The 407,467-nt window shown below is 47.7% G+C and overlaps 3 protein-coding genes, 1 long non-coding RNA gene, 1 other non-coding gene and 1 pseudogene across 12 annotated transcripts in view; 4 read left to right on the forward strand and 2 right to left on the reverse strand.

Moving 5' to 3' along the window:
* The window catches only part of Rheb (Ras homolog, mTORC1 binding), a 50,798-nt gene extending 10,573 nt beyond the window's left edge, over positions 1-40,225 (reverse strand). The window contains exons 1-4 of the mRNA XM_059257743.1: positions 39,833-40,225; positions 10,232-10,303; positions 5,690-5,757; positions 306-388 (exon numbers count right to left, since the gene is read on the reverse strand). Of these exons, the coding sequence (XP_059113726.1) occupies positions 306-388; positions 5,690-5,757; positions 10,232-10,303; positions 39,833-39,884 (275 nt within the window). The 5' untranslated portion in view covers positions 39,885-40,225. The remainder of the gene's footprint in view (positions 1-305; positions 389-5,689; positions 5,758-10,231; positions 10,304-39,832) is intronic.
* On the forward strand, positions 25,774-26,667 carry LOC131906899 (large ribosomal subunit protein eL8-like). The gene has a single exon (XM_059257742.1). The coding sequence runs from the start codon at positions 25,825-25,827 to the stop codon at positions 26,623-26,625; it is 801 nt and encodes a 266-aa protein (XP_059113725.1). The 5' UTR covers positions 25,774-25,824; the 3' UTR covers positions 26,626-26,667.
* On the forward strand, positions 35,879-35,985 carry LOC131907607 (U6 spliceosomal RNA). The gene has a single exon (XR_009378496.1). It is a non-coding gene; the product is annotated as a U6 spliceosomal RNA (small nuclear RNA).
* Positions 40,226-70,641: 30,416 nt separating the features above from the next.
* Positions 70,642-340,769, reverse strand: Prkag2 (protein kinase AMP-activated non-catalytic subunit gamma 2). 8 transcript variants are annotated; one of them, XM_059257744.1, is made up of 16 exons: positions 340,527-340,769; positions 262,346-262,417; positions 255,144-255,423; positions 169,462-169,676; positions 129,241-129,310; positions 100,494-100,600; positions 91,082-91,163; positions 88,954-89,012; positions 87,227-87,272; positions 85,407-85,461; positions 84,149-84,275; positions 81,745-81,910; positions 81,412-81,449; positions 79,588-79,734; positions 74,743-74,836; positions 70,642-71,366 (listed from the first exon to the last, which is right to left on the reverse strand). In XM_059257744.1, the coding sequence occupies exons 1-16, from the start codon at positions 340,638-340,640 to the stop codon at positions 71,332-71,334; spliced, it is 1,707 nt and encodes a 568-aa protein (XP_059113727.1). In that variant the 5' UTR covers positions 340,641-340,769; the 3' UTR covers positions 70,642-71,331. The 8 variants fall into 8 exon arrangements, with proteins under 8 accessions (XP_059113727.1, XP_059113728.1, XP_059113730.1 ...); XM_059257745.1 differs by having other exon boundaries at positions 70,642-71,363; positions 340,527-340,768; XM_059257747.1 differs by having other exon boundaries at positions 70,642-71,363; positions 100,494-100,597; positions 340,527-340,766.
* Positions 340,469-343,561, forward strand: LOC131906903 (uncharacterized). The gene is made up of 3 exons (XR_009378223.1): positions 340,469-341,020; positions 341,616-341,782; positions 343,322-343,561. It is a non-coding gene; the product is annotated as an uncharacterized LOC131906903 (long non-coding RNA).
* A 33,782-nt stretch (positions 343,562-377,343) lies between these two features.
* LOC131906289 (complement component 1 Q subcomponent-binding protein, mitochondrial-like) lies at positions 377,344-381,943 on the forward strand (annotated as a pseudogene).
* The last annotated feature ends 25,524 nt before the right edge of the window (positions 381,944-407,467 follow it).

A 407,467-nucleotide genomic window follows, 5' to 3' on the forward strand; every position in this document is an offset into this window, starting at 1 on the left:
TCCATATTAATATAGCAAAATACACAAAACATAAACCAGTTAAGGTCACTATTTCCCATTCAAATAGCAAAAAAGTTCAGTTCACATAGTTACCATCTAGGCACTCAGGTAAGTAAACAGAGTTTATTCTATCAGTGTAACGGAATTTACTGAGGATTCTACTCCCTGTAATAATCTGATTGCTTCACAAGAAAAAAAAAATCACATTTAGTGTAATAACCACTCTGTTACTATTAATTCCAGTATAATCCTTTAAAAGGGTCTATGCATAGTAAATAAACTCAAGCAAGCAGCTAGAGTCTTACCTTTTGATTGATGTAACAGAATACACAAGAATATAACCATTAATATCTATGGAGTATGTCTGAGGAAAAATGGAATATTCATCCTGTGGAAAAAAATTAATTACATTTGAGTAGTCTTCATAGAGCAGAGTACACAATCTTTATAAGTTTTTCATGTATTACTTAAAGAGATTAAATCAAAGAAAACAAAGTTCTATATGCCAGCCAGAGCTATATAAGAAAACCCTATCTTAAAAAAAAAAAAAAGTGTTTGATTCATAAAGAAAATCTTCAATGGTCCCAAAAGACTTGTGTCATGATTTTAAGAAAATATGCAGGATCACGGGACAGTCAATAATTAATGCGAAGTTAACATTTGAACAGACTAATACAAAGTGAATTTTTTTGAGAAAGGAACAATCCTGCAGGCATATAAATGAACACATAAAGCTACAGTAATTAGCTAACTCATACTGGCTTATGAATGAATGAACAGACAGGAAAAATGTAAAAAGATGCAATTATATATGGGAATTATGTACACAGTAAGAGTGCCCTTCAAATCAGCAAGGATAAAAAGTAACACAAAATGTGCAAATACAAGTACAGAGCCTTCTCTGGATTAAGCTGGATCTCTTAATTGTACTTCAGCAAAAATGTACTCTATATAGGAATCAAAGATTTAAAGATAAAAATGGCTTGGCTAGGAAAGTGCCTGCCTTGTAAAGCATGAGGAACTGAGTTGAGATCCCCAGCACCTACATAAAAGCCAGTGCAGTAGAGTGCACCTGTAACCCCAGTGCCAGCCTGTGTGTGTGTAGACATGCAGATCACCGGCTCATTGGCCAGTTTGTTGAGCCAAATCCTCGAGTGTGAGGTTCAATAAGAGACCTCACCTAAAAAGACAGTTCAAGGGCAATTGAGGAAGACACACAACACCAACCTCTGGCCTTTACATTCGTGCACACCTACTAACACCCACACACTGACACTCACACAAGATCTCCTTCCGTACATAATAGTCATCGGCTACCACAATTGGCATGTTCAACGCAGGGCTGTTGTAGAAGCAATACTGAAACAACGTAATAGATCAATAATTATGATATAGCTAATAGCTGCCTATCATGTGATCACCAGGAGCTATGTGTTTATGGAATAACCTCCATAATGGAGATCTATCACTTTTGGTAAATACTGTACTTGCATATCCATCATATAATACAGTATTGTGCCTTAATTAAGTTTTACTATTTACCTTGTTGGTGAATATATATATTTTTTGAGACAGGCTTTCTCTGTCTAACAGTCCTGGAACTCGATTTGTAGAGGAATCCGGCCTCAAACTCATTGAGATCCGCCTGTCTCTGTCTCCCAAGTGCTGGAATTAAAGGTGTGTGCCACTACTGCCCAGCAACTATAAATATTTTTAAAGCACTTTTTAAAAAAAAAAAAAAAATTAAAAACAGGGTTTCTCTGTGTAGCTCTGGCCATCCTGGAACTTGTTCTTTAGAACAGGATGGCCTCGATCTCACAGAGATCTGCCTGCCTCTGCCTCCCAAGCCCTGAGATTAAAAGTATGCCTGATACCACCACTCAGCAAAACACAATTTTTAATGATAAATTTAGTTATGGCATAAAACTGTCAAATGAATCTATTCTAGGTTTTTGGATTTTTGTTTGTTTGTTTTGTTTTTTCAAGACAGGGTTTCTTTGTGTGTCCCTGGCTGTCCTGGAACTTGCTCTATAGATCAGGCTGGCCTTGAACTCAGAGAACTGCCTGCCTCTGCCTTCCAAGTGCTGGGATTAAAGGCGTGCACCACCATAGCCCAGCTACTCTAGGTTTTTAAATACACTTTTCTATAGCTCGCAATTTGTTCTGAGACAGGGTCTCAATGTAGCCCAGGTTTGGTCTCAAATCTGCTATTTAGCCCAGGTTTAATTTGAACTCCTGATCTTGCAGCCTCCATTTCTTTAGGATCAGGATTATAGGCTTGTCAGGCATGGCCTATAGTTCAGATTTACTAAAACATCTCATCTCAAAATTAGACAGAACCAAAATATTTCGTGCAAACTTAAACTAAGCAAGTTTTATTAACCACATTCATTATTCTCCTCAGCTGGACAATTAAGCCACAGTGATGGTCATGTAGTGTGCAAATGTACTATAATGGCATTCTGGTCAACAATGAACCACAAAGCAATTATAACTGAGCTGGAAAATCCCAACTGCCTAGTGATATTACTGTTGAAGCACAATGCACTACATTCTATCTGTAGTAGTGCCGGACGTTTTAGAAGACTGTGCTTCTAGTGGTATGAAAGTATAGCACAATTATGTGTAACATCTGCACATTTATTTCATTTAGAGGCCAGTTTCACTATCCTGCTTCAGCCTCCAGAGTGTTGAGATTAAAGGTGTGGTATGCACTACTATGTCCTGCTAGATATAACACATAATTCTTAAAAATAAAATTAAAAACCCTGATTTATTATTTGTGTATATGCTTGTATGCCGGTATGAGTTTAAATGCATCACTTTTTGCAGCTACCTGCAGAGACCAGAAGAAGGTGTCAGATCCCCTGCAACTAGTGTTAACAGGCAGTTGTGAACCATCCAATGTGGCCATAAAACTCAGATCCTCTGAAGAGTAGCAAGTGCTCTTAAGCACTACATCTCTCTAGCCCCCACTACATAACAACATTGGTGAGATCTCCCAAAGCCCTACTTTTCAGAGTGCATTCTTGTTATTGATACATGGACGTATTTGTAGTGATATAAATTACAAAGTAAAAAGTACTTGCTATTTATTATGAATATTTATGGTATGCATTTTTCCTAAAATATGAAGACTACTGTGTAAATTTATTAGATGATGATGATTTTGAGACAAGGTCTTGTTAGGCTGGTCCTTAACTCTAGTGATCCTGCCTCAGCCTCTCAAGCAGCTGAGAATACAAATGCATACTAGTGGGCCTGGCTACAGATTATTTTTAAAGAATGTGATTTTGGGGAGCTGGAGAGATGGCTCAGTGATTAAGAGCACTGGTTGCTCTTCCAGAAGACCAGGGTTTAATTCTCAGCACATACTTTGTCAGCTCACAACTGTCTGAAACACCAGTTTCATGCCCTCTTCTGGCCTCTGTGTGTACTGCATGCATGTGGTGCACAGACATTTAAGTAGGCAAAACATCCATACACATAAAATAAAATATAAAAATAGTACAAAAAAATAAAAAGAACATGTCTTTTTAACATCAGTCCTTACTATTTACTAACAGCCTCACCCCCAGAATTGAACATCCTGAAGCCAGAAGCAGGAGATTCATTCTCTAGGTTTTCTATGGAGTAAGGGCAGACCAGCTGGAGATGCCACGTTTCACTGCTGTGAACTGCACATTGAATGTAACCTTTAAGACTATTAACATTAGCAAAGGTGAGAACAATCATCCAAAGTAATCAAGCCTGGATGTTCACCAGAACGGCAGTACTGAGAAAGTACTGCTCTGAACTACATAACACACATCCATCCCTCACCTAGGATCCTGTCAGTTTTATTACCTGCATTATCAGACCATTAAAATCACTTAAGACTGTCTGATGTACAGTCATGTCTAAAGCAAAGCAGTTCCTTAGAAGAATGCAGCTGTGTTGATTCAGAAAACCACAGGATGACATTTCCTCCCCAGCCCTGCTTAACTGCCCCTATCAATTGAGTTACAGCAAAGCACCCTTTGGTCTGAGGGAATATTAAGCTACAGAAACCTCAATCTAACCATCCTGTGCAGGCTAATACCAGGAAAGCAGTAGACATAGCAAAACTCATCTTTTGTCTTCGGGTCACTGAATAACTAAAAACAATCAGGACTCAAAGCCTTTTTTTTGGAAACAGGGTCTCACTATGTAGACCAGGCTGGCTTCAAACTCACATCTGCCTCTGCCTCTTGAGTGTTAGGATTAAAGGTGTGTGCTACATGCTCCACCTGACTCAAAGCTTCTTAGTGGGGCAACAGACTTAGCCCCCACTTTCCAGTGGCTTAAAAAAGATTCCAAAGATACAAGAGCAAATCTGAGGTCCAGGTAATGTCAGAGTCTCACTCTAAACATTTTTGCCCAGGACTCTAAGTTTAAAGCTGGTTTACAGCAACATCAGTGGCTGTCTCCCTCATACTAAATATGTCTTCATTCAGGGAGTAAAGTGTCTATTCAACCTTAGGGACAGAGAGAAGCCCCTCAAATTGGACCCAATCCCTACTCAGGGATCTCCCCTACTAGTTCTAAGAGAGTCATACTGTCTAAGCCATTGTTCTTTCAAAGACTAGAATGGGTCTGTGGGAGGAGAACCGCTAGTTTCTGACTGATCACACATGCCACAGTGCTCTCTAGAAGTTCAGAGGCACACACATTCAGAGTTTATTTCTTCCAGAACAGAAACTCTAGGTTTCTCCAGTATTAACAGCACTTAGTTCAGCTATCTCCTGCTCCACACCCTCCTTCTATGCTTACCTCAAAACAAAGCAGAAGGAATTCATTTCTAAGCACAGGACGTGTCCCATTATTTTAGGTCCATTTCAATATGCCCAGGTCCCATAAAATGCCTCCACTCAACACTGCAGAGGTTAGCCCACTCACCCGCCCGCTGGCCTGACCCTCGGCGACTCTGCTGCAAGGGCAGGAAGCGTCAGAGCTGAAAGCCCGGCCTCTTTATACTCCCCCTCTCCAGTGAACAGGGACAAATTCAGTCTAACAAAATGGTTTCTAGGAAAGGCAGAACTGGGTGCCATGGAAACAAGGCAGCTAAGTTGTCAAAGGGCTTTTCTGTTTCCTGGAGTGCTCTTCTTTCTCCTTTGTCCCAGTCAGTACCCCTAGCAATGCATTCCATACATCAGTGCTGCACTGATTAACCTGAGTATCCTTTTTTCTGTGCAGGGGGAAATGCAAGAATTGGTTTTTGGTAACTACTCATCAAATCAAATCAACAGTTAAATCTGACCACCACACAATCTAACCAATCTGGTATGTCCTGGCTCAAGGCCTCACAAGAGGAAGTAAGCTTTACCTTTCTCGTCAGTTCCCTGGAAAATATTTGATTTTTCTCTTAATGTAAAAAAAATATACATATGGAGGGCCAGAGGGAGGGAAGTGATATGATTCTTTAATGCATAATTAAAGTAAAAAAAAAAAACCACTATTCTGTAGTATCAACCCTCACTCTGCTGACAATATAGTTAGAACAGTTCTGATATAGAAACAATGCCTCAGAAATGTACCCTGAGGTCTTACAAAGCCTGGGCAGACAGCACATTAACATTCTGCTGTACCCACAGCCCGAGACCCGAGTATTCAGGAGGGATGCTGCTGGGCAGACACCGAGCTGCTGCTGCAGGGGTCCTGAGTCACTTACCTGCCCCGCTGTGTCTACAAGCTGGAGATGATACTCTTGTCCATTAACTGTGATCAACTTCGTGAAAGCTACAAGGAAGGAGAATAAAATACTAGTTTACATACATTAACTCTGGATTACTTACAAGTTTGAACAATGAATGACAACTGATCAAACTGAGTCCCTAATAATCTTGCCAGAAGTTCCCATTAATGGAAAATGAACAAGCTCTGAACTGTACAGACTGTCTCCTTCCTCCACTGGCCTGCTAGGAATTGCTGATGAAAATCAAGCTCAGGGAAGCCTTGAATCCTTTCCAGAGGAACTGCAGTCAGCAATAATTCACATCTTATAAAAACAATCTGACTATTCTATAGAGAGCACTTCCTCTTAGGAACGAGTGAAATACACTATGTAAAGCCTCAAGTCTAGAATGAACCAAAACCACAAAAATCTTCCATTAATTCGTAGGGAGTCTGGTGTCAGAGCACAAAGAACTAGTAGTAACTGAAGTGCTAAGAAGCTTTAGTACATTAAAAAAACAAAACAAAACAAAACAAAACAAAACAAAACACCCCAACAATTTACTGACAGGTAATGTAGCAATGGAACAGATGTTCTGGGCTGAAAACCACCATTCTTTCCCAGCTTAAAGATCCAAGCAATTTGTCACTTTTCCCAGTAAGGATAAGAAAAGTCAATTCAGAATTTCAAGGGGACAGGCTTCCAAACACAGGACTGCCCACAGCAACAAACCTTAGCCTGTAACCATCTGGAGCCCCACAATACAGCCCACACAATACAGGCCCAGCAGCAGAAACTATCCTTTCCACAGCAGAAAGAGGCCCCAGCATGTCTCGCAACCGAAAGGAAAAGCAAGAGACAAAATGGAAATGATTCAGAAAACTAAGTGACAAAGAGAAAGGCAGGGGATTCCATGGAAACATAAGTGCTTGAGGGAGGGAATCTGTATTACCCTCTCCTAAGTGCAAGCAGGGCTGATGGGCAAGTTCACAGACTGTACATTATCCTTGACCCTTTTCTGGAAATGGTCACATCAAGGTAAATAGGTAAATGAGATGAAAAGAATAATTCAACTTGGAAAATATCCAATATAAACTCACTGAAAGCTGGGTGTAGTGCCACATATGTTTAAAAATCCCAGAGTTTGGGAGGCAGAGGCAGGCAGACTAGATCAGCCTGGTCTACATAACAAGTTCCAGAGCAACTCAGTAAGATTCTGTCTCAAAACAACAACAATAATTCATTTATTCTGTAAGAGTTCTACTCTGACCTCTGACTTGAAGTCACTTAGCATTGCAGGAGCTTTCAATCACTGTCAGCCAGGAGGCAGCGACATATACCTGTGAGAAACCATTCAGCTAGAATTAAAAAATCATGTTTCCAGGCTTGAGGAAAATTATGCAAGAAACGCTGGTGAGTAGAAAACCAGCTACACTTACTCAGAACTAAACAGCTGTAGTTGTTACAAGGTATGACACAACTGTTTTGACTAGATTACCGAAACAAAAGCTCATTTATTTGCACTACCTCCGGGGTACTGCTGTACCAGCAGCACTGTCCCACATGCCCTGGATGCTCCAAGTCTCTGACCCTGAACTGATGTCTCAGTGAAGAAGAGAGACCTGTGCAACTAACACAGAACCTGGTATTGAGTCTACGGAAATGGAACCAGGCAGAAATTATATTAAGCAAAAATCAAAACAAACCAACCAAAGTAATCAAGGGGGAGGGGAGAGGATAGTGGAGATGAAAATGACCAATACATTTTACACATATATGAAATCATAAAAGGATTTATCAAAATAAAACCATGAAGGCAGTCAGTCTAAAATATGCTAGCAATGTTGTGAATAACAAGTAAAACTGAACACAAGGAAGCTGTGCATGGTGGCACCTACCTGTCCAAGAACTCCGAAAGCAGAGGCAAGAGGAGCAAGCGTTCCAGACCAGCAAGGCTGTTATACAGCTAGACTGTCTCACCCCCCTCCCCCCTGCCACCCTCTCCCCACAAAGATAGCACACCAGGCAAAGCCTGAAAGTAGGCTTATATAGCTATTTACTAGTGAAGTCTCACGTTAACAAAAGCAACGTTTCTAAAATTTTGGCATTTGCAAAGTAAGACAGTGTTACTAAGATATGTTAAGCATCCTTAATTCACACCCACAGAGACCTATCAGCAATCCATGCTTGGCTATGAGACTCTTCATCAGAATTTTTAACTACAGCCAGGCGCACGCCTTTAATCCCAGCACTTGGGAGGCAGAGGCAGGCAGATCTCTGTGGGTTTGAGCCAGCCTGGTCTACAAAACAAGTTCTAGGACAGCTAGGGCTGTTACACATAGAAATCCTGTCTCAAACAACCAAACAAACAATCCAAACCACAAATAAGAGTGCCAACTGTCTCTGAGATGGCACAGATTATAAACTGCTCCTGTTCTCACTTGCAAACCGTATGCCTCAACTTTAGTACACATCAGGTTGTTAGGTTAACACTACAGAAGAGATAAGAAACCGTATCTGTACAAGGTGTACTTCTGGTCTGTTCTCTAAAACAAGAAAACAGTTTTGTTGAATTCTTCCTTTATCCTAACTATTGAAAATGACAACGTTTTCTTTTATTAGTGATATGTCACAGAATGTGCCACTGCTGAATATTTACTATTATTAACCTAGTCTGTATGATAAAGATAAGTATAAAATAATTACTAGATTATTTCCAGATCTCCCCCCCCCACCCAGATCAAGTCTCAATATGTAGTTCTGACTATGTAGCTTTCCGCTTTTTCAAGTTCATGGTTATCACCAAACAATGCTTTCTTACCAAACAGTGGAGGAATGGAATAAAGGTTTCTACTCTGTTAAGAATATGAAGGTATAGTAAATAGAACTCAATGACAAAATATGTCCCATGAACTCTCAAGGCGTATTCGATTTGATAAACATTTCTGCTCCTGCTTGCAGACTTTACTAAATAAACACTGAATTTATCTTTATGATGATGTCTTTACCGCTGAACACCAAAACAGGAAAAACACAAAGGCACAATAAAGTGTGACAGTGACACTCTTAAACTAATCAAGCTGGGAGTGATAGCCATGTGCCAGCATTCCTAACTGCTCAGAAGGATCACATGTAGTATGCAATTAGCTAGGAGGTAGAGATTAACTTGGAACCCAGGCAACAAACACTGTGAAACCCATCACAAAACACACTCTTTCTCTCTCCTTCCCAATCAACACCCACCATCCCGAAAACCCATCCAAACTCCCACATTTCAGATGCTGGAACTTTAAATTCATACTCTTTCCACATTAAGCCCTTGTGGCCTATAGACTCTCAGTCTTACTGAGAGTCAAGGTGCCTCAGTGTTTCTACTGCAAGCTCAGGAGGTGAAGGCCAACACCCTAAATCTTATGAACTTAGCTATTAAATCTGCTTCCATACAACATGCCAACGCTATACTCCTGTTTAAATCTGTATACTTCTGGTGGCAAGTCTGGTCTCAAGTGCTTGATATGTTGGCTCCAGATTCTACCAGGGGCTCTAACAGTGAAAAAGAACAGCCTGAGCTTCCAACAAAGCAGATTCTCTGGATGTGCTAATGACCAGCACAGACCCAAGTGAGCATCCCCCCCTCCACCCCCCGGACAGGGTTTCTCTGTGTAGCTTTGTGCCTTTCCTGGAACTCACTCTGTAGCCCAGGCTGGCCTTGAACTCACAGAGATCCACCTGCCTCTGCCTCCCGAGTGCTGGGATTAAAGGTGTGCGCCACCACCGCCCAGCTTCCAAGCGAGAATCTTTATGAATCTCGAAGCCAACAAAGTAAAGGCTGTGCCTGGTTCTGGCTGTGTGTACCCTTTCCTGCATGTGATATGAAATGCAACAGACTCAAAGACAATTTCTTTCCAAAGCTGCAGCACCTGCTGTGATCCTAGAATAGCATGTTTCCCAGCAGCCTCTTTCAAGGACCCCAAGAGCAGGGTACTCCTCAAGGTACAAGGTTTTGGAGTATTTTCATTCTTTTCAAACTTGACATCTATACAAAGGTCTCCTGCTGAATGGAGGGGGTGGGAATAAAAATAAAACTGCTCTCAAGTCCTTTTTCTTGATGCTGACTATGTATATGAAGGTTCCAGTACAGGACCAGATTCCTACTGATTGGGATATAACTTTCTACATGTCAGAGGACATCATAAGAACTGAATAAAAAAGAATTCAGGGTGACGCACGCCTTTAATCCCAGCACTCGGGAGGCAGAGCCAGGCGGATCTCTGTGAGTTTGAGGCCAGCCTGGACTACCAAGTGAGTCCCAGGAAAGGCGCAAAGCTACACAGAGAAACCCTGTCTCGAAAAACCAAAAAAAAAAAAAAAAAAAAAAAAGAATTCAGGGTACACTGAGTAAAGTCTCTGGAAGTTTTCTTTAACTTCCCATTGGAGAAATATAAATTTAACACATGACCCACTGCAACCCAAACCTTTAAGACTATACAAATAGTATAATGTTTTCTCAGTTCGTAAGTATCTGAAAACAATACTCACTGTTTTCTATGGTTGGATCGTAGGAGTCAACAAACTGGCCTTCAACAAACTGAATTGTCAATGAGGACTTCCCTGTAAAAGAGAACAGTTTAAAATTATTGCATACAGGGATAAAGGTAACTAACTGTTTCACAAAAAGGCCACTCTAGGACTAGAGGGATGGCTCAGTGATTAGAGCCATGTGAACAGAAACTGAGTGTGAGTCTCACTACACATGCTGAGTAGTTCACAACTGCCTGTAACTCCTCTTCCTTCCCATACATGTAATAAAAAATAAAATTAAAAAAGCCACTCTAATAGATGAATAAACTGAAGGATCAGATTTAACACCTATCAGAGCAATTTCAAAGGTGAAATATATTTAATTAATTTGCTTTATGAGACTAATCAATTAAATTATAATAATATGAACATTTTTTGGACATTCACGAGTTTTACTTAAAAACAAGCACACGGGATAGTTAAGGGAAATTCTTTAAAACAAAGGAACAGGGGTTGGAGAGACGGCTCAGTGTTAAAGAGCACTGGCTGCTTTTCCAGAAGACCCAGTTGTGAGTCCCGGCATTAGCACATCCAAGGCTTACAGCTACCTGGAGGTCCAATCCTGGTGACCGGATACCATCTTCTGACCTCTATAGGTGGGCACCAGGCATACAGATGGTGCACATACATACATTCATATATACATACATGTAACACTCGCACATCTAAAAATGTAAATCTAAATAAAGAACTAAATGAACAAACAAAACAGGAAGGGGGGGAGGGGAAGGGGAAATTCCTGTAAATTTTTCTTCCATTTCAGTGATTAACAAGTTTGGATTTTGTGTATGTGTACATGAACATGGCCTGGAGAAGCCCAAGGACAGCCTTGGACGTTGTCCTCAGTGCTGCCATCTTTTCTCTTTCTGTAGACTAGCTGTTCTTACTGGCTGGATGGCCTCCAAGGCTCTACCAGTCTTCTACTTCTCTATGCCCAGGATCACGAGTGCTTGCCATCATAGCTGCCTTGAAAGAAAAAACCCAAACCAAAACAAAACCCAAAAGTGTGGGTGCTATGGACTGAACTGCAAGGAAAGTACTTCACCAACTGAGCGGTCTCCCCAGAGCCTCCAATTATATTTTTACTAGTGTACACTAACTGAAAAACCATGTACAAAAAACCGTATACAGAGTCACAACACTCATGTTACTCTGTACATGATGTACTTGATTACACCCATACCTCCCACCACTCTCGTCCTCTCCTCGCCTCTTGCTGGTCCTTCCTCTTTGTCTCCTTCTATTTTCATATCCTTTTTTTGTTTTTTTTGGTGTTTCGAGACAGGGTTTCTCTGTGTAGTTTTGGTGCCTGTCCTGGAACTCCACTATGTAGACCAGGCCTGCCTCTGCCTCCCAAGTACAGGGATTAAAGGTGCATGCCACCACTGCCCAGAGTGTTATCAGCTTTTTTTTTTTTTTTTTTTGAGACTCTGTATAGCTTTGCGCCTTTCCTGGAACTCACTCTAGCCCAGGCTGGCCTCGAACTCACAGAGATCCGCCTAGCTCTGCCTCCCGAGTGCTGGGATTAAAGGCGTGCGCCACCACCGCCCGGCGTGTGTTATCAGCTTTTAAAGAGTATTCTGGGGGGGGGGGGGAAGCGTTGTATTTAAAATACTCATCATAGAATCCTGTTCCAATGGTTGAAGCAGGTCTAGGGATGCCCAACTAAATACTATTTTGAATTTCCCAGGATCATCAGTACAGAGCCTTTATGCTAACACATCAAGACTGAGGACCCGACCTTCTTCCTCCTCTCTGTGCTTCCTTCATGCCTCCTGGAACACTTTAGAACAGGGCCCATAACTGGTGGAGACAACAATCAACTGTGGGCTTGTTCATGTCACTGCCAAACTCTCTTTCATGCTCCAGAACATCCTGCACATGCTCTATAGGCTTGCTAGGTTTAACTCCAGCTTCAGGAGGTATCCCAACTCCGCCCTATACTGCAGGCAGGGTGGAGTTTGTGCTCCACGAATCGAACTCGGAGCGGCACAGTTCCCAGGCTGAGGAGTGACTTCACACGAAGGAGCCATAAAATGGAAATGAATCGTAAGAAACAGCACCCACGTACTGGAGGACAGAAATCCTCCCCACTGGCACTCATTGACTCCTCACCAGCAGCTCAGTCCTTACGGCCATCAGCATCAACTCCCAACTCCACCATGGCCCACAGAACCAGGCCTGCCAATCAAGTCCACTTCTCAGGTCCAGTCAGCACTGTTCTGTTTCTGCCAAGCTCCTGCTGCCTTGACCTTTTTCTTCTAGCCATCACCTCTCTCAGATTTCTGAGAGTATGACTCATTCTTGTCATTCTGTTGTGAGCATAAATGTCAGTTCTGCAGGGAAGCCATGCCCAAACCACCCTATCTAAGGTGGCACCTGTTCCCTAACAGTCCTGTGGCTATTTGTCATCTCTTCTCACCACTGGAACAATGACTGAATCAGTCAGTACTGAGACTGGCCTGATATACAGCAGACATTCATTCCTAAATGAATGAATCAAAGCTCAGTCCTCATATCTTCCATTCAGACAGTTTAACGGAACAATTTCATTAGCATTTATTGTTACTAATTACCGGCCTGTTCATGATACAACAGAAGCTCAGGAACTACAAAGGTAAGTGGACTGTGTCTAAATAAGACCAAGTTAGACATGCTATCAATAAACAAGAACCTAAGGAAAATTTTAGCCAATATTTTAACAAAGACAACAAGGGGGAAAAAAACCCTTATGTAAGCAAAACTGAGAAATTAGAAAAAATATCTTTTCTAAAAAATTAATTTCCAGGGCCAGAACCAGAGCTATGAGTTGACCCACCCCAACATCCACCCCATCTATGACCTGCTGGAGCAGATGAAGGGGCCAATCCTGCAGTGTCAAAGCTGCAGGATCTCCATGACACAGGACAAGGGCAGGATATCCAAGAAGAGCCCCAGTGAGGGCCCAGTGTTGATAGCGTAGCAGAGACCAGAGGCCTTGAACCAGACCACTGACTCATCGCAATGAACACTTGCAAGGAAAGCTGTATGGACGGACCAAAGGGTATACTGTGTGACTCACTGTGTCACACTACAGCTTCCACAATGAGATTTTTCTTTTCTTTTAAATGTTATTTTGTTTTGTCTTTGGGGGGAGGTTTCAAGGGCAGAGTGGGGATGCAAAGGGCTAGGGAGAAGAGTAGGATCAAGATGCATGATGTGAAACCCACAAAGAATCAATAAAAAAGTTATTTAAAAATTAATTTCATTCTTTTATGTATGAGTGTTTTGCCTGCAGGCCTATCTATGACTGCAGGTCAGAAGAGGATGTTGGGTCCTCTGGAACTGGAGTTACAGATGGTTGCTGAGCTGCCATGTGGGTACTGGCAATCAATTTCTTCCTCTGGAAGAGCAATTAGTACTTTCAAGCACAAAGCCACCGCTCCAGCACTCCCCCCAAGGGGGAATAATAAATTCTTACTCATGTACATCTACATCTAACCCAACTACTTAAGAGTCAGAGAAGTTGAATTAGAAAGAATGAAGAGGAAAAGGTTGTGTAAAAAAATTAAACTTACATTTATTTGTGTGTGCGTGTGCACACATGTATTCAAGTGCAGGAATGCACATGCCAGTGCTTGCATGGAGGTCAGAGACAACCTGGGGTAGCTGTTCTCTCCTTCCACCATGTGGGTCCCAGGAACGGAACCCAGCTTGTCAAGCTTGGCAGAAAACTGCCTCTACCTGCTGAGCCAGTCCTCCTGCTCAAGACACTTCTTAGGAGCCTCTGAAGGGTGCGTTCGGTCCTTTTAGAAGATGGGACGAGGGCAGTCTATATGCTTCATAACAAATGGAAAGAAGGAAAGAAGCGGAGGATACTGCTTTCTCTTTAAAGTTAAATGGTCAAGAATTACAAATTAGCCAGGCAGCTGCAGCGCATGGCTTTAATCCCAGCCTTTTTGCGAGGCAAAGGCAGGCGAATCTGAGTCTCAGGCCAGTCTGATCTACAAAGGGAGTTCCAGGATAGCCAGGCATTCACAGAAAAACCTGTTTCAAAAAACAAAAACAAAACAAACAAACAAGAAAAGGAATTATAAATTAAAAATAAAAGGAGAATTAAAAAGTTTTGTCGTTGCAATTTTAGATGTAAGTCTAGATTAAAAATAGTGGAAGAAAACCAGTTGTGGTTATGCACACCTGTAATCAGCATTCTAGAGGCTGAGAGGAGACAGAAAGAAGATAAAATATACATATGTGTGTATACACACACACACACACACACACACACACACACACACACACACATACATACATATATATATGGCTGGAGAGATGGCTCAGAGTTTAAGAGCACTGGCTACCCTTCCAGAGGTCCTGAGTTCAATTCCCAGCAATCACGTGGTGGCTCACAACCATCTATAATGAGGTCTGGTGCCCTCTTCTGGTGTGCAGGCATATATGTAGGCACAACATTGTATAGATTAAAGAAATAAATCTTATTCTATATAAAGTTACATACATCTTAAATTTATTTGTTGAGGGTTTTGTACATGTATATGATGTATTTCAATCATATTCACCTCCTCCCACCTTCTAACTCCTCCTAGGTTCTCTTCATTCTCCTCTCATGTCCTTTAAAAAAAAAAAAAGGGGGGGGGCGGCAGTGGCGCACGCCGTTAATCCCAGCACTCGGGAGGCAGAGCCAGGTGAATCTTTGTGAGTTTGAGTCCAGCCTGGTCTACAAAGTGAGATCTAGGACAGGCACCAAAGCTACACAGAGAAACCCTGTCTGGGGGGAGGGGGGGACCAAAAAGAACACAAACACTAAAACCTCATGTCCAAGCTGGGCGGTAGTGGCACACACCTTTGATCCCAGCACTTGGGAGGCAGAGGCAGGTGGATCTCTGTGAGTTCAAGGCCAGCCTGGGATACAGAGTGAGTCCTAGGACAGCCAGAGCTACACAGAGAAACCCTGTCTTGAAAAACTAAAAAGAAAAAAAAAAACCAAACCCAAAAAACTCCATTAAAAAAAAAAAAAAGGAACACCCCCCCACCCCAAAAAAGAAGAAAATGAAACGAAAACATGAGTCTAATTAGTGCTGCCCATATATGCATGGGTATGAGGCTATTCACAGTAGCATGGTCAACCTACTTAGGACAACATTCATTTAATTAAAAAAAAAAAGTCTGACTCTCCCTCCCCTAGCAACCATCAGCTGTCAAGAGCTCCTGGGCTAGGGGTGGGGATTTGTGTGTTTCATGAGAGAATGTTGACTGGCTTGATCTTGTCCAGGTCTTGTTTGGGCAACCGCAGCTGCTGAGTTCATGAGTGCAGAGGTCCTAGCTATCTAGAGACAGTTTTATACCAGTCTTCTCTGACCTCTGGCTCTTAAATCTTTCTGCCCTCTCCTTCAGATGTTCCTTAGCCTTGTGGGACAGTGTGATACAGATATCCCATTTATGGCTGAACACTCTAAGAACATTTCTCTGCATCTTGACCAGTGTGAAGAGACACTCAATTTAAAAAATACAATTCTTGCTGGGCGGTGGTGGCGCATGCCTTTAATCCCAGCACTCGGGAGGCAGAGCCAGGCGGATCTCTGTGAGTTCGAGGCCAGCCTGGACTACCAAGTGAGTTCCAGGAGAGGCGCAAAGCTACACAGAGAAACCCTGTCTCGAAAAACAAAACAGAAAAAAAAAACCAATACAATTCTTGTTGCATATTCAGAAGTCCCCATTTGTATCCTAACCTGAGTTAACCTGATACAATACAGTCATTCTGGTAATAGCAAATGAGGTAGATTCTGGTAATAGCAAATGAGGTAGTCTAGCCAAAATCCCAACAAAGAACAGTCAATTACTGTCCTCCTAAGCAGTCAACTGATTAACAGAATTTAAACTCTCACTCTTTGGGGTGCTAATTAAATTTCTCCTTCCAACTGGCCCCTGGAGGAAAGGTATTATTCATTAGCAGAAGTGGAGTTGTGAGCAGCTGGGTCTCCCTTGGGTCTCTCCTCCCTTGGACGTTCCTCCTAAGAGGGAGATTACTAATTACTGACACCTAGACAGGAAGGCTACACTTAGCTGTTCTGCTGTCTTCATTAGAAAGTGGAACACTAGACAACTGTCACAGAAATCTTTACTTGTCAACACAGAACAGTCATCCCTGTCAATAAATCACAACACTCAACAAATCAAGCACTCTCAGCCCCACTACTGTACTGTTCCCTGCCTTCCAGGGACACTCTGAAACAGCAGTTTAGTGTTCAGGAAAAGTCAAGTTTTGTGTGCCGTATGTTAGCAGTTACTAAAAAAATTATATTCTTCACCATGACCACCTTTTATGATTCCCCCCACGATACCCAGGATTTACTTTGGCTTTTGTCTCTACTAAATGTAGATTCTAAAAACACTAGCTACTTGCCAAAGGTGAGTCTGTAGAGACGGTCATGCTTTAAATTTGTACAACCTGAGAAGAAACTCAATTCATCAAGGTTTTTTGAGAAAACAACCCAAGAGTGACCTGAAGTAACAGAAAAGGAGTGCATGTATGGACAAGCGCACATCTGCACGGCAAGGGCCAAACCACTAGGTAATCAATGCGCACATCTGCAGGGCAGGGCCAAACCATTCAGTAACCAACAGCACCTGTTACAGAGGCCTGAGAAGAGCCAGCCCTGTCCACAGCAGGCTTACATATATTCCTCTTTCCAATAGAACAACTTTCTTAATTTTAAAAACCACAGAACAGTGTTATTTATTTTTGAAATTTCTTAACTTTCATTAGGCAAGATCAGGGCATCACATTGGTTTGTTCATTTGTTTTGCCATAATAAAATAGCATTGCAAGTATTCCACTCTATTTTCTCTAAAGGTTTATGTTCAAGGTTGTCATTAAATCTCATGCTCTGTGATTATCATAAAATGTACATCATTTATATAACCACTTAACTGTTTTTAGATTAATTTTGAACTTGTTTTTACGTTTCTTCTCCTAAAAAACATAGAATTACTCAAATACTTCCATTCTCATACCTAGCACTCTTTACTAACAGTTTACATGTTACTGGTTCACTGGGCTATGACGGGTAGGGCAGGTTTGTCTTTTCTTCTACTAACCAGGTGATCAAGTGGTAGGGTATCCATCACATCACAACTACCGTACTACATCTGGAACACAATCGTTCCAGAGCACAGTGACCCCTCTTCTTTGAAGTGCTAGGGACTGAACCTAGGGATTTAAACACACTAAGGACAAACTCCTGACACTGACTGACAACCTCACTCTACCCCCAATTCTTAACATGCAGGGACAGTGATGTCCTAAAAACCTAACAGCTGTAGCCAAAGTCCAACGGGATCATCTGTAATCTCACCTCTACAGCACTGGTTACCTGTTTGTCTCCTGGACATGCCAGGAAGCAAGTGCTGGTCACCGTGACCCAAACTACTGTCCCCATGCCTCAGCACCTGCTGAGGACCAGTCAATCAGTCTTGGGCACTCTGCCAGCATACTCTCTCCTAGCAGTCATCGCCTCATCCAGACCAATTCTGAAGCAATGTTTTCAAAGCAGGGGCACTGAACCACTGGTTCATGAGATTGACTTACTGAGCCATGACCCACATTGTTTTCTTAAGAAACAGGAACGCGCCGGGCAGTGGTGGCGCACGCCTTTAATCCCAGCACTCGGGAGGCAGAGCCAGGCGGATCTCTGTGAGTTCGAGGCCAGCCTGGACTACCAAGTGAGTTCCAGGAAAAGGCGCAAAGCTACACAGAGAAACCCTGTCTCGAAAAACCAAAAAAAAAAAAAAAAAAGAAACAGGAACGCTGGCCTGGAATGCAAATAAAGGTGTTGGAAACTTTTGTTTCAGTTTTGGACACCCTTATAACTGGGTGACAATGTCAAATTTATGATTTTAAGTTGCAGTTGAAAAGGCAGGAATATACTTCTATAGAGGGAGTTCCACGGTGTAATGGTTAGCACACTGACTGAGAAATATACTACTGTAACCATGACCATCAATTTCTAACCTCTACAGGTTTCACTTCCTTTAGCCCCAAGATAAATCATTTCCTTCTACTCTTTTCTCAGAGGCCGCTAATTTCCTTTTTCTGAGCCTTCTGAGAAACCTGGGATCCTAATCTAGTCAATTGCTATTGTGAACCTAATCAGTATCTTTGGGCCTCAGGGTCTGCAAGCTAGGTCTTCTCCTCTAGCCACCTCTGTAGCTCCCTTTCCTTCTGCACAGGGTACTTGTTATCAAGCCCACCCGAACCTCCTCATCAGGAAGCTCTAGTACAGGAGTATCATCAGCAAATGTCTTCCTGCCTGACCTGCCATTGTGCAACAAGTTGAACTATTATTTCGATCTAGAATCCCAGGGGTTCCCCCAATGCTCTAATTCCTAACAGCAGCTCAGAATATAAGCATTTAAACCTTGTAGATACAGCCATGACTATAATGTGTCATGACCCCTGAGATACCAAGGACATTCAATCTCTTGATCACTGCTAAACTCCAGGTACCAAGATGAACATTAAGCATGCTCATGTAGCCTGTGTACTGAAAAGCACACCTGGCCATCTGACACCACCCCACCAACACAAAGGAAGAGGCTGGCACACTATCCTTCTAACAGACTGTTCTATCCCCGTGTTCTCTATCTAGTTCCTCTCTGTCGCCTCCAAACTTTCTCTTCCTGAAACAGTTCTAAAGAGATTCTCTCCTGGTTCACTCTACCCCATGTAGCTTGTTCCAAGTCTGTCTCTAAAATATTTTCAACTCCCAGGGAGTACACCTATTTATGGTTCCATCTCCTTCCAGGGCAAAGGAGCACCTTGCTAGGGCAGTGCAGTCACCAGAAAAATATCTTAGCCACTTAAAACTCCACTCCACTCCACCAAGTTTAATGCACTCATGGAAATGTGCGTCCTGCAGAAAACAGACCATAATACTTGATGAAGGGTATACAGGTTCTGGTTGAAAGCTCTGAAGAAAAGATTAGATAGAAATAAAAACTACAGAGGCAATTGAGGAGAATTAGCTTCCTAACTTCAAAAAAGGAATCAACCAGCAAAACGAAACCTGTAGATCAGACTGACAGAATAGAACTGTATCAATGGGATGCAGCTGGGGGCTGGACAGATAGATGGCTCAGCGGTTAAGAGCACTGGCTGCTCTTCTAGAGGACCGTTCAGTTCCCAGAACCCACATGGCAGCTCACAACTGTCTGTAACTCCAGTTCCTGGGGATCTGATACTCTCACACAGACATACATGTAGGCAAAACACCAATGCACATAAAATAAAATAAAAATTACTTAAAAAAAGAATACAACTGGAAACTACACACAAAACCAGCTAGAACTTCTGGACATTTTTAAGATTTATTTATTTAACATGTATACAGTGTTCTGTCTGCACACCAGAAGAGGGTACCACATCTCATTACAGATGGTTGTGAGCCACCATGTGGGTGCTGGGAATGGAACTCAGGACCTCTGGAAGAGTAGCCAGTGCTCTTAACCTCTGAGCCATCTCTCCAGCCCCAGGCCTAATGTTCCTACAAAACTGCAATTCTGTTTGCTCTCCCCTCAGTTACTGTATTCGCTTCAACCTTTATTCCTAGTTTCAGCAGTTATAATCAGAAATGCTTCTGTAGCCAAGGCTAGTTCACAAGTCATCTACCTTTCTTCCACTTCTACTAGCTCTATTTTTATAGTTCCAAGTTTGGGAACATTTCATCCTTCTATAAACCTGGAAAGTCTTTGTAAAAGAAATAAGAACTGGCACTGTCTGCTAGTAGCTGGCTTGATAGGAAGAGGCCAGTCAGAAACAAAAAGGGCATGTTCTTTGAGTGTTTGAGGTGGGAGTTGCACATGGAATAGGACAAGCCACAGACCCCCAACAGGAACCAAGTTCCCCACTATGGATATAAGGTAGGGAGAGATAAAGGCTGATGATAAAGTAAGTAAGATGGGGTAATCTGGAGGAAGCAAGAAAAAAACTGCAAACATTAGGAACCTCAATCTACATTTCTAGACAAATGAAGACTCCATTAATAAGACAAAATGGTGAGTGGTCAATTTGATGGTATTTAAGTCACCTAGAAGACAGCTCTGGTATGTCCATGAGGGTGCTTAAGAGGTTTAACTGAGAATGGAATACCCACCCTGCATGTGCGCAGCCCCATCTCATGGGCTGTGGTCCTGGGTGAGGAAAAGAGAAAAGGCAAAGCCACACTAGCACCAATACTCATCTCTTTCTGCTTCTTGACTACAGAGAACATGACCAGCTGTCTCACATCCCCTCCCTCCCTCCCTCCCACAGAAGACTATGTCCTTAAACTGTGAGCCAGAACAAACCTTTCCTTCCTCAAGTTGCTTTTTGTCAGGTATTTGGTCACAGCAGTAATAAAAATAACCAATAAGAGCCGGGCGGTGGTGGCGCATGCCTTTAATCCCAGCACTCGGGAGGCAGAGGCAGGCGGATCTCTGTGAGTTCGAGGCCAGCCTGGGCTACCAAGTGAGTTCCAGGAAAGGCGCAAAGCTACACAGAGAAACCCTGTCTCGAAAAACCAAAAAAAAAAAAAAAAAAAAAAAAAAAAAACCAATAAAACAGCCATCAAAATTAACTGCCAAAACAAAACTAAAAAATTAAAGCAAACAAAACAAACAAACAAAAAGCCCAAAAACTTTGAGTTTCCAAAACAATTATCAAAGCATTGCTTCTATTTTTTAAAACTCATGAAGGGGAAAAAAAAAAAAGCTAGGCATAGTGGCACACACTTTTATGCAGGGGTAGACAGACTTCTGTGAGGTCATGGCCAGGCCAAGCAAGTTCTTGGACAGCAAGGGTTTCACAGAGAGAACCTGTCCTAAAACACAAACATCTTATAGGGGTGGAAAGCAAACTCAGAGATAAAACGCAAGTAAATATGAATTAAGGAAAAAAACAAAAAGCAAAAGAACCCCCAAAATACCTGGCAGGAGGTGGTGGTGCACACTGTTGGTCCCAGCACCCTTGGGAGAGGCAGAGGTAGGTGGACCTCTGAGTTCAAGAACAGCCTGATCTACAGAGCGAGTTCTAGGACAGTCATGGCTACACAGACAGACCCTAGGGTGGGGTGGGGCGGGGCACAACAACAACAAACAAAACAAACACCCAAAACAAAGTCTTTCATAATGATTTAGGGGCTGGAGAGATGGCTCAGCAGTCAAGAACACTGACTGCTCTTCCAGAGGACCCAGCTTCTATTCTCAGCACCCACGTGGTACATAGACATACATGCAGGTAAAATACTCATATACATAAAAATAAATGTATCTTTACAAAAATCATGATAAATAAATGTGTCTCGGGGCTGGGGAGACAGCTCAGTCAGTAAAGTATGTGCCCTACAAGCATGAGGACCCAAGTTTCACCCCCAGAGCCCATGTAAAAAGCCAGTGTGGTGGCATGATGTAGTCCCAATATTGGAGAGGCAAAGACAGGCTGATGGCCGGGGACTGCTGGCTAGCTAGCCACCCAGTCTATCTGGCCAGCTCTAGGTGAGTGAAAGAACCTGTCTCAAACAAAGGACAAGGTGAATGGTGCCTTAGGCACGACAGCTGAGACTGGCCTCTGGGGTCTGTGTGCAGACAGGCATCTTTTGAAACAAGTTCTTTCCCTAGAACTTAATATTAAAAAGGTATCAACCTGAGTTTCAAGTAAAAATGGGACAACTTTGGCAATTTCCACAGAGCCAAACAAAAAGCAACCCTCTATGACAATCATCATTCTCCATTTCTAGGAGTCCATTCACTGCACGATACAATACCAGTTAATGACAGCAAGATGGGAGAGGAAGCGGATGAAGAACACTGATGAATAAGGTTTGTAAAACATCCTGATTCCAGAAACATTTAATTAGAGGAAACAGAATAGTGAGAGAAGGTTTAGGATTTGAACTCAAGATTATGGTATGAGTCCTATGAGATGAAAGTTAAGTTCTACAGGTCTCAGAATCCTCAAAATATGGCAATATCATGTATAAAGCATAGTAACTACTACATATTCAATACATGGCCATTACATTCTAGTACAGTAATTGCCTGAATCAGCTAAGCTTTCCTCAAATCATGATCAATACAACTTGGGGGGGGGGGCTGTATTCCAGGAACAGCTATCAAGCCAAGAGCAGTATTGGCATAAGACAGGCAGTAAAGGAGCAGAGTTCAGGAAAAGATCCATATACAAGTGTGATCAACTAGTTTTTGGCAGAAGTGCAAAGGCAAGTCAAAGGACAAAGTACAGTATTTTCAACACATGGTGCTCAAACAACTAGACTTTCATATTGACACACACATAGAAATAGTAAGAGACAGAGAAACCCGAGTTAGACCTAGTTGGTACCCAATTTAAAAGCATATGATCAATAACAGATCATAAACTTAATTATAAAATGAAAACTATAAAACAACTTTTTTTCTGTTGTTTTTGTTTTTGTAGACAAGGTTTCTCTGTATAACAGCCCTGGCTGTCCTGAACTCGCTCTGTAGATCAGGCTGGCCTCAAACTCACAGGGATCCACTTGCCTCTGTCTCCTGAATGCTGGGATTAAAGGTGTGCACCACCACCAGCCCAGAAAAGATTATTAAAAAAAAAAAAATCCATTTGAATTTATCAAAATTAAGAATTGTGGGACCTGGGAGGTGGCTCAATTGGTAAAATGTGTACTCCGCACGATTAAGGACCTCAACACTCAGCATGCACATAAGAAAGTGGGTGTGGTGGATCACAGCTGCAACTTCAGCACTGTGGAAATAGAAATAGGTGGGCTCCAGGTTCAGTTAGAGCCCCTGCTATAAAATATGAGACTGAGGGCAATCAAAGAAAACACTCCACATCAACTTCTGGTCTCCACCTGCACACCTGAACCACTCACATAGAGAGAGATACACACATGCACAGAGAAACTGCTCTAAGACTCTTATTAAGGGAATGAAAATATAAGCTACAGACCTGCAGGGAAATACATTCAAAACACTGTATGTGGAGTAACTGTAGAAACCAGCAAAGTAAAAAGGGACCATAGTTGGGGGTGGGAGGTCAGAAGCAATAGGGAAGGCACAAGTGATCCGAAGGGGGAAATGGCAAAAATGGAGGAGGGGAAGCACATGACTCTAAATGGGAGGTGGAGGGAGATCAATGCCGAATGAGGGAGGTGGGTAAAATAAGGATGTCTCAAAAAGTCATAAGAAGTCATAAGGAATCATACTATTAACTATCTACCCTAAAAATGCCTATAGTACATGTGAGTCAGTATAGAAATATACACACACACAATTTAAATGAAAATTCCCCACCTGTGCTGACAATGCTACTCCAAAGATTCATAGAGCAGTTAACAAAACCCCAACACCAGGCACTTCAAAGCCCCCTTTTAAGTTGTTAGTCAGAGTTGCCCCCTGGAGCTGGAAGGTCAGTCCTTATTGCTAAAGACACCATGTACTTCAGACACTGGGCCCAGAGACCCAAGCTGCATCTAACCTGAAAGCCTCCTCCCTGAGGACTATCTTTCATGGTATCAGAAGGCACCTTGCAAGCTTCCAAGAAGGGAAGTAACCAACAATCCTACCCAGCTACAAGGCCTTGAACCACAACTATCACCAGCATGGCACCATAACCCTAAGAGTGCAGTAGTGGCACATACTATTTGGCAGTAGCCAACAGCTCTGTAAGTGGACTTAAGACCTGTTCAACAGGAGGGAAACCAAGCCTGGTACTGGTTAGTGAAGTCATGGATCTCGCAAGAGAACTTAAAACTACCACTTTACTAAGCCAGCAAAATTCCTCAGTATTGTCCTTCTTTATGTGGGTTCTGGAGATTGAACTCAGGTTACCAGGCTTGTGCCAAGTACCTTTACCTACTGAGCCATCTGGCTGGTCTTGTCACCTTGAGTTGAAGGTCTACATATATACCAAGAGTCACCAAGGATACATTTTAAAAATATATACCTATGTCAGCATCCTCATTTTAAAGGAGCTACACAGGAACTAATGGGTACTTTGGGAAAGTGGTCACTATGACTCCTAACATGAGCACCATTGCCAGCACAGGATCTCATGAGGGCAGAGACACTAACAGTGCAAACTTTTTCCTGATTTTCTGCTACACAGCCCTGGCTGTCCTTACACTCTTGGGCATAGTGCTTCCCAGGTGCTGGGGTTACAAGTGTGTGCTCGGCCTGAATAAATACTGCCTTTCCCCTTTTTTTTTCCCCAAAGACGGCTCTCAGGCCCAGTGGTGGTGGTTCACACCTTTAATCCCAGCACTTAGAAGGACAAGGCAGGTGGATCTCTTTGGGTTCGATGCCAGCCTGGTCTACAGAGCAAGCTCCAGGACAGGCAGGACTACACAGAGAACCCCTGTCTCAAAAAATAAAACAATAAAGACAGGGTTTCATGTAAGTCTCACCTCAAACTTGCCATACAGTTGAAGGTGACCTTGAATGTTTAATTGTTCTGCCTCTAACTTCCAAATTCTGGGATATAGTGATTCACCATCATAGCAGATTCTGTATGATACTGGGGGCTGGAGCCCAGGGCATCATGCTGCTCAGGCGAGTACTCTAGCAACTGAACTGCATCCTTAACCCCAACTGTTTAACAGAAAACTCATGTGAGACATTGTTTTATTAGAGTTTGCAAAACACTTTCACATGAATCATCTCACTTGTTTCTGAGTTAAGCTGGGTTGACATCATCTTGTTCTTTTTCACACCCATTCCCAAACTTTAAAAATAGATGCTGGCAGAGGGTTAATTAAAAAAAAAAAAAAGGAGGTGGGAGTTAAGGTATGGTTATTATTTGTGATAAATACAAGGCAGAGTAAGAAAAGCTGGCTCAAAAATTAAAACAAGAATATATTTAAGTGTGTCTCACATGACTGAATTACATAAATGAGGAATTTTAGAAACTGTCAGAGTTATTAAATTAAAAGGGGCAAAGTAGTGCTTAGGGAGGCCAGGGAACTGATTCCCTCAAGACCCCTGAAATAGAATATTCATCTTCTAGGATAACTTACAGATAAAGCCAAGGTGGAAGACAAACTACAAAAAAATTAAATATCTGGCAATGAGGAAGAAAAAAATTTCTTAGATTTGGTCCAAAACTGGTGGGCAAGCTGAGATGTGAGTGGGCAGGGCAAAGAGCCCCTCCTCCAAAAAAAAGGTTTTCAAAAGGGGGATTGGCAAGGTAACTCAGTATGTAAGAATGCTTGCCACCAAGTCTGACCACCTGAGTTCCATCCCTGTGACCCACATGGTGGAGAGAACCAACTCTTTCAAACTGTCCACATGATCTCATGTGTGCTGTGGCAAACGCGGAGGTTAAAAAAAAAAAAAAAAAGACAAAAATTAAAAGCAGCTTTGATGAATTAAAGAGCATAAAATTTAAGATTGTCTAAAATAGACATGACAGCTAAACAATCATATTTATAATAGTAATAATAAAAATTTAGGCGATCTCCGCGACTGCTTACATATTACCCACAATTCCCTTTTCTTTCTCTCTCCTCCAGCCGAGCAAGATGCCCAAGGGAAAGAAGGCCAAGGGGAAGAAGGTGGCCCCGGCCCCCGCCGTCGTGAAGAAACAGGAGGCCAAAAAGGTGGTGAATCCTTTGTTTGAGAAAAGGCCCAAGAACTTCGGCATTGGGCAGGACATCCAGCCCAAAAGAGATCTCACACGCTTCGTCAAATGGCCCCGCTACATTAGGCTGCAGCGGCAAAGAGCCATCCTCTACAAGCGGCTCAAAGTACCTCCTGCCATTAACCAGTTCACACAGGCCCTGGACCGGCAAACAGCTACCCAGCTGCTTAAGCTTGCCCACAAGTACAGGCCAGAGACAAAGCAGGAGAAGAAGCAAAGGCTGCTGGCCCGTGCTGAGAAGAAAGCTGCTGGCAAAGGGGACGTCCCAACTAAAAGACCACCTGTCCTCCGAGCGGGGGTCAATACAGTCACCACCTTGGTGGAGAACAAGAAGGCTCAGCTGGTGGTGATTGCCCACGATGTAGACCCCATTGAGCTGGTGGTCTTCCTGCCTGCCCTGTGTCGAAAGATGGGGGTCCCCTACTACATCATCAAGGGAAAGGCCAGGCTGGGGCGGCTGGTCCACAGGAAGACATGCACCACTGTTGCCTTCACACAGGTTAACTCGGAAGACAAGGGTGCTCTGGCTAAGCTGGTGGAAGCTATTAGGACCAATTACAACGACAGATATGATGAGATCCGCCGCCACTGGGGAGGCAACGTCCTGGGTCCTAAATCTGTGGCTCGGATTGCCAAGCTGGAAAAGGCAAAGGCCAAAGAACTCGCCACTAAATTGGGTTAAATGTACACTGCTAAGTTTTCTGTACATAAATATAATTACAAACTTAAAAAAAAAAAAAAAATTTAGCCGGGCGGTGGTGGCGCACGCCTTTAATCCCAGCACTCGGGAGGCAGAGGCAGGCGGATCTCCGAGTTCGAGGCCAGCCTGGTCTCCAAAGCGAGTTCCAGGAAAGGCGCAAAGCTACACAGGGAAACCCTGTCTCAAAAAAAAAAAAAGAAAGAAAAGAAAACATTTATACCAACATTAATTCATTAATTCACTTCTCAAGACACTTTTGTTGTCCAGTACTGTCCAGGAGCCATACATGAACATCAGTTATCTGAAACATAGCAGGTAGCTCTGACATATGTACATAAGAGTTTGGAGGTTAAATATGAAAAGTATTTTTAAATCATATGTTGAAATTATATTTTGAATATATTGGGCTAAATTAAACTTCACTGGTTTCCTTTTATTTTAGATTGGCTACTAGAAAATCTGAATTATCTGTGCTGATATTTTATTGCTCTTGAGCAATGATGGTCTGTATATATGGGCCTCAGGGAACGAGAGTACCCTATTTGTATAAACTTGGCTAAATTTATATAAATTAAGCTCCAGAAGATAGATAGACAGACAGACAGGCAGGCAGTCAGGCAGGCTTGGCTGACACAGCAGTATGTCCCCCTGGGCTCTGCAACTTCACTTGTCCCTGGCGTGACAAAGAAACATTCAACCCTAAAGTGAGAAGGGATGTTGGCTTAAACCCTTGGTTGACATTAGGAATCGGGAGCAGAGAACATTAGTTCCCAGCATGGCCACTTGCCCTAGAACTGTTGGGTCACTGCTAGGGTCTATAGCCAGAAGCTAGGCAGATGCCAATGTTGCCTCTAGCCATGGTCCTGTCACAGGTTTTTTCCTTTAGCCAAAGGCAACATTGGCAGCTGACACTAGCAGCAAACAGGTTATACTAACAGTTCCCACCAAAAGGTAATCTGCTGTCCCCCTCTGACACCATGCACTGGCTCACAACTACTCAGGCTTTCCAATTCTACTCCTGCCTGCCCCACCTTCTTCCCACAGTACAGGAGGTTTTTCTGGAGATGTAAAACAAATTATGGACCAGGGGTCAAATTTGACTCAGAATCTGTTTACTATCTGTACAGCCTATGAGTTAAAAGCAAGCATGCATGTTTTTCTATCTTTCAATGGCTGTGGGAGGGAACAGGGACAGACAGATGAGGATGGGACATGACAACGACTAGTATTTTGTATCAGAAAATCAGATAAAATTCCAATTTCAAACCCATGACACAGTTCATTGGGACACAACTACAGCCATTTGTCAATGTACTGCCTTCCTCTGCTTTTCCATTATAAGGGCAAAGGAGAATAGTTGCAACAGGAGGCATCTAGTCTGCAAAGCTTGAAATAATTCACTACCTGGCCTGCTGCAGAGAGTCAGACAACGCCTAGTAGAGATCATTACTATATCTTTCATTGACTTCGCACTGTTTCTAGGGAAAGTCTAACTTAACAGGGTCTATAAGCTGACTGGTAGCACACAGCTCAGCTCTACCTTCCTTCCCACTCACAGTCTGCTCATCCACACCCTTGTCCACTAGTGGAACCACACTGTACTTTCTTGAGAGACACTCCTCCACCCCTAGGCTCTGACTGTTTCTCTCAAGGATTTCCCTTGCCTAGCGATTGCATACTAGTTACATGCTTGGTACATGGATAGAGAACACACTTAAACATTTAACCAACATTTGTTTGAGAAAACACATGGCACTTTAAACCCATAGACTGCCCCTGCAACCAACAGTGCAGTGTGTCCAGTCCTGGAGTGAATTAAGACCTGATGGATAGTTGACAAAGCCCGGACTCTTCCCCCAGAAACAAGTCCACAATTTCAGGGAAAGCCTCTACGGTAAAGCTGGCAATGTTCAACTGACACTGAAGACAGAGGAAAAAATTCTACCCATGGATCAGTTTGGCTGAATTGGCTCTCAGAGAAAACACATCCTATTAAGATTCCCGGAAAATCTGTTTCTCAACCTATATGCTTGGGTGATTTTTTTTTTTCTAGAGAAGTTTTCCTGTAATGTAAATTTTAGACTATGCTGGCAGATTGAATTTTGTGGGCATTCTCTCTCTGGAGCATTCTTAATGATGATTTGATTCGAGTCTTTGCCCACCATGCAAATAGCAGCACTAGGCATTCCTATTCCCATCCAGGATCATAAGGACCAGAGCAGTTCTCTAAATCACACATAAGGAAACTCACAAGATCCACCTGCCTCTATCTCCAAAGTCCAGGATTAAAGGCATGCACCACCACACCTGGCACTGCTGGGTATATCTTAATTCAGTCACTTATAAAAACTATGACCAACAAAGAGAACCTATAGTTTAATCTCTTTACAGTAGGTTTCATATGTGATTTAGATCTTGAAACCAGTCAGGGTGCTGGAGAGATGGCTCAGGGGTTAAGAGCAGTAGCTGTTCTTCCAAAGGTCCCAGCAACCACACGGTGGTTCACAAGCATCTATAATAGAATCTGGTATCAGCAGTCAAGGTTGGGGCAGTTCTTTGCCCAGCAGGCCATTTGTGCCAAGAAGACAAATTTCCAAACGGAGTGTCTTAGAAACCCAACATTCTCTCAGGAGTAGATTTGTGCTGCCAGGAGCAATCGTGTCTCCTGTCAACAGAATTCTAAGTTATAAAAACATTTAAATGCCATATTCTCCAGATCTATGAAGTGTTAGTTACCTATCCATCTGACATATGTTTCTGTAAATCCAAAAAACCTAACTAACATAACTATAGATATGACAATCATGGGTGACTATTAATCTGTAATTCTTTTTTTAAAGTTTTATTAATGAATTATTTTTATTTTATGTGCATTGGTATTTTTCCTGCATGTATGTCTGCAGGAGGGTGTTGGATCTCCTGGAAGTGGAGTTACAGACAGTTGTGAGCCGCCACGTGGGTGCTAGGAATTGAACCCAGGTCCTCTGGAAGAGCAGTCAGTGCTATTAACCCCTGAGCCATCTCTCCAGCCACAATCTGTAATTCTTATCTACCTAAATAACCTAAGGACTAAGGCTTCACATATCAAGATAAACAGTCTGTAAACAGATGTACAGTATAAGGACAATGGCCTCAAAATTGTGACAAAACACAAAAGATCTTAAATGGAGGTAGAAAAAGTATAGTGCAATATAAAAATATCCTTAATATGTATCAATACACAAAATATTCTAAACAGAGGTAGAACATATATACAGTATGATGAATATAATTTTACATTTATATCAATATACAAAATATTTCAAATAGGAGTAGGAACATGTGTACAATATGACAATTATAGTTTTGAATTTGTATCAATATACAAATTATCTTAAATAGGAATATAAAAATAGTTTATATATGTATCAATATACAAAAATCCGTATCAGTGTGAATTATCTAAGGCTGATAATTTGCTAAATTAGTTTACCAGTAGATACAACAATCTACCTTAATATCCTATACCTACTATTCTCCTTTTTTTCTTTTCTTAAAGAGAATCCTGAGTCTAAATTTTATTGCTCCACCCCCAAGCCTATAACAACTTGTCCATAAACCCTGAGAAAAATGAAACCTTTGGGAGAGGGAGCATTGCTTTCTTAAAATTGCTTCTTGCTGTTTAGGGGGGGACGGTATCTCTGTGGGGTTCTGTAAGAAAGCTAAATGGTTATGTCTCAATAGGACTAGCTGTAATGTTTGTAGCCAGTCTCAGAGAAATGGGTAAGGTTAGCTGAGGTTCTGGCTAGAAGAGTAGTGTGATGGACTATTTCATCTTGAACTGTCCTGAAGAGTTTGCAGTCCAAAGCTGATCACTGAGTGGTATTTTTAGGTTCAATGGCATCATTATGGACCGGGCAGAGTCATTGTTGTGGGGCCCCATCTTGCTTCTGGAGACTTCAGAGATTGTTATTGGCAAGACTTGTATTTCACTGTGGAAAACTTGGACATTATTAATATCAAAATGGAAAGACTGGATTTTAGGATGATGCAAGGAAGGAGTCCCAGAAATCAAGGAAAAGCATGGAAAGAAATAGAATCTTGACAACAATGGTCCCTAGATTATTGGTATACATGCATATCATCCACACATAAAATATAAGTAAATAAAGTTTAAAAAACCAGCCAAATAGGGGCTAACAAGACAGGGCTCAGCAGGTAAAGGTGCCTATGCCAAGCCAATTGACCCTAGTTCCATCACTGTGACCCACAGGATGGAAGGAAAGAAACTAATTAATTTCCTTAGGTTTTCCTTTGACCTCTACAAGCACACCATAGTGACTGCAGGCACACACACACACACACACACACACACACACACACACACAAACACTCCTGCTAGCCAGGCAATGGTGGCGCACGCCTTTAATCCCAGCACTTGGGAGGCAGAGCCAGGCAGATCTCTATGAGTTTGAGGCCAGCCTGGTCTACAGAGCGAGATCCAGTACAGGCACCAAAACTACACAGAGAAACCCTGTCTCAAAAAAAAAAAAAAAAAAAAAAAAAAAAAAAAAAAAAAAAAAAAAAAAACCAAAAAGAAAAAGAAAAAGAGAAATCCTTCGAGCACTTTAGCAAGTGTCAAGAGTTAATGTGATACTTCATAATGCTTCTCATTCTCACAATCACGACCAAATTCGGTTTCATTTAGTGAACTAGGTTAACAATCCACTTATGGACAATATTAGAAGTCAACAGATCATTATTTTGGACCTTCAATTAAGAAAAACATTGGGCCGGGCGGTGGTGGCGCACGCCTTTAATCCCAGCACTCGGGAGGCAGAGCCAGGCGGATTTCTGTGAGTTCGAGGCCAGCCTGGGCTACCAAGTGAGCTCCAGGAAAGGCGCAAAGCTACACAGAGAAACCCTGTCTCGAAAAAACAAAAAAACAAAAAAACAAAAAAAAAAAAAAAAGAAAAACATTGGACATTAATGACTTCCTCGACCACAACAGGTAGAGGCAGCTGGTTTTCATTTTGTGATACAGCTGCTATTTTTATTTACATAGCTCCCTCAACTTTCAGTGAGGCTTGTATTTATAAAAACCATGTTTTAGTATACCAACTTTATGCTGCCACTAGCAATTTTATTTAATCGTTGGAAACTTCACTGTTACCAAGTACAAACAAAACAATACATCCAAAAGTGTACCACTAGAGGCCAAGGAAGGTGTATACAGAGATTTCCTTTTGCAACTCACGGCTTACTACTCAGCATGAATGACTTCCCAAAGTTCCTCTGAGGCCCTGCAGCTTGTGCTCGCCTTCCCAACTTCATTTCTTACTCTCACTTCATTATGCTTTACCACCCCCAGCTTCCTTCCGTTCTCAATCATGCCAAGATCTTTCTTGCGTCACTAAATCCTTCTTGGCTCTTACAATAAATACTAGGGAACCTCTCCTAGGCGGCTCTTACACATATCCTTGCCAATTGTACGTACAATGCACCCACTTTTGATTTAACCTTTTACAAGGGAGAATAGCAAGATCCCAGCATACTACAGTCCCAAGCCATCCAAAGTGTGGTCTCTGGACTTCTGGAACCATCTCCAGGATTCATACGGTGGAAACATCACCAAGTCAGCCATTGCACTATTTTCACATTTGTACCAAAGATGCAAATGCAGTGGTGATGCCTGTGTGGGCGTCCCTCAGCAGGCACCGAGACAAAAGGAACAAACCAAGTGGGGAATCACTTAATTCTCTATCACCACATTCTCACAAAGGTGAAAGGGGCCACTTTCACTACCAATCAATGTCCTTTGAGAACACAGTCAGAGTGACTAAGTTTACTGAGTCTTGCCCCTTGCACATCTTTTTAGTATTCTCCAAGAGGACCAAGAAGATGGCTCAACAGGTAAAGGTGTTGCTGAAGACTCATGAGAAAGTAGAAGGAGCTAAGAGACTCCTGAGCTAAGTTGTCCTTTTGACTCTGACACATGAACCACGGCAGGTGCATCGCCACACACAGTAATAGTAATTATTCTGCATAATGAAACAGTACCTGAATAAGCAGTTCTGCTACACACAGAGAAATAGGACTGTCTCCACGACAAGTATGGGGTAACTGAGAGACGTCTGCGCCAGCCACTTTATCACATCTTTTTTACTCGGAAGAATGACAACAATCATTAGTTCAAATTCAGCAGTTTTTTTTTTTTTGTTTGTTTGTTTTTTTTAAAGATATTAAGGAAACAAGATCTTAGCTGGGCACACCAGTAATTCATGTAATTTGGTACTTGGAGGAGGAGGCAGGGAAGTTTACTCAAAGTTGCAGGCTAGCCTGCACTGAGACCCTATTTCCCTACTGTCCTCCCACCCAGAAGGGTGGGAAAAGGAGTTCACCAAGTCAAGTAAAAACTGGTAGTGCAATGTCAAAATTCCAACTGTTAAGGAAGAAACCAGAATTCTGAAAAGCCTTCCCAACCCCCTTTTAGTAGTACTGAGAATTAACATAGGGCCTAGAACATGCAAGGCAGATGCTCTACCAATGTTCCTGGCCTGTTTTTATTATGGAGTTACCAGGGCCAGCCTTAAACTTTGATCCTCCTCCCGCAGATTCCCAAGTAGCTGGGATTATGGGCCTGTACCATCAGTCCCAGCCTGGAAAAGTGTTAAAAAAAATTGTCTATGTATATGGGTGTTTTGCCTGCATGAATACTTGTATATTACATGTGTATACTGCCCAAGGAGGCCATAAGAAGGCACTGAATCCCCTTGGGACTAGGGTTATAGCCTGTTGTGAGCTGCATGTGGGTGCCGGAGTCCCGGGTCAGTGTTCTTTTTATTCTTCCTCTCCTTTGGTTTTTTGAGACAGGGTTTTCTCTGTGTAGTTTTGGTGCCTGTACTGGATCTCGCTCTGTAGACCAGGCTGGCCTCGAACTCAGAGATCTGCCTGGCTCTGCCTCCCCCTCCCGAGTGCTGGGATTAAAGGCATGCGCCACCACCGCCCAGCCCTGGGTCAGTGTTCTTAAGCACTGAGTCATCTCTCCAGAGCCTGGAAAAGCTTTTAACAGCACTTTAATATTTAAGATTTCTCTTTGGTTAGTGAAAGTATTAGCAAATGTAATCTTTAAAGTATCTACATATTAACTGTAGCAACACATGGAAGACCTATGTAACAGTGGACCAATGATCCAAGTTCCACAGCACAGTAGGGTATAAGAGCTACTTAAGAGTATAAAGCAGAACAATGTGGTTTAATGCAAAGGGAACAGGGCAAACTCAACAATAAGACTGCAGACTGCACACAGTACCAACCTAAGACTAACCACTGACAGAAGCCAGTGAGAAGGCTCAGGGTATAAAGATGCTTTCTGACAAACTTATCCCAGGAGCCACACAGCAGAAAGAGAAAACCAACTTCCGTAAGTTATCCTCTAACCTCCAATGTATCCCATGTGCACGGTGTCGAGATACAATAGTAAAAGACACTGTTGGCTACTCCTTACAGAGGTTTAGTACATACCAAAGATACACTACCATCTCAAAGAGCTATTAAAAAATCACCCCCTTTCAACTACTCATCTGCTAAAGGCTGATTTTTCACCTCATACTGAATGAAATCAGGAGCAGATGAAAACCCACTGTTAAAAAAACAAAAACAAAACAATGTCTAAAAGATTCTTTTATGGGGCCTGGATAGATGCTCAGTGGTTGAGAGCACTGGGTGCTCTTGCAGAGGACCCAAGTTCATTTCCAAGCGCCCACACAGTAGCTCATAATCATCTGAAAACTCTAGTCCCAAAGGACTGCCCTCTTCTTGTCTTAAAAACACCTGTATGCACGCATGTAAAACACTCATACACAAAATAAATCTTAAAAAAAAGATTCTTTCAAATCTGAAAAGTACCCTATCAAAATCTAGCTGATTTATGAGCAGAAACTGACAAATTAGTCCTACACAAGTGGCTAAAAACAGACAAAACAATCTTGAAAAAACCAAAAACCTCAAAGATTCCTATGTTACTATTGACTATGACACCACAGTAACGTGAGGGAGACTGTGGGCAGATGTGAGGACAAACAGAGCAGCAGAAGGAAGATCTCAAGACAAGCCCTGAAATCCATGCACATTCATTTTCCACTAAGGAATTCAATGAGGAACCAACAGCCTTCTAACAGGCTGAGACAAGTTGTACACTTTGCTCACACCACACATATTAACCTCTAGCGGGTCCTATAAACCTAAATGCAGGAGCTGAGTATAAAATGTTCAGACTGTCTACTGTGAGGTCCCTGGATAGTACACCAAAAGTAAAAAGTGCAAAAGTAAACAGTTCAACTGGACCTCAAGCAAGGCCCTGGACTCAATTCTGAACACCAAGGGAAGAAAAGTGGAAAAACAATTTCACCACCATAGACGGAAGAATTGTTTATAAATCATATATACTCTTGAAGCCTACTAAGGTGGCTAAAAGCCAAGCAAAGAGTGGGTAAGCATGGAGACAGATTCCGAGCCTCGTACACTGTTGCTAGGAATGTATAAAGTGAGAGGTTGAGGAAAAGTTTGACAGTTCCTCAAAGTGTCAAATAGGGATACCACATGTCCCAGCAATTTCATTCCTAAGGAACAACTAAGAGAAATGAAAGCACAGGAATGTTTTACAGGAATGTTTATAACACCATTATTTGTAACAGCCAAGAAATAGAAACAATTCATGTAACAGGACAATGTGGTAAACTCACATTAATGGAATATTATATATGCAATATGGATGAAGTTTGGAAACAGGCTAAATGAAAGATGTCAGTCACAAAGTACCATATGTATATTATGCCATTTACATGAAATGTCCAGAGTAAGTAAATAAAAACAGAAGGCAAATTAGTGGTTGCCAGGGGCTGAGTAGTGAGAACTGCTATGAGCACAAGATTTTTTGGTACCTATAGACATTTAAAACTTGGCCATCAAAAACTGGATCCCCGCCGGGCGGTGGTGGCGCACGCCTTTAATCCCAGCACTCAGGAGGTGGAGGCAGGAAGATTTCTGTGAGTTCGAGGCCAGCAAGTTCCAAGAAAGGCGCAAAGCTACACAGAGAAACCCTGTCTCAACCCTCCCCCTACACCCGCCCCCCCCCAAAAAAAACTGGATCCCCAGAACTCATGTGGTGGAAGGGAAGAACAACTCCCACAAGCTGTCCTCTAACCACCACATGCCTAATGTAGCATGTTCTCCCAACAACTTAATAAACTAGTAAGTGCTCGCTTCAGCAGCACATGTACTAAAACTGGAACCATACAGAGAAGATTAGCATGGCCCCTGCACAAGGATGACACACACATTTATGAAGTGTCCCATATTAAAAAAAAGTTAGGGGCTGCAGAGATGGCTCAGCGGTTAAGAGCACTGGCTGTTCTTCCAGAGGTCATGAGTTCAATTCCCAGCAATCACATGGTGGCTCACAACCATCTGTAATGAGATCTGGCGCCCTCTTCTGGCATGCAGGCAGAACACTGTATACATAATAAATAAATAAATCTTTAAAAAAAAAGTTATAATATAACATTTGGCTGTACAAAATCATATTCACAAGTGTGAGCTCTGCTTATTCTCTTATACAGAACAACAAACAGGACTGATGAAGCTTCACAAAAGTGGCCCCTAGAAGACACAGCACATGCTACTAAGCACATATCAATTTTACACACTGCTAGGTTTTATACATGGCAAGTAGTGTTTAAATCACAATTTCTTAAAAAAAAATAAATAAATCACGCACTAAAGTGTGTGTGTGTGTGTGTGTGTGTGTGTGTGTGTGTGTATGTTTGCAGAGCCCAGAGACGAAACGTTGTGTTCTCTTCCACCACTTCTCCATTTCCATCCAGACAGAGGCTCTCACTGAAACTGGAGCTCTGTTTTTCAGATAGGCAGGTGAACAGCAAGCTCCAGCTAGCTATCCTCCTGTCTCTGTCCCCACAAGCTCACTGCCTTGCCCAACTTTTCACATGGGCTCTAGGATTTGAACTCAGGCTCTCACAGCTGCATAGAAAGCACCCTTACTTGCCCAGTTATCTTCCCAACCCTCATCACGATTCCTTAACAGATTATGTCAGAAAAGGACAAGATAATGTAACGGGACAGAATCCAATACAATTGTGTTCTATTGGGAACTATCAAACATGTCATGATACCTTTCCCTATAAGAATCCAACAGCACCAGACACGTTCTGACAAAGTAATTCATCTACTCTCAGTGAACTGCCATTCACCAAAACACAGTCACTTCATTTTATAAACTTCCACATTCCTGTGATCCCATTCCTAGGATTACACATGGCAAATAAGTTTTTGGAAAGATGGTCTAATGACAAACCAGATTACCAAAGACTCTGGAAGATATTCCAGAGAAAGACTGCCGTATTGAAGACAGTTTACTCTGACAGTTTTGATTGGCTCCTCACTGTTAAGGACTCCTCAGCTGTAGGAGCAACAATGCACCATGAGGAAGTTGCTACATATGGCAACCACCAAAATGAACACGAAGGACCTCCCTAAAAGCTAGACTGGAGTACAGGTGACACAGAGGTAACATGTCCTCAAAAAAACGTCCCTACTGCAAACACCTAGAAAAGACTGCAGGAGACAAGCTGCACAAATTTCCCTTTAGGTAAGTTTATCAATGTTTCAACAAATACAAATTTGAAAGCCTAATAATAAAACAATCACATTTCAGTTTTTGCTGAAGGCAAACATAAAAGTTTGTGGCATGATTATGTAACAATGCCAAGCAGTCTGGTTAAGAGAACATTATAAAAGGCATGGCTTCTAGACGAGCCTATTTCAATGCTTTATCATCAATCAATACAACTGCTTAGAAACACACACACACACACAATCTAGAAACACTGAAATTTCTTTTTTTTTTTTTTGGTTTTTCAAGACAGGGTTTCTATGTGTAGCTTTGCTCCTTTCCTGGAACTCACTTGGTAGCCCAGGCTGGCCTCGAACTCACAGAGATCCACCTGCCTCTGCCTCCCAAGTGCTGGGATTAAAGGCGTGCGCCACCACCGCCCGGCAGAAACACTGAAATTTCTATACTCTGGCACCAAACATATTTCTAAGTTCTGAGAAGGCTGAATGGTGGGCAATTCCCGGAAAAGTGGCTAGCAAGTGCAATCGTGTTGGCAAAAAGCCAATCTGACTCCTCTGCAAGAATTCAGAAACTACAAAATATTCCTGTTCGTATGAAACAAAACTAAAGTCAAATGCAACACTGAAAGTAACACAGCCTCTCCAAAGTATCTTTTACTTCAATTATTGCACTTGAAAACAACTTCTGAGAAAAGGATAGGATATGGAAATACGACACACAGAGGACACTGAAAATAGGTCTACAGTTCTGTGTTCCTCCGCAGGCTAGCACTGCATTAACAAACAGCAGTAAAGGTTTGTGAAGAAAAGGCTAAGGGCACACCTATCCCAGGCCTGGTGTGGCTTTCACAGGAAGACCAGTCTGGGCTACAAAGTGAGGACAGGACCACCTTGGTTACATAAGACTGCCTGGAAGCAGAATGACTTTCTATTGGACATAAGTTCTTTAGCAAAGGAGACAAAACACTAAACTTATTTAAGCCCATTGCCATTTCAAACATTTCAAGGGGAGAATAAAATCCAGACCTTTAGAACATCCTCTTGGGTTGAAAACAGGTAGCCCACCTACTTGTGACTTATGCCTTGCTCATTCAGGATTGCTATCTTCAACGAGTTAGCATTCTGTATATTTTGAGTTAGCACTCTGTATATTTATCTGATTAGAGAGTGCTCAATTAAGAGCCAGGTTATGTCACGGTCCGTTCTCCAAATTCCGAGGGAATTCAGAAAACAAGCAACAGTATGGTGATCCAGACAACCAACAATGTTAGATCAGGAGTTCCATACTGGTGTTTAGTAAATGGTCTCAGAGACACTGAAACCTCAATTTTGCTCGTGCTAACTCTAAGGCTGCAACGGTTAAGCAGTCACCTACTCTTCCCCACCGCATTTAGTACTGTCCCATGCAGGATTTAGTTACCTTTCCACTCTAGGCACCCCCATCTCACAGTCTCTGATCTTCCACTCCCTCCCTAAGGGTTCTCTCCAACTCTTAAGGGAGAGGTGGTGAAAGGATGAGTAAGCAGGCCGAGACTTATCTTGGTCAAAGAGCACAGACCCTGGCACCAGCAGCGGAAAGCAGGGGTGAGAAAGCGACTGGAAAGCCTAACGGGGCGTCCGTCCAGTGGAGAAGGCTTTCCTATGGCAGTTACTGCCACCTCGTTCCTGAATCAGACTCCAACCTACCCCACCTCCCGCTTCACCACACCTCGGCGGTCCCTCTGTGCCAAGTGCATTTTCTGGAGACAGTTACATCTTTCAAACAGTAATAAAGATGTACGTGATATTCCCAGGTTCCGGTCGGTCAAAGACAATAAAGCCTCACCCTGCGGCATGGTTTAAGTTCGAACGTCCTGTTTCACAAGATGGACTGAATACTGCTCGTCTCGACACCATGATCACTCCCCACCCCACCCAGGGCCCACCTCTATTCGGCAAAAAGGTGACTGCTAGGAGCAACTTCAAATGTATGTCAATCGCATGGTGGTGGTGTTGGGGAAACAAAAGGACTTCTGAATTACTTTAACAGCCTGGTTCCGAGTGCCTGGCCTTGTTTTTGCCCAAAGAAAAATAGGACACTGAAGAGTTCGGAGATGTCTTTCTCGCCTTTGCTACGCCGGCCGCCAGCAGCGGTATACCTAGCGGGCTTCTGAGGGGCTCAGTACAGCTTTCTTGGAGGCGCAAACTTGCCCTCGGTGGCCAAACGTCTGGGAAGTTTCCCCGTTTTCTTTAAAAGGTCTAAGTTCTCTACGGATGAAGGACGCAAGGAGCGGTTTCCTTTGTTGAAATGCCCGAGATCAGTTGAATTGGGGGAGCAGGTGGGGAAAGACTGCTCAGAGAAGGCGGGACAGATGCGGGGGACCCGACGAGGCTGCTCCGGGCTGCCTCGAGGCCTGCGGCCCCCGCCACCTGTCCGCCGCGCCTGGGGACCGGGGAAGGCGCCGCCACCTCCACTCAAAATGGAGGTTATGAAACGCGCGCCGCCCGCCCGCCCGCCACATGGCCGGGCCGGGCCGCGTCCCGAGGTTCAGACCCCGGCACCGCAGGGCCAGCCACTCACCCACAGACCGGTAGCCCAGGATGGCGATCTTCCGGGACTTGGACTGCGGCATCTTGGCGGCCTGCTCAGCCCCGGCCCAACCACATCAACCGCGGCGGCGGCGGCTCCTCCGGCTCAGACTATCGGCGGCGGGTGCGCCGGGGGAACGCGGCATACAGAGCGCGGCGGCGGGCGCGGCTGCCTCTCGCTGGCTCGTCTCTTCGCTCGCTCAACCGCCCGGAACCGACCGCGCGGGCCCTCCCCCCACAACACACCCACGTGACCGCGCGCGGCCGCGTCAGCGCCGCCTCCCGCCGCCGCCTCCCGGCCCGGAACGCGCGGGGGTGCGCCGGGGGATCGTTTTACTTTAAAGGGAAAAAGCGGAGACGCCCCAAGGCCCCCGGAAAAGTCACGACCGAAACTCGCTGCGTCATGACCCTCCCACCTACTTCCGCCGCTTTTTAATTACGACAGTCCTGCCCGAGCCCTGACTGGACGGCTCCCAGACAGCCGCGCGATGACGCAATGGAAACTCCGTCTACCATTGGGAATTCAGAGGGGGCGGAGCCAAGGAGAGGCGCTGCTCAGCGGGGAGCTAAAAATAAAATTGGGCTGCGTTTGCGCCGCTGAGCGCCTGCGTGGTTCAAGAGCGTGGCTCTACCGGCGGGTTGGGTGGGTGGGCGGGCAGGCAGCTCCTCCATGATTGGCTGATGTGGGGCGTGAGGGCGGAACCGACGGCGAGAAGTGCGGTGATTGGTGAAGTGCTGAGCCGTTGGCCGACTTGCTTCGGCCGGCCCTTAAAAGGCACGAGGCGCGTGGCCCTAGGCTGTGCGTTGGCTGCCACCTCTCGATTCTTGTTTATTCTTTAAATTACCGTCCTGCTATGTTAGCGTTAGTCTGGGCTTAATTGTGGGTGGTGACTAAGCTTTATCCGTGGCTGAGGGACTGTGGGAAGAATGGAATCTGTGCAGATTCCAAATGTCAGAAATTCCATTAAAAGCAGGGCGAGCTGGCCAGCCCTGGTGCGGACCCAGGCGACACGCGGTGCGCACCTCGCGTGGAAAGACGCACGCGTGGGAGCCCTGCTGCCAGATCAGCTCGTCTTTTACACTGAACACTCAGAGGTTATTTCTGGAGAGACGTGAAAGTCAGCCATTGTCAAGAAGGCTGAGGGAAAGCCGGAGACTTCGCTGTCTGGTGTGGGCGGACCAACGCCTGAGAAGGGAAGGCTGGCATATTTTCGACAAAAGGCGTACTGGCAGAGAGCTCCTTGTCTCCGGAGAACTACAGAAGAGGAGTTGGGACATTTTCGTGCTAAAAAGCAGGAAAGAAAGACAATCCCTAGACCTAGTTCATGGAAGCCCAAGTTGAAAGCTAGGCCTGGAAATGAAGATACCAAGAGAGAACAGCACGCTTGTCAACCTTCATGATACTTTTTTTAGGGTCTCATGTAGTCCACCTGGAATTCTTAGAGATCCACCTGCCTCTGCCTCCCAAGTGCTGGGATTAAAGGCTGCCCCACCACCTTGAGCTTCTGATTCTCCTGTCTTTACTCAAGTGCTAGAATTACAGGCTACCAAACCATGTTTATTTGGTGCTCGGGATTGAACCCCGGATGTACATTAGGCAAGTATGCAGATGACTGAGCTACATCTGCGTTCCCCCAGCACTATTTTAAGTATTTTAAAACAGAACTATTTTAAGTATTTTAAAACAGATTCAAGCGGGCGGTGGTGGCGCACGCCTTTAATCCCAGCACTTGGAGGCAGAGCCAGGTGGATCTCTGTGAGTTCGAGGCCAGCCTGGTCTACAAAGAGTTCCAGAGCAGGCGCCAAAGCTACACAGAGAAACCCTGTCTCGAAAAAAAAAAAAAAAACAGATTCAGGTAAACGTATGATATCAGATGCCCTGATCCACCAGTATTCTTGAACCCGTAGCACTAAATTCCTTGGTGAATGTATTGTCATTTAGGGTTAGAAAAAGTGTCCAGCAAGATGACCCAGCTAGTAAAAGCACTTGCTGTGTGAGCCTCACAAAACCTGACTTTAATTCATGGATCCCAAGGTGGAAAAAGAACTTACTCCTAAGAGTTATCCTTTGAATTTTACATCCATTCTGTTTTATGCACACATCTGCACACACACATGATATAATAATAATAATAATAATAATAATAATAATAATAATAATAATAATAATAAATAGAACACAATACAAACGACATGCTATGGATAGTGAGGGTCTGTATGTGAATTGTGTATATTTATTTGTACCTATATGCTATTGTATTGTGTTCTGAGATCTGCTAAAAAAAATCTTCCTTTGAATTCCCACAAAAAATTTAAAAATACTGCTTTAGCCTAGGAATATTAGTAATCTGATCAAGAAGCAACTGTAAAGTCCAAGAATTTTCTAGTTGCTGTCTTTTTTTTTTTTTTTAATGGTTTTTCGAGACAGGGTTTCTCTGTGTAGTTTTGGTGCCTGTCCTGGCTCTCGCTCTGTAGACCAGGCTGGCCTCGAACTCACAGAGCTCCGACTGGCTCTGCCTCCTAAGCGCTGCGATGTACTTAGGTGTGCACCCCCACCATCTGGCTCTAGTTGCTGTCTTAAAGCTCTTTGAGGTCAGACTCGAGAACTCAAGATTCTGTTACTCCAGAGCAGATTGAATTCACTTTCAAATATGGCTCAAGGACCTGGGCTGTGGTGGCACATGCCTTTAATACCGGTTCGGAGAGGCAGGGACGACTTTCTCAAACAAACAAACAAAAGAATATGTATGAAATTTTTCTTATAGGAAATCTTTACCTTAATTGAAGTAGACATCTGAGAGTTTAACTGTTTTGTTTTAAATATTTTATGGGAAAGAGTGGAGATGAATTAGATTCATCATAATCTTGGCAAAAGTCAAATCAGACTTACTTGTTCTGTCTCACAGAAGGTGTTCAAAATCAAACAGTGCAGATCTGGGGAAATATGCCAAACCATTCATGTGGGCAGGTTGTTGAAATCAGAGGGCCAGCTCTTACTCCTGTGGACAGAGAAGGACCTTCTCAGCAGAGAAATGGTCCTGTCTTCAGGATGAGTGTCATCTTGGCGAAGGCAAGTCCTCTAACTCTTTCTGGGAAGAAAATCTTGCCCTCTCTGAGCAAGGGCTCTCAACCCAGTGTACCTCCTGAGACATGGAATCCATGGGCTGCTAGAGATGGGAAAGCGAAGTGGGCCAGTTCCAAATCCTTGGAGGAACCATGTGTGACGGAGAACACTGACTTGGTAAGGAACTGGGAGGGTATGTCTGGGCTCTGCCGCCACTTCTCATTTCATCATGATTTGCCTTGTGTTCTCCCGCAAAACGGCCTGTGGAAGTTCAGTTCCTGTCAGAACACTCTTAGTTGGAATAGGGCCTCTGCAGGCATAATTCGTTAAGATGAAGTCATACTATGGTGACTCTCAAGCCAGCATGAGTAGTGACCTTCTGAGAAGAGAGGGGACACAGGCATGAGGGAAGATGGTCAGTGTGACAGAGACTGAAGTGTTCCTGGGATTGTGTGGAGCTGTAAGAGGTGAGGGGTTGTACTCCTCGTGACCCTTCCAAGAGAATGTTTCCACCAAAACCAAGCTTTTATACTGTGACTCTCTAGAATCTTGAGAAGAAATTTCCATTGTTTTAAGCAACCTAATGGGCAATATTTTGTCACGGTAACCACTGGGAACTACATCAACTCTTCTCAGATTGCCAGCAATTTTATTCTAAGTTTGAATGTGATTTCCAGGGGCTGTAGATAAAGTTCATCTCTCCACAATCTAAAGCTTCTAGCTTTCACCAACAAAAGGCTGCCAACACACACAGAGCCAGGCTATGGGGTTGTTGGTTCAGTGGCCGGTAAGCCTACTGGAGCAGAAGGCATAGGGCTCACTCCTAAGAACCTGGGAGATGTTCAGGAGAACCCAGGAGGCTGATTCCTTGCAGTAAAACAGGTGATGGCTTGTGGTCCAGTGTGGATTCTATATGTCCTTCAAATGTGCCTTAGATGTAGAATTTAGTCACAGTTCTTCATAAGCCACTGAAAGATATAATTAACATTTGAGGTGCACAGTGAACACAGGCTCAGCTTATGTAAAGGGCTGGCTCAGTATTGAATTTCATCCAAGCCATTAGGCTGCAGGGAACCTCTGTGGGGGTGTAAGAAAGAAGAATGGGGCCGTTTTTTTCTAAATGTTTTTATTTCCACGTAGAATAATCGATCTTTGTTAATATGTAATATATGGATTTGTCATGATTCACCCTTGGTCTGTGTGACAGTGGCATGTCATGACAGGTACTGAGGTGCCACATCTGGGAAGTCATGGCGATCCCTTCACTGTTGCCTTTCTCCCCGTCTCGGGCTTGCTTAACCGTCAGCACGATGGAGGCTAGCCTTGACCACCTGGCTGGGTGGCCACTGTCCATGCTTTACGGCGCACGTGTTTCTCTCCTGTTCAGTCTGTACTCTTTGGAAGGGAGCCCCTGTGCTCAGCCCCTCCTTAAGGGGCGGGAAGGGATGTATGATGTCATTCCCTTCTGCCTGAGAATTTCCTTTAGCATTCCTTGTACTCTCCTGGACACAAACTCTCTACCTGAAAATGTCTTTATTTTATTTCTTTGACTTTTAGAAGGTTATAGATTAACACATAGTCTATGAAATGGCACAGGAAGGCCTTGTGTGCCATTATGTAACATCGCATAAGTATAGGTAGTATTAAGATCGAATCCCTTATGTCACCAGCCTTACAGTCGTATGTGTCTGTCTGTGTGTGTGTGTCTGTGTGTCTGTGCACATGCTTCTTCCAGTCTTACTACAGGTGTAGATCCATATAATTGAAGCCTTAGTCCAGATATCTAGAGTTATCCTATCCTTCCAGTTCCTCTTCAGAAGCTCTTCTCCTCAGGGCTGGAGAGATGGCTCCATGATTAATAGTGAGCATGCCCAGAGATCTTGAAGGGCCTCCTGGTCAGTCCTCCAGAAACAACTCACACAGTCGATGAACTTGGCTTCCACACTGGGAAATGCACCCCCTTTTCCAGGCTTTGCATCTTGGTTTTAATGACTTCTGCAGAACTAGGGCCTTTGGTGTTTTAGGAGTTGTCCCCTCTTTTTTTTTTTTAAGTATTCTTGATCCTTTGACCCCAGTGTTGATGGTTTTAAGTCTTTTCCATTCTGCTTTGATTTTTTGTGTATTTTTGGCTGGATAGTTCCTCACTGGAGTTTCAAGATCTCTGGCAGCAGAGGAAGTCTCTTTAAGAAAATAATTTAGGGCCGGGCGGTGGTGGCACACGCCTTTAATTCCGGCACTTGAGAGGCAGAGCCAGGCAGACCTCTGTGAGTTCGAAGCCAGCCTGGGCTACAGAGTGAAATCCAGGACAGGCACCAAAACTACACAGAGAAACCCTGTCTCGAAAAACCAAAAAAAAAAGATAATTTAAACACTGTGAAAGATTCTGTCTTACTCCATGGCTGTCTACTTATAATATGAAGCGGAAGCTTTACCTCCATGTCTACCATATGCTGACCAAGGTTCCACAACCAAGAATATGCTGTCTAAACGCCTGTTTAGTTTTCAAGGATGGAATCCCACCCTTCAGTTGGTCTTAAGTATGAATGGAATCTTAGGACAGGACGTCGTCATAGTGAGAGCGGTGTCCTACATGGAAATGGTGGGGGGACACAAAGAGACATGTGAGATAAACTCAGTGCAGTAAGGGACAAGAAGACACAAAGCATCCAAATGAAAAGCAGTAAGTAAAAACTACATGATACCTATGTAGGTGGAATGAACAAAGGAACAAAATGCATGAGATTAGTAAAGTTGCCAGATTAAAAATCAGTTATGTTTCTATGCGCCAGTAAGTAATCAACGTTTTAAAATTTAACTCTCGGGCAGTGGTGGCACACGCCTTTAATCCCAGCACTCGGGCGGTGGCAGAGCCAGGCAGATCTCTGTGAGTTCGAGGCCAACCTGGTCTACAGAGCAAGTTCCAGGACAGCCAGGGCTGTTATACAGACAAACTCTGTCTTGAAACACATCCCTCACCTTCACACCGCCCCCCAGAAAAGTAAAGAAAGCAGGATGCGCGATTGCGCCTTGGGGAGCAAACCAGCAAGCAGTGTTCTGCGATGGCCTCAGCTTCAGTTCCTGCCTTCAAGTTCCTGCTTTGAGTTCCTGCCCTGACTTCTTTCTCTCCACATGAACCATGATCAGAATGTGTAAGCCAAATAAACACTCTCCCCCGCCTCCCAAAAATAAGAGCAGAGAGAAATGAAACCAAAATTAACTCTCATTCATTATCATCAAAATATTAAATACTTGGAAATAAAAACAATGTGTGTGTGTGTGTGTGTGTGTGTGTGTGTGTGTACACATACATGTACACTGAGAAGCACTACATAGTGCTAAGAAAAAAGCTAAAGAAGACGAAATGAATAGATGATTGCTGTGTTTATGAATAAGAAGATTCAGAGCTGGTGGTACACGCCTTTAATCCCAGCACTCAGGCAGAGGCAGACAGATCTCTGTCAGTGTGGTGGTCTCTGGTGGGCTTACCTTGCAACATTTTGGAAGCCCCAGCAAGATCCCCAGAGACTGAGCTACTGGGACACTGGGGGTCTTGGGTTTCCTCTGGGACAATAGTGTGGAAAACAGGCAGTTACTGTGGGGTGTGCACCCTGAGATGTTCCAGGGCCCCATGAACTTCTTCTGCCTCTGGTCCTACTGCCCCAGAGGCTCCACATGCCTTCCCCCTAACGTGGGAAATTATGGAAAGTTGTCTGAATCTGTCACCCTCATTAGTAAGTCTGTTATGGCACATTCTGAGAAGGACACTTAGGAAAGGCTGGACACAGCCCTAATCCTGGTGTCTGGAATCCACGTGGGATGTCACTGGAACTCTGGTTTAAGTCTGTGTGGCGGTCACCTCTGCTTGTCCTTGTTGTTTGCCTGTGGATCTTTCTAGGTGTTTCCATCAGTTCTGTTGGTTGGGGAAACATCTAAAATGGGAATGGGAGTAGGCAGTCCTAAGACACCACCTGAAGTGTTAAAACACCTCAAGGATGGTTTTGTGAACAAGGACAGATACAATGCCTGTTTCTCAACCCCGAAAACTTCGGACCTTCTGTGAAATTGTTTGGCCCTCTTTTGGAGTGGGGTGGCCCAGTAATGGATCTCTGGACTCCTAGATGATCCTGGCTGTCTGGAACGTGGTAACCAAAGGCTCCTGCTACCCTGATCTGTTTTCCTATATTGACTAATGGCCTTTTCTGGTTTGAGACCCAATTCCATGGCTTAAACTTGTGTGTTCTTGTTGGGAACCCAAATCATCTTGGTTCAGCCAGGTTGTCCAAAGAAACCCAAGCCTCTTCCTGTTCTCTCAGTCCTTCTGGTATCAACCCTTGCTCTTCTGGTCCCCTTGGTTAACTACGCTACACTTCTGGTCCTTGCTGGACCATGAATACTTTGGTTTCTAGCCCTCACTGTAGGACCTTGCTTGCTCAACTGCCTAATTGACTATGCAAAACAGAGTGAATTCTGTGAAACTGTTAGTGCTGAGGGAACAATATAACCCCAAGATGAAAGCACACCTTGACTCATAGAACCAGCAGGGACCGTAACAGGCCCCAGACGTAGTACAACTGACACCATGTTAGAGCACCATTACAACTTTAAAACCTAGCATGTAGGCTCTAGCACCTGCCAAAAGAGGAACAAAGACCTAGTCCATAGTTCCTGGAAGGTCCTTGAGTAAAAAAAAAGTCCCTTGCTTTTTGGCTTCTGTAGTTCCACTTCTTGCAAACTGACGTGTGACAACCAAGATGTGGTTTTTGTGCATAGAGGACAAAGGGCTGTGAGACTTGGGGCTGCATGATTTGGGTAAGTTCCCTGTGTGGCCACTGGCCATCAATAAAGACTTTTTCTGGCTTCAAGAGTTTCCATGTGGTGGTCTCTAGTGCGCTTACCTTGAAACACTGTGTCATTGGTTTCTGCACTTTTCTTTTTTGTTGTTGTTTTTTGTTTGTTTGTTTGTTTGTTTGTTTGTTTTTCAAGACAGGGTGTCTCTGTGTAGTTTTGGTGCCTGTCCTGGATTTCACTCTGTAGCCCAGGCTGGCCTCGAACTCACAGAGATCCGCCTGGCTCTGCCTCTCAAGTGCCGGGATTAAAGGCGTGCGCCACTACCACCAGGCTGCACTGTTCTTTTTATTACCTTCTGTGTCTTATTTACTTGGGGATTCAACTGGTCTCTTTATTATTCTCTTAAGGCAAAAGCCACTGCTGGTTTGAGAACTTTCCTTATTGTGTATATATTTTGTTGTGGAATATTAGTTTAAGATACGTTACATTCATCTATGCTGTGGAATATTTGCTTAATGATGCAAAAATATGTTGTATTTTTTAATGTTGCATTTGTTTAACTCTGTAAAGCTGTGTCACTTTTTCTGTCTAAAACACCTAATTGGGCTAATAAAGAGCTGAACGGCCAGTAGCTAGGCAGGAGAGAAAAATAGGTGGGGTTGCCAGGCAGAGAGAACATATAGAAGGAGAAATCTAGGCTCAGGATAAGAAAAAAGGAGAGAAAGGAACAAGAGAAGGAAAGGAGGACGCCAGGGGCCAGTCACCCAGCCACACAGCCAGCCACGGAGTCAGAAGGAAAGAGAGACGTACAGAATAAAGAAAGATAAAAATCCCAGAGGCAAAATATAGTTAAAGAGAAACAAGATAAGTTAAGTTAGAAAAGCTGGCTAGAAACAAGCCAAGCTAAGGCCAGGCATTCATAAGTAAGAATAAGTCTTCAGTATTTATTTGGGAGCTGGGTGGCAGGCCCCCAAAGATTAAAGAAAAAAAAACTATAATATTTAGTGCTATAAATCCCTGAATTGCTGTGTTTTCATTTTCATTCACCTCACAACACTCTCTATTTTCCCTATGATTTCTTTGACATGTGGCTTGTTTAGAAGCTCTCTTTAATTTCCATTTAGATCCTCTATCTTTATGAATAATCCTTTAAAAATACTATGCCATCATCAAAACCAAACCGTGAAATAAACTAACTATGAAGCAAAGAATAGATGGGCAGAAACTGGGGGTTGGGAGAGGGCAGAGGAGCTATCAGTTTCTTTCGGTCAGGATATGTCTGACATGCAAATGGAGATGCCCAACTCTGTCAGGTGTAGGAGTCAGGATTCAGAGGAGAGCTATAGTGTGGTTCAGAACTGTCATCATTAGGTCAGTAGATACAAACTGGAACTGGACAGGATCACCAAGGGAGAAATAACAGACAGTGAAAAAACTTCTAATGAGGGACCCTGGAATTGCAGAAACGTCAGAAACTGGGAGGGGCCAGTTTGGAGTAGTGAACAGAAAGGAGTGTTCTGGAAAGCAAGGGACAATATTGTTTTAGCACAGGGAGGGACAGGGTTGGCAGGCCAAGGGAGAGGAGACTGACAAGGGCCACTAGGTCTAATACAGAGGTCACTCATTTCTGATTGGGCTCTCCCTGAAGTGGTGGGACCAGAAGGCTGGCAGGAGTGGAGTTCTGAAAATAGGAATGGATCACACCTAGGAACCTGCTCACAGGAGTTTTGTTGTAAGTGGGAATAGAAAAATGGGAGGCTGCTAGGAAGGAACATGGGAGTCAAAGAGAAGCTTGATTAAGTAGCATATTTGTCACAGGGTGTTTCTGTGGGAAATTTTTCTAGAGACAAATGACAGGGGTTCTAACTGTAGAAAACCCTTAGTTCAAATATTTTCCATTTTAACATTGCCAGGTGAGTTTTGGTAGAGGTTTGCCTTGTTCTTACAAGCATAAAGCGGGGTGGGGGTGGGGGGTGGGGGGTGTGAGGTGGGGCTTGGGATGTAATTAGGGATTCAAGGGTCAGATCTTAAATCTGACAAATCAAGGTCTTTAATTTTTTAAATATTTTATTGTTTAATTATGTGTGTGTCTGTGTATGAGTATGTACACATGAGTGTGGGTCCCTGCAGAGGCCAAAAGATAGTTGGGATCCATACAATATGTGTATTGGAAACTAAACCTGAGTCCTCTGCAAGAGAAGTATGTGCTTTTGTTTCTTCTTTTTAAAAAAATTGATATTATTTTATTTGTCAATAGTATCATTATCTTATACATTCAGATGTTTTGCCTGTGTGTAAGTCTGTGCACCACAGACTTCATGCCTGGTGTCCAGGGAGGTCAGGAGAGGTGTTAGAGTCCCTGGAATAGAGGTACAGATAGTTGTGAGCCACCATGCAGGTGCTGGGAACAGAACCCAGGTCCTCTAGAAGAGCAGTAAGTGCTCTCAACTTCGGAGCCATCACTCCAGCTCCAAGGTCTTTATTGTTATTTGTGTTTTTAATTTCAGAGTTAACATTTTTCTTGCTCCTCTAGCCAGATGCTCCCATACCCTGGAAGCATTCTGTATGTATGTGTGGATTTGATTTATGGAAGACTAAAGGTGTTTGAAGTATGTAAATATGATTTTTATTATCTATAGAAAGATATGATATAGATATGATAGGATGAATGGGTAGATTATTGAATCTACTTTTAAAGAACAACTTGTGTAAAATGTTTTACATTGCTATAGATTTTAGTTTATTACAAATTTAAAGTTAATTTTGTTATACTGTATTATATTTCTACTTGTGTTTAAAGTATTTTGTTTGTGCAACTCACTTGAAAATGTAGTGTATAGTTGAGAAATATAGATTAATAGGTAATCATCTATAATAATCAAACTTGCAGTCATGTTAAGTTTTCTAGGTATACATAGATATAAGTCAATTAAGTAGGTAATCTTCAAACACTTAAAAGACCTACAGAATATGGCATTTAAAATGTTTTAAAAACTTAGACTTTTCTGTACAGTGAGACATGTCTGCCCTGGCAGCACCAATTTACTTCAAAGAGTATGGAGTTTATCTTCTTCTTGGCAAAAATAGCCATTTGGGCAAGAAACTATTCTTGCCTGGACTGCTTGACAAAATGTTGTATAAACTGCACATGCAGGACCCATAGGAAAATGACCACTGAATCTGTCAAAACAAGGTGAAATGGTCCTTCAGGTTTCTGCTTTCTAGAGGAGACTGCCAAACATTCTACAGGACACAGAGAAATGACTGAGAGACTAGACATATGGGCTGAAGATGGATGCCCCAACATTGAAAAGAACTTTGGGTGACTGTCCAGGCAGCCAGCTGTCTCTGCCATTCTAGATTTTTGGAAGTTGCTTACAATGCTCTTCCTGCTTACTTAGGTAATATATCCTTCTGAGGTCTTTGATATAGTTGAAGACTAGATAATTATAATTATGGTTTTCCTTGGTTATGATAAGAGATAAGGCAGATAGGATAGATAGGATATTTTCTTTGATTTTGCCAAATACAAATAGACTAGATATTATAACTGTAATTCCTGCTTGATTACTGTTTTTTTATATGTAATTTTACTATGTTAAAGTTAAACTCTTCCTTTTTGATTAGACAGAGAAGGGGAGGTGCTGTGGGATGTTCTGTATGCTGTGAATGTGTTGCTCTGATTGGTTGATAAATAAAAAGCTGATTGGCCAGTAGCCAGGTGGGAAGTATAGGCAGGATAAACAGACAAGGAGAATTCTGGGAAGTGGAAGGCTGAGTCAATAGACGTCCAGGGAGCAGCATGTAATGGCACACAGGTAAAGCCACGGAACACGTAGCAACATATAGATTAACAGAAATGGGCTGAGTTTAAGTGTAAGAGCTAGCTAGTGGTAGGCCTTGGTGTGGCCAGGCAGTTTTAATTAATATAAGCTTCTGAGTGATTATTTTATAAGTGACTGCAGGGTCTGTGGGGGTGGACAGGACCGGAGAAAACTTCAGCTACAATTATCAGCATTAACTTTTTCGTTCTTTAAAAGTTACTGAGAATTCCATATATTTGATCATATCTATTTGTCACTTCCTCCCCAGCTCTTAGACCCCTCTTCCACTTGGCCCCCTCCCAACTTTGGGTCCTCTTTTTACATCCCACTGAATCCACTAAGTACTGCTGACATGTGTGTGGGTGTGGGGTCATCTGCTGGAACATAGGCAAGCATCCAGAGACCACGCCCTGAAGGAAACTGACTCTGCCTCAGTCATCTTCAACTGCCGAAAGCTCCCCAGCTTGGAGTGGAGCTTCTGGAGCCCTCCCCTAGCTGTACTGGAATGTTGATTGGTTTGATCTTGTGCCAATCCTTTTTTTTTTAATGCTCAGATCACGGGGACCCCCAAAAGATTACCACAGAGACCAAATCCCGTATATAAAAGCAAAGAGCCTTTATTTTCAAGCTCTGAGCTTGGTCTCTCTGTCTGTCTGATGCAGCAGTGAGAGCAGAGAGCCCTGAGCCCAGGTGGGGTGGAGTTTTTATCATAGCAGGGGTTGGGGTGAGGGGATTTTCAGGGTTCAGGACCCTGATTGGCTGACATTTGTCTAGGGATATCTATAAAACAGAAATAGGTGTGTGCTAGACTCAAGGACATCTGGCCCTTATCTAATGGTTGGAATGTTTGGGATGTCAGGTACTTTCCCCTTAGATGTAGGCCCTCCCTGGGTGGGGTCAGCTGATGGCTTTTACTGGGTCTGGGTGTTGCCTGCCAGAAAGCCTGTCACAGAAGCTGTGTCTGGGCCTCTATGCCTGTCATGGCAACTGTGTGGTCAAACTGTTTTGGGCCCCCAACAATTTTTATTTATGTTTTTTTTTAGGTATGAGTGCTTTGTCTGTATGTATGCCTGCATGCCAGAAGAGGGCATCAGAGCCCATTACAGATAGTTGTGAGCCACCACGTGGTTGCTGGGAATTGAACTCAGGACCTCTGGAAGAGCAGCTGGTGCTCTTAACCACTGAGCCATCTCTCCAGCCTGTCTTGTGCCAGACTTGATATAGACAACCATAGCTGTTGTGAGTTCATGTGTGAAGCATCCTGTCACATCCAGAAGACCCTTCCAGCTGTCCTTCCCAGCCTCTGGCTCTAACAACCCTTCCCCCTCCCCGATGTTCTTCCCTGAGCGTTGGGTAAGAAGAGGTATGACAACGTGTCTCATTTGGGGTTGAACTGCTACGTATTTAAAAGGAGCTTGAACACATATATTTATTTTCAGTGTCTTAAGGTGCTGGGGCTGTGGTTCATTTGGTAGAGTGCTTGCCTTAACATCCAGGAAACCCCAGGGTCTATCCCCAGCACCGTATAAATCAAGGGTGGGAGAAGCAGGGAGATCAGAAGTTCATTATCCTCTGCTACATATTGTTTGGGGCCAGCCTGGGACACATGAGACCTTGTCTTGAAAAGGTCTTCAGTACTTTTGATTTGCTTCCAGTTAAATTAGCAAGGGACTAGAAGTAAGTAAATTGTTAAAAAAAAAAAATGGGTGCCAAATGTGACTCTTTCTGAAAAGTAGTGACTTCGCATAAAAGTCACATAAAGGTGAGGTGTACTGTAGCTTTCAGTGTAGTTATATGGTCATGAAAACAAACACAGCCCCGCATGGTCAGGCTCATTCTAATCCCAGAACCCAGGAGGCTGAGGAAGGAGGATCCTGTGTTCTGATCCAGCCTGAGTCACATAGTAAAAACCTTATCACAAACAAAATAAGACAAAAAAACAAAAAACATATACACAAAAATAAACAACCAACCAAAACCAAAACAACTCCCCCAAACAAGCAAATACAATTTAACATCTGTTAAGATTAAACATATCCTTGCTTTATATATTGAAATCTGGTTCCTGTGGGATAGTATTTGAAGGTGGGATCTTTGGGAAGTAATCAGATCCTAAGGATGGATCCCTGGTAAATGAGATTAGTGCCCTTATAAGGGGGGCCGGGGGCTTCCTGTCTTTTACTCATGTAAGGCTAAAAGAAGTTGGCCATCTGTACCTGGATCAGGGAGCTCACCAGAACCAACAATGCTGTACCCTGACCTGCATGTTTAGAAAAGACTGTATCTCAGCTGGATGTGAGTGTGGTGGTGCACTGAGTTCCATCAGCCAGAGCTGCATAGTGAGACCCTGTCTGAGAGAGAGAGAGAGAGAGAGAGAGAGAGAGAGAGAGAGAGAGAGAGAGAGAGAGAGAGAGAGAAAGAGAGAGAGAGAGCATATTTCTCCAGACTTCTGTTGTAAGCCATCTAATCCACGCTTCTTCCTTATAGCTATTGGTGTCTGAAGTTGGTACCTCTGGGGTGGCTCTTTATTGAGAGTGTATAGGTTACTTTTTGTTGCTGTGACAAAACACTCTAACCAAAAGCAACTTAAAGAAGAAAGGATTTCTTTTGGCCTCTGATTCTGGAGGTGTGGAGTCCACCATGACAGGGAGTGCACAGTGGTAGAAACAGGAAGCTGGGTGATCACATTTTCACCTACACACCGGAAGCAGAGCAAGGGAGCATCAAGTAGGGTGAGGCTATAAATCCTCAAAATCCACCCCCAGGGAAATATGTCCTCCAGGAGGAAGGCTACACCTCTCATAGGTTCTATGACCTCTCCATAAGGGACCACCAGCTGGGCCCCCAAGCATTCAAATACATAAGCCCACGGAAGACATTTCTCACTGAAACCACAGCAGATGGTGTGAGGCTTCTGGCCTTTCCCTGCCCTCCTTTCAGCTCAGCATGAGCTTGACATTTAGCAGAGTGACAAGTAGCAACAATCCTTGGAAAAATAACAAGCTTCGGGCAAAGCAGCCTGAATGCGGAAGTGGAAATTGTCGCTTCTGAGTCCACAGGAAAGACTTTGTTAGCCAGGTGAGGTAGCTCACGCTTTGATCCCGGCAGCACTTGGAGGCTGAGGCAGGAGGATTGCTTCTCATGCAAGGGTGGCTTGAGCTATCCTGTGAGTTCTAGGCTAGCCAGTGGAGGCTTTTATTTGCTACAAGGATAAAACACAATCACTTGGTCTGAGACTCTTGAAAGATGGGGCTGTGCCTTAATCATTATGCAAAATTGACTGGTAAGCCAGTTTTACAGCGCAAATAGCATGACTTCAGTGTAGGACAAGAACTCTTGCGTTTGAACTCCTGCTTCTCGGTGGGCCAACGAGACGGCTCAATGGGTGCAGGGGCTTGTAGTGCAAGCTTGGTGAGATTGATTCCTGGAACCCACAGAGGACAGAGAGAACGGATTCCTGAAAGTTGTCCTCTGACCTACACACACACACACACACACACACGCCATACACACGATAACAGTAATAATAACTGAAAAAAATTAAGTTGCTGCTCGATCACTAAAAATCTGTACACTCTTGCACGAGGTACTTTGATTTTCTGCATCTCTAAGGCTGCTGTGAGGAGGCCTGGGAGATATTACCACACTTTCTGTCTCCCTTGCTCCTTCTCCTTCTCTTTCTGCCTTCTGAATTAAATGCTGGCTGTGGCCTCCAAGTGACATACAGCATACAATACGTGACAAAGATGGAGTTTCTTCTCAGCTTTGCCTTCAAGCTGTCCTGCGTGTTTCCTTTTCTCTGGACCCTTTTATTTATTCTTCAGTGTGGCTTCTGCTAAAGCTTTCACTCCTAGGTAAGGACCAACTTTCCTTTGATGGCACCGGGGAAGGGCCTCAGTCTTCCAAAATCAAAGCAAACCACACCAAAATCACAAGAGGAGTCTCCGACATTCCCCTGAATTAAACGCTGTCCTAGCCGGAACCTCCAAAGCCTGACCTTCGGAGGAGGCTCAGGAGAAGAGAGAGCTAACTACAGTAGGTAAGAGCCAGAGAAGAACAGCCAGCTGGAAGGGACACAGTGGCAGCCGTCAGAGCAGCTCTTGGCTGCAGGAAGAAAGTGGACTGATCGCAGTGGGCCGCTTGAAGTCTAGCTGGGAGCTGTGCAGAGCTGGCTGCATCAGAAGTCTCCACAGTGAGCTGGATGTGAGCGTGACCAAGGCCAGAGTCAGACAAAGAACTTACAGAGCAGGCTGGATATATATATATATATCTCCATCCAGATAAACTACAAGAAAGAAGCCAAGCCAGTTATAGTGTGTGTGTGTGTGTGTGTGTGTGTGTGTGTGTGTGTGTGTGTGTAATTTTGGCTTTTAATTTCTTTTTTTTTTTTTTTACATTTTTACACAGGATCTTATTTATCTCAAGTTGGCCTCAAATGCAATGTCCTTGAACTTCTGAGTGTCCTGCTTCCTCCACTTGAAAGCTGGCATTGCAGGTGAACACCACCATGTCCAGTTTTGTAAGGTGCTGTGATCCGACCTAGGACTTTGTGTAGTTAGCTAAGCACTCTACCAACTGAGCCCCTGGCTGCTAATTTTTTCAGGTCCATGGGTCCTGTCTAGTGGCTTCTTTCTGTAATTTGTCTGGTTCTGGCTGCCGTTCCCCTGCAGTTCTGCCCTACAGCTGATTGTGTTCTAGCTGATTTCTTGACCTAATGACAGCCCGTTTCCTTACGTGTGTGTGTGTGTGTGTGTGTGTGTGTGTGTGTGTGTGCATGTGTGTATGTGTGTGTATATTACTTATCTATTTATGCATATATTGAATATATATATATATATACACACACACACACACACACACACACACACACACATATATTGAGAAATGACCTCCCTGTGTGGGCTGGGGAAAGTCTGGTATTCACTATGTAGCCTACACTGGTCTGGAATTTATGATGACCTTCCTGCTTCTGCTTCCAGAGTGCTAGGATTACAGCAGTGTGTCATCATACCCCATAAGGACAGCCAATTTCTAAGCTGACCTGTGGCCTACTCAGCTCTGCTTCAACATATGAGCTGTGCTGGCTGGTACAGGCTCGGTCAGTCCAGACTTGCGGAGAACTGGAATGGTGGGTGTGAGCAGTCATCCATTGAAGCAGGGTGGGAGGTGGAGGACACCCAGGGGGCAGCAGCCCTGCAGTGGAAACAGTACCCGGGGGGGGCCATGCAATGGGTTGCAGAGGAGTGAAATCATGGGGTACACTGGCCACCTGCTGCTGTTCTAGGGAGACCCCAGAACAGGGCAGAAGAGCTGTGTGACAGTTTTCTCTCTTCCTAGGCTATGTCCATGTGGCAGGTGTCTTGGTCACTGTTCTAGTTCTGTGAAGAGGCACTATGGCCAAAACAACTTGGAAAGCATTTAACTGGGGACTTGCTTACAGTTTCAGAGGGTTAGTCCATGGTCATCATGGTAGGGAGCATGGTAGCATGCAGGCAGGTGCTGGAGAAGTAGCTGAGAGCTTTACTAACATGATCTGCAGGCAGACACACACACACACACACACACACACACACACACACACACACACACACACACGAGCATGCGCACGCAAGAAGTGGGGGCACGCAAAACCCTGGCATGGGCTTTTGAAACCTCAAGGCCCACCCCTAGTGACGCACTTCCTCCAATAAGGCCACGCCTCCTAATCCTTTTGATCCTATCAAACAGTTCCACTCCCTGGTAACTAAGCATTGAAATATCTGAGCCAATGGGAGCCACTCTTATTCAAATCCCAACACAGCAGGTGAGTGGTGAAAAAGAGACCTCCAGCCTCCTCAAGTTGCTGCTTTCTTTGAGCAGGGCCCTGTTAAAGGAGTGAGGAGACCAGGCTACCCTTTTGCTGATGGAGCTGGCCAGTTCCATTGGTCACTCTTGGAGTCTTTGTCAGTGCTAGCATTTTATCAGAGTCTGTACCAGGCCAGGGGGTGGGCCAGCTCCTTCCATCCTTTTCCTTCCTTCCTTCCTTTCTTCCTTTCAAGTTTTTTGAGACAGGGTTCCTCTGTGTAGCTCTGGCTGTCCTGGAACTAGCTCTGTAGACCAGGCTGGCCTTGAACTCACAAAGATCTGCCTGCTTCTGCCTCCTGAGTGCAGGGTTAAAGGTGTGTGCCCCCCCCCTTGTTCTGGGAGGGTAACTGAACATATAAAATGGAAGTCCTGAGATCTTATAGGGACCTTTAAGTTTTGTGCTGTTTCCAGTGTTGAGGTGGAACCCAGGGCCTCTCCCGCTGCTGAGCTACACCCTCAGGCTTCTCATTACCTCTCAAAAATGTAAGATCTGAATTTTAAAATCTTGGATTATAGAAGATGATTTTTTTTTATTATGACAACTGCCAACATTTTTGTCATGTTATTTTTGCAACTTTTTTTTTTTAAATTCATGAATCCTCCTCTTGCATTAAGCCATCTGACTTCAAATAGGGTGAAGTGTGAGCAGAGGCTGGGTGCTGACTCATGGTCACAGGAGGCCTGTTCAACCAGAGGCTGACCTCACAGTCTGGCTTGCTCTTAACGCGTTTGCTGAAAAAAGATTTTTGAAAAATTAGTTTTACTTATGCATGTTAAAATATGGATAAGAAATACTATCAAAAGCTCCTAAAATTCCAATATCTGGTAGTTATATAATATTAATACTTTTGTAAAATGTATTTCTAGAGCTTTTTTCTTTTAAGATAGGGTCTTGCTCTGTAGTCTAGGCTAGCCTCAAACTTGTGACCTCCCTGCTTCAGACTCCAAGTGCTGGGATTATAGCAGGGCTCTCCATGCCTGGCTTCTAGACATTCCCTCTCCCTCCCTCCTCTCTTCCTCCCTTCTCCCTCCTTCCCTCCCTCCCTCCCTCCCTCCCTCCCTCCCTCCCTCCTTTCTTTCTTTCTTTCTTTCTTTCTTTCTTTCTTTCTTTCTTTCTTTCTTTCTTTCTTCTTTTTCTTACTTTTTTTTCAGAGAGAGAGAGTCTCACCATGTACTCCTGTCTAGCCTGGAACTCACAGAGATCCACCTCCCTCTCTCTCCCCAGTGCTGGGATTCCAGGACAGCGCATGCACTTTAAGTAACCGCTTTCATGCTCAAAAATGAACAGCCCTGCAGCTTCCAGAAGGTTGAATGCCAATCATTAGTTTATTCTAGTTTGAGAAAAGATACCATGCACTCCAGGTAGGCTTTGAGCTCATTCTGTAGCTGAGGCTGGCCTCAAACTCCGTATTCTTCCTCCTTTACCTCTCAAATGCTGGGATTATGGGCATGGGACACCACACCCAACATAAACAGAATCTTCCATTAGGCCGGAGGAGCATTTGGATTTCATAGAAAAAGCTTGAAAGTAAAGGCAGTAAAATCCAAGCCCTTTCCCCATTGTTGCGGTAGTAAACTCAAAAGACAACTCCCATGATTCTCTCCTGAGAGACCCTGATGAGAACGCTGTCAGTCACTCACACATCTCTGAACCCAGGTCAAAGTGGGCCAAGCTGAGGTGAGGTTTGGAGTCAGAGGTGTCCGGAGAGTCTCTCACCTGTTGGCAAGTGCTGAAAGCTTAGCCTGGTGGCAAGAAGGATCCAGGGCCCCTCCTGCCCTCTTTCCCTGCCTCCATATTGTCCTAGGACTTCTACCCACCCTACCCACATGGGCTGGGAAGCCAGGAGTTGAAGAACATGCCACCTTATGGCACCACCAGCCACTGGACTCTTGTCACCAGGAATGCAGCCACTTCCCACTTGCTGGAGAGTTCAGCCCCTTTCCTAACAAAGGCTGTTTCTAGAAAACTCTTCCTAGGTGTAACTTGAGCCAGATACCATTCCTGTCCTAGGAACAGTGAGCTTGGTAGGGGCCTGGCCTTCGACACTGTTGGACTGGGATGGTTCTGTGAATGTGACAGGTATTTTCCAGGGTGATCAGATCGTCTCTGAGGGGCCACTCTTGGTGCATTCAGGCTGTTTGCCGTGTCAATGCTCTGCGGCTGGAAACTCAGGAGGCGAGGAACGGAGCCTACTTCTCAGCAGTATCCATCCGTAGATGCCCAAAAGGATCAAAGTCATCGAAGCACAGGGACCCATGGGAGTGTGCAGAAGCATTCCAAGATGGGGACAATGGAAGGAGTCAGTTTCCATGTTTCCAGTTCCTTGCACCTGTTCACTCTGTCCCAAATGTCCCAGTTCACTGTAGCTCTTTTATTTATTTATTTATTTATTTATTTATTTATTTATTTATTTATTTATTTATTTATTTATTTACAAAACACAGTAGTTTCCTTCCTAGCCGTACATCCTCTTGAAGGTCATATTTTTGTTCTGGGAGTTGAAAACTCCAAGCACCAGCAGGAAATGTGATCAACGGGAGTTGAACAGACCCTAGTGCTTCTGGGTTCTCCCTTTCTGCCCTCCCCTCTGTCCACAGTTGTGGAAGTTTCAAGCCTGGTGTAGGGCGGGAGTTGGCTTGAGTTGAGATGGTCACAGAAGCAAAATGAGGTGGTGGGAGCAAGCCTGCTCACAGGCTCCCCCACCCCAAGTCTGGTCACCAGGCTTGAGAGGTCACTTTAATCCAGATTTTGTTTTGAGGGAGAATTTCACAAGAACAAAGCTGAGAGAGCATTGGTAAGAAATACTGTGCATAAAACCTGCTGTGAGGACGCTGTCAGACCAGCGCTAAGAATGTAACAAAGTCCTGGGTTCGATCCCCAGCACCTCATAAACTTGAGTGTGACGGCGCATGTTTATAATGCCAGCACTGGGGAAGTGGAGGCAGGAAACAGAAGCTCAAAGGTGATCACGTTTGGCTGTATATGAAGTTTGAGGCTAGCCTGGGATAGATAAGACTCTGCACCCCCCCCTCTCTCTCTCTCTCTCACACACACACACACCCCAAACAAACAAACAAACAAACAACAAACCCAGAATTCTCTCCAACTACTCCCAATGCTCTTTTGTGGAAAGCAAACCCAGGGAGGGACTAGTGAATGCCAGGCAAGCACTTGACCACTGATCTGGCAGCACACATCTTCAGGAGTCTCTCGTTAGTAGAAAAGAACTTTAACTAGGCTAGCAGTGTATGAGGGCTACAGTGGTTCTAGTTATACAAAATAAGTTAAACAAAAGGACCTCGAGGAGAAGTCGAAGTCACGTGGGCTATCCTAATTCTTTCTCATGGTAAGTGATAGATTGAATGGTGTTTAAAAATTGATAGAGATAGGGAAGATTTGAACAGTAAAGGCAAAACACAAAGCCAGACTTGTCTAATGGCCACCTAGAGAGTAGTGGACTCAACAAGTGATGGTATGTAGTCAAGTAGATATTAAAAATGTATGAAAATTGACATCATCCTGGGCTAGAAAGCAAGCCTCAACTGATTTCCAAGAGTGTATGCCATTGATAACATTCTTACACCATATGCAATTAAGTTAGACATCAATATCAAAAGCAGAATGAGAAGCCCTGACTTGTAGAAAACAGGAACTATCTACATAATTCATGGGTGAAAGACAATCATAAAGGGAATTGAGGATACTTAGACCTGAGTGATGCTACAAATGACCACGCGGAGTCAATGCTGATGGCGCATTGAGAGGGAATTTCCGAACCTCAAGTCTGAATGTTAATGAGCTTGGCAACCTTTTAAAGAAGTCAACTTGGGGACGGGACAATCTCTGGGAGAACTGAAGGGAGGAAAAAGAAAGATGAAATTACAGAGGCAGAAAAAATGCCAATAGTACGGGGCTTGTTCTCATTGAATTGGGCTCTCACTGTGGTTGTAGCTGAGGCCTGTCTCGAACTTGTGATCTTTGGGCTCAGTTTCCTGAGTATTGGGGTGACAGGTGTATTCCACTATCTGGCTTTGGTACTGTTAGTAACACACATTGATAGTTTTGCTTTTGTTTTGTTTGGAGACAGAGCCTCATGTGGACTAGGCTGGCCTAGAGCTTGCTGTATAGCTGAGGCTGGTGTTGACCTGATCCTTCTGCCTTTACCTCCCAAGTACTTGGATTATGGTTGTGCAGTGCTGGCTTTGGACCTCAGCTCTGGGTTCAATTTTAAGAACCTGCCTCAGTGAATAAGGTGGAGGACCATTGAAGAAGTCTTCTGACCTCACTCAGCCTGGGGTCTCCACATACCCATTCCACATACACATGGGAATTGTCATACATACATGTATGCACAACACACACACACACACACACACACACACACATTATAAAAAGGAGACAGACAGTTGTTTGATATCGAACCTGGTATGAGATTTGTTTTTTTAATTTTTAATTTTTTTTCTTTTTTTGGGGGAGGTGGTTTTGAGACAGGGTTTCTCTGTGTAGCTTTGGAGCCTGTCCTGGAACTCACTCTATAGACCAGCCTGGCCTCAGACTCACAGAGATCCTCCTGCCTCTGCCTCGAGTGCTGGGATTAAAGGCGTGCGCCGCCATCGCCCAGCTTAATTTCTAATTTTTAGATTATTTTTCTCCTTTTTAATTCCTTGGCAGCTGTATGGTTTTATATTCCGGCCTTCAGTGTTCCAGGGTCTTCTCTGGGTCAGTGGCGCACAATCAGGGGCCTGGGGACATATAAGATGACAGCGGGAGCTTTACCTCATGACCACATGTCCTTCCCTCAGTGACTGTGTCCCTGAGACAGCAGAGGCCTGCAGGGACTTGGGGCTGCTGACCCTGCGGTCACTTTACTTTCTGACCAAGTGTCCTTGGGCCACAGTGCTAACTAAGTTCACAGAGGAACAGAACAGTCTTTAAGACAGTTTTCAAACAGGAGAAAGCATACATTCTGATCTTTTAAAAATGTTCACACTTCCTAGGAAAACTGCCTTTGTTTGTTTGTTTGTTTAAAATGGGTCAGCTACCGCATACGAAACAGATCTTTCTGGTCTACACATATCAGCACCATTATGAAGTTATTCATTACTAGTTGTTAAGATGTTAGAAACCTCGGGAGATGGATCAGCATGTAAAATGCTTCTTGTGAAAGTTTGGATCCCCACATAAAAGCCAGGTGTGGTGGGGTGTGTCTGAAACCCCAGCATTGGGGTGCAGAGGATCCCAGGGGCTCACTGGCCAGCCAGTATGGTTGAAATGGTGGGCAGTGGGAGAGTCTGTCTCCAAATGTAGGGGAGACGTGATGGAGGAAGACACTCTGATGTCAGCCTCTGGCCTCCACGCACGCCTGCACAGGGAATACCTGTGTGGGCACCCATGCATACATCACACAGAAATCCACTTTAAAACGCCAGAAATCTACATTTGAAGGCCCAACTTCCCTTTAAGTGAGCTAATAACATCAGCATACTCCATTTCTAGTGAAACTGTATTCCCAAATCCTGGCTAACAAATCTCTGTTGTCACGTGAAGAACCTCAAGTGTCTATTTTTAACTCCCACCTACGCTTTTCAAGTCAGACAGATCTTAAATAAAGCCCATTTTATAAGAAAAAGAAATTGGTTACCTTGGCAAGTTTCTCTTTGTTTTGTACATTTTTGGGGGGTTTTGAAACATTTCAGAGGCATCCTAAGAGGGTGTGGTCCTGGTAGGTCCACCATGTGCCAGTGCTGACTCCATACCCATCAGGACATGGGCAGCACATATTGGCCTTGGTGGGTTATTAAAAAAGGGGGTCACAAGTTTGGAAAGAGTCGGGAGGATCCAGGAGGAGTTAGGATGAATGAAGGGGTAGCTATGACCAAAATACATATATGAAATTCTTAGAGCATAAATAGCAATATTATATTCCTGAAAAGGCATTCTTGGCACCTAGACTGATGGACTAAGGATGGGCTAACCTTCTGAAGCTTATATTCTCAGTCAGTCCCAATCGCATCCTTCCGTACTCCTCTAGATTACTATTTTACTTTCTTCTTTTATTTGAGACAAGTTCTCCAGGCTGGACTCTGATCCCAGGCTTAAACAATTCTCCTGCCTCAGCCTCTTGAGTAACTAGGACTTCAGCCACATGCCAGTACCTCCTCTTTGAGGGACTGTAAGGCAGCCCCAAGTATCCTGTTTTTTCTTTGGTAAAAACTGCACCACAGACTCACAACCGATCCATTGATTTAAATGAAGGACCTCATGAGTGCATACAAACTGAATACTCCTAGCACAGCCTAGCTCAGCATGCAGCATGCTGTGGTGTTGGCTCTTTCCCCTGCTGATTGAGTGGCTGACTGGAGCTGCCTAGAAAGAATCTTCCAGAAAGAATCACTTCTCACTCAGATCATTAGCCTGGGAAAAGATCTAGATTCACAACTTTTAGCTCGGTTTGTACTGAGAGGGTATGAGTTGTGTCTTAGTGTTCTATTGCTGTGAAGAGACACTATGACCATGGCGACTCTTTCTTTTTTTTTTTTTTTGTGAGATAGGGTTTCCTCTGTGTTGTTTTGGTGCCTGTCCTGGATCTTGCTCTGTAGACCAGGCTGGTCTCGAACTCACAGAGATCTGCCTGGCTCTGCCTCCTGAGTGCTGGGATTAAAGGCGTGCACCACCACTGCCCAGCTACCACAGCAACTCTTATAAAAGAATGCATTTAATTGGGGCTGGCTTACAGTTCAGAGGTTTAGTCCATTATCATCATAGTGGGAAGCATGGCAATGTGCAGGCAGATGTGGTACTGGAAAAGCAGCTGAGAGTTCTGCATCCAGATCTACAGGCAGCAGGAAGAGAGTCACCTGGCCTAGCTTGGGCTTTTGAAACCTCAAAGTCTACCCCCAGTGACACATTTCTTCCAACAAGGCCACACCTCCTAATCCTTCTCAAGTAGTGCCACTCCCTCATTTCAAATATATGAGCCTAAGGGGGGCACTCTTATTCAAGTCAACACAGTTTGCTTTTTCCTTTTGAGACAGTCTCACTGTGCAGCCCTGGCTAGCCTGGAATTCTATTAGATCAAGCTGGCCTTGAACTCACAGAGATCCACTTTCCTCTGCCTCCCACATGCTGGGATTAAAGGAATGTGCCACCACACCTGTTGAATGTATTTTTTAAAATTACGTTTCATTATTTATCTATTTAGTGTGTATGAGTGTGTGTGTGTGTGTGTGTGTGTGTGTGTGTGTGTGTGTGTGTGTGTGTTGCATGTGCCTAGGTGGAGGTCAGAAGACATCTTGCAGGAGCCCGTTCTCTCCTTCTGCCATGTGGGGCCTGGGAATCAAAACTGAGGTCGTCAGACTGCAGCAGGTGAGTTTCTGCACCACAAAAAAAGTAAAAAACAAAAAAGTCCACAAGTAGAGGGCTATTGTACACAGCTTTAGTGGATGAACACTTTCTTTTTTGAACCAAACCACACCCATACTGTCAGGATTATGAAAACCCTCTACGTATTTCCTTAATGTCAGCATCTCGGAATTATCAAGTCATTTCAAGGGTCCCGTATTGAATTTGACTAATGGAGTCTCATCATCTCTCTCTCCCTTTTGGTTGTCTTTTACTTTGTCGGAGTATGGATTGTGTGGAGGTTGGCCCATAGCCCTCTGTCTTAGGGTTACGATTGCTGTGATGTAACACCACGACAAAAAGCAGGCTGGGGAGGAAAGGGTTGATTTGGCTTAAACTTCCACAGCACTGTTCATCACTGAAGGAAGTCAGGACAGGAACTCACACAGGGCAGGATCCTGGAGGCAGGGGCTGATGCAGAGGCTGTGGAAGGGTGCTGCTTACTGGCTTGCTTCCCATGCTTGCTCAGCCTGCTTTCTTATAGAACCCAGGACCACCAGCCCAGGGGTGGCACCACCCACCATGGCTTGGGCCTTCCACCATTGATCACTAAATGAGAAAATGCCTTACAGCTGGATCTCATGGAGGTATTTTCTCAATTGAGGCTCCCTTCTTTCAGGTAACTCTAGCTTGTGTCAAGTAGACATAAAACTAGCCAGCACACCCTCTCATTGATTGGGCTCCTCTTTCTGCATTTTCTAGAGTTATATCTAGTGGCTTGAGCAGATTCAAGCTTGATTTTTTTTTTTATTAAGAATTTTCTACTCACCCTACATACCACCCACAGAACCCACCTCCTCCCTCCTCCCACCCCCCAGCCCTCCCTCCCAAGCCACCCCCGATCCCCACATCCTCCAAATCAACCCATGGGGAGTCAGCAGAGCCTGGCACACCGGAGCCGAGGCAGGTCCAAGCCCCTCCCCGCCACACCATGGTGCCACACCGAAGGCACGGGCTTCCAAAAGCCTGCCCATGCACTAGGGATGATCCCAATCTCCCCGCTTGGGTGCCCCGCAAATCAGTTCGAGCTAAACAGCTGTCTTCTGTATCCAGAGGCCTAGTCTAGTCCCACGGGGGGCTCCACAGCCACCAGTCCACAGTTCATGGGCTTCCACTAGTGTGGCCAGTCATCTCTGCATGTCCTCCCATCATGGTCTCGACGTCCCCCACCAACGGAATCCCTCCTCTCTCCAATCGATTGGATTCCTGGAGCTCAGTCTGGTGCCGGCAGTGGATCCCTGCATCCACCTCCATCAGTCACTGGATAAAGGCTCTATGATGACAGTTAGGGTATTCACTAGACCGGTCACCAGAGTAGATCAGTCCTGGCACCCCCAATCACTGCCAGCAGTCCAGGGTGGGGTCATCCCTGTGGATTCCAGACAGGGTTTCTCTGTGTAGCTTTGGAGCCTGTCCTGGATCTCACCCTGTAGACCAGGCTGGCCTCGAACTCAGAGATCCGCCTGGCTCTGCCTCCCGAGTGCTGGAATTAAAGGCATGCACCACTACCGCCGGGCTCAAGCTTGATTTTTATTTTCTGGTTCATAATACATGACAGATTTGACCATGTTTGACCTGAGTGAGGTCTTCCTTCCTCTCCCTTTAAAAACTAAAGTAGGCCATGAATGAGGACTCAGCCATAGGAAACACCATGAATGGCCGCTGTTGCACCTGCCCTCCTGGCAGTAAGCCCGAGTGGGATGGGATTCAGGGGGCATCTCTTCTCTTCTCCACCGCGGGACTTTCTGCTTACCGTGTTTCATGTCCACTTCCTACTGCCCCTGGGGAGGAGGCACCATTAACCCTATTGGTCAGCCCTGGAAACTGAAGCCAGAGGAATAATCTGCCAGAGTGTTGGGTGTGGACTACGTCTGTGACCTTCTGAGGCCAGCCCGGGAAGCAGCAAGAGGTTTTGAGGGAACAAGAGCCTCTAGCATCCCTGCAGAACCATCCTTTTTGTTCTTGCCTGAAGATGGGATTGGCTTGCTTTCTTGATAAAGAATTTAGGATGTATAAACTCAAGTGATACTGGACTTCTACTCTCCACATGGAATATTGTTTCCTCTGCAGGGACCCGGTATAGCACGCACTCCCAGGGAATGATGGCTCCCCGTGGTGGGAAGAGGGACTTGTCAGCTGCTATGCAGGGACCAGGCGCCTTTTGCTGACTCATGGATTGTTTCTCTGTTATTAAGATTTGGGTTTTAGCCGGGCGGTGGTGGCGCACGCCTTTAATCCCAGCACTCGGGAGGCAGAGGCAGGCGGATCTCTGTGAGTTCGAGGCCAGCCTGGTCTACAGAGCGAGATCCAGGAAAGGCGCAAAGCTACACAGAGAAACCCTGTCTCGAAAAAACCAAAAAAAAAAAAAAAAAAAAGATTTGGGTTTTGCCGGGCAGTGGTGGCACACGCCTTTAATCCCAGTATTCAGGAGGCAGAGGCAGGAGGATCTCTGTAAGTTTGAGGCCAGCCTGGGCTACAGAGTGAGTTCCAGGACAGGCTCCAAAGCTATACAGAGAAACCCTGTTTCAAAAAACCAAAAAAAAAAAAAAAAAAAAAAAAAAAGATTTGCATTTTGATTTTATTTAATGCCCTTCCCGTCCCTCTCCCCCAAAAGGGTGAGCATGCGCGTCAACTTTGCAGAAAAACAGCTAAGCAGCCTTTGAGGGGCGACCTCTGTATCAGCTTCCTGGGCTGCTGGAACGCTGTGCCCCAAGCTGGGTGAGAGACTGCAGTGAACCCAGCGTCTGTAGCCTCCGGGGAGGGCCCACTGCCTTCCAGCTTCTGGCACTGCCAAGGGTCTGACTTTCCTTGGCACACGGCTGCGTCACTGTTTTCTGCTGACGTCATCACACGGCCTTCTCCCTGTGCGTCAGTTTCCAGATTTTCCTCTTACAATAAGGACACTAGTCCTCCTGGATTAGTGCCAACACAATGACCTCATCTTAACTTGATTCCACAAAGACCCAGTTTCTAAATCAGGTCAGTGTTGCCAGGTAAGTCAGGCACAAGGGTATCAGAGAGTGTTTGGGGAGACAGTTCAACCCATTACAGCCATTTAGGACAGGATGCTGTGAACTCAACCGAATCATTACCTTGCTGTTCAATAAAGATGGCATGTGAGGGGGGCTGGAGAGATGGCTCAGAGGTTAAGAGAACCGACTACTCTTCCAGAGGTCCTGAGTTCAATTCCCAGCACCCACATGGTGGCTCACAACCATCTGTAATGAGATCTGGCACCCTCTTCTGTATACATAATAAATAAAAAAAAAAAAAAAAAAAAGATGGCATGTGAGGACAGACTTCATACAGAGGTGGGGTGTAGCTTGGTGGGAGAGGGGCTGCCTAGTGTGTGTGTGAAGCCTTGGGCTTGACTCCAGCACTGAAGAAAAAAAAAAAAGGAAAAAAAGAGGGGCTGGCATGTGGCAGCAGAGTGCTCGCCTAGCATACAGAGCTCTGGGTTCAATCCTTAGCACTGCACAAACTGGGTGTGGTGGCACACGCCTCTTATCCCATCGTTCAGGAGTTACAGACTGGAGGATCAGGAGTTCAGAGTTATCTTTGGCTAGGTAACAAGTTTTATAGGTCAGCCTGGGCTGTCTCCAACAACGGAAGAGAAAAAGTGAACCCTTTGAATTGCCCGCGGGTGAGACTCACAGAGCCCAGGAAGCTGATACAGAGGTCGCCCCTGTTAGCTAGCAGAGGGCTGAGGCCAGGAAGGCCTCACTCCCTTAGCCCTTTTCTGCAGGCTGCAATACTTCTGGAACCCTTCTCACGTGCTGTTGCAGGAGCAGCTGGGTGTGTGTGTGTGTGTGTGTGTGTGTGTGTGTGTGTGTGTGTGTGTGAGTCCTAAGCAGAAGTGTCAAGTGCAATGGGGGCCCGAGGGCCCCAGCACAGGGGGGCTGGGCAGAAAGGAAGCGCTCTTCTTACCAAGTTGCCTCTGGCCCTGTGTTGCCAGTTGTTGCCAAGCTGAGTCCAGGGCTGGGTCTAGGGGAAGGTGCAGCACCGTGCCAACCTCAGGGGTGGCAGCATAGCCTGGCAATATCCAGGGCAACAGAAGCTAGAGGTTTAGGTGAACACTTCCAGCAAACAGTCTATGAACCAGCCCATCTAGGGGCTACATGTGTGTGTTCAGAAAATGAGTATTTATTCTAGAGTATTTATTCCAAGTTCGCTTGCAAGTTGTATCAGAGCGGATGTACCGGGCATGAGGGGGCTCTGCCTCTGGTTGGGGAAGGCTGGATGCCTGTGTCCACTTACTCCCCTAGGGGGTGGGTCTTGGCACACAGGATGATTGCAGGGGTAGGGGGAAGGCCCCCGAACTGGGAAGGTAACAGATGGCTGGAACTGGCGTTTTGTGATGTGTCTTACTGGAGAGGGTCAGGTGAATCTTGATGGTGGCAAGTAGGGACAAATGTGGGTTATTGTATTCCCTATGAGAGCACTGTAGGAAAAGTGATGTAGGGTGGTGTCACTCAGATGCCCACACCCAGTGTCCTTGTTTGCTGACTGGGCCAGGCCCAGGGCTCTACAACCAGGTGGGCCCAGGGCCAGGCACCAAATGAATGAATGGAGTGACTATATGGCAGATTTGTCCAGGGAGGGACTGAGTTTTAGGACTGTTCTAGCAGCTTTGTGATGTTTAGTCACTTTCCTTCAAGTGTTAAGCCACCGCTGCCAGGGAGGCTACATGTGTGCATGCCATTTATTTGGCTCACGAGGAAATAAACTGATACCTCAGTGCACACATGTATACACACACACCATCTGTGTGCCAGTTCTAAGACACAGTCTTGTTATGCGGCCCAGGCTGGCCTTGGACTGAGTGCAGGGACGGTCTCTGGTTTTACTCTGAGTGCGGCAACAGTAGAAGAATGCTGCCATCCCTGGCTTATGTGACAATCCCTTTTTATGAGTGTTTGGTCTACATGTAAGTGTACCACAGGCATGCAATAATCAGAGGTCACGAGAGTGTCGGATCCCTGGGAGTGGGTTACAAATGGTTGTGAACCATCACGCTTGTCCTGGGAACTGAATCCGGGTCCTCTGCAAGAACAGTGTTCTTAACCTGAGCCATCTCCCCAGCTCCTGGTGTGACAATTCCTAATTAAAAATATGTTCATATTTAAGCTGGGTGTGGTGGTGCGTCTTTAATCCTAGCACTCAGGAGGCAGAGGCAGGTGGATGCCTGAGTTCGTGGCCAGCCTGATTTACTGAGTTCAAGGACAGCCAGAGCTATACAGAGAAACCCTGTCTCAAAAACAATCTCAAACAAATGTTTGTATTTAATAATGGGATTCATAAATCTTTTCAAGTTCTTTTCTGGTGATGGGTAAAAGGGAGATGACAATTCATGTACTTTTCTTATTTGAGAAAAAATGTAGAATTCTCTATATTCTCCATGTAGAATCTTAATTGGAACATGCCCAAATATACAGTATTTTAAAGAACTTTAACAAACTGGTAGGTAGGATTTATTTTAATTTTCAATCTGGAAAAAAAAAGCCCCCAAAACAAGACCCCAAACTCTGCTCACTCACACACACACACACACACACACACACACACACACACACACACACACACAGTGTCAACATTTTCAAAGCACTGATACAAGGGAATATTGTTCCCTTCAATTGCATGACAATACTGTTTTATGTGTCACAATAAAAGTTACAAGAGTCTTGTCTGCAGTCACACAAACATCAGGAGTTTACATTTTAACACACAATTTAAAAAACAAAAAACAAAAAACAGACATCTTCCGGCACTTCATCCTTGTGACCACGGCCCGTTTCCATAAACATTTAAAAAACCCAACAGTGGTGTTTTGGAAGGCGCAGCCTTTCCGGATCCAAACTAAAATCATGAGAGATTTGCCATTTAAGAGAACAACCAAGATTTTATTCATAGGTTTGGTGAATCCACTCACCAAAAGATGTGTAAAAAACTGCACGAGAGTAAAAATAAATAAAGCCTTGTTGCCAAGCCAGCCTCGCTGACACGGTAGCCAGACCAGGGCACACAGCACTCAGGACCATCTCCTGAAGTTTTCAGGTGCCTACGTTAAAATTACAACTTTCCAACAAATCAAATGAAGAGAGAGAGACTGGGTAAAAGGTTTGAAGATGTTCACATTCGGGCTGGCCGTCTCTTCAGCAGCACTTTGGGGCGTGCGGCGGCAGCAGCGGTGACATATTGCGTGTTTGGACATAAGGCACCGTGATCTGGACGTGCCGTTCACTCCCTTTCGGGTACCTGTTCCATCCCAGTGACTTCTTTGAAATGAAAAGTAGTACTAATTTCAGGACACAGTGCACTTTAATGACATACAGCATTGGAAACCCCTTGGACGGGGGTCTGAGGACAGTCTTTGAATGTAAGCCTGAATCTTCAAGCACATAAAATCTTTTCCTATGCTTACAAATCACTGGAAAAATACCCATCGCCAAACCCTGATATACATTCTTAGCCACTTTATTTTCTTCCATTGCAGCCAGTGTTCATGAGGCAAAACGCGACCCCGAGACTCTGTTCAAGTTCTCCTGTGAGGGTGTCTACATTCACAGGGGTCATTCGGCCTCTGTCTCCTTCTGTTTGGCACCTGCTGGGAGATGGAAAGTTTCAAGCTCATGCTCCTGGGAGGGTTCTCTGCCCAAGCCGATCCCACCCAGCCTGGCAGTGGCTGAGGACAGCCAGAGACTTCTAGACAGAGAGGTGGGAGGAATGGGCAGCTCCAAGAGCCCTACCCCCTCCACCATCACTTGGGCTCTGATCTTTATCACACCTTGCCACTCTAAATGGCAGATTCCACTGCTAAAAAAGTAAAAATAAATAGGCAGTTACTTCAGTCACCACATATATATATATATACACACACACACACACACACACACACACACACACACACACACACACAATACATCTCTAAGGATAACTGAACACACAATGGTTACTAGTACCTGCTCGTTTCACGAGCAATGGTAGGCAGGACTACTCTTCTACCCACAGCACCTCCCTGGCTTTCATCTGACCCAGTTTTTTTTTTAATTAACTTAAAAAACTTTGATGTATATGGGTGCTCTGCCTACATGTATATCTCTACACCATGCCTGTGCCATGCCCAAGGAGGTCAGAAAGGGTGTCAGATTCTCTGGGACCAGAGTTACAGACAGTTGTGAGCTGCTAGGTGGGTGCTGGGAATCGAACCCGGGTCCTCTGGAAGAGCAGCCAGTGCTCTTAACCTCTGAGCCATCTCTAGGCCCCTGGCTTTGGTTTTCTGAGGCAGGATCTTGCTATGTAGCTCAGCCTGGCCTCTGCCTTCAGAGGGCTGGGATCCACGTGTACACTCTGTGTCAGACTACACACGTGACTTTGGAGAGAGAGTAACAACAGATTAGAAGAAGGGACTTCAAACTGTAGCTAGTACTGTCAGACTGCTTCCTGGTGGGTGAGTGTGCAAAAAAGGCTCATTTCAAGTGTGAGTTCCACTGCGATGTTGCTAAGCACTTTGAAAAAGAGAAAATGTGATTGCATCGAGCAAGTATCCGTATTAGAGCAGCTGTGGCCACATCTGCGCAGCTGCTGTTGACAATGTCATGTCACAGTGGCTGTGCTTCCTTCAAGGGGATCCCCTAAGCATCCAGCTGAGCTGCTCACTGTGGGCAGAAGGCCTGCATCTGCACTCATGCTGTGGTTCCACCTCTTGGTATGTCAGGAGGGATGGGGCTGCAGAGATGGCTCAGCGGTTAAGAGCACTGGCTGCTCTTCCACAGGACCCGGGTTCAATTCCCAGCACCCACATGGCAGCTCACAACTGTCTGTAACTCCAGTCCTAGGGATCTGACACCCTCACACCAATGCATATAGGTGGGGTAACTGGGATGTATACCATCACTCTCCTGATCTGTAATGTAAGCACGCTAGTTACCTTGCAAAAGTGAGCATCCTGAGTTCCATGGGGGCTCTGCTCTACATATTCAGAACCCAACGTTTTCCCCAATGAACCATTACATACTCCAACCCAGCCACCCAGTTTTTATGAGAAGGTTTCCATGGTAAATCCATTCCAAATGTCAGCTGTGAAACAGATTTCTGCACTGTACCCACAAGGATGGGAGGAGCAAGAATGGTTGACAACTTTGGAAATACCTAGTTTAGATGGAAATCTAAAGTCATACCCAGCCTGCTCTGAGGCACCAAGGCTCAGAGAGAATGGTCCACTTGCCAGTTTACTCTGGGATTCTGATGCCCAAAAGATCTCAAGGGGATAAATGAGGGCCCGCACTGAGGTGACGGCATGCCTGAGTCTGGGGCTGGTCCTGGACAGGGCATCCTTCTCTGAGGGTACTGCCTACCCGTGTGTCTACCCAGACAACGGCTTTCTCATTTGCATGGGGAGAGCCTGTGGTTTTGCCTGCTTGAAGATTTACTTACACAAAATTAATCACAAGCTACAGGTTAACAGGACTTCCCAGTTTTGTTTGTATTAGAGTAGCTCTGTTCGCTTTCGGTGCTGGATGGAATTCCACAGGGTGGAAGTCTGTTTCCCCTTCCATCTTTGGAAAGATACTAGGTTATTTCCAACTTAAAGGTTGTGGTGGTTTGAATGAGAATGACCCCCAGTTGGTAGAACTGTTTGGGAAGGATTAAGAGGTGTGGCCTTATTGAAGGACATGTGTCAATTGGGGTGGGCTTTGGAATTTCAACCCCCCCCCATTAGCACTCTCTCTCTCCCTCTCTACCCATTTGTAGATCAGATGTGAACTCTCAACTACTGCTCCAGCGCCATGCCTGCCTGCCGCTATGCTCCACATCCTGATGGTCACAGACTCACCCTCTGAAACTGTAAGCTGCAATAAACTCTGTCCTTTGTAAGTTGCTTTGGTCCTGGCAGCTTTACAGTAATAGAAAAGTAACTAAGGCAGGGTGATAGTGTCAACACAACTCAATTCATCTGATGCTTGATTGTTCGGGATTGTGAAGCTCTCTGTGTACTTCAGCCAGTCTCTGGAAAGGACTACAAGGGGCCATCTACGGATGTGTTTCAGATTCAGCACGTGGGAGGTGGGCCCACAGGAACATCTCTCATAACTTCTGCAGGCTGCTGCTCCTGGCCAAGGTCCCTGTGAAGGTGACTCTTTACTGGGGTTGGCTCTGTGGCTTTTGCATCTGGAGAGTTGGGCAGGACTACGGCGGTTTCTGGGGACTCTTACGGTGGGTAGTTTTAGGGAACATACTGATTACAAAAGCTAGCTTTAGGAAGACTGACTGATGACTGAACTAAAGAAAAGCAATACCACAGTGGGCGATAATTGAATGAGTACTGCTAGAGTTCAAAGTATGTGCCACCTACTGTCACGTCTGTCCGGGGTCTGTGACCCTGTAGAAAAAGCTAGCTGGTTTCTATGATGGGGCTGGAGAGGTAGGGGAGGGGATGGAAAGAGAATGTGAAGGCAGGGATGTGGCAGTGTGTTAAGGCCTCATCAGGCCACCACTTACCATAAACACACGACCAGTTCTGTGCCTGCGCCTTCTACCCCTGCCCCTGTGTGTGCTTTCTAGAAACTTTGCTTACCCAAGCAGAACATTAGAACTTCAAAAACAAAAAGGAAAGTCAAAAAGATCTGCAGAGCAGCACACACAATGCCCTGCTGTGTGGGAGGTGGGGGCGGGGTGTCTTCAGCACCTGTCCTGGAAATCTTGGATATCAATCAATCAATCAATCAATCAATCAACCTACCTGTCTATCCTTTTGAGACAGGTCTCTTTATGTAACCCTAGTTGGCCTGGAGCTCACTATGTAGACCAGCTGGCCTCAGGCTCACAGAGAACTTCCTGTCTCTGCCTCCTGAGTGCCAGGATCAAATTCATGTGATATTGTGCTGGCCTGAAATCTGCATTTTTACCTGCTGGTGTGAGGATCAGGGCTTGCAGGATGTCTGACAGGGAGATAACACCCACAATACTATCTGCATTTTTACCTGCTGGTGTGAGGATCAGGGCTTGCAGGATGTCTGACAGGGAGATAATACCCACAATACTATCTGCATCATTCACTACCACCAGCCGATGGACCTGTAAAGAGAAAATTCCAGGTGTGAGTTTACTCTGTGTGTGTGTGTTGCACTTGCCCATGTAGGCATACATGGAGGCCAGAGGTTGATATCAAGTTTTTTTTTTTTTTTTCCTAAATTGCCTCACTTTTTTTCTCCCCCAAGACAGGGTTTCTCTGTGTAGCCCTGGCTGTCCTGAAACTCACTCTGTAGACCAGGCTGGCCTTGAACTCTGAGATCTGCCTGTCTTTGCCTTCCAAGTGCTGGGATTAGAGGTGTGTGCCACCACTGCCCAGCTGCCTCACTATCGTTCGTTCATGCATGCATTCATTCATTCATTCATTCATTCATTCACATTTTCTGTGTGTGGGTGTTTTGCCTGTATATATATCTGTGCACCACATGCATGCAGTGCCCCTGGAGGCCAGAAAGAGGGTGTCCGATCCCCTGGGACTGGATGGTTGTGAGCAGCCATGTGGGAATCCAACAGTCCAACTTGTGTCCACTGGAAGAGCAGGAAGAACCTGTAGCCTCTGAGCCACCTCTCCAGCCCCGCATTATTATTATTTTTTAGATGGAATCTCTCACTGAACCTGAAGCTTGCCATTTTACTAGACTGGCTGGCCAGTGAGTCCAGGATCCACCTATCTTTGCCCTACCAGAGCTGGGGTTACAGGACTCTACTGCTGTCCCCGTTTGGGTGGGTGCTGGGATCTGAATTCAGATCCTCGTGCCTGCATAGCAGGCAATTTATCCACTGAGCCATCCTCCTAGTCCACATGTGAAAGTTTGAATTAAAAACATTTAAAAATGCATGTTGGAAAAAAAGGCACGCAGGAAACTGTACAATGATCCAGCTGCACAGGAGGCCGCACAGTGGATGTCTACAGGAAAGTGTACAATGGTCCAGCTGCACAGGAGGGCCGCACAGTGGATGTCAGGAAACTGTACAATGATCCAGCTGCACAGGAGGCCGCACAGTGGATGTCTGCAGGAAACTGTACAATGATCCAGCTGCACAGGAGGCCGCACAGTGGATGTCTACAGGAAACTGTACAATGATCCAGCTGCACAGGAGGGCGCACAGTGGATGTCTACAGGAAACTGTACAATGATCCAGCTGCACAGGAAGGCTGCACAGTGGATGTCTACAGGAAACTGTACAATGATCCAGCTGCACAGGAGGGCTGCACAGTGGATGTCTACAGGAAACTGTACAATGATCCAGCTGCACAGGAGGGCTGCACAGTGGATGTCTACAGGAAACTGTACAATGATCCAGCTGCACAGGAGGCCGCACAGTGGATGTCTACAGGAAACTGTACAATGATCCAGCTGCACAGGAGGGCTGCACAGTGGATGTCTGCAGGAAACTGTACAATGATCCAGCTGCACAGGAGGCTGCACAATGGATGTCTGCAGGAAACTGTACAATGATCCAGCTGCACAGGAGGCCACACAGTGAATGTCTACAGGAAACTGTACAATGATCCAGCTGCACAGGAGGGCTGCACAGTGGATGTCTACAGGAAACTGTACAATGATCCAGCTGCATAGGAGGGCTGCACAGTGGATGTCTGCAGGAAACTGTACAATGATCCAGCTGCACAGGAGGCTGCACAGTGGATGTCTGCAGGAAACTGTACAATGATCCAGCTGCACAGGAGGCCGCACAGTGGACGTCTACAGGAAACTGTACAATGATCCAGCTGCACAGGAGGGCTGCACAGTGGATGTCTACAGGAAACTGTACAATGATCCAGCTGCATAGGAGGGCTGCACAGTGGATGTCTGCAGGAAACTGTACAATGATCCAGCTGCACAGGAGGGCCACACAGTGGATGTCTGCAGGAAGGTTTAGGTCCAGAGGTGAAACGTAACACCAATTTGCTTGACCACATTGAGAAAAATGAGCCAGCTGTCTGCTGAGCTTCCACATTTCAAACTATCGATAAAGGAGTGATACAGCTCAAAATTAACAATCTCAGTCTGTGTATGCATGCACGTGGTGGGCATGGAGGCCAGAGCTCTGTCCACACTGGGTGACTTCCTCCATGCTTCTCCACGGGCTCTCTCCCTGAATCTAGAGTGCACCGACTCGGCTGCACTGGCTGGCCAGCAGGCCTGGCAATCCTCCTGCCTCTGCCTCCCCAGCACTACCGCATCTGGCTTTTTACCAGGGAACTGTGGATCAATCCGGGTTCTTGTGCTTGTGTGGCAAGAACTTTGCCAACTGAGCCGACTCCACCCCAGCCTCTCAATTTCAGTACCCGAGCTCAGTCTCTTGTAGCCAGTATGCAACTGGATTTAGCTGGGCAATGGAAGTCCAGAAGGTCGTGGAAACTTAGGACTGGGCTCTGCTCTTTCCTCTCCTGCTGGGACTGTGCTGTGGCATTCATACATTCGTGCTAATGTTCAAGAGGATAAAGTGTGGCAGAGTGGAGCAAGTGCAGTCACCTCTTGTGTTCTCATCTACAATCTTGCAGAGGTGAATGGAGAGCTCGAGGACAGAGCAGAGTGTGGAACAGCATTCCAACCTCCTCTTATTCTGCCTGGGGCCAAAGGTTACCTGGGAGATCCTCGAGGCATCAGTCAGCCTTAGCTCCTGGCCAAAATGGGACACAGGAGGAGCTGCAGGGGAGGAAGTCAGTTATGTATTTTGTCAAAGGATAATGTTTTTGATGTCATAACTTGCTTTAGGGTTAAAAAAAAGAGTCACCTTGGTTATCTTTCTTGTGTCAATCAACACAGATTTCTTTACAAAGTTTCTTTAAAAAAACTTTCAGGTCCTTCAATAATCCTGTGATAAAACACAGCACTGTGATTTAGGATAAAATGATGATTTATTTTTATTATGTTTATTTATGTATGGAGAGACATGTGCGTGACTGCCAAAATATGTCTGAAGAACTTGTAAAAGTCATCTTGTTAAACAGGCTGATGGTGACATACACTCTGGCTCTGGGAGGAGTCATCTGGTGAAGGAATTTTAGCAACAGACATGGCAATAGAAAAAATAGACTGCTAGTGATTTTGACCATTAACACTCTCCTACAAAGTGATCTGTAGTTCTCACAATGGATTCCGTCACACAGATGTCCACTGTCATCACAGAGAGGGTCGACACCTTTCCTATTCCTGCTTCTGACCTATGGATGATGGCACATGACTCTAAGGGCATTCATGAGACTTTAGGATGCATTCTCAAGTATGTTAGAACCGTCTAGAAAACAAGATGGATATAGCACAGTTTAAGAAAAGGGGAGATTTAGCCGGGCAGTGGTGGCGCACGCCTTTAATCCCAGCACTGGGGAGGCAGAGGCAGACGGATCTCAGTGAGTTCAAGGCCAGCCTGGTCTACAGAGCGAGTTCCAGGACAGGCAGGACTACACAGAGAAACCCTGTCTTGAAAAACCAAAAAGAAAAGTGAAGATCTGCCAGTAGAATGCTGTGCTGAAGAGCAATGGCCACAGCTGGGGAGGGAGAAGCTGAGGGAATGAAGTCAGACACCATACGGAGCCTAGCCTCTGTGGGACGGCAGCTGGAGTCTATAGGACAGAGGCTGGACTCCACGGGAGCTCAGAGGAATTCTAGCAGCAACGGCTCTCAAGGCAGCCCATGACTTCAGCAGCATGTGCAGTACAGCTTTCACTCTGGAAGTTACGGTCGCCTCTTAGTGGTTTCAAAACGAATCAGGTGCTTTGTCTCTTAGCTTGCACACCTGTATTTGTAATACTGAAATAGACTTGTCATTAGGAGTTCATTTTGCTTAGTAGGGAATGTTCTGGAAAGAACAGAACTGTATCCTTCAGTCCTTGAGAAGGACACTGGGGGAAGGGGTGTGGAGGGACAAGGCACACAGGACGCTACTCCCAGCCCTGTCTGAGAAGAAAGGAATGGTCGTGAGAACGAGAAGGTGGCCTGACACACACTCACGACAGTGACCTTTCTTCCCTCCTGGGAACACTGTGTAAGGTACACCTGAAAATTCCACAAGCAGTAAGGTCCAGGCAGTGTGGGGGCGGCTGCTGGGGCTGGGCGGAGTTTACTGTTTACGTCAGTCGGGGGCAGAGAGAGACAGGGACTGAACTTTAAAACGTTCTGTCTGGGGCTGGTGAGACAGGTTGGGGTAGAGTGCTTGTCACGTAGGCTTGATGATCTGTGTTCAGTCCCTAGAACCCACACACAGGGCGAGGGAGAGATCTGACCCCCATATACGCGGATACACATGCAAACACATGCAAACACAAACACACGTATACACACGTGCATGTAGGCACTCCCCCAACATACACGAGCACACACACATGCACGCAGGCACTACACATACACACATACACACATACACATATACATACACACACACACACACACACAATTAAAGTTTTACTTTACCTGATTATCATTCATTTTGTTAATATAACATTATACATTTTTGCTTTGAATTCACAGATACTGACAGGATGTATAAACTAAAAGTTTCTGAGGTAACTTTTGTTCTCTCAAGTGTACAATTTTTATACTCTGAAAGTATCTTGCCAATATTTGCACTCACAAAAATTCACCAAATTCAACTCAACTCAGCAAGCCTTCACATCTGTGTGTCAAGCACTGTGCTGGGGTTCAGAATGGCCATGAACGCACTCCTATCCTACAGACCCCATGGCCTGCCTCCCAGGGCTGTGTCTCAACCTCCGCAGCCATCCCTTGGCTGCTTGCTGTGTGTGTACTGAAGCAGACTTGAGGGAAGGTGTGTCCAGCCCGGGCTCTCACCTCGGCTCTGACTATCCTGTCCACGATGGTCTCCAGTGTTTCCAGCTTATTGCACTTTACCACACCCTCGAAGTACTGCGAGCGGTGCTGCAGGGCCTGGGTCACCGTGATGTCTAGGTTATTATATGTTTTCTCAGCAGCAAGGTTCTGCAACAGAGTCACAGAAAAAAATGACGTCCTTCACTTCCATTCGGATGAAGGAGGAGCAACCTGATTTCTGAAAACAGTAACACGGAATTTGGTCCTATGAGTTGTCTTTCCAGCTAACACCATGCCATCAGCATGGTTGTCTCAGTCGTAACTGAGGATAACACATTAGCAGGTGTACCTTGATTACGGAGACATGTAAATTTGTCGTGTTGGTAGTATGGGGGATTGAACCCAGGACCTCATGTAAACTAAGCAAGTGCTCCACCACTGAGCCACTGCCCTAGGCACTTTTTTTTTTAAAAATTTTAAGCCAGGTCTCCCTAAGTTACTCAGGCTGGTCCTGAACTTAGTCTGAAATCCAGTTAGGTCTTAAACTTGCAATCCTCCTGCCTCAGGTTCTTGAGTAGCTGGGACTACTCTGGTTTGTGTCACTAGGCTTAGCAGACAGATGTTGTTTTATACATTTAAAAAGATTTTACTTTATATTTGTGTGCATGTACACATAGGGGTGTGTGTGTGTGTGTGTGTGTGTGTGTGTGTGTGTGTGTGTGTGTGTGTTGTGCTTATGGAGGCCAGAAGAGGGTATCAGATCCCTTGAAACTGGAATCACAAGTATTTGTGAGCCCTCTGACATCAGGAACATCATGTACTCTTACTACTAAGCCAACTCTACAGCTCACATGTTAGAATTTGAGGGTTATTTTGCCAGGCTGCTCCCCACTTTGTCCACTAGGGCTCTACACCACACATGAGCAAAGTCTCCTGTGAAGTGTAAGATGCCTGGGGTGGGGGCCCGCCCACATCAGTGCTTCCCAGTGAGTTCTCAGAGCTCATCGACTCTATTAGAAAGGTGTGGGGGCCAGGCAAGATCAAGAAGAGACCCAAGAAGCCCAGAAAGCCATGGGGTCTCCCACAACTCCCATGGATTTTAGTGGGTCCATTCATCCAAGGTTCTAATGAAAGGATTTTTGCTGTCTACTATGTTAAACAGAATAGGGAGAATCAAAAGATTTGAGACAGCTGCAAAGCTGTCATGAATGGCAGGGTCAACACTGTGGCAACATATGCTGTTTGCATTTCACTATCAAACCTGTTTCTCCTTCTTAGACACAGTGTAAAACTCAGAAATTACACTAAATATGAGTGGGAAAGAAAAATTTAAAGGTATGATACAGCACCAGTGAGAAACCTCACGGCTGCCAATCAAGGATTTGAGTCAAGAGCCCCAGGAGACTAGGATAGCTCTCTCAGTCTATTGGCTTCTTCTTAGACCAGTGTCTCCCAACTGAGCAGGAGTATGCGTTAACACGGGCCCCAGCTCACGTGTTCACTGAGCACACCCCACAGGCAGAGCGACCCCATAAAGAAAAGTGACCACTGAAGGTGGGAGCTCCGTGGGCTGTGGCGATGGATGCGATGTGTTTCTATGAAGAAGCCGAGGATAATAAAAATCAGCACATACTCATATAGTTCATTGGTAGATCAGTGAGTATTAGAAATATCATCACTGTGAGACTGAAATTCTTGGAGACTGAAATTCTCCAAGACTCTCACTCAAAAGGTCAGAAATGGTTAGTTACATCAGGGAATAAATGACTCAGTCTAATTTTGATTTTCATTTGTTTGAAAATGCATTCTGAATGACAGGGTTAAAAAACGTGAAAAAATACTTACAATTACATCAAACTTGGAATAAATATCTACAACTTTTCCTAAAAATGAAAACATATGTTAGAAAAACATTTCAGGAACAAAACAGCAACTCATTAAAAAATCAATCTTAATTGGGTAACTACTATGGATTAAACAGTGTTGAATAAAACAAATGGGCCTATTTAAAAATGGACATAAAATGGTGTCTTAACGGAGACAGGAAACTAAGTCCACTGTAAGTTCTCATTCTCCTGATTGCTGACTGTGGGGACTGCATCCCAGCATCTGTTTCTCGGCCGTCTGCTCTCTTCCCACTCCTTCTGGTCCAGGAGAGGGTACTAAGGCCTCACAGACCTGACTCATCCACCACAGGTAGTGCTGATATCCGTCTCTCCACAAAGATGTTCAAGGCTTTGATGATAGGAGTGTCTGGGTGAATGAAGGCAATATTGTGGTACGTTCCTATTCCAAGTTCATCCAGGTTCTGCTTCATGAAGGCAGGCTTTGGCATATCAGACATCTGAGCAAGGAGAGACATGAGAATGTTCTAGAACCCTAGCATACCCTTTCAGTGCTCAAACATCCAGATCTGAATGAAAAACTACGTTCAACAAATGAAAGGCACTCTCTCCTAACGGTCTGCTTGGTGTCTTACTGTCAGCAGAGCTACACGTCAGAACTGCCTCTCCCACACCAGCTAACAGCTCTACATGTATCCTTCTATAGAAAATGATTCCAAGAACTCATGTTTACCCTTCTCTTCACTCCAAAAGAGTGGGCAGAAGATGGGATCGACAGGTGTGTCTGGGGAATGAAGGCCTGAAAGCCGGCACGGCTTGTACCCTTTATTCTTAGTGATGTGCACTCAGCCCTGGGACCTGAAGTGACCCTAGGGCTGAACGGCTGAGACTAAGCTGCTGCTCGGTCCACCCCACCTCCACAGCTGGTACTCTCCCCAGAGGAATCCAGTTTCAACGACTAAAAACAAGGAATAAACTAGCTGCACACAGCGGGAGGAACCTTTAAAAATGAACTTTCCCCTTCTGACTGTTTCAGAGGAGGAGGGGTAAGTTGGAAGAAAGTCTAGGATCAGGCTGAACTACAACAAAGTGAGGTCTACGGTTTCAAAGATCCACCTTTTATAAAGGGCGTAGTTGACGCCATCCTCCTGGTGTACCTTAGAATTATCAGGAAAAGATGAACAGTTAGAAGAAACAAAATGTTCAAGTCAAAGAGTTCATCAATATTCAAATCATGAGATTCCTAGAAATTTAGAGAAAAAAGAGAGAGAAAGACCTATTAGGTCATCTAATCCATCTCAACACGGGATATTCCCGCTTCAGACTGCCTGCCTCTCAAATGCCTGCAAGGGTATCACTACCCTTTCTCCGAATGATCCTGATAATGAAGTAAAAACCAGGCTACGGTGCTTCTTTATTTAAAATATGTGTTTTTATCTGAGAACCTATGGCTGAATATTTGGCTGCAAGGTTCTAGCTGCCATATTGGTCCAAATATAAGGCAACCCCCTTCCTCTCCACAGATGAGGTGAGTGGCAATATGAACAGCATTACCACCACTAACTGCGAAGGGATAAGGATGCCTCGTGCAAAGCTCTCAGGATGTGCCTGCCAGTGGTCAACTGTCACAGACGGGCTCTAGGGGGCTGAGCTGCCAAGCCTGGCAAATGTGGGTCCAGAGCACCTGCCTCTTCACCCAAGCCCTTGGTTCCTGTGATGTCTCAACATGCGAGGCTGCCACACTCCACTGTAACCGACTGATGGACAAAAACTGCTCTTTCTTCCTAGGTTGCCTACTAAATGTCATGGGCTTTTTGGCAAATTATTCCTCTCCTGATTTCTTAGCGTTTATTTAATCAGGAAATGCAACTTGTCTCTGTATGCCTACTATGCCTATTAAACTATGTGACCAGCTGGATCACCAATGCATGTCTCTAAACCCTTGACACCTCGGTAAGCCCCTGGCCTTGCAAGGCTGCATCCAGAAGAGCAACTTGGGCCGGACTTCGGACTTGCATGCCTAGTGGGAAGCTGCAGACAGGAAGCAGCTTTGAAGTGTGTCTTATTTCCGTTAGAAAAAAAAACTTCAAGTGACCTTTCTGAACCATCAACACTTCCACTGTTCTTCCTGACTGATGACTTCAACTCCACATTCAGCACAGGTGATGGGGGCGGGGCACGAAAGCCTCCTGGCACATCCTGCTCCCACGGAGCCTTCTCTAATACTCCCCGTCTCGGAGGTTTGAACACAAACCACAGAAGTGCACTATGGTGCATCTCTTGCCTACATCTGACTTGCCTTGGGATTCTCTGATGCTGCTGCAGGTGAGAATGAGATCACCCCCGGGACGCTGTTTTCTTTTGCTCCTGTTTCTAAAACCATGACCTCAACAAAGGCACCACGAAGCAACTTCTGCCCTAAACCCTGGCTCCATCCATCTGGTGCAGTAGACCTCAACGAGACTGAGAAACTGCTTTAGCTGCCCGTACACGAGAGATGCCCATCCTCAGGGGGCACTTCCCAGTTTTAGTACTTTCATACTTGGTCTAAAATATTACAGCATTTGAGCTGGCGTCAACTTGGAGAACACACAGTGCACACAGTAGTGAGTTGAGAAACTGAAATGCCACAAAATGGAGACCTGAGAACTACTGGTTTCTTCTACCAAGAGCAACAGGAGCCCATTTACTTGACGTAAGTGACAGGCAATGCAACTGCATCTTTAGGGACTACTTACAAAAAGCTGGAGGAACTTGAGGATTCTTTTGTGGGTAAGTATATAAAGTGCATTCCCACTGATAGGGTCAATAACTGGCAATCTGTGGATTTTATTTTTGATCAACGAGTATACAGCATCGAAGAGGCTGCGGGAAAAGCCATTAGAGTCATTAGGAGGCTTTCAAGAAAGATCAGAAAGACTTTGGACCACCCCTGCTTTACAGTATTTTCACTGCTTTTATACCACCATAAGAAGAGGGTCATCAGCTTAAAACAGTCACCGCAAAGCTTTACATGGGGGCTCTCCGCCCATCTGTTGATGCATCTCAAACTCAAGAGGGAAACATGGATCTCCAGCAAGGCAGGTTGTTAGTAGTGTGTCCAGGGATTTTGTTTGAAAGAGGCAAACCTTAAGCCTTCTGGAAAGCCAGCAGTGACCTCGGCACTGAGGTTGGGTTGCCAGACTCTCAGGGTGTCTGCCTGCCCTGCCAGCCCACCTTGGGGAACTGCCCTGTGTCCTCCTTGCCCCCGCCACTGTCTCCAAGAAGCCTGTGGAGTGTACTTTCCCCCACGACCTGGAAATAAGGGGACAAACGAAGTGTCTTCTCTCTCTGCAGCTCTTGGGCTTTAAAAATGTCTCCTACTCTGTCCATCTCGTGCTGAGAGCCAGAGAGAGCTGAGCAGCTGCTCTACCAGGCTGTGCCAGTCCTGATTCGCCCTTCCTGCTCCTTCTAGGATGGCTCTGGTCTGGATTGACATCACTCTGGGAATGTTTCACTGCTGCTCCCAGGATCCAGTCCCCTGGACCAAATGCTGGGGTCAGGAGTGAAGCCCTGAGATCGGTAACTGTAAGAGGATCCCTCTGCGGATGCTGCCGCAGCAAAGCTGGATGTCTGAAACTGGCCTGGATGATCAACCTCATAGCCCATTCCCAACCACTTGGATCTACACGGTTGTTCCACCCTCTCACTCTCCTTCCTCTCTTAGGTCTTGCTAAGCTGTCCAGGACAGCCCTGTGCTTGCTATGTATACAGCCCAGGTTGGCCTCAAACATGCAGTCTTCCTATGCCAGCTTCCCCTGTGTGCTAGATCCCACCATGCCTGGCTTTGCTGTGATTTCCAACATCTCTCAACTTCTGGCACGCTACTTGGATTAAGGAGGTTGGTCCTACCTAGACTGAGGGACTTGTCTGTCTACTTCTAGTTACCTATCATGGCAATGAGACACCTAAACCGCAGAGAATGCTTCACGGGGGAGAAGAAGCTTCCATGTTTACCTTGCATCTGGAGAGATATTCACCAAAGGCTTGAAGGTTTCTTGTAAGTATAACTCTGCATTTGTAGAAGGAAAACATAGTTAGTTTTAGATCTGCTGTGTGCAATGCTACTTCACATTAAAATATCCTCCAGTTTACAGGAAATAACTAGACGAAATAGAAACACAAATAAAAGATAATTTACCCTAAACTAAGAGTACAGTCATGATTATTTTAAGTCATGTTTTCAGGACGTGTTTGAAGAAAAATCAAATATAGGAAAAGGCTCCAGTGTTTCCAAAGATGCTGCTAACATCAGGAAACACTGTGATGTGGACAAATGAGAGCAGAGGACACTGGGTCCTATCAAGTCCACATTACTCTCAAGAAATGAAACCTTTACAGAATCCTCTAGAGCAATTTTCATAAACGTGGAGAGAGCATCACTTTAAGCAATGTTGTTCTTCAAATGATCTCATTTTATTTCACTGACGCTCAAAACCCAGGGCATGTTGGGAATCTTGCCAGCATATGCACATTTTCTTTGTAAAGAAATCAACCGTAATTAATTGGTTTTGCTGAGGTCTGCACACAGAAGGTATCTCAGACCATCCTGATATTATCACACCTTCAAACATCCCCGTAGGCGGAAGTGTAAATACACCTACACCATGCTCAATGGAATGCATACAGCAGGATTTGATGAGAAGTGCTTGTCTTGGTGTTGTTAATCATGTCGTTGACAGGCCATCTGGATGCCATGCTGACTTAATTCATTTAGCCTGCCTTGATAAAGCCATGCTCAATAAAACACATCCCTTGGCAAGATTTCAAAATCACAGGAAATTAAAAGGGGCCGCAGAGGTCTGGAGAACTCAAGTGGAGGGTATGATTTCTCAGATACCTTTGAAGGCTGGTCATCCTGTCAAGCACATGATGGGAACAGTAAAACAGACTTCTAATACCTAGCTAAAAAATGCCCTGTAGTAGGTCCCTCCCCTTCTACCCAGGCTTCTCCTTGAGCGCTTACTTATGCTCTGACCAGTCTGGGTCCTCTGCCCTGCCCACCATGAGTCTTTGAGATGACAACCTTCCCATCACGGAACAAGAGTTTAAAAAGTGGTCCCATTGTAGGCAAAAATAACCTGACTGTAAAGGGTGAATTTTGGTGAGGCAAACAGAGTTCTTTTGTATGTATGAGTGTATGTATCTGTGTGCATGCATGCTTCTGTGTGGGGGCCAGAGAACACCTCAGAAGCTCTCCATCATGTTTTTTGAGACAGAGTCGCTCACTGGCTCTGGTCTTGCTGATTCAATCAGGCTGGCTGACCACTGAGCCCCCAGAGTCACCTGTCACTGTCTCCAGAACTGGTAAGTGCACACGCCCGTGCTTGGCTCTTTGACATGGATTCTGGGGACTGAGCTCAGGCTCCCACAGCCAGCCTTTTCCTCCCATACTATCTCTCTAGCCCACGAGTTCCTGAAATGATTTCCTTGTTAGTCCATCTGAACTGTTCAGTTAAATTGTTCTTGTCCTGGTTTTGCTGAATTGGTAAAAGCGTAATTCAGCTTATCAGAGCGGAAGCTTGCTCTGTCCCATATTGGGCCACGGTGAGCAGATATCTGAGGGTGCTACTCAGTGGTCAGACCACACATCTGTACAGCTCCAGACCTAGTGTAAGGCCACACACGGTGACCATGTGCGCAGTTCGTAGGGAAACCAGAGTGCTTTAACTAGCAGGTTGTAATGAAGTGCAGGCAATGATCTGGCACACTCAAACACGCTTTTCAGGTAACATTTTCTCCAGAGACTCAAGAGTTTAAGACCTGGTGGTGCTTACCCCTCCACGTTTCGATCTTATGTTCCTCTAATTCATAAATCTGTACCTGCAAATAAGAAAGACCGTGTCTACGAGTGTCAGCATCCACAACAGCAGGCAGAGTACACTCTGCTTCTCTGTTTCTAATCACAACACTGGGGACACAAGGAGAAGGTAGCTTCGAGTACCAAAAAAGAGCTTAGGCCCGCTCATGTGCTTATATTTCACTGACTGTTCTTCCCCAGTTTTTTTATTTAATAAACAACCATAGAGATTTGCTATATGGCATCTCCTGTTCTTCATCACATATTTAACACAGAATAGTTAAAGTCTGATAAAACTTCATTTTTCTTTAAGTGGGATATTTAATTAAATTTTTTTTTTATTAAGCAGATAAAAATAACAGGTTTCATGGTGGCATTTTTGCTTGTGTAGGGATGTATCTCTCTACATCATTCTTATTCACCCTGCGTCTCCTCTTCTCCTCCACTGTCCCTTCCTTCCCACAAGCGGCCCCTCCTCCTGTTTTTACGCCACACGTAATTCTTCATCCTCTCTTATCCCCACCCCTACCCACTACGGCCCCTCCGCCCTTCTCACAGGCCAGTTTCTACCTTCGAGCCCTACATATAAAGATCGTCCTCTAGAGTTTTCCTCGTGAAGAAACTCATTTTTGTATTTTATGTGGGAATTGCAGCCATGTGCCACGCGGCGACAGCTTGATAAAACGATGGACCACAGACTTGACTTTCAGAACCCACAAATGTGGTCATCTCAGTCTGAGTAACAACATTTGGCTGTTTTCACACAATGGGGTCAACTGATGACACACTTCTCAGAGCATGTTCCCTTGTTAAATAATGCATATTAGTGGACAACTGAGCGCCACCTTAGAAACACACTAACTAAAAGGTATCTCCTGCCTTTTGGATACCCTAACAGTAGAAGAACTAGTTAAATCAAACATACACCTGTCCTCCCACCGCATCAAACCAAACCAAATCAGACCAAGCGGTGTCTGATACAGGGCAGACTGGGTTTCCATTGACACTGCCCTGCCAGAACATGTGGGCGAGGTGCCGGGGTGTCTGTCACCAACGGCATCCAAAACAGTCTTTCCCAACTTGGCAGGAAAGAGCCCGAACTGAGTTGCTTCAGTTTTGATTTGTACTTCTGTCTAATTCCCTTACAGTGGCTATAACCATGAAGGAGGGCTGGGGGTAGGTAGCACAGTGGTGGAGCATTGCCCAGCAAGCACAAAGCCCTGGGTTTCCCCCCAGAACTGAAATGAGTAAGAAAAATAAATCCTGGATGGGAGATGAGCGATTCTCAAACTCCACTCAGAGCAAGAGGCCTGCAAAAAGAGGCCTGCAAAAAGAGAGCTGTGGCCACGTTATCTCCAGGGTGAGGCCGTAGGCCAACCACTAAGAGGAAGTGGGGGGAGGCACCGCCCTTCCTGGTCCTAGCAGATGCTGGTACTGCAGACACCACATGGGGCTAGTCATCAAGCAGCAGAAACTTACACATGCCAGGGCAATAAATCAGAATGGGTACTTCTGTAAGCTGAAGAAAGTAGTTATTACTCTTTTTTCCTGGTGCCTCCTTCAAATGTCAATTAAATGCTATGAGGCTAAGCTTACTGTTTACTTGGGTTGGAAGTCTTACACTTAAGTTCCTTATCTATTATACATACTGGGAAAATCCTCTCCCATCCTAACCACATACACAGTGAGGTCTATGCCACTTACCATAGGTGATTTATAGTATCTGTGTAGTATATTTATGAAGTCTGTAATAGTGAGCATCCCTGGAACAAAGAATCACAGGTTAAAATGAAACTAAGGGACTGGAGAGACGGCTCAGTGGTTAGAGCATTTGCCATATAAGTGTGAGGACAGGAGCCTGCGTCCTCAGAATCATCGGTCAGTGTGGTGGCCCACTTGTAATTCCAGCCTTAGAAGGTGGAGGCAGGGGATCCCAGAGCTGGCTGGTGAGACTAGGCATACTGGCAAGCTCTGGGTTTGATTGAGAGACCCCGCTTCAAAGAATAAAGTGGACAAATTATGGAGGATGATTCTTGACATCAATCTCGGGCCTCTCATGCATGCCAAAAAGACACAGAGAAGGAAAGGCTTTAGTGGCAAGTGAATCTGCAATGTTTACTAGAAAGTCTTGCAAAATACAACCCAAGATCTCAGGCTCAATCTCGTGTAGAAAAGAAAGAACATGTATTTCCTACACTAACCTAGAAATGCAAACTGAAGCCTCATGGACAGAGAACACACCAACACTCATAAAATACCACAAAGAATTGTAGCTGCATGTGAATAATTTTAAATGCTTCAGCAGAGATGCAGAAATTCCCTAAGTGCTATGATGGTGGGACTTCTGGGGCACCTGGACCGTTTCCTGAGAAGCATTCTGAATACAATGGCTTTAGCAGTCACCACCTCTCACTGCAGGCCTACTGCGTGCTGGACACTACAACTGTGAGGATGACAAAAAAGAATGTTTTCCACAAGAACAATTATAGGTGCCGGGTGGTGGTGGTGGTGGTGGTGGTGGTGGTGGTGGTGGTGGTGCACGCCTTTAATCTCAGCACTCAGGACGCAGAGGCAGGTGGATCTCTGAGTTCTGGTCTACAAAGTGAATTCCAGGACAGCCAGAGCTGTTACACAGAGAAACCTTGTCTCAAAAAACAGAAACAAAAAAGAACATGATAGTCCAGAGGAAGAGCAGACTGAAGTGGTTACTTTCAGAATAATGTTCTAGAGTGACAACATTGTCAGGCTGTTCTGACTGGGGTCAGATGTGACAGGGTTTACACAGTTGGAAGGCACACGCCCTTTTCCCTTTCAGTGCTACGGTCACACCCAGGGCCTTGCACAACATAAGCAGTCCTGGTAACACTGAATGACACCCCAGCTCTTAGCTATTCCAGACAAGGTCTTGCTTAGGCTAGAACTTGTAATCCTCCTGCCTCGGCACCTCACGTGCTGGGTTTATAGGCATGTAAATCCTATATCCAGGGCTTACCCGGCATTACTGACAGCTTAATGATTTAGGAGACATTGGTTATATTCACATGAAGGTTGCTGTCATTTATACAGTGATGAACAGTTACTGAACAGAGCCAGCACACAGACCAGAGCAAGGGCCCTCAGCTCATCTGACCACATCTGTGGTCATTTTGCTCCCTAAGCTGATAGACAAAACCTCCTTCAGAGTGTTCAGAAATTGCAAAATTAAAAGAACAACCCCCCCGAAAGCCCCCAAACACCTGAAAAGCAAAAAAGACGGCAATAAGGTCAATTGTCCTAAATTCACTAGTGCTCTGGTCTGGTTCAGTATGCAAAAGCCAGGATGTTCTTCAATGTGGAAAATGCCTATCAGGCTGAACCAACAGGGATGGAATGTGGAGCACTCTGCAGGGATAGGAGGTCCCTGCTGTGGGATGTTCTGTATGGCAAATGTGTTGCTAATTAGTCAATAAATAAAACACTGATTGGCCATTGGCTAGGCAGGAAGTGTAGGCGGGACAAGGAGGAGAATAAAGCTGGGAAGTGGAAGGCTGAGTCAGAGAGACACTGCCAGCCGCCACGATGAGAAACAGCTTGTGAAGATGCCGGTAAGCCACGAGCCATGTGGCAAGGTATAGATTAATGGAAATGGATTAATTTAAGCTGTAAGAACAGTTAGCAAGAAGCCTGCCATGGCCATACAGTTTGTAACCAATATAAGTCTCTGTGTTTACTTGGTCGGGTCTGAGGCTGTGGGACTGGCAGGTGAGAGAGATTTGTCCTGACTGTGGGCCAGGCAGGAAAACTTAAGCTACAGGTCCCTTCCCAGACAGCCTTCCCCAGCTCAGCCACTCACCTACAAAGCTCTGCTTTTTACTTTCCCACAGAGGCGCTGCGCGGACTCCATTGGCTACTAAGGCAAAGAAGGCCTTTTTAACCTGGAGGGAAACCAGAAACAAAACATCCTTTTAAAGTCCCCATTTCAGGAGAAAAATACTCTCAACTAAGGTTTCAACCAAATCTTACCAGTAACTATCAACATAAGTTTGATAGGCTACAAATAACACTTGTTAGCAAAATGGTTTTGTGTAGCCTAGCTAAAGGTATTTAGATGTGTCCGGCCTTCTGACACCGTGACACGACACTGTCATCTTTGCAAAGCTCTCACTAGAGCAGAGCTGTAGTTGTTTAATATTTTGGCTCGTTGGGAGGGCCTGCCACCCAGCTTCCAAATAAATCACATAGGCTCATTCTTACTCATGAATGCCCGGTCTTAGCTTGGCTTGTTTCTAACCATCTTTTCATAACTTTAAATTATCCCATCTATCTTTTGCCTCTGGGCTTTTCCCTTTCTCTATTTCTGTATATCTTTTACTTCTTATTCTGTGTCTGGCTGTGTGGCTGGCCCCTTCTTTTCTTGCTCCATGATCCTCTCTTCCCAGATTTCTCCTCCTATTTATTCTCTCTGCCTGCCAGCCCCACCTATCCTTTCTGCTGCCTTGCTATTGGCTGTTCAGCTCTTTATCAGACCAATCAGGTGTTTTAGGCAGGCAAAGTAACACAGCTTCACAGAGTTAAACAAATGTAACATAAAAAGAAACACATTTTTGTATCATTAAACAAATATTCCACAGCATAAACAAATGTAACACATCTTAAATTAATATTCTACAACACAATGCAATCAAATCACAAAAAAAAATCACAAAACCTTCATATTTTTCTTTTGCATGTATGGATACGTGTGTATGTAGGTGTGCATGAGTGTGGGTGCATGTGCAGGTCAGAAGACAACTTCATGTGTTGCTGCTGGCCCTTGCCTTTCACCTTGGTTTAGGACAGGGTGTCTTCTGTCGCTGGCTGCTGCACACACCAGGCTAGCTGACTGATGGTAGGTTTCCACAGAGCCTCCTGTCTGTACCTCCCTCCACACTATAGGAGCAACAGACTTCAGACATGCACTACCAAGGCCAGCTTTTTATATGGGTTCTGGGGATTTGAACTCAGGTCCTCATACTTGTGGCAAATGGTTTGAGCACTGAGCCATCTCCCTAGTCCTCATAAGATTTTTAAGTACGTTTACAATTTTGTGTTCAGCTGCATTCACAGCACTCTGGTTGCACGTGGCTGCAGGCTGCAGGCTGCAGGCTGGCCACATCTGGTAAAGGGAGTGGGGATTATTTTTTTGAAACTGAAAGACAATTAACTTCAAATTTTTTTCTTTGCTGTAACTAAATAGTCTTGCATACACAGATTTTCTGTAATTAAAATTATACAAAATAATTAAATAACAGCTTAATTTCTCCCACGTGTGATTGATATTTATCTCAAACAGAGTTATACTGAATTATTTGAAATGGTAATTGGTCATTATATTAAAAATCACAACAAATAACACGTTTCCCCATCCCCCTAAAGATGAGAAAGGCATTCAGCAATAACTGCACTTTCCAGCACTAGACGGCACAGGCGCTGCTCGGCGTGTTAACACACGGCACTTTGTTTGGCTCTAACACACATCCTTAGGGACACTGTAAGGTGTCATACTTGATTTATTAGGAGTCAAAAGCTCAGGGCTGAAAATAATCCTCTAAACAGCATATGCAAACAAGGAAAACATCCTATGATCATCAATAATTCAAGGAACGCGAATGAAACATTAAAACATTGTTCAGAGTTGCTGCTGTAGTGTGGGCCCTAGAGTGGTTCCCAAACGCCTGCGTGGAAGGAAGTTAGGCCAGTGGGGGTGTGGCCCTGAAGGACACGGGGACCCTATGCCTCTTCTTTTTTTTTTTTTTGAGATAGGCTCTCCCTGTACAGCCTAAGTTAGTCTGGAACTTGTGTCCAGCCACCTCAGGAGCTTCTGGGTTTTAGGATTCCAGGTAGTCCACCATTCCTGGCCCTTCTCTTTCCCTTCCGTCTCTTTGCTTCCCACCCCCATGGGGTGAACCAGCCTTCTCTGCCACCTGCTCTCACCATGATGTACCAAGCTGCCACAGTCCCAACCTAACCAGGAAAAGTGACAGTGGGTGGCAACCTGGGGAACTGCCATAACCAAACTCTTCCCTTTGAAGGTGTTTATCTGGGGTATTCTGTCTCAGCTATACAAAGATATGCTTTTTTGTTGTTTGTTTCGTTTTTGTTTTTCAAGATGGGGTTTTCTCTGCGTAGTTTTGGTGCCTGTCCTGGATCTCTCTCTGTAGCCCAGGCTGGCCTCGAACTCACAGAGATCCTCCTGCTTCTGCCTCCAGAGTGCTGGGATTAAAGGTGTGCGTCACCACCGCCCGGCTCAAACATATGCTTTTATGTCTTACCTAATATGAGAATTATTTTAATTTTTTACTACATTCATTTATAGTGTGTGTGTATGGGGACAGATCACGCATGCCACAGTGCACATGTGGAAGTCAGAGGACAATTGTGGCAGTCAGCTCTCTCCTATATGTGGGTCCTGAGGATTGAACTCTGGTTATTGGGCTTGGTGGTGAGTATCTTTCCCAGTGAGAATCTTGCTGGCCCATCAGCGCTATTTTAAGTAATGCGCTCATGCTGGACAGTTTTATGTCAACTTGACACAAGCTAAAAAATCATCTGAGAGAAGAGAACCTCAAGAGAATGCCTCCCTAAGAACGGGCTGGAGGCAAGCCTGGAGGGAATTTTCTTAATTGGTGACTAATGTGGAGGGCCCAGCCCACTGTGAGTGGTGCCATCCCTAAGCTGGTGGTCCTGGGTTCTAGAGGACCGCATGTGGAGCAAGCCAGTAGGCAGCACCCCTCCATGGTCTCTGCATCAGCTCCTGCCTCCAGGTTCCTGCCCTGTGTGACTTCCTGATCTCACTGCTTTCAGTGATGGACTGTTTGTATAAAACTGTAATAGAAATAAGCCCCTCCCTCTTCAAGTTGCTTTTGGTCATGTTTCATCACAGCTTCTATCAAGAATCACAAAACCTCTCCTACCTATTTGTACTATAGCATGTTTCTACTGGATCATATTGGGGAGTGGGATTTTTTGAATCAAAGATGTTCAATGTGGCACTATGTTTGACATTAAAAACTGGAAAAACCTTCACCCAGAAGAAGAAAATTATGGAAGTGGGTGCTTAATTTAAAAAAAAAAAAATTAATTATGTATGTAAATATGTATGCAGTGTTTTGCCTGCATGTACGTATGTGCAGGGCCCACAGAGGTCAGAAGGGTGTTGGCTCTCCAGGAACTGGAACTGCAGGTGGTTGTGAGCTGCCACGTGGGCACTGGGAACCGAACCTGGATCCTCGGCACGAGCAACAAGTGCACTTAACCACTGAGCCAGCTCCGTGAGCTTTAATGTCAATATTTACATATTTTGACTCCTCAAAAGCATGAAGAAATCCTAGCTTTCTCATGATGACTTTGCTGATCAATCTGCCTAAGACTCCTGCTCCTAATTGCTTCAGTTCCAAGCGTCCCCAGGCCCTGAAACTAGCCACGGAAGAGGAAACGGAGGAGCACCCGCTCAGTTTGTTTGTTTTAGAGACAGGGTTCTGTCGTCCGGGTTCATCTCACACTTCTGATCCTCCTGCCTCGACCTGGCAAGAGCTGGGATCACAGGCGTGCACGGACCACACTGGGCTCAAGCACTGCTTTTGTGTGTGCTCACGTGTGTGAGCGTGCATGGGCGTGCCATGAATTCACGAGAGGCTCTGTTCACGCTGCTGGGGGAGTCCCCTCCTTTTCCTTCCCTCCTATCAGATCTGCTCTCCACAGGGCCTCCGACCTCACAGAGGGCCTGGTAATCTCTACCATCTCTCACTGTATCAGGATGTGATACGTCTGGACAGGAGTCAGACTCAGTTCTGTTCAGGGACAACATTTCATCATCTCTAAATGATCTTCCTCTGTTACTATTTCACCCTTCCTAGCTCCTGACCATCTTCCTTGACGAAAGCAGCACAGGCTGAGGAGAAAGGTTCCAGCCACACCAGGGCCCTCATCTTGAGCAAGGGGACCAGTTCTTCCTTTTCTTCTTGCCTTGAGAATCCTGAATACCCTACTTCCCTTGTGCATCATAATTTTCATCTCAAATTAAACTTATACTGTGCATCCCTCTTCTGGTTATATCCTATTTTACTCCTGATGACATGTACGTGTGTGTGTGTGTGTGTGTGTGTGTGTGTGTGTGTGTGTGTGTTTAGCTCCCCCCTCTTTTTTTTTTTGAGATGGTCTTGCTATGTAGAGCAGGCTGGACAGAACTTGCAGCAATTCTCCTGCCTCTGTCTCCTGACTGCTGGGACTATAGGCTTGACCACCACATTCCAGAATCTTGGCCTCTCTCTCAGCCTCTCATGGCTGGCTTGCCACTGTCTAAGAATCATCTTCCTTTGCTAGAAACCCCGTGACAGACTTTCGTGGGTGAACGTGACACAGGCCTCACTCTTCTCAAGATGATCCCAGTCAGTCTTGTCACCTTCTTGCTGGGGACAGGTTTCACCATGCCCCACAGCAGGAAACAGTTTACACACAGAACGAACTGTAACATCTTGCTATCTTACTTCTGCAGAAACATGGAAAGAATGTGTGAGAACAGGCCAAAAAGCAATTTAACACTGAGCCAGCGGAACGGAGTGCTACAGGTGGGCTCATTTAATGCTTTGCCTGTGCAGCTAGGGGAGGGTGCCTAAGTTCAGGGCATGTTAAGGCCATGCTAAGTGAGGTTGGGATGCCGTTACTCTCCTACAGGATAATGAAGACAGAACACTGGCTGACCCCTCAAGAGCATGTTCAGGGCCCGAGGACACTCTCTCTGAGCTGTAGAAGAATGCATGTGCCGTAACTGGGGGCAGTGCTGTACCACTACACCACTACGCAGACAGACGGCACCTGGAGCAGCCTTGCTGGTTTCCATGGGAACGGTATTTCCGGGCAGCAAAGGGCCAGTGCAGGAGTCAAGCTAAGGCAGGTGCGGATACCTATCAAGGGCAACCAGGAAGGGGTGGGAATCCAGAACAATCTGCCTCCATAGGGATCTCTGGTGGCAGCTAACTGATTAGTGTCCCCAGGAATGAAAGTGACCCAATCTTCTCATTTTATTTTAGCTCCTTAACAAGAACTCTAGTGGCCAACAGCCTGATTTGAGTCATCAGCAATGAGGATTCTGTCCTCTAGCTGTTTCCGGTCTGGGCCAGGTCCCTTATAGCACCGGGTTGTGGCCATGCCGTTTTCACATACAGAGTTCCCTGCCTGGTGCCCTTCCCCTGGGACTTGCAAACAGGGACATGAGGAACTGGACATCGGTTCTGACCATAAAATGCCACTCTTGTCTTCTAGTTAGGGTGGGGGCTCTGGATATCAGGTAACAGGCGGTATGTCCGCTAGAGCTTGGGTCACCAAAAGTGCAGTCGGGCTACAGGCTCAGGCTGTGGCGGTCTCCTCTCTTCCCGAGTGTGCGATCCTAACGTCATGCAGAAGCTCTCCAGAGGCTTGTTGACTTCAGTCAAATAGGAAGCTTCTGGAATTTCTGGCTACTGGGTTAGCAAATCACATGAGGAGAGCATCCCTGGGGACGTGCAAAGGTTGATGTTGCTTTGGAAGGATACTACCTGCCACCACAGGACTCTGAGTGGGTCTTCTGGGGGCTGCAGGTAGACATTTCCGTGTGCTACTAGGACACTTGTACTGAGGGGCTCCAAAAGCAATTTTCACTGGGATTTCAGCCTGTGAAGCAAGTCCAGCTGCTCTTCTGCTGTGCCTATGACACAGCAAGGTCAATGCTTAGAAAGCTGCACAATGCTTCCATCAATAAGAAATCCACAAAGAAAAAAAAAATCCACACCAGAAAAACATCCTGACGCAGCCATGCCTTCCTCTAAGATAATTCTTTCCATTTGGAAAATCATTCCTGACTCATTGCTGGACCCTGACAGAGACTCCACAACTAACCATGGGGTACAAAAGACCCTGCAGCTCGACCTCAGCAGTTCCCAGGCCCCGAGCTAGCAGCTGGTGTGCACGGTGGCACTAATCTACACTGTTAGGTGGAGACAGGGCTTGCCTTCCCTGAGGTGACCCCAGTGCCTACAGAGTCTTCCTCTGCCAGGAGCTCGGCAGGTGGAGACGGCTGGCCTGTGGATATGCTTCATGGTGGCCATGGGCAGCGTGATGGACCACTCTAGGGTGTGACGGTGATGATACCCCTTAGTGGGCACTATCCCACACTATATTTGCTTTCCGCTTCCTCAGGCCTGAGAGATGGAAAGGGGAGACTTGGAGCCTTCAGTTCTTGACAGTATTAAACTTAGGGGGCTTTGTAGGTGGTTCAGTGGGTCTTGAGAGACCCACGCTGGAAAGCCTTAAGCAGGAATGTCTTCTTCCTTTGTTTCAGGGTGACGCAGCACCCCAGTTCTACTCTGCTCTGGTCGGTCAGTATCCCCTGGCCTTGGAGCATCTCCCTTCTAGTCTCCTTGGACATGGCGGACTTTGGTTTACCAGATCCATCAGTCTCTGAGTACTGTGGCTATTACACATGCTGTTCTCTATCTCCCTTTTGAACACAGAACAAAACGTAATTTTTCAACAAACTTTTTCCTTCCTCCTTTCTCCTCTGTTGTGGAATAATCTTTTTGTACACTGTGAAGAATGTGTCGCTCTGATTGGTTTAATAAAAAGCTGAACAGCCAATAGCTAGGCAGGATTTCTGGGCAGAGAGGACGCTGGGAAGAAGGCGATGAAGACACCAGGAAACTTAGAGCAAGCAGGATGGGCAGTATGAAGACGAGGCAATGAAGCCATGAGGCAGAAAGTAAATTAATAGAAATGGGTTAAGTTGTAAGAGCTAGTTAGAAACAAGCCTAAGCTAAGGCCAAGCTTTCATAATTAATGTAAGTCTCTGTGTTGTTTTTTGTGAGCTAGCGGCCCAAAGAAAAGCCCGACTACACTCCTCTCAAGTAGCCCAGGCTAGCCTCTAACTTACCATGTAGCTGAGGATGATCTTGAACTCTTGATCCCCCTGCCTCTAACTCCCAAATGCTAGGATTACAGGCATGTACTACTATGCCTCACTCTTTCTTTCTTCTTAATGGCCACATTACAGTCTTCTGTGTGTGTATTTTAGAAGTCATTCACTCAACAGACCTCTGAGAACGGGCATTTGGGTTGTCTTGCCGCTCTGGCCCTCTCCTGTTCTCTTAGCTCTTGGGGTATGTCAAGGACCACTGCTGTATTTAGTCTTCATCAAGAACCTCTCACACACCTTTCCCTTTGCTCTAACCACCACCACCATGCTCTGTCTCCTTGTTCATAAATTCCAGCTCCCTCCAAGCTCGGAGACTCACAGGGTGAATGACTTCTGGGACAGGACATACACATGGCTTTGGTTAACTGCAGAAATGATATTTACTGGATTACTGACCTTGGGCATCCAGAAAGCATTACATTTTTCACATATGACTCATCCTGGCTAAATTCTTAATTCCAAAGAGTGTCAACCCCAGGGCACAATAACATCTAGGTAAACAGCAGATTGGTGCTGTGGCTGCTTACGTAAGAGTAAAGGGCCCAGAGCTGCTGCTTCTGAAAGAGAGCGTGGAGGAAGCAGGGGTGAGGGTGTACTGGTTGGGCCAGCAGTTTGTTTGGAGACTCGGAAGGTCTCCTCCTCCTCCTCCTCCTCCTCCTCCTCTTCTTCTTCTTCCTTCTCCTCCTCCTCCTCCTCCTCCTCCTCCTCCTCCTCCTCCTCCTTCTTTTTTTGAGACAGGGTTTCTCTGTGTAGTCCTGGCTGTCCTGGAACTCACTTGGTAGTCCAGGCTGGCCTTGAACTCACAGAGATCCGCCTGCCTCTGCCTCCTGAGTGCTGGGATTAAAGGCGTGCGCCACCACCGCCGCCCTGCAGAATGTCTAGTTATTTAAATACTGAAACTTGCAGCACTACCTGTAGAGACGTTTCTTAGAATGACTTTAAGACCCACCTTCTCTACTGTGATCACGTGTTTGCTTCTGTTCAATGACTACGAATCAGAGAATCTTAGGGGCTTAAAAGGAACCCTGAAGGTTACCCGGTTCAATGAGAATCTGCCAGCTCACAGGTCTTAAAGCCCACTTACAAAACCAATTGTATTTCCATAAATTTACAAAAAAAAAAAAGTTAAAAATGCAACTAAGCAAAAACAAAAACCATTTCTGTCTTCCTGTTGGTCCCGTGTGTGGGGGGGGGGCGGGGGGCGGGGCAGAAGGCAGGAGGGATGACTCCCAGGAGGAATGACTCCCAGGGTCTGGGGTTTCCTCTACAGTGTAACGTGAGGGAACAAAGAGTGGTGGGAGGCGAAAGGCAGCTGGGCAAAGCTGGAGGAACCTGGGAGGTCTCTCCCAGGTCAGCTCTGGATGCAGAATACAAGAGGCTGGGATCAGCTCTTCTGGGAACTCAAGGTTCCATCGGGTCTCGGGCTGAGGCTGCCCCCAACAGGCCATTGTTGAAATCACATGCTTGCTGGCTTCTGGGGTCCTGTCTCTTTTGCCATATCTTTGGGGTTTTTCCTGGGAGCACATCTGTCACAAGCAACTTGCTCACAAGTTCTTGGCTCAGTATCTACTTCTTAGAAAACAAGTGAAGACAATCTTACTTGATGTGATGTGTCTGTGTGCATGCACATGTGTGCATGTATGTACTATACATATATACATCTTATATACTGGATGTAACTTAAAGATTATTACACTGAACGTATACATATAGAACATATATTTAGAACATATAAATTAGAACTTTCACATGTAATTATAAGCCATATTGATAAAAAAAATAAGCTCCAAAAAATACAATTTTAATAGCAAAATACTCAGGTTCAAATTTCCTGCTGGGATAGACCAATAAAGTTTTCTTTCAAGAAATTATCCACCTCGACATCTTTTCTAATATTAATTATGTTTACTTAATAACCAAGAAAGACAATATAGGGCACCAGTAGGGAAGGGGAGGTTGGTACACATAGGCTTAGGCGCCAACCCACAGCTGACAGGCCTGGGTTCAAATTCTGCACCTCACCACACTAGCTGGGGGATAAAAAGTCCGTGGATTAAACTTCGATTTTTGTTAAGCTGGAATTCAATTTCTGTATCAGTACAATGAGTTTAGCAATAGCACGTTGCTTATGAGGTTACCATGGGGATACAGACAAAACCTCAGCCCAAGGTTTGATTCGTGGAAAGACTCAGCAAAGACCTGCTGCCGTGGCTGGATTGAATCCATGCAAGCAGCTGCCCCAATAAGCCATCAGAAGATCATGGAAGCCAGATATACTCACTTGCAACGTAGTGTCGAAGACAACAAGCTTTGAACTGGTTGGAACGATGTCATAACACTTATGTGACCTCATGAATCGCATATAAACGCCACTTTCTGAGTCTTCTGCTAAAAAGAAAAAGCAATGGGTTAGTTATAAGAAACAAATCCCCTTTCAGTCGACAGAGAATGTGTATGTGGGAGACCCACTGCTAACACTTGATGAGAAGAGGGTATCCACTCTTGCTAATTCTATTCAGGAGAATTCTGGAAGTTCTAGTCAGCACAATAGGACAAGATGGGGGGAAAGTCTACAGACTGAAAAGAAATCCCTCAAGCTATTTGCATATGATATGATTTTCTACTTAGGAAAAAGTAAAGAACCTGGTTGGAAAAGTCCCATATCTAAAAGAAACTAGTGTGGGCGGTGGTGGCACACGCCTTTAATCCCAGCACTCAGGAGGCAGAACCAGGCGAATCTCTGTGGATTTGAGGCCAGCCTGGGCTACCAAGTGAGTTCCAGGAAAGGCACAAAGCTACATAGAGAAACCGTGTCGAAAAAAACCAAAAAAAAAAAAAAAAAGAAAAAGAAACTAGTGTAGCAAAGCCACAACGAAGCACCGTTCCCAGGTCTTCACCTGCTCAGGTGAGCTAGCTGAGTGTAAGCCATCTTGCAAGCCAGCCATCGAGCTCCTGCTCCATGGTTCCAGTTGGGCTTCCTTGGGGTGTGGAGTGGGTTTCCTGGACAGAGCGAATGTCTGGAATGGCAAGCAGGCTTGCCTTCAGGCTCTGGGCAGTTAAGAACACTTGTTGCTCTTGCAGAGGACCTGGGTTTGCTTCTTGGCACCCAAATGGTGGCTCACAAGCGTTTTTAACTCTGACACTCTCCTTGGCCTCCGCAGGCACTGCAGCACCCACGTAGTGTATATACATACGTGCAGGTAAAACGCTCAGACACACAAAACAAACTAAAGCCATCCAACTAAATCATCCTGCAAAGTAGCACATCTCCTATGCAGTTCCTAATACTCTGATTTGGCTGGTTCCCACGCCCCCTTTCCCATCACTACCCCTCACTGCCTCTGGTGAGCAGGCAGGGTCCAGTGTGGCTGCAGAGACACATGACAAGGAGAGGTCTCATCCTCTTTCCTCAAAGCTAATGTGACCACCCATAAGACCACACAGTGGGTGCTCTGTCCCCACCTTGCCTCTGAGCTGGGCAGACAGGAAGTCTCAATGGCTTCTTCCTCTGAAAGCACTGGTCTGTTTTTCTCATCAACTTTCACTTTCTATCTTGTTAACACTGTACATTCTAAACTCCATTTTCCCTCCTGGGCAATTTCTTTGAGTGATCAGACTCTTACTCAAGTAATTAATTAATTAACTCAGTTTACAAACATCTACTGCATACGGCTTAGCGTAGGTTCTTCCCAAAGCTGACTCTAAGACCCAGGGGTAAGTGAGACAGGGAAGGAGAGAAGAAAAACCCTCAAAATAAGGCTGCACCTATCAGCAGGTTACAGTTCGACACAACTGGAGGCAAAGATGTGAGGGAGGAGGCTCGAGAGGCTGAGTACAGATCTGACTTCCTGCAGGAGACAGCACCCCTGCCTTAGGGGTCAAGGGTTATCCCTGGGGCATTACCTGTAGTTTTTTTTTTTTTTAATTTTTATTTTGCAATACAATTCAGTTCTACATATCAGCCACAGATTCCCTTGTTCTTCCCCCTCCCGCCCCCCTCACCTTCCCCCCAGTCCCCCCATTCCAATCTCCTCCAGGGCAAAGCCTTCCCCACAGACTGAGATCAACCTGGTGGACTCAGTCCAGGTAGGTCCAGTCCCTTCCTCCCAGGCCGAGCCAAGGGACCCTGCATAGGCCCCAGGTTTCAAACAGCCGACTCATGCAATGAGCACAGGACCCGGTGCCACTGCCTGGATGCCTCCCAAACAGATCAAGCCAATCAACTGTCACACTCATTCAGAGGGCCTGATCCAGTTGGGGACCCCTCAGCCATTGGTTCACAGTTCATGGGTTTTCATTCGTTTGGCTATTTGTCCCTGTGCTTTATCCAACCTTGGTCTCAACAATTCTCGCTCATATAAACCCTCCTCACTCTCGCTAATTGGACTCCCAGAGATCCACCCGGGTCCTAGCCATGGATCTCTGCATCCAGATCCCTCAGTAGTTGGATGAGGTTTCTAGCATGACAATTAGGGTGTTTGGCCATCCCATCACCAGAGTAGGTCAGTTCGGGCTGTCTCTCGACCATTGCCAGCAGTCTGTTGTGGGGGTATCTTTGTGGATTTCTGTGGGCCTCTCTAGCACTTTGCTTCTTCCTATTCTCATGTGGTCTTCATTTACCATGGTCTCCTATTCCTTGTTCTCCCTCTCTGTTGTTGATCCAGCTGGGATCTCCCGCTCCCCCAAGCTCTCTTTCCCTCGACCCTCGCCCTTCACTACCCCCACTCATGTCCAGGCTGTTCATGTAGATCTCATTCCATTTCTCTGTCATTGGGTGATCCCTGTGTCTTTCTTGGGGTCCTGTTTTCCAGGTTTTTTTTTTTTCTGCCCTGAAGCATGACTACCAGATGCCTGTGGGCAGAGATGGTGAAACAGGAGAGCATAGGAGAGCAGGGGTTAGCCCCCCCCCATCTGTCCCCCACAGCTCCCAGTGTTCCAGGGGCTGAGGCTGCGGCACTCCTCATGGAGTGACTGTGACAACAGAGTGACTGTGCCCGCTGTCCTCACACTGTCAAAGACACCACCAAGGGCAAGGTGTGGGTGGGCTTATGAGGGCTCAGAACTGGTGACGGCTGAGTGCATGGGTAAGTGAGTCAGGCTGCTGCGATCCTTTCTTGAAATATTTATCTCCCACAAACGTGGGGTCCCGCCCAGGAAGATCAGCAACACTGTAGTGCTAGGATAGAAGCCAGGAAGGTTCTGTGCAGGGGGCCATGCGAGGGGGCCAACAGGCAGCATTGGAACTCATGGAACACGGCTGGGTGGTTGGCAAAGCCATGCCTGGGTGAGCACTGGAGAGGCAAAGCCCCGGGTGTGTCCTGAGGACCCCATGCTGTTAACCGAGCATAGCTCTGTTGCCTTCATGGTCATCACATCCCTCATCATCTGTGGGTTGTGTGAAAACTCTCAGGGGGGTTCTAGTCCCTCACCCGGCAGTGTTACTGGTACTTATAAGCAGTGACTGACTTTTTCCAAGCATTGCTGCTGGAGCAGATTAATTAATTCAACCACTACCCTCAGAAAGAATTTAGACATGTAGAATTGTTAGTTAAGGTTAAGATATTTTTGTTAATGGCTTTGAGGTAGAAAATCTTGGGGAACAATTTAAAGTTTAGAAAGACACACTTTTAATGGTTGGGTGAGGGACTTGTTGAGATCAAGAAGTAAGAACAAAGACAGCCCAGTTATTATTAGGTGACGTGCTTTTCTTGCTATAGATGGGTTGGTGATCAAAAGTGATGATTAATTCCTTATACCCATTTCTGCCCTCAGCTTCCTGATATAAAAAATGGTTGATGAGTGGGTATGCACCCTGAGGATTAAAAGTTGAGTTGACTGATTGTTTTTCATATATAAAAGTTTAGATTTGTGACTCTTTTAAGATTTTTTCATAAGATTACCTTTTGCAATAAATAATAAAGTGATTGATCCTTTCTTTGTAACCGCAAAACGCAGCCTTCCAGTAAAGAACTGGCTGAAAAAATATTTTGCTTGCTTACACTCTGTTAATCTATAACAAGTTCCTTGGACATGAATGTTTGTGGGTTCTTGGGAATAATCTGTTTTCATCTATAATACAAAAAATGTTAATCATGTAAGGGATATGGAAAACATTGTTTTTTTTTTTTTTTACTTGTATTCATTGTAATCATTCACTTAAAAAATAGATTATAACCACATTGTAATTTTTATATTGGTTGAAAGATTTTGCTGGGGTACATAAGCTGTAAGGAAAAAAATTAAGAACACACAGAAGAGATACACCTGGATAGAGGTAAGAAAAGAAATAGAGAGAAGAAAGATGATAGAGACTCTGAAAGTGCACGTGTGTGTGTGTGTGTGTGTGTGTGTGTGTGTGTGTGTTTCCTTTTTTGAAGGCCTCAGAGAGGTAAGTTTTGCCCCACTTGCCAGCCCCAGAGAGGTAAGTTTTATACCCTCAGATAGAAAAGTCAAACTGAGTGATTAGTCTGCCCGACTCCGTGGCTCCCCCTCGATTCCTGAGCTGCTGAAGGCTGGTCTTCACAGCAGCAGTTCTGATCCATTTCAGCCATCCCATCACTGTTAGTACCCGGTTTCTTCATAGCCTGTTCTGTGGGCGAGCAGTTTGGTCTAGTACAATTACCCAGCACCCAAGTTACCAGCTGCTTGCTAAATATCTACACTTTCAGAATTCAGATGAATGAAATTGAGACAGACACTAGCAACAATAAAATATAACCCCAAAGGACACTTTACAGGACATTTTGTTCATTAGTTAAATCAAGACTTTTGGGTTAGAGTGTAGACGGGCAGTAGAATGTTTGCTTCTCAGGCACAGGCCCTGAGTTAGACCACCAGCATCCCCACCAAAGCCAAGCAAACAAGCCAGGCTTTTCAGAAGAACTGTGCATGCTGTACATGCCTATAACTCTCTGAATATCTAGAATAAAAACATGAAAAAACTATGTAGTAGGATTGCTCAAACTTAAATTTTTTAAAATCTGTAAATTTTGTGTTGAATTTTGTGTTAAACATGTTTTGAGCATAACCATCTTAATTCCTCTTGATTAAAAAAAGTTTATGTGTACGTGTATCTCTGTTGAGTGTATGCCACATGTGTGCAGGTGCCCATAGAAGCCAGAAGAGGGCATCAGATCTCCTGGAGCTGGATACGGGCAGTTGTGAGCTATCCAATGTGGGCACTAGCAACCGAACTTGGGTCCTCTGGAAGAGCTGAGCCATCTCTCCAGCCAGCCCCTCTCTCCCCTTTTATTCTGCGGGCTCTTACATTCAGAGTAGGTCCATCCTCGTGGTTAATCCTCTCTAGAAATGCCAACATAGACACACTCAGATGTGTCCTTAATTCAGGTGCTTCATGGCTGGTGAAGTTGATAATTAAGATTAACAATCACAGGGCTCAACAGCCAAGGAGCTTGCCACCAAAGCCCGAGGACCTAAATTTGATGCCTGAAACCCACATAAGGGTGGAAGAAGAGAACCAAGGCCTCAAAGTTGTTCACTGACCTACACACACACACACACACACACACACACACACACACACACACACACACGGTATGTGCTCTTTGCTCCACCTCATGCACACACAATAAATAAAAATTTAACTAAGATGAACTACCATAAGTCCACCTCTTGTCAACCTGACACATAAACACCCCTCCTAAAACCAAAACATTCTACCACCGACCTCTGAAATTAATTGCTTAAAGCCCAAGGCCAAGTCTCTTCCCAGACTCAAGGCAAACTCAACTATGGGTGCCTGTAAAATGTAAAAACCAAGCCAGGCATGGTATTATGCAGCTATAACCCCGGCACTTGGGAGGCAGAGGCAGGTGGATCTCTGTGAGTTCAAGGCCAGCTTGGTCTACAGAGCAAGTTCCAGGCCAGCCAGGGCTACAAAGCAGCCACGCAATCCTTGACTCCACCTTTATGAGAATGTCTCTTCCGGGGAGACCAAAAGTCACTCAAATCTCTGCTTTGGTTTTGCGTAAATTCTGATTATAAATTTGGTTAAAAGCAGCAAGCAGTATTTGTGCCACAGCTAAATACCATGCTGCCTTCAAATTTCCTCCATCTTTAGAGGCTTCCAGTCTTTAAAGCATAGAAAGGTAGAGACAAGTTCTTTGCTGGAATATAATATGGTCTCAAATCCAGTCCTCTTGGCATTCTGGTCTTCTAAGCTCCCAGTAGAATAGCCTGTTAAGCTCCAGAGTTTCACAGCTTGCATCCTCAACATTTGCATATTCTCTACATCTCTGTTCCAAAGGCTTGTAAAACAGTATCAAACAGTCAACAACAGCCCAGCTTCTCTTGTGCCAATCGATCTTCAGTTACTTAAAAAAAAAAAAAAAAAAAAAAGCTTTAAAAATTTATTTATGGGCGGGGCGGTAGTGGCACACGCCATTGATCCCAGCACTCGGGAGGAAGAGCTGGGCGATCTCTGTGAGTTTGAGGCCAGCCTGGCCTACAGAGCGAGATCCAGGACAGGCACCAAAACAACACAGAGAAACCCTGTCTCGAAAAACCAAAAATTATTTATGTTTATTCATGTGAGAAAGTGTGTGTGTGTATGCACGAGGACAGTGTCTTTGGAGGGTAGAAGAGGGTGTTGGATCTACTGGAGCTAGAGTTACAGGTGGTTGTGCATGGCCTTGTGTGGGTGCAGGGAACTGAACCAGGGTCCTCTGGAAGAGCACCCAGAGCTCCTAACTTCTGAGGTGTCTCTCCAGCCTCATGTATACTAGTTACTGCTGTGTCACTGTGGCAAAATACCAAACAGAAGTAATTGAAAGGACCAAGGATGTATTGTGGCTCAGCTTTGGAGATCGTTGTCCATGGGAGGCTGCCTGTGTGTTCTGTGATGCAGTGTACCTGTGTGAAGTACAGCACATTAGCTCCCAGCAGCCAGAGAGCAGGCCTGTGCTGCGGGCTTCCTTTCCCCTTACTTCCTCTGGGCCCCAGCTTAGAGAGCTGTACCAGCCACAATATTCAGAAAGAATCTTTTCTCCTCAGTTAATTCTCTCTGGAAATGACCTCAGACGAACCTGGAAGTGTGCTTTACCAATCTCCTAGGTGCCTCCCAATCTACAGGAGTAGACAGTTGAGATTCATCATCCAGCGGCTCCACAAATAATAAATAACTGTCACAAATAATAAACCAACCTTGACACACGATTATCAGCTTTCACTTATTAGGTGTCCTCATTAGCTTTAACTGTCCACTTGACACAGCCCAGAGTCATCTGACAGGAAAGCCTCAATTGAGGAATTGCCTAGCCAGACTGGCATATAGGCATGCCAGAGAAAGGATGACTTGATTGTTAATGGATGCGGGAGGACCCTGCCCACCGTGGGCAGCACCATCCCTTAGGCCATCTAAGGAATCTGGCTAAGCACGAGCCTGTCGGGTGCTGGTGAGCAGTGTCCCTGCACAGTCTCTGCTTTAAGTTTCTCTCCGGACTCTCCTCAGTGATGGATTGTGATCTGGAAGTACAAGGCAGATAAATCCTTTCCCCTCCATGACGATTTGGTCAAGGTGTTTTTCACAGAAACAGAAAGGAAAGAACAGTCTTTGTTCTTCCCCTCGTGTCCTCTTTAGCTTAGGAGCCCAGCTGCAGCAGCCCATAACCACCATGCCTGCTTGTGTTCCTTCACATCAGCCACAAAGACTTCCCCTTCTGTTTGATGACCTTGACACTCCTAAGGAGGGCAGGTAGGCAATCTGGGGGTTCTGATGACTTATCTTGGGGTTTTCCCTCATCCCTCATCAAGGACACAAAAGCTAACGTGGCTGACTCACCAACTTTGTCCCCTGGCTGGGGATGTCTTCCTCAGGGTCCTTATTCCCTTACTGTGCTGTGGTCTCTGTAAGGAGCCCACACTTGGTCGGTAGCTGCGGAATTGGGCTCCATCTTCCTCAGGGCAAAGCATCTATGTAATCTGGCCTAGTTCTCCTGGGTTGTAACAGTCATATGCAGCATTGCTCAGAGGCTGGGCCTAGCCTACTCAGGCAACACACCCTCTGTGGATACACCTGCGTGAGCCATGGAGCTCATCTCTGGTCTCACACAGCCCTGAGTCAGCGCTGGCTCTACCTGCCATGGTCCACCTCTAGTCACCCTGATTGGGAAATGAGGCCTTATTAGAACTCTGTGCTTCCTGGATCAAAGGCAGGCATGGGGGAGCCAGACTCCCCCTGAAAAGACGTACGCAGCCTCTGGGTCACAGGGAGCCACGTTCCCCACAGTTAACAACATCTTGTATTAGCAAGGTATGCTTCTTACATAATGAACCCACAGGGTGCACCAGATACTAACTAAGTCCCCGCACTGCTCAGATTTCCTTCGTTTCCCTCATGTCCTGTTTCTCTCACAGGATCTTACCCAGGATTCCACACTACACTCAGCCATGTCTCCTCGGGGGCCTCTTGGCTGTGACAGGCTCTGAGGGCCTCTGGAGGTTACCTCACAACTAGGATTAAGTCTGATGTATCCTCACGAGTAGACTGACTTGTAGAAGATCCACGACGTTTTTAAAAATGAAAAAAAAAATGACTAAATTAAGCAAAATGGTAAACAGGCAGGATCAATGATAAAATGTCCACTGGTTTGGATGGAGGACAGATTGCCATGGATACAGAGCAAAGCTCACAACCACAGAAACACCTGTATGCAAAGTCAGGCAAACAAAGTTTGTGCAGATCTCTGACTCTCAGAGGAGTCATGTCCACCGTTTGCATTATGGTTAAGTCCCAAATTGCTTTTGAGGTTGGAGAGAAAATAAGTAATTTGGAGTTAAACAGAAAAAAAAATTAAAATCAGCCCAAACAAAGGACCCACCCATCCAAAGCAGCTTGTTCAGAATGCATCATTAAAATCCTGAGTAGTGGGAAGTCCAGACTTAGGCCGAGTGTTCCAGGGTCTCTCCCTGTCTGTGGAACACTACAGCACTCCACTCTTACTTTTGTGTCTTGCACATCACGCCTAGATGCACTCTGACTGGTCCTTGAAGAACTGGCTCGTCAGGTGGAGAGAGGCAGTCCACTCTCTGACCTGTGTGCCAGCCCAGTGTTGCTGTTGAAGAACAGACCAGAAGGCAGCAAGCATCCCCACAGTGTGACGTAAGAGAAAAGTCAACAAAACCTGGAAGGTGCAACATCTCAGTTTAAATGCAAACCATGGTAAACACTAAGTGGGAATATGTGCAGATGAGATTTCTCTCTCTAAAACTGGATTTGATGATCTAACACCGTGGACTCCATGACTTGATGCCCTGTCTATCTAGCCCCATCCAGCCCCCTCAGTGGACCCCATTTAATTCAAGTTCCTAGGAGTCTAGATGGACCCTATCTGTCTGTCTCTACTGGGACACCCTCTGCACACCACCCTACCCAGTCTCATGCTTTGGAGTCATATCAGTATATCCTCAAAGGAAGCACATGGACTTCGGGAAGTTGTCTTTGGAAAGGTGTTTCCATGGAGTCCCACTGTGTCTGTGCACACACTAGGTGCTCTTCTGTCTGTGATCTACTGCATCCTTTCAGTAGTGGGCTGAACAGTGATACCCTGCTCCCAGAATGGCCACTTAAAATATCCTAATGCAACTGTTTTATAGTTAGGGATTTTCAGATGTCAGACCCTTACACATGACAAGGAGCTTGTGACCAGACCATTCTGGACTTGGGACCATAACACGTCCTCATGAAAGAGAGAAGGGTCAAAAGAGACCCAGGGAGAACATGAAGACTGTGCTGGACACCAAGGAATCAGCAGAAGCATAGAGAGGGGGTGGGAGATGGGGAAGCAGAGAGAGAGAGAGAGAGAGAGAGAGAGAGAGAGAGACAGAGAGAGACAGAGAGAGAGAGAGACAGAGACAGAGACAGAGACAGACAGACAGACAGACAGAAAGGGGTGTGCCTGGGAAAGATTCTCCTCCAGCCTCTAGGGCTGCTGATAACTTTTATCAGACTGTGACCTTCAAAACTGTGGGAGAAAAAATTTCTGTTGTGCACTGCAGATTTGTTGGAGGCCTCCAGACACTAATATACCTTCAAAGATCAGCTCGAAGAACACTTCCTCCCTCAACACCTTACAGTTGGACTTAATTGCTGCCTCTCTGACATGTCCATTAGTGCTTTATGAGCAGTTCCCAGTGGGAGCCCTCACATGCCCACGGCATTTATAGGCCTGGCTCTTCCTGAAACTGTAAACTGTCCGGGGCAGCAAGCATGGCTCACTTTTCTTTACATCCGGGCACTCAGCGAGTTTCCATAAATGTCAGACACAAGTCACAGCTGGCTAAATCATGAGCCACTGAGAAATGCACAGATCAACTGTGACAGGAGCAAGTGAGAATCTGGGGCCCTGTGCTGATTCTGTCAGAGACAAAAGTGACAACAAGCAGGTTTAAAAGATTACAGGGGAAGGCTCCCAGGGCCCAAAAGGGAAGGTGGAGACTCCTGCAAGCTGTCCTGACCTCCATCCACATGAGCACGGTGACATGAGTGTACCCTGTCCCCAAGGACCACTGGTGAAGCTAGACATAATGACATGTAAATAAACTTTGTTTATAGTATATGCCTTTATTATGTTATTGGAGAGGGATATTTGGGGTGTGTGTGTCACAGAAATAATGACCGTATGGAAAGAGTCTATTTGTCTGCCTGTCTGTCTATCTAGGAAGATATGGGGTGTTTTCCCCTATCTGCTCCCTTTCTTACTGCCTTGACTCAGGGTGTGTTACTGAACCCAAAGCTCTCCATTATAGCTAGGGTAGACTGACAGCTCCTGGGATCTGCCTGTTTCCACCTCCCAATGCTGGGGTTCCAAGCACATACAGTCATGCCTGGCTTTTTGTGTGGGTGCCAGGGATTTGAACTCATAGCCTCATGTTTGGTCAGCAAGCCCTCTTACCTACCAAACCATCTCACCAGCACAATATATATTCTAAAAGTTCTGAATATAGCCCACTAGACAAGTGCAAGTTCCTTACAGAAGCATAAATTAGTAATATTTCCCCAAACCACTTCCACAGAATTTTAATTTAGGAAGAGATTGCAAAAAATGTATACACTGCTTCATTTTTTTTTTTTTTTTGGTCTTAATTGTATGAAAATGAAGAGGAGAGTCACTATACTGTGTTAGTCAAGCAGAGGCAGGAAAAGATGATCAAAATAGCGGACGCTGGAATGAGGGCTAACAGTGTAATGGCTTCCTGGTGAACGTTAATCAAAGCTGAATGCAGGACGGTCGATGAGACGATGACTCAGACACTCAGACACAGACTCTTGTGTGTGGAGATAATGCCTACTGACTAACTCACTCCTGTGATGGATAACTCTGTCAGCTGACAGGATCTAGAATGGCCTCGGAGACAAACCTCTGGGCATGTCCACAGGGATTAGCATGCATTGACCTTCATTTCTGTTTCCTGACCTCAGAGGCAATGTGACCATCCACTTTTCACACCTACTGCCACAATGGTCTTCATGGATCCCCTTAACCGTGGACCAGTACACCTTTCTTCATTTAATTGGCTTCTTGTCTGGCACTTTGTCAAAGCAATGAGAAAAATGACTGATACAGGTACCGGCTGGATGGCACCATCGGCACCGTTGGTCTTGAGCTGGGAGCGGCCAGCCACGAGTGGGGCCGTGGTTCTAGAATGCAGAGCTTGTTCTGGCCCTGGCTGCCCAACCCCAAATCCCACCGATTCTTATGGTTCTATCCTAGAACACTTTTTTTCCCCTTTGGTTTTCTGAGACAAGGTTTCTCTATATAACAGTCCTGGCTGTCCTGGAACTCACTCTGTAGACCAGGCTGGCCTTGAACTCACAGAGATCCACCTGCCTCTGCCTCCCAAGTGCTGGGATTAAAGGTGTGCGCCACCACTGCCCGGCCTGTCCTGGAACTCGATTAGTCTAGAAGGAGAGCTGTCCTGTCATTCTTGGGAACGGGTACACATGACAGATGGTTGATCTCAACCAAAAGGGGGAAAGAAAAGACAGTCTCAGGCCATAGCTGACTTCCTCTCTGTCAGCTTCTCCAGGTCTCCTCAGACACAGACCACAGGAAGGGTGAAATGCCGGGCTGCACAGATCACTGTTCAGTCCTGCCTTCCTGGACAGGCTGCCACACCACATCACCACCGGTGTGAACTCTCCTAGCCTCACCCTTGAACAAAGTGCCGCTTGGAGGGATTGCTGCTCACAGCCTGTCTGTAGATGCCTTAGTGAGCTGTCACACACGGCTCCTGTTGGTGTTTGGTTTTGCCTTTTAACTCCGTTCTCAAACTGTCCACAGTCACCACTAGGAAGTGATTCCTGACGTTTTTTGTTTTTTCTTTGTCAGCACTGGGATAGAACCTGGAGCTTCAAACAAGTGCTCGCCCACTGAGCCACGCCCAGCCCTGACATCCTCCGCTTTTATCCTTAAGACGGAAGAGGGAGCTGAGAAGAGGGTGTCTAGACAGTATCTAGCAGGTGCCCAGAGGGTGGGGACCACACTGTAACAGGATGTGAAGTCGGGATGCTGGGGTGTGGTCAGGGTGAGGATGGATGGAGGGTGAAATGCGGATCTGGAAACTCAAACCAACAACTCGGTTCCAAGTCTTGAGGATGAGAAAGGGGCCCATATGGATTTCTGCAGTATCTCCTACAAGAATTTAAATTTGCTGCCGGTCATTACTATTTGAAATGGCAATGAGAAGCATGAAGGTATTTCCATGAATATTAGCACAGAATAGCTAAATACCATACTATAAACAACAATCATGACACACAGTAACCAATACTGTGGGCACTTAGCAGAAGCCACTGTTTTCTTTTAGTTCATGACCAGCATTAACCCCTAAGTTCTAAGTCCATAAGGAAAGCAAGCTATCACCCAACTCCACAGATGAAGACACTGAGGCCTGGGGGTTCAAAGAATTTTCCACAGAGTAACATGACACTATTAGTGAGAAGCCAGTTTCTGACATTCTAGACTGGACCAGGAGATGATGACTGAGTGTGGGTGGAATCAATTCAACGTTAGATACTCAAAACAGAAAGAGGAATAGAAAAAGTTATGTGCCTGGTAGGTCTAGAAGTGTAGGGGAAAAGAGAGGAGAAAGGATCTGATGTGGGCCCCATAATTAAGAATAAAGGGGTTCATAGAAGAGCAGGTATCTGTGGGAGCATAGAGGAAGCCCGTGGCAAAGAGTTCCACATTCCCTCTTCCTCCAGCCATGGGAGTGGACTTGCCCCCAAAGGGATGTTTGGTGAAAGCTGAGAAGGGTCTGATGCAGGTTGGGGTGCAGCTGGAGGCTCTCCTGGTATCTGGTGAGTAGAGGCTGTATGTGCCTACCCCACATGTCATCACACGGCCCCAAATGTCAGGAGATGGCGAGCTGAGAGCCCTGCAGTATCCTGTTGGCCTTTGCAGCTCTTTAGCTGACTACCTCGGGCCCTGCCTCCCCCAGGTGCCTCTACTCCAGGAATGCATCTGCTCTCAAAGATCCTGTCCCAGGACACTGGCCTCATCTGCTGCTGCAAACCAGCCTGGGAATGCCAACGAAGCAGGGGAGAGGGCCGCAGGAGCGGAGGCATGCTGGGTGTCGGCCGACATACGGTAAGGGCAGATCAGCGAGATGATGGCCTGCGCCTCTTACAACTTTTCCTAATGTGCTTAGAAGAAACATGGTGTGTGTGTGTGTGTGTGTGTGTGTTTTGTCTGCTTGACACAAGCTCAGGTAATCTTCGAAAAAAAAATTCAACTGAGAAAATGTTGGATTATTGGATTGGTCTGTAGGGCATTTTCTTTCTTTCCTTCTCTTTTCATTTTTTGAGACAGGGTTTCTCTGTGTAACAGCTCTGGCTGTCCTGGAACTCACAGAGATCCACCTGCCTCTGCCACCCAAGTGCTGGGATTAAGGGCTTGCGCTACTACACCCAGATGCATTTTCTTTCTTTAAAAACATTTTTTTTTATTTTTCTTATTTTTATGTGCGTTGGTGTTTTGTCTGCGGGTGTGTCTGTGTGAGATCCCCTGGAACTGGAGTTACAGACAGTTGTGAGCTGCCATGTGGGTGCTGGGAGTTGAGACTGGGTCCTCTGGAAGAGCAGCCAATGCTTTTAACACCTGAGCCACCTCTCCAGCACCCCCCCCCCCATCCTCCCCACCCCCGGCTGCATTTTCTTGATTAATTATTTGATGTGGGGAGAGGCCAGCCCACTGTGGGTGGTGCCACCCCTGGGCAGGTGGTCCTGGGTTGTTGAAAGCAAGCTGAGCAAGCCATGATGAGCAAGCCATGATGAGCAAGCTAGTAAGCAGGGTTCTCCCATGGCCTCTGCTTCAATTCCTGCCTTCAGGTTCCTGAGCTGCACGAGTTCCTGCCTTTGTTTCCCTTGATGATGGACTGTGATACGGAAGTGTAAGCCAAATACAAATAAACCCTTTCTCCTCAAGGTGCTTTTGGTCAGGTCACAGTGTTTATCACAGCAACAGAATGCAAACTAGGTCACATGAACACAGACAAAGTTAGATATCAATATAACCTCAGGGCCTAGAAAGTAGCAGAATGAGCCGGGCGGTGGTGGCACACGCCTTTAATCCCAGCACTCGGGAGGCAGAGCCAGGTGGATTTCTGTGAGTTCAACGTCAGCCTGGGCTACAGAGTGAGATCCAGGAAAGGCGCCAAAACTACTTGGAGAAACCTTGTCTCGAAAAACCAAAAAAAAAAAAAAAAAAAAAAGAAGAAGAAGAAGAAAGAAAGTAGCAGAATGAATCCCGTTAGCATTTTATTCTTGTATAAGTTTTTGTTGTTTTTTTTCGTTTGTTTGTTTTTATTTTCTGAGAGACAAAGTTCTCTGTTAAATACTGGATGTCTTGGAACTTGCTCTATAGACCAGTCTGGCCTCAAACTCAGAGATCCACCTGCCTCTGCCTCAAGAGTGCTGGGATTAAAGGTGTGCATCACTGCCACCCAGCTTTGTCCCAATTTTTAGATTTGGTTTTATGTGCATATATATATGCGCTCATGTATCTGTGCACACACCCTCGGGAAGTCAGATGACAACTTCAGATGTCATTCCTCGGATGCTATACGCCTTGTTTACTGAGACCAGCCAGCAACACTGTCCTTCTCAGGATACAGAACCCAGACACTGAACTAAAGCAACAGTAAGGACCACAGTCAGGTCACAGTAAGCAACAGCTGGACACAAGGACCAGGGGCCAGCAGCTTCACAGCTTCTTCCAATCTCTACTTTGTTAGGGATCTTGGAAAAGGACCCTGGGCAGAGCTCTCGGCATTTCTGGAGATGAGGGGAGACTCCCCGTTCTGTGTTGCTGCAGACTCCTCAGCGGACGGCATATCCTTGAGGCTCCTTTGCCCTGGCTTGGCTACAGCACGCTGTGTTTCAACTGCTCACATTCCTACGTTGGCACAGCTCTGGGAATGCCTTATGTGTACACTCCATCTTCTGCTTAGCATCCTCTAACTGCTGCCCTTCTCCAGCTCTGACTTACGGACAAACCAGGCCTCACGAACACCCCTCCTTTCCTGTGCTCTAAAGTTTAAATAACCAAGGCCTCCACGGTTCTATGGAATTCATTTACAAACAGGCGATTTTTAAAAATTACTTTAAAACTGCCTTCACTAGTGTATAATTGTGTGTGTGTGTGTGTGTGTGTGTGTGTGTGTGTGTGTGTGTGTGTACAGTGTGTATATGTATATAGAGACCAGAAGTCAACCTCAGCTGTTGTTCCTTAAGGTACCAACCACCCTGTTTTCTGAGACAAGGGCCCATGGAATCTGGAGCTCATTGAGCAGGCTAGGCTGGTTGGCCAGTGAGCCCTAGGGACCCACTGTCTCCACCTCCTAGGACTTCAAATATATGCCAGCAAGCCATATATATGTATAGTGTGGCTTCTGATGAACAAACTCAGGTCTTCACGATTGTCTGACAAGTACTTCCCCAACTAAAGTATCTCTCCCCAGGTTCTATAATTTGTTTCTTTTCTTCATTTTTTTTTTGGACAGTGTTATAGGATATTATTTTAAGGTGTATACTTCTGTTTATGTTGCATTTGTTTAACTCTGTGAAGCTGTGTTACTGTGCCTGTCTAAAACACCTGATGGTCTAATAAAGAGCTGAATGGCCAATAGCGAGGCAGGAGAGAGGATAGGTGGGGCTGGCAGGCAGGGAGGATAACCAGGAGAGATCTGGGAGGAGAGAAGCAGCAGCCAGAGGAAGAGCAAGAAAAGGAGAGGAGGACATCAGAGGCCAGCCACCCAGCCACCCCACCAGCAACAGAGAAAGAAGAAAAGGCATACAGAAGGAGGGGGTGGAAGCCCAGAGGCAAAGGTAGATGGGATAATTTAAAGTTAAGAAAGGATGGCCATTTGTAAGTAAGAATGAGCCTCCGTGTGTGCTTCAGTTGGGAGCTGGGTGGCGGCCCCCCAAAAGAGCATAAACAAACAAACAACAGGACAGGGTCTCATGTACCCCAGGATCAAACTAGATACATAATTGAGGATGACCTTAAACTTCTGATCCTCTTGCCACCACCTCCCAGGTGCTGAAACAGATTTACGCCACCACGCCCAGCTCATGTGGTGCTGGAGACAGAAGCCAGGGCTTTGTGCGTGCTTGCAAGCACTCGACCAACTGAGCCACACCCCTGCCGCGTTAGAGTTCACCTGTTTCAACAGGACTCAACCACTTTTTCTCCTTGGTGACCGGCAGAAGGGAGTAATAAAGGAGGAGAATACACACCAGTGAGGATCACTCAAGAAGTGACGGAAAAGTCTTAAGTTATTGATGCAGTCCCTGTCTTAGTTCCAACCTATAAACCAAAGTGTTTAGTCTGGGGCTCCTGGTTTCAGAGGGAGCATGGAGCTGGGGCAGGAACCGAGAACTTACATCTGCCTCACAAGCCCAGGCAGGACAGAGGGAATACTAACTGGGAATGATGCTAGTCTTTGGAAACTCAAAAGTCTACCCCAGTGACACACCTCCTACAACAAGGCCACACCCCCTGTCCCTTCCAAACAGTTCCACCAGTTGGGGACCAAGCTTACAGATACACGAGCCTATGGGGGCTGTTCTCATTAAACCCACCACAGTCCTACTCTTCTTTTTAAATATGTGTACACGTGTTCTGCCTACATGTGTATCTGCACGCCACATGTGTGCAGTGTCTGTGGAGGCTAGAGAGGGTGCTGGGGCCCTGGATCTGGAGTTACAGTGGTGAGCTGCCATGTCTGCTGGGTCCTCTGTGAGAGCAGCAAGCACTCTTGACGGCTGAGCCTTCTCTCCGGCCCCGCCCTACTTTTCCTTCCGTTATATCACATTTAACAATCTGTTGACAGTTAAGAAGCCTCTCTGATTTCTGACGTTTTGTAGTTTCACTCTCTTGAACAGACTTGACAAAGGTTTACTCATGTTCTTGCTTTTTCCAAGAACAAGACTTCATCCTTACTGAGCAGGGCTACCTTTCTATGAATTTCATTGGTTTCTGTCATTTCAGCAGATTTTCAGAAGGGAAGAATGATAAAGAATCTATTCAGCAAACCACCAGAGGAGATCAATTTTGCCAGCCAGCGCAGGTGAATTCAAAATGAGTGCATCCCCAAGTCCTCAGAAAAGCCCATGAGCATTCTGCATTTAGACTCTGTGACAAAAGGCTACCTCCATTCCAGCTGAAGCAATACCATCTCCCAGAGTTTCGGTGTCGGTCCACAATTACGTGTACACCATCAGGGGTTAGCAGCAGATCCCCCCTATTACAGGCCCACTGGCTGTCTCCATCACGGCATGCCACTGTTCTTAAGGGCCAGAAATGCTTCGTCAGGAGTGGCTACTTCAAGTCCTAAGTTGGAAAGCCATCTACAGGGTGATCACTGGCACCAGCTGTGGATGCCTCTATCAGCTCACAGGCCTGGGAGGCCACCCACCAGTCTGTTCTAGCAGGGACTCAAGTTGAGTGGGAGACAGAGCAGAAAGGAGAGCAAGGCACAGGGGGCCTAGCAGCCAGGAACTGTGGCTACCTTTCCTTGACCTTCAGCAAATTAGTCCTTCTGTAGGAGAAGCAACTTTTCTCACTGTCCCATTTATCTCTTTCCTCCCTCCCTCCCCAACCGCCCATCATCTGCCCTCCCTCCCCAACTGCCCATCATCTGCCCTCCCTCCCCAACCACCCATCATCTGCCCTCCCTCCCCTCTTTCCTCTCCTCTTTCCTGCCTCCATGATCATCACAGAATTATGGGACCAAGTGTGTAGAGTTTCCTGCCTGATGAGCACCATGCCTCCAGGACGCAACTGCTAGATACTCTAGCAGTTCAGTTCTGACTCAGTCCACCTGGGGGACATCAGATCCACAGGTGTAGTCTTAGATCCTAGGTCTGCCCACATCCTTGCAGATCCCAGGTGCAAATCTACCTCCAAACTCCTTGACTGATTGGCTATAAATGAGGGTTCCTGTGATTGGCTATAAAGAGGGTTCCTGTGACTCCCCCCTTGGGATCCATCAATTTTCTTGAGGGCAGCGTTTAAATGTTTATCAAAATGAACACATGAAGGTGTAATAAGGAGGGGAATGAGCACAGATGCAGCTTTCACGGACCTCCAGGTATTTAGTTAGATAGAAGCTCTCTGGATTCTCTGTCTTTCAGGGTTTTTAATGGAAGCCTATTTGGCAGGCATGACTGATCAAATTACTGTCCACTGCTCATCAACCTTAGGACACATACCCCAGAGGCTAGGAACAGGTCTCAAAGTCCCAACCCTCAACCCTCTAACTCTTCCCTAGTCGTCCTGGTGACTAGCCTCACCCTGAAGCTACCAAGGGACAACCAACCAGAAATCAATATTAGCATATAAAACAACATATCACTTTGAAGACCCAGGATTTTACAACTTGTATGCCAGGAAATGGGAGACAACACCACTGTATTTGACCGTAATATCAGGCTTAAGCCTGAACTATTATCATTTCTTCTTCTTTGAGACAGGGTCTCCTCTCACCCAAGCTGCCTGAAACTCACTGTGTAGCTCAGGCTAGCTTTGAACTTGTGGGACTCCTACTGGCTCCATCTCTGAGTGCTGGGATTACAGGTGTGAGCTACCACATGTGGCTCTTTATTTGGGGATGACAACATCATCACATCATCATCCTGCAGGGCATTCTGAGCACAGAAGGTAAACACAATAGTGCTCACCATATCTGGCAGTAGCCACGGACGTCCACCAGGCACAGGCAGGGCTGACAGCAGAGATAAAGGGACCCAGACCTGAGAGCTGCTTCAACATTTTGCTTAGTGAGCTAAAAAAAACCCTCTTTAGGGTACTCACCACAGCTACTGTCTGCTGTGGGATAATGCTCTTGTATACACTAAAGATTTGTCACTCGAATTGGTTTAATAAAGCGCTGACTGGCCAGTAGCCAGGCAGGGTGAGCAGACTAGGAGAATTCTGGGAAGAGAAAGGGCGGAGTCAGGAGTTGCTGGCAGATGCAGAGGAATCAAGATGAGAATGCCACACTGAGAAAAGCTTTAGCCAAGCCACGTGGCTAAACACAGATCAGAATAATGGGTTAATTTAAGTGTATGCGCTAGTTAGTAACAAGCCTGAGTTACCAGCTGAGCATTTATAAGTAATATTAAGCCTCTGAGTCAATTAGTTGGGAAGCGGCTGCCAGGTATTTGGGAACTGGTGGGCGGGAGAGAAACTTCCGCTTACAACTGTTTATGGAAACTGGACTACATCCTGGGCACTTTAGTAAATGCTATGGTAACGTTACTCATTGCACATATAATCATAGAAGCTAGGTGCTGTTATGTCCAAGTTACCTGTGAGTACTTTGCTTACCAAAGTACCTGTTAAGTACTTTGCTTAAGGTCCCAAAGGCCACACAGCCAGGACATTTGAGTGTGTACACACGCATCCTGAGGTGGTCACAATGGACAGGTAAAAATCCTACAATGGTGGCAGCCATGTTTCCTCCACCTCCTCCTCCTCTTTCCTTTCTCCTTTCTGAGATGCTCAGGCTGACTAACCGGGACACACCACATAGCTGAGGGTGACCTTGAACTCCCTGACTCTCCTGCCTCCACGGTCTGAGCTGAGATTACAGGCATGCACCACCTTGCCTGTTTTATGCAGTGCTGGGGATCAGACCCAGAGCCTCCTGCATGCTATGCCATTTCAAAGAGAATATGCCACATGGTTTATGCAGCAACTTCTTATTAGCAGCTTATTTATAAATGATCAAAGTATAAGCCAGAAACTAAACGGGCGTGCTTGGCATGAATGACACTTTAGTGATATGACGTTAGATACACAGGAAATAGCTCAAGTGGGACAGAAGAAAGCAGCTCACTCAACAGTCTGATACGCAACTACAATCCAGCCCAATAGACCCCAAATTAGCTCCCTCCCCCATTACTTTCTTCTGCATTATCAAAGACAAATCAGATCCCTTTCTCTACCCTTAACAGAACACACCTCATTCCCACAAAGGAAAGATCTGGAAGACCCTCCTTTATACACAGACTCCGCAACTAGCGGCATGTGCTGTCTGCCTGAGCGCCTCTGACTTGTCCAACACTGGACAGAGCATGCTTGGACTGCACAGATGGGTGAAGACTCGTCCTCTCCTCAGAGCGACTCGGTACCTTCTGCTCTCCTCTACTTTTCTACTTTATTCATCATTATCAAAGTCAGATCTCCCCACACCTACAGTGCCTCCAACACAAACACCTCGTTTTCATAAGAATCAAGCACCTGAAGTACCCCAAGCCTAGGGGCGAGTGCTAACGTTCCAAATCAATGTAACAAATATTTAGAGAAAACGAAGTCTTAACCGGCACAGCACCGCCAAGACCTGCAAAGGCAAGCTTCTGCCTTGATTCTTGGAGCCTGAGATTTAACAACAAAGAAATGCACATGACCTCATTTTCCCTTAATGCACTCGAGGATCATGGGGGTGCAGAGATACTCCATGAAGTCCTGTCTGGGGCTCAGACTTGCAAGTCTGTTACCACTTTTCTTTCTTCCTCTGAAATGGAACTGATAGGGCTATCTGCCTCTTACGGTCATTTTAAGGATTAGGTTAAGTGTGCAGGGCTTAGCAAGAGGAGAGGGAAGATGAACCATCCAGAGAGAGCAATAGCCCGCAGGAAGACAGAAGGTCTGGTGGAGTGGGTGTGCAAGCATGCGCACATGCGTGTGTGTGTGTGTGTGTGTGTGTGTGTGTGTGTGTGTGTGTGTGCACATGGCAAAGGACCTCAAAGAAGGCTGGAAAGGCTGGAGGGATGATGCACGGGGGAAGAGAGAAGGTAGGAAGCAGGAGGGGACCCCACGGATGGGCAAAGGGTGGTCACGGAAAGTTTACAGGCAGGACTGGAGCGGGCAGAGCAAGCTGCAGAGATCAACTTGTAGTTCAGAGAAGGATGAAGAGGGCTGGGCTAGCAGGAACAGAGAGGCGGTGCTTAGAAAGCAACCCTAAGAGGTTGTGGGTGACACAGCTGGGAAAAACATCATTCTCTTCAAACAAGAGGAGGAAGTGCCCTTCATCAAACCATGCTGGCGGAATAAGGAGAGGGGTGGGGAGAAAGAGAGGAAGAAAAAAGGTGTGCTAGTTAGGGTTTGGTTTGGTTTGTCAACTTGACACAAATTGGGTCATGTGGGAAGAGGGAACCTTCAGTTGAGACAATGCCACCATCAGACTGGCCTATGGGCAAGTCTGTGGAACATTTCCTCAATTAGTGTTTGATGTGGAGGGCCCAGCCCACTCTGGACCATACTAACCCTGGGCAGGTGATCCTGTATAAAAATGCAGGCTGAGCAACCCACGAGGAGCAAGGCCATTCCTCTACGGCCTCTGCTTCTGCCTTCAGCTTCCTTCCCTGACTCCACTCAGTGAGGGCATGTGACCTGGGAAGTGTAAGATAAACCTTTTCCTCCACAAGACAGAAAGACAGAAAGAGAGGGAGGGAGGGAGGGAGGAGGAGGAAGAGATGAGGAAGGCGAGAAGACCAGACTACAGGGATCAAGCACGGGGATCATGACTGGTCTTGACAGCTAGGCACCTGCGCAGGACAGAGGCCTGACTGGGGAGGTGTCCTGGCCATCCTCAGACACTAAGGTTTCTTGGTAATGAAATCAAATGCTGGGCAGCACGCTGGGCAGAGCCAGGGGGTGGGCACTCTCTTAGGTAAGTGGGCTCAGATGGCGCCACAAGAACACCTGGGAAGGAAGGGTGACTGCATGGAGCTGTGAGTCACACATGTTACATTCGCTGCAAAAGAGAAAAAAAAACCCCGAGAATCAACAGTCAGCCATGGTGAGGAGCCCGCCAAGGACCAAGCCACCTTTCCAGCTGTGTCACAGAAATTAAGGGTGAGCTTTGAGAAGAGGGCAGAGGGCAGCTGTGTAGAGTACAGGTCAGGAGGGGGATGAGGGCTGACTGCTACCCACTGGATGCTGAGAAAGAGAAATTTCCGCTAACCTTGGCAAGTGTGGATGCAGGATAGAATGAACAGGTGACCATGGTTGAGAGGGCTTTCTGGAGAGAAGATGACCTCACTTTGATCTCCAACATGGACTTGACTCTAGGTGAGTACCATGTGTCTGGAACGTGGTACTTTCACTGGGCAGGGCATGCCATCTTAGGACATTTCACCTCTTCGCGGCTCAGTTTCCTCCTCTATGAGATGGGGGCGGTAATGCTATTTGCCTGGAGCTCATCTTGAGACTTGGCATAGTGCCACAATACATACATATTAGAGATCTAGGAGAAAAGAACGATAAAAGTGCTTCCAACTTTTCCAGTGACGCCGGTGCTGCCGTACAATCAACATCGTCCCTCTCTGTACCTGACGGTGACGCTGGAAGCCACGATGGCCAAACCGGAGGCCTGGACTCCAGCGAGTGGGCTGGTGGGGTGCCAGCTGGACCGTGATGGGGCCCACAGGGTAGGCAGGCAGTCTTCTGCAGGGACGCTCACGTGACCCTAGGGAAATGACCAAGGTGCGACCTTGGTTCTTGAAGACTTTCTAGTTGGTTCCGGACACTTGCAAAGCCTGATGATGAGTCCCACTTTCCAATGTCCAAACATCCCTATGCATTTTCCTGTTTGTTTAAACTGGTCAGGAATCTTTCCTTTCCAGGCAACACAACCTTTTCCTGTCTGTCTGTCTTAGTCTGCTTTGTGCTACTAGAGCAGAATCCCACGTTCTGGGCAAAGTACAGCTATTTATTTGGCTCCTGATTTGGTGGGAAAGCTAAAGAGCATGGTGTCCATGACTGCTACGTACCCTACTGGCTCTGTCGTAACGGGGCGGCGGCGGCGGGAGGGGGGGGCACATCACATGGCAGCTGGGACAAGAGGGGGCGGGCTCTCATGGCCAGAGAGGAAGACACAGAGTTGTGGGGCTAGCTTGATCCTTCACAGCCTGCCCTTGGAAGAACCAATCTATACCTCCTGAGAGTGTGTCCTGGAGGCTTCATCACTTCACTGGGGCATCTCTCTTAAAGATCCATCACTTTTTCATATTACACAGGAACCCAAATTTCATCCCAGAAACTTCTGGGGCGGGGGGCAAACTCCCTCCAAAGCATCGTCTACTAGACAACTAGTGTACCTTCTTAAGTCTAAGATACCATCAAGCTGTATTAGAACAAGCAGTTGTACTAAAACATGTGGCAACATGTTAAAATGCAGGGAGAGCTAGGCAGGAAAAATTTCAACACAGGTATTTCATATAATCTTAATTATTCTTGTGGTCAAGAATCAATACATCCCCTTGCCTACAAACACATCAAGAGAGTTCAGAGAGCGCCAGACCTTCTGAACCTGTCACTTGACATGTCTACCACCAGAGGTCAGCACCCCTCCCGGGAGTCACAGGCAACAAACCTGCAGGCAGACGGCCACGGCCACGCCTTGCTCTAAAAAGCTCCGAAAGCCCAGTGAGAAGGGACAGTTTCATAGGTTACTCCCTCCTCGCAAAGCCAACTGGAGCCATTTATATTTTCCCCTTAATTTCCTATCCTCATAAAGTTTAATCCCACGCGGAAACTGTGGACCTGTTCGTGCACGGCAACCCTGTGAAACACCATACACTGCTGTGTGTCCACGGTGTGCTGTCTCTATAGAGAACCCATCTTCGCTCACTTCAGAACAGTACCTCCAGAGGCGGCAACGCTGGGTTATTGCTGGCTATAATTTGTTTGTTTTTTGTTTGTTTGTTTGTTTGTTTGTTTGTTTGAGACAAGGTTTCTCTGTGTAGCTTTGTGCCTTTCCTGGAACTCACTTGGTAGCCCAGGCTGGCCTCGAACTCACAGAGATCCGCCTGCCTCTGCCTCCCGAGTGCTGGGATTAAAGGCATGTGCCACCACCGCCCGGCGTTTTTGTTTTTTTGTACACTGGTCATTTGGATGCTCTGGAGTCTGACTTCCAAGCAGGAAAGGAAAGCAAGCAAGTGGTCTCCAAATGCCAGGCCCAAGTTTGGCAGAGACTGTTCATAATGATAACAATACTGCAGTCACACTCAGGAGGCTCTGTGGATTATCCAAGGCAAGGCAGCCGTTCCTTTCCACGACAGGGCCTCAACTCTGATATTTGACTGGAAAATGATGCTCATCCTCCATACCAAGTAAGCCCCCTTTCTTTCTTGTGTCCATGCACTTAAGTGTTCAGGTGTCACGTGTGGGTGAAGGCCAGAGGTGGCTGCTGAGCTAGTCTAGCGGGCCAGCAAGCTCCAGGGATCCGCCTAGCTTCACTTCCCCGGTGTGCAGGATTATAGGCCTGCACTACCATGCCCAGCTTTATATATGGATGCTGAGGATTGAGTTTAGGGCCTCATGTTGGCTGTTTGGTTTATCCACTTGACACCAGATAGAGGTACCTGGGAAGAGGGAACCTTAATTGAGAAAATATTTCTATCTTCTTGGCCTGGAGGCAAGTCTGTGAGGCATTTTCACGATTAATGATTGATGTGGGAGGGCCAGCCTACTGTGGGTGGTACCACCCCTGGGCAAGTGGTCCTGAGTGATACAAAAAAGCAGGCTGAGTGAGCCAAGGAAAGCAAGCCAGTAAGTAATATTGTTCCATAGCCTCTGATTCAGTTCCTGCCTCCAGGCTCCTGCCCTGACTTTCCTTCATGGTGATCTATAGGCTGTAAGACGAAATAAACCCTTCTTCTCCAAGCTGCTTTAGGTCTTGGGGTTTGTCACAGCCACAGGGAGGAAACCAGGACCCCACAGTTGAGCAGCAGATACGCTACTGACTCAGCTATCGCTGTCTCCTCAGATCTTATTTTGATCACTCTAGACTCAGATGGCCAGGCTCCCCACGGCGAGACTGTGTGTGAGTGCGGTCTGGAAACTGCTCGGTGAAGAACCACGAGGGCAGGATGGAACCCAGGGTACAGATGGGACAGAGCATGACAAGTGAAGAGAAGCCAATCAGCAAGGAAGATGAGAAGGCCACAGCAGCAAGCCACCTTAAACCTGAACCTCTGGAGGTCCCCAGCCTTGGGGGGACGACAGGCCGGAAGCCAAGGATGGAGCTAAAGCCTAAAAGAGGTGTCCAGCTGATGAAGAGTGCCAGGGTTCCAGCAGGCTGAATGACCAGGAATGCAGCTACAGGGAGATGACCTCTAAAGCAGCCAAGCCTGTGCTTGGGTGCTCAGACCCAGCCAAGAAATAAACTCAAGGCAGTTCAGATAGATAAACACAAGTGCTAAAAAGATATGACTGGTCCCAGAGTTTAAGAAATTCAAAAAGCAAACACATAAAGCGAAGGCTCTGGAGAGGTTCTGTTCTCATGGCTTTGTGCAAATTAGACCGCTAGATCCTCCCAACATCATGAAGTAAATACAGACATTTAAGGTGGCCACTGAGATCTTAGCGGTACACACCAGCAGAAGCGGAGAATGTGGAGACAGGGAAAAGCACATAGGGGGACAGCCTCAGAGAAAAGATGTGATTTGGGGTACACCTTGAAGCCGTAGTAAGATTGCCGGGAGGCAGAAAGGGCGACAGACATGCTGAGGGGCACAGGGAGCAGGGCTTATTGTGCTATGTCTAGGAGCCCAATCTGGCCCATTTTATAAATCACTTTTCTTGGAAACTAGCCTTGCCCACTGTGTGCGGCCTTGGGCTGCTTTCTTGCAACAAGGGCAAGCTGGGCAGCTATGACAAAGCCTGAGACCCACAAGGCCAGGCCCTTTGCTGCATCTGTTGACCCATGACCTGGGGCCTCACTCTTTAAAGGGAAGCCTATGAAGCAGCAGAGAGGAGGCCCACCAGGGCTGGGCAGCAGGAAGCATGCAGGCCCCATCCTGGACCTGCAGGATTGGGGGGCCAGGGATGACTGCCTCTTAAAAAGGTCTCAGGAGATTCTTCCGCACAGAAAGGCACTGAGAAGATCCAAGTCTACGCTGACGTAGAGAAATGAGAGCAGTGAGCGGGAGCATCTCCCTAATCAGTGTTGTGGTGGTAGTATCATGATTCAGGTTAACAATGACCCAACCACACAGTGTAGGTCTCACTTCTACCTCGTCTTTCCTCTTAGCTTCATTAATACCCTTGAATGGCTTCTGACAACTGGAACAGAGTTGAGATTTATTAGGAAGTAGAAAAACAGCTTGGGTACAACACGACAAGTTATCATGTACTTCCATGTACAACAAATGTATCATCTCTAGGCCATGCCTCCAAAAGCCAATGGTAATTAAGAATATTAACTGGGTAACAAGGAGGCTAAAAGATGAACACGGGACATACTCAATTCCGACCTACTCTGTGGACAGCCACCATCGGTTCCCAGGATACTTATAGGTGTGATGTCATACTGTTGCAACTTCCTTCTCCCCTTCAAAAAAAGCAGCTTTCCAGAATTCCAGGTAAACGACCAATTCAAAGTTCTAGGGAAACAAAGCAGTGTTCGGGACTATTCCCTCTTCTAGCTCAGCTTGACAGCTTCCAAGTAATTATTTAACATTCTGCCTTCTTAAAAAATCTAGAAACATTTGACAGGGTTATTTGTGGGATTCAGGGTGCTTAATTGATGGCAACAGAGATAAAAATAGATGGGTGAAAAGGGGGCACTCTTTTTCCTTGTACATGCTCAGCTTTCATACTGCACATTCATGACAGAGGCAGGGGCAATCCCGAGGTGGAAGAGTGCACAGCTAACGTTGACAAGTGCGCATGACATAAATCTCAAGGAAAAAGGAAAGCCACCAGGAGCCGGAGAGATGGCTCAGCGGTTAAGAGCACCGACTGCTCTTCCAGAGGACCTGGGTTCAACTCTCAGTACCTGCATGGCAGCTCACAACTGTCTGTAACTCCAGTTCCAAGGGATCCAACAACCTCACACCAATGCACATAAAATAAAATTAAAAAAAAAAAAAGAAAGAAAAGCTACGAAACCTGTGCTAAGCAGAATCCCCGTGTGTCTTTAAAAGTCTGGATCTGGCACATGGCGAATGGCACTTAGTAAAAGTGACAAAGCACTGACTATGGGTTTGTCTGCATTGTGCGGACGGTCTCATTTAACCCTCACAGCATTGGGACATCAGCCCCATTCTATACAGGAAGAAACTAAGGCAAAGAGAACTCACACCACTCGTCTGGGCACCTGACAGCCAAGGAAGAGATGGAGCTGAGATACGAATACGAGTCTAGGCTATCCCACATATGGCTCCACTCTGCGAGGTCTCACTTTAATCTGCAATGAGTCGGTATCTCACACCATAAACCCTGCAGTCAGTGGTCACTACCTGCTGTGCAATATACTAACACCAAGGGACAAGGAGGTGCGTCCCAGTGAAGACACAGGCTTATCTTCTGATAGGACAAAACACAAACGAAGCCCAGGAAAATTGTGAAACGCACCATTTGTTAATAATGAAGACATTTCTATGAACACGTTATCTTTAGGCCAATGTATTTGTGAAGTGCTACAGAGAAGCTACAACAGGCACCGGCCTAATGCTATCAGGGTAGTACTCCCCAGCTGGTTGTGCATGCTTATTTAAGTAATTGCCTGAACATAAATGAACAGGGGTATTAAAGTAAAGTTGGCACAAGGGACGGCATCCACACGGCACACTCTTTGTTCCAGGCCCTTCATTCTGTCAGTACTCTTGGAAAAAAAAAAAGAGCAGCCGCTAAATAAATCATGGAAGTACACGAGACTGCATAAGGCCTTTTATAGTCTCCAAATGGTCATGCATCTTATATAAAGTTCATTTTCGCCTACCCCGTTTAAATGTTAGCAGCCTCAAAATAAGATCCAGGCTATTTACCTGTAAGAAGATACAATTAGAAAATAGGGCAGGAAGAAGAAAAACCAGGCGACTGGAGAGGAGACAGGACGGCCAAGTGTGAGGGGGTCGCCGGGACTCAAACCAGTTCAATCAGCCACTTCGGTTTTGCCGTTTTAACTTTACCGATTGGGGGGTGGGGGAGAGACACACCCTACTAGAGGTATTTCCACAAATACAGATAAGGGAACCGGTTTATTATTTGAAGGCATGAGCTGTCCGTGTGATTCCGGGGTGTCCTCGGAGTGTGCGGTGACATGCACAATTAGGGCTGCATGACACCTGGTTCTCCCTCGAGTTCTGGTGCCGAGGACAAAAGGGCCGTCCCTCAGAGCGCGCGGGCGGCCGCTCCCGGGAGAGGGGCTGCGTCCCCCGGAACCCGGCTGCGTTTGCGGGAGCGAGGCTGCGTCCCTTGGAGCGGAGCTGCATTCCCCGGTGCCAGACTGCATCCTCGCAGCGAGCCTGTGTTCTCGGGAACCGGGCTCCATCCCCGGAACCCGGCTGCAACCCGGAGAACAGAGCTGCATCCCCGCAGTCAGGCAGTGTCCCCGGGAACCCGGCTGCGTCCCTGGGGCTGGGTGCTTCTCCCAGACCGGGGCTGCGTCCCCAGGAACCGGGCTGCATTCCGGGAGCCCGGTGCTTACCCCGCACCCGGGCTGCAGTCCCGGTGCCCGCCGCCGGCAGCGCAGGGTGCGGGTCGCGCACTCACCTTCCTCCTGGAACTCCAGCTTCTCCAGCATGCCGGCTTCCGCGGGTCCCGGGTCCGCCGCCAGCGCCGCCTGAGGGGGAGGAGGAGGAGGACACGGATCAGCATGGGCCGCGGCGGTCCGGCTTCTCTCGCCCCGGGAGGAGGGGCCTGCAGCGGCGGCGGCGGCGGACGCGCGCGGCGGCGGCGGCGGCGGGAGCGCGCGGCAGGCCAGGGAGGAGCGCGTCCCCGCCCAGGCCCCGCAGCCGCAGGTGGGCCGCGATGGCACGCTCCGCTCCCCCCGCGCCTTTGGTACGGCCCGCGAGCAAGCGTGGGCAGGGGGAGCGGCGGTCCCAGCGCTTCGTCCGCCGCGCGCGCCGGCGGGCACGCGCGTCCTCGCGCAGGTGTGGGCCCGTGGGCACCCGCCGCACCCTCGGCGGAGGCGCGCTTCCCTCTCGGGGCCCCGCGCCGGCGGCGTACCACTCCCATAAAAGGAGAGGCCGCCCGCGGGGCCGCGCTTCGCCGCCGCTTTCGCGCGCTCTCCAGCCCCTCCCCACCCCCCGCGGCGGATCTCTAAACTGGCTTCCTCCGCTCACAGCTCGCTCTTTTCTCACCGCCGCCGCTTGCTGCCAAAAGTTCACACAATTTAAATCTGGCCCCAGGCACGCCCGTCACCCTGGACTTGGGTATCTGAGACTTCCCTATCGCCAACTCGGGTTGGCAGGCGGCGAGGCTGGCAGCCTCCTGCCGCGGGGAGGGGCAGCGCCGGCAGGGAGGGGCCCGAGGCCGCAATGGCCAGCACCTGCGGGGCCACCGACCACGGCGGGCGGCGGGAACTTGTCATTCTTACAAGCACAGAAGCAGGAAGTAGAGACTTTTTTAGTCACCTTAGATGGGTCAGTAACTAAATCTAAAATGTCCCCTTTCAAAAAAAAAGTTATAAGATGTTTTGTGATAAAAATATGCACTTTGTCATAAAAACCGAACCCTTCTAAGTTCACGAGCAAGCAGTTTCACAGTTCTCACTCAACCAAGCACAAGAAAGAGGTAAAGGGCAGATTGGAAAAGAGAGCCTGAGGTTGGGAGGCGAATGTGAGGCGGGGGATGAGGGAAGAGATGGAGGGGAAGGGGGTGAAATATGATCAAAATTCATTCTGTGTTGGGTCTGGGGAGGTAGCTCAGTGGTTAGGAGCACTTGCTGATTTAGCAGAGCTGTCCCCAGCACCCACACAACAGAAACTCCAGTTCCAGGAGATCTGGTACTCTTTCTGGCTTCTGTAGGCACTGCATACGGGTGGTACATACACACATATACACGCAGGCTAAATAGAAAACATTCTTTTAAAAATATGTTGTATTGCCGGGCGGTGGTGGCGCACGCCTTTAATCCCAGCACTCGGGAGGCAGAGGCAGGCGGATCTCTATGAGTTCAAGGCCAGCCTGGGCTACCAAGTGAGTTCCAGGAAAGGCGCAAAGCTACACAGAGAAACCCTGTCTCGAAAAACCAAAAAAAAAAAAAAATGTTGTATGCATGTATGAAGTTGTCAAAGAATAAGTTAAAAATATTAAAGAGGACATACTACTTGGGAAGAAAGAAATGAAACAATTCAAATGACAGGCTATCCACCTACAAAATCCCAAAGACTGCCAGCAAACCAAACTACAACTAGGAAGACCAGCGAGATCGTAGGATCAACACACTGCATGGTATAATAAAAATAAATACTGTTTACAATCTCTGCAAAGAATGTATGTAAAATAAATGCAGGAAACCACATACACAGTTTATATTCTAAAAACTGCACAGTGTGGGTGAGGTGGTAATCAATGAGGGAAGATCAATGAGAAGAGATATTGTGGCATATTAATTTAAGATGTGTTACATTCGTTTATGCTGTGGAATATGTGTTTAATGCTGCAAAGAGGTGTTGCATTCTTTTATGTTGCATTTGTTTAACTCTGTGAAGCTGTGTTACTTTGCCTGTCTAAAACACCTGATTGGTCTAATAAAGAACTGAACAGCCAATAGCAAGGCAGGAGAGAGGGACAGGCAAGGCTGTCAGGCAGAGAGAATAAATAGGAGAAATCCAAGCTCTGGAGAAGAGAGAAGGAGGAGGAGCCAGAAAAGGAGAAGGAGAGGAGGACACCAGGGGCCAGCCACCCAGCCATACAGCCCGCCATGGGTAAGAAGGAAGATATATAGAGTAAAGGAAGGTAAAAAGCCCAAAGGCAAAATATAGTTAACAAGAAACGGGATAATATAAGTTAGAAAAGCTGGCTAGAAACAAGCAAAGTTAAGGCCGGACATTCGTAAGTAAGATTACGTTTCTGTGTATTTAGTTGGGAGCTGAGTGGTGGGCCCCCTAAGAGTAAAAAACCCAACTACACAGAGTAATCAATGCGGTGCATCCCACACTCAGGGGCTGGAAGACTCAACATAAAAAATTCAGTTATCTTCCAAGGTCATTGTGGTGATATTTTATTTGTGCTCTAACAAATAAAGTTTCCTGGGGCTCAGAGGGAAAAGCCAGCCACTATATTAAACATAGAGGTCAGGCAGTAGTAGCACATGCCTTTAATCCTAGCATTCGGGAGGCAGAGATCCATGCAGATCTCTATGAGTTCAAGGCCACACTGGGAACAGAGCCAGGCATGGTGGCACATGCCTTTAATCCCAGCACTAGTTAACCATAGAGGTCTGGAGGTCTGTACAGACAGACAGGAAGTGATAGACCTGGGCAGAAAGAGGAAGTGATGTAGCTGGGCAGAGAGAGAAGTAAGATAGCAGGGTACAGAGAGGTATATAGGCGTGAGTATACAGGAAGTAGCTCTTTGTTGGGCTGAGGATTTCCTAGCAGTAAGAACTTGTGGCTGGCTTGTTCTATTCTGATCTCTCAATTTTCACCCCACTGTCTGGCTCCGGGTTCTTTATTAATAAGACCATTTAGCAATTTTGTTATAGGCCTTCTTTGGGTTTCTTTCAGTTCCTGTCAAAATCCCAGGAACTCTGTTTTGTAGTCACAGATAAGTTGATTTTTAAAAAACTCACATGGGAAGATACAGCTTTGTAATACCTGAAATAACCTAGAATGAAGTGGGAGGAGTCACCTTTCCCACAGTAAAGCTTACGGTAAGGGCTGGAGAGAGGGTTCAGTGGCTGAGGGCCCACTACTCTCTTGCAGAGAGACTCACAGTTAAGTCCCCGGCAGGCACCCTCATCAGGGGGGTTAATCTGTCTGCAACTCCAGCTCCAGTGGCCTCTGGGGCAACTACACTCACGTTGCTCAAACCCACAAAGAGACATATAATGCACATAAATTAAAAACAAACAAACAAACAAACAAACAATAAAAACAGGCTGGATATGGTGGCACATGCCTTTAATCCCAGCACTCTGGAGGCAGAGGCAGGCGGATCTCTGTGAGTTTGAGGCCAGCCTGGTCTGCAAAGCGAGTTCCAGGACAGTCTTGAAAGCTACACAGAGAAACCCTGTCTCGAAAAACAAACAAACAAACAAAAAAAGACCCTGTCTCAAAAAACAAAACAAAACAAAACACATCTTTTAAAAAAGCTCACAGTACGGCTGTAGTAATTAGGACTATGTGATATCAGCAGAGAAACCGATATAGTAATCAACTATATGAAATGCACCCAAACAAATCCGTTAAGCCAAGCTTTGGTAATGCCTGAGGCAGCACTGCTAACCACCAGTGGAACATTGGTCATCCAACGGCCGAACAAACAAACCAACAACCCGAACCATCCCAATGCGAATCTCACATCTTATCCAACAATGGGCTCCACTGGGTCAGAGACAAAATGAAATGTGAACCTTTTAGAAAAAAAAAATTTGAGAAAACCTTAGGCCCTAGGATTAGGCAAAGAGACTCACATCAAAAACAGTTTTCCATAAAAGGGAAAAAATGGATAAATTAGATTTACAAAGTAGGAGAAAATATTTGCAAGCCACATAGTCAACAAATGACTAGTGTCTTGAATATAAAAAGAATGCTGAAAACCTAGGGAGCATCTGGTCAGGACATGGGCAAAATGAATGAAGAGACAGTTCCCCAGGAAGGGGCTGGGGTGTAGTGCACATGAGAAAGGGTCACCCCCATCAGCTTCAGGGCGATGTCAGTCAGTGTACCAGATGTCAGCACACACCCATGAGAATGGCTAACGTCCAGACTGTGACAGGGTCAAACGCTAGCAAGGATGGCACTCGACAGAAGCACTTCTACATTGCTGGCCTGGATAAAAGGAGAGGGAGGAGCTGGAGAGATGGCTTAGCAGTTGAGAACTCCGGCTGCTCTTTTCCAGAGGACCTGAGTTCAGTTCCCTGCACAGACATCAGGCAGCTCACGATGGCCTATGACTCCAGCTCCAGGGGATCTGACCGCCCTGGCCTCTGAGGGCACCTGCGCTCATGGGCACACACCAAGACCTACACTCACATGCACATAATTAAAAATAAATCTGAAAAAGAAACCAGAATGAAAAGGGTGATCCAAAAACACCTTGGCAGTTTCCTATGGATCTACGCACAGCTACAACATCAGTTGTTTTCTGGAATGTTTATTCCAGGGCAACAAAAGCTGTACACAGAAAAGCTGTACCTGGATGTTCCTAGCAGCTGCCCTTCTAAAAGCCTCAACGGGCAATTACAGGTGCCATTTAAAGGATGATTGGTTAAAACACAGCAAATGAGCCGGCCGGTGGTGGCGCACGCCTTTAATCCCAGCACTCAGGAGGCAGAGGCAGGCGGATCTGTGAGTTTGAGGCCAGCCTGGGCTACAAAGTGAGTTCCAGGACAGCCAGGACTGTTTCACAGAGAAACCCTGTCTTGAAAAAACCAAAAACCAAACCAAAAACACCACACACACACACACACACACACACACACACACACACACACACACAGAGCAAACCATCTATTCCACGGAGCATTGTGCTGCAGCTTCAAAAGGTCAACCAGCCGGGCGGTGGTGGCGCGCCTTTAATCCCAGCACTCGGGAGGCAGAGCCAGGCGGATCTCTGTAAGTTCGAGGCCAGCCTGGGCTACCAAGTGAGTTCCAGGAAAGGCGCAAAACTACACAGAGAAACCCTAGAAACCCTGTCTCGAAAAACCAAAAAAAAAAAAAAAAAAAAAAAAAAAAAAAAAAAAAAAGTCAACCAGCTAGGTGGTAATGGTAAGCATCTTTAATCTCCCAGCACTTGGAAGGCAGAGGCAGGCAGATCTCTGTGAGTTCGAGGCCAGCCTAGTCTACAGAGTGAGTTCCAGGACAGTCAGGACTGTTACACAGAGAAACCCTGTCTTGAAACCAAAAGTCAATTGATTATATGTTGGATGAACTCGTCATGGTGGTGCACACCTTTGATCTCAGCACTCAGGAGGCAGAGATAGGTGGATCTCTATGAGTTCGAGGCCAGCCTGGTCTATACAATGAGAGCCATGCCAGCCAGAGTTACATGGCGAGACCTTACCTCAAGTAAATCTTTGACAAGTCTCCTGGGAATTACATCGAGTCAAATAAAAGCCATTTCTAAAGATAATATATTGTATTCTTGTAACACTCTGAGACAACACAATTATAGAAACTGAGTACAAATTAGTGGATGCCAGGGGTCAAAGGGCAGGAGTGGACAGAAGTGGCCATGACTTTTATAAAAGGTCAACCTGAGGGGCCTTGAGGGTGATGGACCTGTTCTGAATCTTGCCTGTGTCAGTGTCCACATCCTGCTTAAGATGTCACACTGCCCTCACCCCAGGAGCCAAGCCACGTCTTCAGAAGAAATGACAACTGGGATAAAAAAATGCATTTATTGGAAAAACCAGCTCGCCCACTTACTGCAGTGATTTTCTGAGTCATATGACAAAGTATGCAACCTTTTCACCATCCCAGAGAGAAACTGCGTTCCCTGTCTCATCAGCCGCTGACCGCTCACCTCCACCTCAGGCTAATCTCCTTGGCTCCGCTGGTTCCCACACTAGGTGTTTCATACACATGGGGTCACACATGATGGGTCTTCTGTCACTGCTTTCCATAATGGCTTTTCTTTTATCATTGAATAGTATTCTCCTGTGCAGATATATCACATTTAGTCCATTCCTCAGCGGGTGAGTATTTAATTTAGGTAGTTCCCACCTTTTTGCTGTTAGGAACATTCATGTTCATATGTCTGTGTGGTCATGCATTTTCATTTTGGGGGTTAAATGCCCAGGAATGGAGTTGCTGGGTCATATTCTATTGGCAATATCATTTTTTAAAAACATTTTTTAAAGATTATTTTTATTTTATGTGATTTGCCTAAAAATGTGTATGTGCACTGTGAATGCACCCCAGTGCCTGCAGGGGCCAGAAGAGGGCTCTGGATTTCCCAGAAGTGGACTTAAGGAAGGTGTCAGTCACCCTGTGTGTGCTGGGAACTGAACCAGGGTCCTTTGGAAGAGCAGTAAGCCCTCTTAACTGCTGAGCCATCTCTTCAGTCCCCCCTGACTGGTTCTTAAGGGTTAGGGGCCCCATCAATGTCGCCTGTCATTCTGATGAGCTGCTTCTTGGAAGACAGACATGGACAGGAAACAGGCAGGGTTTGTGTTCCCTACAAAGTGGTCCCCAACTAACAGAATGGAAACTGCAATTAGCTAGCTCATGCTCCTGTTACTCCCTTGACAGTGGATACACAGCAGTAGCCTGAAATGTAAGTATTTCTATGTAATAAGCCGGTGAAGTCAAATTTACATCCATGGGTTTTTACTTGGCAAGAAAAAAATGTTTCTCAGACAACAGCCACAGACGAGTTGGAAAAGACAGATGAAATATTGTTCCATCACACAGTCCTTTCTAAGAAGTCAAGGGCCTTCAAAGCTCTTAGACACCCACATGAATGTCTACAGGGTCCAAAGATGGCCAATTCATGGGCAGAAATGATTTAAAGTTGGTGGTCCTCAGTTGTCCTTCTATGGCAATGTTTTCTTAAAGTTTCAGCAGACTTTTTGCCAGACTTAATTTTAGCTGCTCTGAACAGGCAGGGAAACCCAGGGCAGGAAAGAAGAGTGTATGCTCATAACACCATCCATTGCAGTCTGTCAGGCCACTTGGAATTAGAAAAACCAGACAACCCTGCACTTCAAATTTCCTGACAGCCGATGGGAAGCCAGTGCTCCCGGGGGAACTGATGGTTCTTCCGGTGACAGAGAGGCATTGGGTTTCCCTTGCTAGTCCTATTCTGTGTGACCACAGGGGACCTTTCTACCTGTACACCTTTGGCCTCTGCAGCCAATCTGAGGCTCCAGGGCTCCAGTGTGGTGGACATTCTGCTTTGAGTTGGGTTTTACTAAAGGGATGCCTGCAAAAGATGGAGCCATTACAAACGTGGTGTCCTGGTTGGTGAAAAGTGCTGAATTATTAAGATCGATCTTACATAATTGTGCCTGGGTACCGCAAAATATAGTATTCTGAATAATTCTCAGAAGGAAAAGCTTCACTCCAGATGCATAATCATAAAATGACTACCAAAAAAGCACCCCCTAATGCATCGAGGTCCTGTGAGGTTGCTCTGCCTTAAAAAACAAAGAGACCTTAAATAGCTACTGCAAGAAATAAATCGACCATAAATACAGGAAAAGGAGCTCCTCAATAATTTAGTGCACTGAACCAAAGTCACAAATCATCTCCAACTGTCTCCGAGCGACTCTGGCTGCCAGGGCATCCTCTCTGGGGTCCAGACACCACTTGCTCCTCTCTCCCTCCTGACTTCTCTAAACAGCTGCCTCACATTTCTGTGCACAGTGCCAGCCTGGAGCTAGCCTGGGCTGCACCAGCTCCTGCAGCTGTGAATGTTGCCCAACATCAAATACCAATCTTACTTAAAACAGTATGAGATTGGTTGTTCTTGTTTTGAGGCAGGGGCTCAATATGCAGCCCTGGCTGGCCTGGACTTGATATGTAGAGCAGGCTGGCCTTGGACTCACAGGGATCTGCCTGCCTCTGTGTTGGTAGATGATGGCCTCTGATTCAGTGTCGAGGCTGGACACTCCTGCTTGTTCCTGGAGTAGGCCATGTGCTCAGGCAGGGCAGTAATGACAGTGTAGATCTGTTCTCCTTCCCCATTGCTGGGTCCTTTAAGACCTGCCTTTACCAGGGAGCCTCTTCGGATCTTCCCCCTTCCCTCTTCCTGTGGTGGTCTGAATGAGAATGGCCCTCATAGGCTCATACGTTTGAATGGTTGGTCCCCGGTTAATGGAACTGTTTGGAAAGGATTCAAAGGTGTTGGATTAGATGTGACCTTGTTGGAGGGGCTATGTCCCTGGGGGTGGGCATTTAGGTTTCAAAAGCCCACAATAGTCTAGTCTCTCTCTCTCTCTCTGCCTGCAGATCAGGATGTAAAGCTCTCAGCTACTGCTCCAGCACCATGCCTGACTGCTTCCTGCCCTGATAATCATGGACTTGCCTTCCGAAACTGCAAGGAAGGCCCCAATAAATGCTTCCTTATAAGAGTTACCTTGGCCATGGTGTTTCTTCAGAGCAATAGAACAGTAACTGAGATATTTCTCTTCTTCACACATTGTCTGATCAGTTGCTTCTTTCTGATCATTTTGTTTTATTTACCCATAATTGAGTGCTTTAATTTCCAATGCAATATTTAAGAATTCTATTCTGTATGAAATTATCACGTTTACATATATAGTTTCTTTAATTCCAGATATATAAAACCTAAAAGTTTTTCTCTTTATTGCATTTAAAAAAATTACATTTTAATTGTACGTATGTGTGTATGTCAACATACTTCTGTCCTGTAGGGCACGAACACCTTGGGTTGGGACTTATTACTTTTGTGCTTCCCCTAAGTCCTGTAAGCTCATTGAAGAGCAAGGCTGACTCATGTTTGTACGGCTTGTGTCTGACACATAAGAGTGAGCTGTTCCTTGTCAGCGAATGGATGAAAACTCAGCAGATAAAGTTGGATTGTGAGGCCAGTAATGGATTTAGAGGTTATTTCATTCCACTTGCTCAGGCTTCCCTTGGACCCTCTTCCTACTTAGAAATGATCAGAATTACTTGCCCTTGAGTGATGAGAAATAACAACAGCACACAGTTTTCACCCACAGGTCCCCACCCCTGGAATTGGAGGCGGTGGGTGGTGCTGTCCAGCCTGAGAGCTTTGTTTGGTCCCCCACACAGAGATCTTCCTTCCTTCCTTCCCCTCATGTGTAAACAACTGGTTACCAGAAGAGGTGCAGAAAACACACTCAACAGTGATGCCTTTGGACCGATTAACTTGAGGGGAGGGTTTTGTTCACTTTGGTACTTTTGAAAGTCAATTGCTATCAAAGTTATTTCCTCTCTAGCCTTAATTTATGTGTCCTCCAAAGAGAATTTATTTTTCAGTGTCTTTTGGGAGAGACTGGCAACCAGTCCCCACAGTTCGAGTCAACTGAAAGCCCACTTCCAGGGAAGTGTAGTAAAATAAAGGGTGGAGAAAAAGGGTTAACCTAACAAGGCCTTTTCATCTGGATTCCCTGGACTGAACTGCCTTCTAAGTTCCCCAAAGGAAGACACTGCTAAGATTCTGCAGATGCCCATTCACTCTGAATGCTTATTTTGATATCTGCTGCGGGACGGGAAGGAAGCACAGTGGTTAATAATAAGATACCAGTTCTTTGCCAGGAGGTGGTGACACACACCTTTAATCCCAGCACTCGGGAGGCAGAGGCAGGCAGATCTCTGTGAGTTCGAGGCCAACCTGGGCTACAGAGTGAGTTCCAGGAAAGGCGCAAAGCTACACAGAGAAACCCTGTCTCGAACCCCCCCCCCAAAAAAAAAATAACTGTTTCTTTGAACATACGCTGGTATGATTAGAAACTGGCAGAAAAGACCTGAATTGGGACCCTCCCTGACCCCACAGGGCCAGCAGGAGGAGCTTGTTATGCTTCAGATCTGGTTCTGAGAAGCCCATTAATCAAAGTTTGGAATACAATTTATCTCTTCTTGTCTTTGAAAAACAAGTCTAAACTTGTAGACCAGGCTGGCCTTGAACTCAAGAGATCCACATGTTTCTGCTTCCCGAGTGCTAGGATTAAAAGCCTGACTAACCTGGAACTAAATGCTCTCATCCTACTAGGTAGCAGGCCTTAAGAGAACGATAACTTTGTGAATGAGACTGTATTGGTCACCAATGACCTTTTCAATTCCAAATGCATCACGATGTCACACTTTGAAGTGCTGTGCTGCTATAAAACAACACACAGAATAACGTATCTTCACCAGAACCCCTCTTCCCACTCTTTTCTACTCCTTGTCCCAACAACTGACTTGCTTGTCAACCCTTTCCAGAACAAACTTTTGTTAATATTTAACCCTTTCTAATCCCATCATTTGTGGAAGCTCTGGCCATAAACTGGTGAAAGGTTATAAAATTGAATGAGAAAGAATATTTCCCCATTTATTTTACTTCGTTCCACACAAAGTGATTCAATGCAAACATACTACCCAAACTGAAAAGCCAGGGGCTGGATGAGGTCTCCACCCCACCCGCCAAAGCCCAGGGACTTCTGCCACCTTTATTTATAACCTCTAGTGTTTAAGGGCGGTAGTGACGGTGTGGGTATGGATTTGTTGTGGTGCAGATGGAGATGCACCATAGTAGACAATTTGTGGGAATTTGTTATCTCCTTCTGCCATGTGGGTTCTGAGGATGGAAGGTCATCAGGATTGGCAGTAAGCCATCTTGACCACCCAGGTCTTTAATTTTTTTTTTTTTTTACCATATTGTAATTTCAATGTGTATTTCTTTAATTGTATATATTTATACATTTATTTGCTTAGAGACAGGGTCTCGTGTAGCCCAGACTGGCCTCAAACTTTTTATGTAGCAAGGATGACCAAGAACTTCTGATCCTCCTGCTTCTACCTCCCAGGTGCTAGGATTACAAGTGTTCCACCACACCCACCTCACACAGGGACTGAACCCTAGTGATATCTTCTCATGTGTTTACTGGCCATTCCCACATCTTCTTTAGTGAAATGAGTGTATGCTTGCCTAAACTATTGGACTTTTCTGTTCTTCTTACTGACTAACCGAGCTGTTAGTGTGGCAGACAGGCTCTGACATGTCCCCCAGTAACCCAGCCTCACGTCCTAGGATTCAGAAGTCTGTGTACTTTGCTGTCCTTGAGCACAGGCTGTATCTACATCTTGCCTCTAACTAGGAGAACATGGCGATGATGACAGAGCATTGCCTCCATGAGGAAGAGCTGTCTATAAGATGTGGCGTCTGTCTTCCCAGGACCTCCTCTCTCTTGCTGGTTGGTGTTGATGAGTTAGGGTTACGGTTAGGCTGACATGTTGGAGGGGCCTATGTGGCAGGGACCAAGGCTCTCATACAGCATTCTGCAGGGAACAGCCACCAGTCACAGGAGCTTGGGGATGGATTCGAGCCTCCTCCAGATGAGGGCTAGTGCTGGCTGACTTCCTGGGGCCTCCTTTATGAGAGACCTTGAGGCAGAGGCCACTGTTGAACTACCCTTGGAGCATGGCCCACAGAAACCATGAGTGATAAATATGTGGTTCAGGCCACTGTTTAAGTTTGTGTGTGTGTGTGTGTGTGTGTGTGTGTGTGTGTGTGTGTGTGTGCCTGTGTATGTGTGTGGAAGTCAGAGGTCAACAGTGGATGTCTTCCTCTTTCACTGTCTATCTTAGTTTTTGATAGAGAACCTTTTATTAAACCTGGAGCTCAATTTCGCCAGACCAGCTCTCCGGTAAGCTCCAGGCATGCTCCTGTCTCTCTTTCTTAAGCAATAGTTACAGTCATGTGCCACTGTGCCCCGCTTTTTCCATGAATGCTGGGAATTGAACTCAGGTCCCCACGCGTGTGTAGCAAACACTTTACCAACTAAGGCATCTCCCCAACCCCCAAGTTTAAAAAGAACACATTTAGAGCTGGGCACTGTGGTGTATAACTGCATGAAGACTTAAGTTCTGGGAGGAGAAGACTGTTTTCCTTATTAACCACAGCACTACCAGGACTTAGCATCTTCCAGGCTGTGGGTGTTCCACACCTACTGGATAGTTTTTGGTCAACTTGACAGAAGCTAGAGTGGTCTGGGAAGAGAAACCTCAACTGAGAAGATGCCTCATTAGATGGCCGATAGGTAGGTCTGTGGGGGCATTTTCCTGGTTAAATAATTGATATGGGAGGGCCCCGCCCACTGTGGGTCACTGAAGAAGGAAGCTTCTTTCTTGATGGACTGACACTGTTTCCTTTTTTCCATTTATGATAATTAATATTGTCAACTTGAGAGAATCTAGAATCGCCCAGGAGACAAACCTCTGGGCACATCTGTGAGGAAGTTGCTAGATTGGGTAAACGGATTGGGATATCCACCCCAAATGTGGGCGGCACAGTCCCAAGGCTGAGATGCCAAGCTGTATCAAAAGTGAGCTGAGCACCAGCAGTCATTGACCTCTACTTGATGACAGATGAACTGTGACCTCATGTTCCTGCCACTGTGACTTCCCGTCGCTATGGGCCGCACCCTCCAACTGGAAGCCAAGACAAACCCTTCCATCCTCACGCTGCCTTGGGCGGCATTTGCCACAGCGATGGGTAAATCGAGAGCTGGCTTTCCCTTCTTTCCTCGGGGCGTCTTTGTGCACCGGCACATCCGGTGCCTCTGTTTGCAAAGGCGAAGGACGGGAGAAGCCTGTAGATGCAAAGTGCCGCATCTGGCCACAGGTCATGAGCCTCCTCCTCTCGGCTGGTGCTGTTTGCTTTCATATATCTGGATCAGTGGGCTGTATGGATCAGTATCCTCCAGAGAGCTGGGCACTCTGAGCTATACACAGTGCATATTCTGAAAGCTTAGGACACTCTCCAAACACAAAGGAGCAAGGCGCCCTGGCCCTGGCCTTCCTCACCTATGTGTCCCTGTCCCTGCCTCTTAGAAATCTTACCTTTGACTTTTCTATTCATCTGTGACCTGTTTTGATTCAGTTTCTTGTGACACATGATGATACATGGTTGCTGGAAACATTTTACTCTCCCATCGAGGTGATCTGCTGCCTTGATCTAAAATCAGTTGACCCGAAGGGGGATCTATTTCTGTGCACTCTGCTTCGTTCACTCATCGGAATCTATGCTTTTACCCTAACCGCCCTGTCTGAAAACTGTAGCTCTTGGCCGCACCTTGGACTCAAGGATCAAGGACCTTCCCAACTCTTGAGTTCGTCTCCCCTTTTTTTCTCCCCTTCTCCTCCTTTCTTCTTCTATGCCTCTTCTCCTCTTTTTAAAAAAGTTTAACTTTGGGGGCTAGAGAGATGGCTCAGAGATTAAGAGCACTGGCTGCTCATCCAGAGGCCCTGAGTTCAGTTCCCAGCACCCACATGACAGCTCACAACTGTCTATAACTCTGGTTCCATAGGATCTGGCACCTTCACACAGACATACATGTAGGCAAAAACACCAATGCACATAAAATTAAAAAAATTATTTAAAAAAAATCTAATTTTTTTATTTCATATGTATGGGTGCTTTGCCTGTATGCACCATTTTGTCTAGGCACTGTGTACACGCAGTGCCCATAGAAGCTAGAAGAAGGTGCTGGACCCTCCTTGAACTGTAGTTACACTTGTGGGCTACCATGTGGCTATTGGGACTCAAATGTGGGTCCTCTGCAAGGGTAACAAGTGCTCTTAACTGCTGAGCCCTCTCTTCCTCTCTTTTCCTATCTTCTCTCTCTCTCTCCCTCCCTTCCTGTCTTTTCCTGACACAAGGTCTTGCTATACAGCCCAGGCTAGCCTCATGCTCATGATCCTCTTGCCTCTGTCTCCCAAGCACTGGAATTACAGGAGTTCTGTTCTTCCTTTGAAAAGTGTTTGTTTTACAGAGCCTTTGGGTTTTCTTACATGAGAAATCACGTCAGTGCCTTCTACCTTTAAGTCTTTAGTTTATAGTCCCTTGCTAACTGGATAAATTTATAAATCCTATGTGTGTATACATATTTATTCAGATTAGAACACAGCATAGTATTTGTGCCTTCATTAAGATAATATACAAAGTATACTATATGTATTATATTATATGTAATACAGAACACAAAAGAAAATGTTTTTCCTATTTTAAACTCACTTCTATGTATTAATTAGCACAGTGTACTGTACAAGGGTGGTGTGCACACTGTACTAGGCTATGGCCCCGTCTGGATGCACACTGCTCTGTTGCAGAGGATTTTGTTGCTGCCTACCTAGCATCCATTCTCTTTTACTTTGTTGTGGAATATTATTTTAAGATGTGTTACATTCATTTATGCTATGAAATATTTGTTTAATGATGCAAAGATGTGTTGCATTCTTTTATGTTGCATTTGTTTAACTCTATAAAGCTGTGTTATTTTGCCTGTCTAAAACACCTAATTGGTCTAATAAAGAGCTGAATAGCCAATAGTGAGGCAGGAGAGAGGGACAGGTGGGGCTGCCAGGCAGAGAGAATAAATAAGGAAGAGAGAAGAGGGAGGAGCAAGAAAAGGAGAGGGAGAGAAGGACACCAGGGGCCAGCCACCCAGTCACCCAGTCAGCCACAGAGTAAGAAGGAAAGAAAGGTATATAGAATAGAGAAAGGTAAAAGCCCAGAGACAAAAGGTAGATGGGATAATTTAAGTTAAGAAAAGCTGGCTAGAAATAAGCCAAGCTAAGGCCAGGCATTTATAAGAAAGAATAAGACTCTGTGTACTTATTTGGGAGCTGAGTGGTGGGCCCCCAAAGAGTAAAAAACAAAAAACCAACTACACTACTTCCCTTTCAGAATGCTGGGGTTCACATCATTTCCACATATGAGTTACACTGGTTCCAGTCTCTCTGGAGCTGTCCTGACCTACAAGGGAGGCTGTTAATGAGAGTCAGCTCCACATTAAGTGTCTCTGTCCATCATCCCTTCATGTCACAGAAAGGCACGCATCTGAGAGCTACTGGGGGCCAGGTGCCTTCAAATGAAGCCATACCTGAGAGAGGACCTGGGTCCTGGAGGATGTCACTGAGCAGGCCCGTGTCTCGCTTTGCCTGGAGCCTGCCTATGCTACCCAGGGACCTGCAGACATGAGAAAATAATGACTTTATCCTTGGAGCCTGTTTGAGGCAAATTCTGTTGCCCTACAGTTCAAACCATACTGGGTGATACTGGTTGATACTGGGTGCTATGTCAGAGACAAGCCACACCTGCTGGAGGTCGGGGACAGGTGGAGACAACATTCAAAGTCTGGAAGCCAGAGAGCCTCATATGTTGAACTAAACATCACCAAGAAGTTGAAATATAAGAAGCTCCACCTACAGAGATGGTGTAGATGCTGAGGAACTTTCTGGAATGGGATTTCCTTCAGAGTTGTATTGAGGTAGCTTTAAAAAATTAATTAATTAATTTTTTTTGGTGTGTGTGTGTGTGCATGTGTGTACGCACACGTGTGGGTATGCATGGGGCATGCATGCAAGTGGACAGCTTTCAGGAGGCAGTTCTCTCCCTTCACCATGTGGATTCTGGGGTGTGAACTCAAGTCATCTTGGTGGCAAGAGCCTTTACTGCTGAGCCGTTATCACTGGCCCTGGGTGGATTCTGAAGGGGGTAAAAGGGAGGAGATGCTTCAGATCTGGTTGTGGCAGACAAGAAGCCCTGGAGGTGACCATGCCTTGAGACCACAGGCAGGCAGCCAGTGGCTGAGAGGAGTATTCTCAGAAAATCTGTGGGGAGATTAGATTAGGGTCTGCATGCACACACAATAAATAAATAAACAGAAAGAACGAAAGGAAAGAAAGTGTGCCTGATGACTACAATATGGCCTCCTCGACTTTAACGGGAACATGAGAAACTAGGCAGTAAGGAATCAAAGCCTGGCTTTAAAACTATAAAGTGTGACCTACTCATGGACCATGAAAGCCACTTAATGGGCCAACCCCCATAAAACAATATAGTTTATTTACTTTAAAAATAAAGAAGGATGGAAAGAGTGCAGATGACTGAGGGTAAAGCTTGCATGGAGGAACTTGACTCAATTACACACATACACACACACACACACACACAGAGAGAGAGAGAGAGAGAGAGAGAGGGAGATTGATTTATGAATGGCTGGCCAAAATTTTCTCTCACTCACTCCCTCTTGTGACCACTGACACGTGCTGAAGGAGGAACCGGTGTGTATGTGTTGTGGCCTCGTTTTCACAGAATGTTGTGTACACATAGGGCGCAGGTTGTAGTGTTGTTAAAATTGTCACAAAGTGTGTTCTTTCTCTCTCTACAATAACAGTAGCCAGAGAACAACATGAGCCTGGGGAGGGGGCGGGGAAGAATAATTTAAACTCGCTCACCCTTAAGTCAGCAGTAACCAAGTGAAAAAGAGGCTGCCACTTGCTTGCCACATGGGGGGTGTTTTTTGTTTGTTTGTTTGTTTTTAAGACAGGATCTCATGTAGCTCAGGCTAGCTTCCAACCTTGTAGTTGGAGATGACTTTGAACTCCTGATCTTGCTTCCACCTCCCAGGTACTGAGATTACAGGAGTGGACCATCATGCCCAGCTTCTCTAGTGCTTTTAGTGGCATCTGCTGGTGAGTAATTCTACATACTCTGGGGGTGGGGAAACCTAGTGTGCACATGTGCACACATACACACACAGGTGTGGCAAAGAATGTTGTTAGAGAACTGTATTTGATTAGAAAATGGTGAGTTTGTTATTTTCCTGCTGAGAAGTAGGTGGCTGCTAGACCTGTACCCTCTAGGGAATGTTTATGTGTTAAGTTTGGACCATGGCAGGAGAAAAGGGTTAGGGCCACAAGTCCTCTCAGAATCAGTCTTTGTGTGCTCCTTCATCCCTCTGTATCCTGAACATTTGTAGATGACAGGATTGTAGATGCTTTACAATGTGTCGTGTCTAATGCTCATTGTTAGCTTCACACATCTGGGAAGAGGGAACCTCAGTGGCCATGTCTGTAGGGCATTTTCTTAATTGCTAATTGATATAAGAGGGTTCAGCCCTCAGTGCCCTACTTAGGCAGGTGGGCCTGGGCTGTATACGGAGGTAGCTGAGTGTTTCTTTATGGTCTCTGCTTCTTAGGTTCCTGCCTCCAGGTTCCTGTCCTGGCTTCTCCTGATGATGAACCTGTAAGTCAAATGAAGAGTTTCCTCCCTCAAATTGCTTTTAGTCAGTGTTTTATCACAGAAACAGAGAAGCAAACTAGAACACAGTGTTAGTAAGCACCCTCAAACTGTGTGAGGAGATTTGAAGGTAGGGTGGGGACTGCTGTATGTCTTGACATATTTGCAGGGAGTACAAAAGTGATAACTTCCTATGCTGACACTAAGGCTCTGTGATGGTTAGTGGTAGTTTCATTTTAAACACTGAGCTCTCTCTCCAGCCCCTCTATTTAAAAGAATTTTTCAAGATTTATTTATTTTATATGTATGAATGCTTGCCTTTGTGTATGGACATGTAGAAAGACAGAATCCTATTTGATAGATGCCTTCCTTATGATGTTTTACCTGCTTAAAAACTATTATTATTACTATTAATTTCTTTCTTTCTCTCTCCTCCTCCTGAGACAAGGTTTTTCTGTATAGCCCTGGCCATTTTGTAGACCAGGCTGGTCTCGAACTCAGAGATCTGACTGCTTCTGCCTCCCAAGTGCTGGGATTAAAGGCGTAAAAACTATTATTTTATCATTATTATTTTAAACACTGTTGTGATTTTGAAATGAGAACTTATTGGCGTTTTATAAACACTGGGGTTTTCTCATCTGTTTTTGGATAAACAAGCCAATCATTCGAAAATAGACACAGTGTGGCCACCAGGTAAAAACAGATGATGCCAACCAGAGGGAAAGCTGTTCTATCTACCACTGTCTTCAAAGAAACGCTTCCCCATGAATGTGAAGTTAAAATAGTGAAGGGTGAGGAGAGCAGGGCTTACAATAGAATTGTCCATGGCCACCCCTTCCATCCCCATGTGCAACTGCTCATCATGTGACGCAGCCCCCCTCCCCCAACCCCCATGCTGCTAAACCACAGCATATTGATTTCTTCCTCACTTACTAGTTTTGGTCATTTTATTTATAGTTTATCATCTTCTGCAGAAGGTCAAGATCAACACTCTCTTTAAGGGAGGTGTGTGTGTGTGTGTGTGTGTGTGTGTGTGTGTGTGTGTGTGTATGTAGGTGGTCTAAAGTTAATGCTGGTGTCTTCATGGCTTTCTCCTTCCTTTACTAAGGCAGCATCTTGCTGAACTCAGAGCCCACAGATCCATGCCTGTCTACCTAGCCAGCTGGACCTGGGGATCTCTTGGTTCTGGCTCTGAGTTGCTTGGCCTCACAATTGCTGTGTTTCATATGGCTTCTTCAAGCTCATTTTAGAAATCCCTCCTATGCCGGGTGGTGGTGGTGCACACCTCTAATTCCAGCACTTGGGAGGCAGAGGCAGGCAGATCTCAGTGAGTTCAAGGCCAGCCTGGTCTACAAAGCGAGTTCCAGGACAGCCAGGACTGTTATACAGAGAAACCCTGTCTCAAAAAACCAAACCAAACCAAACCAAACCAAACCCAAACCCAAACCCAAACCCAAACCCAAAACCAAAACCAAAACAACTCCCTCCTAGTTAAAATGTCATGATGCTATATGTGGATGTTGGTCTTCCTCCTCTTCCCTTTCTTCTTCTTTTGCTCTGATTTGAGCTGTGATGGGAGATGCCCTCATTCTCTTTGACTCACACCTTCCCTTCCATGACCCTCCTTGCTGGATTCATGGTAGTTGGAGGTTAAGCCTCCTGGTTTAATCTTCTCCTTTTTTCTTTCATCAAGTGTGTGTGCGCATGCAGGTGGAGGTGCACATGTGTGAGTGCAAGTGGAGGTCCACATGTGTGCATGGGCATGTGGAGGTGTGCATCTGTGAGTGCAGGTGGAGGTCCACATGTGTGCATGGGCATGTGGAGGTGCACATGTGTGAGTGCAGGTGGAGGTCCACATGTGTGCATGGGCATGTGGAGGTGCACATGTGTGTGTGCAGGTGGAGGTGCAATGTGTGAGTGCACATGTGTGAGTGCAAGTGGAGGTCCACATGTGTGCATGGGCATGTGGAGGTGCATATGTGTGAGTGCAGCTGGAGGTCCACATGTGTGCGTGCAGGTGGAGGTCCACATGTGTGCATGGGCATGTGGAGGTGCACATGTGTGAGTGCAGGTGGAGGTCCACATGTGTGCATGGGTATGTGGAGGTGCACATGTGTGCATGCAGGTGGAGGTGCACATGTGTGCGCGTGCAGGTGGAGGCGCACATGTGCACGTGCAAGTGGAGGTGCACATGTGTGAGTGCAAGTGGAGGTCCACATGTGTGCATGGGCATGTGGAGGTGCACATGTGTGCATGCAGGTGGAGGTGCACATGTGTGCATGCAGGCGGAGGTGCACATGTGCACGTGCAAGTGGAGGTGCACATGTGTGCATGGGCATGTGGAGGTGTGCATCTGTGAGTGCAGGTGGAGGTGCACATGTGTGCATGGGCATGTGGAGGTGTGCATCTGTGAGTGCAGGTGGAGGTGCGCATGTGTGCATGGGCATGTGGAAGTGCACATGTGTGCATGCAGGCGGAGGTGCACATGTGTGCATGGGCATATGGAAGCCAGAAGATGCCCTCAGTATCAGTATCAGTCCTCACAAATGCTATCCATTCTCCTTTGAGGCGGGATCTCTCACTGGCCTGGAGCTCACCGATTAGTCCACACCATCTGGCTAGTGAGCCTATGCAGGAATCCTTGCGTCTGATGCTGGGATGACAAACACATGCTATCAAACTCAGTTTACTCTGGCTCAGATCCAGGTCCCCACACCTGCACAGCAAGTGCCTTATCAGCAGAGCTGCTCCCCCCCCCCCCGCCCCCGCCCTCCAGTTGACTTTTATCTTTGTCTCTGGGATCTACCTTCCAGACAATGTACCCAACTTCACTTTAAAATCTGCTTTGACAGCACCCTGCCTTTGTTTCACAGAGGTGCTACCTTGGGCTCCTTTCTTCACTCCTGTTTTCTGTTGCTTTTTCCGTCTCCTGTAATGGGGGTTCTCCTTAAACCCTGCTGTTCTTCAGCTTCATTTGATGGGGTGCCCTAGAGAGTAGGTTGGGGTTCTTTAGGATGTAAACTACTGATGGGTAGGCTTCATTCTAGTGTAATAAAGCAGCAGGTCAACAAATTCAGCACCTGCAGCTCCATCCTCTAAAGGGAAACTAATTCCCCACTCCCTGCTTGGGTCATGGGGATTGAGAGCGAACACAGCAGTGACCATTTGGGGAACAAAGCAGAGGCCACAGGGGCTGATGAGGTGCTCTGTAGTCCACAGAGCAGAGGCCACAGGGGCTGATGAGGTGCTCTGTAGTCCACAGAGCAGAGGCCACAGGGGCTGATGGGGTGTTCTGTGGTCCATATAGCAGAGGCCACAGGGGCTGATGGGGTGCTCTGTAGTCCACAGAGCAGAGGCCACAGGGGCTGATGGGGTGCTCCATAGTCCACAGAGCAGAGGCCACAGGGGCTGATGGGGTGCTCCGTAGTCCACAGAGCAGAGGCCACAGGGGCTGGTGGGGTGCTCTATAGTCCACAGAGCAGAGGCCACAGGGGCTGGTGGGGTGCTCTATAGTCAACAGAGCAGAGGCCACAGGGGCTGGTGGGGTGCTCTGTAGTCCATATATTTTTTTTTTAACAATCTTTTGTTTTATAGAAGGTATTCCTTAAATCTATCTCACTTCACTAATATTTTTAAATTGGCATGTGGTAATTTTATATATTTACAGGGCACATGTGACATTTTCTCTTTTGTGTATAGAGCTAAGGGGCTGAGCCTAGGGCCTCATGCATGCAATAACCCTAACCCTTACTCTGTGCTCTGGGAAACTATCATTCTGTATGGGCATTAAGAAAGCAAACTTAGCCTCCTATGACATCAAGTGCCTGGGTTTATCAACTGTCCCACAGACTCAAGCCCTTCATTCGGGTAGCTGCTGCCTCCAAGCCTGAGCCACTCTGCTCTCCTCCCCACAGAGAGCGAGTTTTACACAGAAGAGCACACAGGCGCCTGACAAAGGAAGCTGCTAGCCGCCACGGTGGAGTCTTCATGGAGGCAAAGGAAAGTGGCCAGGGTCACAGGCGCCACCAAGAGACGCTGCCACAACTATCCAGTTATTGGGTGGTGGTTTATCCAAGGTCTTTGCCAATACATCTTGGTTGTCTTGGGCACAAACACTGTAGCTCCGGTCTGTAATTCTATTCTGTTTCATCACTCGCCTAAAGAGAATGCAACTTGCAATTTAAGTTTGGGGTAGTATTCTTTTCTTTTTTCTTTTTTTTTGGTTTTTCAAGGCAGGATCTTTTCTCTGTGTAGCTTTGGAGCCTGTCCTGAAACATACTCTGTAGACCAGGCTGGCCTCGAACTCACAGAGATCCACCTGCCTCTGAGTGCTGAGATTAAAGGCGTGTGCCACCACCACCCGGCTGTATTATTTTCTTGTAATTGTCCTAAACAGCAATGCAGTCTTTGAGACAGAGAAGTTTGGAATCAAGAATTCCCCCCATCCCCCAAGAAAACCAATCAAATACAAGCTTTTCTGGAGGAGGAGCCAGTGCTGGGAATTGAACCAAGGGACTGACACATGCTAATCATGTGCTATACCACTGAGTTACATTCCCAGCTCCATTTTTATTTTTATTTTATTTATTTATTTATTTTTTTTGGTTTTTCGAGACAGGGTTTCTCTGTGTAGCTTTGCGCCTTTACTGGAACTCACTTGGTAGTCCAGGCTGGCCTCGAACTCACAGAGATCCGCCTGGCTCTGCCTCCCGAGTGCTGGGATTAAAGGCGTGCGCCACCACCGCCCGGCCCCAGCTCCGTTTTTAATTAAACATTTATAAAGTTTATTTTGAAACAGACTCTCCTCAGGTTTTCTGAGTGGCCATGACCTACTCCGCAGCACAAGCACGAACTGGCCTTGAACTGAGGCCCTGCTTCGGCCTCCCAGGAGCCGGGATTAGAAGCCGAGGCCACTCAGTCTGGCTAGAAGTTTCTTGAAAAGCTTTACTACCCAGACAAGTTGACTATGTTCTCTTTTGCCCCTCCCTCCCCTCACTGTGGTCAGCCCCTCAGCACTTCATCAGATTGTGAGCTGTGAGCTCCGGGGCTGCCCCTGGAGGCCCAACAGGCTCTGGCGCTGTGTGTGTGGGGCAGCTGGGCTAATGAAGAGCACAGGAACATTCCTCAGAACCCTTGGAGCTGTGCAGGTGCCAGACCACAGAGTCAAAGACACAGGGGTTCACTTGGGGGACCCCTCTGCAGCATGGAGGGACAGACAGCTGGGCCTTATCACTTTCCCCTAACTCTTACTGTCCTTGGTCTGACAGGGAGAAAGGGCCAGACAGGACACTGCGGCCAGATGAGGGAGGAGGAGACATGTCAAAGAAGCTTGGCACATGTTGTGGCTGAGTTTGGTCTTGGAAATGTAAAGTTTCCAAGTCAAACCTGAGGAGAGCTAGCTGTCCACACCACAGGTGTTACTTTGGCAATCTGTGAACATGTGATTATAGTATTTCCTATTCATGTGCTATTTCCTTGGCATTTTTTCTGAAGAGAACAACAGTTATATCTTTAAAGGACAAATCAAAACCGCATGACTCTGAGGACAAGCTGAGTATATACTGTCACCCTCCACCCCCACTACCCAGCCTGCATCTTAGGCCAGACCATCCTGAACATACTAAACACACACGGTATAATATAACTTATTAACTGGATACAGAAACAGACAGATACTACAGTCAAACTCGCTTTTATCCATTTGACATGTCCAATAACAAACTGCTTTTTAAACTCTGGAATTTTTGTGATTTGATGGAAAACTAAATCTGATTTTTTTTTTAAACCTGAAATTTTAGTAGGACAACATGCTTATTGCTGTTAAGATTTGTGCTGGTCAGTTTTTGTCAACTTGATATAAACCTAGACATTTCTGGGAAGATAAGAATCTCAACTGAGGAACTGCCTCTGTCAGATTGGCCTGTGGGCAGGTCTGTGGGGGCATTGTATTGATAAATGATTGATGGGGGACGGTTCGGATCACTGCTGGCAATGTCGTTCCTGATCAAGGTGGTCCTGGGGAGTATAAGAAAGCGAGCTGAGCAAGCGATGAAGAACGAGCCAGTAAGCAACATTCCTCCATGGTCTCCGTATCAGTTCTTGAGGCCTTATCCTTCTCTTCATGATAGAATGTGAGCTGAAATGAGCCCTTTCTTTCCCGAACTGTTTTTGGTCATGGTGTTTAGCACATCAATAGAAACCTAACTAGGACAAGATGAAAACACAACACAACACAAAACAAAACAAAACAAAAAATCCTATGGGACTAGAGAGATAGCGTAGCAGTTAAGAGCACTTGCTCTTCCAGAGACCTGGGTTCAGTTCCCAACACCCACATGGTGCCTCACAACCATCTAACCACAGAGTTCCAGGGGATCTTATGATCTCCATGGGTACCAGGCATGCATGTGGTGCACAAACATACATGCAAGCAAACACTTATTCACGTAAAATAAAAATAAGTGAATCTTTTAAAAAAGATTAAACTTCCAAAATTCCTTTCTTATTAGCATGTTGTGTATGGGTGAGTGCAGGCACATGCATGCTGCCGTGTGCTTGTGGAGGTCAGAGAACAACTTTTGGCAGACAGTTTTTTCTCCCTTGACATAGGCAGGCTCCAGGGATTGAGCCTGGCTTGAGTGGCAAGCACCTTTACTCATGGAGCATCTCACTGGCCTTGCTATGAGATTTTAAAATGAATAAACATATCATTGTTTGTTATAACCACAGAGAAATAGAGATGTGGAATCCGATGTGTCATCAAAAACTGGATGTAACTAAAACTGATAGAGGATGACAAGACACAACAGGCTTCCTGGAGCTGGAGAGAGGGCTCAGCGGTTCACAGCAGTCGCTGCTCTTGCAGAGGGCTCCTGACATCCTCACAGAGGCTCACAATCACCTGGAACTACAGTTCAAGGTATCTGACATCTGGCCTCTGAGAGTTCTGCAAGCATGTGGTTCACAGTCACACATATAGACAAAACACCAATGCACATAAAACCGAATCTTTTTTTTTTTTTTTTTTTTCGAGACAGGGTTTCTCTGTGTAGCTTTGGTTCCTGTCCTGGATCTTGCTCTATAGACCATGCTGGCCTCGAACTCACAGAGATCAGTCTGGCTCTGCCTCCTGAGTGCTGGGATTCAAGGCGTGCGCCACCACCGCCCGGCTATAAAACTTAATCTCATGACATATTTAGCGAAGCATAAGTCTTTGAAGGATAGTTATACTTGGGTGGCATGAGCAGAGTAAAAATTCTCAATGCTGTTTCCTGATTTAGGAATCACACATGACTTGACTTCATTGCCTGCAGCTTAATTCAAGTAACAACATGGAACCCCAAAGTGCAAAAGTTACCTCTTGGGAGGGCACTCACCTCCCACCCCCACAGCCCACTGCTAATCTTAGTTAAAACTCTAGAGATTTTTCTCAGTCAAAACAAGTAGCTGGAATGTCTGTCAACCGGATGAAATAAATGTTGCTGAGGATAAGGCAGACTGAAACTGTACACCTGTGTTTCCTCTGGACCCCAGTCACAGCCTTCACAGCAATGGTGCAGCTGATCCGCTCTGCATCTCATGCCAACGGGCTGCATGCCCCGCCCAGTGCTCGGGCAGGCTAGGTTTGGCAAAAATGGATCTTACAGGTTCAAGTCATGTCTTCACCACTCACTGCTCATAAAATTGGGGGCAGAGACTGTTTTTCTGAAGTGTGGTTCTTTACCTGTCAGAGTAGAAATATGTTCTTTACAGGCCTGAGATGAAAGGGAATTAAAGGGTCTAGGTAGGCCTGACTCCAAATAGCATGGACAGTGGGCTTGAACAGACAGCTCTCATTTTATATCCTGTAATCATGCAGGAGGGATCAGCTGCAGTGGCCTGTGGTGAGCTGGGCTGTCTTTTGCTTTAAGAAGTAAAGTGTGCAGAACATTTTAAATTCACTTATAGAGAAAGAAGAAACAATATCACAAAGAACTGTGGAAAAAATTATGCCACAGATCCCAGAGCAACCACAAAGAGTCGTCCGGTGCATTCTCTAAGCCCACTGAAGACTTTTAAGAACATGAAATGTCATACATCATTTGCCATCAAAATTATCAGACGGCATTCAGCATTCATGGCATGAAATAAGATTGTCTCCACCGTGTGCATGAGCAACACACTTGGAGATGGTTCTGGACCAACCTAGAAACACATCTGGCTGTTTGTGGTGTGGATGGATGAGGGGACAGATGACACGATCTGACAGTGCCTGTTGATATCATAAGTCTAGGTTGGAGATGAGACACAGTATCTTCTAATTCCTGGCTGATGACAGCCCAGGTCACCAGAATGTCAGGTGACAGGATGGGATGAGATGTAAATGGACTAGAACTGACCAGCACATGGTCCTGATCCCACACCGCGCCTCAGGAGAGTCTGTGGCTCTCCTGACCCACAGGGGACTGCTGTGGTCTGTTGTCTTCGTTCACCTTTACTAGTGATGCCATTTGGTTCGGAGCCATCAACCCTGGTCTAATGGACTCGCTGAGATGTGACCTTTTCTTATGACCTCAACAAAATATTAATCTTTTTTTTAAGGATAAATCTCATGTATCCCAGGCTGACTTTCAACTCCATATATAGCTGAGAATGACCTCGACTCTTGTTTTGTTTTTTGAGACAGGGTCTCACCAAGTAGCTTTGGCTGGCCTGGAACTCAGAGAGATTCCCCTGCCTCTGCCTCCCAGACGCTGGGAGTAAAGGCGTGCACCACCATTTCTGGCATGACCTTGAACTTTTCATCCTCCTGCCTCTACCCCAGAGTGCAAGGATTACAGGTGCAAGTGATCCAACCCAGGTTATATGGTGCTGGGGCTCAAACCCAGGGCTTTGTGCATGCCAGGTAAGTGCTCTTCCAACCGAGCTGCAGCCCAATGACATATATGTGTAAATGCAATTGATCGTCTGACATTTGATCTCGGTGGTGATTTAAAAAGCATTCTAGGGCTAGTGAGATGGTTCCTGGGTGAAGGTGCTTGTACCAGGCCAGTGACCTGGGTACCATCCCCAGAACCCATATAAAGGTGGAAGGAGAGAACTGACTCCACAGAGTTTCCCTCTACCTCTACACACATGCTGTGGAAATGTACCCTCCCAAATAATAAATAAAAATAAACAAAACATTCTCTTCGTCTACATTTGTGTTTTACGTAGACAAAGATTGTGCCCCCGCCCCCACAACACATTCCTGTTCTACTGCTGTTTCTAGCTCTTGCCTCTATCTCAGAAAAACTGAAAATGGACCTTGCCTCATTCAGGGGAATCCACAGCCTGAACACTCCCTCCCTTTCAAGTCTTGCCAACAAGCTGCCTGCTGACCAGGCTCTTGGAGGCTGAGTTCCTAGAGACACAAGTGCTAAAAGCCCTTTCTGTTTGCATTTCTGCCTCAGAGGAGGGCAATGGACGAGTGTTCACGCTGGAGCTTCTTTCTCACATCACACAGATGTCCTCACACAGGGGTCTTGGCCTGGTCATGTCAGCTGCCTGTGGACCTAACACAAGGTTGAACAGTCCACGCTTCACACCTGGTGGGAAACAGCCCTTTTCTTCAGCTGCCCATTTGAGAGGCTGAAGAGGCAGGCGGGTGGTGTGCAAACAGAGGCATCTATAGCCATGTGCCCAGGGGGTCGGAAGGACGGTGTTCTTGAGCTTTGGAGACCGAGCTCTATGAGGCTGGCACTTATGCTTACTTCTGGAGTGCTAGACACAGCCTCCTCGGGGCATACCGCAGCTGTGCGCAAGCACATCAAACACAGTGAACACAAAGTCATTTCTACAGCTCATGCTTCCGTTCTTAACAGGCAAGCTACACTAATACCCTATCCAGTTGGGGGTTGTGAAATGCTGGCAGTGCCGTGGGCCAGTATGGTTTGTTCCTTCCAAAGCTCACACTGGAGCTTGTGAGGTATTAAAAGGGTGGAGACTTAATCCAATTTAGCATTTACTGGTGGGGCCTGGATTAGATAATCAGGGGTGGGAAACTCTGATTAAATCTTGGTGGCTTATAGGAGAGAAAGACCAGGGGCCCGAGTGTAGCGCAGTTGGGAGAGTGCTTGCCTAGCGTGCACGAAGCCCTGGTTTTGAGACCAGACATGGTGTGGGTTTTATGTCCAGCACTGCAGAAAACAAGGTGTTACAATGCTTCTGCAATCCCAGGATTTGGGTGGTGGAGGCGGGGCGATCAAGTTAGCTTGGGAAAATGAGACCCCGTAGGGGGAGAGGGAAAGAAGATGAGAGAGATGGCGGCAGGGAGAAAGTGGAGTTAGAGACCCCAGAGAACACACCTGTGTCCTGTTGTTTGCCATGTGCCTTGTGCCACCCTAAGGACTCTGCCAGTAAGAAGGCCACCATCAGATGCACCCTTGACCTCGGATCAGAATGCTGAGCCATTTCTGTTGAGACCTACCTGGTCTGTGGCCTTGCGCTAATGGCAACAGAAAAACAGACTATTAGGTGCTAAAGTTCCTCAGTCTGCTGTCAGGTCTCCCCAAGCTGAACTTCAGTTGCTAGACATTAAAAAAGGGGAGTGGCCAAGTTCAACTCTAAGAATAAGAACAGCTAACGAAACCCCATCTTCTGCTCTTCCTGACCCCCAAGCCTGGAGTGAAATTTTGCCAGGCCAAATGCCCAGAGCCTTCCATGGCCTATCAGGTGCCAAAATGTGACATCCTCAATTCCTCCTCTGAATCCGATCACTAGTGAGCAACTCTAGTGAAGTGCACTACTTTCATCCAAAGGTCAACCCGATTTCTGCCATGACCACAGTGGCACACATGCTCCCCAAGCCAGGCTCACCAAGACCATATATATCCTATCCTATCCATCCACCCATCCACCCACCCACCCACCCATCCATCCGTCTTACCTGTGGGCTGCATAGGAATAACAACTGGTTGAATAATTTAAAGAGGACAAAGTCTTATTCAGTATTGAGTATTGACTAAACTTGACAAAATTGAGGCTTTGAACAAAAACATTCTCCCAACGACCAAGGAGGCCTGATGAGAGCATTCAGTGTGGTGGTGACACCTGCCAACTGATACTTGGGAGGCTGGGATGTGGGACTGTGAGTCTGAGGCCAGCCTGGAACATACAGTACAACTTTACCTATCAATAAACAGGTAGGTAAATATTAAGTGAAAAGGTGATATGCTGAACAGTCTCTAAGAGGCTGTACCCTGTCATCTATCTCCGTGTCTGTGATGAAGGGACAATGTAGGCCAGGTGGTAAGACATCACAATGCAGCTCTGTATCTATTTACAAGTTCTGGTTTTATTCTTCAAGCTCTTCTCTATGCCATCAAGGAAAAATTTAAGTTTTTAAAAACTGTGGTAAAATAGAGCATTGGACTTGCCACTAACCATTTAAAGTGCACAGCCAGTGGTGGTCACACTGTGTGCCAGCATCTCCAGAACCGTCCATAGGAAAGAGGAAAGCTGTGGGGGGTCACACTGTGTGCCAACATCTCCAGAACCGTCCATAGGAAAGAGGAAAGCTGTGGGGGCGGGTCACACTGTGTGCCAGCATCTCCAGAACTGTCCATAGGAAAGAGGAAAGCTGTGGGGGTCACACTGTGTGCCAACATCTCCAGAACCGTCCATAGGAAAGAGGAAAGCTGTGGGGGTCACACTGTGTGCCAGCATCTCCAGAACCGTCCATAGGAAAGAGGAATGCTGATATTAAAAGAGAGAAATGAGCCTCAAAGTTTGTAGAAGAATAGGAATTTTATTTTATTTATTTATGTGTGTAAGTTTTTTGTTTGCTTTAAGATTTATTTTTTTTATGTGTTTGAGTGTTTGCCTGCCTATGTCTGTGTACCATGTGTGTGCAGTGCCTGTGGAAGCCACAAGAGGGCGTTGGATTATTTGGAACTGGAGTTACAGGTGGCTGTAAGCTGGCACATGGGTGCTGGGACTAGAATCCAGGTCCTCTGGAAGAACAGCAAGTGCTCTTAACCACGGAGACATCTCTCCAGCCCTTCTTTCCCCACATCAAGACAGGGTCTTGCTATGCAGCCTAGCCTAGCCTTGAACTCTTGATCCTCCTGTGTTAGCTGGATAGTGCTATGATTTTCAGGTGTGGGCTCAGAATGTTATTTTTATTTTTAGTCTATTGCAATTTTTTTGTGTGGGTACGTGTGAGCGCACACGTGTGCGTGTGTGTGCATGCGTGTGTGTGTGTGTGTGTGTGCTTATCTCTCTGTGTGAGTGTGTATGTGCCATGGCACTCCTACGGATGTCAGAGGATAACCTGTAGGAGCTATTTCTCTTTCTACCACGTGGTTCCAGGGACTGAACTCTGGTCACTAAACTCAGTAGCAAGCACCTTTACCCACTGTGTCCTCTTGCCCACCCTCAGAATGTTATCTCTAAAAGAATGAAACACCTCTCTAGAGGCTTCCAATACAAAGACCATTAAACACCAAGAAAGCAAAGGAATGGCTCCATCGGATCCAACCCTGAGAGCAGAGGAACCTCTCCAACCTATCAAAGAGCAGATGCAAGCCTGTGGTGGACTCCGGCTGCAGTGTGCATCCTGGAAGCCTGTGGCAGAGAAAGAAATCCCAGATGGAGACTTTTCTCGAGAGGCTTTCTACAGAGCCACCTGCCTTCATTTCTGACCTGCACAAACGCCCTCTCTCTCCTGCAGTTACGCCCACGCAGGGCAGCACAGTCAGTCCTTAGGACCCCACACGGCGATGCATTAGGGGCCCCTGCCAAGCATCAAAAAGAAGAAAATATGGGTTATAGGGCCATCTCTTGTAGCCAGGGAGAGGGGAGTGGGTGGTCACTCATTAACCAGGCATGCCTGAGTGCTCAGGGGGACTGCAGAGGAGGCCTGTCCTGGACTTTTCCACCGCCGCCGCGGCTCATTTCCACAACATCATTAAGGCTACACTATTAATACTGGTGTTATGGTTTGTGTCGCTGTTGTACCAACGACATTTCACCGGCTCCAGTTAATGCTTTCCTAAGTGCTGGGAGTGAGGTGACAGCCCTAGTTCTGAGCTGAAGGAATTCTCATCTAGATGCAAATTGAGGTGAGCAATCCATGGTGCATGAGTGGGCAGTAGCAATTTCTCCACCATTTAATGTTCAGCCCCAACCCTCACCCCCAACGCTGGTGCATTTTCACACAAATATATTGGCAAAGAGGTTTCTCTTCTTAGAAGTTAACTGTTTTCTTATCCACACCTGGTGTGCTGAGTCTTGATCCCTTTGACTTAATCTGAGGTAAATACTTCTGGCTCCCCCCACATTACTTCAGACTTTAAGATGCTGGCCCCTGATACCTCAGATGTTACAAAGGAATAAAAAGAAACAAATAATTTCCTCCCCCAATGAGACATTCTGTCCTAGAAGAAGAAGGGAGGCTCTGGAAGCTAGGGAAACCCACAAGGCTTAAGAAGTTCCTGAAATTACAAGATTCACAGGACCCCTACTAAGGTTATACAAGCAGTAAAACTGCTTCTTCTGAAGTTTAGACATGCAGTTTTCTTGCGTCCTCTCCATGCTAGTGACCTTCTAGTGATGTGGTTGCCTTGAGTTACTCATGAGGCTATGAGGAACCTCAATAAACTCAATAGTTTATTAAGCTAGACTTGGGTGGAGTGGTTTCTTTGATCTTTGATTGTTACTCTGTCTGTGGTGAAGAGATGCTTGTTAATGTCTCCCCAGGAAAAAAAAAAATCACTCAACAGTGCCCAGTAGAGCTTGCCTTTCACCTACTGTACTGTCCTAGATAACTGAATGACAGTGTCACTTACCCTTTCACCCCTCCTCCCACATGCTACATAACTGGGAAGCACCTGGCCCAGCCAACCTTGTCACATAATGATTTTTAAATTAGTGCTTTCCTCTAAGAAGGTGCCGCCTCTGCCGCCTCAATGCAGCACATGGCTGTTCCATGGCTGCCGCTTTATTTCTCAGTTGCTGGCTTAGTTCCTTTTATGAATTCTACCCTACAATTTGTTACTAATGAAATCTTTTTAGAAAATTAATATTTTTTACATGTGCCAGTATGTATGACGCGCATGCATGTACATATGTGTGTAGGTGCATGAACATATTTGTGCACCCATGGAGACCCAAGGCTGATAGCCAGAGTTTTCCTCAATTGGTTTCCATGTTATCTGAGACAGGGTCTACCAGTTGAATTCAAAGCTTCCCATACAACGAGTCTAGCTAGTCTGCTTGCCCTGGGGAATCCCATCTCAGCCTTCTGAGTGCTGGAATTACATGTGGGTCCCACACCTACCTAGCATCTATGTGGGTTCTGGGGATCCAAACTCTGGTCTTCATGTCTGCCTTTCAAGTACTTCACCCACTGAATCATGTCCCCAGCCCCTAAAGGAATCCTTTTACCAGAGGCAAGTGTAGCCCGTGTACTTGTATAGGCTAGCTTTCTCTTCCTATGACAAAATACCTGAGGTCATCAACTCTGAACTGTTTTGGCTCAGTTTGGGAGTTCTGGTGTGTGGCTCACTGCTCTGAGTTGCTGGCAAGGCTGCTTATCAGGACAGGAGCATGCAGCAGAGTCACACCACTCATGTTACAAGCCAGGGGGAGAAGACAGAGGAAGAGGCTGGGCCCTGCTATCTTCTTCAAATAAATGTTCCCAGTGATCTAAGCATCTTCCTGCAAGGTCCATCTCTTAAAGGCTACGGTACAGCCGGGCGGCGGTGGCGCACACCTTTAATCCCAGCACTCAGGAGGCAGAGCCAGGTGGATCTCTGTGAGTTCGAGCCCAGCCTAGCCTACAGAGTGAGATCCAGGACAGGCACCAAAACTACACAGAGAGACCCTGCCTCGAAACACCAAAAAAACCAAAAAACAAACACACAAGCAAAAGGCTATCCCACCACCTAACAACAGCACCATTCTGAGGATCGAGCCTTTTACCCTAGGGGCCTCGAACTGACATTCTACATTTAAACAGTAACTCTTCTCTAAAAACCATGCAAGAGAAGGTAGTGACAGGTTTATGATGACCATCTGTGCCCCTGCCTTCAAACGCAGCCCGTTCTCACTCAAGGACATGCAAATCCCTTCCATCTTCCTAACCCTGTTACCCAACCTCCTCCATCAGTTTTGAAGTGACTTGTATAATTTCATAATGCTCTGGGGGAGAGGAGTCACAGGCTTTGAACCCGAATTGCATAGACTACTGGTTCCCCAATGCCACGTGCAGTCAGGTTCTCAGGTCTCCTGGGAGGCAGGACTGGTGGCCAAGCCCACAGCACTCTGTGCTGGGCCTGGTTTCACAGTCTCAGAGCAAAGCTCATCTACTTGTCTCCTGTATTTCTGGGGACCAGGTTCACTGCCCTTTGTACTGGACTTTCTCACAATTAATTGCATACCAGTATAAAGGGAAGCTCTGGCATGGATTTGCCAGGGATTAGCAAACTTCTGAAGAAAGGCCGTATGGAAATCCCTTAGGGTTTGCCGGGCTGTGGTTTTAGTATGAAACAACACAGGGAAGAGACGAGAGGGTGAGTGTGTGCCAATCAAACGTCACAAAATGAAGTGATAGGCAAGATGTGGCTCATGGGACAGGGTGGGCTGTGGTAGTCTGTGGGGAGACCAGCTCTGGCCTGCTGCCACCTATCAAAGGGTTCTTGGGTGGAGGAGAGAGGAATGAGAAAATATCAGATAGAAAGATAGACCTAGACGATGAGCAGAGAGACACAGGACAGCTTCAGGAGGGCCCGGGTCAATACCCAACAGCAAAGAGGTTTATTCAAAAGGGTTTTTTATAATATGCCAAGGGGAGAGGCAAAAGACCTCCCCCTTGCAAGATCAAAGCACACTGTACAGCCCAGTGTAGACCCTTCCAAAGACTTGGTAAACACGCCCATGGCCAGATCATCTCCTTATGCAGCCCTGCTGGGTAAAGCGAGCTCAGGTTCTCTGACCCTGAGTAATTTGGGCTCGCACAGTGGGCCCAGCCCTGAGTTAGGAATATGAACTGAGAGGCTGAGTCACCATGAGGTGGAGAGACAAAATGCCAGCACTAGTCTTCAGAGGGTGTGAAACTAAGCTAAGAACATGGCTGCGGAGCCCAGTTGCTGTGATTCAAATCTTGGCGTCCACATTTGCCAGCAGCTGAGCCCTTAGATGAGTAACTGTGCATAATGACCTTACTGGGTCCTTGTCACAGGCAGAGGCAAGTGCTATGTCTCCTCCAGCAGAGGCGCGGGGTGAAGGGGTTGTAGGTATGGAGCTGTGAAGGTATTTCTTCAGCTCATTAACATGCTTCGGCCACCCTCATCACAACAGAAATCTCTCTCCTTGTCTCCCTCTGGCTCATCCTCACTTCTCTTCACACCACATCTGGCAATACACCAGCCCACACTCTCTCTCGGCCTGGGCTTTGCTATCTCACACTCAGTAACCCTGCCATCTGGCTTCCACCCCTGGCTTGGACTATGATCCTTTCTTCCTTCCTTCCTTCCTTCATCTCTCCTCCCCCTTTCCTTCTCCTTCTGGTCCCTTCCATTTTCTTTTTGTCCATCTTTCTCCCATCTCTTTTTTCTTCTTTCATTTGATCAAAAAAATAGTGCACAAAGTGATGGACTTTGTTATGGTATTTTCATACATATTTTTGGTTGGGTTTCTCCCTGACTCCCCAGACTCTGTGTCTGCCCTCCTGCTGGCCCTCTCCCTCCCCTTCTCCCTTAACGTCACGTGTATTCTATTCTCCTTCCCTTTCTTCCTCTTCAACCTTCCTTGAACACTTCTTTTCCTCTCATGATTGTTTCACGTCACACACGCACGCACACATGCACGCGTGTGCACATACACACACACAAATGCGCACATGAACACATATACATATAAGACTAAACTTCAGGATCTACATGTCAGAGAAGAGTGGTATTTGTCTGAGTCTGGTTTATTTCATTAGCAGAATAATTTCCCATTCAACCGATCTTCCTGCAAACATTGGGATTTCATTTTTCTTCATGGCTGGACAAAATTCCATCATGTATATTTACATCACATGCCTCTTATCCTCTCATCTGTTGGGGGGTACCTAGGTTGGTTCCATTTTTTTGCTATGGTGAGCAATACATCAATAAACATGGATGTGAAGTATCCCATAATGGTTTCTTATATAAGAAACACCAGCATTAAGGTCCAAGGCGGAGGTAGATGATACTTTCTATTCCATCAGCTCAGTATAGGGCAGACGGTGACTGTAATTCCACCCACAGCAGTGGGACTGTTGGAAGATTGCTATAGGAAGCTGTGAGGAATACCCCATCTCCATATGACACCAATATCCTAAACATGGTCTCTCTTAGCCAAGGGCAGGGCTACTCATTTAAGATGGAACAATTCAAGGAAGAGCCTACATTGGCTTTTGTCAGGTTGGAGAACATGGACTGACACGGATTTAACCATGAGGTGTGCTGGCTCCATAGGTGAAGAGGAAAGTCAGACTGGAAATCTCCATTTTCATTTACTCTACTTTTGTATCTCTATGATTGAAACAGTGCTGAGTATGGCTTCATGTCCTGTGAATATTCAGAAGTCCCTCCCCCATCTGTGAGTTTTGTCATCAAGAGGAAAGGAGGAACACTCCCTTGACTGCCTTAGCTCCAGAGCTACTCTGTGGGACCCCTTCTTCCTGCTGGGGAGACTTTCAGGGCAGGGATCATCAAAATCGTCTTGAGTACTCACTCCACAAATAAGGGGGTTTTAGGGAATAAGAGCTGAGCATTATTTCCCTTCCGGGTTCCTGGGGAATGGGAGTGGCAGGCAGGAGGAAGGGTTTGCTCAGGTGGTAGAGCATGTGCCTGGTACATCCGCAGCCCTGACTCAGCTCCCCAGCATCAAGGAAGCCAGGTGTGATGGGCATACACACACCTGTATCCTACCACTCAGAGATGGGGAGGGGAGAGGAGGGAGGAAGGGGAGAAAATGGGAGAGAGAGAGAGAGAGAGAGAGAGAGAGAGAGAGAGAGAGAGAGAGAGAGAGAGAGAGAGAGAGATCTAAGACCTAGTGCATCCTTGGCACTCAGCCCTGGAGCAAATAATACACACAGTTCTTGAAGACCTGCCATTGCTCAGAGACATTGTGTGGAGCTCCTTTCTCGGGCTCTGCCGTCTTTTCTGCTCCTGGATCCGGACAGTGCAGGGACCCAGGAAGAACGCAGCCTAAAATCCTCTCTCTGGTAGCCAGGAGACAAGCTGTTCTCTGGCTGTTGTCCCAGCGACACCTGCAGAAGCTCCAGCTCTGTGACCCTCACCCCGTCAGCCCTCTCAGCAGCTCCCACCTCTTGACCCAACGTCAATCCCCCCACGCTATTTTTAAAATATCTAATCTGTAGTGAGTAATGAGTGATAGAGATGTTAGTCTGCCATCTCTGGACAGACACATTCGAGGCAAGTCCTTATTAGGTTGTCACTGGGTATTTCAAGTGGTAGACAGGAATATAAAACCAAAGTAGTACACCCCAAAACTTCTTAATGTCACGCGATTTGAAATAGTTATAGATTTTTAAGAGTGCTTTTGCAATTAAAAAATAATGTAGAGCAGTGGATGTGGCTCGTTAGGTAGAGTGCTTGTAGCATGCACAAAGCCCTGGGTTTGATCTTGAGCACCACATAAAGCAGGCACAGAGCACAGACCCACAATCCCAGCACTTGCAGGGTTTTAACAGGAGGATCAGAAGTTCAAGATCACCCTCGGCTACACAGTTTGAGGCCAGCCTAGGATATATGAGACCTTGTCTGAAAGGGTTTTTAACTGGTACATGTTTGCATGTATTTATGGGCATAGGCTGATGGCATGCCACAGGTATGTAATGTGTAATGACCAAACCACAGTAAAGAGCTTTTCTATCTTAAGAAGACTAACACAAAATAAGGCTGTGTTGAGGAGACGGCACGGTCCATAAAGTGCTTGCTGTATTAGCATGTAGATTTGAGTCCAACCCCCAGCGCCCACATAAAAACCAGGCAGTTGTAATCTCAGCACTAGGGAGGAAGAGACAAGAGGATCACCAAGGCTTGCTGGCCAACCACTCTAGCTAGATAAGGGAGCCACAGATTTGGTGAAAGATTCTGTCTCAAAATATAAGGTGACTGGTTAGGGGTCCCCCCCAATATTCAAGACTAGATAAACTAGAGATCTTGCTGATGAAGTTGGTTGATGCAGTTTTTTAAAAAAGATTATCTTTTGCTCAGGTCACCTTCCTACAAGGAGATGAATGTTAGTTATCTATTATCATGTAACAATTGCCCCCATAACTCAGTGACTTAAGACAGTAATAACTTATTATCTGACCGAACTGTGTTTCTCTCAAATTCATGTTGAAGCCTTCCTCCTCCATTTGAGTGTGTTGCACGAGGCAGAGCCTAGAAGTGGTAATTAAGGGTAAAGGAGGGGCTTTGGCTAGATGCACACTTAGAATGCTCCAGACTGTCAGCTCGTCCCCTGCCCTGAAAGGAAAGTTGAATGAGCTCATGGGGTAGTCCAAAAGGACTGAGATGTGAAGGATGCAGGCGGGTGAAGAGGCTACATGAGAACACAACCAAACCTCTGCAGGCCAAGGTGGGAGGGCTCCAGGAGACCAGACCCCCAGATCCTCGAGGCTGGACTCTGTATTTATCAGCTTTGTATTACGACGATGGAATGCTGGGCACAAACTGCTGCTGAAGTAGAGAAGTCTACGTTGGTTCACAGTTCTGGAGAGCCAAGTTCATGGGGCAGAGCTCGGTTTCCACTGGAACCATATCACGGCTTAGGGTCTTCCCTTCCCTCCCCTCTTTCTGAGATACTCCCTTAATGATACTCACACCCCAAACTCTGCTCGCAGGAACTCTGACTCAAGATATAGCCTCAAAGTGAAATTCTAAGACCAAGGGTTTAGCTTAGTAGTGGAATGCTTGGCAGCAAAGTGTGTGTGTGTGTGTGTGTGTGTGTGTGTGTGTGTGTGTGTGTGTTGCACTCACACACTTGTGAATATGGGCACACTTTAATGGTCAACTTGACATAACCTAGAGTCATCTGGGAAGAGTCTCAGTGAGGGATTGTCTACATTGGGTTGGCCTGTGTGAATGTCTGTGGGGGACTGTCTTAATTAAGTAAATTGATGTGGGAAGCATCACCCCTATGGGCAGCACCATTCCCTAGGCAATGGGTCCTGATCTGTGTAAGAGTGGAGAAATGAGCTAGGCGGTGGTGTGCAAGCCTTTAATCCCAGCACTGGGGAGGCAGAAGCAGGCAGATCTCTGTGAGTTCAAGGCCAGCCTGGTCTACAGAGTGAGTTCCAGGACAGCCAGGACTATTTCACAGAGAAACCCTGTCTTGAACCCCCCTGCCCCCTCCAAAAAAGAGTGGAAAAATGGACCTGACCATACGCAAGCACAGGAGCATCTCTGTAGCCCCCACATCAAGCTTCTTGAGAGAGTTCACACAGTCTATATCTTTGGCCCTTGGCCATGCAGGGGCTCAGAGGCAGTCTTGCCAAGGTCATGGTGAAATGGGATGACATGACTGTCTTTAGCATTATTAGGTAGGTGGGGATAACCTTGAACTTCTGATCCTCTTATCTCTACCTCTCAAATACTAGTATTATAAGAACCCTCCACCAAGCCTGGTTTATGTGGTGCTGGAGACTGAACACAGGGCTTCATGCATTCTGGACAAGCACTTTACCAACCGAGCTACATCTCCAGCCTGTATTTATTTGCTGAATAAATAAAGGATTTCAATAAGTGCTGTCACTAAAGAGAAATATTCACTCCCATTCCTTTCCAACTTTAGAATAAAATTCATGGGAGCTGACTTATAAAAAATGATCTTCATGGTCCCTGTTTATGGAAAGAGCCTTTATTCTGAAGAGCAGAGATAAATTACGTTGAAATATTTTTAGGGCCCGGAAATCTTCAAGCAGCTCATATCTCTTCATGAAGATTATGCCAGTAACAAAATTAACAAGATCAGTCAAGCTCTTAAGGAACAGCCCATAAATTAAAGACATCCAACAAAACCCAATTATAAAGGGACAAATTTTGTATGAACTTCAAATACCACCTGCTCCACTGTGGCTGCAGAGGCTGTGGACAGTGCCAGGCGGGGGCAGCCCTCCCAGGATGGCATTTACAGGTGGTTAGGTATGTTAATGGCAACTAGCCAGCGGGGACATCCCTTTCCGATTTGTGATATACGTGTGAATGCGTGTGTTATCATGAGTGTGAGCCTTGTGTGTGAGCATGCATGTGGAGGCCAGAGGGGACATCAGATGTATTCTTCTGTGGTTCTCCACCTTATATTTTGAGACAGGGTCACTTCACTGAACTGGAGGCTTACCCCAAGTTAGTTACTTCAGCTAGGCTGGAGGGCCCGCAATCTCCAAGAACCTATTTGCCGCCTCCTCTCCCTCCCACTCCAGAACAGGGGTGACAGATTTGTGCCACTGCACCCAGCTTCTGCATAGGGGCTGGAGATCTGAATCCAAGTCCTTAGGTTTGTGTGGCAAGTGCTTAACCTACTAAGCCATCTCCTTCCACTTCCTGAAACACATCATTTCAAACGTCAGGGGGGAGCCTGGGTGGTCGGTCACCCTGGTTTTCTGCAGCTTTAAGTACTCAAGTACTATGGACAGGATCATTCTTTTGCTGTGATGAGCTGCACACGATACAGGTCTCAGCAGAGGATCATTGTAAACACGCAGTTTCATGACATTAATGTATCCACACTGTCATGGAACCATTATAACATCCATCTCCAAGACTGTTCCATCTTCCCAAAGGGAAACTTCTATTAAAAATATCACCCAGGGAGCCGGGAGGTGGTGGAAGCCTGGAGGAAGCTCCCCCCCCCCCCGTACCTCCCCCCAACACTGGCTTTGGACTTTTAGCTTCAGAATTGTGGGGAAACGCAATGTGCTCTTTTAAGTCTTCAGTGTATGGGATCCTTGGCTTTCTTCTCCACACGTTCTGCACTTGCAGATCTAATAGACTGCAGACTGGAAACATTTGAAACAAGGCTGTCTCTGTACTGGATATGCATGTTTTGTAAGGACTGTCTAAACGATACAATAGATGGACCATGCCATGGACTGTGTTACCAATTATGTTTTCCAAAGATGGCTTAACAATCTACAGGGGATGTGCCTAGGCACCATGCCACTTTATAAAAAGGATTAAGCACACAAGGATCTTGGTACCCTCGGGGTCCTGGAACAAATCTCCAGTGGACATGGAGGGCAGACTGTGCTTTTCTGTCAATGTTCCAGTAAGAGACACCAACATGACCGAATGACACGTCTATGCTGGGACATCCTCACTGAGCTCAGGGATGAGGCTGGGTCTCTGAGAGTACCTAAGTCAAACTAAACAGGCTACTGTGGGAGGGTCTCCATGCATGGGGGACTGTGTTGGCTTGGGCAATCTCCAGGTGTGGGGGGAACCTGGCCTCCTCCATCAACAACCCCAGACCTTCTCAGCTAATCCTCTGACAGCCACCAAGACATATTGTCCCACTTCCTCCAAGTGACTTTCTAAGAACCTACCTCAAGTCAGGTGATGCCAGACCTTAAAACTCTAGAATACAATCCCTTTCTTTCTTTCTTTCTTTCTTTCTTTCTTTCTTTCTTTCTTTCTTTCTTTCTTTCTTTCTTCTTTTTCTTTCTTTCTTTCTCTCTCTCTCTCTCTCTCTCTCTCTTTCTTTCTTTCTTTCTTTCTTCTTTCTTTCCTTCCTTCCTTCCTTCCTTCCTTCCTTCTTTCCTTTTTTAAAAAAAATCTTACTCCGCTTTGCTGTTGACAGTTTACAACCTAGTCAAGGTAAATCCAAATGGTGCTTCCAAAGCATGAGTTTTAAGAAGTGGAGGGAACAGACTTTCTCCTGGTCATACTCCAAGTAGAGAGGATGACACAGTTTCTCCTCTGATTCCTACTGCATCAAATGGACCTTGTATGTTTCTCTTAGCCTGTGACTTAAGACAATACAATTCACAAACACTAGCAGTCCATAGCCTCAGCTGGTGTGGGGAAGCTCCGTCCTCCCTCCCATAGTTGAGTCCAGCCCCACCCTGGGAAGAAGGTGCAGACTTACGGTTCTTAGAGGAACATGGTGTGGGGGGGATGCCAGTGGCTGCCGCACTGGACTCTGAAAGGCCAGGCAGAAGCGCTGGCCGGTGTCCGGTGGGGACGAAGAAGCATAGATGCGGTTTTCTAGGCGTTCAGGCTCCTGCTTGTAGGACTCCAGAGGAAACGGGTGCGGCTTGGTCACTTGGGTGGGTGTTGATGGAGAAGAGGAGACGCTGGAGGCTGGAGGAACAGGACAGAGCTCGTTAGAAGTGCGGCCTTGGCAGAGAAGAGGAGGCTCTCTATTTCTAAGAGCCTGTATCTTCCTCTCACAAAAAACCTGAAATATTAAATGCAGAAATCAGGGAAGAGTTTCTTACGTGTGTTCACAGCCTCTTAGAAGTTCAGGGTTCAGAAACGGCCTCACCACCCTTGGTGAGGTGTGGGCAGGCCCCAGGGTTGGGGTGTTCATATAGTCCTGACATCGTTCGGGCTGACCTCTTCACCCCTCCACATGGTCTTGCCCTCCCCTTGGCCAATACTGCTGGCTCTCTTCTCCATCCCTACCAAGCTTGAGCTAACAGCACACGCCATGGAGTCATATTGGTAGAGCTTGCTTATAGGGAAATAGAGAGCTCAACAGAACCAAAGTCACTGCTAAAGAAGTCACATGGCTGTATGGGCGAACAGGAGAGTGCTCGCCTTGCAAGCATAAGGACTTGAGCCTGGAGTCCACATAAGAGAGTCAGGTATGATGGTACACACTTAAAATCTCAGCACTGGGGAGAGGAGACAGACACACAGATTCTTGGGCTCGGCCAGCCAGCCTAACCACTTGGTGAGTTCTAGGCTTTAGAAGATACTCAAAGTTGTCCTCTGACATCCATGTGCACGTACACACATACATACCCACACATACAGAAATATGCACACAATACAGAATATGCACATAAGAGATGTGGGCTATAAACATTCCTGGTAATATAATCCTGTCTTGAGAACTTATTGTGAAGTACATGCCAGAAGAGGCTGGCCATAAAGGGGCTTCTAAAATGCAGAGGCCTTAGATAGACAGCAGAAGGGAGGAGGGAAAACGTGCATCAATATAAAACTGCAGGGAGACTGGGGACATGAATCTGCCAGGAGTAAAAGTTGTTCACATCACAGAGCTCCTGCAGTCCCAGGATCTGTCTTTGATAGGCAACCGTCACACATGCATACCCAATAGGTTGCCAGTTAACTATTATGGGTCAAATTGTGTCCCTGGAAGCATGCATTAAGGCCTAGTGCCCAGTACTGTGAATGCGACTTTATTTAGAAATAGGGGTTTTTCAGGTTAATCAAGTTTGGGTGAGGTTCTGCTGGGTTGGGATGGGCCTAATACAGTATGGTAAGTGTCCTCACAAGAGAAGTGTCTGGGTATGATGGCACTCAGGAGGTGGAAGCAGGCAGATCTCTGGGAATTCGAGGCCAGCCTGTTTTCCATAGTTAGTTCCAGGTCAGCCAGGGCTCCATGGTAAGACCCTGTCTTTAAGGAGGAGGAAAAGGAGGAGAGAAGGAGAACAAGAAAGAAGAACACAGAAGAAGAGGAAGAAATAAAGGGACATAGATGCATGCATGTGCGCAAACACACAGGGGGGTCGGGGAGGGGGGTGAGAGATTGATCAATGGACCCTTGGAGCAGAGGGTGATATATGTACCAACGAGAAGGCAAGGATGACTGGTAACACCAGAGGCCAGAAGAAATAGGGACGGACCCTGCCCTGCATAATGTGGAGGGGACATGGCATTACCCATGCCTTGGTTTTGGACTTCTGTTTTGCTTTCAGATAGGGTCTCATATGCCCCTGGTTGGCCTTGAACTCACGACATTGTTGACTAAGTCTAGCAGGATGCCAGCCTGCCCCTCGTAGTGAGGTCAGAACAGGCCAGCTCCACCTGTGAGTGTCAAACAGGAGATCTTTCATCCTTACTCTCTCCACTTAGTCTCAACCAGACACCCAGTCCTGCCTCGGTGCTTCCCTTGTGGACATGTCTAACTCCAAATGGGATGGGCTGGGGGCTGATGAGGTGTAATAGGGCAGGGTGGGCCAGGCAGGTCAGGATTGGGAAAAAAACCTGTGATACACACACACACACACACACACACACACACACACACACACACACATACACACATACACACACACACACACACACACACACACGCACGCACGCACGCACACACGCACACCCCTAAGGATCGTCATTGGCGACGCTTCTAAGGTCTGGGGTTTCCACGTCTAGACAGGGGCAGTTCTCCGTGACCTCCAACTCCTCCTGGGCCCATGACAGAAAGCACTGGTATCCGGTCTCTGTGGAACACAGCAAAATTCCCTGGGGCTGCAACTTTACCTAGCCTCCATTCAGAATTTCTGGTCCAAACCACATCCACAGATACATTTTCAAAGACCTAGAAGAACATGCGCCTCTGCAGAGGCCATTTTGCTGATCCAAACTACAGACATGGGGCTGGGGAGAAGGCTCGGTCTGCAAAGCAGGGCTCGGGAGAAGGCTCAGTCTGCAAAGCGGGGCTCGGGAGAAGGCTCAGTCTGCAAAGCGGGGCTCGGGAGAAGGCTCAGTCTGCAAAGCAGGGCTGGGGAGAAGGCTCAGTCAGAAAGTGTTTGGCTTGCAAGAATGAGGACCCGAGTTTGATCCCCAGAAACCATTTCAAACAAACAAACAAACAAACAAACAAACAAACAAAAGAAAATAAAAGCCAGGCATAGTGGCTGTGTGCTTGGAACCCTAGTTTTGGGAGGTAGAGACAGGAGGACCCCAAGGGCTCACTTAGCCTACTTGGAAAATTCCAGGCCAAGTGCAAGACCCTATCTCAAGCAAACAAACAAACCAAAACAAAACACCAAACCCCCAAACCAAGGTAGATATCGCCAGAAGAGCAGCACCCAAGGCTGTCCTCTGACCACACACATGTGCACCTGCATGCTCATACAGGCGAGCACGTTAGGTCATTCCTCAGACCCGATTCTCCTCACCGAGTAATTGGGTTACTGAGTGCTAATCTTGAAAGCAGAGCTCACACACGCACCTGTTTATCACGTGGTGAGTCACAGCAGCACGGTGCCTGGTGGGAAGGGGTCAGCCTCCCACCCTCTCCATGTGAGGAAGCTGTAAGCAAGAGAGGCATGGAGCCCTTGGCATGGCATGATACCATCTGGAGTTTTAGGAAGGGGAAAGGGTTTTACAGTGCTCACATCCTGCCGATCCACAGATGTCTGCAGGTCCCTGGAAGGGGACATCTCCAGGGAAGGGAACAAGCAGAAGGAAAGTTGTCCCCTCACATCTTTTCTGCTCCCATGCTCTATAACATGGGTATGGTGGGCGATGTTTAGTCTTCATTGTTCATTCGACTGGATTTAGAATCTCCAGAGAAGCATACCTCCAGGTGTGTCTATTAGGGTGCTCCCAGGGAGGTTTAACTGTGGGTAGCATCATCCCATGGACTGGGTGTCCCAGACTGAACAAAAGGGAAAGTTAGCTGTGTGTCAGCATCCAGTCTATTTCCAGACTGCAGAAGCAATGTGACCAGTCGCCTTAGCTCCTGCTACTAAGCCTTTCTTGCTACTGGACTGTCCCATAGCGTGAGCTAAAACAGATCCTTTCTTCCTCACGTTGGTTTGTCAAGCATTTTGTCATAGCAACAGGAAAAGTAATTATACAAGTGTGTATTATACATTTTGAAAATTATTTTTTCTATCCATTGTTCTTTTTATGAGCAGCTGGCAAGCCATGTGTTTAAGCACATGTCACCCCCTGACCCCGTCCTCTCTACAGCTCTGTGCAACTTCCACCAGAGCTAGAGACAGGGCTTTGTCATCCTGAGCTGACCGCTGTCTGTAGAGTGCAGGCTCCCTCCCTCCCTCCCTCTCTGTTTCTACGTCTTGGTCTGTCTGTCCATCTTTGCAAGAAGCTATCTACTCACACCATTCCCCTGGAAGAGGCCCAGTCACTGCTGGGTGAGGGGCCTCACTGACAGGGAAGACTCCCTGCTGGTTCTTTGAGTAGCTAACGTTCACCTTTCCAGTGTAAACCACTGGAAGAGAATGTAGGCAGCTTGCTCAAGAGGGCTCAAAAAGGTACAAGCCATCAAACTTTGCGGCCCTGAGTCCTTGTAGGTTGTTTGTGCAAATGCTGGAAGATCCTGGCCCACTCCAACGGAGGCCAGGGGAGAAGGCTGGAGGCTGAGGGGCACTGGGCCACAGCTAGCATGGGCCGATCTCCTCCTGTAAGCAGCTAGCAGAATGAACGGCCTTTTCTGCTAGGATGGATACCCTACTTTTGATGTGGCTAGACGCCTTTCCACCCCTTCAAGAATAACTATTGACTTTCTAAGGCCGTGAGGTGTCTTCATCTTCCACCCCACCTGCCTCACCTCCGTCCTGCTCTCCTCTCTAAGCCAGGAACTCCCATGGGGGAGACAAATGCACAGTGACTCCACAGGCTGTGTCTGGCAGCTTTCTGGGACTATGACCCCCAGGACACCGACTGAACAGAAGAAGAGGCTTACCCTGGCCCATGGTTTCAGTCTGTGACGGGCTAGCCGGCTGTTCTGGGCCAGTGGTGGCCCAGCATAACAAGTGTGTGTGTGGCAAGAGCCCACCTCATGGACAGGTCACAGAGAGGAGGAGGAAGAGGAGATGAAGGACCCACAATGCCCTTCAAGGAAACAACCCCAAGGACTGAAGACCTACCAGGCCTTACTGCTTAAGTTTCCCACAGCACCAAGTTGGGGACCCAGACTTTAACATGTGGGTCACTGGGGAACATTCTAGATACAGACCATGGCAGAGGGGGAAGGGTAATGTGTGAGGCGAAGGGACAGGTGAAATGCCAGATGCAGGGCAAGGCTCACACATGCATATGTGGGGAAGATATGATTAGTTTAGGGGTACAGGGAAGAACCTTCCTAGAATAAAAAATATGCCCCTTCTTCTCCCAGAGGGGTAAATGTCTTCCAGCACCCTGCGGCACTTCCTGTTGCCTGCGGAGTCCCGCCACACATTCTGGGTCATCTGCTTCTCAGTCACCTACACTGTGCCTGAAGCAGCTGGTGGTCAGAGGACATTTAATTACTTATCCACTTCCTTTTGTCAAGCAAATTGCCGAGTTCATACATCCTGACTCCAGCTCCCAAACTCCTTTACTGTAAATAAATCAAGACACTGTCAAGGCACAGGGCTAAAGATATAAAATTCCATTTCAGCCCCGTGAACTCTCTCTGAAAGAGGGCTTCACAGGCCTACAGGGGAGTCTGGAGATACCAGGCACCTGGAAAGGGCAGGCAGAGGCACTAAGGGAGGGGGAAGGGTGTGCAGAGGAGGGGCTGGGCCTGGGACTCGTGCTCCCCACACTGGGTGGCCTTGGCCAGGCAGCGTTTCCTCCACGCTGGCAGGGAAGGCAGGCGGTAAAGATCAATTGTCACCACGTGGATGCTGGCTTCTCAGTAGTTAGTTAGGGAAGGCCACAGGGCTGGTGAGGACATTCCTGAGTGAATTTCTGTTTGAATATTGGTGTCACCACTAGTCAGTCAAGAGGCAAGAGAGACAAGGCTGCCTCGTGTCTCCATTCCTTTACAACCCCAAAGTGCAGCACGTCCAGCCTGTTGATGTTGTGACAGCTGCTGCCGTTTATAAAGCTTATGCTCAATAACCACACAAGTTACCAAAGAAAATCATAAAAGAATCTCATCATGTCTCAAGTAAGTTTATGACTGGGTTAGGCTACACTCATCACTATCCTGGGGGTGTGCTTCTTATACAGACTCATTACTACTTTCTCGACGGACTGACTACACCTTGGCTATCTACAAGAGCAGATGCCTGCTCTGCACATCAGTAGCTCCCAGGCAGCTTCTGGGGCCCAGCTTGGTGCAGGAGGACGAGGAAAGCCAGAGGCCCAGTTCAGGTGTGGTGGGGGAAATGGAGCAAAACCAGCAGCAGACCCAGCATCTCCAACCATCCCCTGTGTTAAATATATGTGTCCCCGAGGCAGGAGGGGCTCAGACAGGAGCAGCCAGCCTGCAGCCAGAGGTGGCAGGTCCTCTGAGGACCAGGTCTCCAACCTAGAGCACAACATGGCTGGTCTCCAGAGCAGGTGACGCTCATACAAGGTGGGGATGCCCATGGTAACCCAAGAAGGCAGCCAGATGGTTCCCTTGTCAGGTCTCTTCTGAGAAGCAGCCCTCCTCCGCTTCTAAAAGGTTTTGCTGAGGGCTGTTGTCAGCTCTGAGGGCGAACAATGGCTTTGATTTTTTTTTTTTCCTGGCTGCTGCAAAGCCTATGAATAAGGCCAGTGAGTGAACAGAACTGGACCCTGGCAGCCACACAGAATGCCAGGCAAGTGTCTCCAGACACCAGGGAGCCATGAGCCGGTGACTTCACAGGGCCTGGCTGGCCATGCTGGCGGTGGGGGCTGCAGCTGAGAAGTGGGAGGAGAAGGATGGACAGAGACGCCAATGGAGAGAAGAGAGCCCTGCCCTTAAGACTGCTGGGCAAGGCTGAAGCAGAGGCCTGGGCTTCAGACGCTCTGAGCTCTCTGCCTGGATTTACCCCTAACTCACCATGGGCACAGAAGCAAGCCCACCTCCTATGCCCTGATACAAAGAATGCCCCAGAGGCCATGCATGTGCTCCAATCCAGACTGTTGTGTGAATGGACCAGGCTGGAGCCAAGGGACAGCACTGGCCTTCTCATGCATGGGTGACAGAAAGACAGACTTCACTTTGCTGACTGCAAAATAGCAAGTGTTCAGCTGACATGGGGTGGGAGTGAGGGAAGGTCAGTGTGGCTTTGAAGCACAAACTGCCTGTCACAGCGAAGAGGGCCTGATTAGCGTTCTCAGTTCAGGGATAAGGATGAGGGCCATAAGAGAAGCAGGGGCATAGGGAGGGTGCTGGACGAAAATGCCATGGATGGGGAGGGACAAAAATCCTTGCTGCTGAAGAACCATCACTGTCAAAGGGGACACAAGTCATTAGAGCATACAGGAGTCCCAGTGGTATGTGTGACACTGGAGGCTGAGGGACATGGCGGCAGAAGCAGCTACCCAGCGACTGTTTGCTTAGGGTGTCTTCCCTCTAGGAAGACTGTGACTTTTAATTAATTCATTTGCAGTATTAGGATTTGAACCTATGGCCTCCAGCATGAAAGGCAGGCACTCTACCACTGAGCCATATCCTCAGTCTCCTTTTTAGTTTTTCTTTTGAGACAGGGTCTCACCAACTTGTTCAAGGCTGGCTAAGGTTGGCCTTGAACTCATTCTGTACCCTAGGCCAGAGTTGAACTTGCCCTCTTCCTACCTTAACTTTTGGGGTAACAGTATTATACACCTTTGCAATTTGGTCTGGCTTCTGTTATTACTTGTAACCTTGTTTCCAAGGTGCCCCTCTGGCCTAGTCACCATCCAATCCTCCCTAGACTGCCCCTCAGCCCTTTACTGCTGGATGTCAAAGGCAGGCGTGGCACCTTGGTGCTGCAGGTACTGCGCTCAGGTGCTGCAGTGCGTGGTGAGGGGACACACTCTCTGCCTCTCACACTGCTTCTTATTGGAGATGGGAGAAAGTGTGTGTGTGCCCTCTGCTGCCCTCCACTTCCTCCCCACCCGCCCTGGCCACTGGCAGCATCTCTCGATCCCGCTGGCCAGGAGGGGCACGGGCTTCTGCTCTTGCTGGCTCCTGGATTTAAGCCTTCATCTCCTTTCCTTATTGGCTCCCGAAACCACTCCCACCCCTCCGTGAAAAGGCCCTTTGCAATCCCAGCTAAATGTCCCTGTTCCCTGTCCTTGCAGATGTGACCTCCAGCTTCGAGCCTTCACTCCCACACTGTTTAAGGGCTGACAGACGCCCCAGATCTGGAACCTGAGTGCAAGCCCCAGTCACCAGCTGTGTGGCCTCAGGTGAGTCTGTGTTCAATGTCTAGCTTAGCACTTGCGGCCACGCTACCCCGAATGCCCAGGACTCTGTCTGAAAATGAGAGCTGCCCTAGGGAGTTTTGTGGTGATTACAAGGTAAAAGCAAAGAACTCCAGTACACCCAACAGCAGTGTGCACTGGACAGCTAGTTAGTGCCATTAATACAAGATCCCAGGAGAAGGGCAGCTCGCTGGGAACTCAAGTCCACTTAGCTGTTTCTGACTACCTGCCTATCTCTCGTGTAGGAGTGTGACAGCTGAAGTCCAAGCAGAGTCCTCCTCCTGCTACCCTCAGACCTGTGGTCCCTCTGCCTTGGCACCATGAGGGTAACAGCAGCCTTCCTTCCTAAGCAGACAGTTTTCCTTTGGGAAGGTCCACATCACAGTCATCATCAGGTACCCTTCAAGCCAGGGTCAGCCAAGATGCAGCTGGGAAGCCCTTCTTTAGGGAGGTACCAGGACAATGTGGTATTTTATCCACAGTAGTTTAAGAAACCTGAGCCACAGACCATAAGGACTACTCCCAAGTACCACACTTCGGGGATCTGAGTATGAGCTCAGCTGCTAACATGCATGAGGCGCTGGTTTTCACCCCTAGTACTGCACTGAACTGGGCATGGTAGTGCATGCCTGTAATCTCAGCGTTTGAGAGACAGAGGCAGGAGGATCAGAAGTTCAAGGTTATCTTCCACTATCAAACCAAGCTTGAGGCCAGATTGAGATACACGAGACCCTGTCTCAAAGACCAACCAACCAGCCAACCCCCAAACAACCAAACATAAAAAAAACAAGCCCAGTTCTACGCATTAGTTCACTCAGTTACATTTGTTCTCGGGGTAAGTACTACATCAAGGTGACTTTTGGGCTAACAGACCCTCTTTCTCCAGTGGTGTTTTCCACATGACATTTTCCCACCTGTGACTTCAGTCATTGTATTCTCTTTCTCTTTGACCTACAATCTGAGTTGCTAGGTCACTTTTCTAGGCCACTTCTCCATCACCTGCCTTGCTGGGATGCATCCAGAAGGATCATGGCCCATTCCACCTCCCTCATCCCTGGCTCAGGCTCTGGGAGGAGCCTGAGGCTGCTGTCTCAGGCAAACACATTGGTTCTGGGACCCGTTACACTCTCCAAAAATACACTGTCTAACATTATTTTTGCCATTTGTAAGTGAATCAGTATTTTAACAGGCCCTCAGTTTTAATTTATAATATAGTGATCATAAGAGATACTTATGATCACATGAACAACAGCTCCTTGGCATCCTCAATTTTTAGAATTACAGATATTAATAATTTATGACTAATATATATTTAAAATAAAACAAAAAGGGAAGGGAGTGGTATATATTTTTATGTATTATAGATGTGTTTAATATATGGGTCAAGAGATGATGTTAGATTCATGCATCTACTTTTCCATTCAGCTTACTCAATGTGTGATTTTGGTTGAAATACATATATTACTAGTAATAAAATACATATAACATGCTATTAATATATACCACTCTATATGATATGTGTTCTCAATGTAACACACACACACACACACACACACACACACACACAACTTCTAGCTTCACAGAGATGAAATAGGAAAACCATTGGATTCTGAGAATGATTCTTTTTTTTTCCTTTCGTTTTTCAAGACAGAGTTTCTCTGTGTAGCTTTGGAGCCTGTCCTGGAACTTGTTCTGTAGACCAGGCTGGCTTTGAACTCACAGACATCCACCTGCTTTAGCCTCCCGTGTGCTGGTATTAAAGGTGTGCACCACCACTGCCTGGCTTCTGAGAATGATTCTTAGTGACTGAAGGGACTTGGACTTCACTATCAGGACCAATGCTCTACCCTGATTCTGTCCTTTTTCTCTCTTGATGATTCTTGTAGGCCTCTTTCTCATTGTGAGAATTCAAGTCTCTCAGCTGGGACCACATGGTAAGACAGAGACTATCTCTTATATCTATTTCATTGAATTCTCTGCTTCCCTTCACTAACCATATCCCAACGCTATGAAGAATAAAGGTCATGGCTTAGATTTGGGTGCCCTTTGACAAGGACAATCTGTGCATAATTGCTATTCATTGCTTCATTATTCTCCATGGAGGTGTTTATATTTTAATTTAAAGACAAAAGTGCAAAAAGAAATGACACAGAATAGAACTCTCAACATGCTCTAGATGGGAATATCAGATCCTGAACACTGACTGACGGGCAGGCTTAGGTGGGGTACTTTCAAGGTGGCATCTCCTTCAAAGTGAAGGCCCATGATAGATAAGACCAGCTCTGTTCAGAAAGCTTTTCTTCCATATCCAAAGGCTCAAAGGTTGTTGGTATGAGAAGCCCAGTGGCAAGAGAACTCCTAGGTTTTGCCTAATGGTCTTTGCTCTTTAGGTCCATCTGCAACTTTCTCAGGGATGTTATAGGATGTTGGAGACATCAGAACATCCTGGCACAGTGATTCATGGTCATTGTGATGTCTGTGTCCTGGTCCAGCCCCTTTCAAAAGTTCTTCAAGGGCTGAAGGTATGGCTCCATTGGTAGAGTGTCTGTCTAGCATACAGGAAGTCTAGCACTGATTTAAAAAAAAGTTAGCTTGGTTGGGAAAATGCTACTGTGCAAGCATTAGGACCTGAGTGTGATCTCCAGCTCCCATGTTAAAAACTGGACCTGGTAATGCATGCTTGAAACCCTATCACTGGAAAGGTGGAGACAGGTAGATCCCTGGAGCACACTAGCTTAGCCAATTTGGTAAGACAGTTAAGAGAGTCTGTCTCCAAACAAACAAACAAACAAACAAACAAGCAAATGACATCAAAGGTTGATGGAGCCTGAAGAATAACACCCGAGGTTGTCCTCTGGCCTCGACCCTACATGCACACATATACATGCACTTCCCTCATAGACACCTACATAAACACGAACACACACACACACACACACACACACACACACACACACACACTCAGACACTCGGAATCCTGAGGGGTTTGTCACACATGGAACTCTTCCAGGGCAGCCTCAGAGGTAAATCAAGCTGTTGCTGTGTGACTTTTTCTTTCACTCTTTCATCAAGAAAGCACAATGTGTGTCGATGTGAACAGCTGAGATGAAGACTGAAGGTCTGGAGGAACAGTGCTAAAGCTGGATGGGGAAAGAAATGTTATCCCAAGAGTCTCCACTGTCCACCCTGGAGTCAACTGTCTTTAACTTTGTTTTCTGTCTTCAGATGTGTTAGTAGCCCTTGCTGATTTATGATCCTGGGGATGCATGTTTGTTTACTAAATCTCAAAGCATCCCTGCCTGTCCCCAAGCTTTGCTGCCCTTGTGTGCTGCTGCTCTGAGCGTGCCTAGCCAGCTTCTAGGTGACACCAACTGTGTGTCTGTGAGTATGTGTTTGGGAGTGGGCCAGCTTTGCACCATATCTTTTTGTAGATTTCCTCTGACTGGTCCTACTGCATATGGATAAAGGGTAGCCTAATAGAAAAGGTTTCTAGGGAAAACAGGAGGCACACAGACGACATACCCTATCAAGGAAACCACTTCATTCCATTTACTTCATGATGATACTCTGCTGCCTTTTAACAATGTACTGCAATAATTGTATTTATACCCTCCATCTCCATCTTAGCTAGGGTTCTACTGATGTGATAGAAGCAACTTGGGGAGGAAAGGGCTTACTTAGCTTACATATCCCAGGTCACAGTTCATTGAGTGAAGCCAGGGCAGGAACCCAAGGCAGGAGCCTAGAGGCAGGACCTAAGGCTGATGACGCAGAGGAATTCTGCTTACTGATGTGCTTTTCATGGCTTGCTTAGCCTGCTTTCTTTTCTTTTCTTTCTTTTTTTTTTTTTTTTTTTTTTGGTTTTTCGAGACAGGGTTTCTGTGGATATTGTTCTGTATAAATAAAACACTGATTGGCCAGTGGCCAGGCAGGAAGTATAGGCAGGACAAGGAGAGAGAAGAATTCTGGGAAGTGGAAGGCTGAGGCAGAGAGACACTGCTAGCCACCGCCATGACAAGCAGCATGTGAAGACGCCGGTAAGCCACGAGCCATCTGGCAAGGTATAGATTTATGGAAATGGATTAATTTAAGATATAAGAACAGTTAGCAAGAAGCCTGCCACGGCCATACAGTTTGTAAGCAATATAAGTCTCTGTGTTTACTTGGTTGGGTCTGAGTGGCTGTGGGTCTGGCGGGTGAGAGAGATTTGTCCTGACTGTGGGCTAGGCAGGAAAACTCTAGCAACAGGTTTCTCTGTGTAGCTTCGCACCTTTTCCTGGAACTCACTCTGTAGACCAGGCTGGGCCTGCTTTCTTATACAATTCAGGACCACTTGCATAGACACAGCATCACAGCCTCCATGGGGTGGGTCCACCCATGTTAATCATTAATCAAGAAAATGCTCCCAAAGGCTTGCTCACAGGCCAATCTGGTGAAGTCATTTTCTCAGTTGTGGTTCCCTCTTCCTAAATGATCAGCCTGTGTCAAGTTGACATAACACAACCCACATGAGAGGTCTGTGGATCTTGGGCCCTTGAAGAGTCCATCGGTTCAGCCCTGTACTGCTGTGCTCTCTGCTGGGTCCTTGAGCAACATGCTCTGCTGACTTCCTATTGGAAGCCAGTGTGCCAGTGCCCACTGCCAAGGTCCGTGAGACCTTGACTCAGCAGACCCCTAATACATCACAGAACGCATCCCTATCCCCACCAGTTCATGCACATTTGGCTGTGAGGTGTTTGGACTAGAGCTAGGCTGTGTCCAGGTGACAAGTCTCAAGTGCCTCAGTAGATGCAGCTTCTGCCTGGCACACAGACTGTCCGGCCAGTGCTGGCTGAAGTGAGGCTGATCCGGGACTATGTGCAGGTTCAACAGAGCAGGATGCTGGAAAGGTGGACAAATCAAAGGAAAACCCTGGAGGGGAACCCCTCTCTGCTCCCTGAACTGTTCCAGAGGGGGTCAAGGTGGCTAGGAAATCTAAGGTGGCCTTGGCCCTGTGTCTAAGAGGATGGAGGCTCCACCATCAGGAAATGTGTAGTAAGAACCTAAGGCCCTGGTAGTTTCCAGGCACAGGCTTGACCTTGAGGTCTGAGCTTTGCTGGTGGTTTCCAGGTCCTCCTTGGTGTCTCCTGGTTTAAATTCTCTTGGGCTTTAACTCAACTTGGGTAGAGTTAGGCTCCATGGCCTCAGTGGTCGGGGATGTCACTGGGGGAACATGTTCAGCTGTGCTCTTTTGCTCCTGAGGAAGGTCTGGCTGATCCCACTCTAGCACATGGCACATCCTAGCCTGATGGTGACCTGTCTGTTATGAGACTCCAGGTCACAGACCTCTGATAAGCATCCATAAGTTTCTCCACTGAACCTGGTAAACATTCTGCCTCTGCCCCCCACAGGAAGATTTCACACAAAATCGTCAGTCTAGGGAGTTCCTGGTGCCTTCCTTGAAGAGTTCAATGTAACATACTGAGCAGAGGGGATGCTGGCTGCTGGGATAACTGAAATGTACACAGTCCCCAGTCCCCATGTCTGGCTGGTTAGAAACTGGTTCCAGTTTCTGCTCCAGGCCTGGAAGACTTGGATTGAGGAGAGCTGAGGAAAGCTGGAGTATGGGGACGGGGTCTGAGTTTTCTTCCTCTTCCTATCCTTTCTTTTGCTGAGACAGGGTCTCACATAATCTAGACTGGCCTTGAATTTGCCACATAGCAAAGGATGGCCTTGAATGTGCTATGTAGCCAGGAATAGCCTTGAAATGATGACCTTCCTATCTCTCCCAAGTGCTGGGGTTAGGGTTACAACTGTACTGCCTGCCATACCTGTTTGTTTGTGGTGCTGGGCATTGATCTCAGAACTTCTTGCATGCTAGCAAGCACTACCAAATGAGCTTCCGATCTCTGATGGAAATTGTCTTTCCTGTAGTCAAGGACGGTCCCATGAACATGTTCCCTGAATGATGCCTTGTCTTTGGACACCTGGTGGTCACTCAGCCACTGGCCAGTTCTCCTAAGTTCCCCTGTTCCTTCTCAGCTTGCTTGAGACCTTGATCTGAATGCTGCCAAGATGTGTACATCCTAACAAGCCAAGTGTTTTCTAACCTGACATTTGCCAGGGCTCCTTTCTCTGCAGTCATCTCCAACACTCATTGCAGGACAGGCAGAGGTGTTGGTCTGATCTCACAGTGGTAGTCTGAATGCAATTGTGCCCTCATAAGCTCAAAGTAGTGGCACTATTAGGAGGTGTGGCTTTGTTGGAGGAAATGTATCACTGTGGGAGTGTGCTTTGAGGTCTCCTGTGCTCAAGCTGTGCCCAGTGTCACAGTTTGCTTCCTGTTGCCTGCAGATCAAGATACAGAACTCTCAGCTCCTTCTCCAGCACCATGTCTTCCTGCATGCTACCATGTCCTGTCATGATGATAATAGACTAAACCTTTGAAACTGTAAGCCGGCTGGGGCTCCAATTAAGTGTTTTCCTTTATAAGAGTTGCCATGGTCATGGTGTCTCTTCACAGCAACAGAAACCCTAACTAAGACAATGATCCACTGGCTTTGACTCTACCCTATCACACCTCCAGCTCCCTCTTGATTCTCATACTAATTTTTTTTTCCGAGACAGGGTTTTCTGTGAAGTGGTTCTGGCTGTCTTGAAACTCACTGTGTAGACCAGGCTGGCCTCAAACTCACTGAGGTCTGCCTGCCTCTGCCTCCCAAGTGCTGGGATTAAAGGCGTGTGCCACCACCACCCAGCTTCATACGAATGTTGAGTAAGGTTTTAGGGTTGTACATTTGGCTATAGGAGCTAAGACTCTTTTATAATCTTTAATAATTGATATTCTTAAAAATATGTTGAAAAACATCTGTGTTATTTTGGAATCAAAACACTGTGGCAATATGGAGGATGAGAAGTTTTTCCTTCATGATGAATTAAAAAAAAAAAATCTATGTACCACATGTGTGCCTGGTGCCTAGAGAGGCCAGGAGAAGGCATCAGATACCCTGGAACTGGAGTTACAGATGGTTGTGAGCCATTATGTGGGTGCTGAGATTAGAACACAGGTCTTCTGGAAGAGCAGCCAGTGCTTGTAAATGCTGAGCCACTTCTCCAGCTCCCCACATTTATTTATTTCAACCAAGCTTCTTTAGGACATTTCCTCTGATCTAAGGACTAAGTCCACAGCCCTGCTTAGCTTCTGAGATCTGGTATGCGGGGATGGAAGACCACAGATACTTCTTAAAGTTCCTACTCGCCTAGAAGACATTCAAGGAAAAATGGTCTTCTGGGTAACGTACATCCAATTGCCTTCTGTACCCAGTTAGTCAAAAGCTTGTTCTAGCACATCGTTCTTTTTTGTGGCTAAACCAGCAACTCAAAACAAAGCTGAAAGGGAACCGGGGAAGAGACGGAGTCTTGTGGGCTAACCTTGGAAAGAACTGTCCCTCTCCAAGCTTACCCTAGGGCAGCGCTCTCCTTCACAGATTCATCACAACCTCAGACCTAGACTTGGGTAAAGGGAGGCCAGCACGTGACTTGGGTGTGGGGGAGCCCACCCCTAGCTTTGTGTGAGTGTGAGAAGGCAAATCTGGAGCAGAAGATAGAGCCTGCAACAGGCTGTTTCCGTGACATGGCTCCTGGAAAACATGCCAAGGTTTGTTACTGGTACCTTGGTCCTGTCTGGAAATGAGTTATTTGTGGAATTGCAAATGTGACAGGTGTCATTTGGAAGTGTGTGACAAAATATGGATAGTCCCAAGAGAACCGAAAGTGTTAGAATCAGCAGTGACTCATTACTTTATTTATTTAGTGTATTGCAGAGGTGCACACATGTGTGGCATGTACATGTATATGTGTGCACATGAAGACCAGAGAACACCCTGCACTGTGATTCCTCAAGGGCTATGCACCTTTTATTTGAGACAGACTCTCTCAGTGGCCTGGGGCTCTGTTATGTCAGGCTGGATGGCCAGCAACCCCACGGATCTGCCTGTGTCTCTCTCTGTGAAATTATAAACACAAACTATTGCAGCTGGCTTTTTTTTTTTTTTAAATGTGGAATTTGGGAACTGAACTCACTTTACCAACTGAGCTATTTTCCCAGCTCACATCATCTACTTACAAAATAATTACATTTACTTGTGTGTGTGCACATGTACATGTATGCCACAGTGCTTGTGTGAAGGTCAGAGGATAACTTTAGGAACTGTTGATCCACCACGTAAGGCTAGTCCCAGGGATCCAACTTAGGTCATCAGGCTTAGGGGCAAGTGCCGTCACCCACTGGCCATCTTGCCAGCCCATTCCCATGGTCTCCTTTTGCAATGGAGGACATCCAGGCTCTGAGAGGTGAAGCCTCAGCCCAGAGCCCATGCCGGTTCTGCAACCACTTAGGTCTTCAGGTACAGGTGCAGCTCTCCTGTGCCAGCAAAGCATTCACACACAGATGTTACAACTACTGTCAGTCCAAACAACGAAAGGAAGGAAGCCCGTCAGAGAATTATGCATTTATAGAGACTAGCAAAGCTTTGCAACAAGAAAACATAAACTATATTAAATTATATGCAAAGAGCCAGGGGGAGTTTTTTAAAGGCTAAGTGAAAAGGACATCATAAGTAATTTTGTACCAGTATCCTGGCTATAAGGGTCACTACCAAGGGTGGCAGCAATCCAAGCTGAGCCAGGCAGTTGCTGGGCAGATGTCTGCAGGAGCATGCCCTGTGCAAGGCTGTGGGAGCCTTGTGCCAGGCTGTGGCTCTGGTTGTGTCTTTTGTGGTCATAAATGTGTGACACAGATCTCCTTCAGATGTGTTCTTAGAGGGAGACTGGATGCCGACCTGGGACTAGAAAAGTCACCGTAACCTTGATTTCCCTGAGATATCTGTTTACAACAGGGTTAGGTGGGCACTGGCCACAGCACAGCCAGTTGCTTAGTTCAGCCAGGTATCTCAAAGGCACAAAGCAACAGAACTGTGTTGTGGGTGAACTTGGAACTAACTCTGCTGAGTGGGGTGCGAGATCAAGGGAGGTCAAGTGGCCACCAGGCCTCCGACTGAGTGGGAAATGTCATGGTAGTGCTCCCTCACTGCACTGAGGATGGTGCTCCATCTCTAGCCTCTCTGGGAATTCCTAGTTTGGAACAGCCACATGGTCACTGTTTTAGTTGCTGGGGTGACTCCCCAGGAACTCCCTCACTTCCTTTCCTCCCTCCTTTTGATGGTGTACGTGTGTGTGATAGTCTCTCATGTAGTCCATGTACACAAAGATGACCTTGGCCCGGTGGTAGTGGCGCAGGCCTTTAATCCCAGCACTTGGGAGGCAGAGCCAGGCGGATCTTTGTGAGTTCGAGGCCAGCCTGGTCTACAGAGCGAGATCCAGGAAAGGCGCAAAGCTACACAGAGAAACCCTGTCTCCAAAAACAAAAACAAAAAAAGATGACCTCTACCTCCCCAGTGGTGGGGTGACAACCACGAACCACCGCACCTGGCTTTGTGCATTGCTGGGGACTGCACCCAGGACTTTGTGTAGACCAGGCAATCATCTACCAACTGAACCATATCCCCTAGCCCCAAGAAGTGGTTCTTAATACTGCTCAGTCCTTGGACCCTCTGAACTGTAACGAGTCACACACACACGAACCCTAGCACACACATTCCTTGCTTGTTCTGTTTCTGAAATAACTTCAGGGTATTTCCAACCCCAAAGCTTGGCTTCTAGAATATGTGTGCCAAGGGGGTCACCAAACATGCCCATGGGTCCTTTCCTATACTCGGTGTGACTACCACTGTGCCAGCTGCTAGTGGGCGCTGTGCCCACTCGCCTGAAACCTCAGAGGGACCTTGTTATTCTTCTCTTCACTGTGACAGCATCCCTGGTGGAAGCAATTTTAGAAAGGAGAGGCTTATTTTTGGCTCACAGTTTCAGGGGGATGTTAGCCCACCATGGCGGGAAGACACCATGGCTGGGGCACTATCCATAGCGGTGGAGCTTGTGGCAAGACTTGTTTATATTTTTGGTTAATTACAAAGCAGAACACTTGGGCCAGAAGACCTGAAGGCCAGCCTCGAGTTGGTCATGTCAATCAGCCAGGACCTATGTCCTAAAGGTTCCAAAATCTTCCCAAACTACACCTCCAGCTATGGACCCCCTGTTCAGACCACAGGAGCCATTCAAACAGTAACAGACTCTTGCCAGGAGAGTAGGGGAGGAGTCAACAGAAAACCAGAGTGATATCTGCCTGGGACCTGCCACCAGATGTTCCTAGAGCATGCCAAGCACGTCCTTTAAAATCGGAAATTACATCTTGCGCTGCTTCTGCACTTTCGGTCACCCAGCTATTTGAATCGATTCAGAACCAGTGATGGTAGCTCTTCCCCACTCCAGACCACATGTAAGTGCGCCTTCCCAAGCTGCCCCTGCCTCTCTCTTTAAAAGCTTATTTTTATTTTATATGAGTGTGTGTCTGTGTATCATGAGTGCAGTGCCAGTGGAGGCCAGAGGAGACTGTCCAATCAACTGGAACTGGAGTTACGGACAGTTAGGAGCTGTCATGTGGGTGCTGGGAACCAAACCTGGGTCCTCCACAAGAGCGGCAACTGTCCTTAACTGCTGAGCCACCTCTCCAGTTCCCTGAACTCTCTCTCGATGGTTCTGTTTTGTTCCTCTTCCTGGCAGGTAGCTTTACCCTAAAGGCACAGCTTTGGACCTCCCCACCCTCCAGGTTCTGGGCTCAGAGCAGGTGAGAGGGGATAGATAGTCCCAGGTGGACTTTGACTACTGTCCCTCCCGAGGTATAGCCTAGTTTTCCAGATGTGCAGCCACCTAAGGAAACCAGAACACTCCTCCATGGGGATATGGGGTCTAGACCACAGTGCTTAAAGCCTTTCTTGGTTTAAGGGCCATGCTCGGAAAGCAGGAGAAAGCTAGGCCTGGCACTAGGGAGGTTGTGCTTAATGTCCTCTTGCCTGGCTCCTCTGTGGTGTACTCTCCCTGGGCAATGGCTGGTGGCCAGTATGGGTATTCCCTTCCAGGAGGCTGGCCACTGCCAGCTGCCATGGGACTCTGACCAGGGCTCTCCTGGAGCTCTGTTGACCTGATACATCATCTGACACAGCCTGCCAGGCCCTTGGGCTGTGAGGTGCCAGTGTGGTGGCTAGGGAGGCTGGGCAGGTGTCCAGGCAACTTCTGCCCAGAGTCATTCTGAGCACTCAGCTGCTCCTCTTCTTCCCAGAATGAAAGGGATTGTGAGTACCGGCCACTGGCTTCAGTGATCAGTGGGTGACAGTCTCCCTGGAGAGGCAGGGAAGGAAGGACCATTCCCCTGGGAGGGGATGGAGGATCTCGTGGTGGGGGACATGGGTACTGCCTTTGCATGATGGCCCAGATCTCAACCCTAGCACTGACTGCGGCCTCTCAATGCAGCAGCAGTATGGGAGTTCAAAGCCATGAAAGAAGATGACGGCAGCCCCGCTGGATCTTCTCCTAGTGTTTTAAAAAAGAGCTAACATCAGAACTGGAAAAACCCAGACAGGGACCCTCTTTCCAGGCACCCCTGGGTTCCTGGTGCTTCCAGTGCCTGATGACCACCACTGTTAGGTCGTGTTTCACGGGGGTGGGTGGTGGGTGGGGGGGATTACTTATCCTTGATGTGCAGGCCTCAACAGTGGCAGTTTCCTGTTCCCTTCCATATTCTTCATCCACCTGACACACTGCATCGATGACCCAGCTCTCCTTTCTGTACACTGTTACACCTAGTTCAAATCTTGCTTAACCTTGCCGCCTGATGAGGCTGGTCCTGACAAGGTCACTGAGCACAGACCACAAAAGGGAAGCAGCCACGCAAAAGCTACGTGGCTGGGGCGGGTCTCTTCCTGCCTGTGGCCTCCACACCACTTTTCTCTCTGGATTTCTAGAATCAGAACACCGTGCTGAGAGGAATTAGACTTTCTAACGATCTTGATCCACTCCTTCACTTCTGTCTCTATTATTGCTCTGTGCAACTTTTCCAAAGCCCCCTCTGCTTTCTAGGACATTCTTCTTCCTTCCGTCTACACTGCACATTCCAACATCATAAAATTATAGTGTGCTGGGGTGCTACTATTTCTGTGCTGGGCGTGAAGTCCAGGCCCCAGTGTATTCTAGGCAACTGCTATACCACTGAGCTGCATCCTTCGTTTTACTGGGGCAGGGTCTCACTATGTAGCTCAGGCTTCAGGGTGCCGACATTGCAGGTGATTGATTACTCATGTATCTTCTTTCCTCCACTGAGCACGAATGGTGTGAGTCTCACTTATCACCACACCTCCCACATAGCACCCTCTTTGCACACAGTTCCCACTCAAGAACTACTGGCAGCTCTTATATGGGGCGCCTTTGTTTAACAAGCTTACCAAGAGGCATAGCTCACGGAAGAACAAATGGATAAACTATACTTTATCAGAACTTAAGACACAAACACAACAACTGAAGCAGACAAATGGCATGGGGAAGACTTTTGCAGATTCCATGTGTGATAAAGGCTTGTATCCACACTACATACAGAACTATCGGGGCTGGAGAGGCGGCTCCAGAGATAAGAGAGCTTGCTGCCCACGCATGAACACCTACCCTATGGAGGCTGCAGTGGGATGAGAGACAGGCCACTACTTGAGCTCCTCGGAGGCTAGGCCCCCAGTCTCATCTGTGGTCCCTGAGTAACACAATGCTCCCCATCACCCCGTGTCTTTGTTAGAGTGACCCCCCATGGCTGAGGACAAGTCAGTAAGAGCTGGCTGGTTCATGCAACAGCTCACGACACACTCTTGACTGGGGCAGCTTGCTGCATGGGGGCTGCAGCGGGGCTAGTGGAGAGGGCTCTGGAGGGACCTGCTGCTGGGAGGCCCTAACTGTCAGGGAGATGCTATCTAGCCAATGGTACTTCGCCATAGCCAAAATCCAGATAGTCTAGCACAGAGAATGAGCTGATTGTAAAAAATTAAAAGTTTTCAATGTCTGATTGTGTGAGGGGCAGCTCAGCAGTTGAGCTCATGCACACTGCTCATGCACACTGCTCATGCACACTGCTCATGCACACTGCTCATGCACACTGCTCATGCAGAGACCCCAAGTTCTGTTCCTAGGGCCCACTTCAGGTGCCTCACAATTGCCTGTAACTCCAGCTCCAGGGGATCCAACACTTTTGGCCTCTCAGGTTTCTTTGTGTTTATGTTTTAAATTATGACAAGTATAGTTTATTCGTTTGTTCTTTCATGAGCCATGCCTCTTGGTAACCTTGTTAAACAAAGGTGTCCCACAGATCAGACTCACATGTGCGCACGCGCACACACACATACACACACACACCTAAAATTAAAAACAAGATACATCTAAAACATTTACACAATGTTTACCATTTTAAACTACACACACATGCATATACACACCTAATTTAAAAAATAGATTTAAAACATTCATACAATGTATGATTTATCATTTCAAAGTACACATCGCAGTGGTATATCACATTCACACTGTGTGGCCGTCTATCCCCTGAGCTCTTCATTTTCCCAGGTATAAGCCCTACGCTCATTAGTTCTTTCATGAGTCGCTTATTTTGCTTAGTCTGCCAAGGTTTGCTCATGCTGTCTCGCCATGTGTCAAAATCCCCGCTCTGTTTCAGGTTGAAGAACACACAACTATCAAGAGGATTTCTGAAAACTCCCGCCTGCCGGGCGGTGGTGGTGCACGCCTTTAATCCCAGTACTTGGGAGGCAGAGGCAGGCGGATCTCTGTGAGTTCGAGGCCAGCCTGGTCTACAGAGTGAATTCCAAGGATAGCCAGGGCTACTGTGAGAAAATCGGTCTAAAAAACAAAACAAAACAAAAACAAAAACAAAAAACCTTCCTCCTGACCCTGCCCTCCCAGCCACACCAACCAGGTCTATACCTCTTACTTCGATGGCCTCATGCCACAGGCCCAGCACAAGGAGCAAGCTCCTGAGTGTCTTGCTGGGGTGACCCCCAGTCCCTCTTGGTCAGAACCTGTCTTTGCCTGTGTGAATGCTGGTCTTATCCTCCAGGGGTCTGAGTGTGCAGGTGCCCAGCCCTGGTCACAGAACTGGGTATGGTCAGCAGACCCAGGGCAACATCAGACTTTCTGGTCCTTCCACAGCCAAGTTTCCGAGGTGCTATTTGAGAAGCCCTGCCAAGGGTAATGTGACATTTACATGACACCGGGTGGGGCTGCCACGGTGACATAACAGAAGGAGGGAGGTGTGTCTCTGGGCATGGAGCCCACAGCCTGGCACAGTCTGGTGACTCCATGTTGTGTAAATTCAAGCACTAGTCACCTGCTCCTCCAAGTCACGGCTGAAACCTGTGCCCTCTGATATGACAACAACATTATGATGTCTGTCACCTCTACCCGGGAACGCTTCTGCCTTCCTTCCTAGTTCTGTCCCAAGCAGAGCCCACTTGATGGAGTATTGTGAGCTTCCTTGTTGGACACTGTGCCAGGGGCCTGAGTGCACAGGCAGGAGGCACAGTCCTTTGGCCTCAAGGGCTTCAGCGGTCAGTTCACACTCTCTCACTGGCTAAGGCTGCTTGCTCACTTACAGTCCGTTTCCGTTTTTGTCTGACCATCAGTGAAACGGACCAGTCAAACTTGACCTCCGCGCTGGGGCGCCTCCACTGGAAGGCAAGCAGCTTCCCCCCTCCAAAGCATGCATGCACAAGGGTGGCTCTCGGCAGAAGCTAGAAAGCCCATTGCTGGCTTGGTTCTTAGATGAGGAAGTGGCCATCTCTGCAGATCTTAGAATTAGGCCCTCTTGGGGCTTTTCATTCCCTGAAGATGGGTGGAAACCACGAGTATTACTTCCAGAGGATGGCGGCCTCCTCAGAATGACTGGTATAGGTAAAAACAGTCTGGCCTTGACTGAGGCAGGGGGCAGGCCCCACTCTGTCTATATAATGTCAGCTTTTCACGGCTTCCTACCCACAGGGCCTGGGCTTCCTATTTGAGTTGCCCAGCATGTCCATGATGGCCCTGGGGTTGGTGGCCCATAGGAGCCTCCTCTCCCACCCTGTCACAGATGCCCAGGGCTGACAGCCTCTGTTCCTGTTCACCCAGTTCCTTTCCCTCGTTCCCTTGAATGTGTGGACTGTGACGGACAGGAAGCAGCTGAGGTGACTGTGTTTAGGGGATCATCACTCCTTTGCCTGCTCATGATCGCTGTGCAGTGTCTGCAGCCGCAGCTCCCACAGCCCTCTGCGCTGCTGAGGAGGGTGCAGGCTCCCCAGCCAGGCCCAGGAACAGTGGCACGATGTGGATGTGACGTGGATATGGTAGAGTGGCTGTTCTGGTGGCCTGGAGCAGGGGAGGGGAGGGGAGGGGCTTCGGGGAAGCAAGACCAGGCCTTCTCTGCAAGCCCAGGCCTACCATGTCACTCACCCCTGAACACCTCCAGTCCTCTGAGTCAGGACCCCTTTCCCTGGCCAAAGTGTCCCCCAGCTAAGAAGAGACTGTCCTCCATAATCATGAAAGGTGTTAAGAAGTCACCCCTCAGCTCACTCTCCTCCTGTCGTACCACACTTCTGGAAATAGCGTCATGCATTTCAAAGCCAGGCTGGGAAGGTACATCAGGGGAGCAACAAAAGGTGAGCCCCAGGACTGGGCTCTGGCAGGGTCATCAGGCTGGTGCTCAGTCTGGCTTACCGTGGGGAGTCAGATCTTCAAAGCACAGGTGAGGAGGTCTCTTGCTCACAGCCCAGAGACTGCCACCTGCAGACTCAGTTTCTCTTTCCTTGCTCAGTGGCTCCAACTTTTTTCATGGGAGAGATGGAGAAATGGAACCAGGGAGGGGCAGGTACCACAGCCTCTGGCTGATTGTCAAGTCAGTCAGACAGGACGGGGTGGGGGGCTGAAGCCTGTTGTGGGGTAAGGTGGGAGCTCCCTTGAGGAAGGATACAGAACCAAGCGTGGCCAAATGGGCAGCAACCTGGAGGACCTTTGAGTGGAACATGCCAGGATGGGGGAGGGGTGGAACAGTGAGATTAAAGAATACACAGCTGTCTGTGGGGGTCTGTGATAGGGGAGGGAGGGGGTGGGAGCCAACGTACACTTGGGAACGTACAGTTGGCACTGTCCATCTGGACGGAGTGCAAGGGACCTGGCCCAGGGGCCCCGGGAAGAGGCAGCCGCAGTCAGCTGAGTCTTCAGGGAGGAAGGACAGGAAGGTCGGGGGAATGGACAGCGGGATCGGTAACGATGCTGTCATTATGGGTTTTCCCGATGACAGTGTGATAGCTCTCTGATACGGACAGGGAACTAGGGTATAACTCAAGAAGGGGACAGGAGGTGTTGGGAGCAGCCTCCTGATGGAATAGAACATCAGAGCCCAGGACATGCCACAGAGAGGGAGATGGCCTTCACCCTGCCTTCTCACACCACTGAGTCAGTGGTTCATGGTTACCAGATGGAGAAGAATGGGCAAATGAACCTTGAGACATGGGTTTGGGGGCCTCTTGCTATGGGTGAGAGCAGAGGAACGCAGAGGAACCAAGCCGGGGTTCAGAGAGGGTCCCTGCTTCCCTGAGGCCCTGCAGTCAGATCCCTCACACTGTAATACAAATGACAGAGGAGCTTAAGCACTCATCAGGAGCCTTAAGTGAGAGCTGGGGAAATAAATACCCCCGCTAGTGGCAGAACTTTCCAGAAACTTTGGGGAGTGGCCCCTGAGGACTGAGTACCCCCTGAGGACTGGGGCCACTTCTTCTCTGGCCTGTAGTCCCTGCTCTGCCAAGGAGAGTTTCCCTCACCTGGAGAAGCTGCCCTGTACGGTGACAGGAGAGGCTACAAAAACTGTGAGCTAAGTTATGCTGAGGACAGGGCTACTGGGACTCTTTCTGGGCAGGGGCCTAACATAGAACCCACTGGGTGACCCCACAAGGGATACCTTCTTCCCGGCGCGAGGCTGCTGTGGGAGAAGACCTCAAGGACATGCCAACCGTGGGCCTGAGGCCTTCATGGTCATGTTCTGGTCTCAGCTCCCACTGGGAAAGACAGTCAAGAACTGGTGGCGGGGTTGAGATGGAATGCCCCCCTCTGGCAGGTGTAGGGGTGGCATCCTCCCTGCTGGGTGTGTTCAGCTTTGAATTAAGAAGTGGTAGAGTCCTTTTGCTTTGAAATGTATTAATTAACCAATGGTGGCAGTACCAGTGGGCACCAAAAGTACAGGTAGGTATCTGGGGCAGGATGCTCCACAGTTCCTATCCGTGGGCTAATGGAATGGAGCCAAGGAGGCAGCCACGGATGCCTGGGGTTGCTAGGACATGATACCAGGAAGTGAAGGAGCCTGCCACATCACAGTCTTCAGACAAAAAATGAACATGAGGTGAGAGAAGAAGGTTATGAGCTAGAGAGAGGGGCTGGTGCTTGGAGGAGACTGGTCTTCAAGAAGGATTAGGACAAACTGGAGGAAGACAGGGGCAGACAAGCCAGAGGTGGTGGAGGGCAGTGGCTTGATGCATAGTCATACATGAGTCCCTGTCCCAAACTACAGAAACTAGAAGCCTCCACAGGAGACTTGGAGATCTGCCACGACTTTCCTCAGACAAGATGAATGAAATAGTCCTACAGGGCTCTCGCAGCGCAGTTCTGAGAAATGAGGTTTTTATCCTCAGCCTTAGCAGGAAACAAGTCTTTGAATACGTCACTGTGACCGGTGCTTTCTTCCCCTGCACAGACAGGGTGAGGCGACTCTTAGCAGCTCCCTCTCCAGTCTGCAGGACTGTCAGTTGAATAAACTGGAAAGGGCTGTGTTAATAAGCTGAGTTCTGCTCTGGGCGCTAGAAGAGTGAGTGAAACAGAAAGGTCATGTCTGGTGGTCTTAGAGTTGGACGATCAGCAAGCCTGGTTCTTGCTGTCAATGCCTAGGCTGGCTCAGCCTGCAGAGTCCCCGGGCATCTTTTCACAAGTGTCCCTGGTGACTCAGGCACTGCACTGTGCTGCAAGCCGCAGGAAAACGTAATGGAATTCAGCTACTATCACAAAAGCTACTACTTGGAAAAGTCAAGGACTTTTCTCCAAAGGTCAGGCCATGGCTTAAGAAGTGGGCCAGCATTTAGTAAGGATCAGGTTTCTGAACCCGGTGCCATAGGTCCAGATCCAGCAGCTGGGTAGACATCCTAGAATTGGCCTTTTCTAATAAGTTGGGGATTTTTTTTTGTTTTTGTTTTTTAAGACAGAGTTTCTCTGTGTGTATTTCTCGCTGTCCTGGAACTTGCTCTGTTGATCAGGCTGGCCTTGAACTCAGACATCTGCTTGCTTCTGCCTCCCAGGTGCTGGGATTAAAGGCATGAGCCACTACCACCATAAATTTTCAGGTGACGCCAACACTGCTGGTCTGAGATTCACACTGAGGGCCACCTGCTCCAAGAGGTCATCTGAGTTCCTGGTAAAGACTGGAAACTTCTCAGCCACACATCCCGGGCTCTCAGAGCAACCTGTTGGGAGTATCCAGACTATAGATAATTTCTGCTCCCACACCCCTTAGCCTTACCCAGGGAGAGTCTAGGATCCATGGAGAGCCCACGGGGCTGCCTGAGGACCCAAAGAGTCACAGAACATGCCCTGAGGCCAGGGCACAAGTCATGATAGTAGCCTTCATGTGCCACTGGGGTTACATAGGCACAGAGCAAGGCCCATGGTCACCCCCTCCTCAGAATCTTTGGCTCAGGGCAGTGCTTCGCAGCAAGCCCATGGCCCTGGCCAGAGTCCCTGGGTCCTGTAGGGTGGCTCCGAACATAAATGCTGAAATCTCCTAGATTCTTCCTCTTCCATGCTGCTTTGTTTCAAGAGCTCTGGGATCTGACATGGCTGTATCATCTGTGCTCCCGGTGCTCAGTAGCTGCATGTGACCTGATACTACCATACTGCACAGCGTCAAAACGGAACACTCCTCTGCACACTTCCATCAGACAGTGCTCCCTAACGTGACTTCGTAAGAAGCCACAAGTAACGAGCAGGTTTTCAGACAAGGTCACAGTGTCAGCCCAACTACATCCCCATTCTCTTTTTTCTGTGTCTCTTTTTTCTCAGCCAGAGGTCTTGGGTATCTTCCTCAACTATTCTCTACTTTATTTTTTGAGACAGGGTCTCTCTCTCTCTCTCTCTCTCTCTCTCTCTCTCTCTCTCTCTCTCTCTCTCTCTCTCTCTCTCCCTCTCCCTCTCCCTCTCCCTCTCCCTCTCCCCCCTCCCCCCCCTCCCCCCCATCTCTCTCTCTCCTCTCTCTCTCTCTCTCTCTCTCTCTCTCTCTCTCTCTCTCTCTCTCTCTCTCTCTCTCGGAACTGATTCAGCTAGGTTGGCTAGACAGAAAACCTTAGGAACCTACAGACCTTCCTGCTCTAAGATTACTGGTACATGCCATTATGCCTGGCTTCTTGAAGTTGGTGTTGGGGTTTAAAATCGCATCCTCATATGCTTTACCAACTGAGCCACCTTCCCAGCACCTCGTTTTACATCCTTCACATCCTTGGTTCTAGTTCTTCAAAACGCACAGGGGACCTTCCATGTCAAAGAGAAATGGAAACAAAAAGGCATTTACTGACTCTTCTCCTCGACATGGAAAGCAGACTAGGCCATGCGGCACAACATTTTCATCAGTATCGACAGGAGGTGAGCTGGGGGCTGGGTCCACACTGAGTCCAAGAACCCGATCCGTAAGACAAGTCCCCTCCTGCAGCCATGCCAGGCGGCTCCCGTCTGCTCCTCTTATCTTTTGTGGATGCTCATCTTCTCTCCCCATCTGCCAGGAAGCCTGTGACAGCATCGCCACAGCCACACTAAGCTCAGGCACATATGGCTTTGAAGCTTAATACTCATTCAATAATTCATTCCTAGGGAGGAAGCATTCACCCACAGGCCCGAGAACCCCAAGTTTAAGTGATCGGGAGAAAGCCCTATGTCAAATGATTAGATAACAGGACCTTATCATGGCAATGTCAGAGCGAAGTCCTGGGGTGCACAGCCCGCAAAGGTAGCAATATGCTCCGAGAGTGGGGTGGAACAAGGAGGAAGTGGAAGTCCACAGGATCACACATCCTGAGTGAGCACAGGTGTTCTCTCATGCCAGAACGGGACAAGCCTGCCTCCTTCTGAGACACCAAAGGAGCAAAGGGTTGTAAGCTTGTAAGCATCTGTGGAATAAAGTGAAGTGTCCAACCTTCCAATGGCCGTCCTGTCTGGAGGCATCCTCACACAGACCATCTTCACTGCACCTCCCCAGGGGCCATTCCCTCTCTTTAGCCAAGTTCCTTAACATGCACACAACCTGCTGCCTCCCTCCAGCCTCAGATGGTCCGTGGCTGAATGGTCTCATCTGTTTCCTGCACCATTCTGCATTCTGGGGCCCACTCACCCAGGAGTGTCAAGCAGGGGAGGAAAGAGAAGTGGACCCCTGCCACGTGCACAGTGCTTGTGGAGAGGCTGAGGCTGCTCTGAGCAAGAAAATCGGCTCCCAGGACCCCTGGCTGCTTCTCCACGTGTCCGTAACTTACTCTACCATGGCTGCTTCTTCTCCATGTGTCTGTAACTTACTCTACCATGGCTGCTTCTTCTCCACGTGTCTGTAACTTACTCTACCATGGCTGCTTCTTCTCCACGTGTCTGTAACTTACTCTACCAATGGGCGAAGGGGCTGCTGCCCCGCTCCCCTCCGGGGCCTTCTGTCCAGAGCACAGCAACATCTCTTCTTTAATATTGTAACTGTAATTCTTGCTTGATAATTGTTTTGTTATATGTAATTTTACTATGTTAAAGTTAAAACCTTCCTTTTTAAGAAAAGAAAAGGGGAATTGCTGTGGGATGGTCTGTATGTCAAGTGTGTTGCTGATTGGTCAGTAAATAAATCACTGATTGGCCATTGGCTAGGCAGGAAGTATAGGCGGGACAAGGAAAAGAATTCTGGGGAGTGGAAGGCGGAGAGAGAGACACTGCCAGCCGCCATCAGGACAAGGAAGATGTAAGGTACCAGTAAGCCATGAGCCATGTGGCAAAGTAAAGATTAATAGAAATGGGCTAAATATAAGAGTAAGAGCTAGATAATAACAGGCCTGAGCTAATGGCCAAGCAATTTAAATAATGTAAGAGTCTGTGTGTTTATTTTATAAATGGGCTCTGGGACTGGCGGGACTTGGTGGCGGGAGCTGGAGAGAAATTCTCCAGCAACAGTTTCTCTTTGCTGCAGCTGGAGGACTGATGACTACTGGCATCCCTTGGTTGTTCACTAATTAAAGGAACCCCAAGAACCTCCTTTCGTTCCTGCTCTACTTAAAGAACTTTCTGATTCCGTAGTAAAGCACTTGCTATGCCCGTGTGAGGACCAGAGTTTGGATCATCAGAACCCACAGAAATGCCAGCAGGAAGGCCAGGAGAGGGGATTCCCAGCAAAACTAGCCATATCAGTGAGCTCTGAGTTTTTGAATGAGGTGGAAAAGCCAATGGTGCAGGATTCCTGAAGCCAATCTTAGGTCTCTCATGCATTTGCACACATGTGCACATGCACTCATGTGTGCCTTCACACACACACACACAGAACATGTATGTATACAACACATATATACCCAACAACACATATAAACACATGAAAGTGGAAAGAGAAAAAAAATGTTTCATCAGAGAATAATAATACAGTAAAGTCTTCAAGCCACAACGGAACAAGTGAACAGAAGTGTTCCAACTGGGATCATCCCCGGAGAAGCACACAGCTGCCTCCTCTGGGTGTCCTGCCTGCTAAGACAAGCACTCGACTCCAATGTAATGTGTGCTGTGCTTACATCTGTCCTTCTAGGCAAGGAAGGTGCTTTTTAACATCAGTACTCTCTGGCTGAAAACCAGTTCCTCTCCTCCCCTCCCCTCAGAACATCCGTCCTGTGAATTTACCGCCACACATTGATTGCTTCTATTGCTGATGGGCATCTGGGTAGTTTCTTCTTTGGACTACTAGGAATAATGTTGGAACATTCTGTATATGTACGTGCCAAAATTTCTGCTTGTTTTTTGATGTATTTAGTCAACACAAAAGATATTACAGGAACAGGAGAGGGGAAAGGCTAGCTGGGCATTTGTGGGAGACCTACGATGTGTGGGGCCCACATAGCTAACATCACACACCCCCACCTGTGAGGTAGGTGTTTAGGAACCTCTGTGCACCAGGATGCTCAGGACAGCACAGGATGAGGGAGGCTGGTAAGCAGATTTTGAATCCAAGTGAGACAACTTCAAATCAAAGTGAATGGAAGCAAGAGTCAAGGGCAGACGCTCGTGTGAAGATCCAGACAGAAACTGTACCCTCAGACGGTCACACTCCACAGCCCTGCTCTGGCAGCCTCAGTCACAGAACGAAGAGCCCTGCTCTGAGTGAGGTTTCCCTGGTGTGTCAGATCCTATCTCCTGTAACCGACACCCCCAGAATCATCAGCCAAACCGCACACACCTGTGATGACTGGCAGGCTAAAGAGAACTTTGCAACATTCTGATGAAAAGTCAATGGAATCAAGCTGAGCTTTCCCCTGTACAGAATGGAGGTGCTGGTGCCTGGAAATCACCTAGAGAGCTCAAGTGATTAAGGCCTGCTTAGGAAACCCCTCTGTTATCAGAGTTGGCTGGGCAGGAGTATCTGGAGTTCTTTGCATGCCAGTAAGAGATAAGCCTGTTTCCTTTTGAGGAACACCAAAGAACAAAGGGTTGTAAGCTTGTTTCTTCTGTGCGTCTGCATGTGTGCGAGCACACGAGCACGCACACACACACACACACACACACACACACACACACACACACACACTCAGACATCTACGAGAACTTTCCAGTTAATCCTGCTGGGAAAGTTGTCTGGAGAGCACTAACAGGTAGCTAGGATTATCCCTGTAGGGTAAATATACATCCACCTGTGCCCACAAACATCTGTCTAGCACTAAACAGACCTTTTGGAAAGCCAATCGTGACAGCCAGAGTGGAAGGGGACTGACTACATGCCTTCTTCCTCGTTCCAGGCCAGGAGCTGAGCTCAGCACATTTGCTCAAGAAGATGCAAAGTGAGTGCATGCATGTAAGATGGCCCGGGACTGCCTGTTTTATCCCTGGGGTGGGTGGGTATGTCTGGGAGGGACTGTGGGAGGCTGGGATGACCCTACATTCATTCCTTCTGGCTGCTTGAGTATTAGGCGGCCTTGCAGGCCAGCTCTTGCCCGATCCCCCCCCCCCCTTTGTTTTCTTTTTGGTTAAGGGATATGGATGTGGCTGTGCTCCTGTGAGCAGTGTAGACAACGGTAGGTAAGGGAGAATGGGACTTCTCAGAGTGAAAGAGATATGATAGTTGAGCACAGATAGATACTTGTGCAAGGGTTCAGAAAGACACCATTCTGCCTGTCTGGGCTCTGTCCGTTGCAAGCCTTCTAGAGAGCATCTTGGGTTTCAATGAATGTTGGGATCCCTGCTGTGCTCAGGTTCTGGGATCCTGATCAGGGAGATGGACTGGGCTTTTCTCTCTGATCACACTTTGATAGGGGGATATCACACATTATGAAGGGGAGAAGATGAGGGGAGAACTTGTGGTAGACCTGAACTGTGCATAACAGAACGGGGAAAGGGAAGAAATGCCTCTTTGCTCTGAGCAGAAGGCCAGGGACTGATGCATGGCAGCATGACTCATCCTAGGGAAGAGCAGGGACTTGCCCTAGGCCACACAGCTGGTGTCCCAGCTTCCTGCAGCCCTGGAGTCTGGCTCAGCATCTTCCAGCCTCCTCCCTGAACTTTTCTCTCAAACATGGAAGGAGTGATGAAAGCAGGTTAAAGTGAGGCTGCGGGGGAAACCTGCTTGGTGCCAGGGCTCTGCGAGCTGGCTCCAGTCTTCCCCGGGGTTCAACCAGTCAGGTTCTCCAGGAGAAGTGATCATGAAAGGGTCCAAGCTCTCTCCTGCAGGGGCAGGAACTCAGCATGGAGATGGAGTTCCAGGAGCCCCAGCTTCCTACTGTGGGCATGCAACAGCAATCACCTGGACCTGCTCTGCTTCCAGAAGATGCCTGCTTGACAAGCGAGTGATGGCTTTCATAGGTTCCAAACTGAGACCTTCCTTCTTCTCTCCTTAGAGGAGAGACTCGGGCCCACGTGGGCTGCCTTTGCGATGGACACGGGTGCAGTGATGGCGGGCCTAGCCAGAGCTCCATGCTGAATGTCCTCTGGCAACTGTTTCCCCTTCTCAGCCCTGGCCCTGAGGTCACTCAGCTGGCTTGACAGGGAGTAAAGGGAACTGGGTACCGTAACACATGCTTTTAAGATGTCTAACCACGGGAAGGGAATTGTCTTTCTTTGGGTCTAGTCCCACACACCAGCCTCAAAGGGACCTTAGGCATCTGTAGCCTCAGGCTGCACAGATAGGAACTTCATTACTGGCAGCCTGCAGTCTCTCAGAGGGGCCTGAGGTCAGTCACACAGACAGGGCCTTTGCTGGGGTCATGTGACTAAGCCCAGTCCTCTGCTCTAACACTCTCATCCCACTCAGGGTGCAACTGTGTGGGTCAGACAGCCACTTTGTACAAGAGAACTCAAGCCTGTGGTCTCTTCATTTGTCACTAGCCAGAGGCCCAAGAAAGGCCATCCTTGTTTATCGCCACTATACAGTCACGGACAGCGCCACTGGGTATCCGAAAATATAGTGCCACAGCTATAAGGGACATCCTTAGGACATCCTTAGCTTATTTTGTCCTCCACCTGCATTTCGGCTCCCCAAAGGCTCTCCAGCTCCGGCCAGCTGCTGCCTGTGCCCTTACCTTATGTCTTAGTATGCATCCCATAAGCAACACAGTTCTCTGCACTGAAGCATCCCATAAGTAACACAGTTCTCTGCACTGAAGCATGACCATCTGACGCCACCACCTAAGCCCAGTCATTTAGTGTCATGGAAGGAGTCACCATGACCTGGAGTGGCCCTTGAGTTCACACTCTCCCTGCAGCGTCAGACAGGACATAGAAAGACCCGATCAAGACATGATCAAGAATCAAGTTAAACAGAGCCAGCTGGGGGGCTGGGCCATGGCTGGTCAGGGCTCAGAGCAGCTCTACTGCGGTAGGGCCAAGTCCCTCAGGTGGCCATGGTGGCTGATGCAAGCACAGTCAGAGGCTGGCTTTGTTGTACAGATCAGGAAGGCTGACAGTGAATGGCTGGGTGCTCACTGGAAGCCCCTCCGAGGCCCCAGAAGACAGGTGGGATGTGAGAGGGGACTGTGGAGAGTCACTGGAGACACCGCTGCATGGGCTGGCCTCCACTGTAAGTGGGAGAGAAAAGTAAGGAGCCTAGAGACTTGTCTAAGGCCACTTGGGGCCGCTTGGGGCCGCTTGGCTGAGCAGGACACACACCGAAGGCTGTCTGTCTCCAAATCTCAAACTGCTTTCCCCTTCCAGTTCTCCATGGAGCCAGCTGCTGGTAAAGACAGATAATGAACAACTTTTTATTCTTACTGGCCTCAGAGAGCCCTAATTAATAAATGTAGAGTTTTCCGCCTTCGGCAAAACCTATCCAGTGAGACATTTATTGTCCCCTGAAACCTGAGATGCTCTTGCCATAGACAAGAGTAGAAGAAATGGACAGTGTTAGTGGTGTGTGTGCCCAGGGTCTTCTGAGGAGCAGTGATGTGGCCCACAACACAGGAATGCATTGGTTATGCTGGGTTTGAGGTACTAAGCCAGTTGGGTAAGGGCAGGGCTTGGCCAGTGGGTCTTCATGTAACCCTGACATCATCCTTATTTAGAAGCAGCTTCTTCTATAGAGTTGGCCCTGCTGGGGCCCAGCTAGTGAAAAGACATCACTCACGCTAAGCACATTTTCCCCTTTCATAGCCCATGCCCCAGGTGATACTGGTAGTGATTAGAGTCTAATGAGTCAGACGTCATGCCTGGTGAATTATACAGGGAACTTGAGCACACAAAAGGCACTTCTGGCACATACACACACACACACACACACACACACACACACCCACCCACACCTGTATACATATGAACACTCTCCCTCCCCGCCCCCACAGGCAAGTACAGACACACACCTGTATACATATGAACACTCTCCCTCCCCGCCCCCACAGGCAAGTACAGGATGGTCAGTCCTTGGCAGTTCAGGTAGCTTCCAAGTTCTACATAAGCAGATCCTAATCTCCTTGGCTCCAAGTTCCACAGTGACTCTGACACACAGAAGTTCAGGCTTCTGGACCCACTGGTCTCCCAGAGCCAACCCTCACAGCCTCAGCGCCACTCACTTCCTGTCTCTTCTGCCCTCGGCAGGGCCCTGGGGTCTCTTGTGGTTGACCGTGACAACTGTACTTCCACCGCAGGGGACTGGCACTGACTGCTCTTCACTCCCCCCAAATCCCCACCCTCTCTGGAACATACATCTCTCACCCGCGTTCCCGTTCACAAAGGCCAGCCTCTGTAACCGAAGTGAGAGGGCTCCCATCCCCCCATGTCCTCACTCAGCTTCATCTTCCTTTGTTCAATCAATATATTAGAGGGCACGTAATAATAGCTAACTTGCTCCTCCCAGTAGCGAATATGCCCCAAGAGGCCAGGAACTCTCACAGGTAGAGAGAGCACTGGCATTGCTAGGTGTTGAGGACTGACAGTCCCATGCATAGAGTACTGTGTCCACCTCTCAGGTGACAGAGCAGCTGTGTGGATCCAGTGTCAGGGTGTGACTGCTGGAGGCAGCGGCGGCAGCTGAGTATCAGGTGCCACCTGGGACTCTGGGAGCCCCCTCCAAAGCCAGTCTGCACGTGGTGTAATGTGACTAGGCTGCTTGGCACGCTCCACACCCCCTTCCCCTCCTGGCACCCCGCTGTGGCCCGACATTCCCCAGCTCTAGGGGGTAGACTGTACAGGGCTCCCTCTTCTGGGAAGATGCTTGGCCAGCTTCAGCCAAAGAGGACCAAGTGCCTGAAGCCAGAACATTCCATGCACTTGACCACAGAGTTGGATTCCCATCTCCTGTCTCCTTCCTGGCAGTGACTATTCCTAGGCTCTAGGTGGTTGCTAACGGTCACAACCCAGGGACATCTCTGTAATAGATGTTCTGGCCTTCAGGGAAAGAAGGTCCCCCTTTCCTGACAGATGTCACAAAACAAAACTGCCTACGAACTGACATTTATGCAGGACCAGCAAGGGACTGAGGAGTCAGGAAACATTTACTGCCTGATCTGAGACCCGCACTCCAGGGCTTTAGTCCCAGGAGGGAATCCTGGGTAAGTTAGGTTCCTGTTGTGGAAAAGGGGGCTAGCCACAGAGTATGCTAATGAGTGCAAACCACGTGCTTTTGAGGAGGGCCATGTTTTATGAAGGAACAGTGGGGAGGAGAAAATCCCTCCCCCTCCTGCTGTATGCTTCTCACCAGGTCTGAGGCCCTGTGTTGACGGACAGCCACAAAGGGCTCCAGGCTTCAGAGAAGAGCGCCTCGTCACGCAAACCCACGCCCCACACTGGCACCTCACGTTCACAGAGCACCGAGTCCATGAGAAAGTGGCTGCGTGCAGGGAGGGGCTGGGGAGGGCAACAGGAGTTGGGTGTGTGAGTGTATGTGTGTGTGTGTGAGTGTGTGTGAGTGTGTGTGTGTGAGTGTATGTGTGTGTGTGAGTGTGTGTGAGTGTGTGTGTGTGTGAGTGCATGTGTGTGTGAGTGTGTGTGTGTGAGTGTGTGGGTGTGTGAGTGTGTGTGAGTGTGCGCATGTGTGTGAGTGCATGTGTGTGTGAGTGTGTGTGTGTATGTGAGTGTATGTGGGTGTGTGAGTGTGTGTGTCTTCTCAGCTCCTCCCACCAGCAGCAGCTTCTTAGTCTCTTTGATTTCACTTTGGAAGTTTGTGAGGACACTAGTATGCAGGACACAGAAAAGGAAGATGAAAGGGAAAATTCCAGAAGGACAGGGGCCAGTGAGAAGGGATTTGGAGTCTGACTTCTTAGACCATGGATAGGTTGATCTGCAAACCCGCATCTCCTCATGGCCTGGTGGACGTCCTTATCGGATGCTCTGATCTCCCCTGCTCTCAGGGCGACCCTCCTGCTTAAAGTCTAGGGCTGGTGGCATTTCCCTGATCCGCCATCACTGTGAGTCAGCAGATTTTAAAGGGATGGGTGCCAGTTTGCTCTCGTATGTAATGACAGAGTGCTTTTGTTTTTAGTAGAGACAACCTAAGCACATAGAAGAAACTCGAAAACCTAAGTTTTCCTTTCACTAAACTGCAAGAGCTCTCCACTCACGAAGTGTTTAGGTGCGGCCACTAGGCCACCTGCAGTTCAGAGGGAGTGCTTGCTCACCTTGCAGGAGGCCTGGGTATAAAACAAAATAATAAAATAAATAAATGGAAAAAAAAGGGGAACTGCAATCTCCCACCTCTTCCCCACACCAAAAAGACGACAGCTGAGGTGACAATCTGAGAACCCCTCCCTCCCCCCAACACACACCCACCACTGTTCAAGGGTTCTAAGAGACAGTGGGAGTCCTGAGGGGGTTAGGGATGTCTGGGTGGGCTCCTGCCTCTGCCCTTTCCCATCTGGGGGCTGCAATAGGTTTATTTTCCCTTCTCAATAATTGTTCCCTTCGGAGGGTGGATATTTCAGGGCTGCTGACAGGAACAGGCAAGAAGGCACCAGTTCAGGGCTCCTTACACACCCAGGCATACTGCTCACTCCTGCACGGTTACAAGTGTCACTTCAGAGACCCGGCAAGGGCCCCCAGGGGAGCGCCTCCATTTTAGCCTATCACCCAGCTGTCCCTTGGTGGAGTACCTTCAGCGTTCCCGATGAGAGCTGGTCACCAACAGAGAAGAAAAGAGATTTTCTTCTTGGGCCACACCAGGACGACTTTCACAAGTGGAGTATCCCCTTAAGAATGGGCGATGTCAATTCTACTCTGTTGAAAACTAACCTTAAAAATTCCAGATTGATGGGCCAGAGAGATGGCTCAGTGTTAAGAGCATGCGCTATTCTTGCAGAGGGACCTGTTAGCATTCAGACCCACCCCTTGGGGACCCACCCCCTCCCCTTTCTCTCCTCTCTCTCTCTCTCTCTCTCTCTCTCTCTCTCTCTCTCTCTCTCACTATGAGGTAGTGAGCACCTCCTCTCTCCCTTTCTTCTCTTTTCTCTTCTTCTCTCAGTCCCTGCCCTCCTTCTCTTCTCTTCCTCCCTTAATAAAACTTTCCACACGGGTGCTGTGTCTGCATGGTGTGAGTGACTTTCCGTGGTGCCCCTTGGCCACAGCCAGCAGTGTCTGCATGGTGTGTCTCCCTCAGCTGCCCTGAGTCACCTTGGCTCCACCCACCAAGTCCTCTCTCTGGTCTTTGTTTTTCAAGACAGGGTTTCTCTGTGTAGCTTTGGAGCCTGTCCTGGAACTCACTCTGTAGCCCAGGCTGGCCTCAAACTCATGGAGATCCACTTGCCTCTGCCTCCTGGGACTAAAGGTGTGCACCACCACCGCTCGGCTTTTTACAAAAAGACCCAAGTTCAGTTCCCAGCACCTACATCAGATGGCTCACAACGCCTGTTAACGCCAGTTCCAGAGGATCCAACACCCTCTTACAGACTCTGAGGGCGCCCGCATTCACATGGCAGACACACACATATACACACAATTAAAAATAAAGTAATACTACCAGTAAAGGGTAAGACTAAATGATAAGGAAGGACGAAATGTAGCTGAAAGGATGCATGAGTCAGTAAAGAGGATAGAAAGTAAATTATTTTTCTAGTTCCAACTCTGCTGTGGTTTTCTTTCTTTTTTTTTAATGGTAGATAAGTACATAAAAATGTAATTGTAAAACCCTAAGTGAAGATCCACAGCTTCAGATAACCATTCTTAAATTTCTAAAAGCTATAGTATTTATTTCATGTGTATGGGTGTTCTGCCTGCATGTCTGTATGGGCTCCGTGTGCACTCACGGCCTGTGGAAGCCAGAGAAGGCAAAGAGGAAGGGGGAGGGCAGGCAGGCAGGCAGCAGCACGACAATGTCACTCTGAAGTTCTCTGTGCTCCACGGTGACCTTCCTATCTGATGGCCTTCAAAGGCTCCAGGAAGGGTTTTCTTAAAAAAAAAAAAAAAAAAAAAAAAAAAAAAAGCAACAGTTTCCTTTATAGATAATGTGATACGTTTGGATTGGTTTCAAAATCATTCCTGGGGGCTGGTGAGATGGTAGAAACACTTGCAGCGCTAGCTTGAGGATCAGAGTTCAAGCTCCCGCTTCCACAGTGGAAGGAGAAAACTCCCGAGGACTGTCATCTCACCTCCACACACACCCTGTGGCATGTTCCTCCCCGAGCCCCCGCCCCGCCTCCCATAATAAAAATGATCCCCAGACAGGGAGGTGGACATGTGTGCAGAGGAAATAAGCTCTCTGAGCTGCTGGCCAGCTGCCCAGTTGGCCAGTGGACAGCGCGCTCCACCACCCTCCTCTCTCACATTCCTTCACTTTCTAGAAATACATATGCAGGGAATTTGGACACGCACGATTATACATGCGTGTGTGTATATATATATATATATACTGCGTCCCCTGGTTCTGGTGGACACCGAGTCACCGTCCCTGTGCAACACAGGGAGGCAAATGAAGCTCTTTGTACTATAACTAGTCAGCTAAGAGTCTGCCAAGTGAGTGTGCGGTAGGAGTACTTCGTCATTCTATCCCCCTTGGTGACTCCGGGCCCGGGCAGGGGTTCATGGGTTCATATGTGGACTATCAACCCAAGTGAGCCCACGGTGGATTACCCCAAACTCTGATCTCTGCAGTTCTCAAACCAGCCACACCTGCTCCTGGCAGTCACCGCTGAGCTCAACCTCGTCTCCACACACAGGTGCTCGAGGGTCACTTACGGGGAAAGAGGGGAGACACTGTCTCCTCACTGCATGGGCGTGTGTGGAAACTGAGCCTTAGACCCCATCAAGTAACAACGGAGCTTCACATAAATTCATTTTGCCAAGCCTCAGGATCAATAAAATTATACTGGTTAGTGGCCTGAATTCCTCTGAGAACGGTTCCTACAGCAGAGAGTCCTGCAGAGAACACGCAGTTCTGAGCCAAGCCACAGATCTGAGAGTTCAGAGCAGGCTCACCCAGGTGGCACCCAGAGCTCCTGTGACCTTTTCGGGAAGTGGGTGTGGCAGAAAGGGAGAGTAGCAATGACCTTCCCCTAAGAAACTGGGGCGATAAAAGCCAGGAAGAGGTTGTCCTTACAAAGTTAAGTTTTGAAAACACAGAGGATGCAATGAGCTATCCGCGAGTGTTTCCAAGAGATGGCAACTGTGCAGCTTAAGAATTAGGGACCTCCCCAAAAGCCACTCGGGGTGACTGACGTGGGTCACCTCAAGGAGGCAAGGATAATATTTTACTCCAACCTTCTGGGAAATGTGTGGGGAGTGAAGGGATGTTTGACAGTCAAGGGCACAGAATATGAGTTTCAACTGCTAATCACGGGAAGGCTGCCCAGCCACCACACCGCTCCTGGCTTGTACCAGTCACTACCTACCGCCAGGGTGAAGGGATCCTAATGTTCTAGTGTGGCCACGCCCATGTGGGTGCCAACTGGAATGAGGGCCAGATCTGACACAGATGCATTCCTGATGTGCTCAAAGTGTTGTGAGTAGTAGGGTTTTGAGTGCACGAAGCTGGTGAACCACCATAGCTTGGGTGATCCACTAAGGAATGTCCCCAAGGTGCCGATGAGTCTCTGGGCAACTGGCCTCAACCTTGCTTGGGCTCCTTCTCAAACTCACTCCCTATATTGTCATTCTTTTTGCCCATCCAACATTGGATGTATAGCTGTGGGGGTGCATATGTGTTTGCATGTGTGCATTTGGAGGTCAGAGGTCAACACTGTGTGTCTTTATCACACTCCACCTTATTTTTGAGGTACAGTCTCTCACAGACCCTGGGACTAATGACTCTGCTAAACTGGCTGGGCACTGAGCTCTAGGGATGGCTCTGGGGGGCTGCCCATCTCTATCCATCATGCTGTGATTGCAGAGGGTACTGCCATGTGGGTGCTGCAGATGCAAATTTGACTGACAGAGCCTTAATCCCAACCTTGTTTTATATCTACCAAATGCTGGGACCCTGGATGGGGAAGGGGCTCTGATGTGAGGGTTCCTCAGTATGGGATTCCTCAGCACCCTGCAGCAATATCATGTAGCAGTGGGACCTTAGGCCTGACCGATGGATGTTGTCAGCCAGACTCAGCTTCTGCTGCCTAGCGGCAGGTGCTCAGTAGGACCTCCTGGTTCCCTGAGAAGAGTGGATGTCCTAGCTCAGGCTGTCTGGGCAGAACACACAGACAGGGCAGCTTGTGTAACACACTGTAACCTCACTGCCGCAAAGCCTAGCATGGTCAGTGTTCTGTTGAAACCTCCAGCTCACCCCTGCATGATCCAGAAAGCCTCATTCCTCTCTCTCTTTTCTCTCCTCTCTCCTCTCTCTCTCTCTCTCTCTCTCTCTCTCTCTCTCTCTCTCTCTCTCTCTCCAAACCCCGCCCACTCAGAGAATCTCTGAACAAAGGGAAGACACCGAAAAGCCCAGTTCCACACTCTTGGCAGCTACAGCAGCTCCTCCCCTGAAGTTGCAGCTGCCCAAGTCCCTGACTAAAGTGCTCAGCTTTTGACCATACTTGGGCACAAACCCAGCTTGTGGTGGACATGTCATCACCCCTCGCCTACAAGCTATATAATCTCCCGGCTTTAGTTCAGGCGTGTGACTTCTCCAGCCTCCATCTCTGGGACTGCTCAAATAAACCTGTTCATCTACTTTTTCAATACCTCTTGCTCTGAGAAAACTATTATTGGGGTACAGAAAACCTATCAGTCAGGTCTGGTGAGGGTCCTTGTCCTGGATGGCAGATGGCCACCTTCTTTTGTGTTCTCAGATGGTGAAGTGGAAGCTCTCTCTTCCTCTTTGTCCCATCAGATTAAATCTTCCCTTTGGATACCGTCACACTGCAGGTGATGTTTCCACTGTGAATTCTAAGAGGGACAGTGCACCTCACAACTTAGCAGAGGACTGACATGCGTCCCAAGGCTCAGCACTGGCTGCAAGGTCTCTGCTGTCCCTGCTTCAGAGGCCACTTGAGGGACTTCTCTGGAACTCTTTTTCAATACCCTTGTATACATTTTTGGATATACTATAACTAGTTACAGTGAGTTTCAGGGTCGGTGGCTAAGACCTGGCACAGAGCTGGATAGCACCCTTCTCCTGTGGAATCTAAAGCAGAAGTGCTGAGTTTTCTCTGTCTGGAAAGAGGCCTGTTTTACTTCTGGCCCAGCTTTACCCTAGGCCTTTAGGTGGCAGGAAAGGCTGCTGTTTCTGATCTGTTATGAGACCCCAGCCTGCTGTGTTACCAAGCAATTTCTCATCCATAGGGGATCCCTATGCTCTTGCTCATACATGTCACTCCATATACATGTGCTCATGAAGATGGCCCTGAGCCTAGGGAGGTAGAGGGGATCAGAAAACATGCTGGCTCAGGCACTCCACACAGGCTACTCAGAGTCAGGAGACCAGTCTTTCCATGGTGCTATGTGATGGGAGGAGCATGGCTGCCAGCAGTCAGAGATGGTGGTCCTGCGTGGCCTTCCTTACTCAGCATGTGCAGCCCCAGTTCAATTTCTGGTATAAGTTCAAACCTTGGACAAGAGGGATTCTTTTTTTTGTTTTGTTTTTTCGAGACAGGGTTTCTCTGTGTAGCTTTGCGACTTTTCCTGGAACTCACTTGGTAGCCCAGGCTGGCCTCGAACTCACAGAGATCCGCCTGGCTCTGCCTCCCGAGTGCTGGGATTAAAGGCGTGCGCCACCACCACCCGGCTGGACAAGGGGGATTCTAAGAAGGAAGGTGAAGGTTGTGTTCCATTTATTTCTCCTCTATGACGCTAACCCCCCAGCCCTGGACTGCTCCCAGCCAACCACTGGGTCCCAGGATTAGCCTCTGGGGGGTGGGGGGTCGACTGTGGTAAGTAGCTCCCCCTCCCAGTGCCCCAAAGGTTCTCTAAGCCTGTTTCCTTGCCAACCCTTCCCAGGAATCATTAATCCATTACAGGCTTTGTCTCCCCTTTTATTCTCAGGACTTCTTTCCTCTGCACACGGACAAGGTCTCAAGATGCTGGCTTAGAACTCAGTGTGTGAATCGGGCTGGCCTTGAACTTGCACTTACCCTTCTGTCTCTACCTATTGAGTGCTGAGGTGTACCACGCCTATCTGGCTCACTCAACAGTCTCTGTATGTGGAATCCTGCAGGGCATCCCCAGGCTACTACTTTCTCCCTGCTGTCCTGATCTGGCTGTGCAAAGCCTACAGGGGCCCAGGGCTCGGTTCCTGGGACCCCAGATCCCAGCTCAGTCCTGCTGGACAGGGTGCCAGTTCTACTGCCTCCCGCCTTTCCCTGAAGCTGGGGCCCTCTATATGAGAAGGTCACACTTCCGGATTAACACCCAGCCCCTGAAGACTGGCAAAAGTCTCCAGCCTCTCCCTCAGGCTCTTTGGAGATGACAGGAGCCCAGGGAAGCTGCCCTGGGGCTACAACTTGGCATTATCTATCAAACTGAAATTGCATTTGCTCTTTGACCCAATGATTATACACCTGATCATGTTCCACGGATAAAGTTACATGTCTAATAGATGTTGTGATGAAACCCCACCTACTTCAGCCCTTCAGAATCCTCTGCGCGCTGACAGCTACAGTTCTCTGTGGCTGCAGCACAGGGAGACTGGGAAAATCAAGCCGGGCTTTGGTTAGAGCCCTCCTGGGGCAACACTAAGGACTATTTCCCATGTGGAGCCGGAGAGTGAAAGACCGGCTGGCCAGCTCTGTGGTGAGAGGACTGTTTGAAACTTCCTCTTCGGTCCACACTACCAGCCCCACAGCCTGCCAAGTTCTTCCTGCTCAGTCTCAAGGGCATACTGCCCTTGGCTTCCTTTCCTCCACTCTGCAGCAAAGCCCACGCCCAGGGCTGCGCCCAGCTCTGTGGTGAGCACCTGCTCAGCATTCCTGTGGCCCTGGGTTTGACCCGCAGCATCCGGATACCACCATCGACCTCCATTCCAGAGGGGTCTGGACCAGCCACCCACCCCTTCTCCCCCAGAGTCCCCTCTGGGGGCTCCTCCCTCACTGTGGAAGGCAAGGCTTTGCTCCAATAAAAGACGACTTGACCACCATAGGTGGGCGTGGGCAGAATCGCATCTATTCTGAGATCCCAGCAAGGCTCCGGTGGGGGACAGAGAGAGTAGCCTGTTGCTCCGAGAGGTTCTGTGGGTCCAAGGAGCGCAGGAGCACGTGCTGTGGCCTTCCTGCCATCAGCGGACAGCTCAACACCACCAACCACAGCTGCCACTGTCACTTTCTTATTTGGGGTGTGCTGCTAACACGTACCCAGACTGATTAGATAGACAGTATCCAGGGTCTGATTAAATGACATTCCTCAGCTCTTTAAACGCCTGTCAACTTTCCAGTTGGCTCTGAAAGTCTCCATCTACAGTTCTGTGCCCTTCCCCCTAACTAAGGGCACTGGGGGCGCTCTCTTTCCATATGTGGGTGACCTTTCCCCTAATGCACCGATAAAGGCCTCCAGCCCCTCTGGGGGTGGGTCACCGGGAGAAAGCTTTGCAGTACACTTGCTTAGTGGTGTGCTGGGCTTCTTGAAGGGAGACCCGGCTGCTCTTTCACTTGAGGGTTCTGGCTGCAAACTGACTGGACAGCTGAACTCTAACTCTTCTCCCCTCCCCCTGCACATGTGTGCTGATGGGTATGTGCGTTCATGCATGCACGTGCCTATGGAGGTCAGAGGTCAGCCTTGGGTCGGTGGTCCTCAGGAGCTGTCCACCTTGTTTTTCCAGACAGCATCTCTCACTGGTCTGGAGCTGGTTGTTTTGGCTAGACTGGTCTGGCCAGCAAGCCCTAGGGAGTCTCCTGTTTCTGCCTTCCCACAGGTGTATACCATCGTGTGCTTTTTTTTTTTTTTTTTTTTTTTTGGTTTTTTCGAGACAGGGTTTCTCTGTGTAGCTTTGCGCCTTTCCTGGAACTCACTTGGTAGTCCAGGCTGGCCTCGAACTCACAGAGATCCACCTGGCTCTGCCTCCCAAGTGCTGGGATTAAAGGCGTGCGCCACCACCGCCTGGCCCATCGTGTGCTTTTTAAAAGTTGGGGCTGGGGACTGAACTCGGGTCCTATGCTTGCACAGTATGTACTTAACCAACCAAGCCATCTCCCTAGTTGCTGGGCTGTTTTTATGATTTGAGTTACGTTTGCTCATCTGAACCTGAACTCTGACACTGACACAGATCAAGTTCAAACTTAGATGGCTCCTGTTTATTTCACTTCTAGAAACCACAGGAGGAACTTCCTGGCACCGTGGATTGTCCCAGGACTGCTCAGATGGCTGCTTTGACTTTGCTGTCCCTACAGCTCCCACGGACCTGTGGGCTGGGAAGCCTGTGTGAGCCCTTGGTGATTTGGGCTGGTCCTCATCCAATGGTGCCTGTGAGTTCCACAGCTCCCCTCCTGGGAGTTCTCCTAGGCTCCCCTTCTTTAAGGACCTTCTCCATGGTGATCCTGCATGAGCCTGAGTGTGTGCCTGGCTCCGATTCACACTTAGGTGCTGGGGTCTCAAAAAGGCCTTCTTGAAGGACAGTGTGACAGAGGGAGGTATGGGACTGCAAAGCAGGACAGCTGGACGTCTTCCTTACGCACCCTATTGTCGGGGTATTATGGGTACTAGGGTCTCACAACATCACTCACTATTTGCCCTCAGAACTTCCACTGGGCTGTCTGAGGTTAGGTACTTCACTGTCTGTGGAGAGTGCTGGGATGTGGCGTCTCTAGCTGGATGGGAGTGCAGCACCTCTGGCCGAGATCCAGCAGGGGGCGCTGAGTGGGCTTGGGGTGTGACATGGGTGTCCACCAGCAGCAGGGCCCTAATGCTTTCACTGCCAGGCCGTGAGATGGGTGCTCAGTGCCCAGTCCCAGGCTGTGAGGAAGGGGACAACTGCCACTTCACACGTCACTCCGAGAGAGAGGCTCACGCTTCCAGCAGGTGTGACAATAAATAGGACACATGGACACAGCTCAGACATCCTGTGACACACAACTGGATATGTAAAAGGGTCTCTGAATGGTGGAGTGTCACTCAGCCTTTCAAGGGCATCTGGAAGGTTCTACAGCATGGGGGAACTGGCCAAAGCCTGGGAAGGGACCCATCATATCCAAAGGAGACCTGACACAGGGAAAGGGTTGTGCCACAGCTCACAAGAACCCAAAAGGAAGAAAAATGCTGCTCAATCTCACTCTGCAAGGTCCCCAGAGTTATTAGATTCATAGAGACAGGAGACTGGAGGGGTCACTGTGTGATGGAAGCAGTTTGGAAGATGGATTCTGAGAGCAGAGAGGAAATGGGGCATGTCTCCACGATGCCAAAGTGCTTAGTATTGTCAAGCCATGTACTTTCAGATGGTGAAAATGATTGTTTAGTTTTGTCTGTTGGTCACAAAAAAGAGGTGAGAGAAGGGAGAAGAGGAAGAGGGAGAGGATGCAGGAAAAGGAGGAGGAGGATGAAGGAGAAGAGGAGGAGGAAAGAGGAGAGAGGAGGAGACGAGGATGAAAGTGAGGGATAGAGAGAGGAGGAAAGGGAAGAGGAGGAGGAGGGAGGAGAGAAGAGAAAGGAGAAGAGAGAGAGGAAGAAGAGCTGGGGATAGGAGGAGGGAGAAGAAGAGACAGGGAGAAGAGGAGGGGTCTCCCCAAGGGCTCCTGACAGTGGGGTTTTCCAGAAAGGCCCAAACCCAAGCCCCCAGCACCCCTTGGCTGGTCCTGGCCTGTGGCAGAGGACCACTGCCACCATTCAAGTCATCCACATTCCAAGCATAGTTCTCACGCTCATAAATGTCCCCTACTCTCCCAGCTCCATCTCAGAGGCAGGAGCTCAAGAAGCCCCACTCACCACATCTTCCATCGCCTTAAAAACCCTCCCCCAAGAACAAGGAAGGGCACAATGCACCCACTGTGTGCAGACAGGTGTTCAGGGGCCACAGATCCACTTCACTGAGGCTTTCTAGTGCAGGACACGCCACCAACCCCACTCTCAGATACGGTGCAGAAATGACAGCACAATCAGACCCAGCAGGACAGACCCACATCCTTCCTGTGCAGCCCCTTTCCAGACAGTTTTCAAGCATTTTGAAATGTTCTTGAACTTTGATGATTTGGACAGTGCAAGCAAATCTATTAAGGGCCATTGCATGTGCTGTCACGGAGAGGGGCTGGTCCTAGAGTGGCAAGTTGTCTTCCCACAGGACCTCAGAGGATGAGCCCGAGCCCGGCACTCCCTCTCCAGTAGGATGGATGGCCCTTCAGGTATCTGAAGGTTCTCCTTCCCTAGGCTCACTCCAGCATCCCCAAGCCTTTCAGCATTTCATATGCCAGGACTAGGAGCTCTCATGATATCCTGAAAATTACATCCCTGCCCTCAAAAATATTTATAACCCACAGATGAATTAAGATTGAAAAACGGAACAAGTCAGGCATGGGGTGCCCACCTGCGACCCCAGCACTCAGGAGACAGATGTGAGGTGAAGGCTAACCTGGGGTACACAGGAGACTGTCTAGAAAACAAAACAATGCCCCCCCAAACAGGAAAGAGAAAAGGCTGCAGACATCCCGACCTAGGACACACTGTACTTCACTGTTCAATGCTTGGGTTCAGAACAGAAAGAGGACAGCCGAGGCTTGATGCATGGGGAAGAGCCAAGCCACAGTAGCTCTGAGGACACTCCAGGTGTGGCCCCGCCCTCCTGGTCTTCCTACTCTTGGGTGGGTGCCTACAGAGACCCCAGAAGCTGCATCACGGCCTCTTCAAGTTGGGGCGGGTCCTGCTCCACTCTCATTTCCCTTCATTTTTCTATATTAGGGATGAGGTGATCTATTTTTAGTGTGTGGCTGGTTAAGTCAGGAGTTGCTATAGTGACGGCGAGCGGCTACAAACCCAGAGCTGCTCAGATTCCCAGTTGCAGAGAAATCCCAACACAGAGTCCCGACAGGAATGCAATCTTGGAGAATGGAGTGGCCCTGCCCATGGGGGTCCCTGCCTACTGTCTACATGCCATGGGAAGGCTGAGCCTGAGTCTTACCAGCAGGAAGTGAATCCAGACTGGGGACTGAGAGAAGAACCAGAGAGCTGACTGGAGATGGAATGCCAAAGCTCAGTCACAGGTGAGGAGACATTCCTGCGTTGGTGCAGACCTTAGACAAGAGGCAGTGGGGCTGGTGTGCGTGGCCGGGAAGCTTGGTGCAGGCAGAGGACCTATGCAGGGCCAGCCAGTGAGGCAAATGGCATGTGCTGAGATACTGCATTATTATACTGTTGGTTTGTTGAATCGGGGTCTCCTATAGTCCAGGCTAGCCCAAACTCACTATGTAGCCAAGGATGACCTTGAACTCCTGATCTTTTTGCTTCCACATCTCAAGTGCTGGGATTACAGGCAAGAGCAATCATAATTATACAGTGCTGGAAACAGACTACAAGGCTTTGTGCATGATTTTTATCTACCTGCTGACTAGTCCCCATTGCCTACCTTCTAAGGCTGCCTCCGAGTGCACCTACCACCAGGGACCCCAGACTAAGCCCAGCAGATTCACAAATGATCAGGATGAATGTGAGAATGAACCTGAAAACTGCTTGTATCCATCCACAAAAGGATGGGTGCATAATCTGTGTTCTAGGCAGATTGTGGCCTGCCCGATGATAGTGAAGCCAAGCTCCAGGAGACACAGTTGTATTCACAAGGTGTAAGGAAAAGAAGCCAGGAGAACGAGCGGCTGGCTGTAGAGGCAGTGTGTTTTAAAATGTAGGTTTTATGATGACTCAGGTGTAGTCACGCTAGTGATAAGGAGACAGCTTCCGCTGGAAAGACAGTGTTACAGTCCCCAAGAGGAGGGGGTGTGTCATAGCCACGGAGCAGAGGGGCACAAAAGAGGGTATCAGGCCTGGTCTGGAAGCAGAGGAGATAAAAGAGAGGAAGGAGAAGAAAGGTAAGGCAGGTTGAGCAGACAAAGACTGGCTCAGTGGGCCTCAGGGGTCTCAGGGTGGTGTCTGTCTGTCTGTCCCTGGTCTCCAGTGATTGGGCCCTATGGAGCAGGTGTACAGAGCCAGGGCTCCAATTGGTTACTGGATTTATAAAGGGGTGGTGGCTTCTGGGCAACCTTTGGTAAGAACTGGATAACTCTTGGAGGGGAGTAGGATCCCTCAGAGAGGCCCAATGTAAGACCATCAAAAAGAGTGGGAACCGGCTCTATCTCCAGCATCACAAAAAATAAACACAAGACCCAGCATTAGCCTCAATATAAGATGCCCCACCCACTGTTCTCCTGTTGTTTCCACCTTTAGTTTCCAAGGCTTTTCATCCCCATGGCACAGGGAGGCTCCTTCCGGAGAAAGCAGATGGGAGGGAGTTGATCTTGCCTCCAGGAAGAGGGAGACTCTAGAGCAGCGGTTCTCAATCTGTGGGTTGTGACCCTTTCACAGGGGTCGACTGAGAACATCAGAAAACACAGATATTTACATTAGGATTCATAACTAGCAAAATTACAGTTGTGAAGTAGCAACAAAAGTAATTTTATGGTTGGGCTCACCACAACATGAAGAACTATATTAAAGGGTCTGCAGTGTTAGGAAGGTTGAGAAAAACTTCTCTAGAGGAAGGGGTCTGAGGACCCCAAGTCCCGGTTCTTTGGGGCCTCACACACAGCTCAGTTGTGGTTTGCTTCCCTGGGTGTTTCTCAGCCAGGATGAAGCTCAGCTTTTCTCTAAATGCCACCATCTGTTCCAGACTGAAAATCAAGGTCAGGGCTGTCTCTTGCTGGTGGAATTCTCAGGTCCTCCTCCACCACTCTAGGCCACAGAGCATCCTTGTCTGAGTGTGTGAGATGAGGGCGGAGGGTCATTTTCTTCCATCCAGTCTTAGGGCTGCTTTCTCCTCTGATCAAGTCTACATTCTAAAAGGGCCCTCACTGCCTGTGAAACCAGACATTTTCTTACGCTTTTACTCTGTTTTGGCAGGTGCCTAAATGTCTGTCTGTCTGTCCATCTATCCATCTATCCATCTATCTGTGGTGGTTTGAATAAGAGTGGCCCCCATAGGCTCATATATTTGACTGCTTAGTCATCAGGGAGTGGCACTACTCGGAAGGATTAGGAGGTGTGGCCTTGTCGGGGGAGGTGCAGCCTTGTGGAAGGAAGTGTGTCACTCTGGGTGGGTTTTGAGGATTCAGAAGCCCAAGCCAGGTCCAGTGACTCTCTCACCCTGCTGCCTGTGGATTCCGAGGTCTCAAAAGCCCACACCATTCCCAGTCAGTATGTTCCTCCATCCCCCTCTCCCCACATGGTGCTTGTGGACAAGATGTAAGTTCTAAGCTGCTTTTCCAGAACCATGCCTGCCTGCCGCCATGCTCCCTGGCATGATGGTCATGGACTCACCCTCTGAAACTGTAAGCAAGCCCCCAATTAAACATTTTATTTTATAAACTGCCTTGGCCATGGTGTCTCTTCACAGCAATAGAAAAGTAACTAAGACACATCCATCATCTATCTATCTCCACCCAGTCTGTCTGTCTGTCTGTCTGTCTGTCTATCTACCTACCTACCTACACACCCACTATATTTATCTATCCATACATTTCACTACTGCACTGGTTAGTTGTTATTTTTGTCAACACGAGCCAGAGTCATTTGGGAAGATGAACTTCAGTTGAGAACAATGTCTCCATCATACTGGCCTGTGGGCAAGTCTCTAGGGCATTTTCTTGATTAGTGATCAAAGTGGGAGGGACAGGCCCACTGTGGGTGGTGCCACCCATGGGCAGGTGGTCCTGGGTTGTATAAGAAAGCAGGCTGGCCGGGCGGTGGTGGCGCATGCCTTTAATCCCAGCACTCGGGAGGCAGAGCCAGGCAGATCTCTGTGAGTTCGAGGCCAGCCTGGACTACCAAGTGAGTTCCAGGAAAGGCGCAAAGCCCTGTCTCGAAAAACCAAAAAAAAAAAAAAAAAAGAAAGCAGGCTGAGCAAGCTAAGATGAGCAAGGCAGTAAGCAGCGTCCCTCCCTGGCCTCTGCTTCAGTCCCTGCCTCAGGTCTCCTGCTCTGAGTTCCCTGAGTAATGAACTGTGATCAGGACATGTAAGTCAAATAAAATCTTTTCTACCTAAAGCTGCTTTCGTCACAGTAATAGAAATCAAAGTAGGACAACCATCCATGTCTGTCTGTCTCTCTGTCTCTCTGTCTATCTATCATTCATTCACCTATAAGTCTATCATCTACTTACTTATAAATATCTACTTACAATAAAATATTGGGCAACAGAAATTCATCTGGGAAAGCACGTACTTGTTTGTTTTATTCTGAGGCTTCTGAGAGTTTCTCAAAGGCCCATGATGGACCTCTCCTCACTGAAATTGCGTCTGCAGGCCTCTCTCATGGTACAAGCAGAGAGAAGAGCACTTCACTCCAGCCCAATGGGAGTGGCACCTCTGAATTCCACAGTCAAGGGGAATAGCGTGGGCTGCTTCTGGCTCGACTCCCAGTAAACCGAAGGTTCCTGGGAAGAAGTGTGGATTAATGTTCCCTAAAGAGCCTGGCTTTGTGTAAGACCTTCTGGATGGCTTGTCAGTTTGCTGAGTGGGGGGAAGTGGGGGCATCACAGCCTTACGGAGAGATGGGATGTGGACCAAGGGGCCAAGGTTCGCTGCATGTGGTGGCAAACACCTGTGGTCTTAGCCCATCTGAGACAGGAAGATGGTGAACTGGATAATGAGACGCTATTTAAAAGCAAACAGTGAAAAGGCCAAGGTTGTATTGGGTGGTCTTTGGCCTACAATGGCAGCCATGTATTATCAGCCTTTGCCTCTGACCTGGAATTTCGTGACTACTGGATAAGACCCTAAAACGGATGCTAGGCTTCTGGACCTCCCACCCCTCCCAACTTCAAGGCTGGGAATGAGCGGGCACCTGCTTCTGCACAGAATGTCTCCACCCAGATGAAGACTGCATCAAATCCGGGAGGAGAGACTCATGGCCTCTCTGCAGCCCACTTCCTGGAGAGCCCTGCCACCTCTCTTTCAGGACTGTATAAGCCTCAGTCCTTTCTCTGTAGGAGGACACGATCTTTGGGGACCCATGTCATTCTGAGTAACCTGTGTCTGTGTTCCAAACCATGATGTCTGGGGGCTTGGGCTCAGAATGAACTGTTTTCGTATTTCACAACTGCTACTTTCTTTTTTATGCTGACAGAAAGAACTAGATGTGATATGAGTTATTTCCAGGAAAGCCTGGGGAGGTGGACTTCTGCTAAGCCTTGTTAGCATTTTCTTTCACTTGGGAAATCAGCCTTTGTTGGTTTGTGTTATCTCTTCCTGTTCATAGTTGGGGCCCTCAAGCACCGTAGGCCCCAACTCACCAAAGCTTCCTTGTGAACCTTCTGAGGCCCTTCCTGCTACAGCAGGGCTCTCAGACCTGGGCCCTAAGCCTTAGCCCGTCTACTCACTACTTATCCTGATGGCTCCAGTCCCCGTTCCCCTGGGAAGCCACCTCCACACCCAGCCACATAAGACTGAGATCTTTGGGGAGGCGATGCTCCCCTGGGGCTAGGGCTGCACCCAGCCCTTGCATAAGAAATTTTAGGGGCCGGGTGGTGGTGGCGCACGCCTTTAATCCCAGCACTCAGGAGGCAGAGCCAGGTGGATCTCTGAGAGTTCGAGGCCAGCCTGGGCTAAAGAGCGAGTTCCAAGAAAGTCACAAAGCTACACAGAGAAACCCTGTCTCGAAACCCCACACACACACCAAAAAAAAAAAAAAAAAAAAAAAAAGAAAGAAAAAAAAAAGAAATTTTAGGGGAAAGCAGCAGTGCCCGCTGAGGCTTGGGGCCAAGGACATAGGGTGGTGTGAGAAACCACCTCTGCCTCAGAGAACACTCAGTGTTGATTTGTTCTTCAGTGTTCAGAACTCACATGTTTTCCCTTCTCAATTCCTGGAGCACAAATCACAACAGAAGGATGGATTCTGCTTGCTCTCTGTGGGACGTGAGCTCTTGTGTTTTCTAAGGCACTGGGTGCTGGGTGATCATATCACCTTGGATGCCATGGCTCTTTGTTGGCCAAGTTCAAAGGTTGTGGTGACAGGATCAGAGACTGACTGGCCCAAGCCAGGTGTTAACCCGAGCTCTAGGCTATGGAACCCTGAAAGGCACCTCCCGATTCCTACCCCATTCTTTTGTTCCTTCTCGGTTCTGTAGGCTTGTTCTAGGATCTTCTATTGTCTTCTGATACTTTGCAATGTTTCCGGCTCAGCATCATCTGCCCACTACTGAACATTTGCTCAGAACCGGGCTCTCTAGAAGAGCTACCCCCCCCCAAATCACACTGCTCCTGGGAGCCCCAAGCCACCCAGCTTTAGCTGCAATTCCTCCCCTCAGCACCTCAGCCATCTTCTCTGGACACGCAGGGACTTCACCTCACACAGGTACAAGCCAGAGTATGGCGTTTAAGCACTCATCTCTACTTCCTTCTGTCCTGCTGCACCGGCCTCCGGGTGGTCCTAGGAACCTAGAGTCAGACGCCTCCACAGCCTGAATCTTTCCGCCTGGCAGAAGGGTTTGATCACAAGCTGGCTCCCCACGGTGGCCATGCCTGGTGAGCCTACCCTTCACATTCCTTTTAAACCTCACTGCTCCCTTATCCTACAACAAAAACCCATTCATCTGTCAAAACACGTCACTCACAAAGGGACAAACACCATGGTTCCAGTTTTGTGTGTGGTGAGGGAGGGCAAAGGCCAAGGCTGGGTATCTTCCTCTGTCGTTCCCCACCTTAGTTTTGGGGGAGTTCACGGACTTGGCTAGACTGAACCCCGAGGATCTGCCTGTCTCTGGCCCCGAGCCCACCTTGGTGTTGGAGTACCAGTTATGCACTACACTTAGCTTTTTCACGGGTACTAGGGATCTGAACACGAGTTCTCAAGCTTGCAGTCCAAGTGCTTTATCCACTGGGCCATCTTCCCATGATGCTACTGCTAGGGGGAGCTCCGAGCTGTCAGATTCGAAAGAGCAGTGAGTAAACTGAGGGCGGCCGGGGCCTGGGGTGTGGAAGGAGTTTAACAGTGCAGAATTCCGGTGAACGATGAGAAGCTCTGGGATGGACAGAGTGGCTGCTGCAGAACAGTGTGAACATCTTTAATGTGATGGAGTCACACAGTGCTGTGTGGTCGACAGCCAAGCTGTGCTACGTACAGTTTGCTACCATTACACAAAGACCCTCTCTGTTTGTCTACTCTCGTGGGGCTGTAAGTCCCATACAGGAGTGACTTTTGCATGTCCCTGTGTCCTCAGAGCGAGGGGCCGGCACAAAGTGGATCCAGTGGAACTGGTAGGATATTGGCGATGGCTGGGCCTGGAAGTGGGTACCACTCTATTCTCCTGTGTATGATTGAAAATCCCCACTACGAAAAGTTAAGAACTCTGTTGGAGTATTTACAGCAAATTCACTCAAGACACTCAGGGCCAGCAGGTAGGTGTGTGTGTGTGTGTGTGTGTGTGTGTGTGTGTGTGTGTGTACCTTCAGTTAAGAAAAAACTTCCATCTGCAAGCCTGTAGGGCATTTTCTTAGTGACTGATGGGTGGTACCATCCCTGGGCTGGTGGTTCTGAGTTCTGTAAAAACCCCCATGGAAAGCAAGACAGTTAGCAGCACCCTTCTATGGTCTCTGCATCAGCTCTTGACTCCAGGTTCCTGCCCTGGCTTCCTTCAATGATGGATATAAAATAAGCCCTTTCCTCTCCAACTTGCTTTTTGGTCATGGTGTTTCATCACAGCAACAGAAACCCTGACTAAGACAACTGCCCAGCTGCAGAGGAGAGTAAAGGGGCAGAAGAGGCAGGTGCTGACCACCTAAGGTTTGCTCTGGGGACCCAAAGAGTAAGTAACAGGCAGGCACCTCAAACTCCCATAGAAGAAAAAGGATTGTGTGAAATTCCCCATGGAGGAAAGGACATAAAATCTACCCCAAAAGTGGCACTTCCTAGACAGCAAGAGTGACCCCATTGGAAAGGGGTGCCTTGAAGCTATCATTTTTAAGCAGAGAAGGGCAGGGCTGGAGATCACAGTTTGAGCTGTGGGGGCATGTTTCCTCAGAGACCAGGAAATCCTGGGTGGAGACCTGAATGGTCTCACCGAGTGGGCTGGGTAGGTCAAGCAGAGTTGGGAGGAAGCCCCCTCCACAGTGCATGGCCTTTTCCTTTCATTCAGTGGGTTCGGGCCTGACATTATGGGGGAGCTGTCCAGCTCTTTGCTCAGAATGATGTTAACTAAAGGGAAAACCTAGAGCCCAGAGCCCTGGCTCCTGACAGCGCCTGAGCAGGACTGCAGGTCAGCACTTGCGCCCCAAGCTCCAGAGGGAGGCTCTGAGAGCCTCCATGTCCCTGACCCCGAGGGCACAGCCAGCCTTTGTAGACAAGCTCCTATGATACGTGGTGGAGATGAAAATATTATTTCTGATCTCGGTGGCTTAGGAGATGGGATGGCAGCCAGCTCTCACACACCAGGGCAGAAACCACTGTCTGGCACACAGCAGGCATTTAATAACAGGTCTGCATGCCTATCCCCATTAGCAAAACTAGACTTTTCGTTCAATAACAGGGTCAGATTTAACTCTTTGGTAAATGAGCATTTACTTCTTTGTTAGCTAAAATGAATCACTGACTCTCTGGTTCAGATAGTCCTTCCTTCCTTCCTTCCTTCCTTCCTTCCTTCCTTCCTTCCTTCCTTCACTGCTGGGGCAAGTGCCCCATCCCTCTGTAAATTCACCCTGGCACTCAACGGCGTTTCTACTTTGTGGTTCCTTTTTTTTTTTTCCTTTCATGAGACCAAAAACTCCTTGACTCCAAGAATCCCCATCCCCATGCTGGCCCTCCTCAGAGCACTGGGGCTCTCTAGAGCACTGATGCATCAGATGTGGCAAGAGGTACAGACAGACAGAATATCATTTTTTTCTTTTCAGATTATATATATATATATATATATATATATATATTATATTACTGCTCAGATGTCCTGTCAAAATCATACTATTATACCTTTGACAAATTTTTACCAATTGAAATGTCACATTCTACATTTTTTTTTTTTTTTTTTTTTTTGGAGACAAGGTCTCATGTAGCCCAAGCTGGCCTTGAACTTGATTTGTAACCAAGGATGACCTTGAACTTCTGATCCTCCTGCCTCCAGTTCCCAAGTGCTGAGATTATAGGTGTGTGTTACCATGCCCAGTGTTACTCAGTGCTGGGGATAAACCCAGGGCTTCACACATGCCTACAAGCACTCTGTCAACTGAGTCACACTTCCAGTCCCAGTCTCAGATTCTTAAAACATGACAGCTACCATCCGAGCTTGAGTGGTCAGATATCATCCAGGTTTCTAGGAAGTAAAGAAACTTGGCCTCCACCTGTATAGCTCCATATGAACAGAGCACACAAACTTCCCACAGCAGGTCCAGGAAATGAACCATATATGTGGCCAGCTTGCCCAGCCGTGCTGATCTCAACCCCTTGAACCTCAGGTAGCAGGTTCCGGAAGCAGTTCCTCCCCAGGGGACACACAACAGACAGGTGTTTTCCTTCCCAAGTTACCCTCAATCCGCCAGATTTCCTGCCAGGGACCAAGGAGATGGAGTTCCTTCCTCCTGACAGACGGGTTTCTCTACACACACACACACACACACACACACACACACACACACACACACACACACTTCATTTGTAACAATACAAGCTGATAGTTTCAACGCATCCTTGTTCTTCCTTAAGCCACTGTTTTTCCTAAACCGGTAACAACCTCAACTGATCCCTAAACCGCACGGAGCCAGGTGGGCTGGAGAAAGAAGACAGGTTGAGGAAGAGCGATGATGTGGGCCGGGCAGTTCCCAGGAGCAGCATGGCCACTAGTCAGTAGTCATCCTCTTATCTGAACCGCTGCCTCAGGGTTATGCCCAGAGCAAGAGGCTGCAGCTGGCCACACTCACACAGGTGTACACAGGCACACACGTGCACACACACAGCATGGGGTCAGCAGAGAAACAGAAGAGATAGGGTCCTACCAAAAAGACCGTGGGGTTCCGACTGGCGCCGCTGGGTGCTTCGGTTTTGGTCCTTGGGTTTCTTGTTGCCCCTCAGACTTCCAAAGCGCTTCATGAGTCACTGTGGCCACAGAAGCAGTAGTGACAGGTGAACATATCAGGACCTGAAGAACCAGCATGAGCCTCAGCTGAGGAAGAGGGGTTCACCAGAAGGGGGGCAGCATCAGCTGGCAGGTGCAGGACACCTGGGAGTCGCAGCTCACCAATGCTCTGAGAGGCAGTCAAGCGCAGCCCCAGCCTGTGGTGAGTGTCCTCACCAAGATCTCTCAGATTGAGATGAGGCGAGGGCCATGCTCCAGGACCAGCCTAGCAGCCACAGGTAATCCCCCAGCGGTCTCCGAGACTCCTGAGCGAACCCAGTCCTGACTGGCTGCACTTCTCCTCTGCCGGCAGCCAGAGTATCAGTCTCGCCTGTCCTTAAGTAGGCAAGAAGCCACTGGAGGCATGAACAGAACCTTGCAGGGGATCTGTTTATGTAGTTAAGGTCACCGGCTCACTGACAAGCTCCAGGTTATTTATTCTCTTTCAACTTAAAGCAGGAGGGGAGCCCAAGTAGGCAGAGCCGGCACTAGCCTGCTAGTCATGTGCAGATCTGCGTGATGTCTCTTTAAGAAGGCTGTAAAAGGGAACCACCCCGTACAGACAATTCTTGGCACCAATTGGTCAGAGCACATTCCCATTATGACATGACATCACACAACTATTTTGATGCATGTGCTTCGGAGCTCTGAGAGCTAGAAGGCTCCCGAGGCTGCCTGAGGAGAAGCCCTGAGCGCACCAGGGCTAGACACCGCTGACTCCTTTGGCCCTCTTCTAGGGAACACAGCAAGACCACCTTTGAGGAGAGACAGGGTAGCCCTAGGATTCAGCAGACGGTCTCAAGCAAGCATGGGAACCTGGCTTGCTAAGAACTGCAAGGCAGAACTCAGATTTTGGAGGGGATTTTATTCAACTCCTCCTATTGTAGACGGGGAAAATGAGGTTCAGGGTGGGCTGTGCCTTGTCCAAGCTCCTGCAGCCAATGACAGAGACAAGACTGGAATGCTGATTTCATCTTCCATAAACCAAATGTCTGACTGACAAAGCACGAAACCTTTAGTTCATACCTGCGTCATAAGTAAATAAGAGGGTAAAACGGGAGAAAAACAAACTTGTTTTTCTCATAGCTTTTACTAAAGAAAGTTGCTTGCCCTGTAACTAAGCAGCATTGTGACCTTGAGAAAGTCTCTTCCCCTCCGTGGGACCCAGTGTCCACCTTTGTTAGCCAGGATGACACCAGGTCATGGCAGGATTTCAGGTTCTAACAGTCTGGTAGAGCAATGGCTCAGTGGTTAAGTGCACGTACTTTGTACTGCTCTTTCGGAGAACCCGAGTTCAGTTCCTGGCACCCATGACGCGCAGATCACAACCACCTGGTACTCCAGCTCCAGGGGAATCAGATACCCCCCTCTTTTTCTTTTTTTTTCTCTGCCTCTATTGGCACCTGCACTCACATGCACAAACCCACTGTCACACACACATAATATTTAGAAACCAAGTTCCAATCATCTAACCTAATGGTAGTGAAATCTGTGTGCATGCGCCCCCAAATAACCGCTCACCTGAGAGTTAGTAAATGGCCCCTGTGCTAAGGATGGTGAGCTTGGGTCCTCTCCTCTCCCTGTTTAGATGGTGTCACCTTCAAAAGCTGCACTGATGTCTGTGTGATTTTCATGATTTAATATGGCATTTGGAAACGAGGGGGTTTAGAGGGACAGGATGGGGACCCAAGCAAACAAGAAGCCACCGTGAGTTCAAGCCTGGCTGCCCCTTGTGGGTTTGCCATAATCTCGGGCAGAGTTTAACACTGCCGGTTACCATGTCCTCACTGTGAAGCCCCTATGAGAAACAATGGCTGCCTAGCTGAAGCAACAGGTTGGGAAGGGACAGACTTGAGGGAGCCTTGTAAAGAGGGCCTGCACCACGCAGGGAGAGGCCATGCTGAGGCAAGTCCAGGATGCCATACAGCAGGAGAGCTAAGGTCTGTCCCTCACAGGCCCATGACCTGGTCTCCCGCTAGTGGTACCTTTGGGGAAGCTGTAGGACCTCTGTGGTCTGGAGTCTAGATGGTGGAACTAAGTCACTTGGGGTGAGCCTCTTCTGGCTCTGACCCGCTTTGTCTGTTGCTTGCCCAGGCCACATTAACAAACTGGGCCTCACGTCCCTTCTGCCCTGCTTTTCCCAGCATGATGAACTGAAATCCCTTTGAAACTAGGAACCAAAATAAAGACTTCCTCCCTTCAGTAGCCTCGGGCAGGTGTTTGTCACGGTCAAGAAAGAAGAAGCAGGAGGAAGGGACCCCGGGATTCAGCTCCTGCCCTAGACCAGCCGTGCCCAGGGCCTCCCTTTGGCTACAGTACAGAGCAGACAGGGAACACACATTTGCTACCTCACGCCTGGGGGGCCCTCGAGCTGTGGAGTGGCCGTCTGTGATCTTGGACCAGACCCTGCCTCATTCTGTGTTCTGCCTGCCTTGCCTTCCTGCCCCGGCCTGTCTCTGTCACGGCGGCCCCATCATCCTCTCACTGACAGTGGACGACGGAGAAGCTTTGTCTCAGCTTCTCTTCTGTTGTCTCTGGAGTGACTCGTGACTGCAGGACCTCAGGGCTGCACTGGATGCTGCGAGGTTGCGGAAGCAGCCGCAGCACAGCTGCTGGGGTTGGGCCCACTTCCCCATGTGAGCCCCTTGTTCCAGTCATGCTGGTCTGGTCTCCACTCTGGGGCACACTTTAGATGTTCTAAACTGCAGGTGCAGCCGGTTCAGAACGTGGGCCACCAGAAGCCAGTCCTTCAATCTGGCCAGGCCTCTAGTACAGTAGCAGGTATCTCTGCGGTCAAAATACAGTGGCCCAAACTTACTGTGATTAAACTCTGCAAAAGATGAAGTGTGTAGATTTTAGAGTTTCACATTTAGGTTTTTAAGAATTTAAATAAACTCAGCTTAAAACAAAAATTAAACTTTTTTTTTTTTCAATTTAAAACAATAGTGATCCGGGGGTGGGGCACACGCCTTTAATCATAGCACTGGAGAAGCCGAGACAGGAGGATCATGAGTTCCTGACCAGCCTGAGCTACACAGGAAGATCTATCCCCAAACAAAAATGCAAAAAAGAAACAACAACAACCTAATAAAGCAAAATAAGTAGCAAAATGCAAAGATCTCCCTGGAAGGACCACTGAACACATATAAAGAGGAGGCATGTTTTAATAAAAGATTATGTGAAAAGATGTTGTAATGTTCTTTTTAAATGTGTGTGTGCATGCATGCACAAGCGGGGCAGTTGTGTGTGTGCACATGTGTGGGGCCCAGAGCTTGATGTGGGCTGCCTTCCTCAATTGCTCTCTGCATTATTTTTTGAGACAGGGTCTGTCCCTGAGCCCCAGGGACTCTCCTGTCCTAACTCCTCAGGATGGGGATGCTGAGCATGGGGCTGGTCCAGCTTTTAATGTGGTTTCTGTGCATCCAAACTGAGGTCCTCACGCCTTTGGGACAACAGTGACTGAGCCATCTCCCCAGCCAACAATGTAAGCATTCTTACACCAGAAAATAAGCTGAGGATGTGGAAAGAAATATTTCAAAGTTTAGTGCCTAAAAGCAGATGCGTTTCAGTTTATAAGGAAAATAATCAGCAAATGGAGGCAGGCCGGTGACTTGCGTTTATCTGGACACTCACTCAGCAGGTGGTGATTAAACTTAGGGGGAATGTTCTAGGCAGCTGCTGATTGAGGGGATTTGGGTACTATAAACCACTCAAAGACACTCCTGTTCTCCAAGAACGGTATTTTCATTATCAAAATAATAACTACCATTTACCAGGAGTCTCTTACAAGCCAAGCAAGGCATGGGGCAGTGTAAGAGCTGCCATTTCATTTTGTCCCTACGAGGCTGAAGAGCAGGTACCAAGAGCCGTGCCGTCTAAAGACGAAGAGCTGAGAGTCAGAGCAGCAGCTTGGTGGGGTCGGACAGCCGACAAGCCAGGGCAAGGGGCATGGACTTGAACCCCGATTCGAATAACTCTGAACACGTCTTCTCTCTGCCATACTTCTTCCTGCATGCACACATTACATCAGGGCCCAAGGTTAACGCCCCCCACCCCCCCACCCCCCGCCCCACTCCCCCAGGCCCTGCCTCAGGGAGCTCCTTGGAAGAAAGAGAATATCTGAGAGTCCACATTCTTCACAGTCACCTTTGACCTCTAAGTTTAAAGGCAAAAGAGCCAATCTTGAATACCTTGATCTGCGTGCCCATGGGAGCCCATGACATGTCAGGAGTGCTGACCGACTTGCAGGTGAGCCCTGTGTCTGGAGTGCCAAGAAGAACGGCCTGTGTCACTTGGGGGTTTCCCGGTGACAAAGCCCAGGAGAGGAACAGACGATCCCTCTGCCTGTGGGGACCAGGACTCACTGCGGCTGCCCAGTTCTGCCCTTCTCTCTGAACTTACCCACCCGAGCATTTGGGGTTGAGGAACTTAAGAATGTGACCAATCAGCTGAAAGGGAAAAGAGAATCCCCTGTGTCCTTCAGGGTCACTGGCTGCTGCTACTGAGGGGGGATGTGGAGGCAAGGCTCAGCCTGGTACGGATGTCCACACCGAGGAGGTTTTAGGAGAGGGAAGGACGGAAAAGAAAAGGACGGGAGAGCTCACAGGACGGAACTGTAGTCAAGTGGCCCAGGTCTTTCTAAATCCCGCCTTAAAAACTCCAGTCCTGAATGGCACCAACCAGGAGCAGGAGTGAGGTGGGGGCAGCAGATGCCCTCACAGGACGCCATTCTGATACCCGTGCTCAAGATGCGGGGAGAGGGGTAATGCTACGTGACTGGAATCATGTTTCTTTCTTCACGTCTGCATGTTTTGCATGCCTGTGGGTGCATGTGTGTCAAGGTGTGTGCCTGTGTGTGTGCATAGAAAAGCCCCAGGCTGGTGTTGGGACCACACTCAATACCTTTTCCACCTTCTGACAGGTCTCTAGTCAAACCCAGAGCTCTCTGATCAGGCTAGTCCTTCTGGGGATCCTGTCTCTGCCCTCTGAGGCTGGAATGACCGGCAGGCCAGCACACACACCAGCATTTACAAGGATTCTCAGGGATCCTAACTCCGGTCTTCAGGCTTGCACAGTGAGAGTTTTAACCACCGGCTCGCCTTCCCAGCCCTAACTGTAGGGTTTGCTTTAATATGTGTTCTTTAAAAAAAAGAACACATGTGTAATTAAAATAGAATTCCATCACTGTCCCCTTCCCTTCCCCCCTCCAACCTGTCCCATGTCCCTCCTCCCCTCGAATTGACAGCCTCTCTCTCTTTACTGTTACATGCACACGAATGTACACACACAGGTAAATACAGCTTGCTGAGTCCATGTTTGTGTGCATGGATGTGGTTTTAGGTCTGACCACTTTGTGTGGCGTCACCAGTAAGAGGGCTCATCCCTGGGACAGGCTAATTCTGACTCCTCCAGCAGTCTTTGTCTAGGAGTGGGACCCCGTGAAATTTCCCCTTAGCATGTCTTTTGAGACTGCCATTGTTCCTGTCTTGCTTATGCAGCCATTTCTACAAGAGACTGTCTCACAGCAGACTTCCTGGGTTTCTGGCCTTTTCCACCCTCTCCTTCCACCATGTACCCAGAGCCATGCATCATACTCCACAGAGACTTTCTAGCAGTGTCCATTGCTACCCTAATCACAACAGCCAGGAAACAAATGAAAACGAAATGTCCTTCAACAGATGAATGGATAATGAAAGTGTGGTGCATATACACAGTGGAATACTATTCAGGTATAAAGAAAAATGAAATCATGAAATTTGCAGGTAAATGGATGGACCTAGAAACCACCCCCCTAACACACACACACACACACACACACACACACACACACACACACACACACACACCACACACAGTTCTTAGCTCTAAATCTTTAGATATAACTGTAGCTCTCACCCCCTCATCAAAGAAGCTTCTCTTTACAGTAAATGAAGACCAACACAGAAATCCACAACTGGACACAAAAATGCAGAGATGACTGGACTATGGAGGCATGCATGGACACATTCACGTGTGTTCTCACTGTTGCTATTGGTTTACAGTTCCGGCTATAAATCTGCACTCAGCAACAAGAAAGCTTAGAAGGCATCAGAGACCACAACCCTGGGATAGTTCACCCTTCCCGCTTGTACCATCATTTTACCTTGAATGTTACTTTTCTCTCTAGCTTGACTGACAGTGCTGTGCTCAGGGATCCCATTCCATAAGAGAGACAGAACAAGCACATGCTGATGGAGTCCTTGCAGATGGCCCCTCAGCAGTGAAGTGGGCCAGGGAAGCAGGTGGAGCTTCTTGGGAACAGCACGGCCTGTCCCTGGAGCACGCATAGGCTGACTGTCCCGGAGCCCAGGGAGGGACTGTGACAGCTCTCTGACCTTTGTAGTCAAGCTCTGCTCTGCACCGCAGTGGGCCACAGGATGCCCACAGGCCTAGGTCTTCTTAACGCGAATGTGCAGGTTTTATAGGTGTGATGGATGCCACCAGGTCTGCTTCAGCAAAAACCGTTAGAAGCCAGACTGTTCAATAGAGTGCGGTGCTGGGGCAGGAGAGGTCATAGTCACAGACGGGCAGTCAAAGGAGCTGTAGACAGGCGAGGGGCTCAGTACTGCACTCCAGTGTGTATACGAGGGGTGTTCTCATGCTCTGGGGACAGCACACACTATAGGCCACACCTCTGCACTGTGGTATAGCGAGCGTACTGTTGTAGTCCGGAGAGCTCCCTGGTGATCCTGAAACCTAAACCATGCAAGTAATCTACTTAATCCTTGGAGGGCTCCTGATGGTGACTGGCCATGTTCCCACACATGGGAGACACGCTAAGACATAGAGACATCTGCTGTACCGTAAGCTGGGCATATTTAGACTTGAGGCTGGGGACTATCCAGAACTGGCCAATGTGGCTCTTAGTCTCTGCTGTGGATACCACAGTGGCTACCCACCCTCCACCTGGACCCGCAAGGACCCCTCCACACGACTGTGTAGTGGATGGGACTCTGAGAGCTTTAGTCTTATCTGACGACGACATGGTTAGGGACAGTTTTGTTCTCTTGCTACCTGGAAGTCCATGAACGCCCACAGAGATGACTCTTGACGAAAATCCCATTTCAGAAAAGCCCTCAAACCCTCATGACCACTGAAGCTACTCTGGATGTCCTGATAAATTTCACTAAAATTGTCACACGGACCTAGAGGGGAGAAAAGCAGCTGAGACTCGGTGCAGCATCTCACTAAGGGGCGCCTTGATCCATTTACGAGAAGGGGGTCTCTCATGCTAGTGCAGAGCTGCTGAGGCCTGAAATCCACGGGCTCCAGGGCCGGTCTCCCCACCCGGAGGTCACAGCCTGCCTGGTAAGCGTGTTCACACATCCTATGTGGAGAGACTTCCCCAAAGCACTTTCCTGTGTTTTCAACATGCTGGGAGGAGGCGGCTAGCCGCTGTTGTTCAGTTAGGGATAGTCAGGGACAGAAGTTCATAGCAGCCTTCAGGACTCCAGAGTGGCCTGGAAGAGAGCTGGGATCTTTGACCCACTCCACAGCTTCCTCATCCAGGGACAATTAGGACCCAGCAGCTGCTTCTCTGCTGCCGGGATGTAGGAAAAGCAGCTGAGGACACACACCAACAAAACCTGGTTGTGACCCTCACAGGGCCTGCCGAGCACCCAGGTCCCTGAGAGGCTGCTGACAATCCAAAGCTTGGGGTGTGAGGTGCAGATCCCTCTGGAGCAGGGAGCTGTGTGTACACTGGCTAGAGCACTCCACGCTTGCAAAACAGCGGGTCATATTTCACAGAGAGCTCTGAAGGTTGTGTCGCACTGAGTTCTCAGTGAACTCGCCCTTGGGGCCTCCCTTATGCCTTCTTCACGGACTGCGTTTGAGTCACACCTCTGAGGCATGGCCCTCCCCACCTGACGCAGGCAGGCAACCATGTGGCTCCGAGTCACCCCAGCACACTCAGGGTCACACCTCGCCTCGCGGCGCCTGGGGGAACCGGAGTTGGGAGGATCTGAGTGACAAGGGAGTGTTTAATTTGGCAAAGACAAACTCAGTTCACCCAGTTCAGCTCGCACCAATGGCATCTAAGCCCAGAGACTCCAAAGCGGCCGCACGCAAGCCTGCTGTTAAAGACACAGAGAGGTGCTGCGTGCTTGTTATGCAAGCATGGAAGCCTGGGTTAGGATCCCCAGAAGTCACAGAAAAAGCCAGGTGTGGCTGTGCATGCCTACAGCCCCAGCATCCAAGAGGGCAGAGACAGGAGGATTGCTGGGGTTTGCTGGCTGCCAGTCTAGCCGAACCAACACCAAGCCCCAGCCAGGTTCAGTGAGACATACTGTCTCAAGGGAATAAAGCAGATAGGGACAGATAGAGTACATGTGCGCGCGCACGCGCACGCACACACACACACACACACACACACACACACAGAGAAGTGAAAACCTACAGCAATAATGATTTTCAGCTACAATGTTAGAGCCAGGAAGTACGAAATCTGTAGATCTCCGAGTCTTGAAGGGGCTACACGTGCCCATGCAGGGCTCTCAGGGGCTTCTTTAGTTCTTTCTGTGGTTCCTGTATTCTGGAGTTGACAGGTATCCACTCATCAAGATCTCTGTAAAAGCACATCAGGCCTAGGGCTCCAAAGGTCCACAGACAAGCGGGAAGGACAAAGATCAGCTGCTTTGTGGCCCAGAGGACAGATCCTGGGCTCAGAGGGCCCTGGAGCGGTAGATCTAAAGGCCACACATCAGATATTCTGATTAAAGCAACAAAGTAAGCTAGGAATGTGCCCCAGCTGTGGCAGGGGGAAGAAAACCTATGTGTTCCCAGGCTCGGCCAAAAGCCAGCATCTGGCTGGCCTAACCTCACCTGCCAGGAACCTGAGCAGGGATGCCATTTTCTGGGACCTGGGGTTCCTTTGAAGGACCCCAACTGCTCCTGCATTCATTCATTCGGAAATTCAATGAGCAGGAGTTCAGAATGTGAGATCTGAACCGATGGCTGCCTTCGGTTTCTTCTCAAAGTGAAATAAGTGATAAAATGAGGTGGTAGACAGGAAGGTTTGCCCTTCTCAGGTCAATTGCAACCCCTGAGAGAAATCTGGGTCCACTCACAGGCCTGCAATCTTGAGCGATTTAAAGGGTTCTTCAACAATTCTCCTGTAACACAGATGGCTACACAGCAGGCCTGGCTCATTCGGAGACCTTACAGGGATGAGAAGAGATGATAGGTCAGAGACGTCCCGTGAGCTGCACAGCATCAACCACCGATGCCATGGCAATGCCGTCCCCACTGCCTGGGCCTCCCCTTCACTGGTGTCACCTGCCCTGCCATCTCCATCTCAGGCTCACACTTCTGAGAACAAACTGCAATCCCTGGTACCCACCTCCTTCATCCTGCCCTTTCCTCCAGTTCAATAGGTTCCAGTGTCTACAGGAGCAAGCACACAGGAGCAGCACATTAAGGTAGTTCTGGTCATCGTCAAAACCAGACTTTTTTTGTGCATCAAAGGATTTCATCAAAAAAGTGAAGATGACTCACAGAAGAAAATATTTGCAAGTCATTTATCTGCAAAATACCCAGTGTCCAGAATTCCTACGAACCAGTAACAAAAAGATAACACAATTAAAAACACACAGGAGGGGTTGGAGAAATTAAGAGCACTAGCTGCTCTTTCAGGGGACCCAGGTTCAGTTCCCAGCACCCACATCAGGTGGCTCACAACCCCCTATAACTCCAGCTTTGGGGAATCCAAGGCCTTTGCAGGCACTCACATGCATGTGGTGCACATAAACATTCTCTCTCTCCTCTCTCTCTCTCTCTCTCTCTCTCTCTCTCTGAATCTTGAATGAAAAGAACAAATGAGCAGGGGGCCCCATCAGACACTTCTCCAAAGATGAAAGAACAAGGCCACACACACGTTTGAGAAAATCTCATGCCAAGTGGATTGATCTTGCCAGGTTCTGGGAGTGGAGGGATGGGAAGTGCTGGGTGATGGGGACGAGGTTCTGTTTGGGGCGATTGTTAATTTGGATCATAAATGTTCCCTAGGGGGTTATGTGCTACTGGCTTGGTGCCCAGTGTGTGGCACCACTGGGAAGTGGGTCTAACAGAAGAAAGGTCACTGGCTGTGTGCCCTTGAAGGGAATATTGAGAGTCCAGCTCTTCTCTGCCTCCTCAACACCATGAGGTGAGACACCTCCACTGCCACAGTCCCACGACATCCTCTCCAGAAACTGTCCGGTCCTTTCTCAACAACTTCAACATAAAGTCATGACGTAAGTCACCACAGACAGACACCTCTGCATCGTCACAGGCAGTCACAGACAGACACCTCTACATCGTCAACCAAACGAAGCCTTTCTCCTCAGGTACCTACCTCCGTGCTTTGTCACAGAGACAGCTAGCAGAGATGAAACAGCCCCGAGACTCGAGAGGTAACTGGACAATGTTGGGAATGCACTTAATATACTCTACTGTATATTTTTAACTGTACAGGCACTGTGTTATATAATATGTGCATTTAACCACACAAAAATTCCACAAATGCTGGAGGAATGCATGAGTACAAATTCTCCCAGATCTGTGTTTCTAGTAGTGGTGATATGCCTGTGCTATGCCAGGGCAATCCTCTTATCTTCTGATATGGTATCTGTTCCCATATCTTTGGCTATCTGATTTCAGTGGTATACTTTTTACAGCTGCATAGTATTCGGCTGTGTCTTTATTCAATTATTCCCCTAGTTACACAAATTACATTTTCTGCCATTGGTCTGCTGAGAGGCCCTAGAAGCAATGGCAGCCCAGCAGCAGGGTGCATTCCCAGGGCCAAGGTCTTACTTCTAAGTCCTGTTTGCCACCAACAGTAACGAAACGGCCAACACGTTCTCGCCACCGAAGAGTACTGAGATGGCAAAAACATTCCCTGGAGAAGGGGCTCATTCCAGAGCTGGGATGGGAAACGTAAGAGAAGCCAGAAGTCAGGCAACGCGGACAATTACGGGGACAGTCAAAAGACACAGGGGACACTTGACGAGGCTCCCGCTGGACGAGTCTCAGACCTTTTGAACATCAGAATATGACAGTGGAAAATTTTACCTCACTGACTAAAGTACAAATCCACGAGTCCAGACATACACACACAGACAGGAAAGATGGTAGCTCTCTTCCTGAGAAAGACTCCTTCCAACCGGCTAATGCAGAGAATTGGTGATGAATTACACTCTCACTTTTCGGCACCCATTACAGCCATCATTTAGGCAAGACTCATTGATTGCTGCTCAAAGTACCAAGTCAAAGCTGGATGAGGAAGGCTGTTCACATAACATTCTGAGGAGCTGCCCCACAATGCCGACTGATCACGAAGGGAAAGAGTGTTTTATCAAAGTGCAGACGGCCTGGCTAGTCACAGGGCTCCTATCACCAGGAAGGTGCCAGTACAGTCACGGGCTCCCTGCCGTGAGGCCCAGGCACAAGGAAGCAGGCCTGTGGCTTGCCTGCCAACAGCTAACCCTGAATCTGCTCGTGAGGAAGTGCTGGGGCACATCCAGAGTGAGGGCAGCCGCACAATGGCTGGCCTGGGGCCTGGGGCCGCTGGGCGAGTGCTGAGGTCACGGAAGATGAGACAGCAGAGGAGCTGGGGGAAGCTGAGGGACAGGAGAGACGGGGCCACAGACTCGGTCATGTCTGGGGTGCTTCCAAAAAGGATGTCATTAGGACAATTTGCCGAATGCAAACAAAGCCTGAAGTGCAGCTAATCACTCTCCGTTGACATTGGTTTCCTGGACTTGGTAGTTACACTGTGGCGGAAACACCTTATTTTCATAAGGCCTGAAGGGGCTAGGTGGTGGTTTGCAACCCGTGGGTGGAGACCCCTGGGGTCACATATCAGATATCCTGCACAGCAGATAGTTACATTACAATTCTTAATACTAGCAAAAGCACAGTTATGAAATAACAACAAAATAATTTTATGGTTGGGGTCATCACAACATGAGGAATTGTATTAAAGGGTGGCAGCATTAGGAAGGGTGAGAACCACTGGGTTAGCGGATGTTGTACCTGTAACTTACTCTCAGTCACTCTGAGTCTATACAAACAAGCACTGCATGGGGAGGGGAGGGAAGAGACAGACAGACAGACAGATAGACAGACAGACATGTCAGATCTAAGCAAACTTGGAAGGATGTTAGCTTTGGGAATTGGGTAAAAAGCACAAGAGACCCCTTTAGACTGTTTAAAAATGTTTTAATGTTGTATATCGTGTGTGTGTGTGTGTGTGTGTGTGTGTGTGTGTGTGTGTATTTGTGTTTTCCTGTGGGGTTGCACATGCATTCAGGTGCATGTGCACCCGTGTGTGCACATATGTGGAGGCTAGAAACAGATGTCAGGAATCTCTCTACCACTCTCCACCCTATTATTATTATTTTTTTGTAAGTTTGAAATTGTCAAAATGGAATGTTACTTTTAAAAAGGAATTGAGAGAAGCTAGAGACAAAGCTCAGAACAGTGTTTGTCTAATGTGCATGAAGCCCTGGCCTCAACCCTAAGCACCACATGCACCACCTGAAACCCGGAAGATCAGAAGTTCAAGGCCATTCTCAGATAGAAAGTGAGTTGGAGGGATACATAAGAACCTTGTCTCAAAACGGAGTGTGAGAAGGCTTGAGCAATAAAAAGATGAGGACGGAGGTGCCATGCTCACTAGCAAGGGCTTTTATTGTCTCCAGTACAGCAGGAGTGTCCCTCGGGCAGGCCTCACAAACTGGAAGACTCCATGATTCACTCCCAACACCCACAGCCCAGTCTGGGCTGGCAGGGACAGGAGCTCCTTCACGGACAGGTGCATGGCAGCCACCAGAGGGCACCCTCCTGGAGTTCACTGGGTGCCAGGCCACATAGCTGTGCCATGCGATGGCTACACTTTTCAGGAAACCCGGATGCCACACATACTTTTCCTTTCTTTGTGGACAGGCTGGATGAGTCACGTTTTTTTCAGGAGGCTGCAGATCTGCCAGCTGCTGGGATCTGGAAAGCTCCAGCTGTAGCCAGTGAGCACAGGTCCCAGGGAGGTTGGCTGGCCAAGGCTGGGTAAGCTGTGGCCTCCAAGGAAAAAGCTGTGCCCGGGGAACAGGCCAGCCAGAGTAAATCTAGTTTTTCTGGGCATTGAGCAAAACTCACGCTAGACTGGATCCTGGCATCTGAAGACACACTCAAGATTGCTGGTCAAGCCCCTGTGAACTCTGTGTGTGTGTGTGTGTGTGTGTGTGTGTGTGTGTGTGTGTGTGTCCTGTTTACACGTCCCCCATGTACCCATCTGCAGACCATCTTTCTCCCAGGTGGCATATATATGGCTTCCTCCCCTCACTCATGCAACCCCCCACCTGTGTTTAAACCCTTCCTCACTTTCTCCTACTGCCCCTTTTTCCTGTGGCCACCCTGGCATCAGGCCATTGGACCAGAGACCTAAAGAAGAAAGGAAGCAAACCCTGCGGCTGCCTGAAGGATCCTTCTGGGAGCAGGGCAGAGCTCCGGTCCATGGGGACTACAGGAGAGGTGGCCTGGCTCCCAGCTGGGTGTGGCCTGACATACTCTGTTCACTGTACACTGGCTTTTTGGAAAAGCACCACATTCCTCACAAAGATATCTCCATCAAGGGAAGAAGTGTGCTAGGCTCTCCTCCCTGCCACCCTTCCTTCCCTCCCATACTGCGAGCTTCCTCTTCACAGGTTCTTCCTCTGGCTATACTTCAGGAAGGCCAGTGACGCCCATTCTCCGTCTCTCCAGAGTTGGAACCAATGCCCAGGCACCACGGAGTCCCGTGACAGCTAACAGCAAGAGATGCACCACTGGAGACCCACAGCGGCGCCCCAGGTATACACCACACACCCGTGACCACAGACAAAGAAGGAAGCATGCCAGGTGTACCTGAGCCTCGGGCTCCTTACAGTGAGGGTTCTACAACCTCCCATTACCAACCTGCCCGCTGCTACCGTACTGAAGGGTGGGGCTCCTGTCTCTGCAGTGCTGGGAGTAACTGGACAGCTCTGTTCCCGAGACCCAGGCCCTGTGACACGGCCTCACAGCCGCTCAATGTCCCCACGTACTCTGTGTGTTCTCTCGTCTGCTCCTTGCTCGGATGCCTGGGTTCCTTCTCAGCGGGAGCTGACCTTGGTAAAGGCGTCTGGCTTGGATCCAGTCCCCGTGGCTCCCACTGCTTTTGGGCAGGCCATGCTCACGCTCCATCCTCCACTGGGTACCCACGGCTGTTCTACACTGTCCTCCTTCTACTCTCCCACGTTTTTCCTAATCTCTGGGTTGCCTCTCAGGCTCCGTGGGTACCTCAGCTCAGCTCTCCCTCACCTCACAACCACAGAACCACGTGACTGTAACCGTCTAAACCTGGACTAAGTCCTTTTGTTTTCAGTACACAGAGGTTCTGCTTTTCCTGCAGGACCCTGCCTGGCGGGGAATGTGAAAAGTGTCCTCACGGGAGGGGGCCGGAGGGTCAGCAAAGTAGTCTGCCGAGTGACCACTGGGCTTCTAGACCTCGGGGCTGGAGGACCAAACTCACTCCAGTTCAGCCCCAGCCCTTCTGCTCCCGTTCTGAACTTGGGCACAATGGTCCATTGATCCACATAGGCTGCCCCACTGCCCCATGTTTTTTCTACAGGGCAAGCTGGGGCAGGGCCCCTTCAGCCCTGGGGAAGCCCTTGGCATCTAAATTGTAGACTTGGAGACTCCAAATTGAAGCCTTGAAAGCTGGAGTTCATTCTTCCCCACACGGCACAAAACCTTCGGCGTTTTATGGGAAAACAGACTTTTATTTGAAAAATAAACTCCCAGTTGCTGGGCTATAAAGGAAGGGCTGTCTGGGATCCAAGGCCACAATGGTGTGAAAGGGCCCAAAGTCTTACAAGTTAAATAAACTCCTCTGCAAACTCATTCGAATTTCAAAGGCTGTCGTGGCACACACTCTGATAAAGATCCACACTCAGAGAAAGGGGGCAATGTGCAGTCACTCTGCTCAGGACGCTGCAGGACCCCAGTCTTCCCGGTAGAACAGGGGCACTCTAACCGCAAACAGAAAATGAAATTCCTTTAGAGGTTTGGAGTACACATGACCCCGGTCAAGGCTGAGCTAGTCTTGGAAACCTGAGCTAGAAAACACAGCGCCTCCCTCTCTGGCCAGAAAGCATCGCGTCAGTCCCTCCACCAGCTGGTCCTCCACGCCCCAGCCAGCCTCGACTGGCAGGCATTCCAAACTCATCCCAGCTTCTCTGACCATCTAGGGTGCTGTTTTCCCGACTGCAATCACTCCCTCCACCCAGGTCATAAAATCAGCTGTGTGTTATCTGATAAAGCATACTAAAATAATAGAGAGACAGAGAAGACAGTTCAGGGGAAGTTCTGTGTCATGAGAAGGGCATTATGTACCAGATGACAACATCAAACATATTGTGTGTGTGTGTGTGTGTGTGTGTGTGTGTGTGTGTGTGTGTGTGTGTGTGTGTGAGAGAGAGAGAGAGAGAGAGAGAGAGAGAGAGAGAGAGAGAGAGAGAGAATATATGTGTGTACAGACTGTAGTTGTAACATTTCAAGGCCACCCCTCACCTCACTTTCTGAGACAGTTTCTCACTGAACCTGGATCTTACCAACTAGGCTAGGCTGGCCGGCCAGCAAGCCCTAGGGGTCCTCTGTCTCTGCCTTCCCATCACTGGGGCTGGAAGGGCATGCCACCATACCCACCTAGTCTTTTTACATTGGTTCTGGGGCTTGAACTCAGGTTGTCACGCATGGACAACTGAGTCATCTCCCAAGCTCCCAAATGTGTCTCTTACTGTATGCAGAAGGCAATCAAGAAACATTTTCAAACCACGCTGCAGTGAAGCTGCATGTCGTCATTTGCCTGCTCAGTGCTCAGATTTCCTACGGCCCGGCAGATGCAAATTACCCAGGGGCCAGGGTGTAATATGATTTTCACCTGTCCTGCCTGGGGCTGTAGTCTTGGCCTGGAATAGCCTTTCTGTAATCAGAAGGGGTGGACACCGAGGTCAGCGATTTTTTTTTTTCCATTTCTTTCTTTCTTAGTAGGACAAATATAATGTCCCAATGCCAGTGGGGCCAGTTCCATCAGCAACAGTCACCGAGTGTGGACCACTGCTCATTAGAACAAGATGCTATTTATTGCTCACTGGGGGCTGAGGAGCTGACTCAATGCCACCTCATCTCACTTCCCAATACCACCGCCAATGCCATGATCATGGGGGGCTGAGAAGACACCTGCTTCCCCGACAGCATCTGCGGACATCTGGTTTTCATGCTAGCTGTAGAGTGCATCTTAATCCCTTTGCCAGGACCTTTCTGACCTGCAGGAGGAGAAGAAGAAAGAAAAGGAACAGAGTTCTGGGTCTCACAGCCCACAGAGGGGAGAAGGCAACACGGAGACTGGAGGTCGCTCTGCAGCATTGGTGACCGACGGCCGGTCCTTCCAGGTCGCAGAGCCTTCCTTCCACTGGTGTGGCGCTTTCCCATGGGGCGGCCCTCAGTGCACTGACCGCGACTGGCGGGATGGTGGCATAGAGGACGTAGGGTTGGAAGAGCTGGCAGAAGGGTCAGGAGCACAAAGAGCTCAGCATGTGCTTTTCAAAGAGACAAGAAAGCAAGAGAGGCCAGTCAGGAGGCCAGAGACTGCGAAGATGCTTGTGGTGACAGTTCGGCTCACACTCTGGAGGGCTGCCCAAGCCAAGCATAGTCAGGCAAGGACGGGCCTGAAAAGATGACTCTAAGGGGGCTGGAGCCCACTGGCTTGGTGTCCAGTCTGTCTCAGCGGTTCTCAGAGGGTCCTCATTCCTCCATCTCCACTCTGTCTACCTGAGCAGCAGCCACACACACACTCTTGCAAAGGGCATGCCATCCCTCTGACTGGCATCCGATGGCTTCCCTGACCGTTCACGTAAAGCCTCGAACCCTGGGCTCCCCCAGCGAGGCCCCACCCTCCTTTGACCTCACCTGCAGCTAGCTGTCACGCTCTTCAGATCTGCCCACACTGACCTGCTCTCCGAGGGCTTACCAAAGAGGAGAAAATGAACTACCATCCCCATCAGGCACGTCATCTTTACAGCTGTCCATCCGAGCCCTCTCTGCCTCCATCCCACCCTGGACCAAATGTCCTCCCATCAGAGCTGCTGCTGCTGATTTTCCTATATGAAGCAGCACCCCTGCCCCCTCTTGATTTTCTTCATGGTATTCGAATCAGCATGCTTATGCCTAGGGTCCACATGTCCCAGCTGCCCCCAGGGCGGAACCTGGGGGAGGGCAGGGACAGGCTTGTTTGCTGTAGTCTTCCCAGGGCCTAGCATTAGCAGGGCTTTGTGAGGCATAGGTTCAATGTCAGAGGTGTGCATCCTCTTTGTGGCTTCCTAATTTTGCGGGGACAAGACATAAACAGGGCTGGTTCCTGCTTCTTTCCTCTGGGCAGGAGCACAGTGGCGCCTGCCCAAGGCTCAGCACGTGAGGCTGTAGCACCCCCTAGTGGCCACTAGGCCACAAAGCCAGGAAACCGTCCGCAGCTGAAGAGGCTTGCATGCAGGGCCGTGCCCTGCGCAGTGGGGTCCCAGCTCTGCCCTCATCTTACAGGCTCCCACACTGTGTGAGTGAAATCAGATGTAGAAAAAGGTCAGAAAATAAAGGGGGAATGGAGAACAATATGAAGGGCATCTCTCCTTGAATGTGAGAGGGACTTAGATGGAGTAGTGGCTGTTCCCAATGGTTAAATGTAGCACAAGACATGTATCTCATAGAGGCTCTCAGTCCATCCCATGTGACATGAAAACCTATCACAGGTGAACTTTTTAGGGCTGGGGAGTTAATCAAGACGGTGAAGTGTTTGCTGCGCACAAATGAGAATCTGATTTTGATACCCAGAACACATTAAAAAAAAAAAAAAAGGCCGGGTGTGGTAGGGTGCACTGGCAATCTTAGCACAGGAAGGGAGGAGACAGGGGGATTCCTGGGACTCCCTGGCCAGCCACAATAGCCTGCTTATGAGCTCCAGGCCAACGAAGAAACCCCATCTAAAGAAAATGAAGTGGGTAATAACTGAAGAATGACATCTGAGGTTGACCTCTGGCCTCTACGTGCACGCGCGCGCGCGCGCGCACACACACACACACACACACACACACACACTTGAGATAAACTGAGGTTGGAGGGGAAGCACAGAGAACTGAGAGCGATTTTCTGACAGGACGTGGGTCTAATGTCTTCCCACCGATGTCGGCCCGAGGAGTCTGCCTGGCTGATCCCCTCACCAAGGGAGACTTCACCCAGCTGGCCACTGATACACTTACTAAGGTGCTTGCAAATTGTCTTCGGCACATCCCTAGCCCCCTGGGCTCTCGGTGGCTGTTTCTCTGGTCCTGTCCAGGGTCCTTGTCAGAGAGAGTACAGCCCCTACCACTCTACCCATCTCTCAGACTGCTTTGCTTTCCTATAGTGGGGAAATTAAAGTTTGTGTTCCTATGCTCCGCTCCATCCCCACCCGCCCCCCCCCCCAGCCCTGTTTTTGGAAGGTCACCATTTGGAAGGACAGCACACTTTGTCCACAGCTCACCTGAGGCAAGATGGAAGAATGCATTGATGCTTTGATGGCGCATGCATGCACACACGCACACATTACATACACGTGTGCACACACACATGTTCATACACACACACACACACACACACACACACACACACACACACACACACACGCCCATGACTTTAAGGAGTCTGCACAGTAAGGAAGCTTTTTACAAAAGTCAATGAAGTCGGCAGCAGGCTAACTGCATGAGAGAAACCATTCTGAGAACCGTCTTGCCCACTTTCTGCTCAGCTCCTCTGTATGGTGGCCTTTGTCCTTCGTTCTGGAAACCATGTCCATAGCTCAGCAGAGGGAACAGGATGCCCTCACGTTCTTGGTTGGGAGGCGACATCTACTCCTTAAATGGCCAGCCAACTTCTGACCTACTGTGAAGCAGGTCCCTGGCCCATGGAAGAGGGACAATGACAACTGGATCAGGGCAGCTCTGCCTCATGGCACCTCGGTGTCTTAATGACACTAAGAGGAGGAAGAGGGAGCACAGCTGTCCCTGGGCTGTCAGGGTCTGTCACCGCCTGTGTCGAGGGACATACTGTGCACTCTGGTAGATGCGATGGACTCTGAGGACAAAGGACCTAGGACAGGTGGGGAGAAGCCAAGAGGTATGTCCTACAGCAGAGGGCAGCCTGGCCAAGGGCCCAGCTGCCATGTGGGAAATGACTGCAGTGTGCCATGCAGGAAGCAGGCTTGGTGGTTTGAACGTAGTGATGCATGTGTACCACACCGCGGCACACACAGGGAAGGCTGTGCGTGGCCCTCCAGGCCCCCGTAAAGGAGACACCAGGGACAGAGTGTCTTAAATCAGGTCAGCAGTTTGAAGGCCAGGACAAGCAGTTCAGTGCTGCCCAAGAGTGAATTCCAGGGGCTGTGGGGGAGAGGCAGACTTTGCTGGGCACATGCTGACCTGGGGCCAACTAGTTCACACGCATCAACTGCTACTACCAAGCTTCATGTGATGGTTTCATCTTTCGTCAACTTGACTGGGTTTAGCAACACCTGGGAGATGGGGTGGCACACCCCGGGTATCTCTGTGAACGGGTTTCCAGGGGGATTAACTGGTTATATGTGTGTGGGGTGGTGGTGGTATTGTTCACGTGCTGGGAGTCTGGCAAAAGGAACTCACATACTTTGTGGCCTGGAGCAAGCCACCTGCCTTCTGTGCCTTCTGTCAACAGTCACCTGGCGGGGCTGCTGAGGTTCAGAACGAACTGGAGCCCCCACTGGGAGCTCGGGCTAAGGGGTGATGTGAGAAGAACATGACTGCTATGTTAAGGACTGTCCCCCACAGCAAACAGGACAGGCATGTGCACACCAAACAGGCAGTTCTCTAAACAGTGCGGAGGAAGCCCAGCGGCGGACTCCAGGAAGGCGGGTGATCTAGTTAGGACCGGGAGGTCCAACAAGATATGTCCCCAAATTAACACTGCATAAGCCAGCAGGACATCCATACTTACCAAACCAGTTAAAAGTGTCCACCCACTTGCTACCTGTTTATCTCTTTTGTGTCCTGTGAGAAGCAAGCCCCAAGACTCAGGATCCAACCCCACCTGTTTCTCTCATCCTCTTGTCAACGAGATCCAAGCTCCAGGCTCCAGGCCTCCACTCCAAACTTCCTTCCCTGTCTGTGAAGAGTGGGGACACTCAAGGGAGAGGCTGAGGTCAGCACTCTTCCTTCTCGGCCTCCACTGAAAGCAAGAGGGAAACCCACACTGACTAGTTTCAGGAGGCCGACCTAGTGCACACAACCCTTTACTGTGCCTGGATACCACTTAGAAATGGAAACTGAGTGGCCTATGACAATGGAAACTTGTTCCCTCTCCATCCAGAGGCTGGAGGTCCTGGCAGTTAAGAGTGGGTCAGGCGTGACTCCTGGGGACTCCACGGAGGAGGGCTACCTTGTCTTCAGTCTCTGTCATCGCTGCCATCCTTGTGTTGGTTGGCTCACAGTAGAGTCACACAGGGCCTTTCCTTTATTGGCATCAGCCACACTGGACCAAGGCCCCCTTATCTAGTGACATCAGCAGCCATCTTCTAAGTAAGGCTGCATTCTGAGGTGCTCAGGGTTAGGATGTCAACACATTATTTAGGGTTGGGAAGGACACAAATCAACCCATAACAGTCCCTATGAGAATTAAATCAAATTGTATATTCAGAAGCCTTCCCCCAGTGGGGCCTTCGATAGAGTCAGTTTGCCTGATCCCCACTGCCTTGTAACCTGACTTTTGTCTACTCCCTCTCCCTTAGGTCCTGACCCACTGGTCAGCATGTGGCTGCACTAGGTGATTCCTAATGGTGGCGGGTGACTCGGCCCACGTGTATGGAGTCCTGCCAGGAACCATCAAACAGAGATCTCAGACTCACTTTCATCTCCTTTTCCGGCAACTGTGTAAGCAGGAACACAGCAGACTACCAAGAAAAGCATGCCAGCATGGTGCCGCTGTCACTTAACCTGGGCAACAAGGTGGAGGGGCGGCAGGGTGGAGGGCTCAAGTCCGTCCCGCCGGCTTCTTTCACAGCAGTGAAAAATGCTAGATAATCCACTGCTTTCTAGTGGGGTGGGAGGGGCACGGGTGGGCTAGAGGAAGACATTTCTGGAAGATGTGTCCAAAGGAATCTCAGAGACAACAGTGGCAGCCGGGAGACTGGGAGAGTGGAAGGGTTGGGAGCGGAGGCCAGAGCAGCATTCATTCAGCACTCTGCACAGTCACAAGAGACACCTCTGTCTTATTTAAAAGGGGCCTACAGAGCGGGGAACACCCCAGTCAGTAGAGCGCTTTCCACGCAGGCATGAGGACCCGCGTTCAGAGAAAGAAAGGAGGCAGGTGCAGTGGCTGGAATTCCAGCCGGGAGACAGACAGGAGGGTCCCTGAGAAGCTCGTTGGCCAGCCAGCCTAGTGACATTGGTTAGCCTCAAGTTCAGTGAGAAACCGTGCCTCAAAAACAGACAGACAAACAAGCTGGGGAGTGACTGGAGATGACACCTGATTTTGGCCTCTGGCCTCTGCATGTCTGTGCATAGAGACACACACACACACACACAGACAGACACACACACACAGACACACAGACACAGACACACACAGACACACACACACACAGACACACACACACACACACACACACACACACACACACACACACGCACGCACGCAGAAATTACAAGTCCAATAAGGAGGGCAAGAAAGTTGGGATCTCAGACAAGCTGTGCAGGGAGTGTGTGGCCCTTGGGCCACACTGGAAAGGCAGCCTCAGGGTAACCGGCTTCCTCCTGGCCCAAGTGATGGTCCGGACAAAACGTCAAAGGAGTCCACGTTCCCAGACAGCTGAGGTCGGCTTCTGCCTGGAAGACCCAGCCAGAGTGTCGGCACTTCTCAGAACTGACCTAAGACTTCCACGTGAAGGGCAGGGCATGTGGAAAAGGAAGCCCACGACCCAGAAGAGGGAGGTGTGAGGCTGAACTCTTGGAGACCACCTGGCTGGGCTGACGGTGCACAGGGCTGGTGATCCCTGTGCCTGTGCTCACCCTGGCTGCCACACAGAGGGGACCCTAGGGGCCTCCCAGACACTTGTGCTGGATTTACTTCCAAGGGAAGGTGGGATTCCTAGAGAAGACTCCCAGGTAAGGGGCATGTTCAGGGCATGAGGGAAGGTTCTGCTCTGCTAGCTGAGGCCCTTCAGCCTTGGCTGAAGAAGAGTGGGAAGACCCTTCCTCAGGGCTCATGAAATGAGAGTATGTGGAGGGCCTGAACCACCTACCTCCTGTTTCAGTCAGGACACTAAAAATCCAAATTATAACGCGCTGTCTAGGTGGGCTTGGCTGTTGTCATCTTTTATTTAAAAAGGTGTGTGTGTGTGTGTGTGTGTGTGTGTGTGTGTGTGTGTGTTCGCCATGTGTATGCAGGTACCCTCAGAGGAATAAAGGAGGGTCGAAACCCTGGAACTGGAGTTACGGCTGGTTGTAAACTGCCCCCATGGGGTGCCGGAAATTTGAACTTGGGTCCCTGTGGAAGAGCAGCGAGCGTTCTTCGACACTGAGCCGTCTCTCCCACCCCACCGGCTGGCGTCTTCACCAGCAACAGCTGCCTCTCTGGGCTGTCCCTGTTGATCAGGACACTTGTGACAGCCTCCTCACACTGTGAGACAGCCTGTGCCTGAGAAACTCCTGCTCCTGCCACGTTTCTTCCCACCAACCCTGAGCTGTTGACATGTGGCTCTCATCTAATCCTAACCCAGTTCCACCCTGGAAGCCTCGCCTCCACCCACACTTGGGAGTTCTAATTCATTCTGAGCCCGTGTCTCTGCGAGATCATCAAAACTCCATGGAGGACGTCCCCTCAGCAGCTTCCCCTACAGGCTGTACTGTGGACAGACATGGGCGCACATCTGTAACCTCAGCACTCAGGAGGCTTGAGGCAGGAGGATCATGAGTTGCTATGCCATTGTGAGACCCTGTTCAAAAGCAAAAAACAAGCCCTAAAACAAGCAGCAGGAACAAAAAGAGAAAACCAAGAAGAAATCATCAGCCTGGGTAGAAATGAGAACCTCAGCCATGCCAAGGAGACAAAACAAAGGTCAAAGAAGGTCAGCTGTAGCCGAGGCTGGCACCTGGGCGGCTGAATTCGCTTCCCGAATTCTCAGAACCTCAGATGTGCCTTGTTTTACTGCAGATGTAATTACTCGAGATGGGATTATCTTAGAGTGGAACAGGCCCTTAATCTCATGTGACTGGTGTCCTTTTTTTTTTTTTTTTTTTTCTTCCGGTTTTTCGAGATAGGGTTTCTCTGTGTAGCTTTGCGCCTCTCTGGAACTCACTTGGTAGCCCAGCTGGCCTCGAACTCACAGAGATCCGCCTGGCTCTGCCTCCCGAGTGCTGGGATTAAAGGCGTGTGCCACCACCGCCCGGCTCGACTGGTGTCCTTTTAAGACGAGAAGGAACACGTGTAGCAGGGCTAAGGACCACACGACAAAGGGAGAGGGCGTGTGCTCCGTCACATCCGTGCTGCCGTGACACAAGACAGGGCAGAAACGATGAAAACGTGAGGCATTTTCAAAGTCTTCGGTCTGTCGTGGTGGTGAAGGCCTGTGGTGAAGCTCATGGAGCAGGAAACAGCTCTGGAAGGCTCCTTCCTCACAGCCCTGGAGAGCTTTGAGAACCAGCCTGGGGCTATCACCTTAAAAGGCCTGTCCCTAGAAACCTGCTTCTCGCCGATAAACCCGAAGGTTCCACAGCCTCTCCGAGCTGTGGGACATTTCAGACCCAAACAGTTACAGAGACTGAGTAAGCTGACCAAGGGCCTGCGACAGATCTTCCCCAGGGCAGAGATGGATTAAACATGCTTCTCCAGCACCCTGGACGTCAGCCTCTAGATAGTGAGGGCTCTCTTCTGCTGCTTCAGGAGTCTGTGTCTGCCCCCATCAGTCCATCACCTAGCCTTGGCTATCCATCACTGAGTGACTCAGGCATCCCCACTTTGCCACTCAGATATACTAATAAAAGGAATCAAGGACATAAGCCTGGGGATTTTTCTGGATTGAATATAACAAACAAACAAACAAACAAACTAAATATCCATACATTCTTGTATTAAGTCCCCCAGAGTCAATAGGATCTCTTCCCTTCCCGAATCTCAAGCTCAGCTGAGTTCTTTTTAAAAACCAAACACACCAAATCCTCCAATAAATTGTCTTCCTAGTTTAAAAGCCAAAAGGGAAGCTAGGTGTGATGGCACTTCCCTTTAATCCCAGTATGCGGAAGGCAGAGGATTATAAATTTGAGGCTACCTTGAGCTACATAGCAATTTGGAGGCCAACCTGGGCAACACAGCAAGACCTCATTTCAGAAACAAAACAGAAACACAGTAGGTTGACCTGGTGAATGGGGACCAAAACCAGCTTCAGAATCAAGGCCCGACACACCCCCAAGGTCCTTTTGTACGAATGTGGGTCAAAGAATGAGCAGGCAGTGCAGACGGGAAAGCTGGGCTGTTAGATGATTACTGTCCACTCTGGACAAAAGTGGGGCATCTGAGCAGACACACAGCTATTCTTGGTAAAGAGACCAGACAGGACAGTCCTCTCAGGACTCTGGGAAATGAGCAATGCCCTCCTGACATCCTGCAATGGACACAGGGGGTGTCATGGGACTATTACCAGAAAGCCCCTCTGAGCTGTGGAATGAATTCTGGGGGCAGCGAGGGAGCAATATGATGTCTGGGTACTTTAATCTAGGAAGAGATGTTCAAACCTCAGGGAAAGTAGATAAATTATCTACTCTCCAAGCCGGCCTCACGCCAGACCCAGCTGAAACTCCAGATGAAGGGGTCCGGCAATCTGCTGCTGTGGGCTCCGGCCAGCTCCAGACCCGCACATTGGTACCTGGTGGGTGTGAGGAATGCTCACGGTTCAAGGGCAATGACATGAGCCACCGCCCTGGAGAAAGACCTGCATTTGTGAAGCAGTCCCTCATGGGCTTCCCCTCAAGAAGCCAAGTCCTCTCATTCAACCTGATCAGTTTTCATCTTTGTGTGAAGCCCAGGCCATTCCATAATCCTTCCTAGGCCCAATCCACAGCTGTCTAGGAGGATGGGGGAAGAGAAGCCTTCTTCCTGGCCTGAACACAGAAGGGCCTTTTAGAAGACTAAAATGGAGGAGGCAGCATGAACTCCTGCCCAGGAAGCTAGAAAAGGGGTCTGTGGTCATGTCTGTGATTCCACCCAATAGCTCCTCCAACGGTGGGGAGCTGTGGTACCCAGCTCTCGACACATCCTACAGAGTGCGTGTGGCCCCAGCCCCATGCTGCTGACAGGTGTCTGCTTTGCTGACTTGGGACAAACTGACACCCAGGCTTACAAAGCTCACACACAGCCTTGGGGCTCAGGGCCCAGCGCAGGCTGCAGGCCCCGTGAGGAGGAGGCGGCAGCAGCGTTTGGTTTCTGGAAGGGGAAGGAGCCAAGGAGCACAGATACACCTGGAGTGTGGGCATAGGACATGGACTGTGACCCTCACCCATAGCAAGGCTTCTCAGAGCATGCATGAGGACCAGAGGCACCAGCCTTTCTGCTTCCCAGCCAGCCCCTTTCCCGGTGCCTGAGAGGCTAGATATTTCGGGAGTGGTTGCGCGAGGGTGGGGTTCTGCGCCCCTCAGTATGTGAACTTTGATGGTAGCCTATTCTGCCATTCCATGTGCCTGCCTTGCCTAGGACCCTGAGAGAGGGTGCTGGGCCTCTGAGAGGGTCTCCTAGGCAACACAGACACTCATGTCAGTATTTGGCACAGGGCTAGACTTGGTTCTTCACATAGTAGTCTTCACGTCGCATTGGGCAAGTCGGCCTAGGGTCATGCACTCCTGTGCTCGCTGAAACTGCTCCTGCACCAACTCTGTACACACCTATGCCGAACACACACCTGCATGCACCAAGTTCACACACTCCTACTCTGAGTACAAACCCACAAGCACCAAGTTCCCACAGTTCTGCACTGAGTACACATCGCATGCATGACTTGGGCTAACTCTAGCTGGGTCTCCCAGGTCTGCCCTAAGCCATCTCACACAATCAGGAAGCCTCTCACGTGGCTCATTCACCTGGAGATCTACTAGTCCCGCCACATCCAACACCCTGATGCTGGCTTTGATCTTGAACACTAGCCTTCGCTGTCCCTGCTCTGACCTCTCTCCCCTGCTTCCAGACAACACCTACCACCAAGCTCATTTTAAAACACGTATTTAAGCCGGGCGGTGGTGGCGCACGCCTTTAATCCCAGCTACTCAGAAGGAGGAAGCAGGAGGACTGCAGGCCAAAAACCTGCCTGGCTACACAGTGGGTTCAAGGCCCGCTTTGAGATACTGCCTCAGACTAAAAAAGTGAGACAGGGCAGGGCATGGAGCTCAGTGGGGGACACCTGCCAAGCACAAACGAGGCTTCAGCTCTGGGACCACAGTTATTAAAACACACACACACACACACACACACACACACACACACACACACACACAGACATATACACGCCAGGAATGTCTCAGAAAAAAAGTAAAAATCTCCTCAGCCTGTCCTTTCTGATACCTTCAGAGGAACTGGGCCCACCCACCTCTCTTTGGACTTTGGCTCTGGGATTGCATTTCAGGAGAACATGTCTCAATGCTATCTTAAGCTTCCCAGCTCACGAGGCTCTATGACCACAGCCCTGGAGGCACATATAGCCTAGTTGTAAGTGATCCAGGCACGAGACCGCTCAGCTGAGACGGTCTGGTGGCTGGTCCCTCCATTTAGAGGGGTCATGTAATGGAGCATAGCTGGCCCTCCTCATCTACAGATGCAATCAACCACAGGCCCAAACTATGTTTTAACTGCATTTATACAGAGTATGTAAAGATTCTGACTAAAATTATTGTGTGTGTGTGTGTGTAAAATTTTTTTTTGTGTGTGTGTGTATGTAATTGGGGGCCAGTGAGGTTGGAGGACAACTCTGTGGCATCAGTTGTTAATGGAGCTTTCCTGTCCCAACCACCTGTTCCCAAATAACCAGCAGCTGCTTCCCAAATAACTGACACAGAGACTTAATATTACTTATAAATGCTTGGCCAATAGCTCAGGCTTGTTACCAACTAGCTCTTACAACTTAACCAATTTCTATTTATCTTTGTGCTGCCCCGAGGCTTGTGGCTTTTAACCCTATCCCATTGTGTGTGTCTGACTCTTTTCCGTCTGGCTGGTGACTCCTCTGACTCCACCCTTCTTCTTCCCATCATTCTCCTAGTTTGGTTGTCCCACCTACAATTCCTGCCTGGCTACCGGCCAATCAGCTTTTTATCAAACCAATCTGAGTGACAAATCTTCACAGTGTACACTATTCCACAGCAGTCAGTTCCTTCTTCCCACCTTTACCTGGGTTCTAGGGACAGAACTCAAATTGTCAAGCTGATGGCAAGCACCTTCTTCACCTGCTGAGCTGACTTACTAGCTCTTTCCCTAGACTGCAGCATAATGTGTTTACAGATGTTCTAACTGTTCATATAGCATGCACATTATGCTAGGTTTTATAAATAATCCAAAGATGACTTAAAGTATATGAAGGGGGGCTGGAAAGATGGCTCAGGAGTTAAGAGCACTGGTTGCTCTTACAAAAGACCCGAGTTCAATCCCCAGCAACCACATGACAGTTGGCAACTGTCTGTGACTCCAGCCCCAGAGGAACTTCTTCTGGCCTTCTCAGGCACTGCATATGCATGGTATACTGACATAAAGTGCAGTCAAAACATTGATAAAAAAGATTTAAAAATGCTTTTAAAAAGTGTATGAAAAGATTATATAGGCTCATGCAACTGCTACATTATTGTTACATAAGGGACTTGGGCATCCTCGGGGGTTAGTCTCCAAAGTGGATCCTGGAACCAATACCTTGTGAAATAGTGAGGAACAACTGTATGTGAGAATCTCAGGGGGTCCAGAAATCGGAGGAAGTTCTCTAGAACGTTTCAGCATCAGTGCTGGGACATTCTGCTCTTGACTGGGCTTTGTAAATGCACAGCTACTTTCCCTGGGTAATGCTGGCCTCAAGGAACACTGTTATACTGGCGATGCCTCAGTCACAGTACATTGTAGTTTGTGTCTTACAGGTTCATGGGAAGGCAGAAGAGCTACCATCCTAGGGATATGGCTTTTGGGCTATTAGGAACAATATCCCACAGACCCCATGTACACACAAAACAGTAAAGAAAGGAAACTCTCGTAATAACTCATAATTCAGAAAGGCTGAAGCATCTCCAGAGATAGTCTTGTAAGACAAGAAATGGAAATGCAACCCAGAGGGAAAGGAATACCCTTGACCTCTGACACTCAGTGGCAAGTTCCTTCTCCACGCCAACGCTCTAAACTAGCGAAGAAACTTGGGAGATGATACATCAGGGAGGACACATGCTCTCTGTGGTCATCTGAGTGTGGAATGGCCCCTTCGGCTCCTGTTTGAACACATGGTCCCCGGCTGTGGGGCTGTCTGGGAAAGCTGTAGAATCTTTAAGAGGCGAGTCACCGGGGGCACGAAAGATCTTATTTATTTATTTGTTTGTTTTAGCCTGGCCCGATGTGCTGTTTACTCTCTGCTTCCAGAGTGTGGATGCAAGGTGACCAGCCAGCCTCCTGTTCCTGCTACCATGCCTTCCTCACCATGACGGACCGCATCTCTACAGAACAGTTAGCCAAACAGACCCTTTCTCCTTAAGTTGCTTTTGCTAGGATACTTTATCACAGCCTCGGGACAGTAAGAGAGATACACCCCTCCTTTAGAGCTGGCCTTGGCTTTTCTGATTATGATCAACAGTGCTCAAGGGACAATATTTATCTTCAGACCACAAGTGACTTACGAATCAAAAGGATGCTCTCATTCCAACACACACATTTCCTTCATGTTTCTCCAGCCAATCTATCCTGCCCTGTGTTTCCAGGTGCCCAGAGCCCCAGAGAGAAAAACTCAGGGTCTTCTAAAAACAGAGTCAAAGTCCCCAGACCTAGACCCCAGGGACCAGAGCCATACCAGGCAGCACACTGGCCTTGGGTGCAGGCCTACCCTGAGCATTGGAAGTGAACATTTGTCCTCCCCAACCAGACTGTGAACCTCAGGAAGTTTCTAGTTCATGCTACTAAGTTCACACCACCAAGGTCACCACACTGGAGGACAGTGAAGACAGTGAACAGCAGATGGAAATGGATGTCACTGTGCATGAAGCCATGGCTCAGACCAAGTCACCAGCAGCTACCCTGTGGCTCTGATGCCACTTGGCCGAGGGACAATGGTTCAGAAGGTCCCTCACAGCCCAGCACCCACCTGAAACCATAGTACCAATGCCTTACTTTTTCTGGACCGTGAGAAGAACCTGATGCCCCCGGGAGAGGTAGATGGGTTGGAGTTGGGCGAAGACTCTTTGGATGAGGAGCGGAAGATCCCACTGAAGCTCATACGGCGTGGCGAGCGTGGAGGGGACTCCTGGTAGGAGAATGGGAACACAGTTTTGGGAGAACCAGGACTTGTCTTGGGCCTCACAGGAGCAGACACAGGGCTGGAGGGCCGGGGCTGGGGGCCCCTGGAGAAGAGTCCTCTGGAAGGACTGCCTGAGCTGAAGGGACTGTCCACCTGCAGAAAGACAGACAAATGGGTGAGGTCACAATGCTCCAGCCACTCTGACTCTGCCTACAGTAGACCTGTCATTATTGGTCCTTCTTACCCTCACCAAGCAGACTGAGAAGCAACTCTGAGCTCTTCCGCAGAGGTGGCAATGGAATGGTCCAGACATCAGCGCCTGTGCCATGGATGCCCGCCCAGCCCTGGGCTGGTCAGCTCCTGTCCTGGAGCCCTCTGGTCACCCTGTGTTCTGTCTAACAGAGCCCTGGGGTGGGGGCATAAAGGTGAGGAGGGGGTGCCTCGCACCCCTCCTGCCTCTCTTGACTGCCCCATCCATGTCCCTTGACTGTTCCCATATTGGCTTTTGTTCTTGAAGCCCTTCACTTGTCCTTTCCCAGGTCTGATGGCACAAAAGGCCACCCCACCCCACCCCACCCCACCCCCACCCCACCCCACCCCACCCCACTCAGGAGAAAAAGCGTGAGCCTGTATGATCCAGAATGCATACTAGACCTTGGGCTCACTGGCGAGGATGCCGGTATGAGGAGGTGACAGATTTCACTCCAAGCTACTGTGGCATTTGAATGGCTAAGGTCACCAGCAGAAGTCAGGAAAAGTGCTAGCAAGACCCCAAACTTCAATGATGACTCAAAAACATAGCTACAGCGTTGTATGATATTTTGTTTGTGTTCTGACAAATAAAGCTTGCCTGGAGATCAGAAGGCAGAGCTAGCCACTAGTTAACCACAGAGACCAGGCCGTGGTGGCACACACCTGTAATCCCAGCACTTGGGAGGAGAAAGATCGGGAGTTCAAGGCCACCCTGGGCTACATGAGATTGAACCAGTCTAAAGGAAACAGAGCCGGGTGGTGGTGGTTCACGCCTTTGATCCCAGCCCTAGGGATGTGGAGACAGGAATATAAGGCAGGTGGAGACAGGATCTCAGGCCCGTTCAGTCTGAGGACTCGTAGAGGTAAGAACTCTCAGGTGGCTGCTCTGCTTCTCTGATCTTTCAGCTTTCACCCTCGATATCTGACTCCAGGTTTTTATTAGTAAGACTAATTAGGTTCATGCTTCACTACAGTTTGGAAAATTACCTGGTCCCATAGCTTTAAGCCATGGCTCCAGCTCACAGCCATTCAGTATCGGCAGTGTGAATGTATTTAGGGGTTTGCTTCCTGCAGTCTGGGTTTTGACCTCAGCTCGGCCCCTTAGCATGTCAGCAACAAGCTCCTTGTCTTGTTGCCTCTGCTTCCTTCTTTGTGACCTAAGGACAGTCATACCCTCTGCCTGCAGGGCTGTTTGAGTGTTCACACGGTCATCAGCACAAGGACTGATTTACATCAACGACGTGATGCGTGGTGATTTACTGTGGTCCTATTACTTGCTTCTCTTGTGACACTGGGGCCAAAGGGACCTAAGGGGACCCCACGTCAGCAACAGAAAAGAAAGTAACTGTCCTAGGCTCAGGGGGCAAGGATCCAAACCTGTAAACGCTGTACACTCGCAACCAGGGCTATGCTAAGAAGAGTCCCCAAGGTGGATGTGTGGACCCACCAGTAGAGGGTGCCCCTGAGCTCCAACATCAGGCATCTCAAAGACTATGATGCCCTTGTGGGGATGCCCCTTCAGTGACCATCAATCTCCAGAGGGTAACCCCACTCGTGATTCTGCACCTGACCCTAAGGAACTGGTGTTGTCACATGGGGAAGCGGAACCCACTTGTGCTAACCCCTTCCTGAATGGCTGAGTCAGAGGCTGGTGTGTGACCAGGATCTTATCATTGAGCCACCTCCTTAGAAAGATGCTCAGGGGCTGGAGAGATGGCTCAGTGGTTAAGAGCACTGGCTGCTCTTCCAGAGGTCCAGGGTTCAATCGCCAGCACCTACACGGAGTTCACAACCTTCTGTAACTCCAGTTCCAGGGGATCTAGTACCCTCACACAGACATGCATGCAGGCAAAACACCAAGGCACATAAAATAAGAGTAAATAAATCATTAAAAATGTTTTAAAAGTTAGTTCAAATCAACTCCTCTCCTATTTATTATGAAGATCAGTGAGATTCTTTGCTGCTTTATAGCCACCATCCCATTTGCCTATGGGATTCAGGATCACTTCTGAGAAGAACCTTTAAAGCAAGAGATTCTTCAGGTGGTGAGTGGGTTGCCATGGGGTAAGGAATGGGGAGCCAAGAGACCCTCACCTGCAGTAGAAACCACACATACAGGAAATAGATGGTGACAGACTGAGCAAGGATTTGGACAGAGACATGAGTATGAGTTCTGCACTGTCAGTGTGGACGGATGAATGAGCTGGGCCCTCTGTATCTGGCTCTCCTCTACATAATGGGGATTCTAGACTGCTTCATGGGCTGCAAAGATGATGGACTATGTTATACACAGGAGGGATGTTTAGCATGGTTCCTAGTACACAGGTGGTCCTTCATACATGTCTGACCAGCAGCATCACTGTGCATTCCAAGGGTCCTTAATGGAGAAGCGACTTGTAGTCTGGAAAAGGAGGAAGGCTGAGTTTCAGGGATGGCTTAGTTATGAGAGCTACAGTACCGGGATCTGCTCCCTGACTGTGGAAGACCACGTGGCTCCAGAGCCAGGCAGGCACTGGCTTCAGGTGTATAGAAGGTCCACCGTTCTTCATCACTGGAAGCCACCATGTCTGACAGCAGAAGGTGGTTGGGAACACAGTGGACACCATAAAGCTGATGAGTGTTCTGACCTCAAAGTCTGCAGCTTTAACTCTGATACTAAACACCTAGTAACATTACAGAAACATCCAGGGGACCAAAGAGGCAGGGCCAGGCAGAGAGGCCAGAGAGGGAGTCACCTTAGGAAGACTGGCCCACAGCACTCCTCCTATTATGGTGTGTAGCTTGCCTTGCACATCAGTTTGGCCTGATGAGGAGGTGGTATACCAGGCAAAGGCCAGCACTGAGCTCTAGAGAGAAGGCAGAGGCAGACAGGGAAGCAGCAGGCCTCAGGAGATCACAGGACAAGGTGAAACACCAGCAGCATGAAGCAGATGAAGGGATGCCCAGAACAGCAAAACCGCCTTTCACGGGGACCTCAGATCAGAGGAGACCCTGAAGTCTTCATAGATCTGGACAGGATGATGGGCAAGGGAGAGGAGACACTGGAGTGGGATCTGACAAGGAGCCAGGCCTCAGATACAGGGGCTAACACATGAACTGCCCAGGAAGACCCACTGATTGAGAATCCATTCTATACTCAGAACTGCAGGCCTCCAGGAGTTAAGAAACTCAGCCTTCAGGCAGAGAAGAGAGCCACAGAAAAGGGACTTTCTTTTTCCCCTAAAAACGGCCAAAGAGCAGAGGATGCTGGGCCCTGCCTGGACTCTCCTACAGAGACCTGCCCCTGCAGATCCCCTCCTTCCCTGTCTGTTTCCTGGAAGGGGTTGGCAGGGAACAGCAGATGGTGGGCGTCTCCAGAGCCACCAGGGATGGCCAAGCCCAGGCTATTAGGCTAGCTGAAGCAAAATGATACTCTGATCAACTTAACTTGATGATTCTCTGAGTATGAGTGAGACTCCCCAGTGTGTGCCCGGCTTCACAGGAGCTAATGGAGAGGAGGTACTTAGGCTCTTTAAGGCAGTTTCCCAGACTGTCAGGGAGCCACTAGGTAGGAAGTGGAGATGAGGGCTAGCTCTTGCTCTGGTCTTAGCTGGGTTTGCCTTTCCACCAAACGGACGGACGAGGAGGCAGGGTGAGAAAGTGAGGGAGAAGCCTCATGGGGGCTAACTTCAGGACTGACCAGGAGGATTAGCAAGACAAGGTATCTGTGCTCTTGAAGACGGAGGGAAAGGAGCCAGGAAGGCAGTCGGGGAGGGCAGGTCCAAAGCCAGGGGACCTAAGGGCCAGCCTTGGAATCCAGTGGTGAGTCCAGCTCCTCAGGCTGGAAGAGCTGAATGTGGGGCAGCGGCACTGTTTCCAGGGCTCCCCTGTGGCTGATCTCCAGAGAGGATCTGCGATCAGTCTTCAGCCAGCAATGGGTAGAAATCAAGTGACGCTGGCAGCCTTGCCCAGTGGCCCATGCCCCGTGAGCAAGTGAACGACAACGGAGTGTTCTTCCTTGCGGAGTCTCACAGGCACCGCCAGTGCTGACTGCCACGTGCACCCCCAGACCTGCCCTTCTGCACCTGTTCCTTAGTGATGCCAGCCAATCCTCAATCATTTGGGCAAGCACAACTCCTGGCTCTGTTGGCGCTCTCAGAGAGAGACTGTCTTGTCTGAGGACACATGTAGACGGCTAGGGATGAGAGGGCTGCCAGGCAGTGACAACGGGATCACGGGATCAATGCACACAGAGGAAATCCCGTCATTTGTTGGGTGTGTGCTGGGCCATTCCATAGACTCCCCTGGCTGACTAGTCACTGCAGTGTGGCTAATTCTCTCTCCTTGGCTAGTTCTGACTGGGTAGCTATACACTAGAGCCACACAGCCAGCTGACCAGAGTGCCACACAGACATACCTTATGACAGCAAAGAACTGCTACCTCTTGGGGACAGGGTACAAGGAAGTGGGTAGAGAGGAGACATGGGAGTCCCACTTCCCCATCGACACCTTGGGGAGTCAAGAGCACCAGTATGGGATGCGCCCTGTGTAGGACACTTCCCTAACTGGCAGTCCCCCAAGCGGGGGGTTCAGGATATTAAGGTGCAGGGGGGGACATGCTGCACTAGCACTAGGCAACCTGGACTCAGTCATGATTGAGGCAGCATCTTTTTATCATCATGATGAAGTTTCTGCAGCTAAAAACAATATGTCAAAGTATGGTATGGGTCCCCAGGATCTTTGGAGCAGCCTAGGAGCAGGAATGATGGAGAAGAATTTCCCATCAGCCTTGTTAGATGATGAGGCTGGGTGATAGCTAAGTTGATTTAAAGGAACATCAAAAGTAAGATCCTGTCTTGAACACAGTCTTGCTCCAGCTTCACACCCAGCCACACTTGCACAGGTGAAAGTGATTGGTGACTCTCACAGGGAGGGAGTGCCTCATGCATCCAGTGTGGCTCCTGAGGGTAGGTCAATGTGTCACGGTTTCCACTGCCCTGTCCTCCTCTGGTCTACCCATTCCCTCATTAATGCCCTTCTGTCATGAAAGAAGCATCCCTCACTCACCTTGGGCCTCTGCCATCCTGTCCTCAGAAAGGGCCAGACATAGGTAGGAATCGAACTGAGGTTCTCTCAGGTGTTTCCACTTTTGAGCAAGGGCAATGTTGTGAAGAACTGAGGAGGGGCAGAGGCATGCCTTTCTGAGGTAAAATGGACATTCTAGATGCCCATCACCTCACTGGTCTCCTGAAAAGGTCTCCTTGACTGTCACCCACACTGGAGATTCCTCAGCACTGTGAAACAATAGCATTGCAGGTGTCCCCAGGCCTAGGAGGAGCTGCTCTCTGTGGCAGGAGGGGGCACCAGGCTGCAATGCCCACGGGAGCTACCAGTTCCCAGCACCAGCATCTCTTCCCATCATACAAAGCTGCTCAGGCCAGGCCCTGCTTCCGAGCTGCATCTGCGGACTGCTGATGTTGGAGAGGAACGTGCTCTATAGTCCCCGGCCTTTTACAGCATCCGACACTGCACCACCGCTTAGGACAAGCCCCTCCTCCTGGGCATGGTCCTTCATCAGGCCCACAAGGTGGGTGAGGCTCATTCTGAGCAAATGTCGGAGGAAGGCAAGAATACCTCCGTGACCTTGCCCTCTCAGCTGACTTTTAGAGCTAACCCCAGCCTCTCTCTGGATTTCTGGGGCCAACACGAAAGCCCTACCTCCACCGAAGCACCTCTGCCTCAGCCTCAGTTCCTTTTGGATTTTCCATGCAGGAATGGCTATGTGGGACATAACAGGGCAGAGGACCAGAGGACCTGACCTGGCTACCCTACAGGCGCTGAGCTGACGGCGCCTGGCAGCCCAGGCCCCAGGCCGTTTTCTGACAGTCTTTCTGGCCGGGGCACAATCACTGCTAATAAGGTTGTTTGGGTAGGGCAGGGTGGGGCCGGGGACTGACTGCCAAGTGAGCCCCACGGGCCTAAACCAATTTGTTGATTCAATTGTATGTGATTCAAATGCTCAGAGAATAGACTCCCTTTTTCCAGGATGGGAACTCGTGCCCTAATCCCAGGCTGGAGAGCACCCAGCAGCCACTCGGAGATGCTGCAGCCCCTCCCTGTGGTCATTTCTGTGCTTGGGTCAGTGGGCGATAGGATGCCACTTCCCAACTGCAGGGGAAATCTGCAGGCTGCCTTGACCTGCTTCTTGGATGGCCATTGTAACCCCTCACCTGCCATCACCGCCATCACCTCTCATTCCTGGCCTGGCTCTGTATGGCCACTACCCTTGGTTATGTCGTGGTTTCTTAATGGCAGGAAACAACTAAGCTGTGAGGCAGGGGAGAGCAATGAGTTAAGGAGGGAAGGGCAAATGGGTGTGGTCAGGGAACGGGTCAGAGGAGAGGGATTATCTCAGCCCCAAGGCCTGTGGGCACAGTGGGCGGGACAAACTCCTGTCTGAGGTAGTGATAACACCAAAGGATACAGCCATTTCCAGCTTCACTGCTTTTAGCCTGGTCTTTGCTATTCGGCATCCCAGCTCAGTTCACTACTCATCTCCCTCTTTCACAATCGCTCACTCACTCTGGGGGAGACTGGTGACGGCACGCAGGCCGCAGTGAGGACAGGAGGAAGGAGCGAAGCCCAGAGGACTCGGGAATCAGAGCAGCCACAACATAGGAGGTATGGCCCTGTGAGGCAAGCTGTCTCAGGATGGCTCAGCAACATCCAACCCCCATGCTGGTGTGATCCCCATAAAAGTAAACCTGGAAGGGTGTCTCAGACTCTGCCTGCCTTGGGGCAACTCAGGTGTGGTGGTGAGAAGCTTTGAAAAGGGGAGTCTTACCTTCCGAGAAGAGTGCTTTTCCGAACTCTCCACATCTCCATCCAGGAGTGGCATGGCAAAGGAGCTCAGGTCCTGGGAGGAAGAGAGAGCACAAAGTCAAGGCTATGGTCCCTTGGGGCAGGTGTAGATACTCTAGGAGGGTACCACCGCCCTCTCCAAGAGTCCTTCTAAGAACCAGCCAGTAGAGAGACACAGTTGTGAGGATCCTGGTAGGAATAAATATTTAAAGAGATACTGTATTCCTCCCTTTGGTTACCAGACTATTGAAACAACAGAACAGGGAAACTGGTATTTCTTCTGGAACCTCAGCTTCCTGGGGAAAAGGCTATAAAACTTTGTGCTAGCCTTATCTCCAGTCAAGAGATTTCACATCATTCTGACAAGCTGTCAAGACCACCTTGCAAAACACACTGGAGTCAAGAGACAATGATGTGTTAATGATGGGTGGACTACACCTTAGCCAGGACGCTTACTTATGCAAACCTCTTGCCCTCTATTTAAATCTTGAGTCTTACGCCAAGCCTGAGAGATGGCCTTAGAGAGGCATTTCTTCATAATGTGGCCACATTGAATGCTTACTTTCTGCTTTTGACTATTGCTTGTCTATTTGACTGGCGTACTGAAGAAGGTCTGAGCCTAGGTCAAGGATGCCAGGTTCAGCTGCCAGCCCTAGCAACTCCAGCAGCACAGGGGATGCTCACCTATATCCCCATTCCCTTCCAGAACATCAAGCTGAATGTCCAACAGCAGCCACCACCACCCCCAGCAAGCTAGAAGGAAGACAAAGTCACAGACCAAAGGCCTAAAAAGACAAAGAGTTAAGGCAGGCAGTCTGGAAAAGTAGCGGCCTATCTGGGGATGATGTGGGCAGTGGCTGATGAACAGGATTTTCTTGACATGAAACACGAGGCTTCTTTGAAGTAGTCCAAGGAAGTGTGTCTCCTGGAAAGATGACCACACTTGTGGAGGGTGGTATTGGAACCACCCATGAAGCTTAATGACAGTGGTGGAGATGAACGAGAGTGGGGTTATATTAGTTTCTTTTTCCCACTGCTGTGATCAAATGCCCAGACAAATGCATCTTCAGCGAGAATGGGTTTCTTTTGGCTCATAATTTAAGTACTTCCATAGGAAAGTCGAGGCAGCAGGAGCTTGAAGTGGCTGGTCACACACATCCATAATCAGGAATGGAGAGTCATAAAATGCACGTTTATGCTCAACTCACCCAGGGAATGGTCTGCCCACCGTTAAGATGGGTCTTCAAAGAACCGAATCAAGATCCAGCCAAGCTGACAGTTAACACCAACCATTACAGGAGTCTAGAGCAGAATGGGGAGGGGTGGGTAGCTCATCGCTGAGCCAGGTCTAAGGCAGAAACATCACTTTGCCTCTCTAGCCCTGCTCTTCCCGTGCCCTGCATCTGCCCTTGGAAAATGCCTGCACACCGGATGGAACCACCTGGCCACCCTCAAGTCGGCAAAAACCGACGTCCTCAACACTTCATTTTTGTTTATTAAAAAAATAATCGGAGTAAAATATATACAATAAAAGTTATCATCAGGTCTGTTTGTGTGTGTTGTGCTGGAATGCACTCAGGGTCTCACATATGCTAGGCAAACACTGTCCCACTAAACCACCCGCATCCACGGTTACTTAAAGAAAGGTAACCATCTTTAAGCGTATGGTTCAGTGGCGGGCGGTTAAGTATACTTGCATCATTTTACATCCATCACTATAACTGCCATGAGTGTGCTATGTCGGAGACATGGACATGAACACACTTTCCTGCAAAGTTAGCATTTACTGAGTAACGACTCACGAGCTACTTCAGTTTCCTTGGCTGGAATTTGTCAAGTAGCCCCTGCTTCCTCCACAGCCAGCTGAGGTGAACACGGGTTCTTTCATTCCAATCTTAACTGCTAATATAACGGCTAATATTAACAGCCCACACATTATGTATCCCACAGTAAATATGTCTGTGTGTACGTATACATGTAGGTAACGGAATGACTATGAAGGGTTCAGGAGGCCAACAGAGTTCAAGGAGTTTCAAGGAGGCCTTGCTGATAAGGGTTCAAAGGGAGGCAGTGAAAGGTTAGATCAGATATGAACCCAGTCAGAGGCAGCGTGTGCAGACTCCAGCCAAGCCACATAGTCAGAGGTGAGTCAAGCTGCAGAAGGGAGGTGTGAGATGCTGGGCATAGGGGCTATAGCGGCAACGCACAGAACTAGGTCCAGACACACAGACGCTTCATCCAAGCAGGGACCAAGCCAAGCTCAAGTCTCAGACAGTTAGGAGTTCTCTGCCTATTGCACTTGCGCATGCTCTCTCTCTCCACCCCCCACCCCACCCCCGCTCTCTGTCTGTCTGTCTGTCTGTGTCTCTCTTTCTCTCTCTCTCTCACACACACACCACACAGACACACACACACTGGGGTGGTCTGCACAAAATGCCCCATAGACCATAGGCTCATGTATTTGAACACTCGGTGCTAAGTTCGTGGTGCTGTTTGGGAGGTTTAGGAGGTATGGCCTTGCTGGGGAAGCATGTCATGGAGTTTTTGGCTTTACGAGTTTAGGGCTCCCGCCATTTCAAGTTGTTCTCTGCTTCGTGCTTTGGTTCAAGATATGAATTCTGCTTCCTGCTCCTGCCGGCCACGTTGGCTCCTTGCCACCATGCCATAACAGACCCCTGTCCCTCTGGAGCAATGAGCAAAACAAACTCTTGCTTCTTTAAGCTGCCTTGGTCATGGTGTTTCATCACAGCAATAGAAGAGTAACACAGGAACGCACACATGCACCTCACTGGTCAGATGTCAGCTTAGTGGGACCATATCCCTCTTGGGGGCTGGGTGAGGAGGTCACACCCTGCCCTCAGTTTGGTGTGCTGGGTGAGTTCTCACGCCTGGTTTTCCTGGTAGGATTTTAATACTCTCCTGTGTGGACTCAATTTACTTTCATAAATCGATAGGATGATATCTTTTTCCTCTCAGAAATCTGTCATTTCTCAGTCTGTGCCGTGGGTGGTAGTGGACAGATGGTGGTGTTTACATGCCCACCAAGTTACAGAGTCATTTTCTACCCTTAAAATGGAGTCAATAGCTGCTTGTAAAATGGAGTTTCTCGGGGAGAGGCACTGCTTAAAACCATTATTCTACACAGTATGGAGTAACTGAGGGCAGGGTACAACCCGATCTCAACAATATCTGTTTCCAGAAACTTCTCATCTCTCTGAGAAGAAACTCTGTAATCAACACCAAATCTTCATCCCTCCCTCCCAAATCCCAACAAAATCCTCTCTAGCTTTTGTCTCTATGAATCTGACAACTCTGGGATCTGCAGAAGAGGAAACAGAGGCTGTCTGCCTGCGCCTGGCTTATTTCAGTTAGCACAGTTCTCAAGGGTCATCAGGTGTCAGACTGTGAGATACGTGCATCAGGTGCATCAGAATCTTTTTCATCTCTTTCCTCTTTAAAGCTGAATTCTTTCCATTTTATGGCAGACCACAGTTTGCTTATTTCATCTATAAGTTGAGGGGCACTGAAGACGCTCGAGCCTTTGGCTCACCCCCAATTCACAAGCTGAAATCCTGACCCCCAAGTGTTTGGAGGTAGGCTATTTAAAGATGTAATTAAGTTGAATCAAGATCATTAGCACGAGTACTAGAAGGAGACATCAGAACATGGACACACACATGGGGATGAACACGTGAGGACCAGGCAGAAAGTTCCAGTTAGAAACCCAGGAGAGAGAGAGGGGGGGTGGGCCTCAGAGCAATCCACTCTGTCTACAACCTTGACCTTAGACTTCTGGCCTCCAGACCTGTGAGAAAATGAATCATACTTTGTTGTAATGGCCTAGCAAACTCAGAGAACAGGCTTAAGAAAATCTCTGCATGGCTTTGCTTTTGATTCTGTCTTGGTGAATATAGAGACATAGAATTGCTGGGCATAAGATGATTCTATGTGGTTATAGCACACTAGTATACTGTTTGCTACAGTGGTGATACCATTGTACTCTCCCATTAACAGCACACAAGTTTCTATTTCCTTTGTCCATGTATGTATATGTGTGTGTGTGTATGTGTGTGTGTGTGTGTGTATGTATATATATATATATATATATATATATATATATACATATATATATATGCACCTACCTGTTTACCTACCTACCTATTTATCTATCTATTAATCATCTATCTAGCTCACAGTACTGGGGATTGACCCCTTGTGCATGTTAGGCAAGTACTCTATCCTGAATTCTGTCCCCAGCAGGAACTTCCCCACATTCTAACCAACCTTTGTAAGCCCCTGTCTCTGTCACAGCAGCCATCCCACTAGGTGTGAGGTGGTATCTCCCTGTGCTAGTCATTTGCATTTCTCTGGAGCCTACCAGCTTTTTGCTTGCTGTTGGGTGGTTTGCTGGTCTCTGGGGAAAGGTCTGTTGGGGTCCTTTATTTTTACAACAGTTATCTGTTGTCACAGGGCTGTAGGAATTCTTCATAATCCTGGACCTATGAGTGCAGGCATCTTCACACTTCCGGCTGTGCCTGTGGATGCGCAGATCTCTCTAATCTGGTTTAGTTGCATTATCTATTGTCCCTTTTGTTCCCTCTCCTTACAGTGTTGTATTCAGGAAACCACTGTCACATCTAGAATCTTGAGGCTTTTCCTAGACACTGTTTTTAATGCAGTATATTCAGGCCTCTGATTCACCTAGAATTATTTTTTAATATGGTATCAAGTAACTATGCCACTTTCTCCTTTTGCATGTGGGTGTTAAGCTTCTCCAGTGCTGTTTGTTGAAAATAAGGCCCTTTCCTCACTGAAATGTCCTGACACCCCCATCAAAAGTCAGTTGCAGGCTGGAGAGGTGGCTCAGTGGGTAAAGGCCCTCGCTGCAAAGCATGATGGCCTTGGTTTGATCCCCAGAGCCATATGTTGGGGGGGAGAGCTGATTCCTGCAAGCTGTCCACTGACTCCACACCTGTGCTGTGGCATGTGCACACAAACACACAAACTAAATAGAGTGGTAGGGGGTGGGGGATGAGAACATAAGGGGACGGATGGTTGAGGTGGAACAGGGATGGAGTAGGAGAGCAGTGAAAGAGATATCTTGATAGAGGGAGACATCATGGGGATAGGGAGAAACCTGGTGCTAGGGAAGTTCCCAGGAATCCACAAAGATGACCCCAGATTAGACTACTAGCAATAGTGGAGAGGGTGCCTGAACTGGCCTACCCCAGTAATCAGATTGGTAAATACCCTGTCACCAGAGAGCCTTCATCCAGTAACTGATAGAAGCAGATGCAGAGATCCACAGCCAAGGCACCAGGCTGAGCTCCAGGAGTCCATTCGAAGACAGGGATAAGGGATTCTGTGAGCAAGGGGCATCAAGATCATGATGGGGAAACCCACAGAGACAACCAAACCAAACTAGTAGGAACTTATGAACTTTAGACCAACAGCTGTGGAGCTTCCATGGGACTGGACTAGGACCTCTGCATAAGCAAGACAGTTGTGTAGCTTGGTCTGTTTAAGGGGCCCCCTGGCAGTGGGATCAGGATCTATCCCTGGTGCATGAGCTGGCTTTTTGGGGGCCATTACCTATGGTGGATGCCTTGCACAGCCTTGATGCAGGGAGAGGGGCTTAGACCTGCCTCAACTGAATGTATCATGCTTTGCTGACTCCCCATGGGAGGTCTTACCTTTTTGGAGAAGGGAATGGGGGATGGGTTGAGGGAGGAGTTGGGGGAGGGAAGAGAGGGGTTGGTGTGTAAAATAAATAAAAAAGTTTCTTAATAAAGAAAAATAAATAAATACAGTGTGAAAATGTAATTTGATCATGTCTTAGGGTTTCTATTGCTCTGGGTTTCTGTGCAACTTGGACATGAAAGGGTCTATTTCATCTTACAATTTATTTCCATCACTGAGAAAGTCAGGACAGGACCTCACACAGGGCAGGAACCTGGAGGCAGTAGCCAATGCAGAGGACATGGAGGAGTGCTGCCTACTGGCTTGCTTCCTATGGCTTGCTCAGCCTGCTTTCTTATAGAACCTGGGACCACCAGCTCAGGGACGGCCCCACCCACAATGGGCTGGACCCTCCTCTATCAATTGCTAATTAAGAAAGTGCCCTACGGGCTTCCCTACAGTCAGATCTTAAGTAGGCATTTTCTCAATTGAGACTCCCTCCTCTCAGAGGACTCCAGCTTGTGTCACACTGACATAAAACCAGCCAGCACAGACCATAAATATGAGAATTTATGGGCTCTCTATTTAGCAATGTGTTGCATGTATTCTGCTTGGAATGTTTCTCAATACCTCAAACTCTTCAGTCCAAGGTCCCTCTTCCACAGCTTCCCACTCACTCCCAGGGAGCTGACTGGAGTTTAACTACTTAGGGGTGGACAGTGCCAACCTCACCTCCGCAGCCCTTAGCACAGCCTGGGCCTGGCACTTCATGAACAGCCCAGGCAGGCCTGCTGCTGCCTTGATCTGCTGCCCTTCTCCACCCTACCCCGGACTCTCGCTCTTCCTGCCTACCCAGCCTCGAGTGCTGGTTTGGGCAATGAATGCCCCCTATGCAGCAGCAAAGCCTCACTCAGGTATCTGCCCGGTCCCACTGTGAGGCAGAGGTAACTTCTCTCTCATCTGTTTCTGGTGCTTCAGATGTCTTTATCATGGGATACATAGCTCCGAACTAAAAGCAGGTTTATTTCTGTAACTCCGAGTCTGTCAAGGGCAAGAGGAAAGCCATTCACCTTGTCCTTGACTGTGTCACCCTGTGACAGGCAGTTGGTGTCTAATGTGTCTGAATTACATCCTGACCAAGCACCCGCTCTCCCAGCAGCCAGTGTGGAGGGCGGGCATGCAGGGCGTGCAGAAGGCTAGCCAGCAAGCAGGCCCACGTGGTTGCAGGTCACTGGTAAGGGGGTGGGGGTGGCAGGGTGGTACTGACTCTCTAATTGCTACTTTTAAAGAGCATCATTCCTCTCCAGCTTCTACTATTTGCTCAGTGGCTGCTGTTTCCTGTGAAAAAGCTTGTCTACAAACACTTGAATGACTACCCCAAGAAGCTGAATGCTTTAGCAACTGAGCAAAGTGGCTTGGGACCTTAAGACAAGATGTTCTGCACACAGCTGGGACCGGACCACTCTCGCCAAGCTTTGTTTGCAGTAGCTTGAGCTCATGTAAGTGTCTGATCAGGCCAGCCATAGCTCCTTGGGTGGCTTGGTCAAGCAACCCACCAGGGAAGTCCCCTGGCACTGGTGACTGGCTTTGCTGGAAGATTCCCATGTTCCACATTCCAGGACTCTAATCTGGGCTCTCATCTCTCAGTGTTCATCAAGATACCTGTACACCTTGGGGGAACTTCGTGGAAAAATCTCTCTCTGCAACCATGGAAACGAGTCTGTTGGCTTGTGGAACAATGAGGTCCTGGCTTCTCTGCTCAGCCAACCTTGCAGATGGCTAGGGCCCCTGGAGCTTACCCTGTGCACACAGGGAAGTTCTCACCCCTACCTGAGCCTCAGGCTCCCCTTGCTGCTGGTGTCTGTCTGCTACAGGCCCCAAACCTTCTGCTCACAGGCACAGACATGGTGGCAGCATCTTCCTGGGCTGCACAGAGACAGTGAGATGTGGGAAGGGAAAAGCTAGCCAGAGGGCACTGGGGGCATGCACCAGCTGCATGGAATGTACTAGACCAAGACCACTTGATGGCCATCTGGGTCTCTGGAAATAGTGAACTTTCAGGATATGGATGGCTAAAGTCACCAGTTAGGAAACACCAGGAACCCTCTGAAGCATAAACCAGCTTTAAAGTCAGTTCACTGGACCCCCCAGCCTCACCTATCTTTAGAAATACTGGCAAAGCCAAGTGTACTATAAAAAAGTTTTAAAGAGAGTGCCACTGTTGACCTGTGTGTTGTAGGGGTGTTGTGTGTGCATGGCGCTGACCTGTACACATGCCTGTGGAGGTCAGAGGACAACTTCACATGTCATTCCTCAGACAGTCTCCACCCTGATTTTTGAGACTGGGCTCTCAGTGGACTGGAACTCATCAAGTAGGCTAGCCAGAGAGCCAGAGAGAGATATGCATGTCTCTGCCTCCCCGGCACTGAAGTTAAAATTGTTTTTTACGATGCTTACCCTATGTTATCAAACATGAAGAAACTGAGCTGGTGACTAACTGGAAGTTTCACCCCTATTGACTAGGGTTAACGGTATTAGAAGGTTATGCTACTGCATGCTACTGGAAGAGAAAAGCAAATACCAGTATCTCCCGGCTATAAATCCTATAACCTGCAACGATCACCTGCAAGATATACTCGTGTAAGATAGAGTGGCACAAATGTTGTTAGTAACCGACCACTTTTACATTGGACTTGAGGGCTACTCCATGAGCTGGGGCTACTCCATGAGCTGGGGCTACTCCATGAGCTGGGGCTACTCCATGAGCTGGGGCTACTCCATGAGATGGAACCCATACCTGACACTGCTAAAGTGGCCAAGAACCTGAGACTGGATAGGTTATAGGATTAGGATAAAACCTAATTCTGCGAAAAAGAAATATAGCAATAAAATGAGCCCTAATGACATATATCCGGGTCTAGTGCCTTGCTCAGCCCTCATCAGAGAAGCTTCTTGCCGTAGATAGGAATGAACACAGAGACTGGACAGTGTGGAGAGGAAGAGACTTCAGTCCATTCAGTCCTAAATATGACGTGTCTTCATCATAGCTCTTCCCTTAAGGCTCAGGGATCTATGAAGAAGAGGGGGCAGACAGACTGTAAGAGCCAGAGGTGATGGATGACTACAAAATATATTGCATGTATGAAAAAATAATTAAAAATATGTAAAAAAAATTAAAAATAAATAAGTATGATGTGCAAAGTGGGCAGTAAGTAAAAGGAATAAAACAATAAAGATAAGAACATAAATTAATGGAAATAAATAATAATAAATAAATTGCTTCTCAGTGCCCTGGCTTTTTTGCATGGATTCTGAAGATCTAACTCAAGTCCCTGTGCTTCTGTGGCAAACACTTTACCAACTGAACCATCTCCCCAGCCCAAGTTTTTGTTGTTTTTTGAAACAGAGTCTCATGTATCCCAGACTGGCCTCAAACTTACTGTGTACCCAAGACTAGCCTTAAACTCCTGATTCTCCTTACTCTACCCCCCCCCCCAAATTCTAGGATGACAGTGTGTGCATCACCACACCCAGCTGCGTGCTAAATCCTCGGCTGCTCCTCAACACGTCCCTATAGCAACAGCCTTCCTATAGCAGGGAAGGCTGGTGTATTATCCCAGGCTAGAGATGAAGATGATGGTGAGAGAGTTTAAGCCATTTCCCCGATACTAGACTACAACAGAGCAGCACAAGGTGCTAGAGCACAGCTCTCTGCCTGCTCATGGCTCAGAGACCTTTCAACCTCTGGGTGAGTGTTCCGGGAATAGAGGCCCACAATCAAGGGTCAGAGGCTTTGAAGACAGAGTTCTCGGCACAGCCAGCATACCTGCCACCTTACCCTCCTAAGAAGAAAGGCCCTGAGGATTTGTACTACTCAGTGATTCACTCCCAAAGCGGGTTATGATACAAACTTTCTTTTAAGCTCTTCTTTGTAACTAAAAGTAGCAGATGCTGTTGTAAAGTACAGAAAGATACAAACACCCCACCTCAACTGAAGCAATCCCTCCACAATCAGTAACGTTTCGTATTGTTCGCCACCTGGATACCCTTCCCCCAGCCTCCTCTTATCTCTTATCTCAGTATTTCCCCATAAGATAAACAGACTTGGGAATGCTTATGACTACCTGATTCTCAGATTCTTAAAGGCTGGGTGTGTTCTTCGCCTGATTTAGCCCTGGCCATAAAGAAGGGGCACGATCTGGCCTGTGTGCCTGAAGTTCTCTGCCTTTACAGAACTCCACTGTTGTTGCAGCTGGGACACCCCAGAAAGAGGGCTGACAAAACCACAGATACTGGACCAACAGAACAGCTGCCAGGGTCCCCTGCCTCTGAAGGACACAGGGTCTTAGGTGTCAGAGTCATGGTCGAAAATTCTGTTTTGAGTCCTGCGGGGTTAGGAATACATCTGGGATGGCTTTCATTCTCTACCCTGCTGAGCAGACCTAAGGACTCAGAGCGCCCCCTGGAGCTACCTGGGCTGTGAGCCAAGGCTCCTTCCCAGGCACAGGGACAGAGAGGTGAGGCTCTGCTCCCTGTTTATTCTGAGGGGGGGGGGAGTGGGGGGACTTTGAGCATGTTGGCACTGCAACTTTCCTTTCCATCTGTCAAATGAGACGGGTTAAGAAGATGATTTCAGCTTGCATGGTCTGTTTTCAGCTGGACAACAAGAGGGTTCAGGAGCTTAAAGGAGCGTTCTAAGAGGGTATCTGAGTCACAGAACTTGTTATGCTTCTGCACTTCCATGCTTTAGCTAGCTTCCTGGTGAGGACAGGGCGAAGGAGCCTGCCTCCAAGGATGCTCCACAGAGGAAGTATTAGGACAGTTCCGCTCCTGGCTTCCCATCTCTCTATGCCTCTTGATCATTGACTTAAACCCAAACCCTGATTTCCTTGATTGACATCTAAGGCCCTTGAGCCTAAGGACCTGGATATCAGTACAAAGCCAGCCCAGGACACTTGTTATGACCCTTAGTGTGACCTCTTGGGGTTTCTATCTGGACTTCCTCTTTCTACCTGGAGGCATGGATATGGTGGGCGGCTCCCATGTCTCTAATCGCGTCTGAATCTAAGATGTCATTATGGTTTGAGCCTGCCTCACCGGCCATAGCCCTGGCAAGCTCTTCAGGTGGGAGGTGGCTACACTGGGCCAGTCTTATGCAACCCCTGAAAACCACCAAATGGGTGGTTCTTGGTACTGATGGGTGGTGGGTGAAGGCCAGAGCCATGGTCAATTGGAGTCTTTGAGAAACTCTCCTGTTATATAATTGCTCTCAGAAGAACAAGGAACAAATACGGAGTCACCAGAACTGGGTAACAGAGGGAAAGCCTAGACTCAGCCTTTGGAGAATGCAGGTTGATGGCTTCTGACTTTGGTCCAAGAGACTTCCTGATGTCAAACCCATACTCCCACCCCCACCCACCCACCCACATGGACACACAATTTTTCACTCTCACAGTTACCCTCCTCCCTCACCTAGACCTGATGGACACCTGGCTTTAAGGACAGTCTTTGCCCTGGTATCCCCAATTCCTCGCCAGTCTATGCCAACAGTGGCTTCTCCGTATGCCAGCAGGACCAAACAATAAACTCCTTTTGTTTGTTTGTTTGTTTGTTTGACAAAGACTCTTGCTATACAGCCCAGACCGATCCTCCTGCCTCACCTCCTGAGCGCTGTGAGGACAGTTATGTGCCACCATACCTGGCAATATATTTTATTCCCTTTCTTGTATTAGTTAGTTTTCTTGGCATTTCATCAAATACTTTACAGAAGGAAGGGTTTGTTCTGCTTCACAGTGTGAGGACACAGTCCATCCTGGTGGCAAAGCCATAGGGTTAAGAGCCCGAGGCAGCTGGTCACATATCCGGGTTCAGAAAGCAGGGGAGGTGGATACTGTTTTCAGCTCACTTTCTCCTTTGTATTCAATCCAGGATCCCAGCCCATGGAATGAGGCTGCCCACAGTGAGAGGCATCTTCCTACCTTAGTCAATCCAATCTAGAAACTGCCTCACAGACACGCCTAGAGGTTTGTCTCCTAGAACTTGTTAAGTAGACAATCATGATTAGTCATCGCCATCCTGAAAGTGAGCACTGCAGAGTCCTTAAGCCACGTTGCTGAGATCCCCATCCCCTCCCTCATAACCCTCCCCTCATCCCCTGCTAACATCTCACACACGAGAAATCATCTTTACGTCTCAAGAGCCTTGGTATTCCAGTCTTCGAACCCTCCACACCACAAGGTGTTAGCTGTGACAATCACGCAGGCTGTCATAAAGGCCATGTGCGTCCTTTATACTCCCAGCAACCAAGAACACTGCCTGGACCGATGACCAAGCTGTGGAGAGGGCAAAGGTCACGTGGGTTGTGGAAACCAGAATGGTCTCTCATCTTCATCTGAGCCCGGAGGCTGCTGCCTCCCTCTGACAGGAGAGCTGATTCTCCCTTCTCCAAGCAGAAGGCAGGGTGATTAATGACCTGCTCAGTCATTCTAAAGAGGTCTGACAGAGCTTGCAAGCTACTCCTGGTGTTTCCTGCACTTGGCCAGGGCTATATACAGAGGCTCAGAAGAACCTCCTGGTTTCCCTACATTACATCTGAGGACACTGTCTAGGGGAAGACGTGTCTTCTCTGACCTGCTCTGGGCTAGTCATGCTGTGGGATACCAAAGAACCACCCACATCCCCTCCATGTTTCCAGGCCACTCCTCAGGCATCACCTGGCTCAGGCCCCACAGCAGCCTCTTACTAACTGTTCTCAGGCAGGGCTGAGTCCAGAGTCCGCCATCACCATCACGGGAGACTGGTAACTCCAGTCAGTCTGCTAACCACAGAAGGTCGGTGACTCCAGTCAGCCTAGTGTCTTGTCTCCTTCCAGCCTTGCTTGAGACCCTCCTGGGAGAAGTGAAGCAGGGACAGGGGTGCTCACAGGGATTGAGTGGGTGGAAGCCACAGGGGTCTGAGTCACTCTCCATAGAGGAGGCGGCAGCGAACTGCCTGGGGAGGGCCCAGGATGCACAGGTGTGACAGTCAAGCCACGCAATCTGCACAGCCATCTTCTGCGACCACCTCGGACATCTTTACTGCTCCCTGCAGATGGTACTGCCTGGTTATAGGTTGTTTCCTCCATCCAGAACAACTTTCCTCTCCACAGGGGCCACTGCAGACCCTAGCCAGAGAAAGGGAAGAAGGGGTATCATGGAACATGGCGCAGGTAACAGCTAACGGGATACATTGCCCTGGCAAACCCCAAGTCCACTGACTCTCTCAGGCAAATCACGGTGGTACTGGGAGCATGCCCTGCAGATGTGGCTAACATTGGCAGTCAGTGGGCTACAAGGAAAGCAACTGCTCTCCAAAGCATGGGTGGACCACTTCCAATAATCTGCAGGCCTGGAGTGCAAACAGAGGCTTCCAGAAGAAGGAAAAACGTTGCTTCAAGATCACAGCATCTACTCATGGGTTTCTACATGGTCAATCTGCTCTGTGGATTTGGGAGGCCCTACTCCAACAGGCTCACATGGAACCCTATAAGTAAAAGGTTTATATCTATTACAAAAATTTACATATTGTATATAATCAATGCATTGCTATATGATAATATATCTCCTTAATAAGTGTATAAATATATTTCAAAATAGTAGACAGAGCTATTGATACATATCTATCTCTTTTCTATGTATATCTTTCCATCCACCCACCCATCCATCCACCCACCCATCCATCCACCCATCCATCCATCCTTCCACTCAACCATCTTCTTTTGGAGGCCCTTGCCTCTGCAGCATCAAGGTCTCCCATCCCTGAGATGGGGGAACACAGCAGAGATCTAGGAAAACAGTACGCATTATTTGAAGGTTCTTGGGCTATCTGCATCGAGAGCATCCCTCAGCTGGCAGGTGGGTACTGTATCTGCAGAGTCATTCCTTTCCTGAGAACCAATGTAATATGCAAAGGGAAGGGATGTGTGAGGGGACAAAGGTAGATGTGAGGGGGCGCTTGTCCTGGGAGGATCCATACAAGCTGGAAACAGTCAGTGAATTACTATGGAAGAACATTTACTGTGTGTAAAGGAAACATCCAGCTTTCTCTCTGTGCCCAGCCTGTAAAATGGGATGGTCATTCTTTCCTCCTAGCTGGAGCCATGTCCGTCTCGTCCTGCATCTGAATGCATGGGGATGTAACAGAGTACACCTTCTCCCTCCACACACCACCAGTCAGCAGGCTGACTTCGCCAGGCTGACTTCGCCTCAGGGTCTCTGGCTATTCCACACTTCCGGACGCGGGGAGTCCCTGAAAGGACCCTGTCTTTCCCTCTAACAAATGGGCACTCTGACCATGCTAATGAGCTCATAGAAGGGGAGAAGAGGCCACAGACAACAGCTCAAGACACCATGAGAAGAGAATTGTGTTCTAATGGGTGTCTTGGCTTGCTCAGGCCTTCTGTAGCCATTACAGGCAGGTAAGCCAATGGCAAGATGGTCCTTAAATGCCAGGGCTCTTTTCAGCTCTGACACCCTGTGATCTTACTAAGATCAGTCTTTGAAAGGCCAGTGCTGGGACTCTTGGAGAGGGCTTATTCACTTGCAAAAGGCCAGCTGCCAGCCAAGGCTGTGCCCACCCCAGAGTTAAACCTTGGTGGGCATCACAAGCATCTTGCAGAAGCTGTCCAGACCACAAGCTCTTTCCACTTTAAAGGAAAATTCCAGTGATGGGGGAACACAAGATGCTGTCAGGCCTGTCCTTTGGTGTACAATCCCAGAGGGGCCTGAGACAGACCAAGGCTCCCCACAACCTTCTTCTCTACCTGTCCTGCCTCATGCTCCCAACAAGTTAAACTCAGTTCATTCTGGAAAGGGAGCCAGAATAAAATTGGGCTGGGGAACATTTTAATAAGGCCACGTGTGGCTCTGAGACACACACTTCTATACTTGGGAGGATGCTGTGCAGAAGAGGACACTTCCTAAACAGGTGCTTAGGGACCCCTCACACATCTTCTTCCCACCACCTGAATGATGTGGGGCTCTGGGACATGCCCCAGAGCTGACGGCCAATGTGCTCCATCTCTGCCATTTAAAACGTGCGTGCCCAGCGTACTGAGCCAGGAGATTCTTGTCAAACTCTCCTCAAGCCCAAGGATACCTCCCACCCTTCTTGTTCACCCCCCTGCTCTAGGCCAGGCACATGAGACGTTTTGAAAAGCACCAAAGAGTTCAAAGGAAAAAGAAAATACCAAGAACAAAAGAAGAATAAGGGGGCGTCCCTCCACGACCAGAGGAGAAGTCCTTCCTTTACTTGCTCTCTTTCTCTTTCACCCTGGGCTTGGGGATGGGAGGCTGCTCCCTAGCAGTTGACTGTTCTTTTCAGACTGACAATCCAACCTGTTGGTGGACCATGAAATCGATTCCGCTGACAGTGCAGTCACCAAACACTGAAGGGGAACAAAATTTCTGTCTGGAGAGAGGGCTCAGTTAGGAAAGCGTTTGCTGTTCAAGCTTGAGAACCCAAGTTCAGATCCCCAGAACCCTGTAAAAGCAGGGCATAGTAGCACACACCTCTAACTCCAGTCCTGGAGAAGCAGAGAAAAGCAGATGCACAGAGCTCACTGGCAGTCAGTCTAACCAATTCGAAGAGCTCCAGGTTCAGTGAGAGACCCTGAGTCAAAAAATTAAATGGAAAGTGATTGAAGCAGATCCCGGCATCAACCTCTGACCTTCACAGCAGAGCACATATGTACATGTGTATCTGTACACACACAGGCACACCTACATGAACATGTACCTATACCACAGAGAAAGACAGAACACATCTTTGTTACATAAAACTTGTATCTTGATTATTTATATGAACATAGAGCGTCAAATACCGTATTTCTCACAGTGTTATAGACAAGAAAGTCTAAATGACTCTGCCTTAGAAAAATTTGGGAACAGTGTAGTCAATTTCAAGCAGCAGAGAAGAGCAGATCCGTCTCTAAGATATCAAGAGAAGCACAGAACAGCAGATGTTGGTTCTCCTCCCCTGACCTCTTCTATGCTTTGTGCCCAGGAAAATGTTCATAGAAAAAGACTACAGACTTCCATCCTTCACCCACTCCAGGCAGGCAGGCAATGGGGAGTTTCCTTGCTCCTCACCTCCCTGGTACCTCCTTTGGTCCCTCTCCTGACCTGCTGTCTCAGTCACTGTGAAGAGACACCACGGCCAAGGCAACTCTTATAAAAGATGCACTGAACTGGGGGCTGGCTTACCATTTCAGAGTTTAGTCCACTATCATCACGGCAGGGAGTATGGCGTCACACATGGTGCTAGAGCAGCAGTAGAGAGCTACATCCTGATCCATGGGCCAAGGGAGAGAGACACTGGTCTAGTGTGGGCTTTTGAAATCTACCCCCCAGTCACACACTCCCTCCAACAAGGCCACACCGACTCCAACAAGGCCATATCTCCCAAACAGTGCCACTCCCTGGTGACTAAGCAGTCAACTTTATGAGCCTATGGGGCCCATTCCTATTCAAACCACCATCCCTGTGACTAGAGGCTCTGCTGTTCTGAACATAGGTTGTGTACCTATATTCTCTGAATGAAAACATTCACTCCTGCAGGGAAGTTCCTCAAGACTCAAAAAAAAAATAAATGAAATTTACAAGGCTCGGGAAGCAAACGGACTCACATGTTTCAGGAAGTTCCTGAAACTTACAAGATTCACGAGGTCAGAGAGGCAGTTCAGAGGGTAAAAGCTCCTGCGGCCAAGACTGAAAGCCTGAGTTTAATCTCAAGTGGTGGAAAGAGAGACCTCCCCCTCCCCAGCACCAGGAATGCAACTCACACTTTGGATAGGCCCCAGTACTTCAACAGGTATAACCTGGCACAAACAGTCCTGGGTACAGAGAGACAGATGGCAAGGACACATGACAGCAACCAGGGCTGGGCACAGTGAAGAAGGGATCCATGGGTCCAGCATTGAGTTTAGGGGCAGTGGGACTGTTCCATATGCTACATGGGTAGGCAGGTGACATTATACACTCATCAAAACCCACAGAACACACAAACCTGAGGGTGAGCCCTCATGGAAACCATGGACTCTCAGTGATGATTTACCTGGAAAGGCTCAGCACTGGTAACAAATGTAGCCTATGAAGGGAAGATGTTAGTAATAGGAGAAATGGGGGAGAAGCACTGGGGGACTCCTTATACTTTCTGATCTAGTATTCTATAAAGCTAAAACTGCACCCCCAATTCTTTTTTTTTTCTTTTTTTTTTTTTTTGGTTTTTCAAGACAGGGTTTTTCTGTGTAGTTTTGGTGCCTGTCCTGGATCTCGCTCTGTACACCAGGCTGGCCTCGAACTCACAGAGATCCGCCTGGCTCTGCCTCCCGAGTGCTGGGATTAAAGGCAAGCGCCACCACTGCCCAGCTCAATTCTTAAAATTTAAAGTAATTTTTAAAATAACACAATAAGATAGCAGACATCGAAACATGGCGTCACGTCCTCTGTCAGTCAGTCACTGGGTCCAGGCACCTCACCATTTGCTGGTCATTACAGCAGAAGACAACAGAAAGACCGTGGCCTAGCCAGGAGCCTGCTTGGAGCACCTCAGAGGCGTCTGAGGTCATAGCTTTATCTGGAGACGGGAGCCTAAAGGCCAGTCCACAGCCTGGTTCCTTGCAGAAGGCAGAGGAACAGGACAGGTGCCTTCTCCGGAAGCTGGCAGGTCTGGGGATCTTTGTAAGACAGCTTTGGATATATAGGATAAACAAAGCATGTGAAACTTGCCGACTGGCCTTGCAGGGAAGGGCACTAAGAAGCAGGCCCTCAGTTCTCAGGCTCCTGCCTTCACCCTCAAGGCTGTGGCCAACACCAGGTGGTACGCTGAGAAGCTCTAGCACATATGAGTGGAATACAAATCCAAGGCCCCGCTGTGCAGTTGAGCTAGTGCTGGGTCTAACTGGTGCTGCATAATGCATAACACTGGCTTCCTAGTAGGGGACACATGGTTGTGGATAAATCTAAACAAGGACATCACCAGGTTTTTGTTTTTTGTTTCTTCTGCCAACAAGCCCATTCCATGCTGGAGGGGCTTGTTATATAAAGAGGGGAGGGAAGAAAATGCTGGGGTGTGCAGCCAAAGTCACCAGACAAGATCAGCGGTGGCTCCGGCGGGGTTCCGGCAGGGAGTCAGGTACAAAAAACAGGGGCTTGTTTATGCCTTTGCTTTTCCGAGGAAGAGAAGAGCCTGCTTCTCACATCCCAAGTCATCTCTTGGAATTGAGTTTGGATCATTCTGGAAGGAGAACCTCATCTCTGCAATGTCCTTACTGCTCCTTCTTCATGTGCAGGACCCAGCCCCCTTGGGACGAAGAAGAAATCTCCCTGAGTGCCTCTTCCACAGCTAGTCTGCTCTCTGTCAGGCATCTTTAAGTCCAACTGAAGTCTCATAGAAGACTCTGTCAGGTACTTCATGTGGTGGTCCTAGGGCCAGGGGACTCTGGATGGGTTGTCCCCTGAAGAGTCAGGAAGAAAGCAATTCAAAAGTCTCAAAAAGTCCCTGAAACGCACAAGACCCTTCCCTCCAAGGACCACTGAGGAGCCTGCAAACCCTGCAGAGAGCTCCAAGGCTCCAGTCTCCATGACAATCACCTGTGCTGGGGTGGGCTTTGGTGATGCAGCTGTCCTTGGTTCATTTCTGCTCCGGCAAGTAACCCCTCACCTATACTCCTGTAAGTAACCCCAAGCAACTCCTCGTTCACAAGGTTGGACTTCGGGAGTATCCTTACTGTCTGGAGTGAATAAACATTTGTTCATGTCTCTCCAAAAGTAGTGTCATACAACACCCCCAAAATGTTCATAGCCTGGGTGAAGGGAAGAGGGGACTGGACCTGCCTCGACTGAATCTACCAGGCTGAGCTGAATCCCCAGGGGAGTCCTTGCCCTGGAGGAGATGGGAATGGAGGGTGGACTGGGGGGAGGGCGGGGGGGGGGCAGGAGGAGGGAGGACAGGGGAATCCGTGGCTGATATGTAAAATTAAATAAACTATAAAATTAAAAAAATGTTCATATATTGGAAATATGATCCCCAAATTCATACATTAATGCTAGCTAGAGGTAGGAGCTTTGGGAGGTGATTAAGACTACATGAACTCCAGAGGGTGGGGCTCCTACAATGGATGGCATTAGTGGCTTTTTAAGAACAGGAAGAGAGACTTGAGCCACATACCGGCTCTGTCTCATCATGAGATACTCCACTAGTTTTTGACGAAGCAAGAAGACCATCCCCAGATGCTGCCACCATGCCTCTAAGATTATGAGTGAAATAAACCCTCATTCTCTATAAAGCTTCGGGCATTTGTTATATCCATAGACACAAAAAAGGACCATATGCTCATGGCCTTTTGCCCTTTACAAGGTCCTGTATAACATGAGAGCTTTGTATCTTAGGACCGTGTGCCCAAAGTGAGTCAACCCTGCATAAATAAGGCAGAAGAGCGATGGAGGATGATTCCTAACATAAGCCTTGGGTCTCCACATGTACAAGTACCCCCTCCTGTACACACACAAGTGTGTCACACACACACACATACACACTTATATACCACATGCACGTACTTCAGATGGAAAAAGAAAGAAAAAGAAGTAAGATCCCTTGGTGTCCAAGCTCAGCTGATAGTCTTGCAGCTTCCAGTAGATCTGGCTCTAGACCTCTCTCACACTGGCGCTGGGAGAGCCCTGCCACTGTGTAACTGGTTTGACCACCAAGCTGCTACATTATGGGGAAGCTCATGCCAGCAACGTGGAGAAGGCTCCACAGAGAGGGGGCTGTACAGCCAGCGCGGCGTTAGATGTGAGAAGGAAGGAGCCTTTAAAATGTTCCAGCCTCAGCCACTGTCTGACAGAGAATGCAAGTGAATCGCTATGCTCAGCTGAGCCAGGCTGCCTGAGAGCCCTGAGAGGTGATTCCAAGCCTTGTGTGTGAGGGTAGGGAGGCGGGGAGGCGGGGGGCAACACATGACCCAAATGCTAAGTACCCTGTCCAAGTTACTTCAATTTCTGTTTCCTAGTTTAAAAATCTAGACTCATAGGCATTCCTACCAGAAAATGCATTCACCCATGGAAGGATATAAACACAACACACCAGAGCTAACACAGAAAGAGATTACTGTGCTGCGTGGGAATCATTTGAAAAATGCCAGTCATTACTTTAAAATACTTGGCTGATTTTAAGGGCGAGAAGCTATTATTATGGCGCCCAGTGGGTAAGAGACAGACTCTTCTTTCTCAGAGCTTTGATTAGAGGGAAGAGGGGAACTCAAGCCATCACTCACAAACACAGTGAGAGGCAGTGTGGGTAGGCAGAATGAGGGGACACACTGAACCCCTGGTGACCATATTAGTGACATAGAAAGGTCCCCGGTTAGCTGAGAAACATTTTGGGGTGCTCTGTAGTGAGCTTGAAAATTGCTCAAAAAAGAAAGAGGAGGAGGGCAGAGAGGTGGGGGGGGGACGGGGGAGATGGGGAATGAAGGGAGGAAAGAAAGAAGGGAGGGTGGGGTGGAGGAGAGATGAAGGCGGGCAGGCAGGGATGGTGTGGCTGGTGCTCTGTGGTCCAGTGTGGGGAGAGAACATGAAGGAAGGCTGCTGGTGGCCCCAGCAGCTTTCTCTTTGAAGGAGTGGAGAGGAAGCGTTTCCCTGCGAGTGCTTAGGCAGCCAAGAACAGTTCGTCTCTGCACTCAGCTGGACTCTTAGCAACTCTGGTCACACTGTCTAAGGCTGAACAGGAAGACGGACGTCAGGAACGACTACATGAAATTGTTAATTAGCAAATGCTTCCTATGCAGTCTTTCCAAACTGAGGATGATGGAAGGGAACAGAAGCCCTGAGGAAATCTGAAAACACATTTTAACAGCCAGACTTGTTGGTCAAGTCTGTAATCCCAATCCTCAAGAGGCAGAAGCAGGAGGACTGCTCATAGGTTCAGGGCCAATCTGGTCTAGATAATTAGCTCCAGGCCAGCCCAGGATACACGTTGAGACCCTGTCTTATAACAACAAAAGCACACTACAAACCTGTATAGTGGCACACACCTGTAACCCCAGCCCTCGGGAGGTAGACAGGAGGATCAGGAAAGAATTCAAGGCCATCCTGGGCTATCTGAGACACCATCTTTTAAAAAGTATATAGCAGCTAGAGACGTGCTCACTCACTGTCACACCCAGTGAGGATCTGTGCTAGGTCTGGAAGCAAGGGATGTGTGGGGTAGACAAAGATAAGGCATGGGACCTGTGCTAAACCATCTTAAGACGGTGACAGGGAAGGGATTGACTATAATGGAACACTGTGACCTTTTGAGGGTCATGATGTGGTGGCTACACATTTATGTACATTTATCACAACCAAGCTAACCGTGCTTACAACTGATGGACTGCATTGCATGTGAATAGCACCCCAGTCAAGCTGGCCTACAACTGACCAGCCAATCACCACATATCCATGTGGTGGGCAGCAGAGCAAGCCATCTGCTGAATGTGGGAAATGCCTACACTCTGCATCCTGGGATGCTGAGCCAACTTTTCCACACCGTGGGGGCAGAATCTTTAGGAAGCAGCTGGGCTTTGGGTGATGACTCTACATCACCTCACAGAAGCCTCCAGTTCGGTTGGCCCCATGGACCTGCCATACCCTGATGAGACAGAGACTCATACCTTCCTCTCCTCCACAGTGCAGGACTGACTTACAGCATTACATATTCCAGAGCCTGGCTGTACTGTCTAAGAAGAGTGATTTGTTAGGCATGAAAGCCTGAGTTCTCCCCAAAAGTGAGTGCCAGACAGTGTGAGATGTCACAGGCCCACATAAGTCCTGACACCACCTGTAGCCAGACCCCCTTATTCAGGTCAAGGCAGTGTTTCAAGATAACTCAGAACTCATTAAGCCAAACCCTCCTCTGAGTTGGCAGCTACTGGATTAATCATTCTCAGAAGATGACCCTACAAGCTGAGGAGTTGAAAGAGATGAATTTGCATGGGGTAGAGATCACCAAAGAAGGATGGCACCTGGGTAAGGCCACTGTGATCAGTGTTAACTGTCAGTTCCACAGAATCTAGAATCGCCTGGGAGATGATCTCAATTGTGTTAACTGAGGCAGGAAGACCCACTCACTCTGGACCACACCATTCCCTGGTTGGATCCTGGACTGCATAAGTGGAGAAGAAAGCTGAGCAGGCACTCATCACCCTCCGCTTCCTGGTTGTGGGTGTGATGTCACCAGCTTCCTCAAGATGGCGCTGCCTTGACTTCCCTGATAAAATGGATTGTACTCTTGAACTATGGGCTGAAACAAACACCTTCTCCCTTGGGTTGGTTTTGTTGGAACATTTAATCACAGCAACAGGAAAAGAAACTAAGGCAGTCACTTTTGGAAGCAAGGTGGTAGGGATGCCCACACATGGAAAGGCCTATGCGTGAGGAGGCCTGAAGGTATGGCTCCCCCAGTACCAGCTCTCTGTAACCTGACCCATTTCCCTCTAGACAGGTAAGACACACAGGGCTTCCAAGCTCCCAGAATACAGTGGGTGGTTACTTAAAAGTATGAGAACTGTGGGTCTTGGCTGGGTATCTTGTGTTTATACACCTGGACTTAGGAGCCGCCGTTCCAGACTTTATCCAAGCAGCCATTACCAAGACCCTGAAATCCCTGAAGCGCCCTAAACTGTTGCGTGGTGCTTAGGTTTATTTTACTGTCAAGTGCATATGATGGTACGGGACTGCACTTTTGTGACGGCACTCGGGCAAGGCATGGCTGGTAGCTCCAGGACTGTGGATTAAGCACAACATGGAAGCATTTGGGATGACTGAAAAATGCACCCCAGAGTTTTGTTTTGGTTGCACTGACATGCTCATCTTTCACAAGCACAACTGGAGAGTGGGATTTGTGTGAAGCTGCCGGACTCAGTGACAGGTCAGAGCCTGACAGGAAGAGCTGGGGATGTGAGCAGGAGAGAATGAGAAGCTGGTCCTTAGGGCACAGGAGGCTTGCCCAGGAGCCTGTCAGGTCCATACTCAGCACACTGGGGGAGCTCAGGACGTCTGTTTTATGGGAAGGGTGTGACACAAGAGACAGGCTGTGCTGGGACATACACTTGAGCTCTGGTCCACGGGTGAAGACCGGGAAGGAGCTGATGGTTTAGGACGGAGGAAGAAAGAACAGTTCCATACACCAAGAAGGGCTTTGGAAAGGGAGAAAGGAGGTGAAGGGGGAAACAGAGGCTTCAGACACCTCTACCCAAGCATCTCTTCAGAGGTGGCCCTTGTAAACAGTGTCCCTGGGGCAGTATGACTCCATGGCCTGGTTCCAGGAGGCTTGGGAGCCCTGCTGAACAGCAGCTGGTGAGGCCAGCACGGGTTCTGGGTGAGCCCAAAGGAGCCTGAGTAGAAGAGAGGGCCTGGTTCAAGGCTCTCCCAAGTGTCCCCTTCCCCTCCAGGCTGATCGCCGTCCCAGTTCTCCCCCTGCTTGGTGTGTTTGGAGACTGACTGGTGAGCACATTTCAGGGCTCTGGATCTGAGCAGATAAGTGTGGGATGACTCAGAGAGAGTGGGTGGTGGCAGATGCCTGCTGCCAGCTCTGAGCCAGGCCTGGCCAGGTCTTGGGAGCTGATGTCTGACATTGAAGGACAAATCCCACCAGCCTTCGAGGACTCTGTTCCAAATGAAGGACTCTGGCCAGGAGCAGCCCCTTCCCACATACTCCACCTCCCAATGGCACAGTCAGTAGCAGGGTCATGGAGAGGCCATGTTCTGTGTGGCAGTAGTAATCCAACAGGCTTCATTCCCACACCTGGCTGTGTCTGGAGGGTGTCTGTGCAGGCTGCCAGCTGTGGTCACTGGTCTTTCCCTAACCTTCTAAGCATAGGGATCCATCTGCCAAGCTGGGTGGAATGGCTTTGGGTACCAGAAACTCTGGGAAAGAGTAACAAAGGATGACAGTTCACTTACCTTTTCAATAAGCAGAAATCACCCATCTGCTGTTTCCTGGGGAAAATATTTCTAAGCATGTCTTTGCACTTACCCTGTAAGTGCAGGAGGAACGGCCTATGGCTGGACTTTGTAGAAAGTCCCAGAGCTCCCACCTCTGAGCCAAGCAGGGCAGAGCTTTTCCTGCCTGAAAGAGGAACAGAGCCCCACACTGCTTGTGGGGCCCTGGTCAGCTGGAGGCACTGCTCAGTCCTTATGGTATGTGACAACATTTTGTTCAGTGTCCTTGACATCTTTTCCTGAATGTAAGCCATCCCACTCTGGGATGTGTCTACCTGGGCATTTCCAGGAAATCTGAGCATACCACAGCCTGACAGGTTTGCGTCCCCATTTTATATCCAGTCTGCAAAGCATGATTCCATATGTGACGTGGCCAACACAGCTTGCATATCACAGACTGCCTGCAGCAAGGCCAGCTATTTGTCTGCTGGAAAAGCAATGGGCTCATGCTTTCCTGAGGGTTGGGGCTTCAGACCTTCCCAGCTCCTGATTCTAAGACTGCTTCTCTCCTCCAAAAGCAATGAAATGCCATTTTAGGAGTCCTCAACTTTCAGGAGTCCTTGACCAAAAACAAAAATGGAAAGCCAGGTCTGGTGGTTCAGGCTTGTAAAATCCAGCTACTCAGGAAGCTAAGGCAGGAGGATCATAAATTTAAGGCCATCTTAGGCAACTCAGTGAGACCCTGTCAATAAATAAATAATTTTTTTTTTTAAAAAAGGCTGGGGATCTAGCTTAGTGCTAGAGAACTTGCCTAGCACGCATGAAGCCTTAGGTTCAATCCCAAAGACAAGGAAGAAAAGAAAAGGATAGCTGGGCTAAGGAGGAATAAGAACCCTTGGGTCCCTGGCCTTCCACGGTCCCGAGAACTCCATCTGGACGGCTGGCATCCCTAGCAGGTGTTTGGTAAACAGCACTGCAGACTGTGGATGGCCCTCTTCCTATCTCCTTTATCCTATTTACTGGAATCAGCTCAGCAGGCCCTCACTCACTGGTGACTAACCAGCTGAAGCCATGATTACTGGCAGATGGCTGCCTCCCTTAAAAGCAGACAGACAATAAATGCCACCACACACCTCGCCGGCAAAGTACAATCAAAACAAAATCTGAGCCTGGCTTTGATTTCCTCCAGTTTTCTCCCTGTGTCCCCTGGGCTCCAGCTTGGAGAAGTATGAAAGGAGATGGAGAAGGGACTCCAGTGATACTAGAAAGATCATGGCACAGCCATGACCTTCAGGGGATGGTCACGGCAGCAGAAGTGCAATGTGATCCCTCAAGACCGAAGAGAGGAAACCCATGGGCTCACCACTGTGTGGCAGGCAGGAGGAGGGGATGGGACTTGGCTATTGGCAAGGACAGTGAGGAAGAGCAGAGGCTGCAGCAGCTAGAAAACTACAGGACCCCAAAGCTCTTTCACCTTGGTTGCCCGCTGGGTAACTCCAGGGGTAAAACCCATCATAGCCCTGCTTTAGAAGATGTTTTTCTAGGGCTCTGTGTGGCTCCAGGAAGGCACCCAACTGAATACTCCCTTAGACAGCAGAGCCCATTGTTAGTTAAATGTCTACTGTGTGCTGGGAACTGGTTCTTGCTTAACTGATTGTAGACTCCACACCAACCTAAACGGACATGCATTTCTAGAAAAAAAAAAAAAGACTCAAGAAAATGAGATAATTTGTACATGGTCCCAAGCTTCCTGACAGAATACAAGGTCCTAAGTCCCATGCCAAAAATTGTGTATGTGTGTGTGTGTGGGGGGGTTGTCACAAGGGAACAGCATTGGGGCTGATGACTCAATTATATGTTTGCTTGCTGGCTAGCTTTCAAGTCTTACTACGCTGCACAGACTGGTCTGTAACTACACAGCCTAGACTGACTGCCTCTTCAGTGCTGGGATTACAACTTATGTGCTACCATGCCCAGCTTCAATTATTACTCCTTCTCCTCCTCCTCCTCTTTTTAAATGAATTTGTTTTGTGTGTATGTATATGTACCTAAGTGTAGCACATGCACATGTGTGCAGGTGCCCGCAGAGGCCAGAGGGTGTTGGCTCCCCTGGAGCTGGAGTTCCAGGCGGTTGTGAACCACCAGATGTGGGTGTCAGGAACTGAGCCCAGGCTCTGTGCAACTGCTCCTATCTACTCAGTCACCTCTCAGCCGGTGCCTCATGTCTCCCTGCCTGGCTTCAAACTCACTGCCTCTACCTCCTAAGTGCTGGGATTGCAGGAACTCACACCACACCCAACTTCAATCATAATTTAAACTCCAATTTTTGTAATTAAGATTAGAGCCCATGGACCCACAGGACCCCTTTAGAGTTCTTGGACCGTAAGTTATGCTTGCGACAAGGATATCTATCCAGACTGACACATGACTTGCTGGAAAGCACAGACTTCATGGTTTCTGTGTCAACATCTCCAGCACTGGTGTCAGCTTGTCAATAATTGGGGACAAGCCTGCCCACACTTTGGGGCTAAGGAGGTAGAAACACAGACCTTCAACTAAGCCACGGGGCTGTAAGTCCCGATCAAGTTCTTTGTCAAGTCACAATGAGAGGCAAGAGGCACATTTTTGCTGCCAGAAGTCCACTGCCAGGTCTTGTTCAGGGAAGTGGGAAGGGCCAGATACTGCTTCTAAGCTGGCAGAGGACCTAGGTGTGAACTTCTAGTTCCTGTGTGCTGCCTGCACGATCTCAGCAAGTTGTACAGGTTCATGGGGCCTCAGTTCCCAAGTGGTAGACAGTAAAGGCTCCCAGGATCCTCCCGGGAATTAAAAGAGTGAGGATCCATGAAAATGATGAGCCTGGAGCTGGTACCTAGTGTGCGGTTGGTAAATGTGAGATGTGACAGCTGAGGGATCCTGACAGGAATTAAGACCTCAGCTGATTGCTGGGAGTCATCAACTGAATTGACCTGGGAGAACCAGCAGAACACAACTCAACACTCAATAGTGCAAAGAAGGAAGTGTGTAGCAGAGAAACAGGTTAGCCCACGAGTCAGGGAGATGGAAGGCTTTGCTAGAAGGAGCTGGGCAAGATGGGTCTCTACACTGATATACTGATACATGAGAAGGGGCTGAGAATCCCTCAGACTGAAATAAAAACCCAAATCAAGGTGGCTCAGCAGGTAAAGGTGCTTGTTGATAAGCCTGATGCTGTACACACGTACACACACACACACACACACACACACACACACACACACACACACACGAATGAATGAATGAATAAATAAATAAATGTTACAAAAATTCAGAGAACCCAAATTAAGTGTTCCTGCCTTTCCAGAAAAGCCTGGCCGGACAGTACCATTGGTGGATGAGGTCAAGACCAAACATCTTGTTCTCTGAATGCTGGGTTACTGGTCCACAGGGCTCACTCAAGCGCTGATTTATCACCATCCTGAGGACAGGATCCAGTGAGGAGCCAGCTTGGAAGCTGGTGACAAAGCCCCAGCCCAGGGACCCGGCCCCCTAACGCCCATCCTTAGCCTCGCTGTTCCTCACCCAACTCCCTTTATACAGAACGATCAGGCAGGGCCTCTGGACACCGGGCTTCTCTTGGATCAGCCTTTTCATGACTTCAGGAAAAACAAAAGTACCCTCCATCTCCTGAGTTCTCTATCAGTTCGCTGGGGAATCTGACTTTCTAACTTCAATTTCCTCTCCTGTGAGTCTGTACCTGCTGCAAGGTCTGCTGTCAGGCTAAAATATTCCAACATCCAAACGGAACCCAACCAAAACCTCACCTCAGGTTTATCTAACTAGTCCTTGGATGTTTCCCATGCACACTGGAGATGCAGCCTGAAAGGTAGGAGCCCCTAGACCTACTAGGCCACACTGCCAAGCTTCTGTTCTGGGTCAAGAGAGGGGCTATGGGCCCTGGGTCCCACTGTTACCTGGCACCTGTCTGCTGGCGACTGACCCCTGCTCTGAAGTCCCCCTACACCGCTCCTCCTCTTACACTGGATGACATCCGAAATCCCTCCTGTGTGCGTCTGGGAACCCTGTGCACTTTGGGGGCCTCTGGCCTTCTTGTGTATCCCAGGTCTGACGGTGCTCGCTGGGCCCAGGGCCCTCCAGAAGTCTGCACTGAGCTGAGCGCAGGGCCACGTGTGCTACTGGTCCACCGTTCTCGAGTTATTTAATGCCACCTTTTCCTGTCTGCTTTGGGCTGTGACTTAGAAACAGCACCGAGCCTCAGCCTCCGATGACACCCAGTGGCTTGCTCCTAATCACAATCGTAAAGAGCAGGGAGGGGGATCACAGACTCTCTGCTGAAGTTTTCTTTGGGTGTAACTAGTTCAGCATGTGGAAGGGAGTCATAAGCAACAAACAAAACCCCAAACAAGACAGCAGCAGCTCACTGTGAGTGCTTAAGCGCCAGCGTCGGAGGACGGCGGCTGGGGCAGGGCACCTGCAGCTTCAGGGCTAGTCCTTGCCAGCCTCCGCTCAGCCAGTCCGTCCTGCAGGCTCATCAGTCCACGCTCTGCTCCTGCTGCAGAATGGAGGGCTTCCACCTTCTCTGCTCTCTCTCCCTTTGCCTTCCCCAACCATTTCGGGTTATTCAACACCTTCCTCTTCAAGTCAGACAGGCAACAAGCAAGCTCCATCTTCCAGCCGATCTGTGGTCTAGACAGCCCCAGGGGACAACATGGGGCAGACTCAAAGTCCCCCTGCAGTCGTCCCTAGTCTTTCCCATTGGGGCAAACTGAACGGATGACTCAGGAAAGGGAAAGCAATGGTAGGAGAGTCCACTGCACTAAGAGATTCAGCTGCGGGAGGGAACTTTACGGCAGGGGAGGAAGCGGGGAGAGGACCCTCAAATCAGAACCCTTTGTAGACAGCCCAGTCTGTGCTCGCTTCCCCAGCCTGGCAGAGAAGGAGACAGTCTCTGCAGAGGGACAGTGATGAACACGCCCCCTCACACATCCCACCTTCTAAGGTATTCTCTTTAAGTCACGGAGAAGTTATATAAGGAACAGACATATAGCTCCCGTGGAGCCAAGGAGCATTTTGTTCAGCCTTGAGGTGTTTAATTGAATGAGAGCCTCTGGGAGAACAAAGCCCCAGCCAACAGCAGTCTTGCACACAGAGGCGACAATATGCACCACAGAAGGAAACATCGCACACAGGGAGCGTGCAACCGCCATGCATTTATAGGGATCCAGCCAGAAAGGTCTGCTTACTCAGCCCGGAGGGGTCCCAAGGTCTCCTCTTCCGGATGCTGGGCTGTGAGGTGCTGGCTGGTGCGATGAGGAGCGGCAGACAAGCTGCTCTCTCCGCTCTGACAAATCCTGCTCTCACCTTCCAAAGGCCAATCCAAGGAGGGGGTTCCTGACTCATTCAGCTCAGGCGATTTCTAAGGTTCGGATGCTCTTGGGAGCTGCTGCCTCACGCCTGCAACAGATGGGGACTGGGGCTGGGCGTGTTCCCAGTCCCCAGAGCAGCGCAACAAGCAGCTGGCAGACAGCATGGGCTGGCCTGAGACAGCACAGGCGACAGTCCTGTTGGTTAGAGCTGGTTCGCTGCTTGAGAGGATGGCAGAGCTCAGGCAGATACCCTGGGTGTCTGTCAGGGCTGCAGCAGACTATATTCCCACCTGTGTCGGGGGCTGCCTGCTGAGGAGGAAACTGTACCACACAGGCAGCCGGGGGGGGGGGGGGGGCAGAGCGGAGCCCTGGAAACACAGGCAGCAGGATGAACAGAGAGGAAGGAACTGAGGCCTGGAATGCAGCCGCTGAGGTCGCGGGGTCCTTCTGCCAGCAGGACCCCCTATCCTGTCCCCACAGGCAAAGGCTGGTTAACTTCAGAGGAAGACAGCAGTCTGACTTCTGCAATCAGGTGAAATCAGGACTCCCAGGGAAATCCTTGTCCTTGGAGGACAGAGCATGCAGCTTTTCTCTCTCGCAAGAATGACAGCTCTAGCCTTCACAGAAGCTCTGCTAGGGAAGCCCTCACTGACAGATACCACATCCCCCAACTCCAGCCAGACAACCTGCAATCCCAGGCCCCCTGCAGGTGACACGGGCCCTTCCTTGCCTCTTGTTTCCTGGCTTCTGATGCACTGCTATCCGGAACCTTTGTTATTACATGTGGGGTAGCAAATTCCTAGAGAGAAAATGACTCACCTGTGCGCTTACCACTCCTTCACAAACCAACCTTCTAGAGCCCATTCTCTCCTCACGTCCTCTGTCACACCCTGGGCCACTGTGCCTGCCCTGATCAGCCCAGAGCTCACCGCAGCTGTTCAAAACAGACAATCCTGAACCTGTCTGTCCCCCTCAAAGGCACAGCAAAAGCTCCTGTCACCAATTTCCCTGGCCACTCTGCCTCCTGACCAAGACTGGCACTTTGCTGAGTGGTCCTACACACGGGCTCTGCCTCTTGCTTTCAGGGGTCTGTGAGCACAATACATCTGTTCCTTCATAACAGCTTTCCTGTGTCTGTGTGTCCCACGACACCTGGTTGGAACAAGTCCTGGGACGTTTTAAGCAACTCCTTATCCTCAAAGGCACAACTAACATGCCACCCATGGGCTGTGTGAGACCAAAGACACCTATGAATGCGGCCCAAGACAACTTTGGAAACTGACTTAAAATTATGAGATGTGTGTGCATGTTCATGTATGTGTGGAGGCCAGAGGGACAACCTCCGATGTTGTTCCTCAGGAGCCATTCACCTTGTTTTGTTTTGTTTTGATTTTTAAGAGTGTCTCTCATGGGACCTGGGGCTCACAGATTGGGTTAGGCTGGTTGCCAGTGAGCTCCAGAAGCCCCTTGTCTCTCCTCCCCAGCACTGGAATTACAGATGCATGCCACCATGCCCAGTTTTTAAAGACGAGTTCTGGGGGTCAATCTCAGACCCTCATGCTGTGTGACGAGCACTTTGCTGACTGAGCTAGGCTAGTCTGTGGCTTTCTTGAGGTCCCTTTCAGCCCAGGAAGGTAACAGGGCAGTCACTGTTCAGCTAACTCTGAGATCTAAGAATTGAAAGCTTGAGGGTTAGGAAAGGAGGACCCCTGAGGCCCAGCCCTGGTTCCTAGGCAGCTCATCACTTGAAAATGTCACTTTACCCTGAAACTCTTCCATAACGTGAGCAATGTGTCACATGATGTACCTCAAGGTCCTTTCCAGACCTAAACCATAAAGTTCTGTGACCACAACCCAGGTCTGTGCCACAGCTCAGTCAGTTCTCCGGGCCTCAGTCCTGCCTCTTAGAAAACCATCTGCATGGAAATATTGGCTCTGAGCATCTCCCAGGGCTTCTGCTGAGATAATGGATGAACAAGCATTTGGACAAAGACGAACATCGGCTTGAGATGCGCAGGATTATTCCAGAACCAGAGGGCAGCACTAGAATAAACACAAAGCTTAGCAAAAACCAGGCTGTGTAGCACTGAGCAAAGGGCTGACATCCTGAAACTAGCCCCCTGGGCGTAATGTAAGTGGCCTACCAGACATCCAGCCAATTGCAATATTTTCTCCTGCTGGTTCTCCAACTAGCCTTGCTGGGTGAGCTGGACCTGTTTTATTTTCTGTGTGCTTTATTCCAAAGCATATAAACAAGCCTAGGTTGTGGGGGTTGGGGTGGGGTGGGGATAATTTGCTTTGCCTGGAAAAGCTAGAAATGCCAGGGAAATAGATGGGTACCACCAAGCCAAGGTTGGCTTCACTTGGAGGCGAGCTCCTGAGAATGACTTATGGGAGGGGGTGGGGGCAACAGTTTCCTATAGCTCACTGCCAGTGATTCCACATCTCGGGGCAGGGAATCACTCAAGCAAAGACAAGTGCTGTGCCCTGAAACCTGCAAACACGCATGTGGCCTGTCTTCGCCTGTGTGAAGTCTTGCTCCTACAGCCTCCACTGAATGCTTCAGTGGTTCGTCTCCCCTTTGGGATTCGAGCTTGTCTGCCTTCTCACCTTAGAAGGCGGAAGCCGGTTCTCTTGGAAGACAAAAGCCACTAGGCAGAAGGTCCTGGCAGAGCCTCAGCACCACGGCTGGTACTCCCCGGTCTCAGAAGGAGCGGAGGTGGAATGGTCCCTGACACCCCCCAGCTCCCCTCTCTCACTTTTTTCCCCGAGTGCTCCTCTGAGTACCATTCCCAGACCCCAAACCATGGAAAAGCGAGAAAAGTCGGGGAAACTGCCAGCTCCAAGGGAGCTGCCTGGGGAACAAACTCTCTTCAGTAAGCATACAGTCCAAAGGAGCCTCGTTCTCACTTCTCGGGCTTGCCCACAGCTGTCACTCAAAGTCCTCACAGTCTCAGCCTACACAGGCAGGCACCTGCAGACCCTGAAGTTCTCCTTTCTGTCGAGGCCCTAGCCTAGCGAAGGGCCCTTCCCTGGCACCTCCATGCTGATACATACAAGTCCTCCTGGATTTGATGTTTACACTGTACTCACAATGCTGGGGTCTTTTTATGCTACTGCAGTCCACACAGCAGGTAAAGGGGCATCGTATTATTTTCTTCTCCCACCCCACCTGTGTTGGCGTGTGTATGTATATATGCATGCACATGTATGTGGAGTCCAGGGTTGACACTAGGTGTCTCCTTCAGTCACTCTCCTCCTTGTTTTTTGAGGCAGGGGCCCTCACTGAATCTGGAGCTCATGGATTTAGCTAGAATCCAGCAAGCCATCCCTGAGAGCCTCCTGATTCTGCCTCTACTCAGTTGTTTTGTCTTGTTTTAATGTGTAAGCATTACTAAGTAATGCTTACTAAGTAAGCACTTTACTAACTGGATCATTTCCCAGCCCCACTCCCTCAAACTCCTTTTGAAGAATAGGAAACTGCGGTCTGGAGACCCTGAGTCGCCATGCTCACGCAGCAGGCAGTCCTGGTTGTCAGCTTGACTCACCCGGGAAAGGGGACCCTCAGCTGAAGAATTCCCTCCACTGGACTGGCCTATGGGCAAGTCTGTGGGGGCACTTTCTTGATTGTTAGTCGATGTGGGCTGAGAGGCCGGCCCACTGTGCCATCCATCCCCAGGCAAGCTGCTCCTGGGCTATGGAAGAAAGCGAGATAAGTATGAGCTGGAGCGAGCCAGCAAGCGGCCTTCCCCACAGCTTCGGCTTCTGCCGTGATAGTCTCTCAACGATGGACTGCAAGCTGAAACAAACCCTCCCCTCCCCCAGGCTGCTTTCGGTTCTGTTCACCCCAGCAACGGAAAGCTAACTAGAACAGTTACTAAGCCGAGAGGTTGATGTTGCCAGGATTCCATCACAACCTGGCTCCGCACCTCAGTACCACACTGTCCTAAGAGTCCCAGCCTTTTATCTGTGTGTTTTTGCTTCGTTGTATCTTTTGTTTCTTCTGTGGTCTGTGCTTACTATTTCTGTCATGGAAAACAAGGTTACAGGGCTTACAAGATGGCTCAGGGGATAACGGTGCTTGCCCTTCGAGCCTGATGACCTGGGTTCAATCCCTGGAGCTCACATACAGGTGGAAGGAGAGGACTGACTCCACAAAGTTGTCAGTAACCTTCGCATGTGTGTTATGGCATGTGCATACCCCAATATCTGCATCACACACATCATCATAATAATAAATGAATTTATAAAACACATTACAGCCAGAGTCTCTGAGGCACATTATGTCACAGTAAACTGTCTAACCTGCTCTGATTAAGCAGGTATATTAAGAAATTACATTAAAAATTTGAAACAGTGACTTCAAAGACACAAAACCTAGTAAATGTGGTCAGAAAATCTTAAGCCATGCACAATACTTCCTAAGCCATACTAGTGACACAGAGGACCAGAAATCTAGAGCACACATGTGTAAATCTTGTGCCTTCTCCTCCTGTCCATGGATAACGGGCCTGGGTGAATTTCTTATGCCCCAGGACCAGTCACAAATGCTTGCCTGACCCCACACCATCTTCAGTCATGTATCTGTAAGTTAAACACAGAGATGCTTTCAATGAACCTCTGTTCTCCCTCCTGAGTGTCGATGCTACCCCTGACTTACAGCCTACAGTCTCAGGCCTGCAGGGTCTGTGAAGTGCAGGACAGAGGCCAGGGGAGTAGCGTCACTGAGATGCTGAAGCATGAGGGGTCTACGTCCAGGCATCTTTCCTGTACTCAGCAACTAAATGTACTGTGCAGAGTGGTTTCGTAGCCTCTGAAACTGTGACTGAAAACCAACCCTCCAGAGAGGTCCACTGAACCCTGCAGGAATCCTCAGGAGTCTGCAGGAGACGGCTCTCTAGGCAGCTCAGGGAAGGCTAGAACCCCTGTATAGCCTGGCTTTCCCCGCTAGCTGCCGCCCTTGAAGTTCAGATACCACTGACCTGGGCGAGCCCTTAACCTCACAGGACTCGGCTGTAGAGCTCTGCCATTAAAAACAACACCACAAACCTTTGGGTTATGAGTGTCCCTCTGTAGGAACACACACACACACACACACACACACACACACACACACACACACACACACACACACACACACTTGCCTGATACAGCCCCGGGTTTCATCTCTGCAGAAACGAAACAAAAACAAAAAGACAGCTCAGAGTGAACCTGCCAGAGGGCAGCAGTGAAACTTCCCCTAAACCCCAGAACAGGTCCGACCTGCCACCTAAAATCGTCACAGGAACTTGAAAAATATTCTAAGGTTTCCTGTCTCTGTCCCTAGCTATCAGGCAGCGTACGGCGGCAGCGTACGGCTGGTCCCTCCCCTGGGGCCAGAAACTATCGCTATTTACCACGGTAACCAGATGTTTGCCAGACCTCTGAGATTAGAGAGCCAAGCTCACCACACAACCAGTTCCTGGTACTTCTGTCAAGTAGTTCTACAATTCCTAGACTAAGCTAGGCCTGTCACCCCAGCTACTCAGAAGGTAGAAGGATGGGAAGTTCAAGGTCAGTTTGGGTAATGAATGGAGCAGACCCTGTCTCTAAACACAAAGTAGGAAAAAGGGCTGGGGCTGAAACTTAGGCAGAGTGGCTGACTAGTATTCATGGAGCCTGGGTTCAAGACAGTCTCTCTAACTACAAAGACATACATTAGTAATTGTTCCAGTCTTATTTCGTGACTTTCACAGAACAGTTTTTCCGTCTTTCAAAGCCATCTCGAAATGCTCAGAAGTCTTAGAGGGCCTCAAGCTGGTGCCTGGAACTTCACGTGTAAAAACTGCCCCAGGGCCACAAACTTCCCGGCAGAGTGTGGACCAGCCTGATCCCTTCAAAGCATGTTTGTATACCAAGAGTTCTTATGTGGACTGTGGCACTCATTAGTGTGTGAATGCATCACCTGTCAAAGCAGGGACTCACCGTTATCAAATAAGCTCTCACACAATAAACCCTTAGTCCCGCGTATGACCACTAGGTCCGTGACTTGCCTGCAATCCCACAGCCTGCAGCTGTGGGCTGGGGCAAGAACCCAGACACTCCCGATTCTTACCCTCTGTGCCTGATGAAGAAATTAGCCCCTTCCACTTGGCATGTGTGCACAGTCCAAGGATCAGAAGCCAGCTGTGATAGGGTGTTGTGGAATATCAGTTTAAGATGTGTTAACATTTGTTTATGCTGTGGAATATTTGTTTAATGATGCAAAGATGTGTTGCATCTTTTATGTTATATTTGTTTAACTCTGTAAAGCTTTGCCTGCCTAAAACACTTGATTGGTCTAATAAAGAGCTGAACAGCCAATAGCTAGACAGGAGAGAGGGATAGGCAGGGCTGCCAGGCAGGGAGAATAAATAGGAGAAAGCTAAGCTCTGAGGGAGAGGAGAGCAGGATGCCCGGCACCAGCCACCCAGCCACACAGTCAACCATGGAGTAAGAAGGAAAAAGATATATAGAGTAAAGAAAGGTAAAAAGCCCAGAGGCAAAACATAGTTAAAGACAAACAGGACAATTTAAGTTAGAAAAGCTGGCTAGAAACAAGCCAAGCTAAGGCCAGACATTTATAAGTAAGACTAAGTCTCCATGTATTTATTTGGCAGCTGGATGGCAGGCCCCCAAAGAGAAAAACAAAAAATAAAAACAAACAAACAAACAACAACCCAGCTACAACAAGATTTTTCATGCATACTGTAATAAAGCCCTTTGTAATAAGATGATGCATGGAGAAAGCATTCAATAATTTGGGGTAAATAAGATACAACACAACACACACACACACACACACACACACACACACACACACACACGCTCACACACACACTCACACTCATCTTGGTCCAGGTCTCACCTCCCTCTGCCCCTATCCTGATGACTGATAACATCCACAACACAGGAGTCTCTAGCCTGCATCATTTTAGTTTAAGGTCTCTACCCCTGTATAAGAGGCACACACTCTTTTGACTGTTCCATCCGTACCTAACTGGATGTGACTATCTCACACAAGTTCATCTGCCAATCCAGAGTAAAGCTCCCCAGACCTGAGGAGTAGAAGCTGTTGTTTCGGAGTCCAATCATGGTATGGGCATGAGGAAGAGAGTACTTATGCCCTGTTTCTTGGTTAAGACAGGTTGCTCCTGCTCTGTCTCTTGGGTCCCCTCCCAGACTCCAGTTGGAGCAACAGAAGACAGAGAGGACTCCCCCGTACCCTCGAGCATTGTGGACTTCAGAAAGGAAGGCATTAAGACAAGGAACAAGTAGGCTGGAGTTGACAGCAGCCACCAGAGAAGTTTCCTGAAGGCAAGAGCTGCTTTGGCAGCTTAGTTAGGGTTTTAATTGTTGTGAAGAGACACCATGACCATGGCAACTCTTATAAGGAAAATATCTAACTGGGGACTCACTTACAGTTCAGAGGTTCATCCATTATCATCATGGTGGGGAGCATGGTGGCATGCGGGGAGATGTGGTGCTGGAGCTGAGAGTCCTACATCTTGCAGGCAACAGGAAGTTGACTGATAGTCACCCTGAGGGACGCTTGAGCAAGAGACCTCAAAGCCCACCCTCATAGTGACACATTTCCTCCAACAAGTCCACACCTCCTGATAGTGCCACTCCCTTTGGGGACCATTTTCTTTCAATCCACCACAGGCAGCAATTCCTATAAAAGGGCTTCAATAAGGAGTAAGGTGGAGGCTGAGGCGGTGGCAGGGTGGACAAGACTTGCGGGGCTCTCACAGTCTGTAAGGCTCCCCCTTGTGCTGCCTTCCTCTTTGCCCCTAAAGTACAAAGGTTCTAGAAGGCTCTCAGAAGTTTATAGCAGCTAGGCCTCCCTTTTAGCAGCAAGCCAAGGCTGGGAGTAGGGTTATCTATATTCAACGGCTTATCCTCTGCTCATCACACGTGCTCCAATTCAGAAGGTCTGTGACCTAAATCACACCCAGCCGTTGTGGCTGATCAGGAGGCTTGCTTGGGCTGCCACTCAGCAGGCTCAGGCTCCAGCTTAATCAGAACCACAGGAACACGATGGTCGCCTAACAGTTTTCCACTTGCCCTCAACAAGGCCACCCCCAAGCAGATCCTGTGTCAGCCACTGTGGGCTCCTCTTCCCAAGCACACTGAGAAGGCGTCACCTGTCCTTCAGAGTGAATCCTATTCTTCTGTGGGTTCAAATCCTATTGTTGTCATTTGCCTACATCACAACCTTGGGGAAGGCATTTAACCACTGAGGCCTCGTTTTTTCTCCACTGTACAATGAGATTGGTAGACACGCCTTCTTCAAAGTGCAGTACAGAGTAAATCCCCAGTGCTGGAGAGATGGCTCGGAGATTAAGAGCATGCGCTGCTCTTGCCCACACACATAAACAGATATAAAAATAAAACCTTCACACACACACACACACACACACACACACACACACACACACACACACATGAATCTGCACAAAGGCACACACATATGCCAAGCTTTACAAAGTAGTGTAGTTCATTTTGGTGATGTGTGCCTTGGATGTTAACTAGACCCCATTTGGAGGTGTTACTATGACAATTGAGAGTGGAGAGAGCCACAGAGACTGTAAACCTCACACAAGGCAGGAAATGGCAGAAAGGCAATCACAGGTAGTTCTGACTCTCCTTTGGTCACCTCTGGGGTAGGACATTCAAATCCTACTAAGCCTGGACTGGCATCAGGGCCTGAACATGCACACCCAAGAAAGTGAAAGCCTCTAGCCTAGGATGGCATGGCCTCACAGGAGGCAGTGGGTCAAGGGCGGGGCTTTGCTGCTGCCTCAGCCTCCCCTCAGCAGCTCACTGACCACAGCGGGTGAGCGCTGACTTTGTAATGCCCTGCCCTACCCTGAGGGAGCTTTGGAGCCAGATGGAATGCTCCTGCTGTCAGATGCATAGGGAAGGGGGCTCCACTGGGCTAGTGGGGAATAGGTAAGGCTGGCAGGGGCTCACCAGGACATGTCTAGGCTGGGTAGGGTGCTGTGGGCTTGGGCAGACTATGAGATCAAGGAGGAGGCTCAGGGAACTTAGGAGCAGGCTTAGCAGCATTCAGCCCTTGCTTCAAGGTCCTGGCAAGGTGGACAGGATGGGAGGAGGTGAAGGGCTCTGCACACCCAGCCCAGAGGCTTCGACCTGTACCCCTGCCAGTCAGCCAGATCCTTCCTTTTTCCCTCAAATCACTCTGGGAGAGAAGGGGGCACCATAAATCCATAATGGAAAATGTTCAGCCCCAATTTAAAAAGTGAACAGGCAAACGGGCCTTCTAGCAATTTCTCGGCTCTGGGAGGCAGTGTCACTGAACGTCTAGGATTCTCCAGAGTTCTGCCAGGAGCTGGCTCTCAGCCAGTCTGCCTGTCAGTCAGGACACCCAGCTTCAGCTGTTGGACTGGGCCCCTGACCTCACCTTGTCACAAATGGGCAGAGTGACCAGGGCACAGGGCCACTTTCCTCTCGGCCAGGCCTGAGCCTTTTGCAGCTACCCAGGGATAAGAGCAGGAAGCTGGGAAGAGCAGGAAAAACCTGTAGCCAGTTTTCTTAGCTAAGAGATTCCATAGTGATTATTTTTTCCCAAAAACTGAATAAACATTAAACACAAGCTGAGACTTTTAAACCAGTTTAACATTTTATAAAGAAGCTTCTCCCTGCTGGTATGGGTTGATTGCATGCCATCCCCTAAGAAAACATCAGTCAGAAGCCCTTAACACAGAACAGGGGCTATAGAATACACCCATTTATGAGCACTCACCCTGTGCCTGGCACCACAGTAAGGCTGGGACAAAATGTAGGTGATAAGAAGTGAGAGCCATGCCCTGGGCTTTGCCAGTCTCCATGGCAGGCTGCCATTGCACATTTCACCTGCAAAGGTGGCAGTGGCGGGTGTGTGTGCAGAGGTGGAGAAATTGGCTGCCTCAGGCTGTTTCTAGAACCCTTTTTTTTTTTTTTTTTTTTGGTTTTTCGAGACAGGGTTTCTCTGTGTAGCTTTGCGCCTTTCCTGGAACTCACTTGGTAGCCCAGGCTGGCCTCGAACTCACAGAGATCTGCCTGCCTCTGCCTCCCAAGTGCTGGGATTAAAGGCGTGCGCCACCACCGCCCGGCTAGAACCCTGGTCCTGGGATCCTTCCCTAGTGCTAAGTCCAGAGGCAGAGCTCAGAGCAGTGCTGGAGTGTACCAATTTGAGAGAGTGCAAACCTACCCGTAGTGATTTAATCTGCAGTGAGCATGTTCAAAACCTTGATCTGACTCATGACAACTTACTAAATCAAAACTTGTGGAGCTCAGTGAGGGGCCCTGCCATACATCCAGAAGTCCCATGGATTTGGCTCAGCACCTTATATTCAAAGAAAAGCAGAGAGAAGTATCCAGGCCATGATCCGTAGGGTCAGAAGGGGCTTTGAGAAGGGAAGAGGAAGTCAGAAATTTGTGCTCTCCTTTAAGAAGGAATGGGACTGTGGTTATTCAAGAGTGGTGGGGGTTACCTTAGCCCAGAATGTTTATAATATTCCATGGCTGGACGCTTTGTAGTTGACCCCAGTCACAGGCCCCAGTTCAGGCTGTATTTTGTTCTCCTTGTGTTTCCACTCTGTCATCTGGCCCTAACGTTTCTCAATTGTTCCAAATGGAGTCTTCAGGTAGTCCAGGATGGCTTCTATGCGATCTCTAGATAGGGATTATACACTCCCTATACAATCAAGGATGACTGTGAACTCCTGATCCTCCTGCCTCTTCCTCTGTCATGTTTGGATGGTGTATGCCACTGGTTTACATTGTGCTGGGGACAACCCAGGGCTTTGTGCATGCTAGACAAGCACTATACTAACAAGCCACATCTCCAGCCACTGACATCCCAGTTCTGAGGACACACTGGTTCGTAGTGCCTGGCTTCCCAGCACTGCTTGGGAATGAAACTGAAGATAATGTATGAGCACTTGGAGTCTTGTTTCCCCAGGAACCTCGGTTCACACTCGCTATTTCTCCCACCGATCTTTATGTGAATCCCCATGAACTTGAGGCAACCTGCTGCGGGGGAGAGCCATGACCTGGGTTACTGGCCCAGGGATTATTTGTGCCCTCAGTGATACCTTTTGATTTTTTTTGTTTTGGAGACAGGGTCCCTCTCTATAACTGGTCCTAGCTTGAAAGCTCCTCCCTCTCAGTTCACGGGTACTGCAATCACAGGGCTGTGCCAACATACCTGGCCGGCTACCCAACTACCCAGTATCTTAAAAACAATGTGACAATGGTGACCTTTTCATAAATACACATAACCCTTCACCCCTGGAGCCATGCAACTGCCATGTGCTTCCTCTCAGCTGGATCCAACTCAAAAGTACATCAGGGATAGTTGTTGTACACCAGGCCCTCTGGCCAACAAGGGCTTAAGAGGGATAATGGCTTTGCCGTAGCAGGAGGAACACAGATTACAGAGAGGGCCACGTTTCCGAGAGACAGGAAGCTCCCCAGCTGTTTGTCCCTCAGCTTGCCATCACCCTTGGTCGCCTTCCCACTTGAAGCTGGTGTTAGTTCAGTGTGTCCTTTCCATTGGAACAAACACTTGGGTACCGGCCTCTCTGGCATGGCAGACAAGGTGTTGGGAGTGCCTCGCCTGTCATCAGCTTCAAGGTCACATTTCCTTCCTGCCCTAAGACCCCTGCACTTCCTTTCCTGTCTCCAAGTTCCTCCAAACAACATAGCAAGTGAGCAAACAGCAGCTCCTGGCCAGCGCTCAGAATGGCCAGTTAGGCTGGTTTGTCCCAGACCGTCCCGGGATAATACAACAGGCCCCATATCCTAGGACACCCTCCATCCTTGCTAGCTCAGGCAACTGGTCACCTTGGTGGGAAGAGGATCCAAGAGGTCAACCCCCCAGTCTCAGTCCTTGTCTTCACATGGCATCAACCTATGTGAGGGTCTGTGCCCAGATCCCTCTGTGTGTGTGCGCGCGCGAGCGTGCATGCTGTGTAAGTTTCTTGTACAGCGCGTGTATGGGTGCCTGCAGACACCAGAGGACATAAGTATCCTGTTCTTTCATACTCTGTGTCTGTCTTACTCTCTTGAGACAGGATCTCTCACTGAAACTAGGACCCCAAGAAAACTCAGAAATCCACCCTCCACGGCATCAGGGTTAGTGCATGGCTATGCGCAACTTTTTTCGTTTTGTTTTGTTTTTGTTTGTTTTTTCGAGACAGGGTTTCTCTGTGTAGCTTTGCATCTTTCCTGGATCTCGCTCTGTAGACCAGGCTGGCCTCGAACTCACAAAGATCCGCCTGCCTCTGCCTCCCGAGTGCTGGGTGCAACTTTTTAAAATTGTATTTTCTGTGCATGGGTGTTTGGCCTACATATATGTATATATGTGTCCCACTTTCATGCCTGGTTCCTATAGTGGCGAGGAGAGGACATCAGATACCCTGGAACTGGTGTACAGACTGTTGTGAACCACTGTGTGGGTGCTGGGAATCAAACCTGGGTCCTCAGGAAGAGCAGTCAGTGCTCCAGCTGGTAAGTCATCTCTGCAGCCCCTTGCCTAACTCTGTAAATAGGTGCCGGGATTCCAACTCAGGACCACATGCTTGCAAAGCACGTACTCCTACCCACGGAGCTACCTCCCCATCCCCAAGCCCTCCTTTTGTAAGGACAGCAGTCTGACTGAACTAGGGCCACTTACTTAATTCGTTACTTCACTTTCAAGTAAGGTCACATTCAGAATTCCGAGGGCAGGACTTAGATCTTGCTTTGGGCGACAGCTGTGTGTGTGTTTTAATCTGTAACAGTATATTCTTAGAAAGTTTTTTTTTTAACAAATCAAACCTCCCTCCCTTCCTTCCTTCTACCCTGCAGCCTAGGCTGGCCTTGGCGACAGGACCTAGAGCTCTGTGCATGCTAGGGGATTACTCTACCAACTAAGCGACATCTCCAGCTCCCTCCATCCCTTCTACACCATCACCCTCATCTCTGTCCACATCTGGTCAAAAGCACCAAAATTAGGTCTGTGGTATGTGAGGACAGTGCTTCTTGTACCTGCCCACTCTGAGGTCAGGCTGCCCCAGCCGCAGGACAGGAATCCAAAACAAGTTTATTTCCAGCCCCTTCTACAATAGCATAGCCACAGCTGCTTATAATTTGGTAGCACCACGGTCCAGGAGCACTGCTTCTCTTTAAACTCATAACGAAATGTGAAGCTGTCCTTGTGGCCTGCTTCCAAGAGTGGGCACTTCACCCTCTCTAGTCCAGATGCATTATTAAATTGCCATGGCCTATTGGTCAGAGAAAGGCCAGTGGTTCCGACTCCTACTGCGGGGATCATTCCCCATGTTGCCTGGTCTGGGTTAGGACACGTTTGGTGCTTGCCAAGCTGCCTGGGTAAGGTGGCTCTCATAGGCTGGGAGCTGCTCCTAGGTGTTGCTGGGGATACTTGGGGCTGTGAGAAGGACAGTCAGGCATGCTCCATGATGAAAATGGAACCAGTCCCCTGAAGGGCAACCTTGTCACTTTCAGGTTAGGTACAACCAAGAAGCGAGGCATCCCAGGATGGGGCTCTGCCAAACATAAGCCACAGGCATGTCCCCAAGGACCAGTGTACCCAAGCTGAAATATCTACAAACAAGTCTAATTTTGGAAACACACAGGACCCAAGGCATACCACACTGGCTAACTCAACTAGAACCCTATGATTTTTATGTGTGCATGCACAAATGTGTTTGCATGTACATTGTGTGAACACCTGACTACACAAGTCATTGGTTGATGTCAGTACCTTTCTTGATCACTCTCTACAATATTTGTGTGTGTTTGTTGTGTGCGGTACATGTACACAAGTGTGCAAATATAGGAAGACATGTGAGCCATTATGCCATCCCCAGCCCAACCTCTGGTCTCCTGCCTGGATGCAGCCCCAGGTGGGCATAGGAGGTATGTGTATGGGATCTTCTAGCATGTTCTGGCCATACCTTTTGGATTGGAGATCGATGTTGCGGACAGGACCCAGTCCTGAGGGTTCCCCATTCTCTTCTACTGGCCAACTTCCTGCTAAACTAAATCTAGTATGAGGAGGCCTTTGTGTCTTGAGTCCTTCCATAAACTGTCACTTTAGTATATTGGTCGGGGAGCTTGTCTCCCAGAATTCTAGTTTTGGAAATTTGATACCCCGAAAGCCCATGTTCCTGGTATTTGGAGGTAGGGACCTTTGAAGGGTTAGAGGTACTATTGCTGTGATGGGGTACTTTTGGTCATATGATGGTACCATGACCAAAAGCAAGTTGGGGAGGAAGGGTTTATTTTTTGGCTTGTGCTTCCACATCACTATTCATCAGTGAAGGAAGTCAGGACAGGAGCTCAAACAGGCCAAGAACCTGGAGGCAGGAGCCGATGCAGAGGCCACAGAGGGGTGCTTGCCTCTCACAGCTTGTTCAGCCTGCTTTACTTATTGAACCCAGGACCACCAGGCCAGGGACGGCACCACCACCGATAGGATGAACCCTCCCCCATCAATCACTAGTTAAGAAAATGCTCTACAGGCTTGCCTCAGCCCTGTCTTCTAGATGCGTTCTCTCAGTCGAGGTTCCTTCCTCTCAGAGGACTTCAGCTTGTGTCAAGTTGACATAAACCAGCCGGGACCAAGGGGATTATGAAGAGAAGGCTCTGCTCCTGTGAATGAACTACTCCACTCAGTGGATGAATGGGCTGCAGTGGACGGGAGTGGCTTTGGCTCTTTGGAGTGTTTTGCCAGTACTACCTGTCCTCAGGGCATGGTGGTGTGCCCATCATCAAGAAGGCCATACCTAGATGCAGCCCCTTGACCTTAGAACTTCCCAACTCTAAGACCATAAGAAAGTTTCTTTATAGTTATTGATAATTTTGTGATTAATAAGTAATCAATCTTGGGCATTCTGTTATAGCAACAGAACATGGACTATGACATACGGAACAAGCTGAATGCTTAACTGAAGAGTATGTGATTTTGTTTTTTTAAATATGGCTCAGCTGAGTAGCAGCCAATGACCGCTGCTGACTGCTGAAGTCATATTCCAATGAGATGAGGTACACATAGCTGAGATCCACTCGAGCTCTCTTAGGCTCACCTCTCATTTCTGCCTGAGTCTCCGTGTCCTGCCTCCTAAAGTCTCGCCAGCTGCCTGACTGGTCAGTTAATGCCCATTCAGTTAAACCTTATAAGTTAAATTCATCTACAGTTTTTCACCTAACAAGCAACTGTTTCACTTAACACTGTGACAAGTCCACTTAGAACTCTGAAGAGAAACAGAGGTGGAAGGAAAGTGGGGTGAGTTAACTCCAGAGGGTCCAGTTCAGGCAAGTTTGCAAAAGCACCCCACAGAGGCCACTCAGCCCACAGCCAGTGGTTTTTTTTTTGTGTGTGGGGGGGGTTCTGTTTAAATTCAACCTCATGTGCCTTCAGCTATGAAACACTTCTGAGCCCAGTGGTGTAGGCCTGTAATCCCAGCTACTCAGGAGGCTGAGGCAGGAGGATTGTAGGTTCAAAACCATCCCAGGCTGCAGACATCCACGAAAAATATAAGACAGCATGGAGCTCCCACACAACCTAGCTCTCCTTGTTGGCAGATATCACGACAAAGTCCGACACCATGTTTTGCACTGGGGGTCACAGCGGGGTGGAGTGAGTCAGACCCATAGCACCAGTCTACCCTGACTTACCACAGTGAAAGAAAATTGGTTAGATTTGGTATTTTTAATTAAGAGAAAGTTCAGTTTCTTAAAATAGTATCACAAATATTTTGAGATGACCTTTAATTTTATGGGGATAATTCAGAGGACAAGGAGGAGAGAAAAATAGGAAAAGTACACAGGGACTAACCATGGGAGAAGGAAACTGGAGGGCTCAGGGGAGAGGGCAGCAGGAGGTCAGGTGTGCCTCACTTTTGCTCCATCAGAGCATTGCTACTGTTGGACTAACAAAGCCAGAGACGTGGAAGAGTACACAGCCATCAGCAGATGGGGGAGCTCGGCTGGGAAGGGAGGCAATTACAACGTGTGTGGGGGGGTGGGTGGTTAGCAGAGATGCGGGAATGTTCCTACTGGTAATGGTTGCTCTTCTCTCCACCACCTTTGGACTAAGCCCTTACCTTTATGGTAAGCTGGAAAGATACCTTAGGCAGGAAAGTACTTGCCACGCAAGCATGAGGACCTGAGTTAGATCCCCAAAACCAGTTGTTGTGGTGCACGCTTGTAATCCCAGCACTGAGGAGATATGCACACACAGACACTTGCAGACACACACAGACACACACAGAGACACATACACAGACACACACACACAGACACACAGACACACACAGACACACAGACACACGCAGACACACAGAGACACATACACAGACACACACACAGACACACACACACACAGACATAGACACACACACACAGACACACACAGACACACACACAGACACACGCAGACACACAGACACACACAGAGACACATACACAGACACACACACAGACACACACACACACAGACATACACACACACACACACACACACACACACACACACACACACACACACGATGCTATTGAGCAATCACTAGCCACCTTATCCTTATCTTCATGGCCCTGCCTGTGTGGGTCTGTTGTCCACTAGTGCAGGAAGAAATTATTTGGGGACTAAACCGAAGCAAGTAGAGAATCTACAGTCCTTGCAACAAAACCAGTGCAACAAGAGCCCTAGCCTGTCCAGCTTACAAGGCTCCGAGGAGAGACCCCATGGGCAGGACAGGTGGAGAGAGCACATGTGCTGGACCCTGGCTAGGAGTACCCCAGGCTGTATGCAGGCGGGTGGGGACAGGAAACAGGTGTTCCAGTCGAGTCTCAGCTTCACTCAGGGTGGTCCGTCCCTCTGCTTCTAGAAGCAACAGTGGCAACACCAGACTCACGGCCAGAGGACTCGGACAGCACCGACGGCAGCTCCTCTGGCCACGGCACACTTCCATGGCTGGGGGACGGGCAGGGGGCTGCACAAAGACCTGGAGTCCCCAGGACCTGACAGGCAGCCCTGACAGGCTTAGTCCCTGCTTCCCCCAGTCCCCTCGACACCCTGGCCTTGGCATGTCACCCGCATCTCCAGCTTCCCGCGCATGTCCTACATGACTTACTGGCCACGTAGCACCAAGAAGAGCAGGGCTCCAGGTGCACGGATCCGTCTTTCCTAATCTAGAAGGGAACACATTATGCCTTCGCTGCCCCCAAATCCAAGCTTGCTGGCTTCAAGTCTATGTAGAATTTCTTTGAGAATTAGAAAATAAGTGATATTTTTGGTCATGAGACAATTACAGAGATCAACCAGAAGACAGGAGGAAAATCCAAAGGATGAAGAAATCAAGTAACCATGGAGAACAAAGCAGGGTGGCATCCGGAAAGTACCTCAGGAGCCACCCATGGGCCCTGTCATCCATCTCTGCCAATCTCTTCGGGCCTCAGTTTCTCCACCTAGGCTCTGACGACTGTCCATGAACCTGCTGCTTCTCTCTTCTTTCTTGACAAACCCGTACTTGGCACCATATGTGACTTGTCCTTCTTTCTGTCCCACAAACTGCTGACACATTGTTCACATCCTCTCTACTCATCATGGTTGGAAAGCTTGCTACTGCTTCACACAGAAGAGTTACGCCCTCAGTGGGGTTTAAAGAAGTGCTGTCTCTGGCCTTGGGGACCACCCGTGCAAGAAGTCTCTGCAGCATCTGGTTCCTGGGATCCAGAACTCTGGTCTGGCGCCCTGTTTGTGACCTCTGAGTGTTGAGGCCTAAGCTTACTTGCAATGTCATTGATCCACTGGGGAGAAGCCTCCTGCTGACACCGTGTGGAAGCCACAGCAGAGGAAACCGAGCTTGGCAGCTCCAAGGGACGGGGCTGCACCTACATCCCCAGGATTCTGAGAGAATCAAGCAGGGCGCAACGGGAAGACTTTACCTTCTCCTGACAGGCATGTGGAGGCTTGAACAGCTGGCTGGAACACTGACAGAAGACTGAACACGAACCTGTGTGCCAGGCCTTGCCAGCATTACATTTTGCATTGCATTTGTAATTAGAGAGGTAAGCTTTAAGAAGACATTATCTAGGTCACCTGCTAGTAGAGGCAAATTCATCTCCCAGCCACTGAGAGTCACGGAAGATGATAAGGTAGCTTAGTCACTGCTCTATTGCTGTGAAGAGACACCACGACCAAGGCAACTCTTAGAAAAGAAATGATGCCAGGAGGTGGTGGCGCACACCTTTAATCCCAGCACCCAGGAGGTAGAGGCAGGCGGATCTCTGTGAGTTCAAGGCCAGTCTGATGTATAAAGTGGGTTCCAGGACAGGCTCCAAAGCTACACAGAGAAACCCTGTCTCAAAAAAAAAAATCATTTGTTTGGGGGATTGCTTACAGTTTCAGAGGTTAGTCCATTATCATCATGGTGGGGAAGCATGGTGGCACACAGGCAGACATGGTGCTGGAGAAGCAGCTGAGAGTTCTCTATCATGATCCATAGGCAGAGAGAGGTGCAAAGAAGGGCACGCTCTGGGCCTGGCAGAGGCTTTTGAAACCTCAAAGCCCACCCAGTGACACACTTCCTTCAATAAGACCACACCTCCTAATTCTTTTAATCCTTTCAAACAGTTCCACTCCCTGATGACTAAGGATTGAAATATATGAGTCTACGGGGTACAATCTCATTCAGACCACCACAGTAGCTGAGCAGCAGCGCTCAGGGATAATGGGTTCAGGGGGAGAATGGGCTGTGGGATTCCAGAACCTGCTACCAGCCTTGTACTTTCTATTACACAGAGACTGGACAACAAATGATACAGCTTAATTGTCAAGTCCTGGGAGAGCTAGCTGTATCATTTGTTTTCCAGGGTCCCCTAAAGATGTTGTCACCACTTGACAGCAGGAAGTAATTTTAAGAACATGATGCCCACATTCCCAAGAGGTGGGGTGGGTGGTTTTTGGTCGTTCAGTGGGTTATGGATATCTGTCATCATTTAGGGGGGTTGGCTACAAGTTGTTATTGGTAATGGTCAGGAAACAAGCTGAACAAAGGAGATTAGATTCACAGATCTTGTTCTGAAAAGAGAAAGGGGGAATATATAGAATGACAGAATAAAAGGGTAGATTATTGAATCTAGTTTTAAACCAAAAAAGCAACTACTTGTCTTAAATATTTTACATTGGTATGGATTTTTGTATATTGATACAAATTTGAGGTTACTTTTGTTACACTGTATATGTTTCTGCTCTAAGATATTTTTCATAACTGACACAAATTTAAGGTTACTGTACACATGTTTCTACTCTTTTCAAGGTATTGTACCTATACAGCTCATTCAACAATATAATGTAAATTTTTAGTCCTTGAAAGTTATTATTACAAACTATTTAGGATAATAAAGAAAGGCAGGTTAATAGTCACCTATTACAATCAAACTTTGTAGTCATGTTAGGTATGTTTTCAAGGTCAAACAGATATATTTTAGATAGACAGATGGTCTTCAAACATTTCAGAGATCTACAGAATATGGCATTTAAGATGTTTTAATAATATAAGGTTTTATGACAATGAGACATGTCTGCTCCTGGCAGCACCAATCTACTTCAGAGAAGATGATGGGCATTGAAGAAATTCCATATGGAGTTTACTTTCTTTGTGGCAAAGTTAGCCACTGGGCAAGAAACTTCCCTTGCCTTGACTGCTGACAGTGTGCTGTCTAAATTGGGCAAGCAGGATGCAAAAGAAAATGACTGCTGAACTTTGCCAAGACAAGGTGGGACAGTCCTTAAAAATCTCTGCTTCACAAAAAAAATCTGTCAGATATTCTAAGCCTGTAGGCTAAAGATGGTGCCCCAACATTACAGAGGAACCTTGGGTGGCTGTCCAGGCAGCTGGCTGTTTCTGTCATTTCTTAGTTTTGGAAGTTGTTTGCTCTGCACTTCCTGTTTACTCAGGTAATAGTATATCCTTCTTGGGTCTCTGGTGGAGTTGAAGACTAGATACAGTTTTCCTTGTTACCAAATTCAGAAAAGAAACTCACAAAAGAGGTATAAAGTATATAAGGTTGAGAGACATAAAAAGATAGTTTTGGGTTGGTAATGCAAGTTAGCATATAAAGTGAATTAGGTACAAAACTTTGGACCAACCAAGATAGGATAGATAATGGAGTATTTTCTCTGAATTTGCCAAATGCAAACAGACTCAATATTGTCAATGTAATTCTTACCTGTATATATTTGTATATAGTTATTGTACTTATTGTATATAGTTTTACTATGTTAGTTAAAACCTTCCCTTTTTATTTAGACAAAAAGGGGGAAATATCGTGTGATATTTTGATTGTGTTTTGACAAATAAAACTTGCTTGGAGTCAGAGGGTGGAGCTAGTTACTGGCTGACCATAGAGGTTTGGAGAACTGTAGACAGAGAGGAGACAGGCAGTGGTAAGGCAGGGCTGAGAGAGGATCTCAGCCCTTTTTGGAGGAAGAAATGGAAGAGGTAGGAAGTCACTGGTGACTGTTCCAGTGATGATTAGTAATGACATCAGTGATAGCAGACAGAAATGTTAGTGATGGTAGTAATATGTCAGTGTGGGATCAAGGTCATATGGCTAGGTATGCTACAGGCAGAGGAGGGAAGAAGGTTCTTCCAGCAAAATCGTGTTTAGATGCACCTTATCTGTCCAACTCTAAGCAACTCTGGCCTACAGAATGCAGGTGGAAACAGGTGAATTATGGGCAAATTCTACTCCAGCCCTTCTAGAGGATGCTTTGCACTCTGCCCATTTGCTGGCCTGTGTATGTCCATGCAGCCTTGCAGCCGGTACACGAGTATTTAAAAACAAGAAGCATGTGTCCACATCTACAGGGGTGCACAGCCCTCTGGGCATGGCTATATATACATACAGTAATCACAGTGAAGATCTGGGGCCCAAACGCCTAAAGCCTGGGATAACTCAGAAAGCTGGTGTATAGCAGAACTGTGTTTCATTTTGCAAGGTCCCAAGGCTTCCTTCTACCCATCAGATACCCCCTTTCAGCTCTAGAGTTTCTGCAGGATCTGGGCCCTCTATTCCCAAGGAACATGGCACGGGACCACTGCCAGCCAGGCTCGGCTGTCCCACGGCTGTAGCTGTTGCTATGCTTTTCAAAGCTGTTACTCTGTTATTTCCTCTAGAGTTTAATAAATCATTCACCCCTCCATAAAAAGCCAATTTGTGGAGTAAAGTTGAGCCACTATCTTGCTGGTGTGTTTCCAAAGAGGATGAATGGATTTTTGCCTGAGGCTTTTGTTCCCAAAGCAGTGTGTTTGACATACTGGTCCCAGGATCGCACATCTCTCTCTCTAGCCACACTGGTTGGGGGGAGTAGGGGGAGGAGACTCCCAAGGAAATTTAAGCTGGAACTGGGACCCCTTTATTAGATTAATTAATCCTTAATTAAATTAAGAAAATAAATTCATTTGGAATCAGCTGTCTGAAGATTAATCAGGCCCAATTAAAACATCTAGGCCTAGACCTCTGTTCTCTGCAGTGGCTGACAACAGATGAAAGTCTGCATCCCTTTCTCACCCCTCCAGGGGCAGATGACAGAAGGCTCAATCATCCTCGGGGCATGCGCAGACACAAGTCCCTGGCCCTCAGGTGCCTCATAGCAGCCAACGAGAAAAAACAAAGAGTAGTGCCTGCCAGCCCTTAAATGCTTTGGCTGTAGTGTGCAAAGCCCAAACCTACAGGGAGGATGATCAGGAGGGAAGCAACCAGGCTGAAATGGTTTTGGAATCTCCCTGTGAAAACACCAGGTCACTGGAGACAGTGGCCTTAAGCCCAGTCTCTGGAAATCTAGTGTCACTGTGGCATACAGCAGCTGCTATGCAGCCAGCCTGGTCATACTCTGCAGCCAAGCAGGCACTGGCAGCAATACTTCTAGGACAGGCAATTCTCTTCCTGAGCTCCTGGCTCTTCCTCTGTCCAGGAGCAAAAATCTCTGGGATGGTAAGCTGAGGTGAGGCGAGCCTGACAGGGGTAAAAACCCAAGCTAGGAGAATTACCCTTGGCCGACATTCCTCCACGAGCAGCTGTTTCTCTTTCTCCGATCACCTCCTCTAGCTCTTGTCTCCAGTCTCCCAGGCCCATTGTTCATCCTCCCTATGGGTCTTGGAGCCTAAGACCTCCATACAGTATCCAACTAAGGTTGTCTCCTTGATATCCCTGGCCCCCTTTGGGCCCTATCCTGGGGCTTAGTTCACTCTCTGAAAATATGATTCCGTTGCTTCCAATGCAAGGATGGGTCAGTTCTGAGAATCCAAGTTCTTTAGTGCTGGGGATTGGCGCAGTCACACCCTACGCCCACCCTCCCTGCCTAGGCACTGCCTCGCCTTGTTCTCACACAATATGCTTCACTCCTCTGTAGTATCAAGCCAAGAGGTCACACCTCTGTAGCTGACTACTGGCAGGGAGCCTATCAGGCAGGAGGAGCTGGTGGCCAACACAGGCTTCTGGGATTCAAAAGCATCTTCTTTTGGCTCCATGAGCTGGTATTGTGCTGCACCCTGACACAGGAAGGATTTACACTCACAGCAATCAGCAAACGCTGAACATCAGAGCTGCCCTTCAATAGAGCTGGTTAAACATTTACCTGTACCCCAGGGCCTACAAATCCCTTAGACATGCAGTGTGGGAGCTGCTCCAAGTATGGAGGCTGAGTGCTAGTGGAGAGCTCAACCATAAATGAGAAATCTAAACATACCTCCTTCCCCCAAGACTCAGGGACTACCGAGGAAGAGGGAGCAGAAAGACTTTAGGAGCCAGAGACCCGGCTGGACCAGAGTGAAACAATGTCCTCTGTACTCATCAACTCACAGAAGCTTCCATTGTCTGTATAAGCCCTACATATGGAGCTACAGGCAGTTGATGGCTTTGGGGGAGGAAGAGTCAGAATTCTTTAAGGGTATGGCCCCTGGTTGGCCAACCATGCCAGTAGATGGCCCAACACCCATCATTATATGGACAATACACATTGGTCTTGGTGGGTTATTAAAGTGTGTGTGTGTGTGGGGGCGTCAACACAAAGTTGTGAGGGGTGGAGAGTTGAGGGTGAATTTAGGAGGAGTTAGGGGGGAAAGTAGGGATGAATTTGGCCAAAATATATTGTATGTATATATGAAACTCTCAAAAAAATAATAAAATATTATATTATAAAAACATGCTGTGCAAGGATCACTCTGTCCAGACTGTGGAGTCCAGTTGCAAAGATGAGGCTGAGGAACCCAGCTTTCAAAGCACAGACCAGGGAAAGCCTTAATGTCTGTGTCTCCTCCAGATTTCAAGCAGGAATAATGCAGTCATGAAGAAAGGCCTAGGGGCTTGCCCTAACAAAAGGGCTGGTGCACTCAGGAGAAGGAGGGAACCAGCTAAGCCTCTTCTTGCTCTCTGTCCTCCACCTTAAGAGGTCACCATGTTCCAGGTACCATATTGGAAGCATATGTCACCAGACAGCAAATCTATCATTGCCTTGATCCTGGATTTCAAAGGTTCCAGAATTTGAGAAATAAATTTCTTTCTTTTTTGCATTTTACCCAACTTTGAGCATTTTTGCTATAGAGGCACAGACAAACTAATTCTGAATGTCTTTGGATGTATCTGGGAATGAGCAGACAAAGCTGAGTGTAACAGCTAACTTTAAAAGTTACAATTGGGGTTAGTTAACATAGGCCAATAGGGCCCCATCCCTGTCCCCTGCTCCAGATCAAGGAAGAGGTGCCTGGTGTGCAGAGCGGGTCCAGGCAAGGCTGCTGGCCTAGGCTTACTGCTCCTGCAGTTCCTTTTGGTACTCGGAATAAAGATGAGCTACTGTTTGGGTAGTCTTGTGTGAGCCTGGAGTAAGAAGAGGGAAGGGGGGTACTTCCTCTGACTTAGCACACTGCAGAAATGGAGAGGCAAGGTACCCAGGAACAGGCGTTAGTGCTGGCAGGCTCTCCATCTCCCTGATTTCTGTGAGAGCCTGAGATACGCAGAGTGACCATAGGGGAAATCTACAGTCAAGACTTTCTGTGCCTCAGTTTCTCTAGGTCTGGGGGGACATAGGACCACAGACAGACTGTGAAAAACAACTGTCCCTGCTGCATTCCTGACCTATGGCTGCTGTAACAGAGCCTCACAAGAGGGGCAGGACTTAAAACGATAGCAACGCATTGCCTTGAGGTTCTGGAGGTCCAAAGTCCAATATGAGGTATGGGTAGGACCAGTTCCCTCTGAATCTTGTAGAGGAGACTCTCTTCTGGCTTCTCCCAGCTCCTGGGGACCCCCAGCTCCCAGGTGCAGATGCCTCTCTGCCTTTGTTGTCACATGTGGCCACCTGTGTTTCTGTCTTCGGTGTCCATCTCGTCCTCTCCTTGTAAGGAAAATCCAGTCAAACTGGATTAAGGGCTTACCACACTCAGAGACATCGTACCTCACTGCATCTGCAATGACCCTGTCATCTAAGACCATACTCTGAGGAACCTGAGGTTAGGACACCCATATATCTTTTAGGGGGACACAATTCCCCCAACATTTGCCATTGCTGAGTGGGTTGTGTGAACAAAGGTTCCTAGAAAGAAGCCATACTTTCCAATGACCCTTCTGCTAAGCTGATGAACCGACGACATTCAATGGTGGTGGGAAGTTTGAAAGTTGGGGCACAGAGCCAAATTACAATTTATCTTTGGTGATCTGGAGCCCCCTTACCAGCCATTCATTGCTCACCTCTGTGTCTGACCTAACATCCTTGTGACTAACAGGCAAGACTCTCTGAGATGTATTAACACGCATTTCCACCAAGGCTAGGAATGTTGCAGACAGCCTCTGAGGCCTATGGCAGAGGTTTCCCTGCTTCGCTGTGACCCTCCTACCTGATGCTCCCACCGTATCTGAAAAGTGCCTCGTTAGGACCTTCTTTATTCTGTCACTACAGAAAGAAACTTCATTACACTGTTATAACACGGGGACACGGAATTTGAGGTGACCTAGGCCCCGTGGTCACTCATGTTTGGCTCCAGAATAAACTACCTCTTATCCCCTCTGAGGTGAGGGTGTGTGTGTGTGTGTGTGTGTGTGTGTGTGTGTGTGTGTGTGTGTTTTACCTTGTTTTTACCCCTTGCCTCACCCCACCCCACCTGCCTCACCCCACCCCACTACCCGCCAGTTTCCAGAACATGCTGTGGCCGCACAGAGTCTCCGTTGGACTCTGGCTCCTGCATAGGAAACGTGCGTGATGGGGGGATGGGCAAGGACAGTGAGAAGGCTGGACCTGGTGCAGGATCTATAGAAGGCCAAGGTGGGGAGCCACGCCACTGTGTATCCACTCTAGGCACTTCTGACAACCACCTGGAGACCTTGGCTGGAAACTTTTGCCTTAACTCTTAATTCAACATTCCAGCAACTCCCTGGGAAGGAAACATGCCCACATGGGCACCCTGTTCTGAAAGACAGGGTCCAATGTGCCTGCTTATTGAAGTGACTAAGAAACTAGCCAGCAGATGCAATATTACCTAGGGAGAGGAGGAGGAGGAGGTATCAGGCAAAGGGGAGCCTCCTGTAGGTGGGGAACCAAGGCTCAAGAGAGGCCGCTGGCCCTGCTGGGTAAACAGGCCAAGGCTCACACCAAGCAGAGGAACCTTGAGCTGAGGTCAGTCAGATGGGCAGATCCCCACACTCTGAAGTCTTACTCCCTTTCTCTTATCACCTCCAGCACCATGTGTTGGGGAAAGAGGCTCCTTGAACGGGCCCTGCCACAGTCCCACCTCACCTACACCTGGGTGCTAGGGGAGAATGCAGAGGCCAGAGACAATGCTGGAGTAAGTCAGCTCAAGACACTCAGGTGTTTGGTGTGGCAGGGCAGGGACGGGGGTGGGGGGGGTGTTCCTATGGGTATGTGTGCACACATATGTGTGTGGAGGCCTGAGGTCAACTGCAAGTATAGTTCCTCAGAAGTCATTCACTTTGTTTTTAGAGACAGGCTCTCCCACTGGGAGCCTAGGCACATGGATTAGACTGGGCAGGTGAGCACTTTACCCATGAGCCACTGAGTTTTAGTTCTGTCTGCTGCCAGAGAGATTAAGGAAGATGCTGAAGACAAGTCCCCACCCTGCTTGGTTTCTGACAATCGTGTTGGAAGCAAAGTCTGTCACTGTAGAGCTGCAGCCCTCAGTCAGCAGCTCTGACATGATCAGAGGCTCTGACATGACCAGGGGCTCAGGCTCTTTCCTCCAGCAGCGTGTTAAGTTGCTTGCCTCCTCAGGATCTGAACGTCAACCCAAAGCGGGCCACTTACAGCTTCACCACGGAGACTCCCGGCACCGGCCTGGGGGAAACATGGAAAACCAAACGAACGCAAGGCCGGGGAACAGAGACAGCAGCTCGTGTTGGAAGTCAGCCAAGTCACGACAATCCAGCCAGGCCTCTCCCTGGGCAGCGGGAATGCAGCTTTCCAGAATTGGAGCACCTTCTCCTGCTGCTGCAGGGTACTTGCGCAGAGTTCTCTTCCGAGGCCTGTGGGCTGGGTGTCTTTGGCATACAGGCAGCTTCTGCTTTTGCTAAGCCACTTCCCCTTCTGGAACCTGCTTGTTCGTCCCCCTCCCTCCCTATACTACACCTCTGCCAATGACAGCTGCTGGGTGGGAGGCCGGGCATTGGGGTGGGGATCTCTGTTATGTACAACAGGTCTGAGCGGCCCTGATGTTCACCCTGCCATGGATGCTTGGCTTCTCTCCAGAGCTCACTGCCCAGGGACATCTCCATGCTCCCAGCTCAGCAAAACTTGCTAGCTCTTGGATTCCTCCGCATTGTTTAACCATTAACTCTTGACACCCAAGGAAGATCTTTCCTGAGCCCATCATTTTTCTTACTGGAAAAGACTGATGGGCCAGAAGGGCCATAGTGGTTGCTTCCTCATCCACAGATCCCTCTGGATCTCACGCCCCAAACATCTTAATCTTTTTTCTTCTGTGAAGTGTACACATCTTCCATCTATTGCCTCCAAAACACAGACTGCTACACTCCACTTCCTGGGTGGGTTAGCAAGATAGAGAAGCCAGGCCCTCCTGCTCATCCAGGGGAAAGGCAGATGGCAAGACAGCCACCAGGGAGCAGAGCCAAACTGACAGGCTCCGAGCAGGGCTCTGGGCTACCCCCTCTACCCTACAGTCTACTCCCAGATTCTAGAAAACTGCCTGCTCTGAAGTATGCTGCTAATGAACGCAGCTTATTAATGAGTAGATGGATGCACGGGGTGCGGGGGCCAGGGCAGACCGACACAGCATTAGCGGGTGTGCTATGGTAGGAATAAAGAGAATCCCAAGTCTGTGACTCTTAGAAGAGCAGGAGACACATTTGTTGCCTGGGAAACATTCCTAGGGTTTGTCTCCAGATTATTAACCATAACAAGAGATGCTTAGGGCCCTGATTAGCATCAAGATACCCAGGGTCACAGAGAACCCCAGCCACATTATGAACACTCTTGTCCTGTTGGACTGCTAGGGAGGAGGTCTGGGATGACAACGCCAGGACCAGTAGAGAAATGTTTGGCACACGACTGAGTGCTCTGTAAGTTGTAGATGTCACCATCTGCCTGGAGTTCTGAGGAAGTGCTCAGAGCTCGCTCCTCCCTCACTGGTCTCCTACCTCTTCTATCTCAGCAGCAATAAATAAAGCAGCCAAGAGAGAACAAGAGTCACCACTGGATCACCGTTCCAGCTCTAGCAGGACTTGAACCTCCTCTCACAAAGTGGAGTCCCAAGAGCTCCCTCTGTGAATCTTGAGTCTTTGGAATACCTCTCCCTCTCTCCCTTGAAGCCCTCTGCCCCCCTGGAGATGTTGGGGGGAACTCCTTTCTGCTTGAACTTTTTAAAAACAGGTGGTGATCGTGACGAGGCCACCAAGAACTGGGTTGCCATGTGCTGCCCTTAGGCATGGCCTTCTGGAAGAAGGAAGAAAGGTCCACTGCTGGATGAGTGTAGCAAGTTCCTGGAAAAAGGAAGTGAAATTGGCAGCCTCAGCAGAGGAGGAGACGGCAAGATGACAGGGTTGTCGATGGATGATTTGCACTTTCAAACTCAGCTGTTCAAACGTTTCCAGCAGGCCATATGGTGGGTGAGCCACATATGTGGTTGACCTCTGTAAGGTTATCATTTTGAGGTTGAAACATGGTCACTTACTGGACACACCAAATGTTAATCTGCTACTATGCACTGCTCTTCACTGCTCAGCAAACAGAGGCTCACACCAGGGCCTCTGACCCCAACTCTGGTCCTTCCTATCAGACCACACTGCTTCCTTCCAGTTACCACAGCAGAACCTAAGACCTCTTGCTTCATAGGTGAGGATGCTGGGACCCCCTTGCTAGGTCTACTGCTTGCCCCAACTCTCCTGCAAGAGACACCTGGATGACTAGCCAAGAACCTGCTCTTGTTCTGCATGGTCAATCTTGCTGTTCCTGCTAGATAGGCGAGCAGAGCTGACCCTTAACTGATTTAAACCATATAGTATTCAAATTTTATATCTGGAGCCTGAATCATACTATAGTGTACATGTATGTCTCTTTACACGGTCTCCCTACAAATACATGCCTAAACATACACACATGCACACATAAACTTATGACCCTCCAGTACCTAGAAACATGTATCATGTTTTAAGGTTTGAGGGAATGAGTTTGTAAAGGTCTCTGACCTCCGTCATGGCTGCATGTGAGGCCCAAGGCCATAGTACCTCTTTGTTCAAGGCTCCCTGAACACCTCTGGGTAACCCAAGTCAAAGCACTTGGAGGCAGATTCTGGGTGCCCAGGGACAAGAGCTATGTGACATCCTTGCCAAAGCCAGGCAATGGAAATCTAGCTACCAAGGGGCATAGACTAACACAGAGTCTGAGGGACCCAAGGGACCCAAGGGACCCTGAAAACCACTTACAACAAGGCCACAGGGCCCTCTGACAATGCCTCATTCACAGAGCCAAGTAAAGACCACAATTCAGCACTTCTGGTTCTAGGGCCTGAGTTATGGGGACAGCCAGGAATCAGGGTGCCTGGCTCACAGGCCATATGTTCAGGGAGTCTCACACCACTGCCTGAGGGAAAGCGAACAGCAAGGGAGACCTCAAGCCAGGACCATGCCCAAGGTCATAGCAAGAGAAAGAGAATGACCGAGCAAGGGGGCAGCCTCTCTGCCCAGCCTTATGTGATTATGGGTGCCACTGCTCACATATGCAAGGGTGCCACCTGGAGTAGTGGGCCCCGCTCACCAACATGCGTGGGTCCACACTTCCCTGACTAGCAAACTACTCAGGCTCCAGGATGCTTTCACTCAGAGAATATCAGCAGGCAGACAGGTACATATGATTGCACCATAAGGAAAAAGTGGGTGGACAGGATGGGGAGGAGAGCCCGTGGGCAGAAACCAGCATGATGGGAACAGGTCCAGAACCATGCCCACATCTCTACCATATGGATCCCATGGAGATGGACTGTTTGCTTGCTTAAATAGGAGTTACCACATTCCAATGACAGTTACTAACATAGTCTCCACTATCAAAAAAATGCTACAATATGGTAAGATGAGAGAGACTTAGAGAAAGAAAACAGGAGCAATGAGAATACACACACACACACACACACACACACACACACACACACACACCCTCTGCTCTTGCCAGATTCAGGGTACATATGCCAGATTTCTCCAGTAAATAAAGAATATATATATATATATATATATATATATATATATATATATATATATATATATATATATATTTGAAGCATAGTCTCCTGTAGCTCAGGCTGGCTTTGAACTTATTATGTAGCTGAGGGTGACCTTGAACTTCCAATCTTCCTGCCTCCACCTTCCAAGTACTAAGATTGCAGGCACACACCACCACGCTCAGTTTGTGCAGTGCTGGGGATTGAACCCTGGGCTTTATGCATGGTAGGCAAGCACTCTACCAACTAAGCTACAACTCCAGTGCAAGAAGGATTTTTTTTTAAGTCATAATTTGCTCAAGTTTGCTTCTGGCTAAGCTCCTTGTATGTATCTTTTGGATTTTCATGACAGCCCTCAGGAGGTATTCCTACTGCCATTCACTAGTTCAGAGATGCCAAGGAGCCCGTCCAGTCACCCAGTTAGAGAGATGGGCAGCAGGGTAGAAGCCAGGTCCTCAAAGCCCCTATTCCTCATCACAATCAATCCAAGGCCTACAATACCAAGGAAACCAGAGCAGGTGTGCCAAGCCACATCCACTCAGGCACAGCCTGCCATTCTTGTGAGATTGGCAGCTCCTGGAGAGGTATTTTTGCCGTCTTTATCTCCCCCACGTGGGATGCAGAGGGGTAGCGAAAAGAAATCTTGCTGGAAAAACTGTGGATTTAAGAGACAACCCACTGGGTTGAAACTTCAGCCCTCTTCACCAGCTGGGTCCCTTGGGCAAATGACTCATCCCATCTGAGCCTCTATTTCCCTGATTATAAAATTGGGCAACAATCAGAAGCAGGTCAAGCTGTGATGGGCTAAATGACAGAACTTTGAAAGAGTCTGACATGGTGCCAAGTGCTGAACAGGGTCCAGCAAAGACCAGTGTGTCACTCTCTTTCAAAGATGACCCAAGGTCTAAGATGTAGCCCTGCTGTGCACACTACAGCGTCCCAGAGGAGCCCGGCCCGCCCAGGGTTGGCGGCTGCATCCATGCCAGGCACTAGAACTGGGTCAGAAGGCAGGTTTTTCCAGCCTGGTGAAATTCGGCTCTTAGGAGACAAAATAAAGGATGGAAAGAGATAGGTAGAGAGACAGGAGAGAAAGAAAGGAAGAGAGATGAGCAAAGGAAAAAAAGATGGTAGCAAAAGACACAGCTGGGTTGCAGCCCCAGGTCTTAGTACAGAAGGCAGTGTTCTCTCGGAGGTCCAAAGACAGCAAACCTGCAGAGTTATTGGAAGCCACACTAGAGGGGGAACATTCGAAGCCCCGTGCCTATTCCCAGGGAGCCAAGGATGGATCACTCCCATAAAACACGCCCACCGAAGACCTGAGTGTTCTAAGGAGAGGGGGATTCAAATACCAGTTAGGCAAGGGGCCTTTCCTGGCAAAGAGGATAATGAACATACACAGGGTCACGTGGAAGGTGACGGGAGAGAGCAGAGCTGGAAGATGTCATTGTTTTTGGCTGAGCGACATTGAGGACCTTCCTTTCTGCTGCCTCCAACGGCCAGAGTGCCGAGACTTAGGAGCTCAGTGAAAATGAGGAACAAGGCAAATGCAGGGGCTCGCCTAGTGGGGGAAGGGGCGGAAGGCATCTGTAAACCAGTCTATAAAAATTGTTGGGAATGAACACTGTCCTCCCTCCACGCATTTTCTCAGGTTGCACACTGCCTTCCAGCACCATCTGTCTGTTCAGCGCAGTGGTTCAGCATGTGGGCTCACGTGCCAGACAGCTCCAGCTTGGTGCCTGGCCTTGCCACCCCTGTTGTATGGCCTGTTGACAGAGTGTCCCACTTGCATAACGAAGACAACAGTAGCACCACTCACATGACCACTACAGGGACGGAACAGGCCACGCAGAAGTGGTGGTGGGAGAGGCAGCCCGGGGGTGTTCAGTCTCCGCAGAATGACTTCTGTCTGACCTTGACATTCAACGGAACTAGCTACCAGATTGATGGAAGCCCATACCCATCTCACACACTCCCCATCCAAGAGCCAACCTGGGATATCTGTTAAGAAATCAGCCGAAGCTTCTTGTGCTTCAGAAATGTGGAGATCGTTTTAAATTTGTATTCCTGCGTGCCCTGGTGTCTTCTGTCACATTTTGGTCTCCAAATACCATGAGGTTATTTATTCAGGAATGGACTGAGAGGGTCTTGGTGGGCGTTTAAACACCCACAGCTCCCAATGCTCTGCACTGCTCTTCTCCCTATGCTGTCTTCTCTATGCTCTGGAGGAAGATGGACACGACCTAAGGAAAGCAGGAGGTCCTGCCTCCCCACTGATCCTGGACCACACCATGCCTGATGCTGATAAAATTCACCATGGCTACTTCCAAGCATCCTGTGATTTTTCTAAGGCTGAGATGCATATGGCATGATCCTATAAGCCAGAAATACCTTGGTAGACACTGAAGCACACTTAGGCAGTGTCCGTGATGGGGATGCACTGTGAGAGGCTGTGACAACACATGGACCCTAACTGCTGGAGTGGTGTGGCACTAGTCTCACTCCCAGAGGCCTTTCCTTCTTATCCTGGTCAGAGTCAACAGCAGGTCAGAACAGTCCTGGCCTCAATGATTCAGTTTTTAGAGACTTTTCAGACCAAAGAAAATTCTAGAAACTCAATGAAAAGGGGTTGGCCACTGACCAAGTGTTTCTCAAGCCTGTCACGAGAAGTTTGGGAAAGATAGGTCCCAAAGACTCCAGGGCAGACAGAAGTAAGGGTATACTGTTGGTGCTACCCAAGGAGCACACGTCCCAAGAGCTGTGGTACTGGGGAGAGAGCAGGTCCTCGGGTCGGGAGAAAGCCACAAACCAAGCCCAGCTGCACAAGGTAGTGATCTCGAAACTGTACAGTCAGATCTTCCTGATGTGTCAACAAAACCTGAGAACAGAGAGCAAGGGAAAGTTGCTTGGCCTGTGGTGTAAAGACAGAGCGAGCCAAGTGGTGGTGGCCCACACCTTTAGTCCCAGCACTCAGGAGGCAGAGGCAGGCGGATCTCCGAGTCTGAGGTCAGCCTGGTTACAGAGCGAGATCCAGAACAGCCAGGGCTACACAGAGAAAATATTGTTCGAGGATAATGTCTCGGAAATAGATTAAATTAAATTAAAAAGTAGACGGAGCAAGGTGCTGGGAAGAGCCAAGGCCTGTCACTTGAGGATGGAGCCCAGTGTGTTGCCATCTTCTCAGGCAGCTGAAGGAAATGTGCTCAGATGATGAGGTGAGCTGATGGGGAGTGTAGCTAGAGTTTTCCTGACTGACCCACAGTCAGGACAAATCTCTGACACCCGCCAGTCCCATAGCCACTCAGACCCAACCAAATAAACACAGAGACTTATATTGGTTACAAACTGTATGGCTGTGGCAGGCTTCTTGCTAACTGTTCTTACAGCTTAAATTAATCCATTTCTATAAATCTATACCTTGCCACATGGCTCGTGGCTTACCGGGATCTTCACATGCGGCTTGTCATGGTGGCGGCTGGCAGTGTCTCTCTCACTCAGCCTTCCACTTCCCAGCTTTATTCTCCTCCTTGTCCCGCCTACACTTCCTGCCTAGCCAACGGCCAATCAGTGTTTTATTGACCAATCAGCAACACATTTGCCATACAGAACATCCCACAGCACTTCCCCTGTTTTTTTTTTTTTTTCAAAAAGGAAGGTTTTAACCTTAACAAAGTAAAATTACATATAATTTGGGAATTTGGGCGTAGCTTCTCTTACTACTTCCTGCTGGAGGGGGGCGCTGTATCTTATGGGGCCACAAAGAAAATTTTAGGATTATGGAATAGTCCATGAGGCTGTATTGTGTGAGCCAGTTGCCTTCAAACCATTCTGGATGTTGGATCATCTGGGCCATGGTGTCATCGGAGACCTTTCAGGGGGTCTTGGCTGGTCAAACCTAATGTATCTTAATCTGGAACAAATCCATAGCCTCTTGCTTTCTGTGGAAACAAAAGCAGAGCCTCCTTTCCAAGGCAACATATCCTTACATCCAAATTTTGAAGTCAAGGTACCTTTAAAATATACATTTTGGCATAACTCAACAGCTTTTACCATCAAATATTTTTCTTCAGTTACGAATATCAAAGAGAACATAATCCAGATTCTCTGTGTAGTAGCCATCTTTATGTGGATTATTTTTTTATATTAGCTTGAGCCTATTGCTTTAAACTGCAGCCTTCTAAGCCTGAAATGGCGCTGGTGCTATTGGCTGCTGGCTCCGCCCACTTCAGCTTCCCAACATGGTGATGATACGTTTTCCAGCAGCTCTGGGAGCCATCAACTCTCAGAAATAGTGGGTCTATGCTTCTATCAAAGCAGCGTGTAGCCCAGAAAACTTTTTTTTTTTTGTACTAGCAAATACTAAATCCACCACACAGCTTAATGTGCCACTTGCAGAGGCCTTATTCCCGCCATACTGCAGGTCGAGCATGCACGCACGCTAGGAACCCGCCAGGAGCTCAAACCGGCAGCTGTCGCTCATTTGAGAGAGACAATTAGGAAGCTGTTTTTAGCTCCGTTTTAGAATCTTTTTTCTCAGTTTTTAGGTGGAAACTCTTGCCACCACGTTGGACGCCATTTGTCTTATTAAATAAGAAACACAGAGCCGATTCAGAGAAAAAAGCCAAGAGGTCAGAACTAAGAGCCTTACCCTTCCTGCTTCAGCTATCCTGCTTCAGCCAAGAGAGCTCTCCGAAAAAGGGGCCTACTTCCTGTGTGTATGTCTTTTTATAATCTAGCTGTTCTGCCTTCTCATTGGTTGTAAACCTAAACACGTGACTGCCTTGTCACTGCCTGTATGTACCGCCCTCCAGGTCCTTAAAGGCGTGCGCCACCACCGCCACGCACTTGCTATGGCTCTAAAACTCTGACCCCCAGGCAACTTTATTTATTAACATACAATTAAAATCACATTTCAGTACAAGTAAAATACCACCACTCTTCTGCTATGAGACAGGAGAAAAGCCAAATTAATTAAGGGACTATTCTATTACTAATCTCAACTCTTTGATTCTATTCTGATTCTTTAAACTTTTCTTAAAGTACAAATTTTATATCAAAACTTACAAGATTAATATATATAGATATATATAGATATATACATTTTAAACTTTGTTAAGATATGAATGGTCATATAGAGTACTAATTAATTCTAGAAAAAAGGCTTCAATTAGCTGCATATATATGTCTTTGTGTTCGAGTCTCTTATCAGTTTTCTGCAGGAATTCACAGCCAGGCCTAACATCAACTGAAGTCTCCAGGAAGAAGTTGGAGCCCCACAACAACAACAATTCCACGTGGACAATAATAACATCACTAAGCTGACAAACACCATCTACAGATCAGCTTTGAACTACAAGGTGCTCAGAGCAATTTTGAGATGACTAGCTGAGATGATCCAGTCTCAAAGACTACTTGAATAAGGACTTGAGATAAACCCTGAACTTTGGCATTATACACAGACTGGATAACGAAGGATATAGTTACCTTTCCTAGAATTTGACAATTAACCTAAAATTTTTCTTTCAGGATAAAGATAACTTCGCCCATACCCAGCAGGAAGCAATTTTAAGAATACGACGCCCACATTCCCAAAGAGGTGGTGTGGGGTGGGTGGTTTTTTGGTCTTTTTAATGGGTTTTGGGTCTGGGATAATTTTCATTGTTTAGGGGGGTTGGTTACAAGTTGTTGTCAAGGGTTAAGAAAAAGGCTAAGCAGATTAGATTTAAGGTTCTTGTTTAAAAAAAAAGAGAAAGAAAGAAGAAGAAAAAGACAATTACTAGTTTTAAATACTTTACATTGGATTGGATTGTTTTATATTGTATACAAATTATATATATATTGAAATTGATATTGTTAGAAAATGTTATATGTATTTTTCTAATTGTACTTATACCATTCATTTAACAATGCAATTTTCTGATCCTTGAATGTTATTATTACCAACTATTAGGATATAAAGAAATGAAAGTTAGTAGTTAGACATTACAATAGAACTTGTAGTCATATTAGATATGTTTTAAAAATTGAGCAGATATATTTTAGATAGGTCATCTTCAAACCCTTCAGAGATCTACAGAATATGGCATTTAAAATGTTTTAATAACTTAGAAAATTTTTCTTTTTCCTTATGACTATGAGACATGTCGGCTCCTGGCAGTACCAATCTACTTCAGAGAAAATATGGGCATTGAAGAAACTGCATATGAGTTAACTTTCATTGTGGCAAAAGTTAGCCACTGGACAACAAAGTATCCTCAGAATCAACAGGACAAAATGGACGGACAGGACATGAAACAAAGGACTACTGATTCTTGCCAAAACAAGTGTGGTTATGGCTTTATCAAAAGGCATCTTCTGAGGCCAGGACAATATGACACCATCCCTGAAGTGGCCTTCGCAATCTGGAAAAGGTACAGTGCCCTTTTCTTCGAAGGCAGCTGAACAGGCAGTGGGTCGATGGCTTCTGATGTGCAGTGGAACAGCAGCTGAAACAGTTATTCTTGAAGAGTAACTAAGCTCACGCCTCTCAATAGTAAACTGGCATTTGATAGAGGGATGTGGAGAAGAATGGGATGCTGAGATGAAGCCATATATACACAGCCAAGAAGAATGGACAGCTGAATTAAAAAAACCATCAATAATTTCCAGAATTTAAAATCCTGAATCATGACATGACACTAGTGGAATTCAGGTGTTTCTGGTATATAGACTGCTCTCACCCAATGTGAGGTTGAACTGTTAACCCTGTGTACATCCTACTTCACAAATGAGTCTGTCAGATATGCTAAGCCTATAGGCTGAAGATAATGCCCCAGCATTACGGAGAAACCTCAGGCGACTGTCCAGGCAGCTGGCTGTTTCTGTCAACTCACAAATTTTTTGGAAGTTGCTTGCATGCACTTTCTGCTTTTATTTTTGTTAGCTAATATTATTTCCTTCTTGGGTCTCTGAGGGAGTTGAAGATTAGTTAGTTATAGTTGAAGGTTAGTTAGTTATAGTTGAAGATTAATTAGGATAGAAAGTGAATTAGATACATTTTGGACTTAACAAAATAGGATAATGAAATTATTATCTCTGAATTTGTCAAATACAAATGGACTAGACATTGTTTAGATGTTTATTATTTGTATATATTGTATATAGTTATTGTACTTTTGTATATAGTTTTTCTTTTGTTAGTTATAACCTTTTTCTTTTTTTCCTTTTTATTAAAATAGAAAAGGGGAAATGTGGTGGCATTTTACTTGTACTGAAATGTGATTTTAATTGTATGTTAATAAATAAAGTTGCCTGGGGGTCAGAGTTTTAGAGCCATAGCAAGTGCGTGGCGGTGGTGGCGCACGCCTTTAAGGACCTGGAGGGCGGTACATACAGGCAGTGACAAGGCAGTCACGTGTTTAGGTTTACAACCAATGAGAAGGCAGAACAGCTAGATTATAAAAAGACATACACACAGGAAGTAGGCCCCTTTTTCGGAGAGCTCTCTTGGCTGAAGCAGGATAGCTGAAGCAGGAAGGGTAAGGCTCTTAGTTCTGACCTCTTGGCTTTCTTCTCTGAATCGGCTCTGTGTTTCTTATTTAATAAGACGGTTGGTTACATCTACAGGGGAGGGCTGACTTCCCAGGGGTGAAGGCAGGGGAGTGGACATTAGAGACCCCAGGCCGCACTTGTTGCCCAGGCCCAGGCCCAGGCTGGTACCAGCCTATTTACTCTCTTGATTCCCAGTAGGAGCTGTGAGTTAACATTAGGTCAGGAGCCCTACTCTCTGTCCAGGCCTAAGCCTGTCCTCTGTCCACTGTGCTTCCCGTTGACTAATGTGACAAGTGAGTGTCCCCTGGACTCATTTCGACAGAAACGATATTATGGTGCCAGGTAGGGATCTGAGGTCCCAGAACTTGCTCAAGTCAGTGTGCTGGAATGAAGATTGAGAGTGAGGCCCCGCTGCTGAAACCTGTGTCTTCATAGCTGTCTCCTGGCCTGTGACTGCCAGGAGGTGCCCACAACCTCCCAGTGCACGAACCACTCCAGCTCCTGTGACGGCACCCCATGATGTGGCCCTCAAGTTCCTGGTGTGTCGACATATGTCTATGCTTCCTAAGGCAGGGCTCAGTACCTCAGCCCACAGCTCAAGGCAGCTTTCCCTCTAGGCCCTGGGCCTATCTTAGCGTAAGTAAGGAGAGCTACTAGATAAATCTGGAAACATATTTAGCCAAAGCTTTACACTGGATAAGACCAAACACATACTAGAATGTCCAAATGACAGTGTCTTCCACCACAGTGTTCTTAACCTGGGGCATCCCAGGCTTCCTGTTGGGTTGGTGACCTCAGCTGTGTTCTTGGGTAGCTTTCTAGTGAGGGGAAGCAACACTGCTAGAACTTCCATGACTTGCTTATTCACCATGGAATCTCACTTTACACTTTATATTTTTATCCCCTGTGAGGGGATCATTATCCACATTTTATGTGTAAGAAAACCAACGCCCAAATACCAGGGACCAAAGTGGGAGAGGTTGTGCGCCCGAGGGGACAACCAGTGATGCTGAGACTGCACTTTTGTCCCTGACTCCCAAATGCGTTCTCACTCAGCCACATGCACCTTCTGTGGAGCGGGTGAGCACCATCCCACTTCCCTGCTCATGGCAAGACTCTGTTCTTGAGGATCTGCAATGAGTGACAGCCAAGTCCCCGCTGGAGTCCAGCAGGTGGCTGCTGCCGCCTCCTACAGCACCAGGAACTAGAGGTTCCTGGAGCTGGTGAGGCAGAAGGGCTGGTGCCTGGCCCTTGGCCCAAAGGCCCCCCATCCCCCTGCTCTGTTTGTTAGGCTAGGTGCCCAGCTTCCGATCAAAGGATTGTCTTGTCACCAAAATGACTCCTGGCAGAGTAGGAGTGCTGCTTCTCGTCAATTAGCTTGAGCAAAAGACCCAAACAACTTTCCCAGGTAGGAGATGAAAGGGAAAAGATAGAGGCACAATGATGTTCCCAAGATATGTCCTCTCATTAAGTCTACAAGACGCAGTGTCACTGACATTTCCGTGTGTGTGCACATGTGTGTGTGTGTGTGTGTGTGTGTGTGTGTGTGTGTGTGTGTGTGTGCAGGAGGGGCCAGAGGTCAAGCCCTCGTGTCTTCTCGGTTGTCCTCACCTCTCACTGAACTTGGAGCTCACTGATTCAGCTGGGCTGGCTGGCCAGCCAGCCCCAGGGATGGATCCACCTGCCGCTGCCTCCTCAAGGACATGTGCATGTCACCACACCTGGTTGGTTTGTCTGGTGTAGGTTTGGGGGCTTGAACTCGGATCCGTGAGCTTTTACCACAAGCACTTTACCGACTAAGCCATTTCCCTGGCCCTTCGCTTTCAATAAGTGGTTTTCGTAAGATTAGTAAATAATGGATTCACTCAGATTTTGAGAAATTAGTTTCTAAAGATAGCTAAACATGTGGATTCTCAAAGACCGTCTTGGTTCGTTCATTCTACTCTTCAGCTGGCCTGGATACTTCCTCATTCTCTAGCATTGTGAGCATCAGGGGTATCGGTGTAGGAGGCACTTGCTCTGTGATGACCTGGGAATCCATACTTGTCATCTTTAAAGGGGCTTAGGGTCTAATTAAGGAGCCTGGCAGACACATCAAAGAAAAGTAATCAGGCTCAGAAAAGGGAGCTGCTAACACTCAGTTAATGCCTTGCCCATGTTTTTCTCCTCTTCTCAGGGACCATGAACACAAAGGCTCAGCCTTCTCTCCTCTACCTGGAGGCAATTCCAAAGGGCATCCCACTTCCAGAATGTCCCCGGGGGCTGGCTGGGACATTTGTGGTAACTGCTTCACAGCCTGCCTGTCCACTCAACTCAGCTTGCTCTCCTCTCCCACCACCACAGGGCCAAAGCTGAGGTACAGAATCACAGGTCAAGAAAAACCTCAAGGATGGGAACCCAGTCACTGAAGGCGTGTGTCATCATTTAACAAGAAACAGAGACAAGTGTGCCGTCTTGACCTCATCACAGCAGTGAATCCTGAACCAGTGTTGCTAGCCACATGACTCTACCTCAGTCCTTTCCTGAGCACTGGTGTTGGTAAAGATGGAGGACAGTCCTAAACACTTCAGGCCAGCCTGCAGTCTGGGCCTGTGCTCACCTCTGTCCCAGCTGTTGCTTTATGCTAGCACAAAACAGAACTATTTGGTTGCCATTGTTTGAGGCTATCTTCCAGCTTCTAACCAAGAGGCAGGGGATCTGGGCCAAGCAGCTGGGCCTCACCTGCAGCCTTGAGAAATGTTCCTCTCCTTTCAACTTGATTATAATAGAAGACCCGAGTTTGCGCCCCTGGTTTACCACTAGCATGCCATGGGACCATGGTAGGTCGTAACACAGGCAAGCTGGTCCAGGTTGAAGTTTCTGTTCTCTCTGGGTTCCCAGGAAGTACCACAACCCCTGTGCCACTTTTCCTGGCTGGTACTCAGTAATCCAATGGAAGGCCACCTAGCCAAGCTCTTCTCTTAGACTGTTTGCTAGTACTGTCCAGTGTTTCTCTGTCTTACTGCTGAGAATATTTTATTACTTGTGCCCTAAAGCCATTTCAGAAATCTCAAACTACATTTAACAAGCAAGAGTGGTGTGGAGACAAATAACCTCTCTATTCTAATCCTGGCTTCTCTCCAGGGTCAAAACACCACCTTGGACACTCGCTCATCTTTGCTGATAGAAACAGGATGCTATCAAATGCCTATCTGTGGGAGAACCAGCTCCCCTGGAACACCTCTTCTCTCCTCCAGTCCTCATGTGTGGACCCGTGAAGACCACCCGGGACCCAGGGAAGGCATGGGCAGCTGGGGAACCAATCTGGATTTTCCTATTCTTAGACCCTGTGGTACCCAGAGAACAGGAACCTCTATGGAACAGCATAGCACAGAGTACACATGAACATAAGGTTGGGCAGATCCCCGTGTCACAGGTGGGCATCCATCCACTGCTGCCTGGTGAGCGACGTGGACAACTACAGCAGAAGTAAAGTGTCACTCTCACCTAGCTCCTATCCTCAGTCCTGCTCAGACCTGGTCCCTGTTGATACAAACAGCTTCGAACACCGGAGAGTAGCCTGGTGTGAAAGCAGACCCTTGAGTCCTGGAGTCGTCTTCTACCCCAGGACTCCCGGCCTGCACTGAACCGGCAAGTGGGCAGTCCGGTGCAGCTGATCTCTTATCTTCCACACTGGGTGCTCTTGTTAGGGTGCCCTGTGCTGTGTGGATATCTTCCTTTGTCTGTTTTCTTTCAGTGGCCCTCCCTCAAATAAAATCTAGAAAAAGGTGTTGCTGTTAGCAGTCTCCACGGAGGGCTATGTACTGTCACAGTTGATGAAAGACAAGTCTAACCCTAGATGGACTTCCTGTTTGTCATGGCCTCGTCCTTGGCCCATACTTCATTTAGGTGACTTTGCAATCAGTTTGCAGCCTGGAAAACTTTCTGAAAGATAAACAGGCTCTGAGGTGATGTGTTCCTGGCAGTTGTTTTCTCTCCCTTTCCCCACCCTCCCTCTGATCCACTCAGCTCCCTGCCAGGGATGCTCAGTTTCTGGCACCTTTTGCTTGTGTGGGCACTTCAGACACTGGGAAGAGCCTAGTGAGCGGTTTGTCTCACCCTCCCAACTCTGGGACTCTTGGCTTCCTCCATTCCTGTGTCTACTTCCTTTGACTTAAAACACGAAGAGCAAACTCGACCACCCAGGAAACACCCAGTCTTCTCGTTTCTCTCTTAGGCATCCCTCCGATCTCAATAACCCCAAACTTGTCAGCCTCCGTTCAAACACAGCACACAGGCTGAGAACAGCCTTCGTTTGCTTAGTTAAACAGCTGTGACCTCACTCCGAGATGAGTAGTGGAGCCACATGAGAAGGGAATCATGTCCCTTGGACTTCACTACAGGGAACTCTCAGGGGACTCCACCGCCACCTATGGGGTGCATATGTAGCCAGAGCAGAGGAAATGGTTAAACACTAGCTGGCTGTGCATGCCCCCCAAAGCAGGAAAGCACCTCCAGTTGGAGTGCGTATTCATTCAAATTAGACTCATCTCTTCCTCTACCTACTTTGAAAATAACTAAATCTCCCTCCTTTGCTTCCTGTTGACAGGACGCCTTCTCTGCCAACTCATGGCTTGCCAGAGACCAATGGGATAGTGTCTAAGCCACAAGGCTCCTGCCAGGGCCCTGGTGTTTTGGTGTTCTCTAGCTGGGCAGTGAAATTGCTGATGAATGTTCAACAGAGACCAATTTGCTCAACAGCCCCGGATCCCCAGCTGCTTTTCTGTGAGGCAGAGGCTCATCCTCACCATGGGAAGCTTGCTGGGCAGCGGTCCTTTGGCAGTAAAGTCCTGTGGGAGGGCAGTCTTTGTTTGTTTGTTTGTTTGTTTGTTTGTTAGAGACAGGGTTTCTCTGTAGCTTTTGGAACTTGTCCTGGAACTCACTCTGTAGACCAGGCTGGCCTCGAACTCACAAAGATCAGCCTGTCTCTGCCTCTTAAGTGCTGGGATTAAAGGCGTGCGCCACTACTGCCCAGCCAGGAGGGCAGTCTTATAGTGACCTCCTCTTGTGCCAGGAGGGCAAAGAGGAAGGATGCCACAGGGCGAGGGCAGAACTTTTACAAAGAGGGAAACGATCTGCTGGATGTGTGAATATAGAACTTCACACTGACTGCCAGGGAGGGTGACTGCAGATCCTTTCAAGACTGTGTTCAGGCTCCGGTGCTGAGTGGGAGGTTGAAAAATGGTAGCTCAATGAGCCACACTACCCCTAGCCCCAAGAGCAGAGTACCCAAGGCCAAAAAGAGCTGCTGAAGTCCTAGCCCACAGTACCTGTGTATGCGACCTTGTTTGAAATAAGAGTTAAATTCAGATGGTATTGTTAAGGCAGGCCCTAATCCTATGTGACTGACACTTCAATGAAGAAGAAATGTGAGCACAGCCACCCAGAGGGGAAAGGCCACATGAAGTTAGAGGCATTGCTGGAGTGATACTGCCACAAGCCAAGAGATGTGGGGCTACTAGGTAGTACAAGCAAGGGGGAGTCCTCTGGAGATAGAATATAGTCCTGCTAACACCTTGACATTGGTCTTTGGGCCTCTAGATGCAAGAGAGGCAGGTTCTTGTGGTTGCATGTCACCTGGTGTGTGGTGCTGCATTTGAACAGGCCCAGAAACCTAAGCCAACAGGGTCCCTGCCCAAGAGGCATAATAAAATGTTACCTCCTCTGTTCCAAAAGAGACATGTGAGCAAGTGTGGGGGAGCCTTGGGGAGCAGGTGGGGTGCACCCTAGCCTGGCCATTAGGGGTGCTCACCCCCTGCTTTCTGCTGCTCCCCTGCACTGTTCCCTCCACCATGAAAAACCTGCGTATGTCATGAAGGCTGTAGGGCAGCTCTGGGGCCCACCCTGCTCTGTTTTCCCAGAGCATCACTTCTCTGCCCTGCCGTGTAGCCTGAGACTCACATCCTGGGGCTGGGGGCAGAAAACCATCAGGGGAACGAGGGGCATCTCTGCTTCCTCCCAGTTCCCACTCTGCCATACTTTCCTAAGTCCTGCTCTGCGTATGTATACATTCCAGTCATTCTGTACTTCAGATCACTGAACGTGAGCACAGACTGAGCTAGGAAGATCCTGGTTTGCTCTTCTGTTGGTAACTGGGGAGCTGCACCTTGCTTTATTTATGTCCAATCTATTACGTAGCAGGCACAGTGCAAGGCCTGGGGACTTCACGGGCACCAAGATGTCCATGGCCCTCACCCACCTCCCAAAAGGGTAACTGTAGGCACCTGCCACCCAATAGATACTACCACAGCTGCTTTCAAATACGGCCAACAGGACTCAGGACATGGAGCCAGACTCTGCCTCCAGACAGGAGGGCCACAGGTCACAGAGGAACTTGAGTACAGTTAACAAATCAGTAACTAAATCTCTAGATCTAACTAATGTCGCTAAATAATTAATACATGTATAATTCTATCATATACCGTTTAAATATGAATTTTAGTATAGATGCACTGTCATATATACACATTACAAACAAGGAGGAATTAAAGTCTCTACTCGACTCTAGTGCCCCAACAGTATGGGCTGTGCCCAGCTGACATGCAGTTGGCATACTGTGCCCACATTCAAGAAGCCCACTCACTGGCCAGACCTTTCACATGAAGACACTGACACACAGCAGTCAGGCTTTGTTAGTAAACCTGGAGACACAAGAGAGTCCTGGGGCCCTGCTCTGAGCTGCTGAAGCTTCTGACGTCTGTGTCCTCTAAGAGTTTATGCTCACAAACACCCAAAGATGCACCAAGCCATTGAAGCATGACCTAAGATGCTGACTCATACTGGCCATTCCAGCTGCTGGCTAATCTTTATTTGGAAGCCAGAAACACCCTGCCATTGTCAAACAGTCAGTAGTAAAGGGTAGCTCTTCTCAATGATGGAGGGAACAGTCAGATGATGTATGAGAGATATACAGATGATGTATGGATAGACAGAGATAGATGAGTAGATGATTGATGGACAGAGATGACAGATAATATAGTTATATAGATGATACATGAATACTTGAATATAAACAGACATGGACAGATAGATGATGAATGGATGAAGATGATACATGAATACTTGGACAGGGGAGCTAGATGACAGAAAGATGATGGATGTATGGATAGATAATGGATGCATGGATAGACAGATGATGGTTGGATGAGTGGATGGATGAACAGACAGATGATGGATAGACAAATGTTAAATGGATATTCAGATAGACTGGGTAGATCCCAGACAGGTAATTGTCTTAGGGTTTTTACTGCTGTGATGAAACACAATGACCAAAAGCAAGTTAGGGAGGAAAAGGTTTAAATTGACACACTTCCACATCACCATTCATCATCAAAGGAAGTCAGGACAGGAACTCAGACAGGGTTGGAACTTGGAGGCAGGAGCTGATGCAGAGGCCATGGAGGGGTGCTGCTCACTGGCTTGCTCCATGTGGCTTGTTCAGCCTGCTTTCTTATAGAACCCAGGAGCACCAGTTAGGGATGGCACTACCCACATTTGGCTGGACCCTCCCCCATTGATCACTAATTTAAAAAGAATGCCTCACAGCTGGATCTTATGGAGGCATTTTCTCAATTGAGGATCCTTCCTCTCTGATGCCTCTAGCTGTGTCAAGTTGACATACAACCAGCCAGGACAGTGATGGATGGTCAATAGATGGAAGGAAGGATGGACGGATAGAAAAACAGATGACACACAGAACCAACGACACATGAACAAAAGAAATGGAGCCTAGAATCCAACTGTTTTTAAACCCAAGAGGTGTAAGAATTCCATGGAGAACTTAATGAATAACAAAATCATGGGTCTTGTCTCAGAAATTCCAATTCAGTAGGTTTAGACTGACACCTAGGATTTGATATTTTTAAAAGCATATTAGACAGTGATATTATACTTAAGCTGGTTCAAGAACCACACTTTGATAACCTTGCCCTAAACTCTAGCCATCAAAGAGCATGTGCAAACCGTCTCAGTCAAGGTCAAAGGTGAATGTCTTCCCAGACTCCAGTTCAGGGTGTTTCAGTGGTGAGAGGGATAGAGACCATATTGTCACTTGATCCTCCAACCCCAGGGTCAGAACACTATTCCTATTGCCATGCTTTGCAGGGCGTGTGGTCACACGCCCATCACCAGCACAGAGGGCCCAGTGGCCTCAAGCAGGGTGAGACTCTAGCCACACAGCAGGTGACAGTGTCTTGAGCTCACTCAAGCCCAGTTGTGCCACCACAAACTTCTGACTGGCCAGATGCTCCGGGCTCTATATTTTGTTGGTCTCCAGCGACAATGAAGGACTTCAGGAGCCCCTCTCCCAAGAGGGCTAGGAACATGTGCATTCTGTCACTAATGCCTACTAGGTGAAGAACCCAACTCTCCAGGAGCTTCAGTGTCACACAAGGTCCTGCTTTGCTCTCATCTTCCTTCCCATCTCCCTGGGAGCATCCCCCAACCACCTTCCCTCACTACAGGGCTCTCAGACTCTGACCCCTGGCAGTCTGCCAAAGCACTTCATCTTGCTGGAGTGTCTGGCTACTTCCCATGAATTTTTGTTCCTTGCATTTTAATGGCTTCTCAGTTTGCACCCCTGAAAAAAGCTCCCAGACAAGAACTTAGGTCTTGGTGAATAGTTTTAAGTTAAACAGAATCAGCAAAGGAATAAGGAAGAAGGTTCAGGAAGCCAGACAGGCCATGAGGATAAGCTAACAAATGGACACCCTTGGGGAAGACAACAGCATCCTGCTGGGGTCTCCTGAAATGCTCTGTGCAGCCACATCAGAATCATCTACCCAGTGACACCCTACTTGGTGGAAGTCTGTCCTTTGGGCACTGTGGTGGTTCAGAAGAGAGCGGCCCCCACAGGATCATATATTTGAATGCTTGGTCCCGAGTTGGTGGAACGACTTGGGAAGGATTAAGGGGCATGGCTTTGTGGAGGAGGTGTGTCACTTGGGATGGGCTTTGAGGTTTCAAAAGCCTTTGCCATTCCCAGTTAGTGCCCCCCCACCCCTGCCTCATGCTTGTGGATCAGATACAAGCTCTCAGCTACTGTTTCAGCATCAAAGTAACTAACACAGACACTATCCCAGCACTTGAGGTGCTCCCACATTCAGCGAAACCAGCTGCCAATGCTAGGAGGAATCTTTCAGACAGGGAGGAAGACACATGCCCAAAGCTGCCCACAAAGCTATGGAGGACTTGAGGTAGGCTTGAGCATAAAGGGCAGGGTCTTTGCTGCAGTTATGCCTTTGTGAGAAATTCCTGAGCCATGGCTGGCCTGGAATTCGCTAAGAGAACCAGGTTGGCCTTAAACATATAGAGATCTCTCTGCCTCTGATTCTAGAGTATTGGGATGAAAGGTATGCACCGCTATGCCTGACAGAGCCTGGCCTCCAAGCCAGGGTTGTCTGAGGAGGTACAGGATACCCAATTAAACAGTGATCTGCAGAGAAATAGATCAGTTTTAGTACAGGTATGTTCCAAACATGACATTGGACATACTTAGGGTTAAAGAAAAAAAAATTGCATGTTGTTTGAAATCCATTTTTAATTGGACCTCTTCTGCTTACTCTCTGGTGACCTTCCTTCAAGGTCCTGCTTGATCTGGTCTCAGACCGTTCCCTTCTCTCCATGACACACTACATTTCACTGGCTCGAGACACACCATCTCTTCCTCATCTGATGTGGTTGTCACTCTCTCCCCTCATCTCCACAAGCAGCTGTTGTGGAGGTGACCCATCATCTTGTGTCCTGGGTTTAACTGTTAAAGCACGTGTCCGAAGTACCTAGTTCCCAGCCTCTCCTGGCACAGTGACCAATAGGTCACCATTCGTGAGGAGAGGAGAGGAGCCTCTGGTCCCACCAGCAAATGCAAGCACTCTGAGGAGACAGAACTCTCTCCCTTGGATCTGGACCTAATCCTAAGGAAACCCTCAGGCATAGGTCACATTTGGTGACTGGCTGCATGACAATGGAATGAATACTGCTTTCAATAGGGCTGGGTTTTGCCAAGAACATGCTAGAATGTCCCAACTTGGACGCTGATTTTCAGCATTCACAGAGTGGCCTGACAGTCTCTTGGCTGGTGCTGGATTTTTCCCTATCCTGCCACACATATCGCCCCCTCTTGCATGACAGACACACATGAGTAGGGGACCAGCGTCTCCACTTGGCCTCAATTCAATGTGGCTTGCTCAATGGGCACTATTTACTCCCCTCACCTCATCCTCTCTCCTTGCCCTGCCCACTTTTATTATTTATTCTATTGAGACCATTTGCTATGTAGCCCAGGCTAGGCTTAAATTTACAACAATCCTCATGCCTCAGCCTCCTAAGTGCTGGGATCTTTCTTGCACTCTGGCATGCATGTAATAACCATGAGTATACATCACTTTACATTGTAAAGAGCTTTCCCATTTATTATTTTATTTCAACCTCCCTACAAGGTGGGTAAATGGGCACCATTTTCTGAGACAAACAAGACAAGCTGAGCGGTTAAAGGCCAGCTCTGTGACTCACTGTAAAACAGATCTTAGCAGCAATTTCTAACTTCCTATTTAAAACTGTTTGCAAATGTCTTACATGGGCAACGTAAGTAGGAGTGTTTTCTCAAATAAAACCCATATTCCTGTATGTTCAGGTCACTGCAGGACTCACGACTTGCCCAGATGCTCAACTTCAAACAGCTCCCCCAAAGCACTCATTAACCCCAAGTCTCCACTCAGTATTGCACTCCTGGACTGGAATTAAAGGGGAAGAGGGGCATCTACAAGGAAGGGCTTGGGGGTAAATACATTAGGAAAAGCCTACTACTTACTCGTCAGGGTGACAGTGAGTGGGTAGTCCAGGCAAGCTAGCTCTGCCTATGCTGTGATGGGTCAGCAATGATGGGTAGCACTGGCGGGAGGTGGGGCTCATTGTGTGGTCCCACATTGCCTAGCATGTGCATTTGTAAAATCTTCTGCTTGGTTAGTCATCGCTAGGATGTAGCCAGGTCCGGGTTCCCTTAGCGGGTAAAGCTAAGGGCTGGGGCATACCTCCTGGGACCTGATCCCCCTCTATGAAGGTGAAAACAAGCGCCCTTGGGCTACCCTCTAGGGCAAGCCAGACAATTGATGCTCACCACTGTGAACAAGCTATTCTGCATGCTGCTCCTTCTGGCTGTTTAGATCAATGTCGCCAAAGTCCAACCAAGGTGACAGGGTGGTGATCTGGGCTGAAGTTAGCTACAGCCCTGTATAAATGAGGGCACCTCTAACCTCCAAATTCCACAGAGGCCCAAAATATTCCTGGAGCCAAACCGAGGGAACCACTCCAAAGGGGCCCGAGCCGAGATTCACACGAACCCTGGAGAAACTGGTGCGGAGGGAGAGCCATTTGGGGGTGCATCCACACCATGGCCCCCTCGATGTCCCCACCCACTACTCTCTTCCTCGGTCCCTGGCAGCCGAGCACAGCTCCACCCCCCCCCCCCAGAGCGCAGTCCACACCGTCTTTTTTCAGCAAAACAACACGACACACCACCCCCTTCCCCAGCACCCGCACCGGCCGGATCCGGGGCTACGCCCAGTCCGCCACCAGGGTATGCGCACCCGGGAGCGCGCTCCGCGTCCCCGCTTCCAGCAGACACTCTTGCCCCTGCCCCTGCCCCTGCCCCGGACAGTTCCGGAGCTCCACGCGAGTGCGGATCAAGATCCAACCACTGGCTCTGCGGCCCAGCTAGGGCCCTGCCCCTCCCCCTCCCCAAGGGACAGGAGGGACAGGATGGCGCGCGGGGGGTGTCCCGTGTTAACCGCCTCGGCGCTGCGGGAGTCTGAAGCTCCGGGAACGGGACTCACCGGAATGTGCACACGCAGTGACCGTCTCTTCAGGCTGGGGTTCTTTTTGCCGCCGCTCCCGCCAGGGCTGGAAACCTCTTTCTTCTTCTTGGTGTCCATGGCTGCGCTTCCCATAACTTTAGCCAGAAGTTAATTCCGGTGCCTCGTCCCCGGGGTTCGGTCCCCTCGCTGTCTCCTAGGGCTGCTGCCGTTACACGGGAGCCGCGCGCTCTTTAAGACTGTCCTTCCACCCTGAAAACACCTCGTGGGGACTTCCGCGGGGAGGGCGGGTGGCGCAGGTAACACGCGGGGCGGCACCCGAGGGGCTGGCGGTCTGTGGGATGCCGGGTCGGAGCGACCTCTTCCTCCTACCAAATCATCGAGTGCAGAGTGAGAACCGCGCTGCTTTTGATTACGCGTGGCAGAAGTCTCGTGCTGGGTGACAAAGTTTTCCTCCTCCTGCAAAGCGAAGCAACATTTTCCACCTCTCTAGCTCCTCCCACAGATTCCCAGAGGTAATTGGCCAGGCAGGTGCTATTAACAACAGCAATTTGGGAAACAGCCTTTCGGTGCCTGTGCCTCGGTGGAATCGGTGACCAGAAAGAGAAGCTTAGTATAGAAATGCATAACCCTGGGCCGCACAATGAAGCACTAGGGAGCCTGGGACCCGGAGGGCCTCCTCTCTAGGCGAGAGGGAGGGCAGAGGGGGAAGAGGAGGTGCAAAGGCGATGGCTCGTCGCAATTGGGCTGGCGCGTGGCCGCAGGAATAAACTGAGGCGGCGGCTGGCAGGGTTCTGCGGGCCGAAGGGCGCGCCCCAGCCCCTAGGGGAGAATTGGGCAGGGCTCCCGCCCCGGGCGGCCTCTGAGCCGCGTCCCCCAAGCCTCGGGGGACTATAGGGGCCGGACCTGGCACGGACTCAGGCTCCGGGAGCGCTGGGCGGTGGAGGCGGTGCGCGTTGAACAGGAAGTGAGCGGTGCGCGGCGCCACTGTCCCACTCCACGCTGCCCACGCCGCCCACGCCGCCCCCGGGTCGGCGTGCACTTGTCTGTCTCAGACAAGTCGGCTCCGGACTTGCCTGGAGCTGATTTCTGATCCATCTGGTTTTGAAGTGTCTCTGTTTAGGTCCGATCCCCGGAAACACACACCCACACCCCAACCACGCTACAATTGAAACCCCGGGCGTTAAGAGGCTCGGGTGATTCTCACTTGCTTCGCACAACGCCGCCGCCCTGAGGCGTGGGGACCCGCATCCCGATCCAGAGAGGCCTGTGGCAGGGTGAGTGCACGGGCTTTTCTCCACGACTGGGTTCTTTTCACATTCATCAAGGGTTGCGCAGCTGACCCCCGGCAAAAGCGCGCGCGTCCCTGTAAACGCTGAGGTCCTGAGACCACGGGAGGAAATGGGTGCGTCGGAGCCTGAAAACCAGGGCGAACACGCCACGTGCTTCGGAGCCTTCAGAGCCACTGGCTGCAGATCAGGCACTGCGGGCTGCTCAGGGCTAGGGTGTTCCTCACAGGCAGTGCGACCATGGCTTCTGGGGTGAGTGAGGGGCGCGCTTCCGCTCCTGCTCAGAGTTTGAAGACCGGATGACCCCAAAGATCACTCCAGCTCTCTGAAGCTGGCATCAGCCTATCTGCTCCCAGCAATCAGTAATGCACAGATGCTACACAAAGAATGAACGTGATAGGGGTCACCTTGACAAGACACCATGGGGCGGTTGAGGAGGTGACCTTTGCTCCTCTCCCTGCTCTCTCGGAGGAGGTGACCTGGTTAGCGCGATTTAGAGACCATTATTTAAGAAAGGACCTGTTTGTCCCATGAGAGACAACCTAGGTTCAACTATCTCTTGGCTTTCCAGTTTTCCAGGCTACTTCCTGCAAATTAGGTGAAACCCTACAGTTTGGAGGGGGTGTGTACATCCCTCCATGCTTTCAAGCCAAGAATGAAGCACACCCCCTCCCCAGAGCCCCCCAACAAGTGTCCCTAAGCAGTGTCTGGAGGGCACTCTGAAAGAACCTGTCTAGGATCAACACTTTTGTCCCCACCTGTGGTACAGGTTTCTTGCCAGGCTCCTTGCTAAAGGACTTCCAGAGACTCCGAAAGATCATTCTACTGAATGTTCAAATTGCTCCTTAGAAGCAGAAGTGAGGGATTTCGGGCGTGGGGAGGTGCAGTGTAAATGTCCAGGGGAGCCACCCTCGGCCACTAAAAAAAATCACTCCAGGACTGTCAAGTAAATGTTATCTCTCTGTGGATTGAAATGTTCATCTTTGTCATGATTTGCCAGGATGCATAAATGGCACCAAATGATGAGTAAGAAATGACTTTGAAAGTAATCATCAAAAGAGACGAAGCTGACAGAAGGAAAGACTGGGGGGGGGGTGGCACAATGCTCCTTATCATGTCCTTATCATGTCACCTGCCTTTGTGCAGCCGCCCACTGTGTGTGTGTGTGTGTGTGTGTGTGTGTGTGTGTGTGTGTGTGTGCGTGTGTGTTAGTTTGTGAATGCCAGAGGTTGGTATGAGGATGTCCTCTTCAATCCTCTCTGGACCTTATTTCTAAAGACAGGATCTCTCACAGAACTGTGTCCAGATTTCAGCTAGGTAGGCTGGCCAGGGCACCCCTGGAATCCACCTCTGTTCATGCCCCACAGTGCCAGGGTTACTGAAGCCTACAACCACCAAGATGGGCTTCCTGTTTTTATGAGCAGCATTTAGCAATTGTTATAATGTATACTTTTGTCAATGAGTTGTATAAATATGTATAATCTTTCATCAATAACGATTCTCTTTATTTTTTTTTTTGGAGTGCAGACTTTGGAGCCTTGGAATCCTTAATCTAAATATTGGGACCTGAGATGGCTCAGTATATAAAAGTACTTGTGAGCAAGCCTGACAACCTGAGTTCAGTTCTCAGAACCCATGTGAAAAGCTGTGTGCAGTGATATGCATCTGTAATCCCAGCACTCCTGTGAGCCAGTACTTAGTGCAGCAGCAGTAACAAGAAAGACCCTGCTTCAAACACAAAATAAAATCTGAGGTGGAAGGAGAGAACTGATTCCTTAAAGTTGTCCTCTGCCCTCCACATGGGGTCCATGGCACATGCCCACCTGTACACACATACACACACATTTTAAAAAACTTAAGTCTTTAAAAAATATTTTATGGGCTGGAGAGATGGTTCAGTGATTAAAAGCACTTACTGTTCTTGCAGAAGAGCTGGGTTCAGTTCTCAACACCCACATCATGGCTTACAATCACCTGTAACTCAAGTTCCAGAGGACCCAATGCTCTCTTCTGACCTCTAAGAGATCCAGCACAAACAGGGTACACATATGTTTGCTCAGGCATACACACATATACATAAAATAAATCTTTTAAAATATATTTTATTAGTCAAGCATGGTGATACACACCTCTAATCCCAGCATTCAGGAGTCTGAGGCTGGGATGGGGCTGTGTGTGTGAAGTTGGAGACCAACTTGGGCTACATTGTTGAGAATATGTCTGCATAAAGAAAAAAAATAATGTATGGTGTTTCTTAAATTTTATGGGTTTGTGGAGGGCATATGCTAATGTTTCTGAAATCTGTATGTTTCCTTCTAAAAACATATTGATGACATTTTCTCCAGTCAGAGGAGTCCGAAAACAGACAGAACAGGAAAACTGTTTTGCTTGGAGACATTTTCTGACACCCCCCCACTTCCCTCCACATCTGCGCACCCCCCTCCCCCATAGTTCTAACCATCCCTGTTTCTCAGCCTTCCCAGAACTGGGTTATAGGCATGATCCACCAAGCCCAGCCTTATACCCTTACTGCTTATAGTCTGTAGGAGCACTGTTCATACAGTGACCTACCTACATTGCTGAATGCCCTACATATGACAATTTTTTTCAAAATTATTGCAATAAAAATCTGTGTTTCAAAATATTCAAAACAAAACAAACAAACAAAAACAGGGCTGCATTTAATCCAGGATGACCTTGAACTTCAGACTCCCCCTGCCTCCACCTCCTGAGTTCAGGCATTATGGGATTGTGCCACTACACCAAGATTATGCAGAGCTCTGTGAATTCTGGGTAAGCATTCTACCAACTAAGCTGCCTCCCCAGGCCCCAAATAAAGGCAGGGTAACTGGTTTTACCTTTTATCTCAGACTCCAAGGTTATTCAGCACTACTATCCATCCTGTCTTTGTGTAACTTTCTGATTTTTAGGACAATATTGCATTAAATAGTATTTGTCTTATAACTGAAATTTTGAACGTCATAGTTTTTTTTTCTAGCACAGTGACAAAGAGCAGACTGCCTCTGCTCTGCCCTCTGACTGGTAGAAGGGTAAGAGAGCTCGAGAGTTGCCCTGTGGCTTGTGGAGAAGCACCAGGTTGCTCCTTGTGTCCACTGGTGAGCTGTGGGCAGGGACAAGTTGGTTTCTCCATCTGTAAGTGGACCACGTGGGTCTTTGCAACCAGGGCTTATATACTGTCTTGATTGTATTTTGTATGATTTGTGTTAATGTTATTGCTCTAATAATTTGATAGAGAATTTTACAAAAGTAGCATTGCCACTATGAATTTAAACCAGACAACAGCAACAGAAGAACCCTTTGCTGCTCATCAGTTCGTGATTTATGTCCAAGCACTTCCAATGGGTGTCACAAACCCCCATTTATACCACACACTGTGCCGCTGCTGTCCCACCAAAGGAACATCTCCCACATCTGGACTCCTCATTTCTGAATGCTGTTACCTGCCAGGGCTCCAGCATGCTAACCCATTCAACATGCTAACCCATCACGGTAGTACTCCTCTTCCTCAGCCAAGGTGAAAGCTGTATTCCAGGCCAAGGTCTCCATCCTAGTTGAGAAGCAAAATGCCAAGAGTACAAGAATTAACATAAAGTTGGTATGGTGGCACATGCCTGGCCTTCAGCTACTGGGGAAACTGGGTTAAGCTCACTAGTTCAAGACCAGCCTAGGAAACAATGAGGAGAGCTAGGCAGGGAGGGGAAGAGAGGAAAGGCCAGGTGAGGAGAGAAGAGAGATTTTCATTCCTTCTCCATCCAGAGCTTATGAAAAGAACATTAATAGTTTAATTTCAATTAATCTAGCTTTTCCCCATTCTGCATTTTTTTTCATATTGCCTATTTATATCCTCTTTAAATGAAGGTGATTCTGAACATCATGGGTCACCTTTGTGGATCACTGAGAACTTAGAAGCCTTCATGTATTAGAAGTCCACACCTACCTTGTGCACTGGGAGTGTATAAATTAGGCCTCTTGGGGATCTATAGATGAATGTGTTTGATATAAGTCCCATACTTACACCACTGGATACCATGTTGGAAAGAGGACAGCAATGAGCTGCTTGTGTGTGTGTGTGTGTGTGTGTGTGGCTTCTAGGACAACTTCCATTCTCAGGAACACCATCCACGTCCTTTTGAGACAGTCTCTCATTGGCTGGGAGCTCACCAATTAAGCTAGACTGTTTGGCCAGCAAGCCCCAGGTATCCTCTTGTCTCTGCCTCTCCAGTACCAGGACTATAAGCCTGTGCCAGCATACCTGGATTTTGGGGAATCAAACTAAGGTTCCCATGCTTCCATCTACGCTATCGTTCTGACCCTGGAATTGGCTTTTTGATAACCTCTGACATGCCCAGCACTGTGGTAGGTGCTTCATGTTACTGATCTAACGTCTAAGTCCTCCAAGAGAGCTATCATACATACTTTGCAAACCGGGGTGGTTGAAGCCTGGCTGCTGGCTCGTGTTTTGTGTTCATTGTCACTGCTGTGTCCTTTGGGACAACAGAAAAAAAAAAGGCGGCCTCTTCTATTTTAAAACCTTTACACCAGACTTACAAAACTCTAGGAAATGTCTCTAGGGTGACCTTGAGCAAACTGCATAACATCTCAGCTGCCCTGGTCTCCTGGCCTGTGACACAGTTGGTGAGAGCAATCACCTGTGTGTTTAGAACACAGTGACTTGATTCTGTACAAAAGGCAGCCCTTGGAGAATGAACTAACTTTGGGGCTTCTGTAAATGCTGCAGCAACTCACTGCGTGCCTACTAAGGGGTCATTATCTAATCCTAACAACCAAGACAGAACCACATTCCCATACTTACTTTCCTTTAAGCTTGGGAACTGATGGTGCAATCTCATGACGGCTTCTGTTCTCAGGATCAAAGGGAGTTATTGATATTGACCCTCCAGGAACATGAAGGGAGGGCCCAGCAGGAGTGGAAACTGCCTTGGAATGGCCCCTCTTGAGTGTCCCTCAGAACCTGCTTTCATTTTACAGGAAACCTGTACCAGCTACCTCCACTCTGCGCACCAGGCTTCCCTTCGTCCATAAAGCTAGTTAGCCACAGGCGATTTCCAGCAGTGAAATCCAGGACGCTTGGGTTAAACCATAAAGGTGAACTCAATGGCAATGCCATGTCTTCTCTTCAAAGAACAGCCAGGAAGCTGACAGATCAGTGTCTAAGTCCACGCTCAGCACTTCTCCAGTGACAGAATCAGCACACAGGGCTTGTGTGGCCAAAAATGTGTCTGTCTGCTAGATGGAAGCAGAGATAATCCCAGCAATTATACCCCAATGAAGGGCATTTGTCACGTTAACAGTGTTAGCTGGGAACAAGGACCCAGTTCTGCCAGCAGCAGCCTTTAGTGTTGCTGCTCAGGACGTGAGATGATTTGTTTTAAAAAGTCTTTTATTTATTTAGGGTGGGGTGCATGCCACAGCCCTAGTGTGGAGATCAGAGGGTAATTGCAGAATCATTTCCCTCCTTCCACCTTTATATGCATTCTCGAGACTAGACTCAGGTTGCTGGCCTGTGTGACGACTGCCTTTACCCACTGAGCCATCTTGCTGGGCCCTGTTCTAGTGATCCAGCCTCACCTCCCATTGGGCAGAAAGGCTTGGACTCCGGTAGTAAAGTGTGTGTGTTCATTCTCCATTTAGTTGTGAGTTTTGAGCATGCAATAAAGATATGAACCCTGAGAAGTTGTGATTCTCACTGTTCCCTGAATATGCTTCATGACTGATTCCTGACCTCTCATTCACCTGCCTAGTGGTACATGGTGAAACAATACATATTAATCATAATAATTTCCTTGGCAAATAAAGTTACCTTGGTAATTAACCTACCCCTGAAGTTTCTCTACTGCCATACAAATCTGACCCGTCTTACATAAGATGTCAGTAGCTCTGGCTTACTACACTGGGTGACTTGTAGCTGGCATCCAGACATGGGCTCTAGAATACCAGCGAGGTCTTTTCAATGAATTCACATGCTGTCCATGCCCTTGGTGTGGATAGCATGAGGTGAATGGAGTGACAGTGCACACAGGCTTAGGACCCTTGACCTCCAAGCCTCACAGGAAAGTACAAGCACCATTCAGGCCCTCAGAGGAAGGGTGTCCCTCCCAGAAGAACTGGACCAACCCATGCTCAACCTTGCCGGAGTCCATGCCTGCCCTTGTCCCTTAGTACTTTATACCATAATCAATCAATATCCATTTGCCAGACAGACAGATCCCATGGGGACACTCAGCCCAAGGACTTGGTGTACAAGGCATCTCAAGGACATGATGGGCTTTGACAATTCTCCTTATGCCATGTGGGGCAAAAGGTATTTTATGAAATGTTCCTAAATAGAACTCTGGAGAATCTCATGAGGTCTGGGGAGAGACTGCGGAGGAGAGGAACTTTCCAAACAGGGCTTTCCAGTGTGGGCTTGGATGAGGTTCTTTTAAGTATCAGCCACATCCACAAGGCTATAGACCTTTCTACCAAAGGCCTTGTTGTTTTCTAGCCCCACTTGTCATAGCCTTTTACCTTCTAGGTTAAAAATAATAATAAAGCACAATGGCAAAGCTCTGGTCTGGCCCGTTTGTATGCAAAGACACTTTCTTCTCACTGTGGGTCTTGTTCACCTATGACTCAAGGGCTTCCCAGAATTTAGATGGGTGGGTCAAGATGCTGCAGGGAAGGGTTGGCTATAAAGATCACTGCCAACACACAGCATATGCAAGGGGATGCTGACCTCATTGTGGGCAGCCCTGAGCTCAATAAGCTTCATGGTGACTTGTGTAGTTGGCAAATCACGTAACTGAATATGATGCAGGGGGTCATAAAAAAATCTGGCAATAGTAAAAGGTTTCTGAAATTGCAGTGAACAGAACTGAAGTCAAAAATCAAATGCAGAATGAATTGGAGTTGTTTCTGGTGGCACTTGCCTGTGTCACACAGCACTACCCACTGTAGCCCTGGTTCTGATTTCCCAGCATGCACATTGTGCGAGTCATCACACAATGCAGAGCCACTGAAGCTGTCTGGAACACCTCAGCTCAGATTCAAGACTATGGAGTCTATGCATGGCAGTGTCTTTACTTTGCATACAAAGTTCTCTGTACTTTCTAGAAACTGGTTTAATTGCAGAAAACAAGGACTGAGTATTTTCCTGCTGCTATTCTTCAGTATGCATCCCATTCGTGTATGTTTGGACTGTACTGCGTTAGTGTTTGATTTTTACAACTGCTGTTTAAGCTGCAGGCTTGAGGTTTACAAAAATTTACTAAATGAGTTTTGGCTTAAGATGAGGACAGAATTTCCAGCAATTTCTGAAATGGCTCTAAACATACTCCTGGTATTTTACACTAAATATTTATGTACATGAAGCAATATTCTCAGCATTGATTATAAAATCAACAGGTCAATCAGCTCTGGAAAGAGTGAAGATGTCTTACATACTGCAGGGCCTGATACTCAGACAGGATTTAACTTTATGTAAAAATAAACAAGCACACCCATCCCACTAGTGTGAAGATTCACTTTCATTTTTGGTAAGTGACAAATACCAAAGAACTGTTTCAAAATAAATTTCTTTGTGGTTTATTATCAGTGAGTGTTGGATTTGTATACCTGTCTTATATACCTGTATAAGTAAAATTTCTTGGGCAAAAAGGAATTGTGAAAAAGTTTAAGAAGTTCCAAGTTAAGGGAGAAGTTGCTTCCCAGAGACTCCTGGGACCCTCATCCTTGGAACTTTTAAATGGTCACTTACTATTTCCAGTGAACTGTGTCATGACCACTCCTAGGAGACTTGATGTGTGTGTCAACAGTGTGGAAAGGCAGATGGAGTCCACCCACCCGATGGACTTTCTTGTGGCCATCTGCCTCTGTTCCTAGATCTTTTTCCTGTCACTCAGCTCTATAACTGATTTTTGAACTTGGCCACTGTGAGACTGTGGACTGGTCAGCAGACAGCGGGGGCAGGACAGATGGGCTTCACTTCTAGGATGCAGGAGTTGGAAGTTTGGTGAAAGGGAGTATGGAGGAAATAAAGTCAGGCAATTTGGCATGTGGGACCATAAGGACACTGGCTGTTTTCTGAGTAGGATGAAATAATATTGTGTAAGGCCATCCTGGAGAGCAGAACAGTGCATGAGCAGGAGCCTGGCTGCAGAGAACTTACAGGTCATGGAAAAGAGAGGGCACTGTGGTAGATGCCTACTTCTAGAAGCTCTGTTCAATAAGACAGAAGGACAGTGGGGTAGTGGATAGAGAAAAGGGATAAGCAAAGGGTTTTTGTTTTCAAGGTAGAGACTCTGGCAGCATAATGCTGAAGCCATGATTCCAGAGAGGGGAGGGTAACAATGGTATGGGAAAGAACATGAGCAGACTGAGCTGTAGCAAGCATGGCAGGTCCCATATGGAAGCCATTCTGTCCACCACAGGCAGTTAGGGAACGAGGCTCTTTCCTGGGCGCCTCTCTTCCTCCAGAGGAAGAAGCCATCCATCTGTTGCCACAAGGAAGGTGCTGCAGAGAGAGGTGGCAAGAAAAATGTGGAGGAGTAGACCACGAAGCACTCACAGGCAGCCCGTTGTGGAAAAAGCATCGCATGTACCCTCTGTCCATCTCCTACATGATGTCTGTAAAAGTGATGCCTCCTGATGAAGGTGGAGGTGCCTCCCATGCTGGAAAGCAGGTGCACACTCCATGTTACACAATATGGAGTCACAAAAATGACATGCAGGACAGCAGCTCAGCTCTGGCATGGTACAGCTTTCTGTGGACACCAGCGTTGTCCCCCATTTTTGGAGACTGTTGGCCTGCACGGTCACCCCAGTGCAGCACCTTCACCAGCACAGGCCTCTTCCAGTTTGATACCTACCTGCTGTGTGAAAATCACATCTCATGCTTCCTGTGTGCATTTTCTCTGGTGTGAATGAGGCCAAATCTTTTGTCTTAGACTTGTATTTCCTTTGCCAGTAGCTTCCTGTGAGTGGTCTGTGATCTGTTTACTCTCCTCCTGGGTGGCTGGTCTCTCTCTTGCCTACCTGTAGAAGCTCTTTACGTTAAAGAGTCTTAGGCTGCTGAGCTATATCAGCAGGTAGAGATCCTTGTCACAGCCAAGCCCCGGGATCCACATGGTGGAAGCCGAGAACCCAAGGTCGTCCTTTGATCTTACATGCATGTCATGCACGGTCCCACTCCCTCCAAAAATGTTTTTAATTTGAGGATGTAGCGCCCCTCAGTGTCAGGGACTGCCTAAGCTACTGTTTGCCTTTTCAGACACACTATTTTCTGTGCAGATTTATCCTTCTTATAGAATTCATTTTATGGATTTACTTTTATGGGTATGGAGGTTTTCTGCCAGATTTACAAGCATTCTTCCTACCTCAAAATTATTTCTAAAATTTTCCCTCTAATTACTTTTGAAGTTTTTATGGTTTCCTTTATTTTATTTTTTATCTTTTTTGTTTTTGTTTTTGAACAAATTCTCACTGTTATGGTCCTGGCTGTCCTATGTAGATCAGACTGGCCTTGAACCTGCCGCTACCTCTCAAGTGCTGGGATTAAAGGTATGTGCCACCAAGCCCAGCTTGATTTCATTTTGTTAATTTATTTAGATTGAGGGAGGAGAGAGAGAGAGAGAGAGAGAGAGAGAGAGAGAGAGAGAGAGAGAGAGAGAGAGAGAGAATGTCTCATGTATACGTATGCCCACAGAAGCCAGGAGAGGGCATCAGGCCCCCTGAAACTGGGGTTATAGATGATTATAAGCTGACTGATGTGGGTGTTGGGAATCAACCCAGGTCCTCTGGAAAATCAGTAAGAGCTCCTAACTGCTGAACCATCTCTCCAGCCCTGATTTGTCCCTCCCTCCCTCCCTTCCTTCCTTCCTACTTCCTTCCTTCCTTCCTTCCAATATGCACCATTTTACATTCAAATCTTGATCCCTCTGGTATTTATTTTGAAGCAGTAGGGGAAGAGAATGCCTCATTTATTAAGAATTTAAGTCATCAGTGGTATTTTGAAGATTTTTTTTGTCTCATACTACTTTGTCTAAGCATTTTTTTTAAAATCTTCTGATCTTTTGATTGTATATTTTAGTTCTCAATCTTGGGTTTTTGTTGGTTTTGTGTATGTGTATCTACACGTACATGTGTTTCTTGTGCTTTTTTTTAATTCTGTTTTTTTTTTGTTTTTGTTTTTTTACCTGTTTATTTTCTTAAGAGAGAGAGAGAGAGAGAGAGAGAGAGAGAGAGAGAATGAAGGTGTGGGGTTGGATGGATTGGGGAAGTAGTCATGATCAGAATGTATTGTATGAAAAAAATATTTTCAATTAAAAAAAAAAAGGAGTTAATCCACCAGCTGGGCCTGCCAATCACCTGGCCAGATCATCCCTCAAGAAAGATGATTCACTAAAACCCTGCTAAGGAGACGGGAGGAATAATTACCTCCTTAACGTGATTATGTACTTCCCTTCCCGGGAGCCCCTCCCCAGTGCAGACGCTTAAATAGCTTTCGTTTTGTAACAATGCAGTCTGCCAGCTTTTCTGAGTGACCCAAAAGCATTCTTTTTCCTTCCTTACTATCTTTTTCCTTCATGCCCTGGCCAATAATGCTAAGCATGTTTTCTTTCCTTGGCAGTGTGGGCTGTTTCACTCTTTCTCTAAAGTTTCCCCACCTCTTCTGGCATGCAGCTATTTGTAGACCTCCATTGCCAAAGACATGGCTTCTCTCTTCCGCTTTTCTGTCTCCTTCATCAGGCAGCTGCTGAGATTAACAGCCTGTCTATCCTCATGTTTGTTACTTAACCTCAAACAAACTACTCTTAAACATTTAAAAAATAAAAATGTAAAAAGTGAGTCATGCCTGCCAGTAGTGGCCCAGTCCCTAGTCCTGAGTGACTGGCATTCACCTGCCAGCTGGTCCATCCTGTGTTCTCTGAGCCTTGGGGTCTGAAGGGAAGCAGACTGTTGGACATCCAAGGTCTTCTCCATCAGACAGTCATTGACTTTACAAAGATTCGCTTTTCCTTTCTCTCTACATCCTGGTGGAGCTGAGATAGATGCTGAAAGTGTGTGTGGTTGGTGCAAGGAATCACTGCTCCTTCCTGCATCCAGAAAATAACTCCTTATTGAGTATCCTGGGCAACTAATCGACAGAAACCTGTCTCAAACTGGAGAATGGCAAAGGCTCATCCTCCTGATGGCAAATCAATAGCACTCTCAGAGGAACTTGGAATGAGTGCACACGTCAGACATACAAATAGGAAAACACTAATGAAGTTATTCTTGTCACCAAGTGAGGGACAAACACATGGTACTTTCTGTTTTAGAGTGTTCACAAATGACCCATTTAATTTTTGCAGTAACTCCCCCCCTCTCCCGGTTCAGGAGGCTGAGTGAATTACATAGAGGATCTGTCTAGTATCTCAGTATCACCAACTCCTGTACATTTGGCCCTGGTTGTTCTGACCCTACTGTTGGGAGGCCAGCTCCCACTTTTTAAAAGGTTCCTATGAGGAGGAGAGAAGAATAAGAAAATATTAGATAGAAAGAGAGCGAAGAGGAGAAAGACAGAAACACAAGACAGCTTCGGGAGGACCTGAATCAAAACCCTACGGCCCTTTCTGCCTCTTCAAAAGGGCTTTTTATAACAATGCCAAGGGGTGGGGCAAAAGACCTCCCCTTTGCTAGATCAAAGCATACCACACAGCCAAGTATAGACATAGACCCTTCCAAATACCTGGTGACCACACCCGTGGTCAAATCATCTCCTTATGCAGCCCTGCTGGGTAAAGCGAGCTCAGATTATTGGACCTTGAGAATTTCTTACTGGGAAAACTCTGTGGGTGTCCACATCCTGCCATATACCTTGATGAGTTCATGGATTCTTTGGGATGGTGGCTATTGTATGTCAACTTGACCAGCCTCTGATGCCCACAGACTAGTCAGATGTCAATGCATATGTTGTTGCAAATATATTTTGAAGATGAGGTTCTATTTCAACACAGGGACTGTAAAGCAGATCACCGTCCATAACATAGCGGGCCTCTACTCTAGCTGAAAGACTTAAGAGAATAAACTAGAACTCTCCAAAAACAGAAGGGATTCTGCCTCCAGATATCCTCAGAGTCAAACTTTTAACTCTAATCCTTTCCTAAACTCCCAGCTGTTCTGTTCTGTAGATTTCAGACTTGCTAGCCCCCACAGTGAGCCAATGCCTGAAAGTCAATCTCTGTCAGAATCCCACCTCACCTCTCTTTCTGCTGTCTGGAAAGGTACAAGCTCCATGCCTTGACTATCCCCAGAAGTCTTGTGGCCATGGAGGACACCCTGGAGAAGGGCCTGTGTGGCAGGGGCAAAGGCAGCAGACTCCCTGAGTGCACAGCAGGACTGCTTCACAGGCAGGTGGCCTTGTTGTGGAGGGGATTAGGTGAGGAACTGTGAAACCCAAGTGCTCAGATCCCCTCCAGGAAAGAAGAGCTTCCTTTGAGCTGAAGAAAGTCTGGCTCACACTCACTAATGACGGGACTTTGTAACGCCCATCATTGCTTTTCACATTACCTGAACAAGAAAAAAGTGATCACAGAAGCCAAGCCTCAGAACCATCTAGAGTATGTTGGTCATTATTGTGACAGGCGTAACTTGGGTTCAAGTTATTGATGGCTAAACTCCCTTGGTACTGTAACCAGATAACCATAGCAGTGGGAGGATGGGCTGAACATTAAGAAGACTCACTTTCCATTTTTTTTTTTATGATTATATATTTTTTTTTAATTTTTATTTTGCAATACAATTAAGTTCTACATACAGGCACAGATTCCCTTGTTCTCCCCCCTCACGCCCCCCTCACCTTCCCCCCAGCCCGCCTCCCATTCCAATCTCCTCCAGGGCAAAGCCTTCCCCACAGACTGAGATCAACCTGGTGGACTCAGTCCAGGTAGGTCCAGTCCCCTCCTCCCAGGCCGAGCCAAGCGACCCTGCATAGGCCCCAGGTTTCAAACAGCCGACTCATGCAATGAGCACAGGACCCAGTGCCAGTGCCTGGATGCCTCCCAAACAGATCAGGCCAATCAACTGTCTCACCCACTCAGAGGGCCTGATCCAGTTGGGGACCCCCCCCAGCCATTGGTTCATATTTCATATGTTTCCGTTTGTTTGGCTATTTGTCTCTGTGCTTTATCCGACCTTGGTCTCAACAATTCTCTCTCATATAAACCCTCCTCATTCTCGCTAATTGGACTCCCAGAGATCCACCTGGGGCCTAGTCATGATCTCTGCATCCAGATCCCTCAGTAGTTGGATGAGGTTTCTAGCACGACAATTAGGGTGTTTGGCCATCCCATCACCAGAGTAGGTCAATTCGGACTGTCTCTCGACCATTGCCAGCAGTCTGTTGTGGGGGTATCTTTGTGGATTTCTGTGGGCCTCTCTAGCACTTTGTTTCTTCCTATTCTCATGTGGTCTTCATTTACCATGGTCTCCTATTCCTTGTTCTCCCTCTCTGTTGTTGATCCAGCTGGAATCTCCCACTCACCCAAGCTCTCTTTCCCTCGACCCTCACCCTTCACTACCCCCACTCCTGTCCAGGCTGTTCATGTAGATCTCATTCCATTTCTCTGTCATTGGGCGATCCCTGTGTCTTTCTTGGGGTCCTGATTTCCAGGTAGCCTCCCTGGTGATGTGAGTAGCAGTCCAGTCATCCTTGTTCCACATCTAGTATCCTGTTATGAGTGAGTACATACCATGTTTGTCTTTCTGAGTCTGGGATACCTCACTCAGGATGATTTTTTCTAGGTCCATCCATTTGTCTGCAAACCTCATGATGTCATTGTTTTTCTCTGCTGAGTAGTATTCCATTGTGTATATGTACCACATTTTGTTTATCCATTCTTCAGTTGAAGGGCATCTAGGTTGTTTCCATGTTCTGGCTATTACAAACAATGCTGATATGAACATAGCTGAACAAGTGCTCTTGTGGTGTGGTTGAGCATTCCTTGGGTATATGCCCAAGAGTGGTATAGCTGGATCTTGGGGGAGATGGATTCCCAATTTTCTAAGAAAGCGCCATATTGATTTCCAAAGTGGTTGTACAAGCTTGCATTCCCACCAGCAGTGGAGGAGAGTTCCCCTAGCTCCACATCCTCTCCAGCATAAGGTGTCTTCAGTGTTTTTGATCTTAGCCATTCTGACAGGCGTAAGGTGGTATCTCAGAGTTGTTTTGATTTGCATTTCCCTGATGATTAGGGATGTCATTAAAAGTCTCCCAACCAAAAAAAAGCCCAGGACCAGATGGTTTCAGTGCAGAATTCTACCAGATCTTCAAAGAAGAGTTAATACCAATACTCTCTAAATTGTTCCATACAATAGAAACAGAAGGAACATTACCAAACTCCTTCTATGAGGCTACAATTACCCTGATTCCCAAACCAAACAAGGATACAACAAAGAAAGAGAACTACAGACCGATCTCCCTCATGAACATTGATGCAAAAATACTCAATAAAATACTGGCAAACAGACTCCAAGAACACATCAAAACAATTATCCACCATGATCAAGTAGGATTCATTCCAGGGATGCAAGGATGGTTCAACATACGAAAGTCTGTCAATGTGATACACCATGTAAACAAACTCAAAGAAAAAAACCACATGATCATCTCACTAGATGCTGAAAAGGCATTTGACAAAATCCAACACCCCTTCATGATAAAGGTCTTGGAGCGATCAGGAATACAGGGAACATACCTAAACATAATAAAGGCAATTTACAGCAAGCCAACAGCCAACATCAAATTAAATGGAGAGAAACTCAAAGCAATTCCACTAAAATCAGGAACGAGGCAAGGCTGTCCGCTCTCCCCATACTTATTCAATATAGTACTTGAAGTTCTAGCCAGAGCAATAAGACAACATAAGGAGATTAAGGGGATACAAATTGGAAAGGAAGAAGTCAAGCTTTCCCTATTTGCAGATGACATGATAGTATACTTGAGCAACCCCAAAGATTCCACCAAGGAACTGATACAACTTATAAACACCTTCAGCAACATAGCAGGATACAAGATCAACTCAAAAAAATCAGTAGCCCTCCTATATACAATGGACAAAAAAGCGGAGAAGGAAATCAGAGATACATCACCCTTTACTATAGCCACAAATGACATAAAATACCTTGGGGTAACACTAACCAAGCAAGTGAAGGACCTATATGACAAGAACTTTAAGTCCCTGAAAAAAGAAATTGAAGAAGATGTCAGAAAATGGAAAGATCTCCCATGCTCACTTTCCATTTTTTAAATCCTCTTCCTCGTTTTTCTTACCCTACTGTCTCTTTCCAGATTCATAAAATGGTTGATTTTAGAACTACGGAGATGGCAAAGTACCCTGGCTTGTGTTCACTTCTTCATTTCACTTTCACTGAGGGAGTGTGTGGATGACAGAATATAAATAACAATTATATTTAAGTGGTAAGGGCTATATTTATCCTCCCACCCTGTGTGTGTGTGTGTGTGTGTGTGTGTGTGTGTGTGTGTGTGTGTGTGTATTAACTTGAGGTCAAGTGTCACTTCTCAGGTGCCATCTACCTTGTTTTTTTCAAACAGGCTCTCTCTCTCACTTGGCCTGGAGCTAGCACACGGATTGGGCGAGGCTTGCCGGCCAGCAAACCCTGGAGGCCCCCCTGTTGCCACCAGGGCTGGGATTACAGGATCAAGATACCACATCCAGCTTTTGTATATGGGTTCTGGGGATTGACCTTGGTCCCTGATGATTGCATGGCAAGAACTTTACTAACTGAATTACAGCCCCACCCCAGTCTACACTTACTGCAAATGATCCTCCCATTGCTTAAAATTTATTGGAACCCCATCTTAGACAATTAAGGGCTTTGACATGCAAGAGGCAAAAATGTCAAAGTCCATATGTGCCTGATGGAGACATTGTGAAGGAAGTTAGCAAAGTCACCAAGGCTCATAAATGGCTCACCTGAAATTTCTCCTAGAGACTAGCATGAAATCCTGCAGTCACAGTCTCCATCCACACCTTCAGCCTTTGAGTTCTGCGCTGACCCTCACCAGTGAAAACTCAAGCCTGTTTTAGGCGGAATACTTGCTTACCTCTCATTCCATCTCTCTCTTCTCTTGCACAAATAAACTGACAATTCCCTGCTTCCTACCCAATGTCTATGTCAGATGGGATCCCTGGAGAGGTGGATGCCAAGAGATTAGACATAAGAGAGGTGATGGGGGAGATGCCCACAAGGAAAAGGAGAGACGGGGCTGGATGGTTTAGAGATCTGCCCTGACACCTGAAGGACAATAGCAAGAGGGATAGACAGGAAATGGCTTCCAATGTTGCACAAACCACAGAACCATAACCTTCAGCCACAAGGCACTCAGAAGAGACAGGGGTTAGAACCCCTCTGCAGGCTGACATTGCTTGGAGTTAAAGGGTGGAGATTGCTAAGGTGAGGCTCTGGGCTGTGTGCTGAGGATGCCTGTGCCGTGGATTCCTTGGAAGGGGATCTTAGCAGCACGTTCATGCCCCCAGTCCCTGCACCACACATGACCATGTTCCCAAGGCTCCCTCAGCTTTTCATTTGAGAAGAAAGAAGAGGAGGAAGGATGAGAGTGACATCAATCCCACTGCTGCCCCTGGTGCTGAGGCCCTTCTGTCCCCATAGCACGTATGCTCAATGTGGCGGTTAATTTACTGTTGTGCCAAGACCTTGGTCCTGGGAACCCTAAGCCATAGTGATGACATCCCCTGGGATAGGTCGATGCCTTCGAGGGACGAGCTTCTACACAGACTCCTCCAGGTCCACTGTGCAGAGGCAGCCCTCACTAAGGGCAGCTCTTCACAGCCAATCTCTATACACTGGGCTCAAAGTGTCCTGGTGGCAGCTGTAGCTTGTGGTTCAATGGGATCTTTCCTGTGTTCCTTTGAGACTTCCCCTTGTGAGACCATGTCTGTGAACGTGACAGAAACGCCACTGCACGTTTGCAATGATCCTCTCAGTGAGACCACCTATCCATCAAGCTTGAACTGCAGGCTAACTGGACAAGGACAGTGGAGACTTGTGGGTGGTCTGGCTCAGAAACATCTTCTCAGATAGCTTCCTGTATCCTCAGGCTCATCTTTTATGTACCCTTCCCGTCTTTTGATAGACTGATGCTGGAGCCATTCAAATCATGATTTATGAGTCTCCCAGGATCTGGATCTGGATCTCAGTGAATCCCAAGGTCAAGTGTTGCCTCTGTTTCTGCATCTGCTGCTGATGCTGTGTCTTCTGTGCAGGCCCAGGCATGACCTTATGTCACAATTCCTCTCACAGTTGGCTCTACCAGTGCCACAGCAGTTTCTCTTAGAGGGAACCCATTGACCACCTCTAGGCTGTGGCAATACCACCCTTCTGTATGATCCCCCAGAGCTTCTTGACCCCAGCTCTGCTCTGACCTCATATCCAGCTCTTCTCAGCACTGTCTTTCCAGGAGCAGAAGTCTGATCTTTGGCCCATATACATACTGTTGATAGCTAAACTGTGTCCCTTAAAGAGGCATACAGTACTATATTACTAACCTGCAAAGCAAGATGTCCCCACTGGTGCAATAGGAGCAGGCCTGTTATAAGGGTAACTAACTGCTTTCTGATTGAAACTGTGGCCCATGTCACAGAAAGCAATTCACATCTAGTACTATAAACCCGGTCAAAAGCCCATGCTGGGGAAATCATAGGTCCTAGAAGATTAGCTACGGCTGTTGTTTTGCTAAATGGATTTTATGTGCTCATCAAATCATCTTCTTAAGAATCATGTTTAGCCGGGCGGTGGTGGCACACGCCTTTAATCCCAGCACTCGGGAGGCAGAGCCAGGCGGATCTCTGTGAGTTCGAGGCCAGCCTGGTCTCCAAAGTGAGTTCCAGGAAAGGCGCAAAGCTACACAGAGAAACCCTGTCTCGAAAAAAACAAAAAACAAAAAACAAACAAACAAAAAAAGAATCATGTTTATCCTCACAGATGAGTATTGCTGCTAGTCAAAGAAGTTTCTTTTTGCAGCAGGCAATAGTTACTGCAGAGACTCTTAAAACTGGTCAAAATGCTGAGAATAGATGACTATTGAATACTCAACCATAAACAAGACATCTATGTTACTCTCTCAAGGCTCATGGAGCATCACAGAAAAGAAGGCAGAATGGATATAAGAGCTTGTGAATGGGCTGGAGTATTGTGGCTGTTTTCTGTGCATGGCATGACCAATAATTTTTAAAACATACTTTAATTTCAATCATGTGTATGTGTGAATCTGTGTGTGTGTATGTTCATGTGAATGTGGGTGCAGAGACCAGAGATGTCAGATCCCTTGAAGCTAGAGTTATAAGGCAGTTGTGAACCACCTGATCTTGGTGCTGGGAATCCAACTTAGGTCCTTACAGAAATATGAGCTCTTAACCACTGTGCCATCTCTCCAGCCTGGCTATTGCCCGCTTCTGCTCACAACAGCTTTGAGTACCTGCACAAGACTGGGCCCATCAGCACTCTGCTATGGGGCTAGGAGCATAGCTCAGTGGTAGGGAACATATTTAGTAAGCTCAAGGTTCTGGGTTTGATGCCAGAACCAACAAACCCACCAGCAAACCCTACCACCAAATAAGCCAAACCATGGCACAGTGCAAGAACATTCACACATCCTTCGATGTGTGTGTGCATGCAGGTGTGTGTGGGTAGGGTGGGGATGCACACGTGTGGGGGTCTGCTTGCATGTGAATGTGGAGGTATCATCTGGGGTCTCAGCACTCACTCTGCACAGCCATGCTTGATTTATGGCCATATCTCACCTTGCTCCATAAGAGGACTCCAGGCAATGGCTGCTTCCACTGTCTGCCAGGAAGTTTGTTTCTGTTAGACTGTTTCGGGACTTACTTGATTGCTTGTGTGAAGAGCCAAGTCAGCCTGGGCCTCAGACATCAGAGTCTGGTACACAACAGGCCCCAACATGAGAGGTCTAAGGCCTGCAGGGAGAGGCACCACAGCTTTATATGTGCAAGTCTACTAACACCCTGCTATCCAGGACCAACTTCCAAACAGCTCCTGACTCCAGAAGACTCAGAAGTCCTTGGGTCTTCAAGGACAAGCCCTTAGCATCTGACCGGCCAGTGTCAAAGCTCTGAGAGTACCTGGGAATAGGATGGTGGAAGGCCTGGCTTTGGGCAGATCTCCAAATTTAAACACATCCAAGCCCCAATGCCTCAAGTCCTTTAGCAGCTCTCAGTAACAGAACCAATGGAGTGGACAGTTTTGCCACCTGACAGCTACAAAGAAAGGAGCCACAAGGACCCATGGCAGCCATCAATCAAAGGCAATTCACAGCCAGTGTTTCGGCAGTACCTTTGGTGCCATGAGCTTCAAGGGTTAGTTTTAATTAGGGCAGAGTGGCTCATCTCCAAGCCAGGCCTGGGAATTACCAGGTTCTCACAACACATCGTATAATTTGGCAAAGTGGCTTTCTGGGGAACTGTTGGCGTGATGGGGCTGTCTAAGGCCAGCTGTTCTCTGCACTGTCCCACTGTGCTGTCCCTTTGGAAGCCTCTGGAGGGTTCATTCTGACTCGGGATGCAGAAGCCAGGGGACCAAAAATAACGTCCTGGGTCAGAATCACAGGAACCCAGAAGCGCTCTCCCCTCCTTCTCTCCTCTCCTCTCCCCTCCGTTTTCTTTTTGTCTTACAGGGTCTCATGTTATAGCCTGGGCTGGCTCCTTACATAGCCCAGGCCAATCTAGAACTTGGCCATCCTCCTGCCACAGGGAAAAAAAAAACATTCTGAGATGGTCTCAAGTAGCGCAGGCTATCCTGGAACTCAGGATCCTCCTGCGTCCAATGAGGAAGGCACTAAGTCCAGAGATTAAGAAGCACTCATTATAGGTCATGGAGCTACAGGTAAGCACTCAGAACCACCGCTCAGACTGCTACCAGCTTCTGTGGAAAGCATGGCATCTCCTGCTGTCCAGGCCAGATGGCTCTGGTCACATCCCCTGCCCAGCACAATGCAGATGCTACATGTCCAGCTTCCTCCTTGCCCAGTGAACATCCACTATGTGTGTCTGTCCATTTATTTAAGATTGAAGGAGGAAGTGCAGGAGCCCATGGTTGTAGAGGTTTGCCTTCTGTAAGCATGAAGGGTGACACCCCTCAAATGTGTTGCCTCCATATCTGGAGAGCTGTACATATGGCACTCTATCTAGCCCAATCTCAGTGCCACAGTTGTGAGGCGGTCACTGCCTGGGAGCCACAGAGTCACTTGTAATAGGAATCGCTCAGTTCACTGTACTTTTGCTTTGGTGATTCTTTACTATCTATGCCTTATACATGATCTCACATATTTCTCCCATGGATCATACTTTACTTCTAACTCTGCGGTTAGGGCCAGGATCTGTGTTTAAGGTGAGAGGGTCATGGGAAACATCCCAAGAAGCAGCTACCACAAGACAAGGACTCATGACACAGCTAGTGACTAGGATGCAGCTGGTTCACGGGACTGTTTCTACCCTCTGTACCACATTCTCTGCTAGACTAAGGAAACCAGCTCAGGTCCCACCCATGCTGGGTTACTGTGACAATCTGAGGTAATCACATCAGAAAGAGATTATTTTAGCTGACAGTTTTTGAAGCTGCGCTGCGGTGTGTCACACAGAGGGAAGACGGGGATTTGCCAGGCACAGCCCTCCCTAGGCTGCCATCACAACGACGGACGCCAATGTGCTAATCACCTTCCTTGATGCTGTGACAAGCACTGAGAAAGCAGCTTAGGAAGGAAGGGTTTCTTTGGGCTCACAGTTTAAAGGGACAGCATGGGGAAGGCACGGTGGCTAGAGCATGAGGTAGCTCCTCACACGGTATCCGAAGTCAGGAAGCAGAAGGTGATGGATGCTGGTGCTCAGCTGGCTTCCTGCTCTTTATCCAGTCTGAGACCCAGCCCACAGGATGGTGCCGCCCACAGGACGGTGCCGCCCATAGTTAGGGTGGGCCTTCCCACCTCAGTTAAATGAATCTAGAAAATCCCTGTCTCCCATGTGAGTCTAGAGCCTGCCAGGTTAGCGATGGGCACCAACCATCACCCTGCTGTTTCTTACCTTCCTAAACTGACAGCTGCTGTGCTGGGCACTGTCTAATCTCAATGTGTCTGCCACTGATAGATATTGTCACGATGTCACAAATGAAGGAACCTGGACTCTAGAGACTGAACACTGTGACTGCAATCACTCAAGAATGAGGCACAGCCAAGATTTCAAGCTGTTCTGCTGGCTAGAAGCAGAGACCCAAGGCCCAGAAGGGACTGTACCATCAGCTCAGGGTCCTGCTTTAGGATAGTGACTCCAAAGCCAAGTGGCCCCTATGTTCCTTGTGACCACAGCAGACTCCCCAGTCCCTATCCACATGGTGACTTTTACAAACTCGTGTCTCCCTCCCTCCTAACTTACAACCTTCCCATTTCTCCAACAACTGAGATAGTCAGAAATGACATATTCTTCTGGCCACCCCTCACACAACCCCTGTGCAAAGAAGGACTTTTCCCTCCGGCTCAGCAAGGCACCCCGGTGGCCTTGCAGGACCCTCCCCTTCATCCTAGATGCCCTTCTTCTACCACACAGGCCACGGTTGCTGCTCTTCTGGCAGAGCACACACCTGCGTCCCCTCCTCTGAGGTGATGGCACTCTACCCTCCCTGTGCCCTGGAAGCCCCTTGAGGGCTTTCTAGTCGGGATAGGAAACCTAAAGTGCTGACAGGTTTGTCTTCTGACGGTTCCCATCGGCTCCAACACTGCTCCTTCCTCCTCCTTCCCTCTCTTGACTCCACATCCCCTTGGCTCCCATTCCCTTCTCTGCTCTCCTTCACAGCAAAGCCCGGCGAAGCCTGTCTAGCCTGCCCGCCTCTCACTTCCTTCCTGCTTTTCCTCGCCAGTGCCTGCTCCAGTAGGACTTCCTGCCCATGCAACAAAATGTCATGGCTGCTTTGTGGCTAAACCAACCTGCCAGCCCTCCAGCCCTGATTGGCTGGGCCCCAGAAGCATTGACAGCTGGTCTCACCCACAGTCCTATTCTTTACATGGACTCCTGACACCCCTGACACCCACATTCATGGCTCCAACCTGGGCCTCTTTCCCTTCCTCCTGAGCGGCAGCTCCTGGCTCTAAACGTCTTCTTGCCACCTCCCTTGGCTTCTTGCAATCCTGATCTCCATCAGACCATTCTGCCTGGGGGCTCTCCTGTTGCCTAGACCTGGCCATTCTTTCTGTCGCTCAAGTCCAATCCAAGTTGTTCTGTTTTCCTCCTTCATGCTCCCGTCCACCTATCTGCAGACTCAGGTGTCCTGCTGTCCAGAGGTCTCCAGGTCTACGCTCCCACCCTCCTGCTGGGCTGTTCAGTCCAAACTGGATAATCTGCTGTCTAATGGCTGTTTCCATTCTCACGGTGCCCCCACACGACCAACCCACAACAGCTAGACTGATCCTTTGCCAACCCCTACTAAAAGGCTCCTTGCCCCACTCATAAAACTGGGGTCTCCATATAACTCTGTGTGTGTGGTGTGTGTGTGTGTGTGTGTGTGTGTGTGTGTGTGTGTGTGTGTGTGTGTGTATGCAAGTGGAGGCCAGAATGTCACTGCTCAGGAACCATCCCCTTGTATTTTTGACTGGGTCTTTCACCAGACTAGGGCTTACAAATTAGGCTAGGCTAGTGGCCAGTGAGCCCAGGGATGTTTGCCCGTCTTGACCTCCCTAGCACTAGAATTACAGGTGCATGCATTGTGCCCAGTTTTTTGTTCCTTTGTTTTGTTTAATGTAGGTTCTGAGGAGTGAACTGGGTCCTTATGCTTGTGCCACAATCTCTTTGCAAACTGAACCATCTCCCGGCCCTCCACAGTGGCCTCCCCACGACTCTGCCAGCCTCTTTCACTGCCTACCCCCTCCTTGCCTCCACTCCTGCAGCATCACACCCCTGTCCCTTCTCAGGACCTTTGCTAATGGTCCCTGCCCATTCTGTTCTTTTTCTAGCTGCCTAGATGACTTACCTTCCTCTTTCCTCAGCTCGTCTCAAAGGTCGCCCCTAGTAAGTCCTCCCAGACTGTTATTTAAAAATAGAAATCCCCTTTCCTGGAACCTCCATCTATCTTTTTGCCTTTCTCCCCCTAGCATCTGTCATCTCCTAACACACCATGTAACTTTCATACATATTTTGCTGGCTGTCTGCTCCACAAAAGGTCTTAAGCCCACAAGGACAGAGTTTTCTGTTTTGTCTAGTGCTCCAGTATCAAGTACAGCGGGTAGCCTGCGGCAGGTGGTTGGAGTATGTTTGCAGGGTGAATGAAGGTGGTACATTCTCAGAGTAAGCAGTTCATGAAGGAAGAAGGGCACTGTGAAGGTCGGCAGCCACAATTACTAATGCTCAGCATTGAGACTGCGTCATGGAGACCTGAACAAAGTCTGAAAGGATTAAGCCCAATAATTATAATAGTACTTGGAATAAACTACGAATGAAACCCTGGGAACATCTCATCAGAGCAATGCTCACAGGGAGTGGGAGGGACAAGCTCTCAAGAAATCAAACTCAAGGTCAGGGCAGGAAGATGAACCAGTTACGTTAGTGCACCTGAGCTGGTGATGGCACTCAGCAGAGCAAGGCCTCCGGATCCCTGCATCTTGGTGCTGTAGCAAACTATTAGCCCTGTTGCAGAAAGGTCATAAGAGGCAGCGGTAATAGACGTCTCCAGCGAAAGCCCATTTGCTGCACACGACAGCCCAGCTGCACACATGAACTCATACTGGCTATGACTGCATGCACAGGACCTGCACAAGATCAAGACAGCCAAAATTCCAACATGGATGGCGAGGGGCTCATCAAGTCCCACCCCTAGCCGAGAAGCTGTTGGCAATTAATAGTTGATATGGAAGGGAGAATGGGTTTTTTTAGGGATACAGCCCCCGAGAGGCTAGGCGTGCTCTAGTGAATGTTTCCACACCACGCACACACAGGCAGCACTAAGTGGACCCAGTGTGTGTATTTAAAAAAAAAAAAGAATAACACATGAAGTTGGTAAAGAAAAGGGGGTAGGGAAGGAATTGGAAGGGAGTGAATTGGAGGGTAGATTTGATAAAAATACATTATATGCATTATGAAGTTATCAATAAAAATTTAAAAACTAAAAATAAAATAGAAAAGCAGCTTCACTCAGTAGAACTCTCCCCACTCTCTTCTGTTGGTCCCCATTACGGAGATGTGTGGCTTGTGGTGAGTGTTATGGTCACGTCACCGGCCACGGCTCTCTGCGTACTGTCTAAGGGAAATCTTGATAGTGGAGGGTAGAGAAAGCCTTGCAGATCAATAGAGGATGCGTTGTTCCTAGCCCCAGCAGATCCCTGGTGAGCATGCGTCACCATGACGACAGTGCCATTCCAGACAGAGGATTTGCGTCCATGAGCTGCAGACCTGCCGTTAGCACTTTTCAACCTCAGTCTGAATTACAGAAACCACAACCTTTGCTCTCAGGATCCCAAGGTGAAAGCCATAGACTCACCCACAGGAAAGGGGGGCTGGGGAGCAGTCTCAGCATTGCTCAAACCCTCTCCAAAACACAGCTCCCTCCTTACACATCCCTGCTTTCAGCTTCCTTAAATCCGCCTCTACTTTGCTTTTTCCAAATCCACTCGCCCAGAATTTTCTAAAAGCCCCAGGAATACCAGTATATAGACCAAGAAACCAGAGGTAAAATAGCACGGAATGTTGTGGAAACTGAAGCCACTTTGGTTTGGCACGGGATGCATTTATGGGTAAGGAAAAGGCAGATGTGAGGCTGGCTATCATCCACCATAGCATGAGGCACTGGGCAAGTCCCTCAGTCCCCTTGTATGTCACAGAAAGTGACACTGGATGCCTGTGATCCAGTCACAGGTGGGAGGTGGAGACAGGAGGATCAGGAGTTCAAGGCCAGCTTTGACTTCATATTGAGTTCAAGTCTAGCCTGTGCTACATGAAATTCTATCTCAAAAAAGCACAAACAAAATAAAACAAAGGAAGTGGCATTGCCTCGCAAGCCTCTGGGGAGAAGTGATTAAAGTGAAGGGCAACTGATTTTAGTGTGGAGATAGGCAGAGATGCTCCAGAAGAGCAGCTGTTTGTGATGAGGGGGTGGGGCTTCAGGAGGCTGGCGAGGAGCTCAGCAGTTAAGAGCTTGCTGCTCTCACAGAGGACCTGAGATCTGTTTCTAGCACTCATATCAGGTAGCAGCTTACAACTGCCTGTAGGTCCGGCTCCAGGGGATGATGTGCCCCTGGCTTCTGTGGGTATTGCATTCATATGTTCACACGTACTAGCACACACACACACACACACACACACACACACACACACACACACACACACAATTAAAAATAGTAAAATAAATATTTAAAATTATTTGAACTAAGAAGTTTGGATTTTGTCTAGTGGGCAATGGGAAGGCAAGAAAAGCTTTAAAACTGAGGAGTGGTGGGGGCTATTAAGAACTCCATTTTTTAGATGAGAACACTTGGGCACAGGACAGCTAGGTAACTCATTCAAAGCCACCCTGTTACTGTGTGACAAGCCTAGACTTGAACTCTGGCCTCATTTAATCCCAAGCTTCCACACTGGTTATTCTTCCTCTGGCCAGAGTCAAAGATGGAGGCCTAGATACCTATTGAACTGTGTTGTTTAAGGTAAGTGGTTTCCCAGCATGCATCATTTGACTCATTTGGAACTTCACCTAAGGAAAAACCCAGTGGGAGAAGATAGCCTGAGTTCCTCCTCTAAGAACACAGGCTTAGGAGTCTGGACAGGTGTGTACAACACTTACCCACTCAAGGACCCAGCAACTCCTTCCCTAGGTATTCACCCAAGAAAATGGGAAGGTGTTGTGGAATAATCTTTTTGTACACTGAAGAAGTGTCACTCAGATTGGTTTAATAAAAGGCTCAACAGCCAATAGCTAGGCAGGAATTCCAGGCACAGAGGATACTGGAAGAAGGGCAGAGACTCAGGAAACATGGAGGAAGTAGGAAAGCAAGATAGACGGCAGCACATAGATTAATGGTTATAAGAGCTATTTAGAAACAAGCCTAAGCTATTAGCTGAACTTTCCTAATTAATAATAACTCTCTGCATCGTTATTTAGAAACTGGCTGGTACTACAAATGGCATCCAACGTGGGGGCACGTATTTCCATGTAAAAGCTGAGAAATCTTTTGAAAAATGAAGCCAAACATGATTTCCTAGTCCTGTTGTCTCTCATGCAGCCATGGTATGGAGACATGTCTCCTGGACACTGCCTGCAGGCTTGAGCCACCAGCACACTATGAACTAAGCTGAGCATCAGTTTAAGATTTTGCTCATTCAGACAGAAAAGGTTACAGATACACAGTAAAGCAGATCCAGACAGGAAAAAAAAACTCTAAAAAGGTTACAGTGTGTTTGAAAAAATGTGTATAAGCTTAAAAAAGAAAAGAAAAAGAGTATAGACAGTCATAGAAAAAATAGTTCATAAATAAGAAGGTCTTTAAAGAAAAAATAAAATAGTATAAAAATTAAGCAACATACGGATGGAAAATATTATAATACAGGAAGTTTGGACCTTATATGGTACTTTGTTAATTTTGAATTTTGTGAATGCTAATGAACAGACAACAGCTGCTGAGAGACATGGGATTGTGGAAGGGACTACTGAATTAAACCAGCCTACATACTTTAGAGATGTCTTGGCTTCAGAATGGAGGCTCAGAATGAAAAATGGGTTGCCTTAGAGAAGAGGTTATGCTTTTGTTTCCACAGAAAATGAAAGGCTCTGGATTCATTTAAGGCTGATAGAGATCAGATTTGACTCCTGAGTATCTTGGCTACAGACATGGGGGAGAAATCAAGAAAGACTACAGGACAGATGACATATACACTGATCCCCCAACACGAGAACAGCTCGGAGACAAGATGAGACGTGATAAATCTTGTTGGCTACAGAGTTCTCATGACTTATTATTACATGCCATCCTTTCATTTGACATGGATAGAGATTTATATTATAGTTTGACTATGTAGTCCAAATGAACTTATAAAGTTGACAGATGCGTTTTACCTGCTCAACATAGAACAAAAAATCACCTTCAACTGACTTGTGCACATTACACATTTCATACTTGCGTTAATGCAAATATGTATGTTACCTTCAGAAGTTTGTGTGTTTTCAGAGAAAGGGGACAAGATACCAAAAAAAATGGGTGGCCCAGGTGATCCAGCCTCTCAGAATACCTCTGGTGCAGTTTCTTCAAAGTTCTGCATCCTGAACAGCCTCAAGACTGCAGGCAGAGATGCTCCAGCCTCACAGACTACTTAGTCAGAACTTTAGACAAGCTTTGTATTATCCCATCATACCAAGATTGGACAACAGCTACCTCTCAGAGGACTTGGCCATTATCTTATTTTTTTCAGGGCTCCTTTGTTGCTGGAGAGCTTCTCTCCAGGTCCCACCAAGCACCGCAGTCCCACAACCCACGTATAAAATAATCACTCAGATGCTTATATTACTTATAAACTGTATGGCTGTGGCAGGCTTCTTGCTAACTGTTCTTACATCTTAAATTAACCCATTTCTATAAATCTATACCTTGCCACGTGGCTTGTGGCTTACCGGCATCTTTACATGCTGCTTGTCCTGGCGGTGGCTGGCAGTGTCTCCTCCTCCTTCTTCCTGTTTCCTCCATTCTCCTCTCTCCTTGTCCCGCCTATACTTCCTGCCTGGTCACTGGCCAATCAGTGTTTTATTTATATAGAGCAATATCCACAGCACTTCCCCTTTTCTTCTTTTTTTAAAAAGGAAGGTTTTAACTTTAACATAGTAAAATTACATATAACAAAACAATTATCGAGCAAGAATTACAGTTACAATATTAAAGAAGATATCTATCTTATATTTGTGAGTTTAAGGTTTTATATCTAACTTATCTTTTATCATAACTGAGGAAATTACAACTATCTAGTCTTTAACCACATCAAAGACCTCAGAAGGATATAATATTACCTGAGAAATGGGAGAAGGATGTAAGCAACTTTCAGGAGTCTTGCAGGGTAGACAGAGACAGCTGACAGCCTGGACAGTCACCTAATGTTCCTTTGTAAAGTTGGGGCATCTGTCTTCAGCTCACAGGGCTAGAGTCTCTCCGTCATTTTTTTTAGTGTCCTCCAGCCCATGGGATGGTGCTACACACATGCAGGGTGGTCCCTCCTTAGTTAAAACTATCTGGAAATTCCTGTACAGTTATACTCAGAACTGTGTCCCCTAGGTTATTCTAACCTAGCCCAGGTGACAATGAAGAGGAGCCATCACATTTGGAAACCACCTTTGTGCCTCTTCTCCTGTGAATGGACAGGTGATGTACCTCCTGTCATGTGTGAATTATACAATAATTCTCCTTAGAGCAGCTACGTGGAGCTGCTCTAAACATCTTTGCCCGAGTCTCATGTAAATGCCTTCTTGTAGTGAGTCTTTGTCCTGCTAGCCAGCTCCCAAATAACCACACAGAGACTTATTATTAATTATGAATGCTTAGCCAATAGCTTAGGCTTGTTTTTAACTAGCTCTTATAACTTAAATTAACCCATTTCTATTAATCTATGTGTTGCCCTGAGTCTCATTTACCTCATTTATGTACTGTCTATGCTACTTTCCTGCTTCCTCCATGTATCCTCTTGTCTTTGCCCTTCTTCTTCCCAGCATCCTCTGTGCCTGGAAATCCTGCCTAGCTATTGGCCATTCAGCATTTTATTAAACCAGTCCAAGTGACACATTTTCACAGTGTACAAAAAGATTATTCCACAGCATTTCCCCCTTTTTGTCTAAATAAAAAGGAAAGGTTTTAACTCTAACATAGTGAAACTATATACAATAAGAAAAATTATCAGGTATTGTCTAAATAGAAAGGAAAGGTATTAACTTTAACAAATGAAACTATGTACAATAAGAACAATTATCAAGTAAGAATTACTTTCATAATGTCCAGTACATTTGTTTTTGGCATATTCGGAGAATATTATCTAATTTATCTTGATGTATTTAAAGTTTTATACCTGAACCATTTTCTATCATAACTTGTATTACCATCCTAAAACTATCTTTTTAGACCTAAAAACATCTTCTTAGATAAACAACTTGGGCTTTTGTTTCTCAACCTTATAAACTTTATATCTCTTATGTAAGTTTCTTTTCTGAATTTGGTAACAAAGAAAAACTGCGAAACTGTAACTATTTAGTCTTCAATCTCCATCAGTGACCCAAGAAGGATAAAACATTACCTGAGTAAACAGGAAGTGTAGAGAAGGCAACTTCAAAAACTAAAAAATGACAGAGACATCTAGCTGCCTGGACAGTCACCCCAAGGTTCCTCTGTAATGTTGGGGTATCAGTCTTTGATCTACGGCCCTAGAATATCTGACAGACTTTTCTGGGAATCAGGAATTCTGAAGGACTGTCCTACCTTGTTTTGGCAAAGTTAAGCAGTCACTTTTTTGTGTGTGTCCTGTTTGTCCAGTTTGGACAGCATACTGTTAGCAGTTGATGCAAGCGCAGTTTCTTGCCCAAATGGATAGCTTTACTACATTGAAAGCAAACTCCATATGGAGGTTCTTGGATGCCTGTCATTCTTTTTTGAAATAAATTGGTGCTACAGGAGCAGACATGTCTCACTGTCATGAAAAGCCTTATGTTATTAAAACATTTTAAATGCTATATTATGTAGGTCTTTGACGTGCTTAAATATCTAAAATATATCTTTGTATGACCTTGAAAACATACCTATCATGACTATAAGTTTGATTGTTATAGATGACTATTAATCTGTATTTCTTTATTATCCTAAATAGTTTTTAAGGACTAAAACTTTACATTACATTTTTAAATGGGCTGCATAGGTATAATATCTTAAACAAGAATAGAAACATATATACACTATGACAAAACCTTAAATTTGTATCATATACAAAAATCCATACCAGTGTAAAATATTTGAGACTAGTGGTTGTTCAAAAGTAGACTCAACAATCACTCTTTTATCTCATCATTTCTATACTACATTCCTCCTTTTTTTCTTCAAAAAGAGATTTCTGATTTTAATCCTTTGTTCATTTTGTTTTCTGACCATAGCCAATAACAATTTGTAACCAACCCCCCTACATAATGACAAACATCCATAACCCATGAATGACCAAAAACCACCCATCTCATCTCTTGGGAATGTGGGTATTGTGTTCTCTAGACTGCTTCCTGTTGTCTGGGGGCACTAGAATCTTTAAGGAGTGCTGTGGATATTGCTCTATATAAATAAAACACTGATTGGCCAGTGACCAGGCAGGAAGTATAGGCAGGACAAGGAGAGAGGAGAATGGAGGAAACAGGAAGAAGGAGGAGGAGACACTGCCAGCCACCGCCAGGACAAGCAGCATGTAAAGATGCCGGTAAGCCACAAGCCACGTGGCAAGGTATAGATTTATAGAAATGGGTTAATTTAAGATGTAAGAACAGTTAGCAAGAAGCCTGCCACAGCCATACAGTTTATAAGTAATATAAGCATCTGAGTGATTATTTTATACGTGGGTTGTGGGACTGCAGAGCTTGGTGGGACCTGGAGAGAAGCTCTCCAGCAACAAATGGTGCCAATGTTTTAAAAATTTAGACGTTCTGGACAATGAGACATGTCTGCTCCTGGCAGCACTGGATTTACTTCAGAAAGGAGGATGGGCATCGAAGACACTCCATATGGAGTTTATCTTCACCTTGGCAAAGATAGCCATTTGGGTAAGAAACTGTTCTTGCCTGGACTGCTTGATCGACTGGACATGCAAGACCCATGGAAGGATGACCACTAAACTTTGCTTGACAAGATGATCCTTTAGGTTCCTGCTTCACAGAGAAAACTGGAGAGGTGGTTCAGTCAGTAAAGCACTCTGTGTAAGCACAAAGATCTGAGACTGGATCCCCAGCACCCACACTAAAAAAAAAAAAAAAAGGCCAGCATGGTGGTAGGAGTCTGTAAGCACTGGGGGCAGTACAGAGAGCTATAGATGGATCCCTAAAGCTCATTGGCCAGTTAGCTTAGCCAATCAGTGAGCTCTAGGGCCAGCGAAAGGCCCTGTCTCAAATAACAAGGTGAAAAGTGATAGAACACACATATACGCACACATACATGCACTCCAGCCTGCAGATCTCGAGCCTGCAGCTGTGTGCAAACCCTCACAGACATGTATACACCAACACAAAAGCATGTGTGTGTGTGCATGCACGCACACATGCACACACGAACACACACGGGAACAAAGGAGAAAGCATCTTGACTACCAGCGCTCATCCTCTTCTGACTGCAGGTGCACTGTGACCTACGCTCCTCCACCATGTCTTCCCAGCACAGTGGCTGTGAGCCAAAGTGAACCTTCCTCCTCTAAGTTGTTTCGTCTCAGGTATTTTGTCACAGCTACACGAACTGTGACAATGCATCACAGTACAGTTCCGATGAGCGCCCCAGCAGCCATACTCATGGCCCATGTTCCTGGTAGCTGGAACAGTGGGTACTTAGCTAGCCCTGGGGGCACACCTAGCATCTGCAGTACCAACCTCTTGGGGCATATGGCGGGAGAGGTGACTTGATGAAGTCGTCTCAATGCAGTGCTGATATTCTCTGTGCACATGGAATGCCTTAGAGGGTTGGAAACTCTGATGATGGAAACTCTCCAGCTAACTCATGTGATACTATGTGCCTCGACTGTCACACCCCAGAGTGTACCAAACAGCACCCTCCTCACACCTCCAGCTCTGGACAACACTCCCAAAGCCCATCTCATGGGGAAAACACTCCTCTCTCCTTAACACATAAGATAAGGGATGGAGCCTTGACTGGAAGTGTCCTGGTCTCACTTCTGCTGCTGCAATAAAACACCCTGACAAGAAGCAACTCCAGGGAGAAAGGGCGTGAGTATTTCAGCTCACAATTCCAAGGTATAGGGAGTCACTGTGGGGAAGTTAAAGTGGCAGGAACCTGAAGCGGCTGTTGACAATGCGTCACAGTCAAGAGCAGAGAGCAATGGATACACATGCTTAGTGCTCAGCTGGCTTCCTCTGCGGGTACACAGTCCAGGGCCCAAAGCCTGGGAACGGGGCTGACCACTCTCAGGCTGGGTCTTCCTCTATCAACTGTCAATCAAGACAACCCCCAGTGCTCACAGGACACAGGTCCTAGACGGTCAGTCCACCACTGAGACTCTCTTACCAGGTGATTCTGTGCTCTGCTGAGGTGACAAACTGTCCAGTCACCCGGCTGCAGACACTGCACAGGATGTGCCCAGGCTCTGCCACCGCCTGCCTTTTACCACAGGGATCCTACCCAAGCTTCTCAACAGACCTTTGAGTACAAAGCCCTTCTCTCTTCCTTTTGACCTCGTATTCTCACACCCTGAGGGTTGTGGTGAGCTCCCTCCAGCCTCCTCTTTGAGTCCTTTGTGATTCATTGCTGTCATTCATAATATTCCACACTGTACACATGTGCTGGGACCAGTCTGCAGACCTCCATCTGAACATAATGTAGATTCATAATCTACAAATTAACAAAACAAACAAAAACCATAGTAAAATAACGCTTGAATGGTATTTCTCCCACATAACAAAAGGTCCTGACAAAGTCACTGAAATGAGAGAGGCAGTCTCATTGGATACTGGATAGACCAAGAATTAAACACATGAAGGGTCAAGATTTCCTATTTGATAATATGGTCACCTGCCAGTTAACTGAAATTGTCTAAAAACTCTTAGAACGAATAAGGTAATTCCATAAAGTGACTGGGAAAGGAATACTCACGTGACAATAACTAGCTAGAAAAGTAACGAAAGACACAGTTCATGAAAACAAGGCAGAGGCAGCAAGGTACGGCTCCCTGTGGAGATGACGAAGCCCAGAGTGAGGACAGAGAGTGACAGGAGAGGTGGTCACACTTGATCCAAAGCCATGGTCTCAAGGAACTATCATGATTCTCAAAGTCTTGTCAGCAGAGAACAAAGAGAATCATCATCATCACACATACACACACACACACACACACACACACACACACACACACACACACACACACACACCCTGATTTTAAAACATCTAACGTGTTCTCAAAAACTTCCTCCATGGGGAGTAATACAGGAGAAAACTATTAATGATGCATGGGGAAGCATGTCTCTATGGAGTGTGTCATGAGAGAGTGTCTCTGTCAGGTTAAACCAGCCACTTTGGAAAAGAGCTAGGTTAATGAAACTCAAAAAAAAAAAAAAATCACATGGCAAGTGAGGTCGCAAATCACAGTCCATCTGCTTTTGTGACTTATAAGCATGTCATAGTGTGGGTACAGAGGGATGTACTGAGATTATTTTTCTGTCTGTGAAGAATGTCCCTAGAATCTTGATTAGGAGTGCACTGAATCTGTAGACTGCTGTTGCTGGGAAGGCTATTTTTACAATATTGATTCTTCATTCCATGAGCATGGAGTTTGTGCTCATTAGTTCATGTCAACCTAGACTTACCCGGGAAGAGGGAATCTATTTTTTTAAAGTCTTCATAAGATTGGCCTGTAGGCAAGTCTATAGGGCTTTTCTTGAGCAATTATGTGGAAAGGCCAGCCCACTATGGAGTGGCATAACCTCTGGGCAGGTGGTCCTGGATGGTAAAGAAAGCAGGCTGAGCAAGCCATGGAGAGACAGCCAGTAAGCAGTGTTCCTCCATGGTTTCTGCTTTGGTTCTTGCCTCCAAGCTCCTGCCTTGACTTCCTTCAGTTAGAGTATGATGTGAGTTATAAAATGAAATAAACCCTTTCCTCCTTGAGGTGTTTTTGGTCACGATGTTTTATCACAGCAACAGGAACCCTAAAACAGATGTCTTTCCCTTTTCCAGTGGTCTCTTAAAGTTTTCACTGTAGAAGTCTTTAATTTCCTTGGTAAAGTTTAATACCAGGTATTCAGGGATGGGTTCCTATTGTGAATGGGATTTTTGCCCTGGCCTCTTTCATAGTATGCTCTTCATTGGTATATAGGGAACCTGCCACTAATTTTTGTGTGTTCACTTTGTATTTTGCCTCTTTGCTGAAAGTATTTATTATTTCTAAGAGTGCTGGAGTATTTAAAATAGTGGTTCTCAAACTATTGGTCGTGACCTCTTTGGGGGGTTGAATGATCCTTTCATAGGAGTTGCCTAAGACCATCCTGCATATCAGACATTTACACTACAATTCATAACAGTTACAAAATTACAGTGATGAAGTAGGAATGAAAATAATTTTATGGCTTGGGGAGGGGTCACCAGAGCATGAGGAACTGTACTAAAGGGTCACAGCACTAGGAAGGTTGGGAACCACTGCTGTAGGTTCTCTTATGAATAGAATCATATCATATACAAATAGGGACACTTTGGCTTCTTTTCCTATTTGTGCCCATCTTGTTTCCTCGTCTTGTCTTACTGCTCTGGCTGAGTCCACGCATGTACTGAATAGAAGTGGAGAGACTGAACACCTCTGTCTTATTCCTGATCTGAAGTAGCAGTGCTCAGAGTTTTTCTCCATTTAGTATGTTGCTGGATACAGGCTTGTTGTATACAGTCTCTTTATTATGTTGAGGAAAGCTCCTTCTATTCCTAGCCTCTCCATGACTGTTACCATAAGGGATGTTGGATTTTGTCAGTTTTTTTCTTTATCTAAAGAAAAGATCATGTGGTCTCTGTCTTTTAATCTATTTATGTTAGGGATAACATTTATTGATTTACATATGTTGAACTATCCCTGTATCACTGGAATAAACCAACCCAGTAATGACAAATGATCTTTTCGATACAACTTTTAATTTGGTTTATCAGTATTTTATTAAGAATTTCTACATCTATGTTCATCAGGGAGATTGGTCTGTAATTTTCATTTTTGTTGTTGTTCTGTCCTGATTTGAGGCTTGTTCCACAGGAAGGAATTCATACCTGGTACTGTAAACATGTTTCAAACCAATGACTAGGAAAACCATAGGCCAAAGGGGAGAACCTACTGATACTGTTTTTTCTAAAAGACCATGTTGCCAAACTGACTTCTAAACATATCTATGTATATCCACAGGTGTGTGCTTTTCTCAATTGTGGTCAGAGAAGCTTCTTTATGTAGTGGGTAGTGGTTAATCCAGAGACTCATTACTGTTTCAAGTGCTGAGAATAAGTGACCTTGAATGCTCAGCCTTAGATGGAGCATCTATATCACACACACAAGGATCAAAGAACATCTCAGAAGCGGGGGCAGAAAGAATATTAGAACCAGAGGATGGGGAGGAGGGCTGTGAAATGCTGAACATAACACGGCTATCGCATGCATGAACTCACAGCAGCTGTGGTTACCTAAACAAGGTCTTCACAAGATCGAGCCAGTTAAAAAGTCCAGGGTGCAGAAGGGAGGAGTTCCCAAGCTCCACCCTCATTGAGAAGGTGTTGATAGTTGATGGCTGCTGGAGAGGGGGAGTTCTTTTCTGAGGGTGGTTACCGGTAGGTTCCCTAATCCCCAGAGGAGGGCCCTAAACCCATGTGCATATGAGTAGCACTAACTGGACTTGGTGGGTTAAAATAAATCTATAATAAATATTATGTAATAAATATATAGTTTTAAAAGAAGGACATGAAGTTGGGAGGGGGTCCTGGGGTGAAGTGGAAGGGGATGAATGGTGAATATGATCAAGATATTCTATATACATGATGAAATTTTCAAAGAATTTTTTTAAATTACATTAAAAAAAGATTTGGCTGCAGAGTCGTTATTGACTCTGGGTAAACAGCTGCCTCCTCCTGCAAAGCTGACTAAGTCAGTCTAACTTGCTGCAGGAAGACTGTAAAGGAAGTGAGGAGGTACCAAGAAGTGCTTCCCACTGCATTCAGGCTCCTCTTTGCCCTATAGTGGTATTCATTCCCAAGTCTTTCTTTTTTTAAAAAGAGTTATTTTGTTTTTAATTGTTTGTATGTGCACGTGTGCACATGCGTGTGTACTTGGAGACGAGAGGTGTTCCCTCTTCCTGGAACTGTAGATATTGGCAGTTGTGAGCTACCCTACATGAATGCTGAGATCAGAGCTCAGGTTGGGCCCTGGCTCTGATTATTAGGAGCACTATAGTGAGTCTGTAAAATCCACTCCCTTCCAGAATTTCAAATCCACTATCCCTAGAAACTGCCTTGGCTTCAGCTTTGCTCTGAGCCACTGACTGGGAAAGCTTTGAGTAGCAACCTGACAGAGAGCTCAAGTCTCAGTACTTAACCCTTTAAGTGCTGTGACGCTGAAGCCTTCCCTCTCCCACAAAGTACTAGCTATTGACTTGGCAGTAGGGTCAGTTGTGACGGGTGGGGGCCCTTCCCTTGAGAAGGCCAGAGTAAGAGACACAAAGGCAAACCCAGGAGGCTCAGAGTAAATGGCAGGGTTAAGACAGCTGCTCTGAGAGTAGCTGGGCACAGATATTTGTCGTTGCTGTTCCTTTGTTCTAAAGAGCCTTTTGTTCACTGTTATTTCTCATTTATCTATTTAAACAGTGTTTCACATAGCCCAGGCTGGCCTCAAACTCATTATACTGTGGAGAATGACCTGGAACTCTTGCTTCTATCTCCTGAGGGTGGAATAACAAGTTTCTACCATGGTGTCCGGCTCAACTCTTAACTCTTTAAGCTGTTGATTATTTGTTTACCTCATTAAGATAGCTTGTGTACAATCATGACCCAAAACACAGACACTAAGTGGCTGTCCTTTGGTGTCATATTTTCCCACCTCTTGCCTTTCCCCTCGCAGGCTTCGGTGGGTTCACGGTCCCGGCAGCAGTGGCAGCAGGCCCTCGGCTCACTGGGTGGTCACCGAGGATGGAGGCCTTTACTGTGACAACTCAGTACCAACTGGGCTCAGAAAGCCAAGGGGTTTCTTTTCCACCACAATGAGGGGCAGAATTAGCAACCTAACTTTTGCAGAATCCTGATGCTGGGGTCAGGGCTTAGCCAGCTGTTTAGGTGAAGGTATTGCTATGTTCTGTTGTGTTTTGATCTGGTTTACTTGGTTTGAGTTTTAAACTAGCTCTTCTCTGAGCTCTTTAAAGTTCATTACATGGAAGTCAGGGCTCCATTTCCTACCCAAGAGACCACACTAGAGGAAAACGCTGTGGGAAAGTCCACCCCTCATTTTCCATCTCAAACTCAGTCCTGTGAGTGGTTTTCAAAGAGACACACACTCAGTCCCCAGTTTGCCACATGATGCTCACATGGCCTCAGGACACTGCCAGCAAGGCAGCTACCACCAGATGTGGCCCCGTGGCCTTGGCCAGAACCCTGAGCCAACATAACCTTATTTTCTTTAAAGGCCCCCCGGGCTGTGGTGCTGCCTTCTTAGCCACAGAAAACAGATCAGCACAGCTGTCCATTTGTCTGTCCTGAGTTCACAGAGAACAGTCGGGCTTTTATTTAATGTTTCTGTATTCTACTTGTGTCTTCTTCCTTCTATGCTAAGATAAGGGGGAAAGGAGGGAGGGAAGGGAAACATCCCATAATGACTCCTTCGTTTACCCCGAGTATCTCAGGACAACTTTTCAAACACAGGTTAAATATGAAAACTGAAAACACTCAGTAAGGGATGTGGGTGGAGCTCAGTGGCAGAGCGCTTGCCTGGATGGCTCCACCCCCAGGACTGCATCATTTACCAGGTTTACACACCCATCTCCATTCTCCCTCAGTAATGCTCAGACCATATCACTGAATCACATAGTCTCTCCTTTCAAACCTTCCCCTCTCTGAGTTTTACAAGTGATCCTGTATTACTCAACTTTAGTCCACATGTTCAGGCTCATTCCTCTGAAGCCTATTTTGTAGTAGATTCCTTAAAAAGAGCAGGGAACACCAGCTCTCCAGTTTGCCCATGCAGATAGGATGTGCACTTTCATTTTGGATAAAGTATGCTTCAGCATGCACAAGGCCTGGCTTCCATCCCAGACGCAAACAAAAGAAACAATCCAAGTGAGGTGGCTTGGGTGAGAAATGTCCCCCTAGACTCTGGTATTTGGACACTCGGTCCCAGTTGATGGCACTGTTTGGAGAGGTTTAGGAAGTGAAGCCTTGCTAGAGGAAGAATGTCACTGGGGCAGGTTTGAGAGCTTAAGGCCTTGCCCTACTTTGCTTTTTTTTTTTTGTTTTTTTGTTTTTTTTTTTTTTGGTTTTTCGAGACAGGGTTTCTCTGTGTAGCTTTGCGCCTTTCCTGGAACTCACTTGGTAGCCCAGGCCGGCCTCGAACACACAGAGATCCACCTGGCTCTGCCTCCCGAGTGCTGGGATTAAAGGTGTGTGCCACCACCGCCCGGCCTTGCCCTACTTTGCATTTGCTCTTTCTGCTTTGTGCTTGTAGGAGAAGATGTGAGCTCTCAGCTTCCTGCTCCTGTGGCCATGCCTGACACTTGAGAACATGCTCCACCACCATGATGGACTCTTATCCCTCTGGAACCATAAACCCAAACATTGGTGAGGGGATTTTATCACAGAAACAGAAAAGTAAACTGAGACACCAGGTATGCTCTTTATGTTTAAAGGAACTTTTTAAGTCTGTACGCAATCACCAGAGCTGGGTATGGCAGTGCAGGCCTGTAATCCCAGGTCTTAGGAGGCAGAGGTGTGAGGATCACTACAAGTTTGAGGCCTGAGTTACACAGCAAATTCTAGGGCAACAAGGCTACAGAGGAAGATTTTGTCTCAATAGAGGGGGAGGAGGAGGAGGAGGAGGAGGAGGAGGAGGAGGAGAAGGGGATGATCTTTGGTTCTGTCTCCTCCAAGTGCCTTAACCATGTTATCCTGTGTATGAAGTATTGCTGTTGAAAACTCTGATAATGACTCTTTTTAAGTTTGTATAATCAATTTCTGAAAATGTCCCCTTAAAGTCCTGCCACTCCACTAGCCCATGCTTTGGTATTGATATTTATGGCTCAGTGTTCCCATGTGTCTTCTGGCAGCGTGTTCATTTAAATGTCTTTCAGGGTGCGCCCCATGCCCTGGGCGCTGCAGCCATGGGCCTCCATGCCGCTGTCCCAGCTGTGCCACTCTGGCAGCAACAGCAGCCCGTGCCCTGGCTGTGCCTCTGGCCCTTAGGGCTGCTCAGCATACTGGTGCTTCGGCATGGTGCTTTGGCCACCTATAGCCCCTGGAACCCTGTGCATATGGCTGTGGTGCTCTGCACACCGAAGGAGACAAAAGTGTAGAGGATAGCTGGTCTGTCCATGACCTTGAAGCACTGCCCCTAGGGATGTAGCAGGTAATTACATCTCTCCCTTGTGGGTTTGGATGTGGAGACAGACCCAGGCAGAAGACCAGTGTTGGACTGTACCTCGGACTTCCAGGACCCTACGATAAATCTCCCATGCTGTAGTGAGTCTTCCTCCCTAATAAATTCCTTTACCCTTTAAGCAGACTCCGTGGATTTCTCGCATTAACAAAGCCTTTGTTGAATTCTTGACTGATGGAATTAAGGAAGAAAAGAAAACCCAGAAGCATAAGTCCTTTCCTAAGATGTCTGGCGATTGGGAGCTGGAAGTGAACAGGACAAAGGCTAAATTATTGGGCAAAGTTGCTGGAGAAAAGATCATTGTCACTTTCAGCATTAACAGCAGCATCTCTCCAACATTTGATGGTGAGAAAGAGACCTCACAAGGGCAGAAGGCTGAAGAGGAGCCGGAGCTGACATTAACTAGCAATGTTGTGGTTTAAGTTAGAAAGAGTGATGGGAAGAAGTCCCTCGTATGGGACTGTCACTATCCTGATGAGAGATGAGACAAGAAGAGGCCAAGAGTGATATTTATTTTCTCTCTCAAGAAAGTTAGCTTCCAGGCCCCGTGACTCTCAGTGGAAGGATACTACTCAATTACACACTCAACACAGACTCCCTGGACTGGCCCTTGCATGACCTGATGGATTTCCTTGCAGACTTATGGGAGAACAGCACTTTTGTGGATGAGTTGGTGGAGCTCAGTACAGCCCTAGAGCACCAAGACTATATCACCTTTCTTGAGGACCTCAAAAGTTTTGTCAAGAACCATTAGAACTATCAGAGACTGAGGGTTTTAATTTAAATGGCAAGCTTTGGCCAGTGAACAAAAGCTGCCTTGACATCAGAATCATGCTTTGAAATGGCTGTCATCCTAATATCACGGGAGGAAAAAAGCAAGTTTACATTATTGCTCTTACACGTCCATTTACTATTGGTTTTTTTCCCCTGTACAAATGTACTACTTGTAGATTTTTGTAAAACATAATGATAGATGATAAATTGATTTTATCTCCTAGGGGGTATGTTTTTGGACATTTCTTCCTTCACAGTTTGGGGCCTTTGTCCTTCCCTGCTTCGGCGCTCCTCCTCAGGGGCACCTGTCCCTGTGTGTGCTTCCTCTGAGCTATCTGCTGTGCTCCTGGATCCTTTTCCTTCTTCTTTGTCCCCTTTCTAGTTTCAAGATTTACTTTTTATGTTTATTGTATGCATACATGCATACATGTGGGCACATGCACATGAGCGTGCCGGTGCCTGTGGAGTTAAGGGAGCACTGGATCCCCTGGAGCTGGAGTTACAGGGGGTTGTGAGCCACCTGCTGCGGGTACTAGGAGCCAAACTCCAGTCCTCCGGAAGAGCAGTGCCCACAGCTAATCAGTGAGCTTCTCTCCAGCTCCACTGCTATATTCTCTTAAATTCCCTTCCCCCTTTCTCTTTCCTTGGGATCCCTTCTGCACTTACCTAGCCTTATGTTTACTCTAATTCAACCTTCCTGACTTATTTCTATTTATTTCTGTCGACTTCCACTTCCACTGCTCTGTCTGCATCTTGTGTCATTTTCCCTAATGCCATCCATTCTTTTTTAAGAAAATACATTCTAGACTGGGATACTGTCCACCAGCAGAGCGTTTGTCTAATACACACGAGGCCACAAGTTCAACTTCAGCATTGCAATGAATGAATGAACGCATGAAAAAAGGATGAAAGTGTGTTAGTTACAAATGCTGTTGATCAGACACCTGCCTAAAGGAACTTAGGGAAAGAAGGGCTTGTTCTGGCTTACAGTTGGAGTCCACTGTGGTGGAGAAGGGATGGTGGCAGGAGCTTGAGGCGGCTGGTCACGCTCATCCACAGACAGGAAGGAGAGAGACACTTAGCCAGTGATCAAGCTACTTTCTCCCTTTTAGTCAGTCCTGGACCCCAGCCCATGGAATGGTGCCTCCCTCATATTCAGGATGGGCCTCTTCATTTCAACTAAATCTAGAAACTCCCTCACAGACATGCCCAGATTCATCTCCCAGATGATCCTGGATCCTGTCAAGTTGATAATCAGTGTGAACCACTAGAGAAAGGAAAGGAAAAATACACTCCAATACAGTCCCTGTCTAGTTTCCGTACCATGTGCAATCCTGTCTCTCAAGTATGGGAAAGGCCTATCATATGAAATACTATTTGATTACATGGTGAGACTGCAGTCTGTGGCAAAGGAGTGGGCTGCAAATGTACTTAAGGCTCACATCAGTTGGCTTGAAGTTAATCATGAGGCTCTGGGTGGGCCTAGCCTGATCGGGTGACTCTTTTACCCTGAGAGGCTAGCTAGCAGTCAGAGGAAGGCAGGGAAGGTCCAAGCAGCCAAGACCCTCTGCTATTGGCTGTAAAGAAGCACCTGCCTGTCATGGAGAGGGTTATGTGACAGGAGTAGGTGGCCTTAGTCTACAGTCACAGAATCCTCCCAACAGCCAGGGAGTTTAGGAAAGGACCCAGAGCCTCAGATAAGGCCACAGTTGAGCCAACACCTTCACCTCAGCTCATGCATTCCTTAGCAGAGGACCCACTGTAGGGCAGTGGGTGCATAGGTAAGGGCAGGGATGGGGCAGCACAAACATTCATGGCCAAGTGTTCTGGGGGCGTGACTTCTTCAAGGGTGCTGACATCCAGAAGGCAGCACTCCCTCCTTTTCTTCTTTCCCTACACAGAAGCTTTGAATACTTTCCTTCAGCTTTTCACGGGGCAGGAGTGGGAGCAGTTCCTGACTTGCAGGGAAAGTCTTGCGTCTAATGGCCTTTCCCCTTTCAGTCTTGCTCTGTGCTCATGTGGCAGCTCGCTGGCTGCTTCCCGCTTTCATCTGGAAGATTTGTCTCTTTGCTGCTGTTACCCCATTATGTCCAATCTTCTCTTCCCGAGTGTGTGGCTCTGTGAGTGGAGGGCCAGCTTCAAGAGCTCGGAAGGCAGAGCCTATGTGAACTAAGGTATCCAGGCAGGCTCTTCTGGTTCTCTGTCAGCACCTGTCTGTTCCCTGTGCTCTTCCACAGATGCTGGCACTGAGCAGTCAGCTCACCTGCTGCTTCTCTTCAGTCTTGATATCTTGATATCTTGAGATGCCTTGATACCTCATAATCTTATAAATGTTGACTGTGTTTTGTTTTCTCTCTCAGTGCTGTCTGCTCTGACCTGAAGTTTGGGGTATTTTGTTATAGCATGTGCAGGAAACTAATACCAACAGATACAGAAAAGCACAGGAATGTGTCCCAGAAGGTTCCCCCCTCAAACATAGTGTTAAAGGGAGTGCTGCTACTACCACCCTGAATCTGCCCATAACTCCATTAGAATCTCTTCTCCATGGCTTGAGAACACTTACTCTGCAGAAAGACTAGGGAACTTACTTTAAGTCACACAGGCAGGGATCAGGAAAATCAACATCTGAACCTCTCCTGATGCCAGAACCCTATTGTTTTCCCATCATACTTTAAGCTAGAAATTGCCAGAGAAAGAGCAGTTATGAGTGGATGTGACAGTTTTTATCACAAAATGTTATTTAAGATTGAGAAATGTAGGTCTGTAGCTCCGCTGGTAGAGTGCTTGCCTAACATGCATAACGCCCTGCGTTTGATGCCCCGCATCACATAAAATCAAGCATGGTGTTCTTGAAGAGGAAATGAAAAAGTCCCTTAAAGAAATCAATGAAAACACAAACAAATAGTGGAAGGAAATGAATAAAGCAGATCAAGATCTTAGAGTGGAAATAGAATCAATAATGAAAACCCAAACTGAGGGAAATCTGGAAATGAAAATTTTAGGACCTTGAACAGGACCCTCAAAGGCAAGCCTCACCAACAGAATACAAGAGATGGAAGAGAGAATCTCAAGCAATGAAGGCACAATAAAAGAAATAGATACATCTGTCAAAGAAAATGTTAGATCTAAAAAAAGCCTGGCACAAAACATCCAGAAAATATGGGACATTATGAAAAGACCAATTCTAAGGATAATAGGAATAAAAGAAGGAGAAGAAACTCAGGTCAAAGGCACAGAAAAGATTTAACAAAATCATAGAAGAAAATTTTCCTAATCAAAAGAAGGAGATGCCTATCAAGGTAAAAGAAGTATTCAGAAAATCAAATAGACTGGACTAGGAAAGAAATTCCCCACAGCACATAATAATCAAAACACTAAACATACAGAACAAAGACAGAATATTATGGGATTCAAGGAAAAAGACCAAGTAACATAGAAAGGCAGACTTATTAGAATAACATCTGAATTTTCAATGGAGAGGCTAAAAGCCAGAAGATCCTGGACAGATATTCTACATCTGTCTCCAAAAGACCACAGATGGCAGTTGAGACTACCATACCCAGCAAAACATTCAATCACAATAGATGAAGAAAACAAGATATTCCATGATAAAACCAAATTTAAGCAATATCTATCTACAAATCCAGCCCCCTACAGAAGGCTCTAGAAGGAAAATTCCAACCAAAAGAGGTTAGCTACAACCAAGAAAACACAAGGAATAAATAATCCCAGATTAGCAAACCAAAAGAGTAAACACACACACACCACCACCACCACTACCACCACCACCACAACAACAAAATAATAGGAATCAAAAAACACTGCTCATTTTTATCTCTCAACAGCAATGATCTTAATTCTGCCAATATAAAGACATGGATTAACAGAATGGACATAAAAACAGGATCCATCCTTCTGCTGCATATAAGAAACACACCTTAATATCATGGATAGAGATCACCTCAAGGTAAAAGGATGGAAAAAGATATTTCAAGCAAATGGATGTAAGAATCAATCTCCCTAGAAAAGGGAAATAGAATAGATAGTTATGGATGCATGGAGAAGGGGGCTAGAATAAGAGGATCAGATGGAGTACAGGTTTTTTAAAGTATGTCCTTATGATTCTCTGAATTTCCTCAGTGTCTGTTATTATGTCCTTTTCATTCCTAATTTTTTTACTTTGTATAACTGCCTTTCAGTTAATTTGGATAAGGGTTTGTCAATATTATTGATTTTTTCTCAAAGAACCAACTCTTCATTTCATTGATTCTTTGTATTGTTTTTGTTTGTTTCTATTTTATTGATTTCAGCCCTAAGTTTGATTATTTCTTGCTGTCTACTCCTTTTGGATGTTATTTTTTCTTTCTATTCTAGAGCTTTCAGGTGTGCTATAATGCGAATCTTAAAAGGTCTTATTAATGAAAAACCCAGAGCCAGATATTGGGGTAAGTTCTGAAAGGTCAGAGAGACAGAACAAGCCACAGCCAACCTCGCCTCGCCAACTCAGATATTAAAATGGTTACACCAGCTTGTTTCTTACATCCATTTGCTTGGAATATCTTTTTCCATCCTTTTTTATTTTTTCATTTATATATTTTTCTTCTCTCTTTTTACCCTGCAGGTCCTTTGAGTACATATTTCCTTTTAGTTTAGTGTTCCTACAGGACTCCTGAGTGTGCGAATGAGTGTCTCTCTGTTTCTTGTGCCTTCTCTTGGGCTCTTTTCCTTCTGTTTGTTTTGTCCTATTCCAATGGGCTAGTTTTTGGGTTGTCTTATTATTTTATATTATATTTTAATATTACCCCTTAGAAGTCTGCTTCTTAATGAGACAGAAAGGGGGTGGATCCAGATGTGAGGGGAGGTGGGGTGGATCCAGATGGGCTGGAACTGGAGGAGTAGAGAAGGGAAACTATAATCAGGATGTATTATGTGAGAAAAAAATCTATTTTCAACAAAGTGTTTAAAAAATACTAGTAACATTTAAAAAAAGTTTGCCAGGACACACTGCTGGCAGCCCTAGCTCAGGAAAGCCTCATCAGATGAGTCAGGGACACAACAGGACAGGACTATGACCTTTATTTGTGGGGCAGAAAGACAGATGCTGGCTTTCTCTCCCATGTGGCCCTCCATGGGGACATTTTCTTCTTCAGCTCCTTTCCCTCCTGGACTTGCCTTCTCGGAATTCTCTTTTATGACAACAAGACTCTTCTAACACCCACGGGCTTAGCAGACTGGCCCAGGCCAGGCCTTGTTGACCTACCCAAAAGACTCAGCACACAGAAGTCTGTCTGTCCAAGCAATTATGTGCCATGTCTTGCCAGTGCATTCCGGAGCCTTCTGGACATACTGACATCTTAATGACTTTGGAGCCCATGCCTACAGATGTCTCTAACCAATGGCTCTTAGCTGTGAATCTGCTGTGAATCTGCTTTCTTACCTGCTGTGACACATGTCCCCACAGGATAGCACAGTCATTCCTTCTGTGACCTTCTTCCCTGGCATGTGTCTGGCCTGGGGGTGAGTGTGAGGGGGTTGAAGAGTAGCCAGTCAGATCTCAACTCCCTTCTCCCCTCACACACTTGGATTTGAAGCTGGGGTGGTTGTGTAGAAGTCACAGTGAGAAAGTGTAGACTTCCGCTGGCTTCTTTCCGTACAGGTCAGCTGAAGGCATGTCAGAGAGACCACCAGCAACAGGTAACGTTCACTGCCTGTGAGCAAAAGCTGTGAGGAGAGGTGTGGCTTCTCCTCAGGTGTGAGACACTGCTGTCGGTGGTCCTAGGGAACACATGGATTTTAAGATGCATTCTGACGTCACAGTTGTTAAAATACTCAAGGGTCTGTCTTAGAATTGGTGGCACACAAGTTACATACTGTGTCACCTTTTGAAGAGCAGTGGTGTGGCATCACTGGAGAGAAAACACATGTGCACACATAATTAAGCCACTGGAGACAGAGCAGCCTCTGCTGGACCACGAAAGAACAGTGGCACTCTGGGTACGTTAGGGGTTAAGATTGTACAGTGGAAGTTCCCAGGACCTTGAAGAACAGACTGGAGCAATGTCACTCATGTAGAACTGAGGAGGGCCACTGAGGACAGTGAAGGGCAAAGACAGGAGAAGTGGTGTGGAAAAGGTAGATGGGCATCTGAAGGGGAGAGCAGGACATGACAAGGCAGGAAAAGTCATCTGACCTCCAAATTATGGTCATCTCTAGGGCATCTGGGATGTATTCATTGACTAGCAGGATGCAGAGGGGTCTAAAGAGGGGGAGCAGGGCTTCAGAGTCGGCTAGGAATATTAATGCGGCGGTGACCTGCGAACCTATGGGAGGAAGACACTGTGGGCAGGGCCCCTGTTCAAGAGGCACCACCAGAAGCCCAGGCAGCAAGGAGCAGCTCAGGAGTGTAGAATGAAAGGAAGGGATGACAGGAAACAGAAAAAAAGCAAGCAGCAAAGCTAAGCGGAAAGGGGTGGACAGCTACAGCCCTGATGCCAGGAGCCAAGAACCAAGAAGGCTCTGTGATAGTCCTGAGGCCTAATTTCCCATCCCCAAACTCTTGAGAATGACAGAAATCATTCTTGCACCCACAAGACATCTCAGCCAGAGGTTGGTGATGTTTGGTAGTTTCTCCTTCTCTCTCTCATGCACACGTGTGTGTATGTGAATGTGTAGTATATGCACAGGTGTGTGCATGCAAGTATGTGCAGCCATGCAGAAGAGAGGCCAGAGGAGGATTCTCTAATGCTCTTGGCCTTATCCCCTTAAGACAGGGTATCTCACTGAAACTAGCTGGGCTAGCAGTCGGGAAGCTCTAGCTGTCCTCCTGTCTTTACCCCACCCCTAATGCTAGTGTTATAGGCATGAAGTGACTCCCAGCTTTCTACATGGGGCAAGGGATTTGAACTCAGATCTCTATGCTTATCCGAGAATTTTTACTTACTAAAGCACCTCCCTAGCTCAGTTTCTCCTTCTCTATCACGTTCCTTACGATGCTGATATCTTTAATGACACCATGCAAGGGGCGGAACCCACATCCTATGGTTATAAGTAAGCAAGAGTCTTCCAGGCAGCCTCATTTGCTATTGCAATATTGCAATGCAGAAAAACAAGTGCATACCGAATGACCTTTAGAAAAAAACAAGGAAATCAGCAGCAAACCTGGGAACTGGCCCGAGGTCACAGTCTCCACTAATGGATCCTGTGTTTGTTTTCCCTAGACCTGACCACCTTTGGTAGATCAATGGGCTGTGTGAATGTCAGCCCCCTTGAGAATTCAATAATGGCCTTGCTGCTCTGCTGCACCTGAGAGATGCTGTGTTTGCAGGGGGAGAACTCTCATTGTTGAGTTCTGTATCTAGCTTTGAGATGTTGGTGGAAGAGGTGTGACTGGCCTACTATGAGTGACTGGTCATCACACACAGGGGTCAAGCCCTTGACTGATCATGGCCCTGAGGCCTGCTGCAGCCATGGGTCTCTGAAAGGATGCATCGCTTTTCAAAACCAAGGTCCAGAGAAACCAGAGGTATGGGTCATTATCTTCTCTTTCCCACTTGAGTAGACCTGCCCATGTACTTAAGGGGTAAGTCTGGCTCCACTCTATGTATTTCTAATGGGCTCCAAGCTGTGTCCATTAGCAGACAGATAAATTATTGAACACTTTCCAGCTGGTGGTGCCCAGACCCTGTTCTCCAGGGTGGAGATGCCATGGGGAAGAACATTCTAGAAGAGAAACTGAGATATGGCAAATAAACAAGTAAAGATTATTTTGATGCAGATGGGATTCTGAAGAAAATGAGCCGCTGCAGAGCAGGAGGGCTGCTGAGCTGCACAAATAGGGAAAGGCCTGTCTGGAGAGGCCAGAGCGATGAGGAAGGAGTCTGCAGGGGCCGAGGGAAACACTGGAAGCAGAACAAAGAGCACAGACAGCAGCCACGGCAAAGGACGGGAAAGTCGGCCTGGTGGCAGTGAGGACAGTACGTAGCAGCGCAGTGTCCACCCACAACCCAAGTGTGTTAGGACAGATCTGATCTGGTTTCCTCTGTAGCACCATCACAGAGCAGGTGCAGAATCAGGGGTTTGAGCAGAAGCTCCAAATCAGGACGTGAGCCGGGAGGAAATTCTAGAGGAAAGTTCTAGCACTGACCATGGTATGGCTAAGGGGCAAGAGAACTTGACTCACTCTGGGTTTTATTTAGTAGGTGGGGAAGGCTTGTGGGTAGCAGTGGGAGGTTTGGAAACTGCCAGCAGTGGACTGGAGCAACCCATCCTCAGAAGCTGCAAAGCAGAGGCAGTAGACGAGGTCCTGAGCTTCCCAGGGCTGCTGAAACAAGCCAGGTTGCTCCCAACAGCAGATAACAGGTACTCTCTCTGCTCTGGAGCCAGAAGTCCAAAGTAGAGAGTCAGGAGGACCACGCTCCCTCCGAATCCTTTCTCGCCTCTCCAGCTTCTGGTCCATCTTCTGCAGCACTGAATTCCTAGGCTCACGGCTGTATCTCTCGAGTCTCTGCCTCCATTGTCACGGGCATTCTGCCCTGTGACTGTCTGTATCCAAGTCACCCTCCCTCACCAGCCACGGGATTAGCCCCATGTGAATCCAGTGTAACCCCCTTTGACTTGATCAAAGTTACAAAGGCTCTGCTTCACGATGGACATGAATCTTGGAGGGACACCGTTTAACTCATATAGTTCTCCAGGGAAAGAGTGTAGGAGAAGAAACCTGGAAAGTACAAAGCACACAAGTTACCATGCTTGTTTCTATTTGTTTATAATTTATCATATCATGTTCTAATGCATGAGTTTATGTGTGTGCATACACATGTGTGTTTATGCATGTGAAGGCCAGAGAACAACCTCAGGCGTCACTGGTCAGGTGCCATCCCATTGTTTTTTTGTTTGTTTGTTTGTTTGTTTGTTTGTTTGTTTGTTTGAGACAGTGTCTTAAAATCCAGAGAAGCATTGTTTTAAGCAAAGAATGCTCATTATGTTGCATGCAGCTGGTGAACAGGGATGAGGGCATAATCACCTTTTGGATTGGAAACAGTAAGATACTAGGTGGCCTTAGAGTCTGTGATGGTTAATCTTGATGGCCAGCATGATCGACTTGAGACGCTCCTAGGCAATTAGTGTAGCACACGCGGGTGTTGCTGTGAGGGCATTTCTAGAGAGGAGTAACTGAAGGGGAGAGACCTGCTCTGAACGTGGTGGACCATCCCACAGGTTGGGAGCAAAACAGGATAAGCGGGAAAGGGGGGCATTGCCTACAGCAGGCATCCTCTCTCTGCTCCCCGCCTGCCATGCCTCCACGATGTCCGCCTCAAATGCACGCGGCCAAACAGCCAAGACTGAACCCTGGGAGGCCACAGCCTGAGTGAGTCTTTCCTCCCTGAGCTGTTCCTGTCAAGCGTTTGTCACAACAGCACAAGAGTGACTACATGGTGCAGCAAAGGTGTGACTGACTCAGGTTGAAGATAGCGCGGGGACAGCAGGAAATTTAACCAACAAATACAGATACCTTCTCCCCTGAATCTTGAAAGTAGAGTGGGGCAAAGGGTCAAAGCCAGGATTAAAGGTTTTGAGGCGGTGGTGCGTGTCTAAGAAAGACAGCTGAGCAGAGAACATCTACAGAGGGGCTGAGGCTGACACTGGGAGAGAAGACAGGCCGGGCCACCGCAGTGAGTGAGGTCCTGGGGTGGATGCAGGCTGGCACTCTGCATACCAGGAGAGTAGCTGGCTTCATGTGAGGCAGAGACTACAGGCACTGACAGGAAGAACTCCCTGTGGTAGAGTCAAGGTGAAGACAACAGGTTCTCTTTGATAGACGGTCTGTCACAGCGGAGACCTGGAAATGGGGGAGGTGAGGCAGCAGCTATGGAGGGGGAGATTTAGAGAGAGGCAGAGGGACTCTGGGGTGATCGTGGCAGGCACTTAGCCCATGGATGCCGCAGGAGATGCACTTGGAAGGGGAGTCTTTAGCTCCACCCAGTCTCACCCTGCCTCCTGGAGGGATGTTTAGGACAAATTGCTGGTGTTCTTCCCCAGAGAGAAAGGAAACAAGGGGTTCGGGGTCACAAGGAGCAGTACGAATGAAAGCTAGGTGAGCAGGGCCAGAATTGACAGTGGGGGTGTTGGGAAAAGGACACATGCATTGAAGGGATGAGCAGTCTCCTAAGCAGGACAGTTGCTGGCAGGAGGTATATAGAACACAGAGCTAAGAAGACAAAGGCAGCAGCTGGTGTGAGTACGGAAGGGAGGTTTGAGAGGGAAACAGTGTTTGACTGTCACAGTCTAGAATTCAGCCATGTGAGTCAGTGACCTGGTGGGTAGAACAGAGGAGGCAAAGGAGCTGTGAGGCCAAGGCAGCCACACATCCTCCTGAGAGCTGTACTTGTGCTGAAAACCTCTGATTCCCTTCTGAGACAGGGCACAGGAAGCAAAGGAAAGAAAGCATTTGCCACCACCACTTGAGGAGCTGAGATTGCAGAGGCCAAGGAACTGCAGGGAAGCCTGCCTGACCACCTTTCTGACTTCCGACACTCACAGAGGCCTGATGTACGGAGGGGCTCCCAAACCAAGGGGAGAGCAGCACACGGCACAGCCAAACCACCTTCCAAGAGGACACGGAGCCAGGAGAAAGGGGCCAGAGTTCTGCACCTGTCTGGAAGATGGGACCCCAGCACATCCCATGCAACCTGGAGGCAGCACCAACAGGAAAGGCCTCTCCCTTAGAGACCTCAAATTCAATTTGAGATGGGAATGAGAGAAGGAACAAAGGATCATTAATGAAAGAAGGGGAGTCTTCATAATCCACTATTTGTCATCATAAATGCACCCTCACCTCCCCACTTGAGGCTAGGAACACATTTTTTTTTTAATTTTTATTTTTATTTTGCAATACAATTCAGTTCTACATATCAGCCACGGATTCCCTTGTTCTCCCCCCTCCGGCACCCCTCACCTTCCCCCCAGCCCACCCCCCATTCCCACCTCCTCCAGGGCAAAGCCTCCCCCGCAGACTGAAACCTGGTAGACTCAGTCCAGGTAGGTCCAGTCCCCTCCTAGGAGCACATTTTTATGGGGCTGCATGCCTGTCACCTCAGCACTCTGGAGATGGAATTGTGAGGAACGGAAGTTCAAGGTCATGCTTGGCTACATACTGAATTGTGGCTAGCCTGTGTTACGCAAGTCCCTGTCTTTAAAGCTGGAGAAATGGCTTAACACTCTTAAGTTAAGAACACTTGCTAGCTGGGCGGTGGTGGCGTACGCCTTTAATCCCAGCACTCAGGAGGCAGAGCCAGGCGGATCTCTGTGAGTTTGAGGCCAACCTGGGCTACAGAGTGAGATCCAGGACAGGCACCAAAACTACACAGAGAAACCCTGTCTCGAAGAGAAAAAAAAAAGAGAGAGCACTTGCTACTCTTTCAGAAACCCGAGTTTGGGTCACAGTACCCATGTCAGGGATCAGACAGTATCTTTTGGCCTCTAATTACCCCCACAACTGTGTCCATACTAACAAAGAGGCACACACATAATACACATAAATAAAAACAAAACCTTTTTAAAAACTGAAGAAGAGAGAAAAATCTTTCACAGGGTACAACTCTTCCAGGTGAATCAAGGGTTTTCCAAGGATGGATTTGTTAAATATTGAACAAAGCACCTGGAGAATTCAGTGGAGCTGACAAACATGTTTGCCTTGGCAAAGGGGAGTCCTGGGTCATGTCCCAGCTCCCTGCTTCCTTGGGTTTCCTTCCACCGCAGATTCTGAAGTGCCCTGATGGAGGCTGTGATACCCATGCACTTCCATGCAGCTGCCCAACAGAGCCTCAGATGATGCAGCTGCTGAAGGAGGAGAGTGACAGCAGCAGAGCTGTGGGACAGCTGCAGAGCTGTGGTATTAGAAGGGCTGAGAAAACCCGAAGGCTCCCGGCTCCCTGTCTTAGACAAAGCAAACTGACAGCAGAACTGTCAAGTGACTTGGTCTTGAAACCTGGGAAGTACTGGAGTCAAAGTCAAGTCTGTCGATGTAAAACCCAACCCTTTCCCATGAAGCTTGAAGCTCACCACCAGGTAGGATGGCTGTGTTCTGAAAGTTATTCAGCACATTAGACAGTCATCAAATGGGAGGAAAATTCCGGGTAGTGCTAATACCCTTCCACCCTTCCACCCTTCCACCCTTCCTTCCTTCCTTCCTTCCTTCCTTCATGTATTCATTCTCTTTGTCTGGTAAACGCTAATTCAGTCCCTTCTCTCTTGTAGACACTGCCAGGATCTGGGGCCACAGAACAAGGAATGCAGTTGACTAAGTCTAGCAGGGAGTCACAGAGAACCAACAAGGGCAAGGCGAGGTGCTGAATGCTATGAAGAGCATGTGTGGCTGGTCTAGGGAACACTCCCAATGCTAAGGCCACTGAATAAGTACCAGACGCAATGGGGCTGGACAGATGGCTCAGCGGTTAAGAGGACCCAAGGTTCAATTCCCAGCACTCACATGGCAGTAACTTAAGTTCTAGTGGCTCCAACATCTTCATACAGACATACATTCAGGCAAAATAACAATGCACATAAATTAAACAACAACAAGCAAAAAGTCAGAAACAGAAAAATAAGCCAGACACAACCCCCCAGCTTAGTAATAAAATCGCTTAGCACCATGGTCCACAATAAAATGTTCAATGCTAGAGAGATGGATGCCTACTAGACTAGTGGGAAAGTAAGCATGAAACTAAGACGAAATCCGAGACTCCGTGGTATTTGGGAGCATTCATATGCGCTGGGTCTCTTCTGTTTGGCTCTGCAGTTCTGCTCTCTGCCTCCTCCCTGCTTGCTGTGCATCTGGGATACCGCCCTTGGGGGCTAACTAACAGGCAGCCTGACTTCTAGCCTGCGGTTGCTTGGACCAGTGGAAACCACACCAGGAACTGGGCTGGGAAAAGACAGTGAAGTTGGGAACTCACTCCTCCCATGCCTCCCTCACGGATGGCCTTGACCTAACTGGGCTTTTCATGCCTACGAAGCCCGGTGGCTCCCCTCCCCCCACCCCTGCTGCCAACTCTTTGAGAAGGTGTCTTGATGTCACTAACCCCAGGTCCTACCTCACCCTCCCTACTCCCTACCCTCATCCTGTAAACAGTTCAATATTGATCTTTCCTCAAATTACTTAAATGACCCAAATTGTGGGTGCTGAGACCCTCATGAATGCACATCTGGTTTGGGGTCTAGTTCATTTTTGTTTTCTTCTATGTTTTGATAGCTCTCTATAATAACCACTTTTGGCAGTGTGGTCAACACACAACTCCTTATTTTCTCTGACAACCACCCCCAAATCACAGTGTAGCCCAGGATCTAAGTTTGTGCCGAGTGCCCATAACTGACTGAACTAAAGACCAAAGGTCAACTAGGCCAACCAGATGTCATATCCTAGAACCCCAGCAGGACTGTGGATCTCTGTCAGCTTTGGCCAATCAATCTCACAAACAAACAAAAACTAAAAGGCAGCTTGGCTGGGGAAAAAGAGGAGACTCAACTCAGAGTCCACTGTGCTGGCTAATCTTGGTGGTCAGCTTGACCATATCTGGAATCAACTAAATCAAAACTGCTGGGCACTCCTGTGAGGGATCTTCTTGATCACATTATCTGAAGCAGGAAGACCCACCCTACACCTGGCAGCACCTTCTGGTGGCATTCCCCAGATAAAAGGACATGGAAAAAAGGAACTGCTTTGTGCCTGTGTGCCCTTACCTGGCTAGCAAGTGCATCCATCCTGTTGCTGAGGCATTCCTCCATCTGTATTAGAACCTACTTTTGGGGATTCCAACACAGACTGGAGACCAGCAGCTCTCCAGGAATCCTCCAGGACTCCAGTGTCAGATTGGGACTGCTGAGACATTAGCCTCATGGACTGAACAAGTACAAGATTCTTGGCCTTTCCGTCATAAGCCATTACCTGGACAGCAGCATCCTATAAGTCAGTCTAGTGAACCGCCCCAATAGATGCAGATGTGTGTATTCATTCTATCAGTTTTGTTTCTTTAGTGAATCCTGACTAATACAACTACCTCCAGCCCCACTCCCACCAAGCCTAGCTGCCTTTAAGGTCCTGGATACTCAGTACTACAACCATGTCATCACTTCCAACCTTTAGCACACATTAAGTTTAATTAACTTCCGCTACCCACAACCAGATGACTCCTGGATAATGGCCATGAATTATCTTCAGAAGTAGGAAATTGTAGCTGGAGAATTTCTCTCCAGCTCCCGCCAATCCCTGCCAGTCCCGGAGCCCACTTATAAAATAAACACACCGACTTTTATATTATTTAAACTGCTCGGCCATTAGCTCAGGCCTATCATTGTCTAGCTCTTACTCTTATACTCAGCCCATTTCTGTTAATCTATATGTTGCCACGTGTTCAGTGGCTTTACCTGTTGCCTCTACATGATGCTCCCTGAACCGCAGCTGGTGTCTCCTCTCCTCTGCCTTCCTCTCCTCTTCTCTCTCCTCTCTGTTAGTCCCGCCTATACTTCCTGTCTGGCTGCTGGCCAATCAATGTTTTATTTATACAGAGCGATATCCACAGCAGAAAATATTAGCAGATAGATTTTCATGTTTTATCTTTACATTTGCAGTGATTATAGATTCCCCCCGTAAGTACCAAATAGAGTACAAAGAGTCCTGGTACCCTTCCCAGTACTGAAATCCTATCCTGTACCTATCGTACAATCCCAACCCAGGAAACAGGGCTGTAGAGATGGCTCAGTCACTAAAGTATTGGCTGTGCAAGCGTGAGGACCTGAGTCCTTTCCCCAGCACCCACATCTGGAGTGGACCCAGCCTCTGGATGGAGTCTGACATCCTGGAAAGATGAGACCACATAAAAACAGAGCAGAAGGCTCAAGGTGAGCACTGAGAGGACCAAGTGCTCTTATGGAGGAGCCATGAGGGTTGGACTGGGTGGGGACAGAGCAGCCACCAGAGGCAGAGGAGAGAGAAGCACACTTTGCCAGACACACAACTTTGTCATACAATAAAAACAGCATCACATGTTTGGCCATTTATAGCATGCTACATGGAGGATATTCTTCTTGGTTACATAGTAAATTTTTATGATTATATCATTTCCTACTGTACATATAGTCTTGTGATTCATGTCTTTTAGAAGTTTCTCCTCAGGCTGACAAGATGGATGATCAGGTAAAGGTGCTTGCCACTAAGCCTGACGACCTGAGTTCAACTCCCAGGACTCATGTGGTAGAAGGAGGGAACTGACTTCCAAAAGCTGTCCTCTGACCTCCACAAGTGAGCCATGGTATGTACACTTAGGCACACACACAAATAAACAAATATAAAAAAATACTTTCAGTGTCTCTTAGGACTTCATCTAGGACCAAAATCCAGTGTTTTGGTCTGGAGCTGGAGAGATGACTCAGCAGTTAAGAACCCTTGTTCTTGCAGACGACCTGATTCCAAACACTGGGGACTTGACACCCTCTTCTGACCTCCACAGGCAACAGGCATGTGTGTGGTGCACACACATACATGCAGATAAAACATGTACACACATAAAGTAAATCTAAAACAATTTTCTTTTACTGTATTGGTCTGTATTATGTGAAAATACTCACTCTCTTGGCATTCAGGGCCATGATTTCCTGTTGAGGCATCCTGGACATATGCTGTGTCCCAGCATCCTCTGAAGTACATCACACACTCACCAATGCTTTCTGGATGCTTCCTTCACCCTCAGCATGAAATTTGCTCAAATTAGATTCCTACAACTCATCAGTAAAAATCAACACTGACTGAGCCTGGCCCTAGGCTAGATCCATGTCACATCTCAACTGTCACACTGTCACCCTGTGTACCCTTCAGAACCACTTGTGCACAGGGCACTACCAGCACCTCCTCGGGGTGACTGTGATTTACTGTGTGGAGCAGAAGGTCAGGGTAGAGCTGAGCTGAAATCTCAGGTTTTCTGCCACTGCCCAGTGCTTAGTGTACACACACACACACACACACACACACACACACACACCCTTGACTCCTGCTATGCCAGTGTTTTTATCTGCTTCAGTTCAGCATCTGTCCCAAGCAGGGAGCCTCTTCCTAGTTCTGGCTTCTCTGAGCACAGTGTGACCTGTGCGCCCCGGGCCTTGCTGGCCTCAGCTCTCTACAACTCTTTCACTGCTCCCTACCTGCTGTAAGTGTGACCAGACGGACAGGAGTTGAATATGAGTTTGAAGGACAGGTGATCTAAGTTTGAATCTCAAATCTTGACAACATCTCAGTCATTTTCCATTTGTGTGCCTCAGTTTCCTTCAGTGTTCATGTGTCTGTGATCTCCCTCACTCTGCATCTGGACTAGAGTGAGACTTAGTTTGCCAGCAGAAAACAGGGGACACTATGTCTAGCCATCCCTAATCTTAGTCGTAAGGACACCTGCTAGCCTCCACTTCCCTGTTTGGCGGGAGTCTTGCACATCCCGGAAGCAGGTCAGCTGCCCTATTGGCAATCCAGGCAAGGTAGCTGCATGGAGAGACATGAGGAAGTTGGGGAGGCCCCAGTCATCTCATAATTAATGACCCAGAGCATCCCAGCCCCCAAAGGCCACAGCTCAAAGACACTATCTGAGAAACACAAATGTAGCCAGAAGTTTCTCTGATTCCACCCAGCCCCCGCAGTCCGGATGAATCTCTCATTCATGGTCCACAGCTGCTTATAAAATAATCATCCAGAGGCAAAGTATTAATTATAAACTGTACGGCCTATGGCTCAAGCTTCTTGCTAGCTAGCTCTTACAACTTAACTCAACCCATTTCTATTCATCTATGTATCGCCACACGTTCCGTGGCTTTATCTGTGTTCCATTACATGTTGCTCCTTAGACTCCCGACTCTGCCCTTCTCTCTCTATCTCTGCTTGGATTTCCCGCCTGCCTCTAAGCTGCCTTGCCATAGGTCAAAGCTGCTTTATTTATTAGCCAATGGGAGCAACACGTATATTCACAGCATACAAAAAGACATCCCACAGCACACGAACATACTTTGAGTCTAGTCAATCCACAATCAGGAAGCTGAATGGCTAGGAACTGGAGAGATGGCTCAATGGTTAATAACGCAGGCTGCTCTTACACAGGACACAGGTTTGGGTCCCAGCACCCACATGGAAGCTCACAACCATCTGTAACTGTCACTCAGGGTGTGTCTATTAGGGTGTTTCTAGAGAGGATTAACTAAAGAGAGAAGACCCACTAACTATGGGCAGCACTCTCTCAGGGGTTGAGGTCCCAGGCTGAATAAAAGGGGGAAATGTGCTGAGCACCAGTGTTCATGTCTCGGCCTCCTGGCTGCAGATGGAACGTCACCAGCCACCTCACTGTGAGCATAAACAAATCCTTCTTTCCTTACATTGATGACAACTATGGAGGGTGGCCCTCTCTTGTGAGACAGGTGACCTTCCCCATGGCAGCTGGAAAGACGGCTTAACTCACCTGTGCTGAGGGAGGGAGACTGAGGGGCAATGTGGTTCCATTTGTTTCTTTGCTCACACAGCTCTTTTCCCTCTACAATGATGTCAACAGTCCTATCTGGAGTCTGGGTCAAAAAAGAGGAGAAACTGGGGAGGCCAGGGCCACTCCCTGAGTGGTAACAGGTACAAACATTTGTTTAATCATACAAGGATGTGTTGTTTTCTTTCATGTTGCATTTGTTTAACTCTTCAAAGCTGTGTTACTGTGCCTGTCTAAAACACCTGATTGTTCTAATAAAGAGTGGAACGGCAAATAGCAAGGCAGGAGAAAGGATAGGAGGGGCTGGCAGGCAGAGAATAAATAGAAGGAGAAATCTGGGAGAAGGGGACCAAGAAAAAAGGGAGCCAGTCACCCAGCCACACAGCCAGCCACGGAGTAAGAGTGAAAGTAAGATTACAGAAGTAAGAGAAAGGAAAAAGCCCAGAGGCAAAAGGTAGATGGGATAATTTAAGTTAAGGAAAGCTGGCTAGAAATATGCGAAGCTAAGGCCGGGCACTCATAAGAAAATAATTAAGATTCTGTGTACTTATTTGGGAGCTGAGTGGTGGGCCTCCTAAAGAGTAAAACACTGTAACGTTTACCTTGTGAACTTGCATCTGTTGTTGAGACACTGCAAGGTTTTCAAACTTCCATATTATTAAAGTACTTTGCATGTGTGACTTTCGAGAGCGTTTATGATCAACACAATGTGATTCTACATTAACTTAAACATGTTTGCATTCCAGAAAACATGGTTATCTACAGAGACCACGTGGTATCCATGGAGACATGGGCATGGAGGGGACACGGAAGGTGGGAGGAGCTGTGTCAATGTTATGTCAGCCGCATCTCTGAGCTACTCCAAGGGACCTTCAGGGGCTGCCAAAGGGGAATGTGGGTGCCACCATGGGGCCTGTCGGTTGAAGGGAGGCACTGAAAGCCAGGTTTCCAGTGACTCCTCTGGATGGGTTAAGACACAAACACTTTCACCAGAGAGTCCTCCTCAGACCGGCAGGAGCTGGGGGCTGGTGTTAGGCAAGATGATCAAATGGGCAGACAGCACTGGGAGTCAGAGCCAAAGCATCTCTTGAAGAACGACTGTGGGGGGTGGTCTGTGGACTCCTTCCAATTATGGTTGCTCATGGTCACCAGAGCACCATACAGAGATACTGCGAGCACACGGATGATCTCAGGTTCTCCGTGAAAGTGGGAACCCCATCTGTTCCTGTTCATTCACTCATCCTGCAAACTGTTCTTAGGAGCAAGACCTCAGGCTGTGGGCTACCAGCATGGTAATTTCTTTGAGAAGAATGGGCCATCATCATGAGGCACACAAGAAACGCAGAGAACAAACAGGGCTAGAACAGCTGGCATGGTGGCTGCAGGAAGCCTATGGCCAGGAAGAACCCAGGAAACACAGCTGAGCTAAACCCTGGAAGAGGAATGGGGCTTGGCTGCTAGTGTAGCAGGCCAGCAGAACTGTGTGGCATCTGGTATGGGAAGCTCTCAGCAAGGAGGGATAGAGGAAGCCATTGCTGGAGCACAGGCACATTGAAGATCATGGAGGTAGGACTAGACCAGGTGGCTTTTTATACTATACCATTGGTATAATAGCATTCAGCCCTTTAACCCGCCAAGAGAAAAAGTGGTCAACAATGGCTTGGGATTGCTGCTATGGAATGATGTGGAAGAAGGCTGGTAAAGAGAGCGCCAACCCTCCCGATCTCATACCTGACTTGGGAGGTGCGGCAGACTGAGAATGAGCTGCGTTTTAGAGTGCCATGGGGGTTCATGAATGCTATGATTGAGGAAGGAGTGGTAAACAGCAAGCATGATGCCAAGGTCTTTACCTTATAAGGCATGTTGATTTTGGCATCATGGGAGATTACAGGAGAGACCTGAAGGAAGAAGGAAACACTTAGCTTTCACCAGTCAGGTTCATTATGCTGAAGAGCCAGAATACATAAACGTGAGCAGACTGGCATGGAATGCAGAGGGTGAAGCACCCTGGGACCGAGGCAGGATCATTAGCACAAATACATGTGACACCGTGAGTAGGAAAGACTAGCGTGGGGAGAATGCCAGAAAACAAGATGGCAAATGTGTGATACACAATCCCCAACCTCCCCTCTGTGCTCAGAGTAGACAATGCTAATAAATCACAGCCTTCTTTCTCTCAGAACCCCGTGCTGTACAAGGGCAAAGGCTATGTAGGAGAGCTTGTTAACACTATCAAATGTTGCAGCAAGATCCAACAGGGTAAGTCTGAAGTAGGCTCCTGGGACTGACATCTGGGGAGTCACTGATCCCTTTCCATCGTCTTTTATAGAAATCGGGGAGGAGTGCATGTGTTTGTGCACGTGTGTGCGGTATACACATGGAGGGCAGAGACTGATGTCAGCTCCCTTCCTCCGTCATTTTTATTTATTTGAGACAAGATCTCTCACTGAACCTTAAAGCCACGGATTTGGCTAGACTGGCTGGCCAGCAAACCTGTTGGGGATCTCTAGCTTGGGGCCTCACTCCTCCCTCTCCAGACCCAACCCTCAGAAAGACCCCCAAGAGTCAGCCCCTCCCCCAGGGCTGCTCAGACCATGCCTACAGGCTATTTAAGACCTGGTCGCCAGACCTGCGCTCTCTCTCCTGCCTTCCTGGGAGTCACCTGGGAGTTGCTTTGCTCTGCTCAGATTAACCCTGGATTTGTTAATTTGGCCTGGTCTGACTTAGTGCATCGGCAGTGTTTCCCACAACCAGGAGATTTAAACTTCTGAAACCCATGGAGCCTTCTGTCCCCTTGTCCAGCTCTGTGAACACAGGCACGTGTCAACATGCCTGGCTTTCACACAGGTGCTGGGGATGGAACTCAGGCCCCTGTGCCTGCTCAGCAAAAACTTTACCACCGGAGCCATCTCCCCAGCCCCTAGAAACTATTGTTTTTAATGTTATTTTTTTAATGTTAAAAATATTTGTTTTAACGTTCTATCTGTATTTTCTTTTATAAACATAAGCATGCAAAATTGGACGTACTGAATATCACAAAGCTAATGAGTCCCCTGTAGTTTGCCAACACTGGTAACACTTTGCTGCTTCTTTCCTTAGACACATGCCAATGCATAGCAGCAAAGGTACCAGATGCCAATGCATAGCAGCAAAGGTACCAGATGCCAATGCATGGCAGCAAAGGTACCAGATGCACACTCTACATGCTGAGTTTTCAATTAGCACATCATTTCCGGTACCTGCCTCTCTTCACAGCTGAACAAGTGGGCAGTTTCCAAATTTGTTATTAAAATAATGGCTACAAGAAACAATTTTAAAACATAATTTCCATTTAAATTTGAATATTTACTTAGGACTGATTTTTATAAGTGATCAAAATACTTAAGCAGTTTAAGTGACTTGATATAATAAAATGCACTCCAGAAACATTATGCTAATTGGCACTCCCACCAACAGAGTATAGAAGTATTTATGTAACTTCAGTTTTTAACTATGCTATTTCCCCCCTTAGCTAATGCAGATATTTTCTATATTTTTATATAAACACATTGATATAAATAAGATGTTTATCAGCATATACATACCTATATGTACATTTGTATATATTTTGTACACACATGCACATATATTATTATGTTTATTTAAATAACCTTAACGATCTGGACACAATACAAATGTGAACGGCCAGCATGGTGGTGGACACCTGTGATCCGCTGCTCCAGAGGTGAAGGCAGGAGGACCAGGAGGTGGAAGTCATCTTCAGCTACATAATGAGCTGGAATGCAGCCTGGCTCATGAAATCTTGCCTCAAGACAAAACATACACGAAGATTATTCTTCATAAATGCAGCAGGGTTTTTATAGTTCCCTTCCACAAGGTCATGATGGTAAAGGCAATGCCTTCATCCTCTGCTCAAGACAAAGGCAAAGGAAGCCAACATTTACAAAGCAAACTACTAACTTGCTACACAGCGTTTTAAAAAATGAGTCAATGAATGAGCCACTCTACCAGTGCTGATTCCACTCTTAGAGCAACTAGCCCATTCTATTAAGTAACATGAGCCAATTTCACCAAGGAAGGAAACACCCTTAATGATGTTAATTAGCTTACCCACAGCCATGCCATTAATAGGTGGTAGAACCAGGATCCACACCCATTCCTGTCTCAGCTGAAAATCTCTGATTTCCTTCCTGTGAACTATATTACTGGGAGGTGGAGAAAGAGGGGAGGAGGAGGAAGGAGAAGAGAGGACTCTTGAATGGTCAGATCATCTTAGATTATTGAAAGAATAAAGTCGAAGTGGAGCCTGTTGTTTCCAGAGACTGCTCCCTGGTTTCTGGACCCTCAAAAGCAGCCGCCCTCACAGGTATCAGAGCACTGACCTGCTCTTCCTCTGGACACAGGTGGACACCACAGAAAACCAGGTGTTGGCAGCCTAGTTCTAGTGTCTAGAGGACCATGGTCTCTTAGGACAGAGTTTTCACTGAGGCAGCATTTGTTCTGCATTCCAGAACCTAGAATCTATAGACCTTGCTTGGGACTGGCATTAAAGATAGTGGCACATGGATTTTAAAATCACCTGCTCTTGAGAACTGTGATAGAGCCTCCCTAATTCCTCTGCCTCTTCGCTCCACCCCTATCCCCACCCCCTACCACTAACCTAATGTCTCCTTCCCTTCTTCCTCTTTCACACGTTCTCTCTTGGATGTCACCAGTCTGTTTGCTGTAGTTTGGATCTAGAATGTTCCCCAAAGGCTCATATGTTTGAGGCTTAGTCCTCAGCACATTGGCTAGAACTTTTAGGAGGTGGCCTAGCGGCTGGACATGCAGCTCAGCTGGCAGAGTGCTTGCTTCTGTAGCACGCACAAGGGTCTGGGTTCACTAGTCAGTGAGTCAAAATAAACCCTACCTCTCTTGAGGGTGATGTCTTGGGAATATCATTAGAGTGATGGAAAGCTAACTAATACAGGTGACAAGAAGAAGTTACCTATGTGCTGGTAGGAAGACTTCTGCCACCCTTTCCTCACGACCTGGGAAGCCACTTGGTGACTTCTGTGACCTACCCTGCCTGAAGCACTCAGCTGAAAGGGCTTCCCACTTTCTTTTTCTTTTTTCTATTTTTTCAAAGTGTGTGTGTGTGTGTGTGTGTGCGTGTGCGCGTGCGCGTGCGCGTGCGCGTGCGCGTGCGTGTGCGTGTGCGTGTGTGTGTGTGTGTGTGTGTGTGTGTGTGTCTGGGTCTGAACCTATGTGTCTGTGTGTTTGTAGAGGTTTGGGTACATGAGTGCAGATGCCCCTGGTGGTCAGAAGAGGGGATTAGATAACCCGGAGCTGCCCACCATGGCTTCTCTGCAAGAGCAGTATGCACCCCTTAACCTTTCGGTGGTCTCTGCAGCCCCATTTTTTTCTACTTTCTATCGAGCTTTCCACCTCTGGCACTCATCCAACAGACATGCTTGAGGGGCCACACCTGGGGAAGGCAGGATGGAAGTGACTCCCTTTGGGCCAGTCTCAGGGACTCCTGAGGTGGAGTTAGGGTTAGCCTGTTTCTCTTTCCTCTAGAAGTGTCCCCTGGGGGAAGCAGCTCACACCACTATCACACTGTGGCCCAGAGGACCCATTCTCTAGGTCATACCCATCCAGAATCTTTCCACACTGAAGAGAGGGAATTTGACTTTCAAATTTTCTCATAAATTTATAGTTACTTTTCTTCATTTTAAAAGTTATGACTAAAATGTTAAACCAAACCTAAAATTTGCCATTTTGGCTAACCTTCAATGTATAGATCAGAGGCACTTAATACAGTCACAGTGTACAGCTGTCACCACTGTCCATTTCAATAAAAGTTCTCAACTTTCTAAACCAAAACTCTACTGATATGCAACACTGACCTGCAGTGATACATTGTTTATAATCTAAGAAATAAAACTTGGCTGAAGATCAGAGGACAGAGCCAGCCACAGAGTTAGCCACAGAGGTCAGGCAGTGGTGGCACACACCTTTAATCCTAGCACTCAGGAGGCAAACGCAGAGATCCCTCTAAATTTCTGTGAGTTCAAGGCCACGCTGGGCTACATGAGATTAATCCAATCTAAAGGAGAAACAGAGCCAGGCAGTGTTGACACACACCTTTAATCCCAGCACTAGGAAGGTTGAGACTGGAAGTGATATGGCTGGGCAGAGAAAGGAATATAAGGCAGGACGAGACAGGAACTCTGGCTCTTTTCAGGAGCTCTGTCAGGCTGAGGAGTTGGTGAGGTAAGAGGTGGTGGCTGTGGCTTGCTCTGCTTCTCTGATCTTTTAGGCAAGTTTTATTTCTTAGATTATAAAGAATATATCACCACACTGACCCCGGCAAGTACCACTCTATTATTTTATTTTTAATCTTTGTGTGTACGGTGTGTGAGGTGTGGGAGTGTGGGTGTTCATGGCACATGGGTAGAGGTCGGAGGCAAGTTGGTCTTTACCTTCCACCTTGCTTGGGGTAAGATCTCTTTGTCATTTGCCATTGCTTACCCCAGAGAGCTTCCGGGAGTTCTCATGTCTCTGCTCCCCAGCTCTCACTGTAGGAACCCCGGGATTGCAGACACATGCTACCACACCTGGCTTGTTCACGCGGGCTCTGGAGATCTGAACACAAGCCCTCATGCTTCTCAGCAAGTGCTTCTTCACCCACTGGTCCACAGCCCTGCCTTCTGTTGCTATGGATGGCAACCGTGGGGACTTTGGAGAAGCAGAAGGACACAGGATTTGTCCTTTTGAGGCTGGCACATTTCACTGAACATAATGTCCTCAGGGCTCACCCTGGCTGGAGCATGGGTCAGGATCTCCTCTATTGCAACGGTGTGGATACACCATAGTTTGCTTATCCAGGCATCCCCAGTGGACTCTGGTCATTAGTTTAACAAACATTCTTTGTGCCAATGATGAGGCAAGCATGGTATTTGCCGCTGGCCACGTGATTGCTGGACACAGTAGAGCCTGGACCTCAGAGGGAAGCACTACTGAGCACTCACGCAGAAAGAATGTTCCCTTCTTGTTTGAAGAAATAATTATTGCATAGATTGTTCTCCACTTATGTGACCCTGACCATTTTTTAAAAATCCTTCCCATCTGTATAGACATGAATTAGTAGTTGTGGGAAGAGTTGTGGAAAAGCTTGAAAACCACCGTGCATGGTACGAGTCTTCGAGGGAAAAGCAGGTTTTAACTGCAGATCTGACAGCTCTGCTCGTCTCTGGCCACGTGGTTTCTGGTTCCAGAAGAAGCCACGGCTGCAGAAGCGTCTCTACGTGCTGGGAGGACAAAAATCCTGTACTTTGCCCATCCCCAGGGGCAATGACTCCAATGCCCAGGATAGGTGTCAGTGACACCATGTGTCTCCGGCACATTACAGCTCTTGACCCCCTTTCCTCTGGCTGTTGTTTATTATGAGCTCTACAAAGTTAAAACTTTTGTTTTGTTTTCTGAAACAGGGTCTCAGTGTGTACAGGCCTGCCTTCAATTCATTATATAGGCCAAAATGGCCTCAAAAATCATGAGCCCTCTGCATTAGCTTCCTAGGTGCTAAGATTTGTCTAGTTACATTGGTTTTTTGTTGTTTGTTTTTTCTTCCCTTTTTTTTAGAAATAGAATCTCACACAGCCCTGGCCGGCTGTGTAGCTAAGAATGGCCTTGAACTCTGATCATCCTAGCTCTCTGCCTTTTGAGAGTTGGGGTTACAATCATGCTCCACCATGCCTGCTTCATCCAGTGCTGGGAACTGAACTCAAAGCTCTGTGCATGCCAGGTAAGCATTCCACTAGCTGCATCCCCACCCTAAACTGTATGTCCTAGAAACGTTCTTCAGTTTGTCACAGGGCTCTGTGATAAATTCTGGAATGTGTAGTAAGGGAATAGGCTTCCATATCAGAGGACTATGGGAAGTGTCCCTACCCGCTGCCCAGAACTCCCTCAGCATCACAGGTGCTGTTTTTCTCACTGAGTATTTGACTACTGAGTTA

This window comes from Peromyscus eremicus, chromosome 3 (assembly GCF_949786415.1).
Source record: "Peromyscus eremicus chromosome 3, PerEre_H2_v1, whole genome shotgun sequence".
NCBI lineage: Eukaryota > Metazoa > Chordata > Mammalia > Rodentia > Cricetidae > Peromyscus > Peromyscus eremicus.

Coding starts and splice junctions, on each gene's coding strand:
- Prkag2 (XM_059257744.1), bottom strand. CDS start 340,640: ATGGGAAGCGCAGCCATGGACACCAAGAAGAAGAAAGAGGTTTCCAGC. Junction 89,013..91,081: donor TAAAAAGCAGAGCTTTGTAG/GTGAGTGGCTGA, acceptor TCTTTGTTCCAG/GGATGCTCACTATTACAGAC. Junction 87,273..88,953: donor GATACTATAAATCACCTATG/GTAAGTGGCATA, acceptor TCTTATTTGCAG/GTACAGATTTATGAATTAGA.
- LOC131906899 (XM_059257742.1), top strand. CDS start 25,825: ATGCCCAAGGGAAAGAAGGCCAAGGGGAAGAAGGTGGCCCCGGCCCCC.